The 495,151-nt window shown below is 44.2% G+C and overlaps 69 protein-coding genes and 2 non-coding genes across 103 annotated transcripts; 32 read left to right on the forward strand and 39 right to left on the reverse strand.

The window, feature by feature from the left end:
- Positions 1-5,619: 5,619 nt before the first annotated feature.
- On the forward strand, positions 5,620-7,216 carry LOC6551751. Its single transcript, XM_001979663.2, has one exon. It carries the CDS (start codon positions 5,761-5,763, stop codon positions 7,102-7,104), a length of 1,344 nt encoding a protein of 447 aa, XP_001979699.1. The 5' UTR covers positions 5,620-5,760; the 3' UTR covers positions 7,105-7,216.
- A 13,312-nt stretch (positions 7,217-20,528) lies between these two features.
- LOC6551748 (hormone receptor 4) lies at positions 20,529-57,791 on the forward strand. Of its 2 annotated transcripts, XM_001979662.3 has the most exons (4): positions 20,529-21,216; positions 21,297-21,431; positions 51,089-51,769; positions 54,502-57,288. In XM_001979662.3, the coding sequence occupies exons 1-4, from the start codon at positions 20,529-20,531 to the stop codon at positions 56,553-56,555; spliced, it is 3,558 nt and encodes a 1,185-aa protein (XP_001979698.3). In that variant the 3' UTR covers positions 56,556-57,288. The 2 variants fall into 2 exon arrangements, with proteins under 2 accessions (XP_001979698.3, XP_026836174.1); XM_026980373.1 differs by lacking the exons at positions 20,529-21,216; positions 21,297-21,431 and adding an exon at positions 46,061-46,667 and having other exon boundaries at positions 54,502-57,791.
- Trnag-ucc lies at positions 33,018-33,089 on the forward strand. Its single transcript has one exon. It is a non-coding gene; the product is annotated as a tRNA-Gly (tRNA).
- Positions 33,334-33,405, forward strand: Trnag-ucc. Its single transcript has one exon. It is a non-coding gene; the product is annotated as a tRNA-Gly (tRNA).
- Positions 57,792-75,541: 17,750 nt separating the features above from the next.
- Positions 75,542-77,001, forward strand: LOC6551746. The gene is made up of 2 exons (XM_001979660.3): positions 75,542-76,770; positions 76,824-77,001. The coding sequence occupies exons 1-2, from the start codon at positions 75,580-75,582 to the stop codon at positions 76,935-76,937; spliced, it is 1,305 nt and encodes a 434-aa protein (XP_001979696.1). The 5' UTR covers positions 75,542-75,579; the 3' UTR covers positions 76,938-77,001.
- Positions 77,002-82,805: 5,804 nt separating this feature from the next.
- On the forward strand, positions 82,806-83,552 carry LOC6551745. The gene has a single exon (XM_001979659.3). The coding sequence runs from the start codon at positions 82,860-82,862 to the stop codon at positions 83,511-83,513; it is 654 nt and encodes a 217-aa protein (XP_001979695.1). The 5' UTR covers positions 82,806-82,859; the 3' UTR covers positions 83,514-83,552.
- Positions 83,553-85,412: 1,860 nt separating this feature from the next.
- On the reverse strand, positions 85,413-88,345 carry LOC26526744 (protein TAPT1 homolog). The gene is made up of 3 exons (XM_015155034.2): positions 88,029-88,345; positions 87,118-87,728; positions 85,413-87,048 (listed from the first exon to the last, which is right to left on the reverse strand). The coding sequence occupies exons 1-3, from the start codon at positions 88,222-88,224 to the stop codon at positions 85,834-85,836; spliced, it is 2,022 nt and encodes a 673-aa protein (XP_015010520.1). The 5' UTR covers positions 88,225-88,345; the 3' UTR covers positions 85,413-85,833.
- A 221-nt stretch (positions 88,346-88,566) lies between these two features.
- LOC6551744 (nuclear cap-binding protein subunit 2) lies at positions 88,567-89,655 on the forward strand. Its single transcript, XM_001979658.3, has 3 exons — positions 88,567-88,719; positions 88,775-88,992; positions 89,390-89,655. The coding sequence occupies exons 1-3, from the start codon at positions 88,672-88,674 to the stop codon at positions 89,586-89,588; spliced, it is 465 nt and encodes a 154-aa protein (XP_001979694.1). The 5' UTR covers positions 88,567-88,671; the 3' UTR covers positions 89,589-89,655.
- On the reverse strand, positions 89,653-91,491 carry LOC6551743 (peroxiredoxin-5, mitochondrial). The gene is made up of 4 exons (XM_001979657.3): positions 91,363-91,491; positions 90,614-91,304; positions 90,281-90,415; positions 89,653-90,102 (listed from the first exon to the last, which is right to left on the reverse strand). Exons 2-4 carry the CDS (start codon positions 90,755-90,757, stop codon positions 89,773-89,775), a joined length of 609 nt encoding a protein of 202 aa, XP_001979693.2. The 5' UTR covers positions 90,758-91,304; positions 91,363-91,491; the 3' UTR covers positions 89,653-89,772.
- LOC6551742 (ubiquitin domain-containing protein DSK2) lies at positions 90,884-91,441 on the reverse strand. The gene is made up of 2 exons (XM_001979656.3): positions 91,363-91,441; positions 90,884-91,304 (listed from the first exon to the last, which is right to left on the reverse strand). Exons 1-2 carry the CDS (start codon positions 91,408-91,410, stop codon positions 90,960-90,962), a joined length of 393 nt encoding a protein of 130 aa, XP_001979692.1. The 5' UTR covers positions 91,411-91,441; the 3' UTR covers positions 90,884-90,959.
- A 525-nt stretch (positions 91,492-92,016) lies between the features above and the next one.
- LOC6551965 (serine/threonine-protein phosphatase 2A 56 kDa regulatory subunit gamma isoform) lies at positions 92,017-104,270 on the forward strand. 13 transcript variants are annotated; one of them, XM_026976239.1, is made up of 9 exons: positions 92,017-92,080; positions 93,745-94,352; positions 95,760-95,934; positions 99,764-99,960; positions 100,092-100,426; positions 100,483-100,713; positions 100,797-101,189; positions 101,282-101,525; positions 102,411-102,891. In XM_026976239.1, the coding sequence occupies exons 2-9, from the start codon at positions 93,966-93,968 to the stop codon at positions 102,552-102,554; spliced, it is 2,106 nt and encodes a 701-aa protein (XP_026832040.1). In that variant the 5' UTR covers positions 92,017-92,080; positions 93,745-93,965; the 3' UTR covers positions 102,555-102,891. The 13 variants fall into 13 exon arrangements, with proteins under 13 accessions (XP_026832040.1, XP_015010258.1, XP_015010259.1 ...); XM_015154772.2 differs by having other exon boundaries at positions 92,047-92,191; XM_015154773.2 differs by lacking the exon at positions 92,017-92,080 and adding an exon at positions 92,081-92,191 and having other exon boundaries at positions 93,917-94,352.
- On the reverse strand, positions 103,807-108,054 carry LOC6551964 (importin-13). Its single transcript, XM_001979654.3, has 8 exons — positions 107,763-108,054; positions 107,141-107,637; positions 106,396-107,077; positions 105,696-106,295; positions 105,382-105,579; positions 105,176-105,313; positions 104,557-105,116; positions 103,807-104,491 (listed from the first exon to the last, which is right to left on the reverse strand). The coding sequence occupies exons 1-8, from the start codon at positions 107,916-107,918 to the stop codon at positions 104,407-104,409; spliced, it is 2,916 nt and encodes a 971-aa protein (XP_001979690.1). The 5' UTR covers positions 107,919-108,054; the 3' UTR covers positions 103,807-104,406.
- Positions 108,055-108,180: 126 nt separating this feature from the next.
- LOC6551963 lies at positions 108,181-110,264 on the reverse strand. 4 transcript variants are annotated; one of them, XM_001979653.3, is made up of 3 exons: positions 110,067-110,264; positions 109,157-109,644; positions 108,181-109,105 (listed from the first exon to the last, which is right to left on the reverse strand). In XM_001979653.3, the coding sequence occupies exons 1-3, from the start codon at positions 110,118-110,120 to the stop codon at positions 108,298-108,300; spliced, it is 1,350 nt and encodes a 449-aa protein (XP_001979689.2). In that variant the 5' UTR covers positions 110,121-110,264; the 3' UTR covers positions 108,181-108,297. The 4 variants fall into 4 exon arrangements, with proteins under 4 accessions (XP_001979689.2, XP_026832049.1, XP_026832046.1 ...); XM_026976248.1 differs by having other exon boundaries at positions 110,078-110,149; XM_026976245.1 differs by lacking the exon at positions 110,067-110,264 and adding an exon at positions 109,792-110,019.
- LOC6551962 (actin-related protein 5) lies at positions 110,156-112,463 on the forward strand. Its single transcript, XM_001979652.2, has 2 exons — positions 110,156-110,904; positions 110,961-112,463. Exons 1-2 carry the CDS (start codon positions 110,398-110,400, stop codon positions 112,410-112,412), a joined length of 1,959 nt encoding a protein of 652 aa, XP_001979688.1. The 5' UTR covers positions 110,156-110,397; the 3' UTR covers positions 112,413-112,463.
- LOC6551961 (proteasome assembly chaperone 2) lies at positions 112,385-113,293 on the reverse strand. Its single transcript, XM_001979651.3, has one exon. It carries the CDS (start codon positions 113,191-113,193, stop codon positions 112,450-112,452), a length of 744 nt encoding a protein of 247 aa, XP_001979687.1. The 5' UTR covers positions 113,194-113,293; the 3' UTR covers positions 112,385-112,449.
- A 185-nt stretch (positions 113,294-113,478) lies between these two features.
- Positions 113,479-115,720, forward strand: LOC6551960 (mediator of RNA polymerase II transcription subunit 17). The gene is made up of 3 exons (XM_001979650.3): positions 113,479-113,670; positions 113,738-115,493; positions 115,553-115,720. Exons 1-3 carry the CDS (start codon positions 113,582-113,584, stop codon positions 115,634-115,636), a joined length of 1,929 nt encoding a protein of 642 aa, XP_001979686.1. The 5' UTR covers positions 113,479-113,581; the 3' UTR covers positions 115,637-115,720.
- Positions 115,700-116,496, reverse strand: LOC6551959. The gene is made up of 2 exons (XM_001979649.3): positions 115,994-116,496; positions 115,700-115,934 (listed from the first exon to the last, which is right to left on the reverse strand). The coding sequence occupies exons 1-2, from the start codon at positions 116,276-116,278 to the stop codon at positions 115,800-115,802; spliced, it is 420 nt and encodes a 139-aa protein (XP_001979685.1). The 5' UTR covers positions 116,279-116,496; the 3' UTR covers positions 115,700-115,799.
- A 1,289-nt stretch (positions 116,497-117,785) lies between these two features.
- On the reverse strand, positions 117,786-123,976 carry LOC6551958 (single-stranded DNA-binding protein 2). 2 transcript variants are annotated; one of them, XM_001979648.3, is made up of 2 exons: positions 123,558-123,976; positions 117,786-121,501 (listed from the first exon to the last, which is right to left on the reverse strand). In XM_001979648.3, the coding sequence occupies exon 2, from the start codon at positions 120,909-120,911 to the stop codon at positions 119,574-119,576; it is 1,338 nt and encodes a 445-aa protein (XP_001979684.3). In that variant the 5' UTR covers positions 120,912-121,501; positions 123,558-123,976; the 3' UTR covers positions 117,786-119,573. The 2 variants fall into 2 exon arrangements, with proteins under 2 accessions (XP_001979684.3, XP_026832061.1); XM_026976260.1 differs by having other exon boundaries at positions 119,204-121,501; positions 123,072-123,976.
- A 231-nt stretch (positions 123,977-124,207) lies between these two features.
- On the forward strand, positions 124,208-140,422 carry LOC6551957 (hexosaminidase D). 3 transcript variants are annotated; one of them, XM_015154775.2, is made up of 4 exons: positions 124,208-124,349; positions 137,789-138,535; positions 138,597-139,980; positions 140,077-140,422. In XM_015154775.2, exons 2-3 carry the CDS (start codon positions 137,789-137,791, stop codon positions 139,968-139,970), a joined length of 2,121 nt encoding a protein of 706 aa, XP_015010261.1. In that variant the 5' UTR covers positions 124,208-124,349; the 3' UTR covers positions 139,971-139,980; positions 140,077-140,422. The 3 variants fall into 3 exon arrangements, with proteins under 3 accessions (XP_015010261.1, XP_001979683.1, XP_026832060.1); XM_001979647.3 differs by lacking the exon at positions 124,208-124,349 and adding an exon at positions 124,499-124,783; XM_026976259.1 differs by lacking the exon at positions 124,208-124,349 and adding an exon at positions 136,074-136,169.
- Positions 133,570-134,213, forward strand: LOC26526331. Its single transcript, XM_026976032.1, is given in 3 exon segments — positions 133,570-133,641; positions 133,913-134,121; positions 134,123-134,213. Coding segments are annotated over 3 exon segments (372 nt in total).
- A 250-nt stretch (positions 140,423-140,672) lies between the features above and the next one.
- On the forward strand, positions 140,673-143,249 carry LOC6551938. The gene is made up of 5 exons (XM_001979646.3): positions 140,673-141,217; positions 141,285-141,448; positions 141,513-141,646; positions 141,711-142,356; positions 142,426-143,249. The coding sequence occupies exons 1-5, from the start codon at positions 141,074-141,076 to the stop codon at positions 142,652-142,654; spliced, it is 1,317 nt and encodes a 438-aa protein (XP_001979682.1). The 5' UTR covers positions 140,673-141,073; the 3' UTR covers positions 142,655-143,249.
- On the reverse strand, positions 143,242-145,045 carry LOC6551937 (coiled-coil domain-containing protein 174). Its single transcript, XM_001979645.3, has one exon. It carries the CDS (start codon positions 144,986-144,988, stop codon positions 143,264-143,266), a length of 1,725 nt encoding a protein of 574 aa, XP_001979681.1. The 5' UTR covers positions 144,989-145,045; the 3' UTR covers positions 143,242-143,263.
- Positions 145,046-145,202: 157 nt separating this feature from the next.
- Positions 145,203-146,213, forward strand: LOC6551936 (SRR1-like protein). Its single transcript, XM_001979644.3, has 2 exons — positions 145,203-145,419; positions 145,482-146,213. The coding sequence occupies exons 1-2, from the start codon at positions 145,277-145,279 to the stop codon at positions 146,167-146,169; spliced, it is 831 nt and encodes a 276-aa protein (XP_001979680.1). The 5' UTR covers positions 145,203-145,276; the 3' UTR covers positions 146,170-146,213.
- A 12-nt stretch (positions 146,214-146,225) lies between these two features.
- LOC6551935 (transcription termination factor 5, mitochondrial) lies at positions 146,226-148,375 on the reverse strand. The gene is made up of 4 exons (XM_001979643.2): positions 147,944-148,375; positions 146,913-147,891; positions 146,636-146,860; positions 146,226-146,576 (listed from the first exon to the last, which is right to left on the reverse strand). Exons 1-4 carry the CDS (start codon positions 148,131-148,133, stop codon positions 146,288-146,290), a joined length of 1,683 nt encoding a protein of 560 aa, XP_001979679.1. The 5' UTR covers positions 148,134-148,375; the 3' UTR covers positions 146,226-146,287.
- Positions 148,376-148,396: 21 nt separating this feature from the next.
- LOC6551934 (ribosome production factor 2 homolog) lies at positions 148,397-149,638 on the forward strand. The gene is made up of 3 exons (XM_001979642.3): positions 148,397-148,533; positions 148,593-148,808; positions 148,877-149,638. The coding sequence occupies exons 1-3, from the start codon at positions 148,514-148,516 to the stop codon at positions 149,601-149,603; spliced, it is 963 nt and encodes a 320-aa protein (XP_001979678.1). The 5' UTR covers positions 148,397-148,513; the 3' UTR covers positions 149,604-149,638.
- On the reverse strand, positions 149,622-150,781 carry LOC6551933. The gene is made up of 2 exons (XM_026981606.1): positions 150,458-150,781; positions 149,622-150,396 (listed from the first exon to the last, which is right to left on the reverse strand). The coding sequence occupies exon 2, from the start codon at positions 150,369-150,371 to the stop codon at positions 149,670-149,672; it is 702 nt and encodes a 233-aa protein (XP_026837407.1). The 5' UTR covers positions 150,372-150,396; positions 150,458-150,781; the 3' UTR covers positions 149,622-149,669.
- Positions 150,782-151,021: 240 nt separating this feature from the next.
- On the forward strand, positions 151,022-153,395 carry LOC6551932 (malate dehydrogenase, mitochondrial). Its single transcript, XM_001979640.3, has 4 exons — positions 151,022-151,223; positions 151,394-151,601; positions 152,403-152,599; positions 152,662-153,395. The coding sequence occupies exons 1-4, from the start codon at positions 151,158-151,160 to the stop codon at positions 153,199-153,201; spliced, it is 1,011 nt and encodes a 336-aa protein (XP_001979676.1). The 5' UTR covers positions 151,022-151,157; the 3' UTR covers positions 153,202-153,395.
- A 7,550-nt stretch (positions 153,396-160,945) lies between these two features.
- LOC6551931 (segmentation protein paired) lies at positions 160,946-164,343 on the forward strand. The gene is made up of 2 exons (XM_001979639.3): positions 160,946-162,121; positions 162,565-164,343. Exons 1-2 carry the CDS (start codon positions 161,226-161,228, stop codon positions 163,487-163,489), a joined length of 1,821 nt encoding a protein of 606 aa, XP_001979675.1. The 5' UTR covers positions 160,946-161,225; the 3' UTR covers positions 163,490-164,343.
- Positions 164,155-166,919, reverse strand: LOC6551930 (ribosomal protein S6 kinase delta-1). Its single transcript, XM_001979638.3, has 3 exons — positions 166,700-166,919; positions 164,896-166,638; positions 164,155-164,837 (listed from the first exon to the last, which is right to left on the reverse strand). The coding sequence occupies exons 1-3, from the start codon at positions 166,793-166,795 to the stop codon at positions 164,619-164,621; spliced, it is 2,058 nt and encodes a 685-aa protein (XP_001979674.1). The 5' UTR covers positions 166,796-166,919; the 3' UTR covers positions 164,155-164,618.
- Positions 166,920-167,419: 500 nt separating this feature from the next.
- Positions 167,420-174,008, forward strand: LOC6551929 (14-3-3 protein epsilon). 5 transcript variants are annotated; one of them, XR_003407626.1, is made up of 5 exons: positions 167,420-167,657; positions 172,176-172,645; positions 172,717-172,897; positions 172,959-173,083; positions 173,144-174,008. XR_003407626.1 is itself a non-coding variant. In XM_001979637.3 (4 exons), the coding sequence occupies exons 1-4, from the start codon at positions 167,594-167,596 to the stop codon at positions 173,030-173,032; spliced, it is 789 nt and encodes a 262-aa protein (XP_001979673.1). In that variant the 5' UTR covers positions 167,420-167,593; the 3' UTR covers positions 173,033-173,896. The 5 variants fall into 5 exon arrangements, 4 of the variants coding, with proteins under 4 accessions (XP_001979673.1, XP_015010262.1, XP_015010264.1 ...); XM_001979637.3 differs by having other exon boundaries at positions 172,959-173,896; XM_015154776.2 differs by having other exon boundaries at positions 172,962-173,896.
- Positions 174,009-175,604: 1,596 nt separating this feature from the next.
- On the forward strand, positions 175,605-176,202 carry LOC6551911. The gene is made up of 2 exons (XM_001979636.3): positions 175,605-175,941; positions 176,001-176,202. The coding sequence occupies exons 1-2, from the start codon at positions 175,807-175,809 to the stop codon at positions 176,133-176,135; spliced, it is 270 nt and encodes an 89-aa protein (XP_001979672.1). The 5' UTR covers positions 175,605-175,806; the 3' UTR covers positions 176,136-176,202.
- Positions 176,154-177,447, reverse strand: LOC6551910 (protein AAR2 homolog). The gene has a single exon (XM_001979635.3). The coding sequence runs from the start codon at positions 177,356-177,358 to the stop codon at positions 176,219-176,221; it is 1,140 nt and encodes a 379-aa protein (XP_001979671.1). The 5' UTR covers positions 177,359-177,447; the 3' UTR covers positions 176,154-176,218.
- A 70-nt stretch (positions 177,448-177,517) lies between these two features.
- LOC6551909 (DNA-directed RNA polymerase II subunit Rpb4) lies at positions 177,518-180,169 on the reverse strand. Of its 2 annotated transcripts, XM_026982730.1 has the most exons (5): positions 179,984-180,111; positions 179,042-179,858; positions 178,514-178,977; positions 178,184-178,450; positions 178,091-178,115 (listed from the first exon to the last, which is right to left on the reverse strand). In XM_026982730.1, exons 1-4 carry the CDS (start codon positions 180,045-180,047, stop codon positions 178,212-178,214), a joined length of 1,584 nt encoding a protein of 527 aa, XP_026838531.1. In that variant the 5' UTR covers positions 180,048-180,111; the 3' UTR covers positions 178,091-178,115; positions 178,184-178,211. The 2 variants fall into 2 exon arrangements, with proteins under 2 accessions (XP_001979670.2, XP_026838531.1); XM_001979634.2 differs by lacking the exons at positions 178,184-178,450; positions 178,514-178,977; positions 179,042-179,858 and adding an exon at positions 177,518-177,869 and having other exon boundaries at positions 177,935-178,115; positions 179,984-180,169.
- A 17-nt stretch (positions 180,170-180,186) lies between these two features.
- Positions 180,187-182,234, forward strand: LOC26525989. Its single transcript, XM_015154949.2, has 2 exons — positions 180,187-180,435; positions 180,495-182,234. Exons 1-2 carry the CDS (start codon positions 180,239-180,241, stop codon positions 180,832-180,834), a joined length of 537 nt encoding a protein of 178 aa, XP_015010435.2. The 5' UTR covers positions 180,187-180,238; the 3' UTR covers positions 180,835-182,234.
- Positions 180,187-182,800, forward strand: LOC113563678 (trimethylguanosine synthase). Its single transcript, XM_026982736.1, has 2 exons — positions 180,187-180,435; positions 180,495-182,800. Exon 2 carries the CDS (start codon positions 180,831-180,833, stop codon positions 182,226-182,228), a length of 1,398 nt encoding a protein of 465 aa, XP_026838537.1. The 5' UTR covers positions 180,187-180,435; positions 180,495-180,830; the 3' UTR covers positions 182,229-182,800.
- A 10,220-nt stretch (positions 182,801-193,020) lies between these two features.
- LOC6551906 (homeobox protein Nkx-6.1) lies at positions 193,021-196,427 on the forward strand. The gene is made up of 3 exons (XM_001979631.3): positions 193,021-193,152; positions 194,671-195,616; positions 195,919-196,427. The coding sequence occupies exons 2-3, from the start codon at positions 194,743-194,745 to the stop codon at positions 196,425-196,427; spliced, it is 1,383 nt and encodes a 460-aa protein (XP_001979667.1). The 5' UTR covers positions 193,021-193,152; positions 194,671-194,742.
- A 63-nt stretch (positions 196,428-196,490) lies between these two features.
- On the reverse strand, positions 196,491-199,802 carry LOC6551905 (vam6/Vps39-like protein). Its single transcript, XM_001979630.3, has 7 exons — positions 199,635-199,802; positions 199,110-199,582; positions 198,800-199,049; positions 198,494-198,741; positions 197,548-198,431; positions 197,087-197,489; positions 196,491-197,027 (listed from the first exon to the last, which is right to left on the reverse strand). Exons 1-7 carry the CDS (start codon positions 199,702-199,704, stop codon positions 196,725-196,727), a joined length of 2,631 nt encoding a protein of 876 aa, XP_001979666.1. The 5' UTR covers positions 199,705-199,802; the 3' UTR covers positions 196,491-196,724.
- A 194-nt stretch (positions 199,803-199,996) lies between these two features.
- Positions 199,997-208,254, forward strand: LOC6551903 (eukaryotic translation initiation factor 1A, X-chromosomal). Its single transcript, XM_001979628.3, has 3 exons — positions 199,997-200,099; positions 200,210-200,481; positions 207,017-208,254. The coding sequence occupies exons 2-3, from the start codon at positions 200,278-200,280 to the stop codon at positions 207,257-207,259; spliced, it is 447 nt and encodes a 148-aa protein (XP_001979664.1). The 5' UTR covers positions 199,997-200,099; positions 200,210-200,277; the 3' UTR covers positions 207,260-208,254.
- Positions 203,424-205,014, reverse strand: LOC6551904 (lectizyme). Its single transcript, XM_001979629.3, has one exon. It carries the CDS (start codon positions 204,639-204,641, stop codon positions 203,637-203,639), a length of 1,005 nt encoding a protein of 334 aa, XP_001979665.1. The 5' UTR covers positions 204,642-205,014; the 3' UTR covers positions 203,424-203,636.
- Positions 208,255-208,273: 19 nt separating the features above from the next.
- Positions 208,274-208,874, reverse strand: LOC6551866. Its single transcript, XM_001979627.3, has 2 exons — positions 208,710-208,874; positions 208,274-208,649 (listed from the first exon to the last, which is right to left on the reverse strand). The coding sequence occupies exons 1-2, from the start codon at positions 208,747-208,749 to the stop codon at positions 208,363-208,365; spliced, it is 327 nt and encodes a 108-aa protein (XP_001979663.1). The 5' UTR covers positions 208,750-208,874; the 3' UTR covers positions 208,274-208,362.
- Positions 208,875-208,957: 83 nt separating this feature from the next.
- On the forward strand, positions 208,958-211,913 carry LOC6551865 (WD repeat-containing protein 3). The gene is made up of 2 exons (XM_001979626.3): positions 208,958-209,188; positions 209,244-211,913. The coding sequence occupies exons 1-2, from the start codon at positions 209,031-209,033 to the stop codon at positions 211,852-211,854; spliced, it is 2,769 nt and encodes a 922-aa protein (XP_001979662.1). The 5' UTR covers positions 208,958-209,030; the 3' UTR covers positions 211,855-211,913.
- Positions 211,914-211,926: 13 nt separating this feature from the next.
- On the reverse strand, positions 211,927-214,115 carry LOC6551864 (stabilizer of axonemal microtubules 1). The gene is made up of 3 exons (XM_001979625.3): positions 212,862-214,115; positions 212,326-212,788; positions 211,927-212,265 (listed from the first exon to the last, which is right to left on the reverse strand). The coding sequence occupies exons 1-3, from the start codon at positions 213,825-213,827 to the stop codon at positions 212,210-212,212; spliced, it is 1,485 nt and encodes a 494-aa protein (XP_001979661.2). The 5' UTR covers positions 213,828-214,115; the 3' UTR covers positions 211,927-212,209.
- An 11-nt stretch (positions 214,116-214,126) lies between these two features.
- Positions 214,127-223,854, reverse strand: LOC6551863 (formin-like protein 20). 2 transcript variants are annotated; one of them, XM_001979624.3, is made up of 4 exons: positions 223,085-223,854; positions 215,345-216,762; positions 215,026-215,280; positions 214,127-214,960 (listed from the first exon to the last, which is right to left on the reverse strand). In XM_001979624.3, the coding sequence occupies exons 2-4, from the start codon at positions 216,755-216,757 to the stop codon at positions 214,832-214,834; spliced, it is 1,797 nt and encodes a 598-aa protein (XP_001979660.1). In that variant the 5' UTR covers positions 216,758-216,762; positions 223,085-223,854; the 3' UTR covers positions 214,127-214,831. The 2 variants fall into 2 exon arrangements, with proteins under 2 accessions (XP_001979660.1, XP_026836374.1); XM_026980573.1 differs by lacking the exon at positions 223,085-223,854 and adding an exon at positions 216,914-217,024.
- A 281-nt stretch (positions 223,855-224,135) lies between these two features.
- On the forward strand, positions 224,136-225,025 carry LOC6551862 (dynein light chain Tctex-type). The gene has a single exon (XM_001979623.3). The coding sequence runs from the start codon at positions 224,379-224,381 to the stop codon at positions 224,712-224,714; it is 336 nt and encodes a 111-aa protein (XP_001979659.1). The 5' UTR covers positions 224,136-224,378; the 3' UTR covers positions 224,715-225,025.
- A 138-nt stretch (positions 225,026-225,163) lies between these two features.
- LOC6551861 lies at positions 225,164-226,777 on the reverse strand. Its single transcript, XM_001979622.3, has 3 exons — positions 226,589-226,777; positions 225,912-226,521; positions 225,164-225,857 (listed from the first exon to the last, which is right to left on the reverse strand). The coding sequence occupies exons 1-3, from the start codon at positions 226,653-226,655 to the stop codon at positions 225,380-225,382; spliced, it is 1,155 nt and encodes a 384-aa protein (XP_001979658.3). The 5' UTR covers positions 226,656-226,777; the 3' UTR covers positions 225,164-225,379.
- Positions 226,778-227,162: 385 nt separating this feature from the next.
- On the reverse strand, positions 227,163-228,008 carry LOC6551860. Its single transcript, XM_001979621.3, has 2 exons — positions 227,424-228,008; positions 227,163-227,353 (listed from the first exon to the last, which is right to left on the reverse strand). Exons 1-2 carry the CDS (start codon positions 227,860-227,862, stop codon positions 227,163-227,165), a joined length of 630 nt encoding a protein of 209 aa, XP_001979657.1. The 5' UTR covers positions 227,863-228,008.
- Positions 228,009-228,451: 443 nt separating this feature from the next.
- LOC6551859 (serine/threonine-protein kinase D3) lies at positions 228,452-239,440 on the reverse strand. Of its 2 annotated transcripts, none has more exons than XM_026980248.1 (8): positions 239,181-239,440; positions 234,028-234,550; positions 232,715-232,859; positions 232,041-232,178; positions 231,777-231,961; positions 230,121-231,102; positions 229,325-230,062; positions 228,452-229,257 (listed from the first exon to the last, which is right to left on the reverse strand). In XM_026980248.1, the coding sequence occupies exons 2-8, from the start codon at positions 234,151-234,153 to the stop codon at positions 229,061-229,063; spliced, it is 2,511 nt and encodes an 836-aa protein (XP_026836049.1). In that variant the 5' UTR covers positions 234,154-234,550; positions 239,181-239,440; the 3' UTR covers positions 228,452-229,060. The 2 variants fall into 2 exon arrangements, with proteins under 2 accessions (XP_026836049.1, XP_001979656.3); XM_001979620.3 differs by lacking the exon at positions 239,181-239,440 and adding an exon at positions 235,687-235,906.
- Positions 239,441-241,858: 2,418 nt separating this feature from the next.
- LOC6551858 (retinol dehydrogenase 13) lies at positions 241,859-253,155 on the reverse strand. Its single transcript, XM_001979619.3, has 5 exons — positions 252,950-253,155; positions 250,581-251,233; positions 250,021-250,084; positions 242,399-242,545; positions 241,859-242,272 (listed from the first exon to the last, which is right to left on the reverse strand). The coding sequence occupies exons 1-5, from the start codon at positions 253,045-253,047 to the stop codon at positions 242,014-242,016; spliced, it is 1,221 nt and encodes a 406-aa protein (XP_001979655.1). The 5' UTR covers positions 253,048-253,155; the 3' UTR covers positions 241,859-242,013.
- A 3,391-nt stretch (positions 253,156-256,546) lies between these two features.
- Positions 256,547-282,817, reverse strand: LOC6551857 (patj homolog). 2 transcript variants are annotated; one of them, XM_026975663.1, is made up of 4 exons: positions 282,593-282,817; positions 276,043-278,228; positions 275,050-275,991; positions 256,547-256,782 (listed from the first exon to the last, which is right to left on the reverse strand). In XM_026975663.1, the coding sequence occupies exons 2-3, from the start codon at positions 277,841-277,843 to the stop codon at positions 275,165-275,167; spliced, it is 2,628 nt and encodes an 875-aa protein (XP_026831464.1). In that variant the 5' UTR covers positions 277,844-278,228; positions 282,593-282,817; the 3' UTR covers positions 256,547-256,782; positions 275,050-275,164. The 2 variants fall into 2 exon arrangements, with proteins under 2 accessions (XP_026831464.1, XP_015009706.1); XM_015154220.2 differs by having other exon boundaries at positions 275,050-278,228.
- Positions 282,818-284,100: 1,283 nt separating this feature from the next.
- LOC6551856 (protein hemingway) lies at positions 284,101-286,642 on the forward strand. The gene is made up of 5 exons (XM_001979617.3): positions 284,101-284,691; positions 284,764-285,366; positions 285,423-286,147; positions 286,199-286,358; positions 286,412-286,642. Exons 1-5 carry the CDS (start codon positions 284,518-284,520, stop codon positions 286,547-286,549), a joined length of 1,800 nt encoding a protein of 599 aa, XP_001979653.1. The 5' UTR covers positions 284,101-284,517; the 3' UTR covers positions 286,550-286,642.
- Positions 286,617-288,612, reverse strand: LOC6551855 (Werner Syndrome-like exonuclease). Its single transcript, XM_001979616.3, has 7 exons — positions 288,460-288,612; positions 288,329-288,400; positions 288,048-288,152; positions 287,779-287,984; positions 287,471-287,695; positions 287,172-287,415; positions 286,617-287,115 (listed from the first exon to the last, which is right to left on the reverse strand). The coding sequence occupies exons 1-7, from the start codon at positions 288,517-288,519 to the stop codon at positions 286,960-286,962; spliced, it is 1,068 nt and encodes a 355-aa protein (XP_001979652.2). The 5' UTR covers positions 288,520-288,612; the 3' UTR covers positions 286,617-286,959.
- Positions 288,613-288,845: 233 nt separating this feature from the next.
- On the forward strand, positions 288,846-290,132 carry LOC6551854 (nucleoporin Nup43). Its single transcript, XM_001979615.3, has 2 exons — positions 288,846-289,218; positions 289,285-290,132. Exons 1-2 carry the CDS (start codon positions 288,936-288,938, stop codon positions 290,079-290,081), a joined length of 1,080 nt encoding a protein of 359 aa, XP_001979651.1. The 5' UTR covers positions 288,846-288,935; the 3' UTR covers positions 290,082-290,132.
- A 73-nt stretch (positions 290,133-290,205) lies between these two features.
- LOC6551853 (protein glass) lies at positions 290,206-294,964 on the reverse strand. The gene is made up of 5 exons (XM_001979614.3): positions 294,687-294,964; positions 293,741-293,877; positions 293,344-293,474; positions 291,441-292,933; positions 290,206-291,219 (listed from the first exon to the last, which is right to left on the reverse strand). Exons 2-5 carry the CDS (start codon positions 293,784-293,786, stop codon positions 291,078-291,080), a joined length of 1,812 nt encoding a protein of 603 aa, XP_001979650.1. The 5' UTR covers positions 293,787-293,877; positions 294,687-294,964; the 3' UTR covers positions 290,206-291,077.
- Positions 294,965-299,641: 4,677 nt separating this feature from the next.
- LOC6551851 (retinol dehydrogenase 14) lies at positions 299,642-302,738 on the reverse strand. Of its 2 annotated transcripts, XM_001979612.3 has the most exons (4): positions 302,547-302,738; positions 301,736-301,877; positions 300,781-300,919; positions 299,642-300,494 (listed from the first exon to the last, which is right to left on the reverse strand). In XM_001979612.3, the coding sequence occupies exons 2-4, from the start codon at positions 301,874-301,876 to the stop codon at positions 299,764-299,766; spliced, it is 1,011 nt and encodes a 336-aa protein (XP_001979648.1). In that variant the 5' UTR covers position 301,877; positions 302,547-302,738; the 3' UTR covers positions 299,642-299,763. The 2 variants fall into 2 exon arrangements, with proteins under 2 accessions (XP_001979648.1, XP_015009703.1); XM_015154217.2 differs by lacking the exon at positions 301,736-301,877 and having other exon boundaries at positions 302,547-302,716.
- A 578-nt stretch (positions 302,739-303,316) lies between these two features.
- On the reverse strand, positions 303,317-306,732 carry LOC6551850. Its single transcript, XM_001979611.3, has 3 exons — positions 306,351-306,732; positions 305,968-306,291; positions 303,317-305,846 (listed from the first exon to the last, which is right to left on the reverse strand). The coding sequence occupies exons 1-3, from the start codon at positions 306,653-306,655 to the stop codon at positions 303,569-303,571; spliced, it is 2,907 nt and encodes a 968-aa protein (XP_001979647.1). The 5' UTR covers positions 306,656-306,732; the 3' UTR covers positions 303,317-303,568.
- Positions 306,733-307,659: 927 nt separating this feature from the next.
- LOC6551849 lies at positions 307,660-308,887 on the forward strand. Its single transcript, XM_001979610.3, has 4 exons — positions 307,660-307,933; positions 307,993-308,307; positions 308,434-308,609; positions 308,718-308,887. The coding sequence occupies exons 1-4, from the start codon at positions 307,829-307,831 to the stop codon at positions 308,785-308,787; spliced, it is 666 nt and encodes a 221-aa protein (XP_001979646.2). The 5' UTR covers positions 307,660-307,828; the 3' UTR covers positions 308,788-308,887.
- Positions 308,888-308,914: 27 nt separating this feature from the next.
- On the reverse strand, positions 308,915-311,926 carry LOC6551848 (V-type proton ATPase 116 kDa subunit a). Its single transcript, XM_026975814.1, has 4 exons — positions 311,617-311,926; positions 309,602-311,473; positions 309,301-309,544; positions 308,915-309,244 (listed from the first exon to the last, which is right to left on the reverse strand). The coding sequence occupies exons 1-4, from the start codon at positions 311,767-311,769 to the stop codon at positions 308,979-308,981; spliced, it is 2,535 nt and encodes an 844-aa protein (XP_026831615.1). The 5' UTR covers positions 311,770-311,926; the 3' UTR covers positions 308,915-308,978.
- A 419-nt stretch (positions 311,927-312,345) lies between these two features.
- LOC113563760 (V-type proton ATPase 116 kDa subunit a) lies at positions 312,346-321,294 on the reverse strand. Of its 2 annotated transcripts, none has more exons than XM_026976178.1 (6): positions 321,099-321,294; positions 315,271-315,408; positions 313,577-315,204; positions 313,262-313,520; positions 312,965-313,199; positions 312,346-312,906 (listed from the first exon to the last, which is right to left on the reverse strand). In XM_026976178.1, the coding sequence occupies exons 2-6, from the start codon at positions 315,385-315,387 to the stop codon at positions 312,641-312,643; spliced, it is 2,505 nt and encodes an 834-aa protein (XP_026831979.1). In that variant the 5' UTR covers positions 315,388-315,408; positions 321,099-321,294; the 3' UTR covers positions 312,346-312,640. The 2 variants fall into 2 exon arrangements, with proteins under 2 accessions (XP_026831979.1, XP_026831978.1); XM_026976177.1 differs by lacking the exon at positions 321,099-321,294 and adding an exon at positions 318,704-318,937.
- A 608-nt stretch (positions 321,295-321,902) lies between these two features.
- On the forward strand, positions 321,903-322,629 carry LOC26526922 (vesicle transport through interaction with t-SNAREs homolog 1A). The gene is made up of 2 exons (XM_015155053.2): positions 321,903-322,214; positions 322,275-322,629. The coding sequence occupies exons 1-2, from the start codon at positions 322,056-322,058 to the stop codon at positions 322,482-322,484; spliced, it is 369 nt and encodes a 122-aa protein (XP_015010539.1). The 5' UTR covers positions 321,903-322,055; the 3' UTR covers positions 322,485-322,629.
- Positions 322,630-322,688: 59 nt separating this feature from the next.
- LOC6551847 (WD repeat-containing protein 37) lies at positions 322,689-325,084 on the reverse strand. Its single transcript, XM_001979608.3, has 3 exons — positions 324,625-325,084; positions 323,911-324,472; positions 322,689-323,853 (listed from the first exon to the last, which is right to left on the reverse strand). Exons 1-3 carry the CDS (start codon positions 324,776-324,778, stop codon positions 323,106-323,108), a joined length of 1,464 nt encoding a protein of 487 aa, XP_001979644.1. The 5' UTR covers positions 324,779-325,084; the 3' UTR covers positions 322,689-323,105.
- A 294-nt stretch (positions 325,085-325,378) lies between these two features.
- On the forward strand, positions 325,379-327,100 carry LOC6551846 (cyclin-Q). 3 transcript variants are annotated; one of them, XM_015154783.2, is made up of 4 exons: positions 325,379-325,454; positions 325,910-326,012; positions 326,075-326,219; positions 326,277-327,100. In XM_015154783.2, the coding sequence occupies exons 2-4, from the start codon at positions 325,930-325,932 to the stop codon at positions 326,826-326,828; spliced, it is 780 nt and encodes a 259-aa protein (XP_015010269.1). In that variant the 5' UTR covers positions 325,379-325,454; positions 325,910-325,929; the 3' UTR covers positions 326,829-327,100. The 3 variants fall into 3 exon arrangements, with proteins under 3 accessions (XP_015010269.1, XP_026831981.1, XP_026831980.1); XM_026976180.1 differs by lacking the exon at positions 325,379-325,454 and adding an exon at positions 325,570-325,607; XM_026976179.1 differs by lacking the exon at positions 325,379-325,454 and adding an exon at positions 325,593-325,611.
- A 174-nt stretch (positions 327,101-327,274) lies between these two features.
- Positions 327,275-328,322, forward strand: LOC6551845 (glucosidase 2 subunit beta). Its single transcript, XM_001979606.3, has 3 exons — positions 327,275-327,494; positions 327,555-327,760; positions 327,821-328,322. Exons 1-3 carry the CDS (start codon positions 327,378-327,380, stop codon positions 328,137-328,139), a joined length of 642 nt encoding a protein of 213 aa, XP_001979642.1. The 5' UTR covers positions 327,275-327,377; the 3' UTR covers positions 328,140-328,322.
- A 151-nt stretch (positions 328,323-328,473) lies between these two features.
- LOC26526869 (protein disconnected) lies at positions 328,474-330,066 on the reverse strand. Its single transcript, XM_015155047.2, has one exon. The coding sequence runs from the start codon at positions 330,052-330,054 to the stop codon at positions 329,686-329,688; it is 369 nt and encodes a 122-aa protein (XP_015010533.1). The 5' UTR covers positions 330,055-330,066; the 3' UTR covers positions 328,474-329,685.
- On the reverse strand, positions 328,474-335,387 carry LOC6551844 (UPF0565 protein C2orf69 homolog). 2 transcript variants are annotated; one of them, XM_001979605.3, is made up of 7 exons: positions 335,316-335,387; positions 334,988-335,248; positions 331,704-332,077; positions 331,539-331,643; positions 330,833-331,478; positions 330,491-330,656; positions 328,474-330,434 (listed from the first exon to the last, which is right to left on the reverse strand). In XM_001979605.3, exons 3-7 carry the CDS (start codon positions 332,021-332,023, stop codon positions 330,100-330,102), a joined length of 1,572 nt encoding a protein of 523 aa, XP_001979641.3. In that variant the 5' UTR covers positions 332,024-332,077; positions 334,988-335,248; positions 335,316-335,387; the 3' UTR covers positions 328,474-330,099. The 2 variants fall into 2 exon arrangements, with proteins under 2 accessions (XP_001979641.3, XP_015009701.2); XM_015154215.2 differs by having other exon boundaries at positions 328,474-330,431; positions 334,988-335,371.
- On the reverse strand, positions 332,084-334,981 carry LOC6551842 (TWiK family of potassium channels protein 18). The gene has a single exon (XM_001979603.3). The coding sequence runs from the start codon at positions 333,587-333,589 to the stop codon at positions 332,423-332,425; it is 1,167 nt and encodes a 388-aa protein (XP_001979639.1). The 5' UTR covers positions 333,590-334,981; the 3' UTR covers positions 332,084-332,422.
- A 3,746-nt stretch (positions 335,388-339,133) lies between the features above and the next one.
- On the reverse strand, positions 339,134-339,580 carry LOC113563749 (sex determination protein fruitless-like). The gene has a single exon (XM_026976036.1). The coding sequence runs from the start codon at positions 339,578-339,580 to the stop codon at positions 339,134-339,136; it is 447 nt and encodes a 148-aa protein (XP_026831837.1).
- A 4,686-nt stretch (positions 339,581-344,266) lies between these two features.
- Positions 344,267-402,893, reverse strand: LOC6551840 (sex determination protein fruitless). Its single transcript, XM_026976249.1, is given in 8 exon segments — positions 344,267-345,395; positions 352,924-353,056; positions 354,613-354,867; positions 356,263-357,093; positions 357,408-357,608; positions 357,683-357,830; positions 400,569-400,834; positions 402,707-402,893. Coding segments are annotated over 7 exon segments (2,700 nt in total). The 5' UTR covers positions 400,577-400,834; positions 402,707-402,893; the 3' UTR covers positions 344,267-344,271.
- Positions 402,894-442,058: 39,165 nt separating this feature from the next.
- Positions 442,059-471,883, reverse strand: LOC26525984 (sex determination protein fruitless). The gene is made up of 2 exons (XM_015154944.2): positions 471,408-471,883; positions 442,059-442,533 (listed from the first exon to the last, which is right to left on the reverse strand). Exon 2 carries the CDS (start codon positions 442,521-442,523, stop codon positions 442,239-442,241), a length of 285 nt encoding a protein of 94 aa, XP_015010430.1. The 5' UTR covers positions 442,524-442,533; positions 471,408-471,883; the 3' UTR covers positions 442,059-442,238.
- A 14,338-nt stretch (positions 471,884-486,221) lies between these two features.
- Positions 486,222-487,251, forward strand: LOC6551837 (zinc finger protein 717). Its single transcript, XM_001979598.3, has 3 exons — positions 486,222-486,361; positions 486,416-487,028; positions 487,092-487,251. The coding sequence occupies exons 1-3, from the start codon at positions 486,286-486,288 to the stop codon at positions 487,249-487,251; spliced, it is 849 nt and encodes a 282-aa protein (XP_001979634.1). The 5' UTR covers positions 486,222-486,285.
- A 3,426-nt stretch (positions 487,252-490,677) lies between these two features.
- Positions 490,678-490,984, reverse strand: LOC26526837. Its single transcript, XM_015155043.2, has one exon. It carries the CDS (start codon positions 490,982-490,984, stop codon positions 490,805-490,807), a length of 180 nt encoding a protein of 59 aa, XP_015010529.1. The 3' UTR covers positions 490,678-490,804.
- A 129-nt stretch (positions 490,985-491,113) lies between these two features.
- LOC6551836 (hemotin) lies at positions 491,114-491,420 on the reverse strand. The gene has a single exon (XM_001979597.2). It carries the CDS (start codon positions 491,387-491,389, stop codon positions 491,114-491,116), a length of 276 nt encoding a protein of 91 aa, XP_001979633.1. The 5' UTR covers positions 491,390-491,420.
- Between the last annotated feature and the right edge of the window lie 3,731 nt (positions 491,421-495,151).

Raw genomic sequence — 495,151 nt, forward strand, 5'->3', positions numbered from 1 at the left:
GGTACCAGACATTGACAGAAAACCGAGAATCGAGAATCGGGAATCGAGTATGAGTATCAGGAATCAAGTATCGGGAATCGCCGCGTGTCCCGCTCAGGACAAATGCCTAAGCAGCCCGTCAGCGTCGGAGAGTCTGGCCCAGATCGGCAAAGCGGATTCGCCGTACACTCGAAGAAAGTCTAGCTCACTTCGCTAGTTAACAGCAATTTGTGTTCCTTTAAAATTTAGATATTTTTCCTGGAAATTGTTTCAAGTATCTTACGCAAAACAAAGCAACATGAGTTTTAGGCAATCATATGCAAACCAAAGGAATTACATACGTACCAAAATAATTAACTTAATTAATTCTTAAACTTTAATATCTATTTGAACAACGTTTAATACTTTTAAAGCTGTTATCATCTATGTACTATTTGGTATCAATGCTCACGAGTATTTTATCTCTTCAAATATTTTCCCAGTGCAGACATACCGAAAATAAATACTCTGCAGCATGTCGCAGCCGCTGTCTGCTGTCTGTTATCTTAAAAACCTTGTTGTCGTCTTAATTATTGCGTTAATGAGTTTTCTGTTTGCTCTGCTTCCCTCCAGCCAACCCGTTCTGCCGCACAGTAATACAGCATCTCGTGCTATTATCAATCAATCGGCGATCGACGATCGTCGATGGTCGATGGTCGATGGTTGGCTGGATCGAAAGTCTGTGGCAGGAATACTCGGCTGATCATATGCGCCGATAAGCGGCCAATCTACAATATGTTTGTATAATAAATAGTGTGAGTGCTATCGCCTTGCACTGATATTTATTAAGAAGCGACGATAAGCGATCTTACGTAGCATGCCGCAGAAAAAGGAGGTATGCGATCTTAGGGACCGACAGGATACGAAATTCCAGTAGTGGGGGTCACAGCTTATGGATTTCCATGTCGGAAGATCCCCCACTCCACACTCCCCACTTTTCGAAATCCCACATTTAATTAGCATGTTCAATTATACTCGTATATATCCACAGCTCAACACAATGGATCAATAAACAAATTATCTGGGTGTGCGTGTTCCATTTCATTGCCTCAGCTCTGAATTCAAATTTGATTAATTGTGGGAGCCAAGAATTCCCACTGCGAAAGGGTTCTCATTTCTCCCCCATTCCCATGCCTTCTCTACGATCTCGGTGTGGTTTTCCAACTCGGCCAAGAAGAAATTGGTAAGGTACTCAGGCGTGTAGTTTCCTCGGAGGAGTGAAAAATTAATGATTTGTTGATTTATGAATTGGACCGGGAGGTCAAGTCAAGTGTACAATGATAAACGAAGGCGAAAACATAAAGTAACCAGAGTGAGGAGGACAGGGGTTGTTCGCTGTCTGTGGGGTCTCTTGGGAATTTTGTGGGTGAGTAATTGAAACCGATCATGGAGAACTGGGAAAGATGATGACAGTAGATGAGTTCTGCATGATCAGCTTCAGTTTTAACATTAAATACTGGGCTTTTCTTTTCAGTGCCGATTTGTAAAGATGTAGCCCCAAAACAAGTGACTAAATGATCGCCAAGACTTGAAAAGACCATTTAAGAAACTGTCTTTCTAATGAGCTGAAACGGATTCCCTAGTTAAGACATTCGGAAGCAAAACAATCAAAGCTCCATGGAATTAAAATCTCAAATCGATAGTTTGGACATTCAGAAGCAAAACAATTTGCAGTAAAACAGCACTAAAATAAATAGCATCCCATCATTGGAGCGCTCCAAAAAGCGTACAATAGATATCCGCCCTTTGAAAAGACAACACAATACACTTCATCTGGAGTCCATTTGGGGAACACAACATCAAGTGTTGGATGCATAATTCGGCTGTGGACTCCACTTTATGACCGAGGAACATTTGTGGCTAAATGCAGCTGGAAAATGTGGAGCTACCACCTCGCAGGTTGGCTGCATTCTTATGCAAATCGCCTTTGGAGTGCCAACAAAGGAGATCATAATCATAGTCCACATTTTGTTGGCCGATTGTTAGCCGCTCATTGTTTGGCCAGTTTATGGATCGCCAATTTACGACTGCTAAGAAGGAAACGTGTCGAATGACACAAAGTGCTATCAAACATTAAGGTAGCAGAAGGAAAACCATTAAATCCGCATCTGAGAACATGTTAATTTCTCAATTGTTTGCTTTGGCCATACATATATCCAGCCACCTACCCATGGCCACTCGTCTCAATTAGTTTTCACTTTTATGCAGAGTGCACCGAACATAATTGCAACAACTTAGGAAAACACAACAAACAAGCAGCAAAACAAACTCAAATTCAAGCAAATAAAATCACCAAGCCATTCAAATTGATTACAAAACCAAGACATGCGAACACACTCTGAGCCCCGAGGATGAATCCTGTCCAGGTCTTCTGATAAACATGACTTGGCGAAAAGTTTTGTTCAGTTTGTTTGGACTGATGCCTGTTTTTATTGTTTAGCTCGTTATCAAGTCAAAATAATCAGCAGTCGGCAGTGGATCTGCGGCACTAACAATTGTCATTGTTAAAGGCGAGCCAAGCTCACAGGAGCCAACCAAGTTCAAGTCCACATGGCAAATGTGCCCCATCATGTCGGGCCGTCCAGGTGCCATCCAGCTTCAGCTTCCAGCTTCCAGGGGCCCCCTTAAAAAGTGAAGCTCCTCATCATCGCCACCGAAACAGGAACAAAATCAGAATCTCCCGAGGCAAAAGCTCCACCAGACGCTCCGAACAATGCAACATGATTCGCGAATTATAAACACCACGCGCTGATGCTAAGCAAAGGGGATCCGATCTACGAATTGTTAATACCCTGGGATCGTACTATCAACCAAAAGGTACTCAATGGACTCTACATTTCTAGGTTAAATTTCTTGGGAATTTTCTGAGTGCAACTATCAACAGCTTTTTAACTTTTTATTTTTGAGAAATGGAACAAGTTAAGAAGTTGTGTGTATAAATACATACATCTCTTTAATAAAAGTAGTGAAACATTGAAAAGAGCTTGTTTCCAGTTTCCCATTTGTAATACTTAAGAGCTAATGTCGCATACCCTCTTAGAAAGGGTATCTCAACCATCATTTTCGTATATTTCTGGAGCAATATAATCGCTGGCTGTCTGAAAATTAAGCAGCCGGCGCAGACAGACGACTCCGGAGATTCGCTGAAAGTCCCGTCCCGGTAATTGTGGCAAGTGGTGCGCCTCTTGTGGCTGCCGTTGCAGCTACTGCTTTCCACTTCACCATGGCAGCAGCAAACTGCCACTGCAACTGCAACTGCAACTGCCAGCTGAAACTGCAAGCCGCAGCTAACAACGGCTCTACACAGAAGCCAAAACGTGTCGTCCTTTTGAGCCACTTGAAGTGCTGCCCCTTCAGCTGAAGAGTGTGTCTTGATGTTGCGGCTGCTGGTGTTGCAGTTGCTGCTGCGGCAGTTGTTGTCGTCATCTTGGTACGTGTTGCAAGAGCAGCAGCGGCGGCGGCGGCCACAACAGCCTCGTTTTTAATTAAACAATGTAAGCAGAAGGCAAGGAAGAAGCTACAAAATAATACAAAAAGCCAGCCAAGTTCAAGTTGGCTTGTGTGAGTTATGAGTTGCGCAATCACGACTTCTTGTCTCTGCCCAAAAAACGCAGTCTTCCTCTTTTCGGGCTGGCTGATTAAGTTTTAGAACAAATGAATTAAAAAACGTGCACTTACCTTTTTTCTGGCAGCAGCAACGGCCACCGATCGTGTTGGCTTGTCAGTGTGGAGGTGTGAAGTAATTTGGCCCAAAGGGCTTACCTGATTTAGCAGTGGCAGCTGTATTTCAGCCGCCGCCTGATCCTTTTGTGCTGGCCCGGTTTTTATGGCTATTGGAATTTCAGGCAGATGCTTGGAAAGTTCTCAACTTTTTGATTTCATTTACCTGCAAGTAAGGAGGAATATATATTGTATTTGTATGTGAACAGCGTTATAAGCTCCAACGATCTCTGTGTAAAGATAAAATATTGTAATTCATTTAAATGAACAAATCAGGCAGAGATCGAGGCTAAAAAGAACTGTCCACTTGGGAGCCAGGAAAAGTCAAAAGCCAACAGCCTCCACGGTAGATTGTTGTGATGTGATTACGTCAAAATTATTAAAACAGTCTCGAGTCCCTCATACTCTGTACGTCATGTTTCCCAATTCGTCTGCTGCCGTGATCGACACTGATCTCAGATAAGACAGTCAAACAGCAAGCCAACCAAAAAAAATGTATATTATAGCCGAAAAACCGAACACCAGAGACAAGTGCATTTGCATCAGAGATATCCCCCGATCTCCACCAACCCGTTTTCCAAATCTCGTGTGAAGCAACGTTTTCCCAAAAGAAGAAAACAAAGTCGCTGAGAATTTATAAACATGAGATTTGGGGTGTACCGGACAACTTGTTGAAAAATATGAACAAATGAAAATATTTTCACCAACCAGGCCAAAACAGAAATGTGCATTATATAGACATTAAGTTGGCTCCCCGCTCAAGATTGTCAGCATTGTCTGTTCCCGAGTTTTATGCTTTGACAGGCCATAGACACACACAAGGCTGACTACAATGCCATTAGTCCCTGGACAAAAGCCAGCCCAACGACAATTGACAACGACGGGTATCCAAAAATATCAATGGGAAACGCAGGGCAACTGTACAAGTTTGGCTGGGAAACAGTGTGAACCTTCTTGAACACTCAAAAAAATTGTTATTAACTATTTACGCATTTCATATAAGTCGATGTAAGAAAGATCTTAATAGATTTGTCAAAAACCAGACTAGGAGAGTCGTCCTTCAAACCATTCTGTTGTTTTACTTCCGTAGATATTTTTCTCGCTTCGATTATATGTGAACTAAATTAGGTGCAAAGATATATAACTGTGTCTTTAAAATGATTATAAGTTTACTTCCTAATAACTTTTACTTTTAACTTATTCCCTAGAAACACGTTATTAAAAAGGATTCGATTTCAAGGTTTCAGCCGTATTTATCTGCTTCGTTTATAAAGATAATTCAGGCACCGTATCTTTAGAAAAATGTGGTCATTTGGATAATAAAATGTGTAGTTTTTTCCAGTGCATTCTGCCTCGTTCTGGTTCCAATTGTGATTCCTCTAATCGCTCGCTAAGCTGCCAGACAAAAACACACGGCTTTGATTATTAGATCGTTGAAGCTCACACGGAATCCATTGCATTCTATTCCATTTGGTGGGACTGCTCTTCTCGTACGATTCCTCTGCGAGAGTTGTTAGCATTTCCTGGAAGCCAAGCCAGGCCAAGCCAAATGCTGACCACGTTTTGCCCGACGCATCCGGCCAAGATTCTGCACTGGAGCAGGGCAGCTAGAGGAGGTAGTTGGGAACACGTCTGGGCTCGTGTAATATGCAAACTAGTGAGCCTCTCTAGCGATAACTGTACAGATAGGGTTCTTCTGCAACAACACGGACTTACAAATTGCAGGCAGTATGCGACGGCGCGATTTATGAGGACCGGCAAATCACGGCGCGATCCTACAGATCAGGTATTACAGGTAACTACTACTGAACGCTGGCACAGCTGTTGCAAAAGGATTAGCCTGCAAAGGAGATGAGGACACTGGGTAATCCTCCCCCACTACCTGACTCACTCCCCAATCCACTACCTACATTTGCATAAAATCATAGGATCATTAAACCAAGAGCACATTTAACCAACGGCAGCCATCGAGGAAGCAGCACAGTCATCACCTTTGACAACTAATACATTCAATAGTTGAACATGTCGCAAATGCACAATACCGCATTCTACAAGGACGCTCTGGATGCACAGCAAAATACCTGTTCACCAATGAGGGAACTTGAACCGAACTACATCGACAACCTGCACATCATATTCTTCGAGCAGATTTTCGAAGAGATCGACAACCTGATCGATCAGGTTCGCATGGCTAGGGCCTATCCACAGTTCATGCCCCAGATCCTCAAGTTCTGGCAGAGGCGACTGCACCTGATCATCGGGCCAAATACGCCCTTCCTTGGACTCCTGGACATCGAGGACTATGTCTTCTTCATGGAACACATGGCTGATAGCTTCACGGATCTGCATGTTCACGATGGCGTCGGTTCCTTTTCAGAATTCTACGACTACATCACACACTTGTGCGATATCAATATCACCAGGTTTCCCAAGGTGGACACCTGCATACTGGCGGGAAATCCCAACACTGTGGTTGACGAGGACATCCGGGACTTGACGGTGATGTTGCCCAATCTGAAACGCCTGATGACCTGCATGAATCTATCTGGCTTATATATGCGTGGCTTCAAGAAGCTGGAGGAGCTAGTCTTCAACTCCTTGTACCACTCGGTGCCACTGGACAGCCGCTGGATGCAGGATATCTGTCTGACAATGACCAATTTGCGGGTCCTGGACATCACCGATCAGTTCGACAGTTGCGTGAGACTCACAGACATCAAACTGCCCAATCTGGAAGTGCTGAAAATCAACCTGAGCACCGTGGAATGCATGCTATCGGAGGTCCTACAGTTGCCCAAACTGCAGAAACTATCCGTGCGATTTGATGACTCGCGGCAATTGAACGCAGATCAGGAGACCATCTTCCAGCAGATTGTGGTGGCCAAAAGTGAGAGGATCACCAGAATTGCCCTGAACAACGAAGTGGTCCAATTGCCAGCTCGCTGGCAGCAAAGCCTGCTCCTGGAACTGCCCAAGCTGAGGAGGGTGATCTGCGAGAACTGGTGCCACAATGACTTCTTCCTGGATCGCCAGCACATGCCCTGCCACCAAATGGAGGTGCTCAGCTTCAGTGGCTGGGAGATCGTGCGGGAAACTCAGCTCATGGAACTGGTGGCCGAGTGCGTCAACCTGGAGCACTTGGCTCTGAACAGCTACCACAGCAACTGGGAGAAACTCACTAAGCTCGTGAGCATCCGCAATCAGGAGAGGAATCCCAGACCCCTGCAGGTGTTCAGCGACATGATGTGGGGCAACTTCACACCCGAGGAGTATTATCACTGGCAGAGCAACAAATATGTTCAGGTCACCTGTGACAGCAGCGAATACGAGTACCAGGAGGATGGCTTCGAGTTTGATTTTGAGTAAATAACAGCTCAACAATAATGCTGCCAATTGTACATATACTCAAAATCAATTTTTTTTCATGAATTTTGTATTATTTTTTATTTTGTATTGTAAATAAATGAGACGCACTGACTAAATCAAAAGCAACGAAAATGTTCATTCTCAAACACTCCCCGATTGCATGCAATTTTCCAAGAGGTCTCCTCCAACGGCAAACATTTATTTATTTCGCATTGCTGCGCTTTAGGGTCTGGCAAATGGAAAAATCAACACACTTTATGGCCAGCCAAAAGATTTAACTGTGCTCTGGGCCCCAAGTTGCCTTCTTGGCTTCTTGGACTCTCCTCACATGTGGCATGACCTCCACTAACATGGCCAGTTAATTTCGCGAGGCATAAATTATTTGATTTGATTGAGTCGGAAAATGAGTTCGCAAAGTGCCCAAAGCTCTTTGCCGACTATCCAACTCAGTTCCCCGTTCGCCGAACCTCCCGACTATTGGCAAACTGGCAAAAAGAAGTGAAGTTTGGCTTTTTGACTTGGCATTGGATTTGGCTCTCTCACTTCTGAGCTGGCACAATACAACTACTTGCAAATACGCTTGATTATATATGTTTAACTACAAAGTGCAGCAATTTAAATAAAAGTTTCCTTATTTCATATTGAAATTTTTACCTTAAAAGGCAAATGATAACTTGTTTTATGAGGTATCTAAATGAAAAGGAAATTCACATTTCTGGATTTCCTTTTCCCATAACATACCTACTATTCCATGCGTACTTGCACGCGTAGCAAATGATTTACATAACATTTCTCTTCGAAAATATGGCTTTTGGAAAAAGAGCCTAGTTTTGCTTTCGTTTTCCAGCATTACGTGAGCCGATCGCGTCCGTCGGCCTAAATTATTGGCCGCACTGGCAAGTCAACACAAAGTCGGGTCCGGACTAATTTGTGGCCCCCATCGCCCCATCAAGAGATTAAAATGCAAACGAGGGCAGTCAGTTGGCTCTGGGCGACTTGGCGACGACAGTTTCGAGTGGACAAAATTTAGAAATAATGGACTATTAATTTATGGCCAACGGAGACCAGAGATCGACTGACCAACTGACCGACCAACTGGCGTAGTTGCCATTTCCAAAGCTTTTTGGGGACAGACCTTTTTTTTTGGCTATCGACAGTGTTAGCCGCATATCTATCGGTTTTCATTAACTGAATAATTGCAGGGGCATTTCTTTGACAAATGCACCACTTAAGGTCCAAAACTAATGCGACCCAATTAAAAGGCCGGTCCGCTACATCTTCGCACTGTAGCCAACTCAGGCGTTTTGCCTAATTTCTCTATCAATTTTATTTAACATGACACTAGGGCACACAATTCGTCATGGTGATGGCAATCAAAAGACCTCAACAACCTGTCCCAAGTGTAACGAATTTGTAGGTGAAATTGGAACGCGACTGCGAGGATTTCTTGACTTTTAGGCCCCAATTCGATCGCAGCCACAACTATGGGGATTTGCAGAGTTGCGTGGAGTAGGCTTGTTAATGAAATCGAATCGAATCAAATCAAATTAAACGAAATGAGGCAGCCTAGCACCAGCTGATTTTACCATAATTAAATTAAACATAAAAGGTCCAAAATCCCCGGAGGCCCTTAAGTGGTGTACTGTGTCGGATAAGTCCGATCGCTCAGACCATAAATACGGCGATAAGACGATGCGGCTTGCTTTTGATATTGTATTTTGCTTTGGAAAATTCAGTGGCTGTTGTTTCCATGGCTAAGGTGAAATTGGAGCTTGTAATGATCGGTGATCAATTATGGGATATTACAAAAAAATTAATTAGATGCGCTTTTCTATAAATACAATACAAAATACAGTACAAAATATTTAAACAGAAATCATCATTTCAAACAATATAATAATATATAAAAATAATATATTCGTTAGCTTCAACATACTAAAGCTTATACACCCTTCCAGTAATTGTGTACTTAAAACTGATATATACCATAAAGAATACTCTATAATTCAGACCAACATTCTTCTTTTCTATTAATTTGCAGAGTGATCATATTGCAGCTATAAATTATATATTTAATAAAACTTGTGTATACCGAACTATTACTTTATGATCACAAGCAACATCTATTATTTCTTTTGTTTATTATATTAAACAAATTTTCCAACGTTTCCTATCCTGGTTCTGTGATTTTGCTCAAATCAATACCAGAATATATTTACATTAAATTTAGATCATGTAAAAAACTATTTTTAATTTAACATAACAATTCTATCCTTTCATATTAGGGCAATATTTGGGAAAAATTTAATTCATTTAAAATATATAAATATACTTTTTTAAACAAGAGTGTTGAGTCTTGAATTAAACAAATTATCGTTGATAATAGTTGAAGTTAATTTATTATTTTCCGCCATAGAACACCCAATGGATCGGTATTCTTCCACGAGGTCTCACACATGAACTGGCTATCCAGGTGGCCAGCCGCGTTGATTTGCATCACCATCGAGCCAAGAAAAAAGCACAGAAACGAAAATAACACAAAACATTAACACGGGTGTCAACAAATCTTAACGAGCTAACAAAATGTTTGGATCCGGTGCCAGTTTCCCCCCCAGTTTGGCGCATAACTAGCTAAACGTTGACAAATCGTTTGGTAACTCTATACTTTTGCAATGCAAAAAGAGAAAAGTAAGTCCCTATTTTGGGTCTACGCACAATACAAAGACCTCGGACACAGGCGAACAACAACGCCAACGAACTACAAGATAAATGCTTACAATTTTATTGCCAAACCGAAAGCTTGACGTCTTGTCGCCGGTTCGTTGAATGCTCGTTCGAACCTCAATCGTAGCCTGCCATTTGTTTTCGGTCAAAACGGTAAAAAAAAAAAAATGTTCAAAAAAATACGGGGAAAAAAATAAGGAAAATTGCATCCCCGAGTCACAGTTGAATTGGCATCTCATTGATTAATGACAGGCGGGCCGAACCCAGACGGTCATTGCGGCAATTGGCGCGGTTCGATTAATTTGTCACTTGGCAAAAACTTAATTACCCCGAAGATTGTCATAGCTGGCTCAGTTGGAGGCCACTTTGATGGCTGGTGTCTTTCGAAAATCGCGTGACGTATCATAAATTCCAAATGATTTAATACCGTGAGCGAGACTCACCCATGGAAGCGGTAGTTGCCTATAAATATTTGCCAATAGAAGAGTGGACTATTTTATATTCAGATATTTACAATAAATTTTAAGTGTAGTGTATATTTTTTGTGTTAAAGCTACACATTTAACATTTGAAATACGTGTTGAATACATTTTTAATTAAATTCGCTTTTATTTTTTTTTTAGTGTAATGGAGCAGATAAACGGCGATGGACAAATGATCGCCTGCTTTATGATGTGCTATCAATGGCCTATCAATGGCGGCGATTTTTGTTCTGTCCGCTCATTTGTAGAGCCATCAAAATGCTAATTGAAATCGCTTTTCCTTGCCGCTTTTCCTAGGCATGCCGCCTTTCATCTACTACCGTCGCTGCACCAGAAAATCAAACACGCGGCTGATAATGCTCCAAATCGAAGTCATTTGGTAGCCGCGGCGGCAAAGCATCAAAAGCTATCGCCAACTGTAAACTGTCAAATTTAATAACTGCATCTAACAATGCTTAAGAAGCAGCAAAGTGCCCAAATTGAATATCTTCGGGCAACTTAACGATCCGATGCACTCACAGGCAGCTCAGATTTGCATTTAAATCGTCTAGCTACCGCCGATGATTTTTTTGTGACAAAGACTTCTCCTCTTTCAAACAATTAATTAAAAGCGTTCTCCTGGGTTATTAAAAACAAATTTCCAGCATTAAACACGCTTATCGCTGCACCTCGCTAATGAAGACATCAACAGAGGCGCTGCAAAACAAAAGACTTAGGTGACGAACTTGACGAACTCTTTGCGAGACTTGAATCCGATCGGTTCCGTATGTTGGCTTTGGTCACTGATCCGGCAAAGGAAATCAAATGAATTTTATACCCACTAACTTCAGAAGAAAGCTATAGTTAATTTTCCTATTAAAATAAAAAGCGGGAATTCGATTTCGATCTAGGGCGTTCTATAAAGAACAGAATGACAACATTGCTGATATTCAATAGTTGTAGGAAGTAAGTATAAATTCCATTAAAAAAATCCAGTGTACAAAAATATGTTATTTCACGTATAGAAAACCTAAGATCAGCTCTTAAACGAAAATCTATGGCTTTCAATTTTCAGGGTTCAATTCCAACAAAGTTCTTCATCTCCGCAAACATCGGCAGCAGAAACCGCGGAGAGTGCAACATTTTATAGCTCGAGGGCACGTGCATGCAATTTTCATTCATACATTATTCATTCATAATGCGCTTGTGCTTTTCACGAGGCAGAAGGCAAAGTCAGAGGCTAAAACCGTGGCTGAGGAGGGGGAAAATGCAGAGGGACAGCCCAACCGTTCACATATGGACGTCTGTCTGGGTCTCTATTTACCATTTAACTTTTCGCCTGTCTCCGAAACAGACAAAAAATAATTGCCAATTTCAAGTCAATTGCCTATTTACCCTGGTTATGGCTAATAGAGAAATCGTAGGGGCAATCATCCATGCAGAGCCACAAGATATCCACGAAGAACTATGAAACAAATGCTGGGGGAAATCCCATTTGCATAGAACCAACAATTGAGGTAATGGCGAAATTTTCGTAATTGGACCCGAACTGACAATTACTTTTACACCGCAGACTTTGGAGCAGCGCTCAACTTGTTGACAAGCGCATTTTGAGGTGGTAACTCAATTTATTTATTTAAATTTCGCTTTTTGCTGGATTTTTTGTAAATATTTATGATGGGGGCACAGGAAGTGAGCTGAGCAAGTTGACGCCAGGCCAAAAAGACTTGGATCCGTGTTGGTTATGATTTATGTGACATAGTTCACCAGTGATGCAGGCATGATAAACAGGGCGTTGCACTAATTGAAATTGCAAATTTTTGGTTGCCCCGTAAAATTGATAGGAATTTTATGCCGCTTCGCTGCAGTGTGAAACTCTGGAGTCTGCCACATTTCTAGATTTATGATACAGGCAAGGCAGTGTCACATTTATTAATTGAAGAATTATAAGCTGTTAATCCAAGATCCCTCAGTTATGATTATTATGAGAGATGTTCGACGATCGAAGAGATATACGTCGGGTGTAGATTGGAAACCCTAGACAATCAACATGTGTGGCGAGCCTAATAAAACAATATAAATTGGGAGAATGCCCAATAAATATGACCAGCAACAAAGGAAAAATATTTGTTATAAATTTTCCTTCGACCAATGAAATTTGCATATAATGAATGGGACGCGTTATCGTAAATCACCAATAAAGTAAGCAAAACCGACCGAAATAAAAGTGTCACCTGTATATGCCTACCTATTAGATGCCCATGTATCTAGACCCAAAAGCAGTTGACTATATGGATGATGATGAAAACAAATGCCGCAGCGCCACACACAGACCGCAGTCCAATTGAAATGTTTTTCGAAAATTTACGACTTGAAAAATAAAATTTTCTAGGCTATTAAATTATCGAAATCAAATCAGCAGACCACCAGCATGATTTCGGAAATGGATACCACGAATGGGAGGTTGTCTTTCCACACAAGTTTCCTAATGAATAAGGGCAATACCCATTCACGCAATTAAATGTTGATGTATTTCTAAAGATATATAGGTTCTATGATTTTAGTTATGTTTTGATGGGTACACATTTGTCATGCCAAATAACGCATAAAAAACTTTATGTCTCTTGAAGAATGCTCGTAGGCGTTTATAACTAATTTTCAACGCAATTCAATTAAAATCTGTACACTTTGTTAGCAGAGCATGGCCGAAGCCAACTAAATATAAGTGAAAATTCCAGTCAAAGGAGTTGTCCATAGTAACCGTCAAGTAAGCTACGACAACAACATCAGTTGGCAGTCATGCTAATGAATGCAACGCGTTTTTGTAAATTGTCTGCCAGGCGAATGAATGAATGAGTAAGTGACTGAATGAGTGACTGACAGCCAAATGGCAGAGGAGTTGCCGTTTAATGAGCAACCCCTTCTTACCCAACCTGTCGACAACAGAAACCTCTGGCGATGTCGATGGCGTAGCCCTAGGGTATTCATTCAATCTGCGGGTCTGCAGACTTGAGAGTCGCTCATTAATTCATTAAAAGGTGTTAAAAACGGAAGCCAGCGTCAGTTGCTGTGAAGGACCTAACATGGTCAATCAAGCGCTAAGCTGATTGGAATTTCAGTAATATAATCATCAAATTAAGTTTAAGATTTTAATTGCTGACTGATATTTCATAATATTTTTCATTTAATGTATAGTTTAAAAGCACGTCACTTGTCATAGGTAATTCATAATTATAGTTTTGAATCTTAATATTATTGAATCTCAAAATATATACTCCCAGATTATATTGGACATTGTTCTGATAAGCTCCTTAGGCCTTTTTGGGTTTCTGGGCAGTACTTTGACCCCCTTAGTTCTGTTCAGTGCCATTTCTCAAATTCATTTCCCTGGCAAAGTATAAGCCTTATAAGGTGCGAGCTAATTGTGCTGGCATTTGTTATTGCTATTGCTTGTGTCACATTCTGAATGAGCAATTACAGTTAATAAGAGTACAAATGTCAAATGGTGGATGTGGGCGATTCGGCTAAGTATAATTAATTTGACTTGGGGCTTAGGTTTCGCTCAGTGTAAGACACTTGAACTAATTGACAAGTTTCCATATATAAGCATTTTGTGAATGAATGAAGTCGAGTTTTCAATTGTGAAGGGGAGGGGTAAAATATGAATATGATTAGAAGACTAAGTGTGAGTGTGTAAGTGTGTGTGTGTCTGTGTGAGGTGAGCTTGGTGGGCGTTTTCCACTGTGTTCTCCATCTCTTTCTAGGCGCGTTTCGCTGTCTCTTTTCGAGTTTTCATTCACAATCTAATGCCTGGCTTGAATCACACCCACATCATTTAAAGTGGAGCAGTGCAAAGGGGCTCTGTCCTTGTCTCTTTCTCTTCCAGTAGCTCTATCTCGTTCCCCCTCCCTTTCTCCACCTGCACCCTTTCTATCGCTCTGTCTCTTTCCGCGGGCACAGCTGCAGTATTTTGCAATTCAATTTGCAGTCAGCTGCAAGAGCGAGAGGTAAAAGTACGAATTTATCAATGAAACCACCCACGTGACCCCTTTGTATATAGATGTGTGTGTGTGTGCTTGGGGCTCTTTTGTGTGTGGGTGTGCGTTTCTGTGGGTGCCGTTGTCTAAAGCTTTTTTCTAAGGGGTCCAAGCTTTTTTCGCCCAATTAGCTTTCGTTGGTGTTATTTTTAGCTGACTAGCTTTACAGCGAAAGCTTGCAGGATTGATAGACGAATTTTGATTTCGATTCCAGGAAAACCCTAAAAGTTCACTGCATCCGTAAAAATCCTGGTTAAAATATGTATGTATGTATGTTTGTTTGCACAAGTGCAATGAATGACGCAAATTCTGCAAGTACCCCTACGAAAGGGTTTTGCACACGTGGAGGGGGCTTGATTCTACTAAGAGGGTTGCGATCAAGAGTGTTGGCTAAATGTGTGGGCTTTAAGACCGAGGAAAGCCCACACAACCACTCGCACAACTTGGCACGCTCCGGTGCACTTAAAACAATTTAAGATGAGTTTACTTGAGTATAAGTACTTGAAGTCCTATGGCAATCTTTTAGGTTGCTATAAGATTGCTAAGAAAGCCTTCCCCCGACAAAAATCTTTATTCAACTAAGCAGCCAGGACATCCATGGCACCAACTTTTATGTTCAGTGTAGGAAAACGGCTTAGGAGTAATCCAAAGGTGTTATAGCCTTATACTAGGCGATAGAAGCTCAGCGAGAGAGAAAAGCACTTTGAGGCGTTGCGGGGGTTGTGTGTGTGGCTTGTGGTGTTTGTTGTTCGTTGCCCCACCGTCAATCCGCCGCCCATGAGTGCGACGGAGACGGCTAGCTAGCCCGTTCGCATGTACAGTTGTGCCCACACACGGCAGTAACAACAACCACACTAAGACGGGCATCTCAACTGGGCGACAGATCTCTAAGTAAGGCGATGATCGGCCCACGACTGCCACACTCACACTCTGCAATCGCAAACCGATACAGATACAAAGCCATGTGCAGGTACAGATACAGTGAAACCGAGGCAAAACAGTCAAGGCAGCGCTGCAAAGCGAAGCAAACCGTATTTTTTAATACCGCCGACAGTCGGACGACGAGTTGAATCGCAAAAAACGCATCGCAGCCGGAAGGAAATTATCGTCTAATAAGTTGAGCACAATAAATTCGGAAAAAAGGGAGCAAGAGAAGGGAGCAGAGGTTATACTCGTATATACCCGATTTACGCGCCCTGTGCATGAGATCGTTAAGCGAATTAAGCCGAAAGATAGCCCGTAGCCCAATATCTCGACCAGCCCATCAAATTGCGTGTTTCAAATCAAAATTGCATAATCTGAACGAAGAAGCCGGGAACGAGTTCCTTGCTCTTCGCTAGCCAACGAGATCGCGATTACAGCCGGTGGATATCTTTCGCGTAATCGCAGTAGCTCCGTCGCATCCTTTGACTTGGCCACGTTCTCTAGCTGCGGATCTTATCGCTGCTTGGCCATCTGAGGTTTCAGTTGCAGTTGGCAGTAGTAGATGCAGTTGCAGTTGCAGTTGCAGTTGCGGTTGCGGTTTATAGTGAGTCGCGCGTGCGTTCGCCTCTTTGGCCCGCCTCGTAATTAATTACAAACGCAGTCGCGCAATCCCCACTGCCCCCGTGTTGGACTACAGGGGAAAACCCCAACGATCCTGCCGATTTACGCGCCCAAATCTTGATTTCCTAGTCCGGCTTTCTGGGCGCTTGCGTGCTCTGTTGTCGCCGACTTGCCTCCGAATCGACGACATCTGATTGCCTTTTTATAGCTGGTAAGTAGTAGTAGACCCTGCCTATATTGCACCGCCATCCACCATCGACATCTGAACAAGTATATTAATGGTTACAGCGGGGAAGGGGAGATTCTCGGTTCGGTTATGGCCTCTAATGGCCTTTAATTGGTACGGAAACATAATAAAAGGCATTATTAAATTAGTCTTAATTTACCCATAAATTGTATTTACATTCGTAAATCTAAATTATTATATTAGTTACCTTCTTTTTGCAATTTAATAATTAACTTCAAATAATTTGTTTTTTCATATTTTGAAAGGAGAGGTTTTCAATATAGGAAAAAATTCATTTTTACCGAGCCATAATCGTTTTTTGTCAATAGTTATGCTTAATTTAATCTGCTATTCAATTAGATAATATGAAATAATATGACGATATTTACATTTCTAGTCTTAAATAATATAAAAAAAATACACATCTTCGAAATTTCTTGCCAACTGCCAACAAGTCAAGCCAAATCGAATGATATCATATTGCATAAAATTATTTACACATTCCTTAATATTGAGGAGCCGTTTTAGCCAAACGCCATTTGCAGATAGACTCCATTTGGATTTCGAAACGAACCAGGTTTCTTATGAAACCGTCGAATGTTCGAGAAGTCAGCACAATTTCGTGATTTACCTCCATTTAATATGAGTGGAAATAAAAGCAGTGTATACGGTAATTTAGAAGTTAACAAATATAGAATTCTAGGATAAGGATTGTTGAAACTTCTCCAACTACTTGGTCGTTATAAGTGTAGTGTTATAGGTTTATGGTTTATGTGTTTAATGGAAAGCTACAGAGCAGCGTTGAAGCAAATTATTTTCGTCTCAAATTCAAGCATTTTGACTGAATGACGACTCTTGTACAATTGCTGGCTAATGCTCAAAATACGAAAGACGTTAGCCCTGCGTTGTTAGCCCACGCGATACACATTTTCACTCCTGCAGAGCGACACGTGCGTAAAGCAAATCAATTAGCGCTGCCACATTAAAAGGTTAAAAGTCACGCACACATGTTCCTGCGAATGAGTGAGGGGGCCTGTGGGGGGTGGCGTTCATATAAGGTCAACCGTGAATTGGCAGCCGCAAATTTGCTGCAACAAGTTGAAACTGCCTGGCTAATTAAACACGGCGGTGTAACGAATCCAGTCAAAGCTTCCGGCCAAATAGTGCGGTTTAAATGGAGTCGCAGCTGACATTTGAAGGCAACCCCCAATGGCAGAGAAATGTGAAGCCGGACTTTCTCCTGCGAGTGCCGAAATATCAAAGTTCAACCGGATAACAGGGCGAGCTTCCCTGGTTCAGCTGCTCTATTCGCTTGGCAGGACGCAGGAGTATTTATGAATGAACTTCGAATGAAGCGGTCGTCACCGCGAGCTTTTTTCATTGATAAGCTCAATTCAGTGTTTCGGTTTCCACTCATTCATATATTTTTGCGGATATGACCGGGAACCTTTGGTCTGCCATCGATTCGCAGCAAAGAGCAACAGGAGCCTCCAGCCGCAGGACATCCCACACACGTGGCAGGCATTTCGGGAAAAGGGCAAGGCACCAGCGTCCTGTATCCATTCTCCAGAGACTCTCCTCAAGTGGAAAGTGCGAGTGGCTGCTGGCTTTCACCTGCACAGTGGGTCAAATCAGCCTATACTTCGAGCAAATGATGTCATATGCTATTTTCCATTTTAAGCAATATTATTATTTTAACTTTCTAATTTGGTATACAATGTATATAATTATAATCACACTGCGTGTGAGTAATAAAAAAGGGTCGAAAATAAGCCAGCTTGTGTCAACATAAACTAATTTATTTATTTTATATTTAAGCACTTAAATTATTTTGTTGTATAATTCATTATGGTAAAAAATGGTTTTCTATTTTCTGAATCATAGGGATAATAAATTACCCATAGGCTGTATTAGCCCACTGTACAGTATCTGCCATTTAGCTGGGCTGTGGCCTCCTGCCCTTAACTTCATCCTCGTCTCCTAGTCAATAATATCCGACAGTGTGGGCGTTTAATCGCATCTATTAGCATCCCAGCCGAGCATTTTCTTGCACGCCCACGCTGGAAATTATTTGGACTAGAAAAGTGAAGTAGAAGTGGAGCACATTTGGCGAAATGAAGGCAGGCAATCAACAGGTCCAGCTTGGATAACCTTATTGTTCTCGTTTCCCCAGCCAACATAAATGTCCCTTCTGTTTTTCCACCTGCCAGGAAGCGCTGTCCTTTCGTTATTATGATTATTATTTGTATTATTGCTCCTTTGTTTCAGAGCTAGAGTAATGGAGCAGAACAGCACAGGCAGGGACTTCCATTCCACTTTTGTAGCTGCCTTTTGATTGATGCTCGCAACCTCTAACCTTTAAATGTCATCGCAGGGACGAAGCTTCAGCTTCCACTGTGCAACTCTAATTGCCATTTTGTGATGAAGCGAACGGGGGCGTTTTAGCATTTAGCATTTTGCATGTTTTCCGTTTTTTTCGGCCTTCTAAAGTTTGGTATTTTGGCCGTTCGAGTGTTTGGTTTTCGTGGAATTCCACAACTTTTTTGCCAAATGTCAGTTGATAAGTGATAAGTTGCTAACGTAGGATTTACTTTCAGTAAACAGCTTCTGTTGCGCCATCTGATAAGTTCACATGCTTCGTAATTATTTCTAAGAAGGAGCTTCCTAGGCGATTTTAATTCAAACTCATATATTTAGTTTCGAATTGGCCTAAGGCTGTTAATTTAGTAAGAGTTTCAAATGTTTTGTAATTATTAAAGAAATAAATATAAATTAAAAATGAATTAAAAAATTTTATTTAATTTATTTAATATTTAATGTAATTTAATATTTTAATGTTATTTAATATTTAAAATGTTAGGTTTCTCGCTTACAACATTTATTTTAGTAGTTCGATTGTACTTAGTATCCCTAAAGGATCAGATACAACCGGGCGTATGAATAATTATCATAAATTACTCATACGCCGTGTGATGACGCCAATGGCCACGGAAAGTGAAAGCCGAAAATCGTACAGCTTATCTGCGGTGATAAGCGAAATACGTTTGCGAAATACACGCACGCAGAAAATGCACAACTATTACGTAGATTTTTGGCAAGTTCAGTGGCACATTTTCCGCTCCGCTCCGAATAGCATAGTATTTTCATTTATTTGGTGTTTTCCCCAGCTCATCGATGCTCAACGCTTCTCACACTCGCTCCCAGCAGACCGCCACCCACAATTGTTGACATTTGCTCCGCTCGGAATCGGAAATGCTGCTTTTCACTCTCACAGAGCCGCCCACACACATGCACGGCCGGGAAAATCGGTGGAGAAAATGAGAGAAATGTATGTGTGTGGGCCAGGAACGAGAGCCAGCCAGCAGATGCTTCAGTACAAATATGAATCAAAGTTACACGCAGACAGAGAAACAGCGTTCGGGCGGCAAATAGATGATGATGGCCAAAAGCTAAGCACATATTTTCAGGCATTTTCCGATGCTTCCGACGCCGACGCAGCCGATTTGCCGTTGTTTTCATGATTTTTTCACCGATGGCCCGAGTTTCCCATTTTCATTTTCAATTTTCACCGCTCGCGCCAGTAGCGTTTCGACGGCTCAACGGCTCGTCTCGCCACTTTTGCCAAAATAAATCGAAATAACTGAATCGCGCGCGTCTGGTCAAAACCAATTAATCAAAATCATTTTCGAAATTAAAAATAATTATTAAATATTAAGCAAAGGCACAAACAGCGAAGTGAAAAACGATCGACGGATTTTTTGGCAAACATTGAATGCCAGAAAATAAAAGCTAAGAAAATTAAATAAATAAATTTGCCGACGGCAAAGTGAAAGTATACAAGGCATATTTTTCGCCAACATTTTTGAAATCTATTTGAATGTGTATTTTTGAGCGTCAATTTTAAGAAAATATGTATATTAATCATTTTCTGAGTGTCTTATTGTGATTATCAATATCTAAGTGTTTATCAACTGTAGTGTACGATTTTATAAATGTTTTTCGTGTTATATTTAAATAAATAAATGTAGTTATCGTAAGCTGAAAAAAAAAATTTTTAAGAAGAGGTAAACAAGATATGAAATTAGTTTTAATTTGTCTAGAATTAGTTTAGATGTAATATGTTTCGATAAAATACTAAAAACGGTCATTCTGTCTTTTCAGCTTTTGCGACAACATCATTTAATTCAAGATACAATCAAAGTAAATGGAACAAGACTGATTTGATATTTCCAATAAATCAATCAAGCAGCAAAAAAGAAGTGAACCAAGTACAAAGTGAACAAAATGTGTCAATTCATATATTAACCAAAAAGTGAACGGTTACCAAACAAATGGAGTCTCGGCTAATACGTTTGTGTTTCAGTTTTTTGTTTTCCGCATATTTTCTTTTATTTTCGTACCGATCGACGTGCAACGCGCAAAACCACAAAAATGTTGCTGACAATGCGGCGTCAAAATGAACTGATTGTAGGCAGCCAACAGCATCCATCGGCCACTTCGTCCGCATCCTCCTCAGCTGGAGCCAACACTTCACCAGGATTATCCGGACAGAATCTCACTCTAGTACCAGGAGCAGCAGGAAGTGCTTCTGCGTCAGCCACATCACAGGATTCCCTGAATACACCCACAACTCCTTTGCTGGGACTCAGTCGCAATCCACTCCAGTTTGCCCCACCACCGGCGCCACCCATCGCGGTGCCAAGTGCTCCTGCAACTGGACCCACTTTCGGCTACTATCAGACTGCGAGTGCGGCACCAGCACTTCATCACTCGCCGGCGGCCACCTCTGAAGTTGCCAACGCACCACAACCGCCGGTGGAACTGGATGAGTACGTAGACATACTGCAGGTTCAGCAACTTCTGTTGGACTCATCGGCGGCAGCAGCAGCGGCGGCGAGTAATCCTTCGACAACCGAACCATCCCTTCAACAGCCGCAGCAAAATACTGTGGTGCAACCACATCAACATCAAAATCAGCAGCAGCAGCAACAGCAGCAGCAGCAGCAGCAACCGCAGCAGCAGCAGCAAGCACAGCAGCAGCCACAACAAATTCTTGCCAAGCCGCGACCGCGAATTAATCTGCAAAAGGCCACCGAGTATGCTGCTCAATTAGCTCAGGGTAAGGACTCACATCCGCACGCATTATAGCCCCCCAGATCAGCCATCATTACTCCAATATACCTATATCTGACCCTCCAGCCGAGTCCTCCTCGCCCGGCTCGCGTCGTGTCCTGCTCGATTACCCGAGTCCCTACCTGTACGGCAATCCCTATCACCACCATACGCCGCCAGGTGAGGACCTAGTCGCCCTCTGGTTCGGCAGCAATGGCACAGGTGAGTCCTCAACTCACGCCTTAATAAAGTATCTAACTGAAGAGTAGTTGGTTGGATATGATACGATAAAAAGATCTGCAGCTTACTTTAAATTATTTCTCAACGAAACAGGAGTTGTTAAGGATTTATAGGATTGACATCAACTAAGTTATTAACTTTGATTACAACCATTTGGTATCTAATTGCTCCTTAAGAAAGAATTCTTGTACACTGAAACAATTAAATCCATTCCACAAGCCTATGGAATAATCTATATCGCTGATCTATAAACTATCTATATCGATTTCATGGTTATAAATGAAGATAAATCTTTACGAAAATCTAAAATAAAGAGTTTTTAAGTCAAGGAATAAATGGGGTAGAGTTCTGTCATATTATATACAGGAAACCGACTTTGTGACTTAAATTATTTATAAAATAAATCAAACGGCAGCAAAGCAAGTCTCACCCTTCAATGTATTAGACCATTAAAAATGGAATTAAACTGTTCACTAATGGGAAAAAATTCCAGCATGTTTGGTGTCAATCAGCAATTTAAGCTATTGCATTTAATGCAAATATTTTTGGTGGCTCGAAATTTAGCCAATAGGCCCCGTCCCCAAAAATACCGATCAATAACTCACGCCGGACGGCTCATTTTCCCAGGGTATCGTGACATTTCTGTTAGTCTGTCGCCAACATGGGAGTCAGAAATTGGCGATCCGGCGTGCCCCATTCCCCACTCATTACATAACTCACGGCCTGCGCACTCCATGCTGCAAGTATGTCCATGATGCAGTTACTCAAAAACTATCTCGCCGGCTATAAATTGCCAAAATTAATCTGTGAATGAGCTGACAGGCGAAACTCCTGCGCCCCTCTCTAATGGCTCAATAAATAAAATAGAAATAAAATGAGATTTTTCGCGCACTTTAATGCCGCTCGCTGGCGCCTTGGCGCCCGCCGTCTACTTGAGCTGTTCGTTCGGCCGGCCATTCAGTCAGACTTTTCGCTCTTTTGAAACACTGCCAAAAGGCTGAAATTGAAATTTCAGCTGCAAATGATGCAGTGCCTCGTCCGGAGACCCCTCGACGGTGCTCCGGCTGCGCCCTTTCAACAGGTGGCACGGCTCGGCGCAGGCATAAGTGCATGCAACACCGCTGCCTTTTCGGCTCCCATCGCACGTCTCATCGATTACTCGCCTCGGATTCGACGTGATGTGGCCGCATCTTCGGTGCTGTTGCTCCCATTTGAGGATTTCAGCCGGCTTGCCAAAATTAAGTCAGCCCGCCAAGACCACCCAAAGTGTGTCAATGCTGGCCACGTTGGCGCTGAGGAGCGCTTCGCAGTGCGTACAAATTAAATTATTCGAGTATACGTGTATGTCTTGTGGCACCGATCGAGGCCTAACGGCGCTATTTCCGCTTCGAATTCAATTAAAATTTTGGCTGCGAAGCGATTGGGTGTCAAGCGTGAAGCGGAAGGGATTGCATTTATGCAATCTGTGCGGATCCCTTCTTAAGAGGGGAAATGCCATTTTACAAGCTTTCAATTTGAATGTTCAAGGTTTAAATCAAGCATTAGACGGGCTTAAAAATCTCACAAAATATATTGTAAGAAAGCAAGACTTGGCATTTACAACGATTTGGAAAACGTGTTCTGCTTGAGCGATTTCAAAGCGATCAAAGTTCCAATCCAAAGTTAAATCGCTCACAACTCCGCTCTCCTGGGATCCAAGGCCTTATATGGCAAATTAAAGGCAAGCCCATCGCAGTTCTCGTATTTCCCCACCAGCAAAAGACACGCCACACAAATTGTCTTAATTAATTAATATCATAAATTTGCGACGGCGCTTAATTGCCGATGGAGAGCAGGCAGCAAAAAACAATAGTCGTATCAGAGGCAAGAATAAAAAACAAATCTCTCATGGCAACTAATTAGCCAGGAAATGACCCCGACTGACCGAGGGGCATTCAGTATTCAGCATTCAACATTCAGCATTTGGCATTCAAGACTAGCTGGCTGAGTGACCCTAATCGACAGGAAGCTGACTCAATCTGGGAGCGAACTGCAGTACAGGGCCAAATGCAGCTGGCACTGTTGCGATCTTGGCTGCTGCACTTCACCGGCAATCAATATTCATAAATCTCTTGGCAAGGGTTAACCAATTAATAACGTGACCCGTTTATCCGTTTATTTTATATCACTCGGCTCCTTTTCGCCTCCTTTTGTCAAATCAACCTGGGTGATCGTACCACGTTTTCCAATGAAAATCCCAGACAGACTCACTCGCACACAAAGCCTTTCAGCATTTGTCAACGAGAGGCGACGTTGACACCGTCGACAACAAACACGAACGAATGAAAGCCAACAGCCAAGAAAACTGCAAGAAAATTAAGGCAGCCATCCGGGCTCAGTGCACACATGGCACACTGGTTCGCAGGTTCTATGGACAGTTCTTGGGAGGAATTCTTGGGTTTTGCTGGAAGAATTGGAGCTGCGCAAAATCAGTTGCTTCCCTTGCATTCCTGGATTCCAAATAGACTAGAACCCCTTTTAAGATATTATAGTTATTCAATAGAAAGTGCTTTTTGGCATGCAGAATTTCTAGAATTTCAATTAACCTGTGACCTTGGTTTAACCAGACAGGAAACTTGTTACCATTCAGTAACTAACGAATGCAAATTGGGAAATCGCTGGCATTTCCTTTATAATGTTCAGCCTGTGTGATTATGATTATGGCTAGTTCCCTTCAGTCTTGTATTTTTGGAAAGTGCTTTCCTAGGATAGGCTGAGCTCTGCACCTCCGTTTGGCCAGGGCCTGACCCACTGTGCAGCACAACCTTTGTTACCCTGTGCCGAACGGAAATCGCTGACATGGACCACACCACAGCAGTCAAGTCAGCCAAACCGAAGCAAGGAAACCAAGCCAAGCTCAAACACAATCTCCAGAAGCTTGGCACTCAGCGAGGCTTGCCTAATGTTTAATTAAGGTGATTGCTGTGCGGTCACCTGGCGATGTTGCTGCTGCTGCTGCTGTTGCAGTTGCTGCTGCTGCTGTTGTGGTTTTGGCGAACGACAACAACACCTCACGATCGCCAAATTGGTTTGTAAGGATAAGCCGTTCAGTGCGGTTCAGGCACTTCGGGAGAGGGAAAAGTAGGAGACCTGTGTCAAATGCCTGGGCCAAAGGACATCTCCAAAGAAACGAAACTGGCAGTCCGAAGCTGCAGCGGTGGCCTTAATGAAGATTAATTGCAATCAGCGAGCCACTTGAGCCGCGATTAATTGCAGGAACCAGTGGAAATGGAAATGGAACCAAACTTCCTCCTAGATCTGCAAACCTGCAGACCAACAGACTTCACGCTGGTACTGAGGTACTGATGATGATGATGCCTTTTGGAATGGTTCACAAGTTCACGACTGCGACGACGGCAACTTAATTGCCGTTTACATGGGAGGCTAAATTGTGATTGCTCCCGGCCAGGCTTTGTTGGTGGCACAATGCAGTTGACGGATGGCGCTTGGGCCCCCATTTCCCCACCGCTTGCATTGGTGGCATGAGGAGCCCATCGGGGAGATTCGTCATTGCCAGTTTAGTATAATCAACTTGAACTGGTTCAAATCAAAAGTTGCGTTAGGTTCGACACATTAGCATAATACGTGTGGGCCGAAAAAGTGTGCCACAAATGGCTTCGCACAGGTCAACTTGATTATTATTATATTGTTTATCAGCTTTTATTTGCTTTTTCATATGTATATATTTTTTATTTTGCATCGTCACCTGCGGTCTGGAAGTTGGCGCCAAGTCTGCGCCTCTGGCCAAATCAAATCAAATCGATTTGGAACTCTAAAATGTATTTACCGAAAGCCGCAGCATGTGGGCTGATTTTTGGTTTTTGTGGTTTGCATTCGAGTTAAGTTATAATTTGTGTAAGCTTTTTGACAACTTTCAAGTAGGAATAAATTGCCATCACGAATCTAAAAATACTAGCTTAACTCAGAAGCTGAAGGCAAGAGAAGAACGTGGGATTTATCCGGGCTTAAATACAGCTCAAATCTCATTAAGGGAATGAGACAGTTACGCTGACTAGAGTAACATGTCAATTTTGTAAGTTGAAGTTGATTTAGCTTACCCACAACTGGCGAAATTCCCCATTTTTCCTTAGTTTGCCATTCATCGTATTTTTGCATCTCTGAAACACATCCATAAATGGTAAGCTTATCTTAGAGATCCTAATCAATCGCTATCGGTTAAGTGGACTTCTTGATCTCGATAGAATAACGCCCACACTTCGGGGGTCAACCTGTCGGTGTCTTGTGGCGGAACCTGGTGGCAGCCCACGCAGATCAGCCTCGGAAAAAAAACCCTCAACAAACCCAAATCCAAAACCACAATCATTTAAATATAGCGAAATCGAACGAGTGATAGAAAAAAAGAACTGTAAGCGGAGTTCAGTGGAAATCGGTTGGATTTTCGTTGAAAAACCGCAAAACGCGTTTTTCATTTGCATAAAAAATTGCTGTCTGTAGCAGGCAATCGAACATGCGGCAGACGGAGGAGTGTGTGTGTTGGGGGACCAAGAGCAAGACCAAGCCCCAAAGTTGATTTCATTCATGAGGCACTGAGCTCCATTCATAAGCCGAGCATTTCTAGTTTAAGGTAAGCCACACTGGACACCTACGATCCGCTGGAGAGTTGGATACTGCACACGAGATACTGCAAACTGCGAACTGCAAGCTGCAACTGCAACTGCAACTGCACATTATTTATAACATTTTGCCGTTTTGGGGTCACATGTTGGCGTGTGTTGCAAATTAAATTTGCAAATTATAGGCTGTCGCTGGGGGTTTCCGGTTAACGACCAAAGTCAGTCCTTCGCCGCAGCAGCAGGCACACTCCCGCTCATCTTTTGCTGCACCACAAATAAACTTCAGCCGTGGAGTTCCCAAAAAAAAATAATATAAGATGCATATATGAAGCGCCCAGCTTTTTGGCTCAGCTGCACTTCATCACGCTCTTCTTGCCGGCGGCGCGGGGGTCCTCGTCCCATGACAACTTCAATGGATATTCACACACAGCTGGGCCCAAATATGGCGCATTCGGCACAAAATGGTCTCGTCCCAGCCGTGTTTTCGGCCACATTTGAACTGTCATGCCCCGACGACCAGCAGGCTGGAACACCCGTGCTTGGCCAGCAGCAGCATTCAGTTCCAGCTTTCGGCTGACATTTTGAAGCGACATTTGAATGTCAGTCACCGCTCAACATCCCGCCATCATCGTCGGTCCGTCCGTTTGTCGCCTTTTATATTTCTCATTACTTCACATTCTGGCCAACGGCTTCAGTCTAGAGCGCTTGAGCCGCTGATGCTGACTTTCTGGTGTTTCGGTTAGCGGTTGGCGGTTGGCGGCCATTACCACCGTGGGCTGCCCAAGATGGCTTAGACAAAAGTGCGCAAGGAACGCGGCGGTGATGCGAGGAGTTGAACTCTGCATGCCCTTGATTTTGAAATCTGCTTAGGATCAACAGGCTGAAAGTTGCAGACTTTGATAAATATAAAAGAAACGGAAAGAGAAATATGAAGTACAAAAAAGTTTAAACATTTTTGCCAAGATACTGTGACTCCTTGATTTAAAGAAGTAAAATAATTCAAGAATAACTACAAAAAAAGAAAAATATACCAAAATATTTTGCTCCTCATTTTCTGATTTCCTAAAACAACTTATTTAAATAAAATTAAAAAAAATAAAAATGTAATTGACTCGCAAGCCTCTGCAATAAAATGCCGCCAATTACAATTTCACCTGTACCTTTTGTGTAAGTCGATTCGAAATGAAGCTTTCGAAAAATCCCCTCTCCTTCATTGAGATCTCGCCTGTCCATCATACCCTGGCCGCACATCAAGGGTACTCCACTCGAAAAACAGGGGCAGCCATCATCATCGCCGGAGATCACAGATCACGCAAGATTTCCAGCTAAATATGGTAGCCAAATAATTTACATCAGCTCTTGTGCTCTTTATTGTTCTGTTTGCTGAAGTCGCTATATCTTTTATAGTTGATATTGTGGCAGTTGTTGTTGCCGTTTAGCGTGATTTGAAGTTTCATGTTATTGCTCTTCTAGTTGTTTCTTGAATTTTTAGTGGGCGTAGCGCGCGCCTTGCTGCCCACTCGAGGATTGCCTTTTTTAGAGTGCCGCTGCTTGTTGTTTGGTGATTTGTGCTTGTGATTTGCGTTTGGTTTTTTATCTATATACACACACAGCTTTTTTGACTGCGAGAAATTCGATTGGTGGTCAGTGTCTGGTAGCCAAGTTTCAAGTGCGTCCTCCCCTTGTGCCATTAAAGAAATCATCAAGGGGCTTTTGTGTGCTCACGCCACTTGACACATTTCAATGGAGGGAAACAGACAAATCAGAAAATAGCTGCTCCCCGTTCCATTTTCAAAGTCCGAAACTCACAAATTACGCGCATATTTTCTAATGAGCTCAACCATGCCGCATATCGCCATGGTTCGAAATCATTCGGCTCGCACGCAGGAAAATTCTGAAAGAAATGCGGATTCTTTTTTCCTCGGGTGGCACCAAGATTTATGCGTCTCCATCCGCCGGCAACCGAAACCCCTTGGCACCACCGACCTCCACCAACCTCCACCAACCTCCACCAACCTCCACCAACCTCCACCACCTCATCATCCTTGGCAATTGGTGCCAACTGATGGCTTGGACAGACGCATATCGTTAGCACAAAAGCCAAAACTGTCCGCTGGCATTTTCGGTTCCATGTCAAACGTTGAAAGACGCGACAATTTGTGGACCAGCAGAAAAGTGGGCAGGAAGGAGGGCCAATTAGTGGGAGGATGGGGCAGAGCCAGCACCTCTTAGTCATCTGTCTGTTGATGGGTTAAGTGGCAACTAAAGATGGGCGGAAAGTTGTTGAAAAGCACTTTCCACCTTGCAGAAACTCTTTACTGAGCAAGGTTGGTTTGTAGCATTTTTAAGGGAATTTTTCACAAGTTTTTCGATCCCTAAATAAAATGTTAAATTATTTCCTCCGACTTACGTCCAAATCAAGTGTGAAATAGTTGATGAAAGGAAAGAGTATTTGCAATTAAGACTCTGCAGCATAAACAATGATAAATGCGATTTCCCAACTTTTTTGAAGATGTTAAAAAAGTTATCACCTAAGTGCCTATAAAATGGCATATTGACGTTAAGATACCCCTTTAAGTACCAACTTTCCCATAACATATGCCAGTGCAATCGCTGTGTTTCCTGCTTACCTCTCTCTGCCTTTTCCCCCTACGTGACCCTAAAAATAGGGGAAAACTGTAACCAAACTTACCAACTTTGCCAACGGGCCCCCGCAAAAATAAAGTCTAATATAAGATAAATAAAAGTAAAAGAAGTCAAGCCAGCAGCAAGTTTTTCCAAATGCGACACGCGTTGACTTTGGGCCACTGCCGCGACTTGGTATATTTTTTTTTGGCCGTCTGTCTGTCGCTTTTGGCCGTGTGTGAGTTTCTGGTGGAAGCTGTTGCCACTTCCTCGGACCTCTCGCTCGCTCAGACGGCGACACTGCATTTGAACAGTGGAACAAATTTGCAGCTGATTTATGTAAATCGCCGACGAGTTTTATTTAACTTTTTGTCGCTGGTTCCCAATCAGCGTATTGAATGCTCCCGCTCAGCCGCCCACCACTCCCTAATCCTCCGGTGCACTACTTGCTGGCTTTCTTCTCTTTTTCCTCCGCTCGGTTTTTATTTGATTATTTTTTTGGCTGCTTTTGATGCCGTTATGTGGCCCAAGTGGCTGGTGGCGTGTGTATCTGAGAGATACAAAACTGCAATTCATTCAGCGAATTTTCGGTCGTTATGAATGGAGCAACCCACGCGTCCATACTAAAGTGGCTCTTGTGGCGACCGTAGTTCTTGCTGCTGCTGCTGCTGCAAATGTCAACTGATGTTGGAAATGATGCGACTTCAGAAATCAGCTATGACTTTTTTTAAAGATCTTTTGTATGAATTTTAAAGTACTATCTAAAATTCGTTGTTAAAACGAAAGATCCATAAAAAGCAAGACATTTAATTCTATTTAAAAAAAATAATAATATTTTAGACAATATTAAAAGACATACACATCCTTCCATATTGCACTTTTTAGTTATGTATAATTATATTGATTGGAATAATTTCTTACTTAACGCTTTAATGTACAAACTAAAATGCCTAGGAACAATCGTGACTACAGTTTATTAATTCGAAAGCATGGTGTCTCATATAGTAAGTAATTATACAAGACTCCTTTCAGCTGTTGCAGGCACCTTTAAATATTAAATAATTTTTCAAGTGCCAAGGAGGGCTACCCTTCTCTCCCCATCGAACCCATAAAGTCCAAGCAAAAATCGATCAATGCCCCAGAGCTGTCAGACATCGTGACAAGCGGCAAAACCAAAGCTCAACTTAAACTCTGGGGTTATGGTTTGTTTTTCCTATTTTTCCTATTCCGCTGTTGGCCAATATTCAAATGCAATTTATGTCATCGCGGCTTGCATTTATGCATTTATGACGTCAGCCTGGCCATGGGAAGTGGTTAGTGCTAGATGTAGTTGTTGTTAACGTTGTTGTTACTGTTATTGCAGCTGTGGCAAGTCGTAAAATTGTAATGGCCGCAAAAAAAAGCATTCTACACGGCGGAGGAGTGGGAAATAAGCCATTCACGAATAAGATTTTGCGATCCATAATGAATAGCGCCAGAGTGCAAATTAATTACGAAAAACCTTAAGTTTAGATTTTACTGGTGCCAGATACTTTTATGGCCGAAGATACGTTAAGATAATCCCCGCATTAATGTGCATTTTCTCACATATTTAACAACATACTCTTCGTCCGCTTTCACGTGGAGAACCAAAACGACTAAAGAAACGATTCTAGGCCAAATAAAAAGAGTGTATATTCCGAACAATGGTAGCCGTTGACAAACGCCTGAAATATGATAGTTCCGATAGAGGAAACGGTTCTCCAGACGATTAGTTCGTTTCCTACCCACTGAGCTTTTGAGCCGCAGAAACATTTCATTGATGGCCGAGATGGCATTCGAAATGTTTTCATTGAACGAATCTCGCATTTGACAGTTAATTTGTTTGCATTGACAATGCGCTGGGAAAGGCACTTTCCGGTTACCCGAATTTTTGTTAAGTTTCGGATCTCGGATCTCGGATCTTGGATCGTAGACATGCTAATGCGGTTCCGGTGTGCCTGGCTAATGGCCAAGAGGCAGCATCTTGCCATCAACATCTTGGCCACGGCCATCAATTTGCATTTGCTGCCCACATTTACGACTCGCGTGCCCTTTTGGCACCTGGGGTTTTCCAAAGTTTTGTCTTGAGCCTCGTTTCATTCATGATTTCATCATCGATGCGATGTGGGCGCAGTTTACTACGATGCGTTTGTTCATTCATAAAGTAAAATGAATGAAAAAAAACTCTTCATTAACAACGCGTGCCCTCCCCTAACCAAATCCCAATATCTCTTTCACTTCTCGACCAGTTGGTTAGTAACCCAATACTCGCTTTTATTTGGTTAGTCTTGCATTCAGGGAATGGGAATGGGAATGGAATGGAGTGTACTTTCCATATCTTGATTTGCCGCTGGCTGCATCTTCTCGCTTGGCTCGCTTAATTTTAGCAACATTTAACCCAGTTTTCGGGCGCTGCATCTTCGTTTGCTTAATTTTTTGTTTGCTAATGAAGTGTCAACAACAAATTGAATGTCTAACATTTGTTGCATGTCGCCAGTGGAACACAAACAACACGGGCCACAGCCATAGTTGAACATATGTCTGTGTCTTTGTTTAATGCTTTAAATAAATAAAATGCGCATGCAATTGCTGAAAAAAACGAGTGGAGCCTCATACTAAAAGGCAAGCTGTTGGTGAATACCCTTCTTACTATTAAAAGCTATACTTATTCAAGCATAGAGCAGCATTCAAATCGAAGTGATATTCAAACAAGTAATTATTTTAGTTAATTATGTTGGTGCTGAACATTTCTTGCATATTAAAATAAATTCAGCAATAATATTCTAATAAATATATATTATATATATTAAAATAATAAAAAAACCGAAAAATTGTTTATAAAAAAATATACAATGAAATGCTGCAGTTTTGACTACTATCTCCACTAACAGCATCACCACTATGCACAATTTACTTGCTATCAACTTTTCCGGTGCTTCCATCTTCCACAAGCAACTCCTAATCCATCCAATAACCATTCAAATCCACCATTCAAAGAGCATTAATATATAATTTATGCCAACACGTAGCCGCCACGTAGGCAGAGGCGAAACGGCAACGAACAACATGCCCTGGCCGAAGGCACAAACCCAATTCATTCATTTGGTGGCTGTTTGGTGTTGCAGTTACTGTGTTGCTGCTGCTGTTGCAATCATCGAACATCGCTTGCCAAGTGTGTCGACTGCGAAGTTGGCAGAGCAGCTACTGCAAAGAGCCAAACTAAAGTTAACATCGACGACGACAACAACAACAAAAACCACACGATCAATTTGCATACAACGGCGGCCGTTTTGTGAATGAAAAAATATTTTCGCTTTTTTTTTCGGATTTTGCTTTCGGGCAAGTAACAACAACAAATTAAAGCAACAAATGCAATAAATTGTTAAATTTTATTATTCTGCGCCGCAGATACAGGGTGCTGCCGACTTGTGCGACCTACGCACAGAGCACAGTGGACACCACAGTGGCAACCCACACAGCACAACAAACGCGACAAGTATCTGTATCTGCAAGATACGCAAGACAAACTACAGACTGCGACTGTGTGTTGCGGCTAATTTGATTTCGGATTTCTGCATTGGCAAACGCTTTGCCAACTAAGTCAAAAGCTGCCGATTGTTGTTTCTGCGGTTTCGGACGCCAACACAAAAGATACGGCCTCAGATACAGATAGATATTGCTCTGGAGATGGAGCTACAACTCGGTTTTTGTTCATTGATCACTTGGCGCTGTTCTCCCCCCCGCTCCCCTGTTGATTCATTCATTTAATTTTCTATTTTCTGTTTCTGTTGCTGTTGCTGTTTCCACCGTTTACTTTTCATATTAATTGCTGGCGATGCCGAGACGTAAATGTGATAATAAATTATTACAGCAAAAGACATTTACTGGGTGGGCGTCCATTACAACAACCATAACAGCCAGCGACAGACACTCAAGTCAAGTTGAAGCCGATGTTGTTCGGATCGGCTGGTTGCCTTTGTGAATCGATCAGCCGACTGTTTGCTTTATTCGTTTTCAATGCGTTTTAATTATATTCATAAGAAATATAGTTGCACAAAGTGTTTCCTGTCGCCGCCGAGGGAAAGAGCTTACTAAACAGAACCAATTAAAAAGGCTGGAAGAGAAATGATTCGACACTTGTACTGCCAAGGCTAGCCACCCCGTAAAAAACATAAATCACAAGCACTTCCAGGCAAATATTATAATATTGCTTGATAATGCAAATGGAGATGTAGTTGTCAACGAAGTTTTCCCAACTAATTGTCTGTACATAATTTTTATGCTGTGATTAGCTCGCGGAGATTATGTTGCGTCGGTGGTGTAATGGTTAGCATAGTTGCCTTCCAAGCAGTTGACCCGGGTTCGATTCCCGGCCGACGCACTTAACTTTTTTTTATACATTTCTAAAAATGTTAATTATAAAACAAAAAAAACCGAGAAAATAAAGTATTAAAGGTACAAAACGAAAAAAAAAAAACCTAACCTATTATCATAAAAAAACAATACTAGGTCTGTTTTATTTGAAAAATGTAGATCTATTATCTCTATTAGATATATTCTTTTATTTAACTTAACTCTTTAATACTTTAATTTATAGACACATCTGATTTCCTTGCAAAAATGTGGCGTCGGTGGTGTAATGGTTAGCATAGTTGCCTTCCAAGCAGTTGACCCGGGTTCGATTCCCGGCCGACGCACATTCAATTTTTTTAAACTCCAAATCAAATGTTTTCAATGGCTTCCTGATCTCATTTTTGAAGATAATGAAACCTACTTTAAAACGACTAGGCTCAATTGTGAATTGCGCTTACTGACCACTTGCCACCCTAAGCTAATCGTCCGAAATGCACATAATTTTCTGAAGCGATCCTCAACTCGCAACCAAATTCCATGCACTTAACGCATCAGTTGCACTCGCCCAGAAAATGGAAACCAGCCCAGAGAACGAACGGAAAATGATGACAAGCGAAATGAGAATTTATATGGGAAGCCATAAAGAAGGCGACGCATAAATAACAAGGCGTTCCAACCGAAGCATGGAAGTATGGACTCTGTGCAACGCCAACCGGCAGCTCGAAGATCAGAACCCAGAAAATCGGGAGAGGCTGCCGCACGCGCAACTAACTAATTAAATTAAAGGCGATCTCGCCCAGGTCTTTCGGGGTTCCGGATCGCATCGGTTCGGTTTTGGGGTCCGTTATGCTGGGTGGGCGGTTGCGGTCGGGCCAAACTACTTTGTGTGTGAAATTTATGTGTGATAATTCAAAAAGCCAGCAGGCGGCGAATGCCAAAAAGTTCCCACACCCCCACTAGACGAAAATTGATCGCGCCTAAGCAAAGTGTGCATATTAAGTGCACCCACTTTCCAAACCAAATTGGCAAACGCCTCCATTCTCCGGCAGATCGGTTACGTTTCTGCTAGCTTTTTGCCTTTTTTTTGCCGTTTTGTCGAGCTGCCTTCTTTTCACGTGGGGCCATACACTCCTCCTCCACCTCCACCTCCACACAAAAAGCGAAAATTCTGCGTGCGAACTTGGCATCGACAAGTGTAGAGGAAGCGTATGGATGACGTCGTAAAATGTTTGTGGCCGGTTTTTTTGTTTTTTGTTTGTTTTTGTTTTTGTTTTGCGGGGGTGGTTGATTCTCACATATCCACCCACCTGAGGCGTTGATCTGCCAAATGTCGGTCAGTCACGAGGGACACATACAGATGCAGAAACAGATACAGATGCAGATACAGATACACATACTGTATGCGATGAGTTCAAGGGCGTTGGAAGCAAACCTTCTTGGCACACGCCACAGGCTGCAGAGAAATCTAAGACGGAGGCGTTTTGGCACGCTTCGATCTGGATCTGGAACGCCTCTTCGCCATTTTGGCCCCCACGCCAACGTGCAACTGGCCGCTTGCAACTTGCAACTTGCACTTTTTGCCACTCTAGATGCGTATGTCATTGTCGTCTGGTCGTGTGCCGACTCAAATAAATCAACGTGTTGCTGCCTATCTTAGGCATCCGGTTCGCCCAGGCTCAATGCATATTTCTACCCAATATTTCTTATTACCTCGTTCTTTTTGCATTTTTTTTAGCTTTTTGTTTTTAGCGCATTATGCAAACGGCGACTCAATCAAGGCATTTTATTAAGCATTTTCAGGGGTTTTAATTTGCACTGGTTGAGTCGCATTGTTGTTGGCTGTTTGGAGTCGGTTCTTTTTTTGTTTTTTTTTTTTTTTTTTGATATTTTTGCTCTTTCGGCCATGTCAGTGTGAGGCTGCAGCCACAAACATGGCAGTCAACAAATTTACGACATAATAATTTACATTTATCTGCTGCAACGAGGCAGTCAAAGTGCCACAGCAACAAAAACAACTGGATCGCGGCATAAGTGCGTGTGTGTATTAATAACAAGAAAGGAAAAGTCAATTTCCCCATGGTCGAACTAAAAATGTCCTTGCAAGGCAACGAAAATCCATCGAGCTGAAGCATGAATGTACAGACATACAAATTATGTTTATTACAGTAGCACTGCTCTATTTAGAATATTTAGAATTATTCTTTTTTGTATTTGTTTACAATCATAATAAAATCATTTGCTACATTCTAATAAAATTTCTTTCAATATCTTTCATTTTGCTCGGTATATGCTTGATTTTAAGACGACTTCGTTTACGTTCATTTTATATGACAAACCGACCTCAAAGGATGTTATTACCCGTTCGTAGGTCTCCACAGGTGAGGGTATCAAAAGCCAGCGCCATGTTGTTTAATAAGTTACCTTCTTGCGATATGTCGACGTCGGGCGCAGACGTCGCCTCTTTATCAGTTTATTACTTGGCAAACTTTTCATTTTAATATCATTCGCATTTGCGCAATGCATTTTGTGGTTTTTGTTGTTCTTGCTGTTTGTAGGTTTTTTATGCCGCAGTTGAGCGACTTTTAATTTTGAACGCCTTCTTGGCAAGGCCTTTGCAAAGGAATCGGGTTGGTTGAGCGACTAGTACGGCGACGGCAAAGATGATAAATGCTTACCGGTTTTGCCTGTCAACCGGTAGGCAGAAATATATTGAAAAACACAATAATACTATATGAAATCAGTGGCTGGCATAACGACTGGTGCACTTTGAACCGAGTGCCACGTGTGGAAAACATTTCTCGGTTCAAAGTCAAGGCATATCGCCCCCTTTTTCTCACTTTCTCTCGGCCCGGAAAGTTCGAAAATCGATAGAGCTAAACATTGCCGGCACAGTTCTCCTGCGAATTCCCCAACTTTCTCACTAGCCCCCTCTCTTTCCCACTCTGTCTCTCATTTTCTTGGCATTTCGCTTTCTCTGGCTTGCGTAAACTTTTTTGTGGGCCCGGTGAATTTTTATGAATGAATGCGGCAATTTATAGCATACTTAGCAGGGCGCCTGCGTCGCCATTGCGTGGATGTGTGCGTGCGCGCCTATCGGTGTGTTTGCGGAAGTTTGCGATGACGAAAGCAAGGCCCTATAATGTCCTTGACTGCGGAAAGTTTCACACAACAGGTGGAATTTTAAAGATGTCTGTGTCTGGGCCTGGCTTTTTCCCCCTTTTCACTTTCACAGAATTTCGTTTGACGCAGTTGGGCGGGCGGCGAACAAAGTTGCGCGTCTCGTAAATTTTCATTAGACGATTGTACAGTTGACACCGCGGCGATAAAAATAGTTACAGTAATTGAGGACCAACAAGGAGTGTGGAGTGCTATTTTTAAAAAAGGTAACGCCTTTGGGGGCGAAAGAAAGGGACCGAGGAATATTAATAAATATAAATAATGGGAATAAATATTTAACAGCGCAAGAAACTCAAAAATATTTCTAAATCGATTTTAAACAGATTCAAAGTTAAAAATATAGTCCAAATAATTGTTGCATATAGAATGTTCGTCCGCAAGCTTAGATTCATCTGCTTAGTTCGTGGGCTTGAGCGTCTAATTCAAAAGCAAATTTGTTGGCAGAATCTTCCCAGACTGAGTCGCAACACGTTTGCATGGTGAAATGTTTTGTTAAAAATAGTCGGCTGAGAACCTGACGTGGCTAACGATGATTAAGCCAGCCATGAAATTATTAACTTGTTTTCACGGCTCTCGACACAAATGTTACCATACATGGTGTGCTGAGAGGGAGAGAAGCGAAACCGCAATTAAGCACAAATCACAAAGTTTGCCCAAAATTGGTTAAGACCAGTCGAAGGGAGCCAAGCAAAACAAGCGAAAAGGCCGAAACGACGAGATGATGGTTGAAAAAATAAAAACCAGCAGACACTAAATTTGTGGTGCCTACTTTTGACCAAATTTGGATGGGTTTCTTTTATGAATTGTATAATATGCTCGTACAGTGTCCGAGCACTAAAATCACTTTGTTACTTGACCTGTTTTTCGACAGCGGCTTAAAGAGTGCCAAAATAAAATTACACTTTTAAGTGTCTGACATTTCATTAAAGCGTTTTCAATTCGCCTTTTTTTGGTTTCTTTCGATTTTACTGGAAACTCGTGAATGAAACGGCATGAAGTGAGATCTTGAGGCACATTTATATCGCTGTCCTCGCCGCTAGGTGCATCCAACAATTCGCCGTTAATTAAGAACAACATTCGCAATGATTCATACTGATGCATGTTAAGACTTTTCCACTTCGTGTTCAGCATTAATTTGCCGTGAGATTATCAACATTAGACCAGGAGCAAACAGATTAGTGTCCGAAATCAAGTCTAAATCAGCAAGCAGACATCTTTGAAGTTCAGTTAGATCGAGAGCTGTATACTCTAAGCATTAACCACTTTATGAATTCGTGTTAAAACAGTTGTCCAAAATAGAAAACACTTACTTCGACTTTAAATTAAATAAATATGGTTCTAACCGGTATCTTTCGTTACTAATATTTGACATTTAAACACGTTTGCACCGTTTTATGAACTGTTGGAAGTATTTATGTTAGTTATTTATTAAAAATTCCTAATAAATAATACCTCTGCGGTCTTAAATTCAAGTTAGATCAGCGAGTGATGTACCTTATTTTCGTGAGAGTATTTCAAAATCCATTTGAAGCAGCAAGTTGTCAGTTGCGGCTAAGGAAATTCCATGTACCTTACAGATAGAGAAAATACTGCAGGGGAGCGATGGAACGAAGTGCAGAGCACCGAGATCCAAAAAACTATTTGAAGTTATTTTCGCACAACTTGGCCTGACACTCGTCTGTGTCATTGTTGTGTTGGTGTTGGTGTTGCATGGGCTATACGTGGCGTGGTTTTGTTGTAAAAGCGTGCCAGTAAAGTGTTTTTGTATGCCAGAGTGAGGAAAGCAAAGAAAAAAGTCAACTACAAAAAACAAGGCGAACAATGTAGGCGTATTTTGATTATGATAAACTGGCGAATTATGTTGTCACTTTGCATTTTTCTTATAGAATGAAATTAAATTTTATAAGCGCTCTGCAAGTCAAGAGAGTTGTCCGATTTGTTGTTGTTGCTGTTGCTGGTGCTGTTGCTTTTGCTTTTGCGGCCATAAGACTTGGAAAATATTTACATGTCATGGCATTTGAAGGGATTTATGTGGCCCCAATGGAGACCTGCCTGACGTGTAGACGACGACACATTCACCCCGGACTTTCCGCCATGAAAAATTATGAAAACGCGCCCAGGAAGCCGAAACACATACGAATACATCAGAATTGTATTAGCCATCGCAGGAGGTGGAGAAGCAGACACCAAAACTTAGTAGTTTCTGGATTCTAGATTTTAAATTCTATATTTTCGATTTTAGATTCCTTGCACTGCTCTTTATTCCGCCCAATTTGTTTGGCTTAGCCCAGAGATCAAAACTGTATAGACAGACGCTGTTATAGTGCCGATTCCATGAGTACTCGTATCTGGGGCTAAATATAGCCCACGCGAGCTATTTTTATCGTTTCACGTAACGAGTATTAGCTGCTGATTATTAGTGAACAACAAGCGAAATGCTTTCAGCTAATTATTTGCCGACGTCAAGTTCATGAGAATTTGAAAGTCTCGAGGAAAACACAACTATGACGTCGCCTCCATCTAAACAAATCCAAACACAAGCCGAATAAATGTGTGGGGGTGCGAAGTAAACAAGGCCCATCTATATGTCTGTGCTCCACAGATTTTTTCGGCTAATTATAGGCTTGCAATTTCTGGTTCGTCATGGAGGAAGGGGCGTCTAAAAATACACCGAAAGGAAGCGGAGGAAACAAGGAAATGGGCCACTAAATCAATAAAAACACCCAGCACCAACGACGTGACACACTTCAGTTTGAATCAAAAATTCCACTCGACAACACTGCGAACATTAAAAATTACAAGATATATCGGGAATGTCTCGGACCAGCTCTCCTCTCTCATTTCATCGCTGGGATATATATCTATATAGATATAAAATTAATGGCAATCTGGCAGCGTAAACAAGACGAAATTTGTTCTCTAGCCGTGTGCCTTGGCCCATTGTCCCACAAGCAGATAGTTTTGTGTCATTAGCCCAAGATGCGAGGGACTGCCATCCAATCCATATGGCTGAGATGGAAAAGGCGAAACGAAAACTGAAAATTAATGATGCAACTGCGAAGTGTGTCACGGATGCCCCCAAGAAGCGAGAGCCCAAAAGACACATTTCCTCACAGATATTTTACCCAGCACTCACAGGCCAAGGAATCTGCTCATTAGCAGCTGACAATATTGGAAATTGGTTCGCATTCGGCTGGCCCGGTTGCCAGGCCCCCTTTGTGCCTCTAATCAAACGGACACATTTTCCCCGATATCGCCAGCTATAACAGATATAACAGCTATAAGGTATACTACAGTGTCTGCCTATATTTAGCCGTGTGACATCTATATATCCGTCTATATTATGCTGATTGACGCACAATGCTTTGCAGAGCGGGTTCTGTGACGCTGCCCGACTTATCTCTATAGGGTTCTATATGGTTACACGTACGCAGTTTAATCTGCGATCTGTTACCTGTAATCTGTGACGTTCATGCCAATTGATAAGGAAACATAATAATTCGCGACTCGATGGGGGAAAATTTGGGTCAGGAAACCCACATTCAAACGTCAGACAAATGTGTTTTATCTAATTATGATTAAGAAGTGAAGCAATGGAATGATCCTCAATTTTATTAAAAGTTGCATCATACTTCCAAAACTATTTAAATAAATAGTTCTTGAACTACAAAAATAAGAATTTCTCATTTCTAAGCACTGCATAGACTTCTTTCCCAATACATAAATATAGTGAGAAATCTGTAAGGCCCAAAGTAAGAACGAAAAGCCCACTAAAACACTTCCTAAGAAAATATCTCACTAAGCCAAATGAAAAACAATGAAAATCAATCATAAAACGAGAACTTGGATCATTCGGCATATGCAGCCGTAAAAAGTTGCGCATTTGTCACAATTCTAAAATTAAAAGGCCCCAGAATCTTTCATTTTACCCAGCACAACAAATCGTAATATAAACTATCAACGGCATTTAGTGGGATTAACTTTTTGTGGCCGAGACGGCACTCTCATAAATATCCAAAAAGCGAGAAAAAAATCCAAAAGAAACGCTGCCCATGCACGCCCCATAAATAAAGCCATTAAAATGGAATTCAACGAATTTTCAGCGAGCGGCAAAATGCATACGCCCAATCCATCAAAACGAGCGGAGATATGGTAAAAAAAAAAAGAAAAGGCCGAGAAATGCAGCCAAAGGTCTATTTTATGCACCCATGTGATTTGCCAATCATTGTGTGTGCTATTTTTAATTTTCGCCCATCGCCCAAAGAACCGAAATTGAACGTCATTGGGAAAATAGTGTACGAGTATGTAGTGTGTGAGTTCCTAAAATTACCTTGACCGAGCGTGTAGAAAATAACAAAAGCCTATAAATAGATGGGGGAAATCAGCGTGAGCATCCAAAAGCGAGCGGAGCTGATTAAGCGCCACAGAATTTATGAACTTGACGTGGAAAATTTATATTGTAATTATTTTGCTATTTGCACGCGGCGCTTTTCACGTCATTTCTGTGAGATCGATGGGCACTTGCCATTGGGATGCTCGGATCCTAGGATCTTTCGGTTCATTCGATTCTTTCGAATCTCTCTGCAGTTAATTGTTTACTGACGTATCCAGCGGATCGCGAGATCGCCGCCAGACCGCCTGCTGACTTTGGCCAATTTAGGTCTTGTTTCCTTTGGGCGGCACACGTATTTGCTCTGCTTCTCTATTTTCTCTATTTTCGGCCAGCTGATTGGGCATTTTAGCCAATTTTCCCCCTTCAGGCGGCCGCTGTCAATCTCTTTTGCGTCTTTGGCCTGGCCATAATAATAGTAAAATAAAGATGAACGAACGTATTTTTGATTTGTTTTGCTTTTCGATTGCTCTCTTTTTGTTTTGGCTAAATATGTTCATCGACAAGCCGTTTTAAAATTAGTGCGAGTGAGCCACGCGTTTTATATTTAGAAGATTGCCATGTTTTTCGTGTGCGCCAAAAACAGGAGCATGAGTACTTATCAAACACATTCGTGCAATCTATTTGCGATGCCATTTTATTTGACCCACTTTCACCAGACGAATCAGGCTGAGTCGAGCGGCTTATTCCTAATTGGGATTGCGCCGAGTTATTATTTATGAATATTCATGTTTGTGCCAAAACTCATAGAGTTTGCAATTAGACAAGAGCTTTGCGGCTGTGGGCAGCTGCTAAACAATTGCCAGACATTTGGATTTTCGCTTTCCAAAATCGAGACTGACAAATTGGACAGCGCAGAGAAAGTGTTAGCTCGCACATTGCTAAAAATCCTGAAAAGTATATATTAAATTCGAAATTAAACTTATTGCCACGATACGTGAAAGCAGTTCGAACTTGTGTGTTCGAACTTCTTACAAGTCAAGCACTACTTCATTTTGAACCACAAATATTTATTTAATTTCTACAAACACCTGATCCCTAGAGTTTGTTAAATCAAAAACAACTTTAGAGCCTCCATGAATTCAGCCTAATCTTTCCAGATTTACGGGCCATAAACTGTCACCATCCAATCACGTTCAGGATTTTCCAAGGAAGCGACTGCAATATTTTTAATGCCACTAATTAGCTTACTAATTTCTAAAGTTTTATGCACTTGTTTTGGAATACTGACAACTAATAAAAAACCGAAAATCAAATTTAATTCTCACCTCATTTTTCGCCGATCTCCCAACACAGGGGGGAAAATGGCGCTGGAGGTGTCTCTCAGTTTCTCAGTTTCTCTGATTCTCCGTGTCCCACCGAGTTCCCCGCCCACTCCATGTCTCCGCCGCTCTATTTCAGCCAATGGAATATTTTTTGAGGGTCTCAAAATGTTTAAATTTCTAATTTGTGTCTCTGAACAACAGTATTTCCCCCTTTTGCTGTTGACTGCAGCAATTTACGGCAACATGCCAAGATCATAAAGCATATTATGATGCTCATAAATTAACTGAAATAAATATATAAACGAAAAAAAATCAACATTTTTTCTATGAATTTTACAACGAAAATTATACGGACAGACGTTGAATAATATTCAACTTTTCTCTCTGCCTCGATTTATATTTTATGTCCTGACAATTAACAAGTTGGGAAATTTAAGCACTATCAAAACGGTTACTTCGCTATAATTATATGTCAAGTGTATATATGCGACATAGGTATATAAATTTATTCACACCTCAAATCCAAAGCCGCTGACGACGCCCACTTGTCGATTGGTTTATGGCTCTCACCTATTTGGCCGAAACCAAAATGAAGTTGGCTTGCGTAATGCGCAGCAGCAGCAGCAACAGCAGCAGCAGAAATTAAGTGCGTTTTCACGCGATGTGAAAACCCTACAAAGACCCCATTGGCAGTTGGAATAGGGCAAAAAAACAAAACAATTTCAGTGCCGAGGGCAATCCAAAGAGTTGCCAACCAATAACAAGTGAATAGAAAGCCACACAGCCACAACTCAAGTGAATCTCATAGATACACTTGTATCTATATATTGGAGTGGAAGCGGGATGGCAGCAAACGAGTTGCACTGCCAGTCAATACGCTTTTAATTACAGCCTACGCGGGGCTAGAGCTGTAACTCAAAAGTTGCCCTAACAAAACTTTTCACCATTTACGGCAAAACGCGGACCTTGGCTAAAAAGACAGACAAACAGACACAAGCTCGACTCGATGGCATTGATGGCAATGTTTGTTTGTTGGTTGGTTTGTTTATTTGTCAGCTTTTGCCTTTTGTATTTGTATCTGCATTTGTCGTGTATCTGTAGCCGTATCTGTATCTGTGTCTGCGCTGGGCGCGTGCCATGTGTCATCTGGCTTGCGACTCGAGAGCTGCGACTTGCGACTATCTAACGCCTCTGCCCCATCAGCCGTCGTCTCCCCAATTGACCCACGCACGTTCAGCAACGTTCTCAATGAGATAACACGGCTGAGGAAACCCACACATCTGTGAAATTGGCATATAGACAGATATAGATATCAATGCGACGTTGGATATTCAGATAGGCAAGGCACCATGAATCGAACTAAGCACGCAAAAAAGGGTGAATAAATTAGCAGATCATGGCGACTCGCAAGGGGTTTGTTTTTTTCAAGATTTATCAAAAAGTTTTTGAGCAATGATCAAATATAAATAAAAAGTAAACAATGTTATTAACTCTTTGCAATCACTTTGAATAATTATTTTACAGATATTTCGTTAAAAGTAACCCATATGACTGCTGCTTTTGAAGTAAGAAAACTTCATAAAACTTCACCTTTCGCCACTGAGCACAAGCATTTATTAGATGTCTCACTTCGAGTGTACATAGGCCCACATCGTCTGCGATCGGTAATTAGTTTGTTAAAACCACAAACAATCCAACAATGAATGTGTGCCAATTTATGTCTCTGTGTCGTCTGTGTTGGGCACGTTTATTGGAGACCCGACCTGTCCTGGGTGCGCTGGCTGCGAGATACTGCCTCCAAATTGGGGAAAAGGTGCAGTGCTGGGACTGCCAGTCATCACCTGGGAGCCCAGCTGGGCCTAAGTCAGTAGAACGCCCCCCATCCGAATGGCATCCGAATGGCAGCCAACCATGTCCATCTTTGGATGAACGGCAATCAGACAGGCTGGCAGCAGGCAGCGAGCAGCGAGCAGCGAATAATTTACAATGGCCACAAAAGTGTATTTTTAGATTGTGCAAACTATTTTCGTGGGTGTTTTGTCAGGGGCTGGGCACCCTAGACCCACCACCACCTTAATACAAGTATGAAACAACAACAGAGCACCAAAAACAACGTCACCAGAAAATTTACGTTGAAAAATTATAGAAAAAATATAGAAAATTTCTGAATAGATTTAGCTAAATTTAGCGCAATGAGTTTTCATTTTACTCGCTACCGACTTGATGCAAATCACACACATATAAAGCGCAAGTTTTCAGTGGCGTACGTTGGCCTACAGGTGGCCGACGGTTTCTATTTGGCCATTTTCTTCGCTCTATTTTAACAATATCCCCCCTAGATTTCCCTGATCGGTCAGCATTATGTGAAGGTTAAAAATAATCGGGAGCGATGCGATTTGTATTTATTTTGTTTGGCAAAAAACTTTCACATATGAGGCAAAGTTCTATTTTTGGGTGGGGGCGCATATAAATGTATCTGTATCTGTATCCGTATCCCTTGTGTATCCGCCAAATATCTGACGTACTCAGTTGTTGTGTGCTGCTCAACTTTTTGCCGGCAAAAAAAAAAACAAAAAGAAAACATATCTTCAGGTGTTTATTTTTAGGTCATGGCGTGTGCTCTAATCAACACACAAAAAAGTGTCTCGGTTGTATTGGGGTTTTCTTAATTAACCCAAATCACTTTAGTTAACCCACCCATAAGCTTAGACTGTGAATATTTTTATTGGAATTCCTTTACAGCGTCGCCTCAATTTTATTTTCGCACTATTTCCAACTGCAGTTTTGTTTATGTTTCGCAGTAAAAACATTTGCGGAATTATTGCCTCTGCACATTGCACATCTGACGTGCAACCTTGTCCTTAGCACATGAAAACTGTTGTTTCGTTTACAATGTGAACGAATGATAAACATATGAACCAAAATTCCAAATGCTGTCAATTTCGGAATACAGAAGGACACAGAACAGAGAATCGCGGAATTTACAATGTTAGGAAATTATTAATTGAGCTAAATTTCATAAATAAGACAGAAAAATAGAAACATATCCGTGTTATTTTTTTTAGATATATATAGCGAACTACATATTATAATTCTTGAGATTTTACAAGTGAAATAAATCAATCAACTTAAAAAGTCTTCAATCTTATAAGTTTCTCACGAAAATCAGTCACCAGAACCTATGTTTATACCAGTCTCAAACGATTCCACTGACGCGTATAAATCAACCGCATTTCATTAAGTATCTTCCAAATTGGTGGAGGATTCATAGGAATGTTTCTTCACTGACCTTTTGTATTCTCAAAAAGCTTTTAGAGAACTTAATTGTCCGAACTGCCTTGTTGGAGTTAATAAAAGTGCCCCAATTACCCAGAAATGGCCCAAACAAATACCCTCTTCATAGACACCTTAAGTGAAGTGTTTTAGACAGATACTTGCCAAAACACTTGCCCCTCAACTATTTTCCAAACAATTTCTACCCTGACCTTTGCTGGCTACCGTGAAAAGTATCTCGAGTATGCAATAATGCCAGACATAGACCCGAATACTGCCCATAAATGGTCAAGTGAATCATTTGTTTAGAAATTGGTACATTTTTGGCGGCCGGCTCATGCAAACCATTTTGGATGGATCTCACTTGTTTACGTCGATGCGAAAATTGCTATGCCTAATGGGCCGCAATTTTCGCGCACACTGATGACGTATTTCGGGAAATCATAACATTTGCCAGCCGCTAAAAGTCTCACACCAGCGCACGAATCGATGGATACCCAGAGATACTATATACATACTTATACAATATGGGCATGGTATGGGGGTACCTGTTGTATTATTTTTACCTCAAGCGAGACCGGAGAGAATCGAGTTCGAAAAACTGTTGCCCCAAGAGAGAGGGAGAGCCACGAAACTCACCACGGCGGAAAGGCCTGGCAAACTGTTGATTGGCTGGAGTGCGCGTGCGCGATGAAAATGGCTGCAGTGTAGGGAGGCAACCAGACCTACGATTGGATCAACAACGGGCCGCCAAACCGGCCGGCTATACGAAACTCACACATACATATCTACAATACGTTCGAGACATATGACGTCGATGAGCAGCGAGATTTCCCCGCCACAGAGAGCGCCTCTTTCGAATTCGACTATGGGGCGCGTGCCGCACTCAAAGCAGTGTGTGTGAGCGCACAGCGATGTTGAGTTTCATTCATAAAAACCGAAAGAGGGCGCATCTCGTGCCTCAGTTGTGTTCGGACAAGCAAACGCGACGGTTGAAATAGAATAAACCAAGAAGCAGCCAGCAGCCAAGCAGCTAGCAAGAAATCAAGAAAGCCAATTCAGAAGCAAACAATATATAGATATACATATGTTCAACGCGGAATATACCAATACCAATTGGAAAGTCCCGGAAAAAATCAAATCGTTTGTGAAGTGAAAGAAATAAATTAGTGACAAAGAGCAAGATATTAAGTTTACACCGCAAGTAAATCAAATAAAGCATAGAAGCAATTTCTTGCTTATCAAACTTGAGCTGAAGTAAAAGTGAAAGGATATTGCGGCAGTTGGCGACGGCATGAATGAAAGCCCACAGCCTTATAAGATGATTACACGAGCAGTGCTTTATTGATTTTTGCCTCGCAGTGAGAACGAGAACGAAACTTTCGTGCAACTGACTGTGAAAATTTAGCAGACCGTCTAAGAGCGACGAAAAGCCGAGAAGGCAGCAAAAAGCCAAAGGAAAAACCCTTTGAATTCTTCTGCAAGTGCCATTGCGATCCAGGTGGGTGTTTGTTGAAAAGTGCTGCTAAAATATATTTTAGTGACTTAGGCTCGCCATGAAATATATGTTCTATGATTTTAGTCGCCCTTTCGGTGAAATGAAAAATGTTCGCTGTGATTTTTGTTGAATTATTGGTCAGCAAATTAAATTTATAAGAAAGCTGTGAAGCATAAATTTAATTGCTGATTTATGTGCGCCGCCTTGCCGATTGGAAATTTAATTTTGGGTGAAGAAACATTTTTAAGACTTCCTATTGGCGTATGATTTAAAGCCAAGTTGTCTTTGAAATAAATTTGTCTAATTTAGTGTGGCAAAAATATCTGTTAGAAATGTTATTAAGTACAAAAGGTTTGTGTTTTTGTGCTAGTTTTAGTTTTAGCATAGTTAAAATTGCGAAAAATTATAGAGCCAGAGGCATTGAGTGTTGTGAATAAATTTCATAGTTTCAGAACTTGTTGCAAATAAAATCCTGCCAGCATAAATATACATTACCTTTCGTATCATCGCCAGCCGGACTATTTTCTTTTCTCAGATTTAGTTGAAAGATATAAAAATTCATTTAACGCATAATAAAAATTTCTGCACGTTATATAGAAAGCACCTGAGAGCAGAGACACAGCCAAGCGGCAAAATTTACGACTGCAACTATGTATTAGCAAATTCATGTGGCCAAGCACAAGTGCAATCTGCATTAGCCATTTGCAGTTTTTGTAATTAAATTATTGTCATACACTTAGCGCTCAATTAAAAGAGCAATCTGCTCAGCTCACTTGTTTACAATTTGATGGCAAATGTTTCTGGCCCGTCCATTCCACATTCCACACATTAATGTACCTATCCTCAGATCCGTAACGCCCCCAAGACGGCCAAAAGCTTTCCCGCTAATGCACTTCCTAGTTGGGGTTTTATAATGCCTGGCCGCGTTCGAAATGGAAAAACAATTAGCAAAATGATTTACATGCAGCCTCCCATAACCAAGCCATGGATCATCGATCAATCCCAAAGCTTTTCCATCACTTTTCGTCGAATTTTCGTATTTGGGCAATTAATTATGAGATCAAAACAAAAGGTGCCGACGCCTGCGAACGGGTCATCGTAGAGTTCATTTAACACTTGCCGCAGTTGCCAAATGGCACTTTGACACCAAATCCCCCAGCTCCTTTGGATTTTTCTCAACTTTAAGTGACCGAAACGCCTGAAGTTGCCGGCGGTAGTGCGCTTTTTTGGCTTTTTTCCGAGCGTTTTGGCTGCCAAGTCAAACAAGAAAATTTTCATTTAAGTGCCCACTAAAATGATTTCAAACAAAGAGGCGAAAAGGCAATCTTTATAAAAATATACATATTCGGTGTGGTGTAGAGTTGTGGCGATGTGTTGCCGTGTTGTTGTTGTTGTTGTAGTCTGGCCCGCGGCTGTTTATTTTCATTAATTGTTCTCATGAGGAGGGAAAACAGGCAACCAGAGCTGTTGGCATGAAAAGTGTGACAAAGTGTTACGCATGCAAAAGACGGCGGCAAAAGATACATTTTCATGTTGTCCATGTTAACTTGTTGGACACTCCTGGTGAAGGGAGGTTGGGGTGGTTGGAGGATGGGAGATGCGGTATGGGGTATGGGGTTCCTGCTCCCGCTGTGTGAATGATGGACTTTGTTGCCGCCCGGCCATTCCATCATCGTTTCGTTTTGGCTCCGTGTCGCATGCAACTTGCATGTTTTCTATCTATGTATCTGCAAGATACTTTTACCCTCCAACACACACACTCACACTTGACTAATGATCGCCATACCTTCTCCTCTAAACGTTTCTCCAATTTCTTTTGATATTAATAACAAAAGAAAACAAAGCCAAAACTTGTATTATTATTGTTATTATTAATTGAGATATTTTTTTGTTTCGTGCTGTACCAAGGCTGGGAATGCAAATCTGTCGATATTCGAGTACCGGATAGTATTGCACAATATCCCCCAAGACAACAAACTTGTAGTTTATTTTTGGAGCCGTTAAGTAGCCAAAGGTCGCTTAGTGCGTCTCAAAATCTAATCCTCAATGAGGTCTTCAATGCTGCCAATGAAAACAAATGGTTAAAAATCGAAAAATAACCTGGGACCTGGGGGTCAGCCATTGCCCATCAGTCCATCCCCCTTCCTCAATTGCCAAAGCAAACAAATTGGCGCCCATCTATCCGATTGTTAACACTCTCCACCGGGGCGAAATAATAATAAGAAGGAAAAAAGAGCGTATAGAACTCCAAGTGGGACTATGGAAATGGCTAGAGTTATAGCGACAGCTGCAACCGGTTTGGCAAAACTTAATTAAAATAATATCAACATAACAATTTTTTCATGCTCAGCGCTTTTTTTTCTTCCTCATCGAGCCGTTAAATGTATCTTTCGGATATCCATCTCACTCTGGCGCACAGCCATTGCCAATATTCATTCATGGCAAAGAGAACTTGACATGTGTTGTGTTGTCTGTCCTACTACACTAAAAACAAAATCAGGAAAAATGCTATGCAAAAATATGCAGAGTGAAAGAAGTCAGGGGATCCGGGCCGGAGACAAGATTTACAATATACATAAACGCAGACAGCGGCTCGAAACAGTGGCACTTGCCTATGATGAACGTTGCGCCGGAAAAACGTCATATGCTAAATGGTAGCCATACAAGATCTCTAGCACGATTGGGATAGTCAGTCACGATGCCTTTAAAGTTTCATTCCATACCCAATTGTTATCTTCTTAGCCAGTTGCCACTGTAAATAAGCAACAGCATCGCTTGCCGTTGTTGGTTTTTCTTGATTTTTTTTCATTTAAGGGAGTGTCAATTGTTAGCCAAGTTATTAAGAACCACAGGGGAAGACAAAGACCGGGCCAAGAAGTCCAAAGAGGTGGCAGTTGGGTTCGATTCGATGCTCAACTCCAACCAGTTTTTCAGACTTTGAAAGGTTCGAGATCGAGGTATTGGATTTTATTTCGGCCGCCCGCGGATGATTCATGTGGCAAGCCAGCGAAGAGAAAAAAGGCAGATACAAATCTTTGATCGACTGTAAAAATTATTGACTCGGGCGCATAATTTTATGAATGAACAAAACACAAAAGGCATAAAGCACAGCACGCGCGGGCTCAGCCAACACAAATGTGTATCCACTACATGCTGTGTAAATGTATCTGCATCTGTATCTGTAACTGAGTCGGAGTATCTGTGCCCCGACGTTTTTGAATGTAATTTCACTCGCTGGCCGGCTCGAGTGCACTTTGCCATGGAAATTATGCGTGAAATCAAATGTAAATAAAGGAGAAAAAAGCAAAAGTGCCAAAAGCGGGACGCTCTTTTCCGCCGACGTTGCCTCTTCGTACATCCGACAGATACGCCGTGGCACGGTAGTTATTTTGGCGCATAGCTGCCTGTCAACACAAGTGCACTTGTAATGCAAATCAACGCGGTCAAGCCTTTGCCACGCACAAAAAACACAACAAAAAATGGAAAAAACTAAAAATAATAAAATAAAACAACACTCGAGAGCCGCGGATGACGCCACATCGAATGGTGGGGGAAGACCCAGACCCAGTGCCGAAAACTCGTTGCAGATGGCAATCGCAAATTCGGTTAGTTTATCTGTGATAAACACACATAGCCATAGACATGGACATAGATAACTGCGACATAAATAATAAGCCAAGTTTATGAGGCATTTGTTTAGAAAAATTGGCTAGACGCATCTCTAATTGAGAGACTTGCATAAGTTCGCGGCAGTGGATTGCGTAAGGTCACCGAATGACCCACTTCCCGGAATCGAGGTCCGATCTCAAACCTGTGGGGTGATGACGATGCCAAGACGATGATGACGATGATGAGCCATGGGAAAGACGCCTGTTCTACTTCTCAGGGCTTAGAGCTGCGATCTGCGATCTGCTAAGTGCTTAATCGATCTTAATTTAATTGCCTGCGATCGCAATCGTGGGCGCAGGAGGCGAAAGTCTGCGACATATCCCAGAAGACGACAACTCGATGGCAAATTAAATTGTTAAGTAATTTCACCACTTGATGACCCCAAGTACTCAATCATTCACCGACTGGTTATGCAATCGAACAGCTGTCGTGGCAAATCAATTGAACGCCGAAGTGCGCGGCATTCGCAATTATGATTTTGCATGCGGCCGTCTGCGGTTACCAGCTTTGATTGCACTCGACATTTCGCCTCAGATTTAATAAAATTATATCAGTTTGGAAAAATTAGTTGGCAGTTATTGGCAGATGGTAAGGGCACTCTATCCAAGGCAACAATTGGGAGGTTCGAAGATGATGGGAGGTTTAGATGTCACATTTCATAGATAAAATCCTTATTTCCTATCTATTGCCTACAATTTGTTTTGCTAAGTTTTTATCCAATTTATTTATGCGAAATTGTTCCCCTTTTTTTGCAGGCGGCGTAGCCCCTGGAACTCCATCAGCGGCCATGATCATGGAAGGGCTTGAAACCCTGGTGGCGCCAACGCATCACGCATTCCTGCTCACCGAGACGGCCGCGGCCGCCCACTTCAATGTGCTGAGCTTCGACACCTGTCTGTTCAAGACGAGCACGGCGGCCCAGAGCAGCGGCAGTCCGTCGACGGCCACCTACCTGAGTCCCGCCCAATTCGGAGGCAGTCATCACGGCGGCGCCGGCGCCAGCGCCAGCACCAGCAGTCACTCCCTGAACTCCTCCTCGACCGCATCCTCTTCGTCCACGTCGTCCTCGCTGCTCCACTACACCACCGCCTCGGCAGCCGCCGCTGCTGCAGCTGCCGCCGCCGCCGCTTCCGCCAACAATTCGGTGCTCCGTGCCCGCAACCAGACGGCCACGCCCACCCAGGGCGGCAGTCCGGGACACGTGGCCGTACAGCCGAGCGCCACCGCCAGCAGCGGACGCAGCTCGGCCTCCCATCTCAGCCTGCTGAACACCAGTGGCCAGCACAGTCCCACCTCGTCGGCCGTCGAGCAGGTGGAGGCCCACAAGCAGCTGATCGAGGCGCTGCCGGGCGACCTCAACACGCCGGTGACCACGTCCAGCGATATTCCCTCGTTCTTCGGACCCACCACCGTGGTGGAGCCACCGCCCATTACTGGTGAGTACAGCTTTAAATGAACCGTGTGTCTTTGAAATACATCCACATAGAATTATGTAAGACTTGTAGTGCTCATTAAAAGAGGGCTTTTAGGAATTGCACGATCATCTTAAAGTCATTGAAAGTTGAAGTTGTATATTTTAATAATTCACAACTTCAGTTGCACAGTTCGCTAGTTTGCTAGTTCGCTTTTCATGCATTCCATAAATACCGCTTTAGAAAGGAACTACCGCAGCCCGATCAACAGCACTATCCGCCAGTAGAGATAATTTAGAACGAGGCGAAAGTACATATATATTCCCCGCCAAGATAGTTCAATATTGTAATACGGCCTATAAATCGTGGGCACAAAAGCCTCAAAACATTTATAGAGTTTTGCCTGGCCGCTGCGCCATCGGCTGGGAGGAAAACTCGGGCCGTGAGGTTTCTTTATCTGCTGCTAATGGATGCAGCTTGCTGCAGCTGCCACATGTTGCAGTGGCAATAGTGGCAATAGTGGCGCAGTTGCAGTCCGCATGGAGTCTGCAACTAATCCGTTGTCAGTCCTAAGTCTCAACATAAATCAGCCTCAGCGGAGAGCGCAGAAACTGTCGTTATGTTGGCCCATATCTTGACTTACTTCTGCGCCACTCCAAAGTATCTCGGCTTTGTCTTTCACCGGACGACTTACCTCAACCTTTGCTGCCCCTTGCCCCAGCAGCAACAACAAGTTCAAAATCAAAAATAAACATTCGAAAATGTTGAAGTACCAATTTTTGAGGTATTTCTTATTTGCACGTCTTCTGATTTGTTGATCTTGTTTTTTCAATTTTTGATTTCTTTTTTTTCTTTGTGATATTTCGATTTTGTGTATGTGCGTTTGCCTTAATACACTCGTTTCGTATTATTAAGTTATGAGACATTTAAAGCGGCCTCCAGCCAAGAGTTTCATATATACTTTTGGTCTTTGCTCACATAAATATAAATTAATAAAAATGTTGACATCCCAATGGCTATATCGCCGTATAGACTTCGTAAAATTTATGTCATAAAATTTTCAGTTTTATTTTTGCGCTCACTTTTCATTAATGTCAAATAAAATTGAATTTTGCAATGATCACGGCGCAGCGTTCTCATATTTCTAAGACTGCATAATAAATATAAGAAATACAACAGCAACAACATCGCTTAATTAATCTAGAGAAGGCAACAACAGCGGCGCATGTATTAAACATTTCCGTTCAGTGTCAATGTTTCGAGCGCAATTTTCTCACTAGACGCTGCCCCAAGATACGCGTACCATATCGGACTTGTATATATGTACATATACACGATTGTGATACGTATGTATATATCTGCGGACATATGGAGCTGCATTTCTAATTGAATTAAGGCAAAGCAAATAAAGTATACTAGATTTGCTGCTGCTATCAAAAACAATTGACTTTAATTGCTCTCTTCTCTGCCCCAAAGAATGACACATTTTTGCCTCGTCACTCGCTGAGAGCGTGTAGATCCATTGAAAATGCATAAAAACATATATCAGATTCATTTGTGTCTAAAATATGTTTTAGCTATAAAGCTTGCCAGAAGCCAAAAAAATGTCACTCGTAAATTCTGGCCACAACCCACGCAGCGGCGACTTCTTGGCCAAAACGCTAAAGAAAGAACAGCAGAAAAGCAGAACAGCAGAAATCATAGACATGGGCAATTTTCAAATGAAAATCCATTAAAACAATTTGCATGACAATGATGGAGCGGCATTTAATCGCCAAACTTGGCAAGCTGGCGAAACTGCTGGCCATGTCTCACTGGGATTGGAGGGTTTGGACGAGTTGCTCGACCAAGGCTCCATATTGGCCAGACTGGAATGCGTCTCCTTTTGGGCCTGTCACAAAATGAAACATAATTTGTTGTCAACTTTTTCTTCTATTTCTTTGGGGGCACATAATTTGCCCTGACAGCATTAATGGGGCTTGCAAATATATTGTATGGTACAATAGAAAATAGAAACGCTATCGCGAAAATTTCTGTGAATCTCAATGCTTTGCTCTTGCCCCTTGGAAACCCAGATTGATGTCGCAGCACATTGCAACTCAATCAATATCCAGGCTAAAGCTCAAGTCCGAGCGGCATTAATGACGACAATCGTGAGCAGTGAAAAAAAGATACAAGAAGAGGGGAAAAAGGGAGAAGAGCTGGAAAAGATATATTCCCGGCCTGGTAGCCGCGTAATTAGTCTTCTCGCCGACACTTTTGCCTGGCCCCCAGTGGCAACTTCTGCACTTCTGCTTCTCTCGACTTCTGGGCACGATGAGCGATGATGCGACCTCCCGTGTCGTTCGATTTCCGCGAAATCAAAGCGCGCCCAGCTGCAGTTGCAGTTGCAGTTGCCCAGTGCCAATGCCAAAGCCGTTCGGGCGAACTGTGATTGATATCGTTGCAACAGCAACACCAACAACTCAAGCAACTCAAGCAATCAAGGCTTTCAGGGCAATGATTTACTCTTTCATATAACCCAAATATCAGCCAGAGGGCTTCATTCTGTCATAATGCGAAATGAAATTCCCTAGAACTTTATGCAAACACAAAACAGTGCTTAGGTACAAGAAACATGGCATGGGTCGCTTATCACTTGCAATTTTTTATGATGATGATCTTATCTTTTTGTAATTACCCCTTATCCCTTGTTAAATATCCCCTAAAGAAGGAGCACGCAACTAACACGCATATCCTTTGTCCCTCAATTGCAGGTTCCATCGAATCCGAGGATCTGTCTCTGGAACCCCAGGTGATATCTGTGGCCAGTCCCGTGTTGTCGCATTGCAGTCCGTTGAAAGAGGAGCGCAGCACTCCGCCAGCTTTGGCCATTGTCAAGGAAGAATCAAGTAATAATAGTTGTAATATGTACCCACAACACAACAACAACAACAACAACAACACAACATCATCATCAACAACAACAAGCAAACAGACAACAAGCGAAAGCAACACCGAGTGCGTTGGCTCACCAAGCAACCACACACAATCACACCAACAACAGCAACAACAACAGCTGCAACACAACAACACGAGCAGCAACAACAGCAATTGCCACCACAGTCACCAACAGCAGCAGCAACAACAACACATGAGCTCCCCCCAACATCAATACCAACAACACCAAATATTACACCAACAACAACAATTGCCAAATCACCACCATCATCATCATCACCATCACCACCATCACAGTCAGCTACAACAACTCCAACAACAACAGCAACAACAACAACAGCAGCAACACCAACAACAACAGCAACACCAACAACAGCCGCTACACCAACAACAGCAACTGCAACACCAGCAGCAGCAACAACAACACCACCAACAACACTATCAGCAACATGCCATTCAACAACAGCAGGCTAGCAAAATCTCATATCGTGGCATTTTCACCACCACAGGCAACGCGATGAACGCAGCAGCTGCCGCAGCAGCCGCAGCTGCGCAGCAGCAACACCAGCAGCAGCAGCAGCAACTTCCCTCCCCGCAACTGGGCGTCCTGGCCGGACCTATGTCTCCCCCCTCAAATAGTTTGGGCAACAGCTGGGGTCTTCCCAGTCCGGACAAGACCATGTTCCAGCCGCCCCTGTTCAGCCTGCCCGCTCACTATGCCACCATGCAGCAGCAGCAGCAGCAACAGCAGCAGCAGCAACAACAGCAGCAACAGCAAGCGGCAGGGGCTGCTCCCTCGCCCTACGACGATGGACGAGCTGCAGCAGCAGCGGCACAGCACGCCGAGCTCCTGGGCTTGACCATGGACTGCACACCTCTGTTGCTGAAACAACCGCCGCCAACTTACGCTGGAGCCTCCGCCGGATTTCCGGGCCTGGGTGATCTGCACAGCAGCCACGAGCAGCAGTTGCAGCAGCAGCAGTATGTGCGATCGCAACCGAAATACCAATGGCTGGACTCACCAGCGGACTATGCCCAGCAGCAGCAGCAGCAAGTGCAACAGGTGCAGCAGCAGCAACAGCAGACTCTGGTGCTGCCAGGACCCACTTCATCCGCTAGTTCCAGCAATGCAGCTCTGGGCGTTTTGATACCCAAGCAGGAGAGCTACCCCGACATGCAGCCCAGTTCGAATGGCACTGGCTATTCCGGAGGATCCGGTGGCAGTTCTGCGGCAGCCGCTGCCGCCGCTGCAGCAGCAGCAGCAGCAGTGCAACTGGCCGAGTACAGCCCATCCACCAGCAAGGGACACGAGATCCTATCGCAGGTCTATCAGCAGAGCACAGTGCCCTTGAAACTGGTGCCCGTGAAGCCGCGCAAGTACCCCAATCGCCCTAGCAAGACGCCCGTGCATGAACGACCCTACGCCTGTCCGGTGGAAAACTGCGACCGTAGGTTCTCCCGCTCCGACGAGCTCACCCGCCACATACGCATCCATACGGGCCAGAAGCCCTTCCAGTGCCGCATCTGCATGCGCAGCTTCAGTCGCAGTGATCACCTCACCACCCACATTCGCACCCACACCGGCGAGAAGCCCTTCAGCTGCGACATTTGCGGCAGGAAGTTCGCTCGATCCGATGAGAAGAAGCGGCACGCCAAGGTGCACCTGAAGCAGCGCATCAAGAAGGAGAAGGTGCGCGGCGAACAGCAGCAACAGCAGCAGCAACAACAGCAGCAGCAGCAACAGCAGCAGCAACTGCAACAGCAACAGGAGCAGCACCACCTGAGCCTGCAGCAACATCAGCAGTACCAGCAGCATCACCTGCTGCACTCCGCCGATTTGGCCATAGTCACCACCAGTGCGAGCATGTAGAGACTAGAGAACTCGGCATCCAGCGTTGCCAAGGCCAAGACTCCAACTCCAACTGCAGCTCCAGCTCAGAAAGTTAGTCTGGCCCTGGCCCTGGATCTCGACGAGAGCGCCTTTCCCTTCGAGCTGACATCCGACTATGGCACCCTGTCGCCGCTCACCAGTCCCAGGCAGTTCAATTACGTGTGGGTGGGCCAGGACTCCAGCCAGCCCTTCTTCTACAAGGACAGCAGCGTCCAGGAGAAGTAGAGCTCGACCAGGGGCAATCCGTCGGGAGGAATCAATCGCTGATGCTGAATAATCACTTAGTGTATACTGAACTGTAGTCGTAGAAACGGGGTTGTGCTATCAGCAAAATCGATGCAAGACATTAAATAGTAGAGAAGATACAATATGCTACAGTTAGCCTAGATAATATCACACATCCAAGAATGGTCAGGATAGGAAATCAAGAAATCAATAAATCAAGAAATCAAGAAATCGAGCAAGCAAAACAAAGTTACTAACCATACAAAGCCTAACTAAAGCAAATTGACGATTACTAACTATATCGATGTAATTGAAATGGGAAAATATTTAACTTATGTCTCTAATACTGTGATCTCATGTGTAATAATTATTAATTTTAATTTCTTTACATAACTGCAAGTAACCAGTAATAATTTTAAAAATTATAATCCTTTCGCCTTTGCCTAGCTAATGTTCATTTTTTAAAAATGCTAACACAAACAAAACACACAAACACTAATTTATTGCATTTTAAAATAATTATACATATATATCTATTATAATTATTAACTTATTATCTTAAAGGTTTAGATTTAGGTTTTAACATACAGAATACAGAATACACAAAAACGAACACACAAATCTTAGCATATCATTTTTTCCTCTAAGCATTATAAATTGCGTAAGTTCAAAACAAAAGTTACTTTTAAATCGAAAAACGGAATTTCCGTGTGCTAGAAACGAGAAACTTGTTTTACGAAAACTGAAACGGAAACGGAAACGAAACTTAAAATTGAAAAATGCCCCAGTGTACTTCCTTAATTGATTCGAAATCAAAATGGCAAATGGAAATGAGATGTTATTATACAATATACAAATATCTTGAATACGTTTATGTTCAATCTACTGTAGAAAACAATTTCTTCTTAGTTTGTAACGGTTTATTTTAAGTTTAATTAATTTCTATATTATTAGTTTACTTTACCTTGCAAAATATATAACAATTTTTTAAAAAACATATTTCATTTGCGTTATTATTTATGTGTTTTTCAGTTCAAATTGATTTACAAAACAAAAAAACGAATGGTGCATGCTAAGTAGATGGTTTCGGCTCGTAGTATTTGGCAATAAGGATCGCATAAAACGTAAAGCACTTCGAAGGTGTTAGACAATAGAAATATTGAGAATACCCAGCAGTACAAGTACAAGAAAAACAAGCAGTCCTAATTCGAACCTTATTCCAAAACTATGTATTTTCCATAGCTTTATGAACTTTTGTATGGCTATGAATCACACAGTATACCTATAAAATAAGTATAAATGAAATTTGATAACGAAATTTTAATGCTCGGCTTATTCTGAATGAGTCTGGCGCCTCAAAAATGATAGCCTAACGAACTTGAATCGAAGTAGAAAGTGTGGAAAAGCACGAAAAACGCAGAAACAGAAACTTAAATGAAACTCTTGTGCCACTTGACAAATATATTTGTTGATGTATACATACATAAGTGTAGAGAGCAACGATAGCTGAAATACGAAAGTACGAAATACGAATGGTTTGAGAATGTTTTAAATTCGGATCTATTTTATAGCAAAAACAATGGTGAACATACATATATTTTGCATAGCCGCTAAAATCAGTCACAAATTAGCATTAGGACCGAGTAAGCTTAAACTTATAACTACGAAAATAGGTGAAGGGCAGTGCCAACATTGAAAACCACTTCCCCCAGGAGTATAACATTAATCTATATATTTGTATTGAAAGTTTGTCATTTCTTAGCTAGTATAGTGCTCGGAGTAAGTCACAAAAGTATCCAAAATGCAAATGAATGTGTGAAACTTATGTGCCATCAAGAAAATAATGAAGCTTATAAAAACACGGACAGAGGAAAAATAATTATACCTAAGGAAAGATTTTGAAATTTTAAACGTTGTGATTTATATTGTTCATTTGATGCATGGTTCAGTGTTAATAATTATTATTCAGTCATTTATCCAAAGGGCAAGGCTTAAGCAAATAATATCCATAGGTGTTTAATTGTGTACATAAGTAGATGTGTTTATATCTCGAGTTGCTTATGGACAGTTTTTCTTCCATATATACATTACACGAATGTAGAATTCACTTGGATAAATGTATTTTATTGATGCATTCTTAGCTAGACAACAATTATTCGTAGCTAAGCCAAAAAAAAAATACAAATTCAAATACAAATACATTTAATGCTCAATCGGTAAGGCAGCTTGAAAAATGTGTTTTTGTAGTTTTCGCATTGCAGTTCAAATATAATTTGTTTGTGCGTTGAAATACATAGTAATCTAAGTGTTTGTTAATGTCTTTTGTGTGCACATCCAGTACTTAAAAACCATTCAAATGAGTATACCAAATACCAAGAGGCTCTCAATTCACAAACTCTATTTTCCAAGACTGTCTTTGTGTTTGTGTTTAGATCGTTAAGTCTGTCGAATCGGTTCTATCATACAAAATTGAGGAGGCACCACCTTCTCCACAATATCAGTTCGCTCTTATAAATTCCACACCTAATATATATCCCTAAGCATAAGTTGATATTTTATGTCAAAGTAAACTAACAATATTCGAATTATATATTAAATACGTGAAAAAAAAATGTGCAAATATGCAAATTTGGCGAAAACACTTTTTGAACCAATTAAAGAAACGAAATTTAAAATTTAACCAATCAGCGTCTTTCCATTTTTTATGTCCATATGTCTCGCACGTTCGCCGAACGGATTTCGTTGTGGTCATATAAATTAGTTAGGCATTCGTTTCAATAAGCCATATCGTGGCCATATATAGCTGCGAAATGCAGCCCCAATAAAAAGCGCAATAAAATTGAAAATAATAGCCAAAGCGGGCCAGAAGACGACGACACGAACGATATATGCCAGCACTCAAAACTAATGAAATGTTCCAAACTCCAAGGCGATTGCAGCCACCAGCAGGAAAGTCGCCTGACCAGAAAGAAAGAAAAGAAGCGTTCGATTCTCCGGTCGGCTCCTCGGCCACTCAGCTCCTCTGGTCATTCTTCTCCTGGCCACCGCCACCGATCACCTGTTGCCACCGATCCGATCCCCAAAAGAGGAGCAGGCCGGCCGGGCTGCCAGCAGCGACAGGCGCATGTCGGGCCTAAAATTCTTCAGTTTTCAGTTTTTAGTTTTCCCGACTGCCAAAGACGAGCAGCCAATGTCTCGGGGACGCGGCCAAAGTTATGAGCGCAATTCCATCGTAAAAATGCAAAAAGGCGAGCAAAAGTGGTCAACCTGTGAGGAATTGCAGATGCTCTACATGTCCATGGAAAATGTGAAAATTTATACGCTCTATTGCTATTTCATACGTGAAGCTAGCATGGCTTTGCTATCGAAGATATATAGTTACTTAGATTAACTATACGAAACTACTACGCAAATATACAGAGCTTTTCGTTTTGTTTTTTTTTTAATCAATCCAAGTCGTTTTATACATATAAAACGAATTTTTATTTAAACAAGTTGTTATGCAACTTTTCGAATTTGATTCATTTTTATTTTGATTTTTCAGTTTGGTGTCCCCAACTTGTGTATCAAATTACAACAAGTTTGTTCATTAATTCATAGAATATCGGCTTCTGAACTACATTATAGTTTCGCCAAATGTGATAAATTAAAAAGTTAGCGCCCTATGTGTTCGCTCATGGAATATTTCAAAGCCAATCTACATATTTTGTATTTATATATTTATATATTTATATATTGTTCTGATATCTGTGCGCTATTTTACTGCAAAGGAGCAACCCTAGGCAAATCAAAAACACATCTATGAAAATGCAGTTTTTTCAATAGAAGACTAAGCATTAATTCCTCACAAACCCATCAGTAAATTCGGAATTCCTCTTCAACTAGGGCATGGAAATGCAAAATGCTTTCACAGCTGCGGCTTCCACGTCTTCGGCCTCTCGATTGCCACAGTTAAGGTTCTGAAACTAGAAATTCTTGTCTGCGCAGCAATCATCATCGAACGAGAGCAGCGGCCGAGGAGGGCGGAGATGCCAGAGGAGCTGGAGGAGATCAGACTGGAGGAGCTGTAGGAGCTGGAGGTTCGCCTGGTGATTTGTGGGCTTGCGGTACAATTTGAGCCGCGAGCTGTGGCTACCAATGGCCAGTTGTTACCCGGTCGCAGTCTTCGCTTATGACAGGCGCAAACAAAATTATTCGGAATATAGAGCCGGCGAACAGTCGGCGGTAATCCCCATTCTTAGGTCCAGTTCTTGGGTGAATCCTTGGCCAACCAGCCAGCCAAGGTGATGAACTGTCGGCAGTCCGGGGAGGCTCACACACATGTGCAGTTGTCGTCTTAAGTGCGCCTATTTGACATGTTTAGGTGTTTAGATGGCATGCCCGATATGCACCAAATTGATTTCGATTTGATAAGCTGCCACATTTCATCTTAGCCATTCGGTAGCTTCAATATATGGACACCAATATGGCTTATCGCCGGCTCGGTACCGAGAAGAAGATACCCGGCTGAGAGTCAGGCGATTCGGAGGTGGATGCAGCTGTGTATGTGGATGTGGATTGGGAAGTGGACCAACTATCTGCCAGCGAGGTGTCGCTGAACAGTCACTCAACAACCGGCCGCAAACTATCGCAAACCGGACTGCTCTTTTCTCCTCTTGAAAACTACAAAAAGGACCGGGACTGGAGAAATGTCATGCAGGCAATCTCCATACGGCCCGGCTTAATATCTTTGCTTAACTGCTAATGAGTTGCCGTTAGTGATTTATTTCGTAAATAAATAGAATTGCCAGCAGTTAAGCCAAGTTCAACTTTGCATGCCACATGCAACACACGACATCGACACGAGCTCTACTTGACACACTGATGGGCTCGAAGCAAAAGTTGAATGGCAATTGCAGATGGTAATTCGGCACTGGGAAGTTCCTTTTTAAAATATTGGAAAAATCTATTATTGCTGTATCTAATTACTAGAATATGTGGACTGTATGCAGTGGTAAAAGAAAATGCTGCAGCATTTTTTATGTAGGGATACATTTATTGCAGTATCAATACTCCAATAGATCAATAGAAAGTTCACTTAGTTATGAAGAGCTATTCAAGCTCCATAAACTCATTCTAGAGAAATGCAGCCCGGTATTTTAAATTGAGTCACTTTCAATGAAAGCCTGCCACTGCTACTACCTGGTGAGAACCCGCATACCCAGACTCTGGATCTGAGGGCGTGCCCGTGAAGAAATGTCGATTTGGGGTTAGAGACCCCTCCGTGGTCAGTAGCGTAGTGCTATTAATAATCCCAGCCATATCGCACTGTCTGCGACATTTGACTAATTGAACAGCCCTGATATATTATGGTCAGATCAGCGAAAGTTGGCAGAGCCACTAGAATAGCCACACACACGCACTGCATCTGCATCTGCGTCTGCGTCTGGCCTAATCAAAACTAATTCATCATGGGTGCTGCCGATGCATTAGCAGCTCCCAGTCTCCTCGCAAAGGGCACCGGGATCCGGGCACTGGGGGCCATCAACTGACCAGGTAGCCGAATGGCCGGATGGCGGATGGCGGATGGCTGATGGAGGATGGCTACCTTGCCCGAAAGTATTCCCCAAGTAGCGCGTATCTATGGCCACATATTTCATCGTCGTTGTTGTCATCGGTCGTTGTCTCTTCCGCAACTCCAGGGAAGAGCTCAAACAGCTCGAAGAGCTCCACGATGCACAGAAGCTTTCTTGGCCATAAAGAAACTAGATCAATTTAATTTGTTTTCGGTTTTTCCTTCGCTCCGCTACACACTGCTCTACTACACATTTTCGTAGCAGACTGGGCCCGATCCACTTTGGAGACACTTTGCGGAAGCGTGCCACTTTGTCACGGAGCATTGTGCCGCGGGCGTTTTGCATTTGGCCAAAGGCGCCGCTGGACACTCGATACTGGACTGGTGGACCAGTGGACGTTGGACTTGGGAATCCTCCTGCAGAGATGTCAGGCATCCAGCTAGATTCTAACGGGAAAAGGACCACGAAAACAACATATTGTCGCACATTTTCAGATGTAGTTTAAAGCTAAAGATGGGGTCTTGCGTATCAATATCAATCCCTATGAAAATAATGCTTAAATCGGGCTATTCGTTCACAAAGTTAGGCTTTCAGCTCAATAATGGGTATCTGCTAGTCGAGGCATATTGCAGTATAATACATTATTCAGCATATATAATTAGTATCATCATTCTACTTTTACTATCAAATGAAATATTACAACAGGAAGTTCCCCCAAAAGAAAATTCAAAGTATTCCTTGAATAGTGAAACACTGATAACAGCTCGAAAAAGGCCAAAGTGCCAGCACTGTGCTCCTGGCCAGCGATCGTTGGAATTCCTAATTAATGCACTGCTCGGGCCTTCGGGTCCCGCCTGCCTTATCAGTGTTTGTAATTAGCGCATTTGCATTAAAAATAGCAATAATTTCCCATAAAAGAAATGCCCATCCGTGCCAAACCCGTACATATGTATGTACATATATATTAAGGCCTTCTAGCTGCCTTTCGCTTTGGCGCTACGCAGTTGGCTGCTCCTTTGGGTAATTATTGCGAAGTGACAGGAAGTGGCACAGAATTAAAATCGAAGCATTAAATAGATAGCTCACCTATCGCAAGTCGCCTCGCAGACATCAATTAAATTTGTCTATCGTTTCAGCCTTCTGCTAACTGCCGCCCCACTTCATTGGTCCCGACTTTTCACTCGCTCCCCGGTAATTAGCCATGACTGCCCGGTGATTTTCCGGAGCCAGAGATGAACTAGTGGGTATTCCGAACGACATGGGTTAGCCAGGCCTCTTAAAACGCAAGCTCTGTCTTTGGAATGCTTTGGTTTTAGGTTTGGAATGCTACTAGGTTTGTGGCAAATAAAAATGTGCTTTGTAGTCGCATTAAATCATAATAATAGTGGCATAAAATATGAAAATAAAATATAAACAACATAATAAGTACTAAAGTTCCTTTTTAAAACCAAGACAGCAGCTCGGAGAATGTTTTTTTTATTAGTATTAAATAAGGTGGCTTGAGTAAACGTGGTCTTTTAATTTATGACTTGGCCAATGATTGTCACGTGAAAATCGCTTGGCCATATCTTCATATTCCAATTAATCTTAAGTCCGGCTACGGCAATTATGCTCGCTAATTAATGGGTTTTTAAACAAACTTGGCAACGCGTTCTGCTCACGTTTTCGCCAATTACCAAAGTCCGGGCCACGCCCCCCACCGCCCCTGGAGCGGCCAAGGCAAGGCGTGCACTTATTGATTCACAATTAATGTTGATTATCGCGATTGCACAGACCAAACCCGATCGTTGCAATCCAATAGCACGCCCCGAATTTTCACAGATACAAGCGAGGATTGGCGATTTAGGCTCATCTCCAGGTGCTTCCTCAATCTCTCAAAAATACCGATGATGAGTCTTTACGCGGCGATTTATATTTTTCGGCCCGGCCGATGATCGCGAATTCAGTAGCCGTTTCGACTGCCTAATGATGGCCCCCATTGCAGGAGCCGATGAATTATTACGCTAACCACAAGCCATGTTAGCACAACTGGTCCCGAAGTCTATTATTATTTATGCGAAAGCCTGCCAACGGTTGATCGCTCGATCGCCTGGATCGCCTAGATCGAAGCCCCTCTATCTTCGATCTTCGATCTTCTGCGATCTGCGATCTGCGATCAGCAATCCACTGTTTTGGATCGGCGATCAACAGCCGCCGTTAACCGCACTACGCGGCCATCAATCATGAAATTATTGCCGCTCGATTTGGATTTGCATTCGAGTAAGGAAAAGGTACACAAGATACGCAAAGAGTAAAGTAACTCAGTGATCGCACCATTCAAAAGTAGTCAGGAAAATCGAATAAACTGGAAAGTAAACATAGTAATTAGGAGAATATTCGTAATGAAATATAGCTATTTTCCTACTTTTAGGGAAAGGAGTTCGAGAATCATCCTTCAGCCTTGAAAGTCTACTTTCTACTGACGATCCCTTCGCGTTAAAATTAATTAATGGCTGGTTCAATTAAAATTGCAACATGCCGTTGAACAGGAGACTGCGAATGGGAATGAGAATGGGAATGGGAATTGGCATGGGTTGGTGGCTTCGAGCGGAATCCTTCCTGCCCCCGTTCCTGCTATCCCTTTGGCTTGGCGACTCCCATGTACAACTTGTAGCTACAACTTGCGTGCGACGTTCCTTGATGAGCAGCAGCAGCAAATACAAATGCTGCAGCCACAAAAGCGGCAGCAGCAACATGTGTTGGTCGCTGCTAATCTGGCTTGACTTTAACTCGAGCCACTCTCTGTGTGTCCTTAGGCAAACGTGGATTCTGCATACCACGCACTCAAAAAAAAAAACAATTACAGATAATATTTACAATAATAAAAAGTTACAATAATAACAAATTAAAAGATTTTAATATTTATTTAAAATTGTTTCAATGATCATATATTATGATATGATGATCCCCGCCTAATTTAATTTAATTTTATTTTATATACAAATTTAAACAGATAGTTAAAACAACATTTTCTGTTAAAATCAAGTTCTGACTAAAGAAAATCTCTTATAATTTTACATATATTTTAGCCCCATTTACATAAAATATTTTGCAGAATAACAAACGCCGTATTTTTTCAAGTGCACACACACTCAGACAATCCTCAGGTGTTATAATCAATTTAGTTTTCCCACCTGCACCTCTCCCGCTCCCTAGCTCCTGCCTCTTGCAGCTCGGCTCACGTCCTTGGCAATTTGTGGCGAAAATGGAAAATTGCTGTTCAATTATTGGTTGCCATGTAAATTTGTTCTCGGCCCAGGTGACAAGAATTCTAATAACTTGCTTAGGAGCTGGCCTCGTGGCCAGATCGCCGCGTTCCTCCGCCGGCCACCCAATTTCACCTCCTCGTTTGGCTGCTCCAGAGGGCTACTTACACTTATCAGCCATTTAGGAGGAAATTTATTTTGGGACCAGGTCTTGGTCTTCTTTTTTGATTCGTTGAAACCAATTAGTTTGGCTGGCGACCACACACGCGACGGAAATTAGCATTTCTTTACAAATTCCCCCAACGGTATTTAATGTAAAAGCTCATAGATAACAAAACTCGATCTCCTGCCCCACTAGGAAATAAAGAGCACTATCTCGAGAAATATAAATAAAAATAACTTGAGGTAATTATCACAACATACCCAAAACAAAACGAAGTTCCCGCATCGCCAAATTAGCATTTAAATTGTTGAGAGTTGCGACCTGATGTTGAATTTACTTGGGCTGCCTCTCAAATTTCCTAGGTTTTCGGTGCGTATCTTCTGGGTTCGCTGATAAGAAGCCGAAAATGGTGCACTTATTGACAACTTTAACGAGTTGTCGACAAAACAACAACAGCAACGAACCGAAATCAAACCGATTTCTTTGGCGCATATCTGAATGTATTTTGGGTCAACAAACAAAAGCTACCAGCATAAGCCAACTAAAAAGCCCCATTCCATGGCTCAAACATGGGGGCGATCTTCATATAAATGTCGAATTGTGAGCCACAAAATGATGCAAATTGATGGAGAGCTCAACCTGGACCACCTACACCACTCACAGCACAATTTACGGACTTTGATTAACTGCCCTGCGTTTGCGACAAATTTCAAATTAAACGCTTCGCTGGCCACTGGGAAACGGTGTAAAGAGGGCCAATAATAACGAAATAAATGCAACAAGTGGAAGCAAGAATTTATGATGCCATTGTCTTCTTCCAGAATGATTTCGTTGAATGCATATACAGTATTTAACGGTCCAATTGAGTTGTGCCAAGGGTAAGTACCATCTTCGACCCGAGCAACAGCCGTCGTCTTAACTTGGCTGACAACATAAAAACTTTTATGCGCATTCCTTGACTTCAAGTTCAGCCTTAACTCCGATTCCAACTGGCCAACAAGACAGCTAAAACAAAAAGTAAAATCGGAAAACAACAATATAAAACAAAAACCCAGCCGCCGTGAGGGAAAATAAGAAAAGATCAAAACATGACAATAAAAATCAGGACTCTGAAACGGGTCGGACTTTCTGGTCGGTCGGTCGGTTGGTAGGTTGGTTGGTTGGTTGGCTGGTTGGTTGGTAGGTTGGTCGGTCGTGTGCCTGTTTTAACGCCAAAAGTGTGACATATAATTTCGAAAATGACACGCGGCAACAACGGCAACCAGAACAGCGAAAACCCATAACAACAATTCAACAACGAGAATGTCACCAAAGCGAGGCACGCAAAAGGGTCCAAGCATTTCGGGCTTATAGGCGAAGGGGCCTAAAAGGCGGTGTACCTGTGGAGGAGCCAGGTTCCTCAGCTCGAACTGATCATTTACTTTACGACTGCCGTGTGCCGATTTTTATTTTTTGCCGCCTTGTTCCTTTAATTTTATGCCCGTTTTAGGCCCTCATTTACAAATTTTTCATTTGGCACGAGCAGAAACAACAATGGGGATAGAAAAACGTGCGGGAATTAACTAATTTATCGCATTCTTCTGCAGTAATTTAGGAAACTAGATTGGAAGTTCCTTGAGAGTGAAGAACACGTACATTTGACATTTTATAACATAACATTGACATTTTTATGTGGATCTTTTCTTTACTTCAGGATTCCCCTTTCTTCTTAAGCATTTTCTGATATATAAATCCGAAATCTCACATGCTCCATTCTTTAAAAAAAAAAGACTCACGCCGTCTACTTCCCGTTTACAGGGCTCCAATCACGTTCTGACCAAAAAGTCTTATGTTTTCGATTACAACAGCCAGATAAGAGGGGCTTACTGCCATCTTTCTGGATCTCCGTAAGAGCCGAGCGGAAATAGAAAAAGGGTTTGGCCCAAACCCAGAGATCCAGTCATGTTGAGATGGGTGCTGCTGTTGCTGTTGCTGCAACTGATGTTGATGCTGATGTTGATGTTGATGCTGATGCTGATGTCGTTCCTTCCGCTGATCTCCAAGGGAGTGACGCCTAAAGGCAATAACTGGCAACAGAGAACTGGCAACGGCGGTAACAGCGTGGCAGACATCCCGACACGTCACCAAAGCGGGTAACAAAATGGCTAAAATGCATTTGCAACGCTCCAATGCGTCTGCTTGTGCTGTGTGTTTCTTGCCAGTCTGCTACAGTCAACCCTTTTTCTAGCCATTTTAGCCCGGCTAAGTTCATTACTGGCGCATCGAAAGTTAGTTACTTGTGGGAGACATGGTGCCAAAGTTAATGGCCAAGACTTGACACGCATTAAATGGTCTGAGCTCACTCCTTTTTATTTGTATTACGATAGCAATTCTTTTACTTCCTCCAAATAAGCAAATGCTTACATTACAGATATCAAAATTTAGTTACTATCTAGAAAATGTAGTACTGCCCAAAGGAGTTTCTTAAGAAAATCATATCAACATTTGATCTTCAAAACAAATTATAGATTTATGATATGTCCCAATTTAATCTTTGCATTTAAAAGCATAGACAAATCATCGATTTCTGCAGCAATCGACGAAGACAAAAATCATTTTCTGTCTGCAGATCGATGGCCAGCGATAATTTCGTTCGGAAATAAAAAGTTGAAAATACCAAAATGATAATTAATTAAATATCCGACATTTTATGGCCGCCGGGCAGACTTTCGACCATAGCCCTCATGCGGCGCAGTCTAGTGCAGTGTCAACGTGGCCGAGACTATTTACATTTACACCTGGCCAGGCGTCGATATCGGAGGCTGGGACTGCTCCACACTTGCCACGCTAATGAGGCCTCTCGGCCCGAAGAAGTTTGACATTTTGACCAGGCCAACACCAAGCACCAAACACCAAAAAGAGGGACCACCAGCCGAGTGCGATCATCCGTTGATTTCATTTCTCTCGTCCCATTTTTCCCTCGTCCCAAGCGATGCTTATCAGCGATTTTGTTGCCACAGCAGCATCGAAGATCTGATCAGTTGGCTGTACCGTTTCTGTGCCTCAATTAATGAATATACAAATCTCGGACTCGTCTCAGCTCGCAGCTGATGCTTATCGCAAAAAAATGCCGAAAAATCGATTAATGCAAATGCGGCAAAATAACTTACAATTATACTAAAGTGTTGAAAACGATTTGATTATTTGATTGCTCTCTGATTGTTGGCTAGAGATGCCACAGCGCCATTGTTTGCGCTGATAAGCCAAGCCAGCCGACTGAAATATTAATTTCTTTACACTTGACATGGAAAACTGAATAAATTAGCTGCGACCGATCTGATCAACCGATCATCTGTTTATCAACAGTGCGGCTTGTTGGCCGGAAATGAGGCATTAATCGAGGGGCTCAAGTCAACTGTACTCGGTTCACAATTTGTCAGGCCAAGAGCATCTATTCACCGCCATTCATGGATATGGATGCCCATCGATTGTCTCTCTGAATTGTGAATGAAAATTTGAAAATTTTCGATCACTTGTGGGAGTGGTGCGCGGTGGGCAGGGGACAGGGGGCAAAAGCCCTCGAGAAAAGACCTTTGTCCAACTGGCTTGTTTATAAATAGAAGTAAATTAATAACATAAGTACCTAATCCAATCAATCAAACTGGTAAATCACACAGCCAGCCCATGGAAACCAAACGCCAAAAGCCAAAAGCCCAGCCACAGGTAACTCGAAAACATCGGGCAACACAACAACCATGACAACAACATCTGTGACTGACTGACTACAAGATAAAAACATCAACGGCAACAGCCACAACAATCACAACAACCAAGCAGACGCAGTCTGTCCGTAAAATTTTAGCTGTAACAAAAAATCGGATATGCCCATCCCTAAAAAGGCAGCAGAAACAAATATGAAAGGGTAAAGCCACAGTTGTCAGGCTCGTGAATACCCTTAACGTGGAGTTCGATGTTCGAGTTCTACCAGGCCTAAGAATAAAACCAAAAACATAGTGCTACAGGAACTATAGGTGATAAATTAGGTGATAAACGTACAGCAAGATAAAGGAAAACTCAAAAACGACTATTGGTAAGTCACTTCAATCATTTATCTAATGATCACTTATCAGTGAAATGATATTAAGTTAGTAGTTAGTAGTAGTAGTAATCCTTTCTTCATTACGATGTTGTATGGTAAGAATTTAGTTAGGAATTAGTATTGTAAATTTGCTATATTTGCTATATTTTATAAAAATATTTGGGGATAGAGAATATGAAACCCCGAACATGAAACCATTTGAAAATTTGGAATTTAAGAATTGAAGATTTGCTTGATTTAATGAAATGAGTTACTAGATATCATAAATAGAGAACATCAAGTAACAAGAATATTGTGAGAAGAGTAGAGATCTATATACCCTCGTTCTTCCCTTTCCGTTTTCCCCTGCGCAGAGCGTTGCTTTCTACGGTATATAGAGGGCATGTTGAGTTGATGCTGATGCTGTCGCCCGGCGACATTGCGGAACTGTAGCCGACATTCAGTCTTTGGGTCTTCGGTCGTGGGTCTTTGGAGCTCCCCCGTTCCGAATCTCTGGGCCGCCTGTCTCCAAGTGACTGTCTGTCTCCTGAGGTCCGCTGGCTTTTGTTGGCTTTCGTTGGGTTCTTCAGGCCAGTTTTTGCTGGTGATCTGAAGCTGGTGCTGCTGGTGGAGCTGATGGGTCTGGTGGAGCTGTTGGGTCTGGTGGGGCTGCCTCACCCGCAAAGTCCAGGTCTGGCCAATCCTTTTTTTTTATATATATTTTGCTCTTTTTCCCCTTTTTTCTTCAGCTCAGCCTCACTTGGCTCTGGGGTCTCTCGCTGTGGCTCTTTTTATGAATATGAATGGCTTAGCACGCGCCTTTTAAGCCACCAGCTGAGATGACTTGTGGCTTTTCAATTTCTCGTTGTTGCGTTTTGCTCTTTTACTTGTCGATTCCTCTTGGCCTCTGGTATCCCCCAGCCTCAAAAACGTCGCTGGTATTGATCATTTGATTTCCAACGTTGTTGGCTTTTTTCTTATACATATACTCGTATATCTCTTTTTATTCTGAATTATTGAGTACTTGACGGTCTGTGGGTCTCCGCTTGTCTGGCGTTCTGAATCAAGTTTAGTTCGATGACTGAGCGTTATTTCGCTGCTTTTCCATTTATTTGCAATACTTAACGCATTACTTGACATTCTTTTGTCTTAGAGATCATCACCAAACAAAGTTCATGTAGCAGCAAATTGTGTAGGGTATTCACCAGTTCACCTTTCGATCTTTGGCCCACTGCAATTGCCTTTGACAACAATGTTTTTGAGATGTGCGCCGGAAATGAGTAATCAAGATTATGCGATATTAGCAAAAATAGATTTTCGATTTCGGTTTACCAGCATTGATTGATGAGCTGAGACAGCGGCGGCAGCCGCAGATTGTTGAACATGACGGGATCGAAGATCTTTCCCGTTGTTTGTTTGAAATTCGATTCGATACTGGTCATAACTCTGGGTAACTTCTGTGTAAGTCAGTCAAATAATATTTGGAATGCAATTAAGTGCTGAGTTATGAATCGCTGAGAGCAGGTGAAATGCTAGCCACCATAAGCCGGCGATTTATGAGGCTTTGGTAGCTCAACTGCAACTTGTCACACACGCACACGCCCTGCATTATTGGTGGCTTGGAAAATCGGGCAGTATCGCTTACCTATATCGGTTTTCCCCTAGCAAAACAGCAACAAAAACAACTGTACCAAACTGGGCCGCAAAATGAACTTAATCAAGTAATGACCGGACTGATGAGGAGCGGCCACATTTCTTTGGCCCGCTCCTCGACATGGTAACATGAGAATATGAGTAATACAACAGATACAGATCAGTAGCTAGACAATAAAACCATGGCCCAGGCACGGCTTGGCCCATTGCCATTAAAACCGAGTTCCCTAGTCCCCTAGCCCTTCTAATTGCCGCGTCCAGTAAAAGCTAAAAAAGTTAAAAAACAAGAACTAGAGGAGAAAAGAATACCCGCTCTCCGAAGTGGGGCATAAAACCCAACATTTTATGTAATGTGTTCATTAGAGCCGATAGCGATTCTCATCTTCCTCGACTGAATAATTGATCCAATAACACAGCGTGCCGTTGATTTTTTACAATCCGGCGATAAAGTTTAGTATCGATATTATCGCCAAATAGTTATTAATTGAGGCGAATTTCCCTGTCTTTTCCATTGTCTTCTGCCCTTTTTTACGACTATGCGAATTACCTTTATTTCTTTATTTGCATATAAAAAATCGGAATTTTTATGGATCTACATATGGTTGTACGAAAGTTATACGAAAACGTTTTTCTGCTATTTTGTTCACCAGCGGAGATACCCAGAAAAATTAACGATCTATGCCTCTTGAAAACCTTTGAACACGATCCATAAAAGGTTGGAGCCATCAAAATGGTAAATGCTACACCATGAAGTTTTGGAAAGGCATCTTGGCGATGTCTTTATTTTAAGTCTATTAGTAAAAGTTGAGGTACCAGACGAGTATATGGGATATTAAACTAAATATAGCCAACATTGTTACAACATTTTAGGGTAGCAGCAAATTCCATTCCTCCCGCATTTCTCTTTCAAATTAGTTTAGAAGTTAACGTCACTTTGATGGCCGTTTTAGGTATAAATGACAATTAGTGGGATGAACACGGAAGATTGGGAAAGAGTTGCTGTCGTCTAGGGCAACATTGTCACTAGACTTTAGTCCCGTCTTCTGGGCCTGACAGTTCAACACGAATGCCACACGCATTCGCCCAGCCAATCCCAATTGCCAGCTGTGGGTAATAACAAGTCCGGTTTAGGCCTTCTACTCCGGTCCAAGCCATCCTCCGTCCCCTGCCGTACTTGCAGGCATAAAATCACTGAAAGACGCGCTTACAGTTGCTATCGTTATTATTATTATTACCATTATTGAATGCTGTTCGGTGCTGGCGCATGGCATAAAGTAACCAAGGCAACGACTGATCATTAAGCTGCAAACAAAATGTTTGTCCGGTCGCGTTTTCCAATTGAATTCCCGCTCATAATCGGGGATAACATTCCGTAAGCCACTCTTAAGATCCAACCGCATAAATACGTGTTTTATATAACGCAAATTGCGTGCATAAATCAAAACCAACAAGTGGCGGGAGTATAAAGACATTTACGAGGAGTTCCAGGGGAAGTTTCCGAACCCACAAGGTTCCGAGCCAAATGGCGGTGGAGATTCAACGTGATTGATAAACTGTTTGCTGCAAAGCAGTTGGATGCCGATGATTTGGTTTAGTGGTACATTTAAACAGTCAAGAAAGTGGCAGGTTGGCTGGCCAGAAAGGAAGCATTTGGGTTCAAAGTCCGCACAGCCCTGAAAAACGTAACTAAAATATAAATAAGACATTCTTAAAAGTTGCTTTAGCTGCATATGCTAAAGACTATGATAGTTGATAACCGAGCTGATATGCAGGTAGGAACCATAGGAGCCTGAATCACACTTAGAATTACCCTGGTCTGGGTAACAATAAAGCAGCTTTTTGCTCACATATCCAGCTGAACGATAAGTGCCATTTAACGGCGTACAGGCAACAAATTAAAGTCCCCGAACATCAAAGACCTCCCAGAGGTGTCTGCCGACTGCCGACTTCCCATATTGGCCATATCGGAGAGCAGAAGTGGGAGCTGAATGCAGGTGGTAGCCCTGGGGGCCGTCAAATTACCATCGTTGACTGGCCGATCTACCAGCGATGGCCCTGCTAATAAAGCCGTAAAATAAACGCCAACAGGCGCAGAAAGTGGCAAGTGGCAAGTGGCGGCGACTTCTTGGCCAAGACGAGAGGCAGTGATAAACGCCCAGAGATGTTTTCAATTGTTTATTCGCGTGCAAATAATTGCAGCCCACTTGGCCACATTGGGGCTTGGATTGGCTGCGCATATTGTAGCGTATTGTAATCAGTTGGCCAGGCCATAATAACGAGCTTCCCGTGTTGAGCGATTTGGTTGTGGGGCGTTAAGGGCGTTGATTGGCCAGCCTAATGAGCCGCTAATGAAAAAGCATCGTTGCAGATCCCGACAGATCCAAATCAAATGGGGATACACCTGATACATTCTCATCGAGAATATGACGAAAGTCTACTGCGAATGGGCGTTGCTGGGACTAAAAAATAATTAAAATATTTACCCAAAAGTGCCAGATGCAAAGGCTTTGTGCCTAACCCAAACTAACCGAATTTCAAGACATTTAAACGGGTTGCGGTTAAAGCCAAATGTAAACGCCCCAAATGCGGGCAGGCACCATTTGTATCTGTGTATCTCAAGTTGTATCTGCAGTTGTATCTGGCTTTTAGGCCCACCCGACAAGGCCATAAACGCTATTTCTTTCCAGCCACACTAGACCACTAGCCAAAGGCCAGTAAACGAACGAAGAAATAAAATGTTAAGCACTCGTTGATTGGGTTAGGCAGATTCGGTTGGTAACGTTAACTGATGGAAAAAATGTGGAATATGAACACGTTTACTTATCCAAATGATCCACTTATTTATTTGAAAAATGCCCCTAATGAAGGAATTAAACAATTTTTGAATCAAATACTCGTATGCCAAAACCAATTAGCTGTTATGTGTAAACTTTATAGATCCCAGAAATTTGTTAGCAGCAAATTGATATAACATTGATTTTGCAGTTTATTAAAATGTTTTCCATCTTTTATGGAAAAAGTAAGATGCAACTTTATGTACTTAATGGATTGTACATATAGTTTTACTATGACTGTTCTCAGTTGAATAGATGAATTTCGAATGAATGCTGGTAAGAGTTCAGAATACTTTGGAAAAATGTGCTTCACACCGCCACGGACAAATTGGTTGCCTGGACGGTTCCACCTTTCGCAAATCCAATCAAATCAGCATCTGGGGTGGGATTTGGTTCGCATAGCCCCCCAAAGGCAAGCCATTTCTTATTCGCCTCCTCGAATGTGTCCAAACTGTCAGAAGTAGCGAGAATTGCAACGGTTGTCGACAACGGCAATAAAGCGCGGAGGAAACACAGAAACATTTATTTAATTAACTTGCATCGAGAGTTGTTGAAGTGTATTAATAAAACATTTCAATTTTCATATTTTCCAGCGGCCAGACGCATGCCGCACACACTTTCAACGAGTTGGTGTTGGTGCCTGGTTTTCGTGATTTTTCTCGTTCATTTCGTTGAAACTAGTTTCGTTGTAATGCCAAGTATTAATCCAGCCGATCGCCTAATTGATGCCACAGCAAAATGTTTTGGAAACAAAAGCCGAGATATGAGCAGTCAAGTGTCATAAATAAGTTCCCAAACAACTAGTCGCCTCATTAGCGAAGAGCTTGGAACACGGATTGGACCGGAGAGGCATCAAGAAGTGCCGCCCGAGATGAGTTGGCATTAGGAAAAGCGGTAAAGTGGAAAAGTGGAAAAGTGGAGTCCAACTGGATAGCCCCAAGTGTCCCCGTCGATCAGGTCGGGCCCCATGCCTGGGTCCATAAAACAAAATCAGTCCGAAATGAAAACATATCCGTGCCTCGTTAGCATCCGATCTCAGCAGGGTGGTTGCAGTGACACCAGTGTTGGCTGGAAAGTGGGGGACATTTTCATTTGAATTTCTCGTTGTAGCTAGCTCTGCGACCTTTGGCAAGTCATGTTTTGTTTAAACCTTTGATCAGATCATTTTAGCAATGATGTGGATATCTAAAAACGACGTAGCCCTGCGCTCTACTTCAGCAATTTTGACACAGACACTGCTTAATTCGAAACAAACACACTGACAAAAGAAAATGCCTTCGCCAAAAACGAAAGATAATAAAGACAACAGCGTGGTGGGAAGCATTGATTCCGAGCGGGAAAATGAGGACCTGGCCCTGCTGAAACTGGTTCTCAGGAAGCTGAATGTCAATGATCAGACGCTGCTCCATCGCCATGTTGGCCAAATTCCGGATGCCCTTCATATGCTGTGGAAGCTGCAACATCCACGACTGAACTTCGAGTTTATGCAACGGAAGCTGCGTAGATCCGATCTGGAGTTGTTTCTACAGGAAATGATCAAGGATATGCCCAGCATTAGATTCCGCAGTGAGCACTTGCAGGAAGAACTGAACATCCTGGAAAGGGCTAATATTGGACGTCTGCTCCACGTGAAGTGTTGTGCTATTACCTGGGATAGTTCGCCGAGCAACAGGAATACCAAATTCCCTCATTGGCCATTCCTCGCGCTACCACGACTGATGAGCCACCTGACTGAGCTTGATATATACTGCCCGGTCCAGGACTGCTTTATTGACCAGTTTGGCAAATTGGAAGCCCTGAAGATCGTAGAAGAGATTTCTGCACCGGCTATGGAGGCCATTTACTTGAGTGGCGCACCATTGAAGTGCTTGGATCTTCCGGGCGCTCATACATATCCCATACGGGGCATCTCACACTGCAAACATCTGAACAATCTATTGGTACACCTTAACACTTTTTTAACCGGTCACAATGAGATTATTCAACTGCCACAACTTGCGGAGCTGAGAATCACCCAGATCCGGGAAAGCAAGGACACAGCAAAAGCTCTATCCTATGTGGTGCAAGAAAAAGGCAATGAACTCGTGGACATTCAAATTGATTGCAGCTTTGCAGATCATGCGAATTGCCTAAGTGAGTTGGCGCTAAATCGCTGTATGAATCTGACTCAACTGAAGCTGTCCAATTGCGTATTCGAGTATCAGGACATGGCACAGTTGTGCCTGCCCGTTTCCATAACCTGTGCTCAGTTCTCCAACTGCCCAGATCTCACTGACGAACAGCTCTTGGACTTTATCAAGGCTAATACCAAACTGGAAGAGCTTATCGTGGATCAGTGCCCAGAACTGACGGAAAATCTACTCCATGGTGTTCTTAAAGTTCGCAGCAGTGGCAATAAACAGGTGCGCTTGTTACTCAGAATCGGGAAAAGTCCTAATCTTTGGGATTTATATCAACAGAACGTAAGTATCTATTGATTTAAGTTGAAGTAGTTTCTGAAGTTTATACTTTTTAGTTGACTTATTGGGCACGAAAGGAATCTATTCTCAAAATGGAAAACGTGGAAAGCCATGACTTGGATGATATTGTGATGCACTTCGAAATATCTAAGGATATTCCTGAAAATTAATAACGTACTACATAAATGTATGGTTTTTAAGAGCTCTTTTACAAGTCTAATAAACAATTCTACTGCGGCAGCCAAACCCCTCTACTTGGTAGTGATATATAGGATCAGAAGGATAGGATCGATATAGTCTGCACATATGGAAGGCTAGTCTAGCCATTAGCTGTAATTAATCTTAAGTCTATCAGGTGGCATCAAACCAGTCTGTTTGGACTTCTCCTCCTGCTAATTGGCCGCCTGCCATGTGGCGATTTGTCATAGTCACCGACTCCACCACGCATGCGCCACGCATGTGGCACCCGACGCCTCCTTACGCCCGCCACGCCCCCCTCCGCCTGAGCAGTGGGGCGAAAAAGCCACACGCAACAGCTACACGATTTTCAACAACAAAATTTGTCATATGTGACGATGGCTTGGTTTATTTGCTTCTCGATTTTTTCCGCAATTTGTGCGTTTCGGTGCTTTGGGCTTTGAGCTTTGAGCATTTTGTCAGTGGTGGCGACCACCGTTGCGGAATGCAAACAAATTTGTGAACATGACGCGGCTTACACAGCTCCAGCCCCACATCCAGCTCCACCTCCAGCTCCACAACTGGGCGACTGTCGCTGGGGCCACCCATTGTTATAATTATTGGGCGCCCGGGTGCCAGTGACAATTTGGCCTGGCTTTCTGGTTAGCCATTTGGGGAGTAAGCCAGTAAAACAGTAAACCAGCGACATGTGTTGAAAGTCCTCCGAAGACAGCTGCTTTTTGGCCATACTTTTCCAGGAGTTGTGAGCGAAGAGCAGCCATTAGTTCTGGAAAAGCGGCTTGGGACATTTTCGCAGTGGAATTGACTCATTTATGGACACCAGCAGTTGTTACATAGCTAAATGGAGCCGTTTGGAATAGGAATTTACACCAAGTTAACTATTGAAGGAGCGGAAGCTGATGTACTTCAGCAACGAGGGAAAGGTTCCAGTAATAAGATATATATGATGTAAATTCTGTAGATCAGGCTGTATATCACTGATTGTTTAGCAGTTTAGCTGTTGCCACATATTCGATTTCACCTCTACGACTCGCTCGGAAATCAGGAATGCAAAGGCCCTAATAACTTGTGCGACCTCTGTCTGCCCCCGGTCCTCATTCCCCCAAATCCTCAGTCGGCGAGGAGCTGAGCCAGTTTCCAGATCCCTGCGCTAGGCCACTAATTCGTTTTCACACTTTTCATGCATCGGACAGGTCGAAATGGCTGGCGGCGCATTGGCAGCTCCTAATTTCATACCCCAGTCCTAGTTCTAGTTTCCCTAGCTGCCACACAAAGGGAAAATGTTTGGAAACGCATAACTCATATGAAGATAGTAAAATAGTGTTTGTTGATCTGCTACTATGCTGTTGCTGCTCCTCAGGCGCGGAAGTTGACACAAATTGATGGGAGCGGCTCTAAACTTCTCTGTAAAAGTGGCCAAAAGAAGGTACGTTTGAAGCTTATTGCTGCATACTTTTAGACAGCTTTTGAGTAGTTTTCCCGAGTTTAAAGCATGTCTTAAGGATATCTGCGGGATTTTCTTCCAGTGCACATAACACCCGTCTGCAGCCGACTAATATTTATATTTGCCCTGCATTTCTCACTCCGCCGATGGCCAGCGATTTGATAAGCAAATGGAAATGCAGTTCGCTGGAGAAAGAGAACAAGCGAATGGCGGAGGAGGCCAGTCAGACGATGGCGGCGAAAGGTGCAAATAAATAATTTGCAGTAGCCGGGCGGCGACCACTCGACGACCCACTGTTGGCCTACCGACCAACTCGACCAACTCGGCCAACTCAGCCAACTTGGCCAACAACACTGAGAGCGACGGCCAGACAAATATTTTATTGCAAATTTGCTGATATTGGACGACAGGCGGCCGGCCACTGGAGCAGTTTGTAGTGCTGCTGCTACGCTCTTGTCCGGCTGTTTTGCATATTAAATTTATTTTATTGAATATAGCCGCAGATTTAGTTAGATATGCGAGGGTGGATTGTACACTTTCACAATGTGTGCGCTAAAATATTTGTTTTCCAACCGCAACTAATGCTATTATATTCAATCTAAAGTTAACTTGTATAAATTGTTTATCGCTGTAAAAGTAATTATAGTTATTGCAAGTTCTGCTGTTAAAGTCTAGATTTTGCGGGAGCGAAACCGACACCCAACAACTTGCTAATAAAGCTCTTTCTAGCAGGTGATTTCCGAAGCAAAGCCTATCAGTAGTGCAATGAAAAAGTGCTCTAAAAAAGGTGGTCCGTAATCGACCCCCTGGAAACCCAAGGGACTTCGCCTGCAATTACCGCCAGTGATGCGAGAGTTTTGCGAACCGCCCTCTGGCTGGCCTGCATGTGCACTTTTCCAGCTCATTGTGATGGTCTTTCCACCGGGGAGCTATGCAGCCCCACGCCCCTGCCCCCTGCCCACCGCCCCCCGCCGGCGGGGTGGCGCATAATTGCCATCGGATTCGGACGCGATTCGTGGTGGATGGAGGAGGCCCAGCGGGCGATGAATTATTAATTGCCGTTGATTTGCATTGAGATCTGAACGGTCCGGGATCATTACCGCGGCCGGCAATCTTGCGGAGCAGACCGATCTCGCATATAGTGTAAACATAATAATCAACGGGCATTATATGCCTACATATACCTATGTATATACATACGAGTATATGTATGTGGCGATCAGCAGAATGCGCTTTTGCAAAATGGCCGGCGGTCAGCGCGGCCCCCAATTGACACCTGAGCGGCCGAGCTGCCTATTATTGCTATTTTTGTTGGTGCCGCTGCCGCGGCCGCTGCAGTTGCAGTTGCAGCTGTAATTGTTATTTATGCACTTGCATTTAGCCGCCTGTAATGGCATGTGGAGCGCATGGCGGCCATGCCCCCTGGGATGGGCGTAACGCCAGCAATTTACAGCGCTGTGCAACCGATTACGTAACAGTTGGGAACGCTTAATTGTGGGGCGATAAGCGAGCCGCAATGATGCTCAAAATTAAATTGTACTTGTATTAAATGTATCAACGAAAAGAAAAAGGAGTTAAAGGAACGCCGATCTATGTACTAATATTAAATTTAATACAAAATCACAAGGCACTTTAGAGAAAAACTTTGAGTGCCAATTTGTTAGAGACGAATAATTTCATTTAAAACAAATAAACATTTTAAAATACAACTAAAAAGCCCAACTAAGTATGTACATAGTTTTTATAAACAAATATTTGCATTTTAAACTTGTGTAAGCAAGTAAGCGATATAGTTGTGTGAATAATATGAATATATATGTATGAGTATATAAAAAAATTAGTTAATAAAGATTACATACCATTTATTATCACCTTCATGCCAATCCAAAAAATTAATGGCATATCTAAATATTGCCAATCATTTATTCTTATTTGGCTGCTGGATCCCGTTACTTTGCAGTCCAATAAGAAGCAAACGAATACACGCACACGCGTAAGTTTCAATATGGCGGCCGCGACGAAAACGAGACAGAAGGCCAGAAAAAGTACAAAATCTGATAAATAAGTAAATTTCCTAGTTTTCTTTTTTGGGCAGGGCTCGCGTGCTTAAGTTCAACTTGAAAAAGTCCCAAGTGACTACTGTGCGATCCCAGGAATCTCAAGCGGAAAAAATAAAGATAATATATGAATGCACGTAAGTATGCACATACACACATTCATACATATGTACATATGTAAGTAAGGAGCAGCTGCCCTCTTTTGTTGTTGCACTTAAAGTCGCTAAAATGCGGTGCGTTCGCTTGTCAAAATTGCAGCAGCATTCAGGCTTTTTTATGTTAAGAAGCCACAAAGAGATGACGCAGTCGAAATGGTTAAATGAATTAACCCTTTTACTTTGCACAAGCACACACACACACATATATATATATATATATATACCGGCATGTGCATGCAACAGGCAATACAGTGGCTACAACAACAATAGCAGACAATGTTTTGTGATTTTTCTGGCCGTTCTTGTAGTTTTGGTACAACACACGGATTAGGGTACACCACCGGAAAAATATTTTACACAAAAGCACGCGATTTAACCTTTAAAAAAAAAACACAACCACGCGGAAACTTTGATGGAAAAGGGACTAAGGTTACCGATTACAATCGATCACTTTTTATCGATTAGCTTCTTCGAAGGTATCGCAGGGTATTGCCAACTTGTCTCAAATTTTAAAAAGTCTATATTTAACTCTTTTTTTGTAATATTCATTACGGACGCCTCGTTAAAATGGGTAAATATACAAGTATTCAACGTAATTTAAGACTTTAACAAAAACCGTCAACATTTTTTGTAACTTGAGGAATGATTGGTAGTATAGTTTAGTATATACATACATATATAGTTTAGTATATATTACACTTTATTTTATTGCGACTGATTGCATTGAACATAACATTAAAGTAGCACAATTTATTTATTTATTTTACAAGGATATGCTTTACAAAAGGTTCGCAATACCTTAAAAGTATTTAAATACATTTTATATAAATATACATACATAATCGATCGATGCGCTATACGGATTTTTTGAAAAACAAATGAATACTACATATGAAATGAAGTGTGCTAACTTTTTGGCGTTGCATCAGCGGCTCGTGTGTACAAACATTTATTTAAATGCTCACCCCACTTCTCGGCACTTCAGATGAAGCTGGAGCTGGAGATGGAGCCGAATCGGAGCTTGGAGCACGGTGGAGAATTGCGCGTAAATTCGTTGCGGTCTGCGCGTCATCAACGTAATCGCCGTCAACAGCAGTCAACAGCATCAAACTGGCAGGCAAACGTTGCTACTGTTTCCAGACGCAGTCCGTCCGGTCAACAGAAGCACCAACCGCCGCGGTGAAGTGGTTTTTTATGATCAGATGAGATGAGCCGAGCCCAAAGCAGCACTTTCCATCCGCGAAAGAAACCGAGGCTCCAACAAAAGCGTGTCTGTCGAGTTCGCTAATGGGAACCATCTACACACATATGTATGTATCTATGTACATTCCGGGTACAAAGTGCACTTGATGGAGCCATTTGGGCAGAATGTAACCCATAAACAAATTCTAGCAGACCTAGGACTTCCACATTTATTACCTTGCTTGTATGCAACACTTTAAATTAGGTTTTGCTCTTACAAATGAATATGTTTTCGCTATCTCATTTTACGTTTTCGAAGAATCTGAATAATACACTAGATCAGTGGAATTCGTAGAAGGCACCATAAAGTGTATTTAATCTCGATCAGTATAACAAAACAAGTCGATCGGACCTGTCCGTCCGTCCATCTGTCCGTATGTCCATCCGTTTGAACGCTGTAATCTCGGGTACCACAAAAGATGCAAAGTTGAGACTAAGCTTGCAGATTGTAGAAGCGTAGACGCAGCGCAAGTTTCTTTAAGAAAGTGACCACGCCCACAAGCCGCTCGAAACTATCATGCCCACACATTTGAAAAATATCATTTCGTGTTATTATTATTATTTTATTATTTTTTTGACCCTTTCATCGGTTTGTTCATTCCTTTTATCACATCGCTTTGGTCTTCCCTCGCATTGCTTTTTCCGTTTTATCAATTTATTTCGGCCATTTTGATTTGGCCATTTTTTCATTTCATTTTGTCCATTTTCGTATTGATCATTTCGTTTTGGCCATTTAGTTTTTCTGATTTCGTTTTGTCCATTTATTTGTTCCGACTTCGTTTTGGTCTCTCTTTCGGTAATTTCGCTTTCACCATTTGTTTTAATCATTTAGTTTTGGTCATCCCTTTTGGTCAAATCTGTGGCTTAGGCCACTTTGATTTGGGTTCTGTGTTCGCTTCTTAATGTTCTATTTTTGTAATTTTGAACCGTATTCAAAGCACAAGCGGAGTACTTCAAACATACACCTGTCAGGCGTTCGAAGTGAGTGTAAAAATGAGGGTCTATTTATACCAGATGCGCCCGGTGCTCTTTCTGTTCTACGTGGTGGAGACCACGGCCAACATGTTCGTGATGTACTTCCAACTGAAGGCATTTGTGTTCGTCAACTTGACCACGATGCATTGGGCCGATGCTATGATCCATTACTTTTACATGGCCTACATCTACGTATACACGATGGTAACGCTCTTCGCCAGCTTAAACCTGTGCACCGGCCATCGCACTTCGATCGTCGAGGAAGTGGTGCGTCCTCTGGTCGGATTTGTTATGTATACGATTGTCTCCCTGATGGCACTGCACGATGCCGAGACGGATTTCTATGTATGGTATGACGAGAAGCAGAAGGGCGGTATATTGTACCCCGAGAAGCCGCTCCATCCGTTCTTCGGTAGTCTGCGGGACCAGGCGACGGCCAGTTTGGTGGCCAGCGTAGTCTTCCTGCTGCACTGCCTCATTGCCCTGGATGTCCTGCTGTCGAATGACGACTCGGAAGACGAGCGTAAGGCATCCGACTCCTCCGACGACGTGGTCGACGAGGTCGACTACGTCCCGGTGCGTCTCTACGTCTTTGGCGGCGTTGTGCAACGCTGGCTCGAGCAGTTCGACTGGTTCCAGGACTTCACCCAAAGGGGAGTCACAGATATCTGATCCCAACGTATTAAATGGCTAGGTTCTTTGGCCTGTACATGTGCAACGCATTTGTGTCTTTTATCTTCATTATCTCCTTTTGCACAACTACTTCGAACTACTTGATAATGCAGCCTTTGCTTTTTGGTACATCCAGTGCAAGGAACCCCCACCATCGCCAATCCCATGACGTCAGTCGGAAGCAACAGTTCGGGCTGCATCATATAAAGCTCATTGTCGTCAATGTGTCAGCGATAAGCAGCTGGGACCAAACAACTACATAAGTACACGTATCTGTATCTGTATCTGTATCTTTCCGCGGCCAGTGCGCAGGTCCAAAGTTGGGGAAGAATCGATACATGATGGGGCACAGCGGCAGTCAAGAGCAAGGTGAAGCATTGCCCTGGTACTGCTGGGTGCGGTGCTTTCATTCATAAGAAATTGGTCTATATTGCATGGTCACAGCCCCCTGGCTACTTCTAGCCCAGACCAAGGATGTTCTTTTGCATCTCAAAAACTGTAGCATGGACTTTCGAACAATGCAATGCGTACCTAAACTTATGTACATATCAAAAGTTAACAAATGCCCAGGTGATGATAATTATATGGCCTACTTTTCGGGGTTTTTAAATAAATTATAATATATGTTCATGATCATTGCTGTGGATGTGCAACATGATAATGATTTTGAATAAAGGTGAGGTAAAGGTTTACTTTAAACATTACTCATAAAACTATGTTCATTTCGCAATCATTTTAAGCATTATTTTTAAGTACCTCCTCTCTTTTCTAGCATATATTCCATACGGATACCCGATTCGATTGCAAAGGCTGCCATTTAGACTGAATAACCAATGCAGAGACTTTAAACAGAAATCAGAGCAAACATTAATAAATCTTAGCCAAAATCACAAATTTAACAAGGAGGAAAACGCATTTTCCGCCCACGCAAGGAGCGAGCGTGAAAAATACATAAATGCGAGAGGGAAAATCGATAAGGACGCCATTCCGCAGGAGCGCTGTGTCCTTGAAATCGAAAAGGGAAGGACCATTCATGAAGTTGGCCGAACTTTTCATGAATGAAAGTGGCCGGCGAGGAGTCGGCAATTTGGTGAGTTTGCGCAGCGTAAACGCGAATTTTCCAGGGGATTCCAACTGGCTGCCATTTCGAAAACTTCCCCACTTCAGGGCACTGACGCAACCACAATGCGCTGCTCCAAGGTCAGCGTAAAATTTCATTCATAAAACTGATACGCCCCGCGGCGTAGATATGTCCACATACAAACGGGCGTACATATAGAGCCGTGGCGCGTGTGAGTTCCCAGGAGGTGGCCATGGATGGGGCACTTGGAGTCGGAGACTTGGAATCGGGCGCGGATATGGGGCTAAGCGAGCACTCCATTTGCAGCTTGTTGATTTTTCTACGCGTGCAAACACAAACAAAGCGGGCAACCATTTCATTCATGAAACCAGCGCAGGGGGGCTCCAAACTTCTGGCCTTCTAAGCCCGCACCCCCAGCGAAAAGCTGCGGGCCCAGCCAAAGATTTTTGGAACTGGTCCAGAAAACAATTTCGCGATAAGCTGAAAGCAATTTTGCCCCCAGGAATTTGTGGTAAACTTAGTCACTTGCTTTTCATTCAGCCGGGAGTCGAATGGGGATGACTGTCATCTTGCTAACTTGAAAATGGTAAAGGTTATTGGATAAATGATGCGTGAGCTCACCGCACAAATATCTGAAAATAAATGAAATTGTTATGAACGTCACCGAGATTTAATATTTCGAATTGCCTCTAAGTTAATTGGAAATCTGATGGCTACTTGTCGTATGAGCAATATTTTCACCAATCCTTTGCCTTCAATAACGCCACCTAAACGCCCTTTTTCCAAGCCAAAGTCTGAATTCAGTTGATATCTGTTGTCATGTTTAATATTGGACTGTTGTGGTAAATAAATTATGTACAAGGAAAAAGTGACCTACTATTCTACTATTATTCCGTAATGGACTAAATTATCGACCCTCCTAATTGTAATAAATAGTTTGGCGAAAGCTATTAGGTGTTTTTATTTTTTAAGGGCTCAGTAACAGCCAAAATGTGACATCGCAAAAAACGGACTTACAAAGTTTATAGAAATACCTTAGGGCACACCAACTTAAGGGTATTGAGGCACAATTCGATATTCCAGGGAGAACGTAATTTTAGCTACGGCCTAAAGTACTTTTTAAATCCATTCTCACTTACACCTACAAAGGAGCAACTAAGCGTTACTTAAAAGATCAAAAAAACGCAACTACGTATAAGATAAAATCAAATATAATAATAAATTAGCATCGATTTATGGCTACAGCTGTGTCGATTGGTTGCCGCCCGCAGGTCCAGAAGTCCCACCCTTCTCCACCATGCTGGGGATGCCCGGCTCCGACTCGGAACGCTTGTGCGTTCGCTTGGGCAGCCGCTGGGTGGCCTGTTTAGCCTTGGGACTTGCCTCTCCGTCGCCGGAATTGTTGAGCAGCATCAGATCCGGTTGACTGCGCACCAGATCCTGCTCTTGGTAAACCTCCTGGACGGCTGCACTGGCATTGGTGTTTGTCACCTGCTCGTTGAGACAAACATCGTCCAGATCCACATCGCTGTTGGAGAAGAGAGCTGTGGCGCCCAGTTCCAAGGAGTTGGTAACATCCAGCTCCTGCTCACTGACCGCCTTCTTTGGCGTGGATGTGGAAGCGATTGAGGTTCGTGAGAAATTCTTGCTCACATCGAGATGACCAGCACTGGGCGGGGTCAACAGTGTGGTCACTTGTGCTGGCTTCGAGCCAATGCTATTGTTGTTATTATTATTATTATTATTGTGGTTCTGTCCGCCCGTCGAAGCCGTTGAGACAGGAGCAGCTGCGCCCAAAACAGGCACATTGGTCATGCTGCTCGGTGTAGAACTGTTCCGCTCTGTCTGATGTTCCTTCATTAGCTTGCAGGCCTTGCCCAGCGCACAGATGGTCAGGCAAATTCGCAGGCCCATGGCAAACAAATAGGCAAGCAGGAAGAGCAGCCAGGCGGCTAGGTTCTCGAAAGAGACCGCTGTGTAGATGGCCTTTATCAAGACCACAGCCAGCGGAAATGGAATGAAGCCCATGCGTCTGGCCACCAAATCCGAATGGTCTGAAAAGGCATGCTTTTGTCGGGTCTGGGTCATATCGTAGGCCAAGCTGGTTGTGTACTCTCTATAGATGCTCTCCGGCAGCTCATTGAATCGCGTGATAAACGCATGCTTCACCCAATCGATGAGGATTTCCGTGAACAGCACGGCAAAGCAGTCGGGCAGCATAACACAGAACTGCGTGATGCTCCAGTCAAACTCCTTCATGGTCTGGATAACCACAATGAACAAAAGCACAGAAAGATGGAATCGCTCTCGCACATCGCTACAGGTTAACTGGAACAGGTTGTTCTTGTCGAACTTCTTGAACACGGATCCCTTGAGCTCCACGAAGTTATTCGATATCATGATGGTCAGCAGGCCCTTGTTATTGGAGTTCACTGCTACATTCAAACAGGTGGCCTTCAAAGAATAGTTAAGTCATTAGCCATACGATTATCAACTGAAACATATAAATATAACATCACTCACCTGAAACATGATCAGACCGCTGTGCAAAAAAACATAGATTAGCGTAAAGAGAACGTGCGTGAGTACTCCAAAGTGCTCCCGCTTGGAATTCTTTGGTTCTGTCGCTGTCCAGAAGAGAGCATCGATGGTATCCTGGCCAAAGGCGGACAGCAGCCGGTCGCCCACCTCCAGCATGTTGTAGAATATGTACAGCTTGATGATCGACTGCGACTTGATGATGTGGTACACCCGATTCGTGTCCACTAGGAGCATTATCAGCGTCACCGTCATCCAGATGACGCCCTTCAGCAGATCACAGATTTCCGCCGGCGACAGCAGCCTTTGTCCGCTGCTGCGAAGTCGAAAGATCCGTGCCACCGTCCTGGAAACCAGGGCCCAAATGGCCATCACAAATCGGACGGGCAGAAAAGTGTGAATGTAGAGGAAGGAGTCGGCGCACTGCATGATCCCGTACACCATGAACCGCTCCAGATCCCGCGGTATGCGCATGAAACTGTAGATCTTCTGCCTTCGCGCCGAATAGCGCTCCTCGTCGTGCTCCAGCATGTAGCCGCGTGTCATCTCCACTTTGAAGAAGTCGTAGAATGTGTTTGTGCAGGTTTCTGCGGGTCCTGAAATGCCCAGACAAAAGATAAATGATTTTAGTAAAATAGATACCTTTTGATTATACATCATAGCACTTATGCTATCATTGGTGCTATTATGTATAATAAAACGCCCTTAAAGAGCGCAAATTACAATATTATTCGTAATTAAGGGATATATCTGTGATTTAAAATAGTTGACTTGGTGGATTGCATTAAATCTAATGTATATTTGTATACAACTAAAGTTGCAATGAAGATACCAAATAAATGGTAATTTCTATATATTATAGATGGATAGATTTCCAATCAGAAATCCCTGTTTACCGCTCTGCAGTCGCTGCTGCGCTGAGCCCGCTGCCGGCGCAGCAGTCGGCGTCGCTGCAACGTCATCCTGGGTGAGCGGCGCCTTTTGCTTGAGCTCCTCTTGCTGGTGATGCAGTTCCTCCACTCGGCTGCCGGTGACGTCGCCGCGAAAGCGCAGCTGCCGCTTGCTGCCCGCGGAATTGAGTGTGGTGTTCATTAAGTACGGTGTGCGGAGTCCATAAAATTAAAAATAACAACGGGCTATGAACTTTCTGGGTGAAACAGCAGCTATTTGGAAATGTACTAACGCGTGCCGGAAATACCCAAACGTAAACAGTGTATGTATCGAATATAAAGAACTATCGCTTACAGTCGCTGCTTTGTTTCCATTGTGAATATTTTTAATTATTAGTATTCCAAGCATCTTAAATAAGAAGTTTTTGCTAGAGTCAAGAAGGTGATGAATAAATGTACAAAGAATAAAATGTTTTTTTGCTACCCAATAAATACTTTTTGAAATAGGATCCGCGATTAATACTGCATGTGCGATGGTCACAGAAAGTCACAAAAGGAAATACCAGCAGTGCTATCGAATTATTAATCGCTGGAGTGCCGCCACTAAATAAACGCGTAGAAAATATTTCAATAGTTTATACCAGAAAATATGTCCGCATCTGTGGAATTAAGCTCATACCGCGATCAGCACTTCAAGGTGAGTACATCAGAAGGTGCTCATACAGATTTCCCACTCAATAACCCAATTGCAGGGCTCCCGCTCGGAGCAAGAGCGATCGCTCCGCGGCTCGTGTACACTTTACGTGGGAAACCTGAGCTTCTACACCACCGAGGAGCAGATCCACGAGCTGTTCTCCCGCTGCGGCGATGTCCGGGTGATCGTGATGGGTTTGGACAAGTATAAGAAGACGCCCTGCGGCTTCTGCTTCGTGGAGTACTACGTCAGGGCGGAGGCGGAGGCGGCCATGAGGTGAGCCATCTCCTCGCAAGAGAAAGCTGCATCGCTGCTGGCATTCGTAAAAAATAACCAAATCCTTTCCGGTAAAAGGGATCAGAACTGACAGCTGGGATATATAATTCAGCTGGGTTATGGCCTACGAATAGATAGGATGCTTCTCCTGATGGCTTTTATTGCAATATCATAAATGCCTATGAACTTCTGGAGAATTCTAAGTAAACTGCTGTTTTCAAAATAGAAAATTAACATATTTTATGTAAGGAAGCCCCCAAATTGTAAGACATGGATTTGTTATAGTTCACATACAAAGCAGAAATGAAGCGATAAAAGGAGGAATATGAAAACTACACTTTAAAAGGACAAAAATATCTATTAAAAAACTTCTTCATTCTTTTCCCGCCCATTACAGATTTGTGAATGGCACCCGCTTGGATGATCGACTGATTCGCGTGGACTGGGACGCCGGCTTCATTGAGGGCAGGCAATATGGACGCGGCAAAACCGGCGGACAAGTGCGAGATGAATATCGCACGGATTACGATGCCGGCAGGGGAGGTTACGGCAAACTGTTGTCGCAGAAGATCGCGCCCAACACGGACAACCGCTAGTTATTAGATAAGATATAAAGACTATAAGCCTCCACAATTAGATATTAAAGCAAACCCCTAGACGTAACATCTCTAATCGCATATATTGTACGTTTTACATAGTTCTTTTGAAGACGTAATTGATATCATTGCGGCCTAGCATTACTGTATGAGTTTCAACTGTTTCCGGGAGTCGGGAATCCATTTACTTCTTGCCAATATTGTTGGCCAGCGAGCAGCTGAGTCCGGTGCCATCGGGCTCGACATTCAGCTCGGTCACCTTGCCGTTCTCCACCACCAGGGAGTAGCGCTTGGAGCGCACGCCGCCAAGTGGGGGCAGATCGATGGTCACATCCAGGGCCTTGGTGAAACCGCCGGCGGGATCGGCAAGGAGGCGCACCTTGCCAGCGGCTCCGTGCTCCTTCCCCCAGGCGGACATCACGAAGGGATCGTTGACCGAAACGCAGACAATCTCGTCCACGCCCTGCTTGGACTTCAGCTCATCGGCGGAGCTCACATAGCCGGGTAAGTGGGTCTGTGGGTTGGGGAAATGTATTATTCAGTTCGAATACAAAAGATGCATAAATTGCACTGCATAGTTGGCCGTTTCTACATTAATCAGATGGCATTACTTATTTCACTGTTTAATAAACTATAGTTTCAAGTAATTTGATTTTCCACTTAGTGCCGAATACATGCACTATGTTACGCACCTTGGAGCACCCAGGAGTGAAGGCGCCGGGAACGCCGAAGATGATCACCTTCTTTCCGTTGACCAGATCCCCGGTGTTGATTTTGTTGGCTGGGGAGTCCTCGAACAGATCCACCGCCGGAAGGGAGTCACCTACCTAGAAGTGAGGGGGGCAGAAAGCACACAGGCACACTTAGAGAAATGAGGGAGAGAATGGTGGCGATAACCTTGAAGCGTTGCAATTTCCGGGTGCTGCCGCAATCAATATTTATGCAGCTCGGCCCACCGGCTTATGTAATGGGATCCGGACTGCCGCAGAGCCAGAAATCCGGGTTAGCCGTGGACCCCCACTTACTTTGACCATAGCTGCACTGGTTCTGGACAGGGATCGCAGTGAAATGATTTGCTGGGGCAGCGCGGAGTTCACAACTCGGCCAAGAAATTTGCACGACAGCACACGCATTTCTCCTCTCTTTCTTCTTCTCACACACACGGGCATACACTCACACAGCCAAAAGAATGCATCTGGCTGGCGGAGGGTTGCCAGACCGCCGCGAAAAAAGAATATGGACTGTGCGTTTTCAGTCAAGTCTTAATTTTTACTACCTCGATCTTTTTTTTTTTTGTTAAGGGGGGAAATGAAAACATTCTGTGAGGATAAGCTTCCGTCATATTTGGGGGGTGGTGGGTGTTCAGTGGCGCTATGTGCCCGCTCTGCTGACTATACTGTCCGCCAATCTCTCCAAATCGTCCAGGCTCTGCTCGTTGATTTTCCTCTCAAAATCGGCCATAAACTCATTGGTCAGATGCTCCGCCTGGAGTTCCGGATAGTGCCTACGGAATCCCCTCAGGATGCTGTCCTTCAGACATGGTTTTATCACCACCAGATTGAGCTTGGTGCCCTCTTTAATATTGGGATAGGATGCAATTGTCTGTTCGTTGTTCAGCGGACGTCCTAGTAGCAACAGCTTTTGATTCGCCGCCGATATCTGCAGTTCCGCCTCGATCTGGTGTTTCACCTCCAGAATCGTCGATGTCGGCGAGACCTGCGTGGAATATATCAATATTAATGACCGCACTTTTCTGCACATGGTTTATTGTTACCTCGATCGTGCAGTCCTGGCCTTTGAGCACTTTGATTGTGATCTGCATGACAATGCCGTAAATATTATTAAAAAATAAGAAGTATGGCTGGCAAGCGATATAAACAATTTGCTGTGGCGTTGCCACCTGCACTTGTCCGATACTGCCACCAGGTAAAGCGACCCTGGTCTGTAAAAAACTTACATATGAAATATGTATGCATTAAGTTTACGTTTAAAAAACGATTAAAATATGGAAAAATATAATGACGTATTTTGATTTTTATAATTCTGATTTATTTACTTAGTCATTTTGAAATTGCCAAATTGTAAATGTTATCCAACATTAATATTATTTTAGTGCAGGTAATAGAGATTAGTGACAAACTATTGAAAAGCGTCCAAAGTTATTTATTTTGCAAATTTAGGAATTAAAATAAGCGAGAACAAGAAAATAACATTTTATAAACTTCCGATTTTATTATAATAAATAATCACCTTCAATGCTTTGCTTCACCTTTGCTTTGGACAATAAGACAGATAACTTTAAAATTGGATAGCATATACGTTAATTCCCGGGACTCTACTAAACTATACCTGTTTAGACTTCGATTTAAGTTAGTTCCAAGGCACAAGCGAAAGTTAGACTTAGCTTTTAAACGAAGTTAGTAAAATCATCTTTAAAGTAACTATCGAAGTCCGGCTGGGTCTGGCAACGCCGCCGCCCGCCTGCAGCCCTGGTAACTCTATTTTCTATTAAGCACCGACAACGTTGCGTGAATAAGACAGTTTACATAAATTATTATTTACAATTGCACAGTCCGTTGATGTTGTGCGTTCTGAGCGAAAAGGTGAACTTGACCCCGGTGCCGATAGTCCGCCGAGCAATTGGGTGTGAAATTCGAGAGCGAGCCTTGTGGAATTCGCACGCGAAAATCGAAGCGAATCGCAGCGATCAAAGAAATTGCAGCGCAAATAATTCGTGTAGCCTCGACGACTGAATTTTTAACGCGAGAGCGGGGTGTGCGTGTGTGTGTGTGCGCTGTGCTGTGATTCTGTGTGCGTGTGCAAGCGTTTTTGTTAGAATTCGCATTTTACGTAAAGAACTAGCTTTTATCAGCAGTGAATTTGATGTTGGCGAACCTATATCGCAGCAGGGCCAAATTGAACAAGTTCTTGCAGCTTCTGGCGGTAAATTGGCGAAATAAGTCCCATGAAAACCCCCACTGAAAATATAACCCACAAATTAACCTCGCCCCTTGACATTCAAAGTTATATTTGTTTCCCCACCTATATATGTATATATATATAATAATTGTGTGTTTGGGTCTTGGAAGTGCAACTACAACTATTAATCGTGCCTAGTACACATTTTATTTTTACGCTCTCTGGCTGTCTCCGTCTCTCTCTCTCCCTTTCTGTTTCACCCTTCTTTGCAAATACGAAACCTATGAGTACTTGCTGGGTGCCTTAACAATATTTGTGTTGAAGAATGCCCATCCTTGCACCTCCAAAATGTAAAGAAAAACGTATGAAAAAACACCAACACTACCCATAAGCGCTCTTCTTCCCCATTTCCATTGGCATGTCTGGCAACCCTGGCAGTTGGTCGACGGCCATTGCGTCTCAACTTGTTGCTCGTCCCTCGCATCGCTTGCTCTCTTTCTCTCTATTGCTCTCTACTCTCTTTCCAAGTGCGCTCTCTCTGCCGCGAGTGTTTTGGCATTTTTGTTATTTATTTCCGTTTCGAGTATAGTTTTATGCGAAAAACACACAAAAACAATGAAACGCCTAAAGGCCTGTACAAAGTGTTAATGAAATAGTTTAATTGGGAATCCGAAATTCGAAATCACCGACAGCACCTGTCCAATTGGAAGTTACAGCACCAATCGGAGGAACGCTGCATGAACGTGTTTTCGGTACCGTTTAGAACCGGATTTTCTATGCTAGAGAATAAGAATATGATCGCGGCTCTGTGGGGACATCTTGTGACAACTTTGGAACTTCGATTCGAAGCGGTTTTCCGCCATTAAGGCAATTCCAATTGGAAAGCGCGCAGCGAGAATGCTCCGTTTCCCATTGGCAATGCGTTTACAGTTATGGTTAGGAGAATAGCAGCGTGTGCAAGTAATATATATAAGAGAAAATTCGAGTTATGAACGTTTCCCTGTACAGTGATTGAAGGAAAAAGATAAAGATGCATAAGAAATGAGCAATAATAGTGATGAGAATCATGGTAGATTTCAGTAAACCCTTAATTTACGTTGAGCACCCCTTGAATACGAATGTGTGTGTGTGTTTGAGTGTGTTGTTTTGCGGCTTAATTGCACGGTGTGTTGTGATGCTATTGTTATTTTTCCTTTAGTTATTGCTACGTTAATTTCTTTCTTTCGACCCTCCACAGTTGAAATATAATTTTCAGATAGCAATCAACTGAGAGCGGCCCAGCCCGGCTGTTGTATTTGTTTGTTTGTCCGGTTGTTTACGTTTTTCTCTCGTTCTCGCTGCTTTTCATACGTATTTTGTATGTTGTAAAAATCAAAAATCGCTCTAAAAAACAACAAAAACACACGTAGAGGAGAGCACATCCAAAGAGCCAAAAAGAACCAGAACCGATTTCGTATTATGGATAACGAGGCGTTGGAACCAACAACAAAGAGCAGTACGTCGGCAGCGACGCCAGCAGCGGCAGAAACGACCACAACAACAACAGCAGCAGCAGCAACAGCGGTGGAAACCACAACAACAATCGCGACGGCCACAGCCTCAGCGGCAGAATCCAAAAACGAAACAACGGCCACTAACAACAATAGCAACACAAGCAGCAGCAGCAGCAGTAGCAGCAACAACATAGTCATACCGGCATCGGCCACTAACGGTATCAAAGAGAGTAACAGTAACTTAAGTACAACAACAGCAACAGTAGCAGCAGCAACAACAGTAGAAGGAGTAGCACCAGCAATAACCTCCACAATCGTGGTGACCGGCGGCACTCCTCCATTGAGCAGTTTGGTGAGTAGCTCTGCCCCAAAACACCAACCAGCCCCACCACCAACACACTTCCCCTCCCCTCCCCCACTCACTCACTCTCTTTCTCTTGCCGTCTTGAAGTCACAGTCTCTCTCTGTTTTTCTTTCGATAACCCTCTATCTTTCACCTGTCGCCGTATTTGCATGCCTACCGTTATTTCGGCGTAAGCGTAAACCTCACTCGGAATGCTTACGCGCAAACTGTGCATTTGTGTGTGTGAGTGTGTGTATGTGCACACAGCAGAGCGCAACACTTCCTATCCCTTATCTTATCTAATCAGTGCAAATGATGTGTGTTATTGTATCGTTGCTTCCCCTCACCCTGCACGATTCAAGTTAGTTTGACCAACACCAATTAGATTCACAATGTTTCCAATTGTTAAATTAGTGTATTTCGTTCGGATAACAAATCGAATCGAAATTGTATCGCAAGTGCTTAAAAAGCCAATAGGCACATACCCCCTTTTCCACGATAAACTTATTGGAATTCCTATTTTAAAAATCTTAGTTTTCTTCCTACTTAAATTTGATTTCATAGATTGGAAATATGTGTCATTTAATATTTTTTTTTGTTAGCCGAAATAGTAATAATTTGACAAGAGGTATAAATAACATTTAATTTTATTGCTTTTAGTTTTCGTTTTTGGTTTACAAATCGTTATCTTTTCAATTTGATTGCCTTGGGTTCTACGTTTTGATAAGACATTTACGATTGAATGAATAGATTGCCCTGAAATCATAGATTTCATACGATTTCCCGACATTTTTGTGTCAACAAAAGACGGAATAAATCTAAAAAGTTCATATTCACCTGCCTGTTTTTAACTAGATAAACTTAAAATTATTGAATTTGTACGATTCCCCGCCATTTTTGTGTCACCAAAGACAAAGTTAATAAAACTTATAAAGTATAAGGCGAGCACTTTGCTTTTTGAAACAGCCAACCAATTATTCAATGAAATGCTTCAAAAAAATACATACATGTTAGTGCCTGGAAAATATATATGCCACCACCTGATTCCCTGGTAGACGCCAGCAATATAATCCTATATGTGTATGGAACCGAACTCCAGCTTCCTGACCCCAGAGCACATTTCAATGTTCGGCAATACTAAACTCAGACTAAAACACACCCACAGGCAGCTCGACTTAGGCGTCAAGGATTCGCACTGTCCAAGGTAAAAGCGATGGCCAAAATGGCAACGAGGGACCACCCCGAACTGAACTGCTTTGCTCTGATTTTGCAAGTGCTACGTTTTGAGTATGCTTTTAGTTCGACCGTATATTGCTTTGCATTCGTTGTTAAAACTATTTTCATTTACTAACCATAAGCCATACCATTGATATGGGCAAAGATAACCAGATAATTCCCAATTGTGCCCCTTTACAGGCTAACAAACTCAAGGACACCACACCACCGTACGATGCACCGCCGCCCACGCCGATCAGCAAGGTCCTGAACATCACCGGCACCCCAATCGTCCGCAAGGAGAAGCGCCAGACCAGCGCCCGATACAATGCCTCCAAGAACTGCGAACTGACGGCCCTCAGTCCGCTGAACGAGAGTGAGTAGCCCTGGAGAATGTTCTACTTTTAATATTACATTATTATATAAGTACTACCAGCTGTTCAGATCGATATCTCCAAGCTGTTCGATCGTAAGGAACCGAACTTGGTCCTGCTTGTCGTAGCATACTTTTCAGGGCAGGGTTGGTTGGAACTTAAGAATATTTACTTCTATTGTCAGCAGAAATACTTCAAACTTAACTCTAGGTACAACGTGGTTTGGAAGTTTCAATGTTGACAAAGCGTATTAATTCCATTAACGATGCATAATTACGAATGTACATATGTAATTATGTCAATTAAACCCAGTGAATTTCCATCATCATACGTTTGCCTTTTATACGTTCATAACTGACAAAAGCCGTTCTCTGTAAAGTGTACCTACGACCTGCAAGCTTGTTGGGAAAAATTATTGGCAGGGGGATCTTGGACGCATTTAGTGCCGGGGCTTGATTAATTTCGCTCAGCTGTTGTAATTTGTTTATTATTTGTTAATCACGTACGCGAAAGTTAAAGGTCAAGGGAGTGTCGTCTGATTAGGTGGGTGGCAACACTGACGCACGGCCACTCACACATGTGAAATATGCAGCCGCAGCAATTCGCACCTCTCTCAATCTCAACTTCTCTTTCTCCTTCACCGGAATTTCAACACATGCGCTCTCTCCGCAGCCTCTCATTACACTGCGAAAAAGCATCATTTAATGATTTCACAAATCGTTTTACATCACATGTACACCGTCATTTCTTCTTAACATGTCAAATGCTTAGTCTTTCAAATGAAATAAAAACAACAAAATTCTGTAATAAATTTGTATATTTACGTACGTATAACCTATACATCAAATGTAATACATGGGCATCATGCAAATTGAATTGTTACTTATTGTTCTCTGTGCAGTCATCGTGCCGTTAATGTCATCGTATTGTGTTATTCACATACCTTCCTGCTAATTGCTCGAGCGGTCTTGACTCACAAATCGAATAAACAAATTTTGCTTGTTCAATACTATTATTTTATTAGGTTTAATTGTTATTGTGGCTCTCGCCCACCCACCCACATTCGCTCTCTCTCTTCTCACTCTCTATTGCTCTCTAAATTTCTTTCCATTCCATTCTCTCGATATCGATTTTTCCGATTGGCGCAGCAGTCGAAGCAACAAAAAAGAACCGTTTCAAGACCGTGAACGTCGAGTGCCCCGAAAACTTTAATATTAGTTGAAAATATTCGTTTCCCAAGTTAATTGCTCTCCTGTCCTATTCCCTCATTTGATCCCCTTCAAACCGTAAGTTTTTTCACGTAATTCTGGTCATTAGAAGGCAAAATAAGCATTTTACCAGAGGCGTTGTCGTTTCCATTTCCATTTTCATTTCCATTTGCATTCCATTTCATTTCGTTTGTGTTCCCACCAGCGCATAATCGCATTTGGCGTTAATCTAAACCATTATCTATATTGCAATTCCATTACAGATTCTATAGTTTCATACTTAGCGTGCCCAAATTGAGTTTCTAGTGTAGTCTTTCTCATGTGTTGTTGGTCGGCGGGGGCGGCTGGGAAAAAAGAAGGCGTTTCGAATCGAGATTAAAACCGAGTGCCATTTGATCCAAGTGCCGGCACTAATGAGATGGTCTTCGGTGCTATGTTGCTGACGGGCAACGGGCTCAAAGGTCCCAAACAGCAACAGCAACATCAGCAGGAGCCGCAGCAGCAGCAGCAGCAACAGCAGCAAGAGCAAACGAAACCGGCGGCCATCAAATCCTCCAGCAAGGAGCAGGAACCGCAGCCCATTGCAGCCGGGTATTATGCCCTCGGCATACGCATACCCAAGTCGCCATCGTTTCACAGCGGCCTAGATCAGCTGGCCGACGACGAGTTGGACGATCAGGTGCAGGATCAGCAGAGTCAGGAGCAGCAGCAGCAACAGGCCGGCAGCAGGTTTAGGTTTAGCAGCGTGGAGGAGCTAAAGGCCAAGTTCGAGGGGCGGAAAACGCCCCTCTCACCGCCCGAGGCAGCAGCAGCAGCAGGAGGAGCCGGATCCGGATCCGGAGCACCCACCGCATCCTCCTCACCCTCGTCCTCGTCCACCAGCTCCAATTCCTCGGCCTCGGCTTTGTCCTCGCTCTCCCAGGCGGCGTCATCCTCGCTAGCCTCTGCCGCGGCAAACTCCTCGGCCTCGTCCTCGGCCGCCACATACGGTGGTGGAGCTAATTCAGCTGCAGCTGCTCTGATTGCCTCCTCGCCATTTGGATCGCAGTCCTCCACTTCCTCACTGTCGCTATCCTCGAATGCCGGCATGTCGAAGAACGCGGCTGGAGCAGGATCAGGATCAGGATCTGGATCTGGAACAACGACAGCAGGCCCTGCTAGTGGCGGCAACTCACTTGTGTCTACTTTGGCACAACACTTCTCGGCGGCCACATCCGCCGCAGCATCAGCGGCAGCCGCTGCGGCATCCTCTGCCTCGGCGGCGTCCTCCTCGTCAGCTTCCTCATCCACCGCCACCAACAACGCAGCCAACTCCATCGCCGCCAGCAAGGTTTGCAGCTTGGTCTTGTCCATACACACACACTCAGCGATCTGAATACCCAACACCTAACCACATCACCACCTCCAAGTACAAACCACAGAAATGACACTTTCTTCCAAACTTTCACTAGTTGGATTAGCTTTCGGGATAAAGAAACTCGGTATACATTTATCCATCAAGAAAGAATTTTGACTATCAGTTAAATCAGTTACTTTCTCACTTAATTCGATAATTTCATAAATCTTAGTCTTAATTTGAATCAGTTAAAAAATACTTTTAAAAAAAAGTTTACATATATGATCCAAGCTGTGTTTGCTTCTAATTTAATGTTATTTAATCGGCGTAACGTTACCTGCAACCAACGATTTTTAGAGTAATCTGACTTATTGCGTGACTAAAAATGCCTTGAAGCTAATCCATTTAGTAGCATTTCACAATATCCACACACTAAATTCATCCCAATTGAACGAACCGAAAGTTGATAAACCAAAAACATACTCTGCTCTCATTTCATCGCTTCCTCATCATCCAGTCACCTGTGAGCGCGGCCGCGGCCATAAAGAACATACTGAATGCCACCAAGAGTGTGGGTACCAGTGCTGCGGCGGCGGCAGCAGCGGCGGCCACCTCCTCCTCATCATCCTCATCCTCCGCGGCGGCTGTGCCGTCGTCCGCCGCCGCCGTCGTCGCTGTTTCCACCACCAGCGATGTGCCCGCAGAGGAGCTGCGTCCGACGGTGGCCCAGAATCTGGTGGGCGGCATTAGCATCTCACTGGGAATTGGCCAGCGCAATGGCGGTGCTGCACCCGCATCATCTGCAATAATGGTGACATCTAACACCACCCTGGTGGTGACCACGTCGAGCCTAAGCATCCGGCAGAACGGTGACATACTCCCGGGTCATCCGGCGGGTCTACAGGCCTCGCCCCAGACACTGCAACAGCTGACGGGCAGTCCGGGAAGGGCTCGCGACCGGAATCTGTTCTACACGCCACCCACCGCTTCGGTTGCCCTGGCGCTGCCTGCACTGCGAGGTTGCTATCCCGAGTGGATCCGGGCCAAAGGCGATGGCGGGAGCTGATCCTGCCATTGCCCTTGGGCTTGCGGTCCTCCAGCTACTTGATCCTTTCTTCTGATCTTCATTATGTTCGTTTTGAGTTTCGCTTGCCTGCTTTTGTTGGTCGTTTAGTAGTTGTAGGTTCTTTTTAATTTACATTAAGGTCTATTTTGTATGGTTTATTTTGGATGATACGTCCACTGATATCCTGAAAAATAATTATGTTTCTATTTGTATTTCCTTAGAGACCGCAGCCAGTGAACGAGAGGAGCTGTTCATAGAGAAGATCCGACAATGCTGCACACTGTTCGACTTCTCCGAGCCGCTGAGCGACCTCAAGTTCAAGGAGGTCAAGCGGGCGGCCCTACACGAAATGGTCGATTTCCTCACCAACCAAAATGGCGTAATAACCGATGTTATCTACCCGGAGGCGATCAATATGGTAAGCCAATACTGCCTATTAAGTTATAAATGACTTACATAATTAATGGAATGGTTTGTGATCTCTATGTAATGTATTCTTCAAACTTTAAAGTCACACGCTTACTAATTTATCTGTTCTGTTTTGTTCAGTTTGCTGTCAACCTTTTCCGAACTCTGCCGCCATCCTCCAACCCGAATGGTGCCGAATTCGATCCGGAGGAGGATGAGCCCACGCTGGAATCCTCATGGCCGCACCTGCAACTCGTTTACGAGCTGTTCTTGCGCTTCTTGGAGTCACCAGATTTTCAACCCAACATTGCTAAACGTTTTATCGACCATCAATTTGTATTACAACTATTGGATTTATTCGATTCGGAGGATCCACGTGAACGTGATTTCCTAAAGACTGTTTTACATCGCATCTATGGAAAATTTTTGGGCTTGAGAGCATTTATTAGAAAGCAGATCAACAATGTCTTTTACAGGTAAGCTCGGCATTCGAATGTCATCGCCTCACAGACTAATCGCATTACGCATTTAGATTTATTTATGAAACGGAGCACCATAATGGCATAGCCGAATTGTTGGAAATCCTGGGTAGCATTATCAATGGCTTTGCTCTGCCGCTCAAGGAGGAGCATAAACAATTTTTACTTAAGGTATTGCTGCCATTGCACAAAGCCAAGAGCCTCTCGGTATACCATCCCCAGCTCACCTACTGTGTGGTGCAGTTCCTGGAGAAGGATCCTAGCTTATCGGAGGCGGTCATCAAGTGAGTAGTGAATTTTTGTGATTGACTTGGCGCTCTGCGTTTTCTGTTATAAAATTTATAAAATTATTTCAATATTTTTGCAGAAGCCTGCTTAAATTTTGGCCCAAGACGCACAGTCCCAAGGAGGTTATGTTTTTGAATGAGCTGGAGGAGCTCTTGGACGTGATTGAGCCGGCCGAGTTCCAGAAGGTGATGGTGCCGCTTTTCCGCCAGATAGCCAAGTGCGTTTCTTCGCCTCATTTCCAGGTGGCGGAGCGTGCGTTGTACTATTGGAACAACGAGTACATTATGTCGCTGATAACGGACAACTCGGCGGTGATATTACCTCTCATGTTCCCAGCGCTTAATCGCAACTCAAAGACGCACTGGAACAAGACCATCCATGGTCTAATCTACAATGCGCTCAAGCTGTTCATGGAGATGGATCAGCGGCTTTTTGATGAGTGCAGCAAGAACTACAAGCAAGAGAAGCAAATGTATGTTAGCTCTAGTTTATATTGGCTTCCCTAGGACCTTGAAAGTATCTAGTTTTACTTTCTATTTACCTCTGCGCTTCTCTGCATTGTAGGGAGCGTGAGAAGCTGTCGCAACGGGAGGAGCTTTGGCAACAGGTGGAGAGCTTGGCCAAGACCAACCCGGAGTGGACAAAGGCGCGCCGGTTTAACGACTGCCTGCCGGTCAGCGACAGCCGGGCCCTGTACGATCAATATAGTGAGAATAGCGATTTAGCGTACGATCAGAGCGAGCAGAAGGTGCGCCAGCCGCCGCCTCCGCTGCCGCCCCAGAAACAGGCGCACCAGGAGCCCCGAGAGGTGAGACAGGCACTTGCCACACTAACAACACTAAACAACTACTAATCCGCCACGTGTGATCCTGGCGTCTGCTGTGAGCTGTGCCCAGCTAAGGCCCACTCTGGTTCAACTCTAATTCTAATCGAACGAATGTCTGTTAAAATAATCACACTCATGTCATTTAAAAAAATACATATTTGTATATCTTTAACTTTGTCTATTTATTTATTAATTATTTGGTTACCTCACTGTCTGCCAACCTAATTCATCCACGACACAACAACTTTTCTAATCTGTGTCTTACATTTGGCTTGCACTTTCGGTCGAGCGCATACGAATTGGGCGGAACACATATGTTAATATGTAGTTTATCTTACTTAGATGTTAATTACACTGTTGTGCATCTTTCAACTCATTTGTGGTCATTTCAATGGGACAATATGTCCCTTCTGTAACATAAATGTGGTTCTCATTTATTAATTTTAAACGACATAACACTTAACTTACTTTCCTTCAAGTGTTCACCATTTCCAAGCATGGCTCCAAGTTAGAGAAATCCGTACACGTTACTATTGAAAACTAGCGTCAAATCTATCATGCTAACAACTCAATGCCTAGAAACCATGCACACCCACACACTCGATCTCAAAGAGACCTTTGTAACACAATTCGACTGTCGGGTTAGTAGATGTACATATCGCAGTCGTGTGTTGTCCAACTGGTGGGCACCGCCAAAGCTAAAACCAAGTTCGTCATCGGGCTCCTCCCAGCACCCGCACTCGATATCGTAACGCCATCATCCAGCACTTCCGTGTAACCTCACCCGTCCAGTGTGCGTGTGCCGCGATGCCTTTGCAAGAAAGCGGGTCCATTTTCTATTGCCAAACCCCTTCCCGTTCCACACAGGTTCGGGGCGAGCGGAACAAGGACAAGCCGCTGCTGCGCCGGAAATCGGACCTGCCATCGGACAGCGGAACCGTAAAGGCGCTCAACGAGCACAAGCGAAGGGATGAGTACCTCACCACGCCGCCGCCGGATGGAAACTGCTAGGAAGGAGCTGGCCAGCCGACACCACCATTATTATTTTATCCAAAGCCCGAGGCGTTGAAAGGACAGTCCACAAAATACCCACATAGACCTACACACTCCAAACTAAGGCCAGAAAGCATACATACATACATATACACCAGAACAAGCCCAGAGATGAAGGCTAGGATCAGCACAACTAGAACAAACTATTTTGCATTTGCATTTGGGGGCTTAGTGGGGGCGTGGCAACGTATGCAAGCCAATTGCTTTATATATAAACAGACAAAATACCTATCTATAATGATCATGCATAGTACCAATACCAATAAAGATCTAAAATCCCAAAAGAGATCGATTATACAGCTCCTCTTTTGTTTGCCCATGCAAATTATCATTTTAAGATTACTTTCCACCTGCAACGCATGCCACAGTGAAGCTTAGCCCTGACTGACTTTCTTATTTTTTTCGTTACCCACTGCATGTTGCTGCTAGCGATGCTTTAGCTGTAGCCCTATCGATTCGATCTAAATGTGCAATAATCTGGTATCACAAATATGCTCTTACCATTTCAGTAAACGCGAGAATATAAATTGTACAGTTGAATTTGAATTGTCTAACTTAAGGCGTAGGCGTTTACCACCTTGATTGAGTACATACATATATCCCCCGACTCTGCCACATACTTCGACATACATAGCTATATGACATCCAGACATCCAAACATCCAAGCCACTTGCATACACAGACGTACTATACAAAACGTGTTTACTACTCCACGACTAAAATTGCAAATATTGTATGCTATTTAGCCTAGCAGTTAGCAGCTTACCCATAAATATTTACATATATTAAACAAATCGCCCAGAAGGACAGATGAATTGTGGTATGTATGTGTGTGTGTGTATTTTTGTATGTACTACCCACTAAATATAGACATATATGTGCGGAGAACTGTGTTCCTGAACACCGTGGAAAAGGAATTAGGCATTTTTGTTTGTCTTGAGGCCACGGAGGATCCTCCGAACCGTGAAGGAATGGAGATGTGCCAATTTCTGGGCCACCAACCACAGTTGATAACCAGCAGGAGAATATATATATGTATACTTATAAGCATCCTTACATCGTCACCACAACGGGGACAACAACTTGGACGACTTGGACATTGCTGGTCGTAGCATCTACTTCTATACGTTAATCTATATGTAATTATGTAATATTGGATCCGTGTCAACCGTGTCAGTCGTTTAGTTCAGTTCCATAGTCATTACCGGGTCCGTTAGACAAGGATTTATGCAGATACTCTCAACTATTCTAGAATCTAGAGAAAGGCGACGAAGCAGATCAAAAGTTTTGCTACCACTACCAAGTGCTGTACACGCCAAAAACGAAAGGCTTCAGTTTAGCTATAGACACAAATATATATTATATAAAGAGATGTATTTACATATTTTTGGCATTATAGATACATACACAACGTGGAAAATTGCAAAACAATAATAGTGGAGTGGTAAAGGGAAAGTAATTCTTAGAAAGGCAGATTTTTTCATACAGGAAACGGTGAAAATCAAACTTTTCAACATAAGAATTGAATATATGGAAAAAAAAAAACTATAAAATATTTACTAAAAGTGAAAACAATAAATGAAATGAGTTATACACCCTTAAAGAATATATATGTGCAAATTGTAAATGGAGCATGTAATTTTGTAAAAATTATAAATAAAAGTTTATCAAGTCGAGAGTTTCTGAGCCTAAGTTAAGTTTGGTGAACATTTACAGAGCTGCCTAATTACAAATTAAATATAATTACAGAAACTAGATCATAATCCGGATGGATAGAGATGTCATTTGGCCACTTATTACATATACTCATTCACTGTAACTTTTCTGGGAGTCCCCGGGTCTTGATTGCCATTTCCGACAGATGCTGTTGCAGTAATCTCTTGTTGACCTTTTCCCTATGGGTACAAATGCGAAAATTAACATATGGAATCTCAAAAATATAAGAGTAAGCCTCTCTCACTTGATTATTAGAGCAGTGTAGCGCGTTTTATCCGCGTCGCTTATGAGCTGGGTGGGAAAATTGGGAGTTGCCATTAGGGTCTTCATCCAGACAGCCATCTCAGCGGAATATTTTCTGTTCATGGCGAGAAGGATGTCTGCAAACTTGTCAACCTGCGATCGCGGCGTTAGGTAGCCCACACACATCATCGTCGTGTACAGCGTCTGCTCGCCAGTGGCCAGGACGACTTCGGTCGCGTGGGTATGGTTACGCGACTGCATCACAAAGTGGGTTAGAAACTGTATGCTGTTTCGGATAGCTCCACTCTCCGGCAAAGTCATTCCACGCTGTGCGTAAAAGACTAGGCGATCGTAGGCCAGTGTCTTGTCCTCCAACACTTGGGGAATTTTCTTAATGATTTGCGCGAGACATCCGAAGAAGGTTTCCATAGTGTCCGAAATGTTGGAGAAGTTCTGCTCGGGGGTGTTCTCAAACAGCTTAAAGCTGTGTTGAATGAACTCCCTCAGAAGCTGCTGCATCAGCGGCTTGCAGCCCTCGTCCTTGAAGAACATAACAATGGCCTGAAACAAAGGATTCAAATAGATCCCTCAGTCTCTTGCAATATACTGGATTGGCTCACCGTCTTGGATATTTCTAGAGTAGGAGCGCAACATCGGGTCTGAAAGCTGGCCACAATGAAGAGACAAAGATCCTGCAGCATTGGCTGGAAGCTGCTCCTTAAATTCGTAATTGCATGCTTCATCGCGCTGCAAGCGGCCTATAAATGGATTCCACAAACGATAAAGTTTTATTACTTATATAAAAATGGTGTGTTTATTCCTGTACCTCCAGGACATCGATCTCCTCCACCCACATCTCGGCGATTCGTTTAAAGATGGGCATCGTTCGCTGCATGACGAGGAGGACTGGCTGCACCACTGGTTGGTCGGTCGCCTCTTCATCCACCTCCGTATTCAACGACGAGAAGAGAGTGGAGATCATATTGAGCCGGAAGATTGTGCGAATTCGAGCAGCGGGAGTTTTCTAGTACAACAAAAAAATGGTTAAATTGTGATCTATAAATATATTTTCTTAAAAATGTAACTACTTGGTATAAAGTTGAAAGTACTGTCTGTTTTGCTTGGATCCCATTTACTCACCGAATCCGCCTGGCAAATGGCCTGTAGCTCCTCGAAGCACGGACTAACGATAATATCCAAGTACTTGGGTATTTCCTCCGGCTGCAGCAGGCTCATTAGCTTTCCGATGCTGAACATAAGCCTCACGGAATCCGAGTTCTTCATACGGCCCGTGTTCAGGGAAGCGTGGCACGCGTTTAGGAGTGGATCCGCGTACGGCTTCAGCTGCAGCTGACAATCACGGCACAGGTCCTTCAGGCCGAGCGTCGCCTGTGCTGACATCGAGGAGTTCAGGCCGCGCACCAGTAGGTTAATGGCTGGCGGAATGTACGCGGGGTTCTCCATCAGCCAATTGCAATAGGAACCAATTGTCTCTAGCGCAGTGCCCAGTAGCTTGACATTAAGCTTCTCGTAGGGAATCTCTGCCAGCACTCTCATCAGCCTGGGTATGTGCCGCATTTCCTCGCCGCCAAAGTGTTCGGCTACCGACTGAAAAGAATAGATGCACGCCTCCAGCTTTGTCCAGTGTGTGGGATGTCTTTGCAGGTCAGCAATGGCCTCGTCCAGCATGGCAGCCAGGATCACCAAGATATAGTCATTCAACACATCATAGCAATACATCTAAAACAAATGAAGCATATTGCTAAATTATACCTGTTACTCGTTAAAAATGGTAGCCAATCCATTGGAATTGGAGTATTTAATTGTAGCAACCACTCACAAAAGTATCGGATATATCCTGTCTGTAGCACCTGAAGCATTCCAAATCATCCGAGCTCCACTTGGCGAGGGACTTTTCGTCTGGCTGCTCTGACTTTCTCACTAGTATTCTGGTTAGATGGGCGTACAATGGTTTGATGTACTCCCAGCACTTGCGTTTCTGCTCAACGTTTGACATGGCGAACACTTCATCTTGCAGCATATACCAAAACGCCAGGGCCATAGTGCTGCAGGACTCCTCCACGGGATAGATGCCCGGTTTGTCCGTGCAGTGGAGAATCTCCTGCACAATACGATGCACTAGGAGAGACAGATCCGGATCCGCGGACGTGATCCCGCTGAGCAACAGCGACGAATGTCGCTCCACGGAGGACACGAACAGCATGTAGATATGTACGATAATGTCCTCGTTGTCGTTCTCCCTCTTCCACTCCGTCTTTGTGATTTCGGATAGCGAGTCCAGGAACATCTTTATAAGCACAAACGCCGTCTTTGGGTAGTTGTGGCAGTCCGGCTGGATGATGATGTTCACCATCGTCTTCAGACAGGATTCGGCCAGCTCGTTCTCATCGGCGGTCATGCAACCATCGCCGGCGTGTATGCACGGCCAGTAGCACTTGTGGACCACTTCCAGGAGCACGGCGGTGATGGTAACGCAGCCCTCAATGGTGTAGCCGATGTTTCTGTCCGATTTCAAAGCTCGATCAGAAAATGTTTAAAATATTTTTGGAAAACGTAATACTCACTTGATCCAGGTGCCGACGCACTTGACGGCCCTGTTCATGTTGCTGTACGTCTCGGCATCCCACACGCGGTTCATCTGCAGCTTCAGATATCGCTCAACGGTCTGGATGACCAGTGGCATTCGCTTGCCGAGCTCGGCGCGCAGAACAACCCGCTTGACAGACGTGTGGATGACCTGTGCTTCCTCGGGAATGGCGGTAAGCACCTCCAGCATGATCCACAACTGCACATCGGCGCTGACATTTGGCATCCGTTGGTTCTGAAACGTGTTGATCACCTCCTCGATGGCGCCGGGCCATTCGCCCAGCATGTGGACGATGTAAGCGCCCAGCGAGATGCACAGCCGATTGAGGACGATCTTCGGCCCGCCAGCGAAGCGAACGATGGACTCGAGAATCTTTTGTTTCAACTCCTCGCGATTCTCGGGCGGCACTTCGTGCCAGTGCTTCATAAGCTTGGAGTGCAACGTGATGGCGCCGAAGAACTGCACCTCCTGGCTCTGCGTGGGCGTTCGGGCGATTGGGTGGCGGTGGGCGGTGAGCAGTGAGCGGTGGGCGGTAGGTGCATGAGTATACATATCCGGGTAATTGATGCATTGATGCGCAGGTCCTGCGAGGTACTCACCTTGCCGAGCTGCATTAGCTGCCAGGAAAACTGCCAGGCCTGAGGACTGGCCTCCGCATCGGTGAGCCACTCATGGGTGATCGCCTGGTTCTGCGAGTTCGAGCGGTAGAAGGACACGACCGCCTCCTCCAGACGCACTATGTCTATGGGCTCCATGTGGTATGGCTGCTACTGCTAATGCTGCTGCCTACAGGCAGGCTCCTGTCCGCTAATCCTCGGGTGGTGGTTTTCTTTGCTGCTGCCTGTGGGCACTGGATGCGCGAGTGTGACCGTCGCGCGCAGCCGTCAAATGGCCTGTGAGAAAAGTTTGCGGTCACTCTATTTCCATTTTCCACTTCGCCGCGCTTTTTGCTTTCGTATAAAATGAAATGAATATAAAAATTTTTGTTACGCCTGAAAAGCAAGAGGTAAAGCAATGGATTTTTAACAACTTTCATTCACGTTTAATTTGCTCACTTCATACAATTTTACTATTTCAAGTAAATAAGCCCTAAAAAGTTAACAAGAAATTTGGAAAACCCAAATACATGCACCCCTAGCAAGCAAAATTGAATCGAAGTTGCCAGAAGCAGTAGCGCAATTTGGAGCATCTTTCGGTTATGAACTCCTTACTTTCATCGTCGAGATACAGATCTATTACGATGTTGTCGCAGAACTGAGCGACCTGTCGCTCCACATCGTTGCAGTCCAGGGTGCAGCGATTGACCACGGCCCACTTGTCGGTATTCAGGCCCGGGTTCTGCGACTCCAATAATGCGAAGATCACACACAGCGACTTGCTCGGACTGACCAGCGGCAGAACGAAGGACGCCCTCAGAAGGCCGAAGAACTCGATGAAGAGCTGGCAGGAATGCGGCGGGCACACACCATCGACGGCTGAAATGACCCATTGGGCGGTTTCCTCATCCTCGCAGACCACTAGCATGTTGGAGTCGAATGTCTGCGTTGAGGCACACTCATTGAAATTGAGATCGCTGACGCTCGATCCACTTTCCTCGAATAGAGAATGAAAGTGTTCCATCAGGGCAACGGTGTCCACACCTTCTGCGCTCGAACTCTCGTTTGTTATCACCAGACAGTATTTCCGGTTCTCGGGCATTGTGTTCGCATACGGCGGCCGGGTATCTCTGTTTTTGCAATTCGGCGGCAGGCAACAGTCCCTCTTCTTATTCCAGCACTGCGCGACTGGCTCCACTGCGCTGCTGCTGGTGCTCGTCTCCGATTTGCACGCCATTATCTGAACCTTGGAGCCAAAAATGGAAGCCATGTTTCCGGCTGGCCTGTCAGAGAGCAGATTCTGCTGCGGAACCACTTTGACCACGTTCATTTGGTTGCTCCTAAGCCTGTGAATGGAAATGTTGAGCATAACTATCATTTTATAGTATTACCCATACCTTTTGGCTGCAGATTCTTCATCGGAGGCGCTCACCCTCCTCTTTCGCGCTTCCGCGCTGCCGCTCGTGCTGGCGGATTCAAAGCTGGTGTTCGTCTTGTGCGAGGTACTCGAAGCAGAGGAATCTTGCGAGTCCGACGCCTCGCAGAAATGAGGTAGCCTGTCGACGGGCAGCAGCATAGAGCTTTTGGGCAGATTTAAGAAATCTTGTTGGGTCTTTCCTTCAGGTATTGTGTAAAATTGAAGAAACCCAACGAAGGATTTCTCGTGATACAGCGAAAAGGACGTGCCATTAAGCGTCGGCATCGGTTGAGTGGAATCGTTTTTGTCTTGGACACGGAGCAGATTGGTAATGTACTCTTCGTTTTCGAGGGACTTGTGGAAGCTCTTTACGTTCAGGCGTGCCAATGGAAGACCCACCTTCACCTCCAGTTTTTGCTTCAATTCGCCAATGGTCGCATTATTCTTGAGCTCAAACATTTCCGGCTTCTGTATGGGGTTGATAAATAATCTAAATATTAAATTTATTAAATTTAAGCTTCAATTATATCTTCATTTATGAAGAATCCAAAACATGTACATATGTGCGTGTGCCTAAGAAAACTGCTCAATGTTGCAAAGTAATTAAAAGCATACCAGGCTTGTGTTTCCATCGTCATCTATCTTCACTTTGACGAACATTTTATATATGAGGAGAGATTAAAATTAGTTTAAAAGACAATAAGTTTTTTCCAATTGGAATTTTTCAAGACTACTGCGCTGATGCGCTTTTTTAATGGAGATTCTCCATTACGGTAGAACCGTTACACAAAAGCTTTTGTTTTACTGTATGTTTGGCACTTTACGACACTGAATATTTACAGATTTCTTTACGATTTCTATCAACAATGAACCAGTAATACATATAATACCTTGCCCTCACCCTTGCAGTACTTCGATTCAATGTTAGCGACTGCAAACACCATTTTGTTTTAGGTAAAAGTGTTGGGTGTTTAGCAAGTTTTAGATGTATTGAAAGTTTGGAACTTTTTAAATTTTATTTTTCACGAAAATAGTTAAAAACACACTCGAATGTTTGAAGATCTAAGAAAATTAAATTGTAAGGCAACACATTCGGATTTAGAATTGAAACTAGAACACAGGCACTCTACAACACTGGTTTGCGGCATTTCTGTTTACGAATCGGGTGGAAAGCGAAATTGAGTGTTTGTCGAATGAACAGTAATGAAATAACCTATTGAGATGGCGGGTAAACGTGTTTTGGTCATCGATAATGGATCCTACGAGTGCCGCGTGGGCTGGAGCAACTCCAAGGAGCCGGAGCTGCGCTTCCGCAATGTGCTGACCAAGCCGCGCAAGGATCGCAAAAAGGAAGCAGCTACTCAGCACATCTCATCCGAAGGATCCTCCTCGCAGGCAGCGGTGGAGCAATCTGCCGAGATCCAGGTGGGCAACGACATCACCAACATCGAGGCGGTGCGTGCGCATCTGAAGAGTCCATTCGAGCGGAATGTGATAACCAACTGGAATCACCAGGAGCAGATCTTCGACTACATATTCTCCAAGATGGGATTCGAGGGGCAGGATAAGATTGACCACCCAATCATCCTTACAGAGGCGCTGGCAAACCCCAACTTTTGCCGCCAGCAGATGAACGAGCTGCTCTTCGAGTGCTACGGCATTCCGGCTGTATCCTACGGCATTGATGCGCTGTACAGCTGGAAACACCATCAGCAAAAGCAGAAAAAGGTTATTCAAAGGTCCATTCAATTTCTTACTTCAAACTAATACGAGATTTCTCTTAGATATCCGATGCCCTTATTATTTCCTTTGGCTACAGCACCACCCACGTCATCCCCGTGTTAGATGGCAAACTCCAGCTGGAGCACGTGCGTCGCTTGAATGTGGGTGGCTACCACATCATCACCTACCTCTTCCGGCTCATGCAAATGAAGTACCCCGTCCATTTGAATGCCATCACCATCAGTCGAATGGAGAAACTGGTCCATGAGCACTGCCACATTGCTGTGGATTACAGGGAGGAGCTGGTGCAATGGGCCCAGATGGACTACTACGATGAGCACATCATGAAGATTCAACTGCCATACAATGCGGTTACCGCCACTAATGCCATGCTCACCGCTGAGCAGAAGCAGGAGAAGCGCCGCGAGCTGGCCCATCGTCTGTTGGAAATCAAGAATCGTCGCGAGCGGGAGAAACTTCGCGAGGATGAGCAGCAGCTATTCGTCTACAACAAGCTGAGGCAACTGTACGAGCAGAAAAAGCTGGAGAAGTTTGAACGAGCTTTACAGCAACAGCAGATCGGTACTTTGGAGGATTTAGATTCCCTCATCGCCACCATAAAGTCGCGTATTAAGCGTGCCCAGGAGAGGGCTCAGAGTGCCCCGCGTCCCAGCAAGCAGCAGGAGAAGCTGGATAAGATGCCGAAACCTCCTGAGGGCATGTCGCAGGCGGACTGGTTGGCCGAACTTCATGATAAACGAGAGAAAATACTCGGTCGCAAGCAGGCCCGCCAGCAGCAGCGCTCCGAGCAGGCCAAGCGGCACACCCACGCAGCGCAGGAGCGGATGCGAATCATTTCATCACTGGCCAAGAACGAGAAGCGGCGCAAAGCGAATGGCGAGGAGGAGGATGATGGCTTTGGGATGAACGACAATGACTGGGACGTGTACAAACGGATCAATCGCTACAACGATGACAGCGACTCGGATGCAGATAACGAAAAGTTACTGCAGTTCGATAAGATCCTAAATCACTATGATGCCAACTTCGACGGCAACTCTAATGTTCCAGCACAGAGTGCCGCCGAAAACTACCAGCTGCACTTTGGGGTTGAGAACATCCGCGTGCCGGAGGTTCTGTTCCAGCCCAGCATGATTGGTTGCTCAGAGGCAGGCCTGGCTGAACTAATAGCATTCGTGCTGAAGCTATTTCCCGCTGATGAGCAGCAGCGCTTGGTAGAGCACGTGTATCTTACAGGCGGTTGTGCGCAGTTCAGGGGCCTCAAGGAGCGACTGACCAAGGAGCTGATGGCAATGCGACCGTTCCAGTCAAAGTTCGCCATCTACGAGTCGGATGAGCCAACATTAAGCGCCTGGCTGGGAGCATGTGTGCACGCACGAGAGCCCAACTTCAGGCAGACGCTGACCACTCGCCAGGACCACCAGGAGCATGGCAGAGAGTTCTTTCGGGAGCACACGTCTAGCAATCTCTTTTATCCTACACCAAAAGATTAACATTTATTTGAAAGCACCGAAAAATATATGTAGACGCTTAAAAGAGAAGTTCGGTAACATCATTGCCGAAAAGTAGGTTCCAGGACTTGGGCACTGTGAGTTTAAAACTGCCATCGCCTCCGTTTCGCAGCTGAAGGAAGTCTTCGCAAAGTTCGTTAAGTTCCCGGACGATCAGAGAAGCGTCTGTGGAGTTGTCGCCCTCGAGGAGATAGCGGAATAACAGCATGACGGGCACCTTCTGCTCATCGAAGGCTTTGAACAGCTGCAGGGCATTGCCGCCGCCGTAGATGGCATCGCCTTTGTGCTCCTTCCACTTGATGAGCTCCTCGTTGCCCAGCTGGGCAGCGTGCTTCTCCTTGAAATTGTCGCTAGCGCGGTAAGCCCATGGGGACTCCTCAATCACCCGTTTCTCGAAGCCGAAACTGCCGCTTAGGATGACTACACGTCGGGCGTCCTTGAGGAGCTCCACCAGTTCCTTCTGGAAATGATTGGTGTGGCGGGCAACCCACGGCGCCCGGAATTGCACCACAAGTAGTTTGTCCTCCACGCCCTCGTACAGTTCGCATGAGGAGACCTTCTCTTTGGGCTCGTGCTGATAGGCGGAGGGTCCGTAGACCGGAATCAAAGCTGGATGTGTGATGGAACCAATTCGGTGGAGTTCCTTGGACGCGATCAACAGGTCGCAGGCCAGCTGCGCCGCGTTTCCCACGCAAATGCTCGGTATGATCACTGTGTGCTCTGCCACGTCCAGGGTGGAACGCTTGTCCTTCAGAAACAACATACTAGGCGGGAATGAGTTGGAGATGTTAATTCAAGTCAAGTCAAAAATATGAAAGTAATGATTCCAGTGTTGGTGTGTTTTCGAACTGGCACTAGGTGGCAACTCTGATGAGGTGCTTGCTGATACGCGAATATAAAAGGCGCGACATATTTAAGACTGCTGCCTTCTTTTACAATCCGTATAAATTGATAAGTCGAGGCCAAGTTTATTTTCGAAATGTTACACGTTTTTTATTTTATCATTTTATTATATATAGGACCTTCGTTACTAAGCTGGAAAATGTGTTATTTTCGAGTACTCATTTATCGATAGCCGGCCGCAGACGCTTTCCAGCACTGTTCTTTATTTTTGCTTGGACACACCAAATGTTTTGTTTCCCGGCGTAAATATGTCGAATTCCGTGAATATTTCAGTGGAAACGACTTGCGAGAACCAGATACGTGAGATTGGCTACGATGGCACCGAGTTGTATCAACCGTATGTATTTCCAAGCCAGCAGGTCCACTTCTCAAAAATTTATTGTGTTGTGTCTTTTTCTTTGTAGGCCGCCAACTTTGTCCGAAAGTCTGGCGAAATGTGCGGCACGCATAGATTTCAGCAAGACGTCGCTGGACGACCTCAAGAAGGAGGAGAAGACGGCGGCGGCGGCCACCGACGAGGACAAGGACGCGACCCAGTTCCAAGAGAGCCTGTGGCCCTGGGATGCGGTACGCAACAAACTGAAGGATGCGCTCACGGAGATATGTGTGCTGTCCGATGTGATCTCCATCGCCAAGGATAAGCGCTATCTTGTGCTCGATCCCCTGCTGGAAGAGGCTGACGACACCAAGCCCATTGTGCAGGTGTACAGCCGCAAGAAAGCCATCTCACAGGCGGCCCAAGTGCTTCTCAGTGGGGCGGAGCGCCTGCGGAACGCCCACAGTGAGCAGCGTAACCGAAATGTGTCAGATTTTCATATAGAGCTACTGCGCCTGCGACAGAACTGGCGCCTGAAGAAGGTTTCCAATGCAATTATCGGGGATCTCAGTTACCGCACAGCGGGCTCAAAGTTTGGCATGAGCGGCACCTTCGAGGTGACCAAAGCTGAAGAGACCGGAGATGAGGACACCGCCAGCTCATCCAACAGCAGTAGTAGCACCTCCGGCAACAATGGCATGCAACTTAAAGCTAGCTCCGCATTGCGGGTGATTGTACCAGCGGAGCTTCAGGGTGTTGCTTACATTAAGGTGATTACACAAAAGGATCAGGAGGACTTGTGCACCGCCCAGGTTAATCTGATGGGCCACGGACCCAATATAACAGCCCAGGTGGGAGTCTGGCAGAAGACGCTGGAGTTCGCCCAGAATGTGCTCTTCTGCAAGGAGCTATTCGCCCAGTTGGCACGTGAAGCTATCCAACTGCAGGCCCCAATTCCACATGTGGTCATCGGCAACCAAATTCGTGCCACCCTGCTGCCTAACATCCAACTAATTATCTCGTTGTGCCACTCAACCACCTTCGATTCCAGTCAGCCGGCGCCAATAAACGATCATGACCATGTTCTGGAACACTCGCTGCATCAGCTTCTGCGCGAGGTGCACTACAAGAACTCACACCATCCCTTTCCCCATCCGGCCAGCGCTCCATTGGGACCGACTAAGAAACGCATGCTGGCCGGTCCAATGGCTGCGGATCGGGAAACGTTATTGGACATGACCAAGTCGCAGACCATACTCGAACAGATCATCGCCCAGGCGCAGCACATTTTCATGCGCAAGCGAACGCAATACGTGCTCGATACGCTGGCCAGAGACGTAAAAGATCCGCAGATTGTGTCGCATTGGAACGCTATGAACAGTCCCACCATGTCGTGTGTGAAAATCAACATTGTAACGCACGGATACGATGCCATTGGACGCACCTCACTGGTGATCCACGTCAAGGAGCGCTCTCTTAAAGGCATTTGTCGGGACGGCCGCGTTATGCGGCTGTCCTACGAGCCGCAGGAACTCCGCGACCTGATCCTCTGCCAGATCAACTCCCACCAGATCTCCTGCCTGATTACCCTTGCTCGCTACATGGCCTGGACTGTGCTGTCGAACAGCAACCACTTGGGTGTCGGAAAGGTGGAGCCGCTGGGAAATGCCAGTTCATGCCTTTTGGCCTCTCCCAATAGCGATCGCATGATTGCCGTTCAGATTCGCTGCGATCCCCAGATAGATGTTAAGGTATATATAGCGAGAAGCCCACGACAGGATTTCTTCCCGAGTCCACTTGTACCGGAAAAGCTGTGGGAAAATCTGGGGGGCACATTCAAAGAGGTGAGTCCATTATTGGAAAACAGGCCAAGGAAGCGGATTGATTTTCATCCTTTTTCTAGGTGAGGTTCGACAAAATCGAGGGCAAGAGCTTTCTCAACAAAATGGAGTTTCTGATGGCTTCACTGACCAGCAACTCAGCCTGAGAAACCTTCACTTGCACCCACTAGTATATAAATCGAATTAGAACTCTGTTTTAGGAATTAATTAAAGTAAAAAGAGTTGTATTTAAATTTACATACGAGACGTCTGAGTATCGACATACTGCTATTGTATCGTTTAGATATAATCTCTTGAGGTGCTTTCAGTTCAGTGCATCAGGCTGTAGCTGACGTTGTTCTTCCACAGGCGTGGCTGGTAGTTCACAGACTCCGGCGACATATTTCGCTGCTGCATGATAGTAAAGGTGTCCTCCAGGCTGACCACATTGGCCCGATTGGTACTCTGCGCAGAACAGTTTGTGAACTCCGTACACAGATTACTTTCTGCAAAACCGAACTCACCCAGCGCTCCAGGTCGCAGAAGCTGATGTTGTAGTTCTGGCCGCGTGGCTGCAGTGTCAGGACCTCCATCTTATCAGCCAGTGGTTGGGCTAGGCGCAGATAAAGGCCCCGGTTGGTGGAAAATAGGACGGGCACTCGCTTGGCTGGTGCTGATCCCGCACCCGTTCCGGCACCTGGGATCTGCCGGTAGGTCGGGCAATGATTGATTGTGGACACCGGCTCCTCCGGCAACTGTGCGTCGCTGCCACCACCTCCCACGCCTCCAACTGTCCGCATCAGACCCATGCAAGTGTAAAAACAGGACGCCACTTTGCCGCATTTATGGGATTAGTGGCAGTACTCGATTTTCTGATCTCGCGAGCAGCCCTCGGATGAACTTCGCTGTATTTGCATTGTTCCACACTCCTGAACCTATCGATTTTGTGCAGCGCCAGGCCTAACGTCAACACGTTCCCAGTGTCCAGTCAGTGTGTGTATCAGCCCCATCCATTTGTATGGGCCACAATCGAACGGCCGGTTGCCCCGACAACCAATACCACACCCGTTCCCTGTCCGAATGGCCGGTGGTGTTCATTCATTAGCCATGTGCGTGTGCCGGACCAATTGTCTCAGCCAGAGCCAGATAGCCAGATAGGCAGATAGCCAACCGGCCGGCCACACGCGTTTTCTGCAAAATTGTTCAATTATTGCCAGCGGGAACTGAAATCTCTTTGATGATGTATGCAATCAGCAGATTGGGTCCAACTGGTGGTGTTGTGATTGCAAATAGCAGACCATTATGGAATACCAAATGGATGTTGGGGCTACATGAACGCAAAGCCTTCGCTACCCTTTGAAAAATAGTTCTGATCATTAAGATCTCCTCCATTTCTTCCCATTACTAAGATACTCATCTTGCCTATTTCATTATATTTAAAATGTATATATTGAATTATCTTCAGAAGAGCTTTTTTGATGACTAGGATTAGAGAATCCATTCCAAAACCCCAAAACGGAAAACGCTTCTATTTCTTTACTTTTTACAAATATTGTTTTAAAACTTTATTTCATTTTTATATTATATTGTTGTTGTTTTGTTTGTGTTGTGTACTTGTAAATTGTATAATTAACACTAAAATACTTATTTAAACATATTCCATATTCAATCGGTTTTTGTATTCCCTTCATTTTTTTCGATTTTTCAGTGTTACTTTTTGCCATTTTTTTGTTTTTGTTATTTGTGGTTTGGGCGACTTATACCTTTTGTTTACTTAATTCCGCTCCATTACACTTATATATTTTGTTTGTGGTTTATATAGATCCAGCAATTGAAACGCTCAAACCCAAAGCGTTAGTAAATAAATTTAACTTAGCCACTATTTAAGTTTTTCGCTTCTTCATTGTCGCATCATCGATGCGGCATTCCATACTATAATTTAGATATAATTCATGCAGCACATACTATAAATTTCTCCACTCCGCTCTCGATCGTATTATAAATTCCGGCATATTAAACATATACAATATTTAAAATAGACTTTTACATTTTTTGTTTGTTTAATTAATTTATCAATTGATTTGTGTGTGCTTTGTGGTGTGTGTGTGTGTGTGTGTGTGTGTGTGTGTCAATGTGGGCGTGTTTGTTTTAAAGAAATTAGTTTCTTTATGCGGATTCCTTTTGATTTGTTTATGTTGCTGGGCTTATAGATTAGCTTCGATTCTAATGCTACTGTACGGGTACGGGTTGGTTGGATTCTCTATGAATGCTAAATGTGCTGCTGTATCGCTGAAAGGATGCTAGCACAGACATATACAGTGTGTATATTAGATTTATTTATATATTATGCACTTTACGACTTTTGTTTGTACAGCATTCAAGTTAAGTGTGATATTTGAAGTAAACTTTTCATTAGGTTATGTTTCTACAATTGTTGCTGCTTCTGCTGCCTTTACGAAATATATAATATATACTTTATATGCATATTAAACAGCTAAATCTTATAGTTATGCGCGTAGCTATTTTGCAATAAATTAGTGCATACAATAGGCTACATCTGTATCTGTTTCTGTCTATATATAATGTTTACATATATCTAGCTTTCCATATAATTTTCATTCGCTGCCCTAATGCACACACAATGCCGTGAGGAAATCGAAACGAGTGCAAACTGTTGCCGCTCTCCAAAGTGAGAAAAATCGTACATATCGTGTTTTCATACATATCTCATCTCATACAAGTGGTATTGCTCGCCGTTGGAAGGAACTTAAATAACGATTTTCATATTAGTTGTTTGGTTAAAATATATAAATACATACAAACGCATACGACAAATGGGGGAGACAAAAAGACACAAAACAATACAACAAAAACGTTTGAGCAAGCAACCAAACAAACACAGACGGCAGACTGAATAGAAGCGTAGGGAAACGACCACAAAGTGCCGAGTTTACAATTTGTACAATGAGAATTGAAAACGAATATAATTTGGGCCAAGCGAAACGATCTAGACATTGCCCATTCTGCAAAACGGAGCGCAGTTCAAGATGAGTGCATGTGAATGAGTGTGGTTACAGACTATCCATATACAAGTCCAATAATGCTAACTATATACTCAACTAGGTATTATGCATATCATTATAATTATTCCATTCATATGCTTGCTTTCGATTTGCTGCCTTGCTTAAAAAACAATTGATCTGCGATCTGCGATTATGTGGTCTGTATCTCTTTTCTATATAAGCAAGTGAATGGGTATAATTAGGGGACAGGCGAATGGATCTTGGTAGTTTGCAGTGAGGTGAGTGCTTGCAACAACTAAACTAAACACAAGGCTCACTAAACTTGTTGCATACATGTTTAACATTACTTTAAGCATACAGTCGAACGTCCATACCGCGAACTGTTTCTAGTTGTGGTCCGACTTACGGAAGCTCGACCGCATTTGTTTGTTCATTACGTTTACTGTTTTTGTTGCTTGGTTTTGTTTTCTTTACTTTTCAGTATTATCTCAAGTTTTTCCGCAAAACACTTCCATTCTGACCGCCACTGCCCTGCGGCCTCCTCCTGACTTTCAGTGCCATTTTACGAGTTGAATTTTCGATCGAAAACTAAAGTTAAGCATAGAATACAACAACGAAACGAACTTATCTAAAATCAACAGCGAGAAATACAGGTCTAAGGACAGGGCAGTGACAACAGAACGCTTCTGCGTCCGTTTGATCTTTTCACAATTTTACATTTGCTGCTTTAGTCTATTATATTTAAGGGCTTTGCTTTTTCTTTTTGTTTCGCTTTTTCTATTTCTCATACATGCGTTAAATGTTAATTACTTTATGCTTATGTATCAAGGATTTCTACTACCGCGTTCTTATTTGCTGTGTGTTGTGGTGTTGCGTGTGGTCTTTGCCTTCAGAAATTGTTGTTGCCATTGCTGAGCAGATTGGACGCGGCGGCCCCAAGAGCAGCAGCCGCAATAGAAGCGGCCGAGGAGCTGCCCGCCGCCGATCCGTTGGACGCCGCAGCCGCCACCACAGCTGCCACAGCTGCTGCCACCGTATTGAGATGCTGCTGATGCTGCTGCTGCTGTTGCTGGTGATGTTGTTATGGCATGAAGTAGTCCGGATGATCTGTGTCTTTCTCGAACCGCTTGGCCTCCTCGTGCATGCTCTCCTTGATCTTCAGAATGGCCGCCGATTCCGTTTGATCGTTCTCGCCGGGTCCGCCGAATCCGCCCAGATTGTAATCACCCATACCGCTGCCAGAGTCTTCGCGCGGCGTTCCAGGTCCTCCGTTGGCTGGCGAGTTTTTCATGCCATCCAAACCGGACCCGTCGGGTCCGCCGCCGCCATTAAGTACGGGGCCCATTGAATTTGGCCCGCCGCCCATCGGTCCCATGCCGCCGGGACCTCCTCCTCCACCGCCGCCATCCGGCCCTCCGCCCATCGGGAACTCGGGTTTCATCAGGGCATACATGCTGTCGCCGGGTCCGCCCACTGGACCGCCTTGCGTGTTATCCTGCGGTGACGGCATTATGGGCGTTCCCGGTCCCGGCGGTCCATTCGATCCGGGTCCATAGTTTCCTGGCGATGATGACGAGTACGCATTCAGTGGCGCCGAAGCGTTCGGCTGCCATTGCGGCGGTCTTCCGCCCGCTCCGCCCATGCCCATGGGCGGCATTCCGCCTGGTCCCGGTGCTGGACCGCGCATTCCTCCTGGTCCGCCGTAGCCCATCGGTCCCATGCCGCCAGGACCGCGTGGCGGATTCATGCGCGGATTCATCGGTCCCATCCCTCCTCCTGGCCGTGTCGGATCCATGCTGTTGGGCATCATGGGCTGGCCGGGAGGTCCGTTGAATTCATTGCCCATGCCCTGCATACGCACGCCTGGCCGCGGTCCACCCGGGTATCGGGGTCCGCCCATGAACGGCGGCTGGCCTGGCATCATTTGCGACGGCGGCGGTTGTGGACTGGAGGCATGCGTCGGTGGCGACGGCCGCATCGTCGAGTTGGGGAAGAAGTTCGGCCCCATCGGTCCGCCGGGACCCATGGGACCGCCATCGCCGCCGGGCGGCATTTGTCCCAGGGGACTGGGCGCTGGTCCGCCAGCATTGTGGGGTCCACCGGGTCCAATTCCGTTCACTCCGTAGCCGGAGCTTACAAAGCCGTAGTCGTGGAAGGCCTTGGCCTCCGAGCTGTGATCGCACTGATCCCGGCGCTCTGGCGCCGCACAGTACAGGTCCCAGAAGACGCACCACCAGGTGTGCAGGAATCCCGGCGGCTCGCCTAGCGTTATGTTCTTCTCCCATCGGATCTCCGAGAGGAATGTCTGTGCCGCCTTCTGGGCGCCGACGTGCAGCAGATACTCGTACACGTACAGGGCCAACTTTTCGCGGGCCTGGGCGTCCGATGGAACCGCCGATGTCTTTGATTTTCCGTACATTTTGTTTGTGTGATGTTGGTTGTTGGCTGTAGCTGCGTTTTGTTGTTGTTGTGGTTGTTGCTGCTGCTGATGATGATGATGTTGTTGTTGCTATTGTTGCGCTGGGCAAGGTGGTTGTCTGATTTCGGAGTTTGGGTTTTCTCGCCTCTCTTTCGTCGCTAGTTCGCTTTTTGTCTACCGACTTCGAGCGTATTTAAATTTTTATACTTTTTTTTATGTACTTTTCGAGGCTCTTGCTGTCTCCTCCTCTTCGGTTGTTTCAGCTTCAGCTTCTTCGTCGTCGACGTCTTCTTCTTCTCTTTAGCGGCTGCTGCTACTTCTGTGCTGTTGTTGTTTTTTAATTGGCCGCGCTTTGGCTCACGCAGCCGTTCTCCGCCGCTCTATTACTTCCACCATTTTTAATAAAATATATATTTCTGCGAATGGGGAATGGAACGCACCGTGGTGTGCCTTTACTTTTCAGATTTTACTTAATAAACTTTTTAGCGCGCTCTCGTCGTGCGTGTGTGTGTCGCCACTTCTTCGTTTTACCGTTTATTTTTTTCAGGTATTTTTTTGCCTGATTGTTGCTGCTTCTTCTTGCACAACCACTAAAAACAGAAAAAGAAGAGCAGAGGGAGAGAGAAAAAGAGAGCATGAGTGAGAGCGAGCGAGATTTCGTGTGTATGTGTGTTGCAAATTTTCGTGAGCCTGTGTGAAGTGCGGTCTGTTCGTGTATTTGTGTCAGTGTGTGCGACCGTACTTGCGTGAGTGCGAGAGAGGGAGCGCGCGCATTGTCGACAAAACGGCACAAGTGCCACACTAACCGTCAAAACTTTTGTACCACCTTGAATATTTGGTTAAAATGTTTAAATTAAACCAGGACTAAACAACTGGCGAATCATTTATTTTTAATTTAACTAACTTTAATGGTGTTATATTTATTTTCTTTAAATTATTATGACACATGGAAATACGTCCAATTGGAGTCGAAGTGTGCCATAACTAAATTGAATTGGTAATTAAGAAGGTTTCGCTATTACTCCGATTTTAGTTTTATTTATTTTAGTTAAAAATATATTCTTGTTACTGCAATAATAAAATTGCTAAGCTAAGAGACGTACTATTCTAATAACCATTTAGATTTTGCACCTTCATTTAAAATTTCTTCCTTTTTACACGTTTTTACTGGTTTCTATCGAAAAATAAGGCTAACACGAGTTGAAGTACCTTACATACATTGTATGTATTGAAGGTAACAACTCTATTTCTATTTGGTGGAATACTTTTGCAATCCACTTTGGTGGATTCCCTCCTACCTCGTTCCGCACAGGTGAGTGAGGAGTAGACAGTGATGCTCTTGGCCTCTCGGCTTAGTACACATTGTACACAGGTAGGTTTCTACCTAAATGCCTAAAGGCCAGCGGGCAGCATAGTCCGCCTGTCAGTCAAACAGACATTCAAATCAGAACTCGTCTCCGGAGGCAATGAAACGGGGCCCCAAAATATGGGAGACACTGTGCGGGAGCGAGCGGGTGCAAGTGGGGTTGGGTGGGTGGTTGGCTGAGTGACAACTCGGAGAGACAGGGCGCGTGGCGATAAGGTCAATTGGCTGTGCGGACAGGTGCATCAGTTACTAGGCACTATCGGCTATATATCCAATGGCTGGGAAAACTGTACGACCGATTTGAATACGGTCGACGGCGAACTTAACTCAAACTAGCGAATGTACACAGAGAGTGAAAACTATGGGCTGTCAGCTGTTATCATTTAAAACAGGAGGTGTTATCGGAATCTATTATGAAACCAGGTGGCGAAACTATTCGAGTGCCCAAACCTGTGATCATCGAAGCCCAAGGGCTGAGTACCTAAACTTGCAGTGACTACAAAAAATACCGGTCCATCTCTCCCTCTCTTTTCTGCCGCTGCCCGGAGCTCTGCTGGCGTCGCTGTCGGCATGTACAACAATAACAAAAAATATGAGTAAAATCTACATTAGTGCCGATATTGCTGCATTGTTGTTGTCTAGTTGAAGACGTCATCAAATTGGGTACGCGGGTTTTCTCTCGCACGTTCTACTTTTTGCCACACACTCTCGCACACACCACACGCACGCACACTCGAACGCACAGCTTCACAGATGGCCGTTTGTTGATATTGTTGCTGCTGTTGCATACGCACCTTTGTTGTTTACTGTTGGCTTTGGCTATCTGTCGTTTTTTGAGCGCCCTAATACTTTGAATACTATTATTTTGGCGAGTGTCGTGTGCTGCTGATTGCAATTTTATCACAAAATCAACAAGAAACACAAACACACCATTCGAGAGGCTGCTGCTGCTGCGCTCGCGAAAGAGAGTAGAGAGAGGCAGAGAGAGCGGGAGCGAGTGCGAGAGCGGCAGGGCGAGAGGGAGGAGCGATAGCGAGAATACGGAATTTTATTACAATCATTGATTTTTCGTATTCGTATTTGTATTAGCGGCTCCCCGGCTATTCACATGTTTTGCGCGCATACATATAATTATTTATTATTAAACCGCGCGCTATTTTACTTCGTTTTTTTTATTATTAGCTTTTGCACCAATTCTCTTGTATGTGTGTGTTTATTCGTTTTGCATGGATGTGTGTATGTATATGTTCGTGTGTTTTTAATTTCTTTTCTAAACACACTTTTTTGCCTGCCGCCGCAGTGTTGTTGCTGCTGCTGCTGTAATTTTTGCAAGTTTTCTCTTCACACGCCTTTCATTCGCCGTGCGCTTTGTCCGTGTATTCGACGATTGCTTTTACTGCCTGTTCGGCTGCTGCTGCTACTGCTGCTTCTTCTTCCACTAAAAATCGGCTCTTTTTTGCCTGTACGAAATTTTCACAGAGTGCTATTGCGTTGAAATGCATTTTAAATTGATGTCATTTCGAAAGCAAACACAACGTTCACATTTTCACTTTAATTTCAAATAACATTTAGTTTGGTTAAATTGTTTAAACACGGCAAATTCGTATAAATATTTTTACTGCTACAAGTTGCGTCGTCGTCGTCTTCGTCTCGTTCGAGTGTGACCGTTTCCGAGCATTCAAATATGCCGTTGGGAGCTGAAAAATGCACTAAAATTTACTAAAAGCACGCCATTTGCAGTGCTTTTAATTAATGATTATTAATTATTTACGTGTGTTAAGGGCTAGTTACTAATATTTATACTAAAGAAGTGGGAGAATGTGTTTATAAAAGCAAAATTCTATTATGTTTTTTAGAAAATCGATTAATTACGACAAGGCTGCCAGCTTGCTCAAAAAAGCTCATTTGGCGTTGCCAGGCTCGTCCAAGGTTGTCTGGCAGCGTAGCCATTGGTATCGTATGGCAATTCGCCAAGGAAGTGCGTAGAAGTTCGCGGATAAAATATACTTCTTCAATAATTCAAGAGTGCGCCTAAATGATTAAGAGTTTACGAATACCTCAGTTGCCAATGGGTAAGTTGTTTGCTTAGATTGCCGGCTTTAGCTAAACTTTAGAGCGGCGACTTACAAAAGCCGGTGTATATGCATTTACGTTGTTGTTGGTCCGCAACTGCAGTGCTGTTAAGTTAACACTGGCAGTGTGACCAGCCACCCCTTTGTTTATGTTTGGGGCTCGGAAAATAACAGTGTTTGTTCGAAACGCATTTAGTGCGCAAGAACCTCCGCTTGCCGCCAAATGGAAACCCCCAAGCGAAGCAATATTTCCGAGGCATAAACAGTGCGAAGTTTAGTGCAACTGCAACTGTTCGCGATTGCGCTACGTGCGCTGCGGTTTCCTGCTGTTCAAAGTGCTGCAATTCGCGCGATTTCGACGCCATGCCGTTGGAGCAAATGCACTGTTGATTGACTGGCCACTCGGGAGGAAAGAGGATTAAACGGCTTTAACAGTTAAGTTCGAAAATGGCTGAAAAACAAACGGAACATTGTTCCTTCCTTTTTTAACTTACCCAGCGTGCACGTGATGCCCGAATTTTTTTTAATGGTGCCCCCAACGCACTTCAAACCATTGAAGTTCCATAGCACAAGAGCTTCGCCTACTTTGCATATGGTCTTTTAGACTGCCAGTTTTCAATGAGCACTCAAAAGCGTTGGGGCAAGTGTTTGGGCATTCAAATGGAACATTTAGATTGCCCCCTTTTTCTTTCTATTTTCTGGGAGACCCTCCAGAGGGCAATCGTTTACCAAATGAATAATGTCGCTATTGGAGCTACCGATTCCCCCACTTTGTGAACTTTTATTTGACAGATTTTATTGGGCAAATGTTTTGCCCGGTAATCCTTTTGCATTTCTAATTCTGTCAAAATCGAGGGCGACATTTCCCAAGGGTCGCATTTCTCTACCGTTCACTCTAAATTGGAATCGAAATCAGATTTTTTGCTGATGTCGGTGGGTTTTGTGGCCTGGGCTCCCAAACTCCTGTTGACTCTCGCATACAAACATTAGTTTTGTGCACTGTTGGCGAATTCTGGCCCCATGCCCCCAAAGTGCACACATACACACCCGTTCGTCGGGCCATTCAATTAGAAACATTTCAAATCGGAAACACTGAGTTGCATTGCTCCCGAGGACTCAAGCATGCAGCATCTGCAGCTGTCGCCATTAGTGGAAAAGTTGCTCCCCAGCTGGGACCACAAATCTGTATTAATTTACGTTTAATGTGCTGAGCGATAATCCAACTGACTCATAACTCTGCGTAATTGAATCAAGCTTTAATTGATGGCATTAACTTGGTATTTTTGTTCTCCCCTAACTAATTGCTTGACAATTTAATGCTTTCTGCACATTGATTAACGCACACAAACCCACACAAATATCCTGGAACAATTGCAGCAGAGGAAGGTGAAGAACAGGAGAATGGAATAGCAAACTGATGATGGTGCGAGTCCTTTTTTGTCTGTCACGTACAGTAGGACGCCTTTAAACAGAACCTTTGAAACTTTCGTTTTTAATTTGCTGAATATAACTTAGTGGGATTACAAATGGAAATGTATATTTTGTAAACCCTTTTTCTTTTCCTTCGCAACATGTTATGCAATTTAGTATGATTATCTATCGTATAGTATTTCGTTAGTGCTGGCCACAAGTTTTTTTTAGCGCTGTATACACTCGTTCCTCAATCCTCTTTATTATTATTCAATTAAGTGGGACTGCCTGGAAAATCCCTTTTGAGGAGTCCGACTATAGTATTTTTTGCGGATTAAGCGCATGAGAGTGAATAATTTGTGTATGGGATAAGTACCTTCTTTCCGTTGGACCTTCACTCGTGCCGCTTGTATCGCTTGGTGGAGCAGCTGCAGCCGGATTTTGGCATCGCACTGACGCAAGCATATTTCAGTGGATCGGGCCAAGTGGAAGGATGGGGGATGCGGATTGTCGGGTGCTGTGGTCGTTGCCAGTCAGGATTTATGAAGCCCCGCACTCCGGTGGCAGGCGTATCCGTTTCCGATTCCGCCTTTCTTCATCCTCCTTGCCTGCTCGCGGCTCCTTCCGCCTTTGTCGTCTTGCAGCCCAAGTGCTGGCAGTGTTTTCAGGTTGCTGCACTTGTAATTCAATTGCCTTGAAAAGCGGCAACGGGCCAACGGCTGCATTACAATCTCCGCCCTTCACGAGCTCCTCGAAAGCAGCAGTAACATATTAATTCCCTGTGTCGTGGTGACCGGCATTCGGATTACTTTAATATTCCCAAAGAGCCAGAATACCTTATTCTGCAACCCTTTAATAGAGAGTATACATAACACTTATAAGTACACACTACTGTGCAATGCTATTAGCTTCACAGGGCTTCTTTATACATATTTTCTAAAGGTAAGCTGATGCTTGCCCTCAAAAGTAGGCCACACTTATTCGATCTATTTTCTTTTGGCCTTATTCTTAAGTGTTTGTGTACAAATACCTGCGCAATCTCAATTTCTCATCGGGGACATCCCTTGATTCTCTATATGGCCTAATTAAGACACAGTTAATTAAGGTAATTTTGATTAACGCGCCAAAATTACTTTTAAATATTTCATAAGCCACCGCAAACTGGGGAACTTTGGCACACTCGCACACAACTTATTTATTCACACATTCACACTTTGGCCACCGCGAGCGAGTCCAAAGGGGTGGGCGGAAATGGTAAATGGAAAATGGAAAAGGGGAAGTCCTGGTACATCTTTACAATTTTCATAAACGCATGAGCAGGGCAAGGGAGAAAGAAAAAGTTCCAACACGCATACATCTCCCTTCAGACTGTATAGTTTAAAACAATGAAACCCATCCCACGAGACCTGCTGTCCAGTATGTCCAGGTGCACCGAGTCCGAGTGTAGTTGAATTGGATCCTAAAAAAGCCAGAGTGAAATCTAATAGAAATTGGGGAGAGGCGGTGCAGAGAAGCTTAGAGCATCCATGCGTGAAACGCAACCTGCGGACAAGGGAATGGGTGAATGTGGCGGACCAAGAGGATTACACAAAAGGAAGGACTTCCCGAAATATATCGCATTCCGGTAATGGAGCTCAAACAGCTCAGCTCAGGATTCGTTTATCAATTTATATGTGCATTCAATATTAATTGAAACATTTCAATTAAATCAAATATAGCCCCTAACAAATGCAGCACTCAAATAGAAAACCGATATAATAGTTCCTAAAGTATTAGGCAAAGGCCTGAAGAACTCATATATTTCCACATCCTGGCGAGCATCCAAGTCCCGGTAAATACTTGAATTTAGCATTCCCAGTGTGCCCACTATTTGTTGGCTCACTGTGGCCAGTTGTTCGGCGGTTATGCATGCATCCTGTGCTTCATTTAAAAGTTATTTAGAGCTCTGCCGATGACATCGCATGGGGACATGTCCTGCGGATAGCAGGGGACTCGGCAAAGAGAAAGGAGCCACATGGAGAGCGCCGTGCGTGTGCCCCGATTATATTTGCATGAGTGCGTATTGAAGTCAGGACATGTCCTGCGGGAGGAGTTAAATGCAGAGTGGATCAGCAGGGCGGCCGAGGAGGAGGAGGGGGAGGAGGAGCCGCATCAGCAGCAACTGCGGGTATTTGGGCAGACGGTGACGGTGACGGTGACAAGCAAAACGAAAACATTGCGAGTGTAAACAACCGAGACGTGCTGCAGGATGCGCAGGATACGGTGGATACGGTGGATACGGTGGATACGATGGATAAGGGCCTCGTCGTGCAACATGCAACATGCAACAATAGCATTAAGCTCGCAGCGGAATCTCATTTGGAAGGCATGCAAAGTGCGCCGCATTCTTCTCGCATGCAAAGTGGAATGGGTGTAAAATTGGTTCTGGGATTGGGGTGTGGAGCAGGGACATGGGCATGAGCACCAGCACCAGCGGAACTGGCACCAGTTGGCAGGAGTCGTGCAGACCGCAGACAAAAGTTTCCTAGGCTCATTTCGTGCCCCCCAATGGAGCGGCCCTGCTCCAATTTACATAGTTGCAACTTTGTCGTGGGCATTAGAACTTCGTTATTTGGTTTGGTAGCCAAGGAGCTCAATCCCAAGCGCTATGCGCCATAGGAAGAGACTGTAATCTGGAAAATAGTCAGGGGCAAAATTATGATTGCTTATTGTTACTTTTCCTCCATGAGATACATACCTAAACATGATGGTTTTCTGGCTGTGTAAGAACGTTAAATGAAGTCATAACTTAAGCTTAATAATCTAAGAGCTAAGTGGTTCAGAGACAATAAATACACATATTAAACTGAATATATTCTAAAACGATTGTTCCTTGAAGAGTACAATCTAATTAAACACTGCACAATACAGAAAATGCTGCTCTAATTGACCATTAAGACTCCATTTCCATGTGGACCATTCAAAACTAAATCGCCCAAAGCACTTCCCATGTTTGTTTTGATGCAAATTAAATCAAAGTGCAGCGTGTTGGAGCTTCGTAGTGTCGAAATAAATCCAACGTTTATTTGTTGCCGTTTTTTGATGCTCACACTTTACATTCCCATTTATATCTACGGCATGCAAATCGCAAAAGGGTGGTGTGTTTATGCAAAGTTGGGTGCGAAAGTGGTTGGGTATTTGCCGTTGCACTCAAAACATTTGAATTGTTATAATTTCCATAGTAATGCTCGCCTTGCCGAATGAAATTAGTGAAAATATTTTAATTGCTGCATGCAGACGCTGGGAATTATGCAAATGTGGCTAAAGGCAGGAAAATGCTGTTGGAAAATATGGAAACCCAGTGCCATCCGCTTTGGCTTAGCAGGAGTTACATTTGACTTTGGCTTTGGCTTTGGCTATGGCCCACTTCCGTCAGCTAATCTCCTTTCCTCTCCATGCCATTCCCCCTCTACTCCGACCATCCTGGCTTAATTAATTTTTAAGACATTTTAGGTGGAGGCGAGGGGTAGCGGCTTGAGTGGCAGCAGAAGTGTGCGGGTGACAGCTCAACCGGAGTTGCGCATACGCCGTGTTGCCCGGCACTGCACCACGGGCTGACTTTGATTAATTGGCTTAGCGTTGGCTTGTGTGCTCTGCTGCACTGCAAGATGAATTACAGGATGCGGTTGTGGAGACACTCGTACATCTAGAACTTGTCTCATTAAATCCAGGCGAGTCTGGCCGAATTCAATCGCCTCCAAACTGTCCAACCAGTTTGGCTCACTCTGTTGATCTTAGCTAATGCCCAAAGCCATCTAAACATAGGGCCAAAAGTTGGACTGAAGTGTTTGACATGTCCTGGTTGCCCTTTGGCTAGAAGTAAGCCCAAAGTACCATGCATGCGGAATATTCTGCAAAGTTTACATTGTGTGGGCGTGGAAAGAGGGGGCGTGGCGCACTGAGGCACTTGCGACATGGCAAACTTAAAACTCGGTCTTTATGCGAACTTTGCGGAATTTTCAATTGATGTGCATCTTAATCGAAATGGCACACTACTGGCAAACATTTTATTTAATCCGTAGGTGATGGTTATGTCCTTAAGGGACCTGTGTTTGCGGTTATAATCGGCTTGAAGTTGTTTTGTGATAAAATACGTAAATAGAATATATATGTATTTTTCTTTTTCTTCAGCAAACCTTGTTTTATGGAAAGCATACTGTAATAGTTTTCAATAAGATTTAAGATTTTATTTGCTTTGTGGTTTTTCCATTAGTTTAGTTTTCATTTGCATTTCAATATAACTAAGCTACTTTAGTTAGATTAGTTTAGATTACAATTCTGTTATAACTTCCACGAAGTGTTTACTCAATTGGAGCAAAGTGCGACTATTAGATACTCGTTACTCAGCTAGTGGACGTGGAAAAAAGAAAGAACGCTGTGGTACAGTTGCTCGACTATTAGATACCCGTTGCTCAGCTAATGAGACGAGGAATTTTAACATTTTCTGGAATATCGGTAGAAATTGGGGAACAAGTAATACAGTGAGCGTGGCAACATTTGGAAACAAACTGACTATATAAGACTATATATACTTTATATGGTCGGAAACGCATCTAGTAGTGGTCAACGAATCTAGTATACCCTTTTACTATACGAGTAACGGGTATACAAATAAAAACAACATATCAGGTATCTAATTTTATTGTTCCCAAGATCTCGACGCTGATACGTACGGACAGGCAGGCAATAGAAGATGGCCAGAACGAATCGGCTAGGATCACTATAGAAATAGTATTTACTTCTTACGGTCGGAAGCGATTCCTCACTTTCAAGGAATCTAGTATACCCGAGCAACGGGTATAAAGAATTCATATTTTAAGTGGATCCAAGGGCTCTCAGCTCGAGCTCGTCATGGAATTGAATCAGTTACACTTATGCTCTTCCCAGGGCTTAAGCTTTCTAATCTGGAGCTGCAACAATCTCTGCTCAAATTGCAGTTCCCAACCATTCCATTCCGCATCCATCAACTCGTCCTCGTCGGGAATTGAAAGCAGATGGATCTGAGCTGAGCTGAGCTGAGCTAAGCTGCTCTCCGTGTGTAGTTGCTTAATAATTCATAAACATCAATCAGGGCTCGGTGCCACTCGTTCGAGTGGCTGGAGAAGCCTCCTGGGCGTCCCAGCGGAGTGCATTCCTTCGGCGATGTCACAGCATCTGCCTTGTTAGAAGGGCCTCTCCATGTGCTCATCCAATCCCCACCATACTGCCACCTCCAACTCTCCGCCCTCTGGAAATTCCGAAATGTGGGCCAACACTTTGCTGTCGGTGCTTTGGGGCTGCATTAGTAAACATTTTGTTGTCGTCGCTCGTCATTTGCTGTCATCAGCCGACAAGTCAGCACACAGCAGGCGATGCACTTGGGGGCGGCCACCGAAAGGGGGCGTGGCACAGGCTGGTCTGCATTTTACTGCCTGGTGAATAGGAGAATTTAATGGCTTTTACGGGAATTAAAAGGCGACTCTGAAGTTGGCTTTCAGCCTTGCGCAAATGCAGCATTGCAAACTGCAAACTGCAAACTGCAAAATGAACACAAACACATCCACCCAACGAGTGCAAACAAATAGACTTGCATTTGCATTCCGCTGACATTTGGAATTAATGATGCAAAATGTTTGCATGCCAGGCCACTGCATTCTTATCGCTAAATAAATATTACGCATACGCAGCGTGGTGCTCGCATTGCATACCACGGAAAAGCAACACAAACTTTATTAGCAACGACTTGATGCGGTGAAGCCGAAAATGGCGAAAACTGTGTCGTTAAATTTAAGCCATTTCTGGTCGAACGTAGTTTGGGCATTAAAGCAATTAAAATTGCAGTTTAAATACAGTCAACTTTGACTTCTGCAAGTGCATATATATTAAATATGCATTAATGTGGCCATTAAACACAGTTTCGGTAATCCTTTTATTAATGTCATTTTTGTTATGGAATAACCAACGTGTGCGAAGCTTGCAAACATCTTGGCTTTTATATTTCGAAAATAAACATTATTACAGTCAGAAATATAACTTTTTGTGGGCCGAAAGTGAAAAATTAATCAAGAAACAAGAAACAAGTTAATTTTGCTCGGCTTTTCTCCCCTTGCATTCCGATTTATCTGTCACCCAGAGAAACTCATGAATCACCGTAAAGCCCGTAATGCAATTGAAATCGATGGAGCATATGTGCCCGACTGGCTGCCAGAGGCTTTGCAGGATGTGGGATGCAGGATGCAGGATGCAGGATGTGCTGCGTGAATTCTGATTGATTTCTGGTTTGCAAGGACATTGTTCGTGCTCATCTAACCCGATAAACAATATCTGACCGCAACGGCGTCTATAGCTTTTCTTGTTGTGTGGTCATGTTTTCTACAAGTATATCTCGCAGGACTATCTGCAAAAATGGTTAGCCAGCTGGCTAGCAAAACGCCCAATCACGATTCCCCATTCAATTTTCCCTTTTCACGTACGCTATCCTTGCTCCGTCACCCGTTTTGTTGCCAGTAAAATGCAGTACAAAATCATTTCAAATTATAAACACGGCGTCGTTGAGGGTTCCCTTTTGAGGCAGGACACTAGCTACGTGTCCTCGCCGTGATTCCCTTACACCTATTGGACGTCGGGCGTGTTGGGCTGCGGCTAAGCTTGGAAATAAGAAAAATATCAAAACAAATTTATAGCTACATTAAAATATTGAGTTTCGAAATTGTGCTAAGTTCATTTTGTACGTCTCACATGAGTTAAGTTTCTGTGGAGGACTTAGAGGACTTTCACGGTGTCGCACAGTCGAGAGTTTCAAAACCGACACTTTTTTATGGATTCAGTTTTTACTCGCGCAGCAGCTGTTGCTGTGACAGTTTTGCTTTTTGCCACTGCTTCTGCTTTTGCTTTTTGCTGCTTAGCGCTTTTGAGCGTACAAACTGAGTGTTGCACGAACGCTCTGTTCTAATTCCACCTCAAAATTCCCTCCCGCGCTGCCTTTTTCGCTGCAAACTTTCGCAGTTATAATCTACTTATGAAGTAGGTAACAACGTTTTTATTAAGACTGGACCTGGTCCTGGACCTGGACCTGGACCTGGCCCTGAAATGCAGACAATTTTCGAAGCTGTGCGAAAGTTTCGCTTCGGCACGGCAAGTTTGTTGGTTGAGTTGATGAGCGCTGGGAAAATGAGTGAGGAAAAACTGGGGAAATGCACAGTTCATCAGAGTATTTTCATCACAGCGACAAGTTTCGCTTCCCATTTTTTGTTTGCTCCATTTTCATTCACAGTTTGTTTGCTTTGCCAATTATGAATTCGACTGAGGAGGTGGCGTTGTAGGATGATATATTTGCATGCATTTGATTGCCAATTTTTTCGTGTCATTCTGTTGGCAACAGAATAGCAGGGCTTATGGCGGCATTAAAGTGTTTTATGGCATTGCATTTCTGCTGGTTTCTAAATAGAGACTTTGTTGCTGATTGCACAATGTTCGTTCGGGGAGCCGTGGCCTACAAATTTCTCTTGATTTCCCCAATACCATGCGACTGGAAAATCCCCCGAAATCCTATCGAGCATTTCTAATTCAAGCGGCTGCATCGACATCCTGTTCATCCTGGCCATCAGCATTCTATTTCGATTTATTTCCTCCCAGTGGAGAGCGGTGCACTGTGCAGCTGGTGAAACTTGTTGGACTGCCCATTGAGGCATCTTAAATCTGTCCGAGAAGGCAGTCAAAATGGGGGGAGTTGGATATTAACCCGCTTGGCTGACTGAACCACGAATCATCGTCCATTGGTGGCCGACTGCTAATGGACGTTAATAAGGCGTTAAATGGCCTAATTGCCGATTATGGCCCTCAGACCGATGAGGTACTGCAGCAAGTAGCACAATATTTTGCAGGCCCAAGTGCTCAACTCAGCGCCAGCCTCCTTTCAACACGCTGTGCACTGAGAGAAATTGCGCGAATCACTTGTTAAAGTAGCAGAAACAAATCATCACATGTTCTGGGAACTTAGTTGAAACAATGGATGCTTTCCATTAAACTGACAGTCGTCCTGAGAAGGAAATGGGCCAATAAATTGAAAAGCAGTAAAGACGAACGAAAAAAAGACGTACAAAATAAAGTTTCGTTTCCAAATCCCTCTGCAAAAGCCAAAAACTGGCGAAGTTCTGAATCGATTAAAACGCAGATATGATGAAGATTCATCCACCGAATTCGGTCCTCCACCGAAGAGTTTCAAGGACAAGTATCTGAATGAGGACAGCAGGAGCAGCTGCAGCATTCCGAGTTTGAAGGACGAGGATACTAAGGGATCTATAGAATCGAGGTACTTTCCGGAACTCGGACCCAAGGAAAATCCCTAACCAGCTGCTTTTCAACTTGCATATCGAGCGGGAAAACCGCAGAGAAATAAATAATAATTTCTATGGAAGAAATTACTTAAATTTGTAAATAGGAAATTGGTTTTGAAGTCACATTTATTTAAGGTAGAATTGAGCTTAAATACAACTTGCTTATCTTAAATACATTCTATATCTTATACACTCTTATCTTACATTTTAAGCATGAAAAAATGCACATAAAACGCTGTTAGTTATTTACTCAAAAATTATTTATGCTTGTTCAGAGTATTTTCCCGCCGTGTAAATTTCTCTACAGGGGCCAGAGAAGTGAGCTATGGCCTGGCCGGCAACTGTATCCTTAAAGCCAAGTTAAGGCAGCTTTGGCCTGGCTCTCACCCTTCCTCCCCCTCCCCCTTCCCTTTCCCTTCCACTTGTGTTGCAGTGGCAGGCAAATTTTCTGCTCAAAACGCAATGCGGGGAATGCAATATAAGCTTCCCCTAAATGGAAGTCGCAGCAGAGCAGCTCCGCCTTAACTTTAGTGCATTTGCAGGCTTAAAGCTTAAATTGTGTAGTTTAAGTAGTTAACAGCAAGTACAGCCGTATTACTAGCTACAACTAATAATAAATCGCTCTAGAAAACAGCAAAGTTATGAAAGTAACACTGCTGATCCCAAAACTACATATTTCAATTGGAGTTTCGGGCGAGCCCCCTATATCTTTGGAAAGCAAAAAAACAAATCGTTGTTGCCCACTTGTATAATTCAATGTACTCTTCGAAAACTATGAATATAAATATGAATATGAGTGCTGGCCCCATAAACAGCGAATTGAGTGCCTTTTTAGGTTCGTCAGGGCGCGCTTTAAATGCTTTTCATGTTTCATTTTTTAGACGTGTTTCCTCTATTTTTTGGCCAACTGCCAAATTGTGCGGTGGGCGAACACTTCACAGGACATGGCTGCTATTTCTAGCACCCATTCTAGCTCTCCATTGAGTGGGTGGACGTGGAGGTGGATCAGAGCTGGCGGTGGAGATGGAGGTCACAGCCAGTCAGGAAATGGCCAGGGACGCCGTGAATTGCCTGCCTGCAAATTGGCCTGTCGATTTTGCGGTGCAATTACATTTAATTTGGGAAACAGTCGCCCCGAACTATTTTCATTTCTGTCTGACGAACCGAAGGCAATTAGCACCGATCCATTGTCCTGTCGGAACCGTTTCTTGGCAGGATCTGTCGGTAGCGAACAGGGAAAGTGAATTGTCTGCACTGCGAGAAAGAGCTACGTACTATGCACTGTTCGGTGCTTTTTGAATGCACCTAGTTATCTCCTTAGAAGAGCTGGAAATAGGCGCCTACAGTCAAGCATGGTTATGGAGCTCCAGAAAAATGATTTGCTTAATTTGTGATTTAAGCTATAGGAATGTTTGTGAACGTTTTAGTAATATACATTTTATTGAAATTTTTCGCAGAGTGTAGCAATGGACATAAGATGCGGAAATTGAGGAAAAGGCGTGCTCTTCTGCCTCATATCACAACACACACTCACACACACACATCATACCCCTTTCTGGGGCGCCTCTGTTTGCATAGCTGGCTCCTCTATTTTTGCATCCTTGGCAAGAACATCGGCCAACAAAGCGTCTGAAAAACGAGAGCATCCATTCAAAGTAGTTGTGGTTGGGAAAGTACAGAGACGCCAAGGAGAAACCCACACGATTCCTAGGCCTTCCCCATTCGACACCTCCCAGGAAAAATGTTTTCGTTTGTACAAATTTGGCAACAACTGGCGATGGAAAGTCAAGAGAAATCGAGAACGAGGTATTGCAAATGTGGATTAAGCCAAATGGTCGGCAATCGGAATTCGATTGGCTTTTACCGAATGCAAAATTGATGCGGATTAGATGTTTAAAACACTAATTCCATGCGGACTGTGAGTGTAGCGTTGCAGTTGGGCGCCAAAATATGGAAGGAGTTCTAAAAATGTGCATAAAATACAGAATGACTTGGTTTCGATTGAGTTCGAGTATATTAGCTTTGAGGTGAACCAAATCGAATGTCACTGTTTAAGGTAAAACTTATTTAACAACGAATCTCTATAATATTATATATTATAATATCAAAGTATATTTTCCGCAAAGCAACACCAAATGAAATAATACTTTTTCATTTAAGCTGGACTATTTAATGTTAAAGCGCAACATCTAAACTTTATTAAAGCAATGTCAACATTTGTCTGCGCTATTAGTAATGATGGCAAACTTCTCATTAGATCACCTTTTCGGTGGTCACGCCCCTGATTCATCCAAACCACTTCACTCAACCGACTAACAAGTGTCCACAAAGAGTGGAAACCATTCCGCGTCTGTCTTTGCTGGCAGCCACGAACTGCGAACGGAGTAAGCAGTGGCCTAAACGGCTCCCTCTTTCAGCCCACTGGTGGTAACCCAGGGAAAACTCAATTCAATTTCCGCCAGCGAGACAGCTGCACATTTCCACCTGAGCACTTGCATTTATCGCCTGTCGAACCGTGCCGGTTTTGTTGGCTGCCATCATAGGATGCTTCCATCCTACCAGCCCCGTATCCATGGAGCACTTTTATCCAACTATTTGTGCGATATCCCCACCTGTGCGCGATGCCTGATCTAGCGGCTTGTATGGCTCTGCGGAGGCTCATTTAAATAAGCTGCCAGTTGTGCCTATTTAAGCGAATGCGACCAAACCATCAGAGAAGCCATTAAAATCGGCTGCCAGTCCACTTTTCCTTTTGCTGTGGTCTACTACAGCAAATATCAGCTTTTTAGCTGAGCGTTTTGGTCGGGACCACATTAAAATACAATGTGCGTGAATTTTACTGGCTTAAAATAATGTAAAAAGAAATAGTTTTTGGTAAAATTGAATTCATCAGTGAATAATTACCAGCTAGATCATTTTAAATGCAAAAATGCCTTATAACATAATGTCATTTCTTTATTTTAAGGACACCTTGCTTAAGGCAAACTTTTTACAGTTTTCTCTTTTTATATAACACATTATTGAAGTTAAAAATTTCATAAAATTTCATAGTTCATACGAAGTAGAAAATAGAACGAAAATAAGAAGCTCTTGTTCTGTATTTTAAAGTTGGTCTGACTAGTGGCAATCATAAGTACAATATATAATAGTTTTTTGTCCACTGCTGCGTCCCTTGAATTCGTTACCATGGTGCACAGCCGCCGGAGTTGGGCAAACACAAAGGCAGGAGCCAAGACCCACAAGAAACCCAAGAACAACAATGGAAGCAGCCCTTAACTCAACCTCAATGAGCTGCTCAGCCCGTTTCGGTGGCGTATGAGTAACGTGCGGCTGGGGGCGTCGGTTGTGGGCGGATTTATATAGCATAACTCCGGGGGCTACTTGTTGGATCTTCAAATATTTATAAAAAGTGATGCAAGTTTTTACTCTGCAGCACTGCAGTGGCTGACTTGCCACAGCTACACTGCTGAAAATACTGTTCTGTGAAAGCATACAATACAATTCTATCTTAAAAATACTTATATCAAAAATTCTTGCCAACTTATTAAAACATATTAACAAATTTAAATAATATTTTCTCATATGAAACACACATAAAATGTAACTCCCTAATAGCTGCCTGTTTGGCATCGCTATATTGCTTCCTTTACTCACACACATTTTTTCCCACTGCAGATGCACTCAAATCTGTGGATATTTATTTGGCGCCGGAAACTTTCCTTCCTACTCGTCGCGTCTGGCCTGGTGCTTCTCGGCCTCTGGACATGGGCCATACTAATCGATACGTCAGCCGCAGCACAGCCCTCTGCCGGCCTCTCCAGTTCTGAGCGCCAGCAGCCCCAGCAGTCCACGGGCTACCAGCAGGTTCACATCATCCAGAAGCTGATCGAGCAGGCCAACCGGGTGCTGAGAGCCGAGCGACTCAAGGATAACGCCGTCGAGAAGTCGCCTTCGCCAGTCCAGCGGCTGGGAAACGTGCGATTCCTGCGGCCCACGCAGGCCAAGAAGGGCCCGCTGCCCATGTCCGAGAGCTTCCTGTTCGAGCAGGAACGCCTCAAGATTCTGGAGCAGCAGCAGCGCCAGAGAAACGCCGGTATGGAGGAACTTAACGCCAATGCAGAGGACGAGCGAATGCTCACTTCGGCGGAGCGACAGACTCAGTACGAGCACGAGCTCCAGCGGATGGGAGTGCCGGTGGTGGCTGGCATCGGGCCGGATGGTCCGAGAGCTCCCGCCGAGCGTCTGGTCCATCTGGATCTGAAGGGTGCTCCGCCCAAGCTCAGCTTCCTCAAGCAACTGCTTCCCGTGCTGCGGGCCCTGGGAGCCACTGGTCTGCTCATAGAGTACGAGGACATGTTTCCCTACAGCGGCGTTCTCCAGCCGCTGGCGGCGCACAATGCCTACAAGGAGGACGAACTGCGGGTGAGTCTCGAAATCTTTAGGCAGACATACATCTAAATATACCTGCCATGTTTTTCGGCAGGACTTTCTGGAGTGCGCTGCCCTACACGGGCTGAGTGTAATGCCCCTCGTCCAAACGTTTGGTCACATGGAATACGTGCTCAAACTGTCTGGGTTTGAGCAGCTGCGAGAGCTGGCCGAGAGTCCACAGTCGATTTGCCCCAGCCAGCCGCAGAGCATGGCGTTGCTGGAGCAGGTGCTCACCCAGGTGATCGAACTGCATTCGCAGTGCTTGGGTCAGGCGACGCCCGCCTCCGAAGTTCCCGTGGCGCCAATCCGATTCACCCACATCCACATTGGCTGTGACGAGGTGCAGCGCATGGGCGAGTGCAACAGCTGCCGCCAGAGGCTGCGCAGTGAGCTCTTTCTCTCGCACGTGGTCAGCATGGCGCACTTCATCCGCCGCCAGTGGCCGCAGCTTGGAGTGGTAATCTGGGACGACCAGTTGCGATCGATGTCCCTCAGCGAGCTGCAGCACTCGCAAGTGGGCAGCTACGTGGAGCCGATGGTGTGGGTGTATGCCAGTGACATATACCGCTACATCCAGCCGCAGCTGTGGGATACCTATGCCAAGGTCTTTCCCAGCGCCTGGACGGCGTCCGCTTTCAAGGGAGCCTTCGGCGAGAGCTTGCTGGTGCCGCCGCTGCAGCATCATCTTGAGAACAACATCCGCTGGCTGGCAGTGATCGCCAAGGAAGGCGGGCGCTTCTCGAAGGGATTGCGAGGGCTGGCCCTGACCGGATGGCAGCGTTACGATCATTTCGCAGTACTCTGTGAACTTCTACCGGTAGGCATTCCCAGTCTGATGACGTCGCTGTCCACCGTCTCCAAGGGCTACTTCAGCACTAATCCGCGGGACAATGAGCTGCTGCGCGTGCTGCAGTGCGTCTTCCAGCCGGACAGTCGGCGATCGGGTCGACCCTGGTTGGAACTACATCCAAATGCCCATCACAGCCAGCTCTTTGCTGTCTGCAACTACCCGGGTCACCTGGTTTTCAAATATGCCCTGCGCCTGTACGACAAGCTGGCCGAGATCGGTCTCTATTTGCAGCAGACTCGTGACCAGAGCGCCTGGCTCTCCGACTACAATGTGCGCCACAACTTCAGCTCACCGCTAAGGGTGCGCGAACTGACTGGCAGGACGCCCATGCTGATCGAGGAGCTGCGGGCCATGGCGCGGGAGGCGCAGCAGCTGCTGTGGGAGGTGTACGATGAGTACACGGTGACGGAGTTTGTGGAGCAGCACATTTATCCCACCATCGAGGCACTGCAGCGCCAGTTGGCCAGGGCGGAAATGCTGCTCCAGCGACGCACTTGGCCACAGAGACCACTTCCTCTGCCCTTGAAAGTGCAGGAGGACATGGGACTGGTGACGCACCAGCAGCAGCCACAATGAGAGGCGCCAGGTGAGTGGCCTTCTGGCAGTAAATTAAATGCTTAAATATAAATGCTTAGTTTCAATAACTTCAAGCTTACCACGCTTATTACCATTAAACTTTCAGCCAAAACTAGCCAATTTCCAATTGGCCTCGGCCCAATTATGAGTTTTTCTGCTTTAATGGACTAATCGCAAACTGGCTGGCGGTTCCTGCTCTTGATCTTAGTCTACTCGCATAGTGATGGCGTTCGAAACGCCCAAGCCCAGCATCCTGGCTTATAAGCCAGGATAATACGAATGTTAACAGCAGCAGCGGCTTCTCGGCCCAAAATACATAATGGTAACATTAGCCACTTGTAATACTAATAACATCAAATGTTCATTTTTTCAAGACTACTTTGTAAGCAGCAGCTCAATTATACAAATGTAGAACATATTCATACTGTAATAAAACATAAATCAAAACCTTTTATTGTCGTCTTCCAAAAGAACGCATTTTTAATATATTTAGTAAAAAGTGGGTGGTTTTAATTTTCGCTAAGCTGTTGTAAATTGGTTGTAAATGAACTGAGCATTCGTTAATTTGAAACTTTTAGCAAAATGTATTAAAGGGAAATTCATTTAAATTCATTCGCCACCTTTACGTAACAAACGTAATAGCGCAACGTAATGAAGTATCGCGTGACGTTACCCAGGGCTGCAGCTACGAAATGAATAACGGGAAGCAATAAGCTAACCAGTTAAGCAACTTGTCAGAATTTTAATAACTAGTTTTCCAGCAAAAGAAAAAATGTAGAAAATGCCCCTTAATAAATGAAGATCTTTAGCATTAGTTGGGTCAGTTGGGTATGGGCAGTTCAAAATTCGTGTCGAAAGCGCGTTAAAACAGCCAAAACACGAAGGGGAGGAAAAGCACGAAGGACACGCAGAGAGAAGAAGAAGAACAGGCACGTAGCAGTGCGAAAAGAAACACATGTTCGCGCAAAATCGATGAATGAACTGTAAAGGGAAACCGAAAACTGAATAGAGCCGTGCGCGCTTGGCAAAAAATTAACCCACATTGTCCGCAAGGGATTGAGAGTAGGGCTTCCTGTAAAAGCCTCCACAGGACTCCTTGAAAAATGGGTATTACGGAGACAGCAGCAACAACAACTACCGGACTGGGAGCGGCAAACGCCGTGGAGAGCAAACAAATCCTTTCGCTCGAGGTGTTCCAGGACATCTTCAAGCACGTGGAACCGGAAGTGCAGATCGATGCCTTCGAGGTGAGGACTCTATTGGGGGCAGCTAACATTCGGTTATGAAATCACTTCCACCCACCTACTTTTCCAGCTGGCCCAGGGCTCCGACCGGGGTGACAACTATACGGCCGCCCTTTATCGCATTAAGCTAACCGGCAAGCGGAGGAGTCTCAAATGGGAACAGAACGTCATCTGCAAGGTGATGCCGGAAAGTCTAGTCGCCCGGGAGGCCTACAAGAGCGACAAGCTCTTCCGGTGAGTGTTCCAATTCCGATTCCGCGCATCCTATAGAGGCTCATAATCCCTGCTTGTTCCACAGCAATGAGGTGCAGTTCTACAACACCATCATGCCGGAACTGCTCAAGTTCCAGGCCAGCAAAACGAACCAGGACACACCCGTGTTCAATGCCATTCCGAAGTGCTATTCAGCCAGGCATGATCTGCTCATAATGGGTAAAGTTACCTCTCCCCTTTACTGTGGATCCTTTTCTAATTTATTAAATTGTATTTCCGGCAGAGGATCTTCGCGAACGTGGCTTTCAGATGTCCGACCGCCACAAAGGCCTCAGTCTGGAGGAGACGCAGTCCGTCCTGCTGCAGGTGGCACAGCTGCACGGCCTTAGCCTAGCCTACAAGTTCGAGAAACCGCTGGAGTTCAGCAAGCTGTGCAGCATGATCAGCGAGGGCATCTTCTGCACGGCCAATACGAGTTGGTATCGAAACTACTACGAGCGCCTTACCAAGAACGCCATTCAGATGGTGTCCGAGGTGCTGCCCCCCGACTCCAAGTATGTCCTGGCAATGAACAAATTTGCGGAAAGCTCCTCCTTCTTCGGTCGTATGGTGAAGTTGGCCAGTGCCGAGTCGCCGTTATCTGCCATTTGCCACGGCGACTGTTGGGTGAACAACTTTCTGTACCACTATGATCCCGAGGATCTGCAGCGGGTGCTGGAGGTGGCCCTTCTCGACTTTCAGCTGATACGCTACAGCTCCATCGCCCTGGACATTGCCAATCTGCTATACTGCTGCACCACCAAGGAAATGCGGGATGCTCACCTGCAGACTCTGCTCAAGATCTATACGGAGGAGCTGTTTCGATGGCTGCAAATCCTATGCACAACTTTGCCGGACCACTGCGACACATTACAGAAGCTACAGGACCTGTAAGCAAATGATTTTACGAATTTTCTGGGAATATAATCAATCGATTTATTAAACGCCTTTCGCCATAGTTTTGCCGAGGAGCTGAAGACATACGGACGCTTTGCTCTTGGCCTGGCATTGGATATCCTACCTATAAGCACTTGCTCCTCGGAGGATGCCCCGGATATGTACTTGGATCGAAGCGATGAACTCGAGGAGGATGTGGGCGCGCCCACGCTCAACTTTCCACCCAACGACCTGTGCCGCCAGAAGATGTCGGAGATAGTCATTGATATGGTGGATCGGGACATGCTCTAGGCCGCCCTGCAATCCAAATGGAACCCTTGCTGTCTGTCCCAAACACCAATTTCCCATAATATACCGGCTCAGATAGCGTGCTCCTTAACGTTTAGTTATATGCAAGATAGTAAATATTACCATTAGCTTAGACAGACTTTGTACGTTTAGGGTACCACCGCTACCTTTATGTTACGTTTCTGTAGCAGCCAATTCCTTGGCCCTGCGTCCCAGGTTGGACTTTGTGTAGTCAGAGTTAACACTTGCACTACTGCTAGATGAGCAAACAACACGATGCCCAAATAGTAAGTAGTAGTTGCTTTTTGTTTTAGCTTTCGTTTAATTGTTGATCCCGGTTGTCACATACCAATCGATGGAACTTTACCAAATAGGTATTCTCGGGAAATTTAAATTGCGCCTACCTTGTCGGAATGCAATTGGGCACAGGGCCTCTAAATTGGACAGGAATTGTGAAAATGCACTATTCGATCTAGCCGTAGCTAAATTAACAATACATTTGTTGAACTCAAAAACCAGACAATAGAAAGCTTGTCTAGGCGTATTGTGTTTTTCTAAAGTATTCTTTACACAAAGTAATAAACTATAAATGAAGGTATGCCTTTCCTTAACTTAGTAGTCCGCCTTGGAGGTCCAGGTGGCCTTGTTTCCCAGCACGCCCTTGTCGCAGTTCTCCCGCAGAAACCTGAGACCCGCTTCGATGGAGCGCTCCAGGTCGGCCTGGGACTTGGACTTTTTAGCTGGTGGAGCTCTGTCATCCAATCCAACAGGCGGGGGAATAGCAGCACCCATACCACGACTGGATGTGCTCGGTTGCTCATCAGCTTCGTCTTCGTTGTACGCACTGTAGCTCCGTCGCTGAAACTTCTTTTCCTGCCTGGTGCTGTGAAAGTTGTGGAACTCCGGCTCCTGGCCACTGTTCCACACCGAAGGCGGTGGCGGAGGCATGCTGCTGAAGTTGCTGCGCTTGAGGGAAACCGGCTCTGGCATGGGAGCAAATTCTGCCTGCCGCTGGGCACGCTGCTTCTCATTCCACTCCTCCTGGGACATGGGCAGGCGTTCGGCCTTGTACTTCCACTCCTCCTCCGGTGGTTCGGGGCTGTCTGAGTCGCGTCGCTTGGCCACACCCGGCTTGTCCTTGTCCCAATCGCGTACGTGCTCCTTGCGCAATTCTTCCAGTTCCGCCTCCTCCTTTTCTTTTTTCCGCTCGATGGCTGCTTTCTTCTCTTGCTCCTCCCTCTCTCTTTCTGCTGTTTCGGCCGCTGATTCGTCCTTAATTCGCTGTTCCTCCCGCAGGTAGTCTTCCTTGCTGATGGGTGGTAAGCCTTTGCGTGCTCGAATCCGGTTTTTGGCGGCTAGCACGCGATCTGCCACGAGACTGTCCCGTTTGGCGCGCAATTCATCTTGTCGTGTCTGCGCATCAGTCGTAGCTTTGCGTGCCTTTTCCAGTTCCAACTGCTGCTTCCGGCGCTCCTCTTCGTCCGTAGAAAAGGCATAGTAGCCAACACCGTGGGTGCGCGCTTCGTCAAAGAAGACATCCTGGTAGTGGACATCAGGCTTGTCGAAATTCTCCTGCTCCTTGCGCTCCCAGTTTATGCGCTGTTCATCGTGCTTGGTCATCGTGGATAGGGCCTCACTGAAGAGGCTCTCTGTTGGCCGTGGTCCAATAAAGGTCTCACCATCGTCATCGTCGCTGTTGTGGTTTCTGTTCTGCTCGCGGCTGCCTTTGGTATCTATCATCCAGTTGGCCTTGGTCTGATCCAGGCGCTCCGGCATGCTCTCGGCAAGTTGCTTGTCGCGTTTCTGGGCCTCCTTCAAGTCCTTCCGCAAGCACTTTCTGGTGCGTCCCAGGCAATCAACGTACTCCACCTCATCATCATCGTCGTGGCCTTGCTCATCATTGCTGGAACTGCTGCTGCTACTCAGTCGCTGGCGGGAATTACACCTCTGCGAGGGCTGCTCCTGCTCCAGGTCTGCCTCCTGCTTTTTGCGGTTAAACATCACCAGGCAGTTATCATCGGAGTTGAGGTTGCCTCCATTGCGAATCATCCGATCGTAGAACTTGCTCTTCGCCTCCAAGACACGCCGCGACTTCTCCAACTGGGCATGGTCCTCAGTCTCGTACACTTTGGCGCCATCGTTGCTGCTTCCGACCTTCTTGTAGCCCCGATCACTGGACTTCTCCTTGTCGCCGCTGCTCTTGGCGGGTCGAAAATCGGCGGCGGATGCCTTGTTGGCTTTGGCCATCCTCACCTCATGCTGCTTCCTCAGCAATTCCGCCTTCAGGCTGACCAGCGAGGAGAGATTCACACTAATGGCCTTGTTTGGATCGTTCATGGCGTACAAAAGTGAAAAACAGCTGTGTGAAGAAGTTGCAGTGGTAACAGCTGATACACTGTCACAAAAGAAATCGCACTTTGTCGTTGAGACTGTTTACTTCATGCATACTATATATTCATCAAATAAACAAATTAATAATAAACTATATGGAAATCTATATCGAGATTTAAATTACAAAATTTACATTTAAGTTGGAAAATGCAACTTATATTCTTCCTCTGTACCAAGAACGGCCACACTAAGCAAGGTGAGAAGAAGAAGAAGCGTGTTTATTTACGTTTCGAAATGTCGAACTCTGGAGAGGATTTTCAGGTGGTAACGCGTAAGAAATGGATGGCCCGTAAGTGCTTGAGGCGGCGGGATCGCCATAAATCTGAAAGTGACTACTTAATCGACTGCCCGGATGTGAATGTGGAGAAATTTCAGCCGTAAGTATTTGATATTTATGTTTTTCAAGAGCTCCGTCCCTGAAAACGAAATCCACTTCTAGGCGTCTGGAGAACTTGTGTACTGAGATGTGTCAGAGCGACTACTTTCTGGTGGCCATGGAGGCACTGCAGCAGCAGCTTGAAGTCATTAAGAAACCTTTGGAACGTGTCGTTTGCCTGGGACTGGGACCCTTCTCCCGCACCTACCATGCCCTGCATCAGGCTGCCTTTGTGATTGGACTGCAGCGGCAGCACAAGATCAGCGAGGCCTTGTACTTCGATCCCGTCTTCAGAGACAGCGAAAGGGAACTGATCCAACTGTTTGGCGGAAGTATAATGAGCGAAGACTGCGCGGGCAAGCACGAGGCGACGGTGCCCACGCTCTATTATCTGCCCCACTGCCCTTATGCTCTGATGCATAACATCTTGTGGTCCAATTGGAAGCGGGAGACACTGCCCAACGTTTACCTCATCTCGAATAGCTTCGAAATGTTAACCATGACGCCGAGAAACCAGGATGACCACATAACAAGAATAGTAGAACATTGTACAGAGACGCCGCTGGAAGACGACTACGAGCACCACAATGTATTCAACGATTTGTCGCTGCACACGTTCCCCCAGGAGTCCCTGCCCGACAGCAACGACAAAGCGTTCTGGACGCGATGTGCTCCCTTGAAGGTGAACGAGGATGAGCTGATCACGGAAACCGACGCAAACTTTGCTGCTTTGAAGCTGGAATCTGAATAAATGATCATCGATTCGCATATATGCCCAAAGACACGGGAAACCAATTAGAGTAGTATGTTAGGTTTCAAAATAGTTTCCAATTTTATTAACAAGCTATGTACAATTTTACTGCAGGCACCTATAAGTGCTGCATAATCATCTTATCTGCAGGCTTTACGCCGTACTTGTAGACCTTATTGAGACTTTCTGGAAAGTCGGGCAGTAGATTATTGAAGTTCTCCACGTGATGTGTATGTTGCTCCGTCCAGATGCCGTCGCCCGTAAAGTGGAACTCCGATTCGATTAGGTAGAGAATGAGAGTTAGGATCTCGTTGTTGCTTAACGAATCGAAATTCGCCACAGGCAGCTGTAAATCTTCTTGTGCGTCGGGTGATTGCAAAAGAAGCATTTTTTCTTCAATGCGTTTGCTGTGAAGAAAGAAAAAGTATTAAAGAAAAATCGTTTGTATAATTCTAACATTGCTCACATGGGATAAAGAAGCAAGTGTATATTCAAAAATATCTCATCAAGTTTAAACTTTTTGCTGAGTAAGTACTCCAGACATTGCTTCACGTGCAGCAGAGGTATATGGCACCAGTTGGGATGGCGAGAGAGAAGATTGCGCAGCACTTGCACTTCCTTCCCCAACACATTACCCAAGTAGAAGACTATATCCCGTCCTTTAGTACGATCCGAGCCATCTCTGGCAAATCTTGAATAAGGTTGGTTGGTTATTCAGTCAATAAGATTGCATAGCTTCTTACTTGGCGAAAGCCTCGGACCCACAAGAAAGGATGTGCAAGGAAGCGCACCGCACCTTAAGTTGATTGAGATAATCCAAACGCAGTCGCGCCTTGTTCTGGTAGTGTACCAGTCTTAGGACTCGCGGATTGGTGCCCAGTACTTGAAACTCCTCTATCTCCTGCAGGTCCTTTAGGCGCTCCAAAACCGTATCTGGTCCAAGGGTGAGCACTTCCAAACAACGTAGAACAGCATCCTCGCTGATGCCAAACGCATGGACGTGCTGCAGGGTTTGCTTCAAACTATCACAGGTGGACATCAAAATCTTGGGTCGTCGGAAGCCGATTTCGCGTATGTCCTGCGAATCAATGGTAGGTACTTCTCGCAGGATGCGGCGCACGTTATCTGCTTCCGAATAGAGCAGAAAACTGTTCTTCCTTAGCCGCTCGGCGGGAAAATTAAACTCCTTGGTTAGGAGCTCGATGGTGTCCTGCAATGCTCGAAAACTCTTGTGGCGGATGCGGGAGTAAACGCGCCACAGCTTTTGTAGATCGTTGTCGTCCATCTGAAGACGTTCACGCAGGTAAGCGTTGAGCAGGGATTGTCTCAAGCTCTTTAGAGTGAGGGTCTCGCTTTCCAGCTCCCGTAAATCCACCGGCAACTTGATGTCCGCAAAATATCCCGCCAGACGCTCCACCACCTTCACATCAAAGTGGATGTAACTGTGTGCCTTCAGGACTTCTATCGGCTTGTTGACCACCGTAACATATTTGGCCAGCGTTTGGACAGTAACATTGTGGAAGCCGCACTCCTGCAAAACACTGTGTCGATTGACCAAAGTGGTAGCACCATAATATATGATCATGGGCTTCGCTATGATGTCGTCCACACTGTAGTCCAGTGATTTCAAAGTGTCGTAGGAGTTCAGCAAGTCCTTGCGCTTCAACGTCTTGAGCTCTGGGTGCTTCTCTAGAGCGGCCGCCCAAGCGCGATAGTTACTACCTATAAAGACGCAATAGTGACTCCTTAAACCAGCTTAAAAGTCTTAGCTTACCCAGAGTTTTGGACAAATAGCTGGCATTCAGGGGCTCTTCCACCGGCATCTCGACTGTGGAGGGCTTTGGCAGTTTTGATTTCAGATTCTCCTTCTTACTGGTGACCCGTTTCGAACTGGCCATTCCTCGCGCCAGCTGCCCAAGGCTCCGGACCAGCAATTGCGCTTGATTCTGGCCGTTGCGCAGCATAATTATAACATTTCACGAATATTTATTTAGAATCGACGAAGAAGCGTAACTGTAATTCGGGGTGAATGGCAACTGTTGCAGCTAGTGATGGCAGAATATATATGCATAGGGAAATGGCGAACTGAATTAAAACAATGTAGCATTTTTATATTCCTAATATTATATTGTTCGATGGTTAAACTCAAAATAGACTTTGAGTGCGAGAAAAATGCATTCATTTTAAATCTTGTGGCAGCTAAACAACTATCGATACGGCCGGCAAATCAATTTCATCGATACGGCAACGGATGTTTTCACATCTCTAACCCCGCAGCGTACTTACACGTGCGCGTGAATTTTAGTTTATTTGACTTGGTTTTTAATTAAAAAAGCATTTGATTATGTCCCTCTTACGCATCAGGTAAGCAATAAAGGTGCAGCCAATGAAGAGCAATGAAATCAAACCAACTCCGCTTCCAGGAAACCCAAAACCCGCAAGGGAAAGAAAGTGTTGCTGGCCAGGGAGCCGCAACTGATTGAATCCGCCCGCACAATGTTGTTTTTGGACGGAAGGAAGTGCGGTGGCAATGTGAAGCTGTGCATGAAGGATCTGCAGGCGCTGAAGAAGCCGCTGGTTAAGGTGCTGAACCGCAAAAACGACATTACCCCCTTTGACGATCCCTCCTCACTGGAGTTGTAAGTTTAGACAAAGCATACATACCTTAATTTACGTTTATTTAGTTTTAAACTACCAAAAATTCCAGCTTGACCATGAAAAACGATGCTGCTTTGTTCACGTTCGGTTCCACATCAAAGAAGCGACCTGACAACATAGTGTTGGGCAGGATCTTCGAGAACGAAGTGCTGGACATGTTTGAACTGGGCATCAAGCGGTATCAGGCGATTTCAGAGTTTAAGAACGAGAAAATTGGAGCCTGCGTGAAGCCCTGCCTGGTGTTCAATGGCCCGAAATGGGCACAGACCGAGGAACTGAGGCGCCTTCGCAACCTGTTCATCGACACCTTCCAGCGCGAGAAGGTGGATTCGATTCGTCTTCAGGGCATTGAGCACGTTCTCAGTTTCACGGTTACCGATGACATGAACATTCTGATGCGTTCCTACCGAATACTGCTAAAGAAATCTGGCCAGAGGACGCCGCGCATTGAGCTCGAGGAGATCGGACCCTCTGCCGACTTCTCCATACGTCGCACCAAGATCGCCAGCGAGGATCTGTACAAGCAGTCACGCAAACAGCCCAAGCAGTTGAAGGTAGGCAAGAAGAAGAACATTAGCACAGACGCCTTGGGCAACACCAAGGGTCGCGTCCATCTGGGCAAGCAGCAAACGGGCTCCATCCAAACGCGTCGTGTCAAGGCGCTGCGTAAGACACCTGAGGAGAAGAAGGAGAACCGGCAGCGGAAGAAGGTTGCCCTGAAGGCGGCTGCCGCCGAAGCTCTGGCCTCGCAAGGAGGCAATCCCTTCTCTAGTTAAAGTTAGTTTTAATAAATTGGTCCTGATTAAATTAGCGTTAACAAGTGTATGCGTTCTGGAGTTGTATCAGTGTATGCCTTCGACAATATTACGAATGCGCCGTGTCTTGGACTCGGCCAACGCGTCCTCCAGTGTTTTGATCATGTGCACCAGACTGCCGACATCCGTCTGCACCAGCAAATCCTTTCGATGCAGCCGTTCGTCCTCCTGCATGGCCTTCAGCTCCTGTTCGCTGCGCCCCGAGACGTCCACCGCCAGCAGCTCACGGTTTTCGTTCTTCGGTTCGGTGTGCAGGTATAGCTTCATGGTCACCACAACTTGACACTGATCCAGCAGACTCCGCGACGCGGTACGGACCTCCAGTCGCCAGTCCAGGTTGACCAGCCGATAGGCACGTATGTTGGCCGACTTGATTGAGCCCTCCACAAAGTTTCGTTTGCTGGTGACAAACTGCTCGAGAACTTCGAGCACATCGTCGCCGATTTCGGGGAATGTCTTTCGCAGAATCGCCCCTGTGTCGACGGAACTGCCTCCCAGCCGGGTGGTCACGCTGATAAGCAGGGATATCAGAGCTTCCACAGCCTGCTGCACTGCCTCGGGACTGCCCAAGTCCGAGGATTTCTTGGCCAGCATCTCGTAACGGCCGGGATTGGGCCCATTTATCAGGTAATCAAAGGCTGACTTGCATAGCTCCACCACTGAGCTGGCGGGTCTTTGGAGCAGGCTTAAATGGTCCCGCTGCTGTTGGGTCAAGCGCAGAGATGACATCTTTGTGGTTTCCGCACGGAGTTAGCTAAATAGTATTGGATGTATTCATAGGCATGCGGAGTATTCAAACAACAGTAGACGATTACCTTAAACTGTTTGAATTGTTGACTACTTGAGACTTTAGTCTTGCGCCAGTACTTCACGAATTTGTTAGTTTATAAACAAAAACAATAAATAGGAGTTCACTTATACCCCCATAACTGATCACTTAGAGCTTGAAATGCATACTTGACAGCTTGCATTAAATACTTTAATTATTATTAGAAAGCATCTTTATGATTACATCCTCAGTAGCGCCGTTTTTTCTGCATAAAACAAACATTTATAGGGGCAAACCAAAATAAATAAATCTGGTTGATATCGGATAACGATAGCTCGATACGATTGTGCGGCTCAATTGGACAGGGATTGCAGTTAAGTTGGCAGCTCCATTCGATTTGTATCGATAAGTGCAAATTGAAATGTTCGAATCTTCACTGCAACTGCAATTTAAATTGTTGCATGAAAAATTATGCATTTCCGAAGCATTGCAAGCATATAACCAACAAATGGCTAGCTCTCATACACATGAAATGTCCCCCCAAATCACGAATCAACCAAAAGCTTTTGTTCCTCGTGAAAGCTCTTGAGCGATAGCAACCCTGTACTCCCCCGCCCCCCACGGCAACAACAACAACAACATGGGATTCGCAAATCTGTTTCATTGGCCCGTGGGATTTTGCTGGCAGAACTGCTCTCGTTGAATTGTTTTAACCAATACATTTTGTAACCAAAACCATTGCAAATATGCTGAAGCAAGTGACGAAGCAATTGGCCCTGCAGGGAGTGCGCACCTTCTCGGTTGGCCAGCAGGTGAGCATTGTTACATTCCAAAATCAAAATCCCGGGTAGAATCGTGCCCCTTCCACTGCAACTGTTTACGTAACAGAGGCGGCTGATCCATTGCATCCGCAAGCCATAACTATACAGCCTGACATAACATCGAGACTCATCGCGACTATATCTTTGCATTTCCGATCTAGAACAACTACAAGGTGACCGTTTGCGGTGCCGCTGGAGGAATCGGCCAGCCGCTGTCGCTGCTCCTCAAGCAGAATCCCCTGGTCAGCGACTTGGCCCTGTACGACATTGTCCATACGCCCGGTGTGGCCGCCGATCTGTCGCACATCGACACCAAGAGCAAGACCGCCGGATTCATCGGTGCCGACCAGCTGGGCGACTCCCTGAAGGGTGAGTAGAGGGCAGGGGCCGCGAGTGAGGTTATGTGACCAGCGGATACCAGTGGAAAATTTGCTTAGGGTGCTGGTGGTGGTGGTTCGGCAGGGGGGAGGGGTCGAATCCACTACTATCTCTAATGATATGATATGCTGTACTTGAGGTGCTTGGCTTCAATGGTTTTGCTGCCCTGTTCCAAAGTCACTCTTCGTTTAAGTACTTATCACTAGGCTTTGTTGGATATTTGCAGTTTTTTAAATTAACTTAAACATGAACGAATACTACGTATGCGGTTTTGTTGCCAGTAAAAGAATTTATTTAGCTATGTTTCTTATGGTTTGTGGACTTTTTTAAAGACAATATAGATCAATTCAGATTTACACATACATATGTGCTAAAAATAATAAAACTAAATATTGAATATGAATCAAGTTATGTAAAATTTTATTTTTATGCTTTCAATACAAATGTATCCATCCTAAAAAATAAATATGTAAATGTTCAAAACAGAAAGCAGATTGGATACTTAAAAACCTCCGTTAATTTGAATAAAGATTTTTTTTACCATCAGTATAAATATATGCAGAGCTCTTTCATGTGATTTGCATTAACAAAATGTTATGCTCTGATAAGATAAGCAACAGAGAATATATACCCTGATAGCTGTAGAATGGTTATTGGTATTAACAACGACGTAATCAGGAGCGGCTACTTATCAGTGCAGAAGCCACTGGGATTGAACCCATAAAAGATCAAAGCTCAAAGTGTGTACCACCAAACTAATCAGTGATGCATGCTTGTGCCTACCTTTTGCAGGATCCGATGTGGTGGTCATCCCCGCTGGAGTGCCCCGCAAGCCCGGCATGACCCGCGATGATCTGTTCAACGTGAACGCCGGCATCATCAAGGACATCTCCAACTCCATTGCCAAGAACTGCCCCAAGGCCCTGGTGGCCATCATCACCAACCCGGTGAACACCTGCGTGCCCATCGCTGCCGAGATCCTGAAGAAGGTATCATTACCTACATTATAGTTTACTAGAGGTGCTGATCCCTATGCCGTCCCATCTTTCAGGCTGGTGTCTACGATCCCAAGCGCCTGTTCGGAGTCTCCACCTTGGATGTGGTGCGTGCCCGCGCCTTCATCGGCCATGCCCTGGGTGTGGATCCCCAGACCGTGCAGATCCCCGTGATCGGCGGCCACTCCGGCGTGACCATCCTGCCCGTGCTCTCCCAGAGCCAGCCTCTGTTCAAGGGCAACCAGGACACCATCGAGAAGCTGACCGTGCGCATCCAGGAGGCCGGTACCGAGGTCGTTAAGGCCAAGGCCGGAGCCGGTTCCGCCACTCTGTCGATGGCCTACGCTGGCGCCCGTTTCGCAGGCTCCCTGCTGAAGGGACTTAACGGCGAGAAGAACGTGATCGAATGCTCCTACGTGCAGTCCACCGTCACGGAGGCCACCTTCTTCTCCACACCCCTGGTGCTGGGCAAGAACGGCGTCCAGGAGAACCTCGGCCTGCCCAAGCTCAACGACTACGAGAAGAAGCTGCTGGAGGCTGCCATTCCCGAGCTGAAGAAGAACATCCAGAAGGGCATTGACTTCGCCAACGCCTAAGCGACCCTACAAATCCCATCCGCCCCCAAAATCGTGTACTTTATTAGCGCCTATTGTGAATTGGCATACCATACTACCCCTAGCAAATCATTCGTCTTGAGTCGGCGTGTCCACAGATTTTGTAGATCTGCGCCCAGAGTGTGGTGTAAAATGAAACCAGTTGATATCTGAAATAAACGAATTGTAAACTTGGATTGCGGACCGTCTTTTTGAAGACATTGCTTAGCAGTCATTTAAAAAATCAAAAACACAAATATTGGCAAAAAGCATTAGCTTTTAAAACCTTATATACTTACGTGTATATATTTTTTAGAACCCTAAAAATATCGCCGCGTAATTTGAATGTCTCCTCCCACAGCAAAAAGATATTCAACTATGCCCATGGGCTTGGGTTCTGTTTTTGTGATTCCAAAATAGCGTCACAGGGCAAATGGATGTCCACTGTACACTGAGCGAAGGATTAGAGGTTTTGCTGGAAATCAACCCAATGGACGGCATTTGCAATCCGGAAATTTCGCCGAGTGTAGCCTACACAGCCGCAAACAAACATAATGCTCACACGCACTTGCCCACACAGACGCAACCAATTAAGCTTCGTTAAGATCAATTTAAACTTGCCCGCATGTCACGACGACCCCCTCCCGACGCCCATGACAACCCCTCCGGAATCCTCCCATGACTCCGGCTCAGAATCCAGTGCGTACGCATTTCGGAATTCATTTTTTAACGATATACAAATTTATGTGAGAGTTGAATTTTGCATGGTATGCGGTATGCATTCCTTTCGGAATTTGCGTAAGCTCATACAAATTCCTATTTGTGTCGATAGAATATGCCATTCAATCTCTGGATAATTCACACCTGAAGATCATTGATCTACATATTATCATCTATGTGCCTATTTGTATAAATAATCTCGGAAGTCAGTGCTAATTGCTTGTTTCGATTCAAACATCACAAGTTCTTAGATATCTTTAGTATAGTAATCTTTGTTTGGGACTGCCAAATGTATATACTATCTATATATTTATAAGTCATTCTAAATAAACCTACTTTCTGTGTTACTAGATAAATGGTACCAAACATTTGAGCAAATATATATATATAATTTTGGATTCAAAACTTTCTCCCAAATAAAATTAGGTTTTTCTCAGAAAAACATATTATTTTATTCAGAATTTAAATATGTGCATGTGTGTAGATGGTTCTTAGTCAATTCCCTGAGCTAACATTTTCCTTAAGTTTCCACATCGATTTGCACTGGTTTCGCCAATTGAAGTGCTTGGCAGCAGCTCGAATCGAGTAAATTGGATTACTATTAGACAATTTGATTTGTTCATTAAACCGGGCAATGCAGAGCAGCACAGCACCAATAATTCTAACCTATTTAGCCGCTTTGTGGGGGAAATGGAGGAACACACCCCCGACTTAATTATCGACGATCGAAAGGCAGCGATAACAAGACCAAAACAATCAATTGATACAATTCCATTCATGAAATCAAATCGAACTGCAAGCGAAAATCACGGAGCGCGGGAGACAATTTGATAGGCTGGGCGATTTCGATTCTTGGGGTTCCGCCAATTGGCAGAACGCTTTTAATGAAATAATGAGCAGGAATCAATTTTCAGACGCCGAGCACGTACTATATGCGATGCGAAATGGAATTGCCGGCCGGCATTTTATATTAAAACAAATTGGTTACCATGGATGGATTTACCAGTCCGCGACGACGACACTCTCTTTTTGTAATCGACCTTGTACAATTTTATTTAATTACAAACAATTAAGTCGCCGCACAGGCAGCAACACCAAAAACGATAAGCGAAGGAGAGTGTCAAGTGCAGCCACAATACAGTAATTAATTAATTATTATCGCACAACGCAATCAACTTGTTCATTCATAAATCTCAAAGTGAGAAATTTGAATTTACACCCGCGCCTATCGATAGGCGTCCGTTACAGATTGGATAAAGGGCCATTTCCACTGCCACTCTTATGCCCCCCATTTTAGAAGCGTGCATTTCCACTCAATAAAACTACATGTGATAAAATCAAGTAAGATAACTATGCATATCTAATACCTTCTTTTAAATTTCTTTCAAAAATGAAATTATGCTGGTGCTTATTAAGGTGCTTAACTCGTGTTCCTCCTATTGAAGGCCCAGTTTCGCGCCAAACGCAAATGACTGAAGGCATTTGCATTGCCTGGGCATCGATTTCAATTACATAACACCACAAATTGGTCTGGGAGAGCGATCGTGCCGCTTAAGTCAACTGCCGCAGCTGCAGTGGAGCACTCCCACCACTCAGATGGGGCATTAAATGGCGCCTTCTTCTTAAATAAGTCACAATTGTCGGCAATTAATTTGAATTGTGCACACTGTGTTGCGATTTTTCGTGCATCGACAGCCCCAAGAAGCCCCAAAGCCAATTACACCGACCAGGCCCAGCGGTTGACATCTTCAGCTATATCTCCCCATTCTATATAGTGAAATGCCCCATATATCGCGTCTGATATGCGCTAGCAATTGTGATTGCCTTTAATTTATTGGCGTCCTCTCTCACTTTCCCTTTGATTGGATTAAGCTTTAAGTCGGATTTGTGGGTGGGTGCGCTAGGGGCTGGTTATTTAACAATTATGCCGCGACAAATTGGTCCTTAAATGTTTTATGGAATGGGACACCACTCACTGATTTAACACTAAGTAATTTAAAGGAAGTTATGGTGGGATATTCTCTAAGAGATGTTAAGCCGAATCTTTTGGCTTCTAAGAAATTTGGTACTGGTATGTTTGATTATCACATTTGCAGCAAAGAAAACAGACGACTTGATTAGTTGCAAAATTATAGTGATCTACTGGTATTAATTATTTTAATACTTCAGGTTTAACAAAGACCTTCTTAATAAAATGCTTTTGAAATGAATTTATACCCACACTGATTTTATATGCAGGGAATGTAATGCCGAACTTCCACCACAATTCTTGAACCCCGATCTTGGGTACAGTCATGCCCAAAAAAATCTCATGTAAATGCTGGCAGCAGCCTCAGAAAGCAAAATGCACAAACCAATTTGAGTGGACGTTTGTGATCGTGGGTCAGATGTCAGATACGAAGTACGCATACGTCCCACTTCCGCCCCCCTCTAGTATATATGTACATACAATATCATGTAAAGGGGGTAGACTGGGAGGAGCAAGAACCAAGTACCAAGTACCGGGCAAGTGTGGACCCCAAAGTGCCATGGAGAATTAACGAACCGAAAATGGGGAAAAAACTATACGTCTTTGTCAGGTCAGATACCCACTGGTTGGCTGGGGGGAGGTCCGGTTACAGCTTGTATCTACGGGTCGACTTGCAGACTTTGTCTCGTGGGCAGTAGATTTCGAAATGTGCACTGAAAACGTACATTTCGAATTGGAAGCCAAGTACAGACAAGCACTGGTGAGCATGCTTAAGAATACCATTTTAGAAATAATCATCAGTAGTTCAGAATTAACCTTAAGCACCTTATTTCGAAAATGGCAAGTTATCAAAAGGGTCATTACGAAAAGATTTGTCTAGGATGGGTATGGGATGTGATAGAGGCACCAGAGCATTTGCATACCTTAAAAGCATTGTAAAAGTTTCCAATTTGCTCTTAGATTTTCGCTCAGTGTATTCACGTTCATAAGTCGAGGTTTTTCCTCCTTTCATTCATTGTTTTTTGCTTTTTTCTTGTTTTCCACTGAACGCTGAAAGCGAGAACGAATAGCGACAGCCGAGTCAGAAGTGGAACTAAAATACAAAAACTATTTGATATTTTATGCGGGATTTAAATTGATCTTAACGAAGCTTAATTGGGCGCATCTGTATGGGTGAGCGCTGCTCCGCTCTCCTGCGCCAGTGTGCGTCCGTGTGTGCGTCCGTGTGAGTGTCCGTGTGAGCGTTACTTGCGTCCGCCATATTGGAATTTCGTTGTGCGAACTGATCACAATCGCCGCACCAAGTAAACCCGACTGGGAATGGGAATGGGCGACGCGGGCATGGCGCATCCATGGGGCACCGCTGCCTCATGGAAAAGAATATAGCAGATATAGTAGATATAGCCGATGTGCGAGTGTTGAGGCACTACACAGAATGTCGTCGCTGTCTCCGCTGATATCGTAATACAATGTGATAATGGAGGATGAGGGAATGTCGGTGATGCCACTGCACCGAGAGAAGTGGGGACTTCAAACTACAGGACTACGGGACCTGGTTATGTTCATTTTCAAACTATCAGCAATCTCTAAATATTTTCGAGATCTTTACAGTCCTATCGTGTTACAAAATCCTTTGTTTTAAAGGATCTTTATAATCATAAAGGGTTCGAAGTACATCATATTAAAAGATCATCATGTTTAGGGATCGTCTAGATCGCCATACATTTATTTTATATAATTTTAGGGTACAGTTTTTTCGACTGTTGCCGCTGTTTGTGGTGATATCGCTACTGAGGATGGACTGTCATCTCGGTGGGACAAGTGTGGATGCGAAGATGATGGTGATGATGATGATGATGGTGGCGATGGGCTTGAGTATCTGTCTACCCCGCAGTCGGGGATCCGTCTGTCATTCCGCCTGGCAGTGTGTGTATCTTAATGGTTATGGAAAGAATATGACAAAATATTCAGCAAAAGCTTAGGCATTCACTTGGCCAAACGGCGGCGACTGTACTGAACAAGTCATTTTCATAGATGATCTAAGCTAGATTAACTTTTATATGCAATATTAATAATGCAAGGTTTTAAAATGCCTTTAATATGTAATATATGTATTTATAGATGCAAGAGTTTTGATAAACTCTTTCAGACACACACCCTTCTTGTTTTAAACATTCGCTAAGTTTAAAACTGTGAGTGCTAACTTTCTTCATTAAACTTAAACAGCATATAGATACTTTAACATATCTATATTTAAAATTTAAAAATATGTTAGTTTGAAGAAATTCAAATTTTCACACTATACTCAGAATAGTAATTAAAACCACATGCAAATAAAGCCGTGTATATTAATACTTTAAAACAGTTTTAAATTTTGAGAACTGCACACAAAAGATGCCAGTTAGTTTGCCTTATATAAGCAAATAAATTAATTCCTATAATATTATTTAAATGAATTAGATTACAAAATTGGCTTTGTCGTGATAATAGAAAAGTTTTGTCAATTTTATCATTTTCCACAATAGTTCCTTAAAACTCATCTTACCTCTGAAAAGAAAACCTACCCGCAGTTCGACAACCCTTTTTTTGGGTTTATGAAGATATTTTTAGATATCTTCGATTTCCCCGCTTATTTATCGCCAAACTCATTTGGAACCCAGTGATTGCCTGTATCGTACTATAACCTCCTTGGGTTCGAGGATCAAGAGTAATTAACTTTTGATCTTGCTCGAGATGCTATCATCGCTTCTTGATTTCCCTCCCTGCCTGCGTCCTTGCTGCTTCCGCGTCCCCGTTTTCTACATCCGGGAATCCTTGCAGCCAGACCCACATAATTGGCGCATTGGCTAATGCAAAATACTGTCTGATTATTCACACGCAACGAGCCCCGACTCCTTTCCGTGCCCTCGGATACCATCCCTCCCAATTCTGGGTCGCGACCCAGTACCCACAGTATGGGGTGTATTTATTTGTTTTCATCTTTCGGCTCTGATCGCGTGCCCCGCGTCCATTCTCCCAGAGATCTCGGCTTTGCCCGCATTTCGGAACCTGCCAGGCCGAAAAGTATCGAATCGTCCGGTTCCGTCTGTGTGAAAGAGATTTTTATGTGGTTTCCGCCTGGAATTCGATGGATTTTCTTCTTCTGGTCCGCTGGTCGCTATGATGGGAAAATTTGTGGATCCTTTGTGGGTTCCTGGGAAGCTGAAGTTCCTCGCTGTTTTTCATTTCATCAATGCGGGCTGGTCTTTGAGGACACAACTTTGCCACTGGCTGTGAGGCAACTTTAACTTTGCCTTAATTAAGACACCAAAACTCTTTGCGCCCTTAGGAGTTATGGTTTATGGCTTATGAAGTTGCAAATTCTGTTACCGTATATGTGTATTAGTGCAAAATATACCTATAATTTAACCTGGGCATTAACATTATAACATTATATATACTATATGTTACAAAACAAATTTGCACTTGCACAAAACGGATCGATGATGATTGGATCCATCTTTTGGCTAGTTTAGATCATTGAATTTGGTAGATGTATTTTACTGTGTTTAGTAAATAACTAAATAGCTGCATAATACTTATTTAACATTATTTAAGCCCTTTCTTTGCACTCAAAGATCCCCGATCCAACCTCCATTTCAATGTATCGCTATACCCACTTTCACCCTCTTCGACTGCAATGCCCACATGATTCCCATTCAAATGCCCCGTGAAATCTTCGGATCTGTCCAAATGAGCCATAACTTAGCCCCTCACTAAGTGCCCACCTCGCCGCGATCGGAGTACCAGCATCTGGCCAAAAGGTCACACGGACTACGCAATCCTTGAGAGGGTGACACGCGCTGTGGGAAGATCGCGAGCAGGGACCAGGGAATGGGCTGAAGTGGAAGACGAAGGTCACAAGCGTGCCAAGTCGAGTCATTACAGGGGTTGCAACCTCGAGTCGAACCACCCTCATGAGTCCAATTGGAACCGCGACCATCGGAATTCCTCAGCCAGAAGTTAATTGTCCGTCCAACATGTGTGACGATGAAGGTGCATTGTTAGGGATGGGATGGCGATGACCACACGCGGATGAGGTGGACGCGGAATAGATGGGCTCCCTCAACTTCAGGCGGATCTAATCTGAACCAATGCATTGAACACCAAATAGGGATTGAAAGTGCATGGGTATTTTAAGAATTATCTGTGAAACGTTCTCTAAGTCGATCAGAAAAAACAGGGAAATTTGAATGCTTCCCACTAGCTGATTAAATATATAAACCACAAAATCATTAACTTAATATTTCGAATCCCTCAAAAGTCTTCTTAACCGAAAAGGACACAATTCGTGTGCCAAACCAAATTGATACCCTAATCCCAGATAACGAAACATGGACAAGTTTGGAATTAAAATGTCTTCTATGCTATGCCTTTATTAATAGGTATGCGGTAGCTTGTAACTGCTTCGTAACCAGAACATAAGCAGTTCACAAAGTGGTTATAATGTGGCCTGTGATTCTACTGATATTTAGAAAATTTCCCCATGACTTACTATCCATTGAAAGTCTTGTCCTTAAACGAAATGGAAAGAAAAACAATTTAATGGCTGGGTAGCAATGAGATTAGAGTCCTTAAATGCGATCTAGGAACTGAGAACCCGTAGAGGCGCAGTCCCGTTCCCAGGACCCCATCCTGCCGTGCTCTTCCGTTCCCGGAACATCTCGATCTGCTGGTAGCCGTGTGCCTGCGCTGCTCAGGCCAAAAACTGGACCCAGGCAGCTAGACCCAGTCAAAAAAAAAAAAAAAAATACAAATAAATAAAAAATAAGAATGGAAAAGGAAGAAATCGCGAAGTAGGGGAGACCACACCCCGCTGAAAAGAAAGCCGTCGAATCGCAGGGGAAGCGGAAAAGTCACACGCGCCAGCATGAAATGCACAGAGCGGCGGTCGCATGCGCCGTCCCGCTCGCACGGCGGTAATGGCGGCCATTGGAGGGCTGCGATTGGTCGCTGCCGGCGCTGCTGCTGCGCTGCCGCCTGCGCCGGTATAAAAGGACAATCATCGCCAGTAGCCGAGTCAATTAAGGCCAAAGACTCGAGCGGTGAGCGTGCGGCTCTACTCCCAACTAACTCACATCCCAACCGATATACAAGTAGCACCAGCAGGCCACCAACCAGTTATGTGTTTGCCTAATGCAATTAACTACTGATTTGAAAATTCAGCGGCGATAATTGAGTTCCAAATCACCCAAATACACTAAATGGATTGAAAGTGTCGCAGTAACGCGAGTGTTTAGCCAGTGTTTTGTGTGCTTAGTGTTGTTTCTGTGCGATCCAAGGATTAGAGCCGCGGAAGATGGAGCACGACAGCTTCGATGATCCCATTTTCGGGGAGTTCGGCGGCGGCCCACTGAATCCGCTGGGCGCCAAGCCACTGATGCCCACCTCAACGGCCATGCATCCCGTGATGCTGGGCAGTGTCCACGAGTTGTGCAGCCAACAGCAGCAGCAGCAGCAACGACTGCCCGACTGCAACACCATTCTGCCGAATGGCGGCGGAGGAGCAGGCTCCGGCGCAGGAGGATCGCCCAACTATGTGACCAAGCTGGATTTCGTAAACAAGATCGGCTGCTATTCGCCCAGCCAGAAGTACGAGTACATAAGTGCACCGCAGAAGCTGGTGGAGCAGCAGCACCATCAACACCATCAGCACTACACGGCCACGCCCCCGCCCAGCCACAATGGCATCCTGCTGCACAAGCAGTCCTCCCAGCAGCAGCAGCAACAGCAGCAGCTGGTGGGCATCCTGGACTATCACCCGCTCAACGGCAAGCTGGACTACTCCTCGTCGCCCAAGGATCAGTATGAGCCGCAGCAGCAGCAGCTGCAGCATCTGTACGGCGGCAGTCCACATCATCTGGACCATCTGGATCACGGCAATGACGGCTTGCTCCAGGACTCCTCACCCGTGATGATCAACGGAGGATCCGCGGGGGGCAAGCTCAAGAAGCCCGATGAGATGTGCTCGCAATTGGAGGCGAGTGGTGCTGGAGTTACTCCGCCGAGCAGTTCCTCCACGGTGGTCAATGGGACCACTAATGGCACCGGCAACACAAACTCCGCCTCCGCCGCCGTCGGTGTTCAGGGGGCGGCGGGCACAGCGGGAGGCGTGGCAGCTCCTGCTCCCAAAAAGGACGGAAGCAGCAGCAAGAAGAAGGGCGATCCCAATGGCATCAAGAAGAAGAAAACGAGGTAAGCGGTCGGAGCTGCTCCACTGTCAATTAATTTAACGACGGGAAATCAATGAAATTATGTGGCGCAAGATGATAGCACTTGCCATTTATGGCCGAGACCACGGGGCGTATGAGTAATTTCGAGTAAGGACGTGCTAGAAACTCGGTCAGAATCCCAGGCAATCTGGGGGGCTAATTATCAGCTAATGAGCTCCGATAGCGGAGGTGGACAACGGTGACAGATCTACCGAATATGGTTATCCTATGAAGTTTCCTTCTATATTAAAGTTTAGTTTGCAACTCTTTTATAATATTTGAAATAGCATCTTTAATCACAGTAATTCAGAATGAACATTAGTTTTTCTATTTAATTTGTTTGTAGCAAGGCTTAAATCCCGATCAACTGTAGGAAACCCATTTAAACTTTCAACTAATCCTCGTTATTTGTCATCTTTGTTTCAGAACCACCTTTACTGCCTACCAGCTGGAGGAATTGGAGCGCGCCTTCGAACGGGCTCCGTATCCGGACGTCTTCGCCCGCGAGGAGCTGGCCATCAAGCTGAATCTCAGCGAGTCCCGTGTGCAGGTGTGGTTCCAGAACCGACGGGCCAAGTGGCGCAAGCACGAGCCGCCGCGCAAGACGGGCTACATCAAGACGAGCACTCCGCCGACGGCGACGCTCAATCCCGGAACCCTAGCCCCGCCGTTCACCAGTTATCCGCAGACCACGACGGTCACGCCGCCGGGCAGCATGGACAGCTGGACCAGCTACCAGACGCCCTACGAGCTGACGCCCCAGTTCAGCCTGCTCTCGCCGGCGGCCAGTCCGTATGGCACCTATTCCGGCCAGTACGGTGCCTATGTGCACGAAAGCCAGCTCTTCCCGATGCGCCACTACGAGTACGGCAGTCCCACGCGCATGGAAATGGGCGCCACATCCGGTTCGGTGGCCGGAAACGGAGATGAGGCGGTGGCCAACGGCGGAAGCTATCAGCCGGCGGAACTGCAGACCGCCCAGCAGCAGCAGCAGCAGCAGTTGGCCGACGGCACCCTGGTCACCGTCCATGCTCACCAGCAGCAGCAGCAGGCGCAGCAGCAGCAATTGAATGGCAAGTACCTGAGTGCCGAGGAGGCCAAGTACGTGCACCTGCAGTGCCATCAGAGTGGAGCCGGCTTGGAGCTGAGTCCCGGCGCCAGCTGTCACCTGGTGGAGGCGCAGGGCCAGCACTATGTGACCACGGCGGCGGGAGGAGCTGCATCCGCAGGCGGCACCAGCAGCGATGACAACGACAGCGGAGGCATGCAGACTGTGATCAAGAGCGAGGAGGTCGCCCAGCAGCAGCAGCAGCAGGCGCAGAGCTACGTATTGCCGCCTTTTTTGCACTGAGAGAAATGCTCACACACCGGCGACAGCAACAGCAACAACACCAGCGACGCTGGGCCACGCCCACCAGCATGCCGAGCGCCCGTTTCCGGCGGCCATTTTGAAGGGATGGGGGCGTGGGGTGTGCAGCATTTCCAATTGTGCTTCTCCGACTGAAAGTGGGGCTCCAGAAAAGCCGATTCCCAAAGACAAAGTAGAATTCACCATCCGTTTACTTAAAACTAGTTTCTTTCAAAAAAATCCCATGACAAGTAGGGAAAGTCCAAATGTATAAGATCAGAACGTTGATATTTACTTTACTAAGAAAATAATATTGTTTTAGTCAATATTTCCACTCCGTTAGAGTTTTTCTGGCCAGTCCCACGCAGTTTCTGGCCACTATTTTCATATTGCCATAGGTTCCTTTTAGGTTTAATTACGCAAGTTGCAACAACGGAATCCACAAGTCTTTCCAAATCATGCGGTTTTCTTCAGTCTAAGCCTAGGTTAATCCAGGGTTAGGGGCTCTGCAACGAGAGTCCCGCCCCCAGAATGCATTCCAAATGTGCCTTACCAAACGGGAGACGAGTGACTTCCCCCTGGGAAGCTTCGTCGCCCAACAAACTTAGCTCTAGTTATCCTACTCGTAGGCTAAGCCCCATTTGCTGTTGTGTAGTTAGACAATAAAATGCCTTTTATATTGTATATTTGCTCATTTGGCTTTACAAATTTATTACTTACTACTTTTGTAAAACGGCTTGCAAATTTTGTTACACCTACATTCAATCTAGTTTAATTTATAATTGTAAGCAATACACTAGGACACTTTGCAAATGTATATAATAGACGTATAAATAAATCGTATTTTGTACCAATAATTGATCAACTTCCATTTCAAAAAAGGAATAACATAAAACGCTCGAAAACAAAATTGACAAAAAGTAATATATAATATTAGGAAAATAATATAGCAGATTCACAACATAGATAACCGCTGTGGAGCGACTAGGATTCTTTTAAAGAAATCAAAATCAATACCAATCAGAAATAAGCAGGGAATCACGAATAGGACTTCATTCAATTCCCCTTTCAGGTACAGTACGAAATAAGAAATACTTGATGAACTCAATGGCAGAGCAAATAGTGGATACTTTCACGTGGACATAGATCCCTGTTCCAAAACCGCTTGCCAATCGATGCCTTTAAAGAAGGCGTGAGCCTGCAATTGATCGTAATCCAAACGTAGCTCCGGAGAAAGCTGCAGCAGTTGCTCCAGCAGGTCCTTGGCATGATCTGAAATGTCCAAGGACTCACTGGGATACTGGACACAACCATAGAGTTCCAGTTGCCCTGGGTGAGTAACTTTGTAGGGCTAGAAAAGAAGCAGATTGGCCTTAATGAAACATTTTTGATCGAGAAGTTTAACTTACCACTCCCAGCAGGAGCTGATAGAGCACCACGCCGTAGCTCCACCAGTCCGAGCGGAAAGTGAGCGGTCTTTCTGGGGCCACAAAGTGATGAGCCAATGCCTCCAAGCTCAGCGCCTTGTGCACATAGTTGTCGTCCGAGCTCAGACCCTCGTTCTGGTAGAAATACGTCAGCAGCAGCTGGCCCTTGGCGCCCAGTAAAATGTTGCCCATGTGCAGATCGCGCAGGATAACTCCCTTGCCGTGCAGGCTGTGTATGGCGATGGCCAGTTCGCAAGCCCACTGACGCAGGCACTGCTCCGGAATGGGTTTACTTCGGATGCAATTGTCATCCGTCTTTTTATTTTTTTTTGGCGTAACGACCCCCGCTTGCAGGTTGCTCAGTGTGTTTGATACGGACTTTAAAAGCTGCTGGGAGCTGCGAACCAAATCATTGACGTCGCTGTCTGAAGTTAGAGGTTTCTCCTCCGCTTCCTTCTCCTCCTGCTTCTGGTCCGATGGGAAAAGCTCTCCATAATTGACGCTTTTACTACTTGTGGGTGTGTAGCTCTGCAGGTAATCGTACAACCTGCCGCCCTCCGCCTGCCGCAGTAGCAGGAAAATCTTCTGCTCCGACTGGAAGTAGGCCAGCAGCTGAACCATGTAAGGCACCTGTTGGGGCAGAAAGATGCTCTGGGTCAGAGAGTGGCTGGCCGGCTTCTCGATGCCCTTCATAATGGCAGACGGCTGCTGCGATTTCGTCACGCACTGCACTTGCATCACACGGCCATGCAGAATCTGCAACACCTTGTAGCGGGCCAACTGATTCCATGGGCACTCCAAATGGGCCACACTTCCGCCGTCTGTCGTGTCTAGAGAGAGCTGGAACTGCAGCTTCTTTGTCGGACAATTGTTGGCCAGGAAATTGGCGTGTATCTCCTCAGCCCGTGCCAAATATTTAGCTATCTTCGCCTTGGCTATAAATCTGCGCTCATCGCTGCTGTCCTGCTTGGCCCCATTGAGCAGCAGGTCCACACCATGCTTGTACCGTTCGTGGGCTTCAGCATACTCCTGGTTAACCTCCGCTTGAACGGCATGACTGAACTCAAGCGCCGCCTCATAAATGTAGTCGCTGTCGTCGCTTTCTAAGGAAGCCATGGGCGTCAGAAGGCGGAGATAATCCCTCTTGGACGGGGCTATATCTGTGTTGGGTTCCTGTTTCGTTTCTAATTCGGGTTCAGTTTCTTTGGCTTGGGATTCATTGTTTGTTTGCTCCTTATCACAACGCGGATCTAGGGGCGTGATGCCCCCCGCATCGTGGGGGTCATAGGGCAAGTCTAGTTTATCGCAAATGTCGGCTATGGCTCCAGCGCACGTTCCTGTTTCCGAGCCACCAGGTCTTCCACTTCCTCCGCAGCCATTGTCCTCCGTCTGCAGCCGCAGAGATCGTTCCACATATAGCTTTTTAAGCGGCGATCCGTTTGGAGAGGGCGTCTCCTGGAAGAACTGCGTGAATGTTGAGCACTTGTACAGGGCCGGATGCTGGGCGGCAAAGTCTAATAACTGCAGGATGTACTCCTTTCGTCGCTGGATGACTGCCGCATCGAATCGCTTGAAATATGAGCTATCTGTGGGCACTGGCAACTTGCCGGGAAGTTGGAGACTCTTGTGGCGGCGGCTAAGCTCGCGATGCAACCGCTTGACATCGTGAAACCGTTTCCACACCACCAGGCAGGTCAGAGCCTGAGGTACCGACCTCGGGAAGACCTAAAAGTGGGTGAGGTTTACTATTTGGCACAGTTTACCTGTCCCCCAAAAACCGACTTACAATCGAGGTAATTTTGTATATTGTGTAGCCGCCCTTGTGCTCCTGGGTGTCCGTAACGGTGAAGCTGTGGATCCAGCCCCCCAGGTTGAGACTCATTCTGCTAGCTGCTGCAAGACCTGGCAGTTTAGTTTCTTAACATATTTCCCATATCAAATGTCGTTTTTTTCCAACTGTTTTAGCAACATAAAGGCTAGTGTGACCAAAGCATCTTAAGCAGACCATTACCAGACTTCGAAGTTAACTAAGAGCATTGACTAGCTTATCATCAAAACTTAAAACGGTTAAAATAATCCATTAATAAATTAACCTTTCTTTCCTTAAAAACTTTTGTTTCAATAAAAAACGGTCATATTTTAAAATTTAAAATTTAAACAATCGAACACTTCATAACTATCGATATGGACACCAGCTATAATGGAGGAAATGGATTGTGTCATGACTAAATGCAAATCAAAAGTGGCAGAAGTAGGAGTCTGTGCTAACATCATTGCTTTGAGTGTTCACGAAATATTAGTTTATTAATAGCTACAGCTTTTCAAACTGTGTCACTGAACTATCAAATTTAAAAACTGCGAAATAAAAACTCCGTCCTTAGTGGATTTTCGCAGGGGTAATCCAGAGAGCTATAACATCAATATAAAGACTTTTCCGATTCTAGCACCATCGCTCGCGCATACGCACCACACGCGTCATGCATTTTTTAGGCGGTCATCGGGCCATCGCCCATTAATTTTAGTGTTTCACCCGCCGCCCGACACGGTCACACCGCTCGAGAAGTAGAGAAAAAAAGAAGGCGACGAATCAAAGGCAGCAAGCGAAATCGACGCCGCACGTACCGGGAGCATTTAAATAATTTTTTCTGTGGATTAATTTAACCGAAAAGGCTTCAACACAATGACTGAGCGCGAGAATAATGTGTACAAGGCAAAGCTGGCCGAACAGGCCGAGCGCTACGACGGTGAGTAGTGTCTAAAAATTGGAAATAAAAAATGGTAGAAAACGGTAGAAAAATGCGAGTAGAGTAGGGAAAATTTTCTCGACTGAGGAGCGCCAACGTTTTGGGGAGGGGTCGCTGAGATTTTTTTCCCGATCCATTGCGTCGTCGCGTGGTCGTTGAAAAGTCTGCAGCGCCGCTTCTCGTCCGAATTTGCCAATTGAAAAGTTTTTGGCCAGAAAAAATGATGGAAATTTTCAATTTTCATCTGTGTAGCTGCAGTCGAAGCGACGCAGCGTCGCGATGAGTAGTATTTCTTGCGAAAAGACGTAGAAGGACGGGAGGTGGAGGAAGCAGAAAGAAGAGGAAGAAGAAGCAGAGCGTCGGAAGAACGAAAAGAGATGAACAGAGTGTAAAACCTGATTTTTACCGGCAAAAATTCGCGTGGTTTTGCACAAAAAGAGAAAGAAACGGAATTGCGTATTATAATTTACAGCAAATAGTTTGCTTTTCTTCTTCTACTCTTTCTTTTTGGAACTATGTAGTATTAGTTTAGATGGGGAAATTTTGTGTATTTGGCGTTGCGAGTGAGGGCTGCGCGGCAGCCAACATTTCATTTTCTTCCTTGGTTGCTAAGGGCTGTTTGTAGTTGTTTCCAGTTCGCTTTTTTTCTGAGTAGTTGTCAAGGCGTAACTTTCTAGAAACTACACATTTTTCGGGGTTTCAAGTTGGTCAAATAGATTTATTCCACACCCAAAATCAATGATTGTTGGGCAGGGGAGTGGGGCAGTCCTCTCTTTCAGAACCCCCCCTCCCACCCTTTTTTCAACGAAATGTGCTTTTCATGCGCAGCAGCAGCGGCGTCGTCACCATGCCGTTGCTGCGAAAAATCGATGAATGAATCGATTGTGTCGCCGGCTGTCTCCCTCTCCCACTTTCGGCCTATTGCTTAATTCTTTATTTATGCAAATTAGTTGCGGCTAGTTGCAAGCAGTTATGCGGCCACTTGGCAACCCTGTCTGATAATGCGAAAAAAAGGAAATATAAATTTTTCTCTGCTTCTGTTACTCTCGCATTACTCATGCTTTTTGCGCATGTATGTATGCGTGTGTGTGTGGGCATGGAAGTGTGCGTATACCGATGAGTGTCCGCCGGGCGGTTTTTATTGTTGCTTTTGCAGTAGCCTTAGCTTATATTTAATTAAAAATACTCCAATTAATTAAAAAGGCAGCTCAAAATGCAAAGATAGCCGTCGTGGGAGGGGGACGGCAAATTCGGCATTTGCAAAAAGCGCGCGCTTAACCAATTGTCGTAAACGCTGTGTGCGCTGAAACGAGATAGCTAGTGTGTCTGACTGTCGGCGACGCTGCACAGTGGCTGTAAGAAGTTAACAAACATTTGGCGATTCCTCCGACCCCTGCTTCTTTTTGTTGCTGTACTTGGGCAGCAAATATAGCAACAATAATTGCAACAGTACTCTGCAACTAATTGCCTGCAAAACTGACAACATTAACGGGCGGTGGCGGCGGCAAAGAAGTCAATCAACTATTAGCACACACAAACATGCATACATACAACACTGGGGATATTTGTGTCTGTATCACATGTTTGTCTTCTTATTTTCGCCCATTGGTGTGTGTTGGTGTGCAGCACTTGGCGTTGGCCTTGTCGCACTTGGACATTTTGCGGTGGAGCTCACGCTGGAGCACCAATACCAGGGCGCACAAAGAGAGAAAGAGCGGCGGAGAGCGGAGCGGCGAAGCCGCCAGCCGGCAATGTCTGCGCCCCCAATCTGAACTTGCCTCGCCCTCCGCCCCTGATCTCCTCTGCACTCCCCTTTTCTGCACACATTAACGTCAGCCTTTAAGTGTGCTTTCTCAGGTGCTGCCCCCTGCATCACCACCCCCCTCTCCATGCTCCTTCCATCTTGCGCGCTCTGCGTTCTATCTACATTTTTTTCGAGGTCGCGCGCTGCTTTTTCCGTTGATGTTCGTTCTCGTCAATGTCGTCAATATGCGCAAAAGGCAGACAAAAAATGAGTGGAAAAAGTAGCATACATAAAGTTGATTGATGGGCGGTGGGTGGGGGTGGTGTAAGGTGTGTTTTGTTTGTTGCTCGCTTTTTGCTCAAATTGCACCATTTTAGGCGCTGTTGTTGCTGCTTCCTTTGTCTAATTACAAATTCTCTGCTCGCTGTAACGGTATGTGCGCATGTTTTTCAGCTGCTGCGCCCTTATGCCACTCACACACACGCACACCCCCATACACACACACACGAGCGCAAGACACACCCACAGGCGACTGATAAGGGAGGGGGTGGATCGTATGGAGTGGGGTGTGGTAGGAGGGGGTGGAAAATCCTGCCCATTCCTTTTGGTCCCTATTTCGCCCTAATCTTCCATTCCAGTTCTCGTGACTTTCTATACTTTTGGGCGGTTTCTCAGTGGGTGGTGGTGGGTCGCCATTGCAGGGTTGTCGCCAGTTTATTAAATTCCAATACTTATTTTTTGGAAAATAGCATTTGAAATGCTCATCTTTTTAATTAACTTGTTTACAAAAAACATTGGGCATTTTTCATAAACAAAATTGTGAATGATGCTCAGCTAATACGTTCATCTACTTAGAATCTATTGTACTTGGAATCAATTCTGTACTCTTTCCCCGGAATAGATACATTGCCAAAAGTATAGTGTGGGATATAACAACCTTGTTTTTTCTTAATAATATATATGCTACTATTTCGTTAACTTTGCAGTTGCTCCCGAAAGTTTAGATGATTCGAGAAGCTTCCATTTCTTTTCCCCATTTCGTGGCACCGCAAATGGTGTATCATGCCCGCGGGACTTGGTTCTTTATTTTTGGGACGCGTTTATTGATTTTCGCCTTTCTATATGTACATTATTTAGTGGCTGTGCTGACGCGCATGTCTCATAATTGGTAGTGGATTACTTACTACTAAGCAACATGTGCTGTACACTTTTAAAGCTGGAAGGATCCCAGCCACCCCCGAACGCCACCCACCGGCCACCTGCTCCCCCCACCATTCCCTATAATTTTTTATGCGTATGTAAGCCTCGCTTGCAGTCGTCGTAAAATGCGAGTGCACATCTCCAACACATTGGTTACAAACAACCCGCCAATGCAAACAACAATGTTTGAAGTTCGATCGTAGCCACAAAAGTTCGTGAATCATGCAACTTTATTGGCAATTTTTCACAAATACGTGCTACAACAAAAACCGCACTAATAAGCAGACAGTCGGCAAATGTCCCGATGTCTGTGTGTTTGTGTGTGGGTGTGGGTATGGGTATTTGTGTGCGAAATACGTCAGCAGCTGACGGTCAGCGGGTGCGAGCGAGAGGGCAGACTGTGCAAGTCAGCAAACACGCTACAATTACAATATTTTCGTAGTATAGCTTTGTATTGTTATCAACAAGATATGCCCGAGATAGTTAGCCTGCAACTGACTTTCCCGAGAGCACTGCAATGAAAATTTAGATGATTTGGCTCGGTAGTATTACACATTTCCCTCGGCCAAATATCAAAACTTATCTTTCTTAATTGAAATATTAATCATAATCCCGAAAAGCGTTAAAATGAAACGCCAAAATATATTTAGATTTCACATAACTGGCTCCAAAAAGGAAATGAAAAACCAAAATGATATCAGCTCTTAGTCTACTTACTTTAATTTGATATACGAGTTCCTTGTTTGCTTCCGTGTCGAGTTCCGAACATGTGATTCATGACGCAGTTTTAGATGGTGATGCAGAAGCAGATAGAGATGCCCGATGGGGCCGATAGGATTGGGTGCAACAATGTGGCGGAAGCCCTTATCACCGGCTGATTGGATGGCCCCGTGTTGGTATGACAGAACCAGTTAAATCGGGCATGGACGCAACGTCAAGTTATGCATAAATATATGTCCATGACTTACATATCATCGCGGATTGGGCGTGTCGTCGATAAGAAATGGAAAATAGGTAGTCTAGGCAGCCGTGGGTACAAAGGACAAGGGTGAGGAAAGTCCAGATAACAAGCCTTCCATACCTTGGATAAAATTATCTACTGAAATGTAAATAATTTACATAAATCATTATATACGCTTAGTAAGTTTTCCCATTCAAATGTTTTTTTTTCTTTCTTAGTCTTAACATGAAAAACAAGTTTGGGTTAGTATACGAAAGAAATTAGTTATATGACAAATCCTTAAAACATTTGTATTTTACGAAATTGTTGATAAACTAACGTCTGATAGCTTTGTTTAAATTACATCATAAGCATTGCTTCATTCTGAAGTTTCTTTTTTTACTGACTCATATGAACTAGATGTTTTATGATGTATATTTTCATTAGGCGTTGCTTAGCGGCTTAGATAGTAGTATATACATGCTAATAACATAAAACTAACCGATAGCTTATGTGAAATCCGCTAAATTTGGTTGGAGATGTTGCGCCGTATTATTATTGTAAACATATGCGGGTTAAAAATGTACTCCTGTATACTAAAGACCACACCTTTTATTTGTTGTGTCCTTTACAGAAATGGTGGAGGCCATGAAGAAGGTCGCCTCCATGGACGTAGAGCTGACCGTCGAGGAGCGAAATCTGCTGTCGGTGGCGTACAAGAATGTGATCGGAGCACGCCGAGCCTCGTGGCGCATCATCACCTCGATCGAACAGAAGGAGGAGAACAAAGGGGCCGAGGAGAAACTGGAGATGATCAAAACCTACCGCGGACAGGTGGAGAAGGAGCTGCGCGACATCTGCTCGGATATACTGAACGTGCTCGAGAAGCATCTCATTCCATGCGCCACATCCGGCGAAAGCAAAGTATTCTACTATAAGATGAAGGGCGACTACCATCGCTACCTGGCCGAGTTCGCCACCGGCTCGGACCGCAAGGATGCGGCGGAGAACTCCCTGATTGCCTACAAGGCAGCCAGCGATATTGCCATGAACGATCTGCCCCCAACACACCCCATCCGCTTGGGCTTGGCATTGAACTTCTCGGTGAGTGATTGGCTCGCAAGACCTTGGAAGACACAATGGCTCATGTATTCTATATTTCGAAATCTTCGTAGGTGTTCTACTATGAGATTCTCAACTCGCCGGACCGCGCTTGCCGCTTGGCGAAAGCCGCTTTCGATGATGCGATTGCCGAGTTGGATACGCTGAGTGAAGAGAGCTACAAAGACTCGACACTCATCATGCAGCTGCTGCGCGACAACCTCACATTATGGACGTCCGATATGCAGGCAGAAGGTAAGTTGTAATCACACCCACTTGTTCGGCTCCGTTATTAAGTTCTAAATATTATACTAAGAAGTAGACCCCAACGCAGGTGATGGCGAGCCCAAAGAGCAAATCCAGGATGTTGAGGATCAGGACGTGTCGTAATTTAAGTAAACCCCCGCCCTTCCATTTAAAACACATTATATACCTTCTAAAGTAAATATAATACCATATAATATATATGCATACAACAACAACAAACAAAAAACAACACAGCAACTTCGAGAACAACAACATGGAACCAACACGGCAATAACAACATCTCAACGCCATCGACGAACGACAACCATAGCAGCCGATTACAAAAGTAACAACAGCAACAGCAGCATCAGCATATATGCAGCATTAAATCAGCAAGAAAGCCAGCAGCAACAATTTGTCATCAACAATAAACAGCATGGAAAACAACAGCACAAAAACAGAAAAAACAAAACAAACAAAATGTTTGAAAATTGGGCGGCCTGGTGGGCGTGGTGCGGCTGTTGCTGCGGAACAGAATCGCAACGTAAAGAATTCGCGGTACTATTAAGTTGTCGCTTCGCCATTTGGCTCTCCTTCACGTTAGAAAACTGCAACATCAACTCTACTACATTTGAATTTTTTGCATTCGAGAAACCAAGCATTATATTATATTTAAATAAATATTATATTTAATTATGAGAAGCAAAAACAAAACAAATAAACTTCATTTAAACCACAAGAGACAACACAAGCAGGAAAAGAACGAAAATCGAGAAACAATCACACGAGTAAATCACAAAGCAAATTTCATCGAGTTGGCATGCATTAATTTTTAAAACAAACTTTAAATACGACAGCAACACGTAAAATACAACTTTAATTTTAAGCCAATAATAAACGTGAGAACGAGGAAATAAAAACGAAAAACGATTTAATAAGCGCAAACGTAAAAGTAAAACATAAAGTCGAAAATGTAAGGAAAAAATACAGCAATTAATTTAAATTTAATACATGAATAAAACATAAATGGAGTAAACGAAACGAAATGAGCAAACAGAATGAAAGACGCAAAAGCTAAAAACTATATTAAATGAGAAAAAGGAATGTTAGTTAAGCGAAATTCAAAACGAATTCTTAAGCTTAAATTTGTATGTATGTAAGTGTACTGTTCAAAAACACCGACACACCCGCACAGACACACACAAACACACACCCACCACCCATACAGACACCCATATTACGCATACGAGCCGTTTGTTTTCCTTAACGTTTCCTTGCTCTCTCACACTCGCATTCACATTCACACTCACGCCCACAACCATGCATGGTCTAATCAAATGAAACCAAATAATCGAACGGGAATTTGGTTGATTTCTGTGCTTCGCCTTTCGTTTTGAGTTCTCCATCGCAATCGCAACCAATTTTCTTCATCATCTCTTACCTTGCGCAACAAAGAAAACATATTAATAATATAGAAAAGTATTTGTAGTTGCTAAATACAAGAAACAAAAAGAATACAAAACAACGGTACATATATATATATATATGTATATATATATATTGTATACACATATACTTGTATATTTTCTATGCCTACCACTTATGTAATTTGTAGAGATTTCGAACTTTTCCACCCCCCACCCCCAACTAACGCTCCCTCCAGAGATTCCGATTCCGGATCTTGTCCCCATTTCCAAAACCCCCAGACAGAAACCTGGACGGAAACCCTAACCCAAACCACAACCGCAACAGACGAGTATCATATGATTTAGCCTGAAGTCCAGTAAACGAACAGATCCCCCACGAGAACAACATCATCGGCAGCATTATACATATGTAGCGTGTTTGCGTGATTAGCGAAGGAAAATAGAATGACATGAGCTGAGGAGCTGAGCAGCAGCAGCTACAGGAGAATTTTCGCACGAGCTTATTCGCAGCTCTTTGCCTTGGTTTTTTGGTTTTGGTTCTTTAATAAATGAGGCGCGCAAAAAGTGAAGGAAAGAAAGCAGACTAATATTTTGCAGTCGCTAAATAGAAAAGGCCCGTGCAGAAAGTTAATTAAGCATAAATCAGCCGCGGCAGCAACAACAGCCACATTCTTGAACGGAACAACAACAGCAATATAAGAAACCAGCAGCTAAAACTGACATTCGTATTCATTTCAAATAAAAATCATAAAAAAACAACAATTGGCCATCTCAATTTATTGTTAATTGAATTTGGGGCTCGTGCTTTTATGGGCTTGTTTAAATGGTCACAGGCAATCATCGAGAGATTGGAAATATAGAAAATGGCTTTAATAGATAGTTATTTATTTTGTGGGAAGTCGCCTATTAATAACAATGAAATCTATTGTTTTGACAGCGATTTTTCAATGTATTTTGAGGCTTTTCTTGATTTAACGCATTCAAAAGCTTAGAGAAGTGTTTTCATTAGATAACATAGTTTTTACTGAAGCCTCCAAAACAAATTGTATTGTATTAGTATTATCATTTGCTAATGAAGCACAGCACAGCCTTATCTAAGATGATAAAGATTCGTACCTCACAAGTATTGATGCATCCAAAGGATGCGAGCTTAGGAAGCGCACTGCTGGTGCTCAAAAGAAATATATGCCAAACTAAATCGCTAGTCTGTGGTCATCGCGAAATACTGGCAGACGGGCAAAGAAGAAAGCGACAACGCTTCTGCGTCAAATCAGAAGTGTCCACTTAAGCTCAATGTCGCTGGGCCAGAAGCAACAAGAAAAGTGGGTCTAGTGGCCATTGTTTTCAGCTTGCTGATGTGCACAATGGAAAAGCCGATGCATACAGATATCTATATTTGAAATCTGGACAACAGCTGGAAGAGGCAAAGGTAAAGAAACAGCAAAGAGCCCGAATGCGGATTAGTTGCAAAACGTTGCTCGAGTCTCGGAGATGGCACTGCAGCTGCAAATTGAGAAGCTCAAAGGTTTGGACAACTACAAGGCCTGGTCGATGACGGTGCGGGCGTATCTGGAGTCGGAGGAACTCTGGACGGTGGTGGAGAATGGTCCCGAGAACAACGAGGAGGTGAGTCATGGTGGCAGCGCGTATGCCTACAGGAAACCCATGCCGCATACTCTTTGCAGTCCCTGCTGAAGGACAAGCGAGCCAAGTTCTTGATTCTCTGCCTGATCGAGACCAAGCTGTGCCAATTCATGGTCAGCATCCGCACAGCTCGGGATCTGTGGAATTACCTGCGCACCCAGCACTCGCTGCGTTAAAGTAGAAATCAATATATATCAGTTTCAGTCCATTGTATTACAATAATATATGAATTACACTTGGAAAGCATAGCGCTTTTCTTCTAGGCCTCCGGTAGTTCGATGACTACAGGCTGGTCCTCAGGATCCTCGTCCAGTAGGCCCTCAAATTCCCATCCCAACTTTTTTTCCAGCCGCTTGGTCAGCCGCTCAGCGCTGACACTTAAACCTTCCGCATGCAGATTTACCAGCAGTTCACGCACATCTTTGTAGACGGTGTTATGCGGACCAGGCACCATCAGCTCCTCGGGCAGGTGGGGCAGCTGGTGGGCCAAAACCTCGCTGTACTTCATGTACGTTAACTTGTGCTTTGAGACCGCTGTTTGCGAGTGAGCAAGCAGGCCCAGAAGCTTGCGCCAGTGGGCCAGCGACTCCACAGAGTAGCCCACAAGGAAAAATGCGTAGGCGAGCTGCAGTTCCTCTATGAGTCCGTCGGCGGTTTCGAAGCCTTCAAGCAGTTTGTCAACAGCATCGATGCAATCCAAAGCGTGGCGGGAGACTTCAGCGGGCAGGGCAGCTTGTGGAACACGCAGGGGTACTGTACTGAAGCGCGGAGCTGTGCCTTCCACGGGTTTTAGGTCCGGCAGGAGTTCGCTCTCATCCAAGAGAAGCCGAGCTGCAGCATTCCGGCGGCTGATGCTGCCACTAGTGGCTCCTCCCCGCGGCCGATCTGCGTCCGGGCAAGATTGCAGTTCGATGTTCGTACGGATGGTTCCTTCTGAGGGACGACAGCGATTCATGCATGACTCCGTCACGCTTCCGGTGAGTTCCTTCCACTGAACCACGTAACGATAGTCGTACGGCGCCAGCACGCGCTCCAGTTGGGCTAGGTTCTTGCGGATTCGGTCTCGCTCCACTTCAGGTTCGGCAATCCTCCGAGGGCGCAGCTCCTCCACTTCGTGGTCCCATTCTCTTACGACAATCTCATTCGGATGGAAAAAGTGCACGAATCCAACACGAGGGGCTGCATCGCCGTAGGGACCACGGGAGGAGCACCATATGTAGTGGACTCCGGGTGGAATCATCTTGACGCCTCGGAAATCCGGACCAATGGTGTAGGCACACAGATCTATGCCGAATTCCGTGCCCTCGGGTACACCGGCGATGACCAGGACTCCGCCATCAGCCAGCAGGCGCAGCGCTAGCTGGGGATCCATTTTCATGCTGGAGTTGTCCTTGTTCATTGTGAAATATTGTCCGCTTGCAATTATTATGAAAAAGAAAACAATTGCAAGTGCGGGCGTTTCAGATAGTTGCCAGATGTGTGCTGGATTTCGATAAGTTATCTGTTCTTTCATGAGCAGTCTGGCAACACTAAACTAGCAATTCCCTTAAGCGGTTAATTCAATTCAAGTAATGCTTTTATTTAATACAGAATATGTTCTAATATTTATTATATTTAGGCTCTGTTGATTTTATTACATGGTGCCATTGCCCTAAATTAAAATTCTTGCTTCTCTTGACTTTACTGTGTATATGGGACCATGACTTTATACCTAAGCTATATTTATATGTAGTAATTAGTATTGTAAGCTGCGTTTAGTGCCGATATCGTCTAGTATTTGGCGCAGCTCCTCGTCCTCAAAACGACCCTCCAGTGAAGGAATCAGAGCCTTGGCCTCCTCGGGCGCCTCCGGACACAAATTACCAAGGGCGGCCAGCTCGAATTTGTGAAGCTTTTTCTGCATCAGCAAGCTAATTGTGGAACAATTTAATATTACTGTTGGTACGAACTTTGATGAGTGGTCTTGCTACACTACCTTCTCACAGACATTATGGTCTCTTTGTTTTTAAACTTCCGAAAACTATCCGTGTAGGCGTACGTCTTCATGAAGACCTCAGAGAACTCTTGCTCCTCGTCGGCGGATTCGTTCTGTCGCTTGCGGTGGTCGAGAAGCATGTGCACCTCTGATATCAGCAGCGTCTCGGCATTTTCAAACTCTGAAACGAAGACCAGGCGAAAGGTTTTTGTTTAGAATTTGGTACTGGACGACTTTCAGGAAATTTACAAGTGAAACATTGGAGAAACAATTTGCCCTAGCCATAGGACGGTGGTCTGCTAATATGGCCGTGTTCCAGCAGAAAATCGTAGATCTGGCGCGTTTTGTTCACATCTATTTTGATAAGACGTCGCGCATCGGCCAATCGCAGATATCCGAGCTTTGCTTGCTCCGCAACCAGTTGGTTTTTGTAGTCTAAATACGATTGCGGAACCAGCCGAGCCACACTGCACAACTTTCGCTCGCCATCATCCAGTTTGGAGTAACCAGGAAGATCTGGGAATAAAGAAAAACCACATTAAGTTGGTTTCAGACAATGAATTCAGTGAATTCTCCCACCTCCAATCTCAATAGGACTGGCCTTGCGACGCGTGTTCATAGCATATAATTTTGAGTTAATGGCCAGGGGCCCAGGATCACCGCTCCTGTTGCACTCGTAATGCTGCACCAATTGCTGCCAGTCGAAAGCATCTGTTTGCTTCTGCCTACTGTAATCTCGCTGAGCCTGCTGACGTTGTTTGCTCAGACGGGCATATAGTTTGGCTCCAGAATGAGTGCGAACGCCGTGCTCTCGCAGGTCGTATAGCTTGTGCAGCCGGCTATGCAACTCCCGACAATAGCGCAGAGACTCCAAGAGCATATCGAACTTAATGGGGTCGGGACAGATCTGCATGAAGCCCAAGAAACGCATGCAACTTGCATCGCTGCTAAAGGCGTGCACGTACTTAGAAATCCAGCTGACAGTGCGATTGGGCATTATGAGGCCGTGCTGCCTCATGATCTTGTAACGACGCTGACGCTCTCTGTAATCGATAATGGGTCATTAGATTCGTTTCACTGTTGTAGTTAGCTGTTGTAGGATCATACCTGAGGCGATTGTTGTATGCTCGAACCAGTCCCAGCTGCAATTCCTCTGTCACTTCACGCTCAAACTCGCTCTCAGGCGTCTCGTTGTCGTCGTCCCTGCCCCTATGATCCACCATACAAGAAATAAGACTCTCTGCGGAGGTGTCGTAAGGAGTGTCGAAGTCGCCTCTTGCACAGCGATAGCCTGCGCTTAGTTTGAACTGCATGGAGGCGATATCGTCATGACGTGGTGGATCCAAGCTGCGCATTTTGAAGACATACGGCATGCGCTCGGGAAGATAGCTATGCCTGGCATGCTGCAGATTAAGGAGTCGCTCGAATATGCCGCCAAAGTAGCAATCGTGGTAGTGACGTCTCACTTCTTCGGGTTCGTGGCGCTGGTCCAGAGCCTGGGATACTGCGTCCCAGTTGCCATAGCCGTGGGTGCGCAGTGTTTTCAGCAGGATACGCTCGTCCCGAGCCGTCCAATGTGGCTCCTCGGCGAAGACCTGTATGTTGTCGCGGACAATGATGTAGGCGTGGTTATTGCGGTGGGAAATGGCCTCCTTTCCGCGCGAGAAGCATTGCAGGCACAGCAGGGTGTCCAGGCACTCGGAGCACTTTATGTACGGCTCTGCAAGACTGCAACGACACGTGGCACAGCGATTGGCATCTTTTGAAGCCAGTGGAACGCTGCTATTCTTATCCCGCGTCACTTCCTCCAGCTCCTCCAAATACCTGTGCAGCGTGTGGGGATTATACAAAACCAAGGAGCTCCTAGTGTTTTCATCCTGCTGTGCATGGGTGAACCGCTTGACCTGTTTCCCCAGTAGCTCAACTGCAAAGAGGCAATCAGTGTGGTAAAAATGTGGAGGAGTGCCGCTATTGGGGCACTCGTAGCCAAAGGTTTCAGCCAGTTTCACTTGTAAGTAGGGATTCGGTTAGTGTGGGGGCGTCTGTTACCTTTGGGAAACTGCAGGTCAGCGGCGTCCTCATCCACCATATCCACGGGGTTCATAAAAGACATAATGAACAGTTCTAATTACACTTTTTACTAACAAATTCTAATTTTTACAATAAAATGCCGCTGTTTTTAGTGATGGGAGAGGCATAGCGATAACTTGCTGAGAAACTATCGATAGCTTAAATAAATACATCGTGTTTACTTACGAATGTTTTGATTTTGTTCAGAATTCTTGATATTCTTCCAGGAGAGTGATGTCCTGGTCGGCAGAAGTGGCTTCCTCGAATGCTCCCAAGTACTGCTACTTCTTCAAGACCCTGCTGGTGGAGGAACTAGAGTTGGAAACCTCCTATCACAACCTGCATTACGGGCAGTGCGCATTAATTGGACGACTGGCGTTCAAGTCGAATCAGTACCGGCTGGAAAACGTGCGCGTTAAGTGTCTGCCAAAGTAAGTATTTCTGTAACATGTGCTCATTGGATTCTTACCAGTGATGTTGAGCCTTTTAGGAAGTACTCCTTGGACGAGGGCACCATATCCTTGCTTATTCTGGGTCTCACCCATGACAAAGTCGTCGAAAATCGCGTGAGTGCCGGCCGCTATTGCATTGTGCGCGGTGAAGTGGTGCTTCATAATGTGCAGCATCCCAAAGGTCCCAAGCTGACCGCTGGCGGAGTCTACGACAAGATCAATAGCCTGTCCAACAATCCGTTGGAGCAAACACAATATCTCAACGCCCTACGTGCCACCTACAGACCGGCCATCGATTTGTGGTACATCCAGGTCATCGACAGAGCCGAGGACTTGCTGACTCGCAGGCTGGAGATGAGAAGTCTGATTAAGAAATGAACACACACTACCTGACAACCTCGCGAACCAATCCGCAGTTCTACATATTCAGTCAGCTCTTTGGTAACGATCGCGACTGGAGCCATTGCAATTGGGAGGACATTCAAAACGTTGCTTGGAAAGAATTCTGGCAGCGTGAGGGACATGAGCTACTAGAGCAAAAGTGGCACAAGCGGTTTCCCGAATACAGAGATCTTATCGAGGTTGTCTCGTTGGAGGAGCAAGGGCTCTGGCAGGAACTGTGGGAGAAGCACGCCAGTGATTCCAGTGCCAAGTTCTGGTATATATTTAGCTGTGCCTTTGAGAACTACCAACAGGTTGTGGCCAAATCATTTGGCCATCAGGAAGATGAAAACCCAGAAGATGTTGAGCAGGACTTACAGAACTTAAGCCTTCAAAAGAGGCCAACGAAATCGAGACAGCAAAGGACCTCAGAAAAAGAAAGGAACGAATCATACTTGACTGCCAACGACGATCCCGAAGATTGTGACGAGGAACAGCAGTTGCGCCTTCTCGGATTGCCAACATCATTTGCATCGAAGGCAGATACAATTATCCGAAAGGAAAGAAGGACACAGTACGAACCCTCTAGCAGCGACAGCGAGAACAGTGAGGATCTGTTAGTCATGGAAAACGACGAAAATGAGGCTCTGCATGGCGTTCAGAGCGGTTTTATCAAAAAGAGCAAACGACGGCAAAGGCAAATCAACAAACTCAAGGCCAGAATGCCTGAGTTTATGCAAGAGGATAACAACAAAATGGTCAAGTATTGGGTAAAGCGGTTCTCTCTGTTCTCCCGTTTCGATCAGGGCATTCGGCTGGACCGCGAGAGCTGGTTCTCGGTGACTCCCGAGAAGATTGCCAAACAAACGGCTCGTCGTCTGGCCTGCGACGTGATCTTAGATGCTTTTTGTGGGTGCGGCGGCAATGCCATTCAGTTCGCAAACACCTGTGGACGCGTAATTGCTGTGGACATCGATGCGGAGAAGCTGGCCATGGCCAAGCATAATGCCGGCATTTATGGTGTGGCCCACAAAATCGAGTTCATCAACGCCGATTTTCTGCAGTTTGCGGCTACCACAAAGCTTCGCCCAAATGTAGTTTTTCTGAGCCCTCCCTGGGGAGGTCCCGACTACCAGAAGCAGGCCTCCTTCGATATTGAAACAAGTCTGTTGCCCGTGGGCGCCAGCAATCTGATGCAGCTCTCTCGCAGCCTGGCGGCTGACGTGGCCTTCTTTCTCCCACGCAACGCCAATATGAAGCAGGTGGTCGCCTTGAGTGGAGCTGGGCAACAGTGCGAGGTGGAGCACAATTATCTGGACACCCGAATGGTTGCTATAACTGCTTATTACGGCAAGGGAATTATAAAAGGTTCATTGGGTGAGGATGAGTAGGATTCGTAGTTGTTAGAAAAATAACATTTAGAGCAGCTTACACTCGTAAGTTTAAGGTAGTATTAATAAATAAAATAATTGTTTTCATATAGCTCTGTGACTAGCGTGAACTACATTTTGTGGTAATTACAATTTGCCTTTCAATCTTTTAGTTGTATGTTTGAAAAAAGAACGGGTTCATACAAATTTAATTAATTTCATGGCATTTTCGCTTGTTTTTGGATGTAAGTCTAATTTTTAAAATAATGTGAGTGTTATATTCAGAAGAAAGCAGAATTTATAAAAGCGAACCAATTTGTTGGTTTTCCAGAAGAACAAAGTTGTGTGAACAGGAAAATAAATGTATGAAAAGCATTTTGCCTAATATGTAATATAAATGATTTTTAAGTATCTTTAATTAAACACTGAGGATATAAGAACACAGAATGCACAAATTCCAGTAATTATGGATCAAAGGAAAATGTTGTCTATGGTCAAAAACTTTTTTGTGCGTTGTTTATCGCCTTAAGTTTTCTTTTTGCCACAGAGATAGGAGAAAAGTTGACTAATGAATAAAGCCGCCTCACATGTAACACACGAGTAAAATCTTTTTACCCATCCCTTCAGTCGTGCGGGCTGTGCAGTGATTGTTGCCAAGTGACCAGCAATGCCAAAGAGTCCAAGCTCTTTAGCCAATTTAGATGGCTTAACAGAGCTCAACTGACCAATGGTCAATGGTCATAACCATAACGTTCCGCAATCCCTTCTTGCAACTGACTCTGGACTTTTAATTAAAACGGAAAGCAAGCAAAGCGTGCGTCACTTTTTAAGAACTTTGTGCTGCAAGTTGTGACTTGGCCCAAAAGCCATGGCCATCCTGGGGGCCATCCTGAACCTGGCAACGTCGGTCGGGGGCAATTAACATGCTCGTGCCGCGGCGGAAGCAGCAGCTCCTTCGGCATTCCACAGCAGACGACGAGCCACCAGAAGCAACAACCCTTTTCATGGCTAACAGCTTACTTAGCTCTTTCGGATGGGGTGCGTTCGGTTGGCGGGTCGGGGGTTGCGGTGGGGCGAGGGGCGGGGCATGTGCGGAATTTATAGCTGCCAACTGGCAACAGAGATATTTACCCCTTCCTCGCCCCAAGTGCGGCAAGTGCCTGCTCCTCTCCATTGCCATTAGTTTGATTAACTTATTAGTGTGCGTCGGAGCAGCTTGGCGAAATTTGGGGCATTCTTTCCAGCGCTGATTTGTGGGCTGCCTTTTGGTGGGTAGTCTGTTGGAAAGTAGCAATATTTTGTCGAGAATAGCAGGATATTATATTATATTATAAAATGTATAAAGTGCAATTTTGGGGAAAATCATAGTATATTCAATTAAATGCCATAACAGAAAGGTTTTCAAAGTGGTAGATAAAATAAAATAGGAGTAAATCGGATTTTAAATATGCAGTCATAGCCCATAGTAAATAAAATGTGTGTATGTTATGAGAAACTGATAATACTTACTACTTTATATACCCTTTACTCGTTGTTTAAAAGGCAGTTGATGCATTCTGGATCAGGATCACTAGTCCTGTGGATCTGGCCACGTCCGACAGTGTGTATGAACTTTGAGATCTCGGGATCTATAAGAGCTAGAAAGTTACGATTAAGCAGCAGTAGATTGCCACGCCCACTATACTTGTACAACTCTAGGTGCGGGTTATCGAAAAGAGTCATTCCACCTTTCTGGTGTGCATATCTTGATCTCTCTCGAACTTCCACTAGGTGAGTAAATGGTATCTGATAGTCGAGGAACTGGACTATGCGTTCTATCTTCTTTGCCTAAATGGTCGTTTCATAATATTTTATTTGGATGCAAAACATTTGACTCTATGGACTACTAAGTATATATTGGCATAAACCAATTGTAAAATGCAATCAAAAATGAATATATTAGGCACTTATGCACCCTTTCTGGTGCAAATTGCTAAGTAAGCTCGTTGTTGGTGATTAAAGCTGACTTTTATTGTGCGGATTGTTATTAAAATACCGTGGAATAGGCCGTCACGCGTCAACTTCGACATTATCAGCTACTTAAATCTAAGCCCCTCTCCGGATCCGGCTTACCCACTTTGGGTTTCAGTCCGTACCACTGTTATCCTTTATTAGATACACGTAATTGCCGCTTTAACGCGGGGTTGACAATGCCAACAATTTCAATATATCCTGCCTGGGCGGCCTATAAAAGGCTGGCATCTCGCCGAAAATATATAGAAATATATTTTATTGAAAAGCAAGCACGTGTTCACAGCTCATCTCATCGAGCGACAAGTGGCTGCGTCCGCCGTTTGGGCAAAAACAAATTAAGTCACCCTTTTATTACGCTATTTAATTTCCAGCGTAATGTTGTCATCCGTCTTGACAAATGGTCACCCAAAACAACGAGGTCCTTCCCCCGGATTCCACCCCCGACCGGCAGACTGGCTGTTTGATCTGTAATTTGCGCCACTTGATGATGGCCTTAGCCGGGGAATCCCGAGTCGCATCCGGGAGTCACTAAGCGGCGGGGTGGTTTATTTGTGCCGCAAGTTGCGACAATGCCGCAATGCGATTACGGCGTGCAGTCCATGGGAACTGTGGAAAATGCGATTGTTTGGCTCCGGCTGCAGGTGCAGATGCTTCATGGGCGCATCTAATTAAGCTGGTTGGGGGTTGTACGTACTCCGTAATTGCCAACTGATTTATGGCTCATCCGCAGACCTGCTTTTGCCAAATATTGATTCAAAGCTGAATTTCCGCTTTGAGGTCGGATTTTCAAGGCGTAACAATCTAAGTTTCTTTCTACAACAAAGTCCAAGTTAATATTACTTACCTTACTTCCTATTCATATAAAACTTTATAATTGTATCTTTAATTTGCAACATACTAAATAGTATCATTTAGATACTATATTAGGCAATAACTATTATGTACTATTCGTCTTAAAACAATATTTGTGAGTGCTTATATTCTGAAATGAAGGAAATAATATAATTTTATAACTTTATGTGAATATAACTTTTAGTTGAGGTATGTACAGTTACTCTGTATAAAATCCTAACTAAAACAATAAAATGTTCTAATTAATATGGAATCTACGTGGTTTTTAGATATTCCCAATTTCCCAAATTGATTATTGTTAGATTGGTAGCTCTATTACTGCCACAAGTCAAGCAAGCCCCATATTTTTTGAGGTTATTTCTGAACATTTTAAATTTCTTTAAATACGAGTAAATATACCTACCTTTTTACCATGGAAACATAATTGTTTTATATATTTGTGCTGCGTTTTCTTCTTCTACTTCCCGTCGAGACTTTAGCAAAATGGCTGAAACCCACTTATTGATTAACCGTTATTCATTTGGTGGCAGCCATTAAAATTAATAAAACGCTGCAAGGGCGGCGACAACAACAAAGGCCGTCGCAACAACCACAAGACCAGAAGCAATTATATACACCAGCATCATAAAGATGAAGAAAAAGTGCGGGGGGCGGTAAAGCAGTGGGAGGGGCAGGCCGAACAGTTATCCGCCCACTTGCCATTGATGGGCAATAAAAAAAGTCAAGCAGAGCGCAGAACAAGAGCAATAATATTTAATAAATGCGCACAGGGCCGAGCAATATTTATATGTACTTACATACATACATATACATACATTTGTATATGGTATTCTGCTCCTTGTTGTTGGTGGTTGAATGCGAAAAAAACCATAAATAAATAAGCGAGCTTACGCACACAAGTACATGTAAGACTTCAACGTGTGCTCCGACTGCCACACTTGAAGAAATAGTGCGTAGCCGAAATTTTATTCTTGCTCTGACTGGAAGCAGAAAATTTAAAATCAACCAATGCAGCTAATTTAAATATTTTTGTGGTCCAAACAAACTAGTTCATTTCAAAAATGTAAAAATAAAAACCCTAACCAATTGCTTACAACTTTCAATTGCAACTATTTTTTTAAGTGCTCTGACCATCTTACTCTCCGCCTCTCTTTCTGCCTGCCGTTCGAATAGGTAGGCAGGCTATGTGTGCGTGCATGCGAGTGTTGGTAGTGTGTGTGTGTGTGCCATGCATTTTTGGTTGAATGCTTGAGAGCAACAGAGGCAGCAGCAACAACAACGACAACATCGCTGTGAGAGAGACGCTCACTTACAGGAAATCCGCTCCCCCTTACATTGCCCCTCCCTCCGTTCTACCCTTCCCCCGCAACATCATTCTTCATGGCATTTCGGTGAAAAAGAATGCTTTTGATCTTCACAAGCGAATGATTTTTAATATGACTTTTTCTGTTGTTGCTCCCGGCAGAGGGCGGTTTTTCCGGGGGGGTGGAGGGGCTTTTGGGCGGCGGAAAATATGTTTAAGCCCTGGGAAATGGGAAAGTAAAGTGCGCCGGCAGTCAATCAAAAGCGCCAGCATATTTATTATTCGCTTTTTACTGTTCATGCACATAGGCACATAATGACCGTGATAATTAATTAGCTTAATTAAATACCAATGCAGTCACACACACTCGCACACACACTAGTTTAGTCAACCGCAGCGCCTAAAATTAGGCAACGTTTGAGTTCAGCAAAGTCAAAGCGAAGAAAGGAGGAGAGGCGCATTCGCATAATGATGGTAATTTGTTGGTTTCGCCAAAAGAGCAAACGGCATCCTTGGAATTTCAATTAATTTCCATAATTTCCAACGCTTTATGAGCGAGGCAGCGAACCCCCAAATAGCCCAGCGGAATAGAAAGAGACGGCGATTGAGATGAGCGAGCGCGAGTTTTCCCCCACGAAGGGGATGATTTTTCCTACGCAGGAGTTTGTCCTTTGTGTGAAGTCGGTTACTGCCAAGTAGGTGGGTCCGCGAGCAGATCAGAACCAGGCCAAAAGTGCTGAACTTCTGCGGGATTGGCTAAGCAATAGAAATACTATTTAAATTTTAAGGTTCAGCAACCTTCTTTTACCTTTCAACAAGCATGTTAGTCTGCTATCTGGATTGACAAACAGAATGGTTGTTATATTTGCAATTTACTATTTCCTAGAAAAACAACAGTTTTACAATCTCAAATAACAATATTTCGGAACTAAACAAAAGATCTAAGAAATTTTCAAAATACAATCAAACAAACTCACAACCAGTCAAAAATCTTGTGACGTTCAACACACAACCCAATTTTGACTTTTATGAAAACAAAACCGAATTTACATGCCGCTTATTAACTGCACTGTAGAAAATGTATTATTTAGTAAGGTTTTATCGAAGATACCGGTGTGTATTTATATACTGAGTGTTGGATTAGTATTCTAAAGTCAAAAAAATAACCGGTTCTGGTTCTGGGATTGGATTTTGATGGAAAACGCCCCGTTTAACTTACATCCCTAAGCTTAACTATAGACGAGGGTCTCTCCGTACTGTATCTGTAAAAATTTCTACTGTACTATATAATCTAAGTCTAATATAATGTAATCTAATATGCATTAGCTTCGTTTTACCAATCAGTACACAAAATATGTATTATTGGACATCATAACTAGAAACTGTAAGTGCACGTTTTAATCCCTATTTGCCAGAAATCTGCTTCACCATGGCATCCGTGCAAAGATTTTAATTAAAATCTAACAACCCGTCTTCCCCTTAACGCAACAATATGCAATTAAAAACGCAGTTATTAGTGCTGCTGCGAACATAACCAAATAAATTTCCAATTAAAACATTGAAAAGCCACCGTAAAATCTGTTTAGGTTTTACATTATTTTTGCGCAACTCGCTGTTGGAATGGAATCAAAAAATGAAAATTAATTTTTGGCGGACCGAAAAGCGCACGAAATGGGGCCGAAAATATTTTTGTTTCGAGTGACTCGCCATCAGCGCAGAGTGCAGTATTTTGGCCAAAAACCCAACCGGGACCAAAACTCATTTTGAATATGGCCAAGAGCGGGTTGCATACACACTCAAGTGGCAAAGTGGCAGCAAATGCGGCGGAAGAGCCACCGGAATAGACGGATTTAATTAAAATCGCAAAATGGCCGCCCTTTCACCTGATTTGCTCGCCGTTTGTTGTCTGATTTTGAGGGCAATCGAAAAATTTCTAATTTGCCGCTCATTATAAGTTTTGATTTTGTAATTAGTTTTTGAATGGGCTTTGATTTAGCGCGTCGAGAGGTCTCTAAAAATTCAATAGCCATAAAGTTGAACGCAGCATAGCATGAAGTATCTACCAATTTCAGGCCGTAAGAAAGAGATTAACATTTCGTTTATTCCCACCCATAAAAGGAATGCGGCGCAAATACATCAAAAAGAAATGGATGTGGGGAATGCGGAAAAAATACAACAAAATACGAACAAATAAAATTGAGGAAAATCAACATTATAAACAACATTATTAAAAACATGCCGCAAATGTTTTGCTCCTCTCGCATTTTTGAGTCCATTTTGTTGTGAGCCAGTGGCCAAGAAAAGGGGGCAGCCCGAACAAAAGGGGCGCCTTCCGATGGGCGAGGAGCAAAGGGGCTGGCTGCTCAACCTCATGATGATGTTCTGCCCGGCAAATGAATGCTGCCATTCGAGGGTGAAGCCGAGTCAAGGCAGAGGGCTAATAAAATTAAGCCCTGCCAGGAGATACAGCCGAGCAGGATGCGAAGGATGTGGGCAGCAGAGGATTAGGTTGGTGGAGCAGCTAGGCACTTTGTTCCTGCCACGTTGTGTGTGTATATGGGGCTGAGGCTCTGTGGAGCTGATGGGGCGTCTGTGCCACAACGTCGTGCGGCTCCATAAGAATAAAAATATTTCATTAAATGAGAAAGGATAGCAGAAGCACACACAAAGTACTGAAAATGTTCTTTACAGCTCATTTAAAGGACGGTAAAATCAAATATACCTTCGGATATAAATGATAAGAAACGACAAAACCAAATGACTATAATTGAATAGAGTAGCATTCCAATATTTAATGTTCGTGCTTTCCGTCATTCCAATTAAAATGTGCCTAACAATTTTTTATAATTGAACGGCCTCTTTTAGTAATACAAACTAACTTGAATTTCAATATTTTATACCTTTTTCTTTTTTTTTTGAGAAGTCTCACTTCCGTCTAATTTTTATTTTTTCCCTAAGCTTATTTTTTCAGAAATCATTTCATTTATATGACTCATACGCAGTGTTGCCCATTAATTCTACAGGCTGATGGAGCCGAAAAGTAGGCAACCCTGTTCTCCTAGCAGGACTAACGGCAATTTCATTTGCCCGTTAGCCGAGCCCTTCTCCCTTTTACCGTCATTCCTATCGCCTGTTTTCCTATTTCCTGGCACTTTCACCGTAATAATTCATAATGAAAAAAGTTTTCCTGCCGCTTGCTTGTGTTTTATTTATTAGATTACATTATAATGTTCGTACGCAGGAGGGGCTTTTATTAAATAAAAATAAATAAATGTTATGGTTATGGTTATGGTTATGGCAACGCTCCTTGGTCCTCTCTTTTGGCCCCCTCCTTTACCGAAAAGGGACATCATCATCATTACGCCTCTCATCTCATTTTATCTCTCGTCCGCAGGGCATCAACAACAAAAACAACAACGAGGACGACGACGACGAAGTTTATCAAAAGGCCAAAAGCACAACAACAATGGCGTCGGTGGCAGAGGACGCCCACCCACACCCACACCTCTCTTCAATTCTCTTTCCTGCCATTTGAGAGCATGCGCAGTGCGCACTAGTGTGCCATGTGTGTGTGTTTGTTTTATGGGGAAACGTGTTGTTTTTGTTGCTTTCACCTCGAAAAAATATTAAAATTGTGGTAAATAAATGGAAAATAAAATATGTGGGTATATAAAAAGTATTCGTGTGTGTATGTAAGCACACGCGTTTCCTGTTAGTTAAAACAGATTTTCCGCTCTCTCCCTCTCTTTCTCTTTCCATGTCCCTGGCCCCACTCTCTTTAGCTCTGCTGCGGCCGCCATTGCTAAATGCCGACGCCTGCGTCGACGTCGGCGTCGGCGCCAAGTGGCTGGCCAATTCTTGTGGGTACATTAGCACTAATGATGATTGAAACGACAAACGTGACGCCGAAGCACCCGAAAGGATCCTCTCCATCCCCATCTCGTTGCCAAGCTCCGCTTCCCCATTCCTCCTCTCCGTTTGCCTTTTTTGGCTGCACATTCCTGGCTCTGATTTTAGAATTTGTCCCTCTGGTTTTTCGAAATATGAGGCGAAAGTTTGACATCGAGGGAACAAAGCAATTTGTAACAATATGGTTTATTCTTTATTAAATACTGTAAGCTTGTTGAACTTACATAAATTAAATCGTTGTAAATGGCATGATGATTCCAACTGCATAGAAAGGTTTCGAGTTGACGATTTTTAAAGAATTTGTTGTAATAAAACATCTTCTACTTACCTACTTACTTTTACCATTTTCAAAGTGTCTTCTCAAAGCTAAGTGGTTACTTTTGGTTTATTTTTTCGTGTGTAAGCTCGTCCTTTGCTTTGTGCTTTTTTGGCATTTTCCTATTCTGCCCGCTTCACGTGCTCTTGCATTGATTTACTTTGATGGGCCGCTAATTGGGGCCTCCTTCGTCTTTCCGTTTCCGTTTCCGCCAGTTCCGCTGGCTCGTAATGATCGTTGGCATTCCGGGTAGTTTATCAAACGGTAAATTGAAGACCCGTTTGGCAGGCGAAGCGGTGGAGCCAAGAGGCGGCTAATTGGGGTTGAGTTTGGGGTTGAGCTGCGGCCGTAGATAGTTAGTATTGCCAACTTAGTTTGAGGATTTTGGCCAAGAACAAGGCGCAATTATTATTGCTACTTAAATTAAGGATATTGTGAAGGCATATACATTTATAAACTTAAATTTATGTTAAATTTCCCACTTTAGTGTTAGTATTATATTCATTTAAACATAAATAGTAAATGGAACGTATAATAGTATATATTTTGTTTCTAAATTAGTTCTATATTTAATCCAATCAGTCTTCATTTATACCCTTGATATATAGATTACCGATTTCGTAGATAACAGGTGTTATTTTCACTGAAGCTTTATTTGGCAAATACCTTTTGAGTGGAGCATCGATATTTAACAAATGATTTAAGATAATCGGTCGATATTATTAACAGGAAGCTTGTAATATTTGGTGTGGGTGATATTAGTATAGTAAGTTATTGCGCTATCATTGGTATATTACTCGTTAAGATTAAACAACCACAGCAGATTTGTATTTCTTGTTGTATGTCACTACATGCACTGCCTTCCAAATTCCTATCCAACTTGCACTTTCATTTTGATTATAGTCATTTATCAAAAAAATAAAAATGTGAATGGTGATAAAATAATTAAATTCAGATACTACAAAGATTAAAAGTAATAATTAAATTGAGTTGCTTTGTGGATTTTCCGTGGCCTAATGTTGATATCCTTACCAATTATGTATCTACGATGTAATTTCGTAGCTTATTGCTTCATTAATTATGTCTATCCCCACATAGCCCTGCCCCAGTGGCTTTTCCACCCATTCACGAAATATTATTAATCCAGCGTCGCCATATTGTCTCGCATTGTTTTCCGGCTGCTTAGGTACCGCCCATTTGCCACGAGCGAGGGAGACGGTGCCAGTGAGCCAATTATCCATTTATATCATAATTTCAATAACTTTTCATACACTCGCCCTCGAACGGGGGTTTACCAATGGGTGTGGGCAAGGTTGCTCTGATAGGTGGGTGGATCGGGTGGCCGGTGGTGGATTGCTCCCTTTGGTGGGTGATTCCTTTCAATGTAATTGCCTGGTGGTTGCTCCTCGATAATGACGATGACTATCTACGATGACTATGATGATGATGATGATGATAAGGCTTCGGTTGACGAAGTTTTTATGCTTTTGCTACTTCTCATCTCCGTCTTCCCTTCGTTGGCCTTTTTGATCTAAGCTGGGTGCAGGGTTGTCAAATGTTGCAAAGCAAATTTGAGGAAGAAAAACATTTTAAAGAAAGAGCTTCTACCGTTAGCTGTATGCTAGAGATCGCTTTTGAAATAAATACTTTTGGAATTTTCTTAAATCTCACACAGAGGTGAAACTAGCTTGTGATTTGTTTGTCAATTAGTTTTAAGCTCATATACACATTGCTAAAAAATGAAACGAAAGTTTGAAATTATAGAAGCGATATTTCTAAATGTGAACGAAAACTTTGATCGTGGAATCACTTTTGCTCTCCACTGTATGTATGTATGTATAAGATCGAAAATATAAATATGTATTGAATCACAAACACATTTAATTCAAAAAAGAGTAAGTTCATATTTTTGTCAAAAACCAAGTTACTCATTTAATTATTCAAAATAATTTATCATCTGAATTTAAATCTTTTTTGGCTAGCGCAAACAAATCAAATTTAATCATTGAAACTAACAAAGAAGTGCAAAGCAAAATAGCACTTAATTATAAGGCAATGAACACTATTAGTGAAACTTTCGACAACCCTGGTTGAGAGCAAAAAACGGCTAGAAAAATCACAACGGCAACTCACGCACACCCACAAAAAGAATCACTCACCCGCACACAGACACACACACAAGCGCACAGCAACAAACACAAAGCAGCGCTGCCAGCTTCGCTGCCGGCGTTCGCCTCCAATATTGTAAAAATTTTACGGCCACGAACTTTTAGTCCAGTTCAGTTTGCAACACGTTCGCGTTCGCATGTGCTTCCGGGAGTTTGATTTCCGCTCGATTTTCGATTCGATTTCCGTTACTGCCGTTGGCGCAGAACTGTAGGCAACACTTTTCGCAGTGCCGTCGGAAAAGCTGATTTTTCGGATTGAAAACTGTGTTTGTGAAAAGAATAGTGAACGTCCTGAAAACTGATTAACTCACGCTTGGATTAACTTTTGATTTGACCACAGCTGCAATTGAAATCGATGTAATTAGAATTCCAGTGGTTAAACAGGTTTGTAAATATTGCCATCTTAAATGATTTTTTGGGTAAATTGAGTACCGTCGGCTCTTCAATGCAAGATTACTAAAAAAATGTGTAGTTTTTATATTTCGATAGCGCGTTATACAATTAAAAAAACATCTAGAGTTGAGTTTGTAAATACTTAAATGTCAATTTTATAATGATGTATGATTTAAAGATCTATCAGTTACATGAAGGAGACTAATTTATCTAATATTTTGGTATTTCAAAAAGATACATGCCTACAATTTCTGCAATTTTTTAATGCGTTATAGCTGAGTAATGGTTAAATTTTGACAAAGTTCCCATCTTAAATGTGCAATTATATGAAAAAAAAAAAGGTTTTTAAGTTTTTTACCGTTATTAATTTGTTGCTCCTTTATTTTTATTTTGCGCATTAAGCAAAGTCCGCTCAACCTGGAATGTGATTATAAAGATCCGAAATAGGACAACATACCAGCTTCTCTCCCAGGATAAGAGGCTCCTGCTTCACAACTAATGTAGATAGAAATTCCCAGCCGGAATGTGTGCGAAATCCACTTGTTACACCAAATTGGCATTCCCCTAATGAAGCTCATTTGGCCCGCACAAGACATTAGCCTCGCATGTTTAGGCAAATCAGCTTAAATGCAGCTTGAGACATTTGCACATTTGGCCTAAAGCACAAACAATGGGCGACAGCAGTGCTGAGGACTTGGCATGGTGGTTCACGCACCTGGGAGAGCAGCTACATCTGCCACAATGAAGCAGCAACTGTGACAAAGTCTCAATTAGGCTATCGCATTGCCACAAAACGATTCAGGTGTGGCTCACCTGGGCAGTGGCAATGCGTGCGAGCGAGAGAAGCAATGACACACTTATAGAAAATTATTTACGTTAGTTGAAACCTAAAAAAATTGCCATTTGTAATGAAAGCCAGAAATTTTAAGAAAAAGCTTGAATTTCCTGTACAGATTCAAAATATTTAAGATCCTTTAAAGTGAAATTCTTTTTAATTATTATTTGAATTTTACCTGTTATATCTCAAGTTATTTTGCTCTTATTTTCAAATCGATCTATTTGCAAAGTCAAAGGCATTCACTTATATTTAAAAATACCTTATGTTTTGACTATTTCTGTAATACTATTTTAAACTGCATGAGGCGTATTTGTAAAACATATTTGAACCCATATTTGAAACCCATTAAAACTATATGCTTTTGTGATTTTTCACTTTGTTGTTCCTCCTTAAGTAATGTTTTATTTTGTGTTCATTGGGGAAAACATCTCAAAAATTGTCATTGTGTAGGGAAAGTCATCAAGGGTCCGTCCCAACCAGTTGCTGTTCCATTGTCCCATCTCCCACCGCTGAGCTGAGCTGGCCAAGCACTTCATGGTAGAGCAACTTCTTCAGGCAGGGATCACATTTCACTTAATTGTGGATTTAATCGGGGAGTCGTTGACACCTGGCTGCCACAGAAACTCCACAGCAGAGCAACAATTAAACAGAGGCATTTCTCCCATTTGCAGAGCGACCGGGAATCCCGAAGGCCAGCGGCAGAAGACGGACGACAACTCGGAGACAGTGGCAAATACCTAAGCATGCTGCAGAATCCTTCCAAATATCACGCAAATCCCTTGTCGCACTTCCTGGCATTGCATAACACACAAGCCAGTGGCGGCGGCAGCGGCAGCGGCGGGGGATCGGCGGTTGCTGGACTTGGAGGACTGGGTGGGGGCATCCATGCACATGGTCAACCGCATCATGCGGCGCTGGCAGCGGCTGCAGCAGCGGCGGTCGCCGCCTCGGCGGGTCAGAGTTCATACCAAATGGAGCAGCAGCAGCAGCAGCAGCATCATCAGCTGCAGCAGCAACATCATCATCAGCAGCTGCACACCCACCACCAGGATGGCCACCACCCACACCCACACGCACACGCACACCCACCGACACCCACCACCGGCAATAGCAACAACAATAGCAGCAGCAACAGTAGCCACAACAGCAACAGCAACCACCGGGAACAGTTGGCGGCGGCCGCCACTGCGACGTCGCACGCGCAGCTCATCGAGGCGGCAGCGGCGCATTCCTCCCTCGACGTGGGCAAGTCCTTCACTATCGCCGCCATTTTGGGCCTGCAGAGCCAGCGCAAGGACTACAACAATGCCATCAATCTCTCCCTGCACGACAACAACAACATCGGCGACGACAACAACAACGCCAGCAGCAACAGTGCCAACAACAGCAGCCAGAGTGTAAACAACTTCAATTGTGATAGTGGCGCCGGCAATGGCCGCTACCTGCACGGCGGACACCAGCATCCGCATCCGCATCCTCACCAGGCGGGATTTGCGGCCGTTGCCGCCGCCGTCGGAGCAGCTCCCTCCGCCCTGCAGAGCCTGCAGCAGCTCCACCAGCAACACCACGCCCAGCAACAGGCCACCCTGAGCTTTCAGCGGGAGAAACTCAAGTCGGGTAAGGAGGTGCTTCAGTCCCCAAGTAACCCATCATTTGATCCTAGCGGGTATTAGGCAAACGAAGAGATCATCTAATTACTTTGCTCCGCATAAAATTCATCGAAATAAAAATCCTTTGGGCATGTTTGTTGTACCCACTCGTTTGTCAATCGGAATATTAAAATTCCAAAGGATTTTTGAAGATTGCTTGCTGTAATCAATTCTTAGTACGTTATGTATACGTGATGACGATCAAATACATATATGTGGTACACTGTTTTATAGGGCCCTCCATCTGACCCCAGTTTTTGTATTCCCCAGACTCGCACAAGAAGAGCGCGCTGAAGAACAAGCGCGTGCGGACAATCTTCACGCCGGAGCAGTTGGAGTGCCTGGAGGCGGAGTTCGAGCGCCAGCAGTACATGGTCGGCCCGGAGCGCCTGTACTTGGCCCACACACTGAAGCTGACGGAGGCGCAGGTGAAGGTGTGGTTTCAGAACAGGCGGATCAAGTGGCGCAAGCACCACCTGGAACTGACACAACAGCGGCTGGCGCTGATTAGGCAAACTCAACTGCCAGGTACGTCGATTCTGGGCAATCAAGTGGCCGTGGCGGCAAACGCGGCCCATTCTGCGTCCACGGATCGCACAAACGGATGCAGTGCAGCTTCGCCCAGCCTGCAGGAGGAGGACAACGAGGACAGCAAGCACTCGCTGTCGCTTTCAGGCGCACTGCCGCCGCTGAGTCGAGCGCAGTCCGAGTCGGATCTGTCCATCTGCAACGATTCCCTGGACGGCGACAGCCTAATGGACGGCAGCGAGGAGGCCTAAAAACCACGCCAGTGCAAAGCCAGTTTCCTGTAAATATAGTCAAATAAATATGTACAATATCGGTTTTCTTTACTTCAGCTTGTCTTTAATCGTTATTAATTAGCCGTACAGCGATTGTTACCATCAATTTAAGAAACAGTAGTATATACGCTAGTCTGATTGCAGAAATCGGGTAAACCGATTAGTTACGAGTACTGGAAAAGCAAATTTCGTGTAGAAACAGAATAATACAGCAGTTACACTCAATTCGCACTTTATACTTCGATCAGTTATCACATTGGAGTATGCTGAGCACATTTATTGCTGAGCAGCCGCCCTGGCGAGGCGATCGTGGCAGGATAGGTGCACGATCTGTCCGCGTGGATAGCGCACAAAGGCCGACTGGGTTTGAAAGCGCTTCTTGCACTCGGAGCACACACTAGACTCGTTTAGCTCGAAGCTAATGTTTCGCTGCGCCTCCAAAGCATTCTCCAGGCGCGTGGCCTCCGCCTCCAAGAGGCCGCACATCATCTGCATCTCGTGCTTATCGGCCATCATTTTACGTATTGATTTCTCCAAGTACTTCTCCAGCTGCGGCATCGGCAGGTCATCGGGAAGGTGCTGCAAAGTCGAAAATAGGTAAGAAATATGTCTAATAAGCCATTCAACGCCTTCCTCACCTCGAAGATCTCGAAAGGATCGATTTTGGTGGCGTGGGTGTTGAGAATTTCCAGGGCGACCGCCAGATTCACTTGCGAGAAATCGGGATGCAAGGGCACACCGTCATAGGGCGGTTGAGTTGGTGGTACTAGTATGCACTTGATGAGGGTGTGAAATATGTGCTTGTCCTCCTTGTAATGGGCTTCCGCATAGGCCGTTGCCTTGACCACATCTCCGAGAACATGGATATAGATGGACAGGACGTTGTCGTGCTTTTTGAGCCTGCCCAGGATTAGGGCGCGCTCCTCCAACAGCATGTTGGTGGGAAATTCCTCTAGGACGCGATCCGGCGAATAGTTGTTGGACTCCTCCAGCATCTTGTACAGCTTGGCTCGCATTGGAATGAGTTCGGGAACTTCCTCTCTAGAAAGCAGGGGAGTATAACATACAATTCTGGACTAGGAGAATGACAGACTCTCACCCCTTCTCCTGCTGAGCAAGAAGCCGTTGCACCTTTTCGCGATACTGTTTGAGGAGCACGTTGTGGAGCAGGGTATTGCTGTCCTTCCATTCAGTGATGACGTGCTCTAAATAGGGAATGACAAGTGATTTGTGCTTGCTAATCAAGAAGTCAAGAACTTTGGCGCGCGGCAGGGACTCCACTTCAATAAGTTTGTCGATGAAAATGGTCAGGCCGTCTTCGGGATTATCGTTTAAGACCCAGTCAGCGAACTCAAAGATCAGCGGCAGATGATCACCACCCAACTCCTGAAGATAGCGTATTGTACGCTTGCGACCCTGCAGCACAGATCCTTCGACGCTCGCCTGCTCTCGAAGCAGTTTAAGGGCAGCCTTGTGTTTGCCCTTCATCTGGTAGAGGATGATAAGTTCGGAGATTTTGTTGTGCTTCTTCAACGTCTTCTCCGACTCCTCTAAGTGACACTGGTTCAGGCGTAGCAGCGGCGCCACTAGCGAGTCGTTTGTCTGCAGATAGCACTTCAGTAACGTGGTGTCGATGATCTCCAGCAGGGACTTTGAACTACTTTTGGTGTCGCGCAGCTTGACCACTTCCCGCTGCCGGGCCCATGCCAGATATTCGATCAGTGCCAAGTAGGCGTTTTCCAGGTCGCCATCCTCTAGCGCAGGAGTACTGGACGTAGGCACGGTGATGTCCTCGGTGCCGGGCTTTGGATCGGGCACCAATTTTGGAAACAGTCTTATCACATCGTAGGGATCTATAGCCGCCTTTTCAAACTCCTTCATGGCCGCCGAAAACTCTTTATTGGTGAAGAGCTCTTTTGCATATAGCATGTGTATCTGCCGAATGGTTTGGGCTCGGTCCGCGGCCGGTTCGTCGGAGATTTGCTTTAAATAGAGCTTGTTGTAGTCTGCATGTTAAGTTATATGTCGGCATGCTTCGGACTCACCGTCAGCTCAATGGCCAGTTGGAATTTCTTTTGCTGTAGCAGTTGCTGGCGCTGGATGGGGATTTCCACCATTCGGATGCACCAAAGCTCGGAGGTGGCGGCGGCAAAGATGGTTCCCTTGTCTGCGTGGACGAGGAATTGTGTCTTCTGTAGCTCGGGAATGGTCTGGACCAGGGTGTCCTTGCCCACCAGGCTGCGCACCTCGATGGCGTTGTTGACACGACCCACGGCGAACGGCTCATCCCAGACTGTAATCAATAGAATTAGATTTCGAAAATGGTTTGAAGTGGATTGCTGGTATCGTACCCAAATCTAAAAGCGGACTTGACCACAGCAGAGGAGTTAGGGAACTATTGCTTTCCATGGCACCCGGCCGTACATCTGCGGAGTTATTGCTGCCATCCGACTCTTTGTACTGATTGGTATCTACCACCACAAGGTAGCTGTCCTTGGAGATGCCCAACATGTTGTTCCGGATAAGGCAGATGCAGGGATCCCTGCTGATACTGGAGGAGGTACGGAACAGGTCGTGCTTCTTTGGTGCTGTTCCTGATATCTAGAATTGGATATACAGAGCTTACACATACAGGGGGCAGGCACTCAAAGCACTTCTTACATCGTAGACCACATATTCATCTTTAAAGCCCACGCAGACGGCATGGCCCACCCAGCAGAGGGTCCTGGGCACATCGCTGAGGTCGATGCTCAGTTTCAGTGATTTCAGCTTGTCCTGCTTCCAAAAGAAGAACACAAGGCGCCGCCGGATCGCGCAGCACAGCCGAATAACGGTGGCCACACGTCCGGTGGTGGACTTTGGTGTGTCCACGTCCATGGTGAACAGGGTGCATCCCTTCGTGTCGGGCGCACTGTGCATAAAGGCGAAGTTGCTTTCAATCCGCCGAATATCGCACACCTGCACCTGGTAGTCGGTGAGCACGAAGAGCAGATTCTCCGAGGCAATCACCTCCATCTGGGTGATCGGTTTCCGGCTGAAGTTTTTGTTGAACATCCGCATGTCCACGCCCGTCTCCTCGTCCACAGAGTACATGATCAGCTGTCCGCTGCGGGTGCCCAAGATGACATGGTTGCCTGAAACAATGCGTCCGGTGAGTAATAACAGTGCACCGGAGACTCCACCCACCATATGCTGCAATGGACTCTATCTGCACGCCCTGTTTCAGGATCGAGTGAACGCTGTAGGCCTGGTGCATCCTGGCCAAGTCGGAGGATTTCGATTTCCTCCGCCTCAAGTTATTTGCCTAAAAAAGCTTATAAACAAAACAGCTGGGAGTACCACTAACGATAATATCGATAACATATGGACGGTAAATCGATTTCTTACAATACGCTTCCGCCTATTATGATAGCGAAATCTTGAGAATAATTAAAATAAAAACACAATTTGTATACGTTTTAGTGTAATGTAATTTTTAATGGCCAACAATGAATCTAAATTTTGAATTACGATATTTTAAATGAATGTTGCCAGACTCTGCACGGTAATCGATAACACCAGTTCGATATACTGGTTCCTCGCGGAACCGCCCGCCCCTAGTCCTTTTCACTTTAGCGAGGCGAAATTGTCACATTTACATTTGACAAAATTGTAAGTTTTGAAACAACCGTTTCGATTGATTTGGAGTTGAATGTGTTCATTGCATTACTACCCGCCCAGTGAACTCGTTGAGTAACAGTTTTTCTTCGTTTCCGCACCAGCGTCGTCAAAACGCCCGCAGACAGCAACATCAAAAGTAGCTGCACAGCAACAACAGCAAACAGCCAAGATGCCCAAGAATAAAGGAAAAGGAGGCAAGAATCGTCGTCGTGGTAAGAACGAGAACGAGTTCGAGAAGCGTGAGCTGATCTTCAAGGAGGACCAGCAGGAGTACGCGCAGGTGACCAAGATGCTGGGCAACGGTCGTCTGGAGGCAATGTGCTTTGATGGCGTCAAACGCCTGTGTCACATTCGGGGGAAACTTCGCAAGAAGGTGAGTGCTGCTCTTTGTTTGGTCTGTGCTATCTCTTTATTGAGTGGGTGCCACTCTCTTAGGCGGCTCTCTTAAGCCACTTTGGCATTGATTGCCAGCGAATGCTACGTATTTACGTTTTTGTTTTTGCTTATGCAGTCTGTTCGTGTGTTTTTGGGGGCTTTTCGCCAATCCCCAACTTGTAACCTTTCTATACCTTATGTTCGCCTCTTTGTCTGCAATTCTCTCCACTGGTCCATTATTGAGTGAGTGTCATCGTCCTTGTGCGAATGCATTATCAAAAGAGAAGTGGGCGGTGTGGGCTGATTAATAATACACAAGTGCCTATGCACTAATGTAGTGAAAGCAAAGCAATAGCACTGCAAATACAGGGTGACCGATACACTCAATTCCTTCAAATATTTGGATTAGAAATTTATAACGGCGGTATTACTGTTACTTCCAGGTTATTGTGATTTATGCTTTATTGTCTGTCTACTTATATAAATGTGAATATTCTTTAACGGATGCAATATATATACCCTTTTATACAATAGTATTATGATCTATGCAGTCAGTATTCAGCTCAGCGATTCTGAAGCTAGTTATATGTATATTTTTCTATAGCTCCTCGAAATACGAAATACTGATGAATTTAAAATTATAGATGTTAATTATTTTCAACTTGAATCCCTTGGATGTGGCTTACGCAGAACATAAAATGAGAAGTTATAAAAAATATTGCATTCAAGATATATTCATGCCAATCCACTTGAGGACTTGTAATTTGCATTAACAACCCAATAGTTTGCGTATACCATCTGCATTTGAATAGCTACGCCAGTTACCTGAGGCACAGCCTCCTTCATAGCAGTTTTTGCGTTGCCAAACTGCAGGCCACGGTAACTTATTCCGTTCTTGTTCTGCAGTGGCAGTTGCTCCTTATCGCCTACCTGAGTTAGCCATGGTCGTGGTCGTGCTCATAAGGCGATTAGATCTGTTCTTCCGAAAGGAATGAGCACATGTCAAATTTTGGATGGTGCTTCACGCCGCAGGAGACGGGCGTCATAAATAAGACTCCAAATCGACTGCGTCAAAACGGGCCGCGTAATTAGTGACGTAATTAGTCTTCAATTTCTAGTAGCTGTCAAGTAAATATACAACACCAGAAGTGGAGTCCAATCGGAGCGAACAAATCAGACATAACTGCGCAACCAACAAATTTCCAGACTCTTGAAAATCGTGTCCCAGGTTAATTGCTAAACATTGGCACTGTAAATGCAAATATGCCGATTGAAATCCAAGTTCACCTTGCTGGCGATCACTTTTCATTTGGAATTCCAATGAATTCCAGGCGTTAGATCTTGAACTCTTTATCTTTATAAGCGCCATAAATGCGAACAGAAGCTATCAGATTATTCGACATAGATTAACAAAGTAAATCACCTGCACCACTGCAACTATTGAATTCAATAACTGTTTGGCCTTAGTAAACAGCACTTTTCAGATTCACTTGCCATTCCAATTGAAGCAGTTGAAAGAATTTCAAAGGTTCTTTGCACGTGCTGCGCCATAAAATTAACCTCATGCAACATCCTGACTTGGCAATTATTCTTGACCGCATTTGGTCAAGGGGTTGGGGCATTTATCTAATCTACTGCTAAGCGTCTTGTCCGAGGTGTCGAAAAAGCGGAAAAGCAATTATAATTTGCAAGCAAGTGCGACGTAGTTTTTGCTCTTCAGTTTGCGCCTTGATCTCCATAAATGGATTTATAATCTCTCCTAATCTTGAAATGATATGTTATGTTATGTAATGGCCGCAAAGTAGGGGATTCGATGGGTGCATGTTGCTGAGTTGCCATTGAATTAACTCCGAATTCTTCAAGTTTTTCAGGAATTTATGGCGATTGCACATTTGTGATTAGATTTTTAAGCAAAAATATGATATCTCAGTCGGTTATTACAGCACAGATTTCGGCATTACTAATTTTGTAAATAAAGCTGACGCACTGCAGCGATTATAAATAATGCTTCTCAGAAACAACCTAACAATTCATTTGCTTTACTTCTTATCTCTAATATATTATTGAAAATGCACCATAATTGATTTGCCAGTACCACAACATTTGAATACCTTATGGCTTCCTGGCTGCCTCACAATTTCTGGGCCATCTGTCAAGTTGAGTAAATATTGATAATTCCTAGAAAGTGGAAGTGCGGAATTACAGCTGGCCCCCCAATAACCCAGTTGCTGGGGGCTCAAAGTGCAGCAGTTGGACTCAAGGTTCAACATGCTCGATCTGAGATGTCTAGACCCGAATTGGGGCAATAATTTCGCGCATGTCCCAAAAGACTGTCAATCATCCAGTAGTCAGCTGATGGTCCCAATTCCGCGCGCTTTACGTGCTCGCAGCTAATCTAGTCACACTGATTCCAATCTGACGGTCGTAACATGCTCCCGATGCCCCTTTAATTTGGCCAGACGCCGCTCGGGAGCATGACTAATGCGTGGAAAGGCGCCAGGTGAGTTGTGGCTTCGTCCCCCAACAACTCCGCCTGCTCCCCGCCCAGCAACAGAAGCCAAATACATGGCGAATTCTTATCTGGCCGACTGTTCCTCAGCTTATTTCACAATCACTTTCGACTGGGCCAAAACTGAAGGAGCTCCGATTTGTACGCACTTTTCTAATTCAATCTGCGCAATTGCACTTAACTCCAAGCTGAAGATCAGGTGTGCGATCTATTTCGGTTCTTGTTTGCTGAGCTACTTTGGTAGGGAAAACAAGATAGTTCTCTTACGCAACAACTGGAGAGTAAAATAGGTCACATTTATTCTATTTTTACTCATCCTACTCGGTTAGATTAGCTAAAAATAAAGTCAGTTGAGAGCTGTGTTCTATTTAAGTGTTAACAATTTTATTCGTGTTTTTTGGAGGCTTAGTCTATGTCTTAAATTACTAGAATCGCGGCAGTATATAACTCTATATTTGTTCATCTTATTTCTTTAATGAGATTGTCTAGAGAATCTAAATTTTTCGTTGGGTTTTTCGATCTTTAGTGTTTTTTTGTATATTTCGTTTTTCGGTATCTTCAAATTCGAGCACTTATTTATGGTAGGTTTTCCCAGGTTGTTAGTATCTTTCCGATGATCATCTTACATGATCTGGGTGATCATCCTACATGATCTGGGTGGCCGTGCTGATGACCTGGTTTATCCACTCCGTAAAGGCGGAGACGCGGACGAAGACCGAGGGCGCGTTCTTCTGGCCGCAGGGCATCTTGCCCCAGGACACAATGCCGATGACGATGTTGGCCTGCTCGAAGTGCTGCTCGCAGCACTGCTGGATCAGCGGTCCGCCGGAGTCGGCGGTGCAGATGCTAACGCCTCCTGTCAGCGGGCCAGTGCACAGGTTGGTCTCGTGCAGCTGGAGTCCGGAGCGGGCGAGGATCTGTTCGCAAAGCTCCATGTCCAGGATGGGCATGTTGGCCTCCTGCAGGCGGTGCGGATAGTTGGGCACCGCAGTCATCGAGACATTGCCCCAGCCGTACAGAGTTCCGTAGCCCTCCGGCTGGGCATCCTGCTCCGGCAGCGTAGCTGGCTGCACATAGGTGTCAAAGGCCAGGGGCTCCTTGGTGTAGATGAGCGCGATGTCGTAGGGATTCACTCCGCCGAGATAGAGCTCGTGGCGCACGTAGTAGTCGATGTGCCGCATTTGGATGTTGCTCGCCTCGCCCTTCTGATCGTGGATGTCGTGGCTGCCCGCCACAATGACCGAATTCTCCACCGCCTGCGGCGAGCTGAGGCAGTGGGCCGCCGTCAGGATCCAGTGCTCGTTGATGATGGTGCCGGCACAGTAGTGGACCAGGCCCTGATCGGGTGTCATCATCTGTATGCTGACCACGTACGGCGCCGAGTGGGGAGTCGCCTCCCGCTTGGCCAGGAACTTTTTCGTCCAGTGCGTTTGTCGCGGTGCTTCCAGAGTGCTTATCCGGTTCTCCAGCAGCCCGTAGGCCGCCAAATTCATGGCCATGGTGTGGGCTGCTCCCGCGGAGCCGCCACCGCCGCACTTGCGCACGGTGGGCAGCTGCATGGAGCCGGAGGATGCAGAGCTGAGAACCACCATAATGCTGGCTATGGTGGACAGCAGCACCGAGTAGATGCATCGGTAGGATAAGAGCATGATGTCCTCGCTCTGGTTGCACGCGCCGCACGAGTTCGTCGAGTAGTAGTAAGTAATTTTGACGGTTTTGGGTTTTGGGTCTTGGTTGTGGAGGCGCGACTCGTTTGGGGACTCGGAGTCGCGACTGCTTTAGCTTTTCGCCCTTGTTCTGGCGTATCGATAGCACTTCACTTGTATTCCGTTTCGCTTTGGCATGGAATTCACTTTTTTCGGCCCGAGTTTGCCGTGTTCTATTGTTCAGGTGTCTCTTGCTTGCTGCCGATTAGGGATTTGCCCGCCGTCGGCGACTGGGGGCTGTATTTATAGGGAGAGCCTCTCTGGAGAGAGTCTCCCTGCCCAATTTGTAATTGGTGGCTCCTTATCGCCCCATAGCCAAGAAAGCGCAGCCAGCTCGCTCCCCATATATGGCTCCTTATCAGTGACGAGTTGAGATAGCAGAGTGCGAGTGCCAATGGCATGTCTAAGGTGCTTCGGGATCGGGCTTGTCTTGCCCAGGAATGCCCTACCTCCAGAGGATTGCTCCCTGATCGGTCCTAATCTACACATGTACTTGGCTCCTAGAGAGGAAGAGCGTGGAAGTGAGCTCTTAAGGGTTTGCTTGGAAAATAGGTAATTGGGAAATTGTTCAAATTTATAGTAATAACTAGGTAGTAAAAGTTAGCTTGTGTTCCAGTGTATGTAGTTATGTTTATGACACATAGAATTATCCCGAGTTAGTGGTTATACCCATAGCATTATTATCGCTGATTTAATTGATGAGAGTTTTTAAAATGGAAAACCATAATGAATCCAACCAGACTAGGACAGTGCTTTGATAATATTGAGTTTAAAGAGCTCTGTTCAGCTTATCCTATTGCAGAAATCGATCTGTGGAGTGGAAAACATATTACATTTCGAACTGAAACCAGTGCAAACTGCCTGCACAATCTGGAGTTCAATGATGTCCATGTCTATATATAGAGCACAGAGACCTGCTGCCTCGCATGCCAATCCACTGACGGATCACACATACTCGCTAACTTACTCATTGGCACACTGCCAGGTGCTTCCCAGCCCCAGCCAGCTGATTTCTTGGATCGGGAATGGGCCCATCCATAGGGGTTCGCTTATCTGCTGGAAATCGTAATATGGCAATTTCGATTCAATTTAGTCACGATTCTTCGCCTTTGGCATGATCTATCGGGTTGGTTTTCTGCTGCTCGGATAGATAGCAGGATGGAACCGTGGCGCGTTGCCATCCATTGGGCTCTAATGGATGATAAATACTCCAAAGTTCGCCGAGGGCCCAAAGAGGTTGGTTATTTCCAGCACGCATACGTAATGTGGGAATTATGTGGCAGTGGCTTCGATTCTGCTTAATTAATTATAAAGCCACCCCTGGTATCGTCGCTTATCGAACTTTACGTGGTCAACGAATTCCATATATGTGTACTCCTCGTATATGTGTCACCTATGCATGGCACTGGAATTTATATTGCACCCACTTGGGCGTAGTGCCAGTGACAGGAAGTTGTTTTGGGAAGTGAGTTTATGAATAGGCTTTGGCTTTGAATCACTCGACAAGTGCAACTTGCCCTAGGTCGTTGGCTCCGTCGGTTGAGTAAGTTACTATGAAGGGGGTTTTCCCAATGCAACCGTACAGCTCCCTGCATTTCCACTTCCTACTTCGCCATTCTGCTCTTGACGTCACTGGGGCATATCTCGATCTGTTGTCAGGCCTCCTGCGTGCTCGCATCCGATTAGTGGGTATATACTTGCTCAAGAGGCTTGCCATTTATATAGGAGGTAGCTTCTTATCGCTCCAGTACCAAAACCGGGTTTGCTCGTGATTGGATTTGAGGTATCTCAATGTGTCTTATCTCGGCAGTAGCGAATTCCTTCGTTTTCCGTGGAATTAGCCAGTGCCTTTATGCTCCATTCAGTTGTCCAATCTCTCCTGTATGTGACTTCTCACTTCGCTATAATCTTAGTTTATCAATGTTTGATGGTTTATTTCAAGTACTGATTGGGATCCACGAGATGGTTATTACTCCCTAGCCCACGTGAGCTTGTCTGCCCTCTGCTTGCGAAATTGTACCCTAAAATTAATTGGGTAATGGTCACTTTCAAAATAGAACATTCTTAACAAATATAGAACTCTTGTTTGCCCAGTTAGCATGGCGTTTGGTTGCGCATATTTGTGAAATTCCCGGAATGGAGTCGCTCTGCGCCATAGATCATTTATCTTTTATCTATTACACGGAATACATGCTGCAAAATTGAGTTTGCTTTTCCCCAAAGAATTACTCATAACACAAAGAAACAAAGACTCGTGGCGTTGCCCAAAAAAAGTGCAGATAAAGTTGTTTATTTACGGATTTCCTTGCCACTTTCAGGTGTGGATTAACCAGGGCGACATCATATTGGTGGGATTGCGTGACTACCAGGACTCGAAGGCTGATGTGATCCTCAAGTACACCCCGGACGAGGCCAGGAACCTGAAGACGTACGGCGAGTTCCCCGAGTCGGTGCGCATCAACGAGACAGTCACATTCGTGGAGGATGGCTTCGACGAGGACATCGAGTTCGGCGATGAGATCAGCTCGGAGGATGATGCCGACTCCGTGGACAACATCTGATTAACAAGAAACAAAGTGGCGCCGGGTGGGACGACGACGGTGGGAGCGTCTGGAACGTCTGGAACGTCCTTCTCGGCAGCACCAGCTGAAGCAGAGTCAGTTCGAGAATAGTAGGGAATTTAACCAATTGTAAAAAGCAGAAAGCCGGTAGCCCCGAGTCTTGTTCGAAGTCCAAGCCACCAACCAATCCAATCCATGAATCCAACATCTACAAAGCGGCGCAGCGGCAGTTAAATTGCGAAGCCAAACTTATAGTTCAGTTCATTTTTAGCCATTTTAATGTTCAATATCCTTTAAAATTGCTTAATCCCGGACATCCAAGTGGGTTCCCAAATTTAAACGGTTTGATTTACGGCCGCCTTAAACAACAAATTATAAAATACATAGTAGAACTGTTAAACTGTGCAAGAAATGGAACTTTGCGAAACATAAACTAATAATATTTGAATTAAAAACGAAAAAACAAAGAAAAACAAACGGATATTAGTTATTATTTATCTACCAACAAATCTATCGAACTAAATGAAAAAAGAAAAAAAAAATAACAAAAAATATACTAATGAAATCTACAACTCATACACATAAAATATGAGTTTAGCGAACACTAATATTTAAGACGAAAGGGATATATAATAATAATGATCAAAAGGCAAAGATGTGAAGTTAGCTAGCGAGTAAGCAAAGTCAAATCCATGAGTTTTCGCCAGATATATCTGAGCTCCATCCCCCAAGTGTTCCTTCTCAGCATTTCGTCTCATGTCTTGTTTTTATTATACACCTGCGTTATATTTTGATGGTTTTTCACTTAGCAATATCCAAATCATATTCCAAACGCCCCTTTTGTTTTTGCTGTCCATGCATTCAGTTTTCCCTGTTTAGTTGTAGTATAATTCGAACCAAACAATGGATGTGTAAAAAGTAAAGAAACTATTGATTTTTGTAATGAGTTGAACTCCAATAAATGGCGTTGATTAACCCGAATGCAAAACAGCAGACTTGCCAAGGTTTTTTCACTTCTTGATAGTAAAATTCATGCTACAATTTATTAAATGCAGAAACTCGTACATATGTGTAAGTGGAAAACCCATCGAATTTGGCATCGTTTACAGCTCCTCGTGGCGCGAAGGGAACTTCTTGAGTATGGCATGGTAGAGATTGTAGAACGCGTACACCGAGACCGTGATGATCACCAGCAGAGCTCCTCCGAACGCGATGCTCAGGAAGTTTCCATCGATGATGCCCGCGGAGCGGTGGCGCTTGGTGGAGAATATCTCCTCCGTGGTCGCGGGGTTGTTCTGCTGCTGGGACGTTCGCTCGGCCATCAGCCGCTTCATGGTGCTCAGACGCTCCCGCAGGACTTCCACGGACTCCGTGTCCAGGTCAGAGGTTCCTGATGCGGTTTCGGTTATTTATGTTTCAGACTAATTAAAAGAATAAACGTTTTCTATACCTGTCGACTGGGAAGCGGAAGCACTGGGATAGGTAGACATGATTAGATCTCTGTTCTTTATTAACTATTTGTGCAAAACTGCAGCTTGAGCTGGCTAAAAACAGAGTTATCTCAAAAGTTTTGGGGTGGGTTCGTTGGATTTCCGACTTTTAAACGCGCAGGCGCCTAACGGAAATCGCGCGGTGTTGCCACACAAACGCGCTGCCAACTGTTTTGATTGCGAAGAACGAATCGATAGCAACGGCTGCCAATCGATGGGGATCCATCTCCAAACACGTGAAACGCGATTTTTGATTTACCTTATGTGTTTTGAATGCTGCAATGGGTTTAACTAAACAATATTTGGCCTACCGGGCTATAGACAGCTTTAATATCATCACCTCCGGCCGCGCAAATGTGAACTTTGCCGTTCTGGACAGGACCGAGGGTCGATATGTGGCCGCTCCAGCTGCTGAAAATGTGATCCTGTGGGATTTGCGGTAGGCTTATAAGCTTTTCCCTATTTTACAATTATTTACATTTTATATTCCCCAGAATGGGCGATCGTAAGCTGACGCTGCGCCGCGAAAAGTTCGAGGTCACCTGCCTGAGGGTCTCGCCAGATCACCTGCACATTGCCGTTGGCTATGCGGATGGCATGGTTCAGATCTTCGATCTCAGCTCGGACAGGTACTACGATCCCATCTGTAAGCTGGCACTTCACAAGAACGCTGTGAGCATCCTGCGGTACGATTTGCAGGGCATGCGTCTGGTGAGCGGAGGCCTGGACACCGAGCTGGTGGTCGTCGATGTGGTGGAGCAGGCGGGAAGGGCTCGGTTGAGTGGCCACAATGCCGCCATCACGGACGCCCATTTCCTGCAGCGTCTGGTGGACGAGAGCATAGTGGTAAGCTGCTCCAAAGACACGCAAATCAAGTTCTGGAACCTGGAGACGCAGTTCTGCTTCAAGACCATCGTGGATAACCGCACTGAAGTCTGGGCACTGGCTTTTATTGGGAATCTAATGGTTGCTGGCGCTGGCGAAAGCGGCATGAACGTCTACCGCCTCAGAAAGCACGACGGTGGCATCACTGAAACTCTGGAATCTGCCGTTGAAGGCCTGTCCATTGATGACGAGGACACCATCAGCCCCATTAGCGTGAGCAATTGCGGCACCATCCAGCGGGCTGGAAAGGGGCGCACCGTCAACCTGGTGACCGATCCCAGTGAACGCGTGATCAGCTGCCACGGCACTAATGACCTAATCGAGAATTTCTACATCTGCACGCCGGAAGAGGTGAAGAAACGTCTGGCTAAGCGCATAAAGAAGGAGAAAAAGGCCACTGAGGATGAGGGATCAGACGAAGCAAAGCTGTCCGCAGAACAGTCGCTGAGCGATGAAATCAAGCGATTGGAGAGCATCCGTGCCAAGCAGAAGATCAAGTCCATTGATGTGGTCTTGGGCCAGAACCAGGAGCTGCGTGTCCTTGTTAGTTTGGCCAACAACAGCCTGTCCTTGTACTCGCTGGAGGCGTCTATCAAGACGCGTAAAGCAACCGATCCCAGCGCGAAACTTCTAAGGTCACTTACTCGTCTGGGCCACCAATCTGAAGTGCGATCCGTGTGCTTCAGCAACGATTCCCTGGCCATTGGTTCCGGAGCTGGAGAATCCTTTAAGTTTTGGGATCGAGATGCCATGCAGTGCCTGCGAACTGTGCCAACGGACTACATACTCTGCTCGAAGTTCGTTCCCGGCGATCACTACGTCCTTCTGGGCATGAAGAGCGGCAAATTGCTCATTGTGGACGTGGCAGCGGCTGATATAGTAGAGGAGATTCCGGCTCACGAAGGTGAACTTTGGTCCATTGCAATACTGCCCGATCAAAAAGGATGCGTCACTGGCAGCGGCGATTCCACGGTTAAGATCTGGACATTCGAGCTGATCGATGCCGGCGAAGGCGCTGCCCAAACCAAGGTGCTATCCCTGCTGCACAAAAATACACTGAAACTGGAGGAGACCGTGCTGTGTTTGGCCGTTAGTCCGGACATGAAGTACCTGGCTGTGGGACTGCTGGACGCCACCGTAAAGGTTTTCTTCCTCGACACCTTCAAGTTCTACTTATCCCTGTACGGTCACAAGTTACCTGTGATCTGCCTGGACATCTCCTACGACTCCAATCTTATTGTAACAGGATCAGCGGATCGTAACGTGAAAGTTTGGGGCTTAAATTTCGGTGACTGTCATCGTTCAATTTTTGCACACGACGATTCGGTGATGAGTGTACAGTTCATACCCAGAACGCACATGTTTTTTACGTGTGGAAAGGATGGAAAGGTGAAACAGTGGGATGGCGACAACTTCGAGAAGATTCTTACCTTACCGGGACACATAGGCGAAGCATATTGTCTGTCCGTATCTCCAAATGGCCGGTATTTGGTCACCTGCGGATCAGATAGAACTCTTAGAATGTACGAGCGCACAGATGAGACAATTGTATTGAAGGATGTGCAGGAGGAGGAGCGAGAGCAAATGGAGAATGAGCAACTGGCCACGGGCGAGGACAACACAGTTCCCTTGCTTCCGGGTCTGAAGATGCCGTCCCGCAAAACAGTGGGTTCCGAACAGTCCGCTGAATCGATTCTTGAATGCCTTGAGATATCCAAACAGTTCGAGCTCGAGGCGGAGGAGAAGCCAGAGCTACATCCCCTGATGCAGGCCCTGCAGGTAAAGAATCCCGAAGACTTCCTGGTTAGCACCCTGATGAGGATACGTGCTTCCGATCTGGAGGAGGCCCTTCTCCTACTACCCTTCTCCACTGTGTGCGAAGTCCTCGAGCGCCTGCCCACTCTGCTGACCCAGCGACCCGATCAACTGGAGCTGCTTTGTCGCGTCACCATCTTCCTGTTCAAGGTGCACATGAAGCCCATTTCGGCGGCTAAGAACATGAAGCCGCTGCTAGTCAAGCTGCTCTCGATGCTCAAGCGGGACGTTGGCCAGCTGCGAGATGTCTTGGGGTGGAACCTGCACGGCCTGGCCCTGCTACAAACAGAAGTAGAGCAGCGCGATGGTGTCCAGCTCTTCAGGGAGGCCACGCAGGTCCGCAAGAAGCGGGATAAGAAGCGGAGAGAAGCCAGCAAGCGGAGGCTGCAGATTCAAATGGTTTGAGGCGCAATACCCTAGACTTAGTTGTATAAATCCAATTAAACCTGTTAGTTTTTCTATGATTTACCGGATTGCTGATTTTCTGCGAACATACTTTAATTTGACAATGAGGAATACACCATAATTCGTAAGCCAATTATTGGATCACCGGCAATTTTCTGTACATACACATGATAAATGGGTTAGTGGAGCGAAGGAAACGGATAGCGGCACTTGGTTAATGGGGGCAGCACTTAAAACAAATAACAACGCATCTCTTTAGAAGACCTGGACTGAAAGATTTAGCTTGAACACAACGTAGAACTCGGGATGAGCTTGGCAGCAGGATCCTAGAGAGCAATCATAATGTATTTCCAGCCTAACAAATTCCGGCCTTGGGGAAGGTGCCATCGCCGCCACCAGTTCCACAAGGACCTATTTGGGATTCCAATTATATTTTAGAAATGCTAGGAAGTAAATCCGGCTTTGACCTACCACCACAGCGCTGGAAGGCTCCCGGCGGTCCGTAGCTGAGTTTCTGGATGGTACACTTCTCAATAGGTCCGGTTGGCCGGCAGTAGGATGTGTACCTGGCCCACGGTAGGGGCTCCTTGGGCGGCACACAGTTCGGCAAGTAGCTGAGCTTGTATGTGGTGCACTTCTCCATGGGTCCCTCGTTCCGGCAGAATCCCTGTCGCGGCCGGACGGACTCGGCGCGTGGGAAGCAGGTGACGTCCACCGGCATGTAAGACAACTTGTTCACCGTGCAGCGCTCCATGGCTCCAGTCGGCCGGCAGAAGGCCGTTCGCGGCATGATGGGAGCCCTCCTCACGTGCGGCTTGGCCACAAAGTCGTGTTTCTGAGTGGTCATCGCATACATGGGCCCGTCGAATCGCAGACCATTCTCCATCGGGCGAATAGGAGGAGTGCGCTCGGTGCAATTCGGCTGATAGGACAGCTAACGAGGGAGAAGACGAGGAGAAACGTATATACAAGTCTTGGCTTACTCCTCTGTGAGTGGGAATACTTGCCTTTTGAATGGTGCACCTTTCCAGCGGCCCTGTGGGCCTGCAGAAAGTGTCCCTGGGCAGGACGGGCGCCGGCTTGGTCCTGGAGGCATCTACTGGCATGTAGCTGAGCTTGTACACCGTGCTTCCGGCACCGGCATCGTTGCCACAGAAGCGCAAGGTGGTAAGCGGCGTCACCGGAGCAGTTCGTGCCTCATTGCAGTTGGGCATGTAGCTGAGGTTGTAGGTGGTGCAGACATTGGAGTAGCGCGGCGGCACACACCGTATTTTGTCTGCCCAGGGCGTGGGTTCCTTGGCCGGCAAGCAGACCGGCATGTAGGACAGCTTCTGGATGGTGCACCGCTCCATGGGTCCTGCCGGCTTGCAGTAGTGCGAGCCCTGCACCATGGCCTTCGGAGGCGGATTCTGGCAGACATCGATGGGCATGTAGCTCAGCTTCTGGATGGTACAGCGCTCCATCGGCGCATTCGACGTGCAGATAGCCACTCGCGGCTTTATGGGATCCCGCTTCACAATCCCCTTGGGCACGTAGTCGTGCTTCTGCGAGGTCATCGCATAGATGGGTCCCTCGAAGCGCAGGCCGCTCTCCATGGGAACGATGGGTGGCGTCCGCTTCACCGGACAAGGCGGCATATAGGATAGCTTCTGAATGGTGCACTTTTCCAGCGGCGCCGTGGAGGCTCGGATCTGGGAGCACGGCATTACGGGCCGGGCCCGAATGTTGTCGCCACAGTTTGCGTAGAACGACCGGCGATAGATGGTGTCAGTGTCCAGCGGCGCTGTGGAGCGCATGAAGTGCGACTTGGGCAGGATGGGCATGGTGCGCGGCGGCTGCTGGTAGCAGCAACCGGCATAGTCGCCGCAATCGCAGGGCGGACATGTAGAACCCGGCGGACAGGGCGAGAAATCCGTGGGCGCCTGGCACGGATCGCAGGCATTGGGGCAAAACGTGTTGCAATCACCGGACATGGCTGATTATGGGACAATAACCTCCAGAAACAGAGAATCAAACAAACCGACACGTATGTGGAGCCGGAAAACTGGAAAATTGTCAATGGAAATAATTTTGCTTGCTCGGAGCTGGGAGAAACGGTTGAGTAGACTTGACACTTCCGAAACGACTGAAGAATAATTTTGCAAAGACACTAGACGACGAAAAGTTCCCGATGTGTTCTACGTAGGCAGAGATGGTCGAATGAAATAGGATACGGAAATGGAACACCACACTGAAATGTAACACATAGGCAACCAAGGAAATGAGTATGAGCTGGATTTTTGTGATCGTCTTCATTTATTTCAGTTTACATTCTGCATTGCTAGGATATCCTGATATTTTATTAGCGATAAGACCTACAAATTGTGAGAGTAGCACTCTGCAGGGGACAAATAAATAATCCATCATCTGCACATTCGGAGATTAACTGCCCTCAGCACTTTAAAGAATTATTAATACATACATAAACAATCGGCTTGCATCATAAATTGGAATCTGTAAATGTGCCTAACTAAGCGTCTAACTAAACTCGATTTAAATAATTAAACAGTAATAGAAATCACGTACATTTTAACTTATTTACAATGTTTGCCTGCTCTATTGGGTTTGGGTCTATGGGGCTGGGCGAATACTTTAAGGATCAGCAAATCATTTCTAATACATAAATATAGAATTACTCAGTTAACAAAACAGTTCCATTCGCGGGCTGAACATAAAATCAATAAATCGATCCCGTGTATAAGCGGGGAAGGGATGGGCATGTTTCCAATGCACCCATAAAAACATTTTGCGATTCTCTTACAAACTAGTTGTCTTAGACTATATGCTCGATTCATATTTTTCGAATAGAATATAGTAAAAATACAATTATATATGTGGGTGTATATGATTCAGTTCGCTCGACATCTACTCGCTTATCGACAATGTTTCGGTTTCGGGTATACAATTATAGATCGTTAAAGATCGGGGCTCCTTATAGTTACAACGTAGGCAGATTAGCGGGCACCTGGTCCAGGAAGTTGGCCGGAAACTGTCCCTGACGGCCCGCCACCTCGCCGTACAGCCAGTCCTCGTTAATCCTATAAAGCACTGTGACCAATTGGTTCTCCTACGGGACGATTTGAAGATTGATTACAAATTGTGTGAAGAAGGCGCTGCTTCAAAGCTAATTACCTGCAAGGCGAGATCTCCTTCGACTTCGCCGGGAAAGTGATACAAGCAGAGCGCCGTCGGCAGTTGCTGTTGTGACGGACTGGGTGATGGTGCTGCAGCAGCAATAGCTGGAGCGGCAGCACCGCCACCAGTGGCCCCCAATGGCACCTTGATATCCACGTAGTTGATTGGAAAAATGCCCTCACATCCGGAACGCGTGCGTCCTCGCAACCACTCCGGCGTGGGATGGTCCAACAAATAAATTTTCTCGTTCTCCTACAGAAATCAGAAATCAGCATTACTATACTATTTAAATCATATGAGAGTGCCAAGAACTTACTCTAAAACTCAGATCGCCCGGCTCAATGCCATCGAAATCATAGAGCGCAATGGCATAAGGAATCACTTCCTCCTCCATGTAGCCCTGGCATCCGTTGCTAAGCGCTAGAGCGTCCACTTTCCCGTTAATCACGTCCAGCAGTGAAATTCCGCTAGTTGGCGGCGGTGGTGGAGGTCCTTTGGGCATGGGGGGCGATGGTGGCGTCTCCGATCCTCCGTAACCTGATGGTATGCTATAACCCGGCGGTAGTTGACCTCCAATAAACGGTGGCGGTTTCGGAGCCTTTGGCTTTTGCGATATCTTGGGCTTGATGATGGTGGGCATGGTAAGCGATTGAGTGGGCGGCAACAGACTCTTGCCATTGCACAGCGGATTGTCCGAGGTGCGTGCCTGCAACTGGTACGTCTGACGCACTGGGGCGGAGCCAAAGCTATCGACTCCCCCGAGTCCAACGCTATCCACCGCCTCCCACGGATCCAGCGGGCTCTGTGTGGAGGGCCGCGATCGATGGTAGTCGTCCTCGAATCCGCTCTCCGGCTGCGAAACACTGCCGTTGTTGGGCGAACTGAAGTTGCTGTCCGAGCTGAAGCTGTCCACGCTGACGCAGTCGCTGTTGGACTTCTGGGTAAAGGTGGGCGACGAGGGCGGCGAATCGAAGCTGATGAGCTGTGCGTCGGCCGTCTGCTGCGAGGCATAATGGGAGCTGTGGCTGCTGCTCGAGGTGGTGGTTGTGGTAGTGGTGGCCGTGTTCCACGCTGCATTCCAATCGACATTGCTGAAGGCCGCCGAGGATGCACTGCTGCTGTAGCTTGGTGTGCCGGCATTGCCGCTGCTCAGGCCGTAGACGCGATTTTCCGCTGCGGCCTTGGAAGCAGCGGCGGATGCCGTGGACGTGGACGTCGACTTCTTGCGATGGAAAATGTTCGACATGAGTCTGCCAGTACCGCCAGTGACCGCCGATGCCATCGAGGAGGTGGGCTTGGCCACGTTCTGCCCATTGACCAGCACCTTGGGCGGCGGCGGTCGCGGCGGCGGCATCTTCTTGAAGCGATCATTTCCGTTGCCCCCACCAAATGGATCGTCGTCCCAGTTGGTGGCCGGCGTATAGCGTGCCTGTGGAAACTTCCGCGTGATGCTTGATCCCCCCGTTGGCTCGTCGAAGAGGCTGCCGTTGTTATTGTTGCTGACGGCGGTCCGCTTGTGCTGCGAAACCTGTGACTGCAGCGGACCCTTGGGCGGTGGCGGCAGCTTGATGGTCAGCTTCTGGAGTCCTCCGCCGGCCGCCTGCTGTTGCTGCAGGTGCTGCTGCTGGAGCTGGAGACGCAGCTGCTTCAGGCTGGCATTCGCCCCATCCGCGGCGCTCTGGCCACGTGATCCGGGCGGAGCGGGCGCCGGTCTCGATGGAATGGTCATGCTATCTGCAATTGAAGAAGCGGCCAAAGGGAATGCAATTAACTGTGTGAACAGAGCAACAGCACGGAGTTCGCCCTAATGGCGTTCTCAAATTAAACATGCAAAATCAGTCGGTGTTGTTATCGCAAATATTTGAGCCTGATAAGCGACACTCACGACAAGTGAACTTTCGTGGAGAGCTGCTTCGAAATTGTTGACTCGCACCCCACCAGTGTGATCAGACTTCTCGGGGCACTTTTCTTCTACTCAAAATTTCAAAAACGAAACAAATACGAAATATTAACGAGTTTGCTGGGTTTCTGTGAGGGGAGCAACCTGATAAAAACGGCACCTTACGTGTATCAAGGATTTCAACTGTCATTTCTTTGAGTGCAAACATGTTTGCTTGACTGGTAATAAAACACCATTGTGCCCATGTTTTCATCAAGGAATTTCTGATTGCAATTTTTTTTAGTAATGCAAGACCATAAAAATGTACTTTTACTTCATTTGAAGGCCACGGCACCTTGCCTTTACAATAAACATTAAGAAATGTTTATTGATTTACCATGTCAGATAAGATTTTAGCTTAAGTACTTGATTCAAGTGGATTTACAGTGAAGACTTCTGATAAAATACACAGACCGCTTCAATTACTGATAACCAACACGGATTTTCTGATTAATATAAGGGAATACTATGATTCACTTTAGTAATTAACACGCACCATGATTTTCAGCTATCAACAGCTGGCGAAGTCGTTCATTATCATAAGTGGAAACCATCAATCGACAGATCCGAAATACTCCTTAGTGCTTTTTGTTTACGATGCAATTGGCGAAAGCCAAGTAATAAATATAGAACTTGTTGATTTCGCAGGGGTTTCTCGAACATTTACGTCATCATCCGAATCCACAAATGCTCATCCGCTAATTACTGCGGTTTTTTCCTATTTCTATCTGCCTATTTGTGATTTGGCGTTGGTGAATCCACGATAATAAGCAGTGAACGAAAGTGATATCAATGGCAGCGCAATGAAACGCTTTCGAGTTTGCGCCGGATCCAGAAAATAAGTAGCTGGATTGTGGACGGCTGCAGTTGCCCCACTTTTTGGATGCCCGGTGCCCGGCACATGGTGGAACCGAACCGAACCAAGCCGATCTAGAAGCGCAGCTGAATGGGACTGCATGTGTCGCAAGTGGGAAGTTCCGCAGCCAAGCAAAACACATGCACAATGGCCAGTGATAAGAGCAAATCCAATGTCGCCTCTCGCGAGAACAACGAAGTGGTTTGCGTAAACAAAACAATTTCTATAAACAATTTTAAGTCGCAAAAAATGCCAAGCATCCAAAGGGGCGGCGTATGATTTGATAAAATAAATTCGCATCTACGTATGCGTATTTTTCTGCGAATCGAAAGATGGGAGGATGGTCGAGTATTAGTGCGTCACACGGAGAATTCCCAGAAGCACCAGCCGCGGAAATAAAATGACAAAAGGATGGGAGGAGATGGCGCCGCAGTAAACAATTTCCGCCACTTTGAGGAGGCGTGTGTATTTAGTGGTAAATATGCTTGAGCATATGGCCGGAATTACATATGTTTATTGGTTCTGCGAACACAAACAGTTGGCAAATATTTGTAAGCTCTTTTCGTTGTGGGAATAGTCGTTTCCGCCAGAGCTGTTGCTCAAAGGAACTTGTTCAAATGTACCACTGACGCCATAAAGATCTAAGAAACAAGCGTTTATGGGAGAGAAGTTCCATTTTTTCATTATAAGTAAAATGATAACTTATGAACGACTAGATTTTCTTTTAAATTCCTAATTCACATTCATTCAAAGTCAATGATCGATCAAAGAAACTAAACAATGCCATTTAACGGATGGTCTGAATGTGTGCACAAAAGAACTGCGGTTTCGGTTTTAGATGTTTTGAAAACTTTCAAACTCTTTCATAAACAACCAATCATAACAAATGGTCGCGGCATGCGAAATTCATGCAAATTCCCATGTCTTTCATGGAGGAGACCTTCCCTGTAAATACAGTAAACACGAAACCCAGCGAATGAATAGCTGAATCTGTGAAATGTCTGGCTGTTCATTTCGCCCATCATTGAATAACTAACTTGCTGCACAAAAAACCGAACGACTGTCAGTGGGCTAAACTGTGACGCTAATGGCAGACACGTTTGCAACGGTTTAACGTAGAACAAAGCTGGCATTTACAATCTAATTAAAATCACCTTCAGAAGGTGATGATGGGAGAACCGCCCACCGTCCACCCACCCAATGTGCGAATCGAATCATTTAGCTTACTATGCCTTTTGTATAGACATGTGCAGAAATTCAAGAGCATGAGATGTTTATTCACAATGGCAAACACGCTTTCCTTTACCATTTTCCGCGTGGCGTCAGTAAAATTGATAAAATAATCACCCTAATCGCTGGCGGGGGTAAATCTAAATAAATGATGACAGTGAGCGTTTATGAGGTGCTCCACATTACACCTATTATCAGCGCACTTAGACAATTAAACTTGAGCTGCAGCTATGAACTAATGATCATATTAAGAGGCAAATAAAGTTGCGCTCTGGCATCAAATAGACAGCAGGTCAGAAACTAGTTTATACTTTGGCTGGAATCCCTTTCTCAAATTGGATGGACTGGTCGAGCCAACCTTGTGTGGTTCTCATAAAATCAACTGATTCTTGATTTCTAATAAGTTGATCTATCGAAAACTTGAACTCAGTTCAAGGGGGGCCTTCGGAAGTGTGTAAAAAAGCTACTCTTTTTCTGCGGTTCAAGCTCAAGAGCAGCGATGCTAACCGGTTTGCACGGCGACTCCCTTTACAACTTCAAGTGAGAATGAAGTCTGTGAAAATGCTTGCTAATTGCTGGCTGCCATTCGGCTTTGAGTATTTCCAGACACGGCTTTTCATGTAACTGACTTCCAGTGAAACTGTTTATAGGATGGGATGGATGATTCAGTCGCCGGCTGACAAATACGCTTTGTGATGCGAGACACTTTGGTTTGGTTCGGCGTGGGTTAGGCCAACTTTTACTTTGGCATGGTGGACCATCCTCAAGCTTGACCGCACGTTCCGAGCAAAGTCTCACGAACAATGGATGTCGGAGGAAAGCAGAACAAAAGAAAGTGACAAACACATCGATCTCAGTCTTCATACTCATGTGTGTTGTGTGATGTGTGATGTGGGGTATACGAGTATATGAGTATGTGGGGTGGAGCTGATTCGTTCAAAGACGAGTGAGAGCGATATTGATAGCCGACTCGTATAAATTGGAATGGATTGCGTTTGAAAGAGCAATTTCCATGCTCCGCTTTTGATGAATTGTGCTCCACCGAGCATTTCTCTTTCCACGATCCCAATTTCCTTGGCATCGAATCGATTGTTGACACTAGCCATTGCTGACACTTCGACATTTTCGTCCGCCGCACCTACAAAACGTGACGACCTTGAATGCTTTTATTTTCAATGGCCAAATAAAAACTAGACCACAATCACATCACAAAGGGCCACAAGTGCTCCATTAGTCGTCTCCGACTTGCGCCACTTGAGCGCTCCGTGGAAAGCATTAACCTCTGAATGATTTGGACCCCTCTATGGAGTACACGGCAAAAACGACACGACATCAACCATATATGTGTGCATAGTGTAATAGAAGAAAGTTGTTTAGCTGGCCACGTTTCAAACTCACATCCACATCGTTGTCATAGACATGATCGTTTTTATAGAAATAATTTCTTTTTGAATCATTTCATGTTCCTATCCTCTGGTATTCCTTTCAAAAACTATAAAATCCGCTATAGAGCGGCAAATTTTATTCGCCTGACTCAGTTTACACGATAAAGCAAATACACAATTGTGCACATATGAATATGGCAGGGTAAATAGTAAATAAATATTAAATAAGACTTATTTCTTGAGGTGTAGCGTAAAAATAGCAAATGGGAGCAGCGGCAATAAAAGCCCCCATCAGATGAACAAAACAAAACGAAGGCAATGCTCGACGTAACGCCGAAGCCAATTGAATTTAATGCCAGACATGACAAGTTAAATGAACTTAACTAAAAACACGCCCCAACTTTTGGGTTCTTTCGCTGGTTTTCCTGGTTTAAAGCGCTTTTAACCTGCCCAATATAGAACAGAATCAGAACCAGAGTCGGGAAAAACGTGCCCGCAATGCGTTCATGCAATTAAAGCAAATTACACAGAGAACAAAGCCGAAATCATTCAATTTACATCAAGTGCGATAAAGAATCGCTTCGGAGATGGATGGCAATGATGGGAAACAGAGCCATGCTTTGTGTGTCTTTGAGGTTAAGGTTTATTGAGCTCTGGGTATCTTTTAAGAGCCAGTCTCGTTCGCTAAAAGAGCTCTTTATCATCGGGGGTTAAAGATTAATTTGATTTTCTGTTTAGCTCTCCTAATGAGCGTTTGTGGATACAGCTTGAATCTGGTGCGACAACAATCTACTCGGGGATACACGCGGCGCACACAAATGGCTAGCAAATATTTGATCGGTAAATTTGGCGCTTTAAGCAGCGGTCTTAGCAGAAAAGATCAGAAATTCGTATAAGGGAGACCGGAAAAAAGCGAAAAACAGGCAAAAGCCCAAATGCAAAACGGGTTTTACTTACTTAACCCAAGACTTTGCATAGTCTTTTTGCTTTTTACTGAGCAGAAGCGGAATGAATAAGTATGCATAAAATAGGTGAAACAAAACTTGGCGAATCCACAGCACTATTCCACATTGTCAGCACGTTTTCCTGTTCATCATATATGTATGTACTTCTAGTTCTACCCGCCGTTCCATTCCAGCTCGTGCAGTTCGTTCTAAAAACGTATTTGCACACACACAACTATTGATAGACCCACTACATACAATGTACCAATGTACATAAATATGTACATAGTTTTGTGCTAAGCCCACAAATTCTAGACAAACAATGCGAGCTGAAAATTGCACGTTTGCATGTAAAATATACGAGGAGCAGCAGATGAAATCCATCACTGAAATGTGGAGACTCCTCCCCTTGCAATCCACTCGTGCGTTTCATGGCGGGGCACTTGTCGTATGTGGGTCAAAGTTGAACACAATCAGAGCTGAAAGCAAACTCCAGTACTTCCGAACACGCCCACATTTTTGTGCACTCAAATGAGTATCGAGTACTGAGTGCAAAACACTTGCCGCCCATTTCAGTGCTTAAAAAACAATGCACTTTGAAAGGCCTTTAAAAAGGATCTTTTGTACCATTTGCGTGTAGCAGCAGATTCAGTCGTATAATGTGATGCCCTTAATACCCTTGAGTGTATATTATAATGGCTCATCCAACACTTCCTATGACTGTTTTATGACATATTATCGTAACGAAACGTTATAGCAAACTTATTGCCGCTGTGTTCGATTTAATTAAACCTATTAAACCGCTTTATTTCTTGGCATGTCATAAGATTGCATTTCTCTAAAAGATTGTGTAATATATGTATATATATGTACATAGCGTGATAGACATTTCCTGTTTTCCATTTGAAGATTGCTCTGCGAAGGGTTTTATCACCGGGCAGTGGCGAAGACGAAAGGGGTGCTGGATTGCCATATGGTATATGGCATATATAAGGCTATCATGTGAGGATCGGCCTAAAGGCAGTCAGCTGGAAAGTGAGGTAAGAGCAAATGCACCACCTGCTGCGTCTGAAAGTGACAAAACGAAATCGAAATTCCCTCGGTTTTCTATTTTATTAATGGCAAGAGGGGAGAAGTAGCTTCGTGCAAAGCTGCACAGAAAGAAAAACCGCCACTGCCACTGGAAATATTGTTCTCAGCATTCCGAGAACTTGTGCATTATTCTATAAAAACCGTGTATTTAGTGAGCAGGGGTGGCATTTAAAGCCGAATTTAGGTGGGCAACCAGAGGCAGCTGTTCAGTAATAATTCTAGTTATTCACTTAATGCAATGACAGTGTTTTTCGTATGGTGTCGATTATGCAGCCAGAAAATGGGTTTCCCATCCATAAGTGTCACTGTACTCCCCGCTTATCGCTAAGGCTTGAGTAAACAGTCGGAACAAACGTAGCATATCGGTTTATGCAATATTTTTTGAATTGTACAATAGTCTTGCAGTAGCAAAGTTTTTTCTTGCCTTATTACTAGCAGTCGCCTGGGCAAACATTTAATTAATTAACAAATACGACCTTGACTGGAATTTCAATTAAGTAAGTACATAGCTTGTGCAAACTTTGATGAAAATGGTGGAGTGATATATGTTATGCCAAAGTAATGTTGTCAGGGTGATGTTGTGGTTAAATATCAATTGCGGGTAACTAACCTTTTGACGATTTCCGATTCGTTCCGATCCGATTCGCTTCGATTCGAAAAAACCGATCCGCAAAGCTGGCTGAGTGGATTTTTTTCTTGCCTTTTTGGCGATGTGCGTTCAAAAAGGTGGACCAAAAAAGTTAAAAGTTAAAGAGAGTGACTAATGCCGCACGCACACAGTCGCACTCAATTTGTTGTCACACACACCGACGCGCGCGCACACTCGCGGGCATCAACTTTGCACTCTTCTCCCCTCTCGCTCGCTCGCATTCAAGGTGGTTAACGAGAGGTGAGCCAACAAAAACAACAATAGTAGCGGGCGCACTCACACACACGGGCTAAATAGCTGAACAGCAGCTGCAAAAGTAGTAGCACGAATCCGCAGAAACAAAAGCGAAGAAAACAGGAGACGGAGAAGGAAGTGCGCCTGCAGCTGCGACAATTATCACCCGATTATTTCGCAGCGTGTATTGCGAAATGTGCGCCTTCGTTTTGCTAAATACTTTTGCTTAATTATACGCACGCACACACACACCAAGGCACTTTTCCATAACGAATTTATTCATCGACGTTCTGCACGAATCGCTCTCAGCTGTGCTATTTAATAGCGATATTTGTCGGCCTTGATATGCCTCGATGTTTTCCAAAGGTGTCGCAGAAGAGTTATGGAATAATTTAATTATTCTCCGTTTTTATTGCGCCGCGAACGCGTCCGTTATGTTGATTCTGCCAGAGTGCCCGTGGGTTGCAGCCGGAATAATCCTACGACTAGGCGTTTCGTTTTCCCGCGTTTTGCAACACTGCTTTCTGTCGTTTATTTGCAATACTTATAATGTGTTTCCACTAAAATCTTGTTGTGGTTATCGTTTGTTTCTATTTGCTTTGGTTTATTTTGAAATTTATTTTTCATTTGTGTCCTCTTCTTCAATTGCTTGAAAAAAGGTTGATACCACAACCTTTTAGTGTAAAAAACACACTAGTTCTAGGAGCTTTGAGGGAAGAATATATTTACGTTTATTGAAAACGCTAGTGTGAAGACTCCAAAATGTGACCGTTTTCCCTACTAAATTCCGACACAGTCTGCCCACATCCAGCCGCCCAGAAAATACTGCCAAAATAAAACCAAAGTGGGCTTGCACATCCCTTCGAAAAAAAGACTCCCGACATATTTTATTTCGATTGCTCAAACGCCGCCGACGAGCCGAAAAACGCGCGTACATCTACTAGGACAACAATAGGAACTGCAGCATAGTACATTTACTTTTTTGACCAGCTGTCTAAGGAACCAAATCGAGGCTGCGAAAATGGATGACTCACGCGAAGAAAGCCAGTTTATTGTGGACGACGTGAGCAAGACGATTAAGGAGGCCATCGAGACGACCATCGGCGGGAACGCCTACCAGCACGACAAGGTGAACAACTGGACCGGCCAGGTGGTGGAGAACTGCCTGACGGTCCTCACCAAGGAGCAGAAGCCCTACAAGTACATTGTGACCGCCATGATCATGCAGAAGAACGGGGCAGGACTGCACACCGCCAGCTCCTGCTACTGGAACAACGACACCGACGGATCCTGCACGGTCCGCTGGGAGAACAAGACCATGTACTGCATCGTTTCGGTCTTTGGACTGGCCGTCTAAAGTGGAGGAGTCGCAGAACTTGCAGGGCTCGCAAGGAGGACGACCCGGAACTGGACGTCGATAATAGCAACTAACTTATAAGGGGGAGGGATTAACAAGATTGCCGTCGTACACAAACACACACCCACAACTACACAAAAAGCACACACTTAGATCGGCCATCCTGCTGCAAGGACAAAATTAATTACGAAGCACTGGAAAACAATGTTGTTTCCAAGCAATTACCCAGCAACTATTCGTTGCAAGTGTTGCCTGATGTTATTCTTGGTTTTCAATCTAAAAACGTAAATAAAAAATGTATAAACATGTAACGTTTACTGTAGTATAAGTTAAGCATTCCAAAATTGTTTCTATGGGATTTTCTTTACTTTGGGTGCCTAGGAAAGGGTCGGCAAATTCCATGGTACCTTTATAAGTAGAGCCATTGCTCTAAAATCGATTAGAATTTCCAGGCATTATTCTTTATTGGTATTTCCCTTACTTGGCTAAAAGTGATTAAATTGATTAAGACTCCGTTCCTTTAGAATAACATTCTATCATTGGGAGCTTTTTCTTTCTGGCAATGCCCAAAATAACAAAAGCAGACATATCTGGCTAAAATAAATGTTGTCGGCCGGCCTGCGTTTGTTAAATCGATGGCTGACGCGTTGTCCTTGAAGCTACTTCTACTTCTTGCGCTGGAAGCGCCGGCCCGACTTTAGAGGCGGAACCTTGCTGGGCAGGCGCAGGCTAAGGATGTCCGAGTTGGATTTCGGAAGAGCGTTCACAATATGGGCGTACTGCTTGATGCGAGCCTTGCTGGTGGCCAAAGCACGGGATAGGACGTTAATGTCCACTTCAAACTTCTCACTGATAAGCAGGGACATCACAATAAAGTGAGTCAGTGCCTTCTCGCTGCTGAAATTGGTGCGAGTTCCCTTCTTGGCCACATTGGGATCCGCAAAACGATGGCGTATATCATTCTCGACCTTCTCCGTGATGCCTGAGAGTTCAACCTTCTGCATTTGCCGCGAACGAAGGGAAATTAGCGACTGTAAGCCGTCCATGTAGATGATAAGTTTAATGTGCAAGAAGTCCTGCTTCGATGAGACGGCCTTTTCCTGAATTGCGGCCAAACATGTCTTGAGGTATTCCGATTTAACGCTGAAATGAAAGGAATATTAGCAGTTACTACTTATTTATTACTAAACAACTTACGGTAGAGTCTGAACAGGCGTGGAAAACACCACCTTGGCCTCCTCGTCCAGTCGTTCGAGCAGAGAGCTCGGGATCAAATTTTCCACAGCGTACACTTCGTCCACTTTGGTGGCCTCCTTGTTGAACTTGGGCACAATGGTGGCCAGGTACTCCTCATTGTTGATGCTAACGTCCGCCAGGGTGTCGTCCTCTTCGCCTTCATTCAGCATGGTTGAATTGACCGTTTCGTCCAGATCCTGACGCATCACCTCCACGTTGACCATCATCTGTTCGCGGTTATCCACAAACCGCGATGCTTTGCGCCCTCCAAACTCCTTGAGCAGCTTCTTGTTGGCGTGCTCCCGGCTCATCGTGGGAGCCGTTTTCTTCTGGCGCTCCAGTTTCTTGTAAATGTGATTGGACATCAATGCCTGTTGCACAGGCACAATTTTAACTTTGTTGGTGGCTTTGTTTCTAATGCAAATGTAGGTGTCGACTTCCTCGCTATCCTGAATCTCGCCCGTGTACACCTGCTCACCCGCCCATACTACAGCCCGCTTTTTGTTATCCACGGTGCTCTCAACCATGCTAAAATCTGCGTTGCCTAAGAGTGATCCATTCTGGAATTTCACTATGGATGGAAAGTGAGATTTTATGTATTTTCCTGGTTGAAAACTAAATTAAACTATTTAACTTACGAATAGTAGGCAGTAGCTCGTCCCTTTTGTGATTGCATACGGTCTCTATTTGTATTTTATCCTCCATGGTTACGACGAGTTATTTGAATATTTCTGGCTTTTAGAAACAATTCAAATGTTGCACGTGTGGAAATAAAACAGATGGCTTCGAAGGACAAAAGCTAAGTGCTATGAAAGCAGATTCAAGACCAAATCGAATAATCGATAGAATCGATATACAACAATTTTTAAATTTCGACAGCGTAGCATTTAATATTAAAAACATTTACTAACTAATAATTTATAATCATATAAATTTTAATCTAGTAAGCGTGAGAAAACTCATAAAATCATACTCTTAAACTGCAGTTTAATGATTATGAATACTACAGTATTTTCCTATTTCTCGAAAAATAGTTTTTATTTTAAAAAAATAGATACATATATCATCTATGATACGAACATACTTAAACAGTGGCTATAATTTATGGACGCCTTGCAGCTTCTGGGGCAAAGGTAAATCCAGAAAATGTGACATGTTTGCTTTTTACAATTTTAACTACATTCTGCAATATAAGAAATTCCATTATATATATCATATTTCAATTGAGGAACCAATTGTGAAACATACCATGACCAGTTTGATGAGGAAAACGGCGAAGGTCAGGAAGTTGATGCTCATGATTGCCGCCTCAGGCGGAAAGTCTATTTCCGAGTCATCCAAAATACCACGTCGACGTCTCCTTTTTCGCTCTGGTGGCTGCCAAAGAACCGCGAACTGTTGCTCTAAAAAACAGAAAATCAGAATAATTGTAGTGGGACAGCATTTAAGTTCTTAAAGCTTATTAGAACTAACCTATGAGTCTTAAGAGATTGTCTCGCAGGTTTTGAAGCAGCTTTATTTTCTTTCCGAAAGTCAGAGTCGATTTCTTGATCCAAGTTTTCTGCATGTTCTTTAGGAACTTGAAAAATCCCTGAACGCTGGGCACCCCTACTTCTTCATCTTCGGAAGGCGGCTCTGTGGTCTCCTCTTCCTCCTCGGATTCCTGACTTGCGTTTTCGGTTGAGCTAGAGGAATGTTTCCTGGAAGTGGTCTCCACTTTCGGGGTCACCATTTCCACATTTTGGACTGTTGGTGCCTTGGTGTAACCGAGCAGCAGGGGATTACTACTCATACCGAATCTCTCCCGCTGATACTCCAACCAGGCGGCACTGGGCGTACTGAACTCATCACCCTGCTGACTAAGCCCGGCAAGAACTACCATTATGAAGCTCTGGGCCACAAAATAATGCATCTTTTCTGTCGCAATGCTGAAGAAGAACTGTTGGAGGCGCTGAAATTCTGGCGAAAAAGGGGGCCACCGTTGCAGGCCAGTGATCTTTTGGTGCACATTGAGTTAAAGATACTTTTACTACCGGTGACAAAACAGCCATGGGTAGAAAAATATTTGCAAAATGTTTTACAAGCCATAATTGTTACTATACACTCAATCTGTGAACTCAATTCGAAGTACAAATTGCATGATGTTAGTAAGAAACAAGATAGAATGCTATAGTCGAGTTCCCCGACTACCAGATACCCCTTGCTCAGCGAGTGGAAGTGCAAACGAGAAATTTCAACATCTGGAATATCGTTAGAAATTAGCGAAAAAGTAATAAAATGAAAAAAAACTGATGATCAGTTGAGTAATGGAACTTAGAACTGCAGCATTGGGACATTTGGTATTGGGTATTAAGTACAACACTTATTATAGTAAACTCTTCTTTTGCCAAAATGAAAAACCCTTAAGTAAATCAGAGCGTAATTAAATTAGACCATTTTAATTTCACATTTGCACATTCACCCCTATTTTTTTGCCCGCGACTGCAAGTAAAAGCGCCAAGTGCGTTTCCTAATTCTCGGACGTTGTTTATTCAGCTGTACATATTTCCCTGCCATTCGTTTGGTTTGGTGTCTTCCTGCGACTTATGGCCATTGGTACTAAACTGGATCTGAGCTTCGCAGTTACGTCTGGGTTTTATTTTCACGTACACGTAGGTATGTATATTAGGTATTTGTGTATTATTCATAAGAGTTGCCTTTAGGTGGTTAACAAATTAAAGCTATCGACTAATTTTGATTCTAGAGAAAATTTAGCACACAGAGTCGTAAGTTGTAAGTGGTAAGTGGTAAGTGGTAAGAAGAGTTCATTCGTTTAGCAGATATCAATCGAGAAGCGAGCTAGAGAGATAGGATAAACTTATGGGCTAGGCAATAAGGTTGTCCTGCTATTTGATGTGCCGGCAGAGGTGGAACCGCATCCACTTCAGCGCCCTGTCGCTCATGGCCTCCGACTTGGGGGAGTTCCCGCAGTCCGACAGCCGGTGGCATCCGGCGCAGTCCGCCGGAGATCGACGATAGCTCTCGGTGGTGGTGGTGGTGGTGGCGTTGGTGGCGCTGCAGCTGATTATCTCGGCGGTGCTCTCGAGAAGCGCCTCGGGCTCACAGCCAGGTCACATGTCGCCCGCGCAGTCCCAGCGCAGGTCATCCGCCTCGTGGGTGAGGTAGCGTCCGGCGCCCACCTGGGTCTCCAGGTTGCGGAGGTCGCGGTACGTCTGCTTGTCCTGCAGCCAGTAGTGCAGCAGACTCTTGTCCACCGTGTACCGCTTGCGCTGCTTCACCTGCAGCAGGTTGTTGATCAGGTCGATGGCTGGGGAAAATCGGATGGGATTCATGGATTAGCATGGGCTAACTTCAAGCCTAAACTCTAAGCGCACCGTTGGAGGAGATCTCCTTCCAGGGATTTGGTGGATACATGAAGGCCGCATTCTGGATCTGGTCGTTGATGTCCTCCTCCTCGTTGAAGGGGAAGGTGCCACTCAGGCTCACGTAGATGATGACGCCCACGCTCCACATGTCCAGAGATCGGTTGTAGCCCTTGTTGCGGAGCACTTCGGGTGCCAGGTAGGCCGGAGTGCCGACCACCGAGCGGCGGAAGGACTTCTCGCCGATAATCCTGGCGTAGCCAAAGTCGCAGAGCTTCACCTGCGGGAACTCGGCGTCCGAGGAGAGCAGCACGTTCTCCGGCTTCAGATCGCAGTGGACGATGTTTTGCGAATGCAGGTACTTGAGGGCAATCAGGATCTGGGTGATCAGGAACTTGGTCACCCGCTCGCTCAGGCGGCCCCTTGCATGCGAGAGGATCATCTCCAGCATGTCGCCCTTGAGCTTCTCCATCACCACGAAGATGCGCTCCGGAGTCTCGAACATCCGCTCCAGATTGACGACGCCGCAGTGCGAGATGTTCTGCAGGATGGCCACCTCGTTCTTCAGCTGCGCCTCCTGTTTGGTGGGGAAGCGCAGCTTGTCGATCACCTTGATGGCCACCTCGCGCTGCGTCTTCTTGTGCACGCCGCCGTAGACCACGCCAAACTGCCCGGAGCCGAGCACCTCATCCGGAAAGATCTGGTACAGCTGGCCCATGTCCTGCACCTGCTCCTCCGACTCGCAGCATTCTGGAAGGGAGAAAAAGCGTGCTGATGCACCGTTCACAAGCATATTCGGAATACCTACGCGTATTGGTGACGTGCATGAAGGCCTGCCGGATGCTGGTCTCCCAGCTCTTGGCAATGTCGCTTCCAATTCCACTGTCCGGCGGCGGTAACCTGACGGCCTGCTCCTCCTTGGCGCCCACCTGCGGATCCTGTCCGACGAAGTAGCTGAGACTGGGAAGGCGCAGCTCGAAGCAGTAGTTGCACTCCGGCCGGGGATCTCCGAGGTGGCTTTCGATCGAGAGGAGCTCCGCCAGCGGCAGCTCCTTGTGGTACTTGCTCCCCTGCTCCGAGACGAACAGTGTGATGGTCTTGGAGTCCAGTCTCCAGTAGTATCGCTTCACCGCCTTGTCCAGCGAGGTGTAGTGCACCAGCCAGCCCTCCTTTAGGGCCTGCCCTCCGCGCTTCTTGGTGTGCTTCACCGACTGGACGATCCTCATCAGCGGGATATTGGCACTGGGCGAGGAGGAGCTGGAGGATTGCGACTGCTCCGACTGGCCATCGCTACTGGACTTGCTGGTCTCACCGCCCCCGACGCTGGAATCATCGCCCAGTGCTCCGTTGACCAGCTCCGGCGGCGAATTGTGCGCGTTTGTCAGGGCTTTTGGTGCTTCTCTGGGTCTGCCCGCCACCAGATTCACACCGCCCGACATGGCCGCCTTGTACTTGCCATACTCGGACCCGTCGTCGCCGTCACTGTCGTCGAACTCCTCGCGGAAGAAGTTGTCCCGCTCCTTGGCCCCGGCCTGGATCTGCAGCTGGCTCAGTTGGGCCTCCCCCGTGCAATCGTGGGGCACCTTGTCCATGCACTTCTTGTGCGTGTTGTACTGGCAGTCGCGGCACTGGAGGCCCTGCTTGAAGAGTCCTTTGAGCAGCTTCTTGCACAGCTGGCACACCGTGGGTATTCCGTATGTGTGCACCATGAATGTGTGCGGAATGCGGAGCACCATCAGTCCATTCCGGCTGCCCGACGAGTGGGTCCTTTGATGGCGACCGGGAATATTCTGGGAATTGTGGAGGGCAGGTTACTTAATTAGCAAATTGAGACGCTCTGCAGCTGGATGGGATGGGGTATTCCCTGTGGGCAGGGCTGCTTTAATAGCGTTAATTGGGCAAAACTAATTTTCATAATTTGGCCGGCTTCTGCCGAAACCCCATTCCAGGACTATTTTGAAAAGGCTTTCGGGGAACTTGTTGCAAACACCAAAGATGGTGGCCATGGCTTCAGTGTTTTGGGAATTGTAATCGCTCAAGGAAAAGGACTATGTTTTGTATCAAAAGGGCCAGATTTGTGGCTGCTGTTTGCCTATCAGAGTGCAAGGAGTGACTTTTTAACTGTGTCCACAATTTTCCTGGAGCCCAATCCTGATGCAAACCCCCTAGGAGTGCGCTAAATAGTTAATAAAGCGTTTGGAGTGCGCAGTATAAAAAGTTTATTGGAAAAAGCGTGAAAATAATACAAATGAAAAGCGTGAGCCACTTCAAGTACAAGTGCAAATACTCGCGGGCGGGACAAGCGGAAACTATCGACCACCACCACCCTCAAAGGACGCACACACACACTGGCACACAGTATCTCACACGCACACTGTATATGCTGAGGATAGCGAATATGAAAGGTCCTGTCTGGCTGTCAATTCTTAATAATATCATTCATAAGGTCCGACATGCGCTTTACCAGTGAGCTGCTCGAGTCGTTCCGCCCGGCGGAGTCCTCCGTGGAGACGAGCGACTGCTGGGAGCTGCCGGACGGACTGCGGGGCGCCTGGAGCGTGAAGGAGCGCCGCGAGGTGGCGTCGTTGGAGCGGTTGCAGTTGTTCGGGATCTTCACCACGCACCGCTTGTGATAGTTCTGGCCGCATCCTGTGGGCGGAATGCAAGGACACGTTTGGCGATTAGTGGCATAGCTCTGCCCCCCGCTGTCACACCCTGATTCACATACCGTCGCACTTGAGGCCCTGCCGCACCAGGCCAAACAGCATCTCGCCGCAGAAATCACAGAAGGTCGGTCCCTTGTAGGAATGCACATTCAGGCTGTGCGGCTTGAGCGTCGGCATCTCGGAGGTCGGGTACAGGATGGCTGCGGTGGGGAGACAAGGATACGTTAGTATTGGCTCTGCTGAAGGTGCTTCCATTGTATAAGTGGCTTGAGCCATAAGGGCTAGTCTACCAAAATGGATATGATTTCTAACAAATTACTGGCACAGATTATAGCTACGCGACTTAGTTTGTTTTATTTGAATTTACTTGATTTATTTGATTTCTAACAAATTACTAGTATAGATATATGTAGCTACGCGATTTAGTTTCTTTTATTTGAGTGGTACTAATATCGCTTCCATTGAAAATATAGCTACTAGCTAGCATGTGGAATCGTAACCCTTACAGAAATATAAGTACCAATTTAAACTAGGAAAATATAACCCTATAATCACAGATTCAAAAGAAAGCATTGGAATTAATATTTGTACTAGTTGTGCGAGCATATCTGTTGGGAATCAAACTCTGCCGTCACAGATACGACACATTCATCTCCCTTGCCGTTTATGAACTGGTTATGAATGCTCCCCGTTTGAGTGGGTAGAACCCCAGCCCGGCTGGCGGCTGGCTACTTACGACTGGCGGTCAGCACGATTTCCACGAGGGTCTCGTCCACCACCTCCGCCGCCGAGTTGATGATGTGCAGCACATTCGGGGTGCTGTAGTCGTGGACGAAGAGCAGAATGCGTTCCGAGAGGTACGTGAGTCCGCTGTCCGGGATCTGAAAAGGGCGATCAGAATCAGAATGTGGGTGTGAGCGTGGTTGGGGCAAAGACATTGGCACTGGCGATGTTCGGCTTCGTTTAACGCTTATTTCTGCATGGGCCGAGCCATTATCATATCACATTCGTATCTTAATTGATTGCCGATAAGATCCAGCCTGCCATATGCACGAAATTCGTATTGATTTCAGTGTTACGGACGGAACTCAACATTGCTGGCTTGTTTGCTTAATATCTACACAGTGGCAAATGCCCTAACAAATTGGAAAAAATTATGTGGCCCTGCTAATATTTATCGAGCTGAACCGCACAATAAACGCTCCATATATGGCCAGCCCAGAAGGAAGCCAAGTCGCAGGATGACAATAGTGATTGGGCCATTGTGTGACTTGATGAGCTGCCAGCTTTTCCGCAGTTAATTGATAAAATCCACTGCCAGTCCAGGCGGAGACTTGTACACATATGCAAGGGGCAATTAAAGGTCCATGGGTCTAAGATACTGTGCTACTACCCCTCGCCTGGCCAAAGTTGCACGCACTTGGAGGTGGATTTCCGGCTGGAAGGAGTCGTGTCTGGAGCAGCTGTCGTGGCAGTGGATGGTTGTGGAACTTAGGAACGCCACCAGTTGCGGCCTGGTTAATTGAATTGGCCATGGTAGCTGCGTCACGAGGGGAAACGAGTACATGCCTATGTAACTCGGACTTACTTAATGAAATAAAGCAATTATTGTGCACACACACATGCACTAATCCGACCTTTCCACTTGTCTGCTGGAATACAGTGTCCAATGACTAAATTCTGGCGTAGCAAAACTACTTTCTTCTTTTATAAATTACTTGCTAGCTTGGCTTGGTTTGGCTACCTATGCCTATGGCAATTTACTTAATAGTAAGCAAGTTTTTAATTTGTTTATGCAAGAAATGTGTGCAAAAACCACTGTAAAGGGAGTGTCGAGCTGCCCGCCATCCGACTTTTGTTCGAATATTCCACAATTGACATGTTTAGTGCAGGGAGCTTGCATAATTAACTAACTGGCTCCAGATGCTGACCTGCTTTGGCAACGGTCTAATACCAAGGAATACCTTGTGCCTCACAAATACATATTTTACGTGTGACTGTTCCCAATTAAAGCAAATACGAGTGTTATCGCTGGAATGGTTGGTTCACCTTTGTGTTGATGAAGTCGCAGGCCAGGTCCTTGAGCGTCTTGAGGGTCAGCGAGTGGGCGGGCACGCAGACCGCATCGCGCACGCTGCCGAATTGGAAAAGGAATGTGACTTCGGGACCCTCCATGATAACGGGAACGCTGCCGACGCCGCTGGCGACGCTGGCTGCGCTGCTGCCGTTGGAGGTGCTGTGGTTGCGCTGGGCCAGGATGGCTGTGGTGCTCAGGGAGCTCCTGTCTTGTCCTCGGATCCGATAAGATTCCTCTTTTCCGCTTCGCTTGCAGTGATTTCCCGGGGCTTCCTGCCCTCAGCCCCTCGCCTGTTATTCCAAATGCCAAGGACGAACGTCGGTTTAATGCTGCTGCTGCCACCGTTATCCTTATTGTCCTGGCTGCCTTCTGTTTCGGCTGCGGTTCGGAGTCGGCTTGCGGTTTGCGGTTTGCGGTTCAAGGAGTGCAGTCGGTCACGGCTCTATGTGTCCAGCTGAGGACAACACCACAGCGCCTCTGGATCACGGAAACTAGCTGCAAGGATAGTGGAGAAGGATTACACAGGAAGCCTTTTCAAGTTTCACCATAACTGCGCTTTACTTGGCAACAGGAAGTATTTGTCGCCTATCAAATTTTACTATTATTTTAAAGTCACAAAATTAAAGCAATGGAGAATGCATTCACCCAAGCTTTCACAATTAGATTTGCACTTCACAGGATAACCAACTGAGTGAAGATCAGTAAGTTAGGTCATGGAAAACGTGCATCGCTGAGACAATGGGGCCATAAATAATACGGCGATTGAACGATTGAACGATTCAGTGGCCATTACGTATACCTCGATTGGCCATATGTATACTGTCATTATATTTATATACAAAAAACAGGTTGCTAATTGCGATGAGAAAAACTAGAGAGATAAGATCGCCCTGGGAAACTTGCGCGGGGCGATTTGAATTCCTACCAATTATTTTGAAGTGCCCTGCCTGTTTGTGACCCATTTATGGAGTGTGTGTGAGGCATTAAAAAATAATTAAAAAATCATGACGGCCATATGTGTGCTGGCCATGAAAGGAATGCCATGAGCAGTCAAGAAAGAAAGGGGGAGAGCATTCATAAGAAGTGGAGAAGAAATTGTGAAAGAAGAACAAGAAAGAGACTCTCGGCTGCCAGGCAACTTTCTAAAATTGCGTCTCGACGCTTTTTCCCTGCTTTTCTGGAGGTTCGTTGTTGTTTTTAAGTAGGTGTATCAGTCAAAAGTCGCAGATGGGAGCCGAGTGCGTTTTGAATTTCAATTGAAGTGCTTTTTAAGCAGGGAGGCTGCTCCACCATCTTCGAGTGCTTTTGGCCCAGAAAAGATAGCATCGGCGAGAAGTAGCCGAAACTGGAGCACCAGCACACGCAAATGACGCAGCGCAGAGGCCTAAAGTCAAGGCTAAAACACGTACACACTTCGATTTTAAGATACGTTATGGCAGCCAAGAGATACATTCGCCAAGAGATACATTTACATAACAACACCAGCAACAAGCTGCCCCACCGAATATCACTTAATAATTTATCCGGCAAATACACACAACTCGCGCCGCTGAGAACCTTTTCAGCGCCTTGCATCCGACGGATGCCGCTTGGACATGATGACTAACTGATGACCCAACTCTTGCTCTTGCCTCGACTTCAGCTCCTGCTGTCTATTTTATTCTATGCGCTGCAATTCGACGTCTCTGCCATCGTCGCCGCGGCACGTTCTGAGTTTGTTAAGCCAAAAGAGCAACTGACTTGGCCAACTGACTGCCAAAGCCGCCGACGATGCCAGAGACCCAGTGCCAGTCCCAGTCCCAGTCCCAGTTCCAGTCGTGGTAGTCGCTGTCTCAGACCCAGACACAAAACCCCATAAAGAGCTCCAACCCAAACCCAAACCCAAGTCCAAACTCAAACTGAGACCCAGTAGCCAGCGCAAAAACAACTCAAAACCCGTTTGGCGGCACTGCGGAAAATAAATGCATAAATAAATAACTAAATGCTGCAAAAATTAACATTAATTCCTGTTCAAAGCGCCTGATAATGCTTTAACAACACACTTTTAACCTTTGCCACTTCAGTTTTGGTATTAATATTTTTCATTAAATTAATTACATTCTCAAGGAACTTAAAAGTTTTCCAACCAACATTTTTAAGTCTTTTAAATATGTACGTAAAAATATAGATTCAATATTTTATAGGTAATTAGGATAACTACTTTCTTATCCAGGTCTGTTTTCAGTTTTTATTGTTTAGACAATAATCCGCACTTCATTATATTTATTATAAAAAGTGTTTGGGCAAATTAATATATTTTTTTTAAATTTCGTTAAGAGGCATTGCGTTAAACATCAAATAAAAATTATGAAAATGAATTTTAGTTTAATGAATTTTGGTTCTTTGGCCAATTGTATGTTATGTTGGCACACCAGATTTCGTAACAGAGAATGTAAGTGCATGTTTTCATTTCAGTGTAGGCGAATGTGCAGAGAAAGACAAGGCCGGAGCGCTGAAGAGCGGGATGGCAACACAGTGAGAGTGAGCGGCGTGAGACGTGTGTGAGTGTGAGTGTGAGCCATGAACCAAAGCACTCGACCCGGCATAGTCTTACTTCCCCCGGCCCCCGCCCCCGCCCCCGGGACCCATTTGTTGCCCAGTTTGTTTGTTTCCTTTGTTTGTTTGTTGTAACGGCCGCACTCTCCAATTTCCCCCTCCAATGCCCCACCCCCTCGGGCTTCTCCCCCCGCTCCACTCCGCACCTTCTGCACTCTTTCTCCGCATCGAGCGCGCCCACTTAGCGCCCATTTCTTCGCTCGTTGTCATTGTCAAGGCTGTGCCAGAAAACTACCTGAGGGGGGTGGGGGTTGATAAGCGATTTTCCCGTTACCGTTGGGCGGCCCCAGGGCCAAGGTGATTTCCTTTCATTGTGACGGTTACCGAAGTTGTGCCAGGCGAGCAGATGTTGTGAACGAATGAAGGAAATATAGATTTTTCCTTTAAATGGCAAGGAAATAACAAAACAAAATACTATTAACATGCATTCAAATCTAGTACATTCATAGGAAAAGTTGTCATATTTTCAAAAGTTTTTATGGAATGACACGCATATTTTCTGATTACATTACACTAAGTTAAAAATGTGTAATAGAAGCTAATTTCAAAAAATGCGTTCAAACAGTTTTATATAATTACGAATCAGCTGAACAAGATTCTGAAACAATTTAGTGAATTTCGTTTCGTTACTCAAATAATATGTAAGTATTTCGGAAATATATTTAGATTTTAAATTGATCAATAAATAACAGCGGATCCTTGCCGAAAAAACAAACATATGTGAGTTTATAAAGTGCGGCAAGAAAATGGTTTTGTTATTGTAATTTATAATGTTTCTCATCGACTGTTGTGCTTTGGAAAATAAATTGCATTATATTATAAAAGGGTATTTTTCAAACCAAAGTAAATAATAATATTCAAACTTCTCCAATTCGAAATTCTTGGTCGCCCAATAAAAAGTTGGTTGTAAGCTGAGTTTTCATGAGTTTCTTATTGCTATCCCCTCGGTTATCGGTGGGTTTTTTGGAGGCTGTGCCGCCCGTACTCACATGTTTATTTGTTGGAATATTAATAGAATTAGAATTCTTATATTCATGTGAAACAAACACAGAACGAAGCGAAATGCAAATAGTCACAGCCGACGCAAAAGTCGCGGGCTCTTTTCAGAGTCTGATAAGAAACCAAGAACGAGACGGGGCTACTGGGGGCGATAGAGAGGGGGCATCGCAGGCATCACCGTAATCATCGATAGATAATTAGCAAGGTGATAATAATTCCAAGCCGGGAGCGAAAGCGAGAACGAGATGCGCTGATGATGCCACGCCAAGTTCAAATTCCACTGTGGGTGGAGCCCAAGAAAATCCTATGCAGTGTGCGAAAAAAGTCATCATTTCACAGATCTATCTTATAGCTGGAACTACAGAAATAAACCATACCTTTGAAGGTATTTCTGCAGTGTTTCGAGTTGGAAATGCATGCAGTTCAGAACCGTATTTCAAGTATAGTTAACAAACCCAAATTGGAACTTGTAGAAGCGGAATTAAGCTTGTGCGAAATCTCTAGAGAACCATGTAGATGCGATAATGGTTCTAGTTTATTGAGCCTGACGCACCGGCCATATAAATACCAAGGCCAGGAACAACTCGAATGTGTTTCTGTTTGTTTTTCTAGCTCAAGTGGATGGTGGACTCCCAAAAGGGAAAGCGAGTGGGAGTGGGAGTGGGTTTCCCCGCCCGAAGGAGCAAATAAATATTAACGGGCGCGGGCGCAGACAAACATTTGCATTGAAGCGTGGCAGGACAATGGTACAGGTGGTCCTCAGTAAGGAGGATTAGCCAAGTGTTCATACTCTCAGTTATAAAACTGTATTTAAGTGGTTACTTGCGAGGAGTGGACTAACGATTAAACGGTATAACAAATAATTCAAAATATTGGAATTGTATGTATTTAATAATACATAGTGCGTTATTAAGTAATACGATTTGTTTAATAAACTACTGATGAATATATAGGAATATGGCGTTCAGTTACAACAAATTCAAACCTTTCTGAGTTTTGATAACCATTTTATAAATGTATGGTGCCATACTTACATACATATACTTATTTTCCCATTCGAATAGCTGGCATATCATAATTATATGCCTCGTAAAGACACGAATTGAACTGAAACTACCACTCACGACCACCAACAACGAAACGTAGCAAATTAGCAACAAAAGCACTCCACTTGGGCACAGGATGATATAATAACGGGAACTGGGAAGCTCGGAAAACACGGAAAACTCGGAGAACTGGGGAAACTCGGGAAACTGCCAAGGAGCCGACTGTGACACTTAAATTTTAATGTTTCTCGGGAAAATTTCATTCAGCTTAATTTGTTTTCAGCTGGCATCCCTCGACGACGTCGCCCGACTTCCGACTTTCCGTCGATTATTTTTACACTCATTTAAGATGCAACACTTGGCGAGTGTGCTTGCATATATGTACATATGTACAAGCACATACATACATAGACTTGTTGAAAATGTCTTGCAATTAATTTGAATAATTAATATGCACACGGACAGGAGCTAGAACACCAACACACCTTCACTCGTGCCCCATTTCCCCGGGCGCTTTTCCTTAGAATTTTCAATATTTGTTTGCCGTTTCTGCGCGCGTGTGTGTGTCGTAGTATTTTCCTTCTTTTTTTCTTTTTTTCTTGCCTTTCTTGTTTTCCTACTTTTGTGGCAGCATCGTGGACATGTCCACGTTGCGCTGTTTCTGTCGCTGAGGCCAACGAGAAAATTTCGCACGTTTGCACTTCGCCTCGACCGCCGCGCAACTGAAGCGAAATTTCCACAGGCAGCCATCGCAATCGGCGGCAATCGCAAAAAATCAGCAGCAGCGGCTGAAAAGGCAAAATCCAAATGAAATTGCCGAGCTCAACTCAACTCTCGATTTGGACTCGGGTTTATGCGCTCTCTTACCCCACAAATCCCGCAGAGAAATTCTCGAACGGGAGAGAGGAGCGGGGGGAGGGGGGGGATGCCTTCGATGCCTAGGATGCTGATTTGAAACACCGCATCAGTTTCCACATTTCTGGCGTTCTTGACGCGCTTCCTCAATGAGATTCTATTTTATTTTGGCCTCTCGATTGTTTATTTACTCTTCTCGATTTCGGCTGGGCGTTTGTTTACAATCGGCGGTGGAAGAGGTGAAAGCCATGCTCGCCAAGCTTTCTCACTTTCTCACAGGTGTCTTGAAAGCTTCGGAGTTGTAACGAAGAGAAACGGACCACTTTGCTCAAACAGAGGTACTCTCTGTTACGCATAAGAGTTGTCAGGGTTGCCAGGTCTTAGCCAAGAAGTCCAAAAGTAATAAGATTTAATTCATGATTTCAGTTTTAAATTGATTTATGTAAGTATTTATTTATTGAAGTATTAGGTTGAAAGAAACTACCATCCCAAAAATATTTGTTACACTTAATATATTTAATTCAAATAAAGCATATACGTAACATACGGAGTCTTTTAAATCCGAAAAATTAAGCAAAGAGCAGTCGAAATGTAAGAGATAAGTGTGCCACTCGAAGAGAGTCAAGTGAGCGGGCTTTTAATGGGCGACTGTTGCTTGCCCCGCTCCCAAAAGCTTTAACCTGCACTGGAAAAAATGATGCGCAGGGATTCGGCGACTTTCAGTGGATGCACACGCCACACCGGAGGTCAGTAGCTCGAGGAACTCCGGGGATCCCCCTTTTAGTCAGCCAAACTGAAGCGCGTAAAATGCACATTACGGTAACACGTTGCGGCGGAAAGGTAACCGGAAACGTAAAGCTTTTCGCCAGCATCGTAATCGCTTTTCCACGCTAAGAGCTTTTCATTTCGCAGAATCAGAAAAATGGGGAAAAATGGGCGGAAAAGAACTGGGCCAGTCACACGAAGCAACTTCGAAAAGGGAAGCATAAAATTGCTCTAGCAACACATGGCGCTTACCCCGTCCCGGAAAAATGGGGCGGATGTGTGGGAGGTGGGCGGTGGGCGGTGGTTAGTGGTGGGTCTTGGGCGATGGGTGGTGGGAGGCCATTTTTCCAAAGGGGGGTGAATGGCTTTTGTTGCTGGCGCTGTGCCGCCTGCCAACTGACAACAAAAGCGTCGCACGTAATATAATAAAGAGATTTTCCATAGCATACAAAGCGGGGCTGCGTCGAGACAGTTGCATGTGTCCTGCTACATAGAGAACTATTGTGGTGTAATAGCTCAACTGGTTCGGATAAAATATTAAAAATATCCCACTTTCATGTAGTTATTATAGGGTATCGCTGTATCCAAGGTGCCTTGAAGACTATACAAAGTATCGTTCACTTTTGGTATCTTGTATCTTAAGGTGTTGTATCTTTTCCTAAATAGACAAGTTTTAGCTGCAATCTCAGACTAAAAATGTTTGAAGCACAACAGAAACATTCTTAAAGCAGTAACCCAAGTTTAGAAACAAAAAACGGTGTTTGTTGTCTGTGTAGTTGGGTTCCGGGTCCTCGGAATGTAGAATTCTCCCGGCTGTCTGCCCCTGGCATGTCCTCGTCTAAGCCTCGCATTGTAGATGGTGCACACATTATAATGGAAATCGGTTTTAGCTGAACTAAAAATAATTGGCCTTGCATCTCCGGTACGTTTCCGTCCATACAGCCGTAGAGTGTGTGTGTGCCACATACATATGTATTTAGGCGAGTATCTGTGTGTGTTCAAGTGCTCGTTGTTGCTGCTGGTAATCAACAGTTTGTTGGCACGCGTTGCCATTTGGCCCAGGGATGGGGAGCCGGGGGCTGGGAGGGGCCAAGTTTAGACGGAGCGAAAAACATTTCGCAATTAGCTCATTCTCCATGCTCCATTCACATGGATTCACAGCTTTTGGGCTTCTAAATTTACGATTACAATTCGGAGCTGGTATTTTGGGTTTTATTTGGGGCATCGATGTGGCAATGGAAAAACTCTTTGAACTTTGGTTGTATCGGATGCAATGGATTTCAGTTCGCTTGGAAAGTGCACAGAACGAAGCTAAATAAATTTTATAATAATTAGTTTAATAGAAACATTTTTCTTCGAAAAAGTAATTCGCTCTTTTCTAAAAATCCCCCAAATCCGCCATCCATTTTCCTTATTCAACCGAATTGCTTGCGACTGTTCATTTGGGATTCCTGCAGGGATTCCCGTTCAAACGCGAGCATTTTAAATTGGGAATAAATCAAAGGCTCAAGGCTGAAGTACAAACTCAGCAATTTCAGGCTGCTCGCACATTAAAGTTGCATTTATTTCCGGGGAATGAGGGGCCATACAAAGTCGGCTGCCTAATGCGGCAATTGTTAAACCGAATGCAAATAGACGTTGCAGTTGGCATTCTCCAAGGAACTTGCGCCGCGTGCCAGGCATAAATCACTCCAGTGACTACCGCTGCTCCTTCGCTCCGTGCCCCTGCCACTTCTTTTCATCCGCTGCCTGGTTCGTTTCCGTTTCCGGTTCCGCTGCCGCCGGAGCTTCCAGCCTCAACTCAGACTCCATCTCCAGCTGCAAATCCAAGCCGTACTCCTCCCTGTCGACGGTTAGCTTGGTAACGCTTTCGAGGGTTTTCATGGTTTGCATATACAGCTTCTTGGCCAACTCCTTGTCTTGGCCCGTCACCGAACTTTCCGCAATTTCGCAATCACTGCAACGGACAAAAAGAGGCTGTTTTGAGGAGGCTGTGCCGCAGAAAGTGGCCAACAAAGTGCTGCTAATGCGGCCAACAGCAACTGGAGTGCAGTGGAGTGGAGTGGCCATGGCAACTACTCACTTGAAGTACTCGCCGGTGACTTCCTTCAGCTGGGGATCGGTGGCCAAGCGGATGGCGCACTGGGCGCCCTCGTAGGCGTTCTTCATGAACAGCCACATCCACGGGTAGGTGACCGCCTTCACGCAGAGGGACGACATCAGCGGGGAGCTGCAAAGTGGAGCGATTATGGTAATTGTTTAAATGGGGAACAAGCAGCCGAGAAATGTTGAAGCTGAAAGTCCGTTGCCTTTCAATTGCTTTCTAAAATGTAAAGGAAGCTTTGGATAATGAGATACATATATGCGCATAAACGCCAGCAGTCTCTTCGCGAACTTTAAATGTGTTTTTTTAATTATCGAGTTGATTTACGAGTTTGTAGATACATTCGCAACTAAGGTGAGCTTATAGATAAATACACTTTTCCCGACAGCTGAAAAATGAATGTGAAAACTATATTTAAATTTATTTATATTGTTTTCCCCACAACGTTTGCTGATGCTTGTTTAGTCAATAAAATTTGTTTTGATGGCCTCAAACTCTCAAGATATGCAGAAACTTTGAATTGAATTGTCTTGATGAGCTTGTTTATTATACAACCCATATTTGGCTTTAAATTAAATCGTTAGATGCCAGTTCATTTTGTTTAAAGTGTTGACTAAACCTGGTCACTAAGCGAACCGTAACCATTTCTTTTGGGTGCATTGTCTTAATGGCATTTTCAATTGGGCGATAAAGGCGCCAGTGCCGCCAGATGTCCTCCATTCAATTCAGCCGCTCATCCGTTGATCTCCGCATGGCTCTTGGCCATCTCCGCAGCTGGGACTGGGAGTGGGAGTGGGACTGGGCCAATTCCAGCTTCTGAGCCCAACGAGTTGTGCGAAATGGCCACCCCGCCAGGCTGCCTGCACCTCTTGCGCCCCCTCTCCTCACTTTTTACACTGAGAAATGTTAAATGTTTGCTGCATTTAAACAGGTATTTCATCATACCCCTTAACTGCCTTGGAACTGAATTTATAAGTATTTAAATGTGTCTAAAAGTGTGTATTTAAAATCCACCTAAATGTTTTCTCTCAGTGCAGCTGATGCTGCCTTTCAGGAAGGATTACGAACTTGCGCACAATTTGCTTAGCTGTCGTTGTTAATGCTTTTCGCCCCGCTTGGCGCTTTCCTTTTGTTTTTCCAGGCGGGCAACGAACGATGAACGGTGAGCAAGTTCACCGACACTTGAACACGATAAAACGATAAATAAATAATTAATGCGTTTAACTTTTCCATTTACGCTTTTTCCGTGACTTGAGCATTAACTGCTTTTCATTTTCATTCACTGCATAGTACGCACAGATAGAAGCCACGCAAAAAAGCGATGGCATGTGTGCTCAGCGCTGGCCAGTGTCTATAAAGTTGGTTCCATTTAGGCATAAGTTTTCTATTTACAATGTAGTTTTTTGATTTCATGCACAGCACAAATATTCTACTACTAAAACTAAATGATTTTTATGAAAATACCCTATAATGAAACGAGATATATCCAGTGAGAGCCTCGACAAACTATCCATTTTCATGGCTTTCCCGCACCTCATCTAGGTGTATAAGTTATTGCCTTTCGCATCACTGTGCATGAATTGGGCTGACCTGGCCCGGGATCCTTCCTCTGACCCCCTGGACACCCACACTGCCACAAGAGTTAAATCCCCTTGTCCTGGGTCGAGGCTGGTGTTGATTCCATTCATCGTTTTACGCCAGCGTTTTCATAGATACGAGTATCTGTCCTTGCGCCCCCCACCCCCGCCTCCCCGCCAGCTGGTTGCATTTTTAAAGTGCATAGAAAGCTGCAGGGGCTGCAGATGGTTTGTTGGGAAAAAATGGGAAAAGAGTGCAAAGCAAAATAAATGTGTGTGGCTTAGACTAGGGGCTACTCTCTGGATGCATTGATTAATGGCTGTTTACACCGAATAGTCAGGAAATATTGGCGCTTAGAAGGAGTGTATAAATTTTCCGGCTGAAATTGGGAAAATAATTTGCGTGGGAGCCACGTTGACATTTAATTAAATGCAAAATATTACTTTTTAGCTTAGCTGTGCAAAACTTTAATTCAAAATATATACATATATGTTACTTAGGTTTCGGTTCTACTCATATTTGCCGAGCAGTTGCTGCTTTAGCGTCTGAAATATTGCGTATACGCCACCGACTTGCCTGATATGCCCACACCGCCTTTGGCCGTCGCAGTGGGTGGGATTGAAAAATTTCTGCCTGACTCGCTAAGCTGCAGCGGTGCAAAGTTCATTTTAACCCCGACCTGCAGCACCTGCTATTACCGACCGGGAAAATCTTTTAGCTGTACGTGTGAGTGCGCCAGCCAGCCAAAGGAAAAGCGCAGCAAAATGGCTTGAAAGAGAGAAAGGGCCATGGCTTTTTCAGAGTATTTTACTTTAATGCCACAATAGATAGGCCACGTGCCCAAATTGAAACCACTTTGGGGTGAAATTAATAGCGCATACGCCATGTTAATTGTTTTCATTTAGGAGGACTGCGGCTAAGTTCCTGTCCGGCGATTATGTTGCAGTAGATGGGTTGCTTTAAATCGTATATTATTTCATTAGGCTAGCTAAAGAGTTTGCCGGAAGATTAACAATGATTTGGCCACTTAATTCCCGAAGAGGAAGGCCAAAAGACATCTGCATTTAAATGTATAATCTTGCTGTAACAACCAATCTGCTGTGCAAGTGTCCAACTGTCAAGCGGCTAAAAGGGCGCATAAATCAGCCCAGATAAACCATAAACTGACCTTCCTGCCAAGATGCTGCAGTATACTAGAATTCCGATGATAACCGCTTGGCCACAATCTCGAAGCCCAGCAGGTATCGGGTTTTTCATCAATGGCAGCTGCAAAAAATGAGGAAGATGCCCAAGAGTGTCAGGATGTGGGCGTGGCCAGGATGGCCAGGAGGGCCAGGAGGGCCAGGGTGGGAATAGCAGTGCACGGGTGAGCCTGACAGCTGCTTCAGCACTTTTGCAGTTGCCAACGAAAGTCAGAGTTATCTCCGCTATGAATAGTGTATGCTATACACACACTCCTATACATAGTATGAGAGCAGGGAAGCGGGGGGCCGACGTGGGGGCGTGGCAGTTGGGCATGAGCACAACAAAAGTTCAATTTGGCGCTACAAAGTCTGTAAAAAGAAAATCTACTTGCAAAAGCAAAACATGTAACAGAATGCAACAGCACAAAAAGCACAACAGGGAGATATCCGTTGGACAGGAAGCCAATGCATGTAAGCTTCATGCACCGGAAAAAATGCATGCGAACTGAACAATGCAGTGGAAATGTTTATGATGCCAACGCCAATATTTACAATACTATGCGGATGTCGCTAAAAAAAGTGTGAGCACAATTGAATAGTGTGAGAAACCAAATCCAAATTGGGCGTGTAAAAACCTGAACGCTAGACGCGAGTAAGTCGGCTATCAGATACCTGTTACTCTGCTAAGGGGAGTACAGAACGACGGTTTCCTTGATTACATTAAGAGAATATTCTATTTAGGAATTTACATCGCAAATGGTTAGGTTAGTACCGACAAGATGAAGATTTAAAAACTGAAAGTGTGAGAAACCATATCCCAATTGGGCGTGTAAAACCTGAGTCTATCAGATACCTGTTACTCTGCTAAGGGAGTACAGAACGCCTTTTTCTGATTACAGGAAAACAATATTCTACTTAGGAATTTACATCGGAAAGCATGTTAGGTTTAAATTTAAATGGGACTTTATCCCATTGGTATTTTGTGGTATATTAAAAACGGCTTTAAGAACCGGATTCACTAATATATTTGGAATTATTATTATCCCTGGTTTCTGAGCCCTGAAAAAACTCCAAGTGCTGCCCACATGTGCCTGAAGCAACCCAGTTCCAGTAGCCATACATCCCCACATCCGAGCCGAGGAGAAACCCGGCTCACATTCACCTACATGTACAGCCACTTGATGTCGCTTCCGCTGTTCATTTGCTGTTTTATTGCCGCTGCCCGCAGCAGTTGGCCAAGTTTGGGGCAAGTGGGGGTCTTCCTCGGCCACTAGAGGTGAGCATGTGTTTATTTCGCTTAATTTGTTTCGACTTGGTCTTGTTTGCCGTGCCCGCACGATACAACAAAATTGAGGCATTTGTGTGGAAGGTGCACGCTATCACTGTAATTTGCTGTAAGTGGCTTCTAAATACTTGAAATGTATTTTGAAAGTATTGTAATTGCATAAGTTTGTTAGCTATGCATCATAAACATATGGTTGCGTATGGTTATTATACATTATTAATAGCAGCGTAATGTGTAGGAGCACCATCCCCACACCCATCCCCATTTCCAGTGTCATCTCCATGACCATGTCCTTGTCCACGGCGGCATTCCGCCTTCGCCTGCCAAGGTGCTGCGTTTTATGTCCAAATGATTTGTACGCTCGCCAAGGCATTTGATTTCCTCGCTTTCCTCGCTTTCCTCGCTTTTTGCCCATTTCAGGGCTCTTTTTGCTGGCGCATTGTTATCGCATTTTGCAAATTGTAATGACGCATGTTAACAATGTTTCTGCTTCGGCAGGAAAATGGAATATGGGAATGGCAACAGAGCTAGGTAGTTAAGCTTGTACATATGCAGGACAGTACAATTTGTGTCTATGATGGATTATGCTTTCCTGGCTTCTGACAGCCCAATTCCAGCTCCTTTCGGTGGCATGAGCTTGAGAACTGTATCTAAGCCTGAGCCCCTTTTACATCATTTATTGCCATTGAATTGTGTAATTTGTGGTACGTGCTGGTCGTGTTAACCATGTGCAACTGTGTGCGCTTGTGCCACACACACTTGAGCACCTGCTCCATTGTGCTCCCGACTGAGTGGGTCCTGGCCATCTATTGTCCTCGGCTTTGGGATTGGGATTGGGGCACGGGCATGTGCTGCCCCCAAAATCCCCATTTACATGTGTACGTCGCATGTGCGAACAGGCTTTATGAACAGGCTCATAATAATTCACATATTCAATGGCCATCGAGCGAGGTCTAATCTGCTGGGCTTATCCGAAATGTCTAAGTCATCTTTCGTTTCGTTTGGGTACTGTGACTTAAAATCCAGGAGAGTCTTATAAAAATACATTTAATGGCTCATTAAGCCCAATTTTCTGACCACTTTAAAGGAGCCACAGAAAGTACTTGAAATGTAATTTAAATCTCATAAAAGTTGAACAAAAATGAAGTATGTTTTCGTGTTTTTAAAGGCTTAAAGAACGTTATTACATATATATTCCATACTGTTTCTTTTGAAGTGGTCTTCAGCTTCCTTCTCTTCAAGACTTTATAAGCTATTAATATGGGTTGTAATCAAAAGCGTTATAATAGGTTGACGCGCACGAATGAATAAATCTGTGAACTCTTCATCCCGAAGATCTTATCCAGCCTGCACAATCTGAATAGATGATTTCCTGAGGAGCGACTTCGCAATCGGGGTCACAAGATGCCCTCTGTACCAGCACATTGTCGGCAAATTCTAATTTATAACTGCCAGAAAAAAGGGAAGCAGCGGAACAACAAGGGACAACTTTTGTGCCAGCTTAAGAAGCATCAATAAATTTCGCATTAATTCTGGTCCGTCATTAGGAGACTGGACCCCGGACCCCTCCGTATCCCAATCCCGAACATGTTCATGTTCAGTAAGTTCACAATGTGCCGCCAACTTGCTGGCCATCAGAGATGCCTCATTCCAAAGGTTCCCGAGTACCACTTGGTCTTAAAGATCGAGCCATTTGTGGGCAAATTGGAATAATATTGAAAACAATCTTGTGCAAGCTAGGATTAGCATCTATAAAGTTTTGACGGAGTACTTCCATCCAGATGCACTTGTGAAATGGTTGCTGAGCTGAAGTAACTAACCAGATTGTTAGGTACAATTTGTGAAATGCAACGCCCAAGGCTTCGCACTCTGAAGGCTACGAATGTCTGGGGGACTTGGTTTATCACAGGTACATCTTCCCCAGAAGGAATACATCTCCCCGGAAAAAAGTCGAGCTGCCAACACAACTGGCAGCATCAGCAGCATCAACGGAGGCAGAGGCATCTGTCACCGGGGTGTGTGACTGTGGGTCTGGGTCATAACTCAAAAGGACGACGTGGCGGGGTCAGCAGGCGAAAGTTGGCCCGAACGGAGCCTGGCCAGAAGTGAGAGCTTGGTCGAGCTTGACCCGCCGCCATTTCAATTGCGGCCGACCCGCAATTCTCTCAGTTGGCCCCTTTTAATTACCGCATTTCACTTCTGGCCAGCAGCTCCAGCAGGAGGAGCTCCTCCTGCTCCTCCCCTGCCATCCCTACACACATATCTCTTTGGCAACTGCCACTCGATGGCAGCTCATCTGCATTTGATGATGAGCGTGGGCGTGGCAGGGTGAAAGTTCATTGCAGCTGTTGTCGTTTGCGAATGGCTCTGGAAAGTTCCTGATCCTCGCACAGTTACAAAAATACAAGTATAATAATATAATAATAAAATTGCGAAATTTATATAATTTCAATTTGAATCTTGATGCAATTTTAGGTTTTTAATTAGAAATCCAAAAGAGCCATCAAGGTATCCGCTGTTCAGCACATCCATTAGCTTGTTTTTAACTCAAATGAGTGGATGGCCTACTTTTAATCATAGGCGATTCTGAGAGCCTATTTAGTTGGGAAATCAACGGAAGCACTGTTTTTCTCAGTGTCCTGCTGATGTGGCAGTTGAAGCCTGTTGTTGCTGGCATTTTGTCCTTCCGCAATTTGCAACTGTTTGTCGTGTTTGCACGTCCTTTTCTGTGTACTGTGCAAATGTGCTGCTCTGGTTTCTCTTTCTTTTTGTGCCCCGAGCCGCATCTAATTTGCATGCCTCAAAATCGGATTTAGACGCAAAGTGCGGAGCCATCGCATTGGCAAATTGTTAAGCCCGATTATGGTCAAGTTGGCCGAGTGTTGGCAACTAATTGTATATCGTGTAGCACGAAAATCGATGGCGGCCAGAAATGGCCATGAATTTGCATTTAAAATCGCAGCTCATTACTAGAGTTTTCAGAAATTCTAATATCCATTATAAAAGCAATTACCTTTTAATTGAATCTATTCTGTAATTCTGGTTTCCCGTTACTGCATGCTAACATGTTTTCCCAAATTTGCTGCTACCTTTTCGCCCCGCAATTCGATTTCTGCTGGCATCTGGGCCGGATTTTGGTATTTGACCAACTCATTTCGTATTTCGAAATGATTTTGGCCTTCAATTGAAATGTTACCTTGATGCTCTTGCCAAAAAAGGTGGTTGCCATTTCGAGCCCCGCCCGAATGACTTGGAAACTTTTTGATTGCATCAAAACCAGTCGCCCCCAACCCTCCCACAGATGCAGTTACCAAGTCAGAGGCAACCAGAGAGAGAGACGGAAGGTGACAGGGCGAAAGAGATGGAGCTACGGCTGCTTAATGAAAGTGCAAAAGTTGTCTTTCGCGCGTCCACGAAATGAGCTTAAAATTTAGTTAGAGTTTCAGTTGCATTCTGCACTTTGCTCCAGTTTCGTTTGAATTTCAATTTGGGTTGCGGGTTTTCCCCGCTTGGTTTGGTCTGGCTTCTGGGGCCTCCGGATCCTGGGCACTTACTTGCGAAAATGGCGAGTTCCACGGACGAGTCCTGGTGTGCAGCAGTTGACCGTGACCGAGGTACCTGTGGGGAAATTAGCGGACTTGGTTATTTGTTTCTCGGAAATCAAGATTGCGCAGTGAATGCATCAATAAATCAGAGTGCCAGCTATGCAAAATGTCGAGCTGCACTGCGAGAAAAGCGTGTCTGCTTTGGGTACGTCTTAAGTTGGGCTTGCTTATGCCAATTTATTATGGGAGTCAGTTTAGCTCAAACTCTTTTCTGGGATTTAGAAATAAAGAATGAATATTTAATATTTTATAAATACTTGATCTATGCGAAGGAAGTAATATAAAATAATATAATATGTAATATAATAATATAATATAATAATTAATAGTGCAAAGAAGCTTTACTTTAAAAGTTAGGCCAAAGTGCAAGTGCAGTAAGGATGGAAACTCATTAATTAATTTTCCCTGCCTAATGGCCACTAACTGAGCAATTGAGATAGCCCAAAAAGGCAGCTCCTGCGCAGTTCTCTCGGGGAATAGGTCCCGAACTCTGGGCTTTGGGCACTTACCTTTCAGTTCCCTGGCCATCCAACGGGTGGCGAGGAGCACGCAGAGCTTGGAGTGGGCGAAGGCTTCGCGGGCGTGGAACTTGACCGACCAGGTGCCCACGTTGAGGGGATCGTCGAAATCGATTTTGGCGCCCTGGTGGGCGTGGGCGGAAACGAAGAGGATGCGGCCCTGCTCCGAGCGTTGCAGGTGTGGCAGGAGCAGGTGGGTCAGCAGGAAGGGGGCCAGGTAGTTCACCTGGCTGTGCCGCTCGAAGCCGTCCTCCGTGGGCACCTGGGTGTTGGCGAAGACCACGCCGGCATTGTGGACCAGTACGTCGATCCGCTCGAATTCCGCCATCAGCTGGCCGGCAAAGTGATGGACACTGCGCAGCGAACAGAGGTCCAAGTAGCGCGCCTCCACGAAATACCTGTCCGCCGGATTGTCATCCTCGTCCGGTGAATTCAGGGGTGTGCGGCAGCCCAGCTCACGTTTGATTATGCCCGCCGCCCGCTCGCCAGCCTCCAGATTGCGGCAGGCGAGGATTACCCGGCCACCTCGGCCAGCCAGAGCCTGGGCTATTTCAAAGCCAATGCCGCTGTTGCCGCCGGTGACCACCACGATTTGCTCCTTGATTTGATTATCGTTCGGACAGCGCTGGCCGCTCATTAAGGTCCTGGCATGCGGGTGGAGGATACAGATTAGATGGAGGGTAGCGGTTGCCAAAGGGGCGGGGTGGGGTCAGTGGGTGTGGCTTGTGGTTTATGGGTAGCCTAATGATGTCCTGCGTCCATGTCGCGTGTGTGCACTCAGCTAAATATCACCACAAAATTGTTTTTCATATAAAACTCAAGTACTCAAGTCAATCGAACAATCCTGGTAGATAAGTCTTATAAGAATTATAAGGTTCTAAAATGTATATAGTAGACAAAGAGTATCTTTGAGCTAAGAAAGGTTTTTTTCCAAGTGTATATAGTCGGGATGTTGGCCTATTGATAGGCGATAATGGAATCAGCATGGCTATTTGCATAACTCTGCTTGAGGGCTTTTGGCGATTTGACTAACTCTGTTCGCCATTTTCAACTGCATTAATTTCGGTGCGTATGTGTAAACAATAATTGTCAATTTATTTAATTTGAAGCCTACAGCAAAGGCATTATCAAGTCATGTGCGGAATGGGCATTAAACTCTGCACAGGTATAAAAAGCAGTAATTGGTATTTATTCGAACTGAGTCAATTAATTCGCATGGCTGAGTTCTAATTCATTTCCAATTCGTTTAATTGCACGTTTTGTTCGTTACTCCTGTTGTCTACAAATTGGGTTTGATATAATGCATATTTGAAACAAAATGATAATTACTGCATTGCAACTTATTTCTCCTGTAAGCTGTGATATTCACCCAAGGAGATAGTTCCTCGTAATTGGCTTATTCAATAAAATGCTCCACAAAGCGCACTACATGCCCCATTTTCAATTTCAATTTCAGCATTTTGCAGTCAGTTACTCCTCCATAATCTTCACCGCATTCCATTTGCTCCACTTCATTTGGCGGAGACTTATTTTGGCACTTAGAGCCAAGTTCGCCGTGCCATCCCTCATTTTGGAATTCATTTGGCATTTCATTTACTTTGAGCCAAACTTTCGCAAATCCACTTTGTAAATATTTTGGGCGGTGCGGGGGAGGACACTCGCCTGCCAGGGGAGTGCAGAGCGCCATATTGCAGTCACTTCCATTTCCGCTTCCGCTTTCCCAGCTTAAACTAACACCTGCAACTGCGGAACGACAGATAGCGGCGGGTCACAAAAACCGCGATGCGCGCGGAGCAGCAACAACAAGCCCCGTAAATAGTGCTGCAACTAACAGATACCCTGTACCAAGCAATTGAATTGAAAGGCTTTCCAGAAGAGCTTGGCTCTGTATTAATAAAGGTCTTGTGCAAACTGGACTAACTTTACTAAATATATAAATGTATTACTTATGGAAAATTGCAGTAGATTTATTAAAATTTCCCAATTTGCTCTTTAATGCATGTATTTCGGCAGGCAACGTGTGGTTCCCCTTGAAAGTCCCCTAAGTTAACCCTGGAGCACCGGAGGGTGTAAAAGACAAAATGGAAATAATCTTCAGATATTACATATTATCCGGGTTATCTCTGCACCACTGCTCAGCCACTTCCTCCTGAGTTCTCCACCAGCTCTGCGCGGAATCCACTTAAAAACTTTTCGCGAATGGCGACGGAGGGGGGCGAGTTTTTACTGGGCTGCTGCGACATTTATTTACGTGTGTCCGAGGCGAAAGTTTTTATGCCCCAAAATGGGGGCTTCTGGGTTGGGTGGTGTGGGCGAGCACAAAAAATATATCACAGTTTCCGTTGACCCATCGCACTCACCGCACCGTAATCACTATGCCCACCGTGAGCGCCGCTATGGTGGGCCACCACGTGGCGAAGGGATCCGCCTCCTCGAACATGGTCAGCAGGCGCTCCATCCTTGAGTGTATGCCTTGGATGCTTCTGGGTGCCTTCTTCCCTGCAATCGGTGAATCAATCTGGCACTGGGTCTGCACGGCACAATTGTTGAACGCGTACTGAGCGGCATCCGTAGTAATAAATAGGAATCCTCATTGCGTGGTCACCCGCTGGGTGCAGCATAAGTGTGTGTGTGTGCGCACGTGGGACTACAGTGGTCGCTGCCTAATGAGGACTGGAGATGGAGTGTGGATTTTAAGCAGCTCAAAACTGGAAGATATGGATAAAATGGTCTGAGATTACCCAATGGTGAGATTACCCATATCACAAATAATCATTTTTGATAATCATTTTCAAAGATTTGTTCAGTATTTAATATATTTAATAGCTAATAATAAATATAGTTATAATAATAAATGGCAGATACCATAGAATCGTGTGTGTGTGGATAAGAAAGTATATCAATTATTGTTCACATAATATTGCTGCTTTAGTACACTTTCGCTTCGAGAGTGAGATATTTTGATGGCTTCTATGGTGTTTGTTCTAGCGAGAGTTGCCTGTTGAAGTGCGGGCTAGTGAGTGGACTCGCTCACATCTGAGCGAGATTTCCAGAGCCGGCGTGGAAGATGTCGTTGACAATTGAATTTAAATGACCACCGCAGCCCGCGCGGCACCGCCGCCTATTTTCCGACCCTCGAATGTCACCGGCATATTTTCAATTTACATAAATGCTTGTTGCGCGGCATACGAAATGAGCGCTAGAAGGAGAGGGGCAACTTGCCCCTCGCTACCCATTTTCGTGCCCCCCGTTTGATTTTTCCGAGCTTTCCACCTGTCGTGGCTCTGAAGGTTAGGTGCAAATTTGCACAAGCCGCAATACCAGAACGTGAGAGGGTCGGAAAATGCCGCTCGCTATTTACACACGTTTTCCGTTTTTTAATTTGTGTTTTTACTCCGCTTTTCATCCATTTTTTGCCTTCATTTCCTGCGGCTTACGCATTCAGTTAGCATATTTTTGCATGTGGCAACGCAGACTAATGTGGTTCAATTAATCTTTTCGCGTTTTTACCTCGAAGATGCCTTTTTTATTTACTCGAAAGTATAAATAAATTTTAATTATTCTTTAACAGCTGTTGTCTGGGGATAAAATAGGCAGCATCATTAGTGTTTCAGTATTGAAACTATTTTTATTATTTAAAGTAATAGATGCCTGTGCCTTCACATCCAACGAACTGGTCAAATATGAATAATGAAAATGTGCTTATTTGATGGCTATGTAAATAGAACAAAATGTAAATAAATCTTTTAAATTGGCTAAGCTCACCACATCCAGATTTGTCAATCTGCACTTAAGTCCAAAAATACAAACCCATGGAATTGAAACCCTTATTTACCTTATCCATTGTCCAAATTTATTATCCGCAAGAACTCGGCGGAGAGCCATCATCACTTGGTGCCGGAAAATAGTGGAAAATGCTGGGAAATGCCCTTCATCCGCACTCGGTCCATTTCACTGCAGCTGCCACCCTTTGCACCCTTTGAAACTTCAATTCAATTACAACGCATCCATAAAACATGCCAGTGACTAAATATATATTTTTCGAGTAATTTAGTCCGCCGCACATCGAATGTAGTTTCCACAGCCCCCATGGAGCCCCGGACTGTGGAAAGTGCACTCCATGCACTTTACGCCTCCAGTTCGCAGTGTTGTTTCCATTTCCGGTTGAACAATTGATTGAACATGCCCATATATGGGGGCTGCCCGCCCCCTTGCGCCCACTTGTGAAATAAATGAAATTGCACACTCGAGTGGATCTTTGTACGTGTATTAATACTTTTGTTATATTTTCGCATTCGTTTATTGAACGTTCGTCAATTTACATACTCTGTGTCTAATGTAGCCTATGTTCTGGCAACTGCATGTGGATTTCAACTTTAGTCTGCGTTGCCTTTCGTGTCTCGTGTTTCAATTCGATTCGATTCGATTGTGGTTCATTGTTGCATTACGTGTAGTTTAAGTCGATTTCTTAGTTGGTTTCATTAGTTTTAACGCTAAGTGGTAAGTTGTTCGGATATTATGATCTTGCATTGATGTGCGTGTTCTTATATACGTGTGTGTGGTGTTTCTGTGTGTTAGTGGGCTTGCATGATAGATAGATAGATAATGTATCTGCGTATTTTGCTTATTTTGTTTGCGTGGAACTTTTTCTCATTTCATCTGCAAAATATAGAATTTTCACAAGCGAAAGTGCATGAGTTCAACGTCTCTCTATGTCTTTGTGTAAGTCGGTTTACGAATGGACAGTGCGTTTTATAACTACAAGTCGAATTAGCGGGAAATTAAACCAATTATATTTGTTTCATTCAACGAAGTTCGCCGGAAAGCAATAGTAATGGTATTACAAATTGTGTGTTGTTAGTTCAACAAGAAAACAAATCAATTTCAGCTAAAAGTAACTATTTCTAAAAGATATTGTAGTTTTAAAACACACTGCATGTGTTGCTATCCTAGTCTAATCGCTCAGTTATTTTAAGACAGCTCAAGCATCTTGTGGATGTGATTAATAACTTTATATACACATGAAATCGAATTCAGCTTGATAACAAACAATCGATCAACAGAAATGTATTAACAATTCAAACATTTTAAGGTTCGCTAAGAATTATCAATCATAGTTGGTTTTTTCATTCATTAATCATTTGCTTTGTCCATTTAAAATTAGTATCACTAATAAGCTTTTGTTTTAATGTGTATATTCTCTATGCAGCAAGAGGTGATAAATAGTCCTCGCCATTTAAGCACCTCACCAATGTCTTTATTTCGATCTACTTTAGTTCAGTTTGTGTGTGTTTTCGTTCATTGTGTAGTTTGTGTGTTGACTTGTTACTAAAGTTAAAGTTTTACTTTTGCTTGGTCGTCAATTGTAAATATATATTATTATATTCATAGGCATAGAATTTGCGGTATCTGCAATAGGTATATGTAATCCTTTATACGCGCAACTAATCCCAAACTCTCATTTCCTATACAGTTTGAAAATGTCCGCGAATTCTTGAGGATGTGGGCGATATCTACTCAGCGCTGCCACGCCCCCGACCTAGCCTCACCCATTTAGGTATATGTATGTAGGTGTAAATGATTACAAGCTAGAAATTGTAAATTTATGCTACGCAAACTTGAAAAGGACAATAAAAATAGTCTCTGGAATATTTACAGCGGTTTCCTAAGGTGGGCGTGGGTATTCTGGGTTTCGGCTATGGGGGAATTCTCGTGGATATGTGGTAACTACCGGGAGCTATCATTATGGCCATCATGGCCTCGACATATGCATACTAAACTGGAAAAATGTTTTGCAATATAGTGTGTATGAATAAATTCCGATTTCGCTTGGAATTTCGTGTGTTTTATGCGCGTTGATGTTGCACGCTTTTTGTACAAGCTTGTCCGCAGAAATTGTTATTAATAATTTATTGATACAACAATTTGTGATATTTTTAGAGTCGTTGCGTGCCTTTCAATTTATTTATTTATGCATTTTTAGTACTGGGGTTGGGCCATCAATTCGAACCTAGCTCGTGTATAGTTAATCCAATCGGGCGATGTGCGGATTTGGTTATATACTATGTACAAATTGTTCTAGTGTCCAGACTCGCTGATTTACGCCGCAGACTTCTCCGCTTGGTTGCTTTTTTGGCCAATTCGGGCTGCTGGTCGTGATGCATTCACAAGGCCGATATGAGGGTCATAAAATCTGCAAATAGCGAAGCGAACAAATATGAAAATTAGATTAGCGGTCGTGATGGCTGCGGCTAAGCAAATACACATGTAATTCCATATTCCCAGCGATGTCGGCCGATTGATTCGGCTTATTTATATAAGCCAAAAGCGAGCTTCTGTGTCAATGAATATCGTATATTCAATTTGTGGCAGTATATTCAATTTGAATATTGGGATAGCAATAAGTAGCGCTTATAACACTTGGATCTGTTATAATAACACACATAGTTTCTTTTGCATGCTAAGAGCGGATAATAAGCTAACACAATGTGTACGGAATCAGGAACTAGCATCACTTAATGGCCCCATAAATTAGGTTCATGACTCTCAAATTAATGAACTTTTGCGGCAATTAGCTCATATAAATTTATTACTTAATGCATGAGGGTAATTTCGGGCAATGCGAACAGGCCAACCACGAGCATATCGCACTGCCGTTGGGATCCCAAGCCCATTATTTGGTAACTGGCATTGTCAGGGCCGTTTCCTGGGGTCTCAACACTTTTCGGCCATGGCTCAGACTCATTTCGTGTAATGGACCATTCGGTTATTTGTTATTAGCCCAAATGGGCATTCAACAAACCTAAAAAGCCGCTGCAAAATATGGCAACACTTTGCTTTCGGCCACTATATGTGCCAGTGGTAACCAGAATCCAATCGATTTTAACAGTCAGAAGGCAAAAGGTTTCCTCGTGGGAATATCCGGTGAATGTTGTGTCACTTTATGGCCAGTTCAGTGCGTTACAGCCTAAGACTGGAAATAATATTGGGTTACATGTTGAGATTGTTGGGAACTTTCATTTTGAATCATTTTCGTATCGATTGTGACCTTGAAATCCCCATTCCACACACACTTTAATATGAAGTATACACTCGTATAGGGCCATGAATTTTCAGAGCCCGACAATTTTTTAATCAACACCCAGATGGCCAACAGCAACAAATGGCCCGAAACGAAAACTCAGCTACAAAATGTCGCTGGCGCAAATAAAAAACAAATGCAAAATATTCCCTGGCTATTTTGGCACGTGCACGGCCCGCATTGTTGTTGCTGTGCTTATTGTTACTGTTGTAGTTGTTATTGTTGTTGTTGTTGTTGTTGTTGGCGATTGTGTGAACCTTGATTAACGCAACAGGGGGGTGGAGGGGGTGGCAGGGGAGCCGGCGGTGGGGATATTGTTGCTGTTTGCCAAATCTCTCGGCGCTGTCTCTCTAAATTTTAACTATGAATGTCCTGGGCCAGCAACAACAACAACATAAATTATACACTTGAAAAAAAGCAAAGAATAGTAGGCAGAACTGAAAATATTTTGAGCCCTAAAGATATATGCAAATGAAACATAAGAGTGTTTGATTTCTTGAAGTTCCTTGTTTGACTTTCAATGTATTAAATTGCAGAATTGCATGCAACATGCTAGTTTCTCCAAGTGCATTCGCCTATTTGTGTGCGCAAGTTGTTTGTGTGCGAGTTGGCAGTAAAATTTGTTTACCAAAACCTTCTTAGCTTGGCTTAGTAGCCCCCACCGCCATTGTTTGTGTATTTGCATTTCGGCTACTCTGGCTGTCTTGTGCACCCCAAGAGCAGCCCCAAAACCACCCATTACGCCCCCATCACGCCCCCTTGAGCCCCTACCCCTTTACCTACGCCCCTGGGTGTGAAATTTCATGCATATATGTATCTATGAATGCGCGTGTGTGTGAGTTGGCGAGAGAGTTCGTGCCTCGCCTTTGGCCTTTTTTGCAGCTTTTGCTTTTTAGCCACTTTTGTTTGCCCTGCTGTTGTTGCCTTTGTTTGCCGCTCCTTGTGCCTTGTTCCTTGTTCCCTGGCTTTGGGTTGTGGACAGCCCGGAGTCCTTTGACCAGGCTGTCAGCGGAAAAAAGGGAAAGGGATTGGCTGGAATAGACGGAATAGTATGGAAACGGCGTCGCACTAAAACATCTCAGACAAGTGAAATGTAAATTGGTTTCCCGCCACTTTTCCATTGTCGCGGGAAATGCAAAGCGCATTTGGTCCAGGCATTGTAAGCGGTTCAATGGGAACATAATCCCCAAAAAAATACAAACGAAGAGGTTTTTAAATGCTTGTATTTCAACTAGTTGTTTTGAGAGCGTAGTTTGTTCTTTTATTATTATTATTATTAATAAGAGAGTTTAACAGTTGTTGCAAGCTTTCAGGAAAATCGCAATTAAATATACGCCTTTTGGAAATTACTTAAAATTAATTAGAGCAGAAAAGTAACTTTGTAGTTACTCCAGCGGTAACTTTGGATCACAGGTCGGGGTAATCCTTTGGCGAGGTCAGCAGCCTCTAAGCTTTCTGTTTTATGATATTGCCGGAATTTTATATTCCACGGCAGTCAAATGGAGGGATTTTTGGTAACCTGGCCCAGCTGCTGCCCAACGCCCGTTGGGTGTCGGAATCTCGGGCTCGGCCTTTTTGGCCACTGGAACCGCAGCGTGGAACGTGTTATGCAAATCTGGCCGGGATTTTGCTGGCCTTTATTTGGCCTGCAAGGGGATCTGCTGTTGACCATCTGCAGTGCCAACGGTGGCATCAAAAACAATTTAGCTCCGCATTTTTTGCCACCGGAGCACTCTTTTTGATTCACTCAAAATGTTAATTTAAATTGCAAACAGTCCATTGTTTCGCGCTTATTGTTCTTTTCATGTTTACCGTCGTCCCAGTTTTAGCCACCTTTTCCGCAATTAGCATTGCAATGAGGGTTGCCAAGGGTTTTGGCCTAGGTTGTCGCATTAAAAATGATATCCCAAGTAGATGGCACAAATTGCTTACGATTATATTTAATAGCTCGCTCAAGTGGGCCCCATAAACGTGCAACGAGCAGCCCATTTAAATTCCGAGTTGGAAACTAAGGGATGTGTTCTCGAGGCGACTCCATGCTCAAAGGCAAAAGCAATTTATCAAAAATCGGTCAAGAGCACTCGCAAAACGGAAATAGGAAACGCGTGACCTTTGGCCATACAAGAACTGAAGTGAACGGTGTGGTTTCCACCGAGGAATAATAGCGAGAGCACTTATCCTAAGTTTTAGTCTGGATGGCAATCCGTTATATAAAAGTAAAGATCAGAAATTTCACAGGGCACTCGAAATTATTTTATACATTCTACTCTGTTCTCCACAAAGCAAACTTGGACTTGCGATTTTTCCAATTATTGGGGGTACTGGCACGACATCTGATACCTCTCGATAGAAAGGGAAGGGGAGTAGTAGGTCAGGCATACAGTATAATAAATGAAGCACATGTCCAATCACTTGTGCCATTTTGTTCGCCAATCAAAGTTTTCAGAGCGCTTGAAAAAGGAACTAAAACAAAAAGACTGAAAAGTTTGTGAACTTTCTGCAGGCCAACTTATCGACAGTCTCCGGGCCACAAAACAATCAAAGCGAGCCCCGTTACGAGAAAGGGGCGGTGTCGGGGGTGAGGCTGAGGGCGTGGCACACATCCCAGGGTAAACAATAAACTTCAATTATGAATATTTCAGCAACTGGGATGGCAAAGTGCAGGCGAAAGAGTTGAAACATACTCAAGGTGCGACAGCAGCAGGAAAAGGACAAACTTTGGGGCTAAAACTCTCCGTGGGAAAGTTGACGAGAAGGTGAGGAAAGTTCAGGGGCATTGACTTTGATCTTGGTGCTCCGGCTTTGTTTGCCATGCCATTCGAAGGCAAATAATAGAGGACCAAATAAGCAGCAGCTCGCCGAGTTTGAAAGCAATTAAATGGGATTTTCGCCCGGCTTAATGGCCATAGGACGACGACGGGGCCCATCTAATTAATAATTAAATTAAATTTCCGTCCCAACCATAAAAGTATTAATTGCTGTCCACAAATCTGGCTTAGCCCAATCCCTCAAGTGGCCAATAACCCACCGATTCCGAGCTGAAGAAGCCCGTCAGCTGCCATTCCGTCCGAAGTGTTGCCTTGTTGCTTCCGGTGGTGGCAGCAGCTCGAAAACCAATTGCTCCTCCGACTCCTCCGACTCCGCCTCCCAGGAGCTGGCTGCCGAGATTGGATTGGGCGATAATAAAAAATGAGCCATGCCCCAATGCCACCAGCCCACAAGCCAATGTAATGTGCAGCTCGGGCACGGGCGCCGTTTCCGCTTCCCGTTGGACAACTTCCGGTGGCAGCAGTTTGGCGCCACGTCACATTGACAGCCTCCACACGGCCTTATTAATATTGAAGCAACGTGTGTGAGTGTGTGTTTGTCCTCCCAATGGCCGCATAAAATGCTTCAGCAGTACGAAAGTGCCAAAGTGTCTCTAACTATACTGAAAAAAACATGTAAGCAAAGTTGTCCGGTAAGCTAACCAAGTTCAGTCACATCTACAAGTCCTTCGACCTTTGAATTTAGTGAATACTTTTAGTAATTACTTTGCTGCTTTGAAGCAGGCACCTTTATTTTCATTTGGCCATAGATTCACTCACAATAAGCTCATAATAAGTGCCCGTATAACATAATATTTGCAATTGTATGTACAAGAAGTGTCAGTTTTTCTCTCTGCATGAATCGTGTGATAAAAATGCGCTGAAGTTGGGGGGAAAAGTGGAGAGACGCAGGCCCGAAATTGTATTGCAATAAAATGATTTATTTGCCCATATTTCCATTCGCAGACCAGCGAGTCCGACTAAAAGTGGCAGTTGAGCCACTGACATGTTGAAATATGCCATTGTCTTGTGGCACGCGCAGGATTCTTTGTGGGGCCGCTCTCATGAAAATGTAATAATTCCGATGCCAATGCTGAAAAGGACAGCCTAGACCGCCATGTGGAGTGTGTTGATAAGAGCACACGCCGTAGAACCAGATTTTCCATCTACAGAGGCCCGTGTCGCTCAACTCGGACTTGTTATGTCATCCGCCCCGTTTTATTGCAGCCGCAACTTTTATTAAATCGCCATGAGGAACCACCGAAGGAGCAGAAAAAGGGAGCTTGGAAAAAATTCATTTTTGGACTGGCCCCTGAAAAAAAAAGAGTGAAACCTTATCTGCAAATGTCGTTTGCCTTCCTGCCTTCATTCCCTTAACGATTGGGCCGGTCGGATTTGGGGGAAGAAGAGAAAAAGAGTGCAGAAAGGGATTCACTTTGGCTCGTCTTTATTGGCCTTAAAATAGCCTGCCATGAATGCCATTTGCCGGGCTTATCAACGGCAATTGGGCCAGGCCCAGCCCAGTCAAACCATTGACGTAGATAAATTTAATTTACCTTCTATTTGGCTTGCGAATTTATTTATATGCTGATTTTGAAAACGAATTTGCTTGATGGAACAATAACAACGAGTTTCGTGCAGCTTACAAAGGGCGAAATTGAGTTAACTCGGCATAAAAGCCAGCAACTGCCAAGCGAGCCAAAGTTGCTTTGACAGGTCACGGTGGCGTATACGCAACCTACGCATCACGTATCCGCCATGTCAGCCGTATATGCTCACATGTTAAGCACGCCTCATCAGTGCAATCACATACTGATAGCTTTCTTTGATTGCTCAACGGACGCAAACGGCTGAATTTGCATAATGCAAATATTTATTTATATTAATAGTGATGCAAGCTAAACTGAAATACCTAAGCAATTTAATTAAAACTTGTTTGCATAACAAGTACAAATAAATGCAAGTGCTGTGCTGCGTCAAAGACAATTGAAAGGCAATCGCTTAATCAATACTCGACCAGAATTAGGCAGAGAAAAACAATACATTTTTCATAATTAATGAATGGGCGCACAGCCGAGAAATGCCAGGGCTCAATGCTCCACAAAGGGAAAAATAGTTTAATGGCATTTTAATTACAAAATGAAACGAAGAGACCGTGAAGGCCTTCGATATTTAACTGTCAGCTGGGGATATGCCCCATTTTGTTGCCTTTGTGATTATTATTATTCCTGTTGTTGCCGCCGTGTAGTTACAAATGGTCGGGCTATAAATTGCCACAGCCATAGTGTCCATCATGTTGAAATGCTTGAATTTTTCATTGCTTGCATTTCAATTTCATGGCCAGCCATTAAAATTGACAGCCCACCCACAACCACTTACATAAACGCCCCCACAATGTGCTGGCTGAAATGGGTGAAAAAGAAGAGAAGAAGCGTGAGTGATAAAAAGAGGCCAACAGCAAATAGCCAAAAAGTCGTGTCTTCAATGCCGCCAAAGGTTTGTCCCCAAAATATTCGAAACTTTAAAAAAACAACTTGATTGTAGAACCATTTATACATTCGCAGTTTTACCATTTAGTCGTTTTAAATTTCGTTTTTCTTTTTCATTTTCCCTTTTCCATTTTCCGTTTTTGTGTGTTCATTTTGCTTCGCGGAAATCGGCAGCTCGTTCTCAGCACAAATTTCCCTTCGCTGCTTTTCCTGTGGCAGTGCCTTGAAAGCATGTTGCATAATTTACGGGCTGGCAACTGCGAGGAATGAAAAGGGCGTATCAGCTGATTGGCTTTTTGCTTGGCTTTTGGATTTTAAGTTCAGTGCAGCATTGCCTTGCTGGCGATTAGACTGCTGCCCCAAAAAGTGTGCTACACACACTGCTGCACAATAAAGTGCTTCTTTGCATTCGAGATTTGTGGCTGCAACAGCTGCTGCCACGGTGGCTGGCCTTCTCCAGATTTTGGCAACGCCATTACTTGGAGTCAAACTGGGCGTGGAAGCGACTTATGTTGGCGGGAATTGCGAATTCATGATTCACCAGGGAGGAGTTGAGGCAAATTAAATTCCTAAGCTGGCGGGGGAATTGTAAACAAGGGAAAACAGCCAAATACTTACTGGTTTACTTCTAAGTGGCCAATCAATAAATATTATTTTTCTTTGATATTCAAGTGGCACTATGTGAAACTTGCTTTTAGGTCGAAGGCTAGCCTTTTATATTATATATTTTTAGAAAGCTATCACCGCAAATTAGGAAACCCGCCAAAGTAGACAATTCTAAGCATTTCAGTTACTAAGAAGAAGTCCTTACACCTTTGCTCACCAATATAAATAAGTGTATTTAACATCTTTTCAGCCTAATTGAGTTTATAAGTGTATACCTATTTCTCGCAGTGAGTGCACATCTGTTCCGCTGATTGATTTATCACTCGCTTGAAACAATTTGATCTGCATGCGCTTGACAGTCGCTTGATTTACGCCAGTGCAAACATGGCTAATCGGCCTCCAGCCATCGAATGTGTCAACTCAACACTGACCCACAAAAGCCAATGGCTTTGAGATTAACCCCCAACTGCCCCACCGTCCAAGTCCACTTGGGGATTCCTCGCCGGCACCAGGCCACATTGAATTTATGCTCGCTAAACTTTATAATTAATTACATTCGCATAATAAACGAACTTAAATATGAAAATGAAGTGCAAATACAGGCAGCACAATAGGACGGCAGGGGGCAGATTGAATTGGGCGGGGGGCAAATCCTGGGGATGGAACATTGTTGCTCCACTTGCGCATAAAACAGAAAAACAGAGCCGTGGCATAAGCAACGCGGTGCCACAAATTTAATGGCGCTTACATGAAATTAATTTGCACAAAATCAATTTCAATTTACACTCATTGTGGCGGGCAAAAAAGGTGTCAAAATGCGCCGGAAAAACTAAGGAAAATCTGAAAGGGTGGGTAAATGAGCGGCTCTGCTTTCTGACATTATGTCATTGTGGTTTCGAAATTTTCGCGGCGGCTGGAGCAAACGTGATAAATACAAAATGATGAAACATCAAATTTGCATTATCTAAATACTCATGTGTTTGGAAAAGATTAGTTGGCGTGGGTTTTATAAAAAAGCTTTCAGCTCTCGTAATTCGTTTTTCATGTACTATACGTACTATATATGCATTGCATATTAGTCTGAGTGATATTCAAAAAAAGGTACAAAATATTTGCATTAGAAAACAATCAAATTGAAAGGGTGTTAAATCTGGCACCGATTGATAGAAAGGTAAATAAAGTAAAAATCTGTAAAAATTATGAGGAAAAGGTTTTTGACTAAAACATGTATATTTTTTGATTTTCGTTAGAATCTATTTAGATGTGCTCTGCAAAAGTTACTCGGGGCATGGAAAGCACACAGTTGCGGGTCTGTTTGGTGTGCGGCATGCCACATATGGTTGCACCAACCAGCAATGGAATTTGTCTGCTTGGAGCCTTGACAGGATAATGTGAGCATGCGAAGCGCTTCCAAGGAGCGCACACACACACACACCACTTGATTGCCTGGCTTAGTTGCCCTTCCCTCTCACTCCCGCAGCTTCCCTCCCTTTCTACCAGATAATATCGCCATCAATCAGAACCCAACAGATCCGATATGCATGTCGTATTCGTACTCGCAAACGATGCTCCTGGGCGGGGCAATCGGTCGGCGCAAATCAAAGGGATTTGCTCTCGGGAATCGGGACATTCAAGCATCAAGCCGGTTTTGGCCCACATCTGATCAAGCCCGGTGTTCAGGGGAATTGGAGCCGAATATATATAGCCCAGCCTAATTTGATTAATCTTGATAATATGACAGGGTGCATGAACTAGAAAAAGGAGTGTTTTCATAGAATAATATTTGGGAAATTCAACCAACAACGGAACAATTTAATAGCTCCTAAATTTAAAACCTCCTAAGGTGGCATATTAATTTTAAAAAATCCATGAGTGCTTCACAAGCAAAAAAAGTAAATACCGAGCTATGCACTTCAGCTTCGTTGCAAGTACTTACCTCAATTGTGATACCTATCAGCTTGCAATTATCGAAATCAGCCAAGTGCTGGGCAAACTCTAATTTTCATGCAGATAAAGGGAAGCGCAAATGGTTAAATAAACGCATAAGTGAGCACTTCAAATGGCGAGCAGCCTTGTCAAGTCTCAAAATGGACAGAAACTACTCAGATATCATGTGTGCGCACTTAAAAATTGCATTGCATTGCCTGCTTTCAGGCCGGGAAACTGGGTGAAGCGGAAATACAAAGGCGCAGGGAAAAGCCAAGCGAAAAGTTGCTGGAAATGCCAAATGCGAAACGAAGCGAAATCGCCTCGGGGCCAAGCCTATGCAAATGTGATCCGAAAGCGAGAGCTCATGGTAATTGAATCACGCTGCGAGTTGTAAGCGAGTTGTAATGCATTCCCCCACTTTCCCCGCCCCACAGATTTCCCGAACGCGCCCCCAGGCAAGCCATTAGAAAAGTGCACGAGTGGGCGGCTGGGGGGCATGGTGGGGCATCGTATTCGTGTTTGACAAACGGCATTTCAATGCTTTCAACGCACACGCAAACTAACAAACAAACAAATAACAAATATCATTACAGCGACTTACACATGCAACGGCTGGCTGACAACGACAGAAATACATGTGATAAAATGGCAGATGTTCTCGAAACAGCAGTTCCAGTGCAGTAGTAGCAAAATCTCCTAAGCTAAAAAAAGCAATGTAATATTCAGTTTATATTCTAGATCCCTAAAATGACGAGTTGTCCAAACCAGAAGCTATGCTGCCAAAAAGCACATTCTAGCCAGAGTATTGAAACCTTTGTGAACAGACGAAGTGCTATTTTGCTCGGTGCTATTTTTATGCCCTCCACTGTGCAAATGAACACGGCGAAGGATATGAAAGCCGGCGACGACAACGAGCATACATAAAAGATGAAGAAAAATTGCATATAAATGCGGAAAACACTTGCGGGGCGGTGGAGAGCGGAAGGGTCCGTGGTAAGGAGATGAGGGAGCTGCTTGCCATTGTCGATTGTCAAGTGGTTGTTGTTGGACGGCCGGCGAGGACAGCCGCTCAAAAGCCTATTGAACTTCACGGGGCGTATGCGTAATTTTCCATATTTATTCGCACAGGGTACGCAATAACTATGACCACCACATGCAACTCAAAAACTCCTTTGTGGGTTAAATATTTTAAGGGTTCTGTACTATGATAACATATCTCTTAGAAATGCAAGTATTCATACAAGTATTCCCGTGCTAAGTTTGACTGTGTGACTATACCTGGGTAATATATGCAAATTCCACACATCCGAACACAAATAAAATTCTCGGCTTCTCCCATGCATCCATTCAATATACAGACCGTGATGTCAAAAGCATTTTCGAGTTGGAAGCAGCAAAAGCTGTAAAATACCATTGAAAAGGCGACAATGGAGTGAATAATAGGGTGCCACTTGAGCTCAGGACCGATGGCGACCACATAAACACGTACTAAACTAAAAGACATTCCACACCTTTAAATGCATAACTAGTATGCCTGTATTGCAATTCCATTAAACGTCTTTTTGATTTCAAAGAAACAAATTCTAGACAATAAAATATCACTCGTTACTGGTGGAAGTAGTAGTTTTCGTCACTATAAAGTCGTAGTAGTTTCGATAGCTGACTCGATCTAGCCATTTCCATTGTCCGTCCGTATGAATTTCATTAGACGTCATTGTGACTTCAAAGAAACAAATTCTAGACAATAAAATAGGTAATTTTCCAGTCACTCGTCACTCGTGGAGGTAGTAGTTTTCGGCACTATAAAGTTGTGGTAGTTTCGATAGCTGATTCGTTCTAGCCATTTCCACTGTCTGTCCGTATGAATGTCCGTATGTGGGGCATGCGAATTCTAGTGACACCAACGATGTGCAGTTGATTTCAAAACCTTGCCACGCCCGAAATAACGCTCAAAAAACGCCCAAAACTGCTTCGAGCACACCTGTGAAAAATGGATTTTATCATTTCTTTGTTGCCAAAAACATTTTAGCCACGACTAGACCGCTCTCGCCTGCTTAGCACTTCAGTTTAATTGGGAGCGAGGTGCTTGAAATTATTGACCATAAAGACGGTATTAAACTTTATTGTTCGTTGCTCAGGCCACCAATCTGGACTGACATTTTCATATTATAGTTCCCCTGACAGCTGGGACTTCTCCTTATTTTCATTAAGCTTATTTCCGATTATGTGTTGCTCTATTTTCCAAGCCTGAGCATTTCCTATTTCCCAGTTTTCTCTTTACACTCGTTTTCCTTAAGACCAACAAGGGTTTACGTCTGTGACAGCAAATGTTTCGCATTTAAATTAAATGTACATGCACTTTATGTGCTTCTGTTGGCTTACAGCGAAAGCTGCTACAATATTCTGACTGTGATACATAAAGTAACAAAGGTAGTATCTAAAGAAACAGAATTACAACGTACATTGCAATAGACTGAAAGATAGTACCACTGATGCACTGCCTTTGTTATTGCCCAGTTAAAGAAAATTTGGATAGCCGGATTTTGGATTCTACCATAAATGCTCATCACTATTGCTGGCAATGTGTGAACTTTGAACTGCTATGCAAGCGATGGCCAGAAGGGAGAGCAGGGTGTGTCAGGACATCTGGCATTTGGGGGTAATCTTGGCCTGCACAATGAGCTCTCGATGACGTCGCGTGTGTGTTGGCTCACGGGCTATCTGGCAGCCGCAGTGGCTGGAAACATTTTGGCCTCGCATGCAGGCCAAACAACTCTAGGGCTTAAGGGGGGGAGGGGCGTGGTCAAAGGGGGGTCGTGGTGCTAGTAAGCCGGTGGAGCAGGTGAGCGAGTCCAAAAACAGCCAAGGGCCCATTTTCGCGGCCCGTTTGCACTGCAATTAAGAGTTTGACCGAGAACAAATGCATGCAATTTTGCACTTGGCTCACTTTTGCCTCAAACTGCAAACCTAATTAAGCTGAAAGCCAAAATCAACGAATCAGTAGCTCACATAGCGCTGTTCTTTAACGTTTTTGAAAATATTAAGTCGTCTATTTCTGGTAATTTAAGACGGTAATTTAAGTATTTTAATACAAATTTCAAGAATAACAAAACTATAGTTTTTGCATTTTGCTTTACAACTATTAATGGTATTTTTATTTTTTAAATATAATTTGTATTATTCAAATAAATATTTTTCAATTTAGTTTAAAGTTACCTTTGACGTATTTTGAATATATCTTATACCGAAAACTGAAGGTACCTACTTCGAATTTTGGATTTAAAAAATTTTATGTATTTGTGTGCTCCTATGCTCCATATTCAAATTCGGACTCCGGACACCAAATACACATGAATGCCCTGGACACCGGACCACGGTGCACTTACATTATTATATTTAAGGGTTAATTAACTTAATAGAAGCTTCGGAAGAAAATTGGTGAAGCTATTTTGATTATAAGGTGGTGGAAAAGCGATGAAGGCGACGGGCATTGATTTGCTAATAAGAATGTACCTATTCAGAATTTACCTATTCAAAATGTTACTATTCAGAATGTACCTATTTAGAATGTACCTATTCAGAATATACCTATTCGAAATGTTCCTATTCAGAATGTACCTATTTAGAATGTACCCATTCCTTAAAAACGCTGTTGCTGTCACGATTTTGTGATGTTTTCATCACTATTTTTTATGCGAGTACAGGGTAGTGATTCACCAATGAAAACGGAGCGAATGGGAGTGAAGGCTCACCACATACACATTCCACACTCACTGTGGAATGGGTGTAATTAAATATGAAAACATATGTTTCCCCTTTGTTTTTCACAGGCCCGCACACAGTCTGAAAAATCAATAAGGACTTCGAGGTCCACGGAATTCGCAATTTATTTAACATATTCATAAAGGGCCACGAACTGAATATACGAGTGTATAGATATAGGGTTATACGCCTATATGGGACAATAACTGGGTGGGGGTGTGGCAGCTGCAGTCGGTAATTTGTATTTAAGTAAGTTAAGTAAATCAGTTGACGACTCGGCGAACGCAAATCGTCAAATATTCATAAGCTGCCAGTTGAGCTCGCTACAAATTTTACGACAACCAAGGGTTGGGGCTAAAAGTCGAGGCGTTTTGGGGGCTTTGGAGTCTTGGTGGCCTAGTGGCATTGTCAATTATGGGAATTATGAGCAGTGAGTGAGTCAGCGGAACGGCTGTTGGAGCTCATCCCCGGCAACTTTGGGCTGCTTCCTCAATTTACCTCCCCTGGCAATTGCGTCAGCAGTTAATTTTTATGTATTTTTAAAGCGCTGCCATGCCCCACAATTTCCCCCTTATTATGTGGGCCCTACATTATTAACGGCCATAAGCGACGGGACAGATAAATATCGCGACAACGTCGAGCACTCGATACGCATTTATGCACTTCACTCGAGTGGGGATCCTTAAAAAGAGTAAGTAAATTACTTCAAGACCACCTACAAAATGGCGAAGCCAGCAGATTTTTCGTGCTTCTCGCTATCAGCGTTCAATTGAACCAATGAGTAGAAACGGGAGGAACAACTAATGGGAATAATGGGAATATATATACTACATCTTATTACCTCTTCTCGGATTTATCGCAACTGCCTGCCAGTCACTTGTCGATTTTGAAAGGTAGTTGTTCAAGTAAGCATTAAACATATTAAACATCATAATTAAAATATTAGTTATTAAGTATATATGCACTATGACTGGGTACAGTGCGCAGCATCCCCTCCATGCGCAAAGTACAGGGTACTCAGAGAAGAAAATACAACTGAAGCCAAGCTCATTATCGAAGCATTCCTGGGCCAACGGGGCGTATGGGTGATGGGCGATGGGCGATGGGACTCGCAAAGCAGGGGATGATGAGCTTGTTGTCGATATGCCAAGATAAAGCCAGCAACTTGTTTTTGTTTCTGTTCCTTGTGGCTGGCGTAGTGATTGTTGATGCTGCTGCAAAGTGTAAGCTGAAAGTTCAGGCACAGACAATTGCAAAGGAGGAGCACTGAGGGCGAAGTGGGGTATGCAAGGGGTATGCGCTTCCTTGTCGCTGTGTGTATTATGTACTTGCCCCGTTATTGTTGCCCCATGCCACACCACACCATTCCATTCCATTCTATGCCATTCCCACGGATCCGGCAGCTCCTCATCTACACAATTGTTGCATTAAATAAATGTTTTTTGTACCCATGTCCGCCTCACGTGCTTACATGTGAATGCGGAGAGAAAAAACGCCTGTGAACAACTGGAGGAGTACCCCAGATTTAAATTAAATGAATATATAAATCCCTAGTGCAAAATGAAATCACAATTGAGTCACTTTGTCTTGAAACATTTTTTAAAGTCTTATGAAAGTAGCCATCTTTGGTCTTTGGGGCAACCAATACTGAAACAATATTTTTAGCAGTGCTGATCTAAATTTTAAAGCTGTAATAATAGTTGACCGTGCCCACCCAACAAATAGGCGATACTAATTGTTTTCCGTGCACCAAGAAATTCATTCCAGCGGAAAAACAGGGAGAGAGCCTCCCAGGCACAGACGTTGATAGATTTCCATGCATGGCCGACACTCCTGGCGAAGGAAACGGAAATGGAAATGGCGGAGACGCGGGCAAGGCTGTGGAAATTTAGAAAGCTCACTCAAACACACACATCCACACACACACTCTATGTTTGCGGTGTGTGCAATGCGTTTTAATGAGTTTTTTGTTCTGCCGTAATTATTTTTGCAGTCTGTTGTACTCGCAAGCGCAAACATCCTCGAAGAAACGGCAATCAGGCCCAGAGTCATTTTAATGAAAAAATTCTAACTGCAGGAAATGAAGCACTTTCGTTTTGTTACGTAAAATGCATAAGGCAGATATTTATATGCTCATACATTAAGCAAAGCAAATAATTATGAAAATATTTCTGTTATTTTAGGCGTGGGTTGTAAATCAGTTCTTTAAATTCCCACTACAATATAGGCATTTTCCGGATTGAGTTAAATGGCTTAATGAATAGTAAACTCCTGTGCAACTTCTGTGGCAATCAGCAAATCAATTCAAACACCAAGCACAGCAAATAAAACTAAAAAATATAACTTGAATTCATACAAAATATCAGCATTTTTCGGATTGAGATACCAAACTGTTGGATATGAAACGTTTTAATGAATTGTGCATTCCCTGGCCATTTCTATAGCAATCAGCAAATTGAAAGTGAAATGCAAATGCAAGTGCCTTGCAACAAAGACAGCTTCAGCATTAATCACACACAAGTTCGCCAGTGGAATTATGAAGTTGCCATTCCATATTCCCATATTTACATTTGTGCAACTGCAACGCCGCAAATGCGAAATCCGCCCGCCTTCTGCCACTCGTTCTTGTGCCATTATTATCGCTGCTGCAAGTAATTGGCAGACTGTCCAGTCAACCTGACATCCCAGTCGTTGTTTACATTAATTTGATTTAAAATGTAATGCCAGCGCATCGGATGGCTAAGCTGCCAGCAGTAAACAGTGCACGAGTTCGCAAATTCTGGGCCATGACGCAAGTTTCATTTACTTAAATCTTGCTGAATGCCTGCCCAGAAGCCGATGAATAAAATTATGATTACATATTGTTGCAATACAGCTCTAGATGAAATGTATATCCCCACATTTGATGATACTCACTTATATTTTACTACCCATACTTAAAAGTATTATATATACTATATTTAAGAGTTAGCTAAATAACGTCAAGTAACTAAAACATTTTAAGCTACTTTTTGCATATACATAGACTTTTAATTTACTATTATATTACTTTTACTAGATGGAAAGAATGAGGGCAGGAAAAAGTTTGTTGAACAGCTCATTTATTTTGAGTGTGCTCTCTGCATGAAATTTCAAAATGTTCCAATGGTTCATTACCTTAGTTAAGCGTTAGAATTTTAAACGGAAATTTCAACTCCACAGCAATATTCAGTGCTAAACTTTTGAAATAATACCTTAATAAAATGTTGTTTGTTATGCATATTATATTTCGGTTGTGTAAATATTTTGTCTGCCATGGTAAACAATGGAGCACAATGAATCCATGTGATGTGGGGCTTTTAATTTGCTTATTGTGGGAGAATTATGGGCCAAAGCGAAAATAACTTTCCCTTTTTGCAGTTCTCACATAGTTGATGGAATAAAACCCGTAGTAATTATATGCTAGTAGTATTTAATTCCTGCATTTACACGCAAATTCGCATTTTCCATAGATACAATTTGCCTGCTCAGCTATTTTTCCGATTGTACCTACAAAATCCGGTGGCTGAGCTATTTTGATGCTGTGTTGTTGCTGCTGCTGCAGTGGCGTTAAATTTTGTTTTCAATTTTCAACACTTTTAATAGCCAATTAATTAAACGGGCAAACAACAACAAACGACTATCTACCCAAATATTTACACACACTTGCGTAAATATCCGCGGGTTCACCTATATAACTCTGCACGGCTTCTGTGTGTTATGTATTTGCCTATATATTTTTTGGAGAATAAAGAATTTTCCCGCCGGCCTTTGCACATGTACCAAACATTTTTATAATGGCTGGCCGAGCTTCTATTATTCAACCAGACCACCTGATTCGCACCTGGAACATCCATCCCACTATATAGTACATATGTGCAAAGAATGGAACTTTTCGCTATCGCCACATGCATAAATCATCGGCCAACTGGACTGCCAGTTGGCCAAGACAGCTGAGCAGGCTTCTCATTTATGCTGACCAGCTATTGCTAAATAACCAGTTTTTAAACAAAGCCAGCCAGTCAACCAGCCAGACAAATCGTAAGTTATGAATGCGAACGGCGAGAGCCAATTAAGATAATTACTATTTATGAGGTTAGCATGAAGGGAAAATGTCGAGCTCAGGAGATTAGTGGTAAGCTTCAGTTTATCCCTCGTCCAGCTCCACTCTCGGCTTGTCAAAGTTTGTGTATTTATATCTACGCATAAATTATTTATGCGTGAAGCAGGCCCCAAAACTGTGTGGCCCAAACTTGGCATTTCTGGGCGAAAGTTTCCAACCAGCCCCTTGCAGACACTTTCCTTTCCTCCCCGAAGTCCCAACATTCAGGTGTTGGGTATTAAAAGTTTTCAGCATATGTCAAACGCCTTGCAATTTCGTCCTTGTTTAATTACAAACCTAATGAATTAAACACGGAGAGGAAGTGTGGCTGAGCTTATTACATGAATTACTCAGGATAACATGCAATAAATTGCTAAAGGAATTTTCGCTAGTGCCACATATATATTGAGTTGAAATTTCACTCCCCAGGCGGTTGTATGAGAAGTATATTTACATTGTAACAAAAAAAAGTATTAGCTGATAAATAAACTATATAAATATACTCCAAACACAGTTGCCACGGTAAAAGGTAGTATAAGAATGAGCCGAGGAATTGAGGAAACATCCTTATAGAGACAAATAGCAGGCATTAAAGAAAAGGTTGTCTGCAAATTGGACACACGAAGGCCTGTGGTCAGTAAGTCTATGTAAAGGTGTATTCAATAAAAAAGCAGGAGAAGGCAAGCTGGGCGTATAAACTACTTCAAAAGCATATCCAGAGGTCATCAACTTGACAATGGGCCAACTCCCATTCCTTTTCAGATGCTTTCCTCAGGCGGGCGTGACCAAAAATGCCTTTTGGGCGTTACCAGGGGCAACAATTAAAAAGGAGATCTCTCAAATATAGGCTAGCCCCAAATGGATTATCAGGATATTGACTTGGGGCTCTCTGATGCGGCAGCATTTGAGCCCAAAAAGGTATTACCCAAAGGTATATACCCAAAAGCAAACAGTCACTTGATTAAAGTTGCATTTGGGTCGAGGGGAGGCAAAAGTCGTGTGACAGGTGACAATTTGATAAGAACTCGATTCGCGTTCATATTGATTTCTGACAGCAGCTGTGACATCAATCAGTCAAAAAAGTCGGATGTAAATGTGTATACATATCCGTTTTCTGCTTCTTTAATATTCGGAAACCAATTTTGCAAGATTTTATTGAAATATTTCAGGTTACTACACTTTCCCTGAAGTAACTTTCAATAATCAGAATTCATAGTTTCCTGCTCCACATTTAAAGAAGTATACATAGTAACGAAAAAGTTCACAACCATATAGAATATATCAGAATTTTGCGTTTTTTTGGGTAAAGGTTAATGTAGATAACTATCTCAGGGTTTTCTTAGCGTATATGAAATTAGAATAAAAAGAAGTACTCAATCAATCAGTCAAAAAAGTCGGATGTAAATGCTTCTGCTTCTTTAATATTCGGAAACCAATTTTGCAAGATTTTATTGAAATATTTCAGGTTACTACACTTTCTCTGAAGTAACTTTCAATAATCAGAATTCATAGTTTCCTGATCCACATTTAAAGAAGTCTACATAGTAACGAAAAAGTTCACAACCATTTAGTATTTTTCAGGATTTTGCGTTTTTTTGGGTAAAGTAGATAACTATCTTAGGGTTTTCTTAGAGTATATGAAATGTGAATAAAAAGAAGTACTCACACAGTGCGAACTGCTCCAGTTCCTGTTCCGCTTCCGCTGCCGGTGGCCTTGCCATTTCCGTTTCCAGTTCTACAAGTATATCCGACTCCTGGTGACCGTCGGGAAGGGGCTGCCACTATGTGCTGGCCGAGTCGCCCAGCGGCGAGGCTATGTTGCTGTTGCTATTGCTGTCCGAGGCGGAGAGGGGTCGGCAGATGCCCAGTCGCGTGAGTCCAGGCGGCATGGCCTTCAGGATGGACACCGCCTCGTCGAGCTCGAGGCCCTGGAGCAGGCGATCGCCGACGCTCATGAGGCGATCGCCCGGATAGATCTCGTTGGTTGCCTCCGCAGCACCACCGCGTATCAGGCCGCGAATGACGATGACACTGCCCTCGGAGTCCATCGGATCCTGGTAGTCCAGTATGGAGAAGCCGAAGCCCTGTTCCGTTTTCTCTATATCCACGGCGGTTACTTCGCAGCTCCAGAGAGCCAAGCCGGAAACGTTTTCTAGTGACTTGGAGCGAGCTCCTCCACCTGCAGTGCCCCCCGATCCTCCAGCCGCTGCTCCCGCATCCGTTAAAGTCGCCGTGCTGGACGTGTAGAGCGAGCTCTCCGACTGGGCCTTGCTCAGCAGATTCTGGAGACTCTGGTGGCCACCGGGCAAGAGGCTACGAGTCTCAAAGGCCTCCGGATTTTGCGAGGTATTTATGACCGACGGAACGTGAGTGCCGCGTGCGCAGACCAACTTAACCCTGGCGGGCAGTTCCTTGAGGATCTTAACCACCTCGATGTGTCGCAATCCCTGGAGCTTGTGCTCGTTCACCTGGAGGAGCTCATCTCCCGGCCGCAAGATGCCCTGGCGGCCCACCGGCCCGTCGGCCAGTATCGAGCGTATATAGTGATGCGGACGCTTCTCAATGCCGCACTCCACGTCCACGGTGCCTTCAAGGCTGATCCCTAGACCTGAAAGTTTATTTATTTCGGCAACTAAAATTTCACTGTCGGGAAACTCACTTTTCCAGGCCACGCGCAGCGAGGCGGCCGTCGGGCTGGCCGCTTTCACAGGTGCCTCGTTCGTGGGCGTAGGCACTTGGCCGGGATCAAGATCGGGATCGGGATCGAGATCGAGATCCGATTCTGTATGCCTTTCCGCCTCCGGCTTTGAGCCTTTGCGGGCCTGTGCCGTTTCCGTTTCCGCTTCCGGCTCAGGACACTGCTCATCGGTGTCATTGCCACTGTCATCGGCCAGGATGAGGCTGCGCCCATTAGTCAGCGGCCCAGTCGGACTGATCCTGGGCGCCTGATCTTTGGTGACGCCTGCACTGTGATCACTGCGGTCCAGCACGTGCGACATATTTGACTCCACGGTGTCCCGGGAGGGTAGCTCAATGAACTCATCCTCGGCTCCCGAAATGCCCACATACTCCGCCTCCACGGCCTCGTCGCCTTCGGTGGCTATGGAATCGGCATCCAGCGACTTGGGTGGCAGCCAACTCAACGTGGCTATTGACGGGGACCCAGGCACGGATATCTGCGACTCCTGGTCCTGGTCCTTTTCTAGATTCCTGTCTAGGCCGGAGGGAGCAGATGTTCCTTTGATTTCGGTGAGGGCCACTTGCAAGTGCTCGTACTTTCTGCCTCTGAGGAATCGTTCCAGAGTCAGATGAACCACTATGTCTGTATTCCTGAGCAGTTCCACCGCCTGATGGTTGGTTACCCCGGATAGCGATCTGCCGTCCACGGCCACAATGCGATCGTTGATCTGGATCTGACCACTTGTTTCCGCGGCACTTCCCTCAATTATGCTCTTCACGAAAATGCCGGATAGATCCTCCTCCTCGCACACATATCCGGCCACCGTGATGCCCAGGCCGTAGACATTCTTGTGCAGCTCCACCACGTACGTTTCCGTTTCCGGGGAGTCCATGTAGGAGTCGGGGGAACCGGAACCCGAGCCCCAGCCGGATCCGCCATCTTCGTTGGCCAACAGCTTCCGTTTGCTGTCGGCTATCACAGTCTCTATGTGCTGGTTCTGATCCTGAACGCATCGCCATTGGGTCTCCAGGGGCAGCATCTGCAGGGCGGGACGTGGCGGCGGCGATAGTATCGAGAAGGGCACTATATCCAGATCCAGACGCGGGCAGGGGCGTTGGCCGGCATTCGAGTCCGTGAGCAACGAGTGGCCGCCACCACCCGGAATCGGAGGCAGTGGGAAGTCAGCCAGGTCGCCGGCCAGCTCGGACAGTTGTTGAAGCTGAAGCGCCGCACTTGGTTGCGGTTCCACTGCAGACAGTTGCGAGCCCTCGGCGGGACCGCCGCGCACCAGACCCACCAAGCTGGCCACATCCAGGACGCCGCCGCCACCGCCACCGTCGCCGGAGCCCGCCGCTGCTGCCGCTGCTGCTGCGGCGGCGGCAGCAGTTGCAAAACTCGGATTCTGGAAGAGATGACGCGACAGTTCTTCCGGGTCGGAGAGGAGCTTAGTTGGTATAATCGGCGCCTGACAGGCCAGCGTTTGGTAATCGATGGCCGTCGGCTCCACCGGCCGCGCCACTATCAGACGCACCTGAGCTCCGGTCTGACGAAGAACTGTTGCCACCTGCTCCGAGCTGAAGCCCCGCAGATTGACCTCGCCGATCTGCAGCAGATGATCGCCCAGCTGCAGTCGGGCGTCCCGCTCGGCCACGCCCCCGGGCGTTAGGGCCTTGATCACCACACCGGTGCTGCGGCCGCCCACGAGGATGAAGCCCAAGCCGTTGCCATCGTTGATCAGATCGATGACCTCCACCTGCGACCACTCGGTGCTGAGAACCATATTTTCCCCCGGCTAATTCTGCTCCCGACGGTCGCCCTGCTCTCTTTGTAGTTTTATTAAATGTTGCTGACGATAGTTGTTGTTCCTGTTGTGTGTTTTCCGTTCGCTTGGCCCTTGCTAACATGTCGCATTTATGATTGTGTCCAAAATTTAGCGGTGGTGCTGTTGGCAATTGTTCGTTGTTGCTGTTCCGTCGGCTCCTCCTCGCCGTCAAATGGAGCGAGCGTGATGAATATTATGGCTGCCGGAGCAGCTGATTCTGCTGTTATTGCTGTTATTGCTATCGCATCGAGAGTCATTCAACCGACAATTATGGCCCGGGAACTGTGCTCCTGGCACCGCCAGCTCCAGCCGCATCATCCACGACCGCAACAGCACAGCGCACCTGTAATTATGCAGCACACGCACGCACTTCGCATCAAACAGGGTGGAGCACGCGGCGTATACGCAATACGTGGCATAGGTGGCGTATACGTAACGCACTGCACAGTGGGTGTGTTTGGGGTACGCGGCGTATACGCAATGCGAGCGGGGACAAAAAGACGGGCGTGAAGTGGGAATTTAAATTGCCGCCCTGCCAGGCATAGCGTTCGACGTTCCTGGCCAATACTCTCGTTTGAGGCATATAAATGGGGTCTTGAGCTAACCGCATTCTAATCAATTTGCACTCGGATAGGGCTGCTGAGGAAATCAACATACAAATCAAAAGCAGCGGCTCAAAAAGGGACATATTTTCAATGCACTATATTTGATGTATGGTTTTTTAAACAAAGTATAGATTGATGCAGTCAACCTTAATAAATGTAAGGAAAAAGTGGTGTAATAATGAAAATTAAACTAAAATTTATTGTGAAATTTATTTAGAATAGCTTTTTTTTCGATAAATTAAATTATGTGATTAATTAAATTATTTGACAAATTAAATTATTTGATAAATTTATTTAACCTCATAAGAAGTTTCTGTATCATTTAAATATATATTAAGGGTTTGTAGAATTTCAATGGTATTATATGTGTTGGAAATAGATTGCAACAACAAGCATTTTACCCATGTTTCTCCTTTTTATTTGGCAATCCAATAAGTGACCCTTCTGTTGGACAGAAATTTTGAGTTTTGCTTTTGGCCTACATAAATGTTTGAACAGGTCCGCAAGGGTATGCATAACTCGATGTTCCTTTAAAGTTCGCATTTGTAAGCTGTTGTTTTTTTAATTTTTGTTGCCCCCCTTGCCTGTTTAATGCCACCTTTTTTGCACGATTTTGTAATTTACATGCACACACACGCACATGGGAAACGAGAACTTTTTACCTTTGCAGCTCACGTGCCACGCATGTTTGGCACCAGTCCCGCTCCGCCACACCCGCCCCGCAGCCGTTCGCCTCTTGGCCAGGCCAAGAGGCAGTTCTAATTGGGAAATGCCATGATATGGGTGGGACTCAAGCAGGGAAGGCACGGAGCGAAGGAGCGCAGGAGGAGGAGCCGACTTGCGACTACTTAGTGCTGCATACTTGGCGGCGCCGTCCTGGCAGCCGAGAAACAATCTGCAATCGAGCGATAAGTTTCGAGCTGCCGCAGCAACTGCCACCAATCTCTGACAGCCATATGGCTAATAATTGGAGGGAAGAGGCCTTGGTGAGATGGGCGCCCAGGGGGAGATTCCAATTTTCCGCTTTCTCTCTGGCCAGAAACAGCCAATACAACTAATCCTGTGGTCGAACGGAAAATGTTGATTCTGTGTAACCAATCACCAGCAAAGTTTTGGTGCAATTAGTTTATTCTATGCTTGTATTCAATGATATTTAATCAAAGAAATTCAATTTTTGTGTGTCCTTGCAATTTTTGCTTTTTAATCAAAGTTGTATTTGTTTTTTCTTTTTTCAAAAACGTTATTTGTTTTTATGGCCTGGCACTTAAAGCAAATGTGAAGTAAATAAAACAAATCACTTAAGGAGATTAAAAACTTGTTTGCGTTAAAAAAAATGAACAAAATTACAAAATTGTTTTTAATGTATTAAGCAAAATTATAGATCGTATTGCTTGGTAGTTTAACATTCAGACCATTACCCCATTTAATTTACGTTTTGGCTGTTTCAGGTTGAAGTTACGCTTGTTCTATGATTGCGCAATGGATGCACTTGTACTAACAAACTATGGAGTTTCCTAGGATTTCTCCATTAAGCCAAAATAAATATACTACTCCGTACTGCTTGATCACCAACAATTTACAGCGTGTGCACACAATACTCACGCCAACCTTTGCCCGAAATCATTAATCAAAAATACTTCCCAAGCGGACTTTGCTCGGGGCACTCTGGAGCACTAATGTCCTGCGTCACAGCAGCAGGAGGCAGGAGGCAGGACGCAGGAGCGCAACCGAAACCAAATCCTGTCCAGTGGGCTGCCGGTTTAATTGTTGTTTCCGAGTGCGCTCGATGGGCGGTTTTCGGGCATCGGGCCAATGCTCGGCGTATCTGGCAGTGACTGCCGCTGTCAATTAAACGCTGATTGACTTTGCATTCGCAGGACACGGATTGGCGCACGATGCGTATGATTAACGCCGCTTGTTCCGAGTCCCGTGCTTCGTCCGCCTGTGCCTCCGCTGCCTGCCACCGCAACTTTCACTCTGTGCCTTTGGTTTGGCCATTTGCTTTGGCGGCACCACCCCCTTTGGTTTCACACGGAGAGAAGTTTGGCTGGATGAAGTGACATGGCGAGTAAGTTGCAATCAAACTCCAAAACGGGCCAACTTTTCAATTAATTGCTTAAGCTGCTCCAATGGTTTTCGTTATTATAAAACTTATAAACATCCATCCTTTTGCTAAAGAATATTTCCCATGTTCAAATCTCAAAACGAAACATTTTCTTAAAAACTGGTGGAAACCGAAGGTAAGCAATTTTTAGCCAATTATGAGTAAAACATTGGAGATACACTAAAAATGATTTCCCCAATTTGGTTCCTTTTTTGTTCTCCGTGCCCTTGCGAGCGTGCTTCATTTAAGTTGGTTGCGGTGGACGGGCGCGCTGGCAAGGAGGAGGAGCCAGTGAGCTGGCACGCAGCTGGAGCTGGAGCTGGAGCTGCAGGAGGACGAGGAGCAGGAGCAGCAGCAGTTGACGTCCCAAGCCCATTACCCGGAAAAGTAGGCCAAGCGCGTTTGAAGTTGCCAGCTACCAAGCTGCTATTTCTGTAGAGCCAGCGGTTCGTACTGCCCTCTCGCTCACCACCAGTCGCCCCATCTCTTTCTGGGCTGTGCCTGAGCCTGTGCCAGTTTTCGGTTTCGTTTCAGCACGCCTTTGGCCACTGTTGCTTCTAACGCACTTCAAACTGCCGCGGCGCTGACCTACTGAGCATTATTAGCCGGCTCACGGCTCGAGTTTTGGCCCAAAGTCCCGACGTCAGTCAAGCGTCGAAAATCGATAAGCAAAAAAATAGAGCGGCGACGAGGAAGGTTAACTCCAAGTCGGAAGCGAAGATCCGCATACCCTGGAATCTCAGCCAAGTCATTAGATATGTTAAAACCAGAGGGCTTTTACAGATTTACTCCTGTCTTAGCTGATCCAATTATCGTATGTTACATCTTCAATTAATGGCTTTCAGAAAACATAAATTTCAAACAAATTTAATATGATCGCAGAGTACTGCATAAAAGTGACGAAAGCACTCAAACCATGTTTTCATGTATAAAAAAGGCTATTTAAATGGTAGACTTTATCGTGTTTCGGTTTCACTGAACATTCGAGCCACAACGGCAAAATGATTCAGCGAGCAAAAGAAAAGTTTGTTGTACGTAGGATGTATCAATTAAAATGATAATAAATTTAATAAATTCATTTCCTCATAAAACCAGGACCGTGCAATTTGATTGAGTAAAAACATCAGCCTGCAAAAGTTAGCATGAAACTAAATAAACAAATGTGGTTTTTAAATCGAATGAAAAATCCGTCCGCGAATCAGTATTTTTTCAAACAATTCAAAATAGTTTGGCAACTCGTCTGCTTAACTCAAAGCCGTTAGAGTGATTACAGGGTATTGGGGTCTCAACGGATGTGTTTCTTTTACCCATGGCCAAGCCAAGCCATGCCAAGACGTTCGGATGCCGGAGCTGGAGCTCCTGGAGCTCTTGGTCTAGCCGCATTGACTGCGGCTGTTGGCCGGGTTGGTGGTTCGAGTCGGAGGTTTCAGGTTGTAGGTTGTAGGTTGCAGGTTGTGGGTTGGCGGCTGCGGCTGTTTGCCGTGTGGTGTCGTGTGGCTGCGCCTTTTGACCCACCTAACCGCCCCGCAGCCCCCCGACCGTCACAAGCTCTTAGCCAAATTGCTGCAGCCCGAAAAGGGAGAAAGCGCGAGGGAGCGAGAGCGGGGAAACGGAAATAACTTGTAAACTTGCGGCACGCAATTTGCAATTACTTAGGCGACTGTTGCAAAGGAACATTAACGCATGCAAAGGACAAAGGCTAGAGCGACTGCCAAAAAAGTGAAACTTGCCCCAACTATTTGCTATTGATTAAACAACTAAATTTGCGTGGAGAATCGGCTTGTGCCTGGATTGCGTATACGCCGTGTGTTGCGGATATTGAAGCTGGCCAAGCCGCTTATTTCACTCTTAAGCTTGATTTCACAAGCACATATTGCGTATACGCCACGCGTGCCACTCGTTTTGCGTGAGCGTTTTTGAAGCCGTTGACGATTGCAGGGCTTGCCACCGGTTATTCAGTTGGCCTAGTTGTTGCCCTTTCTTAGCCAGGCTAATTACCCGCACTGGCTGGCCAGTCGATGGGCCAGCAAACGATTTCCGCTACAATTCCGTGGCACTTCATTCACGCACTCGACAAACACAGGCACATGGCACGCTACACACTTGCTGGTTTGCTCTGCCAATTTTCCCGTTGCGGGCCACAATTTTCACACACATCTATCACGGTTTACGCGCGCATTTTCCGGCTCAGCAACACGCCCGCACGCCACGAAGCTTCTTGGCCAAATGAATTGCCCGCTGGCCAACAGCAGCCGCTTCGCTCAAAGCGAGGAAATCCAGGGGGAATCGTCCCCACGAGGGGTCCACTCTCCGCTCTCCACGCCCATGCGCACTGCATGGACACATGACTCTGGAGAGGATTCGGAGCAGCGATTTGGAAGCTCTGCTGCCGCCGCTCGCAATATTTACAATTTGAAACTGGCAGGCGGCGGATTTCGACGCCGCTTCGCCTTTCATTCAACTGTCAGATTTCGGGAGAGGCACTGAGAGAAAATACCCCGAGAATGAAGCCGTTGAGCGAGAGAGCGAAAGTGCTGGAGCGCAAGTTCCTGCCCACAGAGGCGGCGCCACGTGGAGCTTTTGGGGGACTTTCGTTTTTAAGATATTTCAAAATTATACGAAGATATATTTAATTATTATTTTTTTTTTTTATTTTATTATTATGTTACTCGTAAACTAAAAGTGTATGCGGGTATCTGATAGTCGGGGAAGTCGACTATAGCATTCCATCTTTTTTTTTAATTTTTTTGATGTTATGATGTTGTAGGAGTTGAAAAAAATTTTAAAAAATCCCAAGGTTGAAGTTCTAAACTCCATAATTAACTTATCTTAATCGGATTTTTGAGTGGCATACCTCTGAATGCTACTGGCGCAATTCTCTAAAAATCTGCATTCAAACTAAGAAACTAATTTTTTTTTATGTTTTTTTGTAATTTTTCTGATGTATGATGTTATAGAAATTCCATAAATTTAAAAACTGTCCTAAAGCTGAAGTTCTATACTCCATAAATCAACGTATCATTGGATTTTAAAGTGCCATACCTCAATTGTTTCTGAAAATCTGCTTCAAATTTAGAAAATTTGTTTAATATATTTTTTTTTTTAAATTATACCCGTTACTCGTTACTTTCAAGCCACTTAGCTTATAAATCGTTGGGTCTTAAAATTGTAATTCATTAAAAAATAAATCAAAGTAACATGGTTTAGAGAAGAAATAGTGATTGATTTTATCCAGCAAATCAAATTTAAATTAGGTATTCTGTAAATTTATGATATACACAGACAAATAGAGGGGAATAACTCTTGTGTTGTTTAAAAACGGTCACTTATATAAACTTTTAGTCGTGTCGTCCCTCTGGGTAATTTATTCAGTGTTACTCATAATTAACCCAACAAAAGCCGGCAAGTGCTGCTGAGGCAACCAACAACAAACCGCCTGCGCCTGCTCTGTTGTCCAGGACAACCGCTGGCTAGAATAAATAAGTTCCCAGGTGTCAAGTGGTGGGTGCTCGGACGCGGGAGTGGTGGGCATGTGGACTCCGCTCACCTGAGCTCCAGTCGACGGTTGGCAGCGCCACCGCAAGGCAACCAAGGATTCAGAGTTGAGCCGAGAAGCGTGGAATGCGCCCAGTTCGCCAACTTGGGGTAGACCGGAGACGGAGGAGCACCTGCCCCAACGTGGGGGCTTAGGTGTCAATCATAAGAGCGCGTCGAAATGGCTGCAAATCGAACTCAGTGAACAACTAGCAACAACTCAGGCTGGAATCAAAATTCAAAGTTTGAGCACCTTAGGAGTTTCGGCAGTTCTCAGTACAAACTACAGAAAAACACACGTGTGACCACGATTATCCCCAAAAAACAAAATACACCCCAAACGACGAACGGAACTTGATTTGAAAACCGACGAAGGATAAGTTCACAGAATGTCGGAGGCTGGAGAACACTCTGATGCAGAGTCCTATGCAGAGGAGTCCTTCGAAGAGGACTCGCAGTCGGAGGTGGAGGAAGAAGAGGTTGCGAATCCAAGTGAAGCGCTCCTGGAGGAGAGCGACACCCAAAGCGAGAGCGAAGCGGAAGCCGAGTTTCTTCGCGGCAACGTAAGTCCTCCTCTCCAGGAGCTGACTATTTCCGAGTTCAGCCTTAATCCGCAACCTGCGTCGCGCCCACAGCCACACGCCCGTCGCCAGTTGGCCGCCCGAATGGTGTCCTACCTGAGTTCCTCCTCCGAGGACGAAAGCCAAGTGGTCATCACCAAGACGGTAGCCGAGGTAAATCAACTAAGTCTGCGAATGGACACGCCTCTGGAGGATGAGACGCCCTCGGTGCGCACCCTCATGCCAGGCAGTGCCCATTCCCGGGCTAAGAATGAGGAAGAGGATGAGGACGAGGATGAGGAGGAGGATGAGGACGAGGATGATGACGAGGATGATGACGATGATGTTGAAGTCGAGGAAGTCGATGAAGAGGAGGAAGAAATCCAAGGAGACGAAGACGACGCCCAAAGCGATGGATCCATGGGTCGTCAATCCGCCGAGAACAGCGATGAGGACGAGGGTACGGATGTTGAAGTGGAGCAACTGGAGGAGGATGAACCAATAGTAACAGCTGTATGCAAAAAGCCGCTCCAGGAGGTGGTCCCGCCGCCCCAAGAGGACATTGTTTCGTTGGTGGATGCCAGTGACAACAGCAGTGAGCACAGCGTGGCCACCATGTGTGTGGCAGGAGGCGAAACGGATACCACCCTGATGGAGTCTCCTCGATTACAAAACCAGGTAAGTTGATGGATTAGTTCATATCCAACTAGAAATAATTAAACATCCACCCACAGCAACCAGTAAGTGCAAATGAGCCCGAGCCGCTAAAGGAGGAGGAAGAACCGGAGGACGATCAAATGACCATGAAAAACCTTGATGTACTTTTAAATAGTTGTGATTCATTGCCAACAGCACAGCCCAATCTAGCGAGGGTTCGGTACCTGGAGCAGCAAATGACCCAGATGTCGGAGATGATCATGAAGTCGTTCGAGATCAATGGAGGAGCGCCAAATAGCCAAGCCTTCGAGCAGCTGGCCATGGCCACGGAGATGATGCAGCAACGTAGTAACATACGCGAGGACACCGAATCCGAGATGGCATCGGTGACGGAATCGATTGTGACTAGTGCCAGAAGCTTGGGTGGAGGAATTCCCCCCATGAGGATGCGGATGCAGCGTTCCCAGGAGGCATTAGTCACGACGCGACCTTCCAAGCTACTCAGACCCAAATGCAGATGTCCCTCGGAATCGGATTTAATCGAACACGAGCAGGAACTGGAGTTGGGTCAGGAGTTGCTCAATGGACTGACACCAGACGTCGGCATGGGCATGGCAATGGGCGAAGACTACCTCGTGGACGAATGTGGCCAGGGCGACGGACTCATGAGACATCCACAGCAGCGCAAGCCGCCGGAGTTCAACAGGCGAGCGGTTAGCGGAACTCCAAGCAGCTTGAACAGCGACGGTTGCGAGTATCAAATCAATGTGTCGCGATCCCGCTGCTCTAATGATAAGATGAAGTGAGTAGCTTTCACCATTTGGAAAACTTTAAAAACTATCCTTCTATATAGCTATAAAAACCTGGGCCGCAAGAGCTTCAGTTTTACGAATCCCCAAGTGCGCGAGATCGAGCGCCAGAATCAAATTCTTCTGCGCAAGATGATGACTGTGAAGCCCACGGCGACGATCAAGGCAAGCACCAGTAACATTAAGATCAATGGCCCAGAGAAGGTGAGTACCTTATATAGAATTCCAGTCCAATCATCATTAACAATGTGCTCCAGCGACAGCCACCTCCGGCGCCGCGTCTCTCCAGCGCTGCTGTTAACCGGAAGAAGTATCAGCGCCAGATCGACCTGGACAACGATCTGCTCAAGCGGAAACTGGAGGCCATCGGCACCCGACGACCGCAATTCAAGTGACGCCTCCACGGGCAGCTCTAACTGTGTTCATTAAGTGTTTTCAAAGTGTTTAATGCGAATTTACGAAATTAAAATTTATTGCAAGTTGAAAAATGTAGAAAACTGTACAATCCTAAACTAATTTAATGGGAATTCGAAACCCAACTAGGATCGGTAAATAATTCAATGAAAATGTATAATCTAGTAAAATTTTGCATAAAAATTTGTTTCTAATTTGTACATTTAGGTATATACAATACTATAAATGTTAATTCTAATCAATAATCGAATTGGTAAGCAATATTAAATTTAACAATTATTTTTCAGCACGTTGAGAACAAATTATACTAAGAAAAACTCCCGAAAAGAAGAGTAAACTTTTAAAAAGGAAATAAGCAATAGATGGCATATCTGTAACTTATAAGAAAAGCTTACAAAGTGACCTCATTGATCTTGCTCAGAAATGTCTCGCCCAATGTTTTCATTGCTTTAAAGGCCGCCTCTCCGTTCTTTTCCTTGAACTCTTCTTCATTTATGATCTTGGCCTTTTCGCGCCGTTCCAATTCGCGATAGATCACCTGACCAATCTGAAAGAAAAACATTGAATGAACAAATTTGTTTAGGAACATAAGTATCAACATACATAGACATCGATGGCAGCGTACATCAGTTGATTCTCGTCCAGCGGAATGACATGCCACTTGCTCATGCGCACCTTCTTGCTTTTGTCCATGGCCTTCTTGGCTATAAAGTTGGTTAGTCGCTCCAGGCTCCAGCGCCCGCCGGTCTCACAGACCTCATTGCACCAAACACCCAAGTCAACGCATTTCTCTATCAGCGGTTCAGCGGAAACCTCGGGGAAGTCTCGTGCCAGTTTTCGGAAATCGCTAGAAAATAATTGATTCGATTTATCTGAATGGTTTTTCCATTTGTATTACGTACTTCTTTATGTTCACGCCATGCAGTCGCACTTTGGAATGATTGATAAGGGCCACTAGGACCGCGGGAAGTTTCTTGAGATTGGTCAGCTGGTATATGTAGCAGCACTTTTCATCCACGCATATTTGGATGACGGCAGACTTTCCAGGTCCGGTTTGGAAAGAGAAGGGCCACTCCATGTCAAAGGCCATTGGCACTACCTCATCTTTCTGCTTTTCCACCCATTGCCTACGTGTAGAATTGTAATTCACATAATTAAATAGCAAAGGGGATATCTGGTATTCTATTAATAAGATAGGTCTTTGACTTACAAAACATCGTCAGCAGATGCTGCAATATCCTGGCTCTCGGTATAGTACTTAATAGCACCCTTGTATTTAATAAAGGGCAGCTTTTCGGGCTTCTCCTTTTCCGGCGATGGGGACCCATCCTCTGCCATTGAACGAGTGCTTCTGGTCAGCCTGGAACTCCGGCGCTTGGGCGGGTTTTCTTCCTCGGTCGCTATCTTCTCAGCTTTCTATATAGGCATTAAGATGTTCCATCTCACTATATAATAAATAATTATTAATTATTTTCTTACCGTCTCTGGAGTATCCAGATTCTTTCGCTTGCCAGCCGGCCTACCGAGTCTTCCATTTGTTTGCTTTGGAGTATTGTCTTCTCCAGCATTTTCCTTGTTTTTTAACTGTTTTAATAATATAAATATTTTATATAGCTTTATACATAAAGATTGTTATTTTTGAAAAATAGCAATAGTCTAGGTTATATCACATGGATGTTTCATGTTTATTTATAAGAATACAAAAAAGAAAAACTTGCTAGAAACATATGTATGTAAATAAGTAATAACCAATTGCAAACCTCTTTTGGAGTATCATTTTTTGTTACTTTGCTTCTTATTTTGGGAGTCCCTTGTTTGACGACTGCCTTCTCCTACAAAAACACTTGTACATTAGTTTTCTTCCCCATTCTGAACTGTTAATATAACCTACATCCTTAGGAACTTCACTTGCTTTTGATTTAATGGGCATTTTTATTAGATATTTTTCCATAACCCGCGTTACTTGTCCGTCGTTTTTTATGCTTTGTTTACTATTGTTTCCCGCCAAAATCACCGAGGGGTAGACACCCAAAAATACCACAGTATGTAGAAATACTGTGACGATCTATATATGGCGATTGAATTTTTCTGGTACAATTTTTTTTAATTTTCTTTGGAAGATGCATATTAGCTTTTAGCCATTTGTATTTCTAGGCCATATACCGAGCCGAAATTTAAAAAATAACAGGTAAATTCCATTTTTGTTTGCTGGCTTGGTATTTTTGCTTCCAGCCCTGCCGAAAGTATAGATACCACATTTATTTTCCCGCTATGTTGTAAAGCGATCTTCCTGCTCTGGTCACACTTAACTTGAAAGCCGCATTATTTTGTTTACATCGCGAAATCTCTGCAAATTCCACCAAAAATATGTCCATTGCAAACGTTTCCACTCACTACATATCCGAGAAGGTGGCCAGAGTGCGCTGGCTGCCGGAGCAACTGCAGCAGAGCGAACGGTTCGTCACTGGAACCTGGGACATGGACCAGAACTTCGTGCGCCTCTGGCGGCTCCAATCGAACCAATATGCCACCGCCACGGATTCGGACGTGGATCAGATGCCGCGCTGCATGGACAAGGTGAGAATGGAGGACGATGTGACCGCCATGGAGTTCGTGGACAAGGACACGCTAGCTGTAAGCTGTGCCGATGGTTAGTTTTAAATTAAGGAATCATGAATTCAGCTAAGTAAATATCTCTATTTCCATACCAAACAAGGCCATCTCAGCGTGTTTAACGTCCAACGAGCCGTGGAGGAGGATCAGATGCAACGTACGTCCCGATCCGAAAGGCTGCACTGCTTCCAACGTAGCCAGGAGCCGGCTCCTTGCACCGACCTCTCTGTTTACGGCACGGATATCGCCACCGCCGGCGAGGATGGGTGCGTGAGCATCGTGTCCGTGGGAAATGTGCGCCAGGTGAAGCGACACATTGAGGCGGACAGCATGGCGCTGTTTTCCATTTGCTATATCAGCCAGCAGGAATTGGTGACCGCCAATAGGATGGGTGTTATCCGAGTGCTCGATGCCCGAGTGGCCACTGAAGCGCAGCCGAAGACCACTTTTATGGTGGCCTCCCAGGATGACAAGTCGTCGAACTTTGTCTCGTCCCTTGCAACGCATCCCATGCAGCAACATATCCTACTTTGCGGCAGTGAAGAGGGTTCCATCACCGTCTGGGATATGCGAAACCTCAACTATCCCGCCTCCTATCTCAGCGCCCACAAAAGTCCTATCAACGAGATAGGCTTTCACCGAAAGGATCCCAGCAAACTGTTCACCGCCGCACAGGGTGGCGAGGTGTGGATGTGGTCGGAGAACAAAGTTCTCGGGTGCGATTCCAATAAGGACGGTCACAGTCCCTGGTTGTCTGGCGATCGTGTTCGCTCCCTGGTCGAAGTAGAGGGAGTGCTGACTAAAATTCGCAAGTCCATTAACTCCTTCGATGTCCATGGAAGCCGTCTGGTCTGCGGAGGCGACACAGAGGCCGTTTACCTAGTTGATAATATTGTTTGAATGCCAAGATATGAAATTTCCTTTCTTAAATTATAAAATTTTTCAATTGTTAATTTGTTTTTGTGTATAAATCAAAGGAAAGCAATTGGTAAATGGATTTCTGAAAGTCATAAATCCGTTAGTTACTGTATTTAAATTTTATATATTCTTTATTATTTTTCTTGATATACTCAAAAATTGGCTTATATCAAAGCACCTGTCTTACATCTACATCTAATTTAAGCTTAGGATAACTATACTCGTGTACAGGTGTTTATGTGTTTCATGCCTTGGCAATACCAATTTAAATATTCTCGTTTTGGGTGCTGCTGTGTTGGTTGGTCTTATGAATCGTACTCATATCCGACTTAAGTCCTATTTCGTTGGCTAATTTGGAATAGATTTATGCGTGTTTTCAACTACCTTATTTTATAGATGAGCTAACTTGGAATCAATGCACATTAGACTAAGCGATTATAATAAATATAGTATGTATAAATATGTACAGTGCAGCTCTTAGGCCTACGTTTGTTCGATTCTCCGCGATTTATCAGATTTGTATTGTTTGAGCATTTTTAACTGCATTTGGGTGCGGATCTGGGGTATGAGTATTACATCATTAGGTTCAATTAGGATTTTAATTTATCAGGAACCCAGATTATTAATTATTTGTCTATAGCAATGCTAGTTATGGCATACATTATTGGATTATCAACGATAGAGTTACTATCCCTGGATAATTCGCTGAGTGTTCCTCCGATTTAATTCCTCATCTGGATGGGATCCCTCAGCTTTCAGGCCCTAGTAGAATCGTTCGAACTTGGGCGCCTTGTTCAGTGCGCAGAAATAATACCCTGAATAGTTTTGTGTGGCTCCGGGTGGAGTGTAATCGCCGATGCTGTAGTTCCCGTAGTCGTAGTTACCCATGTGGGCGTGGGCGTGGTGATGATGGTGGTGCATGTGGTGGGTGTGCGGGGGGTGGTAATGCTGGAAACCTCCTGCACTCCTTGGCTTTTGTCATGTGAGGAGGCTGTTGCCACCCCCGCTTCCGCTGCCGGAGGACTCTCCTCCAACTCCGGTTGCCCCATTGCTGCCATTGCTGCTGTTGTTGTTGCCGTGGACGCGCATGTGCCGATTCAAGTTTCCCGACTGCGAGAATCTGCGGACAGCAAAAAAGCAATTAACTCAATGTATAGCTCGATGTCCTTCCAGGACTGCTCATTGGGGGCTTAATCCATAGTTAAAAAATGGATATACAAACTGATTCGCTAAAGGGTAAATTAAATCTTGAGCTTTCATTTTAAGGGATCTTTTAAGCACAGCAAACCAATGTCGTTCATTGAGGAATGGGGGAGGTGTAAGACCCCATCCCGGACTCACCTGAGCAGGCAGAGCTTGCACTGGTAGGGCTTCTCGCCACTGTGGATTCTCAGGTGCTTGGTGAGGGTGCTGCTGTCGGAGAAGGACTTCTTGCAGGAGGAGCAGCGGTACGGGCGCTCGCCGGAGTGGGTGCGCATGTGCGTGGTGACGCTGGAGCTCTGCGAGAATCTCCGGTCGCAGATGGGGCAGCGGAACGGCTTCTGGCCGGTGTGTGTGCGTACGTGGGCCGTCAGGTTGGCGGCCTGCGAGAAGCTCTTGTTGCAGTCGGGGCATCGATAGGGTCTTTCGCCGGAATGGGTCCGCAGATGGGTCTTGAGCGTGCTGGGCCGGGCATATGTCTTTCCGCACAGCCGGCACAGATTGGGTTTCATCTCGCCGCCACTGCTGCCCTCATCCCCGTCCAGATCCTCGTTGCTATCCTCCTCGTCCTCGAAGGCGGAAAGACTCAAGCCCAGGGCGGCGGCTTGATAGCTACTGGGACTTTTGTGGGGCGGTGTGTATCCCTGATTGCTCACCCCCGTTGGGTAGTAGCTAGCCAAGGCGGAGTTAGCCGGCGGCGATGGCGATTCCTTTTCGCCCACCGTCAGCGGCGGCAGGGAACTCAGACCCGTGGGAGCCGGTGCCCGGAAATCCGCCGTGAAGGAGTACGTGGCCGAGGCGGGATAGTGACCGGGACTCAGAAGCGGTGGGTATAGCACATTTACCGCTGCTGCTGCGGCTGCCGCCGAGGAGGAGTTACTGGGTGGCGTCCAGTTCATCTGGGAGCACTGCATTGGCACACCGCCGGCATCTCCGGCACCGTACCCATGGTGCATGGTCATGTTCATGCTGACGTTCACGCTCATGCTGGGATACATGGCTGCCGCCGGAGGAGGAGGTGGTGGAGCCGTTCCAGCACTGGTATCATAGTAGCAACTGGCAGAGTTAGGCGCACCAGAACTGCCATTACTGCCGATGTTGTTGCCACCACTGCTTTGGAGGAGTGAGTTGCCTACGTGCGATGCCTGGACCTGGGATTGCTGGTGCTGCTGGTGTTGCTGGTGCTGCGAGTGCATCTGGGCGTGGTTGTGGGAGTTCGGCGAGATGAGCATCTGGTGGGGATGCACCGTGTAGGAGAGCGAGGCGGCCTGGTGCGGATTGCCGGCGGCAAAGTTGTAGGATGCGCCGCAGGGCGAGAAGGGGAACAGGCTGGGCAGCGGATCGATGTCCAGCGGCGGCAGACCGGGAAACGTGGATGCCATCTCGTCGGTGCTCCAGTAGCCGTGATTCCCTGAGGAGCCTCCTCCGGCGCCGTTGTTGCTGCTCCCGTTGCCGCTGCTCGCCGGCGGTGTGGTGCTGATCTGGATGTGGCCGCCACCGATGCCCACGCCCACTCCAATCGTGGGATCGAAACAGCCGCCGCAGTCGAAGTCGCTGCTGGTGAGCGAGGAGATGGGCAGGGCGGTGTTGCCCTGGCAGGATAAGCAGCCGACGCAGGAAGCGGCGCACTCTTGCTGCACGAGCGGAAGCGGAAATGGAGATTGAAAGCGGTTAAGAAACAATTGTAAAATTAAGTAAATTTAAATTATTTCTACCGATTTAAAAAAATCTATTTTTTAGTGGGAATCGTATCAGTTGAAAATGTAACATAATATAATACTTTTGAAATGACAGCAAGAGATGTTTATTGAAACAAATGTTTGCATATACAAATGATAAACTTCTTAGTTAGTAGAAAAATGTCCGTTTTTTTCCGTTACCGTTGTAGAAAATTGAAATAGCAACAATTAGGGATTGAGTTTAATTTCCTGGCCAGGTATATCACAGATTTCAGCTATCTTCTGACCGCGAAACAAGCACATCCGACCGCTCAGAGATTTCCGGAGATATTGAGACGAAATCAAAAAGGGATTCCAGGACTCACCTGCGGGCTGTCCAGCGCCAGGCCGAACAGGGGATTGTTGGGCACATAGCCCGTCTCTGGTTCCACAGGACCGCCGTTTGAGACATCGCACGATATGTACATAGCTCCACCCTCTTGATCTTCCAGGGAATCTGCGCAGCCAAAAAAATACCGTGAAAATCACTGGAAGTACGCCAGAGATGCTCGCCAGCAGCGCGCATCTCATGGATACATTTTGTCCCATGACAACCACTGTGCACTGGCTCCGCCCCTCAAGACACACACACAAATATACAAAGCGAGAGACCGCCATTGCTTTGCTCTCTCGACTCGCGATTTTCCATCTGTGTGTCGCCTTATATGCTGTATCTGCATATCTGTGCAAAGGCGCTTCTGCTTCTGCTTCTGATTCACTCACCCAGAATTGTGTTCAGGAGTTTGGAACCCTTATATAACAATCCCATGACATGACTCCAGTTCTGGAACGTTTGGGTTCAGCAGTCGCGCATTTGTTTCTGCTTTTCCTACGCTTCATCTTGATGCGTTAATTCCCAGCTGCAAGGCGAGGACGGAACAATATTGGTAAATTCTTTTTCAATGCGGTTATTTTTCATTTTAAGTACTTTTAATTGAATGTAACCACTCCTCGAAAAAACTGTGTCCAAAAATTTACAAATCCGGCTTTACAAATGGTAAAGAGTTAATAAATTCAAAGTTTTAACCCGTCAATGAAGCAAATTACATAAAAATATTAATTTAAACTCTAAAGTATACGTTGTTCTCCACTGAGTATATAAGAAGAAGAAATGTGGATATCAATTCTATTGTACATATAGATCTGAATTAATAGACATTTCCATTTCGATTGAAATACTGTAAGATTTCAAAGATTTCCTTGGGCTAGGACTAAAAGAATTATATTAAAACTATAATTAGTTTAATTTTGGAGAAAATAAACTTGTGTATTAAGCCGACAAAACGGAAGCATAATTATTTAATATATATTCAAACATACAAATCCAAGAATATATTTGTTTTTCTTTATGAGACCAAAACTATAAAATTGTTAATTTAATTTAAGTATTGTGTCTACTACTATTTAAATTGAAGTTTTTCGATATAATCCGAAACATCGTGAGAATATTTTTATTAGCTAGTTACAACATTAGAACGTCGTTGCAGTTATCAGGTTTTATTTAAAATATATTATTTTTCTTCCATTAGCTTTTAAGGATATGGATAATATCCTTGTTATTTGGCAACATTTTATTTCAACATTTTTAAACAGTTTTAATATATTTTTTGCAGATTTAATATTGTTAGTTGCGTTCCTCAATCACATTTGCACTCTTAACCATTTTCACCTTCTGAATAGATCCACAAATTTCATGATACCAAGATCACCAATAGGATTTCAACGTTTTCTTGCAAAATTTGACTTTAACTTTTTTTCGATGATTTAGTATTTTCAGTAATATCACACGATCGTTGTTCTCCGTTTAGAAATTTCTAAGGTGCCGTTGTGCAGTTTTCGAGTTTTGAGTTTTCGAGTTGAGTGCGGGGCAAGAAGCGACTTTTGGCGAGGAGCATAAGACGGCGACTAATTGTCAGTTTCAGTTCGAGGCACCTCGGCCCAAAATCGACTGATATATCGGATTGGCAGAGCGGCAGCAAAGCGACAACTACAGAGAAAAAGCAGGGCGCAAAAAACATACTTACTTAATTATAAACAAGCGACAAAGGGCGCAAAAGACAACGGCCACAATCTCGCTCGCACTCACACTTTCAGTCGGATATAATGACACAAGTACGCAGCACTACACACTCGGGACCCTTGCTCAAAGCACCCCTCCCATACTGAACCGATACCATACCATACCATACCATGCCATACTCATACCCATACCCATACCAAACCATTCCGCACTATATCCCATGCCCACTCCAGAGATCCATCCATCCACCACCACAACAACGCTGCCGTCATCGTTGTCGGCCAACCAATGCGCTCCGTCTGCCGGCTTTTGCGGCTACTACCCCTCTGCTGCTTCCACGTCCACATCCACATCCTCATCCATATCCAAAGCCACCCTCCTCCGCCTCCGCCTCCACCTCCTCCGCCGCCGATCCCGCCCAGTCCGAGTTTCAGGCCCATTCATACGTGGCCAGCTACATCGGCAGCAGTTTTCAGTAGTTTTTATTTGTCACCCAATATCTTTACAGCTCGACACCAGATACCAATGAGACGGGGGGAAAAAAGTACACTTACAAAATGCATTATCAAGTCGTATATCATCCAGAATGTAACATGGCAGTCTATGTCTATGGCAGTCCCTAAAATATTGATTTAAAATTAAGGTTCAGCATTTCCCTTTCCATAAGGTTCAGTTCCTTCATTTCTTCAAAAGAACATGGCTACATTATGTTCCTTACCACTGAAGAATTGAGATATTAGACACATTGAGATAGATATCACATAAAAATAAAGTTAATTTTACATTATATCTATGATATCAATTTTAGTTGCTGTAATGCTATGCAACATATCCCAATACTAAAAGCGCCTAAGACATTTTGATTAGTGTAAGATTCGGAGATTACATTTTTAAGCCTGCTTAAAATAAATGATGAACAATACTATTAAAGTATGAATCATTTTCATTTTAACATTAATGAAATAACATCCAATGAATACCAGCAGCATAAAGTATAAAGTACTTCCCATTTTGAACTAGCAATTTTCTCCCAGTGCAAAGGCTCTCCGAGGGCGGGATGGGGGAGGGGCAGCTGGTACGGACTTGCCAACCATTGATCGTCTTCGTCGGCATTCTGCTTCCTTCGCTCCATTGTTTCGTGGTTAAGTGAGGCAGTCCATCGGGCCAAGTCGGCCGGCAACCCCGTGACTGCTTCTGTAGCTTGTATCTGGGTATCTGGCCGTGTGTATCTGCTTCTGTTGCGAGTATCTTTGTATCTCTAGCTCCGGTGCTGATTCTCAGTTGTAGCCCGGCCAATGACGAGTGTCTATCGATCGATGCTCTTGTCGCCGGGCCGACAATCGTTTGTTTGAATGTTATTTGATAGTTCGATTTGTGGTTGCAGCAGAAAAAGCAGGGAGTAAATCGCAGGCCAGATGGAAAAGCAAAGGAAATTATGAAATACATTTGTTGAGCCCAACCCGACTATATTTAGATACCGACTAGATACATGCCACATGCAGCATAGATTAGAGAGCCCAATTCGGATCGATCCCCTGGATCGAGATCGATCAAGAGGTTCACACGCCCGAAATTGAGTTCGCCAGTCGGCAAAATCAGTTGAGTGCAAAGGCTTGCAGCGATCGCCTACGTATCGAGCCATGTACATATATCCCCCATATCGCCTTACCTTATCGATGGGAATTTCAGGTCAAGCCCAGCCAGCGTCGTGTGTGTTAAAATCAGATCCACAGTCTGATCAGATCCGAACCAGTTTTCATTTTTTACTTCGGTTCGGGGGGTATCGGTTTCATGTCAACAACTTGGCTAAGGACATGAGCCTGTCTCTGCTGCCGATTGTCAGAATGGATTAGGATCCGCTCCTTGCGCTGGTAGCTGGTAGCCAGGCAATCCCCGGGTATCAATAACAATTAGGCGGATTCCTCTCAGGTGGTGCGTTCAGGTGTCAGCTGATCAAACTGCTTCCCTTCTCTCGATTGACCGCATCTGAATTCGAGAATTTGCTACAAGCTAAGTCGCAGGGTAAATATATTCGAGCACCCCCTCTCTGAAGGACCTGTTATCACACCAGCCCATCAACCACCTTATCATCGCACGTGGATTTGTTTGCCAGAGGGCTCATTGGTAGCTTATGTTTGTTTTGCGTATTTCAATTGACAAATAATGGCAGGACATGATGCTGCCCATCCCGCCCTGCGCCCTGCGCCCTGCGATTCCCGTGTTGCCACCAGCAACCAGCGCGGCAAATTTCACTCATTTTCATTGTGCACTTCGTGTTCGAGTACATTTCATCTCATTTCATTTCATTCCATTTCTTTTGCCTTCGCCGCTCTGTATTCCGCTGTGAATTGGCGAGGCTTCAAAAATCAATGAAATACTTTTCGGGCTGCACCGATGGGGCTTCTCCTGGTTTGGGCTGCGCTTTGCTTTTATGCTGCCACTCAAGTCATTCAACATGTTAATGCCAATCGGTCATATTAGATGCCTTGCCGGCTAAAATGAGCTGACCAACTTGGGTCAACTGGATGGGGCTGCCTAGTCAGTCAGAGATGACTAACAATTAATTGCCATTAGGCTTGCTTAACTATGATGAAAAAACGAATAAGTAATAAAATTACAAACAAATACTGCAGTTAGGTTGTTAGAGAAACGTAATCCTCCTGCTTATTTAAGTAATTTCTATATATTTTTTACTTTTATTCTTCATCGATAGTCATATCCTAAAACTGGCCAGTTTGTTATAATTGGATGGGTGATGAAACTTAACAACAGTATTCAAGCATAAGTTACCTCTTATTATAAATAAATATTAGGAAGTGATCCAAAAGTTTAGCTTTAATAAGAACAATTGGATTTAAGAGGCTAACTTCAGTGTCTATATCTATCAATCACCGCATAAAAGTTGGTAAGGAATACTCTTCAATTTACATATGCTGGAATATAGCTTTTTAAGCATTTTTTGATTACTAGGTTTACCCTTTAACTGGTGAATATCACTCCCCATAGATATAGCGACAACTGCGTGGACTCTATGGTTTCTATGATGTGCCATGACTTAGTGGGCACTGTAGTGTTCTGGAACTGGAGTACTTGGGACATCTGCGAGTGCAATTGGGCCGACAGCCGACGCCCCGCTCCTGAGGAGAGTATCGATGACCGCGTGACAGGCGCAGCCGTTGCCAGTTGACATTTGCTGGACAGGATGGGGAGGGACGAGCTGTCCTGACAGCTGGACGAGTCGGGATCGGGAGCGGGATCGGCACTGTCGCATAACCCACTTCTTATTAAAAACCTAAGCCAGCTTATTAAACGCCCGCGACTTATTAAAAACGCTGGGGGAGAAGTAGATATAAGTACGGCCGAAGGACTCCCCCAAGGAAAGGAGACAACTACTTGAATTACAGCTCAACTTGGCCACAACAATGTCTTTTCGTCCTTCTGGATGTGAGTACACTTGAGTGAAGCGCGCCAAATTGAATTTGTAAGGCGATACTTTCTGGAAAATAAAAACAAAGAGGGGTTTCAGCACCAGAAGGGTTCCCTGCCAGTATATCTTATCAATAAAGTTGCTACTCTGGAGGACAGATACAAACCAATGCAGCAATAAGAACGCACTCTCTGTTTGTTTTTTAGAGGGCATCACTTCCGCAAACAAATGCGGTGAGAAGTTCCGATTGATGATCCATAGGTTTCTCACAGTAGCCAATTAAGGGGCGTCTGGTCCTTCAATTATCCGCGGTGCCGCACGCTCCGCTATCTTTAATGCCATTTTGGCGAGCCGCAAATGCTTATCCTGTAATCCTTTGGATAAATATTAAATTTCAATTACACCATTTAACATATTATTAGCCACCGATCGGCACTATCATCATCTTTGGGCAGGTCACGTGCCGTCGAGGAGCTGATAGCAATCTCCGCAAAAGCGAACAACCGCAACCCTCAATTTCTGCAGATACCGGAGTGGTGACAGCCCGCAAAGGATGCGACTGCAATTTTATCAGATTATACATGTCGGCGGAGTCCCCCGGGAGTCCTCCTGTCCTCCACATCCACCCCTTGGTCCTCCTCAACAGGTGAGTGAGTCCGGCGAAACTTTGTGTGAGAATTTTTCGGCCTTTCCCGATTCTGCTCCCCTCTCCATTTCTCCATTTGTATCGGGTTACCTTGCTTCACCCGATTGGCGCTGTGATTTGTCGTTCCCGACAATTCTCATGAAATGAATTTGAAACGGTGTGTCCAGGATGGATATCAGCTGAATTAAAACAATTATTCCAGATTCAGTTCATTTCTAGCCCAAATGTTCAGTTACATCTGCTTTTAACAGCCGGTTGCCAATGCTGTTATAGTTTACAGGGTCTGTTAATATTTAGGGTGAACCAGATATGCGTATTTGTAATGAGTAATAAATGTGAGAAAATAACTGCTATTAAAATGCATTCAATGAGGTGCTCTTCTAAAAATAAAATTAAGGTAACCGCAAATATTTAAAATTTATTTAAAGTATTTAATTTACTTACTAATTGTATCCCTCAATTAACAACTGAATTAGAGAGGGTTTGATTTAATTCATGTTACTGAATTAGTGAATAGTATGAAGCGCACCATTTAATTATATAAAATCATTTTTATTGAGAAATCTTAGGCTACAGTAAACTCCCCCTTAAAAACAAGAAAAGTAAATCAGTTAATTGTGCACTGGCTCTCAGCAGAGACTGCGGCCAATCATCTAGATCTTGGGATCCTGGGGCGTGAGCTTGGCGATCTTCACGGACTCCTCCCAGATCTTGAGACCCTTCTCCTCGTCGAGGGCAGCAGCATTGAGGGTGGCCTCCTTGCAGTCCATGAAGTATTTTCCAGACACATTGGCCACCTCATCGGATGTGGCCAAATAGATAGTGGTCTGGGCTCCGGCCTTGGTGGTCTTGAAGAATCCCTTGGTGATGGCCATCATGGGCAAGTTGAGTGGGAAGGGGACATTGCGCCAAATGCCCGAATCGATCATGCCGGGATGCAGGAAGTTCACGGTCACCTTGGTGCCCTCCAGCCTCTTGGCCAGCTCCCGGGCGAAGTAGATGTTCGCAAACTTGGACACGTAGTACAAGTAGGCAGCCGGGAAGGTGCCAATGGGGTTGAGCTTGGCCAGGTTAACCGAAGACAGGCGGTACAGCTCCGAGGCTACGATCACAATGCGAGCCGGCGCGCTCTTCTTCAGCACATCGATGAGCAGGTGCGTCAGCAGGAAGGGTCCGTAGTGGTTGGTGGCCATGGTCAGCTCCACGCCATCCTCACTCGTCTGGCCGCGGAAGGCCAGTGCCATGCCGGCATTGTGGATCAGCACATCGATCTTGGACTCGGTCTTCACAATGTCAGCGGCGAACTCCCGGACGGACTTCTGGGAGCCCAGATCCAGTTTCTTGACTAGGATCTTGTTGTTCTTCGTCTCCTTGACGATTTCATCTGTTGGAAAACCAACAATTAATTACAATGTTCAGTTTAAGCAGTTCCCATTTTGGTAATATACGAGTTTACCACAACTATAGTTCATTTTAAGATACCTTCCCTAAATATTTTCTGAAATTTCGACACTTAAAACTTAAATAATTCATTTAAGGTTTGAGTTTAATAATAATATGTAGGAATAAGGTTTTACGAGAGTTTATAATCAACTGTCAAGAAACCTGTTCTCTCAATTTGGCCGTGTTGCGCATCCTTCCAAATCCTTGGCATATTTTAGTCCACTTACCCTTCACTGCATTGGCAGTCTCCAGGTTCCTGCAGGCCATGATGATGCGGGCTCCACGTCCTGCCAGATCCTTGGCCGTCTCCTTGCCAATTCCGCTGTTGGCACCTGTGATAATAACTGTCTTGCCCTCCATCTTTGTCTGTAATCAGTGTCGGAGGTTAATCATTTAATACGGCACTGCGATCGAAAATAGGTCGAGGGCGGTTCGGAAATATGTTTACAATAGTAATTAGTAGGTGCTTGGCTACAGTCACAGTAATTGCAGTTCGTCTGGAACGGAAGCTATCTTAGTTTTCAGACCCATCAACGAGAGCTTTCTGTGAATCAGTGGTAAGCGATCTGCCAGATTGTAACCGAGATACTAAAGCTTAGATGTTTTGTGGGATCCGGAGAACGTTCGGTCAGGTGGTAATCGTACCTCAGAGATGTGACGTATCTCGCCTCTCAGAAGGTATCTAATTAAATCTGTAATTAAGTCGACGCGTCACAACTGCCCAGTGTAATAACAAGATTGAGGAACGTTAAGCGGTGATTTCATATATAGTCAAAAGATTTCCATAGTTGGAATGTTTGACATGCTACAGAACCGTCTTAATTTTATGGGGTTTTTCCAGATAGTGATATCCCTTGAAGCTTTTCAATGGACCGCTAATGTTTATCTGAATGTTCGCAATCATATGAATATACATTTTCTCAAAGTTCTGGACGATTATGAGGCTAAGGTCAAATTGAATACCAAACTATTCTTTTTTGTAGAGGTACACATCATTTGTATGGGTGTGGCGACCCCATCTATCAGATCTGAAAAGAATTCGCAGCGGAAGTGGGAGCAACAGCCATAAAAAGTGCGAAATATTCGACTCGCGTCGCGGTTCTGGGGAGCATTTGGCTGGGTTTTGGGTATCTTGGTTACTGGGATTGGGTGTCTGGCGATTGGGGGAGGTGCGTTCGTTACCTCGGTGAAACATCGTCCCGCCGTGATGCGCAGATAGAACCGAATGCTCATCAGGGTGGCCACTATGGCGGCCACTGAAGTCATGAGGAAGATGTCGCGCACATAATGCTCGGTCGACAGCCAACCGAAGATGAAACCCATCCTACAAATATTCCGAGGTGTGTATACTACATATTGTATCTATATATACGTGTATATCGGTGTCAACATGCAAATCAGATTATATAATGTCCGGGCTGCGAAAGCCAGACGATTGTCTTAGGGCATAACCAAACGAGTTTGGTTTTGGGTTTTGGGGTTTCATGGTTTGGGTATATTGGTTAGTCGGCGAAGGTTTTCACAACTCAAATCGTTTATCAGTGGCTGTCAATAAATCGATTTCGAAGACTGTTGAGAAAACTTACACTTTCACTTCCCCACATGTGCGTAATTATGGCTTATTATGATGAAACGCCGAAAAGTAACTCTCAACCAAGTTCATTGACAGCCCAAAAGAAAGAAGGTTAAACACGAAAGAAAGTCTGAAGTTTCATGTTGCTTAGAGTTTCTGGTTTTTTTCTGTTTTTTTTTTTTTCTTTTCTGTTTCTTTCTTCGCTGTCCACGTCACAAAGATTTCCAAGAGCTTTCCTCAAGACTCGAAGACTGGCTCTGGTTACGCTTGCATGCACCATTTAAGAACCCCCGAACCGCGCTCGACAATGCAATCTCGCAAAGAAACAAGATCCGTATGGAAAAGTCTAGACCTGACCCGTTTTCGGTTTTTGTGCCCCAGCTTTTACCGGTCAGAGACCAAATTTTAGTGCTAACTCACCTGTTTTGGCTGTTGGCTGGTCTGTAATTTATTCCAACTTCTGCTGGCCTGCACTTTGGACTATATCTGCGCCGCGAATCGGTGTCGGAATCGGAATAGGAATCGGGGGATCGGATCCAAAAGCTAGTGCCACAACCTTCGCCTTGAACGACTGCTCGGAGACTGAAGTCGGAATTCCGATTATAAAGCCGAGGCTGCGGAGAATGCGCGATCGTCTCCACCGGTTTGGTATTGCCATGGTCGCGGTGATTTTGTTATTGCACTTTACTTTAGCCGTGGTAACAGGTTCCCCGCTTTCTGGGCTCCTCTTTGGGACCGTCTTCATGCGCGGTTCCCTCGCAACGAAAGAGCGAGCGCAGAGGGAGAAAATCTAGATACCAACGGTAAGAGAAAGATCTGGGCAGTGGGCTCCCAGAAAGTGGGTCTAGAAAAGCCACCTGTCGGGGACTTCCCAAAGCTTCCCCGCTAGTTAAATGAAATTATGTAGAAAATAATGGCCAGTAATTAACTTTTACAATAACCAAGACTTTATTGCTACCTTAAGTACTGCATATAAACTACTGTTTATATGCGAAAATAGCTACCTTTAATAGGTACTAGTTCAATTATGCTCCTTAGCATCGTAACAGAGATACCATTGAAATATATCAAAACTATATATTTATTTTATATTTACTAGAGTTCCAATGCAATTAGCTTCATACTTAGCACTTTTACAAATTTAGTACGGCGATAGAGCTCTCATAAAAACTACGGCATTAGTTGTATTCCATTTTATTATAAAGGTGAGATATGCACAAGTACCATAAAGAAGGCTCAACAATCTATCACAAGCTTAGTCTAAGCCCATCTAGTTCGTTGCCTAAGTCCTGTGTACTGTTTATTTGAGAAAGATGATTCCGCTAGAATCATGGCTCAAATATAATTCCGTTGAATGCAATAATGATCGAACATAAATACATATTTACATTAGGTTTTAATGGGGACAGTTTGAACAAGTTCATATCGTAGGACAAATGATTCTACTTCTCGATGCTGTTTTGTCGGCGGGGTCTTTGGGTTTCCGCATCCGTCTCCAAGTGCTTGGTTAAGGTGTTGTACCACTCGTTCATGTGGTTGGATATGATGTTGAAAAAGCGAGAAACCTTCGATTTCACAGTGCTCACGAGAGTTTTGGAAAGGGTAGTCAGACTACGACGTGTACCAGCAGCCTGCGAATTTTTGCTGCTGATCCTCATAATCTTGGATTCCTTTTCCTCGCTGGGTGGGCTGGCATCCTTCTCTGCATCGGGATCCACCTTGTACTCGTAGAAGGTGTACCTTCCTAGGGGCATCATCTCATCGCGATCCGCCTTGTCTATGGCATTGGAGGGCAGTTCATCCAGGGAATCGGTGTTAGGAATGGCACGACGCCTTCTCATAGCTGGTAAGTCCCACCAGGAGGTGATACCTTCATCGGCTGGCTTCTGAGGTAGTTTCGAATGTAAAGAAGGGGTTGCCTTCGGCCCGCCAAAAAGGTCCTGTTTGAGGGACTTCCTGCCGATATTTCCCGACTCCAGCGAACTTTCCCGAATGCCCTCATCGCCTAGAGAAAACTCGTGCTCATGCTCGTTAATGTGGCTGAGGAAATGCTTTCCGAGCTCTTTTTGGGCCTGCAGAAAATCGTTTGCCACGTGACCTAGCCGGGAGTGACGCCTTCTGGCACTTGGCACCGGTTGCACGTCGTCCTCGGGCTCTTCAACAGACTTCGGCTTTTGGGACTGACCGGACTTGGCCATGGTAGCCTTGCTGGAGAAGGGTTCCGGAAAAAGCAGTGAATTCAAGGTGGCTCCCAGATTTAATCGCTTATTCTGCTTGGGAGCCGGTAGGGCCTCAAAGAATTCCGTGGGGAGTAGACGCATCTTGGAACGTCCTTCCGTTTGCTCCGGTTCCTGCTCCTGTTCATCCTCCTTGTCCTCTCTTTGAATGATCTTCATCTGACTCTTGGACTTGATTCTGCGCTTCTTGGGTGGCTCCCGCTCAACTTCCTCTTCGTTTTCCACCTCCCCATCCACACTCTCGATGTGCTTCAGGTGGACATCACCCTCTGGAAGCCTTGTATAAGTGGGTGTTTCCTCGGATTTCTCTCCAATACGCTTGAAGAACTTTTCCTCATCGAACTCATCAAAGTCAAAAAGGGGCTTGCTCTTCCTTTCCGGCTTCCGGATCTCAGTAATCTTCTTGGTCAATGCTGTTTTCTTACCCTGGCGATTGTAGAAGAAGGGCCCGGAATAGCCGGATGTGTCGCGTCTCTCCCGCTTTTTGCCCATGTCACGGGTTTGCTCGAGGACGTGATACAGCCAGGCCAACGCTTTATGGGGTTTAATCGACTGATCCTTGGAGTTGTCCGCTTCATTGCCCACATCCCTCTTCAGCGGACTGTCATCCTTGAAATGGTCCAGTAGTCGATCTAGAAGGAACTGTGGGGTTTCCTCCTTATCAATGACAAATCTCCTATTGCGATTAATGGAACTCTGCACCGACCCTCGGGCAACCGCAGTTTCCTCGATCAACCGCTGGAGTAACCGATCCGCGGAGCTATAGCGGGAGGATCGGCGCTTCTCCTTGGAAGTGGAAGACTCTCCACTCGAATCGCCTGCTTCCATCTCCGTGAACTGGCAGTGTTCCAGATTGACATCGGGCAATACCCAGAAACTCACAGACATGCTGGGCGTGATCAGTTGCAGCGGCTTTGCTGGATCGATGGGTTTGATCAGAGGACGCAAGGTGGTGTTCAAGTGCAAGCGGACATTATTCAGCTGGACCCTTTGATCAAGACCAGTAAGCACATACTGCCAAAGCTCACTACTGCTCAAACTACTGGTACTCTTCACGGTAATCGTGGTTGGCTGTTCCTCCGTATTGACCACCATGAAAGCCAATCCTCCGGATACGGCATTTGCACAATGGGTATACAGCTTGTTGCTCGGGGCAAAGGCGTTCAGAGGTCGGGCTGGGAACACCCTGGAGCCCATGACCTTCTTAAACAGAGCAGTTACATACAGACTGAAGTTGGGTCGCTCGAAGTCCACCAAGTTCATACGCTTAAAGATCACATCGAACCCACTGGCGGCTGCATCTCCCATAGTTTGGGCCCACCGCAATGCAGCCGTGGTCTCGTCGCCCACCAATCTCTGCGAGGATCGCTCCTCCGGCAAGGTCAGCCACAAGGGAACCCGCTGTTGCTGAAGGATGCGCAGGGCAGGATCGCTGTCGTACAAGTAGCTGCCCAAACTGGATTTGGGCAGCATGTTTGCGGGTCTACAGTTAGAACGAAATAATTTTAAGTAATTGGTTTCAATGTAACTTTATATAAGCGTTTAACTTTTTTAGGTTTTTTTAGATCTAAAGTAAAACATCCACTTCCAACCCCACTACTTACTGCGTCCAACCAAAAGCCGTGTTCAGATCCTTGGACATATCAACGTATCTCTTGGTTTCGTCAGCACTGCTTCCAGCTGAGATGTCCGCTCCCATCAGTCGCCAGTCGTCCACATAGGGTTTGAAAGTGTCAGTCATCAGCTTGAGAGTTCGAAGTTCCTGGACATAGTCCTTGGCCCTGGAGGTGCCAAAGTCTGTCCCCAGCTGCCAGATGCAGTCGGTGATGCCAACCATATAGGAAGTGTTCAGGATCTTCAATGTATGCATGGAGTCCCACTCTTCGGGAGCATAAGGAACCGGAATGATCATGGTCCAGTTTACGGCCCTTCAAAGAATAAAGTTCGATGATCAGAAAAGGGTGAGATGCAGTCACCTCCAACTTACCGCGACCACCGATTAAAGCCCTTCCAGATGATCTTGGTGGGATTCCGCAGCCTAGTTGGCGCATTACTGGCGAAGTAAAAATCTCCCACGAACTTGATGTGCGCATCTCCCAGGAGATTGGCCAAATTGGTCACCGCCTTGCGATTCTTACCATCCAGGGCATCGTACAGATCCTCCGGACGAACGGCGAAGCTGACAAACTTTTCGTTCACATCGTTATAAGGACGATTCACATGGAGCTGAACCAGGGTATCCGCGAAACACACTACCACCAGGCCCAAAAGAACCAAACACAAATGCCACATATTTTAATCCAGAATTACGAATAGAAAGACCAAGACCGGAGACCTGCCCGTTGCTCGATGGCTCCACAACTGACCGGAGTTCCACAATGACTACCTCTAAATAAACTCCCCACTCGAGCACTTCCATTTGATTTCGCTGCCCTCCGCAAGAATTTTCCGCTGAGCGCTGCCCTCAATATGATGACCTTCTTGCGATGCACCACCAACGTAACCCAAACCCACATACAAGTGGGCCGTGGCTTGGAATGCTGCGTTTATCAATGAACCATGAGATGACCCAATAAGGTTGGGGTAACTCTGCAGAGGCCATGTTCTTTGGCATCCTCGCTTACGGTCACGGTTTGTTAGAAGTAAGGGAACGTACGTTGTGTCGTTTCCATCAAGAAAACTCTAACCCGTCTCAATTTTTTTCAGCTGACAAGGTTTCTCACACAAAGTTTAGTGTTACGAACCAATCGTTAACAGCAACCACGGTAATGCTCTTAGGAGGTTAAATATTATGTATAATACATAATATACACTCGTAGAGTAAAAGGGTATACCAGATTCGCTGAAAGGCGTAAAAGGAAAATATTATATATTCCTGATCAGGATCACTAGCTACTGTAGCGCCCACAAGCAGCCAACACTATTACACCTATTTTAATGCCAATATCTATCACTTTGCCCAACAAAAAAGTATTTTTTCCAGTCGAGGCTCGCGACTGACTGTAACTTATTTTACGTAACTTCCTGTACTGTAATGCAGATTTTGTAACTATTTAAGTTATAGAAACCGTTTACTCTAAAATATTTAAGAGGTAGTTTCTAAAGTTAAAGTATTAGTTAGAAACTACTTTTCTCTGTTTTATAATATTGAATTTGATAAATAACTGGCACCACATTTGAGTGTTGGTGTTCTTTGAATAGATAACAAATATTTATGAATGTTGTACATTTAAATAGCGCGCTCATAGATCTATTAGCAATCGCCAATCAGTGTGTGGAAAGTTGAGTAGTTGCTATCGTCATCGATATATTTTGTTCTCCAACACTAGTTCGTCCGCCATTTTGTATGCCAGTCCAAAAAATTCCGCCAGAGCTTGAATTAGATCTAAAACTACTGATAAAACTGCAATTACTGCCATCAATAAGGCAACTTTGAAGCAATTGTAATCCAAGAGCATATAAGCGATGGCTAGTAACCCCAATCAGAATAAGAAAGGTCCCAAACGTAAGGCGGCACCTGAGGAAGGCGACCAAATAATTGCATACGTGGAGGAATATGTGGCCCAATTGGCAAGTTAAAACAGGAAACATTCTTAGTTCGAATTTATATGCATTTTGTATTACTATAGTGCTACGATAATGATCTCCGTACCATCCTGATCGCTGAAAAGAACAAGGCGTTTGAGGTCCTGATCGCCGAGAAGTACACCACTTTGAACTACTTGAACTTTGACTACTTGACCCATGGCGACAATCCCCAGACTTTTGTGGTTGACCTCCACTTTTTGCTTTCCAAGAACACCCATATCCTGGAGTTTCTCAATCAGCTGGTAGACGCCAAAAGAAACTTAGTCCTGGCTTACGAAGCCCACTGCAAGAAGGCCCTCAAGTTCAAGGCCGACATGCGGAAGAAAAATAATTGCTTCGATGAGTTCACCGGGATGGTATGTAATCTTTCCCAGAACTACTTTCCCTAGCTACCTTAATTACAATAGAGGAACGAGAATACGCTGCTAGAGTCTGCTCCTTGAAAAGGTGTGATAGTCTATCCAAAATGATTCCGATTTCAGAACTACCACGATCTGAAGAAGACCATTCTAAACGCTGCGAAAGAGGAGCAAGAAATTCGCGCGAAGACAGCTTTAAAATCCGAGGAGCTCAAAAAGAAGCTAGAATTCATAAACGCCACCAAAAAGTCAATGAATAATAACATCCGTGTTCTAAATCAGATCGAACAGGACGCCATGTGAGTAACTACAATTAGTTACAAAAAATCGAACAACAAAATGAAGTTTTCAATGTTCATTTTATTTGCTTTGAATTTTCTTGATAATGTCAATGTTTTTTTTTCCAGGGAAATTGTCGAAGATTTAAAATCAAGAATTTTTGCAGTGCAAGTCCAGCAAAAAGCAAATAATATTTGAACAATCACCAAAAATCCATTGGAAAATGAGGTTCTCAATAATACCTCATCTTCTAAAAAATATATGTGGAAATCCTTAAATTGCTTTAACATTGAACAAGTTATTTGATAAATAAAGTACTTCAAAGTATTTTGTAATGCTTTAATTAAACCTTCTTTAATGAGCCAACCACTAAGGCTCTCATAATGATTCTAATCGTCTTCGACGACGATCAAAATATCCTTGAAGCAGAAGGGCGTGAACGGATATCCGTTTCCAACATAGAACTTGCTCATAAACTCCACCCAATGCAAACGCAAAGTGTGAAGGAAGGCGGAGAGACCCTCCATCATCACCATGATAGCGATGGTGAAGAACTCCCAAACGGCGAAGATGAAGAACAGCCCAATGGCGCCCGCGTAGCCGTTCATCTGAAGTCCCATCGCCAGCACCATGGTCCACAGCACCTCCGAGAGCTCTGAAATAAGACCTCTACTAAGTAGCATATCAAGTACGGACTTGGCAGATTCTTACGGGCATGAGCCAAAGACAAAGCCCAGAGACGAAGATATGAGGCCGTGTGGGAGATGGTACTGAGGATATACTCGATTGTGTGGATGGCCTGGTGGATCCAGATCTCGCTCATCGGCTCGTCGTCCTCCTCGCTGTGTCCACCCGACTCGTGGGACTCGGCTACCTCAGTGATAATGATCTCCTTGCCAGTGGTCACCTCTATCTTCTCTACGATCTCGTCCACCTCCACCACTGGTCCAGCAGGCTAAAGGTGGATATATTATTAGGCAATTGGATCATTATTCCAGTCCCAATAACTTACCCTGTTGCGGCGTTGGTATTTAATGTACAGAGGTTTTCCAAGCAGAATCCAAGGAATGCAAAGAAGCGCCACCACTAGGAAGATCATCTCCAGATTTTTTTGAATGGGGAACATGTTGACTTCACAGCCAGGCAACGCCGTCTCCGACTTGAAGAGCACCATGTCAATGAACATAATGAGGACAGAGGGCGCACATCCAGGTGAGTCGGCCTCCACATCTGTGGTTGGACTGTACTTGACCCACTTGTAGAACATCATGAAGCACATGTAGCCGAACATGAGAAGCAGGAAGAGAACCTGGGGTACGAACTGCAGTATGATGTAGGCGTATTTCTTGAAGAATACAAAATTCTCCACCGACATGCACACGCCAAAGACCATGTGCAGCACTCCAAAGATTATCGAAAGCTTCATCTTGTAGGTGTTTAGGAAGATGATCTTGTTAGAGGCCGACTGCCAAATGGGATCGATGCCCATTGGGTAAACACCGCGTGTGGCTACCGAGGGGTTTAGCTGTAAAGTGGGATTAGTCAGCACAGTGGTTCTGTTGTACACATTGACCCAGCGAGTGCCAAAGACATTAATCGATTTGGAAAATATGTCGTTATAGTGGAATCCAGTGTACATAGCGAATAGACCCATCAGCATGATAATATAACGTCCGGCGAAGAATATGTTCCAGATCTCGCCACCTCGCTTCTTGGACAAGCGTTTCTCGTCAATCACCATCCACAAGCCCAGAAGGAAGAGGATTGTTCCATGACCCATATCTCCGAACATCACTGCAAACAAGAAGGGGAAGGTGATGCAGGTATACAAACCCGGGTTCACCTCCCGGTAGCCAGCGATTCCATAGGCGTCAATCAAATTTTGGAAGCCTCGAGTAAACTTATTGGTTCGGAAGTGGGTTGGTGGCTCCTTCTTGGTGTCCAATACGTTGATGAAGGAAGGCACAGTGCTACCCACACTGGCTGATCCTGCAGCCAGAGCGATCTCGACCAGCTCCAGCTCCCTCTTGGGCACCCAACCTTCGCCAATCAAGCACTTGCTGCCCAGATCCACGTTGAAAAGGTTTAGCGTGTGGTAGATGCCCTTCATCTTCTTGACCATGGCACTCCAGGTGGGCAGCTGTTTCAATGCAGCCTGCAGGACGCAGGTCCTGTGGTCACTCGTCTGGTTAATGATAACCTGGAGGTCCTCCAGTCGGGTCTTCACATTCTTAACCATCTCCTGGCGCTCAGAGTGTGAGCTAGGACAGGGATACATGTGGGCATGGAAGCCAGTGCACACCTTGCGAATCCTGGCCTGCAACTGGTCACCCTGGAAGAAGACCACAAACACACTCTTATGCAGCACATTGCCGGTCTTGGGATCCGTTAGTGCCACATCAACATCGCATCGGCGAACAAAGACATTGCCCCTGGAAATTCGCCACAGCATTCGCTCGAAGGCGTACTCCCTCTCCCTGCTGATCACTCCAGCCACGAATCCCAGGTGGCCATTGGACTTCTCGGGATCGCGGTGGGTGCCCATCTTATTCAGATCGAAGTTGTGCGACTCCTGATCCGAAAAGAACTGATCCGTGCGCTCCAGCACCTGGATCATCTCGCTCAGCTCCAGGTAGCTGGTCTGCAGGTTCACATTATTGGCAGCCAGCTCCAAGATCTCGGTCTCCGTTTTCTCCAGGTGCAACTCCAAATCAATAATCTCGCGTGGCTGCGGAGCCGGCGGGAAGTCGTCCATTAGGTCGAGCACCTTGTGACCCTCCTTGTTTAACTCGGCAGTTACGTAGCGGATCCGGCGCTCCAGTTCATCGCAGCGTCTCACCTCGCTAATAAATTTTCGCTGTTGGGCGTTGATTTTCGCGTTCAACTGTTTTAAAAATGATACAAGATTTCCGAATCATACCGAGGTCAACTTTTTTAACATGGACACACAAACTATCACATTTATTTTAACCTTCTTCGAATATTTGGGGTTCGCTGAAGAGGGCGATTTTCAACCGCAACACTTACATCACGGAACTGAACACATCCCACTTCGCCCAAGGCTGCAATCGTATCGTAGGCTGCCTCCGGCTGCAGATACATTTGCACCAAGGACATCACCTCGCTGCGGAAGATGCTGTTGCTCTCCTGATTGGAGCCGCAGCTCCACCACTTGGACATGATAACTGATCCTGTTGCTCCTTGCTGCGGCTAAAAGAATTCCGGAGTGGGCTCCTCACTTTCGGAGCGCAGCTGACGAACTGATCGGTCTGGTCACTTGACTTGGACACGGAAGGTTCTGTGACAATTTCTGACCCACGAGCAACCTATCCGGCTTATCAGTGCAGGCGAGTTGCCTTCCCTGGATAAATATTTGGGGAACTTGGTGCCCAATTGAGCCATCCATCAATGTGATGGAATGCCCGTTACCCCTATTGCGATTCCCCTGACCATGACTGTCCCTTATCAGTAGATATGTACCTTGCCTTTGGTTGTAATGCTCAACCATTTGGGCTTAAAAACCAATTGTCAGTCACTTACGAATTAATTTCCTGCTCAGCACAGTCACTTACATATGTATGCACATCGGAACTTATGTAAATAATACCAGCTATAATAATAATAATGTTTATCTGTATCTGGGCGTAAGCATTTGAGAGACATCCCAAAAGAATGCTACAAATGAACGAATGTGGAATTCCGATTGTAAGAATGTCAGGTAGAAAAGCTGTGGCGTTTAATGAATTTCAACAAGTCTTCGTTCTCTTCTTTGCTGTATATTTATTAGAATTAGTAGTTATTTATAACAATGAATATCAAATTATTGCTTTCGAAACGGTATTTGAGAATACTAGGCACAACTCAAAAGAGGAATACTTTTACTACATATGGAATACACAACGGAGGATGCAAAAATGTGGGAAGAGCACCACAATACTGACAATATCCAAAAAATTAAACAAAACAAAAACATTTAACAAACAATCAAAATAGTTCGGGCGGGGTGTATAATTGTACACGTGTTTCCCTAGTTTGAGCACATTTGGATGGTTTACTCCTCCTCCTCGCCATCGAGGATGGCCTTGAAGCTGAACGGCTGGAAGGCGTAGCCCATTCCCTCGTAGAACTTGCTCATGAACTCCACCCAGTGCAGACGCAGGGTGTGCAGGAAGGCGGACAGTCCCTCCATGAGAACCAGGATAGCCAGGGTGAACAAGCACCAGGCGCCGAAAATGATGAACAGAGCAATGGCACCGCTCACGCCGGACATCTTAAGCCCCAGGGACAACACCATTTGCCACAGCACCTCGGACAGCTCTGCAATTCGTGAATTATTAGTAAGTTTATCACAAGGACTAGGTCAATAAATATTTACGGGCGTGGGCCAGGGACAGAGCCCAGAGACGCAGATAGGACGCCGTATGCGAAATGGTACTGAGCACGTATTCGATGGTGTGGATGGCTTGATGGATGTAGATTTCGCTCATGGGCTCATCGTCATGGCCATGGGCACCTCCGGCATTCTCCTCGTTTCCAGAGAAGCCAGTGGGCAGAGGAGTCTCGCCTTCGGCCAGTTCCATGTTGCCGGTCAACTGACCATTGTGGTTGGCCTAGGAGGGAGAATTTGAAATTAATACGCGATCTATTTCAAACAATGTGATAAGAAACCTACATGAGCCTTGTTTTTGCGAGTGAACTTGATGTACAGGGGCTTGCCCAGAAGCATCCAAGGAATGCAGCACAAAGCGATGAATACGAAGATCCTCTGCCACTGCGGCTGTGACTCAAACATATACTCTTTGCATCCTTTTTGCGGTTCAGTGTGCTTAAACAGCATCATGTTGATGAACATGATGAGCACGGAGGGAGCGCATCCAGGAGTTTGTGACTGGATGTCAGTATAATCAGTATAGCTGACCCACTTGAAGAACCTGCAGAAGCATTCGTTAGGTCAGAACAAAAATAAGCAATTTTCGGGTAAACTTACATCATGAACACCATGTAGCCGAAGAGCAAAAGCAGGAACAGGATCTGGGGCACGAACTCCAGGATAATGGAGGCGTAACGCTTGAAGTGGGTGAAGTTAACAACCGACATACACACGCCGAAGACCATATGTAGCACTCCGAAGATGATCGAGAGCTTCATCTTAAAACTGTTGAGGAAGATGATCTTGTTATCAGCCAGCTGCCACACGGGATCCATTCCGAAGGGATAGACACCCATGGCGGAGTTTTTGGGCCTCAACTGCAGGTTCGGGTTGCTAAGCACAGTCGATGTGTTGTAGTTATTGAACCAACGTGATCCAAATAGGTTCATCGACTTGGAGAAGACATCGTTGTAGACAAACCCAGTGTACATGGCAAACAGACCCATCAGCAGAATGATGTAGCGACCGCCGAAGAAGATATTCCAGATCTCACCACCGTTGCGGATGCGTGCCAACTTGCGCTCGCACAGAACCATCCAGGCTCCAAACAAAACCAGAATAAGGCCGTGGCCCAAATCGCCGAACATCACGGCGAACAGGAAGGGGAAGGTGATGCAGGTGTACAGGGCGGGATTGCACTCTCTGTACGAAGCCACTCCGTAGGCATCAATTAGATTCTGGAAGCCCCTGGTGAACTTGTTGGTCCTGTTAAAGGTCGGCGGCTGCTCGTTGGTGTCGATCACGTTTAGGAACGAGGGTATGGTGCTGCCCACAGCAGCAGATCCATCGGACAGAGCCTTCTGGACAACGGGCAAATCCTTGGTGGGCACCCAGCACTCTCCAATCAGGCACTTCTTGGTTACGTCCATGTTGAACAGATTCAGCGTGTGGTAGATAGCCTTCATCTTCTTGACCATGATCGACCACGAGGGCAGATTCTTGGACACGGTGGCCAGGACGCGGCTGCGATGATCCTCCGTCTGGCTAAGGACCAGCTTCAGATCCTCCAGACGTGTGCGCACGTTGCGAACCATTTCCTCGCGCTCGTTGTGCGAACTAGGACAGGGATACAGGGAGGCGTGGAAGCCAGTGCACACCTTCTTGATACGGTTCTTCAGTTGCTCGCCCTGGAAGAAGGCCACAAAGACGGTCTTGTAGATGGGATGACCGGTGGCCGGATCGTTCAGCGGCTCGTCCAGATCGGAGCGCTTGAGGAAGACATTGCCCCTAGAGATGCGCCACAGCATACGCTCAAAGGCGAACACTCGCTCCCGGTTGATTACACCGGCAACGAATCCAAGCCGGCCACGGTGTTGTGCAGCAGCATCGATGTCTCCTCCAGTTCGGTTGGAGGAGTCCAGATTGAGGACCTCCTGGTCGGAGAAGAAGCCCTGCGTGTTCTCCAGCACCTTGCGCAGCTCGGTGAGCTCCAGATAGTTGGACTTCATGTTCACCTCGTTCTGGGCCAGCTCGATCATCTCCGACTCCGTCTTCTCCAGGTGCGCCTCCAGATCGATGATCTCGCGTGGATTGGGGGCACGCGGAATGTCATCCTGGATGTCGGGTAGCACAATGCCGTCCTTCTTGATCTCCGTCTCGATGTAACGGATCTTGCGCTCCAGCTCATCGCAGCGACGCACCTCGGTGACGAACTTCCGCTGGAAGGCGTTCACGTTCACATTCAACTGGTGGTCAAGGAAGATATATCATCTGATTAGTCGGCGTATCTCGCAAAGACAATCCGTACTTACGTCGCGGAACTGCACGCAGCCGGTTTCGCCCAGCTCAGATACGGAGGTGTACGCGGCCTCCGGCTGAATGAACATCTGGCAGAGTGCCATCTCCTCACTACGGAACATGTCCCCCATCTTGGCGACTGCTTACGTTCCCTGTGGGCGAAAGGAGGATGGGGGGAGGAGGTTAGTCTCGGCATTCCGCAGACGTGCAATTAAAATAGGGAAAAGACAGCGTTTTGTTTTCGCCCTCAGTGAGTGTTTTGTCTGGGCTACAATATCGTATACGATAAGCACTGAGAAAAATAGTGTCAAAGACTGGGAGTGCATATAACTTGAACTTCTACCATGAAATTCAATATCTATCAATTCAATTCAGATCTATTGGTATATAAGCAAGTTTAAAGATCGTCTGATATTTGTTAGTAACCAATTATTTTATAACATATAACTATGTATATTTTTACTATTTGCCACATTATGTTCAATTTATCCGCCAATTATATATACTTTTTTCCCAGTGCTACTTCGCCCCCTATTCAACCCGACATATTTATGTATGTACCAATTTCGCAGGCTTGCTTTGCAAATCATTTTATTTATTTGTCTTTCATTTGTTTTTCTCTGGTGCGGAAAGGCAATCACTCTATTTTCAGCTCCATATGGCGCTCGGACCTGGCCAAAACTCAACATGTGTTTTGGCTTTCAGTGCGACTAGAGAGTCAATATATCAGGATCCAAATATGTATCGGTTACTCAATTACAACACCTTGTCACGTTCTACGCCCCTGAGTTTAACTGCTAAATCACGTAACTTCAAACGGATCGTCAAGTGCAAATGAATTTTAAACTCGTGGTGGTTCTTCAAGGTCTTATCCAAACACATTGAGGATCGCATAAAATGCTCAGGAAAAAGTTCCGAAAAGAATGAGAAAACAATTGCTGCTCGCTGAGGCGACTAAAGTCATTGTTCGTATACAATAGGAGTTTATAATTTTGCAGCACAGCGGAAGTGATTCAATGAATTTTCCACTTTGAAAAAGATAAACGAGGGGAACCCAGAAAATATTATCATATTATGATCCAATTCCTGGAAATAACAAATCAACGATATAAACAGTCGTTAAGATATTTTAAACACTGTATGTATATGTATGTACATCCAGTCGGTCCAATTGGGATAGTACCAGGTTTTCTTGACTCACTTCTTACTGTAAGGGGAATGAGGTCCCATGTCCCCAAAATGTCATTCTCTGAGGTTGGTAATCTAGAAGGGTTAGCAGTTGCGAAGCCATTTTCGCCGCAATCTTAACTTATTTGCTTGGGCTATCTCCAGACCCGCTGCAAAAGTGTTTACGGCCCAAGAAAACAGCTCTTATCGCCATGTCGACCGTAAATGCATTATTTCTAGACTCGTTCTCAACTGGAAAATTCAGGAAACATATGCGGGTCTCTACAGATGAACCAATATAAATTATGGTTCAGCAAATTAACTGATAATTGTAACATTATCAAGAGCGGGCCATGTGCAAATGGAGTTGACTTCTCCCAAAACCGGTGGATTCAGATAATGCCAGTAATTACTGTTTTTGATTTAATTGAGTGGGTGGGTGGGTGGCTTCATGAGTTGCCCAGTGACATATGGCGGCAGCGGGAAGTGGTGGGGCAGGTCCTGGGAAAGGGCATTGGTCCGTAGTCGCCACCAGTCACCATTCCGGTGTCTGCACTCGAGAGCATTCCGCCATTTCGCTGTGTACACACAGGCGATACCAAGGTTTGTTGTGACATCATCGGGCCAAACGGCCAAACAGTCAACGACACGGCGACGTCAGCCTCGCACATTATCGAACTTTAGTGGCTCCCCCGGACTCCCGGACTCCCGTATCCCCGAGATCCCTGGATCCCGTCCAAGTGGCCAGTCCCATTCCGCGACAGCGGGGAATTAGCTTTTGCTTTTTGCGGGACACATAAAACGAGTGATGTGTGCATAAATATGTGCACACATTTATGCAGAGGTGTTCTCGAAAGCTACAAAGATTTTAACGAAATATATAAGCTATAAGAAAACGTATCTCAATAGCTGTAAGGCAAATTTAGGAAAATTTGGATTTATAGCTGTTTAAAATCAAATCATTTTCCTTCGTGCTTTAACAATGGGATGGTATTATAAGTATTTCCGGGAGATTCTACCAGCGCTGCTTGAATCACTTTGTAAGTTAAGTCCTCCTAAGGAGACTGTGAATAGTGATCTCTTGTTTATGCACAATTATTGCTTACATTGAAGAGCTGTAAAGTGCAGTGTGCTCTAGAATAATAAAACACTTGGGTGGCCGCCACGACAATTGGACAGGAGCCAGCATAGGAACGTCATTGATAGCCATCGAATAACCCAACCCAGAGGTCTTAAAGGTCCATCAATCATGTGACCAACTGAAGTCTGATGGGTACAGGGGGCTTGAAACCCGAATTCCCCCGCGTTTCAGCACATCTTCGGTGGGCAGTGGGACTGCTTATGACTGTTCATATGCACTCATATCCATATACACTCTGTGCTCCCTATCGCCTGTTGCTTCCCTTCGAGCGTCGCCATATCTTTCGAGCTGTTTCAGCGTTTTGCTTTCATTTTATCAGCTCAGCATTTATGTAGGTTGACACATTGTTGTTCTGCTCTGTCGTTTTATAACCAAGAATCGTTGGATGTCGCCAGTTTGCTAAAAATAGCGAGTCATGAAATTCGCAGCCTAATTGCTTCTATTATTAATTAGGAATACGGCAAGTTCTCAGCTCGTTAAGGCTCATTTTAGAATGTTTGTGGGCAATTGTTTCCCCATCTTTATGGCATTATTAAATTACTATTGGCGTGTGCCGAAACAAAAGTGGAGGAAGTCCTTATAGAGCGGGTCTCTCCAATTTAACGCGGCTACTTGTTAAGTTTACAATGCAGTTAACTATCAACAAGGTTAATTGGCGCAATTTCAAACCACATTTGAAGGATTTCCCATGGCTAATGGTGTGCATTTTAAACACGCTACTGCCAAGCATTTCTAGTACTTTCCTAGTACTTTCTAGTACTTTAATAATATATGATGGATTAAACATTTACACCAACTAGGTTTTGCCCATTTATCAAAACGTTACGAAGTACATACATATGTACATATGTACTTTATGTACAAATAAGTATAAGTATGGGAAAGGTTCTTCTTTATACAAATGTTTTTCATTGAGGGTTATTCATTTAAGGTTTATCACTTTAAAGCGGAAATTGATATGGCTCGGCTCAGGCATGAACGTAGGCATTAAAATACGAAATTATAATTCTCTGAACTTACATATATACATATTCACATCAATCGCAATAAAATTAAAGGCATACTGATGAACAATATATGCGGACAAGTTAGAGCTTATAATTATAATAATAATTAGTATATACGCAAACGAGAATTACCTCCAAAACTCGATTGGCTTCAAAAACCGGTAATTCAGTTGTAACTCGCCTGCTCAAATGCTGTTTAATGATTCAACGAGCGCACTTTCGTTTATAATGAATTCGACCAAAAGTCCAGTTTCCAATTGCGATAGCCGAATATCGCAATATCACAGTTCACACGCACAGCTCGAAGACGAAAAAAACACTGAGCCAGCTGAGAGGCACTGAGCAACTGCTAACTGCTAACTGTAAACCAGTTCGACTTCAAAACAACAACTAAGTGCCGTTCGCTCTCTTCTTCTCTTTCCTCTCCCGCGTTCTTCTCTCCTCCGCTTCGCTTTGCTGGTCACTTTCGTGAGTGGACTCTAGCCTTGTGTGCGTGTGTGTGGGTGTGCCTGCTACGATGTACAGGTAAACTTTTATTGTTAATGTGCAGAAGTCTTTAATTCAAATCATTTGTTTTTCGGCAATAAGTTGTAAGTGAAAATATAATAGTGAAAAAGAAATGTGAAGCAAAATGCTAGCTCAATTCCAATAAGAACAATAAACTGTGAGAACAATTATAGTCAGCTCCTTAGTTTTATCACTACTATATCAAAATATTACACTTTACTATTAATCTTCTTCACTAACTGTCTGGAGGAAGCGATTTAGGAAAGCTGCACTGTACTTCAGATGCAATGTGGTTGCTTTAGTTGTTGTGGCTGCTCCTTGGCTGTCACACGCGAGTTGTGGGTGAGCCTTAATCACATTTAGTCGTGGGTGAGCGAGGGGAGCGGAGGAGCGGCGCCGAGAGAGCGAACGAGCGGTTGACATTGACAACCCCCCTTTGCTGTAGGGAGCGGGCGCACGCCCATGAGTGAGTAGGCTAATATCGCTACACTTCGAAGTTTCGTTAAATTTGCGCTCTGTTTTGTTTGCTCCTCTCTTTATCGCTCTGCGCTTTGGCTCTCCTGTTTGCTATTTGTTGTTAATTCGAATACGACTATAACTTCTAGTTTTTATGGTGCTTTTGCGCTCGGTTTTATGACAACAGTGTTTTTTTCACTGCGGGTAATTGGAGAACTCGCTGACACGAATAACCGAACCAATTCAATGTGAATCCACCATGGAGGCGATCGAGAAACAAAAACAGTCCCCACTCATCTTTTATTAACGACAATTGTCAATTCAATTAATTTTCTTTAAATGCTTCTGTGCGAAGAAAGACACTAGAACTCAAACCATTTCGTTGCGTCACAAAGATGATTATGCCCATATGACACGGAACTAATTATCGAACTATTGGGGGGAATTCAAAATAATATTGCGCTGTAAAACAGAAGCCACCTGATAAATGCGAGCATATGCTAGCTCCTTTTAAATTGCCATTTTAAGCAATACCCTGAGGCATAATATTGATTTCTATCGTAAACTTAGTGTCATAGGAGCACAGTAAAGTTTACCATTAAAGTCAGTATTATTCCTCTTGAAGTGCAGTGTTTGCCGACCACTCCCGATAAGATATGTAGGTAGCTATAGAGTTACGTAACTGGAGATCGGAGACTTGAGTGGAGGGGCTTTGACTTTATATAGGTAATTAGCCGGACGATCGACCAACACCACTTGTGTGCTTGGGAAATACTATACTTGAGATGTGAAACTGTTAGATTTCTGGAATCGATCAGATTTTCCATTCATAAACTGGGTCTGCCACTGCAGCTAATCAGCGAAATACTGATTGATCGATGGAAAGTGCCATGGACAATTTATAGAGCGATCCATAAATCATAATCGACTGGTATTTATTGTGCGCTATTTGCAACTACTCGAGCTCAGCTTTTAGGGTTTCCGTTCCAGCTGAAGATCGTTCTGGGCAAGGCTTCTGAAAACCGAGACCCCTAAGATCACATGATGGCCCCCATATGACGATTGCATAAAACTCGAAAACTCGCGACTTGCAAAGAGAGCGCGACTCACAGATACTCTAGAGAGTAACATATTCTCATGACAAGGGTGCGACTAACACATACACTGCGAAAGTGGTAAGTGCGTACCCGTATCTCAGAGTATCTCAGAGATACTCGGGGCTTACGAAAGAGATAGCGCTACGGGTATCTGGCGCTCTGACTCTAGCTGCGACTTCTGGCAGGTGTTTGCACAATGGGTCCCATGACAGGTGGGCCCCCGCAGGCCCCAGTAAGCCCACTTTTCCGACTGGGGACTGTCAGCAGCCAGCATCACGTGCCAAAGTGCATTGAAAATGGGCTTAAGTGCGGATTCTCCCTGTTGCCAAAGCACGTGCTTTGTATCGCTAGTTTCCATGGGCTATCGGATATACTAGGAATGACCATTGGCACAGCTTTTACACCTTGAACCCATTGGGTTTTTCCAGTTTCTTCGATTACCGTCGAGTTTTGAGTTTTTCGCTTACCTTCACAGCTCCGAAAATGCTTTTTATGTCAAAGACACACCAGATTCGATTCCCCGCGAGTGCAAACGATAAATTTAGAACTTGTTTGCTGCCGAGCGAGAGTGTATTTATTCGAATCTGAACCTGTATCGAGCGGAGCACACGTCTGCTCACCGCCAGCGATCGACTGCGTTTAAAATTCGGAACGAACATCTCGCGATCGCCTCCAACAGCTCGCACTCTCTATTACTCAGCACTCACACCCTGTGAATTCGAGCGACTCTCTCGGCGCGGGCATGCCAACTATGTATGATCGGGGGTCGTTATCACGAATCAGAAATCGACAAATACCCGTACTAAAGTCAAAATCCTCGAGATCTACATACATACATATGTACAAATGTCCGCATTGCGTAGACACCGCCATCACCTCCATTATCAATTTAAATTAATAACGCTTCAACCGAGTAATTCCCTGTTCTAGATAAGTCGAGTTGATATTGATAGTTGTTTGTTTTGGTTTTGTCAGCCACCATAAATCGACCCACCTGAAGGCCCTAGCAACTGAAAAGGGGTGAGTATTCGACCGATCTTTGGCTAAAATAAGCTTCTATTCTAACCATCGGACCTGCCATTTAGCTAATCGGGTTTCAAAAAGCCTATCTGTCATATCATCACCTAATTCAAATAGATAGATATTTTTTGAGAAACTTGCTGTACTTCTTGAATTTTCAATTTAACTAACATTATAGAAATTAGTCAGCAAATATGCTAACAATTTGCTTTTTAAATTTCAACTGCTGTCAGTGCTGTAAAGTGCATAAAGTACCAACAGGTGGCTCCACGCAAAACGCGTTAGTACCTTGCTATACGGCTCTTGGACATTTCCACTGCAACACCACGGCCACACTCTGTCCCTGCTTTGTTTTGATATCCCCACAGAATAGAATTTAATTTGTTGAAAGCCTGAACAAAATTATGGCCTACGCCGGCTATAGCCAGCTGCCCAGTGGCAGCGACCAGGAGCGCAGACAGGCGCAGCTCGCGGCCAGCACCTACGACGTACTGGAGCGGACGACAGACAGTATCCAGCGTTCCAACCAGATTGCCATCGAAACGGAGAACATGGGGGCGGAAGTAATTGCTCAGCACCCATCCATTAGCAGGTTTTACTAATGCTGGCTTACCCTTCAACAGGTGCTGGGTGAACTGGGCGAGCAAAGGGAATCGCTGTTGCGCACCACCCGCCGCCTGGAGGACGCCGACCAGGATCTGTCCAAGTCGAGGGTCATCATCCGCAAGTTGAGCAGGGAGGTGCTCTACAACAAGATCATCCTGATCCTGATTATCATCCTGGAGGTGGGCATACTCGTCGGATTGCTGGTGCTGAAGTTTGCTCACCTGTGAGGCAATGCCATTGTATTCCAAAGTAATAGCCACGAAACAGGCGATGGACTATGTATAATTATTAATCGTTACGAATGCTTTGCCCTAGATAATAAGTATATAAATGTGTATAAAGGCGACGTAGAAATATATACTCTGAGAAAAAGATTAGTTCCATTGAAATCCAATTGCAAATTAAACACGCCTTTAGGATAAACCCAGCGATGAATCGGGCGCTTGATTATGTTTATTCATGTTGACTAAAGCGTTGATGCCTTAGACGTCTATAATATGTATAATGGTAGTAAAACACAGATAAAATCGGAGCTGGACATCGGAAGCACTGCACTCCGATCCCTTTAGCCCAATCCCAACGCATACAGCCTATAACAATGATAATATGTAGTTCGTGCAGCACGCTATGCCACGACTATTTGGCAAAAAGCAACGATAATTACACTCAGTGGGCGACACCTAGATAGTAGAACATCCTGAACAATGTCTGCGTAATACTTGATCTATGATAAACGGTTACATATAAGTATAAGCATCGCTTTGGGGATGCTTTGTTCGAGAGATGTTTCGGATTTCGCGGGCTGCACCTCCTCATTGCTTTGGAGCAGCTCTCCGCTTCAGCCGCCTTCAATTGTCCTTCGGTAGAACGATGGACCAGCCGAAAACGCGGCGATCGAAGCCACAGGAGAAGAGGTCGCAGTCGAGCAGTGGTTCCTCCGCCCACGCTATAGACGACACCATCCGTCGGTGGCCCTGCCGACTGGTTCGTGGCAATCGGGCGATTCTCTGCCCGTTCAAATCAAACAGCCGGATCTGGCGATTGTCATGCGGTATAGCGATAATTCCTCCAGTGGAGACCGCCAACCGATTGACCGAGGAATCGGTTCGGATGGTGGCCAAGGCGGATCGCATGTTGCGCAGCTCCCAGACCTTAATTGTGCGATCATCTGATCCGGACACGACCTTGTCGTCCCGTGCAAACACACTGGACGTAACCGTTTCCGTGTGCCCTTGGAAGACGGATACCGCTGGAATTGCCTCTCGGAAGTCCCATAGACGGAACGTGGTGTCCCTGGAAGCGGTGACCACCAGGCGTTGGGTGGGATGTGCCGACACGTGGGTGAGTTCGTGGTCATGCCCAGTGAGCGGCTGCAGTGGCTGTCCTGTCTCCACGTCCCATAGGATAGCAGTCCGATCCCAGCTGCCCGTGATAATCTGGTCCATCGAAGAGAGCCAATCGGCGGCTACCACCACTGAAAGATGACCTCCAGGGCCTGTGAACTCGCAGAGCGGAGTGCGCAAGGTGTCCACACGATCGCGATCCTCCACCTGTTCATCACTATCGTCCAGTTCCTCCTCTGAAGAATGACCCTTCCTGACATTTGTACACCCATTATAATTTGAATTTTAAACGTAATCACAAGTTACTCACTTCGGCACTTCCCAGTTAACGGCCGCCTGCCAGATGTGGGCAGTGCCATCACCGCTGCCGGTGAGCACGAGATCTCGCTGCTGATGGAACTTGATAGAGTTGACGGAGCCGGCGTGCCCTTGGTATTGCAAGAGACACCTGGCGCTCTCCACGCCCCAGATACAGGCGGTGTGATCGGCGGAGGCAGTGCCGATAATGGGCTGTCCCGCCTTGGCGGCAACCTGCCAGATGCCATCCTTGTGGCCGCCGAATTCTCGCACCACCGTGCTGACCACTGTGGGCGCCTTAAAGCTGGACACGATGCGGCTGGTCTGGGCCTTGATCTTGTTGCTGGCCTTAGCTTTGCTGCCGCCGGTAGCGCTGCTTAGTTTGGCCTTTAAGCTCTTGTGTGTGCTGGATGCGGCAGCCAGGAAGCTGCCTGCCACTTCATCCGCCTGGGTGACAGGCGTGGCCAAAGCTGTTGATGAGGCCTGCGTAGTCAGTGATCCTCCTGCTGCGGATCTGGACTCAGGTGGAATCAATGACTCCTTGGTGGTGGTGGCTATATCAAGCTTCTCCTGAACTATAACAGAGAATTAGTTTTAATCAAGTGCACACAATAAAACGGTATACATATTTTATAAATACATAGTACAGCTCATCAGAAACATGTTCTTATTATGTACGAGGAACGAGTCCTTAAGGAGTTGTGAAGTACATATATATGGTACTCACGGGCCTGGTTCTCCAGATATAGCTGCTCAAATTCCCGCTCGATCTGGGCGAAGAGGATGTGCAGGCGTGCCCGGAATGGTGCATCCTCCGGAACGGCGGCCACGTCCTCCGTCAAACTGGTGAGGCGCACAGCCCGTGTCTTGCTAGCCTTCATGCTCACTTTTTGCCTCTTTGTTGTGTATCTCGCAAGTGATTTTCTGGGCCGAGCTGGTCGGCGATTTCCGTTTCCTGCTGGGCAGGGCGCCCAAGGGAATCCAATTAGCGGTCAGGGGTTGCAGACTCGCGCTCTATTGATCCATCTTCCACTGCTGGCGACGCATTTGCTGCTTTGGCTGGCTGGGGGACTGCTGTTGCACTTGGTTTTCGCAATGATAATATACCTATTATGGGTGTAGGTGTGCGCGGGGGGAGCAGGTGGAACAGCTGGCGATGGAGATGTGCCTATCGAGTGTAATCGATGTGGGGTTATCGCACTATCGGACTGTGGCGCACTGAAATGAAATTATTAAAAAAAAATATATAATAATTTTGAAATTATATAACTGAGAGAGCATTTTATAAATTATCTTAGACGTTACTCTTGAAGTTACAAATTATAAAAGTTTTAAAAAAATATATACGTAACTTGGAGTGATCATTACAATTATGCTTAACATATTGTTAGAATTTACTACATTATAATTATATTTATTATGAACAAATATATAATAATTTCCGCATGACTAATTTTATTTTTCTCAGTGCACTTTGGTTTGAGAGCGGCTCTGGAGAGTCAGTGTTGAGCAACAATTGATTTTTTTTTTGCAGACTTTCAAATTTGACACGTGAAGGTAAATAAGTTTAAACATAGATTTAAATTTATGGAGGATCAGCGTTTATTGGTTATAATAATATAAGGGTTGATTATCTTGTTATAACCCTTTAGAACCGAAGTATTATCCCTTATCAACACTGTGTATTTGAACAGCTGTTGAAATGTGGTTGTAGGTACTATTTTTGAAAAGACAATTGGGGTTTCGAGACAAACAATTCGGGCACCCTTTTAGTTGGATCCCATTCGAACAGCTGACAGACCTTCGGGCCCGTTAGATTTCCTCGATCGCCCTGCATATGATATCTTATCTCCCATTACAGCGCTGCAGTCCAATCAAACCGGTTTGTCGCCTCTCGACTTTTCGGTGGTCTCAGTTCACGTTCATTTCCCAACCAGTCCAATTGCTTTTTATTTGCTCCTCGGGTGCCAGCGAAATCGTTTAAATCCACCCACCTCCATCCTTTCATTCAGTTCGGCCCGGAAAAATCAGCATGAAAAACGTTTTGGATGTAATGTCGTTGCAGCAGCACGTGGAGTCGAACAAGGCGCAGACCATGAAGCCCATCGACTATCGGTAAGTTGGATGATCCACCCTAAGGATACCACCCATGTTTATCTGTGCCATCTGTGCCGCAGCAAAGTGAACAAACCAGGCGTGGTGCCGATGTACATCTTCGAATGCGCTGCCAAGTTGAAAATGAAACCACTGACGGCGGCCTGTGCGGCAATAGTGTTCCATCGTTTCTTCCGGGAGGTCAAGGCCAGTGACTACGACGAGTTCGTGAGTATACCATACCGTCATACCATACCATACCCATCTCATCAGATCAATCCTCAGCTCATTGCCGCGTCCTCGCTGTACTTGGCTGGCAAAATCAAGGAAGACGAAACAGTCAAGATTCGCGATGTCATCAACGTGGCATATTGCACCCTGAACCGGGGTAATGCTCCATTGGACCTGAACGATGAGTACTGGTCGATGAGGGATGCCATTGTCCAGGCCGAGCTGCTCATCACGCGCACCCTGGGATTCGATCTCAACATAGATCTGGCCCACAAGTACTTACTGCACTACATGAAGACCCTGCAAGACTGGGTAGGCCCCGAGGTGTGGAACTCGGTGCCCATTGCCAAGGCAGCCGCCTCCTATCTGCAAGACTTTCACCACAGCGCCAATATCCTCAAGTACAAGCCCACCCATGTTGCCATTGGATGCCTGTCGCTGGCGCTCCAGACATACGGCATCCAGGTGCCACTCACCGACGAGTCCGACGAATCCGCCATGTGGTACAAGCCCTTGGTCAAGGACTTCACCAGAGAGAATCAGTGGGAAATCATCGAGAACGTGATCGAAGTGTACAAGCATGAGGCCTTCCTGAAGGCCGCCTAATCCCTCCGAGACTGACAAAACCATTCCTTCTTCCATCTGAACTTATTTATTTCCCCTAGCACCTCATAAACCAATCTCAGATTTTACTAGACGTATGCTCAAATGTCCATTGCATTTACATGCACTCGCCAAAACAAATAAATTTACCGGGAATGAAATGTTTATGTCCTCGGAGGGCGAGAGTACTTTTACCTATCACCGGAGAAGATAGTTCTATTCCTAAAGCTTACTTATTTATACAATGGTTCAATAAAAAATTGTTCTGTGAAAAATTCTATTGTAACCCCTACATTTATTTTAATGAATACAATTATACTAAACCATTTTACACATATATTTAATAAGCCCATTCTTATACACTTCAACAAAATATGGAAATCAATTGCTGTACTATATGTTATCGCTCTGTTATTTTTCGGGATGGATGGCAACCCCAAGCCCCAACCCAACAGTGTTGGCTAACGCAGGCATGTACAAAAACAATGCGAATTCGTAAACAAAACATATTTTTTATACATTACTTTGCCAAAGCGAAAAAACAAAGACAATATGCGTAAGACGTGGGTGAAGCGGGAGAATATATACTTCAAGCCCTTCTACAAGCAGAAGTCGAAGATGTTCCTGCTGCTGATCTTCCTGGTGGGGATTTCCTTCATCGCGTATCAGGTAAGAGTCTCTCAAGGATTTGGCTGGGCATTGAGTTTAATGTTTAACCAATAACGATAGGCCTTCTCGCTGAACCAGCTGCCCGGAGTGCCAGCTCCTTGGAATCTGCAACAGATCAAGCGAAAGCACCAGCAGATGATGCAGTCTCTGGGCAGCAAACAGCGCGACGTGGACGACTTCGATGGCGGAGGAGCGGATGCAGCTGCTCCGGCAGGCGGAGAAACCTCAGCTGTGGCTGGCCACGAGGATCCCATCAAGATTGTCAGGTGAGTAGATGGATAATTCCTGGATTGGACAAATTCGTCATTCTGGTCCAAATCCTTCAGGGGAACAAGGCTCTTCGACTACGACGCCTACAAGCCCAATTTCGAGGGCAAGTTCCGGTGTCTGGATGGCTCCAAGGAGATCCCGTTCGACCACCTGAACGACAACTATTGCGACTGTGAGGAGGACGGCAGCGATGAGCCCAGCACGAATGCCTGCGCCAAGGGGCGATTCTACTGCCGCTACCAGAAGCGTCACATCACGGGCCGGGGCCTGGATGTCTACGTGGCCAGCAGCCGAATCAATGACCACGTGTGCGACTGCTGCGACGGCAGCGATGAGTGGAGCACGGCGACCAAGTGCCCCAACGACTGTGCGTAGTTGCAGGCCTACAAGACTCCCATTCCTCTTCCAACTCCTCCACCTGTGCACCGTGGACACCAATCTCAAGGATGAAGCTGTCTGGCGCATCACAAGCGATATTTTTTGTACGAGTACAATAGAATTGTAATTTATTTTAAAATAAGTAGATTGAATAAAAGAAACAAATTCCAAGAAATACAATGGGGCCAGTTCCAGTTTTCACATTCAAAGAATCCGATGGGCGCATCCCTTGCTGATGTGCACAAGTTGTTTAAAACAATAATTAATTTGGCGCCAGAGGAGCTGCAAGAACAAGAAGACTCCCCATCGCTCAAATTGGCCATTTTATCCATATATGCTTATTCATTTTATTACCAGACTCACAAAAATCAGTAGAATTTACATTGGGAATTCTTTTTTGTTTTTTGATCGACTTTCTCTGCACCTTTTTGGTTTCAAATTCGCAGCGTTTTCATTTATAATGTTCAATTTACATCTACATACGACCGACTGTAATTTTAGATAATAGGGTTCTTGCCTAAAAATGTTTTGTGCATTTTAATCCGTAAAATGTACACCGACAAACTCTAAAGCAATTTTGAACTGCAAATTCTACAAGGTACGAAATTTTGTGTGTAATTATTCCCTTATTATGCACAGTAAGTTTCACTGGATCCTCTCGGTTTGCTGGCTTTCTTGTCTTGGTTGGATAAGCGGAAGCGGTAATGATCTCCATATCGATATTTTAGTTTAAGGAACGCGCGCCATTACAATTATTTCTCGGATCTGAATTGGCAAAATTCGCTTTATTCGCATTGAGTACTTCTTTGACTTGGCCAGCACAATCAGAAAAAACTACGTCTATGCCTGGACGAGAAGATTGCTATCGCCGCCGAATCTCGTCTCACAAATTTGATACTTTGCCCCCAGTTTGCGATGGAAACCGGGGATCAACCTAAGTAAAGTACATTTTTTGTTGTGGTTTTCTTGCCAGTTGCAACTTAAAGTAAGCTTACGTACGCTAAGTAATACTTAATCAGAGGGCTTGTGGGTCTGTGATTTAGGCTGGTTAGATTTATGCGACTGTGCGGATGATGTATAAATTCATTGGGGTACTTAAAACGAAAATTGCTTGAGACACGCTACGATTACAGTGGATGCTCTACGAAATTTATATCATGTGCGCAAATCACAAATCTTTTTCAATTACAAATAAATAGCATGGAGTGTTTGTCTAAAATAAGAGAGGTCTGTAAAATCAGCATATATATAAATACACATATATATATATATATGCATATATATTCGGATTATGTATATTATTGCACTGATGAGATTTTGCTTTCAGTTTTGGGCGAATTACGAAAATGAGATGACCAAACATAAAACATACAAAAAAATGGGAATAAATAAATACATTTACAAAAAAGAAGGGACGAAACACTGGACATATAATATAGGACGTGGTAGGTGTGACTCGACTTAAGCTAAGTGCTGATTTTGCTGGTGGTTCTAAGAAACTTTCTCTCGTACAAGTATACATAGATATAGTTAGGCTACAGATCTAACGGCAAAGCGTATAATACAATTTCTGCAGTTTGCGTTTCGAGCGACACTGATGATGATGGTGGTGCGAGTGGTGATGTGAGTGGTGGTGGTGGTGGTGGTGATGCCTGTGAGATGTTGCCGGATGGTGATGATGGCGCGCCTGTGGCGGCTGCTGCGGTTGCTGTTGTTGCATATGGCTGTGGTGATGATTATTTACAAGGCTCGCGGACGAGGCGCTCAGGGCCACCGCCGACGAGATCAGGGCCGCAGCCAGGCGCGAAGAGGAGGCCAGGGCGAGCTCCGGAGCGGCAGCCAGCAGCTGCTGGTGGTGATGGCGCAGCTGCGCCACCTGCTGACGCTTGAGAGCGGCGGTTCCCTTGCGCATCGCATGCAAGCGACGCCTATGGTGATGCGGATGCAGTTGCAGCTGTCACTTTGCCTCCTCATCGGCTTCCAACAGATTGTTGCTACCATTGTTGGTGGTGGCCACCGCCGCCGAAGACTGCTCACTGATTCCGACTCCCTGCTGCTGCTGGATTTGCTGTTGCTGCTGGTTAAGCGCATGGACGTGCTGGCAAAAGGCCTGAAGCACCTCGAAGTGGGTCATCAGATTCGCCGGCTGGTTATCGTAGTGTAAGTGCCGGGTGATCGGCGCATTTAGCCTTCGTAGCATCTCCGTGAATAGTTTCTCTTCCTTTCTAATCCAGGGTCGACGATCATCCTGCACCTGATAGGGCGTCAGGTGGACATGGATGTTCATGCCTGCTTAAAGAGTCCCACTCGTTAGTTGACCTAACTCGACATTTACTCTCTCTACTTACCCATCCGCGTTAGTGTTTCCAGCAAACTTCGGGATGTGATCCATGTGTTCTTTTGGCCTCCGTGGCCGCCATCCAGCCAGTACATGTCTGAAATCCTGGAGAGAAGGCGGCACATGCTGCTGTCATCGGGCGTAAGAGTTTTAAGATAGTGGAACTCGTAGATGAACTACAAATAAAAATGAAAATGGAGATAAGTAAGGTCAGTGGGCTAATGGCCACAACCCTCAGACTCTGTATCAGCGTTTAGATTTACTCTTCCCGCTTTATCGACACTGCTGAAAAGGATTGGAGCTGGCGCATTGGCGAGTGGGTCAACTAGTTAACGAACCAAACGCGACTCACTTGATTGAGCACGACGCAGCCCTTGCTAAAGCCAATCAGCACCAGCTTGGATTTGTCCAGATTGAGGTTCTCCCGCCACCACAGCGGATTGCTGTCGCTGGTTGCCGTGGATGTCGAGGTACCCATGGCCGAGGCTGTTGTTGCAGTGGAGGCAGGCGCCTGCCTCGTACCACAATCGTTGTTGTAGTGCTCCACATTGTTGGTGGCATTTAGCGCCGTTGTGGGAGAAGTCATTTTTATGGCCGCCGGCGTCTGCTGCTGGAGCTGCTGGTTGTTCACTTGCTCTTGGTGGTTGTTCACACTGTCATCGTTGCCGCCACCGCCGATGTTGCCATTATTTCCCGACACATTGTTTACCGTCTCTGGCACCTCATTGCCCACTATCGGAAATATTACTGCCCCATCCGCGTCCACTGTGATATTCTCCTGCACCTGCAGTATGTCAATGTCCATCTCCTGGCTGCTGTCGTTGGCCGGTGCCGACTGTGAGTTGGACTCCGAGGTGACCGTGGCGTTGGATAGCGTGAGAGCTGCGGCCGCAGCAGCAGCAGCCACTGCCGCCGCAGCTGCCGCTGCCTGGGCGGCCTGATCCAGGATTTCGTTCTCTGGTATGGAGATCAGGCGCTGCGATAGATTCTGAAGCAGTCTGGGGGATGAACAATAGTTTTCATAAGAGCTTTCTTGAACTGTACGCTGTGTCACCTACTTTTCTAAATGCTGGAGGGCATGGTTCATGGGCGTATGATCCGGAACTCCAGCGTTGTTGCCCCTTACAAAGTTGTCAAAGCAACTAAAGGTCTTGAACTCCATGCTGCAATTGTAAATGCGGTTGTTTTACACTAAATTAATATTAATAAATGCAATAACTCACCGCACGGGCCGGATGACGATGATGTGTGACCGGGGAAAGGCCTCGCGCAGGAGGATGGCCGAGTTTTCGAGGTTGTACTTCATGTAGCCCCGGCTGTCGCGGTTCGTCTCCATGCTCTCCGGAAAGTCCTGCACGTCCCCACCAAAGTAGATTATGGCCGTGGAGTCCTCCGGCACGTGCACCGAGTGCTGGCGCACGATCGGCGGGCAGTAGACGATGTCATTGGCCCGGTTCTGGAATCCGGCCACGGAAAAGATGCGGAATGGGCCGGCCGAAGTGCTTGGCGTGCACAGACGCTCCCCGCTGCCGCCGCCAAGCATGCCCTCGAAGTTACGGATCCGCTCTTGCAGTTGCAGGAATTGATCAATGGTGAGCTGCAGGATTGAATATGTTCATAGGGGATTACTTGCTGGGCACGATATATGACGGATTATCCAGACGCAGCATCATTTTCACAGCAACATGAAAACATTCCCATATTGTCAAATTATAAGAACTTCTAACTAGAATAACTGATGACTGATGTCCAAAATCTATGATGCACTTCATTGCTGGCTTTTAACCCTAAAGGTAAATACGATCTTCTTATAATACACTTGCTTCTTTTTCTTCCTTTAAGATAGAACAAGTTGGGATTAGTGAAATATAAATCTAATTAAGGGACGCCGTTGCTTGGAACTTGGTTAATTACTCGCCCCTCCTAACGACCTATTTGTATCCTAGTAGTAGTCATCCTCGTACGCATCCCTAGGATTCCCGCAGCAGCCGACGAAGCGCAGCCGGGTGTCCTCCATGCAAAGTTTGGCGTCCTCGCGCATCTCGCGTGCCTTTAGGCGCACCTCTTCGCGCATCAGGTTGCGACACATGGCCACTAGACCCATGCCCAACAGCATGTAGACAAAGTTGATGGCCAATTTGGAGTGCTGGTCGGCGGCCACGGACTGCAGCTGAGCCAACTCGGCAGGGTCGGCTGAAATGTCTTCCTGCAACTTTTGCGTCGCCGCATTCACATCCGCAGTGGTGGTCAGCGAAGCACCCGGCACAAAGTCGCCAAATCCGATCTTGCACAGCGACGTCATGCAGAAGTAAAAGCTGTTCAGCAAGCTCCATCTCTCCCAGTTGGCAAACATCACGGTGCCGGTGAGGACGTAAAAGAATATGACCCACAGACAAGCGGTTGACGGTACAATGACCTTTTTGCGTGACATGCTGACACCACCTTCGAGGGCGTCCATCCGATCCAGGCGCGGGTGCTCCTGGGTGCAGTCGTGCAGGGATCGGTAGAGAAACTTAAACGATCTAGCCAGCACTCTGCCCATGTTGAGGAAGTACAGGATGTACAGGGGTATGCCAAAAGTGGCATAGATCACGGTGAATCCTTTGCCCCACGGAGTTCGGGGCACCATGTTGCCGTAGCCGATCATGGTTATAACCGAGAGACAGAACATCAAGGCAGCCGGAAAGCTCCAGATCTGCTCTGGACTTCTGCCCACATAGCCGTGTTTGACGACTCCGGCTATTTTTGCCTGGTAGTTCCTCAGTACCTCGTTCGTGGCCTCTGTCCACAGCCTTCTATCGATAATGTTGTGCTGCTCCGTGATGCTCCACAGCTGCTGGGAGAAGTTCTGGCGCAGCTCCATCACCCGACCAGCCGTCTCGTCCACGAACTGGCGCTCGATGTGCATAAAGGCGAATGCCCCACAGATGGCGTAGATCACAATCAGGGCGCCCACGCCCACCTGGGTGCACATAAAGGTGACGAAGTTCCGGCAGCAGCGTTTCACCCGTTTGCGCGGCTGGTTGCTTGGCGTGGAGGAAACACTCGATGCCCCTCCCAAGGCCCCTGCTCCGCCGGGAGATGGTTTCCTCTGAAATTTGCTGGCCATTTCATTCGCTCATGGATTGCATAACCGATTCCACGGATTCCGGATATCTCCCCTCCGGTCGAAAGGCCTTAAAGCCCCGACGATGTGCAATTAATTGGACAGTTATCGATGCCCAATCTGATTTAGAGCACAGCGAGTGTGGAAATCAGCAAGTTGTCTAAAAATAGACCCACGCCTTTGCACGGCACATTTTCCACAAGATCAAACGAAAGATTTTCCGACTACACAACCGATCAACGCGGGCGCCAAAATTCAACTGGTGGAAATCTGTTCCGAGGGGAAATCTCCCAGCAGCCAGAGAGCAAACGAGCGGAAAAGCCAGTGGAAAGGCGTATCTATGGAAAACAAATATTGCGGCTCAGATATTTATGCCAGCAAGTGCCCGCGGTTCTAAATAGCGCCATTTACGTCAAATTTATGGACGGGGCAATCAAGACATCACTATGGTGCAGGTGCAATACACAAAATCTCTACTGAAAAATAGTTATGAATTGGTGGAATTAAGCACGTTATAGTCCATCACTTGTAGCAATTTCATGGAAATACCCATTGAAATGTTAGGCTGTCATAGCGACTAATGAGGATAATGATAATATAGACTCGAGATTCATTTTAGTGCAATGAGGAGGGTAAACTTAAGGAAATATATCTGTTCTCGTGGACCTAAGTAAGGATTTAACTGATTTTATCTAAGCAAACTAATTCTTTGAACGTTTCTGTCTAGAAAAAAACTCAATGGAACAGCAGTAATATTTCGACGTTGCGATACACATACATACATATTTCGCTGACAATATATCGCAATTAAACGAATCCGAATCTTTACAATATTTTCGCAATTTTCCGAAAGGGATAGACAGCTAGCAGTTGGTCATAAACATTAAGACACTTTGATTAACGACGGTGTGTGTGGTGGAGCAGACGGCGGGAGCTTTAGGGAATCTCGGAACCGAAATTTGAATCAGAATCGGGCACTATTTATACGGCGGGGCGATAAATCAAAACGGGGAAGAGCGTCCGCCACCGGGTAACAACAATAAAACGGGGCCTCCCAAACAAACTATACGTAAATATAAACAAAGAATTAAAAAACGAAAGCAGAGAACGCACTCACACACACACACACACGCACGCACGCATAGACGGCTGTGCGGATAGAGAAGAAGAGGAAGAGGGATCAAATACGCAAAAACGGGGGTGAAAATGCGTAGCGAAGAGATAGATTTTTTCAATACCAGCGCACTCGCATTCGCACACACACACACGCATGCTAACTCGCTGCTGCTGCACACTCACACGAACACAGTTGAAATTTCACAAAAAGTTTATGCAAAATTTTCCGGCGGATTGCATTCTGCAATTACCGTTGCAATCCACCTGCACTTTTCCGCTACTTACGCTGTTTATTCTCGTTAAGCGTTGCGCGTGAAAATTCTGGCGTTCTGACTGCTCTTCCCGCGTATTTCCCGTATTCCCTCTTCGTCTGTTTTTCTTTTATCTTGCGTCTGTGTTTTCGCGACTAGAGCAGCCAGAACTATCGATGGCACTATCGGCGTTTTCTGCCCGTCGATAGTTTCGGTTCTATTGGGGAGCGCAAACCAGGCCTCTTTTTATTTCTTGGGCCATTTTTTTTATCCACATCTGCATTTTTTCTGGTATCTGGTATTTTTAAAAAGTTTTAAATTTGAATTTGTTCTTAAGCGCCTTATATATATACAGTGGCTACCTATCGATATCTTAGTAAGCAAATCAACAAGCGGTCACTCTGACTGCGGAAAATCGATTGTTAGTGTGCCCAGTCATCGAATTCGGTATAATCATTGAGCTGCATATTAGGTGGCAACTCTATACATGGCGGGCTCATCTTTAATATTAAAAAAAACTAGAAACATCGAAACTATATACGGAATAGGTATTTTACATTAATTTGAGTATTCCAACAATGAAATAGATTTATTTTGGTAGATTTTATGTATATATATTTTATAATTAGCTTATATACAAATAATGTTGATGCTTTCAGAATGATTGCTCCGTTTTGTTCCTGGATTTAATCTATTTCATACAAGCGCGTAACAAAATACTGCAGAAAGTACAACAACAATAGTTGTGTTAAGCGTCTGATTAAATAGTTCATATATGTGAAATCTTTTTTATACTCCACCTATAATAATAATGAATGATTAAATATTTTCCGTAATATTTCTTTAGATCTGAAAGAGTATTGACAGGCTCTGAAGTTTTAAGTACAAATAATTTAACTTCCACAAATTGTTGAAAATCTAAGGAAAATGGTAAATTGGACACCGACAATTTTAATTTTGAAGCAAAGCAGTCCTAATAATGAGAACATTCATTTTACTCATTATCTAGAGAATGGATGAAATCCTTTACATATATAATTACTTTGGCATACAGTTAAAACTTTTCTTTGCTAAATTTATTAAGAGGTCAATTAATTATTGTGTTGGAAAGCAAACAAATTAGAGCGATACATGTTTTTATTATTTTGACAGCCACAAACCGATTTGTGTAGAAGTAATGGTACATTGAAATGTACATTGAAAGGATCTCGACGTCTTTTAATTGGAGTAGCTCTCATTGATCCCATACACCGATGCATAAAAATTCATCAAGAAAGTAAACTGGCTCTTGAGCATCGAAGTAAAGGTGCTTTTAGCTATGACAGCAAACAATAGCTATTGAAATACCAATATAATTTAGCTTACCAAGTCTGACCACTTACTTACCTCGTCACCAAAATAGCAATCCGCAGAGGTTTTTGTGTCTGAAAAATGAAATTTGCGCCCGCAACCCACTCCCAAATCCAAGGGCTCCAAACCCAAACTCGAACCCAGACCTAACGATTTGAATTGTGCTTCCAAGTAGGGACGTGGTCATGAAGGGCAGAACATGAAACGAGTGTAGTTGATATATGTAATAATAATAATCATAAATTTTATTTGGTTTTATTCGCTGCTGCGCTTGACATTTAAATGCTGCTAGTGAATTATATTTTGATTTTAATTTGAATAAATTTGAAATATATATATTTGTTGCTTGATATATATAGATCTTAATGGATTGATTTATTTAAACTGGTAGACGACGAAAACTGTTAATAATATTTTTCATTGCTGCTGTGCGCCGCGATTTGGCCACTGCACTGCAACATTTGTATTTGCATATTGATTAATTGAGTTTGTAACTGTAGAGGAAAAATAAATTACAACTCGCTGTTGCTTTTATTTTGTTGTATTTGCGCGTGACGATTGTGGATCATTTGGGATCTGGGATATACTCGTACATTCCTGTATATTCCTGACCCGATTCCACAGAGCAACCCTTAATACCCCAATCTTTGGTAGCTCTTCTTCCAATCGGCCGATTACAAGTGGATGTATAAAAATATTTCGGTTACGATTTATGCTTATGTATGGAAAAAGGTTAGAAAAATCCAGCTAGACTCCTTTTAGCTTTCTCTAGTAGTTTGCTTTTGGTTTCTGACTGCTTGGTATCGTTTGTTTTTTGTTTTTGTTTATAATTTCATATTTATTACATTTTTGGTACATAAATCTGTGTGTAGTAGTGGTTTGCCTTAACATCTGTGCTATTTTTGCTTCTTGTTTTCAATTTTGCGGTAGTTTATTGGCTTAAAGTTTCTCAACTCAATCAACTTATAACTAAATAAAATTATGATCTCTGTGTGTACATATTTTCGAATGGATGCACGCACATGCACGTAATTTAAAATTAGGAAATCAAAAAAGATTTTAAAGTTAAGTAAAGTAGGGTTTAAAGAATAACTAGAAAGTAATTTTATACATTTTGTGCTTTGGACCGAAAGATAACAATTTTGAATAGTTCTATAACAAAAATCTTCTAAATAAATATGCAAAGGGCAGCAACCTTAGCCAAATGTTGCTGATACCTTAAGACATATCATCGTATTTTGTTACTTTTTATTTACTTTTTTTTTTTTGTATAGTTTTGTGCCAAAAATATCACATTTAATTTTATGTTTTATGTTATAGGGGTACTGTTTCTAAATTTATTTTGCGCCGAAACATAATTTTGTCTATCACAAAATGTTTAAAATTAATTACTTTTGCCGTCTCTGCGGGGACGTTTTGGTTATGGTAATCAAAAGGCCAGATAAACGATTACAAATTAGAATTAATCCATCCAATTCCTTGCCAATTGAGCAGACAATTAAGCAATTTAAAAATATAATTTCTATAGATTTCTCCAATCATTTAATTTTTTTGTAGATTTTTGTGATATGGTTTTTTCTTGTATAGCCCTCATATCAACTAACTTTCCTTCCTTGTGGTTTCATATGTTATATGTTCAGTGGACTCAACTAAATAAACGTTTGACCATAAATATAAACAAGCTTAACAAAAAAAGTGAGGTGGTTCAAGTGGTTCGAGCTAATCCTAAAATCTTCAACTTAACGCATAGGACAAAATCAAAAGTGTGATAGGGAACAAAAAACAGAGGGAAACATTGGTAAACATAGGTGTATGTGGTACTTTATGTATACATAAGTGCTAATGGTCTACGTAGACTAAAATTAAGCAATCAACAATAAAACTGAAATGCATTTGAGGTATATGAAAATTTCTTTGTAGTTGGTTGAGTAGCCCTCATCCGTTGCCTACTCCGCAGAACATATCGGTTAACACTACGATCTAAACATTAAACAGTAAAGTAAACTAAAACCTAATGTGACCTTCGTATGAGTAGTATTTGTGGGTGACTGTTGCTGTGGTGGCTGGCTGATCCTCATCCTCATCCGCATCCGCATCCTCCCTCTCCTGCTGGTGACCCCGCGCGATGGGGTCGTGACCCCGATCTGCTGACCGAATCGCGAATCATGAATCAGCTCAAAACGATTCTCCTCGACTTTCTCTCTCTATTATTAGCGTAGTTATTACTTTATAGTTTTTAGGAAACAACATTTAGAAACCTTCGAAACGGTTTGTGGTGGCTTTGGAAAACTTTTCCGCCTTCGCTATATCCTTCTCCTCGACTCGCAACTGAAACCTTTTCCTAATCTGCCTTAGTTATACACATTTATAAATTGATGGGACGATTGTGTCAAAGTTTACCAATAAGTTTAGTTAAGATTATCAATATACTTGTGTTTTACGCGTCTTGCCTTAGCATCTTCGGTTCTACTAGTTTGGGTTATGGTTATTGCTTGGATAGCTGGATAGCTGGATAGCTGGATAGCTGGATAGCTTGGATAGCTTGGATAGTGGGTAATGTACAGACGACGACTAAATGCAAGAAAAATCCACCTAGAACTGCAGCGATTTACAATAAACTATCGCTGTAGCTGTATCTATTGCTGTAGTTGCTGAAGTTGCTGATGTAGTAAGCTGGTTGCTGCTGCTGTTGCTGCTGCTGTTGCTGCGGCTGTTGCTGCTGCTGCTGCTGCTGGTGCTGCTGCTGCTGGTGCTGCTGCTTATGATGCGGCTGTTGCTTCTGCTGGTAAAGCTGGCGGTGATGGGCTGCACTTGGGCCCCGGCCACGCCCTTAAATGGACGAGTTGAGCTTGAGCAGGCGGTCCGGATGCTTGACCCGCAGATGGGAGCGCAGCGTATCGATCCTGCTGTAGGTGGCCGGGCAGTAGGGGCACATGGACCGCTGGGCGGTGTGGGAGTGAAAGTGGTGCCAGCGGTTGGTCACCTCCTTGCCGCAGGAGCGGCACCGCCACATGGTGCCCGGATCGCGGGACGGCGTGAACATGTTGTGGTACGACATGGTGTGATGTGAGTTATGGCCAGCAGCTCCAGTTGCTCCGCCGGCTCCTCCGCCGGCACCCACTCCTCCCGCAACCGATCCAGCTCCTCCGGTATTATTCTGCGCATTGCCCGCTCCCTGATTGCCATAACCGAGCGCCGAGGGACCGTTGTGCCCGTTGCCGGCGGCGATGTAGTGCAGAGGATGGTACTCGCGTTTCAGGGCCGCCGACAGGTGCATCCCGAAAGGGGGCGGCGGGGGCGAGGCCGACGACGAGGTCGACAGGGGGGTCGACAGGTGGTGGCGGGCGCTGCTGCCTGCGGTTCGAGAACGAGAAAGAGAAGAACAGAACACACAACAGCCCGTCGAGCGGGACGAAAATCAGCCCAGAGAAATAGATTTCTTTGATTTTTGGTTTTTTCAATTTTTTTTTGGATTTGGATTGGTTTTTTCGTATAATAGTCAGAGAGAGAGAGAGAGAGAGAGAGAGAGAGAAAGATATAGTGGGTGGTGGGTAGGTGTTGTACTAGTGAGTGTGTGAGAGAGACAGACGGAGAAAGAGGGCGAGACAGAGATAGGCAGAGTTTCGTTTTGTGAGCTAAAAACAAATATACTTATGCGGCATAATGAAAAAATATCAGAACTAAACTAGAAAACTAAGGAGAAAGTACACAAAATTAGGTAGTCCTTAAAACAAACAAACGTCACTAACTACAATCAAGCAACTTATATCAATCAACGGAAAATATACATAAATGAGTGACTAACACAAGGGGATTTCGTTCGTTTCTGCGTCTCCTCACATATTTCAGCGTGCAAATGAAATATCCATTACTCTTTTGATAATATAGTTCGTAAATCAAATTTAGAGGTATATGTGGAGAATATAAATGCGGGCTCGTTTGCTAAAACTAAGCGTTTGTAAAATATTTCGATTCGAACAGTGCACGCGATAAGTAGGCAACACTTTCGAATATTTTGATTTTGAAAACGTGGTTTACTTTTCCTATGCACTGTTCAGTTACAAATTAACTTATAAAATGCCTCCGTTTGTCCTGCGATGTAATATTTTTCGCCTTTGGATATGTATCATTATTATATAGTTTTATACAAATAAAATTAGTCACAATCGACGCATATGTGTAGATGTTTGTAAACATAATTATTTTATAGCACAAATGTTTATGCACAAACAATTCTTTATGATCAAATGAAGGGTTCGGCTGCTTTGCACATTTTCCCCGTACACTCGTATTTCTTCAATACCAATTTTTTTTTGGGTGTAACTCATTTGTGCAAAGAATCGTCTTAGCTTACACTTAGCGAATTCGGGCTGAAACTGATACATAATATATATTTATATTTATTCAGATAAAAGTAGGGTACTCGTAAATGTGGAAAAGAGGTTAACAAATTCAACCAATAATATTAAAAAAAAAACAGGAAATTGGGCCGAGGTTGAAAATTCTCTATGCGAATGTGTGTGTGTGTGCGCGCATGAGTGCAGGTGAGTGTGTTGGTTGGTACTTGTATAGGTATTGGTATTGATACTGGCATTGGTATTGGATTGGTATATAGTAGAGTAGGTGGCATATAGTTCCTTAGACTTAGTTCGACTTTTCATGGGCACCCCTAACATCGTTGGAAGCACAATTCAAAGCTCACAGCAGATCGGGATTCGGAGATTCGGTTTCGGAGTCAGAGGATCAAAAATAATAAAGTGATCACCATTTGGTTTTGTTTCCATAAAATTCAATTTATTTGATTTAGTTTTGATTTTTGTTTTGTTTCATTTGTGTGTGTGCCTGTCTGTCTGTCTGTCTGTCTATCTGTGTGTGTGTGTGTGTGTGTGTGGTTGTGTAGTTGTGTGAGATTGGTACATCTGCCTGTTCTTCATTTATAGTTTTGTGATTTTATGCGGTTTAGGTTTGTTTTGTTTAGTAATTCAATTTGTTTTCATTGAAAGGCTGCCATAATAGATAGAATGTTTATTAAAAATTGTTTTAAAAAATATTGTAATATATATTTATACGTGTATATATAAATTGTAACAAATGCTGCAAGCATTTCGTGGGCTTGCTTCAATTTGCTTAACTTTAATTAAACTGATTTCATTTTTTTCTGCGTTTTCTATTTTTGTTTTTTGCTTTCAACATTTTGCTGTTGCTGCTGCTGCCGCTACTGTTGTTGTTTATAAATAAAACTAAAAATAGTTTGTATTGCATTTATTATTAATACAAAAATTAGATTAAACTAAGTTTACATTGAAACTAGCACGTCATTAAAATTAGGGGTTCAAACCACTCCTGATCGACTGCGAAAATGCTGTTAAAGTTGGTTAAACGAAGTCAAAGTCAAAGTCAAGACAAAATCGAAATCAATTACTGAACTCAAAATGGTTCGAAAAGGCACCAAAATAAATATGAGAGTGTTTTCAAATGGGGCTGTGTGTGATTCTTGTGTGGGCGGGGTGGTGTGCTCGGTAATTTGATAAGCTTTATGACATTTATTGTAAATAGACACAGAAATCGTAGCGAAAAGTTATCATTAACTAACTGCTCTGCTGCTATATCAGACGTATATATATTCATAGTGATATGCTAACACTTATTTTGTTTGCGGGTGGTGTCTCTCCCCATTTTGCGACATTTAAAAGGACTTTGAATATCTCTACTTATTTCGGCTTATTTGGGGGGCTTAGCACCGCTTTGTATTTACATATACTTTGTGTGTTTAGTTTTGTGTTTTTTATTCGCATAATTCAAGTGGTTGGCATTTGCGTGGTCAACACCATTCTTCATCCATCATCCATCATCCATCATCCTGCACCTTAAACGAAAACTAGTCATATTGCACATACGATACGATTCAAGGAGGCTGGCCTCCTCCTGCCATTCCCTCGCGTTCTACTCGGTATACTTTAAAGTATATTTGGATTTAGCACCATTTTGCATACCACACAAATGATAGATTTCTTTCGATCGTTTTTTAAAAAAACTTCAACGCTCTACTCTCCTGCTTAATTAACATAATTTCAATTTGTAATGTGTGGGTGTGTTCTTGTGTGTTTTGTGGGCGTGTGGGCGTGTGTGTGTGTGTGTGTTTAGTTTTACTATAGTTATCACATCATATATAGATAAATTTCTTAAATTTTTGTTTAACAAAACAGCGTTAAAAATAAACATTAAACAAACATTAAGTCGGGGGCAGTATTTGATGTAGCATTATTAATAATGTAAATTTAATTCCTAAACATTTCATGTTAAGAAGTAGAACAAATAAATATTATGAATATGTGTGTATATAACATATAACTATATATTTCATAGAATTATGCAATAATTCCTTAGGCAATTAGACCTTTCTGTGTGTGTGTGTCTGCATATGCAATATGCTCCTGTTTGTGTGTTCGTGTGTGCGCACCAATATCGGGGATTTGGCAATCAATGTACAACAACAAATTACAAAAACTTATTTAAATACACATTAACTAGCAGAAATCGGGGGAGAATCATCAATCATATTTACACCGCAAGAAGAGTCTGCCAAATCATATTAGCCCACGCAAGTGTGCATATAAGTAGGTATATTAATCATATAGACTGGATAACAAACTCGACCACATGCATTGACATTTGAATCTGGCGCTGTTATCGCTAACTATAATACATCAGATCAGATCGGATCGAATCGGATCGGATCGGATCATATAAGATGATCGGTTTGGATTGGATCCATCGGCAATCGCTCACTTCGAGACTCATTCGCACACTCCCGTATTGGTTATAAATAAATTAACATTAGTTTAGTATCCGTAATCAGTGAATTAGTGTAGTTTAGTTTAGTTAAGATTAGATTAGTTTAAAACTGCCTCGCTAAGATTAGGGCTACCGTAATGCATGTCTTCAGGGTCAACTAACATCGATCAAACGCACCGATTTGTACATCATAGATACATCTAAACTCGTATGCAGAGAAAATCCCACCGAAGGGGGTTCCTTAAAGGTCGATTATTCTATTTTACAATTGCTGTTATTATGCGCAAAACACGACATCCATTAGATCGTAATTAATGATACATTTATATAAAACAGTAAAATGGTTAGGTTAGCAGCATAGAAATCTCTCGTTAAAATGTCTTCAATGTTCGGTGTTTGCTCCTAACTTGCTTTTCCTATAGAGTATCAGAGTGGTTTCCGGGTGGGTGGATTAGTGTGGTTTTCTGCATGTGGGGTGTTTGGGTTGTGGGTGTGGGAGTGGGTGTGCACATACTAGTGTTAAATGCAACAACGAACAGGTGCAAATAGAGAGGGTGCAGCCAAGGAAGTTGGCACTACCACCAAGAGATTTTGGCACAAATGTCTGACAGGTCCAACGATTTTAGTTCGTAAAATTTGTAATTCGATATATAGTATGAGTAGCTTCGAAATACAATTGGTTTTAGTTTAAGCTTTTGTTTGTTTTGTTTCTTGTAAATATTTGAGTGCTGCTAGTTAAAACCTTTCGCTTTCCACCCTCTGCTTTCAGCTGGCTTGGAAACCCTTTTGCTTGCCCCACGAGCAAGTCTTTTGCAATTAAAACTCCATTGCGAATAAATCTGCTACTATTCTGTATTCTGTATTCTGTATTCTGTACTGTATATAAGTGCGTGTGGGTGACTGCAACATCCGTATCTAGTTGAAACCTGGACAATGTGTCGCTTCCTGCACCGATCAGCATTGGATTCCTCCTCGCAGCCGGAAATGCATCCTCTCCTCTCCAATCTACGCCTACATAATTGACAAACAAATTTGGCTTACCCTTAAATCGATTCAACATTTAAGATCTTATTCGCGTTTCTCGTCTAAATTACATTTGCTTTGAGTATCAATTGGTTGCTGTTGCTGCTGATGCGGCTGTTGCTGCTGCTTCTGCTGCTGCTGCTGCTGCTGCTACTCCTGCTGCCTTTTGCTGTAGTTCCTAGTGCTGTGGTTAGCATAGCTATTGTTAATAATATTATTACTATTAGTAGTAGTTGTAGTAGCTTCCATTGGATTGGCATTCGTGGGCTCGCCGCTGCGGTTGCTGTTCCTATTGCTGTTGTTGCTGTTGCTGTTGCCGTTGCTGCTGCTGCTGCTGCTAATGTTATTGGTGTTGCTATTGCACAAAGTTTCTTGGGGATCGTAGGGCGCCAGCTGCTTCAGCTGCTCCATGTACCGCTCAAAGCTCAGCCTCATCTGCTGCTCCTCCTCCAGCTCATTGTCGCTCTCATCGATGATGATCGTCTGGGCAGGCGGAAGTTGCGGCTGGCGGCGATGTTGCTGCTGCTGCTGCTGCTGCCGCATGTTGCCGTTGTTCATGCTGCTGCTGGGTGGCTGCTGCTGTTGTTGCTGCGGCTGCTGCTGCTGCTGCTGCTGGTAGTAGTAGTCGCGGGCATAGAAGTTGAAGGGCTGAGCCTTGCGATGGGGCTGCTGCTTGAGGTTGGGGTCATCGGGACGCCAGGCGCCGTAGTTCCAGCCCAGGTACTGACTGTATCATTCACTTGTGGCATTGTGCTGCTGCTGCTGGTGGTGTTGCGGCTGCAGCTGCAGCATGTGCTGCTGCGCGAGGGCATGGAGTTGCTGCTGCGACTGCTGCTGCTGCTGTTGCTGCTGCTGCTGCTGCGACTGCTGGTGTTGCTGCTGCTGCTGGTGCTGGTGCTGCTGCTGCTGTTGCTGCTGCTGCTGCGCTGCATTAAAGGCCGCCGCGGCTGCCGCTGCCATGGCCGCTTGCGAGGCCACCGCCAGCTGGCTGGCCGTGGGCGTGGCAGCCGCCCCCACCGCCGACGAGGACATTAGGTTGTCGAACTTGCGCGTATCCGGATTGTACATGGGATGCTTGAACTTGCAGTGGGTGCGCAAGTTGTCGCTGCGCGTGTAGGTGGCCCGGCACAGCGGACACTCGAAGCGGCCCGGAAAGTGGACGTGGTAGTGGTTGCGTATGTGGGTGACGACCTTGCCGCACAGCTTGCAACGGTGCAGGTTGCAGCCGCCCGAGAGGCGCTCGAAAGTTAGCCGCATGTGCCAGGCCTTGGAGCCTGCGCGATTAATTATATGTTTCATTTATTCGTTATTCGATCGGTTTGTTCGTTATTTTTGTATTTATCATGGGTTATTGCATTTTGGGATTCGATTTGGTTTTCGTTTTCGTTTCGTTTTCGGTTTTTTTCATTAATTTGTTCGTTCAAACGCGCAAAGAAAAAAAGAAGAGAAAAACAATGTTGTTGTTGGTGATTCACAGAAACAGAAAAATCATTTTTATAATAATTCTTAAACTGTATAATTAGATGGTTTTCAGAGTCTGCGTGTGGGTGTGTGTGGTTGTGTGTTTTCTTGGTGTGTGTTTATGCGTGTATGTTTGCTTTTCTGGTAGTAAATTCGAAATATCTGCTTTCTTTCTGCCATTTGAAAGAATGATTACAACTGAAAAACGAATGATTGTTAAATCAATTTTGTTCATATCCCTGAGACATGGTGTTATGTGTGGCAGAGGCACTCTGCTCGGTTCGGGAATTCGGGATTATATGTATTCAATTTTTCGCAATCAAATTTTGTTACACCCAAAAAATCGGCAAATAAATGTGGTTAAGAATTTGTTTTTTTTTTTCCATGGGGTTTCGTGAATTTGGAAACAGCACTTTTTAACGGGAGGGGAAAATCATTATTGCTTGGTAAAAAATGATAATTGAAATCAAATGATTTATCGCTGTGGCCATGGGTTCACTTAAAATATTCAACGGGAGTTATTTACAATAATCAGTGGAGCGACTGAATTGGATATTGAGGAACCCAAACCATTTTTGAAATATATGTATGTATGTATGTGCAAATGTTTTGTGTTCAGACACTTAAAAAAGATCTAGTTGTATAATGTTCTATATATTTTTGAATAGATGATTGTGGGATCGGATTCAGTATCGTTTTCTTTAGCTTCTGTGTTAATTTCTTGTCAAGAGAGCCCAAGAACCGTATTAGTGTCTAGTCTTTGTCACTGTTTTCGAGGGGTTTTTTGCGGAGGTGGTGGTGTTTCTTGTTTGGCAAATGTACATAAGTTGGAGGGAGACAGAGAGTGAGCGAGGGGTCGTGGGTCAAGGGTCAAGAGTCAGTGGAGGGCCAAAAAACGCAGATGAGGTTAAAAAATGAGACAAAACAAGTAAATTAAATGACTGATTTCGGATGAAGACTAACGAAATAACTGTAGCGCAGCAACGTGGATAAGAAAAGGTATATCGCATACTGTATATCGAACATCGAATGTAATTTATCGTTTATCGAACACATTTCATTCAACACCCCTCCTGCCTGGCGGAACAAAAACAAATTTAGAGCCTCATTCAAAACAGAACGAGTCAGACTGCATACAATATATATAGAGCGAGAACAAGACAGAGTGAGACAGACCGAGTTTTAGAGAGAGAGACAGAGAGAGAGAAATAGAGCTATAGAGTAGGATAGATATATCGAGTGAGTGAGTGAGTATAGGCAAGTGTTTTGTTTAAGAGTTTAAATAACTAAAACAAATTTTCAATCGTTTGGCCAATTCCTGTTTTTTTTTTTGTTGTATTCTTTAGTTTGTTCGAATTTGTAGCTTTTCATTTTAGATAAAATCATAATACATAAGTCAGATATATATATTTAACTTACTTAACATAAGTCTAAATTATAGGGGAGAGGTATTTGTGCTTAAGTAGATCTTAGAAATTTCAACTTACCGTTAAGAGAGTGCGCTTGATGTTTAAAATTTTATTTTAATTTTGACTCGTTTCAACTCGGATCGAAATAAAATTATAGATTATGTTTATAATTATATTTTAATTGTGTTTAGTTGCTTTTAGTACCTAGGGGACGATTGTTTTTTTTTTTTTTTTGTTTTTTATTGAATGAAAAGAACTGGAATTTGATTTGAAAGAGATTTATTAAGTAAAGTTAAAGATGTTAAATATTGATTTATCCGTTTCACAATATATGTACTTGTGTGTATATCTGTATTTAAGTGTTAATTAATTGGATTCATTGCTTGATTGGTGACTATATCTAATGTTTAAGTACATCTTTCGATAAAATCTGATCTGAATTTGTTCTTTAGCAAAGCACGGATTTTCAGCGGTTCATTTAATAAACTATTTATAGTTTTAGCAACTCCAATCAACTTCGGTGGGTGTTTTGCCAAAGATATAGATCAGAAGGCGTCCAACTTCAGTAAGCCGATATTTTTCTCTGGGGCTCTGGCCAAACGGTTTGAAATTGGACGCTATCTGAATTTCATTGCGGATTTGATCAGAAGTGGGACAAAATCGTGTCGTACTACAGAGCGTAACAGAGATAGAAAAATATTTAATCCCAATAGAATTCTAGACTCTGGTTTTGTTTTTCCTCACTCGTTGCTTACTGTTGCAATTATTTTATTCAACTATCTTTTTGCGACCTTAGGGCCTATGGACTAGAAGAGAGATTAGCTAATATGGCACAAAATGACACAAACAAAAATTAGTCAACATTCACTACAGCACATGTTAAGTTAGTAAAATAATAATAACTGACGCGGATATCGATTGGAATTCTACATATAATACTTGTCAAAGTTCCTCCACTGAGTACTGGTCGCGGTATTTCGGCATTTCTATATCGATATAATAATCCATTTGGTTTTTTGGTTTGCTAGTGTCCTACAAAAAGCATCTAGAGGTTAAGACGATTTAACAATAAGTAGTTCAAAGTCTTGAAATCAACTACGTGTAGCAAAGGTTTCGAGTTTTTTTTTCTTTTTTTTTTTTTTTTGTTTCTGATAGGGTTTATAAATGTATAGATAGAGATATAGATATAGATGTACACCCAACTGATGGCTGTTGGCTCCTCACTCTGGATTACGTATACGTTTGCTTGATTCTTGGCTACTTAAAACACGCTAGTTGTGAAAACCATTCGATCTGTTATCTGTTACTGATTTTTGATTTGATTTGTTTTGCTGCCTGCCTAGAGAAGTGATCACATATGTACATAGTGGCTAAAGAATCGATCCTTGATGTCCGCATGCTTGATCTTACAGTGCGCCTTCATATTGTCCCTGCGAGTGAACTTCTGCCCGCAAACGGGGCACTCATGACTCTGGGGTCGATGGATATTGGCATGGTGCCAGCGATTGGACACGATCTTGTTGCAACTAACGCATCTGTACAGAGTGGGCAGTGTGCCCGATAGCTGGACGAACAGGGTGGAGTAGTCAATGTTGTGATCCCGCCGATTTGCCGCCGCAGCAGCTGCCGCAGCCACCGCTGCCGCGGACGAAGTGGAACCAGTGGAACTGGAGCTCGGTTGCGGCGAGACCGCAGACGTGGCCACCGAAGCTGGTGCGGATATGGCTGATCCCGATGCAGATCCGGCTATTGCCACCGACACCGATCCCGATCCCGCACCCACACCCACACCCGCACCAGAGGCGGGTGGATAGTGGGGTGAGCTCTGCGAATGACTGGGAGGATGTGGGGCTGATGGCGGATGCTGGTGGTGCTGGTGGCTTGCGTGGCCGTGGTAGCTGCTCAAATCCAACTGCTGCACCGCTCCATTGCTGGCCAGGTAGGCCTGATTGCTGGCCACGGGTGGTGAGTAGGCCGCCTCGGCGGGGCAATCTATTAGGGATCGATGGTGCGGATGATGCGGCGGATAGTGGGACATAAGGTGCTGCTGGCGACTGCATCGTATGGCGCGCATGTTGAGCTCCTTGCACTTGTACTCGCAATTGTAGCCGCCATCCACATAGACATCCGATCCCGATCCCGAGCCGGAGGCTGCCTCTTCATCCGGATGCGGAGGAGCATAAACCACCGCCCTTCTGTACTTGGGTGGCGTGGCATGGTAGGCCACCTCCTTCATCTCCTCCGGATCCTGCTCATCCCCCGCATCCATCCTACGACCGTGCTCCACAACGACCTCCTCGATAACGCCTGGATCGTCGTCGTGCTCCCGATGGTTTCGATCCAGTTCCCGTTCCGGATGACGTGGATGGTCGTGCTTAATGTTAAAACACTTGACGCGACCTGCAAACATTTGCTTGGTTCATATTAGGCGTCATCACTGTGGGGGTGGGAACTCAAGGGGTGGATATAGAGATGAGAAGACGAAGAGGGGACTCGATCGCGCTTCTCTTGCATTCCATGCGCACAGTGGGCTAAACAGGCCAATGGTTGTCGGGTGTGTACGGTGGGTGTGAATGGTGTCTAGTTTAACTAAGTAGCCACAGGAGGAGGAAGGCAAAAAAACTGGTGTGACGGGTGTTTTAGAAGTATAGTGTGGAGCCTATAAGTAAATCCCGATTAGGGTGAACCAAAACTGCTTTAGGAGGTTGCATACAAAATTAAAACTAAGAAATCTATTTTCTCGTTTTACAAATGTTACATTTCAAATAAGACAATTACAAAAATATATTTAAGAAACTAGCAGATTTCGGCATAACAATCCAATCTCGACCCGACTGGCTAATGTTTTTGCAAAAAGCTTATTCTTTTTCTTTTATAAAAAATAACTGGTGGTATTTTTATCAGAATACTCTTTATGGCGGCGTTTTTTTCTAAAATATGCAGAAGAAACTGGGTGTATTGATTGGTTTCGGGACATTTCCACTTCGATTCGATTCGGAACAAACTTGGTGTTTGAATGCGTGTGGTGGCCAAAAGATATATGTATGTATGTATATAACGAAAGGCAATAACAGTTCAAGTGATCGGCAAGGACAATGTGGCTGGGATTTGGGGCTGAGGCAACTGCGAAGCCTGGAAATCATAATATACAGATCGATCGTGGGTGAGGGGTTCAAGGTGTAATCAAGTCAAATCAAGAGTCTTAATCATACAGTTGGCGGAGTCTGTGGAAAAACAAAACAAATCAAATCAAGGCTGGACTTAAAGCTAAGGCGGCATCGTTTCGGATCGGCAGGACTTTATAGCTCTAAGAAAACAATTCAGCTAAATTAAGTATACTTTGCATCAAAGCAAATCAATCAATCAATCAACAGTGTGAACAGTGTGAAACGGAGTGGGAAAAATCATAAGTAAATCAAAATCAATGTAAACAACTTTGGTTTCGTGTCATTTTGTGGCATCGACAATTTTTTGTTTGGGCTTATCTTATTGTCTGGTATTTTCGGTTCTATATAATACAGATCTCATACACAATATTTCGGTTTTTCTTGTTTGGTTTTCTGGGATTGCTTTCGTTTTAGTACTTCAATGTTGCAACAGATTTTTAGCTATAGTTTTGATTGGTATTAAGTATAATATATTTTTTCGTTTTATTATAGTATAACACTTTGTTATATTTTCAAATTCCAGTTCTTTTTCTTTATAGTTTTTTGTTGGTTTTTTTGAAGGTTGTGAGGGGTTTTTGGACGCTGGGTGCGGGATTTTTTATTTTCTTTTAGCTGTAAGGTAATTTCAATTTCAAATTCAACTTCGATTTAATTTCACTTAACATTTTTGTATTCAGTTTGACGGAGCCAATGTGCGAATTTTGTCGCTCTCCTTTACACTTTACCGTTATATTGGCGGCAGCTCTCGTTTCAACTTTTAAAGAATATGTGCAACACACACAGACACAAGCATACACACACACAGACAGTTAAGTACAGAGAGAGAGCGACAGAGAGAGAGTGAGATAGAGATAGAAAGAGAGTAGGCAAAAGAAAGATAGTTGGAATACACTTAGTTAGCTTGGCAGAAAAACCAATTGAAAAAACACAGTCAGTTACAGTTATCTCGTTACAAAACAGTGTGACAAAATATGGTTCAACGGATTCTTCACATCAAATCATAAATGCAGCAATGTTAGTAGAAATATCCAAAATAGGAAAAGTACAGTCTGTATCTGTGTGGGGCGAGTGTGTTTGCGTGTGTGTGTGTGTGTGTGTGTGGGCGGGATAGTGTTTGTGTGTGTGTGGATTAAACGAAAAATATAACACATCGACTTTGGAAGCTGGTGGTTTTTAAGTTTTTCGTATTCACACTGAAAGTAATTTATATTTTTTATGTATTCTGGCATTTTTGTTTCGTTTCCATTTCTTAGACAATAAGTTGCAACATTAAAGACGAAAAGAGATTTGAAAAAATTTTAAAAGGTTTACGTTTTTGAAATTGCATTTTTTTTTCAGCACGGTTTTGAAAATGTGGAATGGAACGAAGAAGGAATAAGTTATGAAAACAAAGTGGGATAAGTTCAAACAAATAGCGCTTGGAAAATAACTACAAGTGTATATCCGATGAAATTATTTTGAATTTGAAATTTGTTACATGTTTTTATTGGGTGATTATTTTTTATTATTTATAAGTGTTTGGTTTTTGTTGTTGTGTACGCCAATTGAGCTAATTATTTGTTCGGTTTTTGGATGAAAACGGAGGCATTTTGCTCTAAAAACTAATTGGGAGTTTTCGATCTGTCTTAGCACTAGTTATGGCAGCATGAAGAAGGTGAAATCAATTGATAAGTTTAAATAATACATTTAAAATTAAAATAAATCGATACTTAAATGATAATCGTATGTGTGTATGTGAAGGTGTGGGAGAGTATCGAAGGTAAGTGGGTGTGTGTTTGTGTCTATGTCTATGTAAAGGTGTCATAAAACATGCAACATGCGGCAAACATACGACAAAAGACTAGAATCGCAATCGAAATCACGCTCTAGTCCCAGATCAAATGGGAAACTCGTCCTAAAAGCTAGATTTAAGTATATTTATCAATATAGAATACCATAAGATACGACAAACAACGAAATAATAAAGATATGCATGTAGAGATATTCTGGTAGGAGAGGTGTTGATCTGTTGCTCTAGCTAGCACTTTGAGTCTTACTTCTCTTAGGATCTATCATTCGGAGAATATCCATAAATACATAGGGCAACTAAAGGTACTGCACTTACAAAAGCAAACAAAATAGGGGTATTACTTGTCTCGGGGTTTGGAAAGATGAGGAAGAGAGTTGGGGGTATAATTTAATGCATGCAGGATTTTTCAGAAAGTACACATATAAGTTGGAGCCTAATGTTCCATTCGCTTTCAAGTGTTTCAAATATATTGAGTTACCCATTCGTCTCCAATTTATAAACATACTTTCTGAATAACTGAGGGAAATCTCCAGGGGTTTATTCTACTTATCATATACATATATTAGAATAGTTTTCCCTTTTGAGTTAGATTTTTACGGGGGCCGTAGCAGGAAAGGAACAGAATTAAGCTACAAATTTTCTACAATCTTCTTTACAGTTTATCAATATATATTTTTGAAAGGGTTTTCTCGCTTTTCTTGAGCGCATGGTGGAAACAAGGTTGGTAGTAAGGGAAAAAAAAAGTTGTATATCAACCAAAAGCTAAAAACAAATTACATACGCAATATTTAGATACATAAGGTAAGATATTCTTTCGGTTTTCGAGTGCGTTAGGTATTCAAAGCTCAGAGAGAAGAAGATTCTTTTGTGTGTGGTTTACTTGTAGTAGTTGTAGTTGTAGTGGTGCTAGCTCGGTTCTGGCTAAGGCTACATGGCTAAATGGCTAAATGGCAATGCTCAGCGGTCGTCTACTCACCGTCGATATTGTCCGTCTGGTCCAGCTGCAGCTGCTTGGCGTCGTTGTGCTCGTCCCGCGCATCTGCTGCTTGCAAAGCATGCTGCGTGAGCAGCGTTGACATGTCCTCCGCGTGCAGCTTTAGAGCGGCGCTCTTTGGTTGCAGCAAGAAATGGGGAGAGAGGGTAGAGGGGATATAGTAAGTGCAACAAAGTTGTTATGTAATACATCTCCTTCCCACTATGGTATTATCCAACATTTCGTGAAAGTGAAAATGGTGCATTCTGATAGATTTTTGTCTGTATTTTAGTACTGTAAAGCCTTTCTATTTGTCTGCTCACCAATTGCAAAATGCTGCAGTCTTTTTAAAATAATTGTATTCTTTTATTAATGCCTTTCAATTTATTGTTCAATTTTGGCCAATGCAAATGCTGTCAGTAAGGTTTTGCCTTTGCTCGCGGCAGCTGCCAAATTCTTAGGCTTCTAAATATATATTACTGTTCGGACATTTAGTTGATAAGGAAAACTTAATGCTAGTGCCTATGGCTAATCCTGAGCGGTGTGTTGGGTCCTGTTTCCGTAAGGACCTGTCTCTAAGCGCTGTTCTTGCCCACGTTTATGGTGATGACGTCGGGTGAACGCCGCTTGCTGCTGCCTCCTGCACTGCCACTGGGCAACGGATGGAGCTGCTGCTCCTGGAGCTCGCGTTCGTAGCACATGCGGTGCGATTTGCACTTGTTGTGGTGGTTGACGATCTCCAGCCGGAAGTTGGAGTTGCCCTCCACGAAGGAGGTGCGTATGTCGGCCAGCTCACCGCTCCATTTGCGACAATGGCGGCAGAACATGGTGTTGGCCCTCTCGTCGTATTGCAACCAATCGAACTGATAGAGCCAGTTGGCCCTGAATCGACCACTTTTCCTAGAGCTGCCCCCTGCGGATCCTGATGGTATCGCCGGACTGTGGTGGTGGGATTTTCCCACCAGTTGGTGTGGCTGCTGCTGCTGCTGCTGTTGCTGCTCCTGATGCTGCTGCTGTGCCAGCAACCGCTGCATGGCGGAATCCAAACCCTCGTTCTGGTAATGCAGCTGGAAGCTCTTCAACTGAGCCTCCACTGCGTGGTGCAGGAGCATTTGGTGCATGGACTTGTTGCCACTGCTGCCTAAAAACGCTTCTGACTTTTTCACCTACACCAGGATTGAGAAAATGTTGTTGGCAAAACATGGTCTGATAGAAGGAAGGATTTTCTGGTCTTTACTTTACATTTACTTTATAGTTTTTTTACTTTACGCTTTACTTTACTTTTGCTTGAGGCGCAGCATTGTTGAGATTTTTTCTTTTTCTTTGGCCGATATTCCGCTTCGAATTTGGAAAATTCAATTAAACGCAATCATTCACCAATCCTTCGTTCTGCTCCCATTTTGCTAGATTCGCTTTGATTTGCTTAAATTTTAAAAGAATACAATTTTTGAGCTAGGCTGTCTCATGTTTTTGGGAAGCACTTTGCAATTGGCTAGCTTAGAGGTATATAGCTGATTTAAACAAAAAGGCTTTACAAGAATGTTCTGTACAGTAGCTGGAACCATCGCACCGGTTCAAAAAGAAAAAACCTTAACAAACTAAACGATGCAGCAACAAAATCATAATCGAAATTCAATCAAAATTTGAGATGTACTCTGATCTGACTGGCCAAACTGACCAAACTGGGCTTACCGGCAAGTAATCGGGCGGCAGGGCCACGTGGTGTTCTCGATGCTGCTGCTGCTGCTGGGCGTCCATCAGCTCCTGCTTGATGCTCAGCGACTGGCTCAGGCCGCTCAGGGCGCTGGCCGCGCCCACATTGCCCCCACCGCCGCCCAGGTGGACGCTGGTGGTCATCGAGAGCGGCGAGTCGTGGCGGCCGCCGGCGTCCTCCGATTCCGAGGTGCTGCCGCCCGTTTTGGGCACGGGACTCGACTTGAAGTTGGCCTGAAAACAAGTCGTGTATTCCAAAATTAGACACTGCTGAACAAATAGCAACCCACAAACAATCAATTACATCTTAAATATCTATCTATCTATGGCTTTAAGGTTTATAGCAAATCCGCAAGATCCGAGAGAGAGTCCTATCGAAAGGGAGAGCGGCACGTGCCTAGCCCACCAACTTCACGCCCGCTGATAACGGCCCGAAACCCGCAAAAGCTGCCAACAAAAGCAGCGTAGCCCTATTTGATCGGCCCCAGTTGATACCGCAGTCATGTGAGCCCGCCCCTCGTATCGCACATGCCAAACATAAATGTTGATATTGTTTGTTTGTTTGCCTGCCTCTGCCGCACCACCCACCACCCAACACCCACCATCCGACCACCGATAGTGAAAAGTTTGGCAAGCTAATGGCAAGCGGCACGAAGGTCGACCAAGATGCAGATATGTGTAAGATATGGCATCAGCTCTCTAACCGGGTTTTTTTTCGGATTTAAGTTGCTAATCTGCGCTAAGACCTCAAATGGCACTTGAGTAAATCTGCACTCTTCTGGTCTTCTGAAGTTTAAATTTTCAGCTTTGCAGCTTGTAAATCCGCAAGGGAATTATTGCTAAACAGTTTTAACTATAACTTAAATTCGAACCAATGAATTACTTTAGATATAATAAATAATAATATTTTGTTTCATTTTACAGCAGATGTACCTATTTAATAAAAATAATACTATTCCTTCACTTTTTCGTACTCAAAAACAGAATTAAATAAATTGAAGTATAAGCTCATTATTTCAAAAAAATGTAAAGCTACGTTTAAAACTGTATAAAGTATTTATAACATCATTATAATGTAACTAATAAGCATTTGTCGCCTGTTTGAATGTGAGATAATTTCTAATTAATTTTAATTGTCAGGCAATTAAAGTACAAACCACAAAAAAAGCAACATTTAAATGCGGAATGGCTGGCTGACTGACGGACTGACGGAGCTGGCAAATTGTTTAGGTCTGTTTGTGGGAAAACAAAAAACCAGAAACAGAGGTAATTTAATTGCGAGGGCAAAGAGCTGGCCAATAAAACAATTAAATAAACACGGAAGGCAAACCTCGGGGACCTTAGCTATTTTTTATGCAGAAGCCGGCGTGTAGGCAAGCCATTATATCCGTATTCCGATGGGGATAATGAAACAAAGTAAATTTAATAATACTACGTTTGCGGTTCTAAGGGACTGCGCTTAGCTTGCATACAAATAATTACCGAATCGTGTTCAGTTTTGCATGAATACTTGAAATCGTTTGCTTAAAGATATTCGCGCACCACTGTGCGTATACGTAATGTGCAATGTCATAAATATCAAGTATACGCAGTGCTAACCGCACCACTTGTTCAGTGCACCTGGCTCACCTGAGAGTCCTGCGGGTAGTGCCTGTCCTGGTGGCTCGAGGACAGCGAGTTATCACAGTTGGATGATGAGTTCTTACGTCTGCGCTTACTACTACTCAGCTGCTCCACCGGCGTGGTGGACAGCTCCCTGTCCCTGTCCCGCTCACGCTCACGCTCTCTTTCCCGCTCCCGCTCACGTTCTCCGCTGTTGTTGCGCTCCCTATTGCTGCTGCTGTTGTTGTTGTTGTTGCTGCTGCTATTGTTGTTGTTATTATTGTTGTTGTTGTTGCCGGTACTGCTGCTGTTGCTATTGTTGTTATCCTTGTTGCTATAATCCAGCTGCAACAGATCATCGCGACTGTCCGTCCGCTCGAGCGTGCCGCGCTCGCTTCCCCGATCGCTGCATCCGTCGGCGCTGGCACTTCGATTGGCGGCCGCTGCCACCGCAGCCGCTACGGCCGCTGCCGCCGCCGCTGCACTGGCGCTGCCCACGCTCGGAGATCGTTCGCCGCCGGTGGGCGTGGTCAGGCCCAGGGCGACGGCAGCCGCATTCACATTGCCGCCGGCGGCCGCTACCGCCGCTGCTGCCGCCGCCGCCGCTGCCGCCGCCGAGCTGCGTTCGCTCATGCTGCTGCTGCTGCGCTGCGTCAGCTCGTCGCGCAGATCCCGTTCGCAGCGGGAGCGCAGAGTGTCGCGGGAGTCGCGCATCGCATCGGCCACGCCCCCAGCGCCGCCCAGGCCGCCGGTGTAATTACTGGGCCCACGTCCGGTCGGCGAACTGGCCGCCGAATCGCGCAGCTTGTCGCAATCGGAGCGGTAGTTCAGATTGTTGTTATCTGTGAGACCACGCACCTGCAAAGTGGAATAATATACATTTTATTAGAGCTTTATATTAAATTGTTGCTGGAGGGGCAGCAGACGCAAGTTCGGGCTTTCCCCGATTTAAAAAACAAGACTATTAACGTGCAATGTTCAAAAGTTCAATTCAATTCAGAAAATAATGAACTATTTACTTTTTTATTACTTTTAACAAATAAACCGCAAGTTTCTGGTTCTATAAACGAGTGTTTGAATTAAAAATATAATATTCTACAATATATAATATTGTGCAACCGAATGTCCGCCGGATATCCCCTATTACTCAGAGCAAAATCTGATCTACGCACCTGCAGGCTCTCGGCCGTCTTGAGAAACATGGGCAGCGAACTCTGACCCACGTTGACCTCGCCCTTGTACATGAAGTCGAGCAGAGATCGCATCTCTGAGTATCTGACATCTTTCAAGTAGATGATGGGATGTGGATGCTGGTTCTGTAGGAAAATCGTCTCGAAGTACGGACTGCAGGCTGACAGGATGGTCTGGTGAGCCTGTGACAGAAAGTGATTATGTCGGATAAGTACAATGTGTTTTCAAATATGTCCATCCGGAGACGGAGACGCACCTTGACTGTTTCGCCCTCGCAGGCGAGCGTGACGTCGCATAGCGCCTCCCGCTGCAGCAGTGAGGTGAGCACGCCGGTCAGATTTGTGGGATGATTGTTCCAGCGCAAGCAGAATTGCTGGTCCATCGCTCCTTGGTCAGTGTTGTACCTGTAATATGGAAGGTGAATGCATGAGAATGTGGCAAGAGAAGAGTGCAATCGAATTATGCGGCATTTCGCTTATACTACTTTGTTTATTTATTGCCTTTAGCGGCACATAAATTGTTTTGGAATGATTCCAAAATCCTTATCGTGCAAATAAGTGTAGTACAAGATAATTCAGCCTGAATTGGAAAACCCCCTTTGATACTATAAAGTAGCCAAACTTCTCCGTGCTCTATATTTTCCAACCGGAAACGAAAGTAATACGAAATATTTTCGAACCCGTTATCTCTATAGCAGTCATGGCCTACATTTTTCGTCGCGTGTAACGGTGTACAAGAAATACCAATGATAATTTGTCATTGAACACAATTGCTCATTACAATTACCAAATGCTCGGGGCTGTTCTCAATTATTTATTGCGTTTCCGGCGCCCGATAACAAACCGCACCATGTGTGTTGTTGTTGTGGTGCTGCCAAACTCCACAAACTTCACAAACTCCACAGTTGCGTCTGTATTAGAGTGTTAATTGCCATTTTGCCATGTTGCCGCCATGTTTGGCTGCTGGCTAACTGTTAATTACTCGGCCAAATAGACGAGCAATCCATGCAAATTTGGTTGACACACCGATGGAAGGGTCTGGTGGCATAATGGATGGCATTTGTGGCTTATCTATCGCAAAATTTATGGAGCCACCCCTCCGCCACACCCCCTTACATAGCTAGGAGCCTAAGAATAGAGTTTATATTCATATGCTTATATTTCTTTATTACATTCGCCTGGAATCCACCACCTAATCTAGACGACCTTTGGTCAGAGTCTCGAGCAGTTTACAGGGGGTAAAATAAGGGGGCGAATGGGGCTCTGATAAGGGGTACTTTTGCTTTTCTTTTTATCGATTTGGGAGCTTCTGCACTTTAATACCACCGGCGAGTGTAACAATTAAGTGAAGAGTCTTCAAAAGGTATATACCCTTGCGATGAAGTGATACACATAAGGCCTGCAAATACCCTGTAGAAAAGAGGGAAACTAAGAGAGATCGATAGAGCTTTAAGCTTTTGCCGGCGACGCGAGCGCCTAACAAAATAAATAAACAAAACGTCAAAGAACTTTTTCGCAAACTGAAATGCTGACCGTGAGAAAGAGGTGTTCAATGGGGAGCGAAAGAGAGGGCCAGATGCGCCGCGACAGAGAGGGGGATAGTGGGAAAAACAGAGAAGGAAAGAGAGGCAGAGAGCCAGAGACAGTGGGTGCGCGCGTGCGAGAGATTAGATCGGTGCGGTATGCGTACTTATATGTGTTTGCTCTGGTAATAACAACAATTACAGCGTGTGTGCCGCTGTCGTAAGCGTTTTTTATTGGCAATCTTGCGTCTCCCTTGCTCTCTTTGTTTGTTTGATTTGATGTCAAAATAAACTTAAGTCACTTTAAACGCTAACTTTCGTTTTCGTTCGCCAACAACTTTTTTGCATTCTTTTGCTATCTTTTTCGCTCTCTGTAAAAAGTTGTAAAAGTTTGTCTTTATATCTGCATTATTCAATATGTGTTCTGTATTTTCATTCGATTTCGCAACGCAATGTTGGGCTTTCCATTTTTGAATTTTAAATTTTATTCAGTCAATTTTAGTTTCGCAAGTCTGAGTAATATGATTCAATCACGTGTTTTATAACGACTTGATTTGTATATATTGGTAGAAGGATTGTTTTGCAACTCTTAAGGGTTAAGCACAATAAACTGTATAAATAAACGTTTTATTATTAAGTTTCATTTTTAGTTTATTTTATGGTCAATTGATAAGAAATAATTTATGAAAGAACTACACAACTGTAATAAATAAAGGCAGCCAAAATAACCAAAATGAGCCAAAACCCCAGAAGGTTATCTTTCCGATTGTCACTCAATGAGCAAAAACTGATTCATAGAAATGACAATAAATTGTAAGCATTAAATATTTAACAAATTAAGAGTGTGGTGAAATTACGGTACTTTTTCGTAACTACCACTATCAGTTGGCAATAAAGTTGAAGTACAATGTTAAGGTTAAATTCCCTAAAAATAAATGAAATTTCTCATCTTTTGAAATCCGGTTTGACGGCAGACAGAAATAAATTTTTCGTTGCCCATAAATCATTTGCAATCATAAAATCTCTCTTAATTGTGTCATTCTAGCTTCACTTTTTTCTTAATAACTTTACTGGCCATTTATTTACAAAGTTGGAAAAGTTAAAAAAATAGAACGCAACGTAGTCGGCGCCGGCGCCGAAGTAAAAAAAAATTAAAATCCAAGCAATTTCGACGTGTTGTGCACTCTATACACTTTTTTTCATTCAATTTCGTTTTCGTTGACGGGCGGAGCAGCGCAGTCGGCGTCGGCGTCGGCGTCGGCGTAGCATGCGATTGCAGTTTTTATTTACACTTGCGCTTTCAATGCAAATTTGCTATGAATGCAAACACAAAGTTGTTGCCGCTTCCCCGATTGTTCTGTTTAATTAATGACAACTTTTACTTTCAAACAACAGTAGCGTCCGCTGCGCTTACGTAAATTGTTGAAAAATATTTAGGCGCTTATCAGCGGACTTCTGGAGGCTTTCATGGGGGCGGGGCAGATGGAGGCGATTCGCAAATTGCGCAATATGTTAACTGCCGCTCACCCATCAGCTGAAACGTGCGGCTGTAACGCGCGTTAATCAATATCAAGATGCAGATACAAACCTGGAGATACGCAGATAAGCAGCAGCAAAGGAGAAGTTTAATGGAAAAAAAAACATTTTGTCACGCGTCAACATTACTTAGATAATAAACGCTAACTGGCAGTCACACAGTACGCAAATAAGGGCGATTATACAAATCGAAGTTGGAGTACCCTTTTTATTTCATACTATTCATTCCAAGGTATCGCTTGGCTGCAGATCACTTCTGAATTTTTGTTACATGCTCTTCTGTTTATAAAGCACGCATTCTCCAATTTTTCATTATTATTCTTGTGTTTTGTTTTTACTATTAGTTTAAAGTACGATGTAAGTGATCTTAACATCAACAAATGTAGACCAAAAGAATGTAATTTATTAAAAATCTGATCCGCACATTATAGTTAAAGCACCTTTGGCGAGGGTATAAGAAAGCCAAGGAAAAGTAATATATACTTCTGCGGCGCACGGGGCGTATCAGTAATGGCCTTCAACTTTCAGTTTGAAGCGCCTTATCGTGCGAGACTGCGACGTCGACAGCGCTGCCGACTGCGCAGCCAGCGCTTAGTGCTCAGCTGTAAGCGAAATAGTTTTTTTCAGCATTTTCTGTTCAATTTACACGTTCTAAATAGTTTGCGCAAAGCGGAGCGAGTGTGAGTGCGAGTGGGTATCCGTGAGATACGCGAACGGGCACACACACAGATACTCGGAACCGCGATAATAATTATAAATACAAAGTAGTTTGTTGATATTTGTTGCTGCCTGCCGCTGACGTTTGACGCTTGTTGATCTTCTCGTCTATTTTCCTCTTTTTTGTTGCTGCTAGTTTTCAATTTTTGCTTTGCTGTTTATCTTTTGCTTTAGAACTTTACATGTTGGCGTAGGTTGGTTGTTGTTCTTGTTATGCGCGTTGTAAATTTACCGTTGCGAGTTCAACGAACGCGAAAAAACCTGGCTAGAAATAATGAGCGCCCACATGGCCATTACATGGTTTCTGTATCCGTATCTGTCAGCAAAAGATAGCCCAAAAATTCAGACAGCCGTCATTTGTTGGGCTCCAAAGGCAAATATTTATGACAAGTTGGAAATTATTTTTTTAGCCAAGGGTGGTTTAAAAACAAATAGTCATAATTCTATATTATTTATATAATTTTACAGAATCATGGCTAAGAATATCTTTACTGCTTATCGAACTAGGAATTTAAATTATTCATATTTTCTCAGAAAAAGTTTTTTTCCTATTTCCTCGTTTAAACTTTTTAAATATACAAATAAATGTTTTTTATACATACATAAAATATCTTAGTATGTTATTGTTTCCGGTGCTTTCGATCCGTTTCTAAAACGCATTCACATTCTGCCCTTCGATATAACACAGCGGTCATAAATCAATGGAAATACTCAAAATGGAGATGAGTTTGTTCAGATAGCCAAAATGAATATTTTTAATTTGCTAATGCACACAGTTACATGCACACGAATACAGATACAGATAGACACTTGCAGAAGGCAAACGAGATCAAGATTAGCGCGGTCGCGGTTCACCTTGACTCAATGGTCAAATGTGCAAAATGCCGCAAAGTAAACTTTGAGCAGCAGCAACAACAGTGGCTTTAATGAATCAGCCTGGCCGAAAGCGTTTGCCAAAGGTTTGGCCAGCTTGTAAATGATGAAGGTCGCCGGTTACAGATACAGATACAGCAGTGCCATAGATACAGATACAGATACAGCCACGCCAGATCATGATTGATTAAGCGCGGCCCGAAAGCTGAGGCCAAAAACTCCATTTAGCCTTTGGCTCGAGGCTTGGCTTGGATCAAAAAAAATATGTATACAACAAAATAAAGTAAAGCCAGCAAAATGTTGAGCAAGGTCAACTGTAGGAGGTTGCTGGTGCTGGATGGATACTGTTCACTGGGAAAACAGCTAACTGGGTCAGAGAAGTTGTGGGAGCGCGGAATATTAGGGTAATGGGTTCGCCAAAATGATGTATGCACGTGTTTGCCGAACTAAATCAAATGTTTGCCTGCCTAATTAACTTTGGGCTATTGGTAGTGGGATCGGGTCATATGTGACCATTGGAATTCCCTAAAATGGGTAGTAAATACAAGAGATATTTGGGCTTTTTCACTACATTACATATAATCAAACGAAACAGACTTGAGCAAGAAATTTAGTAAAATTCAATTAACACATTTTCCTCATCCGCAGCATTTTGTTTACCACTTCATTGTTGTGAGCATTGGTTAAACGCGTCCCACTCGGATTTAAAATTGCATAGCTACTCGTAAATAAAAATGTGCAATTTTCCAAGGCGTGTGTTTACATGGCGACCAGCGGTCCAGCAGCAGATATAATAATTTAACTTGTCGCTCATTGCGGGTATATTTTTAGAGAAATGCATTATTAAGCAGCGGCACAAGAGTCCATTCAGCGGCTTGGCGGGCGCAGGGCGGCAGTGCGGAGGGGTCCACCAAAAGATACATTTTACATTTGTCAGATACAAATGTGTTAATTGCCTTGCAGTGCGTGCAGTGCAGTGCAGTTTAGTTCAGTCCGCGGCCAGGAATAGAACGCCCACACGCAAAACGGTTTATGCCGTTTACCCGCCCATGGGGAAAGAGGCGGCGGTCGGAAAAGGGGCGGGGCCGGGGCAGCAGGGATGCAGACATTAGTGCGAAACTGTGTCGAGCAGCGTGTGGGCGGCCAAGAAGTGCGAAATTGTGTACAAGACGACAAATGAAATTAGCCGACTGCTCGCGCCTATCAGCTATACACTGTATTCCTGGAGAGGGGGCGTGGCGGGTCGCGTGGGGGGAGGGGAGGCCCCCATAACATAGGCTGAGTTATGATCTGAGGTGAATTGAAATTGCCACTCGTTAGCAGGTCATGATGATGTCATGCGCACTTTCTGCAACGATCTTTCTGCCAGGAGAAGCCATCTGTACTTATCTTTATACGTCAGTTTAACTATCTACATTTTATCTACATGTTTTAAAAGTATACTTTAATATCCAATAAATAACATTTTTATATAACAAAATAAATCTGCTCTTTTAAATTGATTGGACAGCGTAGGCTATTTAATTGGAGAAACACATTTTGGCCTTTGATAACCCTTTGTGCAATAACTATTTCTTCCAGTGCATTGGGTAGCTTCGCGATTCTCCAACACTCACTCACTGACTACCAACGCTTGTAACGACTACAGTTGCGGCTGAGCACTGTGGGTGTTGGCGGCCACTGGCCATAATCTGGAATCTAGCCAAGGGGCAGCGGCAGCCACTCGACCGGACTTCGCTTTTCAGCTTTCAAGTACTCCAATGTCCGCCACTTGAGGAGCTGTCTTCGATTTTCAAAATCCGCCGTGGGCCGAAGAAACGCTTCGAGTTTGAATGACTTTTACAAGAATCTTCAGCTGTCGTCGAGCTGCTATTGTCTTGTTGTAGGGGGTTTTGTTTTGAGCCTCGGCAAAATTACACTGCTGAAGTCGTTATCTTTGCTTTCCATTCTTGCAAAGTTTCATTTATTTAATTTATTTATACTGTGTGCAATCCGCATATGTTATAGGGAAAATGTGGCTAATAAATAGCGATAAAAACTCTGCAACGCTTTATTGGCTGCTAAATGCTGAGCTTTCGCCGATCGTGCTGCCCGAATTAAACGGGGCGTATGCTTAATATATTGCGCATACGTCACGTGGTGCAGCAGCGCAACTCAATTAGCACACAGAAGTGCATGCAAAGAGCGCTAATCGAAATAATCAGAACGATATTCATTTCCATTAAATAATGCAGAAGAAAAACTACTTTTGGCAAGCATAAGTGGCCGGGGAACAAGAACAATTACGTCAAGTGTCTGTGGTCAGACACTTTCTGGGCAATTAAATGTGGCAATTTCCCCTTGATATTGCTGCTGCTACTTTTGCCCATGCACACTATATATGCTACAGTAAAGATGATGCACAAATTCTGGCATCTTTCAGCTGGCGGCGTGGGCAGCCGAAATGCTCGAGCAGCGCGACAGCTTCTGTGGTCGTATCTGTTTGTCCCTGCCTCGGATATTTGCAATTACAATGACACTCTGATGGAAAAAGAAGGGGGGTGCGTGGTGCAGAGGACGCGGCGGACTTTTTCGCTGACTGACCCAAATTCGACGAACACACTTAGAAATTGTCTATGAGAGAGCAGCGACAACAACTTGGATAGCACTAAGTACACGCAAACAACATGACAAAACAAACAGACGCGCGAAGGCGTATATATACAAATATCTGTGTATATATGCATACCTACATCTATGCCAATGTGTGTGTGTGTGTGTGTGTGTGTGAGTGAGTGTGAGTGTGAGTGTGGGCCCACTTAAACCCTGCCAAAAGCAACCTCAGGCACATGAGCACACGAACAAGAACCGACAATAAACACCAAGCCACCAGCAAAATAAACGAAACTTTTGCCGGCTGACAAATCGCGCGCGCTTCTGCGTGGGCAGACCTTATAGACCTTATAGACCGTGCAAAGCCCCCTAGTACCCCGATCGTCCTCTGGCCACGTCGATCGCCGACATGTGGCCCTAATTCATGCAAAAAATTAAATGAAATCCACGAACAGCAACCGACTATTGGGCAACATGTGCCACTGACTTGGCACTGCGAAATTCCCAGGTGGAGGAGGTATGCGAAAAGGCAACTTGGAAGCTGCCCTTGCTACAGAAGAAAAAATCAAAGCAAATGCCGAGGAATTTAAAAGTCCATTTCTGCAGATTTTGTAAATTCCTTTTCAAATAAAACTAAGTAAAATTAGAATGCGAAGTATAGCTTCATAATTCTTTAAAGCAACGTGTTTTGAAAACCGAAACCTAGAAATTTATTTATTTACGATTGTAACCAGCTAATAGTGCGTATTAGTTATTATTATTCATTATTATATTCATCATTACCATGCTGGTAATCCAAAAACTTATGACCTACTCAGCAAGTTTTAATATATCAGTTTCTGAGTAACAAGCATTTACCATGGTAGAGTTCCAATGCTAATCTTGACCAACGAAACACACCCCAAAAATAAGTGTTATAAATAGCTGAAGAGATTCACAGAACGCGCAAATTATAAATATGCAATCCATTCAAGCTAAACAAAATAATTTATGTTTTTGTTTGCAAATACTTGGGCGGTAGGTATTCGCATTTGGCATGTCTTCCTATTCCCGAGGTGGGCCAATACATAAAGATACACACGTTCAGCTACTACAAAGCTTTTATCCTCCTCACAAATGTATTTATAAGTTCGGCGCAGAATGAACCGAAAATAAACTAAGGGAGCCAAAAAAAAGAAGGCAGCATTTTCAGAGGGAGCGCGATGATCTTCCCCCACGAAAACGAGAGCGGAATGGGGGAAGGGGGGCTGGGGGCTGGTAAATTGGACCTGGGTTTAGACTGATATGTGTGCCACACAGACCAGCCCAATAGGGTGGACCAACCCCCTGCCATTCGCATACGTCTTATACAATAGCGGCAATCGTATTTACACAGTTGTTCGAACAAATTCGCATTGAAAAAATGTTTTTTACGCTCCGCTCATATAAATACAAATCACAAAAAAAAAGTGTACAATAAATAAGTTGCATAAATACATAAATAAATAAATAGCACATTGCGCAAAGGGTAACAATGCACCGCTTCTGTGCGTTGGAGCGTTCTGCTCGTCTTTTGTTATTTTAAGGCTGTCATTTGTTCCCAAATGTATGCGATTTTCTAAATGCTTTTTATACCAGCGAAAGGAGTGTGATCTAATCACAGCTCATAAAAGGCTTTAAGCAAAGTAGCAGAGAAGTACCATCAAAGGTAGCCCACCCATATTACTTTATATTTTAGATTACTTAAATAATTTGTTTAGATATTTCTGATATCTGGCAATGACATCGAAAATACGCGGAATAGAGTAGTAAATTGGCACACTGAGCACCAAACGGATTCCGCAAAATTAGAAATAATAAAATGAAATCGCTAGATTTCAGAATTTCTTTACATTCATCTTGGTTCCAAGAACATTCAGTAATGGAATATTAAAGTGCGAAATAAAATTTAATGCCGAACTATAAATTGTGATCAGTTAGGACCCGATAACCTTTCTTTGTGGTATTTTTCGCGAGCATTTCTTGTTCCATTTTTCCCCCATAATATTTGCTAGCTGGGTGGGCTGCGAAGGGGGCGTGGTCCGTGCTCGTTGCCTTTAATCTAAATTGGCACATAGTAATGGGTGTGTGTGTGTCCGTGCGTGTCCGTGCGTGTCAGTGTGCGCATGTGTTGGTGAACGTGATTGCGAATGTGATTGTGAGCATGATTGTGAGCATGAGCGATCGCCCATGTCTTCCATATAGAATATAGAATATACATACATATACATATATGTATGTACATATATACCCACATATCTCTCTCAATCTCTCTGCCTGCTTTTCGTGCACACCCTTAATTGTGTAAAATAAATTGGCGCTGCCAGCGAAGCTGTCGCTGCGCGTTTGACGTCAGCTCAAAGCTTTTTCTTTATTATTCTTTTTTTCGATTTTTTTCGATTTTTTCTATTTGTTTCTATTTTTTTGGTAGCAATTTGGTTGTTGCTATAATCGCGCACAGATTGTAAAAATTTAAATTTATAGATAATTTTCGCATGTTTTAGGTTTTTCTTCCGCTAATTGTGTGTGTGAGTTGGCGTGTGTGTGAACATTTTCGTGTATATTTTTAGAGATAACTTTTACGCATGACTTGATATGCTAAATTGAAAGGGAGAGGGGCGGTGGGGGGCTGAGCTGGGGGGTGGTGGGCGGAAGGGTAGAACGGTAAATACCTTCGCTTTACATCGCACTCTCGCACGTACCGAGATAATAGATAGTCGGGCAGATAAATCGGACGGACTGCTGTTATGCCATAGGGTTTTTCGCATACATAATGGATTCCACTCAATCGGATTGTGATGTAAGTGATCCGGCTTTTTTTTCCCCCATTTGTCAAGGTATGTATATAAATATATAGATAAGAACCGTCAAAATCGAAATCTCGTTTCGCAGTGTGTAGGACAGTTGAAGGTCCCCCAAATATACACCACCTCATAGGGGGTGCTTTGTATTACCTATATCGAAAGGTAATGGCGGTGGCTGAACTGAAAAGTCCTTGAAGAGTTTAGCCATTTATCATAAGCAAATATTTGATTTTTGTTGCTCCGTTTGTTTATGTAATTATTTGTTTCCAAAATAATAGAATGTGTGATGTGATATACCAAAGTGTTTAGTTATTTATCATTCCATTAATACTTAAGGTGCCATAACTAAACGGAATAAATTATATCGAGAAATCGCCTAGAGATATTTTAATCCTCCCCCCAAACTACCTGTACTTTGAGTTATAATCCTAGGTATCACTCTTTTTTTCTGCGACTTACCCTGGCATTGGACACACTTTTTGGGATTACATAACACGCGCCGGATGAGCTGATGATGCCCAGCTAATCGGGTTTTATAGATCTGGTCCCGAGGTACTCTCGCTTTCAAAACGTCGGCTAAGGTTTTATCTGAGACCCCCTTTACAAGAAGAGCCCCATAAAAGTGACCCAATTAGTTGGAGCCGAGGGTTAGTGGGCGAAGAAATGCCAGTTGGAAATTCGCAGGAAAAATAAACCTTATCTACACTTGTTCGTACTATATGCAGTATGCGATTATGGTGCCATTGTATGGGTATTACTTAATGCGCAACACTTGGGAACTTTCGCTTTCGATTCTCTGCTCATGCCGAGAGTTCTCCATTCCCATTTCCATTCCCATTCACTTTCGCTGGCGTTGAGACAGGTCGAATACTTCATGTGGCTCTGCTGGATCTCGTGATGTACTAACCTTTCCAAGAGTGATTCCAGCAGCCAAAAGTTAGTGTAATCCAATTTGATGGGCTTAGGCTTGGCAATTGTCTGGGCGCAAGAGGTACAGTTGGGTTCAGTGGCTGCTATACGATTGCTTGTGATACTCGCTGCCCAATATGTTAGACACAAAACTTTAAAATTCTATCAAGGCACCACATTTTTCTTCACTGATCAGTAACGATCTGGGTGGGGGGTATTTAATCTAGGTTTATTTTTCAAGGCACTGATTGAAGCACTTTTTTTTATCAGAAATTTGTAATATATTCTTGCAGGTTTTCCGACTGCAAATGCACTTTTTCTCGATTTATTAGGGCGTGTGGGCGGAGCTCTGTATGTGTGTGTGTTTCTTGGGTGTGTGAGTGTGTGTTAGAATCCGCGCAAACGCAACCCGTCCGTATCCGCCGCGTATCTGCCGCGCAACATCACAACAAAATTGTAACTAATGCGAGGTTCGCGAAAAAATAGGTTAAGAGTGCCGCGCGAAACGTGCGTCGGCGTCAACGTCGGCAGCGCAGTCAGCCGGCGCGGCGGCAGAGAGATTTGTGAATTTTTTCTTACTTTTGAGCGCACGCGAGCTTGCTGATCTCGGCGCGGCAAATTTGCAAAAACTGAAGAAGCGAACAAACGCAGAATAAGCAACGCAGCACTGTCCAACTAGAAAAAGGCAACGCCGACCGAGGCAGAGGCAGCGGCTAAGGCAGCGACAGAGGCAGAAGCGCGACGACAACGCGACCCACCAACCGACTGAAGCTCGCGAACCAAATTGCCAAAAACCTTGATACCGATCGCAACTCACACAAACACACATACACACGCGCACTGAGCGATTTTGCAGCGAAGAGCGCAATTTCTCTCGCGATTTTTGAGCACGCTCATAAAAGAGAGTGCGAACAGCATAAAAAGCGCAAAATGTGTGCAAAAAGTTTGTTGAAAAGAGTGAGCATCAGCTAGGGAAAATATGTAAGAGGGCTCTAACATAAAATAGGGTTTCATTTTATTAGATCGCCAAGAACAACACTAAATTAAAATAGAACCCTATGTTATAAAAATATTGATTCCTTGATTCTTAATTTTCATTTTGATTTTTTTTTAAATTTTAATAATATTTTGAAAAGGAATTAAACAAATTTTTTAATAATTCGATTTTTATTTAAAAAATTTTATTTTACTTCTCTTTGCAAGTGGTATTACAAATTTTATAGCACTGCAAATTTAAAAAGTTAGGCGAAAAAATAAAGGAGTAGGAATAGCCAAGAAAATGGCCACTGCGCCACAGCAGCGCAGTCGAATACGATCCCCCGCCCCGCCCCCGCTCTCCCATTAACGCTCTCTTGCGTCTTCGGTGCTCTCTGTAAAATGCGCTCGCCAAATTAGATTCTATGAGACAACAAAAAATTATCATGGTATGCACATAGCGTCATCGCCGTTACTGCCACTCCCCCGCCCCCTTGCCCTATTCGCATGTATATTTTCGTACACGTGTTTGTGTGTATGTGTGCCTTTTCGTAGGGGCGCAGCCCAAAAACAAAACAACAATAAAAAAGCTTGCAATTTTTTGGCTGTTGTACCTTTGCGTGTATGCGTCTGTTGGATTGTCGTTAGTCGTGTTTTTTTGCACATACGTGTGCACGTGTGTGCGTGTTTCGGTTGCTCGTATTTTTTCGGCAAATGTTGCTGTTTGAAGGTCAACTTTACGACCCATAAGCGCCAAAAATGTGTGTTTTCGATACCCTTGAAGAGGGCATTTCTGTTAAGATTATAAGGCTATAAAGTTTATGATGTTTCCTCGGAAAGCTAAGTATACGGTATGTACATCCCTGAAGGAAGGATCGAAATAAGAAATTGAAATGCCTAAAACTCTTGTTTACAGTTTTAAAGATGTAAACTACTTGCTTTAATCAACCATCTCATGAGATATAATTAGAGAGTTAATGAGTTAATTTCTTTCATTTCTTTTCCTTTTCCTAATCGCAGGATCATTAGTTTCGAGGGGTATCTCGACCGTCGGTTAGGCCCTAACCGTCGGTTTTACTTGGCGTTAGTTGCGTCGCAGTCGACGCTGTCTGTTGGCTTGTTGTTGCTGCCTTATTTTTGGCACACTCGAGTGTCCGCGTGAGTGTGTGCGTGGCCGTCCGTGTGGGTAAGTTTACATGCGCGTGTAGGGCTCACTTTGCTGCTTTTTTAACGGGCGACGCCGACGCAGACGCCGACTGCGCCGCCTTGATCAGGCACTCACACAGACGCTAAGCGGAACACACACGCACACACAGGCACACTTGTTTGCCAGCCCAATTTGTTGTAGCGGTTGGTGAATTTAATACGTAATACACACATGTGCGAAACATGTGTACGTAGGCATGTGTGCGAATTTGATTGTTGCTTTTTTATAAATTTAGAATTTTTGCACTTTTTCATTGGGCATTTTTGATATACAACGAGAACTTGCCCTGCCACTTTTCCGATCTACATACATACATATATACATACATATGTATATGCAAACATGCATATGCATATGTATGTACCTAATCCTGAGATCAGGCTATTTAAAGTGAAAGTCACTCGACTCGAGGGCTTTATGAATGAACCTCAATCCGTCGAATAATTTCGTGTGTTTTGCTGCGATAAGCGTTTTGATAATCTTGCGTACGTTCGCACTCTAATCTCAAGGGCCCTCCAGCCATTTTTTATCTCGATTTTGAGCAGAGTTTATCAGCCTGCTGGCCTGTTGGGGGTATGCTGAGTTCTTTTCACATAAACATTGTGTAATCTTTTGTTAATTTGCTTGTTTGCACCACTAATTTGTAAGCGAAGCCCTTTGTGAAGGCGAAATTGTTGAGCAAACGAACCAAATGATCTCTCACAGAACTTATGTGCAACCTTATGTGCAAAGTCAAGTAGATAATGTATTGGCTGTTCTAGGCTCCCTTGTTCTAGCTGCTGTGAATTTCTAAAATATTTAAATGTCAAAAGACAGCATTGTAAATTTAAAATTTAAGAAGATTCCTGCATTACATCTTAGATCTAATCTTTAGGTTTAGAGTAAAATTACTTTTAAAAGTCAAGGACAAGTTTGACTCAGAGTTCAAAGTTCCTGTTAGATCCTTCTTAACAGCCAATAACAAATATATTTATATTTGTCTTTAATCAGTAAATCGATCATGGGACTAGTGATGGCCAATCAAAAAATGCCATAATGTTTTAATTTGCAGCACCCAGAACTTTACACACTCGCTGCAAAATCTTTAAGTGCGCTTATCAGGCTTTCTGACCCTTTTCCAGATCGATCGCTCGTGTAATGTAAAAGAGGGCAAAGCTCGGCAATCAATCACGTTTGATTAGGCTCTATAAATACGCACTATTATCGATTTGCACACACTATCGCAAAAGTCACGCAGTCACTTCAATTACAAGTCACGGCATTTGGCGTCATCGTGACCACTTCACTTTTTAGCACGATCCGAGGAATATTTACGTATGTACATACATACATATGTATGCATATGTCATGTGTGAGGATCGGAGAGCCGAGCGATGTTATTACCGTAATAGCAGCGACAATTGAGTGCGAAAAGCAGTCCAATGATTAGGAGAAGAATTACAACCGCGTGCCGCTTAGAAAAGAAACCAACTGAGCGATGCCGGCAGAGCTTCGGCAGAGCGACGGCAGCGCTGTAACTGCGGCGCCGGCGGCGCTGGCCGCATAATCGAGAAGAGAAGAAAAGAGCGGCGAATTATTAAATAAATACACACACAAGCACTGGCAAATAAGAGTTATGCGAAACGCAAAGGAGGAGATAATAATGAACGGTATTTGCGTCGCAGGCAATGCGGGAAAGAGAGATAGAGAGAGAGAGAGAGTGCGATAGAGTGAGAGCAGGAAAGAGAAGGGAACAGACCCTATAAGATCTATCTTTATCTAAGGAAATATCTAACAGGGGGTGTTGTGGGAACAAGATAAAACGACAATTTATGCATATGCGGTATGAGGGCATATACCTAGAATTGTATACCTTTTAGAGAACGGGCTATGAGATTTGTTGCGAAGGACAAGGTTGCTAATACTTAAGATGTAAAGCTAATACTAGCACTTAGAACGTGGTAACATTTAAACATTGTTCAATAATAATCATAAAAAGAATGCAATGCAATTAAAAGTAAATGTTCATTAAGGTTTTTAGATCCTTTAACTTAAGGCATTCAAATGAACTTTTTCTGGCATATGCGTGCAAAAACTATCTGAGAACTGCAGGGGTCGCAGTGAACTGAAACCGCCTCAATCCGAAACCTTCCAATTCGGGGCGTGACTGCCATGAATTAGCGCCCATTAAATATGAGTCCCACGAACGGCGAAAATCCCCTTAAAAGGCAGTTAGCCAGATCGCCGGCGATCTGATCGAGTGACTTGAGTTAGGATCGGATTGGCCGAGTCGGGTGTGTGGCATCGAACCAGTAGCCAGTAGCCAGGCACTTGCAGTTCAAACTGCTCAAATTGCAATCAGCATTTGCGGTTGATGCCTTTTTGAGGGTGGCGCAGCCGCCTTGACACACTCGCCTGAAATGCAACCTGTGGCGCATGCGCCGTGCCAAAAAGTGCCACAAGTGCAACAAAAAAGTTAAAAAGCAAGCATTTTTGCCAGCCTTTTTGTCAAGCGAACCTTCTGGCGCCCATAAACGGCAATTCTCTTGCCGCCAGACAGTTTACAACATTAGAAACAATGGCAAACACAACAAAACCAGCAAAAAAGTAACAACAGCCATAGTTAAGACAACGCCAAACGGCAAAAACCATATTTTGAGCGTGAGAAACGGTTATGGCCCGACCATATAGCAGATATAGTCAATCAGCCGCTGATGGTTGATCCAAAGTTTGCTTTCGGCCCAAAACCTGGTGAGTGGGCGGCGTTGTAATGGAATACCGGAATATCGGAATATCAGCCCGTTGAGGGGTGGCAAAACTCTATGATAGCCATAAAAATGCGATCAACACTCACGTACTTGGCCAAAGATAAGGCCAAAGGCGAAAAAAATGCACTCGATACGCACGAAGAGCTGAGCGCCACAAACTGTGGCCAGATGGGTAAGAAAGAATGTACTGGGATCTGTGTAAAGGTATTTAATCGATTGTATGTAGCCATAAAAAGCAGCAGTTAATAAATCAGCACACTGCAGAAATAAATGTAGTGATAAATTTAAATGCAATATTGCAAACTCGCAGTTAAGGCTGATTTTATTATGTAATTAATATTGAATTTATTTTACATCTAATAGTTGCCTAGGCTTATACATGTTACATGTAGTGCCGCCTATTAAGTGGCTACCATATTTACATGGCTGACTGGGTTCTGGCCAACGCGACCGCCGAATATTTCGCCTGTTTATACAACAAATTTGAACAAATCAGCAGCGAAGGTATGCCAAAACAACTGATAGATTGTAAGCAAAGCAAAATCAAATCGAATCAAATCAAATGAAATCAAATTAGCGCCTCGCTAATAAGCCAAACAAAATGGTCTCACTCAATGGAATTTCTAATTAACTGACAACATATTTATTTATTGTCAAATATTCATTCCGACCATTTCATTTGGCCATGTAACGACACACACACACACACACACGCACACAATCAAAGCCTAAACACAATAAATGTTTAATTTCTGGTCGGAGCACGAGTATCGCCATTCGAAAGGGTAAATAAACTTTTGGCTGCCAGCGTATTACATTCATCAATCAATCAATGGAAACGGAAAATTTGGTAGGGTCAATGTAAGGTAAACATTCACGAAATTGCATTGGCCAATTGTTTTGCGAAAAGTGAGCAGCGCGAGTTAAGGTACAATTTGTGTAAGCCAACCCATTTAAAGTGGTAAAACTATTTAAGAACCAGCAAAGGGTTCACGGTTAAAAACCGCATTTTATTGCACTTTCAAAACTCAGACAAAAGCTGCAAATTTGTGAATTTCGCACAGCTTACAGATCAAGAGAATTCTGCTTTTGTAAATTGTCTTGGGAATTCAGGTGGCCAAAATGGTAGAACAATTAAATAACTGCGGCACATTTCTATTTCTATTTGAAAAAAATTAGAAAAAAATTGTATATTTACATACTCGTTGAAATGGGCAACGAGCTTATATTGAAAACTATTTTGATATGGGCCAACATTATTTTTTTATTCGAATAAAATCAACATCAAAATTTTTGGTGGGCGGCTCAGGGAGGGAAAATAAATATCAAAAAATGACCGGCCGATTTCCCTTGACGATGAGCTTTGAAAAATGTTTTTACAACATTTGTACGCACACTTATGTGTGTGCATGTGTGTGTATTTATGTACTCCATGTTTTTGCTGGCACTTTGCGTTGCATATTTTAAGGCGAATTGGGGCTGGGAATGAAGCAGGGAATTCCCCTCGAGGCAAATGCAATAAATAAAGGACAAAAACACACGGCCACACACATACACACACACACACACACGGACATACAGACAAATACATCTGCTTGTTTAATTTAATTTTTAATGCCCACAAAATATGCATAAAATATTAAGCGTGCGGTTTTTGTTAAAGTTCTCTCATTTTTTACTCGGCCCGCGTCGCATCTTTTCTTTTGGCATTGGGAAATTTGCATTTTCCGTACCGCTTTGCGGACTCCACTGGATCGGCATTGGCTCTCCGGCCGGAAACCGAGCACAAATACAAACACAAATGGACCAGACCGGACCAGACCGTATCCAATAACCCGTGTGGCAATGCGAAAATGTGCAATGTGGAAATGTGCAATGTGGAAATGTGCAATGTGCAATGTGCACATTAAAATCAATTAAATGACAAATTGAATTTCGACAAAAAATGGCGGGCCATAAAAATTACATGTCCTTCTGCCGGGAATTGCAATCAACGCGTCATCAGGCAGCGCGAATGTCAATTTAATAACTGCAAAAACAATGACTATAAAGACCCAGGCTCCACTGTACAGTACGACCCCGTCCACTGTCCACCGTCCACCGTCCACAGCACTGCCCTGGCAAATTAACACAACAATGTTGGCTCATTAACAGACCAATCCCGATTATCGGCACCCACTCGACTTTCCCGGCCCACTTTCCCTTTACATCTCCACAAAAGTTGGGCAAATAATTAAAAAACAATGCGTGAAATGGACGCAGAGCAGACACAATTCTCCGCCAGATCAAAGCACAGCGCCAAGGAGGAGAAGACACTCCCGGAAAAAGGTCCTTGCCAAAAGGACCTGCCATGCAAATGCAGTGGAAATACCCAAGGAGCCTCCACATTTTGCCAACCAAATTTTGGGAATTATGTTTAATTATTTAAAGTAACTATTGTGAATATAATGTTATATTCCGAATTTGTTTTCGAGTTCCTTTTTTAAAGATAGATAGAAAAGCCAGTTGAAATACAAGCCTTTTTAAGATGTAATATTTTTGCGCAATGTAACGAACTCCGCGGAATCAGAACGGCGCAAATTATGGCGTAATTAAAAGTCGGTTGGAGGCCGGACATCTCACTGTTTCCGCTTTCCCCACCGCCCCACTTCCCAACTGCCCCCCACCATCCCCATCAACTCAATCCCCACTTGCTCACCGCAGGAGGCAATCGATGATTGCTGTAAATCCCTGTAAGCAACAAAAGCCGAAATAAAAGGACGCGGCCATGGCAAACAGTTGCATCCGCATCCGCATCCGCATCCTGGCTCCGGACAACTCAAGTGACGCAGGCGGTCCGGCTGGCCATTAAAAATGCTCCACAATTGCCGGAGAAATAAACGACGACTGCGCTGCAGCGAGCGAAAATTGACTTTAATTCCATTGCATTTAATTGTCAGCACAAGAGATTTTCAATTGCGCCCGCCATGGAAATCGTTTATTATTTATGGTTTTTCATGCCCCCCGGAAAACACCTACCCCACACACACACAAACCCACACACGCACACACAGACATTCATCTCTGCTGAGCATTATCGAAAATTTGTCAAAGTTATGGCCAGTAATTGACTTTAATGGCTTTTCAATTTGCCCATACCCACAAATTGAATCTTTAAAAATGAACAAATGCACATCAAGCACTAAAATATTGTAATAAATAAAGAACGAAATTGAAATGCAATAAATAAGTGTAATAAAATATCCGCAATCCGAAAAAACATCGATGTAATTTTATTCAGATGAAAGCTGAAGTGCTTCCATAAAAAAACAATTAATATTTATGGTAAATTTTTAGCTTGTACACAGCAATTTAACACACTTCCCAATTCGCTCACATTAGGTGCACAGTTGGCCAAAACCTTCTAAATTACCACTAACATCATATTTTTGTGGCCCCATAAATAATTCGCTAATGTAAACAATGGCAGCTAAAAAAATATGCTTTACGGCCCGTACTGCAAATGAAATTATCCAAAAAAGTGTAATTACCGAGCATTAATAATTGCCATCTCGATAGCAGTGCTCAAATGTAACCATGCTGTGTAACTTTTATTTATTGTTGCCCAGTTAAAGCCATAAATCCTGCGCTACCTTGGCGGAAAGGGAAGTGGCAAATGAAGCTCTAGCTTTGTGAAGGATGTGGAAAGTCGGAAATTTACATTACGACTCAGCCAGCTGCTTCGGGAGATGCATAAATTTGGAGGGGGGGAGGGGCTAAAGGCCACTCTGCGTCAAAGCGACGCCGCACTGAACTTCCGCTGCTGCAGCCAAGGTTGCATTTTGGCCAACTGGCGGGCCAAAGCCAGACATTCCGCCAGAGAGCCAGAAAGCCGGCTTTGTTGTCTTTTGTTCGGCTTTTGCCCGAAAAGTTTCGGGGATTGGTGGCGGGCTGTCTTACCATTTGGCAGTGTGCGATTTGTAAATGGCAAAGTGTGCAGACAGTGCGTTACAAAAGTGTAATACGAAATGCAGTCGGCAATTGATTGAAAAGAATTAAGGCACAAATAAACCTAGGCAGCAAAACTTCATATGATAAGTAGCCAAGTACAGTAAAGTATGTGTGCAACTTATTACTCACTAATCAGCTATTTACATTAGCGAACTGCACTGTGCCCACTGGCATATACTACGTATATAGTATGTATCCAAAATCAGCTACCTTATCAGGCTGAGATGGGCGCGTCTCAGCCGCGATCCGTTCGCCCCGAAACGCACTGAACTGTGAAATTAAACTACGCAAAAGTGTACAACTTTTTGCGAACCTTTATTTGTGTTTTGTTACATTTTGCGCCGAGAAAACAAAAGGCCGATGATTTCAGAGCGAGATGTTACGTGGTCAGAGGTGGGTGGCTTATGCAACCCAACTGGTTTAGGGCCCTCAGCACTCAGGTAGGGCCAATAAATGCGGTAATTAGTATTTGCTCAATCGGGCATATTGGCTTTAATCTGATTCAGCGACCAGGCCCGCATCTGATCGCTCGAAAGCGATTGAAAATGGAAAGCGCATCTTTGCGATGCGAAAACCTCAAAGGCGGAGGCCACAACAATAATAATAAATTAAAGCGCCTGCTCTCATTTTCCATTAGGCGGGTACAGTGGGTCAAAATGGCCCAACTTATGCAAACATAAATCTGGAAGCTACTAAACAGAACATTCCCTTCATTGCAAGCACTCAATTTCTTTATCTGTAACTTTGAGCTTCAGTTCTTAGTCGCTTTTGGCCCACTGTACAGGCCATAATCACTATCTAGTGACGGTGTTGCCTTGACCCCGAGAACGCCAAGCGAAGAGCGAAGCAAGAGGGGCGAAGAAACTGAATGAGTGCGAAAACGGGAATGACGGATTGAATGGCTGAATGATGGACTGACTGACTGACGGACTGACTGACTGAGTGAGTAAATGGTGGGTGGCTGATGGCAGTGGCTGCAAATGAGCGAAACGTGAGTCGCTCAGGCCCGCGATGATGATGGTAATGCGGCAACAATAACAATGGGGCCAACAACAATGCCGACGACCTTCAGCAGAATGGGGGCGAGAGGAGCGGGGGGAGCTGGTGGGGGCGGCCGCTAGAAGAAGGTGTTGGGCGGGGGGCGGTAAATCTGTCTGCCTTGACAGACAGCTTCGATGCAAAGGGGCACGGCTAGCAGCAGCGGCAATTGCATTGTTGTGTCTGCCCGCCTCCATCTCTGTCCCGCCTCTTCTGCCCTCTCTTTCTGCCGCCTGTTCCCAACTCTCTCACTCTTTCGGCCAGGATGCACTGGCCCTGAAGAGCGGCGCCTAAGCAGCTTTGTTCGGTGGCTCTGGTTCTTCTGACACGTTTTCCTCGGCCGAAAACGTAAATCAGGAACTTGTTGCACCCAATTAAGCTGCTTTCAGCGGTACACAGGAAAAAAGCAGTTTCTTGGCCTTTTATATATATTTTCTATAATAGTATTAATAATAATTTAATAAAAAGCAGCTAGCTATGCATAATTCCTGCTTGTTTAGGGATGAGTCTAAAGCGAAGCGTGCTCTTTCCACTTTAAACTACTTTTTTTATACTTCCATCAACTTATACCCCTTTTATATCAATTTAATATTTAATTTAATGTTTGGATACAAATTTAAAGCATTCAAAACGTTTTGCGTGTGTAAGTAAACGGCATAAAAAATGGGTTACTTAGGCAGCGCGGCGGACAGAGTTTTTGCCGGTTCACTCGACTTTTGACTGTTGTTTACTCTCATCACTTCACACCGCAGTTTGCTGCTGCTTGTTGCACTTTATGAATGATGCGCAGCACGTGCCAGCAGCAACGCAGCAGCAGCAGCAGCAACTTCAGCTTTAGCTACAACTTGCAGCTTAATTATTTTGATTTGGTATCCGGGCTGCTGCGCTGGATTTTCATTGAGCGGCTAATTTCGGCTCCGATTGCCACTTTACACGGCTCATTGGCAGGCACGTGTCGACAATGAGTTAATAGCGCCCTAAGTGACCTTAAAATATTGGCAAATCGCTACGGCCACTGTAGCCAAAATGGCTTAATTGTAGAGTGCTTGTTTGGACTAGAAATGTTACAATTGGCTTATTTGCACAGCTGAGTATTTGGGTGAAAAATAATCGTTCATGGTTGTGAAACAGTTTGATGTTCATGAACGGGTAAGATTTCCTCAACAATTTGAGTTAGAAAATGTGGTCTTAATTCGCTTTATATATATTAATGCTATAAATATGCCATAAATGAATGCTAGAAAAATAGGAGGTAGTTAAAGTTAATCAAACTACTATTTTTAAACAATAAAAAGGCAATATTTTGAACACAACAGAATTGAAAGTATAGAAGGTTAGGCCTTCAGTTATTTAAAACTTTACTCAACCTTCCAATGAAGTTTACGCCAGCTATATTTGGATGCGAAAATAGAAGGTAGTTATCTGATATTTTCGAAACCTTAAAATCTGCAAGTGCAGATACAGACCACCAGAACTGCAGCATTCATCTATCATCTTGGTGTAACTGCTTGGTCAATTGCAGTTCATCTTTCATTTGTAACTCGCTTCTGTCAGTAATAAGCGTTTAATTTACAATCAATGGAGCTTCCTTTTTACACACTGAAGCGTCTGGGTTTTTGTTAGCCCCGATTCTTTGTTAGCCCCAACTGAGCACAGCCAACATCAGTGGCAAAAAGCAACTGCTGGCTCATTACTTAAGCTGGATATTAATGCCCAGTCATATGGCCATTAGCCCATTAGCGGACACCCCATCTGAACGCAAGCGCAACGCCCGGGCAATTACACATAAATTAACTGCGGCTTACTGCTAACTGCTAACTGCTAGCCGGCGAGTGCAGTTGAAGATACATCCATATGTACATATATAAACTGAACCACCGTTAAGTGGCTGCTCACGGACGGATAGCAGATAGGGATACATGTGGCATCTGCAAGATGCGCGCACTGATTATACGTTCAATCGAGATGGAAGTGTGCGCCAGCAGACGGCTCAAAAATAATAATAAAAATAATGAGCTGAAGGCAAAGGAAAATTTATAAACCAACAGCCAGGGCAGCCAAGTGCAGCCGAGTTAAGTCATGAAAAATCCACAGCCATAAAGTAAGCGCAGCCCTTCCCGCTTTTCCACTTTTCCACTTTTCCACCTTTCCTGCTGACTCGTGGCTCACAGTCGCTTAAGATACACTTACGAAATCGGGGTACTGTCGACTTGGGCTTGATTTTGCATGCTGCAAAGAGGAATGAAGAAATGGGAATGGCAAAACTGTTTTAATGAATATGTGCATCCTTTTGTTCATATGGGGCTTGTATCTTATTTAAATCGGATTTTATAAGCTGGAATTTAGCAGCCTCTGTTTATATTACCCACTTAAATAAATGTACATCTAGGTGCATGAGAACATTTGTTCTTGAAAACGCAGCTTAGTCCTTAAGCACTTGTGAAAATTCGGCAAGAGTATTGCAAGTGTGAGTCATGAACCCTTTTCGCTTTATTGATGGATTAGCCAGGCGGGTTTTTCTGCCTTTTGCTGGCTGGAAAATAAACACATACATCTACATGGAAGTTGGCTTGTGTTAGCCTTGCGGCCCCTCTCCCCCCTTTCCCCCTTTCAGCCCCCTTTCAAAACCTTCTGTTGACGTTGCATGTGCAGTTCTATATTTTTTCACGTCGCTCCTTGCATTTCTTCCTTGTGTTTAGAGATTTTTTAGCTTCACCCTGCGATGTATTTCTTTATGTGTGTTTTGTATACTTTTTATGTATTTTTTTCGGTCAGCCAGGGAAGTTCCCGGTGTTGTTCTTCCATTTGTTTTTGGCTTTTTGCAACGGGCAAGTTGCAACTGCAACCGCTTTTGACCTGCGAAGCGTGTCGTGGCGCCAGCGATTATGTTTGTTTATATGCTTGCTGTGGTTGCTGTTGTTTCCTATGTTGTTGCCTTTGTTTTTGGATCGCTGCCTTGCTGTTTTTCTATTTTTTATATATTTTCGCTAGTTGCCACCGCTGTGGCTGTTGCTGTTGCTGTTGCTGTTGTTATTATTAATGTTTTTGTTGTGGCACGCTGCAACGGTTTTGATGGCGCGCATTACTTCAGCACCGTTAAAACTATTTACAAGCCGCGTTAATTCTTAAAGCGTGGCCTTAATTTGATTAGTTCGGATCTGCTTGGCTAAGCTCGCCGAGCTCCAGACGCTGTCCACTTGGCTGGCTGAAAGGGTTCCAATGAGCTACCGAGTTTGTTTAATTAATTATCCACATGCGGCAGGTTCCACTCGAGATATTAGTAATAAAAGTAGGGCCCTTTAAAACCTGAATAAATGCTGTCAACAATTCGTCAGAACTATCTAAACTTAACTTAAACTACTGGTTAAAATGAGGTCCTATGAGGTCTATTGAAAATGCGAGAAAATTATAAAAAGTGCTGCTATATTGGCCCGCTGCTGCTGCATTCAAATTTATTCCCAGAAGCCGTGTCGAAAAGCATTGAAATAAATCAGCGATTATCGCTCACGCAAATCTCGGCTATCGGCTATCGTCGATGGCCAAAAGACGCGCTGCTCACACCTAGAATGAAAAAGATGGAGAATAGGGTAAGGCCATCGCCATTCGGAGTGCGCACATATGGCCAAAATGGCCGCGGCATATTTGGCCACGTTGCACATTTGGCCAACTGGCTGGCTAGCTGTAGCTGTCTTGGCCCAAAGTTAAAAGTCAAATGTGAGCTTGAATTACCAGTAACGGCTGCTGGAGAGAAAATGAGAATTCTCTGGGATTTATGAGAGGCATGCAAAAACATAAACCGGCCCAAAAAGGGGGGATGTGGGGTTTCTTTTTTTTTTTTTTTGTTTTTTGTTAAGACCAGCCTAGGGCGACGTCTAACCAAATACGAGTAAGACTGGCAAGTCAAGTGGCGTGCAATGGATTTTTTCTTGGCTTTTTGGCCAGCTCAGCAAATGCAGTTTTGGCCAAATATGGCGATCGCATGCTGCGAGCCCAAAAGTGGCTAAAGCCAAACGACACAGATACGAGAACTTTGGCTTAGACGGCGACTCTTCCCCACTCCTCGCCCCCACCAATGCCCATTCCCCATTTTTGGACACCGGCTCGGGCCCAGACTTAAGCCTGGCTAAATGCCGCCACCACCACCACCACCACCGCCGCCGCCACTTTGGCCAATTTTTGCACTTGCGCAAAAGGTCTTAAGACAGGTTACGCGCCTGCGGCGATTTAACCGTTTTCAGGCGACCAACAGCAGCCGCAGAAAAATTGGTTAGAAAGGTTACTATTTGGCCAAGTCGAAGAGAAAATGCCCTCGCGGGAGAATCGAGAATTGTTTCCAAATTGCCAGCAGATGGTTAAGTAATTTATGGCGACGGGCAGAAGGCAAGTATTGATTAAGATGCACTTGCTGAATATATAAAATCAATTTCCTGTTTTCATAAAATACCCGTATAACATTAAGAAACTTTGCAAATAAGGTTACTTGTGTTGAATCGAGAATTGTAGCCATGATTAATCTGCATCAAGGACTTAATAGGGTAATCAATTTCTTAACAAGAATTTTATATTGTATTTTAAATAATTTTTATGAATAAATATTATAACATTTCAAACACTTGTATGAATAACATTTGCCTGGTTATTTGTATACTTTGTAAGTAATTAAATAACTACTCTATTATGTTGTCATAATTATCTTAGTGAGTCAGATACTGAGGTCTTTAAAGTGAGTAGTAAAAATTGTCTTAAATAGAGCCTGAAGAATGTTTAACTTACTGTCGGAACGCATAGTTATTTCCGCTTTAATATTTGCTTAGGAAAAATATTGTCTTGCAGCCCTATAATTCCCAACTAGTTCTAGCGAAGACAGTAAGGCATGTCTTCTAATTTAGAGTCAGAAAGTGAGTCGAGCAGTGAGTGTTGTGTATGTATAGTGTATGTATAGTGTATGTACAGCGTATGTACATATGTATGTGTGCACATATGTATGTATGTATGTATGTATGTATGTATGTATGTATGTATGTATGTATGTATGTATGTACGTATGTATATATGTATTTACGTGTGTATGTATGTATGTATGCATGCATGTATGTATGTATGTATGTATGTATGCATGCATGCATGCATGTATGTATGTATGTACGTATGTATGCATGTATGTTGTGTATGTGTTACTTACAAAGTAGTAAAAATTGTCTTAATTAAAGCCTGAAGAATATTTAACTTACTGTCGGAACACATTGCCGCTTTTAATATTTGTTTCGGAAACATATTTTCTTGTAGCCCTATAATTCCCAACTAAAATATTAAATAAAATATTTAAAATAAAATTCTTGTTTAGGAATTGATTGCCCTACACTGAAAGAGATATATATTTTTACGTTTATTCGTATACAAAATAAACCTAAACCATATCAAGTCCTTCGACTAATTGCAATTAATGTTTCAACGTTTAAGGCTTTACTGAAATCCATAAACAATGGCTTAAAACATCATAAAGTCTAGCGGAATTCTCCATGCTATGGATTCGATAGCGGAAAGGGCTGCGGGGAAATCCGCGGTGGTCACGGCAACTCCAGGCCAGGAAAACTCGACGGGAGGGAAACCGGGAGAAGGCGGACAAATGTGCAAAGGGTCAGGCGGCATCGGCCTGCATTTGGCATCCATTAGAAAGCAATCCGTCAGTGCGGCTTGGGCTAACAAGATAGCTGCTGTGGTCAGTGGTAAGTTTTTTTTCATGTTTTCTTGCTGCCACTGCCGTTTGTGGCACACCCACGCGATTTTCTTGGCTAGGAGACGGCGCAGCTCTGGCCAAAGTTAAGGTAAAACCGGTCGCCAAAGTTCTCCTTGACTTCATTACGAATCACGAACCAGGGCCCAACCTCCGACCACCAAGAACAATGCCAAAAAGGAGCCAGAGTCGCGATCTGACCCAAAAGCAACGCCAACGCAAAGGTTTTACTGCACGGAAAACATTTCGAAGTGAGCATTAAATTAGGAATATACATAGTAACCTTTAAACAGCTCTTTGAAACATTTGATACTTCTGATAAATATGAATACAGAAATGCACGCCGAATAAGTATTGTTCAAACGTGATGCTTAACGCGTACTGTCACACGAGTTGTGTTTTTTCTCAGTGCATTTGATTTTTTAGCAGGTAGCTTTTTGGCGACACAATTATGATGAGTAATGGTAGTGGACAAGGAGCAAGTTGGGAACCGATAGCGATCGCCGAGGGATCCGAATTTGTATCTGCATCTGACAGATGCAAGCGGCCCACGCCGGAAAAAACATAATCTGGCTGCTTTTTTGGCCGCTGACATCATGCAGATTTGAGATTTGCATAGATTGGGTTCTGTTTTTACGTTTTCTTTCTTTTGGTCACTCCATCTCCATGTTAGAGCCATGTCTTTCGGTTTTGGTTTCGGTTTTTGTTTATTTGCTTAATTAATTTGTAGCCGCTGCCTGTCGCTTTATTGCTGCCCACGTTGCAGTTGCAACTGCAATTGTGGCGTATTTACAAAATGAAGTCATAAAGGAATGGCGGCCATAAACCGAAATGCGGACACAGTGCGTATTAAAAGTTGCGCATACGCCGCGTTGTCCCACCAGCAAGAAGCGAAACTTGGGAAGCGGGCCAGAAGGAAAGAAGGTCAGAAGGAAAGAAGACAGCGGCGTGTGCCACCTCCGCGCTTTTGGCTTAAACGAAAATTTATCTGCGCGCATTAAACTTTATTGCATTCAAAATTACAGCAATTATTTGACCAACAATTATGGCAGAAGCTCTTGTTCTTCAGCATCGGTTTTTCGCTTTTTTTTCCCCCGTGGGCGTGGCCAAGTGGGGCAAGCACTTTATTATGCGTTTTTTACGACACTTTGGGTTAAGCGCTCTCCAGTTTCCGCTACCCGTTTTATTTTGTGCTTTTGTTTTTTTTTTGTTTTCTTTGCCCTTCAGCTGTTGCGCTTTTTCCCCAGCGGCCAATTCCTTTTTTCCACTCAAGCTGCATTCTCCTTGTTTTTTTCCGGTTTGTGGTCAGCGTACTGGGGGCGTGAAAGTGGAATTTCAACCGAAAAAAAAAGCAGGAGGAGCAACAAAACGGGGAATCCTTGACCGCGGGAATTCCGCGTTGAAAGAGTTATCCCGCTGGAGTTTTGCTTAAATGCTGGCACCCCTGCGATTAAATTAAATTTGCATGATAATTCGGGAGGAATTGATTCCACCGAAGGTTTCTCCTCCACGGATGCGTTTTTGTGTTAATTGGGAACGAAATCGCATTTAAATCTCTTCAAATACAAAGGATAAATAATAACTAAAATAGCCTATAATTTAATAACCTATAAATCCTAAAGAATTGCTTGAATAATTTAGTTTTTTACAAACTGCAACGTCCCAAGTCATAATGAAATCGTATTATTAAGTTGCTTATTTTACCTGATTATTTGTAGGCTTTTAGTGTCGATGGGCGTAATAATAATGATATTGTAGCAAATTACAGAGACATTAGTCATCAGCTGGACTTACCTAGAAAGGCAGAAAAAATAGAATTAGCATGGAAAAGTTAGGGCAATGCAATAATGTGTGTGTGTTTTAAACAAATGCTGATGCGCTTAATGGAAAATAATATAACTCAAAAAGTTCGATTAATATCCTAAGTATGCTTTCCATTTAAGTACGTATATGGAATAAATATTTTTCGGTTACATTCGTTTTTATTTGGCAAGACACGAGTTTATTGAGCAGTACTTGTTAGTTATTTTGGTTTATCAGTTTCGCCTGGGCAGTCTTAGGTCTAAGCTACGTACAAACATGTTCATTGATTAGATAGATGTAGATGTATATCTTAGGACTAGCTAACAAACCAGGTGCGACCACGCCCAAATTGCCACAAGCATCGTGTAAACGGAGTGCAAATTACAATCATTTCTCTTTACCTCTACTGGGTGTTTTTTTGTTTTTTGTTCGATGGCTACTAGTATTGCCGATTCCAGCCTGCCACTCTCGACCAGCAACATGCAACTCAATTTCGATCAAATCAAATCATCAAAGCCAACGGAAAAGTCTGCAAAAACGATCAGGAAACCGAGCAACTTCGCCCCTTTTCCCCATTTTCCTCGCCGTTTTCCCATTTCTCCATTTTCCCATTTCCAGCGCCTGCAGGTTGGCCAGGACACATTGAGTGCCCGTCAATCTTCATTAAAAGCGTCCGAGCTGAATTAGCAAGTGCTCCATTTGATTTGAACTTAATTTGTTTGGATAGCTGCGCATTTAAACAACCAAGACTGCGTAATGCAACTGTCTGTGATCTAAAGAATTCTAAGAAAGGCCTGTTCATAGCCAAAAGTAATCCAAATTATTATAAATTAATAATTGCATACATGCACAAAAATACATCAAAACCATCCTTCCGTATTAATCTTAATTTTGTAATATATGCGTTTAATGTAGAATTTGTACTTAAATGCTTTATATCTTTCGTGAAATGTGTTTAAAAAATATTAGAAACTTGTACCAAGTGAATCACTGAGTTTAGAACCCAGCTTAAATGCATTTACATCCGGGAATTTGCATAATTGACGAAAAAGGCAACCAAAGTGCCCCGCACAAATTGTCGTGCGAAATTCCACAAGTTGGCTGCGATGCCAAAAGGCAGCCAAAATCCCTTGGAAAGGTGGCAAGAGTCAACTCCTGAAGTGTTGGCTTAGTAACCAAGTGTCGAGTGGTGTATCTGCATCTGAACAGAGCTCGGCTCTCCACCGGCTATTTGCCCATCGTTCCATCGTTGGCAGCTAGTTTCAATATTGACTTTCAAAATGTTGTTGCGGCAGACGAGATTTGCAGCCAACTCGGAGCTGCACTAAGCCAACAAGGGGCACTAAGCCGCAGATACTCGTTGGCCAGTATTTGCCCGATTAATTAATTGCCCAAATGGGGATCCGCTGGCTTTGTACCCCAGCCATTGTTGTTCGCATCAATCAGAGGGGGATCAGCAGTAAAAACTTGTCAAACTGGCAAATTATTAAAAGGAAATTGTTGACATTCCTGTGTAAATATGCAACTGCCAGTTGCAACGGTAACTGCAACTGCAACTGCAGCGCCAAGTAGCCTGCTTGATTGCCCCTATAAGGAAGCCAGAGCTATCTCTATTACAACAACCAGACAAACAAGACAGGCAGCCTTTGCCTTCTGCTTTCTTCCACTTTTAGCCCCCACTTCCGCAGGAGAACTTGCCACAACATTAGGAATAAGTTAAGGAATTCGACTAGGGATGGTGAACAATGGGGTTCAACTACTAAAACACAAACGTACTCACAATTGTTTGGTCAGTTTTTATTAGGAATTCAGATTACAACTTAAGTAAGCAACTATTTCATACCTCTTAGTGAAACTAGTCTTTCCCAGAGCTGTGCTATGAGTTATTTCCGCTACCTTCCAATTTAGTGTCCCTGATGCCAACCAGCAAGTTATCATCATTTGATTTCTGCTGCTGGTCGCCGTTTGTTGTTTTCCCCGCTTTACAACTCGATCGTGTTGCCTGTTGTGGGCCAAATAAATTTTTATAAATAATAAGCCTGGGCCAACGGACGTGGATGTTGCTGCTGCTGCTGCAGTTGCAGTTGCTGTTGCAGTTGCACTTGCAAGCACAGTTAGACAGCGACAGACTCGACTGGTTTTCCACAACAAGTGCGGGCCAGCTTCCTTCTTGCAGCCTTCTCCTTGGCAATCTTGGCAATGAGAGGAGAAAAGTAGTGGAAAACCGGCAATACCTTTGGCTGGCAACAAATTCTTGGCCAAAAGGGTATTTCGTGCAGCAGCAGCGGCAACAACTTTTTTCCGCTCGAGAGCCAGTTCGTGCAGCTCGTTGCAGTTGCTAGATAAAAATGCAGTTAATAAAACTGTAAAAACTGGACGCATGCGCAGCACCCAACTCACACACACACACACACGCACAGAGGAATCAAAGCTTTATATACATAGAGGCATTATACGTACATATGTACTTGTGCATATAGCCGACTTGGGCCTGGGCTTTTGGATCTGGGCAAGTGCAGCCAGCAACGCCATTTAATTGCCTGTTTGCATTTCACATGAGCCGCAAGCCGCAAGCCGCGAGAGCAAAAAGCGGCATGGAGGCGGCAGGAGGCGGCAGGAGGCGGCAGGAGGAGGCAGGAGGAGGCAGGAGGAGGCAGGAGGAGGCAGGAGGCCGAGGAGGAAGTGATGCCCGCGGGCCAGGAATATTATCCCAAATCTCTGGGTCCGTACTCGTATATTTATGGTATTTTTCCTGCCGTATGTTTGCCGGGCGGTCGCTTTGAACCATCTTTGGTTTTGATAGATCGCATGTGAAAGGTGGCTTGACTTTGCTTGACTCGACTCAGGGGTAATCTATGGCGAAAGGCGGCGAGAGGAGTGCACAAGATGCTGGATAAAGAATTAGCCGTCTTGTGCTTTTTTGGTAACTTGTGCCCACTCGAGTCGAGTGGGTTAATCAAATAAACTCTTGACCATAGTGGAAATAGGTTTCTTCCTTCCAGCACGCCAATACCTGTTATATTCGCCTAAGCCTTACGTAATTAGGGATCCAAATTTCCAGGCTAGCTACCTGGATTCGTGCAACATCCGCTAATATTCAGTTCCCAGCTAATAAACAAATACGCGCGAGTGCAGCTGCCGCTTGGCTTTCCTGTTCGCATAACTAAGCCGTGCAAATGAGTTGCCAAACAAATTATTTCATATTTCTTTCGGTCGACGCTTTGGTTTTAGCCCGGCCAAAAGCAAACCGAACCGAACCGGCATAGAGCCAACATATAAACTGACCTTCGTTCATTAACGACAGCAGAAGGCATGGCAAGACATAAACCTCAAAAGGCTCCACATTTGGCCAGCAGCAGAGAAACCAGTTAACTGCAGCCGGTAACTAACAGATAGTAAAATCAGCCCGAACATTTTGCATTTGATTATAAGATTTTAATTTGCCAGCCCCACAGATCCACAAAAACAAAAAGGCAAAGATTACAAAAAAGCTTGTTGAATTAATTTCGCATTAGAACACGCGCTTGCAATGCGGCCAAAACGCAGTTCGCCTTAGCCAAATGTCGACGACTATCTGCCAACTTAGGTATATGGCTTACCCATACACATGCACATGTGTGTCTATTCTTGCTTTTTATGTTATTTTTATAATTTCCGAGGGTAACCCAATCCAAGCTACCTAAGCCCGAGTTTCGGCGGCGGATGTTTCGCTGACGTTGCAGGTAACATTTTGCCGCATTCAAACTTGTTCCGAAACACTCCACATACTCGTATGTAGATGGGTGATATCAGTTTGAATGTTTTCTATTCACCAGAGCGTAGATTCTGACCAGCTTGCAAATAACTTGAATGTTAATAATCCTGCCAATAGCTTAATTTAAATTGGATGCCCAATTTCAACATTAAATTGGTGGAAAACAAACAAAGTTTGGCGCTTTATGGCCCCTAAAGCACTGCATTACACTTTATTATCTTCCTGTTACAGCATTGTAAGTTCGCCTGACCCAATGGGCAAATACTGGAGTGCATATATTTTGGAGTGCATTTATGTATGTGCGAAGAATCGCCCAGACCTTCGCCATTTTGGCGCCGGCCGTTTGCCATTGTAAAGCGAGAGGCCCCAAAAATCTGCCCAGCTGCGTCAACACAAAAGACACAAAAAAGTACCTGAAAATTAAACAAAAGCAAATAGCACATATAAAGTGAAAACGGTGCTGCGTTTTGTTTAAACAAATCAGCAGAAATTTTTTTGTCATGTTGCGGCCAAGTTTGCTGGCGCTTGTAAGCGTATTTTGATGACTGGGGTAAACAAATATAAGTCGGAAAAAATGAAATCATTTTGAATATTTATAGTAAAGGCAAATAATAGGATGCAGAAATGTGCACTCTTGTTGCAAATCAGTTATCTGCTGATTAATTTTTTCAGCTCTTTTAGTATTTTCATAAATTTAATGAACTTCGCTTGCGAAGGGCAAATGCAAAATGTTGAATAAATTATTGAACTGTGAAATTTACATACGCCATGTATTTTATACGGTTTCTGCTTGCTTGCCTACTTTGCATTATAAAATGTTGTAAAATCAGCTAGCCTTTTTCAAGTTCACTCCAAAGCAAGACCAAACAACAAAAACACGAAAATGCTAATATGTCTATGCCTCAACTTGCCGTTCAAGTCAAGTGTAAGTCCGCGTTTCTGTTGTTCGCAAAATTGTTGAAGGTTGTCCCCACTCGAAAACACCGAACAACAAATTATTCATGAAAGGGACCTGAAGAGATATATTTACTATGGAGTGATTCAAAGTGAAGAAAGATTTCGAGGAACGCACAAAATAAATGGCACAATAAGTACTTGTAAAAAGTATAGGCGTGCTCGCTTAAATCGAATTCATATTTAAATTACAAATAGTAACGAAGGGAACGCAAGAAATTCTTGTGGAAATAACCGTGCGAATTAGTAGTAGCCTCCAATCAGCGGCAATGACTTAGCCAACTCCTACACCCGTACTGACCGTAGTTGGAACCAATAAAAATGTGTGCTTAACCCAGCTTAACCCATCATTCACCAGCAACCGTAAACTACAGCCTACAACAGCAGCGCCGTCGTCACAATTCGCAGTCCGTTGCCGGCGGCTGTTTAGCATAAAATGTGTGTCAGCAAGGTAAAGGGCGTTCGTCACTCCCCACATCGCCATCGCCATCCCCACCGCCACCTTCAGCTCCACCAATCCGCAATCCGCGATCCCCCGATCACCGATCCACGTAACATTCCCCCGGTTAACCCCACGTCGATGGTCCCACGCTGACTTGGCGCTGTAAAAAATTTGAATACCTAAATAGGCTGGCTGGCTGACCTATTTTGCCGCGTTTTCTTGTTGCGAATTTGGGTTTTTATTTTGTTTTGTTCGTATTGGAATCTGACGAGCGGCTTACAACGCGGCTGTTGGTTGAGTGACTTTCGGTACCAAGCTGACCTTGAAAAGCGATAAGCTTTCGTTGTTTTAGGCGCGGTTACGAAGAAACTTGGTCAACGGATTCCACAGAAATATCTATATTGCGCTAATAAATTTAGTAGAAATAATAAATATGAACTGAATTTCCAGCAATAACTACTTTGCCATAAAAACATAAAATGTTTTTTGTTAATAAATGAAGAGCATTGGAGTTATAAACTTAACAGGATTGGTACGATAACATTTTGCAGAAAAACGTTGTGAGTCACATAAAAATAAACATATTAGCCACTGCAAAGCATAAGATTTTTAATAAAAACCATGTGCGTCACATAAAAATAAACAACGCAAGGCATTTTGAATATGTTAGTAAATCAATAAACTATCTTCAAATGGAGCTCTTCATACGTAAAAGAGCACTAAATAAATCCCAACCAAAATTGCCTCTGGCAAGCAAGAAGGATTCCCCCGACGAAATAGATTCTCCTTTTTCATTCGGGTTAAGAATGGGTAAGAAAACTGGTAGATGCAACAAAAACATTTACACTGGAACAGCGACTTCTCATGCCACTGAAAGTTGCTAGATGCACAGGAAAAATAAACACTTTATTTCTCATATACAGTTTCCACACCATAGGTAACTTACCCTAAGTTATCTCAAAGGGTATTATTTTAATTTTAAATTAAACAAACAAACAGAAACAAGCATTATAAGTGCATGCTTTTTTGTAATATTAATACATTTATTTTGCTCTGTGCACCAAACACTTGTCACTTTTTGCAGCCGCTATGACACATGCCACTTGCCACTTGGTGCAACTGCGCTGCGACCCTTAAAAGTTTCCACAACTGGATGCAGATGAAGCCACGAGTGATGGTGATGATGATGATGATGATGACGACTGCCGGGAGTTGTGGCTTTGTTTTGTCTTGGCTGTGATTTGATTTGCCCACGACTTGCAGACTTAGCCACATTCCCATGTTTCGCTTGTAAGTTGCCGCTCCGCTGAAATTTCTCCGCGGCTTGTAAGTGACTTAGCGAAGCGCACAATTTTTATTGGCTTGACTGACTCATAACTGGGACCAACTTAGATCGTCCGCCCCCGCATCAAACTCGTCTGGTTCTGGAGGGTCTGAGGCATGAGTCAATTAATTTATATGCCACAGTGTCCAGACGAGTGTGCAACACACCCCGTCTGATTCCGAAACCCCTTTTGTGCATAAGGCTTTGAGTTGACAGCGCCAAAGATGGCGAAAAGTGATCGAGGGATTAGAGATCTTTATACATCTAATTTCGTGGTGTTTATTCCATCTTTTGGCAGTTTTCAAAAGTATATTTGTAGCTTATTTTTAAGCTAATAAAATAATACACATAATTTCCATTTCACTTCTCATGTGCATGGTAGCAGGCCGTAAAAAAGATTTTATGATTCACATGCGCAAAAGATTTATTTGTGAATCAGAGCCAACAAAAATACAACACTCTTAGAGCCAAAACATTAACAACAAATTAAATAAATGTGCGCACACAAAGAGGCCACAATAAACAAGCCGCTGCATCTTGCCCCCTGTAATAATAATGTCCGAAATCATCAGCAAATAATGTTTTGGACGACGGCACTTCCGGTGCAATTAAGCCAGAGTGTTTCTAGTTAGCGCCCGACTGGAAGTTATCTAGCCAAATGACAAGAAATATGAACGGGCTGCTAAAAATACCAGATGCCTCCCTTTGGCACACATAATTTGGTCGAAAGCATAGAGAAACATGCAGAAACACTTCTGCGGATATCTCCGCGTGCCACTTCACACTTAATAAGACATAATTTGTACATTTTTATGAGTTGCAGCCTGGCGCGTGGGCAGCTGAGGATCGCAGAAAAAAAACCCAATTAAATGGTCAGCAATATGCGAAATTTGCTGGCATTTACAGAGGAGAACAGAGACAATTGCATTGGGCCAAAACGCCTTCGCTTTGTGCACTCGTTCTGTCAGCCGCAGGCGACAGGTTGGCCCGCCACTTAGTTTGGGACAAGTTAATTTTTGGCTCCGCTTGCCTTTTGTCTGCTGATGAATTTAATTTCTAATTGTGCCAGACATGAGCGCTTTTGCACAGCTCGCATGATAAATTACAGGCTGCTCGTTCTTCTTAACTGCGTTTATGCGTAGGACTTGTTGGCCAAACTCGGCATTCCCAAGCATGCGAGCAGTGTCCAAAAAAGAACCCAAGACGCTCCAATACAAGCACTCCCATTCTTTGATTCCTTCAATTTTATTAATTATTATTCATTAAGTAACTCGGTAAACTAGTATATTTCGCTTTGGCCAACGGGGCGTATGCGCAATGTGCAAGTGACGTGCGGTGGCCGGCGAATCAGAACCGCTCAAAACACATCGTCGCTTGACAATGCAATTAAAGTGGCCAATACTAGGCGTTAGCACGCATCTCGGCTGGGCCTTCAATTGGCATTTCGGTTAATTTGAGTGAATTAGCATGGGGCTGATGGGGCTGATGGGTTTGAGTGAGTGCAACCTGCACTCGCTTTCATCTCGCAAATGAGGCGGAAGATTTGCCGGCTGTCACAGCTGGCTGTCAGTTTGGAAAACGTATCTGACCACTTGACAAATCACCCTACGAATGACAGCCAGCCCAAACCCAAACGCTTACAGCACTTCCTCTGCCTCGTAGGCCAAGAAGCAAATAGTACGAGTAGGCCGCAAAAGTTGGCCCAGAATAATATTCGCACTCTTCTTCAGCTGTCAGCCGAATTTGGGTCAAATTAATAACGCGTAGTGTGGTCGAGTAATGCCAAACGGCTAAAAACACATTTGCCGCCGCCAGAAGCACTTTTCACAATAATAAAGAAAGCCAAAGAATAGAAATAAAATGAAAAACCAAATTAAACGCTGCAAAGAGCCAAGATGTCGACATATTTACAAAAGAACCCAAAAACAAGCTGCCGTGACACTTTCGATTTCAATTTCGTTGTATTTGTCTGTGTGGTTATTTGTTATTTTTTTGCACTTGTATATTGCTGGCTGTCTCGGCCGTATTGTCAGTTAAAAGTTTTTATTTTTCTTGTTTTTTCCGATGTGTAGCTGTGTCGAAGGTAGCGACGACAGGTGCAAAAGTTGGCGACAAATTTTAATGAGCTGCAGAAGGCAGCGGGAAAACATTAAAATATCTATGTACAACTCGTAGCGGAACACCCTAAAACCATCGAATATAGAAACTAATTAAGCCAAAGTGATATAATTTAGCGGACTTTAATTAACTGCAATTAACGCAAATTAATGTGTCGTGGGAGTCGAAACCTCGGCAATGGCGCTTTAATCTTTAGACCTCAAAATAAGGCAAATGTTCCCGTGTTCTTTTGGCATTTTATAAGGCAAATGAATTTTTAGAAGATCGCAAGTGCAGAAAATCGTTGCCAAAAAACGTAACAAAAACAAAAATAATAATAAACCAAATAATCTATAGGCCACAAGTAGATTTTTAATCTTCCTCATATTTGATAAGGCAATATTTGATAGGTAATACATTTAATCAAATAATTTATAGCTAAAATGAAAGCAAGGCAGCTAATAACATTAATAGCTAAATTTAATATCCAATTAAATGTCCCATTGCAGCCAAAAGAAAAGCCAGAATTAAAACATGGGTACAAATCGAGTGATTATAAAATTCGTGGTCATTGTTGTGGTTGTCAAGTAATTTACGAACTTAATTTATTTCTACCTTCTTTTTTTATTGTTTTTATTATTATCGCCTGCTGCTTTGTGAATATTGCTTCCTCTTCGCAACGTAATATAACAAAAGAAATACTGTCGAGTGCGTGTGTGTGTGTGTGAATTTTGAATAAAACGTAATAAAAAACAACAGTAACGCGCAGATACAACAATAAACAAAAAAACATACGAACGGCAAAGCAAAAGAAAAAATTTCAAGGTCAGCGCCGAAACGTGCATGCAAAAATTAAGCGCTGAAAAAACGAGCGTACAAATAAAGTAAATAACAAAAAAGAGCAGCAGCCAAAATCCCAGCGAAAGAGCCAAAGGAGAAATCAAAACAATTTCGCAGCTTTTTAGCCTCTGCCTTTTGGTTGGTCTTTCTTATTTTCCCCCATTATTATGCTGCACTTTCGCAGCTTAGGAGAAAGAAAGAAAGTCCAGATTCTCGCAGAATTCTAAATATGATACATAATTAGGAAAGGCAATATTTTGATCGGTGTGATTGATGCGAAATTCACATTTTTTGGACTTGGGATATAAATAATAAGCAAATAAAACTTAAAAACGAACACATTTAGAAATGATTTTTAAATTGTTCAAACATGACAGCGATCATGTTTGGTATATCTTTAATTTTGAGGCTTCTTAAATCTGAGATATATTTTGAATTACTATGTATTTTATGGTATTTGTAGAAAACAACATCTGATATCTGAGAACTTTGAACTTTGAAACAAAACATAAATCTTTAATGCTTTCCAAGCCGGAGCAGTAAATAAAATTGACATTCTTACAAGCATGGATGGGTAATTGGGATGGCTTAACATCTATTGGTTTTCCTATTGATTGGTATTTATTTCCAGAGGTATTGGCATTTCCATGACAAAAACCGATTGAAGCGGCAACCCTTCCCGTTTTCGTTTTCGCCTCCACCGCAGACTCCAAGTTGAGTCACAGCTCAAGGGGATTGTGTGGTGGAAGGAGGAGGAGGAGGAGGAGGAACCCAATCGGCAATCGACACTTGTCCTTGAACGCCAGCCAGAAGAAGAGGCTGAAGCTCAAATGAGCCATGTTGGCAGAGCTGCCAAAATGCAGTCAACGGCGACGCCGCCAGAGACGTCGGCGTTCAGCCGATGTCGTCAGCAGCGGCAACATTAGCAGCACCACCACAGCGGCAATTTCGAGAATTAAGTGATTTGGAATACCATATTTATGCCAAATTACATGCTAAAGTTATGTATACATAAAGTTAACTAAAGAACCGAATGTTATTTAATACCAACTAAGAATGAATTGGCATACGTTTCAGTATTACACCACACTAAAACTTCTTTTCATCATTAGACAGCACTGCCAGGAATAAAAATGTATCGCAGCACGATACGCAGCAACAATTAACGAGCAGCAATATTACCGTAAAATAGCAGCAACATTGTTTCTTCGGGAGAATGTCGGAAGCAACTACGTCTGCAACATGAAAGGAAAGAAGGAAAGACGCCAGCAACACTACACTAGCAACATCAGAGCACAGCAACAACTCTGCAGCAGCAGCAGCAGCAGAAGCAGCAGCAACATGAGGGACGTCAGCAGCGGCGGCCCTCGAATTTTGGGGCTTGGCTGCCGTCTCTTTCGCGCCCCGCCCGCCCCTGCCGCGCTGCCCCCCTCTACGGCACTCTCGCCAAATGAACAACTGTCGCTGTAGTCGCTGATTGTTGTTCTTGTGGCTCAGCATAAATTCGCAAAGTATGCGAAATTTATTAGGGTCTGTTTCGCATGTGCCGATGTTGTTGTTGCTGTCGTGGCTCGTCTAATTTAAAGTTCACAGGCAAACACACACACACACACACATGTGGCAGCCCATTTGCACACACACACACGCCCAGCGAGAACTGCTCTCTTGTGTGAGTGTAGCACACACACACACCGATAAAAAACCCGAAATAGCGAATAAAGGCAACGCAACAACAGCAACAAAAATGTTTATATTAATTTTTGTATGTTGTTAAATTGGTTTTGCATTGCCGGAGTTGTTGTTGCAGCTCGTTCAGCGCGCGTTGTTGTAGTTTTCATTTACCTTATTTCTGCTCTTTTCTATTGATATTGTTATTGATATTTGCCAAACTGTTGGCCAAAAGGCAACTAACACACGTCCAGCAGCTTGTGCTATCTTTAGTGCGTGTGTGTGCGTCTCTTTTCGGCACTTTTCGCGTGTGTGGGTGAGCGGCGATTAAACTTAATAAATTCGCGAATTGATCGCGCGTGTAAGTACCGATATATGTATGTACTAATTGATGTTATGTTTAGCGATCAAAAACAGCGAATTTGTGCATTGATAAGCCATTCTTTCCTATAAATAAAATGTTTTGTGCTACCAACAATCGCCTTTTGATTGATTCGTACTTGCTACTGGTTTTCTTGAGTCTAATATGGGAGTATTTTTAGAGATCATAGCTCAATCATAAAGCCCTGTCTTGCTGACTAATAATTTGGCTGCGAGGGTTTCTCAGGCTGCAGCTAACTTATTAGCCACAAATGGGAGCCCATTCGGAATTAACTGGCCATAAAAAGCAGCGAGTTCTGCGCAAATTGCAGAGGTAGATAGATGTCCATTAAATGGACTTTTATCGAGCGCCTTTCCTGTCACCTTGCCATTACCGGCGCGATACTCATATAGAGAGCGCTGGCCATTACATAATCGCCACTTTGGATGCATGACTACGACGCTTTGTGCCACAAGGAATGGCAAGAACAGGCCGTCAAGAGCAGCTTGCCAGCACAGCAACACGAATGAGTTGCTAGTTGGCCACTAGGAACGATGGCGAGCGAGGCGAGGCTAGTTCAAAAACATGTTTTAACCTTTTTCGTGGCGTGCAAAAGCCCAGCCCGGCTTACAAGCTCCAAAAGCAACACAAAAAGGTAAGAAATAAATAAAACATAATACGCACACACAGCTTTGGCAACGAGAACATGGCTACAAAAATTAAGAAGGGTAAGCGGAGCACGCGAAAAATTTGGCAGAAATGGCCAAAGGCGCAGAAAACCCAAAAGCCGCCGAATCGCCAATTTCTGCGCATGCGCCGCTGCCTGCGTCGGCGGCGGCGTCGACAGCGCAGCCGGCGTCGACGGCGACGTCGCTGTCAAACCTTTGAGCGGGGACTTAGACGTGACTTACAAACTAAATGCGCTCGCTCAAGGTTAAAGCCGTTTATTTGTAAGCCAACGGCAAAAAACGAAACTGAAAACTGAAAAGCGCCGAAAGAATCTCGCGAAAAAGTTGAAGTTGATATTTGCCGAAGTTGTTTCTTTTTAAGCGAAGCAACATGTGCGTTTGTGTGTGTTTTCGCTGCCCCACCGCGTGTTTCAGAACCAAAAGGCGGTTTGAAGGTTTTTTACGGTTTAAAATTATAAGTTTTAAGAAATTCATTTTATAAGCGTTGGTCAAGATAATGGGAAGATCTTCAAAGATATTAAATCTTGACACTATTAAATATTGTGCGATAAATATGTGATATGATGTTATATAATATTTTTCAATATTAGCATAGTATCTCAGCATGTGAAAGATTACGGTGTTTAAAAGTATGTTTACGCCCAACTATCTGCAGCCAGATTAGCTTCCACATCTGCTGATATACGGTTGGTGCTCCTAACTTATTTTGTATCTATGAAACGCACAGCACGTAGTGTAATGAAGCCCGCTATTGTACTGCAACTCGAAGGACCGATCGTGTTGGCCATGCCAACGAATAAAGCCATAAGGTTCTCTATTGATCCGCGCAATATCCGTTAATAATACGCATCTGGGGTCTATTGTTGAATTGATTGCCCGAGTGAGTGGCTTTTGTGCGATAAAATGGATAAAATGGGACTCGATTAATTAGCGGCCAAGCTTGCAGCCATATCAATGCGCGCTAAGAGAAAAATCGTGTTGCGAAATAAACAAATGATTCAACTTTAACCTGACCCTGCATGTCTGTCACAGATCGGCGGCAGCAGCTGCTGTATTATATACTTTTTATTCCGATGACATCATTCCAGAGTCGCAGCAATAGTGTCTCGGAGGCCCGGGCCATTTGTTTTAATCGCAGCCGAAACAAAAGTGTTTAAAGTGCAATGAAAATGAATTGCTGTGCGCGCAGTTGACCAAAAATGTGCATTCGCATTGATTTCGAGCTTGATTTCGAGTGCAATCCGATGCCACTCGATACCCACCCACCCAATGCACCCACCCACGCTCGCCATAAGCCAAAGCTGTCAAAATATCAGCTGCAACTAAATTAGTGAGCCTGACAAATGCCAAACAAGCCACAAGTTGTTGTAGGTGCCACAATTCAAATTATTCAATTAGCATGCATTGCGTATTTTCATCTATTTTCAAAGACGACGTCACCACCGATTTTTGCTTTTGCAGCTAATACACTTGAAAAATCAAAGTGCAGCTTAGCAAAAGCCGCCTGGAATTGCTTTTAAACGAAGAACCAAAACAATTTTAAATCATCCCATAAAAATAAGGGAAGTAAAAGTTTGAATTTCGCTTGGGCTTCAGTATCTTAATCTTTAAGTGCTGTGAAATATTCTGGACTGTGTGCGACTTTTGTTCTGAGTGTGGATTTGGCAGTGCTGCCGTGCTTTTCTGCTGCTCCTATTAGCCAACACGATCGAGTCGCGTTTGTCCTTCACAAGCCGTCGACCAATTTGGCAGCGATTTGGCAGCGGCTTTAGCGGCAGTTACTTTGACCATATGGGCGCGAGCAGACGACTTACCAATCTTTAATGGCTTTGCGAAAAGCAAAAATCGATGGATAAAATGGGAAGCAGAACGCGTCGAAAATCGATGCTAAAATGGCAGGGCGCGCCACGACAGATACTTTTGGCAATTAGCAATAGTTGAGTCGGATACTGAAACGCAAACACTGGCAAACATCGGTCGCCATGGTAGAGAGCGTGGGATAATTAATACACCAAATTCCGCCAAAGCCGAACATTTGCGATAAAACAAGATCGAATCGGATGAGTAAGCGTAAGCGACTAGATCGCAGATGCCCTTGACAATGACTCTATTCCATATAGTTTTCTAATTTATAGCTAGGCATCTAGTTTAATAGTTAATGTTTAATAGCTAATAAACACATTCTAGGCAGCTTGTAGCTCTTAGACGCATTTTTTACTGTGATTTCCTGGAATTCAAATATTATACGCAAAATCTGAACATAATGTGTAAAGCTTTGTGAAAAACATTTTAAATTTTAATCTTATTGTCGATTATTTATTATTTTGTTTATACAAGCCAACACCGCCGACTAAGTTTATTTTATTCATTTAGTAATCCATGGACATGTCTGAAAAACCCCCTGAATTTGTATCTCTAAATTACGTTGAACTTCCAACTGAATAAAGCTGAATAAATTATTAGACTCGTCCAAAACCATTCAAATCGCGCCTTCCTTTGTAAAGATATTTTCCATAAAATATGTGTAGATATTAATGAGCGAACAAACCTTGTCATTTCCGCAATTGAAGGTAGACGGAGCACTATAACATTTGCACTGCGTTTGTGGTCGGGCAAAGTATCTTTCGGTATTTCGGTATTTCGATTATTCGATTATCTGGAGTATGCAGCTGTATCTCTCAAGTTCAACTGGCACATTGATGCGACGAGGCATTTGCTGATGATATTTCTGCGATTGTATCTCACACACTTTGTAGCAAACACTCGCGCACGTTCTCAGTTTGGAATTCCTTTGTGCAAATTATTACACAATGCCTGATGAGCCAAGCAGCAAGCAGCAAACACCGAACCCATAGACGGAAAAAGAGATTCGAAAAGAGAGCAGTTGAAAGACTGGTTGCGGCTAAAACGGTAACCCTCCTCTGGAGCCCTGTCCCAGCTTAGATTCCCATCCAGAACCCAGGCGCATGCGATCCGATCCGATCCGATCCCTAACGCTCAGATCCCTGGGTCGAGTAAACAAAATAAGCGAAATGGGCTCTATGAAGGCGCAAGTGAGCAAAATATAAGGGCGGCGACATACCCTGCAGAGGGCTGAGCAATTGGGCTAAGAAGCTTACGTTTGAACAAGCTCAATCTAAGTTAGTGTAAGAAATTTAGCGAATCCTTTAAGCCAACTACGCTACCACTTTATGTATTTTGCTAGCTGTTTAACAATTTTTTCCTGGTCTACCCAGGATTATAGTGCTCTAATGAAGAGCAAGGACCAAGTTTTGTCTTAATGGAATTAATCTAAATATTATTTAAGCTGATTGCAATGTATCTGTGAAAGATCTCATTTCTATGGAGAGCATTCAAATAGTCGGGTATCTTGCCACTTGGGCTCTTATGATTTCTTCGGGGGATTTATTTTGCGTTGCCAAAATTCGGCGCAGCGACGGGACGGAAAGGGATGGGCAAAGCTTACAGCGCTCCGTCTTTATATACACATATATTTATCTTTTTTCAAAACTTTTTTCTGTATTTCTGCCGCGCGACATTTCGAGCAACGATCAAGGGCAAGTTGGACATGCCGCTGCCGCAGCAGACTTGCTGCCTCACCCTTGAAGCGCTTACAGCGGACTCGCGGATGTATCTGTGCCCTGTATCTGTATCTGAACGGCTTTCGCGTCTGTATCTGTGCATCTGTGTCTTCGAATTCGAATAGGGTGTGTGTGCTTCTCTTGGAGGGTTTTCGCTTTCAAACGAGCAATTTGCGAATTTCGTCGGCTGCTTATAAAATTGTGTATTTATTCCCCGTTCGCCGACGTTTGCCTGCTAACCTAGTAGCCAGCCAGTCGTTTGCTCTTTTTTGTAAGTCTCGCTTTGTCTCGATTCTTTTCGGTTTCTTTCCGTATCATCCCCAGTGTGTGTCCCCTGTTCCTCTGAGGATCGCTTTTAATTCTATGGAATTGTCTGAAAATTAAGCACAAAAAGTGCAGAGCCGAAAAGAACCTTTGTGAAATGCTGCTCACATGTTAGACACACACTCAAACCATCATGAATATGATGATGATGATGATGATGATAGTCATCACCAGCTGATGCCCTTCCACTCACACCCTATGCTGCCTCTCTGTCTCCCTTTTGTTTATTCACCTTTTCGGTTTTGTCATTATAATTCGGTTTGTGAATTTCAGGTTTTGCTTTTACAGAAATCATTTGCCATTTGCATGTGTGTAGACGGTGATAGTGCCATATTGCATTACATTTGAAGGAACTTCTGGGGCTCGTAATGGATCGGATAATGGGTTTCTATTTAAATGATTACAGCGAATTCCTGAGCAACTAAGCGCTTTCTTGGAAGCCAGGAAATCTGCACTTGAAACTAAAAAGAAACTACTGCAGCACATTATATACTCTTATTTATTTGTAGTATTTACTGTCTCTGTTTCTGGCTTATTTCCCATTTACTTTAAATTGAAATACAAATGCAAAGTTGAAAATATAAACACAATTCTTCTTAAATTTGCATTTTGACTATTTGCCATTATCCTGCCACTTCTTCCACTTCTATACTCCATACTGTTTATTTTGAATTATTTTTTAAAGCACAACTACTAAGAGATGTAGATTCTCGCACAGGACTCCAAGTTCGGCGCAGCCTTCAACTGTTATCACTCTTTTTCCGCCAGGATCGCCTCATACTTTGATTATCTTTTTGCTTTCAGGCAGCAAGGCGCCACATGTTGCACTGTCGCATGTGTTGCGATTGTTCACAGTTCACGGTTTTCGTTGCTGATCGCATATTCACAACACTCGCAGATGATTGTTCTCACTCAGATCGTCTTTCGTTTTCTGTAATCTTGCGCTTGTTTTCAATTTTTGTTTTCAGATATTTGGTTTTAGATTTTTGTTGTTGCTTGACGTGCAATAGAAACGCGTGCCACAACGTTGCGGTTGCAGTTGTTTTTAGCGAGTGTTCGTTGCAAATGCTGCAAATAATGCTAAAAGTCTAAAAAGAACACGTCCAGCAACAACTTAGACGACGCGACGTCGCAGTCGCAGTCGCCGCCGGCAGAGGCAGCAGCAGCCAGAGCCGCAGCAACAACAACAGCAGCAACATCGCCAGTTGCAGCGGTGAATTTCGCATGTGGCAAATGCTGGAGTTGCAGTTGCCCTCTCTCTCTCTATCTCCCTCTCCCTGGACCGGCCCTCTCGCTCGCTCCGTTTCTCGAGCTCTCTTTCGCACATTGGCATTAGAATAGGCTTAGTCTTAGATGGGCAACGAACGGCGATCGTTCTCGGCTTCGTAGCCTCCCGAACGCCTTCCGCACGGCCCCCTTCTACGCCCCTGCCCCGCCCCCTTTTCACGAACTGCCTACTTCTGCAGCTGAGCAATGAAAAGCTGTCCCAGTGTCTGTGGGTATCTGTGTGTGCGTTAGAGATGCTCTGTTCTTGCGGCACATGTGCTCACTACACTGGGCAAAAGCAAAAGCCTTTCTCTAGATTTGATCTTATATGATATGATGTAGTATGATATGGTATGATATGGTATGATATGGTGTGATATGGTATGATATGATATGGTATGATATGTATGATATGTATGATATGTATGATATGTATGATATGATATGAGATGAGATGAGATGAGATGATATGATATGGTATGATATGGTATGATATGATATGAGATGAGATGATATGATATGATATGATATGGCTCGATTACTATCATAGTTCCCAAGTATACAGTGTACTTGGGATGTAAACGATCCACCCTTTATATTCAGTAACCATTTCCTATTTAGTTTTGCCAATCCTTTTGGTTACCTGTTCTTTCAGTGCACCTAAGTGGCTCTGAAGTGCTGTCGCTGCTACTGACTACACACAAATAGCACACACAAGCACACACTCATCCTCCGCACATATTTCGCACTTGATAAGAGGAAGAGGGACCCATCAGATGCGTAAACTCTTGCAAAAAATGCCCACACAAAAGATTGCGAGGAATCAGGACAGCCAGAAACAGGGGCAGATGCTTGCGATATAAAGAAGTTGTGTCTCAGCATTAGCTGAAAATCGTAATATTAATACAGAAAAGTTCTATAATTGATGCAAATTCTAAGTATGCATATATACTCGTGTGTAATAAAATTAATTAACGATTCCCTTTCAAAGATAGCTTGGCGATCCGTCACTGTCTTCCAGCCACAATAATGCCTCGCCTCTCTGCCGCCCTTTCTCTACTTGGCCACCACTCGGAGGACAAAGTATCTCTCGCTCGTGTAAAGCAATGCGAACGCCCAGTTGTATCTCACAGATACTCTTCGCACACAGAGATACGGCGCGCGATGCGGTAACCGCGATCGCACGCACTCAAATCACCGAATTCGGAACCGAGCGCAGACCTAGAAAAAGCCGAAGCATCGGCGAGCGTTGAGAATGCGCTAATTATTTGCGAGCTTTCTTCGCGAGCGCGAGAAAAGCAGAGGGCTTCTCTTACTCGCCGGCCGAAGAGAAAGCACAAGAGAAAGCAGATAGTTCATTTAACGCAGGGCTCGCATTTAACCCTTGACACGTGCCAGAAAACGCCCAGCCACCCACTGAAAAGTTCAAGCGAATCAGGCAAACTTAAATGCGAGGAAATCAAAGTGAAAGGAGCTGGAGAAATGGTGGAAATGGTGGAAAGAGTGAGGTGGGTAAGGGGAGGGGTGGGGTGGGATGGACAACAGCCAACAGCAGTAATTGGCAAGGTCGTTTGTCGTAATCATTGCGTTTGCTTTTCGGTCTTCCGTTTTCTTATTTTTCGACCAACAAAAGGCGAAACAACAACAGAAAAGACGAACGTTGGCTGTTTGCTTTTGTTTTTTTTTTTAATTTTGCACAACCGCATTTCGGTTTAGCAGAAAAATAAAGATTTTTGCTGGTTCACTTCTAAGAAGGGAAATTCCACTTAAATCTAGCGTTTTATATTTAACTATTGCAATATAATTTGGAACTCATCTGAAAAAATTCCCAAATTAGTCAGATCTTTGCTTTAAAGCAATATTATCAAGTCACGATTAGTTATATAGGTTCATCAACCTTAAAAAATATGCCAATTGAGCGGGCTAACTTAAAGTTGTGGCTAAGTTACTTAAATTGGGTTGAGGAGCTACAACTCACCGATTCATTAAAACTTTCAGGAGTAAGTGAATTTTTAATTTATACATTAGTTAGATAGATGATTTTAGACAGCAGCGATTAATAACACGTATTGCCGAAACAAATGGAATACATTGTAATGGATTTGCCGACCAAATGTCGGTGTGGTCAGGGATCACACGGCGGATGAGCAATGTGCATTTTGTTTGGGCAGAGAATTTCATTTGACTTCCAATGGGCTGAGAATTTGCACACATGTGTTTCGTTTTAGTTAACAGCAAGCGCGTATTAGACATTAACCATTTTTGCTTTGCAAATAAACCCAAATAGATGCCCTAATTTGGCCCAAACTCTGCACACAGATCGGCGCACAAATAACCAGCGAAAGTAGGGCGCCAGCTGCCCACCTTACACCCAAACCACCGCCCCAAAAAGATCGAGAACAATATGGTTTTAATCGGGGCGCGATTCTGTTGATTATAATGCAAATATTACACGCTGCGGTGATCTGTTTAATAGAGCACTATGTGCGTACAGATAGGCGTGTATGTATGTATGTCGATATTTTGCGGCACCTAGATGAATATGTCTTACAAAAGTTCTTTGTTTACCCGCCGCCCGTTTTCGCCTGTTTAGCATTTGGCCAAATGTGCGTAATTTACTTAGCCCAATTTCCGCCATTTCCAAATAAATTTCTTGTTTACGCGCTTTATAATTGCGCCGGGTTATTGAACCCCACCCACAAAATACAAAACTGTACCGCTTAGTGGCTCCCACTTGCTATCAAATTGGCAAATTCGGATGAGGGCTGCCATCTCAACGCTCTCAATTATGTCACCCTCAAGTATTTCGGGTGCCTCATAAATTACGTTGAATGAATTTAATTGCCACGACGCATAAATCTAAAGCGCTTCAGTTGAGTTTTCGCCGAAAAAGCAAAGTGACTGGGCTTGGCGCCGGCCATTTATTAAAAGTGTTTGGCGAAAATTTCAAAAAGCCAGGAGAAACATCAGAAGTCGCGTGGAACGCTTTTTTACTTATACGAGTTACAAATATTTTATTGAGTGAGCTGTCGTTTTGACCTAAAAAAAAGAAAATCTCAACTAAAAATACCTTCACAAATTGTGATATTTCTTTAAGTTTAAGCGAACCAAAATAAAGTGCATTTGAATTCCAAGAAGCGTTAGGTAAAACTAAATTTGTCTTTCATAACCACTATTTGCATATGCCCGCAGTAAGGGTATCGAAGACCCGATGACGACGCAGTGCAAGGAGAATAAAAAATAGAGAACTGGCAAAAATTCGCGCATTTGCCCTTGAAATAAATTTTAGTTTGCGAAAAAAAGTGGAAAAAATGTGCGATTTTTGGCTGCTTTGTTTCTGACTCGGATTGAGTGCTCCGCTTTTTCGGGTGATTTCTTTGTGTGGCTTATGCTGTTTGCATTTCGTCTAAACTTTAGATACACCCGAGCGGCTTAAGCGCAGGAAGACGCGCGGCGACGAAATCAAATGAAACAGAAATAAATGTTTTAGTTTGCATTTGGAATGCTTTGCATGTAATTTAAAAACTGGTCTAGCGGGGCCCCGTCCCAAGCCAAAAACCTTCGCTCGATTCGCTAAGTTTGCCAAAATTATGCGCGACTGCCCTCGAGCCCCGCGCCCCGCTCCCCGCCCCTCGCCCCTCGGCCCGCCCTCAAGCGGTCGTAATTTATTGTAGACGGCGGTGGCAACAACAATTTGGCAAATACGGAAGTCTATATATCTCGCTGCGCTTTTGCCTTTATCTTCCACAGTCTTGGCTTTGTTTGGCTTTGTTTGAAATGTAATAAATTTGGCCAAGTCGCTGCGAAGTCACTGCAAGCCGGCATCGATCGATCTGTGTCCCTGGTTTTATTTTTAATTATTAACTTGGTTAATGAATCTCGCAGTCGAGCGCTGAGCTCAGCTCGGATTTGGAATCGGATTTGGAACGAGCGCGCTGCATGAGAACAGCCTTCAAATCCGCTGACCTTTGCTATTTCGATTTTTGCATATTTCTAGCAAATGCTATTGGACCCACAGAAAACACAGAAACACCGAAACACCGAAACACCGAAAACATGTTTGCATATGACGCTCGATTTGATTTTTAATTGCCACAGCCGCGAAACTAGCTTGCTTCATTGCGGACTCCAGATTCCAGGGAGCAGCTCCCAGCTTCCAGGTTCCAGCTCCCAAGTTCCAGCTTCCAGAATTCCTATTCCCAGCAAGTGCCGGGCGGTGCATTCACCTCTTGCGTAATGAACACCAACAGCGCCACCAACGGAGCTAGGGACTGGACTTGGTCCACGGCCTGCAGTTTCAGTTGGCCAGGTTAGCCAGTTTGGAGGCTGGGTACTTGGATACTTGGATACTTGGATGCTGGGTACTGGGTACTGGGCTCTGGAGTTGGCGCGCAGCTGCGTTGCAGAAATTAGAATTAGAATTCGCCTGGCTCTTAGCGCGGCCAAGGAGGAGATGGCCAGGCTGGAGCCGCTGATAAAGCCATGCGCAAAAAGCCAACGCCAAAGTCGCAGTTTTAGATAGGCACTGAGAGAAAAAAGCTGGAACCCAGATGAAAATACAGAAATATCGGCAGTCGGTACAACATCTACCCTTAAAGTTACCCAATTAAAGCAGTACTAAATAATTTATAATTTATGCTTCCAAAAGTGAGCCAGGTCAAAGGGTATTTTCCCTAAAACAATTTATAAAAATATTTATAAAATAAAAAACATATTTATCTATTAAAGGAAATTAGCCACTGGCTGATTACTAGCTATTTTTATACTCTTTTAAAATGATTAAGGTTCGGAATTAGAAAAATTAGGTGTTTTAAAAGTTAACTTTTAACGAATTTCGATAGCAGATATGCAAAATAATTTTCTTTGTGCATCCCGGGCGGGTAATTCCTTTGCGCTACAAAAATAATTGCAAATAAAATGCAAGCAGCCCCGCCGTTGCACCTGAGCAGGTGGATGGATACGGGAGGGGGGGCGAGGCTGGAGCTGGAGCTGGCTGGGCCAAGAAGACATCTCCTGGCCAGCACCTGTGCGCCAAGGCGTTTAATTCCATACGAAAACAAACAGCCCAGAGAGAAGTGTTGCCCGTGTGCAGCAGTAAATGTTGCATGTTGCTGTTGCTGTTGCTGTTGCTGTTGCTGTTGCAGTTGCAATCCCTGTCCTCGGCCTGAGCAATGCGGCTGTTAAAGTAACAGCATCGAAGAGCCGTTATCAATATCTGGTTTGTCCACTCAGCGGGCGCTGCAGATGCAGCCCAGCATCAGCCACTCGCACATAAAGCCACACATATACATATGTGTGTGTGTGTGCAGCGGAAAATCGAAGGGGGTGGGGGGAGCAGGGCGGCAGATTGGGCCAATGTACCTGAGTGGCAGCCACTTTCAGGCGGAGGAATGCGTTCAGCAGCAACATGGGGCAAGAAGCGGTCCTAGGGTAACTGCAAATGTGGCCATTTATATAGCACAATAAACATTTGGCGTGCACTCGGCAAAAATCAGCAAATAAAATATACAGATTGCGGGATGTTTCATCAAATGCGAGTTTTTTATGTGGAGAAAGTTGAAGTGCATTAAAAATGGCCCGCAGCCTTTGCTAGTAAACAAACTTAACAGCTCAAAGTATAAAAGTATTTACTTGTTAAACTTTAGTCTTTGACTTTCAAATGTGGCAATGAGTGCTCACACCTGTGCCCTTTGAAAGAGATTTTAGGGAACTCTGTTATAGGAGCTGTATTTGCTGGCAGTGTAGTTTTTGTTCCTGTTTGGAGTGTTATCCCGTGCCGAGGCTTAGTTAGCCAACTATTCCGACGCCCAGCGCTTGGCTGGGCTAAGCAACGGTTCGCCTCGATTTTTTCTATTAAAATTACCATCAAGATTTACATTTCAGTAGGCAACAGGTTTGGGCCCCTTTTAGGCAAATGTGGGCAGCGTCGTCGGCAGGAGCAGTCGGAGGACCGTGGTCGTGGCTAAATGCCTTGGCGGCCTCATCTGCCCACTCGCCACTCGGAGCGTCCAGAAACGCTCAAGTCAAGTGGAAAATTGCAGGCATTTGCGGTTGCTCCCATTTTGTTCGCGCTTAATGTCCATATTTAGCTGGGGGAATCAAGCCGTTCCAGCCGTTCCAGCCGGCGAATGAATGAACCGCCAGATCAATCTGGAAACAATGGCTACAGCAAATACAGCTTATCGTGGGCCAAGATTGGATGCTTTACTAGCCCAGATTCAGCGTACAAATGGCGGATTAGGAAGGCATTTAATTGTGCGATTTAAATCAATTTAAAATGGCGATATTTCTTTATGTTTCAACTGCAAGCTGTGCCTAACAATGTGGAGCAAAATCGATTTGTTTTCCATAGTTATTCGTCAGTGGATCTCGACAAGAGCGTATTAACAGCAAATTAACTATACACGGAATTACTTAATTAAACCAACTTAAATACCCAGAAAAGAACGTCTGTTTTATAGCTGAAGGCTGGACTCAGCCTTAATTTCATACATAACATTTCAATAGCAATAAATAACTGAACGTTTAAACTTTAAAATAAACAATTTCCAAGAGCCTTCGCCATCATTGCCCAATAAACCATTTATTTGGTTAACAGTTAGGCGAGGGGCAAAGATTCATAATCGCCGAGAACAGAAGTTCCTTGGCCAAGTGCTTTTCGACCGGCCGTCTAAAAGCCAACTGGCTGTGCGCCATGTGCAAACGTCAATCGACGGCTGGCCAGGCCATAAATTTTAATTTCATTTAACATTTTACAAGCCTTCAGAAGGCATAAACGGAAATTTAAAGCAGGTATACGGCCGAAGAAAATCAAATTGCGGCCCAACTAGGAAGCGAATGGGCCACCATCCTTATCCCCTCGATTCCCCTCGACCCCCCCGCATCCCCTACGCATTAGGACATCCAATGGCCCAGTCAGTGAGGGGGGCGGGGTGGGGGGCCGAATCCATCTAACAGCACAACGATGTATAAAACAATTTAAATATTGCCGCTGCACTTGCAACAACAACGCAGGAAAGCGAGAAACTTGCTCTACACACAGAAAATATTCGCTGCACTTCTCTTACACAAGCACAATATATTTCTTTCCTGTTTTCGTGGAAAAAGTTGAATTTAAAGGAAAGCTAATAGAAGTCCCTAAATCTGTAGATATGGGTAATTAAATAAATAATATCTTTCCCGAGTAGATAATAGGAAAATGTGCATTCACCCAAATTGCTTTCGGTGCAGATAAGTTCGCGGATGCATCTGCAATCTGAAACGGCCAGCCGACTCTAATCTTCATCATCCCATTCGCCTGGTGATCATCGTGTTCGTCAACTGTGTCAGCTAAAGGCAACCAAAATGCAATCGGGATCGAGACGCAGTGTTTGGGGAAGGTACCAGTACACGGTAAGAAATTGCGGGTGCAGAAAAAACATTCAGCCCGTATGTACATATACTCACGTAAATATATAATAAAATTATAATTATAATTATAATTATAATATATATAAAAATTAATTATAATTATTAAACTATAAACAAACTATTTTGGAGTACCTCTTTAATTTATTTAAAGAAATTGTATCTAAAACTAACTGCTTAGAGTTGCAACTTCGCTCCCTGCCTTTTAATCACAGATATTTTAATGGGGCTTACAGCTCCCCATTTTCTTCGACTGCAGAATCAGGGACTCCAGCTGGACCCCCGAGACCTGCGAAGATGCGAGGATGCGAGGAGCGGAGGATCAACACGCATGGGCCTGGATATTAGCCTATGTGTGTCTGGCTGTCCACTCCGCTGGCCAGCGCCATGTTCATTTAAATCTACAACTTTTGGAGGGACAACTTGACTGCGACTGGAAATGGGGATAGGAATGGGAATGGGAACGGGAACGGGAATGGGAATGGGACTACAACAACAGCAGCGACTGCCATGTGAGAAAATTGCGCACTTGAGCAGCTCAGCCTGAGCTTTTCCCCAGCTGGATGCGAAAACCTTCGGGGCTGGTCCGGTTCGCTGCGATTGCCTCTTATATAAAATGAAAATTCCTCTAACAACAAATGTTTGTCCATGCCACATCCTCGTCCCTGCACTGCAAGATCCGCGTGCTTACTTCATTTTCATATAATTTTTAAATATAATTTCAGAGAATTTTACAAAACAATAAAATCAGTTGAATAAAATCAAGCTATAATTAAAGAAAACTATAATTAAATATATATATTTTAAACACCTATTTTAGACAGAAGCTAAATAGAAATATTAATTGCTCACAAATTTACCCAATTCCCATACAATTACACAAATATATTAAGTATACGCCAGGTATTCCTTTAAGAATCGTTGTACTTCACTTTTCGTTAGCTGTTTTAAGGCATTTCCCCGAGTGTTGCGGCATGCGGCAACCTGGGGCAAGTGAAGCCAATGCGCTTATCTCGAATTCATTATTGAAATACTCGTCCCCCGCTTTCCCGCTTTTCGTCCCAGGAAAAGGCCCTAGAAAAAAGAAATCGGCTGGGGCTGGAAGGCCAGCTAACGGTAAACGGCAAGGGATCGGGCAACATCTTAATGAAAATTGAATTCTATGTTTATTACGCAGTGCAAACACTTTAGCTGAGAGCCCGGCCCTGCACATAACCTTTTGAGTGCGATCCCCATTGGCCAGAATCTGGCCAGAAACCAGAATTGCGACCCTAGGTCTCGATTTGGCCAACATCGCTCGACGGGGAGAGGGGCGGGGAAGACAGATAGAAAGAGCAAAGAGGACTCGTAACAACGGCAACATGTTCGGCTGATAAATGCAATAATACTAATGGCATCTAAGGTGCCCACAGCTTAAACCACGATCTGGTAATGCACTTGCCACATAAAACCTGAGCGGATTAATGCGAGTCTTAAATCCGGTTTGTTAATTGCTGCAGAGCTGGTGGTTCAGAACATTTAAATATAATATTGGAAGCGAGTAAAAATATAATGTATTGTATGGAGGCAAAGAAAGTATGCATAAATTAAATGAAAAGTTCAAATAAATTTTAAAAAATATTCATGGTACTTCAGTACTTAAATTTAATCAATTTTTTCAAGGAATGTGCCTTCATTTTGAACTCTGTCGCAGCACTCCCCATATCTTTAGGTTGCAACTCGCAGCATCAGGTTGCGGCGATCGCAACCCTGCGCTCCATGCAACGGAATTGGCTCTGGTGGGATCCCACCACTTCGACCTCAACCTGCCTGTCCAACTGTCATGACAAAGTGAATGCATCCTCGGAAATTCGATTAGCCTGGCATACCATCCGCAGTCAAGGGACAGCGACATTCTGAATCCCCAATCCCCAATCCGCGATCCACCGACGACCAACCGCCAGGCTGCAACCAGCAAACAGCAACCACCAACAGCTAGGCCAACTCACAGCGAGTGGCCGAGTGGCTCAACACCACCCTGCCACCAACCCACCCATCCAGATCTCCCCCTCACTTATCACACACACACACACACACACACACGTGCAACGTGCACCAACATATGGGCACACAATTACATGGGCCACATGCAACTAGGAAGCAAAATGATCTTGCCACACCAGCAAAAGCAACACCAGCAACAAGAACCGCTCAAAGACCTTGGTATGGGGCAGAGCCCATTGCAGCGAGAAACGGGCAGTACAGTGGGGCCTCAGTAGCATGGCTTCCAAGTATTTACTTTAATTCTTGCCTCACGATTTCAGCAAATTCAGCAAATCACGAATGTAATGTTTTAATGGCTCATAACACACAGGATAATATGGTTTAAAAAAGAGTTTACTGTATATACTATGTGTGTATATATATCAGTCACAAGTATTGGAAATTCCTATATGTTAAAGTTAAAGTTAAATAAGTATTTTTTCGAAATGATGACTGAGTAAGCTAAGCCAAAGGCACATGAATCCGGTGTAGGGCGTATCGACTGCAAATGCAACGGCAACCTGCCACACGCGGCCTACGTAAGTGGCAAGATCGCACACAGCCGCAGCCGCAGCCGCAGCAGCGTTGCAGTTGCAGTTGCAGCGCCTCAAAGGATGCCAGGCGAAAGGTGGGCAGGTTGGTTGGAAGGTTGGTCCATGTGGGACGCCTTCATGCGGATGCTGCGGCTTCGACTTGGAGTTGGACTCCGGCTGCTCCGGCTGCTGCTGCCATGCCCCCAAGTTGTTGCATTGATTTAGCAAACATGCATTTTTATAGCCTTACAACGCGCCCAGCTAACAGCAACAGTAACAACGGCAACAAGTTTCTCTATTATTTATTCCAAGCTGACGGCCACAGCACACTGCCCATAATACTTTAGGAAATACCTAAATAAATAAGAATAAATTAGATTTCGAATTTAATGTTGAATCAGGCCAAGTAAAACGATTTTTGTTGATTCCGAACTTCACTGCAACTTGTAAGCTTCGTAAAATCTGAATTTTTTCGAGTGTGTCCCTGTCTTCAGCCCCTCCCTTTCTATTTGCCACCTCTCTCGCCATCTCTTTCCCCGCTGATTATTTTGATAGCACGAGGCGCACAGCTGCAGGAAAGTCGCCAATTCCGCGCCGAAAAATGAGGAAAACCGCACATCTCTTGCCGTGCAACGGATTAAAGTGTTATTAATGTTTATTACGGCTGAATGAGTTTTAATGTCCGCCGAGGTTATCATTAAAATGTTGTTAGAATTTGAATACCACGTGAGAACAAGAGAGTCCCGATCTGCAGCTCCCGCTTTTGCAGCTCTGCCTCGCTTTTGGCCTGGTCAAAACCAGGGGCCACGTTGCCACGTTGCCACGTTGCAAGTGGCAGAGCAGGAAGAGCGTGTACTTTATTTTGATTGAAGCTGCCATGGAATTTCTTTTGTGTGTTCGTGGAGATTTTTTAATGATCGGTGACAGGATTATTAAAGTCATTAAGAAGCCAAGGAAGCACAGAAAGAAAATATGAATATCGAATTTGTCTATTTTCTAGGATTAGTTTGATTTTATTCAGTGGCAGAAATGTTATTCAGCCAGACTCTATAATATAGATATAGTTTATAGATGATATAATCTTCCCAATTTGCAAAGATTGTATATCAGTTGAATCCGTCTGTAGTCACCACTTGTTTCTCCCCGTGCACAGTTGTTGGTGGAGCTGAGAGCCTAATAATGTTAACTGTAACTGGCAATAGCCGCCACTTGCAACCAAGCCCCATATGCTGATGCCAAAATTGCAGTTGTGCCGCCGATCATAAAGACCTCGGTTCTCGAAAGCCGGCTGGAAATTTCATTTGGGTTCTGTGTGCGGGTTGTGCTTTTAATTAGGGTCATCAGCGGTAAACTAGCGAGAGCCCCAAATTACAGGCAAGTGGCCAAAATGCACCGTGCCAAATGATGGGCGCATAAAACTGAATGCTCTAATTGCTTGTAATACACATTGTTGTACCCCCTTGACTCCAAAACGATACATAGTTTCGACTTGTCACGAGATTGAAACTGTTTTCGGCCTCTCAGCGAGCATCGGTTTCTTTCAAATTACGAACAATTTTGAGCATATTTGATCGAAATTGATTTCTTTTATGGTATCTAATGGGTTAAATTCAAAGTCGTCAGAGAAATTTCACAGCTGCCACTACTTAAGCGAGTGGGCTTTAGGAAAAGATGTCCGGTGCTTACATTTAATGTAAAACATGAAGTGCAGAGGAAATTACTACTTTTCTTTATAGCTGCTAATATGATCAAACTGATAGGTAATCTTAAAGAGATAAAATCTGAATTCGCAGTAAATATATATGGTTTTATTTTCGTTTATCTATTAAAAAACTGAAAGTAAGGGTTAGAGCTTTCGTTAATCGCTGGATAAAGCTGGAAGACTTTGAAACCCAACCCACATGAATGGCTCTTCGGCAAATGCAATAATGCCGAGTTCACGCTGTGTCCTTGATGTTATATCTGTTGTCCTACAATGGGTCTCCTGTTCGCGCCTTTGACTGCACTTATTCCGCTCCTTTCTCCCGTGCCCCATTGTTGCATGGTGTCCTTATTTTCCTCCTTTGGCGGCTTAAGCAGCAATTTCTACGCCAACTTGAGCAAGTCGGCGGCTGGCTTTTCATGTCAGGCGGCATTAATGTCGGCACGTTTATCAAATTGCAGCTTACAGCGTTGCGGAGTATCTGAAGTCGCTCAGTGACTAAAAACTGAATTATAGTCGGTCGGGCGAGGAGCGAAACCGTGAGGACGTCGAGTGACAGCCAACCACGTACTCGTCAAATTATTGACACTCGGCTGGAAATATGAAGAATCGCAAATGGCAAATGGCAAATGCACCCGCAGTTTGTCAACTAAAGTTGCCACAGCATCCTGCTAAAATTTGAAGGTCCCGTCGCCTTATGTAATGAAAAGTTGCCGCTTCACGCAACTGCCACGCCCACCCAGGCCCACAGCTACATGCTCGGAAAAGCGGCGCGTGCACTTTCTTGGTCAAGGTCACGGCGGATTCAGCGATGAGAAAGGAGCTGGGAAAACCCAACAACTAAAATTGCCAACACGAGCCAAACGGGACGCCCAAGTGGGCGGCCAGCCGTGTTGGAAAACGCTTTTCGAATGCGAAGTACTGGCGAAAGAGGATCTCGAAAGGGGGTGGAGTGATTTAGGGGGTGCATCACTGGAAGAAATCAGGGAAAACCATACTCGTATATACAGAGAAAGTGTGCACTGCCCAAGAAAATAATACTACAATATAATATATGAAGGAATATTAAAGGATTAAATATAAAAATGATTATATATAAAAATATAAAGGATTTTTTTTTTTATTTATTTATTTTTTTTATTTATAAAGCGACGAATCCGTACATGCAGTACAGGTACCATAACATTGCAATTAAACATATAAATAATATGAACAAACCTCTCACTTATCGCGGGAGAACTAAAATAAAGGATTAAATACTAATAAAATAAAATTTCAAACAGAAACTATTATTTTGCAGTGCAGCGATAATCGATTGAGATTTCAGTAACGGCGAACATTGAATTCAGCTCGAACCGATTCGGCGAAAAGTTACCAGACAAAGGCGGCTCCAAACTCCGCCGTTTTCCGCGAAGTTTCTGGGGATGGATGGTGGAAAGGGGCGTGGCAGCTGCTATATAGATGCAGTTCGATGCCGGTCGCAATTAGCAGGCAAAGCAACTGGAGACTGCCATTTTAATTGCTTAGTGCTGCGCCATCTGGGGGACAAAAAGAGAGCATTGCATTTGTGCATTTTCCTCTCCACTTTTTATTCCCCCATTTTTTTTTTTTTTTTTTTTTGACCGTTAGATGCGAGCTGGCCAAGTGTGTATGGGATTGGGATCGCTGTCTCATTTTGCAATAATCAGCGACAGCGAAATGGAGCACAAACGTGGCTAATTGTAAATTGTTGCAGTTTAAATTGTTACCAGTGGCTGGTGGTGTTCCAACTGCTCGTAAGTCGTAAAAGAAAACACCGAGCAAGCAGCGCTCGTATGTTGCAAGCAACATGCGGCAGCATCATATCATCTCATATCGACCTGGAACCACTGAGGAGCAGAAAACGGGGCGTAATCGTTAAGAGGCATCGTTAAAAGGTTTCACATGGCGTCGTAAAAATTTGTGCATTAATAAACATTATGCAACATGCGACAGGAAAATGATGAGGCGACCAGCAACACTCTGATTCGTATGGTCACTTTGCATGGTGCACTGCAAAGAATTCGCCTGCTCTCCTTACAATTTAAGACTGGCTAATGGAAATCCAAAAATATATATTCGCCTTAAGATTCAGATTCACCCACTGTGTATTTCGGACATATATATTCCCACTTTGGATGCATTTAACAACTAAACTGGCAAAGATTCGCCTGCTCTCCTTGCAATTTAAAACTGGCTAATGGATATCCCAAAAATATATGTTCGCCTTAAGATTCAGATTCACTTACTGTGTATTTCGGACATATATATTCCTACTTTGGATGCATTTAACAACTAAACTGGCTTGTACTTAATTTTCCAGTGCTGATTTAGCTTGTGGGAAACGATGTCCTTATTGCCTTCCAGTGACAAAGTAACCCATCCAGCGGATTCTGTGAGTGCAACTTGACCCCCCTGCGGTGTGTGAGTTTTTTGTAATAGCTGGTTAGTGGAGGGAGCCCAGTTATAACGAGATTCAGCCGGCCAGTTAACTGTGGCATTTGATGATGCGTTTATTAAAGCCACAAGGGAGATCGTGATCGGCAGTTTAGAGGTGCGGGCCTTTAATGCCCCTTTATCTGTGTTATCAACGCACTCGGAAATCTATTTTACGACCACGTAATTAGCTGCCCAGCAACAATGTGTGGAAACAGCCACCTTTTGAGATAACCAGGAAGTCAGCTTCTGAACTTTAGAGTAAGAAAAGATGTTCAGTAAATTTCTGACAGACTGTTGAACTATCGCCAGCGATGTCAAATGTGAGGCCCATTCTATAAGGAAAAGTTATGCAATCGGCTGCCCAAGATTGCAAGCCGATACATTTCCCATTGCATTGAGCAGATGCCACAGCACATTTCTCATGTGCGGCCATTTATGGCATATGGATGGCCAATTGTCGATGGCCAAGATCCCAGATGCAAGCTGCGAGCTGCAAGATCCAACCAAGATCGATGAACAATTTAACGGGCAGGCCAAGTTGGCGCGGACCTGCCTTCAGTTCTAACTGTCCCTCTGACAAAATGCCGCAACCTGCAAGTGTAACTGACACACAGACAGTTGGTCAGGGCAGAGAAGTAAAACTCGGATGAAATAAAATGAAAATACTGCGGGATGGGGATTGGCGGAGATGCAGCAGATCCAGCGGATCCAGCCGATCGTTGGCCACAACGAGACTAAGTATACAATGTGCAGGCAGGGAAAAAAATAAATCAAATTTTCTCATCAATCTCATCGAACATGAAAATGCACTTTCAAAACGCATTAAATAAACCATAACGGCACGCATGCGCCGCTGCAAGGGAGCAAAAGAAACAGAAACAGCGTAAGAGGCCGCGTAAATCTTTCACTTTGAGCCAAATGCAGCACAGCTAACTGCGGCTAACTGGAAAACTAGCGGCCGAGAAATAACGTAAACGACGAACGCGCATAGGCAAGTGCAGCCCCACAACCTCGAGGAATACGAGGAATACCGCGAATCCGAGGAATACGAGGGATTCGAGGGGCAGGAGATGAAAAGGCAGCCAGCTGGTCAACGGAGATGCCTTCCTTGGCCGCCAGAAAAAAGAGCCAAGCCCACCCTTAAGCAGTAAGTACTTTTACAAAAATTGGTTAAATAAGGAGCCCAACGAGTTGCAACAGGCCAATGTCGTGTGCCAAAAAAATCCAACAAAATTACTTAAATGGAATTAATTAATTGCAAATAATCTCGGCTAAAAGCAGGCAATCCTTTTCACTTTAGAATAAAATGTTTTTAAGGTGTTTTAGAAATATATTCTTGCTATGTGCGGATTACTGCTAATTGCAATTCAAGTTTGTGAGTATTTATTATAGAAAATGGCCAAATTGGCAGTGCTTTTGGCCAGCCACTCGCAGTACTCGCCGTGGCCCGGCCATATTTGGCATTGGCTTTGCCCAAACTCTGTGCCTCTCAGACACGCTGCGACTGCGCTGACAAATTGCTGTGGTTGTTGCCGTTGCCTGGTGTCGCCAGCAACATGCAACATGCAACTTGCAGCAGCAGGCTGCATCCGATATGCCGGCGAGTCCTCGGGGCAGCGTGGCACACAAATTTGGTAGCACGCCGCACGGCGGCACTCAATAGTGTCCAATAATTCATAACGCAGCCGTCGCCGTTGCCAAAATTGGCAAGACGCTTGATAAGCCGCCGCTTATTGTTGCTGTTGCTGCTGCTGTTGCTGCTGCAGCGCTGTTGTTGCTGCTGCGCAGCCGCGCGTAATAAATCTGGGCAATTTGTTGCGCACTAATCGGCAGAGGCAAAGCTGCAGTCGCCGCGGCTTTCGTTGGCCATTTCAATTGAAAGTATCTATCAGCTTATGGGTTGCAGGTGTCTTGGCCAAAAAATCGACGCAGCGGGAACTTCAATTAGTGGGCCGAATAAATCAGTTTAGTAATTGCAAGGCAGATATGCGAGCAGATGTTACTAAACAGGGAAAAGTCGTATACCAGCTACTAAAACATAACATAAAACATCTATTATTAGGCCATAAAACATGTTTTCGAACTACTTACAACTCGTCTAAGTAAAGCTAGCAAGTGATAGTTCGTTTTTCCGAATGCTAAATAGTATTTTATGAAGAAACCTTTTACATAGTTATCTTTCACTTCATTTTTTGGGGCACAAGTGCAAAGTGCAATTTTCCTCGCTTGTTTTGGGTAGTTTAAACTGCTGCTTTTAACCCAGCTTTTTTCCACTGCGCCGGTCAATTCAATTCAATAACTCGCTGCGCTAAAGATTCGCCAGAATCGCCTGGCTGAACTGGCCATAGAATAAACGCCATAATTTGGCTGGGCAAATGAAATTAGCATGCATTACACAACGGCAATGGCCAATAACGGCACAAACCTGCCATTGATCCTTTGGGGCGTCCCATTGGGCCATTGAGTTGGCTCCATTCGTGAGCGGATGCAGTTGCAGTTGCCAGTTGCAGTTGCCAGTTGCCAGTTTCCAGTTGGCCAAAGCCGCCGTTCAGCCATTCCCTGCGCATGTCTGGCCGACTGAATGACTGACTGGCTGGCTGATTGACTTGGCCGGGAACTGGGCACAAAGACTGGAACTGGGATTGGGACTGGGATTGGGACTGGGCCCGAGCATCAATGAAACCTGGCGGATGCTTCACGCTGCTTTGCTAACGGGATCGAGCTGCTGCATGGCGAGAAAAGCCTTAGGGCTGCACTTTGGTTCAATCTGTACTCCAACTCATTTATATTTATATTTTAATTATAAATATGTATGTTTCGCAGTGCAAATGTTTGATTCTTAAATCGAAAAGCCGCCGGATTCGAAACTAATTAGAAAAGCTGATACTGGGAATAGCTATCATTATGTTTTCCATGTAGCATGTAGCATCCACTGCCATTTGCCATTCGGCGTCTTTCTAATGGTGCACGCAACTCCATGTGCATCTGCATCGCATTTGCCGCTTCAATGGCCAACTGAGTGACCAGCGAATGGACCAACACCGCGGATTTTCCTCGATTTTCTCAGCCTGTTTTTTCTCGAGGCCCGAATATTTTCAGCTGGGCGCCATGGAGTATGCATTTTTTATGTAAATTGATTTTCTTCGCTGCCCGTCATTAGTTATGACGGATGATGTTTGAAATTATTTAAATATATTCAATTAATACCAGCATAAACAACAACAAAATTCATGAAAATCAGCTTAAACCTGATTTCTTGATTTGCTTGGAGTCCTAAACGTGTAACTGCATTAAATACATAAAAGTGCGTAATATCAAAGTAATAAGTGCCTTATTACCCTGTAATTTTTGTTGAATTCATCTTACAGGGAATTACGCAGAGTATGGTAGCCAAATTCTTCACAAATAACGCAACTCAAGATCTGTGGAATGTGTTCATCTTCGCCTGCCTGGGAGTAAGTTAATAAAATAATTGAAGTACATGACAACAACCAGCTTAGACCGACATAAATGAGAGTTGGCAGTAACGAGAACAAGGCCAACACGTCGATGAGGAGATGGCAAGTCGGGGAACAAGGCGAAACAAGGAAAGCGTGAAGCAGACAATCAATAAATTTCTGGCTAAGAGCGCCACTTCAGTGGCAACAGGCACAGGTAAAAGCGATTTCCAATTGTCGGATTGCCCTGGACTGCCGCCTGTGCTGGGTTCAATTTAAAAGATTTCTCCTGAAAATTGAATACCAAATAAAGCGCCGTAAAGCACAGTAAGAGAAGTCAGCCAGGAAAAGGCCAAAACAGTAACCTAGCCGGGCCAGAATATGATTTACATGCTGGACCAACTTGGGAGCCAAGTGCATTCGATGGCAGCAGCATCGAATCACTGAGGGAAAACTGCCTCTATTTGCGGAATTCCAACTATATTATATAAATTATAATTATTAAATTATACTAATTATAATTGCTATTACTCAGCGTATATTCTTCGAGTATCTGTTTTTAAAAACATATAAGCTTGCACGTTAAACTTAAAAATGTGAAAGTAATTTAACTTAATTAATAAAATAACTTAAGAGTGCTGTTCATGTATTATTCTTACCTATAAAACGTAAAAATATTCCGATTGTGGGTCACCTTTTAGCCCCAAGAAAGATGTATACAAATTTCAAAACATAAATAAGGCAAAAAGTAGGCGTAATTACCAAGTGGCCCGCTTAGTCAATTTTTTAGATCCCAAACTAATTGAATTGATGAGTGATATTTTTCATTGTGTGGCAGAATCAGCTCGAGCATTTGGTCGTGCCACGTTTGCCACCTGTTCTGTTCCTGTTGCAGTCTGTTTTTTGTATTTTTCTGCCGCCGTGTTGGCTTCTTTCTCCCGTTATTGTTGCTTGTTTAGCCTTGCCTTGCCTTTATATCGTTAGCTAATTTTATTGTTACAATAACTGTTGTTGCTGCTGCTGCTGCTGGCATAAATGGCATTGCTGCTGCTGCTCGCTGCATGCTGCAAGTTGCTGCTGCAAGTTGATGTCGGCTATCTCTCGCACATCTTATGACCGGCCTTGCTACCACTCGTATCAATTCTATTAAGCCTGGCACTAGTTCTGCCCAAACCCGCCACTCCGCTGATACTCCGCTCCTCTGCATGTGACTAATCATGCAGAGCCAATCATGCCACAAGTTTATTTATTTTCACGTTGCAACTGCCGGGCTTTGGGGCAAGAGCAGCAACAACACAGGCGACAGCAGCAGCGAACAGCGAACAGCGAACAAAAACTGGGTAATCCACTTGAAAATTCCTCGATTTTCGCTTCCTTTCCAGCCGCACATATAGATTTCCCATTTTCCATTTTTTGTGTGCCTGTTATCGCCTGCCTATCAAACTGCTGCTTGTTCTCGTTATTGTTCCCTGTTATGTTGGCTTGTTTTGCTTTTGGCCTTCTGCGGATCGCTGGCTGTTCGAGTTTTATAGAGTGAGTTATCTCCTGGGCTGTCTTGTAGTCCGTCCGTCGCAATGAAGGGGACATCCCCCACACGTGGAGAAATGCACTTAAATTGCACAATTATTCCTCTCGTTTTTGGCATTCATTTAAGACAACCCTAAGAAACATCAATAGAACATCACTAAACGTAACTGCACCGTTTAAAGTAAATATATAATATAATATATATAATAGATAGGTAAAAACATATAATAGATATAATAATATTGATGTTTTATAGAGTTACTTAAAACAGTGAGTGCATTATATTGAATACTATTGGGTTATAAATATCTACGGAATATTTTTCGAAGTTTCTTGATCTAAAATTACTATCAAGTGTGTTTTTCTTCTCAATATCTTGTAGATATATTATATTGTTGGAAGGACTCTAACTTTGGTGCATGCGTCGAGTGCATTCTCATTGGCAAATGCCAGGCTCAGCTGCACTTGTTGTTCTCGTTCAGGCGGCGAGTGTATCTGCGAGTGTGCATCTGCACATCCGAACATCTGGGCATCTGAGTATCTGAGTATCCAAGCATCTGAGTGTCTCAGTATCTGAGTATCTGTGTGTGACGTTTACCGCTATCGCAGCTGTCACTCGACTGGCCGGCCGGCCGTTATGTGTCCTTGAAAGAAATCTAACTGGCTAACTGTTTCGGCCTCCACCTGCCTACTGGCTCCTAACGACCACTGGTCATTGGCCACTGCGGAAATTATAATCCACTCAAGTGCATTGCGCTGCCTCTCAGCTGCTTCCCGCCGCCGAAATCAGAACAATGGGAGATATGGACTCGAGTGGCAGGAGCTCAGGATCCCGTCATCCATCATCCCACTTTGGTGACGTGACCCGGGAGAGTGTCATGTAACACAGATTTGCGGATGTTACATTTATATTGCTCCCATCCAGACAGCTCCGAAGTGGCTTTGTGTGAGCTCTGATTGGATTGGGTTGGGTTTGGGTTCGGGTTCGGGTTCGGGGCGGATAAACAAATCTGCGAGGGATTGCAGCTATGCAGGTGTCGCACTCAAGTGCCAAACTGGATTCAACGTAAGCGATATAAAATTTGATTTGTGTGAAAAGAGTTCGGAACTGTGACACTTGCGAAAATAGTCGTCGCTTAGATGATTTACAGTGGAATATTCAAACACAAGGACCGTAGGGATTTGCAAGGAACTTCAATTTGTTTATTTAAGTATTGGAAAGGCCAAAAGCCTGGCTACCATTAACTTGGTTATTATTGCCTTAATCGTCTGCTTAAGCACCATCCTCAATAACTAAAAATATATATCATTCTCTCTGGGTTTATTTTATAACTACCATCTGGAGTGGAAGCGGCCCACACATTTCCCAAATAAATCTCAGTCACACATCAGCGAAACCTGTCAACTTGTTGCATACAAGATTAGAAATCCTACCTGGGCAGACATCCTCCTCATCGTGCTGGGATTTTTCTTTTTGCGGGGGAAAATCGAAAATCGAAGAGATGTCCAAGTCAATGTCGCTGTCGATGGCACTTGCTCTTGGAAAACATTGCAGACGGAGAATGCAGAATTCAGAACAAGCCAAGCGTAATTGATAAAGACCGACAAATCCGTTGATGGCTATGTTAATACACAGGAGAATGACCGATCTTCGGGATCGGATCACTGGGAGAGGAGGAGCTGGAGGAGGCGGATCAATGTCGCTTCAAAACGATCTTATTGATGGCAGGAAGACAAAGACCAAAGATTGCCTGCTAATGCCAGCTTCAGGACCGATTTAGCGACGCGTGCAGAACCAGTTGTGCTTAGTGGCATGCACTGGGCGAAAAGTATGCCCGAGAACATATGGATAATGATAAATGCTTCTTTAGGAGCCATTGCCGTTTGAACTATAAGGTAATGTTCTTTTTAGAATATGAAAACATGATACAAATGGCTCGAACCGCTTTGTTTTAATGAAAATGTAGATCCTCATGATTTAATCACCTATTTTCGCTAGGTGCTCTCATCAAGAAGCCTTCGATTTTCGCCATGATTAGCGCCATTATAGGAACTGCTGCTGCGTCTTTGTGATTGCGGTTAGCAGCTGATGGCAGTTAGCAGCTACGAGCAACTGCCACACAAAAGGTAGCTAACAATGCAACTGCAACTGCAACATCAGCATCAGCCAACTGGCTGCAATTAGAGGATGGGCGTGGGGCGCGGCTGGGGCGCATAAATTGCGTTAGGATAATGATCGCGCTTCGGCACAGTAAATCGCATTTCGAAGTGCAACGGACACCGGAGGTACAGTTCGAATGTGCAACCTATCTCTCGATTTTCCGATCCTATATTTTCCACACCAGCACTGAACTGGTTCGGCAACAAATTTGACGCGCGCTGCAACAAATGAGCGGACTCAAAGAAAGGGGGCAAAAGAAAGCAGCAAGCTGAAAGCTGAAAGCAGAAAGCTGAAGGAAAACCAGTAGATGGTGTGGATGTGGAAGGCCAAGAAGCAGCGGCCAGCGTTTTGGCCACGCATGCTGGGGCGCCATTTAAATTGAGATTTATTGCCGGCCACTTTGGCTGCAGGTGCACCATCAGCTTGCAGCAGCAACGTGCAACGTGCAACGGCAGCAAAGACAAAACTGTAAAATCGCCGGCAACGCTCGGCTTTTGTCCTCGCTAAAATATAACAGTCAACAAATCGCTGAGCAATGAAGATGAAGTTATTAGGCGACTTATCTCGCCAGCATTTTCCGCTCACCTCCCGCTGCTCAAATCTGTGGCAAGATTTAGAGTAACGACAAGGCTCAACAAGAATTTTAATTCAATTTGCTTGATGGCAGGAAATTGGTCTCAGCTGTGCATCGCTCTGCATCAAACGGAAAATAATTTGCAAACATAAATTTAAATTTAAAGCGACTTCAATGTATTTTACAACAGCCAAGGAATTACAATTTCTTGACACCTTCAAACTGCACAAATTAAAACCTCGCGTTACTCACTTCATTGCGTGCAAACACAGGAAAATGGCCATACATTTCTGGGTTTTTAGACTGCCTACTCTGATTCCCAAACAATTTGAACCAAGTTTACTTCGGGTCATATCATAATCTTAATTTCCACTATATTTTGTGAGTATTTATCATTTCTAAGGGCCTGGCATATCTCATTTTCGGAACATTTCTGCTTCGAATGATTACTTTTATTTTGGTTATCCATGCGACCAGTGTGCCTCACATATATTTAATTGCAATTGACACTGATTAGCATTTGCACGCCAATGCGGCGGGGCGTTAAGTAGCCGAAGGCTTCTAATGAGTTTGCCATGTGGCAAAACATAATTTCTGCATGTCAGTCACTCGGTCGGCGAAGCGGCGAGGAGGCAGTGCATCCGGAGGGGCTGCGAGTGTGGCAGATTGGAAAGGCGGGGCCAGTGGGGCAGGTAGTAAAGGTGGTAAAGGTGCTGCAGGTGGGGCAAGCCGGGCAGGAGGCACTGTCAATGTTGCGGCTAATCCTGCTCATCATCTACATCTACAGTTGCCGGCACGAATGCGATTTTGAAAAATCGCAAAAAGAACCGGTTGTCACTATTTGATGGAAAAGTCTCTCTTCTGTTGTTGCTGCGGTGGGGAAAAGGGGGGGGCACCTGCTGATTTTATCCTGGCCATTTGGGGGCTGCAGCTTCTGCCTCTCCATTTGATTGTCTGCCGTTGATTGCCGCTGATGTCTTGCAGCTGTGTCGCCTGCATCGTCGTCGTCTGCTGCAAATTAAGTTGCTGCCTGCTAGCATTTACATGCCGGCCAACTGGCAGCTTTTGATGTTTTAATGATAAGATTTGCGCGATTGATTTTTCCTGGGTGTCGAATCTGCTGTTAAGCTCGCCCGTACACTCAGCCAAAAGTGGCCGAGCTAAAGTCCCTCGAAACTTACTATTTCCATGCTTCCAATTCAAATTGCACAACAAATGCAAACAAATTTAACAAAGTTGCAATAAGGGTCTATCAAGCATTAAGTATTTCCTTAAATTTACCTTAATTTCATTGCTTGATAAACATATTTAATTTAAAAGATTTTTCTCCACTGAAAATGTACATTTTTGTGGCAGTGTTGGGCGTTTAGCGTCCGAAAAGTGGCCCAAAAACGTGCCGCCGAGATGTGGCTGCCCAGGTGCCACGCCCACACAGCCGCCCCCACCCGGCATCAAGGTCAATGGGTTAATGCGGCATCAGTCGCCAAGCCAAGCCGCTGCACCCCAGCGCATTTCTCCACACTTTCGTCGCCGGACCCCAGTGTATTCCCATAATTGCCACTGCCGGCAATCCGCAAGTGCAACTGTAAGTGCCACCGTTTTCAGCCGGCGGCCAAAGAGTCGACGGCCAGATTGACAGCGCAGTTGCAGCAGGAGCTGGAGCTGGAGCTGGAGCAGGAGCTGCCACTCAGCTGCAGACGGCGCATGTTGGCCATCAAATGTCCGGACTAAACATTTAGATTAGACCAGAGACGATTCTTCCGTCAGGAATGGCATTTTTATGGAACAACAGCGGTAGCCGGCCGAAGTTGCAACTGCAGAACAATCGACGCGACGATGGGGTCTAATCTAGTTAAATTGTTGCATGCAGCAGTCGCAGCAGAAGCCCACTCGCCGCGCTTGCAGATACAGATGCAGATACAAACAGCAGATACAGCTACACGATAGCAGCAGATAGTCGGATAATTTCGTCGGGCTAATTGCGAAAAGTGCTCCCGTGGCGGAGGGAAAAGCAGCAGGACAAGTGAAAGACAGCGGCGCACGTGCGGCGGGGGATCAGAAGGAGTCCCGCCCCCGCCCCGCCCCTCTGCTCGGTTAGTCAGTCCTCCCTCGAAGCCATGAAAAGCCAAGCACTTTGAGAAAAATGCCTTCAAGTCTTTTCTGGCAATTCCAACAGCTAGTCAATACTAATCCCTCCGACTTCTCTAAGATACATTACATTGAATGGAGATTTTTTGCCTCTGAGAACTGTTTCAAGAAGTGATTACCCACGGATTCTTGTAGGAAATAAAATATTTGTATCTCCCTTTTGAAATAGCTGAATAAATCTATAAGCATGCCTAAATTGGTAGATCAATATGGTAAGAAATGCATATTTAATTAAATTTGAAATATTTAATTTTAGATATGTAATAGATATTTGAAAATTAATTATAATTTTTAAAAGAATGAAGGCATTCAAAATTAATTGGTTGATGTGGTTTATTGACTTACAGTAATGTTTTTTGTGTTTTCTAAGATTATTAATAAGAAACTCAATTGAACATAATTGTATTAAGTCTTCGAATTTAGATTACTATCAATTTGGGGCCAGCAAACATAGCTGTGTGTTGTTAGACTCATTTATTAAAGTAATATTCTGGTAGGGCAGAACAAATAAACAAATAGACATTGTGCATTTTTCGCAGTGCACCCATTGCCATTTATGTAAGTGACACCTACGAGGAGGCCGCCTGCAGGAAGTCAAGCGGAGCTGGGACGGCAATTGTGTTCTACGGCCCACAAATAATAGCTTCATTGGTCAGCTCGGCAGCAGGGAGCAGGGAGCAGGCAGTTGGCCAATTTCAATGCCAGTGGCCAAAGTGGGCAACCTGAAAACCGAGAACTGGGAACTGGGAACTGAGCACTGAAACCCCAGCCCAAAACCGAAACCCAAACCGAAACCGAAACAGAAACAGGCCCAGTGGCCGGGCCGTGTCATGGAATGGAATCTGGTCTGAAATTTGCATTGTCTCTGGTCGGTGGCTTTGGCCTAAACTTGGCCAAAAATGGTCGTTGGCATGGCCTGACATTATTATGCTGCTGATGCGACTCCCTAATGGCTGCCGGGCCGAGCATTTAAGTGTCCATCAATTTATCAATTAAGTTAGCAACTAAACAATTAATTGTCAGCCAGGGCATGGGAATTTATTTCCCTGCAGAAAAATCGAAATATGTCCAGTCCTGCACACTTTTGAATGGGTAATTGGTCTTCAGAAGTCTTGCCACTGGTAATAATTGATTCTTATTTGATATCTTAGGCGTTGCTTACAATAAAAACTGTGTAATTTGTGCACCAACTCACTTTTTGCCTGCATTTATGGGCAACTAAGCCCGTGCGATTTTATGACCGCGACGATTCGACATTTACTAACCGTTTGCATTGGCAGTCCATCCGCAGATTTCGAATCGACTGCATGTGACAATAAGTGCAGTGCGAAAAGCTGGTGCATGGTGCATAGTAAAAAATAGTAAAAATACCGGGCGCCTGAGCGGAATTTATGGGCCGCACACATGGCGCCAAAGGTAAATGTGGGCGACCAGGTAACTGTGACAGCAGCGAAAATAAAAAAATGGAGGAAAAGCGGCAGCAGCCGGCTGAAGGTTACATTTTCTTTGGCCCCTTTTGGCCACGCCACACAAACTGCCAAAGAAGTGCCCCCAAAAGGGGCGAAATGTTCAAAATTACTAAAGCCGCTTATGGAGAATGCAGGCATATTTGTTGCAGCTTCGCATTTGCTTTTTGTGGCACGTTGGCGATGCGTTCGTGAGCCGCCAACTTGTGGCACGCAGTGTGGCAGGAAATTTCGGAATTCAAAACAGATAGTTCCTAGCTAAATACAGAAGCCAACAGTTTTTCAAGTACTACATACGATCTGTTCTAATTGGCATTTGCCAAGGAATTATTTGTCATCCATAATACATTCAATTAACTTTTAGAAGAGCACTTCGCAGTTACAAGCTCCTCGGGTTTAACGACACCCACTTTCAGTTCTGTTGGTAAAGTTATAAATTAAGTGCCTGCTGTGGAGAATATGAAGAAGTGAAATGTCCTCGGCAAATAGCTGGCAAAAGAGTTTTTATGGGAATCAAGTGCAGTCAGTCGCGAATTTGAAACTGCTTACAAGAGCATTAACCCTATAATTGCATACTTTCCTTGAAAATGATTCAAGTTTAGTTACAAAACTCAATTCAAAGTTGTCTCTCTCAAGGGGTAATTTTTCATATTTACTCGTATTTGATTCGAAAAGCAGGCTGGAAAATATATGATAATCTTCAAAACGTTTCTTAAAAAATAATTTGTAATTTTTAATTACAGTGGAGCATGGAAAGTTGTCTCTCTCAACGGGTAATTTTTCATAAATATATGTATTTGATTCGAAAAGCAGGCTGGAAAATATATGATAATCTTCAAAACGTTTCTTAAAAATAATTTGTAATTTTTAATTACAGTGGAGCATGGAAATAAATGAAGCTTTCCGCTATTTCTCACGACCCCTTCGTCAGCTGATCAGGTGTTTGTTTGCGCGTTGTTTTATTTGTTGTCTTTCTGGCACAGTAGTTCAAGCTAAATGTCATAAGTTAATTAGATTAAATTCCCCAGCGCTGGAAATATTGTTACATGTTCTTTGCCAGCTTTCCTTTCGCCCGCCTCCTTCGTTCTGGCCATTCTTACTATTCATTCCGCTCATAATACTTTTCACTCGATTCCGCTGTTCGGCTGTCAATGCCAGGTGGGCGGTGGGCGGTGGGCGATGGGCGTGGCTGGCTGAAGGGGCATACTTTGAGGCTTGCTGGAGACGCCGCACAAAAGTAGGCAGCAGATTTTCTTAGTCTGCGCGATGGCCGAACAAAAGGCACTTCTGGACTATAACTGCTTGCGAATGGCTGCTGTTTTTTCTCAAGTGCAGCTACCTGCATTAATTAAAAGATTCAGGGAAAAAATCAACTAAGCCATGCACTCGAAAATTCAATAAGTTGCATTAGGCTGCGTGGAACACTCGTCGTCCGCAAGTTTTTCAGCCACGACCCCAAAGGAAAAAGTTTCACTTTTGCCCCACCCCCCGCAAGAAGCAAACAAATGAACAAGGGATGAGTTGGCTGAGAAAACAGGGCGCAAAGGGTGGGAAATGGCGGCAGAAGGGGCTGAAACACATCTCGAACGCCCACGCACAAATGACGACGCCCTCTCGACTTTTCCTGCGAAACGGGGGCTGCCCACTCACGCATTGCGAGTCATCCCCAAACCCAAACCACCCGCCCTGCTACACGGAAAACAATCTAGAGGACTGATCTTTGCCTTAAGATGCAAAATAATATATTTAAGGATATAAGCAGTTGGTCTACAATTAAATAAATAGTCAACCATATTATTCGTACAGGAAAGAATGAGTTTGGTGCAGGCATTTCGATTTTTCACAGTGCACCAACACGCCACCCCCAAATTGCCAGCCCCACGCACTTACGCACTTGTTGTTGGTAAGGCGCTTAAGTGTTACGCATGTGTTTTTTTTTTTTTTTAAATCAGGTTTTATTTGGGTTGATTGAGGATATACAAGTATATACACGTTTGCGGGTGGTTGGGGAGGGAGGAGGAGGAGGGGTTCGGGTTGTTTGGAATAAAGGGAACAAGGTAGATCCTGGAGTCCCTGCGGTACTACCGCTAGGCTATGCTTCGCAGGGCCAGGGTGCGCTCTAAGTTAATCCGGTGGGCGTATTCTGGCTCTTTCCCTCTCAGCTGCACGCAACCGCTTCATCGAGTCCGCAGCGAACTTGCTGAACTGGTCCCAGAAACACTGGTCCGAGATCATGCGCTCCCCTAGGGTCGACGGCTCCATTATGTTCCCCATTAAGCCTTCCCGGTCGCGGTCGAATCTCCGGCAATCAAAAATGATGTGCTCGGCAGTTTCCTCGACGCCGCATTCTGGGCAGTTGCGGTCATCATCGTGGCCGAACCTGGTTAGATAGCTTCTAAAACACCCATGACCGCTTAGGATCTGGGTCAGCCAGAAGTTAACCTCGCCATGGCGTCTTAGGGTCCATCTGGTCACGTCCGGGATAATCCTGTGGGTCCAACGCCCCTTCGTCGACTGCTGCCACCGACTCTGCCACCTTTCCAAGCTATGAGCTCTGGCGTTGGCTTTTATGGCTCGCCTCTGAGCAGTGCTGCACTCTTCTCCGATCTGCTTAATCGCGTCGAAGATCTCCTTTGCCTCTACCGCCAACAAGTCTATTGGGATGGTCCCAGCTATGACCTGGGCTGCGTCATCCGATATTGTCCGGAAACCGGAGCACACTCTCAGGGCACACAGTCTGTGCGTCGCTTCCAGGCCCCTGATGTAAGACTGCCTGTTGGTAGCTTCGGCCCATATGGGGGCTGCGTATAGTGCTGTCGCCCTACAGACAGACTGTAGCAGAAGCCTGCGTCCCTGCCTAGGGCCCCTGCAGTTGAGCATTATTCGTGCTAGGGCCCTAGCGACGCTCGCCGCCTTCCGATTTGTCTCCGCCAGGTGTTCTTTAAACGACAACCTGGTGTCTAGCATAATTCCAAGGTACCGGATTGCCCTTACCGACGTGATGGTGGCGCCACCGACTTGGATGGTGGCTGTCTCGACCTGCTTGCGGCTGGATATCAGCACGGCCTCCGTTTTGTGGTCTGCGATATCTAGCCCGACCGATGTGAGCCACTCCACTATGGTGCAGATAGATGCGTTACCAAGGCCCTCGGCTTCCCGAACTGTTTTTGCCACAATTACTATGGCAATATCGTCGGCGAAGCCGATCACCTTGGTTCTTCCTGGTAGTGGTAATCTCAGCACCCCGTCGTACATCGCATTCCACAGCAGTGGCCCAAGTACTGAGCCTTGTGGGACTCCGCAGGTTACCCTGTGCTCCAGTGTGCCCCCTTCTGTGTCGTAGACTAGTACTCGGTCGCTGAAGTATGACTTAAGAATGCCCACTAATGCATCCGGTACGCCTAGGTTCCGTAGGGCTCCTATGGTGACGTCCCATCTTGCCGAATTGAACGCATTACGGATGTCTAGTGTCACCACTAGACAGTACTCCTTGGTGCCTCCTTGCCACCTGGTCCCTTGCACTGCCTTCGAGGCGATCTCCTTCACTGTAGCGATCGCGTCCACGGTAGATCTCGCCTTCCTGAAGCCAAACTGCATTGGCGAAAGGTCCCCTGCAGCGGAGATGGCTACCTGCAGTCTACTGCTCAGGCATCGCTCGAAAGCTTTGCCCAAGTGGTCAATCAGGCATATCGGCCTGTATGACGATGGACTCTCGGGAGGCTTGTTTGGTTTTGGAAGGAGTACCAGCTTCTGTCTCTTCCAGCGCTTTGGGAAAAGGCCTTCCGTGAGGCACTGGTTGAAAACCTTTGCGAAGGCTTCCGGGTGCTCGTTCATTCCTAGCTTGATGGCGATGTCCGGGATTCCATCTGGCCCTGGTGCTTTTCCCGATGGCAAATCCCTGGCTACCTTGCGTATTTCGTCCGCTGTGAATATCAGTGCCGATGCGTCCGCAGGAGCCGCGTCTGCAGCTTGCGGAGCCAAGGGCACTGCTGGGAACAGGTGTTCCACGATCGCCGTCATGTGGGCGGCGTCTCCGGCTTTCAGAGGTTTCGCTTGACTTAGCTTTTTTATTACTATTTTATACGCTGATCCCCATGGGTCCTGCTCGGCTGAATCGCATAGATCCAGGAAGCATCTCCTTTTTGACTGCTTGATGAGTCTCTTCAGGATCCGACGGTTTACCGCGTATTCTTGCCTCCGGAACTCGTAGTTGGGGAGGCCCTGCTCCCTTTGCTGGCGCCGTCTTGCCCGTAGGCAATTTCTGCGTGCCTCTGCGATCTCCTCTGTCCACCAATAGACTGGCTCCCGATGACGGTGATGGCTCCTCGACACCTTCATACTGGCTCTGCATGCCGTCTCAACTGCTCGAGTGAGACACTCCACGCTGTCCACTGCGTTCCCGCCGATGTCAGGATTCCCAAGTTCCCTTAGGAACGTGTCCCGCTGGAGCGTCCTTGGGTTGAATTGCCTCTGCGTTGGTGGGGCTGCGGTGCATCTTCTGCTGGTAAGGTCACAGATTATCGCTTTGTGGTCGCTGGCCGTGTATACGTCGCTGAGGGACCACTGTGCGCGCTGGAATAGCGAGCTACTGCAAAAGGTAAGGTCCACTACCGACCCGGCTCCAGCTCTGCTGAAGGTGTGCTCCGATCCCGTATTTAAGAGAGCAACTTCCAGCGACGCGAACGCTTCCTGGAGGGTTCGTCCTCTTGCGTTCGTGTGGACTGAGCCCCATTCTTCCGCCCAGGCGTTAAAGTCCCCCGCGATGACCACGTTCCGCTCTCCTCTTGCGTCGTTAGCCAGGTCCTCTATAATTGCTGAAAACTCCTGAAGGGTTAGGCGTGGTGGTAGGTAACAGCTGTACAGGCACAGGTCACCAACCACCCCCCGGACATAGAATGAGCCGATGCGCAGGTTCCTTGGTCGGCTTACCCCGTTTGTCAGGATCGCGGCGCTCCTTGTCTCGTCGAGTATGTAGTCCATCCCCGGGGTTCTTATATATGGCTCGCTAATAAGAGCAACGTCGGCTTGAGTTTCGCGCATGGTTTGGCTCAGCAGGTGGTGCGCAGCTTCGCAATGGTTGAGATTAATTTGGATAATCTTCACTTTCTCAGTGGCTTGGTACTCATAGGGCATCTTCTGCTACCCGCGATGTGCTTTGCGTCGGCTTTCCTGGCACTGGTGCATAGGAAGCATTTGGCCTCTTGTGTGCAGCTGGCTATCTTGTGCCCGGTTTGTCCGCACTTGAGACAGCAGTCGCTGCGATTTGCAGGGCTCTTACATCGTACCGCAATGTGGCCGAACTCCAGGCACTTGAAGCACCTAGGTCTAGCCTCGCTCTCCTTGACTCTGCAGACTGTCCATCCCACCTTCAGCTTGCCCTTGGCCAGGACCGCTTGCGCCTCCCTACACGGCAGGCCTATTGTTGCCGTTTGGGTATCTCTGAAGGAGGGTCGAAGGCTTCTCAGCTTTATTGAGCTTGGGTCAATATTAAACTGGTCCGCCAACGCCTTTGAAAGGTCCTCTGCAGCGACTAGTGGGTCCAAGTCGTTAACCGATAGGAACTGCATCCTCGAGTCCTTTGACAGCGCTCGCACAGTCGCAACACCGTCCAATACTGCTTCTAGATCGCTCTTCATCAGCGTTGCTTTTCTGTCGCCATCCCTGTTCAGCTCGAGCAATAAGCTCCCGCTCGCTGTGCAGCGGACCTTGTGGACACTCTTTTCAAGCTCCTGCAGTTGGCCGTCACTTCGCCTCGTAACCAAAGCCAAGACCTCGCTGTAGGTCTTGCCTTTTGCTTCCACAATCACCGCGTCGGGTCTCCGCTTCAAGCGTGCTTTCTTCCTCGCCTCCACCTTCGTCCACGCGTCTTGCTTGCCACGACTCTGAGTTTCAGCTTGCTGTGCCGTTGCTTTCTCCGCTATCTTCGCCTGCCGCTTTGGAGGGCTGGCTCGCTTCTCCCTCGGCTTCACCCTCTGTGGGGCTTGGGCTGCCCCTGGGCTTCTTGAGTGCTGCTTCGACGGGTAGGGAGCGTCCGTTTGTGCGAAGCTGTCTCTTTTTGGGCTGGGGTTTGTTTGTTGTAGCTTATCCACGGTTTTCGCTTTACTCCCCCCGCACTTGGGGCATCCCGGCAAGGCATTCGTAGGTGCGTTTCCTGGTTCATACTCCGTTTCCAGCTCCCTGCTGGCGTCCTCCTGAAGGGCCTTCATTTTGGCGAACATCGCTTTCATCTGGACGTTGATGTGTCGCACCTGCTTGACATTGGTCAGGATCATAAGCTGATCCAAGACCAGTCCGATTTCTGACAGCTTACCGGCACACAGGAGCTGTCTATCGGCCTTCGTCCTCTTTGGGGGTGTTTTTCGACTCGATCCGGAGGGGCTGTTTGGGGTCCGAGCCCGCTTTGGCGTGTCCTGCATATCTACTCCCTCGGCAAGGTTGGACCCGCCAGCCTGTAGCGGCGCAGGTGCCCTTGGCAGGATCGGCGAGCGCAGGATTTTCCTACTACTTTGGAAAGCCCCCGCGTTGTCCATACCCTTCTCTTGTTGGCTTGTTGCTTTCGCTGTCGAGGCGGCCAAGCTTGCCACCACCTCGCCAGGTTGGTTCAGAATGAGATTTGGGGCCTCCAGAATCCGTGCCCCTGCCGTGGAGTTTTCCACGGGTGGATTGCCAACTGATTGGTTACCACCTGGAGTAGTGCTGTTATTAATCGACATTCTTTACTCGTGTACGCATTTTATACCTACTGCCAGGTTTGTTTTGCAGTTTATACCTACTGCCAGGTTTACATTACTGCCGGCCATTGTGGCACAGACGCAGACCACGGAGCCGCCCATTATGGGTCAGACGCTCCGTGGATTTCGGTGAGATGGTGAGAAGTGGGAAAAGGGTTCTTCCCCGGTGGGAGTTATACCGCTCCAGCTCGGTCGCCAGTGCCCCTGCTTTGGGTGTCCCGCGTGCGCGGTAGGGGTTGGCTATTGGTCTGCTCCTTGACTTTTAACACCTATAACTACGAGCCCGAGTCTTTTGGGTCAATTATCACTGTGATTCCATGAGTTGTCGTCAAGGATTCTCATCAGCAGCCCAGGAAAGTATGCTACAACCAGCGCCAAGATCGTTTGTCGAGTTGCATAGCAAGTAGCTGTTGACAGTTAGCGATAAGAAGTCCCCGCAAACCACAGCGCCACCTGTGGTTGGAGACGCTTGCGGCTGTCGTTTTCCAACACTGGGTAAACAGCTGACTTAGATCAGCTGGCGTGACATTGCATCACGCGTTGCACACACAAATAAAAGGAAAGGGGGACGAAAGAGAAAACTGAAGAGAAAGCTCCGAATAATTCTCTCACCCTGACCTATCCCATGGCCCTGGAGGTCTCAGCCGGCGGACGGTCCATGGAACTCCGGAGATCGTGACCTCACCGGGTAAGTGCACTGGACAGCATCGCTGATATAGGCCGCAGCCCCTGGCGCGTCCCCGCCGACTCAGCGCGGAAAATTTTGGAGTTTTTCCGGGAGCGCCAACATGATGCAGCCGTCTTCGAACACTTCGCGCCACTCTCTCGTGTTACGCATGTGTGTGCGTGGGTGTGCGTGGGTGTGCGTGGGTGTGCGTGGGTGTGCGTGGGTGTGCATTAGTGTGCGCCATTTTGTAGCTCCACATCGGTCTGGGCCTTAAACTCGATCTGAGGGTTGCACTCCTGTATGCCATATTTTTAATGAAATATGCAACACTCAGACGCAGCGTCTCGTGCACTTGAAAAAACATTTAATGGAAATCGAAATATTCTGGAACAGCGTAAAGCGAAAAGGCCTAAAGTTATCTTTTGCAAATGTAAGATATGTTACAATGTAAGTTGCCAGCATTTTCCAGCTCAATTCGTTTTACTTCGCGAACGATTCACTTGTGACATTGCCAGGAATATGGCATTTAATTTCCTTCAGTGCGCAGCGACAACTCCCACTGGGGAGATGAGGAACTCCCCGTTGGCTTCGGTAGGGGCCGTCTATTTCCGTGTAATCATTCTTAACTTCCAGGGCGCTGCACGTGACTGTGTAAGCTGGGAAGTCAAGTGCTTGTGATTTGCAATTGTCGAGCCACCAGGCACACGCACATTTGTCTGGAAATTTTATAACCCGACGCATATTACATTCTGCAGCGCTAAGTGACCCAAATTGTTGTCAAGCAATGCAATTTGCTGCAGTTGCACTAGTGCTTTGACGCCCACGGTGCGTATGCGTAATCACTCGAAAAGCATGCATGTATAGCACATATGCGCTCGCTCGAGAGCCAAATCTTTCACTGGCCAGGGGGGCGTGTTATTAATAATGCAATTAAAATTCCAATTGCACGCACACAGCCAGTGGCCGCCTTCCGCTTAATTAAACTAATTCAATTGGCAAATAAACACCTGATTAATATTACGCATACGCCGCATGTCCACAATGTGCACTGCGCACTAATTGCAAGTCTTGAGATGCAGACGGGGAGTTAGTTGCACATACTGCACATAGTGCTGTGGCCAAAAAAGCGATTCCACAGACAGTCGGTGCAAATAAAATGTAATCAGCAGTAAATCAAGTGCGGCATCAAATGCAGGTGAAAAGTTGATTTCCCACAATACAACAGCTGATGAGTCAAGGGAGGAAATGTTGGGAAATGTCGAGCAAAGGGAGTCGCACCCATTGGTAAAATATATATATATGTGCTCTGCAAAATATTTGAAATTATGATTTGTGCCTTTGGCCACAGTCGGCAGCACTAAAACCCCCTCTTCCCGTCTTCGTTTGCCACCAGCATTGTTGCCACATTTGGGTGACAACTTCACAAAGCACAGACACACGTGAAAATCCCAACTTGCCAGTTGCAAAAGTTAATTATAAAGAGCATTTCGTTTGTCTGTCCCAGGATCTTTGCATCACCATTTCACCTTTTTCGCCCAAATAAGTTTGCCGTGTTTGAGCTAAGCTTTGAAGGCGTTGCTTTAATAAAATATTAAACGACGAGCCGAAATCAAATTCATCGACAATTTGTTAGCTGCTGCACATAGATTTCTTGGCAATTAGTCAGATTCTTGGCAAGTCAAAGATGCAGCTTAAATGGAAGGCATTTTTAAAAATTCAAATGCATTTTAGGAGATTTCCTCTTCATGCCCGCTGTATGCCAAACGAAATAAAAGAGAAAGTGATACAAAAAATTTGATAGGTTAATTGCAATGCATTTCTAAGTAGCGCAATCAAAAAGTTTTTTCTGACAAAGCAAACTCAACTTCATTATCGGGTAAAGTCTATTTTCCTATTTGCACTCGTTATCGTATATCACTAGCGAACAATCATATTTGCTTAAAAGCCCAGCCTCTTAAAAGTGCAGAAACTTTTCGCTTAAATTCATGGCCGACCTCAGTTGAAACTTGCAGTTGACTTTGTTGATCCCGTCTTGACCCCAGACCCTAATGAGCCAGCGGTGGCAGTTTATGAAGTGCCAACATCTGATTCTTATCCAATTAGCGGCTCCGACCAGCGACACGCTGCGTTTTCGCCACCGAACAGACAAACTTTCCCCAAAGGACGAGGCAGTACACTGGGAGAAGCAAAACTTAGTCTCTAAGCATAATAATCGAACGATTCGTCAAGACTTCTAGCAGTGATCACAGCATTTCACATCATCATCACATTTGAAGTGCTTGAAAAACGCCTAGCTAGCTAATAATCACTATAGCTTTTGCTTACAAAAACATTTTAGCGTGTAAGCACTGTGGTGAAACAAAAAGCACCGCTTTGTTGTTTCCTGGCACAAAAAGGGCCAAAAACACTTGTGCACATAAAAAGTTGAGCAGTTGAACTAGCAGAAAAACAGCAAGAGGCAAAAAGTCAGCTGGAAAATGTGTTAACAGGTTAAAGCCATGGCTGAACCTGGCTGGGATTTAACCAGTTTAGGTCGCATTTAGCCCTGTTAACTGATTTTCTGAATTGTGATTTATTGACTTGGCTTGTTGGGTGCTTCGTTTTTTTCCCAACACTTCCTCAATTACTCCCGACACTCCAAATTGTTTGCAGCAGGTCAATAACAATTTTGCCTCTATTGCCGGATAGAGGAGCTTCCTGCCGGATAAGTGCACATAATTCGAACGGAAGTATCTGGGGTGCACAATTTTTAATTACAGGTATTCAGCTGGCCACATCCATGGGCGATTCCTTTCCGGATAAATGGCGAGAGAGGGAGCCAGGATGAGATACGCACTTTTCTCCACAGGATGCTGCCTGCCTTGTTTGCAACCCCAAACAACATGGCTCAAGCGGAGGGACGCAACTTCGGAGGAAACTCCGGTCTTTTGTACTGTGTCCTGTGCCAGTTCCACAGTCTGCTGCATTCATTAGACCTGGCCAAGTGGCGCTCACAGACTCGGAATTAAATTGCATTTACAGGCGCACCTCTGGAGCTCCACTGCCCGCCGCTCTTCATCTTCCTCCTGGGCTCCTCAGCTCCTGGGCTCCTCGGCTCCTTGGACTCTTTGCGCTAATGGTGTAACATGACTTGGGGCCATCGCGCCATTATTATTATGGTTATTATGATTACTCTCGGCCTTCAGCATTTCATGCTGCAGCCTTCTTAAATGCCACCAAATTGTCGCTTAGCCTGGCTCTTGGCTGGCTTAGTACATGAAATGGCTGTATTTAATTTAGGGAAAACTTAGACATGGCCGAACGCAAGTCTAAAATAACCCCAAGTAATTATTATTAATATGGCAGGGCTATAATTAAATGCGCTCTTAACTAATGAGTTAATTAAGAAGGAGAACGATTAGGTCAGTCTATCACAGCAAGGATATTTCTTAAACTCCTGGAGAATGCACAAATAATGCCGTGTCTGGGATAATAGTTTCCGGATGCAAAAAAGAAGTTTTTTGCTATTTTTGGGGCAGGCAATTATCCGCCAAAAAGATTTGTGGAGCCCGTGGCGCTGCCATTTGGCAAATTAGCATGTTTCGGCCATCAGGACACCTGAGAAACCCAGTGATTTTGACAGTTACATGTGTTACTTAATCACACGGCGACTGCAGCTCTCTGAACAGGAAGTGCATGACCAGTGTTGGCAACATGCCATGCCACACGTCACAGTTTCGGGCCAGCACAAATGAAACTTGGCCGTAAGCTGAGCCGAACTTTTTCAATAAATGAACATGTTGGCCGAAATAAAGAAATTTTTCACTTCAGCTGCAAAGACTGCGTTAAAAAGAGCTCTGCTTTTCAAATAGTCATGCTCTCTGATGTACACGTATAAATAATATTTGCAAGCCTTACATTAAGTAATTAAATCCACAAATGAATATATTAACAGATTTCCAGTCCAAAACTGATTTTTTCGGGTATAGAAAGCCCAGTTTTTAGAGCAGGGTTATTTTTGATATATTTAAATTTCAAATACAAGTATGAAAAGGAAAAGCAAACAGTGTTGTAAATGTGTTTCTCCTGTCGAAAATGAGTTATTTGAAAAATATTTCCCCTAGGTGTGACCACAGTAATTACTATAGCTTAACGAACGTCTAGCATGTCAACTTGCCATTGCAGCTGTGCATATTTAAGACGCTTGTTGAGACATTTCCGCTATAATTGATTATCGCCCAGTGGGGCATAGAGTATAAAGTATAAAGTAACGCGATGGTCGCGAGGAAATTCCGAAATTAAAGTTTCCACGGAACGGGCACAATAATTACTCGGCAGTTTTTGCACCCCCGATTAAGTTGCATGTGTAACTCGGCATGAATGTTAATTTAACGAATTTGGTTGCATGTTCCCTCGGCTAGTTTCAGTTTCCATTGGAATTTATGGTTTGTTATTTTTCATTTGGCATGCGCAAAATGCAGCTAAGTTAAGTTGTTCAAGGGGCCTACTGCCTGTTTGCTACGGTTTGTTCATCACTTGCTTATCACATGCATCATCGGCGATCATCGGTTGCAACTTTCGAGAGTCCGGAAATGGGCTCTATGCCGCCCGTCATCCGAACGCAGTTGAGTTCTAGGTGGGATTCACTACTTTCGACTACTAAGTTTGGCTAGTCAGTGGCTAGGGCTTAAGGCTTTAATTAAGGCTATAATTAAAATGGCTCTTCACTTACCGCGCCAGTTGGTGGGGATAGTTTGTGGGTATGTTGATTGAAGTTTTGGTACTTTTCTATTCTTAGAGTTTTCTATTCGGTTAGAGTTACGAGAGAGAAACGGCGGCTAGCTAACTAATTAATAGAGGCCTATGAAAGGACTAACTTTAGGTTGCCGGGCCTTTGAGGGCCCAGTTCGGGTTGAGTGTTGATTGAAGAGCAGCTCCTCCGGGCACGGAAATGTTGATTGATGATATTCTCCTTCGATCTGGGGGTTGCTCCATCGTCACACGTCCTCGAATTCTCACAGTTTGCTTGATATTTGCTCACTTGAAAAGTGTTTGCCTTACAATTGCCTATGATTACGAACTACTTAGGGCTACACTAGATGGGCTGGCCAATTGAGCTTCAATAGGGGTTTCCTTTACAGTTTGTACTCTTGGTAATAATTTTCTGCATTTTACATGGGTGCATATCTCGCCGTGGTGCTCGGTCTATGCCTAGGACTTAGGGCTACTAGTAGTGGTTAGGCATAAACTATCTAACTATCTGGTATGCAATATGTGTTTAGCTGCGTTAACTGGTAATTATTGTTTATCGTATTGCTTTAAAGAGTGTCGTTTAGGCTAGGAAAAATTCTTGGTTTCAATTTACGTATACTTCGATATTGGTTAAGTTGATATACTTGTATAGCTACTACTTTAGTTATGCTAAGTAATGGGTAGCTTGTGGACCCTTGCGTTAGCTGTCTTTCTCTACAAATATATGCAATTACTTCCTACTGCTTTCCTGGCTTTGGCTATATAATACTATGTGCTTATCTCAGTAATATCGTAAGAGGATTGGCTGACGAGTACATGTGTTTTCAATAAGAGTTTCTACTTAGTTATTGTATTGTTATTGGATTGCTTGAGTTACGTATACTTCGAGTACTTAAGTCTAGAACGGTACAAGTGCTGTCTGAAATGCTCTGCCTTATTCTATGATATTCTTAGGATATTAGCATTATGCTATGGAATATTCATTAGTTGGTGTTGTTTCTTGCAGTTAGTTTGCTTAGGCCTACGTAATATATATTTTAGTAGTTTACATTTTAAAACTCGTGGCAAACACTTTTGTTTTGTGATATCTTTCTCTCTCTATTTCTCTACTTAAGATTTGCATTTGATGGGTTCAAAGTCCATTGGTAAGGTTTAAGAAATGAAAGCTGATATTTTACGAATGATTGGCTAGGTTTACTTTAAACTACGTTTACTCTTGGGCGTAATTGGTTAAGGGCATTTCAAACACTTTCGAACTAACGCAAAAACTGTAAAATGTATGCTGATTCTCTTTTTTTTTTTTTGTTTTTTGGTATTTTGTTGATTGCAGACATGGCAGAGAGACCAATGCGAATTGGCTTTTGTATTTGATTTCTCTGCAGTGCTTTGCTCGTCTTCGAGCTGCTGTTAAACTGCCCACTTTCTCCACTTTCTCTCTTCCTCCCCCATCGTGCATTGTGCTTTTACTCTTTCGGGGGGGAGGCTTACCTAGGGGATGCGGGCGGAAGCGGAAGCGGTGGCGGCGGCAATGGCGGCGGCGGTGCCCGCACATCCGTTTCGATGTTCCGCTTGTGCGGCGTCTGCAAGTCCAAGGCCGCGTAGTGCGAGTGGGCGTGGCCGTGCCCGTGGGCATGGGCGTGGCTGTGCAGGTGCCCATGGCCGTGGGGGTGGCCCACGCCGAGCGGCGACTCGCGCGGTCGCAGAGTTGTGGGCGGTCCGCGGAAGAGGGCGTACGGATTGCCGAAATAATCCTGTGACGTCGCCATCATTTTGGCCTGGCTGAAAGCACAGAATAAGTGGTAAGAGAAAACAATTAGCTCGCAATTGACAAATTATGACAGCACAGTGCTGCACAGCTGTTGGAATTAAAAGCAAACATTGGGCGATTGCTGGCATGTCAATAAAGCATTTTTATAGCCACCGATTGCCGCTGACTAAACGATGGCATGGTGACGAATGCACTTAAAGAAGTGTGAGTCCCTTCAACACTTAACACTTATTTGGATGAGTTTTGAAGTTACTTATCTGTAGGCACTTACTTATCTCTGCATTATTATTAAATAGGCATACTTAATGGAATCTTCGTTGTAGTACGATTGCCGCTGACTAAACGATGGCATGGTGACGAATGCACTTAAAAAAGTGTGGGTTCCTTCAACACTTGACTTAACACTTATTTAAGGTTTTTTTATTAAATAGGCATACTTAATGGAGTCTTCGTTGTAGCACGGTATATTTGTATTCATTATATGTTTCTCTGAGTGAACTTATAAACCCTTTCTCGCGAAAAACACACTTCACCGCCTTTGTGGCTGTCCATTCATGTTTTTTAATTTAATAGTCGTGTCATGTAAATGCGCCCTGCACGCGACTGCATTTAATTCCGGTTGTGAAATGAAATTATTTTAACATGTTCGTCGTGATTGATACTCGTGCCCAACCCCGTCGCTGGGGTCCTGCCAGCCAGGACCTGGCCCTTGACCACCAGCCCCTCCTCCTCCCCCTCCTCCTCCCCCTCCTCATCCCCATCCCCATCCAAAGCGATCCAGATGCAATACACATGTCGGACACACCATAATTGACAGCAAAGGACATGCCAGCAGCGGACTACACATGTAATTAAGTGCCGGCTTGTCGCTTAAAGTGCCGGCCAATTGCCACGAACGCGTAACGAGGCGACAATGGCCATCGGCCTTTGGCGTGAGAAATATCAGATTGCAGATAGCCGGCAACTCTTGGCCAGCCACATGGGATGGGCCGAAGACAGGAGTCTCCTAATTGAGCGATAAAAATTATTTATTTGCACTATGCCGTGTATCTTCAGCGCGCAATTTAATGCCCTTTAAGTAAGTAGGCTTGTAAATACTGAGCTTTTTTGGTAAATATCCGTGCCCAACTGAAAACGAATATAATTTGATGGCTTTGAAAATATTTCGTTATATTGCATAACAAAATCTGTGTTTCGTATAATGAAAATGTTGAGAAAAATGTTGAATAGCGTTAACCACTCAACGTTAACCACTTGGGATCGGCCAATAAAAATGATGTAAAGCAGTTTACCTTCAGTAAGCATTTGTTAATAAGTTTTAAGCTGGATAATGCTATGAAATATTTTACACAAGCTTAAGTACATTACCTTTTCATAGCCTTGCTGACCAACCTTCCCATAAACACCACAATTAGAGCATGACATGTTCAATAGGCTTCTATGCAAATACCCAAACCTATTAATGGCTATTTGATAAGGCAATCTAATTACAAATCGCAGCCAAAATGGTTTTGGCATTGCCAATTACATTGTGCCATTGCTTGCACATCAAACGTGAATTCCTAATACCCAAGCCATCCCAGCCAACATTCTTCACCGGCCCTTGTAAACATAAACGGCTCATTATTTGCCGCCCATCAAATCGGCCAGCACTTGAAGTCACTTGCAATTAAATGCTTACACTGCGGTCCGAGTAGGAGCCCCGCCCACTAGACCCTAGACCACGCCGCCTTTACACACTCGACGTGTTTACGCAATTTCCAACCAATTGGCATCAAGTGGCAAACAATTTAGCCGCATTTCGCAGCATTCCAGGCCGCAATTACGAGTATAACGCCCGAAAAGGGAAAATCAGTAAGTGCTCAGCGCTGTGATGACCAATGCGAGTTGCGGATTTTTTGTTTTAATGAACTTTTCCTTCACCTCTGCCAGCCATTTTCCACTGGTTTTCCCTTCCTTTTTCCGCATTTTTGCATAATTTAACGCGACGCCGACAGCTCAAGTGCTGACTGCTTTTCTACCTGGCTGCTTGGCTGGCTGACTGGCAAGACGTCGAAATATACAAGAAAAAGAAAGAATGAAATAAGAAACCCAGTCGATGATGGTTGCTTTTAACTTTTGCATAATTACGTGTAAGAAAGGAGCATTTTTCGAAAGTTAGCGAGGCCGATGGCTGATGACAACTTTACATCAGCGTGCGGATATCGGAAATCTACGTGAGAGCTTGCGGCACGCACGATGCGAATTGTTTTAACTTACTTGGCCCAACTTTTATGCCACGCAGCGCGACACTAATGGCAGCCCCCGGAGTGTTGTTGCATCAAGAGGAGCTGGCAGTGCACCTGCCCAAGTGTCCAGATGCGGTGGAAATTCTAGCAGCTCCAAGAAGTCAGTACATAGTAAAATATAGTGTACCTATAAAACATAGCTATACTTTATAAGCAAAACACTTCTGGCTGGTGCTATTATTTTGACGGCCACTGTGAGTACGCACCCCAACGCTCCAAAGTGGAGGAAATGTGGAGCAATAGCGTCAAGTGCACGCAGTCTAGTGCACTGCATCGAGGCTGAGGACTCCTGGGCGGCGGTCGGAGGAGCTCCATACACTGCCATGTGTGGCTATATAGGCCAGACGTCGTGGGCCGGCCAAAACACCTACGCGCAATGGTGTCACCTACTGAACTGAGCACTGGATTCCGAGCGAGAATCAAACGCCTAAAGTCAGTGATGATGAAGCATTGCCACAGCAAACTGTTTTGGTAACTGAAACCTAACTGATCTGAAACTTCGCACTGATATTCTGCCGCATCAAACGAAGCTGTGAAGTGCAGCAAATGCAAATTGCTTCCAGAATGAACATAAAACATTTTTTAAATATTCTTACATGTCCAATAAAATAAACCAAATTTTATTGAGGAGCTAGTAAATAAAAATTGAATTTTTTTATATTATATTGTTATATTATATATTATTTTTATATAGTATTTGTTAGGAGTGCCTTGACCCTTATTAACTGGCTGCTTTAGTGGTATCACAGGGTTATTTGTTATTAAAAAGGCTTTGTTTAGTGAAACTCTGCAAATTTAATCTCGGTGAGTCTTCCTAATTATTGGTACATTATTTTTGGTGACTAAAAGCCAAATTGGCAGCGCTGCTGGCTGGAATGCCCGTCGGAGTGCTTGGCGTATCAGGCAAAGTAATCTCTGCTCTGGAACGCTTTTACAGCGCTGCGCTCAGGGGCTGTTAATGAGTCGAGATACGATGCGTTTGTGGGTGTGAGTGTCTGAATAAGAGTGTGTGTGTGCATGTGCATGTGTGTGTGTGTGTGTGTGCGGTGTCCTAAGTGCGTTGGCGTCAAGTTGAAAGCCGCTAGACGGCAACAATGGCGGCCGACGGTTTTGTTGCCTACTTTTGTGCGCCGCTGAGATTGAGAGTTCTCAGTTCTCTGGGCTCGGGAATCCATTTGCATATGTGCACATCCATTTTAATGACTAGTGATGAGTTTGTTTAAGAAAGGAAGTGGTGAAAGCGAGGCAAAAATTGCCCAATTTCAGGGTCAGCGATTTGGCATAAACAGCTGTCTCGATTAAATCAGTTCTAGTTTCATTGATTCGCCAGAAAAAGATAGTTATCACCTTATCAAACCAAGTTCTAACTGCAGGGCATCAAGCACGGCCATCAAACTAATTGATTCGCTCACGCACTCATCGCAAATTCGCTGTTGAGACGCAATCTTTTGTTGGTGCATCGATGGGGCATGTGCCCCACACATCATGCCACATAATGGCTGATGAATCCGCAGGAGGAGCGGAAAGGCGGAAATATAATAACAGTGGGTGGGAGTGGGAAAAGGGCCCGGAGTCGCATATTGAAATTCTCCCTTTAGCACTCATTATGCATTTTGTGTGAGTTGCAATTAATTGAACCACTTGGTACACTGCTGCAATTTGCTCGGCATGCGTCTGGAAAAGAAGTTTGCTATCGCTTAAGAATGCCTTTTTTGTGTTTCATTATAATTCCTTGTTGCCTGCTTTATTTTATTTTTGAGTTGGTTACAAAAACTTCTTTGTTGCTTGCTATCAGCGAGTGCTTTGCAACTTTGGCTGACTTTTGCCGGGCGTCTTCCCATTTTTGCAGTAACTTTTCCGAGGCTTCCACTCTGGGAACGTTTGCTGACCCAAAGGAGGAGCAGGCAGCTCGAAAGATAATCCTTTTTCCCGCTTTATTGCTTTATAGCGCTGGTGACGCTTTAAGACGCAAATAAATTGAATTTGCGGCCAAGACAAATCTTCTTAGTCCTGGCCGAGGCACTGAGCAAAATAAATGCCAAAGGCTGTGCGGCTCTAAAAGGATCTCTTCTATTTTGAAGCCATACCACAATGGCGAGCAGCTCTCTCCAATATTTCACAGCCATTAGGTTTTCCACACATATAAACATAAGCGGTGCTGTAATCTGAAAGCAGTTGTTATAGCAGAGAGCTACTTTTCTTGTTTATTTAAATATTAAGTGACATTTCTGCACTGCACCATAACTTCGCTGCTGCACCGCCAGCTGTGCACTTGTTTAGTAATATGCTTCATTTGTTAGCTGATTTGTGCAGTGCCTCCTCCATTAGATCCTTTTGCCATCAAATTACTGCTCCTTTGTGTTTCTTTGGCCGCGACTTGCTTGCCAAATGGCTTTGAATGTTTGCCCTCTCGACTATTTGATTAGCCGTGCTGGAAATGTGATTTTGTTCTTGTTATTACATAATGCTCAAAGAGAGTGCGCTTTCGGGGGCGGGAAAACCCGATACCGATGGGAAAATGGGGAAATGGGGAAACCTCCCCACCAAAAGCCCCACTTATGACGATTTTTGGACGGCAGTCATGTGCGTGGCAGTCGATGGTGCTGTTCCGGTTTGTTTGCATGCAATTCCGTAAAGTCCTGTGCGTGCATTCAGGTTATTCCGCCAGCTCAGGCGTTTGACATGAAAAATGCATTTTATTGGGATTATTTTTATAACGTGTGCGACCTCAGGGTCCAGGCCGCAATTAAATCGGGCGTCATTAAAGCTTTCCGCGACGTGTGTGCTCAAAATGCAAATTCAATTAATTTTACATTTATGCTTAGTTCGGGGCGTGGCCTTCCGCCAGATTTGCAGTCAATTTTCGCACTTTTTAATTCAATTTCTCCATTTCGTGGATAAAAATATTAAGTGTCGTCCTTTGTGCTTTGTGGCCTGGTCGCTCTTAATGGCCAATTATGTGCTGGGCTTTCAGGTGGGTGTGCATACATATACTCGCATGTATATACCTTTATGTCCATTTTGGCACACGTCCAGGACGGGATCTACATCGCGGTGGTGCCCAAAGTGCCGCACGTGCTCGCCTCTCAAACTTTGCGATTTCATCAGCAAACGTGGCTATTTCCCCACCCCCCGCCGCCTGGTTACTGTATTAGTTTATAAATTCAATTGTTTTTGTAATGCAATATTGGACGCGCACAAAGTGTTGCTCTGCTTAAATGCTTTGTTTAAGCGGCTCTGGCTGAATGGCTATAACATTCGGAATGGAAAGCAAGCGTGTGGCTAATAAAAAGGTAGGGAATCTAACAAACAACGAGATGTGAAACTTTCCAATGGTGCAATACCATAACGTTTCAAAACAAGATGTGCAAGAAGTGCCAACCAGAAATTTCAACACTTTCTGGAATATCGGTAGAAAATGGGAAAAGGTAATAATATGAAAAAAAAACTTGAACAGTTCGACTCGGCTATTGATCCTGATCAGGAATATATATACTTTGTATGGTCGGAAACGCTTCCTTCTGACTGCTACATACTTTTCAACGAATCTAGTATACCCCTTTACTCTTCGAGTAATGGGTACAACAATAAAGTTGCTATATATTCATAAAAGATGTATCTTTTTGTTGGAGAACATGCAGAGATGCCAAAGAAAGTAGGGGTCTTTTATGCGGCATAGAGTAAAAGTACAAATGAATGACATTTCATCTAGACAACTGAAGTGCTTTTTAATTAAATGTTTGAAAAGCTCTCATCTCTAATAAGACCCAAGTGACGCCATTAATAAAGCGGTGCTGGGGAATCCGAATCGGAATTGGCCAGATATTGGTGGCTCACAAATGTGGCAATCAAGTGCCGGCAGCTAGCGGGAATGCAAAAAGTCAAGCCGTTACTTGACTTTCAAATTAAGCGAGAGAGCCAAAAACTTTTATCGATAGACGCATGCCAAACTTTGACCATTGCCAATTTGTAAAGACTCCCAGCACTTACAGCTGTCACAGCCCCCACCAGAGTTTTTTGGCCAGCTCGTGCTGCATAAATAAACTATTATGCAGCCGGAAAGTTTTGGCCATCTCCGGTTGGGAGGTAACCAAATATAATCTGCACTCGACCGGACAACACATTCAATTCGCTTCGCCTCTTAAAACGATTTACAGATATTGCGTGTGTAATTTATTTCCAAGTGGCAAACTGTTTACAAGCTCACTGAGCCAGAGAGCAGCTCATTTAACATGCTGATGTTCAGCAGCTTTGCCGTGAATCACCTCGACTTTCCCCCGTCGACTGTCGATTTTAACCGATTCGCAGTTGTTGGCCAGAAGGAAACACCATTACATGTTGCCGCAACTGTTGCCACTGAAAGTCATCGCAATGTCTGCCAAAGCCTTTAAACTCTTACACAGTCTTTAATCCTGACTTAACTGACCCCAAATACTTGTCATCGGAACATGTGTGTTGGCCAGCAGCTGTCATTGATATTGGGCTATTTCCGTTGCCAAGAAAGGGTGCTATGCTCACAAATTTGGCAAGTTCTATTATGTGGCTCTTGTGCTGGGACACAAATTGATAATTATTACTTATTTTTAAAATACCTTGCTAAATATTTACTCAAAACTAACAAATTCGATAGCTATAATTACTTGCTAGGGTTCCCATATGCAAATAACAGCTATGGTAACTATATTCGAGCGCTCCCGCCTTTAATTGAGCACTTAACCAAGTGAACCATTTCCCTTTTTACAAAATTATATGTAAGCTTTCCCAGAGTTTGGATGGCCCTGCCGATGAAAAAGTCCTGCGTTAAAGGGGCGCCACAGTCGCCGGCAGTTACGCAGTACTTATGCATAGTAAAATATGCATTAATAGCAGCTGCCTGCGAACATTTGCATTTATATGGAATACCTTTTGTTTTGCCGGAATTCGAGAAATGCAGGCACGTGGCTAATAAACCGCAAAGGAAGTGCTGCCATAAATAAGAATGCCTGCATGTCGGATCAGCCATTTGCTAGGTCCTTGTACTTCGATATGCGTAGATGTGTGTGTGTGTGCTGGAAGGATGTGTGTTTTGGATTGTGCGTGTCAGCTGGCGAATTAACACGTCAAGCGGCTTCTGCATTGACAGGTTCCAATAGTTGCCACATGCGGCATGCGGCCAAATGGGAAGTGCCTGCTGTTTTGGACAGCGTGCGAGTGGAGGTCCTTAAAGGGTCCTATTAGCAGGTCTAATAGGCAGACGTAAACGGGGTAAATGCAGTGAGAGAAGGTCTACAGTACATCCTGTCCAGTGCAAACCTTTAAAGGCAGAAACGCCCTTTGGAAAAGATGGACAACACTGCGTATGGGTGATGCCTGGAAATATCCAAAATGTTTAATTGTTGCTTTTTCTACCTTTAAATGATTACAGATTTCAGCAAATATTATGCTGACACTATACACTCAGTTTACCATTATATTTCGGATCCTTGTGGCAATATATTATGTTTAAAATATCGTCGGGTTAGGAAACTGCCGCCTCTGTGAATCATATCGATTAACTGACTAATTTGGAATGCAAATGTGTGGCTGCGAATTTAACGAGGCGCTACTTAACTTTTATCTGGAAGTAAAATGGAAGGACCAGAAAGTTTGAGGCACATATTGACAGGCAATTAAATTTTTAATTACCATGTGTGCAAATAGCTGGCGAACTTTACGTTCCGCTGTACAGACATTAAAAATTATTAACAGAATTAATGCGAAAAGTTGTCGAGAAGACAAAGGCAAAAGGCAAAAGGCGAAAGGCAAAGAGAGTGGCCAAAGCCACAAGAAGTTGGCCCCGACATCAAAGCAAACAGCAGTCGCAATCCAAGGCATCAAACAGACAAAGAGCCGAGTTAAAGTTTCCGGCTGTCGCTTTTGGCGCCTTTTTTGCACACTTTTGGCCAAAAAGAATGGCGCGCCAGTGTTAATACATTATTCATGTGACCAGCAGAGTTTTCAACGCGTTGTCCTGCCATTTTCTTTAAGAGCTTCCGGCAATTAAGAGGCGTCAGTGGGTAAACTTTAAATCGATCCCATCAGGAATTCATTGAAACTTAAATAATTTATGCTTAAAGAGCACTTGAAGAAAAGCGCTGAAAGCCTTTAAAGTTAATAGAGAACTATGCGTCATGTACCGTCTTGAAGTAATTCCATGTCGTATCATCACAATCTTTTGATTAAATCTAAGCTAGTTTATAAACACCTTGTCTAAAAACGTAGTCATGCATCAAGATTCACGCCAGCAAAAACCCGGAAACATGAATAAATTCCGTGTTAATAAACATTCATGTCCGCAGCCAAATCAGATTTGCATTTTTCAAATATTTTACAAAACTAACCAAAATGGCAGCTAAATTGCACTCGCCCACGCATTCGCGTCCAAACAAAAATGCAGTGGCGGCTGGCAGGCGGAAGGGGCGTGGCGGAAAAGGGCGGGTGGAGCAGGGAGAAAGGAGAAAGGTAGGGAGAAAGTGACATTGCTAACTCGTGGATGTCGACAACGCTGGCGGAACGGAGGCCGCTGGCCGAGCTCAAAATGAAAGGCACGCGCCCGCCAGCGGAGAAAAAGGACATCGAAAATGTTATAAAGTTTTGGAAATAGTTAGCTTGAATACCCTGTAAAATGAACAACTTGCTTGTTTCCAAATAAATGCACATCACTTATTGTTAGATCGGAATTATATAATATCGTATTATATTTCCTTATAATATTTACGTTGATTTAAGTTGATTGTGTCATAATTTATATCAAAAAATGGTTTAAAAATCTTAAGTACATGTAGTAACTCGTAATTTAAATATCTACATAAGTTCTTGGTCAAATATGATTTTAGATTTTGAGCTGCAAGCATCGTTCTATAGAATTTCTATGTTACCTGAACTCATTTATATTTCAGCTTAAATATCAATTATTCGAACCCAAAGTGGGTTCGACCCAAAAGGGTATCAAATGTATAGGAGAACGAGCACGAGTTTCCAAGTCTGGCTGACTGACAGGCCCTGTGCGAATAGAAAATCGAGGCGGTGGGCGGTGGGCGGCGGGCGGCGGGGTGGCAAGGACGGTGGGCGGGGAGCCGGAAAAAGCGGCGTGTAAATTTTCGAACTAAGCCACAGCGAGCAGAGCGACTGACACTCGCACACGACCAACTCAAACCAACTCAACTCAACGCAACGCAACTCAACTCGCTGCCCGCGCCGTATATCTTCATTAAAATGCAATGCATCCTTGGGAGAGCAGTGGGTCCTCCGCCCCACCGCCCCGCCGCCGCTCATGCCGGACACGCTGGCCATGGGCACCAGCTCGTCCTGGAGGCCCCTCGCCCCTGGCCCCGAGTCCCGAGTGCGTGGTCCCCGATTCTCGGCTCCCAATCCCCAAACCTTCAATCGTGTAAGCGTCCGCGCGTGTAATGACAATGGTGGCGCGTGGCTTTGACTTTGACATGGCCGCCGGGCAGGACTTTGGCAGGACACCATCGCCTCCCAGCCCGACACCATATTTTTCAAATGCAATGCCCCGTGACCAAAGCTGCGGCTCGACCTCTCCATCAACACGTACGTAAAAGTCAAATCAACTGGAGCTGTAAAATGGAAGTCCGCCGTGAAAAATCGGCGCATGGGTATGGGTGTGGGCATGGGCATGGGCATGGAATGGCCATGGTCTTGGGCACGGCAAGTTGTCGAGCTGGAAGTTGTGACTGCGGATGAGCAGCATTAACGAAAATATAAACAAACATCTAGACTGGCAGCTAAAAGCAGCCAGCACCTTATAAACTTTAAATGGGAAACGAGCGGAGGCTGGCAGCTTGGCACTGGAAGAAATCTTGTTAGGAATACATTTTAATTACATAAATATGTTCTTTTAAAATATCACCTATAAACTAATATAAGCTATATTTATATATTTAATCAATAAATCGAAATACGTTTAATATAATTGCTTAAAACCAACCACTTGAAATGTAAAAAGAATCTTAGCGCATATTTAAGATGAATTTACTCAAATTTAGTATGTACTTCATTACTTTAAAAATTCGACAAATTAAATTAAAAATTAAAAAAAAATTCACTTGGAAAAGCAAAGGTTCCGTGATCCTGGACTCGACTTTTCTCGCGGTGCTGGGAAAACTGCGATTCAGGGAGCTGTGAAAGGGCGTGACATGTGGTAAGTGCAGCGGGAGCAGGAGGAGCAGCAGCTCCAGAAGAGCAGAGAGGAGCCAAGGCAAGAGGACGAGAGCAGTTCGGTTTCAGGCAGCCATCATAAAATGATGCGCCCACAAAATGCACATCCACATCCTGGCTAGGTGTAAATCACGTAGCACTCTGACGCCTTTTACAGTGCCAGTTGTTTTACCCACAATAAAATTGAAAAGCAGCCAAAACAGCTCCGGCCACCAGCAGCAACAACAAACAACGCAAACAACAACAACAACATTAACAACGAAAGCAACAACAATAACAGCGACAACGACAGTAGAACGCAAAAGTTTTAAAAGTAAAATGACAAGAGCACGTGCGACCTGTTCGGCGGTAGTCGAAATTGAAGGAGTTCGTTTACGTCGTCTACCTGGACTACACCGCGAGAAATTAAATTACATTTGCTGCCATATCCGCAGCCACGATTGCAAATTAAATGGCAAATGGCATTAGCCGTATTTAAAAAAAGTAATAAGAAACATTAAACAGAATTTGTTATTTTGCAATAACTGAGTGGTAGGACACCAATGGGTGCATAGCATTTTGTGTTGTACCACAAGTTTCGCTACTTTTCTCGCCGTGCACACCTCCCTTTAATGCCCGCCCACTCAGCCCGCCTTTCCGACTCTGGCAGAGTTATGGTTAGACATCGATCTCCCGGGAAGCCCAGTGCCAGAGCTGACTTAGCCGGGCTCAGCTTCGTTCCGAAAAGTTTTTGCATTTCTCGTGCGGCTCATTACAACTCCGTCAGAGCAGTAAAAAACACTCATATCAGTGCAGAGACTGCAGTTCCTCGTCCTTGGCCCAACCGGAAGCCCCTTTCGCCACGCCAGGGTTGCACTTGTACCATTACATCACTCTACTTCCGCAACACCGTATTTTGTTTATTAAAATTAAATGTCAAAGAGCCAGAGAACAGTGGTTTCGGCAGGGTGACTGCTAAATGGATGCTATTTAATTAATTATTTGAAACTCGTAATATACGAGCAGTAGTAATATCTATTAATAACTTAAGCCAAGATTTCAGGAGCCACGTGTACCCTGCGTTATATATCGTTACTCAACACTGAGATTAATGTTTTCCGGTCTATTGATCTACCTATTTCGGTAGCAGACTGCACTGGCATGGAAATGGCCATTTGTTATGTCTTAGTTGTTTACCTGAATGTCCTTCATGTTTCCCTAATCCCACCGACAGCGTGCGTCCTGAAATGGAGCATCACCAGCTAAGACCACCAGGTGGTCCCGGGACCTTGGACTGCCGCCGCCCAGCCTTTTGCCATATTATTATTACTGCTGCTGCTGCTGCTGCTGCTGCCTGTTGTTGTTTGTCGCCAGTTGCTATTAATGCCGCACAGCAACAGCGGCAACAGCAGCCCCTTCTGCAACCTGATGCACGCTTTTTACGAGCTGCACACGCACACGTGCCGGAAAGTTCCCAAGTCCAGAGGTCCTGGGGACAAGGACACTGTGTCCAGTGTCCGCAGATACGTGCCTTTTTGCTTTGCCATTAGCCGGGGAGCACTGCGCACCGTGGGCACATTAAGTGACATTTGTTTTACACGAAAATCAACTCCTGTCCGCTGTTCCGGCTGGCAGCCGTTGAACTTAAATTTCAATTGCAGAATCGGGGATTGCTCGAATTGCGGAATTGATTTGCTAATTGCATTGCCGTCGCGTGGTTAGTTGAGCTCATCATGGTTACTTAGGGGCAATTTTAATCAATCATCAATCGGTGAGTGCATTTTGAGGCGTTGAGCCGGCGTTAAATCCAGCAAATCCATAACTAAACATCCCATCCATCGGTTATGCGGCCTTAATGAGCACCAGAAACATTAACCACACCAACAGCTTGTTATGTATGTGCACAAATGTGTCAAGCATTACAGCAGCAGCATCTCCTGTCAGCGGCATCTCGTAGATAAATATCTCGGGGATATATATCTTTTGGGCGCACACAAACGCCGCAGCAAAATATAACTTCGCCTAACCCACATTGCAGTGAAAGTTTCCGACTGCGCCAAATTCATGCCACTAAATGCTAATGCACTAATTAGTTCACGCTCTCAACTTGGCTGTCTGACTGCTCAGACTTGCATTTGCCATTTAGCAGACACATTGAGACAGCAGCGGCATTCGGGCTGCAATGATTAAAAATTCGCAGACGTCCAGAATGCAAAACAAAAATGGCCAAAAACAGTGCAAAAAGGGCTCTTTTTTGTACAGCAATAAGAGTGAAAATTATTTGACAAAACATCTGCATTTTAATGGGCAAATGCGATTTTGGAGGGCCTAAACGCTAACTTCAATGGCCAACCCACTTAAAGCCAAAGCAGAAGTTTAACCCAAATTAATAACAAATTTTAGAGAACGCCTGCACAAACTAATTGGCATTTTATTTACGAGACTAATGGCATTCATTCCCGCTGACATTTGCTGTTAGCTGGTCACCACTGTGCTGGTCATTATATAAATAAACGCCAACTTGAATCCGTCCTAACCAAATGTTTTTCGGGCGAAAATTGTATTAACTAACTCTTGTTTTGCCGGCTGAAAAGGCTGAAGGAGGGTGCATCACTTAGGTTGAATAATTTAGTTGAAATTAATTAAACTTTTTCATGTCTATTTATACCACTCCCTAAATAATTAAACACTCTGCTTGCATAGGCTAAATAACGTATTTATCGGTCTTTAAATGAGTTGCCTTTTTTATAGAGAATATCCCTGTCCTTTTAAAATAAACGCAGCCAAATATTGGCAACCCATTTCGCTATACTTTTCTTTTTATTACCAATTTTTGGTTTGCGAACAGAGAACAAGCCGAAAAGTTGTCAAATACCAAATCAATTTTGGCTTTACAACTAACAAAAAAGCAGCCAATATACAAATTTAATTGAAGCTAGCGCAAAAAACTGCTAACACCACGCTGCGCATTTAGAAATAAATGCATGTTCGGCTTAGAAAAAGCAATTGGGTGTTGGTTGACCGCCAATAAATTGGGCCATAAACTTTTTAGCGCCCAATCGACTGGTGTAAAATATTCTTAGTTATTTTTTAAATGCTCGCCTTATGAGGCTTGAAGTTCATTTGGCTGCCGTTGTTTTTCGTGCATTTTCTGAACGTAAAGCACTGCCCATAAAAGCCAAAGGCATTTAAAGTGGTGGAGCTGCAGTTGGGGCACTGGGGGCACCTGAGTGGTGGCAACCTGGCTAGCCGCAGCAAGTTGTAAAGATGTCCAAAGGCCACAGCACAAAAGTTTATTACACTTTGCCCGGAAGATGGCGAGGGTTAAGGTATTGAAGGTCCCTTTGCTCCTCTCACTCCATTGCGGTCACTCTGGACGCATTTTCTCGCACTACTTTAAGGCCTACGCAAGTCATGCGGTAAAAGAGGCTAAAATCAAGTAGAACGGGTCTAAAAGGGCTTGGCAGGGCGCTCAAAAGTAGGCTACAGATGAACGCCGATAACTTATTGTCAATAAATAAGGGACGAGGCGAGTTTCACAACAAGTGGATAAGAATCAAGCTAATTAGCAAGAACAAATGAGTTCTGTGTACAAAATGCACATTCAATTTTATTGCGGTTATACTTGTAATTTTATAAAATTATTATTATATTATAAAACAAAGGCTGCTGGCTGACAATCAAGCTCATTTCACAATTACCTATTTCGGGGCGTTTAAAAAATACCCTTTAAAAACTTTGCTTCACACAAGCACTACAAAGTTTTTAAACAACTATTTTCTTCACTTATGAAATGTAATAATTTATAACATTTCTGTACAGTAATCCATTTTATACAGATCTTGAAAGTTTCTTAAGATCTATATTCTTTTATTTACCCATAGCATATATAATTGCTTGCCATATTTATTGTATTAAAAGTAGATTTTTTAATTGGTTGTTAAAAACCATGCACTTTCGCGCAGTGTTGTTCAGCCAATGTTCCGCCTTCGTCAGGTGTCATAATTAATTTCCACGCCGGTTTGTTTTCATGCCGTTGTTATCGCAGTAATTGTCACCGTTGTTGATACTGTTGCAACAACAAGGTGGCCGGCACATTTGTTGACATCTGCGGATTTGGTCCCTGATTTATTGAAAAGGGCCAAACAGCACTGGGGTCTGGGCCTGGTCTATATGCAAGTTGTTTCCGCGCCACACGCACACGCACACATCCGCACACACGCACACACACACACACACAGAGAGCCAAACACCCACACAACTCGCTCTCTATAAAAATGCATTTTCAGTCAATGCTGGGGCACTCAGACGACTTTGAGTAGTGCTTCAGTCCACAAAAGGGGGTGGTGCAGCAGCCGAGAGCCACCGCCCACCGCCGCCGCCCACCAGGATAAGCCAGTAAATGGGAGTGGGCGGGGCTGAGGAAGTGTCCTACATTTTCTCATTAAATTGCCATGGTAAATATCCGGGTAGTTGCGCCATAAACTTACTAACAAGGCGACTACGCAAGGTGCAAGTGTCGAATATTTTTGGCCACCACTTCATTGCTGTTTTCTCCAGCAAACTTTTAATTGGCCCGAGCGAATGTCAATTGTTTTTTTGACAAACTCAAGTACAAGGCTTTAAGTGGTCAAAGTGGAGAATAGTTTCAGCCATGTGTTCGTTAGGCGGCATTGAAATTGCGCTCGTAAATTTTGGCCGTGTCAATAAATGCAGGCAGTGGAAAGCGGCGAAGGCTGCATTGTAATGGTGCAACTTTCGCCGCCTGCCAGCGGACATCAAAAATGCATAACTAAAGGGCGAATTTACGGGCTGCAATCACGTGCCCCTTTTCCGCTCCAGCGTCCTTTTTTTAACCCCCTTTTGAGGCATGTTACGCAAATTAAAGTCTGTTGTTTAACAGCCGCGTTTACAGCTTTCTGCAATGCCGCCTAACAGTGCGCACAGCTGTGCGAAAACTTTCGTAATGAAATTGCTTTCCATTTGCGGGAAAACTAAGTTTTCCGGGGAAAAGGGCTTAAAGTGTAGTTTCCGATGGTGCAAGGTGCCTTTCGAAGAGCCCTTTAATGTTATTTGTTTATGTCTTACAAAATTAAAGCATGCTAGCTTCTATAGTTCCCGAGATCTCTAAGATCATAGACTTACCTATTATATAGTTTTCAACAACTTTTTTAAAATTTAAGCCTTGCCCAAGAGATTTCTTAACATTAAATGTTAACTTTAATGTTATTTGTTTTTTATGTCTTACCAAATTAAAGCACGATCTCATCTTGCTAGTTTCTATATATCCTGAGATCTCTAAGATCATAGACATACCTATTATACAGTTTTCAACGGGTCAAGTATACCCCTTTACTTTTTAAAATTTAAGCTTTGCCCGAGATAACTTAACATTAAAAATTTCTTTAATGTTATTTGTTCTTTATGTCTTACCAAATTAAAGCACGATCTCATCTTGCTAGTTTCTATAGTTCCCGAGATCTCTATGATCATAGACATACCTATTATATAGTTTTCAACAACTCTGGTATTTTTTAAAATTTAAGCCTTGCCCAAGAGATTTCTTAACATTAAAAATTCCTTTAATGTTATTTCTTTTTTATGTCTTACAAAATGAAAGCATGCCACGATCTTGCTAGTTTCTATAGTTCCCGAGATCTCGAAGATCATAGACATTATATTATTTATTTCATTATATTATACAGTTTTCAACGGGTCAAGTATACCCCCTTACTTTTTAAAATTTAAGCCTTGCCCAAGAGATTATTTGACATTAAAAATTCGAAACACATTGATTTCAAGTTGGACTGACCAACTGTGTACGCTTTTTCTTATGCAATAACGGCGAGCCTCTCACCGATTGCCGCCCACTTCCGCCCATTTTGCGGCCAATGCCCCACCCCCCGCCTGGAACCCTAGTTGGCCTGGCCGACGACACCGATGCATGCTGGCCACGCGCTCATTTCAGTTTAAATTGAATTGAAGCCAAATGCATGCCATGATTTTAAATTGTTTGGTTTGGTTTGGTTTACATTGCATTACGCAGAAAAACCTCGCCCGCAATTCCGCCCGCCGGGCGGATTTAGTGGGTGGCGCTGTGGGTGGGAGGGGGATTCGGATGAAACTTGGCGCATTGGTGCACAAAACTACACAAATTGCTGACATATTCAAATCAATGGGAATGAAAATAGGATGTGTGCTTGTGGGTGGGTGGTTTCGGTTGCATCTTCACCCACGAGAAGTACTTGCAAAAACAAATATCGAATTAAATAAATTGCAGAACTGCACCGATGATGTGCGGAGTACTGGTGCACTTTTTGGATTTCCCAGGATTTACATTTTCGCCATTTACGAATGCCAAGCGATAGTCGCGATACTTGCAGCGATAGTTACGACCACCCAGCCATTTGTTTACTACATTTCCACAGCGAGGATCCTTGGCGAAGGAGGCAATCAACGAGCCAAAGGAAATAAAAAACGTTTACGTTGGTGGCTTGTTAAGTGGCATATTTATGTAAGACGGAGCCCGCTCTTGATTCTGTGCCAAAAAAGAGTCCGGACCGAAATTGAAATGATCCGGGGACCAATTACTTGCGGGGGGTGTCGCCCTGTTTGCGGTTTTCCCGGCTCCAAAAGCGCACAACTTTGTTTTTGGTTTTTGCCCGCTTTCCAGTAAAAACTATTCAATTTATAGACGGCTGTGGATAAGCAGCGAAAACAAAAACAGAAACTTAAGTATGCACAAAACAGCCAAGCCTGGAAAGTAACTTAAAGAAATGTTGGGCTCTGCAAATAATTTAGGGAAATTCTTTAGCAGTTCCGCCAAATTTTGTTGTAAACTTTTTAATATATTGCCAATGAGATTTTGGTGGAATCTAAAAAAAACCAAGGGCTACGTCAAATAAATGCAAATTTTGCTTGTAAAACTATACGCATGCCGACGGAAAAGCACGAAAGTCAAATGAAGACAAGTTCAAGCCGGAATGCAAGTGGAAATGACCCAGACCGAGGACTCCAGGCAGTTAGACAGATGGCCTGGCCGAGGGGCAAAGGAATCCCATGGGCAGATGGATACAACAATCGTAAGCTGAGATGCACGGAGGACGAACAGACAAACAATCTGTTGGTTTGACGAACTAACTGACTCTCGGACTGCCAGTTACTCCGGCAGCGGCGGCGGCGGCGGCGGCGTCGACATCGTTGGCACATCACCGCCGATGAAAAATGGCTGCCCTTGGCGCCGCAGCGACGCCCAACTGTCAGCCAGACGACCCAGCCAGCCAGACACCCAAGGAACAACAATGGAAACGGCAGGAAAGCAGGGAAAAGCTGAAGGAATACGGCCCAGAGCGCCGACTATGAGCTACTTGCTACTTGCTACTTGCTGCTTTTCCCACTGCAGTCAGGAAAACGATTTCTTTTCTGTGCAACTTACTCGAAATACTTTATCAAAAAAGATAGCCCACTAATGATAGTTTGAGTCAAAACTTTGCTATAGAACGTTCCATTTTATGCGATACATTTCTGCAGAAATCTTGATTGGTCTCATTTGCCGAGTGAAGAGCAGTCCATTCAATCCCAGAGTATCTCATTTAATGGGTATGAAAAAATCTCGCTGGTCTGGTGCTATTTTTGTCTCCGTCTGACAGCTCAGTCCACACTAGACAGCAAAGTTAAAATTGGAAGTAAGGCTTTTATCACGTGCTTATGACCACCCCCAAAAATGGCTTTTCCCTTCCATTCGGGGTGCCCTTTTTGTTCCAGCAGCTACCAAACTCGTAAGTAGGTTGTTCCCAGCTCCCCAGAACTTCGTTTTTGGCATAGAAAATAGCTGAAAATCGAATTCCTTTTGTCCGACTGTTTACTGTGCCTGCGATTGTGTGCTATGTTGAGAGCTGGGGAAAGGCAGGGCCGAAACCAAATACCAATAAAACTTACTGCACTAACTTGGCCACAGTGTTGAGATTTAGCTCGAGGATTGCTGTGCCCTAAATCAGGTTAGGCCAGCCTGCTTAGCTATATGTATTCGATTTTTACTCCGCAGTACATTGAATTGTTAACGTAATTTATTCTGGACACAGGGCAAGTAAATGATGAGCTAAATTAAATGACGTCCAGCTTTGGTTTGCTTTAATATTGGAGCTTAGCGGCACAATCGAAACCCTTAATAAAAGCCCTAAGCGGCAGAGAGATGCTGTTGAATTTTCGCATTAAAAATTATGCTGCTCGCTGCTTTGTGTCAAGTTGGCCAGCACTGCTTCCCTTTTGGCCATAATCGAGTTGATCATCATAATGCGCTTTGTGACGTTGTGTCAGCTCCAAGTGGCCGGGTCCGCAGTACCATCGCCTCTGTGTGCTGCACTCCGTGCGGCCCAAAAGCTGTGCATATTTTACACAATCCTGGGGACTACCGTGCTTATGCCACTCCTCCTTATTCCGCCTCCTTTTCCCCGTACAACACATACAACTTTTGGGAGATTTATCGCTATCGTGCAACTTGGCCAAAGAGTTCCGAGCGGATTGGGTTTCGGGGGTAGAATTTCGGCAATGCCTTTGGCCTGCTCTGGGTCTTGGACTTGCAACTGGACTTGCAACTGGACCTGGACTTGGACCCGGTTCGGATCTGGGCATACTTTCGTCCTTTACGACACTACATTCGTGGCTAATTTCTCATGCACAGTGGTCTCGTCACAACGGGAATTTAATAACAGTCATGCATTTCCTTTTACAGCCCTTCATATAGTACATATATAGTATCTCAAATTACATTCCACACCTCAAAACATTATGTAGATTTAAAAGAGAGCTAAAACTTCCGCCACATCTTTATATTTATTTGTAAGAGAGCAAGCGCTTTTAGTGCAAACAAATTTATTTTATAAAAATCTTATTTTTAAGGCCTACAGGATCAATATTCATCGCTTGCCCGACAACCACAAATATCCTGCAATATTAAATCTGCCTTCTGCCACTGGTCATAAATCGGACAATTTGGCAATGTATATAATCGATGATGACGATGCGAATCGATGCGAATGCCAAATGAATTGAAAGTTATTTTGATTGCCAACCGATTGGATTGGCCGTGCATGAATAAATTTGGCATCGCCCTCTCCCAGCATAATTGTATGCATGTGATGTAAGATTTTAGCATTTTAATGAGATGTTTACGCCACAGCCAATCAATTGGCCAATCTATCGTGTTCCCGTCTAATTTTCATGTAAATAAGCCACGCCCGCGATCTCCGCCTCAGTGCAAAGTGCAATTGCAGGTGGCCAGTTAAAAGGGCGGCCAACGACAGGTGGAAAGATCCTGGCCAGCAAGGACACTTGGAAAAATCATGCACAGGTCTTAGAAATCGCCTCTAATATTAAGGTAAAGTAATAATATATTAGAAGTATTCCTTTTAGCTTGAAATTGCATACGAATGTCCTGTTTTGAAAGTATCTCTGCGTAGTTTCCATATAAAATTAAAGTATCTCTGCCTATTTTCAGTATTGAACACATATTTGACCGCACACAACTCCAAGTGCACCTACTTTGCCTATCAAAACTGACAACAATCCGTTGTTAGACGGATACCCAGTAAACACAGAGTTGGTGGGCAGGAGGGGCTCAAACTTGCATTCCTGATCCACAGGGGCTGCACAAAGGCAGACGCACCGTTCAGCCATGGCCCGTCCCTCCGAGAAAGACGAAAAATGAGTCAAAATCCAACGTAACATGGCTAAAAGGCATACCAGGCAGTAGCCAGAGCCCCGCCCCCCCGCCGCCCGCGCTGCTCTCCTCATTTTGCAGTACTTCGCAAACCGTTTCACAAAACGTTATATGCAAATCGCATTTGGCATACATATTTAGCAGTTGTTGCCAAACGGCCAAAGGAGCCGACACTGGGCCGAATAACGAGTGGGTTTCGCTTACAGCCACTCAGTAATATGCAAATCTGTAAGCTGCTCAAGTGAAGTGTCAATCAAGTGTAAAATATCAATCAAATGTAAGCCCAAGTCTGAACAATCCATAAATGGAAGTAGTAAAGGAATCGGGTCTGCTGTTATTAAATTGGAATGTAAGCGCGGATATAAAAATAATTTATTTCAAAGCTATAACGATAAATAACCATAGCTTCACATTGTAGCACTCTTAGCTAATTTTATTTTCTCAAAGTACAATTCCTAACTGGTAGGGCAGTATTTCTCCCAGTGCACGGAGATGCCGGAGTACGTCCTCCCGGCATTAGCATATGCCAGCGACAGTTGGCTCCTGGCAAGGTTACACAAGCAAACGCACAGGATAAATAGGATATTAAAGTGGCAGTGGGGGGAGCCCCCTTTTTCAGCCCCCCGCCCATGTAAGAAGTTCGGGGATAGCGCTTCCCCTCCTGTTTGGTGACATTAAAAGTAAAAGGAAACATTTTTGAGTCGCTTGCTATTTATAAATGTGCCGGACATCGATGTGCCCATGGGGATATGGATGAGCTGGGATTCTCTGGCCGGGATAATTCGTTTAAATTGGCCTGATAAAAAATGCAGTTGGCTTTTAGGCGCAGCAAAATTCTACGATGAGGGGGATTTTTGGGGAATCAGAGCCAGGAAATTATTGGCATCGCTTTGCCTTGAGTCTGAGCCGGGAAAACTTTGAGTTTTGCTAATTGAAAAGCACAAAACGGGCGGCGGAAGATGCCGTTTGGTCAAAAGGAAATTAATTGCAAATGACAAACACTTGACCGTAGGATATCCTTTCAATTTTAAGTTTTTTTCCTCGTTCTCATCGGATATATCCTTGTGCCATTTACCAGGCCATCGATGGCATTTAATTTCCGTGCTGGCGCCCAAACTTTAAACCGGCCCAGGGCATTTGCTCAAAGTTCGCGGGAAAACTTGCTAAAATCCGGGCTAGGTGAGCCCAGCCGAATTTTCCGCCATCCCCCATCCCCCATCCCCCGTCGCGTTGCCAAAGTTTTACAACTAACGGAATGGCTAACACCAACAAATCATCGGGATACCCACTATATAAATAATCCAAGCAAACAAAGCTGGCCGGCGATACATGAAAGGCGAACGAGAGAGATGGCATTAAAGCGGGAAAGAGACCGCCCTGAGTGCGCGGAAAATGAGGCAAAGGTTTGCAAGACTGGAAAAGTCCAGGCCATAAAAATGGGAACGGCCAATTGTCTCCACTAAGCATTACTATTGAATCAGGTCCTAGAATATGTATGCTTTTCCATGCCTATTATGTTTATCCTTACTCCAAATCTCCGCCGTTTGGCCGTTTTCCCTGCGATATCAGCCATCATTATCTGCCACAAATGTTCTATGCAGTCACCACTGTATCGATGTGGCATTTCGCTGGCAATCAAGCAGCCACCTAGTCGCAGTGGTTGTAGTACTGTCGCGACAGCTGGCTGCCCTACCTTTCTCCCAACCAGGATGTGCGGCCCACTCAGCACAGAGCCCCCCCCCCCCCCCCCCCCCTTTCTTTTAGCCCCCCCCCCCCTGTCGCCGTCGTCTGGCATTGCGGTTAATGAAAGCTGCGATTTTACTTGGCGAAATTGGGTCGCTGCTCTTGTTTCTGTTTCCAGCACCCCGCCCTTTCACCGCCTCTGTCTGCTGTCTCTGTCTCCGCGGCTATCCCCGTCCCTTTCACTGTCTGCTGCCGTCGCTGTTTTCCTGATGCGGGAAAACTGCTCGTTTTGCATTTACTTACTGGCTGCTGCTGCCATTTACTGGAGCCCTTTTTTTGCCCCTATTTTCCCAGCTTGTTTTCTTTCTTCTCGGCTGTCGCTCCACTTTTTTTTTGGCTGGCAGCCGACACCAAAAGCGTTTGTGGGGGAAAAGTCGCGGAGAAAGAGGGAAATTCTGTCTGCGGAGAATATCCACACAATTTACTCTATACCAGTGAGCTATTCGGTCGTTGAATAAATATGCGAACAGATCATAAAGCGATACGAAGTGCTAAACAGTTAAATAAATGGCTCAGTTTTTGCCGGAAAAACTTGGAACCTCTATGTCGTAGTTGCAGCAATAATGGGATGTCAAAACAATTTGGTAGTAAGAGAGATGGGCTGCTCGATAAAAAATTGCTGAACCAATATAAAAACAGCAAGAAATAGCTTACTTAAAATGTGCGTTACTCATTAGATTCAGCTCTACATTAAAATTATCATTCGTTATGATAGGAACAACATTTTTAATAATAGGTTTTAATAATGTAATCTATAATGTAATATAATCTATAATTCCAGTTTAATTTAACCATTTGATAAATAAAATAGAACCCCAATTTAAAAATAGGTTCCAATTGTAGACCCGTTGCGGGTATTTTCCAAGCATATCATATAAAAATAATAACCCTATGACAAACGTATCATAAAAAGGCAATTTGGGACTCGTTGAGATCGCATTTGGTGTACCATAGCACAGATAATCTTTCAATTGCGGAAACACCAAGTAGGCAGCACTGCAGGCCGGCAAAGGACAATTCGTAGGCAGAAGAAACAGTGTCCTTTTTTCTGACACATTCAAGTTCGCTGGCTAAGGACAGAGGAATATTTATTCTTTTGCGGCGCCGCTGCGTCTCCGCTTTACAATGTCTCGAGGGAGTTTTTCGTCCTTTTTGGTCCTTTTGGCTCTCAATGTTTCTACGACTCTGAAGTCGCTGCTGGTGGTAAATCCATAATCAGTGTCGACTTAGCGTCCAGTTTAGCGGTTGCCTTTAGCCATTTCCATAGATAATTTAAGAAGTCGCCGGGCAAGGCCATAAATAAACAGCAAGCCACCCACATTTTTACACGGCAAATTACACACGTCGAAAGGAAAAACACGGGGATGTGGAGAGGGTTTTCGCATCTCATATGTGTATGCATACTTGTGGTCAAAAAAATAGCACTGTCTTTAATTGATTTTACTTATAAAAAGCTGATCAATTATTCCTTCAAACATTGCAAATAAGATGGGTTTTAAATGGGGAAAATCACATATTTCAAATCTCTGCCAGGGCCAGCAGATTTTGCCACTTTCTACTGAAGGCAGTAGAACTTCGAGCTTGGCCGCTGCTGTATTGTGTGTTTATAGTGGAATATTTTCACGCCTCAATAGCGCACATTTGTCTTGTGTAGACGGGCCAGCGTTTCAACGTTATCATTTTAAGCAGGCGCACAGGGTGCTCATGTCCTGTGTCCCAGAACAAGGACGAGAACAGAACGGGCCAAGAGCAGTGGGCCAAAAGGGGCTGCCGTGCCCCTTGCCGTAAAAAGCGGCAGGAATGGAGGGCAGTCTGCTGGCTGAACATAAAATGCACTTGGCCGTGTCTCTGGCGTCTGCTTGGATTCGATTGGAGTGGACTGGACTCCACTGGACTGCAGTTTAAAGCCGGACCAGCTCGTGGCCAAGTGCTTAAAATTGTGTAAAATTGGATGAGGCCGGGCCAATGCTTTTACACCCCAAAAACCCCAAGGTGTAAATGGAGCAGCAGCGCAGACAGAGTGGATTGCAAGGAAGGACACTTACAGTCGAAATAGCTGCTGAAGGTATCTAAAAACTTACAGCCCTAAAGCCCTAAACAAAGGGCATTTCAATATGTTATTGCTAAGCTGGTTATTTTTGAAGAGTTTCTTTTGTTAATGCTGTAAGTTTCGCAACGCAGCCTAGCGAAGCTCTACTGTAGCTGAACGGTATTTACAGGCACTCAATGTGTCCAACTAATCGAGCCGACAGAGATACAACGCATCTAATAGTCTTTGACCAGGAGCAAAGGATGCGGATGCGGATGCGTTTCACCCAAGTGCTGGATGTGGATATTTTAAATAATTTATCAAATGCCATGTCGTGCTGTGGCATTGTTGATGCTCTTTCGGCTTCTTTGGCTTGTAATGAAATTAAATATTGATGCAGGCGCTTGCTGGCCAAGAAAAATACTAAATATCGGAGGAGCAAAACCACAGGCCTAATAAAACTGCTCATGGGCATTAGGTAATCAAAATGTTAGCCAAGTCGAGCCATTTTACGCAATTTTACAAATTCAACTCTCCGTCCTTCTATATGTGCATAGAACCCCGCTTCAGCCCCCCCTTGACCCGCACTGTCTTGAGTTCTGTCCGAGTCATTTTATTACTTTGAGCATTTTTGAGCATTTGGGCAAATACTTTTCATGCATTTTTAAATTGAAGCAATTATGAAGCAACTGGCTTAGTAAAGACATTTTTGTCTCCTTTAATTGGCAGCCGAGCTGCAGTATTGAGCTGCATTTTGGCAGTCTTATGTAAGAGCCGACTGGATTGTAAAATCTTCATCTTCATCTGGCCGAAAAGTTGTGCACAGAAATTCATTTAACAATTTGTGGTTTCGCACACTAATTGTTTGTCGAAAAAACGGCACAGAGCAGGAATGCAAGAAAGAAATATAACTTGAAAAGTGTATACAGTTGAGGTGTCCAAGCAAACCGATAAATTGGTTGGCAATTATAAGCCAAATATTTGCATATCTCCAATGGTCCTATTCCCAATTCAAATGGAATTAGAGAGGCTTCTGGTATCATTATTGCCATAGGGTTAAATGTGCGCTTCGAGTTAAAGTGTCTGCTTTTTTATGGCAAGCAAGAACAGACATTTGCTCGATAAGAATCACAAATAATATTTTCAGGTGCAGCCACAGCCCATATATAATAATCCTAATCAACTTTGGCAGTGTTTGAACATCATTTGATGCGAAATTATTTCAATGCAATATTTCACTGTTCGCTTGACTCTCCCTGCAAAATTGAGACCGGCTTACAAGGTCAAAGGGCGTGCAGACAATCGCTTTGTGCATTCATCTCACTGAACTTTTTCTTGTAAGTGCTACGCACTGACTTACTGGCACAAAGGCATTAGAAACCTGCCGGAGTTACTGAAAAACTCAAACAAAACGGCGTTGAGCGCCCCAAAAAGTGTGCTTTAAGTTTTGCATTACTTGTGGCACTAGCGTTTAACTAGCCGTGACTTTTGAGCATTTAACTCCGAGCTCAAGTGCAAAAGTTGGGCTAATCCCAGATTAGCCAATAAACTACGCGATGCTCAAATATTCCGCAATGGATAAGTGGGTAAACTAATTAACAAAGCAACTTGGTCTTATGACCAGTAAATTGCTGAGATTCAATAAAAGTTAGAAGCAAGTTTTTAGCACAAATATTAACTAAAGTGTACCTAATGCGAACATTGATATTTTATTGCATAAGGGTCATTTACAGTTACCACTTTTTACGTTTCGTTAATTTGTAATAAATTGCCGCAGTTGATTTAGATGCTTTCGGCGAAGCTTTTATCTAATGTGCACTCAACAAATGGCCCATAATGCCATATTATGAATATTTCCAATTTAGCCAGGCCACAATTGCGTATGAACACATGTAAGCACAACCAAAAACACACGTAATCGTGCGAATCGCGTGAAAATATCACAGGCCCATAGAATAAAATCTGTTAATGACAATAAAGTGTAAAAACATTAAATGCTGTAATTGTCGAGTGCATGGAAATGAAATTTGTAAAACCCCAACCACAACACACCTTCGCCCATCCCATCTTATGCAATGTTGATATTGTATAATTTGCACAATGTGTCGCCTGTAGACCGACCGAGTTATGTTTGTTAATTTCCATGTTGTAAATAAATAATTAAATTACTTTGCAGTGAAATGCCTCGTAATGGGCTCCACACCGGAAAGAGACCCAATAAAATACACAACACAGATATTAAGTTGTTTTTAATGTGCTCGAAATGCTCTCATCCTGTGCAGCTCTGTGGGTTCTGGTTGGGTTCTGGTTGGGCCATGGTTCTGGGATCTCTGCGAGTCCATCACTGGGCCAGGCCATCATCATTCTGCCAACAAAATCGAATTACTTCCGTATGTTGTGGCATTGTGAGCACTGGCATTCATATATATCCCCAATTCATGCCGCACAACAGCACGGCATCCAGTGCAGCTCCATCTCGACACTTCACTTCACTTGTCCTTGTCATCCGTTACAGGCCGCCCTTTGGCACCCGCACTTGCCTCATATTTTCCCGGCTTTTCCCACCTCCCACCGCCCAACTTGTTGGACTTTTGTAACGGTTCTGGCTCTGGCTGTTCATCAGGCTGCAGTCGCAGCAGTTCGGCTTACACACAATTTACAAAATAACCTCAATCCCCACCCAATCCCCCGCTGGAAAACTGCCTCCCTGCCCGCAATGGCCCTCCAGTCAGTCACTCAGTCAGTCGACTGGGAGAGTGTGTAAATTGTCTTGTGTAAATATGCAAATTTTTCTTATTTTCATACCCTGAAAGGGGGTCTGCCCACTGCAACAAGAACTTTACAAGCCACTCGGCGAAATGCAGCTGAACTACTGCTGTTTTATGAAGTCTCCTGAAAGCTGCGCTTTGGTAAGGACTTTTTTGGAAGTGTTGTAAGACTAAGCTAACTGTGCGACATAAAATATATTTAAACCATTTCTGCAGCATCAATTGGGGTATTTTCAAATGTGGTTTTTCCCTGCTAATCCAAAGCTATATAACATTTTCAAGTCATCACTCATTCTTATCCAACCAATATAAAATAAATCGAGTTTCTAATCTTAAATGAATATTCTTGCATTGTTATCAATGGCTGTTACATTTTAAACCTTTAAAATAAAAAGTGTTAAATGATTTTCCTCCAATGTCTTAAATATTTAGCTTTCTAGCTCCTAAAAAATAGCTCCTTGTGGGCATTTTTCGAGCAAGGGTATCAGCACATCGACTTCCTGTGGCGTATCCTGTCAATCCTGTTTTTATTGTCAACGTTGTTGTTATTGTCTGAGCGAGGCTAGGGATCGGGGCGCGGTGGGCGGTGGGCGGGGCGCTGGCAGTTCGTGTAAACAAACCAAGGCGTCGGATTAAAAAGTTTTGCATTACAAAGAGTTTTCGGTGGACGGGTGAGGGGACGAGGCGGGGGGACGGAAGCTTGGAAAAATGTTTTGATTATTTAACTGCAAGTTACGATAAAACTAATTGCAATTACAAGCGGACGCTTTCCCTTTATGGCCCCTAATGAAATTGGCAATGCCAAGGCTGACGATTCAGCACAACTCAAATCAAACTCGGACGCAAACTTCGCACTGCAATTTTATTGGCTCGGTTCAATTTGAATGCTTTGCTTTCTTTGTTGGCCTCTGCATAAATTTTCCTCGGGCAATATTGATTTCCATTACAAATCCAATATTAAACTATGCCCCTGAGAGCGATTACTCGATTTCTACCGTTTTGCTTACTTACTTAAACCTTTTGTAACTCACCGAAATTGAGGACATGGCCAGGACATGGCCAGGATGCACCCGGCCCACAGATTTGGAGTTATTACAAAGGATCATTAGGAGAGTAGATATATTCTCCCTGCGGTCTTGTCGTTTAATCTCTGGAAATATTTACTACACCTAGCTCATATTTTTGGGGCTTTTAAAAACGAATCTTCTAAATTTATGTTGGCCGGGGGAGATGGAAGAATATTCAAATATATTATTGAATATAAATTGGTAACACGGATTAGCCAGGCTGCAATTGAGTTTGGACTAGTGAACTCTTCAATAAACTGAATCAAATAAAGATGAAGGCATCTGATATTTCCTAATAAATATAAGAAACTAAAACTTGAATTGTTTTAAGCCACCTTTAATTGTGTTGTAATTTAATCCCAAGACTTTTTGGGTTATGAGTAAGCTTTTTCACTTCACACGTCAATTACACTGGTTAATTAAAAAATGATTGACTATCAGGACTTTGATTTTATGTTTAGACTTTCTAGAAGACATTTTAGACTTCTATTGTGATTATTTTAAGTATTAAAGGTACCAAAATGAATTATTCAATTATTGGTTTGAACCTAATTTTATCAAACAAAATTTAGATCGTATATTTGCTGTAATTTATATAATGTATTTTATACATCTGTACCTTTTTGAATGGCTGAATAATTTATAAATATTTTAGCAGATTAAAACTAATTTAGCAAAATTTATAACGTATTGGCCAATTACTGAAATCTTTAAGTGAATGAATAATTTTAAAATATTTAAACAGATTAAAACTAATTTAGCAAAATTTATAACGTCATTAAGAATAATTTAAATCTTAATAATTTAAATTTAAACCTACTTGATAAACACATACTAATGAGCACTGAACACATTTTTTAGAACCACTTTATACAATTTCTAGCGACTTTCTTTAAATAAATATTTCTGCTGAGAAAAAGAGCATTAAAAATGTTTTTTAATGCGGGTTTCGTACCTATGCCCTTAACGTACTCCACAAACCACTTAATACAATTTAACCAACACAAAATCTGTTCTCAGCAGTGCATATTACCTGCACTTTAGGTAACTATACACCGAAACCTGGCTCTTGGTGGCCGGGAACACAGACTCACCTGCTTTTATTTGACCTTATGCGGCTGCAACTTGTTGACTTTAATGAAAATGCACTCAGAGGCTGACTGGCACACACAAAACGATGGCACAACAAGTTAATATGTATTAGCTGGTCGCTAGTATGTCTCTAGTAGCTTGGCTTAAAACGGCACTCCAACAGAAAAAAAAGGACAAACAAAATCGGGCGGCACTCGCACACAAACGTACGCACACAGTTGCAAAACAAGTCAAGCGCGAAAGTACCGACTAAAACATGGCTAACATGTCTGGCTAATTGGCGTTTCTAGCGCCGATTTTTACAGCGTTCTAGCATTTATGTAAGCTGAATGTAAAACGCTTTACAGGACCTCAAAGTCTGGATTGGATTGGATTGTTGTGGAATGTTGTGGCAGGTCGTTCGGTATGTCGGCTGCTGATGTCCTTCGAAGGGATTGTGTGAGCTGTGCGTCCTTGCTGAAGGAGCCGCCGCGTCCAACTGACTGCTGCTGGATGTGCAAGCTGCGATTGTTGCAACCACTCTGCTGTCGTCGCAGCACCAGCGAGGCGCAGCAGCAGCCGCAGCACGGCGGCAGCAGCAGCGGCAAACGCAAAGGCAAAAGCAGCAGCAACACATAAACGCAGTACATGGTGGGTTCGGTGGAATACATATACATGCTCGTTGCTGCCGAAGTTCCTTGCCGTCGAAGGGTTGTGTAGTTGCACTTGTAGTTGCTCGTGTTGCAACACACACGGAGCAGCAGCAGCAGCAGCGGCAGCAGCACCACCACCACAGCAGCAACACGACATCAACTTCGGCCCACATTGTGCAATTGGCTTAGTTCCCAGTCAACAACTGGCCGCCTTTACAGTGCCCGTTTACAGCGGAGAGAAAGGCTCTCTATATCTGTCCCGCTCTCTTTCTCCTGCTTTCTCTCGGAGGCTTTTCCCGAACAGCTGTTCGCGCTTGCCGGCTCTTATCAGTGAAACGCTAACAGCTTCTGTTAGCGTGCAAGTGCACTTTCCTTCCATGGCTTTCCGCAGTGGCTTTTCTTTTCTTTTCCTTCCTCTTCCTGGCCTTACTTTCATTTCCGTTCCTTTCGGTGGGGTTTGATTTATTATGTAAAAGTACAAGGACGCTGCCACATACAGTGGATGGCGCCTATGGAATGCGCTTATCAAATCGAATATTGATTACGGCTAAAATGACTTAAAACAGACTTTAAACTCTACGAAAACAATAATCAAAGTGAGTTCTGGAAAACTATACAGCAATTTAATACAAACCAAACAAAATTGTAAAATCAAAGACTTCGATTAAAATGAAGCAACCATTACCAAGGATTTTGATTACAGGGTGATCACTGTACTTGGGAGCTGCGTGTGCGTGCCAAGTGTTGGACAAACAAGCTGAGCACTAAAGCCGGAATACATTTGAGACACTTGCAATCGACTTAATTCGTGGCGAGGAGCCCCGGGGGAAGGACGAGCAATATGAAAATGGCTTACCGCAAAATGCAGATTGCGAAATGGCCAATTGGCATAAGCAGCTAGCCACCTAATTGCCCGATTAAGCCACCTTAAAATCGCAAAGAGCCAGACATTAATTACACGCAGTAAATACCACGCATCGGTTTACTGGGCGATGATAAAATCTATTATTAGCGAGGACGAGTGGAAAGTTTTGCACCAAGCAACGTTGGCTGTTGCCAACCGGCGCTGTTAGCAGAGCGCTGCTAAAGGACCTCTGTTAAGTGGGCCGCACGTGTTTCTCTCTCGCACGCACACAGCGAAGCGGATTTTTTGATTCTGTTTTGATTAATAGCTTCGTTGCAAGCTTATCAGGCGCCCCCACACACACAGGCGCCCAGCCAGGAAGTGCAACAATGTCACGTGGCCGGCATTTGCCGAAGTCTCTCGCAAGGACCTTCGCTCGCTCTCGTTCCGAGCTGCCCCCGTTTTCTCTCTCTGTAAGGCCTGCGCTGTTTACAGCAGTTAACTTTTTTCCAGCGCCCTGCAATCGAACATGTTGCAACTACCCGTCTCTCTTGCGCATTTCCCCAGCCCCTCGCGAAGCAACAACAAATAAACAAAATAAACAACAACAAATATGGCACGAGCAGCAAAAAATCGAGTATTACATAAGTCGGTGCTCCACCTACGCGAATTGGATATAGTTGGCCCTATGTGAGTGTCCTATATGGAAGATCGGGTATTTTTGTCGGTTCCTCGCTTTTGGCGAATGAAAACTGCGAAATTTCATTGTTCGTTTTAATTGCCAAGGAGCCTGGCTTAACTGCCACCCAATGTGGCATGCATTTGGGGGCATGCGATAGTCGGGGAAATCACCGATTTGAAATTAGCCAGCAATGAAGCGTAATCAAAATATTATTTATTCATTTTTGCTTGCCATTCATTCGGTTGTGACCTCATTTCTTGCATTTTAATTTTTCTTCCTTGAGAATGGGCAATTCGTGTTTCAATCCTAAGCTTGGAACAGTTTGTAGACTGGAATTGAATATATACACAACGTATCAAAATTTCCTAAATTATATGAATATAATATTGATATATAAAAATTAATATAAGAAGTTTTATTTGAGGGGATTAACCTTTTTTTAAATGTGAAAATCGGCTCAGGGTATTATTTTATTGTTCTATGTGGTCTTTTGTCAATTATTTTTTATTGCTAGATTATTGTGCAAAAAAAAAAACACAAAAAATAAATTATTTACTTATTAAAGATGATAGCATAGTTTACAAAACTAAGACTAACATAACGTTAGTAGTACTAACTACGAGGCCGTCGACTACATACATCAAAACATAATATATTTTGTCATTCTGTATTAATCTATTATGTTTTAAATTAAAAAATTGCTAAGCAACCATCCATCAATTTTGCAACCTATTTTAAAAATAAATTGATAAGATGATACAAAGCCATAATTAAAACGAGTATGGTAAATTATTGGTTACGTGGTATTGCAATATTAAGCTGACCACATCCAACAAATGTTACTGATTAAATATTAGAAATATCTCTTAAATATTTATAATATTTTATTAATTCATTAGAAACTACCTTTTTGTATTTAAGTCATATTAAGGCTTCTACATACCAAAGTAACTTTGATATTTAACATATATTATTAACATATATAAAATATGGACTTTGCAACTTCAATAATTTGGCAGTTATTGTGATTTTTTCTGTTACCCTAATGAAATGGCAACTAAAAATCAAAAGATATGGAAAAATGTAATATAGTAGCAATAGTAAATTAGATTTTTAAAGTTTTAGGCTCTTAAAATTATATTCATGAACATATGTGAACATGTACTATATATATGAATCCAAATTGGAGCTAAAAGCCATATTCCTTTTTTGATATTGTTGGTTAATTAAAAAAAAATCAAGCAGCAATTTAATGCCGCTATAGAACTAATAAGAAACTGATACTGAGCATTATGCAATCCAATTAATTAAAATAAAATCTCTTTATAACCAACTTAATGCAAACGTCACACATCTGGTTATAGCACAATTATTTCGTTTGGAGTAAGTATTTGAGTTAATTAGATTATGGGCATTTTTCAAACCTATTTATTCTCAATTTTATTTGCCACAAAATAAAGATAAAATGCGAAACATTCAACCAGAAATTAAAGCCTTGGAACGGCGAGCTGAACTGGGTTGCAGCCGTGCGCAAACTCCTCCCCTTGCAACATGTTGCAGCGTAATCGCTTCCCCTGCCGAATGCTCGATGATGTTTGCTGTGTTGCACTGGTGGCTTTTTCGGGGGCTTCGCAGTGGTTTCGGTCGGATCCGGGCTGGTGGTGTGGGCTCCCTACAGATTTTGCATTTACTCCGCTGCCTTTTTGGCCATTGCCAGGACTCTTGTTGCAGTACGCAGTACATGTCACCTACATACACGCACACACGCACACACACACACGGCGCAGGCACACACAGACGGCACACATGCGTGGCTCGTTTACATAGGAGCCGGCCAACCAACGGCGTTCGTCCATGTCGCCTACACAGTGGCGGGTGGCCTTGAGGGGGCGCCACCAGTGGGCGGTGGGCGGCGGAGGGTTCGACACTCTCATTCGTCGGCGGAGCTCAAGGACCCCCATTCCGCCCACCGCTCTTTCGGGCCATACAATGTTGCTCGTTTGGGTCTCGTGATCTCGGGCTTTCGTAACCGAAATGCCAAACATACAGCGGGGGCGGGCGCAGGGGCGCAGGGGCGCAGGGGCGCAGGGGCGTGGCATGCAGCATTCGAGTCTTCGCGACGAATGCGTAAAGTTTACAAAAAATATCCTTGCAACAAACTGCATTTAAATCTCCTGCTCTTTGGCTTCATCTGCGTTTTTTATCCTTATTTCATGTATTTATTTGCCTCTGCTGTTTGCTCTTGTTGCCTCTTGTCATGTTTTTATTTGATAGCTCCAAGCCATTTAGCGCTCTGTTTGCGTGGCATAAATTTTAACCCTAATTAAATGCAATTTATATTTAAATGGCAGCGAAGTTAATCAAAATGCCTTACTCTGCTAAATTCGAATGAATTTTTTACGTTTTTTAACTTTCATTCAGTGCTGTTTTGTTTGGCTTTACAGTTTTCTTTCCTTTTAGTTCTTTTTTAGTTTAGTGTAGTTCAATTACACAGCATAAATAAATATAAAATTAAACAATATAAAATAATTGTCCAAAAAATAAAGCACTCACTGTCAACTTGTATAAATTCTATCAGTACTAATATTTGAAAGTCTTTCATTTTGAAATTGTAAGTACTTGTTTCGAGCGAAATACCAATCAAATTCTTCGAGGACTCACAATTTGGCTAAAATGAATGGATCTCCGAGAATGACATGGTCAAATGCTAATGAGTTATGATATGATGGAATTGAATATCCTTTTATGGGAAATATTGAATGTTTTTAGTCTTAAAAGCAGCCAATTCTGTGGATACCAAAATTATATGGATTGCTGCTCCGTTTAGCAATTCAGCCTTGCTCGTAAAAAAAGCTTTTTACAATTTTTCAGTGAATTTGTAGTTTAATAAACTTTAGGGAAAGGTCCCTGGCCAAATGTGGCTGAATAATATTTTTATATTAATATTTGCTAATTTTAATCTACTTTCAATCGCTACAATTAAATATATAGACCTTTCACAAATAGAATGATCTCAGTTAGCTTCAGTTTAACCCATTTAGTAACTTCTAAATAATTGTGAAGTAACTTCACATATTTGTGGTTAAAAAGATTTCATAACTGTTTGATTAAGTGTTCACTGAACTGGCAGTCTTCTGGTAAATGATTGGGAATAATTGAAAATAAAATTTGTAAATATTCAATCTTTGGAAAGCGAAAGAGATCTGCGGATAAAAATCCCTCTCCAAGAAATCCGCAATCTAAGTAGAGCTGCTTATCTGCTGAGCTAAACAGGCAGCAGCCAAAAACAAAACCCAAACTAAGACTAAGCTCGAGGAGAACAACAAACAACAATTCCCATAAAGAGACACAAACCATTTGGCATTTCCATCATGAAGCAACTCACTCACAGCACCATGGGGCAGCCACATGCGGCATCCACATCCCCGCCAGCCTCGACATCTTCAGCCAGGGACGACGACTCATTTGGCTGTCGTCGCCTGTAATGCGAGTGCAAGGAATTTCAGTTTCAGGATCCCGTCGCCGAGTTCCTCACTCGATGATTTCTGGAAATTCGTTTGTTTTCCATGCCAAGTTCGAGCAGCTTCCTCTGACGGAGTGATGAAATCCTCTGGCGGGATGTGCAGCCCATTTGTAAGCAAAAACATTTCAGCTAAATTAGTTTATGCATTCTGGGAATTGGAAAATTTCCTAATGAGAACGTGGCTACACATAATGGAAAGTTTCCTTAAAGAGCGCCAGGCAGGACCAAAATGCTTCTAAGTTCCATTTGATTAAGACGGCATTTTTCTCTAATTGAGATGAGTTTGCGCGCAGACTTCACTTTGTTTACACTTTTAAATTCATCAACTGAAAAATGTAGAAATTTACATATGATTGTAAGCAAGCGTAATCAGATACAATTAAACTAATTATTTGTAATGTTATAAAATGGTGCTTAAAGGATACAAATTAAACATAAAGCGCGGATTTAGAAAATCATAAATTGCCTATTGCTGATCCATGAAGACTTCGTAAATTACCTAGTAAATTAAAATGAAAAATACCAATAAATTTAGAAATTAAATACTATTTTCCACTGTCTAACCAGTATCGCCCAAGTAACTAAATTCAACTGAAAGACAAAGACTTCCTATGCACATATTTTTTATGCCAGCCTTTGTCTGCTTAGAGTCGCATCCTGCGAATATCGCCAGGACAATCCACTTCCGCAGAGGAGCAAACTTACAAGCCACTCAAAAGCGAATTTCGGAAACGGAAGTGCAACACTTGCAGAAACTTTCATCTTTGGCAGCGGCTGCTTAATTTTAATTATGCCGCTTATAAATTCAATTGCGTTTAACAATTGCCAACCGAATTCGCCGGCCAGGAGCAGAAAGTTCTGCGTTACTGCAAAAGGAACTAGACAGAATAGTTTACAGGATTAGTTGCTGGCGAAATGGAAAATTAATCCGTGCTGCTTTCCACGAAAGACAAAGAAAAGCTACTTCAGGGCTGTTAAACATGATTCTTAAGTTGGATGGCGGAGTTTTAATGGCCAGCAGGCCGCAGCTACTTCACTTAATGATGCGCCAACTGTCCCAAAATTAAATTATTCAAAACGCATTTTGAGTGCCAAGTCCTCGACTCGAGTATTCAGACAAAGGCCGGCGTCCACCGTCATAATATTTGTTTTTGAAAAATCCTTTCACTCCCAAGGCCAATGGATTTCTATTTCAGTGCAAAAGGCGCTGGGAAGAGCAAGATGTTTTCGAAATTAAAATTCAAATTCGTGTCTACTAGCCTCCAGGGTGGGCCTAAAAATCGAATACCTTTCAAGAAACGCAGTGCACACTGAAAGAAAGTTGCAGCAACTCCTAAAAAAATAGTTAATAAGATGGTGAGTGAAATAAATACTTTTAAATACCTCATAATAATCATAGAAATAAATACGAGCATATGTATATTAAACTCTAAAAATGAAGGCAGTATTCGAAGACCGAATTCTAAGGAAAAATGCAGGTTGCAGGTGAAATGGAAAATCGTGCCTGAAATCATAAAACATTAATCGGATTGCATCTGCATTAACTCTCGATTGGGCCATACATATGCAACTTCATTTGGCTGAGACGTGCCCGAGTTTCACGCCTTTCTGGGATTTTCCCTGGGGCCAATTGAGATTTGCACCTTGACAATGCCAAAGAAAAACTAATTTCATGAAAATGGTTTCAAGTGTGAAATAATTTCCGCAGGAAAAGCAGTCCTGGCCACAAGGCGATCCGAATTTCAACAATAGTCAGGCACTGAGAGGCCCTCGGGCGCCTGGAATCCTTTTTTTGCAGCCAATCTTCGACTGTCACACTCGTTTTCCCTCTTGCCAATTAGATGTTTATAAAAATGTGTGTGCACTGAGGTGACTGGAAAGTTTTTCCATTGCCGCTACCAACTGGGCAAAGAGAATTTGGGAAGCCCGCTTCCCAACCTTGCAGTCTATTCGTTTTTTCTAAGCCACTTAAGTTCGTGAAAGTACAAAGGCTATTGCAAATGAACAGGTTAGAGTTGAACTAGCTTTAACAACAATTTAGACTCCAGTTTTGTTGGTTTGTAAAAGTACTAGTACTAGTCAGATTAAACAGGACTCAATTCTGTGGCAGCTACGCGGATTACTTGGAGATTCCAGAATTTAAATGGAATGCCAAGAGCGAACTTTGCCAGCTGAAAGACAAAGGAATTAGTTTTCAATTTTAGAGTTTTTATGAATTTAAATGCATAGCCAAAGTGCGAACACTTAGTTTCTCATTAAACTGGCAGCAGCCGCAACCAGGATGACGCCGTCAATTGTAAAATATGAAAATATGCAATTATAATTTACAGTCTCGCTCGCTGCCTCTTTTTTTGGGTCTTTGCGCGGCAAGCTTGCCACATAAATTGCGGAAATTTCGCCGGCTGAAGCAACTTTGTGGAGCGATATCCTCCACCTTCCGCGAAAGGCGATGGAAAAAGTTTGCCTGCTAATCCTGGAGCTGCAACTACACTGCACGAAACTACAAGTCGGCAAACACTTAACAATTAACTTGCCTCGCACCTGAACATCCACACACACACACACACACGTCTTCCACCTGCCAGGATGCGTAATTTATGTTAAGCGCTGCATTTTTATGTTCAAACAAGCGAAGAAGCTGCTTATCATACAAGGCGAAGCCTCAGCTGCATTCTCACTCCCATTTTCATTTTCATTTCACTCGCCGCATCTTTTGGAGTCACGGCAAAAAGTTAATTGAAACACACGCCAGCATGAAGAATGGTGGAAAATATTTTGGAGGACGTTCATGCGCTCCATTTTCTTCTTCAATCAAAACTGGTCCCTAAAAACGAATCATAAGGTGAACAAATCATGTTCAAAATCAAACAAGTGTAACAATACCACGATGTAAAAGTTTAAGTAATAAAATCCTTAGTGAATATTTAAGCATATAAGCTAAAACATTTAGGCAGAGGTAAATATTTAGTCAAAAGCATAAAAGTAGCAAGCAGGGTCTCTAAATCAAAATAAACGTATCTTTTCGAATCAAAGTATGCCTTAAATATTATTATCAAGCTCGAATGGTTATGTTCCTAGTATAGCAGAGTATAGTACTACTTACTATATTCAATACCATTGAATTCATAGAACCAGACGGGGTATAACCATCTCCATGAGTTGAAGAAGACTGCCTTGGCTGCTCCGCACTTCGCGCAGCTTCTCCCGGATTTCGGATGAGACTTAATCCTCGAAGCTGGATATCAAAAGCAACAAGGCAACAAGATGAAAGGACCTCCCGAGCATTTCTGTTAAAGCGAGTAAAGTGCAATTAAATGATGCATTCGGGAAAAAAGTGGCCCGCAATAATGTAAAAAATGCATACAATCACCGCAATGAACACAATCGCTGGATCACATTTATTTAATTAAGGAGAATATTACGCGAAACTGGCGGAGCCGAGATTTTTCGGGTGGTGGACGAACGGGGGGCCAATTATGGCTATAAAGTGTCTTCATTAAATTATAAATTCACGAGCTTAACATAATTTGCATGCCAATGCATTTTATAAAGTACTTTGTGGCCATGAAAAACATGAAACCGATGAACACGAAAAAGGAGTTGGGGCCCAAAAAAATAAAGTGGCAAAAAAACAGGCGTTGCAATAATGAAACAAAAAACAAAAAAAGCACAAAAAACTGGGACCTCGTAATTGGAAATGGCCAACGGCCTGTTGACACTTGCGGCATGTAAATTAACAGTTATTATTGCTATTTAAAAACTACAATCCAAACAAAACGATTGCCGGCGAAACAGCTTTAAAGTGGCAAATTGATAAATCGCCCGACAGTCGCCAGTCCAGCCACTAAGCCCAGAATGAAATGCGGATTTTTATGCCAGCCCATAAATTATTCGCCCCGATAAGCAAAAACAAATGCGCAACAGATTTGGCCAAACAAAATCTATTTATTGTTATATAAGCCGGCCCCTTTCGACATGCCCGAAATTCCTGCACTTTGGGCCACGTTTTACTCGCACACTTTTATTTATGGTCTAAATTTTTGATTTGGGTGCGCGGTAAGTTTATTTTTCAGCTGCCACAATAGAACGGGAAACATTCATCTGTGCGGCTGCAAAGCGAAATGAAATTATTAATTTGCATGTGTGATTATTTTCATATAAACAAATGTGGCGACGCACGGCGGAAGTCGGGGAAAGGCAGCCAGAGTCCATTTTTTAATGTCCTGCGGCGCTGAAAAGTATGCTACGACTGCGACTATGACCTAGCCTTTGCACGTGTGTGCGTGCTCTTTTTCTGTGTGTGGTTGTGCAAATTAAATTTGCATATGTGGCGCATGTTTTCTTTACTGTGGGCAATGCAATAAACAAGCGCACACCATCAAAGGCAACTGCGATTTTTTTGAACGAGCTGACTTGAAAATGAGATACCTCGCAGGAGATTCAGTAAATGGGGTTGAAGCGAGAAGTAATTTAAGACACTTCTGTAAATATAATGATTACAGCTCTTCCTTATAATTAAGAATTATTTTGTAATATAATTATAGATATTACTATTGTGAATTAGGAAGAATTATGAAGGTCAAGGCTCCATTTTTCATTAGATTCTACTGAACTCAGTTCCCCACCACATAATATTCCACATTACTATGCATATAACCTAGGTTTTGGATATATACATATATATATACATCACAATTAATCTACATTTCGCGCCAGTTCAAATTTTTAGCAATTACGAGAACATTGATAAGAATGGCCTTGCGGGCCAGTTTTTCTGGTTAATTCAATAAATATTTATTTGTCATTGGCAAACATTATTATTGCTGTGTAAATTATCCAGCGATTAATGCAATTGCCCGAGGCACTCGGCACACACATTTCCTTGGCCACAGGATCGCAGCTGCAGCCGACGAGCTAAGCAAACAAACTTGAACAAATAAATTTGGTACGTGCCAGCTATGACTTATCGCCGTGGCCAACAAACATGGCCAGCATACAAATGGATCGCAGCGAAAATAACAATTGCAGGAGCATATAATCCGAATCGGACTCGGACTCGGACTCGAACTCGGACGCGGAACAGGAGCAACAAGCATTTGTCATGTGACAATGGCCGTGGGTAGCAAAAATCTACGAACTCTGGACGGCCGTTGCATTCTCATGGACCAACCACAAAGATAGCGAATCCAGTGGTCCGGTGGCTTCGTTGCTCGGATGCCATATTTTATTTATGGGCACAGTGCCGCTGCACAAATTTGCCGCCTCGACGCTTGGCCACACTTCTGGCCAAGTAATAGACCCATAACGGGGATACGTGTTGCCAAATTTGCTTGTTTGCAGCTCCAATTTAATTTATAAACTGAATAAACAGGAGCTTCTGTGTGCGCCGGCACCTCTAATCAATTTCAGCCGATTTACAGTGGTCACTCGGTAGTTAGTTATACATATATCATATTCATGTTAGTATTTAGATGTTATATTAATTATTACCAAAGAAAATACTTTGGGAATAAGAATTAAATAGTTCACTTTTAGAAAAGTAGTTTTAATGAGCTTAAGTTTCCCCTCGGATTTCTTGAATATTATATAAAGAACATATAAACATTATATAGTAACACTTTCACTTTTCGGCAGAATAAAATGAATATTAATATTTCTATGGCACCGCTAAAAATAAAAATAGCACCATAAACTTGCAGTTTTCGTATGAGAAATACGAATAAATATGGTACCGTTAAAAATAAAAATAGCACCAGAAACTTACAGTTTTCGTATGGCACCGTTAAAAATAAAAATAGCACCAGAAACTTACAGTTTTCGTATGAGAAATACGAATAAATATGGCACCGTTAAAAATAAAAATAGCACCAGAAACTTACAGTTTTCGTATGAGAAATACGAATAAATATGGCACTGTTAAAAATAAAAAAGCACCAGAAACTTACAGTTTTCGTATGAGAAATACGAATAAATATGGCACCGTTAAAAATAAAAATAGCACCAGAAACTTACAGTTTTCGTATGGGAAATACACATATATTTGGAAACAAAATAAAAAGTTCAAACTCTGATCCAATTTTAAGGCTCATCAGTGGCAATTTCGGAGCCGTTAGTGCCAACAGTTTCCCCACCTTTCCGAATAAACTGCAATCCCGTTGCCCACATTTCATTCTTTTTGCATTGTTATGCTGGCCACGTAGACCGTACTGGCCAAATGCTATGCAAACTTTTGGACAAATTAACAAATTTCCCCAAACTCACGGAAATGGAGTCCTATTTGCCTATGTCGCAGTTTGTTTATGCTATGGCCTTAGGTGTCCTAGGGAATAGAGCAAAGCGGGAAGGATGGACAGGATGAACAGGATGAACAGGATGATCAGGATGGGTTAGAAGGTGTTGATGGGGCTGCGGCAATGGCCTGACCGCAAATGCTGCAAACAATTGTGTTTTTCTTTAGTAAATAAGTGGACAAGTAGAACGGGATTTGACACTTTTTTGGCTACACACACACTTTGCGGCATGCAAATTTAATTGCCAAACGCCTGAGGGCGATTGTCGCAGCTAGAAATACGAGAATTTGATTAAATTATGAATTTTTATTTGCTTGGGATTTGTTGCATATGAGATGATGACAGAAACATTTTTAGTAAATTCAACACAGTATTTATTTATGACAGATTTGCTCAAGGAAAAACTCTAACCAAATGCAAAATGCAATTGGCCAAATGGCAACGAAAATCCATATTCTTATCCAGGTGCCAGCAGAAAGGCAAAACAAAAATAATTACATTTTAAATTGGCCAAAATAGTGAAGTGTGCTCCATGTCCTTACACAAAGGCGGCCAAATCGGTTTCGGTTTCGGTTTCGGCTTCGGCTTTTCCGGCATCTGCAGATTGACAGGCAGCCATGAGGCTTCATTTGTATGTTGATGACAAAATTTGCAATGCAATCTAAGGCATCGGCCTTCTGGGAGGCCAATAAAAGTAGCTTACGTGCCTTGGCTTAAAGTAAAATGAGCCATTCTCGTTCTGATGACTTCGACGTGGCGCAACAGAGTTGCAAGGGTAATAAATGTGGCAGAGACCGAATTGTCTCACAAGGACTTGAAATAAATTTAAAAAGCCTTTACCAGTGTTCCTTTTCCATGTGACATAAACACAGCTTTTAATGCATAATTAAATGGAAAGCAAGTTCGCTTTGTAACTGCAACATAATGGTAGCAATGCAACAGAGAATCTTAATCCTGGCTCATATGAAAGGAGATACTTGCCAAAGTTCAAACACAATAGCACTAAATTTACTCAGATGCTGCACACTCGTGCTAAGCTGCAACCGTAGTTCCTTGCAACTTAATCCAGTAATAAGGTTAGTCCAACTGCTCATTTGGGCCCATTGTTGGCAATTCTCTGAACTGATTAAAGCGCAAAAAAACCTGGCAAAAAAACATTTGAGAGGGAAAACCTCATTTGCAGTACGTGCAAATTTAAATCCACGCCCAGCCGGGACTACGGCCACTAGTGCATGGGTATTACTAGCTTTAGTGGCCGCAAAAGAGTACGCAATAAAATGCCATGCAACTGCCACAAGAGCTGGGCAGACAAACGCAATTTCGATGCTTGTGTACTTGAAATAGATTTTTAATAGTCCGACTGACATACACAAATAAACAGAGGGAGGGCACCAGCTCCTCTGCAGTGGCACTGGAGTCCTGCTTCCTGCCAGCCTTTTGTTTGGCAGTCGAAAGCATTTATGCGATTTTGTCGTTGGGGAAAAACACGAGGACACACTCGCAACACACACTTGCCACTGCAAATATAAGTTTATGAAAAATGCCATTTGTTTGGTCCACAGATATGAACTATTTATGGACACAGAGAAATGAACAGCAAATTTGCCGTTGTCGAAACGAATTAATGTTTAACTGGAAACAATTTTCCTTTGATTGTTGTCTTGCTTTTTCTCGTTGCAGATTGGGGCAGTGCGTTTCATGGCAACACAAGAACTGGCTAAAATAAATGAGTAAGAGTTCCGCATGGCTAAAGTAAAATGTAACCTAAACCCTTTTGATTATTATATGTGCGTTCTATTTTTTAGATTTTAAAGTGAAACTTTGGCAATCGCACTCATTTGCTGTGAAACGCACTGTCGTCGAGATTGATGCACTTCGAAATGACCAAGTAATTTGCTGGCCCAATATTTTGTGGTCCTTTTCGGCCATTTAACAGCCGAACAACGAGCTGGCGGTAATAAAGTGCCAAATAAATGCAATAAAGCTGTTGGTACAAGTCGTTGTCGAGATCGCAATTGGTGGGGACTATTGGGGAGTACGGGTGATGCCATAAATGTTTTCTCTTCCGGCTTTTATTACAAAACACACTCAAAACGGACAAATAAAAAATGCAAATAAATAAGCGCAGCGAACTGTCGAACAATTGAAAAGTTCCCCACAATAGAGCTGGGACTTAAGTGCTTACTGAAGGAGCTGCAGCGGAATAGTCCTTAAAGCAGTCCAAGGATGTGGGTGGCGGGTGGCGGGTGGCTGGTGGCCTCGGGTGCTCTTGGCACAACAGGATTACAGGCAAATTGCAAAACGTCTTTGCATGTCCTGAACAAACCCACACACACACACGCACACACACACGAATGCCAACTAATTTTATTGCTCAACACATTCGTGCCTTGTTTATTGCCCAGCTTCCTTCGCCCCATCTCTCTCAAGCCGTGCCTTGCCTCTCTTTCTTCGAGAGCATTGCCGGATTCGTGTGCAAAAATTTTAACAGGAAGATTGCTTAAGTGCCTCGTCTTGAATTTGCCAACAAAGGCATTCACTGGTGGCCAGCTCCTTAAAGCCGCCTGCTTACTTCACTTCACTTTCGGTGAAGTCCTTTTTAAGGATTTAAATCAATCAATCATTTTATTCCAAAGACAACTTCTTAAAATAAAGTTCCTCTTTGTAGGGATAAATTGGAAATATTCAGCTGAGAAAATGTAGAAAGCCTATCTTTCGCGCTATTTTAAAGCATCTAGAGTGGCGCAGTTTTTTCGAGTGCATAGTTACTGGCGGCTGGCATGTAATTTCCAATCGAGTAGGCAACTCAAATGAAATCAGCAAGTTGGTTCGCAGCTGACTGACTTTTCAGAGCCTGTAAAATTGGGAACATTTGACGGCAGCTCGGTTGTGAGGTGTATTTAGCAATAATGCCCAGTATTTTTCGCAGCTTCTTGTCCGATCGCCATAGTGGCAAGCAGGAGCGATTCTACGAACGTTATGAAGGTAAGGCATTCGCCAGCTTCCGCAGTCTGGTGGTAATGAATTCCGAGCTTGCAGCGTTTTTCCAAGCCATTCCCAACCTGCCAGCGATGCCCAGGCCGAAAAGCAACCACCATTTCAGGGCAGCCACTAAAGCGGAGCACAAAAACAACATTAAGTTCACCTATTGTTATGGTCGAAATGAGCCCAGCAGCGATTGGCGGCAGGGCGACGATATACCCATTGTGGTCAGGCGGGAAATGGAGGAGCGACTGGGCATCCAACTGATGAGCGTGCTGCCCATTGAAGAGAGCTCTCTGGTCAGCCATACCATCTGGGAGCTGAAAATGCCAGGCGAAAGTTTTGCTTCGATGCCCACTACCAGAAACGGCATCAAGGTTGGCATCACTACGGTCCTGGCCGAGTCCACGCTAACTCGCTCGAAGCTCACGCGGAAGCGACCCATTTTGGCCAATGTGAGTGTGCCACCAACTATTGTGCCACTGCCACTGCAGCCAAAAAAGCTGACGGAGAGGAGGCGCTTCAAGCGGGTGGCCGGGCAGTTCGAGTGCAGGGATTGCATCAAGAAGTTCGATCACTCCTGGATGCTGACTGCCCACATAAGGACGCACACTGGAGAAAGACCCTTCGTGTGTCCTGATGGCAGTTGCCGAAAGGCCTTTGCGGATCGGTGAGCAGTGCCCTATGAATCTAGGGCATCTTTAAGCTAATAATTATGACTCCCTGATCTCAGCTCCAATCTGCGCTCCCATCAGCGAACCATGGGCCACCACGAGTGGCAGCATCAATGTGGACAGTGCGGCAAGTACTTCAGCCAGCTTTGCTATTTGAACCGCCACTCGATGGACGCTTGCCGCAAGTATCTGATGTCCGTGATGCACAAGAGGTTCTAGCTTTGAGATATTCACTGTAATAATTACATGTGTTCAATATGCCCTTCACTCATTCACTGTACAAAGTCGGTGTGTTCAATTTCCTTTTTTATTCAAAGCATAAATCACCCGTTTTAATCGAAACCAGCATTTTTGTTGAGACTTGGTAACGATTTTAAATCAATAATATAGTTAAATAACAAATTGGTAGTGTAGTTTCCTAGAACTCCCACTTTCGGCTGGTGGCACACTACTTACCATTTCAAAGCAAGGTACCTCAGCCTCAAGGCGGCATTTGGCCGGAACGTATTGGCCAAGTTTCAAGTATCGGCGGCCAGACCAAACGCACACACACTCAAAGGCACAAACACACACACACACGACGCAATTGCGTTCAATGCAACTAAATTGGCTCATTAGCAAACAAAGTGCGGCAAGGTGAGGCGGAGGGAGGTGGTTTCCAGGACGAGAAGCGTTTCTTTGGCCATTTGGCCAGCCAAACATTTTCCCGAGGAGTGTCTCCACCGCCTTGTCGAGCGGCCCCAAAACTCAAAAGTTCCAAGTGCGCAAGTGGTTCGTTCGGCGACTAAATCAAACAATGCCAATAGAAGTGCACTGAGAATAAAGTGTTTGGATGGCTGGTGCCACCATTTCTTGCATTTAAAGATAAAAAATACACTTAATACTTAAAATTTCTTTATAGGTGATTTTAGAGGTATTTCATATTTCGTAAACCTTTCAGCTCATCGCTACTTGGTGCTTTAGATGCGAATCGTTACCAGAACCTTGAGTTCTGGGGCACATGCACACACTTCTTCTGGGCAATTAGTGATCGGGGTGGTGGGGTCGGATTGGAGGGGTCGTTATCTCTTTAAGGATGCGACTTCGATTGCGGTTAACCCGGGCCGCAGTGTAAACCCCACATTTGGCGGCAGCAGCTGCACGGCCAAGTGGCACGGTCGCAATGCAAACAGTTCGATGCAATTTGAGGGAAGGACGACGGCTAATGCCTTAATTTATGGTCGCCAGATAAACAGGAGATGATTTAACGACCCCCTCCACATATTTCGCAATGTAAAACATGTGTTGTGTCCACTAAAACGCAATTACTTAGGCGAGGCGAACAATGAAAAAGGAGCGCCGAATGTATCGTTTTATTTAAATATTTGATGAGCCCGCGTCACCTAATAAAATTGTAAAACATGAGCATTTTATTGGGCAAAAGTCCACCAAATTTTCTTGGTCCTCGTATTTTTTGTCGTCTTTCCTCCGGGTAAGTTGGCCAAAATGAAGGGGTGGGCGGGAAGTCCAGCTAAGTGAATTTTTACGCCACCATGAACGCAAGTCGCGTGCTACTGCACAAGAAAGCTAGGGGTGAAAACTATGCTCACGACTTTTGAAATACCCCTTAATAGTTTCCCCTGTTCAGCAATGATTAAACAAGGCCATTATCTAGTATCAGATATTAGTTTCTAAGAACTTGACAGATCTGATGATTATTAGCCAATTAAAATTGCTTCTAACTGTCTTATTTGGAAAGGGAAAATCATTTTCTATGCTCTTAGTTTAGATGTTTTATATAGTTTGGATATATTGCAAATATTTTTTCACTTAGTCTGATGATTGCTAGTATCCTTCCATCATGGAAGAAGTGCAATTGATTTCAACGAGAGGTATCGGGATAAGCAGCAGCCACAGAATGCAAGACATCCTCTGGCGAACGAACGTATTTTTAAACTAATTTTCCAACTGGGAGCATTTCGATGGCATTTAACGTGCCAGCCATCAAGGAGATGGCAGGACACTGCTGCAGGATACGAAGGAGCAGCCGAAGCTGGTCAGTTGAGCCGTAAATTATTTTAGCGTTTCAATTTGGCTGGAAGGGAGACGGCAGGGGCAGAAGCAGTCATTGGCTGCATGGGTCCCATAATAAAGAATATATATGCGCGGACATACGGACATCTATCTATTGCTTAAAAGTTACCCAAAATGATGAGCGAATAAAGTTGACTAATTCAATTGGATTTGCATTTGGATCTCGCGTTTTGGGGCAAATAGCGCTAAATAAGTTGCTGAAAACTGTTCTAAAACGTTAAGAACACTCAACAAATTGCCAAGGAAAATAAAAATTAAGGAACTAAAATAGAAAGGCACAGAATGTATCTTCAACACAAATAAATTTAAATTCGATAATTTAACGAAGAGGCATTTAAACGAATATATAAGCTACGTTAAAAAGCTAATGCTATCAAATTTCAAATGACTTTTATGATTTTATTGCAGACAATCAAAAAATTATCTTATCTTTAATTGCTAGGTAAGAAATTTTTTATTATAATTATGTTATACACGGTTAAAAATAGCTATGTGACTAATTTGTGAAAAAAAATGTATAATTCATATATAATATTAATATGTTTGTAAAATCGAAAAACTTATTAAGCAAATCAGCCCAAAAGCGTTGCTTTCATAATAGTTTTAAGTGCTGACTGAAGTACCTTAACTTTCGTTGTTTTAAAATTCAGTTTAGACTTTCGCAACTTAATTCGGTTAATTTAATTTTCCTTATTACCTGGGACGACTTCGTTGCCGGGCTGTGAATGAAAATGTCATTTATTAGCGCATCTCGTCCTGCCACTGAGGACCATCAAAACCGCCGTGCAGCTCTAAATTTTGCAGGTCGTGAAAGGAAACGTCAGCGAAGATGCATAGCCAAGTTTTTGGCTAAATTTATGACCCGTCGTAAGCAACCAACAGCCCCCAAATACTCCCAACAAACACCCACACACACACACACACACAGACATCACGTTTCCACCTTAAGTTGTACTTAAAGGCACTTCGTTCCTGCCGTGAACTCATCAAACATTTTATTACTGGGCCATGGGATGCATAACAGGCAACACTTTTTATGGATGCGATCCGAGTGGAGACAAATAACTGAAAAAGCGCTCGGATGCAAAATGAATCATTCATAATCGAATGTAAACAAGGCGACATCGTTCCAATGACTAGTGTTCCAGCGTTCATTCTGTTTTATTGCATCTTTTGTTTACTTTTCTTTGTCTTACTCCAAGGCAAGAATACTAATTGTAAATAAACCGATAATCAATAATATTAATGTTGATGTTAGTGATAATCACAAATATTTTATTATTATTTTATTCTATTTATTTATTTAATTAATTTTTGTATAGTTACTGGATTTTATTTACAAATCTAGAAGACATCTTAATATACGCAACTGACGACTGACAAAGTTTTAAGATCAGCTCGTTTAATATAACCTAATATACAATGTTGAAATATTTTTGAGAAAATCATTAGCAAGTCAACAACAACAAGGTTATTTTACGAATATGACAGGGGATATTATTATTCTACATTATATATTATATTATATTATATTATATTATATTAATCACAAAAATAATGTATACACCTTATACTACAACATACCAAGAGTTGCTAAGCAGATTTTGATAACCAAAAGTTAAATTGAAATGCCGCTTGTCACTGTTTCTTGATATGTTTCTCGCAGTGCTGTGACTCACATGGACTTAACTTAACTTTGTCAATAGACTTCCAGTGGTTCCACACAGATATCGTCAAGCAGGGAAGGCGTGGCCTCGCGCCCCCGGGATCTACGACACTCGCGGACATTCAGATAGCAGTAGTAGAAGTACATGAATACCATCCATATGAAGACCGGTCCGCAGATAAAGTAGAACAGGTGAATTTGGATGTCAGCCATCGTGGAGCACTGCCCAAAACATAAAGGCAATTGAATTAGGATCTACATTTGTTTACTGATTTCTGCCCGCGGGTGTGAATGAAACACTCCATTCAGTTCATTCGAATTAATCACCACTTAGTAGCCTACTTAGTATATGTCAACGCTATTCCGGGTGTGGGTTAGTTTCGTGCAGGCGACTTCCTTGCATCCCGGAGTGATCGACAGCCGGCTGAGGGGCAGTGGCAGCAACTGCTTTCTGGCTTGCTGCTCCTCGATGCGCGCTGTTCGGCGATCGCGGATGCACTGATGGCAGTGATAACAGTAGCAAGCCAAGGTAAGCGCGATAGTAACTACGGGGGGAATCAGCAGGAGCGGACTGATGGGCGAGTGGTACACAACTTCGAATACTTTGAAGCCATCCATGTTGCGGGCGACGCGCGATGAACGAACGGGGAAATATAACTAAGTAGCTGGGAACCAAAAAATTTTTGCCATTTGCGCTCAAATGGCGATTTATTTTCTCCAAATACACTTAGAGAAATCGCATCAAACAAATACTTAAATGAATGAATATTTATATAGTTGCCATAGCATTTGTTTTTCAACTAAATACTGATATATTAATATATTTCGAAATGATTGGATTTAAAAGTGAAAATGTTTTCTCTGCAGAATGTACTCTCTCTCAAAACTCAGATAAAACGCTATTAATAACTCGCTGCGACTTGAGTTCTTATCCGAGTTCATTGTTGTTGCGACTGATCTTGGCAGTTTGAAATATTAAATTCATTGAAAAATATAGAAACAACCAAATTCACCACGTCAAGCACTCGGTTCATTTTATTTATTGCTTTGTGCCTATGAACACTTTGATTTCCTGGTGCACTCTGTGTACTGTAATACCGATTAGATTAAGTTGTCCAAGAAGGATAATAGTACGCTAGTCAAGTTAAATAATTTCGTTAAATAAAAAAAAAAAATAAAAAAAAACTCTGTGTACTTCGCATGATTGTGATCCACATGCTCGAGTTGGTGGATAAGCGAGCGCTTGAATGAATCATGGAAGGGCGCCAAGGTTCCAGCTCATTGTTGTTTCCCTCGTCTCATTCCGCTGATGTGGATCCCCCGGGATCGGAGTCCCGGAACCATTGCAAATGGAACTGCTAGACAAACATGTGGAGCTCCAGAGGAACGCGGCGTCCAGACGCAACTCAATTCAAACTTTGAAATTGTGCGTTGCTGTTGACTGCGATGCGACTGCTGCTGACATTTGATGCTTTATGATGGAGTAAGAACCAAAAACAAGCAGCACAAAAATAGATGTATGCCAAATCGCAGCAACACCTCGTGTGCCGCACTCCACGCTCCTCAGACTGATGAGCAAAGTTTGCTTTTAATTTAAAATTTCGCCGCAGAGAAGTAGACGCAGTTTTGGGTTTTTTCCAGCCGAAGATGCTGAGAAAAAACAACAACAGATATTGGGGCTTTAGGGTTTGCTTGCACCAAAAAAATGTTATGATGATACTGAATTAGCTGATTTATCAAGCAACTTCTACATATTTTAAAGGTGCCACAAAAACACGAATTCTTTCGAAACGCAACAAAAAACAAGGAAATAAGTTGCAGCTCATGCATTGAAAATCCTTTTGTATTGCTTAAAATTCTTCCGGTGAGCAAAATGGGTTTTGGCCAACTATGTTCGAGGTTCGCAAATAATCGAGCCAGTTGGGGAGTAAGTTGGAAAGCGCCACAACAACTCACTGCCACAGCCAACCAAAAAAACACTCACAACGCACACCGAATGGATATTTCTCATTCAATTTCGCAGGTGTTTGACTCCATGTCGAGGTGGCTTCGCCTCGAAGAGTGGGAAAGCCTTTGTCGATTTGAGGCGAACGTGGTTGGGTTTGTTTCGAATCGTTTCGATTCGATTCGGTTGGCATTAAAGCGGATTTTCAGACGCATCCGAACAGTGCAAATGGACCAGATACTTCGATGGGACAGCCACAAGGGCTTAGATAAAGATGGTTAGGCATATTGAGTGGATGCCAAATTGAATTGGAAATCAAGAAGGCTGGTTTCCATACTACGCAACTGATAGCTCATCATTTAAATTGTAACAAAACGCTGTGTTATTAAAGCCCTGTAATTCCACGCCCGCATTTAACGTTACAAGTGATATTTGCCTGCTTTTTGTTGGCCATGGCCACGATGGAGCCCCAAACCCCACACTTTCCACCACAAATCCACTTTTATCGCATGAGAACGTGTTGCATACTTTGTGGCTGCAGCTGCTGTTGTTTGCCTTTTGCTTTCAGCATTTTATGATACGCGCGATAATGATGGTTGCCCACAGACACATTACACCCAACCACGGAAGTTTGCGCCCAACCACCCACCTATTTACACCTTTCACGTGTAATTAGATGCGCGAGTTAAGTTCGGGCGTGTGAAATTAATTAAAAACTTTCGCTGCTCCAAGTTGCGACCGAAAAGAAAGTAACTATAAACTTGAGCCCCCACATGCAGAAGTTTGGGAATCCCCAACAAATTGCCGCAAGTCAATGTCGGGCCACAAAGTCAAGTGCAAAAGTGGCAAGTACACAAGTTCCCTGTTGCAAGATGCCGACTGTAACTTACAGCATAAATCAGAGATAGTTCGCCCATCTGCCCCATTTGTCCATTGCTCCGTCTGCCGATTGTCTATCACCGAAGGTCATCAGCAGACAAGCGTCGAGTTCGGTTGCAACATCCCACTTACCACTATTTTTCCCGGTCGAGTTGCTTCTACACTTTGCGAAGGGAGTTACGATGTTGGCGGACGTCTGGCTCAGTGTTATGATAGGAAATCGCAATCGTAAAATACAATATAGTTTAGCTTTCTTCAAAGACAAATACCGAATGACTTTTAGCTGTTCTACACCAAATTCTATCTTAAATAACTTGTAGCTTAAAGGGAATTACTGTCTGTATATTTTGTTCTTACCGAAAAGGGTATTTCCTAGTTCAGCAGTTATTTGGCTATCTGACCGAAGTGGCTTTTTTTCGACCAGGATCCCTTTGGCATTTTCCAGTTCTGCTGCTTATTGCCGGCGCTGTTTGTTTTCCTCGCTGTGGCCCAACATGCTGCATATTTATGGCATGCCGCAAACGTTTATCTAAACTACATAAAGCAATAAAAGTTAAAAGTCAAATAACTGTAGTATGGTTCCTTGAAGTTGGCCTTGTTGCTCCTTCGGTTGTTACTGTTTTTGTTATTGTGGCAGGGTGTTGTGGCAGCAACTGCTGAAAACAGATGCCATCGAGTGAGTCTGCAGGAGCAGCAACCCATGCCAAAGGATACTCGCATCCTTGTGCCCGGATCCGCCCTTTGGGAAGCTCCAACGGAAGCTGCCGACAACCGACGGTGATGAGACTCGTTATGGTTTCGGTTTCGTTGGCAGCCCCTTCAGGAAGTGTGGGATCTAAATTATCCCGGGGATGAGCGCCTGGAAGATGGAGAGCTGGTCTATACCCTTTGTAATGGAACCATCAGCAGGATACATCTGCATCTTATCTTCCTACATTTGAGTAAAGAGGTGTACTATAATTACCTATGAAATAACACGTTGAAAGCTAGAGCCTGCCTCCTTGCCACATAGCAAGATTATATCAACTCCATACCTGCAGTGAATTCCGATAGTCGATCTAGCACTGTTAATAACCCAAGGTTTTATGTATCTGTTTACACTTACAAGCCGTCTGATAACTCGACTGGGAAAATGGAAAATGTTGTGGGGAAAGCGGGTGCCAGGATGGAGGTCGAACAATTCTCGAACGTCATGCACGTGCGCTGCTCTTGTCCTTTTGGTCGGCTACCCATGTAGCTGCTCCTACTCCAGCCGTATCCTTTTAATCCTTTTGCCAATGCAGCGCATTGCCTTGCATCGAGTTTGATTTCACACGCGAGCACAAAAACAATAATATTATGCCACAAACACTCGATGCCAACGAACATGGCCCATGTAATCACACTTGAGCTCCTCGCCCAGACACACACACACCTAACGTGGAAAACGCGGTTCCGCCCGCCCACACACACACACACTTACGCTGGAAAACTGGCTCTCACACACACGACTGCAGCGAGATTGCGAAACTTCATTATATGCCCGTTGGCAGACAGGAGCAAGTGCGGAAACGCCT

The sequence above is a fragment of the Drosophila erecta genome, unplaced genomic scaffold, assembly GCF_003286155.1.
Source record: "Drosophila erecta strain 14021-0224.00,06,07 unplaced genomic scaffold, DereRS2 tig00000000-arrow-pilon, whole genome shotgun sequence".
NCBI classification, from domain to species: domain Eukaryota; kingdom Metazoa; phylum Arthropoda; class Insecta; order Diptera; family Drosophilidae; genus Drosophila; species Drosophila erecta.

What these genes read in the sequence shown, in the direction of transcription:
- LOC6551930 (XM_001979638.3), bottom strand. Translation starts at nt 166,795, where the DNA reads ATGAGTCTCAACCTGGGGGGCTGGATCCACAGCTTCACCGTTACGGAC. An exon ending in TATACAAAATTACCTCGATT is followed by an intron (nt 166,639 to 166,699) that starts GTAAGTCGGTTT and finishes ACCCACTTTTAG; the next exon opens with GTCTTCCCGAGGTCGGTACC. An exon ending in ATCAGCTCCTGCTGGGAGTG is followed by an intron (nt 164,838 to 164,895) that starts GTAAGTTAAACT and finishes CTTCTTTTCTAG; the next exon opens with CCCTACAAAGTTACTCACCC.
- LOC6551963 (XM_001979653.3), bottom strand. Translation starts at nt 110,120, where the DNA reads ATGGTGTTTGCAGTCGCTAACATTGAATCGAAGTACTGCAAGGGTGAG. An exon ending in ACTGCAAGGGTGAGGGCAAG is followed by an intron (nt 109,645 to 110,066) that starts GTATTATATGTA and finishes AACCCCATACAG; the next exon opens with AAGCCGGAAATGTTTGAGCT. An exon ending in GAAGAATCTGCAGCCAAAAG is followed by an intron (nt 109,106 to 109,156) that starts GTATGGGTAATA and finishes TTCCATTCACAG; the next exon opens with GCTTAGGAGCAACCAAATGA.
- LOC6551936 (XM_001979644.3), top strand. Translation starts at nt 145,277, where the DNA reads ATGTCGAACTCTGGAGAGGATTTTCAGGTGGTAACGCGTAAGAAATGG. An exon ending in AATGTGGAGAAATTTCAGCC is followed by an intron (nt 145,420 to 145,481) that starts GTAAGTATTTGA and finishes ATCCACTTCTAG; the next exon opens with GCGTCTGGAGAACTTGTGTA.
- LOC6551938 (XM_001979646.3), top strand. Translation starts at nt 141,074, where the DNA reads ATGGGTATTACGGAGACAGCAGCAACAACAACTACCGGACTGGGAGCG. An exon ending in GCATGATCTGCTCATAATGG is followed by an intron (nt 141,647 to 141,710) that starts GTAAAGTTACCT and finishes TATTTCCGGCAG; the next exon opens with AGGATCTTCGCGAACGTGGC. An exon ending in TTACAGAAGCTACAGGACCT is followed by an intron (nt 142,357 to 142,425) that starts GTAAGCAAATGA and finishes CTTTCGCCATAG; the next exon opens with TTTTGCCGAGGAGCTGAAGA.
- LOC6551959 (XM_001979649.3), bottom strand. Translation starts at nt 116,278, where the DNA reads ATGGGTCTGATGCGGACAGTTGGAGGCGTGGGAGGTGGTGGCAGCGAC. An exon ending in TCTGCGACCTGGAGCGCTGG is followed by an intron (nt 115,935 to 115,993) that starts GTGAGTTCGGTT and finishes TGTTCTGCGCAG; the next exon opens with AGTACCAATCGGGCCAATGT.
- LOC6551958 (XM_001979648.3), bottom strand. Translation starts at nt 120,911, where the DNA reads ATGTACGGAAAATCAAAGACATCGGCGGTTCCATCGGACGCCCAGGCC.
- LOC6551903 (XM_001979628.3), top strand. Translation starts at nt 200,278, where the DNA reads ATGCCCAAGAATAAAGGAAAAGGAGGCAAGAATCGTCGTCGTGGTAAG. An exon ending in GGGGGAAACTTCGCAAGAAG is followed by an intron (nt 200,482 to 207,016) that starts GTGAGTGCTGCT and finishes TGCCACTTTCAG; the next exon opens with GTGTGGATTAACCAGGGCGA.
- LOC6551910 (XM_001979635.3), bottom strand. Translation starts at nt 177,358, where the DNA reads ATGAACAAGGACAACTCCAGCATGAAAATGGATCCCCAGCTAGCGCTG.
- LOC6551850 (XM_001979611.3), bottom strand. Translation starts at nt 306,655, where the DNA reads ATGTGGCATTTGTGTTTGGTTCTTTTGGGCCTGGTGGTAGTGTGTTTC. An exon ending in GGCTTTAATCGGTGGTCGCG is followed by an intron (nt 306,292 to 306,350) that starts GTAAGTTGGAGG and finishes TATTCTTTGAAG; the next exon opens with GGCCGTAAACTGGACCATGA. An exon ending in ACGGCTTTTGGTTGGACGCA is followed by an intron (nt 305,847 to 305,967) that starts GTAAGTAGTGGG and finishes TTCTAACTGTAG; the next exon opens with ACCCGCAAACATGCTGCCCA.
- LOC6551866 (XM_001979627.3), bottom strand. Translation starts at nt 208,749, where the DNA reads ATGTCTACCTATCCCAGTGCTTCCGCTTCCCAGTCGACAG. An exon ending in TTCCGCTTCCCAGTCGACAG is followed by an intron (nt 208,650 to 208,709) that starts GTATAGAAAACG and finishes AAACCGCATCAG; the next exon opens with GAACCTCTGACCTGGACACG.
- LOC6551864 (XM_001979625.3), bottom strand. Translation starts at nt 213,827, where the DNA reads ATGTCCGGTGATTGCAACACGTTTTGCCCCAATGCCTGCGATCCGTGC. An exon ending in AAAGGTGCACCATTCAAAAG is followed by an intron (nt 212,789 to 212,861) that starts GCAAGTATTCCC and finishes CTCCCTCGTTAG; the next exon opens with CTGTCCTATCAGCCGAATTG. An exon ending in AGCCTTCCAGCGCTGTGGTG is followed by an intron (nt 212,266 to 212,325) that starts GTAGGTCAAAGC and finishes AATCCCAAATAG; the next exon opens with GTCCTTGTGGAACTGGTGGC.
- LOC113563678 (XM_026982736.1), top strand. Translation starts at nt 180,831, where the DNA reads ATGAACACACACTACCTGACAACCTCGCGAACCAATCCGCAGTTCTAC.
- LOC6551962 (XM_001979652.2), top strand. Translation starts at nt 110,398, where the DNA reads ATGGCGGGTAAACGTGTTTTGGTCATCGATAATGGATCCTACGAGTGC. An exon ending in ATCAGCAAAAGCAGAAAAAG is followed by an intron (nt 110,905 to 110,960) that starts GTTATTCAAAGG and finishes GATTTCTCTTAG; the next exon opens with ATATCCGATGCCCTTATTAT.
- LOC6551844 (XM_001979605.3), bottom strand. Translation starts at nt 332,023, where the DNA reads ATGCTTGGCGGCGGCAGCGGGGAGCGTCTGTGCACGCCAAGCACTTCG. An exon ending in ATCGTCATCCGGCCCGTGCG is followed by an intron (nt 331,644 to 331,703) that starts GTGAGTTATTGC and finishes TTACAATTGCAG; the next exon opens with CATGGAGTTCAAGACCTTTA. An exon ending in GGAAACACTAACGCGGATGG is followed by an intron (nt 330,435 to 330,490) that starts GTAAGTAGAGAG and finishes GGACTCTTTAAG; the next exon opens with CAGGCATGAACATCCATGTC.
- LOC26526837 (XM_015155043.2), bottom strand. Translation starts at nt 490,984, where the DNA reads ATGGCTGACATCCAAATTCACCTGTTCTACTTTATCTGCGGACCGGTC.
- LOC6551742 (XM_001979656.3), bottom strand. Translation starts at nt 91,410, where the DNA reads ATGCAGATCACAATCAAAGTGCTCAAAGGCCAGGACTGCACGATCGAG. An exon ending in GCCAGGACTGCACGATCGAG is followed by an intron (nt 91,305 to 91,362) that starts GTAACAATAAAC and finishes TATTCCACGCAG; the next exon opens with GTCTCGCCGACATCGACGAT.
- LOC113563749 (XM_026976036.1), bottom strand. Translation starts at nt 339,580, where the DNA reads ATGCACCTGTCGGCGGCCCTGAAACGCGAGTACCATCCTCTGCACTAC.
- LOC6551858 (XM_001979619.3), bottom strand. Translation starts at nt 253,047, where the DNA reads ATGGAGCGCCTGCTGACCATGTTCGAGGAGGCGGATCCCTTCGCCACG. An exon ending in GGAACTCGCCATTTTCGCAA is followed by an intron (nt 242,546 to 250,020) that starts GTAAGTGCCCAG and finishes TCCACTTTGCAG; the next exon opens with CTCCCCGCTGATGTCGTCCC. An exon ending in GTCACCGGCGAGTACTTCAA is followed by an intron (nt 242,273 to 242,398) that starts GTGAGTAGTTGC and finishes TGTCCGTTGCAG; the next exon opens with TGATTGCGAAATTGCGGAAA.
- LOC6551751 (XM_001979663.2), top strand. Translation starts at nt 5,761, where the DNA reads ATGTCGCAAATGCACAATACCGCATTCTACAAGGACGCTCTGGATGCA.
- LOC6551957 (XM_026976259.1), top strand. An exon ending in ACAAGGAGGACGAACTGCGG is followed by an intron (nt 138,536 to 138,596) that starts GTGAGTCTCGAA and finishes GTTTTTCGGCAG; the next exon opens with GACTTTCTGGAGTGCGCTGC.
- LOC6551857 (XM_015154220.2), bottom strand. Translation starts at nt 277,843, where the DNA reads ATGGTTCTCAGCACCGAGTGGTCGCAGGTGGAGGTCATCGATCTGATC.
- LOC6551860 (XM_001979621.3), bottom strand. Translation starts at nt 227,862, where the DNA reads ATGCATTATTTTGTGGCCCAGAGCTTCATAATGGTAGTTCTTGCCGGG. An exon ending in CAATCTCTTAAGACTCATAG is followed by an intron (nt 227,354 to 227,423) that starts GTTAGTTCTAAT and finishes TCTGTTTTTTAG; the next exon opens with AGCAACAGTTCGCGGTTCTT.
- LOC6551845 (XM_001979606.3), top strand. Translation starts at nt 327,378, where the DNA reads ATGCGTAAGACGTGGGTGAAGCGGGAGAATATATACTTCAAGCCCTTC. An exon ending in TTTCCTTCATCGCGTATCAG is followed by an intron (nt 327,495 to 327,554) that starts GTAAGAGTCTCT and finishes CAATAACGATAG; the next exon opens with GCCTTCTCGCTGAACCAGCT. An exon ending in GATCCCATCAAGATTGTCAG is followed by an intron (nt 327,761 to 327,820) that starts GTGAGTAGATGG and finishes CAAATCCTTCAG; the next exon opens with GGGAACAAGGCTCTTCGACT.
- LOC6551965 (XM_015154766.2), top strand. Translation starts at nt 97,559, where the DNA reads ATGGTCTTCGGTGCTATGTTGCTGACGGGCAACGGGCTCAAAGGTCCC. An exon ending in ACTCCATCGCCGCCAGCAAG is followed by an intron (nt 98,471 to 98,993) that starts GTTTGCAGCTTG and finishes CTCATCATCCAG; the next exon opens with TCACCTGTGAGCGCGGCCGC. An exon ending in ACCCGGAGGCGATCAATATG is followed by an intron (nt 99,961 to 100,091) that starts GTAAGCCAATAC and finishes TGTTTTGTTCAG; the next exon opens with TTTGCTGTCAACCTTTTCCG.
- LOC6551863 (XM_001979624.3), bottom strand. Translation starts at nt 216,757, where the DNA reads ATGACCATTCCATCGAGACCGGCGCCCGCTCCGCCCGGATCACGTGGC. An exon ending in CGGGCGATCTGAGTTTTAGA is followed by an intron (nt 215,281 to 215,344) that starts GTAAGTTCTTGG and finishes TGATTTCTGTAG; the next exon opens with GAGAACGAGAAAATTTATTT. An exon ending in AAGGAGATCTCGCCTTGCAG is followed by an intron (nt 214,961 to 215,025) that starts GTAATTAGCTTT and finishes ATCGTCCCGTAG; the next exon opens with GAGAACCAATTGGTCACAGT.
- LOC113563760 (XM_026976178.1), bottom strand. Translation starts at nt 315,387, where the DNA reads ATGGGGGACATGTTCCGTAGTGAGGAGATGGCACTCTGCCAGATGTTC. An exon ending in GGCTACATGGTGTTCATGAT is followed by an intron (nt 313,521 to 313,576) that starts GTAAGTTTACCC and finishes ATGCTTCTGCAG; the next exon opens with GTTCTTCAAGTGGGTCAGCT. An exon ending in CTCGCAAAAACAAGGCTCAT is followed by an intron (nt 313,200 to 313,261) that starts GTAGGTTTCTTA and finishes TCTCCCTCCTAG; the next exon opens with GCCAACCACAATGGTCAGTT.
- LOC6551859 (XM_026980248.1), bottom strand. Translation starts at nt 234,153, where the DNA reads ATGGAGGGTCCCGAAGTCACATTCCTTTTCCAATTCGGCAGCGTGCGC. An exon ending in CATGCACGTCACCAATACGC is followed by an intron (nt 230,063 to 230,120) that starts GTAGGTATTCCG and finishes TCTCCCTTCCAG; the next exon opens with AATGCTGCGAGTCGGAGGAG. An exon ending in GAAGGAGATCTCCTCCAACG is followed by an intron (nt 229,258 to 229,324) that starts GTGCGCTTAGAG and finishes GATTTTCCCCAG; the next exon opens with CCATCGACCTGATCAACAAC.
- LOC6551906 (XM_001979631.3), top strand. Translation starts at nt 194,743, where the DNA reads ATGCTGCAGAATCCTTCCAAATATCACGCAAATCCCTTGTCGCACTTC. An exon ending in GCGGGAGAAACTCAAGTCGG is followed by an intron (nt 195,617 to 195,918) that starts GTAAGGAGGTGC and finishes TGTATTCCCCAG; the next exon opens with ACTCGCACAAGAAGAGCGCG.
- LOC6551905 (XM_001979630.3), bottom strand. Translation starts at nt 199,704, where the DNA reads ATGCACCAGGCCTACAGCGTTCACTCGATCCTGAAACAGGGCGTGCAG. An exon ending in AACTGGCCATTGAGCTGACG is followed by an intron (nt 198,432 to 198,493) that starts GTGAGTCCGAAG and finishes CTCTATTTAAAG; the next exon opens with CAAATCTCCGACGAACCGGC. An exon ending in CTTGCTCAGCAGGAGAAGGG is followed by an intron (nt 197,490 to 197,547) that starts GTGAGAGTCTGT and finishes CCTGCTTTCTAG; the next exon opens with AGAGGAAGTTCCCGAACTCA.
- LOC6551848 (XM_026975814.1), bottom strand. Translation starts at nt 311,769, where the DNA reads ATGTCCAAGTGGTGGAGCTGCGGCTCCAATCAGGAGAGCAACAGCATC. An exon ending in AATACCAACGCCGCAACAGG is followed by an intron (nt 309,545 to 309,601) that starts GTAAGTTATTGG and finishes ATCCACCTTTAG; the next exon opens with CCTGCTGGACCAGTGGTGGA. An exon ending in TTTGTCTTTGGCTCATGCCC is followed by an intron (nt 309,245 to 309,300) that starts GTAAGAATCTGC and finishes GTCTTATTTCAG; the next exon opens with AGCTCTCGGAGGTGCTGTGG.
- LOC6551836 (XM_001979597.2), bottom strand. Translation starts at nt 491,389, where the DNA reads ATGGATGGCTTCAAAGTATTCGAAGTTGTGTACCACTCGCCCATCAGT.
- LOC26525989 (XM_015154949.2), top strand. Translation starts at nt 180,239, where the DNA reads ATGTCCTGGTCGGCAGAAGTGGCTTCCTCGAATGCTCCCAAGTACTGC. An exon ending in CGCGTTAAGTGTCTGCCAAA is followed by an intron (nt 180,436 to 180,494) that starts GTAAGTATTTCT and finishes TGAGCCTTTTAG; the next exon opens with GAAGTACTCCTTGGACGAGG.
- LOC6551960 (XM_001979650.3), top strand. Translation starts at nt 113,582, where the DNA reads ATGTCGAATTCCGTGAATATTTCAGTGGAAACGACTTGCGAGAACCAG. An exon ending in GGCACCGAGTTGTATCAACC is followed by an intron (nt 113,671 to 113,737) that starts GTATGTATTTCC and finishes TTTTCTTTGTAG; the next exon opens with GCCGCCAACTTTGTCCGAAA. An exon ending in TGGGGGGCACATTCAAAGAG is followed by an intron (nt 115,494 to 115,552) that starts GTGAGTCCATTA and finishes TCCTTTTTCTAG; the next exon opens with GTGAGGTTCGACAAAATCGA.
- LOC6551861 (XM_001979622.3), bottom strand. Translation starts at nt 226,655, where the DNA reads ATGGAGGATAAAATACAAATAGAGACCGTATGCAATCACAAAAGGGAC. An exon ending in CGAGCTACTGCCTACTATTC is followed by an intron (nt 226,522 to 226,588) that starts GTAAGTTAAATA and finishes TTCCATCCATAG; the next exon opens with TGAAATTCCAGAATGGATCA. An exon ending in ACGCCTGTTCAGACTCTACC is followed by an intron (nt 225,858 to 225,911) that starts GTAAGTTGTTTA and finishes CTTTCATTTCAG; the next exon opens with CGTTAAATCGGAATACCTCA.
- LOC6551744 (XM_001979658.3), top strand. Translation starts at nt 88,672, where the DNA reads ATGTCCGCATCTGTGGAATTAAGCTCATACCGCGATCAGCACTTCAAG. An exon ending in ACCGCGATCAGCACTTCAAG is followed by an intron (nt 88,720 to 88,774) that starts GTGAGTACATCA and finishes ACCCAATTGCAG; the next exon opens with GGCTCCCGCTCGGAGCAAGA. An exon ending in GAGGCGGAGGCGGCCATGAG is followed by an intron (nt 88,993 to 89,389) that starts GTGAGCCATCTC and finishes CGCCCATTACAG; the next exon opens with ATTTGTGAATGGCACCCGCT.
- LOC6551909 (XM_026982730.1), bottom strand. Translation starts at nt 180,047, where the DNA reads ATGTCTTTTATGAACCCCGTGGATATGGTGGATGAGGACGCCGCTGAC. An exon ending in TGACCTGCAGTTTCCCAAAG is followed by an intron (nt 179,859 to 179,983) that starts GTAACAGACGCC and finishes GCCTCTTTGCAG; the next exon opens with TTGAGCTACTGGGGAAACAG. An exon ending in CAGTCCTATTGAGATTGGAG is followed by an intron (nt 178,451 to 178,513) that starts GTGGGAGAATTC and finishes CTTTATTCCCAG; the next exon opens with ATCTTCCTGGTTACTCCAAA.
- LOC6551929 (XM_001979637.3), top strand. Translation starts at nt 167,594, where the DNA reads ATGACTGAGCGCGAGAATAATGTGTACAAGGCAAAGCTGGCCGAACAG. An exon ending in ACAGGCCGAGCGCTACGACG is followed by an intron (nt 167,658 to 172,175) that starts GTGAGTAGTGTC and finishes TGTCCTTTACAG; the next exon opens with AAATGGTGGAGGCCATGAAG. An exon ending in GCTTGGCATTGAACTTCTCG is followed by an intron (nt 172,646 to 172,716) that starts GTGAGTGATTGG and finishes AAATCTTCGTAG; the next exon opens with GTGTTCTACTATGAGATTCT.
- LOC6551854 (XM_001979615.3), top strand. Translation starts at nt 288,936, where the DNA reads ATGTCCATTGCAAACGTTTCCACTCACTACATATCCGAGAAGGTGGCC. An exon ending in AGCTGTAAGCTGTGCCGATG is followed by an intron (nt 289,219 to 289,284) that starts GTTAGTTTTAAA and finishes ATACCAAACAAG; the next exon opens with GCCATCTCAGCGTGTTTAAC.
- LOC6551933 (XM_026981606.1), bottom strand. Translation starts at nt 150,371, where the DNA reads ATGTCATCTCTGCGCTTGACCCAACAGCAGCGGGACCATTTAAGCCTG.
- LOC6551846 (XM_015154783.2), top strand. Translation starts at nt 325,930, where the DNA reads ATGAAAAACGTTTTGGATGTAATGTCGTTGCAGCAGCACGTGGAGTCG. An exon ending in ATGAAGCCCATCGACTATCG is followed by an intron (nt 326,013 to 326,074) that starts GTAAGTTGGATG and finishes TCTGTGCCGCAG; the next exon opens with CAAAGTGAACAAACCAGGCG. An exon ending in CCAGTGACTACGACGAGTTC is followed by an intron (nt 326,220 to 326,276) that starts GTGAGTATACCA and finishes ATCAATCCTCAG; the next exon opens with CTCATTGCCGCGTCCTCGCT.
- LOC6551851 (XM_001979612.3), bottom strand. Translation starts at nt 301,876, where the DNA reads ATGGGTTTCATCTTCGGTTGGCTGTCGACCGAGCATTATGTGCGCGAC. An exon ending in CGGGACGATGTTTCACCGAG is followed by an intron (nt 300,920 to 301,735) that starts GTAACGAACGCA and finishes CACTGATTACAG; the next exon opens with ACAAAGATGGAGGGCAAGAC. An exon ending in GACTGCCAATGCAGTGAAGG is followed by an intron (nt 300,495 to 300,780) that starts GTAAGTGGACTA and finishes GTTTTCCAACAG; the next exon opens with ATGAAATCGTCAAGGAGACG.
- LOC6551862 (XM_001979623.3), top strand. Translation starts at nt 224,379, where the DNA reads ATGGATGACTCACGCGAAGAAAGCCAGTTTATTGTGGACGACGTGAGC.
- LOC26526922 (XM_015155053.2), top strand. Translation starts at nt 322,056, where the DNA reads ATGGCCTACGCCGGCTATAGCCAGCTGCCCAGTGGCAGCGACCAGGAG. An exon ending in CGGAGAACATGGGGGCGGAA is followed by an intron (nt 322,215 to 322,274) that starts GTAATTGCTCAG and finishes ACCCTTCAACAG; the next exon opens with GTGCTGGGTGAACTGGGCGA.
- LOC6551847 (XM_001979608.3), bottom strand. Translation starts at nt 324,778, where the DNA reads ATGAAGGCTAGCAAGACACGGGCTGTGCGCCTCACCAGTTTGACGGAG. An exon ending in ATATCTGGAGAACCAGGCCC is followed by an intron (nt 324,473 to 324,624) that starts GTGAGTACCATA and finishes TCTCTGTTATAG; the next exon opens with TTCAGGAGAAGCTTGATATA. An exon ending in GTTAACTGGGAAGTGCCGAA is followed by an intron (nt 323,854 to 323,910) that starts GTGAGTAACTTG and finishes TACAAATGTCAG; the next exon opens with GAAGGGTCATTCTTCAGAGG.
- LOC6551904 (XM_001979629.3), bottom strand. Translation starts at nt 204,641, where the DNA reads ATGCTCTTATCCTACCGATGCATCTACTCGGTGCTGCTGTCCACCATA.
- LOC26526869 (XM_015155047.2), bottom strand. Translation starts at nt 330,054, where the DNA reads ATGCGCAAGGGAACCGCCGCTCTCAAGCGTCAGCAGGTGGCGCAGCTG.
- LOC6551911 (XM_001979636.3), top strand. Translation starts at nt 175,807, where the DNA reads ATGGCACTGCAGCTGCAAATTGAGAAGCTCAAAGGTTTGGACAACTAC. An exon ending in GTCCCGAGAACAACGAGGAG is followed by an intron (nt 175,942 to 176,000) that starts GTGAGTCATGGT and finishes TACTCTTTGCAG; the next exon opens with TCCCTGCTGAAGGACAAGCG.
- LOC6551932 (XM_001979640.3), top strand. Translation starts at nt 151,158, where the DNA reads ATGCTGAAGCAAGTGACGAAGCAATTGGCCCTGCAGGGAGTGCGCACC. An exon ending in CCTTCTCGGTTGGCCAGCAG is followed by an intron (nt 151,224 to 151,393) that starts GTGAGCATTGTT and finishes TTTCCGATCTAG; the next exon opens with AACAACTACAAGGTGACCGT. An exon ending in GCTGGGCGACTCCCTGAAGG is followed by an intron (nt 151,602 to 152,402) that starts GTGAGTAGAGGG and finishes TACCTTTTGCAG; the next exon opens with GATCCGATGTGGTGGTCATC.
- LOC6551837 (XM_001979598.3), top strand. Translation starts at nt 486,286, where the DNA reads ATGCCCAGTATTTTTCGCAGCTTCTTGTCCGATCGCCATAGTGGCAAG. An exon ending in ATTCTACGAACGTTATGAAG is followed by an intron (nt 486,362 to 486,415) that starts GTAAGGCATTCG and finishes CCGAGCTTGCAG; the next exon opens with CGTTTTTCCAAGCCATTCCC. An exon ending in CGAAAGGCCTTTGCGGATCG is followed by an intron (nt 487,029 to 487,091) that starts GTGAGCAGTGCC and finishes CCCTGATCTCAG; the next exon opens with CTCCAATCTGCGCTCCCATC.
- LOC6551842 (XM_001979603.3), bottom strand. Translation starts at nt 333,589, where the DNA reads ATGGCCAGCAAATTTCAGAGGAAACCATCTCCCGGCGGAGCAGGGGCC.
- LOC6551743 (XM_001979657.3), bottom strand. Translation starts at nt 90,757, where the DNA reads ATGCCCGTGTGTGTGAGAAGAAGAAAGAGAGGAGAAATGCGTGTGCTG. An exon ending in CCAGTGCAGCTATGGTCAAA is followed by an intron (nt 90,416 to 90,613) that starts GTAAGTGGGGGT and finishes CCTCACTTCTAG; the next exon opens with GTAGGTGACTCCCTTCCGGC. An exon ending in TCACTCCTGGGTGCTCCAAG is followed by an intron (nt 90,103 to 90,280) that starts GTGCGTAACATA and finishes CCCAACCCACAG; the next exon opens with ACCCACTTACCCGGCTATGT.
- LOC6551935 (XM_001979643.2), bottom strand. Translation starts at nt 148,133, where the DNA reads ATGCTGCGCAACGGCCAGAATCAAGCGCAATTGCTGGTCCGGAGCCTT. An exon ending in CTATTTGTCCAAAACTCTGG is followed by an intron (nt 147,892 to 147,943) that starts GTAAGCTAAGAC and finishes GCGTCTTTATAG; the next exon opens with GTAGTAACTATCGCGCTTGG. An exon ending in GGGTCCGAGGCTTTCGCCAA is followed by an intron (nt 146,861 to 146,912) that starts GTAAGAAGCTAT and finishes ACCTTATTCAAG; the next exon opens with ATTTGCCAGAGATGGCTCGG.
- LOC6551748 (XM_001979662.3), top strand. Translation starts at nt 20,529, where the DNA reads ATGTTGCTGACAATGCGGCGTCAAAATGAACTGATTGTAGGCAGCCAA. An exon ending in TGCTGCTCAATTAGCTCAGG is followed by an intron (nt 21,217 to 21,296) that starts GTAAGGACTCAC and finishes CTGACCCTCCAG; the next exon opens with CCGAGTCCTCCTCGCCCGGC. An exon ending in GTTCGGCAGCAATGGCACAG is followed by an intron (nt 21,432 to 51,088) that starts GTGAGTCCTCAA and finishes CTTTTTTTGCAG; the next exon opens with GCGGCGTAGCCCCTGGAACT.
- LOC6551964 (XM_001979654.3), bottom strand. Translation starts at nt 107,918, where the DNA reads ATGGAGCCCATAGACATAGTGCGTCTGGAGGAGGCGGTCGTGTCCTTC. An exon ending in CCATTTGCCAGGCGGATTCG is followed by an intron (nt 105,580 to 105,695) that starts GTGAGTAAATGG and finishes TTGTTGTACTAG; the next exon opens with AAAACTCCCGCTGCTCGAAT. An exon ending in AGGAGATCGATGTCCTGGAG is followed by an intron (nt 105,314 to 105,381) that starts GTACAGGAATAA and finishes ATCCATTTATAG; the next exon opens with GCCGCTTGCAGCGCGATGAA.
- LOC26526744 (XM_015155034.2), bottom strand. Translation starts at nt 88,224, where the DNA reads ATGAACACCACACTCAATTCCGCGGGCAGCAAGCGGCAGCTGCGCTTT. An exon ending in GCAGCAGCGACTGCAGAGCG is followed by an intron (nt 87,729 to 88,028) that starts GTAAACAGGGAT and finishes TGGGCATTTCAG; the next exon opens with GACCCGCAGAAACCTGCACA. An exon ending in GCGGTCTGATCATGTTTCAG is followed by an intron (nt 87,049 to 87,117) that starts GTGAGTGATGTT and finishes TATTCTTTGAAG; the next exon opens with GCCACCTGTTTGAATGTAGC.
- LOC6551937 (XM_001979645.3), bottom strand. Translation starts at nt 144,988, where the DNA reads ATGAACGATCCAAACAAGGCCATTAGTGTGAATCTCTCCTCGCTGGTC.
- LOC26525984 (XM_015154944.2), bottom strand. Translation starts at nt 442,523, where the DNA reads ATGATGGCGACGTCACAGGATTATTTCGGCAATCCGTACGCCCTCTTC.
- LOC6551853 (XM_001979614.3), bottom strand. Translation starts at nt 293,786, where the DNA reads ATGGGATTGTTATATAAGGGTTCCAAACTCCTGAACACAATTCTGG. An exon ending in ACTCCTGAACACAATTCTGG is followed by an intron (nt 293,475 to 293,740) that starts GTGAGTGAATCA and finishes TTGGCTGCGCAG; the next exon opens with ATTCCCTGGAAGATCAAGAG. An exon ending in TGCAAGCTCTGCCTGCTCAG is followed by an intron (nt 291,220 to 291,440) that starts GTGAGTCCGGGA and finishes TGCTGTCCGCAG; the next exon opens with ATTCTCGCAGTCGGGAAACT.
- LOC6551865 (XM_001979626.3), top strand. Translation starts at nt 209,031, where the DNA reads ATGGGTTTAACTAAACAATATTTGGCCTACCGGGCTATAGACAGCTTT. An exon ending in GTGATCCTGTGGGATTTGCG is followed by an intron (nt 209,189 to 209,243) that starts GTAGGCTTATAA and finishes TATATTCCCCAG; the next exon opens with AATGGGCGATCGTAAGCTGA.
- LOC6551849 (XM_001979610.3), top strand. Translation starts at nt 307,829, where the DNA reads ATGGCTAGTAACCCCAATCAGAATAAGAAAGGTCCCAAACGTAAGGCG. An exon ending in AGGAATATGTGGCCCAATTG is followed by an intron (nt 307,934 to 307,992) that starts GCAAGTTAAAAC and finishes GTATTACTATAG; the next exon opens with TGCTACGATAATGATCTCCG. An exon ending in TCGATGAGTTCACCGGGATG is followed by an intron (nt 308,308 to 308,433) that starts GTATGTAATCTT and finishes TTCCGATTTCAG; the next exon opens with AACTACCACGATCTGAAGAA.
- LOC6551961 (XM_001979651.3), bottom strand. Translation starts at nt 113,193, where the DNA reads ATGTTGTTTCTGAAGGACAAGCGTTCCACCCTGGACGTGGCAGAGCAC.
- LOC6551855 (XM_001979616.3), bottom strand. Translation starts at nt 288,519, where the DNA reads ATGGAAAAATATCTAATAAAAATGCCCATTAAATCAAAAGCAAGTGAA. An exon ending in CAAGTGAAGTTCCTAAGGAT is followed by an intron (nt 288,401 to 288,459) that starts GTAGGTTATATT and finishes GTGTTTTTGTAG; the next exon opens with GAGAAGGCAGTCGTCAAACA. An exon ending in CATGGCGTGAACATAAAGAA is followed by an intron (nt 287,416 to 287,470) that starts GTACGTAATACA and finishes ATTATTTTCTAG; the next exon opens with CGATTTCCGAAAACTGGCAC.
- LOC6551931 (XM_001979639.3), top strand. Translation starts at nt 161,226, where the DNA reads ATGGAGCACGACAGCTTCGATGATCCCATTTTCGGGGAGTTCGGCGGC. An exon ending in ATCAAGAAGAAGAAAACGAG is followed by an intron (nt 162,122 to 162,564) that starts GTAAGCGGTCGG and finishes TCTTTGTTTCAG; the next exon opens with AACCACCTTTACTGCCTACC.
- LOC6551745 (XM_001979659.3), top strand. Translation starts at nt 82,860, where the DNA reads ATGAGGGTCTATTTATACCAGATGCGCCCGGTGCTCTTTCTGTTCTAC.
- LOC6551746 (XM_001979660.3), top strand. Translation starts at nt 75,580, where the DNA reads ATGCCTTCGCCAAAAACGAAAGATAATAAAGACAACAGCGTGGTGGGA. An exon ending in GGGATTTATATCAACAGAAC is followed by an intron (nt 76,771 to 76,823) that starts GTAAGTATCTAT and finishes TATACTTTTTAG; the next exon opens with TTGACTTATTGGGCACGAAA.
- LOC6551856 (XM_001979617.3), top strand. Translation starts at nt 284,518, where the DNA reads ATGTCGGAGGCTGGAGAACACTCTGATGCAGAGTCCTATGCAGAGGAG. An exon ending in CCGAGTTTCTTCGCGGCAAC is followed by an intron (nt 284,692 to 284,763) that starts GTAAGTCCTCCT and finishes TCGCGCCCACAG; the next exon opens with CCACACGCCCGTCGCCAGTT. An exon ending in AGATCAATGGCCCAGAGAAG is followed by an intron (nt 286,359 to 286,411) that starts GTGAGTACCTTA and finishes AATGTGCTCCAG; the next exon opens with CGACAGCCACCTCCGGCGCC.
- LOC6551934 (XM_001979642.3), top strand. Translation starts at nt 148,514, where the DNA reads ATGTCCCTCTTACGCATCAG. An exon ending in ATGTCCCTCTTACGCATCAG is followed by an intron (nt 148,534 to 148,592) that starts GTAAGCAATAAA and finishes CTCCGCTTCCAG; the next exon opens with GAAACCCAAAACCCGCAAGG. An exon ending in GATCCCTCCTCACTGGAGTT is followed by an intron (nt 148,809 to 148,876) that starts GTAAGTTTAGAC and finishes CAAAAATTCCAG; the next exon opens with CTTGACCATGAAAAACGATG.